Source organism: Dromaius novaehollandiae, chromosome W (genome assembly GCF_036370855.1).
Source record: "Dromaius novaehollandiae isolate bDroNov1 chromosome W, bDroNov1.hap1, whole genome shotgun sequence".
In the NCBI taxonomy this organism is placed as follows: Eukaryota; Metazoa; Chordata; class Aves; order Casuariiformes; family Dromaiidae; genus Dromaius; species Dromaius novaehollandiae.
This window is the reverse complement of record NC_088130.1, coordinates 41,873,958-42,409,355: the sequence shown is the minus strand read 5'-3', so window position 1 is coordinate 42,409,355 and position 535,398 is coordinate 41,873,958. Positions and strand designations below refer to the sequence as shown.

The following is a 535,398-nucleotide window of genomic DNA, read 5'->3' as shown; positions in this document are numbered from 1 at the left end:
CTCAGGCCTCTGAGGGAAAGGCGTTTTGAGAGGGGAAGCATTTACATGGTGGTTTAAGATTGGCCAGCTTTAACCTTTTAACTACATAGCAAATAAAAATTAGTTTGCTGACATTCATTTCAAGTATTTTAAATTACATTACTTTGATTTTAATTACTTTTTTTTTGAAAACAGCAGAAGCAAGAAACACTGCTTTTCATTTGCTTGTGGTGAAATACCTGTTTTCAGTCAGTATTTCTGTTCTGCTTCCCACTCCTACCACTTTCTCTGTAGAAAAGGAGCTAAAAGATTTTTTTTTTAAGTGAGGAAAAGTAACACTACTGTTTTTAAAAATAACACTTTCTCTCACTTTCAACTTTCTCTCTTGAAGTGATAGAAAATAACACAAAGTAACATTTTGCTTTAGTTTCCATTTGGAAATAGTTAATTATTTTTCTTTAGCATTATTTTCCCCTTCTTGTTCAGTGGAAAAAACAGAGGCTAGAAGTAAGGAAAAGAAGTGAAGCGGGAAAACACTTTATTTTGCTTTACTACCACATGGAATGGAAAAAAAGGGATTTCCTCTTGGCTATTGAAAAAAAAAAGAAATCAATGATTTTGAATGCATTTATTCTGAAATTTGTTATGAAAAATTTATAGTTTTGAAAATGAAATGACTGATGACTGTTTCTACTCCACTGTTGGAAAGGAAATAGAGCAGTTTTAACAAATTAGATCCTGCTTACTAATTAGGATGACACTTAAAATTCAGTGATAAATGATAACAAAGGCATTGAAAGCAATGCTATCCATTGTAGTGCAAAGCTTGATGTGTAATTAAAACATCATCCTCAACAAAGCTCATGGTAAGAGACTGTGAATCAGCACCATGTTGCAGTAGTTTTGCATTTCGTTTGAGTAGTTTCAAACTCTTCTGAACAGGAAAGAGAGAAATGCCCTGTTGATATGGGCTATAGCTCGGATTTAAGGGAGTGGGTTCTGTTGTTTTTTTAATTCTTGTCTAGAGACTGTAAGCTAAAGAATTACATTTGGCTTCTAGGAAACAAAATGCAATTTCTCCCTAGTCACACCAACCTGAGGAGCACTGCAGCCCAGAGGCTCAACATACACTTCCTTTCCAGCTAGTTTTGACTTAAGAAAGAGGAGAATCAAGCCGTGGTTTTGGAGGGTTGACCACGGCACTGTGCACCGGCTGTGTGAAACCCAGCTGCCCGTGCAGCGCACTGCATCGCGGCCCCTGTTGGGAGCTCCTCAGCTGCCTTGTATGTCAGTCGTATTCTTGTAACGTGTTGCAAGAACAGAGGAGAAGAGTATAGATGGGGCCGTCAGTCACCCACCCACTGCTGCATCCTGGCTACTCCGATGGCAAAGCACACAGAGGTGCTTTAGAGCGCAGGGCGTTTTTTTGGTTCTTCTCCCAGGCTGAATCATCTATAGCTGCCTCTGGGGACACAACAGCAAGGAGTTATTTTACATGACTGGCATATTTGGCTTCTCATCTAGCTGCAAGCCCTGCCTTGAAATACTTTGCAGAGGTAGCCTAGCTCTGCTAGTTCTGCAGGATTTAAAAATAATTATTATTTTACAAGGGTCCATCCCCATGTCCCCTTGAGCAGGCTACAATAGAAATGTCATATTTCTACTGCATAGGGAAAGATAGGAAGCAAGAAATCCATACAACCATTATTTCATAGCGTACGCTGACAGGTTTGTGAACATGGAAACACGGGGCACTTGCTAGGTCTGCATACTGCATAGGTCCACAGCCTTGCACTGGGAACAGCCCAGCTCTCCCAGGCCTCAGTGACACCCCATAACCTGCAGCTGCACCCAGGGCAGTGCATTATTCTGAGCCCTTGCCCAGGTTTTTTACGCATGCGAGCTGCACTCCTGCTAGGGTCTTGATATGGCCTCTCATTCTAGTCCTCTCCCAAGGACTGTGGATTTCACATAAGTTACAATGAAACGTGGCCTGTTCCTATGGGAGTGATTCGTGACTCTCCTATTGCCTAAAACATGTCTTAGTCATTCTACTAATATGCCCTGTAGTCTTACTGCCACAATAATCCAGTTTAACCATTTCAACTACAATGAAAACTCATATTTCTTCCACAGAATTTTATATGCTTACAGAATAAACAGGAGGAATGTTTAACTTCATTTCAAATGTTTCTCAAAACAAAACGCCAGACTTGCTCATTCAGACCACCTACGAGACTAACCATCTGCTTCCTTGTCGTTGGCTTCTATAGGCTATTGTGGCTTAAGAGCAACATTACCATTGGTACAATGTTGCAGTATCATTTTGGCTTTTTTTTTTTTTTTTTTTTTTTTTGCCTTCCCTTTGGTTTCTGTCCAGTATTTATCAGTCTGTTCCATGCAATCTAATAGGCTGATGTAAAGTATAGATGATTTAAGGATGCTTTTCCTCCGATCTTTCCTTTTTTTTCTACTTTATCCACTCTTTCTTTGAATAACTGCTTCCTAGTCATCGATATTTTGCAGTGGGTTGGGAACTGCTGACTAAGGGTCACACTGCAGAGCGGAGTCAATGGTCCGAGGAACAGCAGTACAGCAGGGCTGCAAGAGGGGAGCAAGCTGAGGGGTTTGCCCATGGGCGCGTATTTCGAGAGCAATTAGGGAAGACCACAACAGCGCATTTTCATATGCAGGGGGTCACAGGCTCAGTGTTTGCCTTGCACCCAGTGGGGTCTCTGCTGGCTTCCCCCTGCCCTCAGCAGTGCCCCAGGAGCCCTTGCAGAGCCGTAACCATGCCATGGAAACCATGCCTTCTTAATTTTATGTTCTTCTCCAAATCTGTCATTCAGTTTCACCCAAGCTAGCTTGAACTTTGGTTTTTTTTCAGCCTCTGCTTATGCTTGCTCCTAAGACTACTACAGTGGCTGTTTTAAGAGGTGTTCTATCTATTAAAGACAACTTTTTAATTCCAATTTTAAAAGGTCATGGTTTAGTCTTTGAAGCTTGAGGAAGGCAAGATTTATTTTAGCCAAATCTGAAGTATTTTACTGCAGTCACAAAATACACACTTCTGAGATAGCAACAATTATCTTTTCATTATATGACACAGTAATGTGCATTTAAATGCCTTCTCATATATGTAAAGCCTCTTTCTCCTCCCAGTAATTCTACAACTATAACTTTCTACATACAGGAATAATTTTGTCCAATGCTGAAATGCTGCTATTTCTGGGGTAAAATACAACATGCTGCAGTTGCATTTACCTCTTTTGTGAAAGCACATGAAGAAATATATCTCTTCCATGCAACGCTGTGGAGTGACATTGCATAGGCAGAATGTAATTCCCCTTTTGGGGTAATACAAAGGCTCTGGATTTTAGCAACAAGTGGTCAGAGCTGTGCTTTCACATTTCATTCAGAAAATTACAGTTCCACCAAGCATAATATGTTTAACTCACTAATAAGAAATTGTTTTACTAATAAACTCAGGGAACAGCACTGTTTATTTAGTCATCCTTACCACAGGCACTGCATATTTTCTTTGGAGGATTTCCCCTAGGTAGTTTCAGTCTCATAAACTTTTGTCATCATTGAGAAACAGAGCCCAAACAATTCCTTATGACTCACAGGCCATAAAATAGTTTATTGTTATATTTCTGCATTCACACTTGTTATTTTTAATAGTATTGAAATCATTGCAGATAATTCATTCAGTGAAAAGTTTTGCTTATTCCAGAGGAGTCTCTGGCTGCCTTTTCATTTTCCACATCCCAAAGCTTTAGGCTCAAGCTTCCAGTTTGACCACAACATTTTCCTCAGGTTCAATTAGTGTCTCAATCTCATTTGGTATTAACAAACTCAGTGGGGAGTAGCAAGCAGCTGCCCATGGCCACTTTTATGCAAAACTAAATTAAGATGGTAATTGAGTGTGGTAGAAAGACTGGTAAAACTATATGTAGAAGAAAGCCACTAAAACCAGCTTATGGCACAAAGTACTGAGAAGAGTCCTGAACAGAGGAGGAAAAGACTGGGAGAAAAAGTACAGAGGAAGCTGGAACTATAACAAAAAGGAAAAAGAGCTACTAAGAATTTCTAGCTCAGAAATGGTCTTTGAGGTCTAGGTGTTGGGTTTTGTGCTCCAAGTGAATAGCAAGAAGGCCATGGCATTGTGAGCTGAATTTGGAAAGTAATTACATACATAAAAGATGGGCAGCTGTAGAAAGAGATTTGGACAGGTGTAACAGGAGGAAAATAAATTAGCATTAAACCTGATCCCTGCTCTTTCCATGTGCTCTCCTCGGGAGAGTTGTGGGATGAGAATTCACGGTTTGGGAGGAAGCTGACTAGCACAATGTCCCTTCCGCCTCTCCACCCTGTGAAATCCCAGGGGCTGCAGAAAGGGAAAGTCAGGGAAAATCAGAAGAGTCATGTCTTCCCCTCAGGGACGCAGGATGATTTCTTGCAGCAGCAGTCATCTGCCATCCTTGGGGAGATCAGCACTGGCTGTGAAGGTGGCCGCATGACCCATCCCACTGTGTGCCTGTAGTCAGGACCTCTGCGATCTCCTGGCTCTCAGGGTCCTTACGATAGCACTCCTTTTCTCCTCTGGGCTCTTATGAAAGTTGACTGACTGTAGTCATTAACCAACTCCAGGATGAAAAACTGATTGAACAGCTCTTTATGATTTTAATCTAATTTCAGCTCTTTTCCAATGCACAGACTGTCCAGTAGAGGTGCAGGTTCCCATAGGGGGAATTTAAACCTACCGACAACAGACTAGATTTTCCAGGTTACCTTCCACAGACCCCTGAGAAGGCATCTGCAGATCTCCATGGGCCTACAGACCACACAAAGAGCAGTTACGGTCAATGGGACCGTATGTCCGAAGGAGGACAGCATCGCATCCTAGGACTGCTGTACAGCATGCTGTGCTTCTGCTTTTTTTTTGAGCAATACAAACATGCTCTGGCTCCAGGTCTGAAAGCTAGTGGGGACTGTGCTCATGAGCAAGCGCTTTCCAGACTGAATATGCTGTGATCTCACCAAACGCCACTCCTTTGGGGAAGGATTTCTCCATCTCACTTCCAGACCCCTGCCTCCCCGTGCATCACCGGTGCAGCATGCCAGCAATGCCTTGGCCTGCCCATCCACTACTGCCCTCGCGGTGAGTGCGCAAGCAATAATCAGAGGCACCGAGTCCAGCTCCAGCTTGGCATTGCCTTGCTCTCTGATTAGGGGTAATGACAGAAGTTTCATTTCGTAAGAATTGTTTTCCAATAACTTCCAGACAAATTTCCATTTAAAAGCTGTTCTTAGGGTTTGTTTTTAGTTTTCTTTTCTTTTTTCTTTTTTTTCCCTGAGCATGAGCTCTCTGAAAACATGCACTAGAATCTAATAAGCATTGAAAGTCAAGCTGGGTTATTTTGGGTTGATGCATCTACAGTGATATTTTGCACTGAGAATTTAATTAACAGTTCTTTTGATGATAAATAAATCACAATAAAATCCAGCTCATCTTCCAAGAGCTGAATTCTCTCTGCACTGCTAATGGCAGTAGAGATTAGTAAAATCTTTTTTTAGTGAGTAAAGTAGATTTAGGTAATTGTGAAAGTAGGAGAGCAGCCTATCTGCTGAGAGAAACAATGCATTTTACGTTTGTCACATATTTAAATTTATATAAAATCACATATTTGACCTTTGTTATTTTCCTGTTTTCCTATTTATAAACTGCAGATAGTAATACTTGCTTAGCTTTGGAAAGTTCTTTGAAATCTGTGGGGCAAAAGGTAGATGTACCAAGGATTAGCCACTTTGAAATTGCAGGCCACATTTGGCCAGAAGATACTCTGTTCTTACAGAACAGCAAAATCAGAGGTATACCCTCCCTCTATTTACATCTACATTTGTTTTCTTCCTCTCAGTTTCCTACATGTTTATTTTACTTTTAAGGAATTTTCACCTAATGTTACTCTTTACTGTTTTCTTTACTTTAGCATTTATCCTCCTGATGCCACTGATTTAAAAAAAGCAGGGAGATGTTGTCGTTACGTAAAGGAGTGAAGGTGAGATTTCATAGCATGAGAGAAGGATCATTCCCCTTTTGCTTTCCTTTCCGCTGTCTCCCAGCCTGCAGGATCTGCCCATCTACTCTCTGGATACAGTCCAAGCATTCTGTGATAATATTAACAAAATGAGTTTATCATATTTCAGAGAATTTAAACTCCAAACAGGCCAAAAGAAATCTACTGTAAACAGATATTTTCCTAGGCAAAGTGTAAGAAGCATGTGAAAAGTTGACTGTGTTTGGGGTAATAGCGTATCCGATACATCGCAGTGGTATAGTTCTCTTTGTACTTGTGATACAAATGCCTGCGGCTCAGTATAACCTCATTATGCAGTATGTAGAGTTTACTGAAATTCTGAAAGCTGATCACGGTAATTAAGCAATAAGCCATGACAAGTAGTATTTTATTATGCAATGCCAGAATGCCTAGGTGAGTTGTTAGGCACACGGCCAATTGCTTTGAACCACCTGAAAGAATTATTTTTATACATAACAGGGATAGTAGATGGGAACGATCTGATTTGCTTGCAGCTATGCAGTTATCACATTCTAACCACCCTGGAAAGAGCTCATCTGCTTAATAACGAGACTGGTATTGACTTAAGTAATAATGATGGGGGTGAACACTGCTGCTGGTTTAATGACTGACAGGGAGAAACACATGGCCCGAGGCATAGCAATAGGCCATCAGGCCCCAAGCAGAGCCCTGAAATGCAGCTGCGAGTGTTATTATAAGCTGAAACTCACTCCAAGCACTTCAGGTTTGGGTGATGGGCCACAACGAGGCAGCATCCATGGGTAAGTATACAGTATGTCTAGGGAATAAGGTGTGCACAAGCCACATTGTTTAAATGTATGCTCAACACTCCTTTTGGGTTGTAATAATGTATAGGCTGCCTTGAATAGCTTCTAGATATCTTTTTTGAAATAATATATTTGTATGCAGTTGACCTAACCTCTCCTAAAAGGCTACATTTCCAGGAAATAGGATAGCATTAATATGGACACTGTGTCCTTTCACATCCGGTGTAGTCACTTATTCCCTTGGTTTTCAAACTTGTGTGCTCTTCAAGCCTTACCTCAGACTGGACGACTGATGAAGTCACTGCAAAAGTCTCACTTGTTCTACTGGGAGGAGAATTGAGTTCTGGTTTTTCAACAGCTTCAAGACACTAGCAGGTTAACAGGTGTAACATTTCTCTAGTTCGTACCACACGAACTGCATTTCTTGTGTTCACTGCAGCCTTAATGACATTAAGGTCTGTCCCTGCTTTATTATTACTTTGTATTACTTATATTGCATACATGTGCATTGGCTAGCCATTAGTTTAGGATTTCCCAATAACAATTTCAAGTTTGAAAACTGCACTATGCATACTGGGAAAAGTCATGCTATCTAAGTAAGACACCAAACCTGGATTTCCAGGTTAGGAAGCAAAACTCTGCCTGCTCCCTGCAGAGTCAGGAGGAGATGGTGGTTTGGGGCAGGAGCTTAAGTGAGGTGGTGTGGACAGTACCCTGCAGGAGCGCCCCTTCCCCTCCACTCACTAGTTGCAATGAAAACTGAGGAAGATGAACCTTTTATTTAAAGCCACTAAATGAAATGCCTAGAAAATTCACTGTAGTAACTGCTGTCTGTAATGATGAACTGTTACATCATGTATGGAAAATGATGAGTTACCAATTTTGAATTAAAGCTAAAGTAGTTTCAGCCACTTCCAGTTTTGGGTGCTCAGCTGATGAGAAGTCAAATGAGCATTGGTTGACAGAAGATACTGAAGATCCACCTTCTAAATAATTAAATAATTGTTACATCCCAGTGGTAGGAAGACATTTGTAAAGCCTTGGAGCCTGGAGGCATAATGACATAGATTTCCCTCTGCTCACTTCTCTAAGGTTGTTTGACTTGTAAAGGTGGAATATGAAGCCCTGCTGAAGTGAATGGACACTTTGTCACTAGTTCAGTGGGCTCATTGCTGAGTTTCATCTAAATTTATATGTCCAAATAAAATGGTAGCTAATGAACTGACTGCAGATGAACCTCTTGATTTTGCTTTTTGACAAATCCATTGGTGTCCAGGATGCCCAGAGGACAAAAAAAACCCAGATGTATATGTTACATGAAAGAGAGCTCATTTATTTTGCCTTTCTCCTCCGCCTCCATGTCATATTGGTAGATGGCACCCCATGATCTCCTCCTATAACATTGATGTGAGTTTGTTCTCACCAAATAATCACCTGTTTCTCTAGCAACACACACAGGTCACAGCCATTTTGTAATTCCAGCCATTCTATAGGTTTGTCTTCTATCAGATAAGTTTCACTGGTATCAGAACTGAAATTTCACGAAATAATGGAAGGTACCACAAATATGCAGACAATGACTGAATAATACATTAGTGCATGAACATCACTTCGATAAAAAATCTTTCCATCAGAAATACAGCAGGGCAGTTTAGTGTTTTCCTATTTTCAAGGTGGGATCTTTGCCACCTCTCTGTCAGCTTTCTGGTGCATAAGACAACAAGAGTAGCAAGAAGGGTCACTTAAGACTTATTTGCTGTTGGGGGAGGTTAAGGAATTGAGCTGGAGTTCTCTCTGCTTTCTGCTCTCTCCTCTGCTGGAGTTCCCCTGCTCTCCCCTCTGTTTATTATAACAAAAGGTAAGAAAGACAAGTCTTCTAACTGAGGTAGGTCCCTGATATAAATGCCTACAGTTGGGTACTGAGAATATGTACTGAGCAATCTGTGAATTATACTGAATTTCTAAAATCCCAGTCTTGGAGCATGGAAGGAAAAGTTAGCCCAGTACCAGAAGAGGAGGACTGTGCCATGCATTTTTACTTTCTCAGTTGAAAACGCTTGATGGGACTGTCAAAACTTTCAGATCTCTCCAGACCTCTCCAGACCTGTACAATGAACCAGCAAGTCACAGTACAAAATCATTAACACCTGCCATTATTAGGATGCTCACAAGTATTCTCAAACAGGGTATTTGAAGGGAAAATTGATTTGCTTTTCCTAAATAAGTCAAGGCCCTACAAGCAGTTTCACCTTGAGCGCTGACTCTGGAACATATATGATTTGCATGACCTTCTACAGCTCAGAATTCAAATTCATTGAATGTATTAACACGAAATGCTAGGGACCAGTTACAAACAATCAACTGAAAATGAAGTTTATTTTCTTTAAAAATATTTCTAATTAAAATGAGAGGGATTTTATAAATTAACAGAGTTCATGGTCAGGTAAATAGCTGCACCTCAGATCCTTCGTCTAGGAGGGATGTTATCCCTTCAGAGAACTCATGCCACGGTTTTCTCATTTTTATGCTGAGTGTGAACCAGAGCACTGACCAGCCTTATCCAGGAGGCCTCACTGGATTCAGTACTGACAGTATTCCCTTTGCGAGTCTGTGGCTGATGGTGAATGTGGCAGATTCTTTGAAACGATATATTGATCAACCTGACAGTAGGAACATAGCAGGATAAAAAAGAACGGCAAAACCACTAGACAAGCTGTTCAATTCCTGACACAGCTTCCAAACAACAACTCTTGCAAACTAGTCGCTTTTTACCTAGCCAGGTTTCTTCTTGGCAGTTCCCAGGCTCCTTACCCTGCTGCTCACCAGCTGTTTGCTGAACTTCACAGGAGGTCAAGCCAAACCCTTTGGGGCTGGTGCCCAACAAGTCATCTTTGAACAAAATCCCAAGAGTTTGTGGGAAGGTGTTTTACCCCCATGGCATTATTCTGCTTTATTATTTCATTTCTGAGAGTTCTGCTGGCTGGGACTTGTATAGTTACATATTCCAAGGTCACAATACAAGATTAACACATTTCAAGGCTCCATGTGCCAAGGTTAACCAGGCCCACCCTCAGGCTAATAGAGCTGTATTCTGGCACCGCCACCAACGCCCCAGCGTCTGTGCCTGCGTTTCCTGCGCGTACCTCTACTTGCTCTTTTTCTGTCAGCCTGTGCAGCACCAGCCCAGCCACACGTATGCAAACACATATTTCAATTATAGACCGTGAAAGCAGAAAAGACCATGTATCCAATATATCCCACTACCAACACAGTTGTCTCCTGCATTACATTCTCTAATCTTTTTTGTCCTCGGAGTCTTGTAAATCTGTTATAACAGCACTAAGCACTATAAACACAGCATTAAGTAACCGATCATTAATAGAGATGCTATAGATCCACAGTGGATAAATAAAATGTAGAGAAATATAAATCATTACTCATTACACGATGCAACGTAACTGAAACACGGAACAACTTCTGAACCTTCCCAAGTCCCGCACTTTCTGGGTCAGATATTTGACCCAAACATGGGAGCATCTTTGGGGTTGTCCTCCATTTGGTATGCACCCTCCCTGATAGCTAACCATCTCTACCAATATGGCCAAGTACTTGGTTGCTGGCTTTAGCCCTGGTCTTTTAAGGTATCCTCTCTGTGCTTAACTGTCTCTGTGGTCATTGAAACCATTGAGCTCAAGGGGAGAAACCCAACATGCAATATGGACAGTCCCTGACAAAACCTCTGCGGGATCATGGCTGTGAAGGAGACACCAGGGACCAAGAAGGGAACAGCTGTGTGTCTATATGGTTTGTGCACCTGCAGTGTTTTGGGGATCTGGCTCAGCTGTCACCAAGATATTACTAGGAACTTCATACTTAAATCATACTGTCAGCAGAGATAATAAATACAATACTTGGCTGCTGCTGCCAGCAGTGCTTTCCCTACGATTTTATTGCTCAGTTTGATGGTGTTTTCTAAATCTGAATTGCACGACAAATTTTGTTCTTCTAGTAAAATTATTTTAAGTAGCAAAATCCAGAGGGAATACTACTGAAAAAAAATGAATGTTTTAAATACAACAGTTAAGTGGAAAATCTTTCACTTTTTTCATTGTTGCTAAACTTACATATACTTTGCTTCTATCAGCAATGGCTTCTTATTTCTAAACTCAAATAAAAAATATAAACTCAGATAAAAAATATAAACAAGATGTTCTCTTCTCAGCACTTTTAGTCTTCAGATAACATGCTCTGATAATTGGAGAGAAAAACAACATTTCAAAAAATGAAGTTGAATGAAGCTTAAATATAAGTAAAATATTGTTACTATCCTTAGAGCCAAAATTGCTAGTCTGTAAGTTTTTTATTACGTATGTATACAGTACTGAGTAACATACACATTATACCAACATTTTATGTACAACTTTTATTGACCTTCTTTCCCACCAGCTCATTAAACTTATTTTTTTTTGGAGGGGGAGAACCACACTGTCTGAAAAGAAGCTCACTACTTGCTTTAAATTTTCCATGGATCAAATGGTTCTTCTCATGTGATCAGCTCCTGGGATATCAATTATTCTACCTGTAGGACAGCAGCCGGTATAGCAGGATTCAGCTCAAGGAAGTCAGTGGGGAAACAGTTTCACTGCAGACGCTTACCATACTGAGCATTAGGAAAAGATCCTGTCTTATGTCATTAAAACAAATGCATTCATCACATTAGGAATAAGCCCTGTCCTCTCACTGCAGATTGTGAGATTTGTTCAACATTAGGAGATTTAAAAATGAACAAAAAAAGTTCTTTTTTTTCTAATTTGCCTTTTGAAACTCATAGGTCTTGTTTCCAAACTTTCATCAAAATCATGCAAGCTAGAAGCTGCTTTACCTGAAAGCAGAGATTCTCATATTCACGGGATCCAAGAGCAGGCACTGCCATTTAAAAGATGTTAGATATTCTAAGCAGCAGGATTTTGGTGCCTGGTGGTGGCCTTTGGTCCTTCTTTCTTTCAATTCTGCTACAATGAGCCCACCTTTCCCCACCGCTTCTTCTGCAGCAGCGATGCCTGAGCGCACGTGCCGAGGCCAGCCCAGCACAACACGCAACCGGGCGGGGTACGGCCGCTGACGACCAAACGGGCTGCGAGAGCCGCGTTTTACTGCCCTTCCCTTAACAGCTGTGCTAACTAGGCTCTCCCTACCCTGCCACCAGTGTTCATAATATATTCAGGAACTTGACTATACCTGTCACCACATCCACTCTGTCCAACTTGATCGAGACTTGTCAATGAGCTGGAAAGTCACCAGGAGGAGAAGGAGGAGGAGGAGGAGGAGGAGGAGGAGGAGGAGGAGGAGGAGGAGGAGGAGGAGGAGGCAGCTTTTCCGCGAGCCCCTGCGCTTCGAAGCGCACTAGGCATGTGGCTCAGCCCCCGCGGATCTGCACTACCCGTAAGCCAGGAGGGACTCGTGACTCGTTGTGGTGCCTCTGGCTGCCCGTCGGAGTGACGGGCCCGTGAGGTGGCACCGATAAAGGTTTGTTTTTGCACAGGCCTTGGGAGGTGGGATTCACCTGAGGGCCCAGCTGGGGACAGAAGGTGCCATCTCATTTCTCACCTCGTCTGCTCTGTTAGTTTGCTTGTATTATACTTGATTCAGTGTTTAGTAAAATTATTATAGGACAGAAGCAAAAAACCCATAAGTGTAACAGTGACCAATAATTAGGCTGTAGTAAAAATAGGTAAGTACTGCAGGCAGAGTTGTGAGTCAACACACAGATTGGGGCAAAACAGCGTTAACCTGTCATTTAAATCAATCGACTGAAAGAATAAATTCAAGCAGAGCTGACAGTCTGATTTGAGAAGCCATGAACCTGCAAAATTGCTATGTAGGGATTAATAAAGGAGCGTCTGGAGGTACATTTACATGTCACGGAAAAGCTCCATTTCAGAGAAACCCTCGGCAGCGGTCTCCTGGCAGGGCACACTCGGGCCAGGTGCTGACGGCGCGGGCAGTGCTGGGCACCGGCTCTGCAGCCGCGCTGCCACCGGCGCCTGGGGGCCAGGGCCGCCCGAGCCGAGCCGGCCGACACACAGGAGCCGGCGCAGCTCTCGGCTCCAGCCCGGGCCCCGCTGCCTCCCGTGTCCTGGCGGCTCAGGGGAAACGTAGCCTGTGACCATGCTGCTGCCAGCCCCGCCGAACCCCGCTTTATGTTTTAATTTGCTATTCCAGTCCCAATGGAAAATGCCATCCATGGAGCTTTCTGTAAAGCACAGACGCAGGAAGCAGAGCAAAGGAGAAGACGAACGAGGGTTTTCGCGCTGTGCGGCTCTCCTCGGCGGCGTGACGGTACCAAGGCTGGCTGCCGCGCCGAGCTCTGCAGGCGGCTGCAGAGGGCAAACGCCACCTGTGCCGCTTGGCCGGGAAGAAATTTCCAGCGCGAGTGCTCAGACGCAAGCTGCCCTGAAAGGCGCTGCACCGTCCGCGGCCGCTGCCAGGCGGGCCCTGCTCGGGCAGGTTCAGGCTTTTAGCTCCAGGATCGCGTCCAACTGGAGGCTCAGCGGCGATGATAAAGCAAAGCTTACAATCAGCTAAGCTACACGGACAGTAATCTCCTAAATGCACGCAAGGAAGGTTACTCGTCTCAAAAGGCAGCGCTCCAGATCTCCTCCGTGCTGTTCGCCTTCCTCATGTTTTATCTGGACCAGTGCAGTGGAGGACCCTGAGGCCTGATCCTTCTCGCATGCATCTCGCTATCAAAATAGGTTAGTGCTCCACTCCATCACCTGCCACACACAAAACCAGGCACGACACACTGCTATGTTTTCATCCTTCACCCCCTAAAAACACCCCAATATTTCCACCCCCTCCTCCTGTAACATGCACAGGCCTCAGCCTTCGCGAGCCCAGCCCGCAGCCGGAGGCGGTGCCGGAGGGGGCCGAGGCCCTGGCACGGCTGGGCACTGGGCCGGAGCAGCCCGTAGGGGCCGGCACGGGGCCCAGCTCCCTTCTCGCACCCTGCGAAGCCCGGGCCTCTGCCAGGCGGGCACAGAAACCACGCGCCGGCTGCTCGTTGCTGCCAGCATACATCTGTGGCCTGGTAGGGGAAATGAGCAGTCAAGCTCCAGCCTTTTTCTGGAGCACAACACAGCGCATCACTGTGCTTCTCTTCTCTTCTCTCTTGGAAAATATAAATAGTCGAGAGATTGTAGACTGCCATTGCCTCCCAGCCCCATTACCCACACTATTTTTATCACCAAGGAACTAAGCTAAATCCATCTCCATACAAAGATCACATATCAGCCCCTGTGAAACATCTCTTAAGGTAAATTCATTTAGGTGAGTCCCAAGTAGTGACTAAGTTCCCAATATCCTGTACTTTGAATTAAGAAATTCCCCCTTGCCTTGTAGATTTTCTACTGTAGAAGCTATTTTCTGCAGCCCTTTCTCCTGGCTTTTTCAAGCATAATTGACTGTGGGTAAAAAAGTTCTGAGATGTGCTACAGTAGTGGTAGAGCTTAGCACCTCCCCCGGAGAGCTGAGGAGATGTGACACTGGGTCAGCAGCCCCGTGCTGCTTCTGAGCGTAGCGCGGTGTCAGGCTGCCGAGACGGACGTAAGGGTAACTTCCAGGGTAAGGTCACCCTAAGTGTGAGAACAGACATACCGCTTTCAAGCAAAGCAGAAATCTTAAAAGTCAATTATTTAGTTGGGATTCTGAGGAAAGACAAAAAAATTACCAGGTTTTCTTGTTCCCAATTTTTTAATTCAATGTGGTTGCCTAAAGAAGAACTTGGCCCTGAGACCTTTTTAGTAAGCTTTTTAAAGAAACTCATAATTCCCTCTTAGTCACTAGCAGACAGGAGTATCATCCATCTATTTCAACATGATAAAAATCAAAGCACTCCTGACATCAGTCACAAACCCATAAAAATAGACTTGTCTCGTACTTCCAACTGTGTAGTTTTTGTCAAAGAGCATTCGCAAAGCCTGATAGGAAAGCTTTTCCTTGTTTGCTCTACAGCTAGGGTGGTTCTCACAGTTTATTATGCTGCTACACTGAAAACAGATTACTCTTCAAATTTCAACAGTCCCAGTTGCATTAGAAATTCCTGTACAACACTATTATGTCATTCCACGAAACCTAGTATTAGGTGACTCCACAGCTCACACATGCTTTTAGTCTGAATGGCTTTATTTGGATTATTGCAGCTAGCACAGAAAGAACGAATAATTAAAACATCTCCTCGACAAAGCACACAGCAGGTATAACTCTCTCCATAATATCCTCTCTCTTGAACTCACTTGCATAGAACACACCAAAGACGGGATTTGCACCTCACTTTACACCTAAAGAAGCAGCACATCGACGGCAATGACATTGCAGAGCTTCACGTGCTCCTAAGCAGCAATTAGGAATAGTGCAGCCAAAGTCAGGGATTACAGGAAACCCTCCAAAAGGCTGAACAGGCTCAGCTTGCACCCAAATCTATGCTCTCCAACCCCCCCCCCCCCAAAAGGCCATCATGTAGGAGCATCCTGTCTGTTTGGGGCCAAATATCTGTTTTCTGTAATGCAGCTTCTTGAGGTTAGTGGATAACCAAGGGCCAAATTCTCCCCAAATGAACTGGAGAATGAGAATAGATATAAAGTCAGTCATACAGACTCTTTTTTCTATTCTCATGGGCACTTTTATTCCCAACAAAGAAGGAATAATCTCTTTCGCTTGACCTCTGATCCTGGATTGTTTCAGATACTGGCTCTTATGTTTTTCCTAATCAAAGCAGAGCAACCACTTTGATGAATCAACTTTTGGCTAGGAACCAACTTAAGTCAAATAACAGCTTTGAGTTTTTGAAACGCAGTTCTTGTAGGCTTAGGTAAGTACAACTATAGATGAGGGCCAGACCTATCCCCAGCTCCATTAGTGAAAGTAACAGTAATGCCATGGTGATCAATGGAAGTGATTTGATTCAGATGAAAGTGGTTTGGTGAGGACATTGCAAAGGAACATTTACTGATATCTTTCTTATGGGATAAGCGATTAGCATGGTCTCAATATTATTTTAAATATATGTTTGCTCATTTCTGTTTTCCAGTGTGATACCTAATACACACATCTGTAACAACTCACTCAAGTATAGCATTTGGTAACCAGGACATATGATATCCAAAATAGTCATTCAATAATCTACCTCTCACTGCGGGCATCAGAAACTGGAAAACACAAAACACACTAGCAATATAAACAGAGAAGAAATATTCTATTCCTTTTTCTGGCAACATTGTACGTACCAGACAAGAGACAAACGCTATGGGTATCATTTTGCCTTCACTTACACCAGCCTAAATCATTCTCCCTCTCTTCCACACAGAAATAAAAATTAGTGGGATATACCAGTGATAATTGAACTAAAATATGGTTTAAGGCTGTCTGTGCTCTTGATATGTGTGTTCAACAGCATTCAATATTTGAAAAAATAAAGTAACATAAAGTTGAGTGTGCTTTCACACAAAATAATGGTTGTGATTCCATAAGATCTTTTCTGACACTTTCTCTGTAATTTACAACCTGGCTGATGCTGAGGCTGTTGGATCATCTGCATGGCCCTGGAAATGACTATCCAGACCATTTTGATCTTGTCCTTAATCAGTTTAATGATATCCCAGGAGGCTGATGATGGGATTCCTTATGATTGTGGCATGTCACTCTTTGTGATTTTGATTTTTATACCCTGCAGTCATAAGCCTATGATCTAGGGTCCTGTAAAGAGACACTTCCATACTCCTGCCCTTATATGGCCCTTTTTTCTTTCCAGTCACATCTTTTTAAGACAGGATCATGGCCTTTGCACTGTCATTTTACTTGAGTTTTTGCATGTCATTTAGCAGTTTCTTGCATACATGTACTGAAATAGATATATGCAGTACTTGCCAATTAACATAAATAACTCACAGATGCCATGAAGGCTCACTATTTGCTCATTTTTAATAACTTTGAACCATCATGAGACCTTGTTATTTGTGCTTTTTTCTTATTTATTTAATTATTACCTTATGCAGCAGAATTTTGTTTTTCTTCACTCAGAAGTAACCTATTAACGGAGTCTTCAATAGCTCTATCCTCTGTTTAGTACCAACGCAGCAAAGTCTTTCACTTGATTTGCCAAAACCCATATGTCTTCATTTCACTAGGGCTCACATTCCTGCCTCAGTTGGAAACGTTGGGAATGAAATGTTAGAAGAAGCTAGATGCACACAGAAATCTTCCTATAAATAGGAGACTTCCTTTGACTGTAAAGATGGAAAATCATATTCTGTTGTACCAGTAAATGGTGTTTGCCTTTCATATTTAATGCATCGGAGATAAATAAGATTTTTTTAAATGCTAGAACTGGCAAAAGGAAAAAAAACCTACAAAGGAGTTGTGCTTTCTTTCAAAGCACACACACATGCTTTATATCACAGTTGTGACACACTGATTCACAGCAGCTACAGCTTCTGTGCCATGCTCAGGACTGAAGTAATAGAAAATAACTGAAATGATGGGGTTCAAAAAGATTGGCCAGCTTTTTTATTTATTAATTTATTTACCAAAAAAACATGCTTTTCAGTGGATGCAGGAGAAGAATGGGGGCATGTAAATGCACCAGAAAGGAGCGCAGGAGCAGAATTACAGAGCGCCCTTTCTTCTGACGGAAAGGGCATTGCCCCGGCTTTCTGTCCAGGGCCAGCCCCAGCGGTCTGAGGCCGGATGCTGCTTTCAAAGGACCCCACGCTGAGCTATGCTAATTTATTAATCCCATCTCTAGAGCAGGTATTATTTAATTGCATACACCAAGTTTACTAGTAGGCGGGTCAGAAAATTCATGCAGGAATCCTGATAGCTAGATTTGACACTAATATTTATTCCACTCATCAAATTCTTATTCAGAAATAAGAAACAGTGCAGCGTTTCCATTTTGCAATGCTAGTCTAACACCATAGCGAGCCGCCAGAACCGGCTCAGCAAGGTTTAGTATATGGGACACAGAAAAGCCACCTGCCAGGATTTTTAAAAAGGGGGTGCCGAGGGCTCTGAAGTGACGCAGAAGGTTTTGCAGAGCTGATGGGTCCCTGTTCCTCAGAAGTTGGAGGTCTGGGACAAGAAGGGCCTTTTTGAACTATCAGGCAAGACAATACGCATTTAACTGCCTGCTACATTGAAATCCCTTTGTCTCTGGCACGGCGCGGGGCGCAGAGCCTGGGCGCGTGAGCGGCTGCACAGGCGCAGAGCTGCCGCATGAACGCGAAACCCCGCGCGTGCAAAACCCCTGCCCGAGGCCGAAGGACCAACCAGGGTGGCCCTGCTGCTGTTAAGGTTAAACCACACTTTAGAGGCACATAACCAGCAATTCCTAGGTGACAGCTGGCAAACAAGCGAGTACCCGGGGCTGTCAGGGCCTCACCACCGTGTGCAGACATCAAAGCCCGCGGAGCTGCTCTAGATTCATGCTGGTAGATGTGAGAGCCGCATCCCGCCTGCTGCATGAGGAGCTACAGCAAATATAGCACAGGATAGCGTATTCAAATGAAATGTATGCCAGGCTTTTATATGCAGTTTGATTAACTTCAAAGTGGCTTCTATAGCACACAACCATCTCATTTAAAAAAAATAAAATAAAAAATTCAGGAGCGAGATCATTTTGCCTGGATCTTGTATGTAGTGCACTAACTTATAATATTTGCAGTGTGGTTCTACAGATAAGAAAAAAATGCAGCCCTACATGTATTTTTTTCCCTGTGCACACTGATCCTCTATATTAGAGGCATTTTATTCCGCAGCCTTTAAAGGACAGGAGCGCCAGGAGCAGGGCACTGCCCGCCAGCATCCCGGGAGAGCTCCTGCCCCACAGGGCGGCCATCCCCCAAAACGCCACCCATGGACAAAGCCCTTGCCAGGGAAGTTCTCCCTGCCCTCTTCACTCAGAAACCCCCTGATTCCCCAGGCATCAAGGAAATCTGTCAGGGTAAAGGAGATGCAAATTTCCAAGATAAGAAACAAGCACAATGTGCTATATAGTTGTATACAGTAAAGACACAAATGCAGAGGTCATGAGCCCTTATTCTACATGGCTAGATATTTCCTTGGAAAAATATCTCTTTTTTAGATGAATTTTTTGGTTGCATCTCATCTATACCTTTTTTTTTTTTTTTTTTTTTTTTTTAAGAGAGTACTTGATCATTATTAATTTGTGTCACATCACCGCCCACTAACCCAAATCAGGGCGAGCAGTTTGGTGCCGGGTGTTGCAGAAATCTGAAAGGCAACGATGGTAACTGTCCCACACACACTAAAATGTCCCGCTCTGGCTCACCCTGGCTGCTCCTACAAGAGCACTGACTTTGCAGTATTCAAAGCTGATGTTTTTCTGCCAATAATAGAATTAAACAATCGACGGAAACAAATAGACATGTGAGAAAGCAAGGATAAGGTGAGCGCGTTTGCGCGGATGAGCTGTGTGCCCGATGTGGCTCACCACCGGCCTCCTCCTCAGCTGCCCCTCCAGGCAGTGGTGGATCTCGCGAAGGAGTGCGGCTCTGCCTGATGCATTTGGCTAAGATGGCTGTTGCCTGCGTGGTGGTTTGTTAATGGCCCTCCTTCCGCCCCAGAACGATGGTGCCTTTCGGCAAGGCTAAAAATATACGTTGGATTCTTTCTCTGTGGTTCATTAAATATACATACACATACACACTGCATAGACTAATATGGGTGTATGTGCGTCTGCCAGCTCAACATCCATACACAACTACACATGCGCACACATATGCATATATGTGTATCTATACATTAGACTACTTTAGGATGAACAGTCTTTTAAAAGTATAATAAAAGTGTAAATCCAGGCACTCATGAGAGAAAGCCAGCAACAGAAATCTGAATGCAGGTTTTAGCACTTCAGTTATTAATTATTATGATCAACATCCTGTCTATGGGGAAAATGCCCTTTCCCAGGACCGACGGAAAATTAACAAGTCCTGATGTATTTCATGCATGGGCTGCTTACTCAGCTTCGTATCAAAAGCAAAACAAACATATTGACTAATTCCTCTTCAAATTACATTTGCAAGTAACTGCTTAAAATAAAGCTGTGGCTAAAAATGCAATAGATGATGTCATTTTCACTTCTATGGCTACAGCTCCTGCTGCAAATCTTCTGCTTGGATTTAAAACGTTCTCTCTGGGGCAACAGGACCCGAGGCCCCCGCACCGCCAGCATCCCAAGGAAACGGCCTTTCCTGTGTCCAGCAGCCGGCTGCCTGTGTCCCCCCACCCGGCTCCATCGCCCCCACTGAGCTCATCTAAAGGCTGTTCTCTCCCAGGCGCAGAGGAGCACCCTACGGCCCTGCAGCATGAACGAGCAGGGAGGTTCACGTGCCTATTTGGGGCTCCCAGTCCTACAGGTGCCAGCAGCGGTACCCCAGGTCAGCTCTCAGGCACAGCAGGGCTGAGCTGACTCCCCGAGTGCAGGGATCGCTCCAGCTCCCCCCTGCCACTCTCGTAGCATCAGTTTTTGTAGGCAAACGATGCTTTGCTATCAGTTTTGAAGGCAAAACTGAGAGCTGAATATTTCAGGCTCCATATGTTTGGGTTTTTTCAAAATTGGTGCTATCTTTATTTTTGACTGCTAATTTACACTCCATAGCACCCTATTAACTTTGCTAGCATCCCACAAGATATAAGGCCACAAATGTGCTGCTCCCAGCGTTTCTCAGTCAGCTATAAGCAGTTAAGGCTGTCCTCTCTCTGGCACTAGTGTCTTTCTCAGGGTATTCCTCCATGCCAAAAAAAAACCTGTTTAGGAGCCCAGGTGGGGAAACGATACTGAAGTCCCAAAGATGAGAGGGGACCCAACCCCACAGTGGCCCTGGAGGCTGCTGGCCATCTCCAGGAAACCTCCCGCTTCTGTCTGGTCCCGCCACCTTCCCACCCATGCTGCCGCTGCCGACTGCCCTTCCACAGGTGACTTGCGCCTTGCTCAATACATCCATCGCTTCTTGTTGTACGGTTTCCTTCTCTTCCCCCTTCCCTCATTCACAGCTAGACACTTCTTTGGGGCATTTTTGAAGGCATTAGATGCTGTCTTCACTGTCTTCTCCAACCAGCATCTATTACTTTACATGCTTACTGGAGGGAGAATGTGAATACAGAAACATCTGTGAAGCATCAGGGATTTTCAAAATTGACCAAACCTTTCTTCTCCCCATTTTTTTAAATTATTTACACCTTTATTTTCATATTCCCATTGCTGCTGAATTAGTCTTTTAACTTGCTTTCTGCTGTTTATGCTATTAACTACTTTCTAACTGCCAAAATTTGTAGAGGAAACTTTGTTTAATAAAGCTGATGTTTGCTTACTCAAAATAAGAGGACATTTGCTAATAAGAAGGCATTTAAATAATCAACAACCCAGCACTCAGGAGCAATGTGAGAAGCAGGAAATGGCAACTGAGTGGGGATTTATAACGGCGCGCCACCCTCCACGGGAGCGCGCTGCGCGAGGGTACTGCCTGAGCACCACGAGATCAGCTAATCAGGGTAATAGAGGCCCCGCTGGCATGAAATAAAATCAAGAGATGAACAGCTTCTCAGGATAAGCTGGAAAAACAAATCAATGAAAAAGGAAAGATTTTAAGCCTGATATTGCCTCCTTCTCAAAGGCATCAGCTCTCCCAGCAGACGTTGCTGACGTAGGACGTTCAGGAAGGCCCTGACCAGTTAGCACTTGCACGCTGTCGGCATGCAGTGAAAAAAGGATGAGTCCTAATCCCTGCACTGACCTTTAAAACTTTCTCAGACTCTTCCCCTCTCATTTCAAAAGCATCACATTTAACTTTCCAAGTTCTGGGTACATTTTCCATCCATGTGTTTAGTGTCCTCTACCAAAATCTTTGGAGATTCTTGGGTTCGCTTGCTGTGTGTTGTTGGAGAGTCTTGGTGAAGTGATGTGGCAGTTCCCACAGCGTCTCTGGCAAAAACCCACTAAATGATAGCAGCAGGATCTGGATCCCAATGTGCCTAAAGCTACTTGATATCGAATAGTTCTGGTTTTCCATTTCTAGTATTTTTGGGACACTGCCACCTGCTTTCGAGCCCGCAGCCATTCACCGCCGCCATGAAAGGGGACTGCCACAGAAGTGAACGGGAGATTAGCATAACGCTCAGTGACAGGTTTGGCATGTTGCATCTCTGATCCCAAATTTGCATCAAGGGTCATGAGCTATTCTTTCTGCTTAATCACTGTTCATATCAACTGCTTTTGGCCATGTAATAGCATCTTCCAAGACTGACACTAAAACCTTTAATTTGCATACAGTGAACAGCGTTAAAAACTTGAAATTCATTACCCAGTGAACCCATAGCAATGCTGCTATCACTCACCCTCATGCGAGCCAGCTTTGTTGCTGTAGATGTTGTTTCATGGCAACTCGGCAGTTTTTAATAGTCATCACATGAAGTTGTCTCCAGCCTCTAGCTACTTCTGCAGGCTTTAAGGTTGTATATCTCACACTAGCTTTTAAACCCCTACTTCCAAAACAGTATAAGAAAAGGATGCAAGTCATTTTTGCATGCAGATGGTACTCATACATTCAGATTCATGCATTCATTCTTAGATTCTTATTAGCTGGCCTTTATACACATACACAAACGCTAATTTTAAAAACAGAAATAAATGAAGGTTCTGCGCGTTTACCTGTGGACTCACCTACCAGTTTGAAACTCACTGACTCGTGACCTCTGCCACTCATCAGCCCTAATTCTCAGGCAGAAATGTGCAAAAACAAAAAGAAGGGGAGGCTCTGATTTAGCTCAAAATATGGATGGTAAGTGACTACTGAAGCTGGACTATCATTTAAGCACCAAGAGAGTGAAGCTATTTCAGATTTATTTTGGACTGAAGCACGAAGTGTTACTAATCCCAACTTAAACACAGCAGACAATTACCCTCCATTTGGAGAGAGAAAATTGAAAATTTACCAATATTTTTCTACAAACCAAGGACAATTAATAATTCTATGCTAAGCATTTGTAACTGATCCCAAATACTCACCCCGCAATGCCAGATCCCCTACTTAATAAGCATTAAATAACCTCTAGATCAAGCTTTAAATAAACACTAAACATAGCTAGTAAGCATAAACCACAATCCAGACTGGGGCCCCTCGCCAGTGCCTCCGTCCGGGGCTTTCAGCTGCGACCTATGGATGAGTCCTGGGAAAGCCGGATAAGCAAAGCAAGGCCACAGCGATGTGCACACGTGACACTTCCACCGGGAACCACTGCTCCGGCACAAAGCACCGGCGAACGAAGGAGGCTGCCAGGGACGGCCCCGCACGGAGCTGCTGGCGGGCTGCCTGCCGGCTCCGCACCCACTGCCCGCGGCTTGTCCCCCCCCGCGCACAAAGAGCCCCCCGCCCCGGCCCTCCTCGCTCGCCTCGCTCGTCAAAGGGCCGTGGAAAAACAAGTGGGCGATGCCTTTCACTCTCCCCGCAGCACGGAGATGAAAGCTGTCCTTTCTAAGCCCGAACCCCTGCTGCCACAGTTTCAAACCATCGGGGCAAAACAGGGGCTGACAGGCTGAAACCCCTTTCCCATAGCTGCAGGTCTTCTCCCATAGCTGGGCTAGTTGAAATGCAGCTTCTCGCACTTTGTTACCGGGCATGCATCCAATATTTACATTGCATTACCAGTATCTGCTCTATATTGTTGCTGTCACAATGTTTCAGATAGCGTACGTTTTCATTTTATAGCTCTCCTGTTTCCCTTTAACTTATGACCTTCATTGAAAATGAACGCATTTATCTGCAGACTGTCAGGCAAAAGAGTTGAATCACAGGGGCTTGGCATCTGCAAAGTGCTCAAATGCTTTGTAATCTACTGCAGCTGTACGAGGGTTTCTGTAGGGGAAGAAAAATGATGGAAAATCTTAAACTGTCTGAGATTAGAAGCTTGCTCTGGAGTAGCCCAAGACCATTTCAAAACCTCACCAAAATAAAAACAAAGGCCTGCTGGGAGTGGACATTTCTGACGCTCCCCTAACACATTTCTTCTTTGACTTTTCATACTTTTAAAAGCATTTCTGTCCTTTTCCTCACATCTTTAGTGTTCAGATAACCCCAGCCTCTTTGGGGGCTCCTAGGTGCTGGATGAAGCACGTCGGAGGCGGGAAGGGCCCTGGGCAAAGGCCGGGACTCGGCAGCGTCTGGCAGCGGGGATCCGACAGCAGCGCTGGGGCTCCTGTGTCTTGCAAAACAGAGGCAGAACGTAATTTTGCTTTTATTTCAGCAATTCGTTAAAAGCTACCCAGTCAGGTTCTTATAACGTCTGCATTGTTTCCCAGCAACCTAACCGACACGGCCGCGTCAGGAGGGGCGTGCTGAGCACGCTGCTTTTGTTCAGAGGCAGCAGGGCGCTCCGCCGCCCGCCGTCTCCCCGGCGAGGGGAAGGAGAGGCGCTCTTGCCGGCAGGATTGCTGCCGTTTGGCCTCTGTTGCTGCAGTCACCCAGCTCCAAAGCCACGTTCATCTTCCCGGGACAGATTCCTTCACACCCCGACTCAGAGCTAAGCAAGCTCAGACACACAGCCTTTGCGGGCACTGTTCAATCTTCCTGGCTTTCTACCTGGGAGAGCAACCACAGGTGTAAGTCAGCCACGCTTCTGACTGCTGCCATCCACCACATCAAATATTCCCCCACAAAAAGCCTAGGTGTAGCAACAAGACCCAGGCGCAGCAGAACGGACACCCTACAGCAGCTTCCCTTCAGCGAACACAGACTCGGGAGCAGCGAAGGGCTGAAACATGAAAGCAGACCACGGGGTCAGTGGAACAGGCTTCCTATTTGCCTGGCTCCTCAGCTGACGTTGATGCTCTCCTGCCATCCATATGCCAAGTATTGACAACTCATGCCAGTTTTAATGACCTTGGCACTGGTCAGAGTAACAACAGCACCTTTACTGAACCTCAGGGTTTGAGTCAGAGGGGTTTGAGAAACAGAGGTAAGCCTGTTTGGAGGGTGTTTCTGCAAAAGATCAGCCACCCTGAAGGAGTCGATAGTGGCATTTATGCTGTGGTCCATACAACTGAAATTTAATGTTACATCTCAGTAAAATGTGCACAGGTTGTTCCTGCGCTGCATGAAAGATAGCGCCATTTAAAAAAAAAAGTGAAAACGCCCTATTTCAATGATATCCTTGCTCAAGATTTTTGTTTGTAGTTAAACAAGACTACTCGTAGGCTTTGGCATGTTTTGTGATCTCCTGTTGGAGTCTCCAACAGCTGGATCACCTCAGAGAAATTAGGCTGCAGCTCCAGAGTATTTGTTCCCAGCTCTGCAGCCAAAACACCTAACCTTGTCCTCTCTCCCTTTTTTGATCACTGCATAAGCAACACGCCCCTGAGCAGGCTTCTGTTGATCTAAAAAGCCACCACAAATTTTCCAGGTTCAGATGCAAGTTGCATTAACTGGAAAAAGGCAGATTACCATAAAATACCATACCCCCAAGAACCAATAAATCTTGCTTGTGGAAATGAAGAGGGTTTTTCACCTCCCCTCACCCTCCAGACGGGAGCAGGAAACCTCAGGGCACAGGGGGAACAGCCTCCGGCAAGCGTTCCCAGCTTGCACCGGCCTCGCTCCTGCCCTGGCGGCAGCCCCTGCACGCTGCCTGCTCCGCGTGGTGCTGCAGGCGCCCGGGGAAGACCGGGGCCGGCGAGCAAATTCAGGTAGCACGGATGGAGCACTTCAGGCTTCCCAGCCACCTCGCTGCCTTGACAGAGTTGCGACGTGTCAAGCCAACATCAATCACTCACCCAATTTCCTTCGGCATTCCCTTTTCGTTAGATTTGAGTGTTAAAATTTAATGATGCATTTCAGTGTTTTCCAGTTTAATTCCTACAAAGGAATTTCCTTTCAGACATCAAAACCAGACTTTCATTTTGATTTCTGTCCTCTTCCTGCATATCTGTCATTATAAAATCACTCCTGTGGGCATCTGCTCACAACAAAATCTCATTGCAGGACATTTTGCTGCATTAGACTTGTTACTAGCTATTTTGCCATGGACAGCTGGTCATGGAAATTTCATCCCAAGTAGCATTTATTCCCGGGCATGGATTTATTTCCAACTAGTGAAAATGGAGTTTCACTACAGTTCCTACATCTCTGCAGCTCTTCACCATACAGGAGATTGATGCAAAGACATTTCACACATGGCCATGGTAGACAAAATATCCTGGATAATTAGAAAATGATAAAAGAACTCGTGGTCTTTCAGAGAGATTGGTTGGGACGAGATCACCAATTTAAGTGTCTGAATTATACCTTTTTGCTTTAGGGTAGGATTTTAATCAAGATTGTCAAAGTCTCTTATCCTTAATTCTTAAGACATGTAAATGCCAAATCTCACATTGTACTGGTGTCATTGGCAAGAAGAGTTGTGTATTTAAATCCTGTGCCTTTGGTCCCGGTGACTTCAGGCATGGTTTGGAGAACATTTGTCTCTCTTTAATGATTAGAATAATTGCTTAGAAGTCTTACTCCATGTATTCTTTGGCAACTCCTATAATCAGCACCTCTCCGTGAAGAGTGGTACGTTTCTGCCGACAACTGAAAACGCTGAATTAAAAGCAGCATCTGATTTTATTCTCAGTTGCCTTTATCACCTGGTCTAAGGTCCAGCCTGCTGCAGTTTCACCAAGCGCTGCTTGGGCACTAGCAGAAGCGGAGCACCAGCTCATCACACAGGCAGCTCGCCCCTTCCCCGGGCATCCGCCAACGTCCTCACTGAAGCCAGGCTCCCCAGTCTGTTGGCAATGGCAACACTTCAGGGACCACCGAGTCACTAGAGGCAGCTATTTCTGAGGAGTCGCTATTACTATTGCCTCCAACATACGCAGGAGCACACTGAGTCAGTGCTTGCAGCAGCCCCAGGAGCCGGGGCGATGCCAGACGACAGCAGGATTTGGGGAGGAGGGAGGCTGTGCGTGCCATGGGCACCGAAAGGCCGCGAGGCTGGGAGCATCTCAGCTCCTCAACTTACAGTTAGACTATTCTGATGTGTTTTTCAAGAGATAAATAAGATCGGGGTTGGTTTTTTTTTTTTTTTGGGGGGGGGGTTGCTTTAACCTGTTGTTTTCAACTTTAGGTTTCTTCCTAATCCTTTATACTTTTGGGTTTAAAATACTATTTGTCCCTCTAAATTTACTGTACAAATGATAATTGTTCATAAAAAGCAAATGACATGCACCTACCTAGTCAAAACTATTTTTCTGTGAATATCAATAGTAGCTTTAGCACTGGACACACACATGAACAATATTGTTTCATTAAGAGAGTAAAATTCTTTACAGACAGCCAGAGTTAGATATAAAACTTTCTTGCTAATTCAGTGTTTAAACAACTTTTGAAAGTATTATTGGCTGTCCAAATAATGGCTTATTAACAGTTCAGGAATTCCCTATTTTGATATCAGCATATTACCAGCTACTGCATCTTTCTGTCTAAGCCAAGGTAAATAGTTATGCTTTCTTGTTCGGGAAAGGACAGTTTTCCAATGCCAAAAGTTAACTGTTACTGCAAACACTATGGTGAGTTATTATTGCAAATATTTCAAAAGCACTTGTAATGAAATGTCATCTTGAGCAGAATTTCTTATAATACTGCTTCAAAAAGAGTGCTTTGCAACATGAAACTACCAGGTACCTGTGGGCTGGCCCTACCCACTGCTCCCTATGTCCTCACCGAAGGACCAGCTGCAGCGCTGGGCTCGTATTGCCTCTGCGCTCCCACGGCTTGTCTCCCAGAGCGCGCTTCGGCTTTCTCTGCAGCAAGAGATCTTGCAGAGATGGGAGCTTCCATGCCAGCAAGTGTCTTCTCAGCCTCTTACCAGTTTATCAGTTGAGGACCCTCAGCCCCCAGGCTCCTCCTCGGGTGGCACAACGCAGCAGGGCGATTATCCCGCGGGAGCACCAGCACCCGCCTGCTGCTCGGAAAAGCCGCCTTGCAGGGAGCCCCCTCCCTCCAGATGCACAGCCACCAGAGCCGCGCGGGGAACCTTCCCGCGCCCTCGCCCGAGGCAGGGGCTGCTGTGTTGGCGTCTCCTCTAACCCGGGCGTACGGCCCCGGGACCTCACGGCCTGTGCAAAGGGCTGTGCACAAAGGGGCATTTTGGAAGTCAAAGATTTCTTTTATCATTTCTTTCGTCTTCCAATCTGAGCATATGACTAAACCTTGTTAACGATTCAAGACTTAGTTCTGCAACGCAGAGACAAATGAGATCACGCTGAAAACGAGCACCAGTACTTGCAAAAGGAAACATGAAAGATGTGAAAATGCAGTGGGCAAGGCGTTACTCAGAGGGGAGCTAAACAGACTCGAGACCTACAGAGACGTGAGGGCTTAAAACACCACTGCAGATCACCCCTCCCCTCCGCGTTAGGCATTTGCTATTAGCCCAGCCACAGGCAAACAGCAAGGGGAAGACGAGCTCAGCCCCTACCTGCCCGAGCCCCGCCGGTGGCAGGGCAGGGCGGACGCTTGGCGAGACGGGCGCAGGAGGAGGCCGGGAGACCCAGCTCCAGCGAGCACGGGGCGACTGAGCAGCCAGGCGAGACACAGCAACGAGGCCTGTCACGGCTTTCGTCTCCTGTGAGGACTTGATGTGTACTGGGAAGGCCATTTCCAAAACATAAGCCTGTCGTTTCACGCAAAAGCCTGCCTGTGCATCTTGAACAAAACTCAAGGTCTGTCCCAGCTTTTCTCCAGCCCACGTGTAAATCTCACAAGAGCGTCTGTGCTCAAGTAAACTCAGCTGAGGTGATAAATGCTTCAGTAAGGCACATGGCTGACTACTTTTTTAGTGTATCTGTTTACAATTTGCAAGCAATCCCTGCCCGGTAGTAAACTAACAGACTTTAGTATGAAATTACTTATTTATATTCTCTGAATTCCTTTATAACGACAACATAAGAGCCATGAACATGCTGCTTGCGCGCTCCTTTGCTGCTGGAGTGAAGCCAATTAATGCCAGCAGTAGCATTCAGACTCCGCTGTAGGGCCGGACTGTCAGAGCCACCTGGCACTGCCGTGATCCCCATCCCACACAACTCGCTGCGGAGAAGATTAGGGCAACGCTGAGAACTACTGAAAGTCCCAACAGTGAACACTGTTGCTCATCCCAATAACGTATAATCCCCTCTGGGAAGGGAATAAGCCATTCTGATACAAAACGGGATGGACAGGATGGACTTGTGTAGCTTTGGACCCTCGCCCCGGGACTGCTGTATCAGTCAAGGCATCGCACCCCAGATCAGGGTAGCTGTGCCACAGACTGCTTTGTGCTGGCCAGGCTTGAACGGTTTGTTCGAGGTCTCAGAAAGTCTGTGGCACAATCAGATATTAAAATCAGCTCTAATTTCTGGAGTACTACAGAACCACCACGTTTATCGTCTTGTTACCCTTGCTTCAGTATGTCTAGGTGAATATCATATTAATTTATCAAGCTTCTTTCTGAAGCGTATCCAGAACAGCTGTACTCACTACAGATGCAGAGGCAAAGTAACGCATCAGTTTGGGTTACCAAGACCAGAATCTCATCCACAACTCAATCTCATCAACTTAAAGGCAGTTAGCTTAAGGGCAGATGAGATCTACTTGAGGGCACACGTGTTTTTATTAATGCATTATATAAATGCATTGTATGTCAAAAGCAGCAATGATTTTTATGGGGCTTCTCTTACCAAAAAACTACCCTGCCACATCCCTTTTCAAAGCTTTTGTCCTATTCCATATTTGAATATTAATGCACTAAATACAGGATTGTCCTTCCAAAGACACAGCATAATTGTACACAGGTTTAGTACCAGAACATCATTCAGCAAAAATAAAACGAATTACCACAAGAACAGTTCATGGTCAATATGCCAACTTTTCTTTTAAAGAGCCACTAGCAAAGGCAGGTGCATGTTTTCCTCTGACTATTTTTTGAAATATACTCTTTCCTTTTATGCTCATTTCCCATGATTATTGGTACAATTTCATTTTATTTCCACAGAGCCTGCAGAAATAAAATTTTAAATTCACATGTTTGATAACCAAACCCTGCTCTGAACAAAAACATCTCCCAAGCTTTTGATTACAAGCTGTGCCCATCCAGAAAAGGCATGAAACCCAACATGCAGCAAGACAACACCAAGTGATTGATGCTTCTAGTCAGTGCATCTCCAGTCTTAAGCCCTGAATTTGCAGAGCAAAGTGTTTGCCATAAATCCACAGAGTTCAGAAACAAAGTTGAACTGAGAAACTCAGTGATAGGAAATCAGGATCTTCTCACCGCCGTTCTGCGAGCAGAAGGGGAGCTGGAATGAATCAAGTTGGTCATGCACTGGTGAGTTATTTACTCAGAGCTAGCCAGGACACACTCGGAGCGGTATTGCTTTAGAAGTGAGGCCGAGCTCAACATTACTGCAGCCTGCACTGTCAGATGAATCATATTTCCTTAGATACTGAGGGGTTTTTTTTCCCCCCATCCATGACTAAAGTGTTTATACGCACTTCTTCTCAGTCAGCCAGGGGGGATTTTCTGGCAGCTCTTCAAGCGCTAAGTGACAACACCAAGGGGCACATGACCAACCCACTAGGAGCAGCAACAAGGAGAAAAAAAAAAAACCTTGTGTTGAGCCTGTTTTAGTCTCTGTTCTCTAGGAATCAGTGCTCAATAAGATATATTTGCAAAAATCAGCTGAAAAGTTGCAGCAGGAGTCGGGCACATGATTTTGCTCAATGCACTACCATAAAGCGCTGTAACATGCGGCCAGGCAGGGCTGCTGCTAAACCCCCCTCGGAAAGAAGTAGGGCAGAGACACCGAAGGCGCACAAAGGGCTCCGAGAAGCGAGGGGCCCTTTGCTTTGCCCTTGAAGTTACCAGCACGCCTCTCTCTCCTGCAGCCCATCACTGTGCTCCGTGCGACCTGCAGAACTGCCCAGGGGTTTCCGGGGAGCCAGCGCGCTTCTGCCGCTATTCCTAACACCACCCCGCTCCGACCTGCCGCGAGGGCTGGGCTCGCTGCGGCGCCTCCCGAGCAGCCCCCCAGCTTGGGGACCATCTCACCACCCCTCCTTCCCAGGGCGCAACCCGGGGCCTCCACGGGAGCAGCATTTCCCACGCGAGCGCAGAAACCCCCGCGCAGGACGGGGAGGGGGAGCCGCGCACCGCGCAGCCCCACGCCCCGGGTTCGTCTAGCTGCTCGCTGTGCTCTCCAACGAGAGCGAGGAGTCTCTATAGAAACTGCCGTATCGTATGGTTATTTATGCTGCCTCTGAGATACGGAATGTCTTTTTAATGAGACATTTGTAATTTTGCAGCCTTCAGGAAACATGCTTCACAGTAATAGCTGGGTTTTGTTGGGGCTTTTTTGTTATTATTATTTATTCAGGCTTGCTCTTTCACTGCTGAATGGAGGAGAGCGTACAAGGCTTTATTTGGAAATTCATTTTCTTTGTACTACATCCATAGGAGACAAATGAACAGTTGTACTGGACTAGTTGAGCTTCATTTCAGCAGCAACATCAGTTCTTAGCACTGTGGAAGAACTCAGATTAGAACTCAGAACAGCAGGATAGATTAAAAAACAACAAAAATAGTTGTATTTAAGCAGTCAATCCACAGCTCATTTAGTGCAGAGATATGAAGAGCTCACATAAAAATTTAGCAGGTCCCAGTCTGATGACTTAAACTGATGACCATTTGAAACCAGATGTCTACTGAGGAAAAAGCCCTGTTTGCATTCACTTTATAGATAATTGATCTGTGACATAAAAGGTAAAACCTCACAAAAAGCACTGATACGTGCAAAACGCTTAGAGTCAGTGAAGTTGTCCATAAATACATTAAGAAAAAACACAGTAGCTGTAACCCTCTAGTGATCATTCACCTTTAAACCACAGTGACCTATTTCTATTTTATTATCTCCACCACAATAAAGCTGAAGAGACATAAATCATTTGATGGCACAGTTGCTTAGAGGGCTGACAACCTCAAACCTGTTGAACTTCCCCTTTGTTCAAATGCACAGCTCTCAGTACCCAGGTCTAGGGCCTTTTTTATTATTTCTCCCCACCAAAAGGAGGGAGGATTTTCAGCTGATGCACGTGCTGCCTGGACTTCCTCTTTCCTCGCAGTGAATGCCTTTCTTCTGTTAGGTGCTTCCTGGGACTTCATTATTTTTTATGTGCATGAAGAAGAGCATTACATATTCTGAGGCACAGGAACACATATCCTGAAGGGCTCTGGAAGGTCTCCACCCCTTCAGTACGGCCTCCCGCTCAAGGTAGCCTCTTCCACTCGCCCCTTGGCCTGCTCACTCAACCCTGCAAGCTCCAGCTCCATCACGTGCTAAAGCACCTTCACCGACCCTCAGATGGTACTGTCCCCTCTGTCCACCTGCTTGTTTTTCCCCATCCCTCTCCATCTCTAAACTCCTTAGTGCTCTCCTTACCTCAAAGCAGGCTGCTGCCTGCTCAGCTCAGAGTTACCAGTCCTTTAGGTTAAGCCAAAGCTAAGGCTGCCCTGTGCCAAAGCACCTGGCCACCCACAGGCTTGCCCATGCCTTGGAGTCCAGGCGCAGATGCCACCAGGACGGCGAGAAGCGCTCCTGAAGCCATGAGGGAGAGGGCTGTCCTGGGCTGGGAGGCAGGTAGACGGAGCTAAAAGCCTCTCCTGGGTGCCACCTACCTCCAGCTACCCGGGAGACAGCCGTCCCAGGAGCTGGGCAAGGAGCCCAAAGTGGTAGGCATAGAAGACCTCACACACCACGGCTGGCACCTGCTGGGCTAGCAAAGCCTAACCTGGTCTGCGTTGCTGTCCTGCACACAGCCTAGGCAGCCTGTGCTTCTGGGCTCATCTCTTCCTTTGAGCTACAGCTCTCACTCTGCTGCTGCCAAATCTGGGAAGGACTGCCTTCTTTTAGTCTTCCACACAGAGAACTCACTTAGTCTAATTCCTGGAAAATTATGGTTATTCAGGCACTGGGGACTGGCCATGGTCTGAAGATTGGAATGAATTATGAAATACACAGATCCTGGATCGCTACCAAGCATTACTTCAGCAGAGTTTTCAGTCCAGTTTTGAGTCTGAAACTGAACAAACCTTACCCACCACTATGAACTTGGCCAGAAGATACCTTTATGCATCAACTTGGCTGACCCATGTTCAGATGTCTGCCTGCTGTTAGATCTTGAAGTTACAAAAACAGACAATAAATGGAGCTGTTTCTAGTGGGATAGAGGGATTTGTTCATGGGCCAGTGTTATGTGGTGTACTTTGCTCTAGATACTAATAAAAATACAGCTGCTAAAACTTGCAGAAAAGACTAAAACTGGTGAAATGGTAAACAGCTCATCAGGTCGTGGCTACTGTCAGATCTGTATCATAATGGTAGGGCAGCTTTATATTAGCAACATGTGTTGCATTATATCTGAATACATAGACATGCACACAGGAATGAAGGCTATAGGACACATACAAATACAGCAAATAGTTTGGAAAGCAAGGATTCATAAGGGTTCACAGTCAAGCAGGTTAATCCTGCCCTGCAAACATACCTAGTAAAATAAACGATAAACACAGAACTGCTGACCATAAGGAGGGAGGTGTTAGCCTGCAACTACATGTGGCATTTGCACAGCTGTTGAGGAATCCAACAGCTTTCAGGAGCCCACACTATAGACGCACTGCAACATTAAGAGCTCAGAGGAGAGCCATGAGAACGATGCGAGGGCCAGAAAAATCTCTTCTTTAAAGAGGCACAGCCTGGGCAATTCAGCCACGGAGAGGCTGGGAAGTGACTTGCACCCTGCCTGGGAGGGCTGCACACGGAGGGCTCCCTGCTAGCAGGGAGCTCTTCAGCAGACAGGGACTTAACAAGATCGAAGGGCTGGACATGGAAGCCGGATGAATTCAGAGTAATAAAAACAGCCCTCTTAAAATCAGTAGAGGTAATTAAACAATAAAGCAATTCTCTGGGCTAATTCTCTCACCTGACTGTTTCAAATCAAAACTCCATGTCTTTCTCTAAAGATGTGCCAGGCATTAAGCTCTTGAGGAAGAAATAACTCTGTTAATTCCTGTGGCCTAGTTACAAAGCTGTAACAGCAGCTGCTCCAGGTCTGACCAAAGGTCCCCCTAACCCATCATCCCCCAAGAGAGGCCAGCACAGACACCTAGGGAAGGGTACAAGAAGAGGTTGGGCACCACACCCAGCAGGCTCCCACCTCCCTGAGATTCACAGCTCCAGCAGCCAGCCTGGGTAGATAGCTGCGCAGTCCTCTGTACGCCACTAGCCACCACCGCACCACGGGGAAGGGGCACCATGACTAGCCCCTGGGAAGCAGCACAGGTGACTAACAGGAACACCACCAGGGATAACACAGAAACAGCAAGTGCAGGAAAAGCATCCAGAGCCAACAAGAAGTTTAAGAAAGAGCATCTGGGCTGCCTACTTTGTCCTGTCTCCCCACTGGGGCCGAGGGCTCCTGCCCAAGGGGCACTGCACAGCTTAGCACTGTCCTTCTCCCCTCCAGCCCTTCTGGAAGAGAAGATATAAGCCCACCTCTAGGTGCTCAAAGAGAGCCTGGTTTGTTACCTCTTACCTTATTCATACTCTGATGCTACCAATCACTCCCACCTGAAGTTCTGCTTCGTCAGGCCTCCACCTGACCCATTCTTCTTCCCAGTTTGCCCTCCCTTTCCTGAGCACCTTTTCTCATCCGTCTTGGAGGTGTGCAATGCAGTGAAGGCCCCAGTATGCAAATCCTTCACAACTTTCCCTTGCATGGCCGCCAGGCCTACTTGTATGAAACCAAGTCCTTTCAAGGAGCTGGAGTGTTTCCAGGAGGGATCCTTCCCAGCAGGGTGGTTCGGCAAGGTGGGAACTTAACCAAGTGCTTCTAAAAACCAAATGCAATGCCAATACATAAAAAGGAAGAAAAAAAATGTCTAGTTAATGCTTGCGGTAAGAAACTAGAAATCAGTCAGAACTATAAAAAAAAAAAACATAGAAAATAAGCCAGAGTCTCAAAGCAAGCAGTTTTGTGAGGAAAAAAATGAGATTTAACAAAGAAAGGGGAAAACAGACACTCACCATAAAAACATGAATGAGTATTTGTGAACAACTAGAAGACTGTACCAATAACAGCAGTTACCAGAACTTAGGGTCTGGTCTCACAACAACTTGCATACCTGGGAGATGCTACACCTGACCTGAGTGTCCTGTTGCAGTATAGGCAACATAGCAAAGCTGAACACCAAATTCTTTGCAGTATCCAGACACAAGCCCATAAGCTCTTAAGGGCTGCTTGTACGTAAATGCAAAACATTTTTGGGACACCAGAATTAACTGGGCAACAAAAATGTTCTGAACAACCCCTGAAAGAGCAGATAACTGCATCAGATAGCTGGCTAGAAAACCTGTGTTCATGTGTCGTTCATTCTTAGGAAATGCTATCAGAAGAAAATCCCACCGCTGTCAGAACAGAGGGTATTTCACCCTTCTTTGGCAGCTGGCAGCTATTTGTCTTTGGTTCAGACATGCATCACGTAAGATCATAAATCTTTGTGCCCGGACCATAGCCTAGCGCTTCTCCAGACAACAGGCTGTGAGATTTCTGTTATCGACCCTTATACTCAACCTGGACGCTGTTCTCAGAAGTCTTCCCCGGACAACCTCCTTGCAGTACGTCCTGCGGGGCTGGTTAGCTGGGACCCCGGGTTGTCCTGTGCCCTGCCAGGGAGCCGTGCTCCCCGCGGGGGTCAGGGGGCCGGCTGGACTCGACCGGAGCCCGGTCCCGCGTAAGGGACAAGCAGCAGCCTCCGCTATTGGCACCCAGGCATTTAAAAGCCGTGCAGTATGATCCAGCGATTCAAAGACCGATGGCTCTGTTTCTAGTAATCGGTGATTACTAGCAGGGTGCTCTCTATAGATGGATGACAGGAGGCAGTTTAATGTGCAATTTCTGTTCCCCTCCGCTGGCCACGGAGGCTTTTAATTGCGCGCTGTCCTCTGCAGGGACTGCCTTGCCGTCCGCTCGGCGAGCAGGTGGTGTTTACACCGCTCGCCCTCCCCCAGGATGTTTCCTAAAGCAAAATAGCTCCTTCGCAGACTCATTGAATAAGGCTACCAGGAAACATGTTGATGAGCATATGAGCATGTGATTCTGTCTCTGTCGCCTCCCTGCTTAGTCGGGGAGATGCTTTAGGTGTATCTAGCAAATTAGAGTTCGTAGCTAGCCGGAGCGACAGCTCCGCTCCTCTGACAGGCTTCCCTGCACCGCATTTATGTCAGATCCTGAGTTATGCCCCTTGCTGCAAGCGTAACCCGGTGCAGGTTTATCAGGCTGCACCCCGATAGCTTTATTCCTGTTCTTTGTAGTGAACGCCCTTCGCCTCTCCATAACAGCAGTTACAGTCTTACCTCCTCTCTGCATGATGCATTTGAGAAAGAGTTTTGACACCACCAGGAATACAGGACTCTGCATTTTGACAGGTCTGCATCTTCTCCCTTTTACAATCAATCAGTGTAAAATCCTTGCTGGGCATCCTATAAGCTCAACTTTTTGAATAGAATGTAAACCTTATGTTGTTTATTCTTTATTCACCAGTTTGCACAGTTCTTGTTTTAATGCTTGGTATGTTTTATATTCATATGTTTGACAGTTCAGCTAGTCAGCCCCGTACTGTGCATGCAGGAAAGAGCATGTGCTTTCAGAAAGCAGAGCTCTTTTCTAAGCTCTACTTAAAGTAGATCTTTTTAAAGGGGAATCGCTTTCTTCCATTTCCCATTGAAGCAAATTGCAGTTCTTTGTGCAGCAACCTTGCTTACTAACAAGCATTTAAATAATTTCCAACAGACTTTTTAAACACATGGCTTCTTCAAAAATGTTTAGGAAACCAGAAACCTCCAGCGTGCCTGGTTGAACCATTATAGCATCGCCCACAGCTCTGCTCAGAGCAGGTTAGCGAGTACCTCCCTAACACCAGGGAAAAATGGGTAGAGAAGGAAGGATTTTCTTCCATACCAAGAAAGACAATTGACATTTTCTCCCATTCAAAAGCAGCAAAAAGGCCAGTCTCAGACATTTTCAGGAACCGAGAAGGGTGTGCTTTGGATAAGGCACGGCTTCTTCCTTTTGTCTTTTCAAAAAGTGTTTTTGCCCTGTAGTTGCCTCGCACTCTGAAACAAAACCTTTCTCTGCGGAAACCAGACACTGCCGAAGCATCCAAATAAAGCAGGTAAGGGACTTCAAAAACGTACTGCTAGTCTCCCCGTAAGAAGTGCCACGCCAGGTTAGACCGAGTCTTCCTCTCACCTGTCCCATGGCTGGCACCGTCCCATACCCCATCACCGGCAGCAGTTGACAGCCAGTGTTTGGGGGGAGTGTAACAGCAGAGCGATGTGCGGTGAAACATCCCCAACCCCCCCAGCAACCCGCAGCCCAGGGGCTTCCCAAGCCCCGGGAGCTGCCTTGGGATTTATTAGCTCTCACTGGATCTCTCTGGCAAAGCTGAATGCCTTTCAAATCAGTGTGGGATTTTAGTGCCCACGACACCCCATGACAAGGAGTCCCGTGGCTTGGCAGTAGGCGTGCGAAGAGCCACGTCCCTGCGGACACCCAGCTCCTCGCGGCTGCGTTGCCACCCAGCCCTGCTGCCGGAGCAGGCAGCGAGCCGGCGTGCCCCAGCTGCCCACAGCTGCCCCGCTTCAGCAGAGCCCGGGCAGATCCGCCCTGGTCAGCTCTTTTCCAAGATAAAAGTAAATAATCATTCCTCGTACTGAAGCTGCCCTGTGCCTGTGATCGTCCTGCTGCCCTTTGCTGTGTGTTTTTGAATTTTACTCTGTCCTTTTCGAGTCAGAGAAACTGAGCTGCACCGAATAGCCAGCATGTGGACACACCAGGGATTTGTGCAGTGTCGAAAGTGTGCTTGCTTCCTCCTATCCCCTTCCCTAGTAATTGCTGCAGTTCAGCTCGCTTTCTGAACTGGTATTGTTTTCGCATGCTTTCACAGATCTCATTCCCCAGCGGAGATAGCAGGAGAGTCTTCGAGTCCAAAAAATGAGTGAAACTGCCCTTTCCCGTGAGAAGTTTCAGTACTCTTCTTGTTTTGACAAAAAGTCATGAAAGAAAGAAGACTGTGCTGAAAAAACATGCAGCCGGCTCAGGGAGAAAATGCCCGTCTTCGGCAGGCACGGACGGGGCCGCGCTGCAGGGCTCGCGCTCGTCGCCTCGGTCACAGCGCTGGCTCCTGCGGCGTGCCGAGCCACGTGCCCGAGCTGCGCTCCTCCGAGCCCCGCGAGCAAGGCGGCTCCCGCAAAGGTGCCTGGCTCGGGCGCTCCCGCGGTGCTGCAGGCAGCGAGGCGCCCGTCCAACGGAGAGTCACAGCCCTAATTAGCCCGCAGCACCGTAAGTCGGGTCAGACAGATCAGCATATTGTAAATTGAGTTCAAGAGGCTGTTAAACCCTGATATTTGATTTAACCTTTAATTAAAATCTTTATAAGCATGAAACAGAAACATCCTCTCTCAATGAACTGCACCGGACAAGACACTGCAAACTAATTTGCCTAGTAAAAGTTAAGAGTTCAAAAAGAAAAATAAACAAAAGCGAGGAAAGCAGATGCTGTGCTTACGGAAGCCCGCCCTTAGTTTACAGGCAGGAGACATCAGGAGGAACGCTGCAGTATCTCCAGAAAACAGTCACTTTTACTGTAAAAGCTGAAAACAATAACTACCGTTCAGCCAATAAGTTGAGGGAAAACAAGTATATTTGAATGGGTAAGTGAAAAGACTAACACGGAGCATTTCTAAAAATACTAACATTGGTAGAAAGGCATGAGCTAGCAGTTTAGAAATAGCCAAGGGAGTCAGCAGCTCCAGATTTCCAGCCCTGGCATCCTTTGTGGCCTTCGGCAAGCCAAGCTCAGTATTGATCCGTGGGATTTATAAGACTCTGCCATTTCAGGGCTTTCCGCATAAATCACAAGTATTAGCAAAGTCCCTTATGCACTTTCAGGAGTTTCTGGCACATCCTCATATTTTGTAAAGACAGCAAACTGTTTTGATAAGCATTTTGGGTTTGGCCTATTTCGGTTTTTGTGATGAGGAATATTGCTAGTTCTTTGGCAGGGTTTTCTAAAACCCTTAAAGAAATGAAAAGAAAATGACCAAAATCTAAGCTGTTGTTATTTCATGACTGTGTCATGCTCAAGAAATGACACCACTCATCATCTTGCCAGATGTACATTCTTGCAAATTTGTGCATGTTTCTAAATGACGACAGAGATGAAAATAAGGTTCAGGTTGTGAGTCATGGATTTATTTGACCTCTGCTGTAAAGGAGATGTCACAGGGCTGGAGCGTTTTTGCGAGGGTGGAGCACGGGCTTCGACGCCCTTGCATGGGCTGAGTTAGCCCTCACCCGTTCCCCCACTGGATTGACATGACAGATCTCAGGTGGCCCCATCTGCTTTGACTGGGAGCTTTTAGCTGTATTTTATTGCCGTGCCTGAGGCCGGTCACCCGGACAGGCTGCCTGATGCACAGGGCTGACCAGGCAGCCCCTCGCACGCTGGCACGCACCACACAACTGCACCTTCTCACCTCTCGCCGTAAGCGCAAGGTAGCTTACGGCTAGCACGGGGCAAGCCGCTGCGTGTGTCTGCAGTCCCTAGAATCTCTCTGAGGTTTGTATTCGTTTCTCAAATCATCTATTTATAGCTGAAAAATAATCTCTGTATTTTTAGAGACACATTTGCTGAGCCCTTTTGGTGACAGCAGTCAGAGCTAAAATAGCCATCCGCTTAAAAAGACAGCGAGTTTTTCCATACCCCTCAACGAAGACAACACCGCTCCTATTCTTTGTGCATATTGAAATTCCATCTTCAGAGCACATGCGGCAAAAAACCCTGCAGGTGTCTCATTTCAATCACATCGCTGCAAAATAGTGCTCCTGCGCCGAAGGTAGCAGTGGACAAGAGGTGTCATCAAAAGCTGGAGAGAAAAATGTCCGCTGAGTATAGAGTAACTGTTGGCTGCGAGCCTTTTAGGGTAAAAACAAGGTGAAACCTGGGCTGTCCTCGTGGTCGCATTTGGGACCTTACTTTGCAAGGTAATATTGCAGTAAATTTTGTAGCAAGAGCCTGATGCTGTGAATCCATGTGTGTTAGCGCGCAAAAGGTGATGGGACAATTCTCCCGAGAAAGGTGTTAGTTCTAAGCAGAAGCCAAAATTTTCTAACACATCCTGTCAGAGCTAATAAGAAGGATCAAAATAGCAAGAGAAATGGCTGACTATATTAGCAGATGTCTAGCACGGAAAAAAAGATGTTTCTTCTTTATGGATATAGAGCATTTGCACTGGAGTTTCCTGCAGAATTGGCGAAAATTTGCAATGACTCTTAGGTGCTTAAATGCTGACAGAGTCACAAAAGTTCATGTGTTATGCACAGAAAAAAATCTTTGCACGTCTGGCTTTTAATCATGAGGGAATATTGTGTTTTTTCATTATGAGGTACTGCAGGTTTTAAGGTTAAGTCCTAAGGAAAGCTTACTGGGTTTGAATTTATTCCTACTGAAGAGGATGGAAGCCAACAGATTACCTGGATCTAATTTGAAACATTTACTTTTAGTAGCAATTATCAACAAAATACCTTATGTTGAACAGGAGATAGACTGCAAACCCGGGCAGACAAAAAGGGAGCCACCAACCACATCAGTTTAGGAAGTAACTGAAAAGCAGCACCAAAAATAGAAGCTAAGCGAGATGGGAGCTTCTTAAGTGATTATAAATGACTTTAGAAGGTTACACAGCGAAAATCTTAAAGGTAGATCAGCCCCAACTACTTGTCTGAAGTGATCCTCTTCACTGCCTGTGCCTTCACCGCTGGTTTTTCTTCTCGCTCGCCAGTGCATGCTAATAACAGACTAGCTCCTGCCACTTTGTTCCCATCACCGACCCTGACCCCTCTTCTTGGATGCCATATATTTAATGTAATTGAATTAATCCCTTTTTACAGCAGGAGCTGAAATATTGCCCATTGGGGATTACTTCCTCTTTTCCTCTCTCATTGTAAGCTCGGCTAACATGTCTTTCACAGAGGACTCTCCCGTGACAAAAAGCCATAAAAATTATGAAAGTAAATGAACAAACGCCTGGATGGAGAGATTCACATGCAGATAAGTGTGCCATGACTTATCTTCATTAAGTGGTTCATGTCACTGGCAGCTGCAAAATCTGGTTGTTTGAAGTGAGAATGATTTTAGCAGTCAAAGTGCGGGTATTAAGTGGGCTGATTTCTTTAAATATATATACAATTCAGATTTTGCTATGAAAGTGTCACTGTGTGATTATAGATATATAGTTATAAATAGACAGATAGATATTCTTTCTCAGCACGTATCTGAGGTATTTCAGCCTGTGCATTGGTGTGATCTTGGTTTTGCACTTTGCATGTACTGTTGACTACTTTCTGCATCTCAGAAAACTTGAGCAAACATGCTCCGCAAAGTCAGAGAGAGAGGTAGGAAGTATACCACATGCTTCTCCGCTGTTTCCCAATATCTGCATTCCTTCTTCCCTTTGGGAAATCCTCTTGATTAGTATACATGAAAAATGCTCTCCTCCTTGAGAAACTCAGGCCTACTGCCCTTGTTTCACATGTGTGTGAATTCTCACATTGAAAGAGCAAAAGTAAAGCCTTGAGTTCTGCTGCAGAGGCATCCCATTAAAGCGCTGCAGGTATGTCATTGCCCAGAAGCAAAAGTTGCACCTATGATATATCAACGATTTGCATTCAGCTGCGCTCCGGATTTTAAAAACCGACCCCTACAACTACAGCTGGGCAGATCTGAGGGAAGGCTAGTCTTACATGAACAGCAAACCTCATCCTTGGGAAGTCTCTCCAACTGGGACATCTCCTTGAGCACCCACTGCCCTGGGGAGGGGCAGTATGTGGGGTGCAGCCTCACCAGTGCCACGGGGAGGGAGGTGACACCTTCCCCTGGTACGGCAGCCACGGTCCCCCTTGTGCAGCCAGTCTGTGGCCTCACCGATCCATGGTGGGGGCGCACGGTCCGTTCGTGCTCAGCTTAGTGTCCCCTGAATATTTTGTTGAAATATTGCTTGAAATGACAATGCTAAGCAGGTAGAAGAGTTATTTTCAGGCAAACAGTATTTACCGACAAGCACGCTTTCCGATGCTGTTACCTAACTTCACACCCTCCAAGTTTTCTCCCCAGAGTTCAGCAGGGATGTGACAAAGACAACAAATTGCCTTTAAGGAAATGATTAGGAGTGTGGGAATGTTCAGAGGCCTCTAAGACTTGTGAGAATCACAGATAAGACCGTTCAAGGATATCTTTCCATCGTATTTTTAAGTCGCCATGGAGCATGCATTGGCATGCCTTGTGAAGAAGCGCTCTTTCAGCCAGACAGTGCTCAGGGGACTCGATGTCACACGAGCAGAGAAATCCCAATCAATGGCAGAAGCAGAAATACCACCTACTGTCTTTTTCAAAGATTTGTTATGGAAAAGATAATTACACATTTCTCTAATGAATGATCTCTAACTGGCAGTTGTGAATGACTTCGGTCACAGAGACTGGGAGCTCTGGAGGAGAAGACAGGGAGCTTGGAAAGTGCTGTTTCAGCGACTTGGTCTCAGGGCTGCTGGAGGCTGCCGGAGGCTGCCCCACTGAAAGGCAGAGCAAGGCTATCCCGTGCATGCATGGGCACTGGACAGGCTCGCAACCTTGTAAAATCTCAGCGTCTCCTCAGTATGATACATATAATAGAAAAAGATCAGAGGTTTTCCTGATCTCCAGGAAGAGCTCATGAAAATTCGTATTATAATTGTTCCTGTGTGTTGCTGATTCTCCGTTGTATTTGCCTGGTACGAACAGCAGCCCTGACTGATGTACAGGTGCTATTCCAAGGAGAATTAATCACAGTATGTGTGTTTATACAGGACCTCAGCAGCCACTGCAAGTCATAAGACATTTGATGGTATTTTTCCGTTTGCACTTCTCCTAGGTGCTATGGGCAGTGCACACACTCTGCTGGAAAACAACCTGCTCATCCCAAAGCAATTCATGAAGCCCAAACATCACTTTCTTCACTCCTCACACCAGCAGAAGGTGGATGTGATGTCCGCCACCCAGATCCACATGCCAAACGTGAGCATGCTGTAGCCACGGTATATTCAATCTGATGCTGCCTGTTTGAAACGGGTTGGGGGAGGTAATTCTTTGAGTGTGTGTGCGCATGTGTGTGTGCATGTGTGTGAGCATACACGAGGCACATGCACATGTCTAGTTTATCAGTCTGCCAGAAATGTTTTCACGGCAAAAAGAAAGGTGCTTCCACTTGAAATCTTCATCTTCAAGTGCTTGTAACTTTCTGAATAAAATTTAATATTCAGGATGAACATTTCATGCTCAGATTCTCATCTCAGCGGTTTCTTCTTCTCCAGAAATGTCAGTAAGATTTCACACAGTTCAGAAAATGAGTTTGCACCATTTAAGCAGCTCTTGAGATGATTTTTCCCGTTGACTTCAGCTAAATTCAGATTAAGACTGCCCCATTCCTAAGGAAAGGGCACTGAAATAACTGGGAGAAAAGAAACGTGGGGCAGCAATGGAGAAGGGGCACCCACAAGCAACAGCCAGCGCACAGGGGTTTCCACTGCCTCCTGTTACGGAAGTACAGAAACACGTGAGGAGAGCGAGGGCTTGCCCCACTGCGGCTGCGCACCGAAAGCTGCCGGGGGATGTGGGCAGAAGGTGGCAAGCACACAGGGCTGAATCCCAGTTCTCCACTGTGTGAAGAAAGGGATCATTTGCTTGAATGAAGTGCACATTTAGTACAGAATAAAATGTCCTGGGCCTTTTAAAAACAGTTTTAGGTTGGTGTTCATATGACTCAAGGGCAGTATGCAAATGCATTTCAAATTTTGTGATTCTGGTGTGGTGAAAAAAAAGCTGTATAGCTTGCTACTTTCTCTGAAGGAGACTTCCACATAGGCACTCAATACTTTTATAAAATCTTCATCCTGGACTGACAAGATCTTCATGTTAGAAGATGCTACGGGTCAGTGCAGAGGAAGGCTTTACTCAGCCTGTCATCAAAGTCATTACTGTATCATGTGTGGACTTTATACTAACCTGGTCACCTACTAGAAGTCATGGTTTTACCAACATGTATATTTAATCACAGTCTTGTATATGTTTTAGCTCCTGTGAAGGCTATCATGCCATCAGGCCAGAGAGCAGCTTGCTGGTAGACCCATGAAAGGACAAGGGGTAGTGAGCCTGACACCGCCACAGCAGCCAGCCCCACGTGTGATATGAGGCATTAATTAATAGCGTTCACAGAGTCTTTACACCCATGGGTGATTATGAGTGAAGCAAAAATGGAGGGAAATTCCTGTTAAGTACCCAAGATGTGCATTGACTTGAGAGAATAATTGGAGGATTTGCAGCTGTATCTCAAAAGCTTGAGCTAAAGGTATATCCACTTGGACAGAGGAGGAGTCAAACTTCCCAGAACTCAAAGTAGCATTCAGAAAGTGAAATGTCGCTTGCCCTCTAAATTCACAAGTTTAGCAGATGGAATATAGGCTAGAAAAACTTAAATGAGAAAGAGTAAACACATTTTGAATTTAAGCTAGGATTGTGGTTTATATTTTCTTCTACTAGTACCCTTTTGTTGCTAGTCTTACACCTAGAAGCTTGATTCCTTGTTTTGTCCTCAACCCCATCCGGCGTTCAGGGAGAACAGGCTGCAAGGGACACATTTAGGGTACTCTTTCTCCATGGGGAAAGACAAGTCACGGCATACTTGAAATCCATTTAGTGGGTGCAGGGACCGGGGCCTGAGGCTTGGTAAGGAGCAAAGGACCGGACTGGGAATATGCGCAGGTGCCAACTTTCCAGCTGGTTTTCCCTCTGACTAGTGTCCACCTTGCTAGGAGCAAATGGCCAAGAGACATACCATGACTTTGGGCAAGAACTGAAATATCACTCTAGGCTCTGACTTTTATATAACGCATAAAATATTCTTTCTGGTCTAGTCTAAGCATGTACAAAAGTATATCATATCAGTAGAACACAGACGATTAAAGTGGCTGTAATTTATTTAACATGAGATATGTTCTTTTCTGTGCAAAGCTAAATGTCCCTGGTACACTACAGTTATTTACATTTTCCCTCAAAGTGGACAGAGAGAGAGAGAGAGTGCAAAAGCTATTGGTGAAGACAAATGACATTTTGTCAACGCCCAAGAAATCACTGCCCAATTTAAATGAATGAAGTATGCCTAACAAGGTATAAGCAAAATACTTTTAAAAAATCCAAATAAACAGCACAATGTTTCACAAGGACAAAGACTGCATAAACCCTGTTTTCTTTTTGCAGTAAAGTATGTTGCTGAGAAACACCCTATTAGCAGCCTGCTGTACCTAGGCACACTCAGACCAGTGATCATGAAGCTATTTTCTCAGCAGGTGACTTTTCAGTAAGGACTCTCTGTATGAAATCTCACTTGTAAATGAGAAAATGGATCTATATGACTGCAAATTTGATGGGAGACAAACTGCTGGTGGTGTTATTCCAGTGGTTGCTCTCCGTGCACAGCGCCGGTATGAGACAAAGCATGACACCGCTTATAGATTCAGTGCAATAAAGTGTAAATAATTGAAAGCTTTCTGATATTATCCTGTCTTCTTTTAGCATGCTTCTTCAATAATTAATTCATTTGTGTCTTAAAAGTGTCTTGCTCCATACCTTCAATCATTCTCTCAGTTTTGCTTATTAACCTTCAGAGATCATGATCTCTTTTGTACCTGCTTTTCCCCTATCATGTTATTCTGCTCATCCTGTGGGAGTTTTCCTCTCTCACACTCATCATTTTCCATATCCCACTTGAATCTCCACATGTCTATTGCCTCCAGTAACAATAATTAGCAATAACAGCCAACATGACTGTAGCATTCAGTATTTTCTCACTGCTCTTTAATTCAGGATTCAAGATCTGCAGTTTCTTCCTTCTTCCTATTCATTGCGCATTTACTGTCCATGGGGGATCCGACCCGCTCCGGGGGATGCTGTGGAGTATCACAGCCCTCATGCCCAGGTGACATATGACATAGGTAACGTCCTTCGTGAGGCCAGACTGGCCCCTAATTCATTAACCTCATTTTAAATTCTATGGCCCATTAAAAAAACTTTTAAAAAGGCATATTAATCTGCTTACAAAATGTTATCACTTCTTTTTTAATTTACAGATTATGTCAGAGAGCTTTTCCAGGCTAGAAAATTCATTTCAGACTAAAAATTTGTCACTTCGGATCTGTAGACTTAGACATTTCCCTCATTCACGGTTATAATCTAATTTCCTAGGCCTGCTCCTACTCCTGTTTCAGTCACCAGAATCTGCCGCTGAACTGAATGAGGATGAACTCAAGCCTTGAAAGTTATTTTAAAGCTTTTTCTTTTCTAGTCCTTTTTTGTCACGTTTTTCATCCCCTGTTTTCTGCTTCAGCTGTCAGTTTCTTTGAACAGAAATGTTTCATTGTTTCAGTACTTCAGCAATACCCTTCTCTGAATGGGTTTCTCTTGCTGAAATCTTTACTAGTTTTGAAGACTTTGTTTCCAAAAAAATACGGAGGAGAAATACCGAAGGGGGTAAATTGTGGAGACAGGAGAGAGGAGGCTCAGACTAAAAATGGTTTCAAAATAAATTCTATTAGGAAACAGATTTTTCCTCATACTTTGTAATTAGCAGTTTGCTAACCTTTGGGAAAAACAGACCCAGAGCAAGGCAACGTTCAGCTTCCAAAGGCAGAAACAGCAGACACTAATGATTTTCCTAAAATGCCTCATTCACATTTTGTCTTTGTTTCACATTGTACATTTGGTATTTCTCAAATTATTTGCCACTGTGGTCATTATGACATATTATATCGATCTATCCAGTCATGTGTGTGTGTATATAGGTGCTTTTATATGGCTAAACATATTCCTTAAATACCCTATATCAAATATGAAATAGATGGTTAACTCACAGACTGAATATAAAAATTCTATTAATTCTCACATATATATATGTACGCATATTTCTGACACATACCTGTTTTTTCTGATCTGACACCTTTCTCCAAGCCAGTCTACAGGAGCAGACAGCGATGGCTTTCCTTCATGGGTTTTTCATCAATGTTTTAACATTTATCCCATAAACTGGAATAGTTAATACATAATTCACTGAAATGCACCCATTTTTATGGGTAGAGCAGGAAGTCTACTGACCATTACAAAATTTCTCCCAGACTGATGCATTTTTTACTAAATCCCAACTGAAATGCAGGGTTAGTTTTCGGTAAGACCTTCCTGACTGAATTTTGAGACTTTTCGAAATGATGACATTTGCAGTGTTAGCAGCTTTCTCCATACGGATGAGTATATGTCATTCAGCACACACAGGTATTTCTATGTGGCTAAACACGTTCATTACATGTGCCCTATCAAAAATTAAATATATGGTCTCCTAAGTGAGTGCATATCACACAGACTGACTATATGCTCTGCCGTTTCTCATGAACTGGGTAGTTTTTAATTGTGCTTTACTCACGGTGCAGCTGGACACCACAGACCACTTCAGTCCTCTGAAAGGACTAAAGGAGCCCAAATGCAGGGGGCAAGCAGAGGTCCCGTGCTGGGAGGAGCGCGTCGGGCGGCTCGCGATCAGCCTCTGCGGGCTGGTGGCCGGCTCTTCAGAATCCCGGCTGCATCCAAGGGACCTCGGATGGTCACCCCAGCTCCTTCTGCCCTGCTCAGCTTTGGACTCTCTGCCTGCTCCACTTCAGCCTTTTTCTCTCTCACTCGCTCAGCCTTCAGCTTCTTATTCAATCAGTTTTGCATCTTCTGCCATTCAAACTCATCTCACGTAGAAACACCTTCCCTGGTTATAGCTATGTCCCTGGTAAAGGACACCCATCTGCTGGGCTACCAACGCACGCTACTGCCTCTGTCTGCTGTCACGGGCTTGGAGCTCTTCCCTCAACCTGGGACTTCTTGAGATCAGAGATGGCCCCTGTTAGATGTCTGGAAATGCCTACTGTTGTTGGCATACAGCTATAAATGAATATTACAAATACGACTAAGTAAAATACTCCCTGACATATGTCAGAGCAAAAATTCAGATACACCGAAGCAGTAACAGTGAGCCAGTGAGGGTGAAGAAAATCAGTCCATGTCAACGTTGAAGTAGATCCAGGACATAGACACTTCTATAAAAGACAGCGCCATCTTGGATCCAAAGCAGCTTGTTCATGTGTCATGTAATCTTCTACAAAGCCAAGATGAACTCCAGTGAGGGTCCATTTTTTTGCACTTTTCACCTGAAAGATTTGTTTTGGTCTTACACCACTGTGATCCTGAATCAAAAACAGAAGCAAAATCCACGCCAGAAGGAGTTAGATCATTTATCCCTTCTCTTTAAATGACATGTGGGAGAGGGGAGAACAGTTATTGATTGTGTTTCTTTTGTAGAGAATTTCACTGACTGGCAGCATAACGTGAGCCAGAAAGATTGCTATCAGCCTCACCTATTGAACACCCAGAGTAAAGCAGTTAATTTTGAAGCAAAGTCTTCCAGAGGGGAGGGAAAGCAATTATGCCAGCAACTCCAATCCCCACAAGATTAACGTTGCTAGGGGACACAAGGTAGCGTTGGCTTTGAGGTTATGCCTGTTCGGGGAAGGTTACCAAACTGTGCCACCATCAGCCCCAGTTTTGCTGCTCTGCAGAACCGTTTGTGGCAGCAGGGCCGTAGACCTGGCGAGGGGAGGGAGGGACACTAACATCACAGGGGGCAGAGTCTGCAGTCACGTGCTTCTGAGATGCTGCAGAAATTGTTTTCCACATTGAACAGAAACGTTTCCACTAAAAGTTTGCTACCATGTCTTGTCAGTGTGCTGGGACAAGGCCCTAGAAGAAGCTCCCCATGAGATGAGCGTCATATGCACAGCAACTATCCTAAATCACCATCAGTTATTTCATGTTACATCTCTGTATGAAAGTCATAACAGAATGAATTTATAAAAGCTATTATTAAATGTACAAATTGAATCTGTGTGATCCCTGGTCCCAGGAGAAGCCAGGCAGGATTAAGAGATCAATGCAAAGCAGTAGGCATGTTCACTAAGAAAACCTAAAGAAATGAAGTAGAAGTGGTGTAATCCCCTGTCCCCATACCCGGACAGCACAAACAGGGAAACAGGACCCAGAAATGCCCTTGTGGATGGAAGGGAGCCGGCTCGGGGCGAGGGCAGCGGGAACGGCGTGGCGGTGCCCGCGGCGATGGCAGCCCCAGGTCCGCCCGGGGCAGGGAGCCTCGGGGCCAGCCGCATGGCCACGGCGCAGCGAGGACACCCTGACTGCACAGTACAGTCCTAACGCAGCACGCTGGTTTTCATACCTGTTTCCACGACTGCCATTATATATTTTGGCTCTTCTGGAAAAAAAGCAATAAACTTTTTCACTGACTTGTTCGTTTGTCTCCAAGCAACCGTGCGCAGACCGCGCCACCCTCGGAGGCTGGCGAACGGTTCGGCAAACGCAGGCTTGCTCACGAAGGGCCGTACGTGCTCGGCCGTTTGAGAGACTCGGCAGCCCTCTACCAACCCACAGGCCATGGCTATCGGGTGGTAACAGCGAACGTCAGGAATGTAGGAGGTCTTGAGATTCAGCAGTTACTCCAAACTTGTCACGTTTACCTAGAGAAACTAAATCTGACTTTGCGTCATTGATAGTCTCCGGGCTTTGAAAGCAAAGCTGAGAACCACACACTACATTTCAGCATGCAATCGCAAAAAATACATATTTACATTCTGTTCACAGTGCTTATAAAACAATGCATTTGATAAAGAGTTTCCACATACACAATCACAAAATGCTCTAGGGACTGCAGGTGTGGCAAGACCGGCCGCCTGCCCTCCTTGGGCCGTCCCCAGGGGAGGCGGCTCGGTGTTGGGGTGCTGCTCAGAGCACCGCAAGGGAAGAGTTGTACCTGCAGGAGCTGCCGCGGCTCCCTGCCTTGCAACAGACTTCTGACCTGACCTTGGACAAGTAACTTAATTCCCTAGCTGTAAAATTAGGCTCTTATTCTAAATCCTTTGCTGACCTTGTTTGCTTACACCATAAATTTATCAGAACACAGACTATTTCTTACTATGTGTTTGTACAGCGCATGGCAAGCAGAGAGCCTGCCCTTGGCCGGAGGTCACAGGTGCCCCACCATGGTGTGACTCACAAGTGTGAGTCTTATGAACAGAAAAATAAAATAAAATAAAATAACATAACATAACATGAATAAAATAGTGTATCTCTTTCTAATCCCATAGACATGTTTCTATATTCATTCATTCAAAACAGTATACAAAACAGTTCAGCATGTATCAGATATGCATGGATAACACGCTTCCCCCTGTGAGTTTCTGCATTTGCCTCTAACATGAGGAATGGAAGACCGTGGCTTTGCCTTTTTCAGTATACAGAGATATTTATTACAGTCAATTCTTCTGTTTCAGCAGCAGCTTCAGTTTGGCATGACTCCTCTATTACATGACTTGTCTCAGTTCAAAGAGCTGTAATGCACTGGTACTCCAGGTCCTTGCACTAAATTTAGAGAGGATATTCAATACTGTAGCGCCATTGTCTTGTCAAAGGCAGCAGAAAAAAGTCCCCATATAAAACAGAATTTTACCTCCCCTGTGCCTGTTAGTCCAACTCGCGCTGAAGACCGTGGGCAGCCTGTGGCGGAGGGCACCGGGGCATGCCGCGCGCTGATCGCAGAGCACCGCAGCACCCACAAAGCGCGTCCCGGCACGTGGACACCGCACCGGGTGCCCCGGGCAGGCACACGCACGCTGGGCAGCTTGCGTATTCCCAGCAGAGCAGTCACGGCACCGTGAGGCTCGGTGCGGGTGGAAAACCCTCTCCGAATGGCGAAGGGCAGACAGCACGCCCCGAACCAGGCACCGCACCACCGCTCCCACTGCAGATGCCCGGCCTTGCTGGGCCACAGCAGCCCCGGTGCAAACATCTCCGCTGCTCTCACGCCTCTGAGAGCACTACACACAGGCCTGGGATTAGGCCAGCTCCCCTTTCTTCTCTCATTTTTAGCAATTATTTTCTCAGAGGACAATTTTATTACTTGGAATAAGTAGCCGCAGAAGTGGGGAGAGACACAGGGATGCTCAAGGCCCAGCTTCCTATCAGCTGAGTTAAGGCTTAGTTCAGCCCTGGTAATGTGGGAGCAGTAGGGAAGTGCTGGGGCATCTGGAAAGCCAAGAATAAGCATAGGAGGTGGACAAGATCCCTCCGGTATCCAAAATAACTCTGAAAACGCTTCAGAAGCCTTACGTCTGAGTTCACAGGAGTGGGCAGTTGACACCTCCATACCTCTGAGTTTGGACATGTAATCTAAGACACGCAAAGCAAGCCGATCAGAGATGCTGAGTATTTGCACTGCAGTTAGTGGTTGCCAGCAGTGTTTACCATTCACATTTTGCAAGGACAACTGGTCCTTCTTTCTCCCATCATTCCTCTCCTTTCCGGGTTAATGAAAAGAAACCAAATTCAGCATACACAGCCACCCTTCCCAACTAGGCCAACCTTGCAGAAGCAGCACACTTGCTGTACAGCCATCCCTCCCAGCACCCTCACTAGCGAGGGAGACCCGCCAGTCCCACCAGCTGTAAATGTCCTGCTGTGGGGTGAGCCCACCACTGCAGGAGACCTCCGGGCCCGCAGCCCAGGCTGCCGAGCTGGCTCGTGTTAGTCGTGTCTCTGCAATCACGGACATCACGCTGCAGCAGTGACGGGGCAGTATGTGGCTTGCAGAGAAGAGAAGCAAAAGAAATGTCCCGTCACCCATCTCCCCAAATCTGGTAACCCCAACAGGTTTCCAGCAACATTTCTGTGTGCTGTATTTTGCTGCTGAACTGAAGACAGGTGAGAGCAGCTTAAGCAACATGAAATCTGTAGACAATTAGCTATACTCTCCCAGCGTATGCCGGAACAAGTACATTTATCAACGGCGAGGCAGACTCCTTTGAATGTAAATCAAGCTGTCTCATTCGAGGCAGCTTGGTGTTTAAAACAAATCACTCCGGGGCCCAAGAACCCCCAAATAATTACCATGATGTACAGCAGTGTGGGAATGAAAGAGAGCACCTTGATCCCACCAGCAACCGCTCCCTGGGAGCCGATGACACAGGCCGTACCGTTTTGTGACAATAACACATATTACGGCTTTAGCTGCATGGGCTCTCAGCCGGAGCGCTGAGGAAAGAGTATCAAAATACCGCCAGGCAGGCAGGCAGGCAGCAGCAGAGCGATAATTTGACATTTCATCCTCATGTCAGTGAATCCGCACCAACATCATGTACCGCATGGCACTACTTGAATCAGAAATAATATTGACAATGAAGCAAATGAGACAGGGGTAGAGAAATAAGAGATTAAATCCTTACTCTCTTCTCTCATGACGCCTTGCCTCAGTTACTCTACAGTGATTGCAAGAGGCAGTGGCAGAACTGCAAGAGAAGGAGCACTGAGAGCTGAATATGCGTATGAAGCTGCTGTTTCTTCTGGTTTTACTTCAGAAAATCGCTTCCATCCTTGCCCAAGTGTCCTGCTCTTCAGTGCCGGGGTAGTATTTGCCTGCCTGGCGGGAACGAGTTGGCTGTTAGCGCTCTATCATGGTGACCATATACTCCCATCCAGATGCTCGGCCTCGCCTAGCTTTTCCTTTCCTGAACAACACGCCCTGAATAAATAGCGCAATACCAGCTTCCTAGCTCAGTGCTCATTTGCAGAGTTTGGAAGCCCTTTACCACGGGCTGTACCTTACCGAGCACAGCGCTGTGGAGAGGAGACACGGAGGCCTGGCCAGATGGCAAACTTCACGTGTATTGGTGGCAGCTCACAGAGCGGGGCCCAGTGTAATATAAGGATCCAAAAGGGGTATTTCTTCAAAGTTCAAGGGAACTGGCACAAGGTATTTCAGCAGCGAGGAGGGCAGAAAGGGAAAAAAAATTTAAAAAGATAGATAGCAAAAAAAGCAGCTATCAGGAGGGAAGCGCTGGAGAGAGGCAGCAGCCTGGCTGCGGCGCAGCAGCTCGGGCCGTGCGGCAGGCAGACCGGGGCTGCCCAGGAGCAGCTGTGCCGGCAGCGGGGCCGGGGCCGCCCCACATGCCGCCCTGCCCAGCCGCTCGCCCCGAAGGCCACGGGCAGCCCCGCGCTCGGGCACGCGTCTGTGGGGACGCGCCTGCTTGCCACCGGAGGCCACGGCTTAGGAAATCAAACCGTTCAGCAGAAAGGCAGATATTGTGCTGTTCTTAATTTTTTTTTTTTAAGACCAGGGAAGCGTTGATGTGCAAACTGCAGAGCGCTGCTTCACGCTGGCAGTGTTTCCTGCAGATGACCTCAGCATTTGCTCATGCTGACATCACGGCCAAGAGCAATATAATTTGGTCTGGTGTCCTGGGAAATGCTTCCCGGGCACATTTACAAGCGACATAAGGACGTGTGCCCTTCTGGATAGCAAGCCACAATGTACTTGTCTTTCCAAACTGTCTGTGAATAATAATAAGGAGGTTTTGAAACGTTCCCTTTCCTCATTCAAAAACATTCACCACTGAAGAGCTCTGAGGCATCAGCGATGAGGGGCCAAACCCTGAGACCCTCACATAACTTTCAAGAGTCTTTTGGGAGCGAAGTCTGGAGCAGAGCTGCCCAACCCATTTCAGAGAAAAGTTGGTTAAAAAAAACAGCTAGAAATTGCCTCAGAACAGTTAACATTTGTTTTATGAAATAAGAGGGATGACCTGAGCTCTACATCTCCCTTTCGGTCCCAGGAACAGCCTTGTTCCTTTTTGACAAACCCTGTCTCCTCAGAAAAATTTCCAGCATTGTCTGAGAGAGCATTATATCAGAAAAGAAATGAGGATATCAAAAGCTGGACCAAACTAATTCATACGGTACGGCAAACATATTGCACGAACATGTTGCACTAGTTAGCATAAGATTAGCATTTATACTATTAATAGAGACTTTGCTGCACTTTTTGATATCAAGTACTGGCTGCAATAAAGCACATCACTGTACCTGTGTTTCAGACAATGTGAAATCATTTATTCAAGTTGCACTTCAATCACATTCAACCGAGAAATTAGCTAGCCTAGGTCCCAAGGACTGTGTCCTCTGTGTACCTCTATGGAGCCAAGGGAGCCCTGCCGATTTACACCAGCAGTAGATCGCTGTCATATTGCTTTTATAAGGAGCAAAATGCAGATGCCCTGATCTGGGTGAGTGCCACTTAGCCCCCTGCAGAAGTGAATGGGGAGAGGAGCTCAAGGTATGTTAGAGCATCTCTGCTGAATTACTTCATATGCAGCTGCCTACAACTAGAAAGGGCTGACAACAGGGGCAAAGGCCCCTCCAGCCACCCCCTTTACACGGCATGCCAAAAGAGGACTTGCTTAGGAGCAGCCTCAGCTTCTGTAACAGGAAGGGTTTCTTTCTGTTTTTTAATCCAGCCTCAAGACAGCTTTTGCCCACAGGCTACCTCTAACTTCCAGTAAAGCATACAGTCAGCTAGAACGTAGCAAGCAATCCCTTTGGTGACCGCTATCTCAAAGGCACAGCAAACGCATGGCCACCCTTAAACTGGATGACTGGATATGATATTAGGGACAAGAAATCCATGGAGAGCAAAAGCTTTGGTAGTGTTTCAGGCTATTTTCAAGCTTGGAAAGATTTGCAAAACTACCCTTAGGTTCACAAGCTAAGCTCACAGAGCAGGCTAAGTATATTACAGCGATCCTACAATGGTGTTTTGTGAAACAGGAGCCAGGTTCTATACACTGACTACTCTGTACTGCTATTGCTTTCACGAGGTGAAAAACCCATCTCCTGTCAGGTTATACAGACTGCAGAACAGCACAACTCTATTGTTTGAACTCTATTGTCATCCATTCCACAGCTCAGGGGAGCACTTTCGCTTCAGGGAAGCTCTATCCACACGTGTACTCTGCTTAGATGTCTGTTATTGAAAAAGAAATCATCTCTACTTCTCTACAGGATGTATTAAAAGCTATTTTCCATTCAGTATACCTGTAAAAAACCAGTTAAAAACTCAAGGACGAAACTCTTTGAGAAGGCTCAGTTAAAGCAGCCCATATATTTTGCTGATGCCTCATTTTTACCGCACTTAGAATACTCCTGCAGTCCACTGATAAAAAGCAGGAGCTACAGTCTTCCGGTAGTCGTTTTTTGTTGAAGTCAGTGCAAGTGATACCTGAAATGAAGGCAAGAAAGAGCAGTGCACAATTTCACCATGGGGACTGGACACAAAACACGCTCACTCATGCTGTAGCGAAGCACAGACAAGGACTCAGTTATCTGAGGCTGACCTCAGTCACAAGATAAGTTGAGAGAGATATTTCAGGGCAGGGAAACAAACAGACATGGTTTCAGTCTTGTAAAACAAACAGCCTGTTGTTTTGCCAGTGTCTGACTGGGCGCAGACAAAATCTACTTCCCACATGAAGCTGATCTACCAAACACAGGAGCAGGTCTGGTTTCCATCGCTCTCGCAGGACACAAATCTTGCCACCGGTGGTGAGCTAGAAAGGAAAATGCAGATTCACAACCAGTTTCTCATCCTTCATGCAAAAGGTAGTCAGGGGCGTATTTCCCATCAATTATATTTTCATATGTATCAAAGTGTGATGAAGATTCGTATTACTTACGCTCTGCTCTAAGGCGCACTGGAACAGGTAAGCACAATAAACTAACGTTTCCCTGGCGCACATCGGCATCGGTATTGAGCAGATCAGCACAGAAATTAGTGGAACGGTTCCAGGACAAGCCACACTGCTTCGTGACCACATTTGCTTGAGTAGGAGGCTGAAGACATGTCACACCACATGATCCTCGTGCCAGCCTCTCTTCTTAGGAGGATACGATGCTAAGACAGCAGGATAGTTCCTCTGGCCTCATAAAGCTTTTGAGATGCTGAAGAGTTTTCCAAGCAAAAAAATAAAATCTGAAAAGTTTTCACAAACAGGAACTCCATAAGCAATTTTGGTCTAGGTCAGCTGAAACATTTTCACTAAACATCAGTCACTGAACATTTTTTCCATTTGTATTTCAGACATTCTGTATGTTTTACCTTTTCTTATTGCAATTACTGTCACTGTACAGATGAGAAGACATTTCCAAATAAAAAGAACATGCATTTTCTTTTTTACTTGAAAATGTCAAAGCAAAGTACTAGGTGAAAATAGCATCAGAATTAACACTTTCCCACCAACAAAAAATTCCTTTTCAATTAAAGAATTTAGCCCAAAATTTCCTGAACAGCTTTTAATGCCGACACAGGAAATTCCAGGATGTGAAGGTTAGATGTGAGAAGGACTGAGACATTATTTCCAAAGGGACAGCAGCCTAAAGGTCTCTCTCCTGCACTTTGTCTCTGACACACCAGTGAAGCTCTGCTAACACTGAGCAACCCTGCAGGACCAGCTGTCCCCTGACTGGCACCAAATCCCAGTTCTCTGAACACAGGGGCCACAATTGCCCTTCCTAGATTGGTATTGCCCCAGTGCTAGGCTGGGTCCCGGACGGGGCCTCAGGAGACACACAAGACTGGTGGTCTGGCCATGGCTTGGCTTCACCGTTGCCAGCGCCTTATCCATCGACTTGTGCCAAGGCCCCTCCCGGTAGAAGCACCTTCTGCATTCGCACCACTAGTTTCTGCTTGCACTCAAGGATGGTGGCCTTGTCTTGCTCTCACGTCTGTGGGGCACAGCCATTCAACAAACTATACATGAATTTACAGCCAAACTGACAGGTATGCTTTGGCAGGGCTTTTTCTTTTTAACTCAGAGAAAATAATAACACTCTACCCCAGGGAACATCAGTGTAGGCCAAAGCTTCACCGGGACAGGAGCACTTCCATCATATCGCACCCTAACCCACCAGGTATCCTAACTGCAGGGAGAAAGATGGGGGATAAAAAGAGAGAAGATAATGAAAAGAAAGTGATTCTCTGCAAGTTAGTAGAGGGGATGGTGACACCCATTTGGGAACATCCATACCTGAAGGATGGCCACTACAATGGCGATGAGCGGAGATTTGCCAGGAATGAGACGACTTAGTGCAGAAGGAATTATTTTTAGCGCCTGCATATACCAAGTAAAACTGCTAGTTGAGCAAAGAGAGCTCTGTTCTTCATGCAATTTTTGTACTTCTCCCAGGAAGTATAGTCTGAGGTCCTGTAGCCACGCCAGCTGGCTTCACACATGGACTGGAAAGGCCGTCCCCCAGCGGTGGCTCTGAAGGAGAGATATCCAGCAGTGCAATGAAGAGACTGGGTCCATACCCACGTAGCTGCTCGTGCTGCCTCCTCCTTTTCAACCCTGCAGCGCAGACGTGAGGTCTTGCCTAAGAGAGAGGAAGAAAGAGAAAGCTCCTTTTGTTCTTCCCCAATATGTATAAAAGCCAGGCCAAATCTGCAGTAAATTATATATTTCTATTTTAGGTCAAAGCAGATACATGGCTATGACAAGTTGGCTGCTTCTATACCCCAGCCCTTCTGGGTTTAAAGAAGATCTATGCCTGCTATACTAAATACTCTCATCTAGGAGCTCGTGTTTCAGAGGGGTCTCCTTGACTGTGGACTGAATTCTGCATGTGCAAATTCCTTAGCCATGAAGGATTTGCTCCTGATTCCTTGCATCCCAGAGTGCAGAGGATCCATGTGTATAAATCAGAGTAATACTCAGCTTGGGCGCACAGATGGCTAGCGGACCCTGCAAACTGTGCCTGCTCCTTGTAGAAGAAGCACCAAGTTCATATATTAATATAAAGTTGAGTGCAGAAATCTGATCCCCAAAGACTAGTTATTTTCAGCAGGTTAAGAATTGCACGTGTGCATAATTGCAGAGCAGTCTCTAGCTGCATTCGAAGATGCTGAAATGCAATGGTTTCATGAAAGGCCTGATACAGGACAGATGAATGAGGCAGTCAGAGTAGCTGAGGAATGAATGAAAGCACAGACAAGACCAGCACCACGACTTTTGCAAAGCACCATGGTAGTTTCTCTAAAACTCTCTTCATCAGACTGTAAGCAGAGCAATAGCTATTACGCACTACTCCCTAGACATGCATGGATATAAAAGTTGCAAGACGATTTTCAGCAAGCCCATTCAGCAACTGTACCTTGTTGCAAACAGGTTGTTTCATTTATGCTCAGGCTGGCGGCTCCCCCCCACAACCCTGCAGATTACTGGGCCCCCCCAGGAGCTGCCCCTGTGCCCTATGTGTGGAAACGGCGACGGCTGGGGATGGCACCAGGCTGCCAGGGCTTGCTCCTGGGGGCTGCCGGCAGCCAATGCCGCTTAGCGCAGTCACCTTGGGGGTCCCGGCCGGCGTGTGGGAACAACCCAGTGCGGGAGGATCGCTTTCTCTCCCTGTGGAGGGTGCTGGTATGTGCCGGGGCTAGACACCCGTGCGGACCTCTTGGCTTTAAGAGCTGGTGGTTGCCCATTCTCCCCTCAGAAATTTAAGCAATAAAGACTAATTCAAGCCTGAATCCACAGATGACAGGTGGAACTTGGGGAAGTGAAAACTGTCCTTCATCAGCCTAAAAGCATCAGATCTGAGCCAAGACTACAAACAGTCAAATAATGGAAAAAGCTGTCCCTAAAGTGTTTTGGCAAATGAGAATGACAATTTGGCTTGACTGTTTTGTGTATGGTTACAATAACCACCGCACACAGCGATGCTGTATTCATGAGCACGTCTGCAGAGCTGAGAAGCTTTACGAGGCCAAGCACAAGCGACATCCATTTGAAAATTCATACCCAAATGTTCCCTGTTTCCAGTTCCAGACTCATGATTAGTTAATAACCTGCTCTCAAGTTTGCAGCGGAGGCCAGGGAAGGAAGCCAGACCCTGTGACTACAGTGATCAATCACCTCCTGGGAAACGAACGGCTTGACACCGGCTGATCTCGCACAGCCAAAGCAGAGCTGAATACGCCCAGAGCCCAGGCACAGCCCTGGACGCAGAGTGTGGCACCGTCCCTGCCTTCGCCCCGAATGCCGGCACCAGGCAGTCTGCAGGGGCCATGCCCTGCCGGGGCGGAAATGCCCCCTGAAAGCAAATGGCAAGAAAGCAAGAGAAACAGATGGTGGAGATTTGCTGTTGAAGAAGGGATGGGCACCTGCTAAGCTCCCTAAGGGCTGTGCTGAAGGAAAACACGTCCCGAGTTGTCAGCGACTCAACTTACTCCTCCCCAGGGAGGTTTCGGGCAGCGAGGTTTGCAGCCCAGCTCACAGCACCCGAGCAGCGCTTGAAGGGGAAACACTGCGCTGCCGTCAGGGAGCGGATCTGCAGGGGCAGGCCTGGCCGCGCTGGCTGCCTCAGCCCTGAGGACGGCCAGAGACCGAACGCTGCTAACAAAAGTACCTGGAAAACACTAATAAACCGTTCCTAAGTAGACCAAAAAGAAAAAAATTCAAGATCTGGTCACACCTGAAAAACAGGGAAAACGTTTCAAGCGCACTTCAAAGACACACGGCAAATCATTCAATCATCTCTGCGTCCTCGCGTACCTCTCTTCAAAGGGAGCAGAGCCCATTGCAGCAGTGTACTTTAGAGGGGCGTAACTGCATCGCCCTGTTTCCCCATGGTTTGCAGACTGTTATCTTGCCACTGCAGCAGCTGCCCCTGCCCTGGGGCCGGGAAGCCTCCTGCTTTGCCTGACGTGCCACCTTGTCGCGGACGGGGCACCTTGCATGGCCGACGTCCGGCAGGAGCAACGTGCAGGACCACCCTGGTGCTCCCCGTCTCCAGAAAAACCTTCTCCTCAGGTACGGGCCCAGCCGGGACTGGCTCTGTGCTGACTCCAAGGTCACTAGTAAAAACCTAAATCTCTTGGAAAACTCAGACATTGTCAAAGACGCACTATGGCTTTCGCGTCGTAATAGCTGTACTATGAATCAGTAAGTAACATTTAACCTCTCACCATCACAACAAAAATATAGTATTTGTAAATGAATATAATTGAAACAAGGTAAGGAAGGCTTTCTCTCCAGACTCTAATAATGTTGATAGTGTAAAAATATACACTCATTTATTGTACTTTTAGCTTTCCATTGCCAAGAATAAGGTGATCATAAGTAAGCAGGGCAAAGGCAGCGTGCTCTGGGGGCTGCGTGAAGCAGCCGTTTCATTCCAGGTTACACACTAAGGACATCCAGATTTTATTTGGTGATGTTACCGCCAGCAACATAAGCATCCATAATAGCACTGATGAATCAGAAAGCCATCAGTGCAGCTACACAGTCTTTGAAAAGCAGAATATAAACAGCTGTTTCAAATAAGACTAAGTACATGTTTAAACTGTGACCAACATAAAACAATTTGATAACACAAGGGAATCTCTCTTGGATTGTGGTGATAAACCACTGGTGTCGCCACTTTCCTGGAGTCAGCAAAATTTCATGGCAATGTAATGCCAACACATTGGGCAAGCTCCACTATGAAGTTTCGTTTTTTTTTTTTTTCTCCTCAGCTAAATTAACAGTGGTGAGAAGAACAAGTATCTGTGAAGCTGCAAATTGCCAAACAATATTGTTTGGCAAATTTTCTTCCATGCTTCCTTTTATTTCCCCACATTAAAAGAGAGAAGACAGACATTACCCAGTGATTCTTGGCCTTACTCCTAGCCAAGAGCTGGGAGAACAGATGTTGCCATCTTCAAATTTCAGACCTGCCCTGCCATTAATTATTTCAGCCTGCTGAGTCTGGTGGGATTCCAGTCTGCTGTGGTGGCAATGTGCAAAACAATTTCCCACTCTGAATTCCCAGATTAGCAAGTAAGGATCAGATCACCTGACAAACTGAATTACCTGACCAGAGGCACTGACTATTATGGCAAAAACAGGTTGACTAGGACAGGAGATGGGTTTTTAGGAATGAACAGGATGTCATGATTTATAGAAAGAAAAACTTCTAGTAAAAGGATGTGGGACACCTTAGGCAGATTTGACCTGTGCCCAAGGGAGTTTCTGGAGCATCAGGGAAATAGTGTGTTTCTTGTACTCTCTAAGATGCTGAACAAATATGTTAGAAAGTTTTGCAAAGATTCCACATTATATGCTTCAGTTATCATATAACAGTTTCAGCCACCAAAAAAAACCCTGTAAAATGGAAGCACTGCACTACCTTTAATGACAGGAGCCCACAGTGAGCCCACAACTGGGTGAAGTAGAAAGACAGACAAAACCTACCTGAGAGCCTGGAACCAGAAGCGTTGACTGGAATTTCCTGGTTGGGTCTCGGCCACAGAGAGTTCACCAACCGTCCCAGTTGCCCACACCGAGATTTGAGAAAACCCGGCTGATGTGCCTAGGGGAACCCACACACTGCAGACTCGTCTTTGCACTCCATGCTTCCCTCAACACCTTCAGGAGAGGCCCGTGTGCCTTTGCAGAAGCACCCTCTAGCAGTGCCAAGCATACCAGATGTCCTCAGTCCTTCTAGAAGATGCCTCGGGTCCTTCCTGTAGGGGCAGACAGGACTTACCAGCCACTTGACCTCAGCCCACGCTGTGGTTGTCCAAGAGGCCCATGTGGGTGCAAGGTGCTCACTGGCAGGTCCTTGGGAACGAGGCCCTGCCGGGGCCGGCCAGCCTGGGGCAGCCCACCGCACGGGGGTCCATCCTGCATGGCTCTGACTGGCACACCCTGGAAGAGGGGAGGGAGGCTACTCAATGGGTTGGTGCCCTGGCAGTGACGGACCCCCATGTCCCTGCCACCTCATCGTTCCTTGTCACCATTTCCCAGAGCACCAAGGTCCTCTGTGGTGGAGCAGGTACTCGTCAGGCTGATGCTCCTTAATTTGCGCATCAGTGGAGGGTCTAGAAGGGACCCCAGCGTGAAACTGCAGTTGGCCAATGTGTGTGACCCTTAGCTGCAAGCAGCCCTCATGCCAGGGGACCAGCGGGCTGCCAGGACAACCTTCTTCCTCAGTCAGGGCTCTAAGCCAGCGCGGTGCCTGCCCAGGGCAATCCTGCCACCCTCAGCCTGCTTCTCCAGGGTGTCAGTGAGCATGTGGATAAAGGGGATCCAAGCAGACAGCATATATGTGGATTTTCAAAAAGGCTTTGACAGGATTCCTCAGCAAAGGTTATTAAAGGGACTATGCTGCCAGGGACTGGAGGAAATGTCCTTTTACGGATTAAAAGCTGGTTAAAGGATAAGAAGCAAAGAGTAGGGCACAATGGTCACATCTCAGGATGGAGAAGAGTCAGAGTAGAAATCCCTGGAGAGAGGTGCTGGGATCTTTTTTATTCAACATCTTCGTTAGTGACCAAGCAAATGGACTGAACAGTGAAATACTTAAGCTTCCAGATGATAACTAAGCTCTTTCAGTTAACCACTGGCTATGCAGATGGTGAGAAGCTCCAGGATGACTTTAGAAAATTAAATGAGTGGGCAGATGTGTATCAGTGTAAATAAATGCAAGCCAGTAGATCTGAACCATGCCTACATGACACTGAACTTGGAACTGGGAGTTACTGTTTAGGAAGGAGATCTTGGAGTCACCAGGGGCAGCTGTCTGAAATCTTTGGCTCAGGATGTCGATGGAGCTAAAAAGGCCCACAAGCACTGGGCATCACCAGGAAGCGTATTGAGAACAGGATGGAAGGTGTAATTTTGCTGCTATGTAAGACCCTTGCGCACCCACTTCTTGACTACTCTGCAAACTCTGTTTTCTGCATCTCAGGGAGGTGGTGCTGAAATTATAGATAGTACAGAGAAGGGCAAATAAAATGAGTAAGGAGATGGAGCAGTCCCCCCCCTCTTCTGGGGGGACACTAAAAAGGCTGGGACTCTTCAGGGAGAAGGCTGAGGGGGGGATAAGATAGACATTTCCAAAATTAGAAAGGGGATATGCAGACCATGGAACTGCTGTTCACTAAATCCTGCAGTCCAATACTAAGGGGCATGCAATTAAATTAGTAGGAGATAAGTCTCGAACAGATAAAGCACTTCTCTACCTAGCAAGTAGTAACTTCTGTAACATGCTGCCACAGAGGGTTGGAGGCAGACATCAGCAAGGTCAGAAATGGTTTAGACAAATTCACGGACAACATCCCTATCAATGGATCCAGACAAGACTGGGCAGAGACATGCTCTCCAGCAGGCAAGAGTGGAGATGCAAGGACGCTGGAGGCAAAGGGCTCACAGGAGTGCTGAGGCTCATGCCCTCACCCCAAACAACCTCTCCCACTGCTGCTGTGGAGGGACAGACTGCAGGGCCACCAGCCTGACCTTGCAGGGCACTCTCACCCCTCAATGTGCTGTCCACATACCTCTGCAACAAGACTTACTGCACCTTGGCCGCAAAAAGCTACTGAGAGATTTCTCTACCTGGTTCCCAAGACTATAGCTTCCAAGTGCTTCATGTGCATCCTCACAACACCCTTGGGACGGAGAAAAATATTAATCATCACTTTGCAAACAGAGCATTGAAGCAAAGGAGAGCAAGTCTCTTATCTTATCCCAGAACATGCAAGGTCTCTGCAGTCTCACTGGAAATCGAGCTCCTACACCTTAATTTAAGTGCCTAATTTGTTAGACCATTAGAGGTAGAAAGTTATTCTATGACTAGGGTGAATGTCAGTAAATAAAACAATCCTTTGCACCAGGTGTAAGGCTCGTAAGGAACAGCGAGCAAGAAGTAACACACAGCAATATCACACTACCATATTACATGCGCTGAAAGCCACGTACTCCAACAAAAAGGCTGATCAGTCACATGTAACAGCAGCCAAAAACAAATCTACCCCAACTCGAGATGCTAAGTCACACCAAATTTTCTCTAACAGAGAAGTTTCCAGTCTCAGTGCCTGAGCAGAGAGAGCACAGAGCTGCTGCTGTTAATAATTCTTGAAATGGTGTTCTCAAAATATTTACATATACTTATATAGCCTGGGACAAAAAAACTGCAGCGCTGTGACAGGGCAGTGACACGCCACTGAGGTTCCCGGAGGAAGCGGCAGCTCTGCTGCGCACGCGGCACTGTCGACAGCCCAGCGCACCCAGACGTGCCGCGGGGCTGTCAGACTCGGCAGCTGCCACGGCCGCAGGCGCCACGCCAGCGCCAAAGGCCTGTCAGTGCACACCTCACCTGGCAATGCAGAAGGAGCATCTGGGATCTACAGGAGAGCCGTAAGACCCCGCTATTAATCACATGGGTATACGGAGCTCCCAGGATACAAGTGTGAATACACACATCATCATTCAGCAGGAGAATGGCTGTGTCTTTTTTGGCTGTCGTATCATTTATGAATGATACGAAAACTACTTTCCATCATTCACCTGCTGTAACATCTTGTGCTGCAGAAAGGAGATGGTGCCCGACGGGATGGCACCAGCCTGTCCCCAGAGCTGTGCAACTCCCCGAGGCACAGACCTTGGGTGGACTCGTCTCATGTGGGTGGTCAGGTCGACAACTGACCTCTCTGAGGGAGCACTGAGCGCTTGCCTCGGTCTCGGAGGAGCAGTCGTTTTGGGTGTCTGACCTGGGATGCCTCCAAAAGACCTGGCTTTTGGACTCATTGCCTATCTGCCCTCTGAAACATCAGACCTCCACAACTCTTTGGGTTGTACAACAGCACTTGAGGCATCCAGACTCATGAGTCAGTTCTCAAAGTTTCTGCTAGTGCTGACACATTTACTCACAAAACTTCTGCATCAAAGTACTTTGAAAGAAGGGGAGTGAGCAGAAGCTCAGTCACACCCAGACAGAACATTTTCCGCGTTCACCTTTGCAGGATGCAGGTTTCAGAAGCTTTTAAAGGTCCATCAGGTTAACATTTACACCTCAATGCCTTCACCTCCTAACAACATGCCTTGGTATTTCTTCATTTATTTGTTCAAATACTAATCAGCATAACAACTGCATTGCTGACTCTCTGTGGTCTTCTATTTACCCCACTTAGACTTCTCTCACATAGAAGATTGGCGCAGCTCCCAAAAGATATAAAACTAATAAAGAACTGATTTCTGGTGTGTCACTAGAAGTTATCCATTTAAGTTGTGAAGCAAGAAAACCTGGCACATGGATGACATCAGATGAGACTGTTTACAGTAAATGCTTCAACGTGGAGCTTTAGTAGGAGACAACTATACCATCATGTGAATGCAAAACTGTGATAAAAAAGAGCTGAAGTGGATTTCCGTAGCAGCGAGGCTGCAATACTGCAACATGCTTGCCAGAGAGGGCAATTCTGCCAGCAGTGCAAAAACAACTACACAGCTGCTAGAGACCGAAGACATCAGAGTATTTTACCATCCTGAATGCAATTCCTTTTGCAACTGCTATGTCCTTCTTCCTCCCTTTCCCTACGTGGCAGTTATTTCCACAAATAACCTCATCTTTGGTTGCATGTAAGTTTTAAGTCCATATTGGTAACTTAAAGATAAAACATCACAGGGATGTTGTAGATAAAGCTAAGTACATATTAGAAGCTTACAGACAAACCATCAAGGAAGTCGTCGTGTTGAATCTTGATATTGTATCACCAAGCTTGTAATAACCAGATAAAAACCAGCTGACTGATAAGTGGCAAAAGCAGAGTCATTGTCCACTGGGGCACGAGCATTAGTTACTGCGATAACGGGAATAAGCTTTGCGGTGCTTTTCAAAGATCTAAATGCTGTTCAATCGTTACAAGCCGTGAGAGGCAAAAGTGACCCGTGGTTGGCTCAGACGCCAAGTACCTGGCATGAAAGACCCAAACGATCCTGCGCTGAGGTCCAGCACCGCTGCCAGCGGTGACGGTCCCCGGCCGCGGTGCAAGGGCAGCCGGGTGGCGGTGTCTGGCGGCAGGAGGGAGCACTCGCTCCCGCCGCCCTCCCCGCTTCACCGGGGCATCCCCACCGGCAGCTCGGCGCTTCCCAGAGCTCGGGGAACGCGCCTCGGCCGTGCCTGTGAGCCGGCGGCCGGGCGGGCGGGCGTCAGGCGGGGGCTGCTGCCACCGCCGCTCGCCAGGGAGCTTCGTCTGCTGGGCGGGAGCGAGCGGGGCTGCCAGCGCGCACAGGGGCGGTGGCAGCTGAGCCCGGCTCCAGGCTCCCGTCACCAGGCCCTCTGGGGACCAGCGCGAGCTCCGCTAATAAGACAATTATTACCTATCTCCATGTGATTACCTCACTATTTACGGGGAAACTCAGGCAGCGCGTTTTCCTGCGTTAGAAGCAAGACCGTAGTCTTTTATTCATCGGTCTTTTGTCACATCTTTCCCTTTTACTCCTGCCTACCAACCGCAGGGGACTACATGAAATGGGGGAGATTGCCAAGAAACACGACAGCAGCCCGGCGCTGGCCTGGCTGCGCGAGTTTGTTCGTCTCTGGCAGGAAACACAGACATAGGCAAGGGCAGGCGAGCGGTGAAAACGTACTTTTACTACTGCTAGCAAACGCAGCAGCATTGCCGGAGGTGTATTGCAGCTAGGCAGGTCTCACTGCCCGGCGCCCCGGCCCAGCCCGCTCGCCCCGCCAGCCGCGGGCGCAGCACCCCGGCCCCGTTGTCCCTCTCTAAAACGCGTATGCAGGGCACGGCGGCAGCGGACGCGCTCCGCGGGAGGCGGCGAGGCAGGACCGCACCAGGACTTCTTTATCGGCCTGCAACTGCGGCTATCCAAATTTTACTGGAGACACACAAAGGGAGGGTATTTGAAAGTTCATTTGTTAATGCCAGTGAGGCGAGATAAGCCAATGTACCATATAATTTTCTGCAAACAGGAGCTGAAAGGAATAGAGCAAAAAAACAACTGTTTGAATTTGTGAAAGCAGACAAAGCAAAACCAACTGAGCAAGAAAGAACTGCGGCAATTTTTTCCATGCCTCCGTTTTTAAAGCAGTGTCTAAAATGAGGGCACCAGTCTTAGCATCTGATAGCATGTAATTTCAATTAATGACCAGATTACTAGTGCCAGCTACAACATCTCAGGAAGAAAACGCTGAAGGAAGCGGTAAGCTCTTGTTGAACACAGTTTTAGAATAAAACAGTGACGTATCTGTAACTTGCACGTCTGCATTTCTTTTAGTGCTAAGAAAAGGTAGTCACTCAATCACCTTTGAAATGTCAAGTCTTTCACATATCTGGTTAAACCCAATCCCACACACTTTTGGGGTTGCTATAAGCTCACAAGAGTAACCAAAATGAGTCTGAATATAGCTGTCAGCAACCAAAAAGAATGAAGGAATATTTTTAAAAATAGAGATTTGGTTAGTAATAGCAGTTATTTTAATGAACAAAAAACTGCTGGAGCATAGTCACTTGGTCGTTCAGTTTAGGTTAATTTATCAATGTAGTATCATCAAATTATCAAAATAATCAATTATCAAAATAATATTTTCCTTGTGCCCACAAGATATAATATTTGTTTTACTTGTGCAGAAGATGCTTCTTTGCATATTAAACAGGTAGCAGAATCATGTGACTTTTTAAAGTTTTATAGGTGCAAGTATAGGTATCAATTTGCAGAAAAGGCCACTAACAGACTACTAAAATGCTAACTTTTGTTATTTTCATGCTCATGTTCTTAAAATAACATATCAAACAAAATCTGACTTCATCATTATTTGATGTATTATGGATGTGGTCCGGTGAATGAATAGAACAGCATGCTGTGGGCCCAGGCCTGGGCCCCCTCATTACAACCCTCTTAGCAACTAGCCAAAGGAAGAAAATGAATCTGCATGAATAAAACATCACTTTAATATGTTCTAGTAAATGGATGTCCCAGGAACTCTGGACGGTCAGCTTGGAGGCTTATCTAAACCTTCTTCTGTCTACCACTGCTCACAGAACGGGTATTTCTTTCGATCAAATATCTCATTTCTTCATTTTTGGCAGTACAGAAATACTAGAACTTAGTTTCTTGGTGCAGTCTAGCATTTTTACTTTCTAACAAGATGAGATAGTGCAAATTATTGGAGAAAGTCTTAGTAAATAAAAATAGTGCAATACTTCTTCAAACTTCTACCTATACATGCAGTTCAGCTGACGGAAATTAAGAATTACTTTTAAACATATTATATCCTTCACTGAATGTACTTTTCTAATGAGGAATAAATGTTAAATCACAGTTTGAGATTTATAGTCTCAGCCAATAAGACACCTAGGCACAAGACTAACTTTAAATATGTGAGTCCTATAAACTGAATTATTCACACATCTAAAACAGATATGCACATAAATAATGAATGCAAGTTAAGATTACCAAAGAGATCAAATCAATCACTTGCCCATCTGATCCCTGTACAAGTTAGATATACCGAGTCTGCATCTTTTTCACATTTCTTCTAATTCTAAAGCTTATTCTCAATTTATGAATAAACTTAAATGCTAATGTATTAAACTGATGCAAAAAATTGTAAAGGAAAACAGGTCATCACCTGATGATCTGTGTTTCCATTTTCTTTCATTGTCTGAAAATACCATCTTCCCTTAAAAAAAATAGAAAACAAAAACAAGAATAATTTACCACAGCTCTATTAAGCAGAAATGAAATTCGAGGATGAAAATTTCTGACTACGTCCTTGGTCATGCTTTGCCAATTGGCTATCAGTGATAGGTGACCTGCACAAAGTGGAGATTTTTTTCATAGGAACCCCAGGTTCCTATGAGGTTTTCATTAATCTGGTTATATAGCCTTTCCAAATTTCTCTGCTTCTGACAGGGAACAAACCCTATGAGGAGCCGCATCACAAATTTGCAATCTTTTATTTTATGACTTTCAAAAAGATTCGGAGCAGAGAAACAAATTTTTCTCATATTTATTCCATGTTTTATACCATGCAGAAGCAACACTGCCCCATCTGAAAATCGACTGCAGACTCAAAATTTGGCATTTAACTCAAAGAACAAGTATTAAAACATCAGCCAGCTATGAGCTATGCTGAAATGGATTCAAAACAATGATACATGCTGGAAAAAGTAATCGAGGATTGATATCCCTGGCATGAGCCCTTCAAGGAGGTAGAGAAAGTGACAGATGAGCATCGCCTGTCAGATGCTTAGACTGGGAGGATATTTGGGTCCAAGTAACCAAGTGCAAACTCTTCTTCTAAACTCTTTTTGTTGTTACTTAATATTGATACAGCAACAGCCCTTGGATCAAGCCCCAGGACTGGAGGAAAGACATAAATATACAGAAAATATAAGCAAAGTATTTATAGTCCTAAGGCTAATTTTAGGGCACCTACGGCAGAAAAAATGTATTGTTGGCCTTCTGAGCATTTACCTGTGGATGCTCTATCTTACACCTACTTATAAATTGGGGGGGGGAGGAGGGGAGTAAGATCCCTGTCTCACTTTTATTTGTAATCGTGATCATCACAAAACAGGACTGTAAAAGTTTTAAATTGGTTGCAGATGAACGTTTGACTACAGCTCCCTGTGCTTTGGCCAGCCGTAACGCCCTGCCGCCCCACCATCGCTCTTCCCCGGCAAGCTCGCTGCTGGGCTCATCCAGAGACACGATCTGCGACCCCGCAAATGGAGGCAGAGCCCTTCCGTTAACCCGCCTTGCTGCTGCAGCATCGGCTGTATGTTCTGCTCATTAACCTGTAATTTGCTTTCTCTGAAAGGTTACAGAGGGGATGGGTACGAGCTCGCAGGAGGGAGAGAGCAGCAGAATGGGAAATCAGGCAAACGCCCATGAAAAGCTGCAAGAAAAATATTAGTTTGAAGGTCAACATCAGTGATTGTTGCTGCTGTTGCCAGTGAACCAAATGCTACGAATGCACAGTTCAGTTCAGACCACATATTCAAAAGCTACAGCAAGGAACGAGCACGCCCCATGAGCACTGGTCATTCCCACTTATCCATGGAAATAGTCCGCTGCTCCCCTCACGTCTCGCTCTCCAGAAGGCACACACATGTATGCATCACACGCTGCCATCGCTTAGTGCACGCAAGGACTCGACTCTGCTGGATAAATTGTGCTTTTAAGACATAACGAAGTGTCCCCTAGCTTATTCCAACCGTATCAGAGCAAGGCTGCACACAAGCAGAGCGAGGTGATGAAACAGGACAGCACGGCCCTGAGCAGAAACGGCAAGGCAAAAGCGAGAGAGATATCAGATGAGGGCAAATCTGCTGCGCTGCACTGGGGCAGCAAAGGGAGGATGATGATGGAGCTAGAGCAATAGGTGGAAATCGAAGCAGTGCTGCCTCGGGGTGGGGGAAGGCCCAGGGAGGATAGAAAAGCTGTGGGCAGGCAAAAAAGAGAAAGGTCAGGAAAGGGCAGAGGAAAGGGACAGCAAAAAGTTTATTTGCTTGTTTTCAGCCATTGACACAAGCGGGAATTTTAGGAGCACAGGCTTTTGCAAAGAGCAGCGTTACGCTGCTAAGTGCCGGGCGCTGTCCGCCCGCGCAGGGGGCAGGCTGCCCCCCGTGCCCCACGGCTGCCCACCCCGGTGGGACGCGCAGCGCAAGCGGGTCAGTGCCTCTCCGCCGGAGCCAGCTGGGCGGTGAGGTCGCTGCGACGCGCTTCCAACCTTACCTCTCTTTCGTGAGCAGTGTTTATTAGGATAAACATACGTAAAAACTGGAAAAGGGAGGACAGTGTGTAAGGGACTTTACGCTGGCCTCAGCATGCCTGGAGATTACAAATCACAGCTTGTGAAGAGACCAATGGGTAGCATCTGAGACAGGGCACATCAGAGCAAATGATTTTAGAAGCAAACATCAAATCACAAAATCTGTTGGGCCTCACAAACTGCAAAAAGTAGAATATGATGTAAATTCCGCTCTGCTCTAACACATCTTTATAAATGGACAATTATTATGCTGTTAATGCCATGTAATAGCAACATGTCAAACTCCGTGCTTTGAGCAAATTTTTGGATATATTTCTGAGACAGTGAGGAAACCTTCCCCCATGCGAGTCCATGAAAAGTATTGACTTGTGCCTATTTCTTTGTCTTATTAAACCAAACATCTAAAAACAATTCTATTCCATAATTTCCATTTTAAACATAATGAGTCCAATTTTCAAGTGAAATCAAAGGATCATTTGCAAAAAATACACAATAATTGCATGTCTAATTTTTGTTCAGTTGCCTTGACAGCACCTGCATAGCAGGCAATTTCTCCTCCAAATGGGCAATTATGTATCACACAGATACAGTAACACAACTGCTTTCACACAGACTATAGCTCTTAGGGATTCGGTGCCTTTCTGATAACTAGAAACAAAAGTCACAATATGTGTTAATGCACTATAAAAACCTGTCTCTCTACCCCTTTTTTACTATTAAATTCATACATGACTTCACCATTTCAATTTTCTTCTAAAATCAGGTTTGGCTCCAGCAGTTCCCACCAGACATTTAATTGTAATAAGAGCTTGATTCAATAAAATTGAGTCTCTCAGAAACTCTCCTGAACTTATTGCCAACTCAGTCATTTTCATCTATTTGCTTATATGCAGATCCTTTTTTTTCCCCGGAGCCGTGCCTGCAGTTTTGCTGGACACCCGTTGATCGGAGCAGGAGCAGGCCCTGCAAAAAACGTGTACGCGATGCTGCGTGCTGCCGAGCAACGTCTTCTGGTACAGAGGCTGCACCAGCCCTTGGGCTACAGACGCAACACGCTATCACACCGTGCAAGGCTTTCAAGAAGCTGTCGTACGCAGCGGCCTTACAGAGCTGCCCTCCGCCAGCGGCAGGCACGTCCCGTTCAGCCTCCCGCGGCTGCCGGCACCGCCGTCCGCGGCCTCTCCCGGTGCAGGGGTGAGACGTGTCTGCGGGCAGCACCGGGCATCGCCTCTGCCCCGGGAACAGCACCCCTCGGGTCGCATTAGAAACCAGCAGAAGGGGGTTGTTTCTGCCTCGGCTGCGCCGGGCCCGCCGGGGAGCCCGCGGGGTCGGCAGGGCTCGGCCGGAGCGGAGACGGGGCGAGCGGGCATGCTCGGGGTCTGCGCTCCGGGCAGCAGGAGCTCCGGGTACAGGGAAGCCTTTCGAAGAACTCCCAGAAATTGAATGTAGAAGTAATGTACAGCAGGATATTATCAGCCCAGGCGGTAGATGCAGAAGAAAACAGGACAGAGCAGACTTCTGCACTAGCATCGCTGGGGCTTCGCCGAGAGGACTCCGTCTTCCTCCAATATTTCAAATTCCCTTAAATTACGACCCACGTTTCACCTGGCTGCCACTGTCCCCTGATATTGAAAGGGAGAAAATAATGTGATTTTAAAAACATATTCTTCCTTTAGTGCCTATGGGATGTCGGGGGCAGAGCGAGCTCCGCGGCACAGTCCCGCGTTTCTGCAGCACCAGCACGGGGGGGCTGGCAGCCCCCGCAGCAGGGCAGCGCAGGGGACACGAACCGCTTCAGAGCTAGCAACTGGTGCAGACACGGCTGGCAAAACGTGCTGAAAGCTCAAGTGGCAATGTTATAAAGCAGATCAATTCTGCATCTATGCTGCTTGCAGAGCAGTGACTGAGCCCTGGCTGTGGAAAAAGCCCGGCGCAGCCCTGCCAGCTCCCCTGCCTCTGCGGCTCCAGCCCCAGGGCACCCGAAGCGCCCGCTGCGAGGCCTCCCGGAGGGAAAGCACTGGCTGAGGGCAGCAGCTGATTTCCTCTCCCCCGGTAAAAAAAACCATAAGCAATTCTTCACGTGGGAGAAAGCTGGAGGCGGGGAGGCAAGCGGCTGGCAGCATCACGCTAAAGAGCAGGTGGAAGGTTTAAACAGCCGCTCCTGTGTGGCTTTGCACCCTCCGATGTTTTTTCTGCACTATCAGGTTTTTATAGCACCAGGGTTTTGCCAACAGCACGTGATCCCAAAGCAGACCGCTCTGCCACCGGATTGGCCTGACGGCAGCAGGAAGGGGGAGGGCAGTGCTCTTCAATTTTATAGCTGAGAATAAGCAGTTTATAAAGTTTGCATATTTAATGTACCCTGGGCTGTTCCTGTACAATTCCAGCCTTGCTTTGGCAGCAGATACATGACTGATCATCTCAGCTCTGTTCAAAAGGTTTCCATTCCTTGACACCAGCTGACATTTTGTGAATTATTTACCGTGAGATGCTGCAGCATGCATTACATCCCCGCTAAAAGCTTAACCCTTGGAGGAGACTGTCTGGCTTTCCGATGCTGGAACAACTGCTCTGAAGGCAGGACGCAGGAGCCAGATTCCCCATAAGGCCCCTGAAACCCACTGCTGCCATTTCATCAATCCGTAGCAACCCCGTCTGAACAAGCTAGTAAAAAATACCAAATCTTTGAAAACTGCAATCCAAAGTGCACGTTTTCTCTTAACTATTCCACTAGGAAACCGCCAAGCTCTCGGTGGGATCCTCTGAAGCACAAGCAGCTCGGGGCCCTGCTGTGCACACCTTGCCCGGCAGCTGCGGCACGGCCGTCCCCGCGCCTGGTCCCAGGAGCCGCACCGCTGCGCGAACCCAGGAGAAGGTGCCAGCTCCTCGGGCACACAGCACCCACGGCAGCACCCAGCGCACGAGCGGCCCCGGGGCCGTTGTAAAACAAGGCCAGAAGCCCGGGGGGGCAGCGGAGACGCAGCCCAGAGCAAGGACGCCTCCCCGACGGGGCCGCGCTCGCTCCTGACGCCTATTTGCAGCCAGGCCCCGCAGCCTTAGTGAGAGTTTCACCAAGGTGGCTGCACAGCGTATCCCACCGGCTTGGTGGCATGGGCTCGGTTAGCTTTGTGCTGCTTTTCTGCGAGGATAAGGGAAGTGCTACGCAGGAATGGATGTGCCGTAAGGCCTTCTCGTGGAAGAGGGAAAGTGCATGGGTTAAGGCGCAGGAGTGCCTCGCTCTGAGCGCGCACCAGCGTACTGACGCACAGATTTGCCTATTTAATGTGGGACTCGGACTCAAAGACGTTTGATGAGCAGACATGACTTTTCCCAAGTCACCCGGAAAATCTGTGGGACATCTGGGAGCTGAACAGAGAGCTCTTGAGCCTTTACGTACCTATAAGACTCTCCTATTTTAAATATATATGAAATCCTAGACTGCATGCTTAGGGGCCTGAGGCCACCAGAAAGCCCAGTTCATGCACGGTCTTTAAAAACACAATATGTTATAAATCACTTTGCATTACACGTTGATCATTCAAAAATCCCTATGTCCTGAAAAGGATGCACTATGCAAGGCAGCAGCAGCAAAAAGCAACAGAGTCACACTGATAATTCATTTTTTTAGGTGGTTCAGGGAGGGCTGAAGTACAATATGGAAAATAGTCACTTTCTTTCCATGGTCTTGCTATGCTACTAGAGCAGATAGGGAGGCCCAAGGTATGAGAGGAAACTCTTGGCAGCTGCAAGCCTCATTGAGATGAAGAGAAAGGCCGAAGCAGAGGCTTTTTCAGTAGCTGTTGTCTGTCACATCCAGGAATGTGGGAAATCAAGTCACACTTTTGCTGTTGGGAGTACATCTGAGGGCACTGTCTCTTTGAATGAGCCTATGCTTTGAAGGATCCTCGACCTGTTAAGCCGGTGTATGGGAGACTACTCTGCTCAGACCTTACCAATTCACCTTGTACCGTCTGTGAACCAACGGCATGGAAATTCTTACTAAGTGTATTCATCACAGCCTATTTAAACCGAAGAATAGCATCAAATAGCTGTTTCCCAAGAACCCCGCGATGTTCTCCTTCCTGCGCGGACACACGTACACCGTCACTGTCACTGCGGTGGCTGTTGGTGCTCACACACCGCGCTGTGTTCAGTCCTCTTCTACAGCCAGGACCGAGGCAGAGGAAAGCTATGTGCAAGGGGAAATCATGCACCAAGCTGCAACTTTAGACACCACATGTAAATCTAAAGATTTGCATTCTTTGTAAACAGGCCTTTGTCTCATTGGAAGTGAATTCCTTGGAAAAAGGAAAGGCAAGTGCTTTTGAAAATGTTATTATCAGCGATCAGCCCACAGGGATGTGGAAAATTGGTCATGAAACAGCGATTTGAACCTGCACGCAGCGGAAGGTGTGGGGGTGTACTTCATTGCAGGACTCTTCTTCCTTTCTTTTCAAAATGCCTCTGTTTTCCAGCCGGTAGCATTTGCTTAAGTCCCAGTTTATGGTGACTAAGAGGTTTAATGGCTGAAAAAAATGGCCTGAGGGTCAGAGCTCTCCAGCTTGGTTCAGCGCCGGGTTACTGCATCGATCCGGGACTGGGGGCAAGAGGCTGCCCTCTCCCTGCCTCTCTACGCCTTGTAGCAAAACGCACACATTGTAATTGATGCGTTGTTTATAAATATAATTGATTTCAAAGAGCTCGGAGCCTCTCAGCTGCAGCCACTAACAGCCAGCAAAGCTGTTATTGCCGTTCTAAAAACTGCTGAAACAAAAGCAATGCTATAAAGAGCAAAGCCCCAGCATTCTGGCTTTTGGTATTCTCCTGCTCAAAAAACATGCCTGGAAAAATGAGAAATGTACAGCCTGCTCCCGGCACCTCAGAGCGTATCAGGGCGGCGCGGCCCCGGGTGCATGCGGAAATCCTGCAGCCCCTCGGCAGCTCTCTGCAAGCCAAGGGGTCGGCGCCCAGCTCGCCGAGCCATGGGAAACACTCGCCGCGGGAGGGGACTGCGAGTCTACGAACCCCCTCACCGCCTCCAGCGAGGGCCGCGCCAGGCCGCGCGGAGGCTGGGTGGGCAGCGTCGGGCGAGCACTGCCGTACATCCCCGCAGGAAGGCCTATGCGTGCTGTGCAGGCAGCTGAGCGCAGACGCGGGAGTGCAGAGAGGTGAACGCATGTGCAGCACTCAGCACAGGTCCGGCACCAAGCTTTACACACACATACATGCAAAAATCTGGTTTGTCCTTATCAGCTTTGAAAGCTTTGATGCATATATCCTTCTGGAGGAATGGCCGAAAAATGTCCTGCATAGAACTATGCAACAATACGTAGGCATACAATAAAAAAGGGAAAGAGCAGATTCTGTCATTAAAGAACCCCAAACAATTTGGCCAGTGAAACAGGCTGTGATCTCCTTGGCAGACTTTCAGACAGCAACAGAACTGGTTTAATTGGTCATTCAGCCATGCAAAACTTTAAAAACATTTTCTGATATTTAGCTGCAGCATCTACAGTGTCATCTGTAGACCAGCTCTTTCTGATGGAGCGCAAGCTGTGACAGTCCCATATTTTATGCACAGCAAACCTCCTGTCTTCCTGTAAATCTATCCATCTGGTATAAATTAGTGTCTCTGTGAGGGGAAGTTTTGGCTTTTGGCGTTTTATCCATCACACAATAAAATATAAATACACCCTTTCTCTTTGGAAACTGGACACGGACAAAATATGGCAATGCAGAGCAGAAAGAAAAGCACAGCATTAAAACCAAGCATGTGCGAAGGAGAAAACATTTAATTTTCCCTACCAACTCACACAGCATACAACCAGAGGCTGTTTCACAGCTCCAGACCCTATCAGCAGCACAAATACATTTCACACACAAAACCCCAGGGAGATGTTACCGCAGAGCAGCTCCGCGGAGCGACGTTCAAGCTTTGCACGTGGTGTTCGGAGCAGCGGGAGCGACGCTGCCCAGCACCAGCCGTGGGTTTGGTGGCCTGCGCGGGGGCCGGGCTGGTACGCAGCGCCGTGTTGTTCACCGCGCCGCCCTGCCCCGCAAACGAGAAAAGCTAGCTGCTGCTAACAAACCTAATAGCGCGCCTTTTTTTTTTATTATTTTATTTTTTGCAGAACAGTTATTGGTGACGTGCTGAACTATGTTTTGGCGATGCAGCTCCAGGACGGCTGAACGAATCCCCCAGGCTCGCTAGGCCTGGAAGCACAGACGCGGTTCCCGCGGTTTTGTCGCGGCAGCGGCTCGCGGCCTCGGCCCAGCGACCCTGAGCAGCGCGGCGCCCGCCAGCGCCCAGGCACTGCAGCAGCACCAGCACCGAGCCCCCGCGCCACCTTCCCCTTCTAGGACTGAGGAGGAAAATCACAATTACGAACACAAGTGCCCGCATCAGAAGGTCGCTGCCCATCTCAGACATATTTGGCGGTGACGGATCGGCGGCCTCAAGGCACCAAACCCCAGAGCCGGAGGCTGCTCTAGCTGCAGCGACTGGGCACGGAGGAGCCGCGGGAGCCACGCCAGCATCGCCGCGGCCCCTCAGCAGAAAAGCTGCCACGTCTCACCGGGAATTGCTGCCTCTCGCCTCCTGGGTGGCCACGGGCTCCCGCTCCAGGGCCCCCCGCACCAAGACAGGCGCAAAGGCGAGCCGAACACAGCACAGGCATCAGCTGCGGTGCCCCCGAGCAAGCCCGTGGGAAAACCAGGTTTGGGGCTCAGACAGCCCATGCACAGGTCTGCACAAAACACATGCTGGGCCAAAACCCACCCATGAACAGGCAGGTCTCAAGTACGAGCAGCAAAAAGGCCGTCTATAAAATCCTCTTTCTGCGTATCGTAAAATCAGGGAGAGTCACTGGGATGTGCACAAAAGTCAAAAGCTATATGGGAGAGCTACGTTACACGTATGAAGACATTTCTATCCATAGGTGGCCCATGGTCTTGGTTAACTTCACCATTGCTATAGGTATTCATACAGAAGTATATATTTCTAGCTCCAGAGCATGAGGAAAGCTACATTCATTCGCATTACTGTTTGCTGAGTTTTTGTTGGTTTGTTTTGTAGTTTTTTCTTCCAGGCCCTGACAAGTGGCACCACCACTGCCAAGGACGCCGGCGAGAGCAGCCAGCAGCCAGCTTCTGCAATGTCACCCCGTGTGGGCAGTAATGGGCTTAATCTCATACACAAGCATTTAACTGCTGCAGTGCCCTTTAAATCAAAGTGCTAGGTACATGCATTAATATTTAATATTGAAAAGCAATATTATAATGTGGCAATACTGCACATAAATAAGTGCATTTAATTCGATAGTTACACCACAGCTGAATTTGGCCCGCTGTATTGACTTTTGCAATTAAAAACAGAAGCACAAATAACCCAGCTACTTAAAGAAAGAGAGAAACAAACAGAACAAAGATTCTCTGCTCTGGGGAATGCTCTGGGGAAAATATACTCAAAGACTGAAAAAATAGTTACATGAAAGGATCACCTGATGGGGTAAAACTCCCAAAACAAAACACATTTATTTTAGCGTAGGCTAAGCATTCCAGAAGTGCCCGTGTGATATTATAGCAGGTCTTCCCTTAAAGAAAGATGTATGCTGGAGAAGGAAGACAAAAGCAAGATGGGTGAATCTCAGATATAAGCAGGTTCACTGGAGAGAGACACATCCAGCAGGTTTTTTGGTTCTTTTTTTTTTTAATAAGCTCACTGACCTTGGAATTTTTACAAGTGTCGTAAACTAGTTTCACGCCATCTTTGTTGTATGAGGACAGACTGCGTGTGCATATATTACCCACGTAATGAATGTCAGAAAAGCAGCATTCAGATTCACGCTGCAGACAATTAAAACCAGACTGGAGAAAGCGCCAGGGGATTCTGGAGCAGTGGTACCTCCCCGCTAGTTACTGGCCAAATCTTTCACCCCAGGCCTGTTCTTTCACCGCAGACCCACGTGCACCCACAGACCCAAGTTCCCAAAGCAAACAAACCTGGCACTGGGCATTTTCCAGGCCACACTTCACCAAAGGCTTGATTTGCATTTGTAAAGTACTGCGCTTTGAGGGAGAACAGGCCATAATGCAGCTGAAGCACATGATTATTTCCAGGCAAGATTATTTCTGGGCAAGCCCAGCCCGCGGCTGCTCCCGGCTTCCTCATACACAGAGCAGGGCGCTCAGCCGGGGCTGGCATGTCCCAGCTCTGCCCACAGCAACGGGCTGGCCAAGCTCTGCCCGTTCAGGGCTTCCCTCCAGCAGTTTTTACTTGCTCACACATTGCAAACGTTTGCTGAATTCAGAGAAATAAATCCTGTAAAAATCCATTACGGTTGCCTGTTTTTATCAGAGACAAAAACAACTCTACCCCCCACTGCCCCTCTAAAATATCTTACAGTGTTCAAAATACCTTTCATGTTCAAAAGGCCAGAAACGAACCCGAGGGCATCTCTAGCTTCTCCTGCCCAGGGTAACACTTCATCTCCTCCCTGGATCACCACTTCACCTTAACTTTCATGCTTTAAGTTTACAAGCACACTTCAGTTTTAAAACAACACGCTACTGGGAGACAAAAAGCATTTTCCTAGTCAGAAAATTATATTTTCATATGCAACGGCTATATTACAATTTGCTTCCCAAAAAACCTAATAGCCCCTCAATGTGAGCTACAAATGCAAACTCACAATATTGCCTTTTCTTGCACAATCTTAAGGCACCATATGATAACTGTGACACCAGAGAGGTAAAATATTCCAGACGTTCTAGTCTCGCCTTAGTTCAGAAGTCCTCTGTACTACCTTGAACTCTGAGGCCCTTTTGACTTTTGCATTGCAGGGAGGAAGCACGTCTTGCTCAGAAGCCTCCCACGCAGAGTCCTGGAGCTAACCATGACGGGCTCCGAGGACTTTGTGCTTCGTGATGGAGCTTTTCCCTCAGGAAGGGTAAAAGGCTGAGGGAGCGACAAGGATGGGACTGCAGAACTGAGCAGCGTAAAGGTGAACTAATCAGCAAAGACAACACAGTAAGCAGCAATCTTTTTTAAGACCGGTTTAATCAAAATGAAAGATTTTCCTTGCTCTAGACATAACAGCTGATCAAGATGGCATGGTGCATATAGATCACATTAGGGTGAAGGCAGCAACTGCTTGGGGGTAAATGCCTCTTTCCCAATGGACATTTCATATCTGCATCTCTTCTTTTACATTTTTATTTTGCAGTGGTCCAACCTGCATTGCACAGGTTGCTTTCCTGAGGAAGCAAATAGCAGTGGACAAAAAAAATGGTACAGAAGCATTCAAGGAAACCAAGGTATTTATAATTTCAGAATCTGAAATCCAACACTTCCCAGGAGACGGGCTTGTGATGCCTTGCCCTGTGGCACTGGAGCAGTGATGTCTCATGCTCAGTGACAGCTGCGAAAGTCAAATTTGCATCTCTTTCATTTACTCCAGCCAAGAGGAATTACATACAAACAGATAAAGGCACCCTCGGTTTGGTATTGGAAGCTAATATGTCATTGCTGTTTGCCTATATAATCTCTTACCTCCATAAAAGACCAACACACCCTGACATCTGTATTCAGCCCCAGCAAAAGGTTGCTGCGTGTCTCCAATGCTGGGAGTTGCTCCTGAGCAGGTGGCAATGGAGCAGCGGGGACAGCCTCGAGCTGACGCTGGATGGCGCGTGGGGTCTCAGCGCCCGTGGAGCTGGAGAGGCCTCATCTCGCGGGGCACCAGCACCACACGATGCTGGGACCATGCGAGGGAGAGGGGGCAAGCGACAGCCGGCCGCTGCCGCAGGGAGCCTAAGCAGGAGGCGCTGGACGGAGTCAGGGGCTCACCATGGAGCCAGGGGAGCGCTCTCGATACCAGACATGCACAAGTGACGCTGCTGCGTTTTCTCAGGGCCAGGTTACAAGCAAACATTGCAGAGCTCTGGAAAACCACATGCCGGCCCATCGCAAGGTTCATCTGGGAGCTAAGAGCCCCAGCGCGACTTGGCACCGCGTCCAGCCGCGGGCGGGGTGCGGTGCTGCCGAGCTCCCGGAGAGGAAAGGCTTCGGTGGGAGCGAGGGGGAAGCTCCTGGCAGCCCTGCCCTTGCGCTTTTGGGCCCCTACCACCTCCTGCAGCTCCGTGCCACCACAAAGACACTGTCTCAGTCCTGGGCCGACACGAAGACCTGGTATCTCTCTCTTCTGGCCTTCACGCCGGGAAGATCACCGTGCCGCACCCGGGATAGCCGGCCCCCCACCTGCCCCGGCACGCTTTAGCAAACTTAATGCAGCCGCAACACAGTTTTCCCATGACACACAGAAGCGGAGATTTTCATTGACAAGTTTGCCCGGCTCCATTATTGTTTCCATTTATGCTTTCACAGATCTGAAGTTACTGTATTTTTGTCCTGTCAAGTGCAGCGACCCGTATTAACCTTCCTCATGCAAATCAATCAGCTGGTTATTTCCCTCCACGCGCTCTGCCTTCAACAGCAGATCCGTAATGAGGACAGGTAGATGGGCAGAAACCATATGATTAGGCCTTCAGCTCAGGGGACGCTGTAGTATTTGTCCCATTTTATTTCCCCGTATCTCTGTGTTTATGGATCACCTGCCTTAAGGATAAAGAAAGAGTGAACGGCGGGAGCGGGACCGTCTTCTTGGAATGTGGCCTATTGCAAAGTCTTCAAACTTAGCCTCAGCCGCAGCAGCAACTTCTGGTACCATCACCAAAGACGCAATCGCAGATAATTGCTTGCTCTAGGCTTGGCTACTACGTCTTAATGAGCTCCCAGACTGTCATGCCGTGGGGCCACGGCGACTTGCATCTGCGGGGCGGGTACGGCTCAGTGCGCGCGCTTTGGGACTGTCATTTAAAACACGGCTGTCACCAGAAAGGGGGGGGGAAATTGCACTACAGGCAGCAAGGCCTCAGAAAGAGGCAACAGAAAGAATCTGCTAATTTTCCCCCAATGACATTTAGTCATTCGCACTGAAGCGAGCAAAAAATCCAAAATGCAGGAACACTAGCTGCCAGCCGTTAAGTCAGAACTGCGGCGCTGGGACGGCGCTGGCTGGGGAGCGAAGTGTGACCCACGCCACGGGGCTGACCGCCCTCGGGCAGCGCCGCGACTCCTCGCAGGGTTTCTCCCTTCGGCACTGCCCCTCCTGTCCATCTGCCGCCTCATCCAGCACTTTTATCGATGGCAAAAAAACAAGCTTCATGCTCTCGTTATTATTATTTTAGTACCTGAGCTTGCACTCATCCGGCAAGGCGGGGAGGGAGGGAAAGCGGCTGCTGCTGCGTGGCCAGGTGGGATGGATGCCTCCCGCCCGCGCGAGGGGCCCTGCTGCCGCTTGGCTGGCCCTGCCAGGAGCTTTGTTTGAACTGCAAAGGGAGAGCTTGTATGTCCCCTGAGGGCAGGGGAGGTGCTGGAAAAGTGCGTATAAAGCTGAGCAACACGGAGGAATTGAGAAGCAGGCAGCCCTGCTTGGTGGAAAGCGTCGACTGCCGGACAGCTGTCACCAAGCTTGGATCATACCAGAAACAAGGAAGGAAAAGGAACGTATGTGCAGGCTGGTGGTGTTCCCTATACCTAAATCACACAGCCCAGTGCTTCACAAAAACCTTTCTTCCAAATTGTCGGCGAGAAGTCTAGGACTCATCTAAAATACATACTGTTCCGAAATTATGAGTTTCTGCAGCTCTGCTCCCACAAGGGGTTTGTGGCAGCTGTCTGGCCCTCAGAATCGCGCTGCGCAGTTTCGCCTGGCTAACGAGCCGAATCCACCGCTCTGGTCGTGGCAGGGCTTAGGCTCCGCTCGCTAGAGCAAATTCTTTCGTCTACTCATTTTTAAAAGCATTTTCCCACACCGTTGCCGTACATAGGGATAATCTTTCTACGAGCTGACCCATGGCTGCCGCTGTAAGCACCACGGGCCGCATCACCTTGGCCCCAGACTGGCCAGGCTAGCGGCCGGGTGCCGGGGAGCTGCAGCGCTGGCGCCGCAGCCGAGGGCCCATGGCTGCCCCAGCCCCTGCACACCGCAACACGGCCCCTCAGGGGTAGCAGGAGAGCCAGTGCCCGAAGAGGGAGGAATTTCACCCGGATTGCCCTGTGCCCAAGGCCTGGCGCGCTCAAGGCGCAGGCGCCCGCTCCGCGGCACCCCCAGGCCCCCGGTGTGCAGCTGCAGGGCGCCGCGGGCCCAGGCGCGAGGCGACGAGCGGGCGCTGCGCAGCTACCCCCGGCCCCAGGCCAGCCGCGGCCCGCACGCAGACCAGCGTCGCTCACAGGAGCGCCTCGAGCAGGCCAGTGATTCACAGCCTCGTGTTTCTGCAGGTGCCTTCAACAGTAAATTCGTTCTGTACATTTTATATAAGATTGCAACGAAGAGCTCAGGACAAATAACTGAGAATAAATGGCAGGGGTCATAGGAAAGACAAAAGGAAGGCTAAAGAGAAAGCAGATTAAGATTTTTCTACTTATTCCTCCCATACGCTCATATGAGGAACGCTATATTTTAAACTGCAAAACCATTTCTTAAGCACAGTTTTGCACATGACACAGCAAAAATTTAAGAAGAATATTTTAACTGTACTGACCTTGTTTTAAAGTCTTTTGAAAATTACTGGAAAAGGGCACTATCCAAGAGCTACGTGTTCCTCCACCAATAAAGCAAAAAGCTTAGCAGGATCCAAAACAATAACTGAACGGCAGTGTGAAAAATGATAAAAACTGCAGTTACAGTAAAACGTTTAATTTGAAGAGCCATGAGTTCTGGCAAGGTTATAAACTTTCATCATTCAAGGCACAAGCCAACTTCCCATCAAACGGGATTGGAAAGAAATTTCTCCTCTGGACTGGTTAATTTATGACTGCCCATTTCAGGACCTTCCCATCTGTGTCTCAAAGCTGCTTCAGTCATTGCTGGATACTGGGTTAGATCAACTCATCCGCAATGGCAATTCCCAAGCTCTTACTCCAAGCAAGTGCATACAAAAGGAATGCAAAAACAACTTGGATTTTGCCTACAGAAACCAAAATTTCTGAGGTAATTAAACAGTTCAGATTGGTAATCCTATCCTCAGCCAACAAATTCTCCCTCCTTCGTCCTGGAAGCTTGTTCGTCCCGGAATATGCTTCCCTAACAAGCAGGTTATTCTCAAGATACTAGTCAATACCAAAACGTTTGCTTCAGCTGGAGCTTAACTAGGTAATCGTATGGTAACTAATGTTATCAACAGCTTCGTTGTTATAAGATGTTTGCTTTGGCCATGCGAATGACAAGAGACGTGTGAAAGCCCCCTGTGTTTCAGTCTCCATTCTGCAGGGACACGAAAGATGTGCAATAACAAAAATCACACATTCTTTGACGCTTAGGAATTTAACACCGAACCCATGAAATCTTACTGGCAAAAATGGATAATGATCAGATTAGTTTATCCAGAATAGAAGGGTTTTATTAATTTACGCACCCACACACTCAAGCTGAATGTATATTCTGCTGTCCCATAAAGCCTTCATAAGAAATTCTCAGGGCTTATATCAATACTTCCACCATATAAAGCATTAATTAGTGTTTTGTATAGGCCAAATATTTAGACAGCCTTCTAACTCTTGGAGAACTCTGTATCTACACAGTGATAGCTATCACATAAAACATTACTTATCAATTTTACTATGTTCTAGCATAGCTGGTTTTAAAGTCAGCAAAGTAGAATTTCCAAAAGTCCATTTCAAGACATTAATGTTACTTTTGCGGCACAAAACATCTCTCAGTTCATACTGTTCTTGGACTGAAGTATTTATAGTTAAGTCAGAAAAATGAACCTTTATTTTCAGTTTATTTTCTTGCACTGGTAATAGATCTATTTTACACATTTCAGGCCATCCAGCTCCTCATCATTCCTGAGGGTTACTTCTTCCTCACCACCATTTTTTTTCCCCGTTAATGCTGTGGGGTAGAAGAGGTGCTGGTTTGGGCAAGGGGCCATGGACAGCTGTAACACCCAGCTGCAGCCCTGGTCCTGCTGGTGCCAGGATCCACATCCGCTTGGCGCTTCTCCTCGGGCAGGACTCTTGTTCCAGCACCCTATCATGGGGAAAAATCACTGCAACAGGGGCTGTGTAGGGGAGACCCCCAAAACTGATAAAGGGTGCTGCAGGAGCACAAAGGAAGGGAAATTCTTTGGGAAAACACATTAAATATCAGGTCTGCCGCCTATGCTTTCACACTGGTCCTCTGCAAAGCTACAGCTACACTTAAGGGGTAAGGTCTAGAGCCCAGGAGTCTGGAGGGGTGAATCACCCGCCCTGCGGGCTATCCGAGGCTCCAGAAAGACCCAGAAGCAGCATGTTCACTGGCATCTAACAGTGCATTTTACTTTTCCTTGCATATATTTTGTAACTATGGTTACAACTTCATCGTCCAGAATTTAACCCTTTGCTCTGCTAGAATAAAGTTGTGCTGTCATTAAATGTTAATTTTGTGTGATGTCCACATAAGTGAGCCCGAGAGGCACAAGGCATATTGCTTTCTATAGCAGTGCCGATAGTTGATAAGTTTGAGAATAGGGAAGTATTTCTGACCAAATGACAATGGGTCACTTTGAAGGATGCCCATGGCATGTCCTAAGCTTCAGGCGGTGAATGACTCATCCCTCATCTCGAGGGACTGTTGCTTATCTCTTTGATCTGTTTCTTAGAATGAAAAATTGTCACTGGTAAGAAAGTGATTCCTGCAGCAGAGCTAAATTGCACATCTGAATTGAAAACTTCAGATATTTTTTGCATTTAAGCTTTTGGCTGTTAAAACATTGCACCTCTGGTTTTGCACCGGTGATGCAGGTAAGGAAGTAGTACGCAGAGAGGAAGACGTCTGGACCGGGTCACTGGCGGCAGCGCGCACTCCGGGCGCACACGGGGCTTGTGGGTGTTGGCGCGATGGGGGTCCCCTGCGAGCATCCACCAAGACGGCGCTGGGGTCGCAGGGAACGGAGGGCACACTTTGTGCAGAAATAACTTCGGTCTCCAAAAAGATACATTTGAAAAATATTTTCCAAATAGGCAATGTCTGAGTAAGATAATCCATGCGGACTGCCCTATATACTTCCACCTTTTGGCATCTCAAGCTAATTATATCCCATACATGTACCCTGAAGTAAATACTGCTTGTATTAAGCCAGTAGTACTCCAACACAACAGACAGATCAGACAGAGTGAGAATGACCTGAGGCTGACAATGAGCTCTATTTATATATTTTTAAGTGTTGAAGTTAATCCCTATATGCATTTTGAGTGTGACAGTCACTAATATGCCATAGCAGTTCAAATAAAGCCCTTAAAAGGAGATATTATGCTTCCTGGAAGGAGGAGAGAAGTGATTCTGCACAGATCAATAGAGATAACAATAACTGCCGTAAGGCTTACTGTAACTTGTTAACAGTAAGGCACTATGCAAATGGAGCTGACCATAAAACCATTATAATGTTATTCATGGTTATTCCATTGGCAATAAATTAAATAATTTCTCAAGATTTACACATAGCTCTTTGTAGCCTGAAATACAATACAGTCACTTTCAGCTGGGAAAAAAAATGGAGATTTGGTTCAAAAGGGCATATTTTTCTCTGTGCCCACTCTTGTCTCAAATCATGGAAGTAGCCCAATTTTTTTCTTAGCCATTTCTTACTATAGAAATAAAAAAGGAGAAATCCTGTTTTTGTTTTTTTTTTTTCCCAAGACAGGAGAGCTGCATTAATAATTTTTGTATCTGCAAAAAGTGTGCTACAGCCAGATAGTCTGAACTTTGACAATACATTATTATTTGTAGATGTTTTTGGAACATAACCTGAAGAAACGCTATCCATCTACAGATTAATAGAAAAGAGAGAATGAATACTTGCTTCTAGATTATTGCCTAGCTCAGGAACTACATTATGCAGGAAAATACATTATAGATCAGTCATAATTTGATCTTAAATAGTGCAACAAATTTTGAATCACTTTTCCTCGTGGGTCAAAGAGTTTCAGAATGATAAAAAATTAATTTTGTCAAATGTGAACACAAACAAATATCAAAGCATTCTCTCACAGGACAATTATATCTATATCCTGCTGCCAAAAGGCTAAAAATGCTTATCTGCTATTATAATTTTCTTCTGAATATCAGGTCAATTAGAACAATTTGATCTTATATGCAGTAAAGTATATAAACAATGAATTCCTTGAAGAATAAGTCAGAGCGTAAAGTTTGCCAGATTCTATTGTCAAAAATGTATTTGTCTGGAAACACATCATGGCAAAGCAGGGAATTGGAAAGAGATTTCATTCCATCAGATATTAGCTCTCAGACCTAATTTCACATTACAACACTGAATTAGCAATTGAAACAGGCTAATCCGGCTCTTTTTCTCTCTCTCTCTCTTTTTTTTTAAAAAAAAACTTTGCTGAAAACTGCACTCATAATTCAAGAAGTGAAGCTGGATGGCAGATTGGATATAGATTGCTAATGTGAAACATACTGTGGTCTGAGAAACATGGTGGTGTTTGTGCATGCATCTTTTAAGACCTTTGTACCATTTGTACTCCATCAAAGTGCCATTTTAAATAATAACTTAAAAATTACAATGACCGAACTGCCATTTTTGGACAGTAGAGAGCATGGTTTGATAGTGTAGGATGTACTTTGGAAGAGAGAACAAGCAGGAATGAATAGATCACCTTAGCAGTGATGACAAACAAAATACCTGCCTTCATGCCACCATGCTCAGCTGTGACCACTTCCCCCTTCCCATGGGGATGGACACCACCCTGCCAAGAGGCCTGGGATGACTGGCATCCCAGCAAAATACCGCTTCAGAGCATCTCCAGGTTCATACAGACTTCTACCACATCAGTTATGCTCAGGTTATGTGATCCCACTTTCCTCCTAAACTTCCTGGAATTAATATCTCCCTTCGAAACAGAAGATGCTGTTGCAGCTTCAAGACCACAGAAGCTGAAAACCCTGAACTGGGCAATAGTTTGGTCCTGAGAACTAGTAAGAGCCATTAGAAATTACTGCCCTGCTTTTACCCCTGAGGGAGCTGAACAGACCCTAAACTGCAGCTGTGGATCCCGTTGTGGGCTTCAGGCTGGTCAGCAATACCTCGGTCTTTCTCCAAACTGAGAACATCAGCAAAATTTTACTCCCTGCAAATATTACTCACTGAGTGTTTCCAAGATATTTTTAACTCTCTTCTTTCCAAATGCAAAACTGTGCATCAATGGTCAAAATCAGGGAGAAGTTTGCAGAAGGAGAGCATTGCACTCCACATCTAGTGTGCAGCACACGCACTGCTCTACTCTTTTCTGATCCAGCTCTGCTTGTTGCCAGTAGACATGGTACATTCATTTATGAATTTTATGGACACATGGGCATTTTCCTATCAAAACCTTACTCTGACAGGTTTTCCCCCCCCCACCCCATCAGCTTGCTTCCAGTGAACCAGCAGTGATGCTCACTGCCACAGCAATCACAGCCACAGTCACTCATCTTTTCCCCAGACTGAATTTTCAGAGTTTGCCCCTGAAGCGGATGCCTCCAAACAGCTTAGTCAGAATCAAATTTAGCAACTCACTTTTTGACCCTGGAACATGGAAGACTTGAATCAGCAAGTCTGCAACAACCACATTCCTACAGACTTCTCCCCTTAAAGAAAAAATTCATTGACAGTGTGATGCTTGAGATGGTTACTAATCATGACATAAGAACATCTCCCCTCAGTTATTAGCACACAGCTTGACAAAGACCACAGCAGTTGCCTTATTTGATTTCTTCAAAGTTAAAAGACGAGTTTAGGCCTTCCTTTTTTTGGGTTAGATGTAGCGGCATTTTAGAAAAGAAGTTCCTTCCTTGGCAGAAGCACCGTAAACCAATAGATCAATTTGTTTCCATCAGAGGTTTCTGTTAAACCTAATTCAAATTTGAATTTTTATGGATAAAATATTTTTCTGGAACAAGGGGGAGAAAGGACTTTGGTGTTGGGGTCTTTTCTGCTCTTTGGTTATTCCGTACAACACAGTAATGAGAAGCTCCCTGTAGCTGAGCACTGATAACTGTGCTCCTTAACCTTGGGCTGGACAAAGGATAAGTCAGCTTTGGTTGTATGTTAGCACTGCTCTTGCTGCTTCATCCTCTCTCGCTCTCTGCCCTGGACTCTCAAGCCCCCTCCAAGGTGTGAATATCCCCCCGGGTGACAGCCACCGCCGTCGGTCCCTGCAGCGCTGCTGTGCCCCTGGCACTTGGAGTCGCGCTATTGCCCAGCACCGCTGCGCCCATCCGCACCCAGCTGCAGCCAGGCCGGAGCGAGGAGGAAATTAAAACAAAGCTGTGACTCAGCACAGTGTCAGTCAAACCAGAAAATACATACGTAGTATGCAAAACAAAGAGTAAACCTCAGATAAAAGCCCAAAGGACAATAAACATCCGGGAAAACCACCTCTTTTCTATGGGAGGCTACTCTTCATTAAAATGACATCATTCATCACTAGCTGTTACAGCAGTTAGAATAAAAGCAGTTATGAACATAGCAATATCTCAGATGCTACTGTTTCTCTCTCTCTATCCTCCTGTGGGCACAACACACCTAAAATAGATAATAACTGTATTAGCACTGGATTTTTACAATGTATTGCTTCTGCCAGCCCAAGATCTCTCTCTCTAGAAGCTGCTTAACATGCATGCTCCACTTGAGCTTGGCTTTGTGCAGGCCAGCAGCTGCCCCGTGCAATTCCCAGCTCAGAGACTTTGGCTCTTTCCTGATTTGAGATGACTTCCCCGTAACGAGGAAGTTTCCACCTTCCCCCTTTCAGGCCACCTCACCAGAGACAGACCAAGGAGAGGGAGGGCGTGTGCAGTGCGCGTGGTTCAGCATTCCTCTTACAGGCTGGTTAACCAACCTCCAAGCCCATACTGGGCCTTGAAGGAAGCAAAGCAGAGACATTATGGTTGCATTACTTCAGGAGCTTCATTTCTGAGGCTCCTGCTGAAGGCAGAACCATTTCCACACATGCTGTGAGGGCACCTGGCCAGAGCAGACCAGCACTCCCAGCCGGCAGCTCCTGCCCCAGCTTCCTCCTGCCCGGAGCGAGGAGGAGCCCGGCCCTCGCCCCATGCAGCAAACATACTCCCATGTGGTATTTAATCAGTCTCAGGGGAGGGCGAATCTCAAAAGGTCAGCTCCAGAAGCCATGCTGACCTATACCAACTGAGGACCTGTCTCCTAAAGGCTCTCGAGGGAGCATTAATTGGGTCAGCAGATGACATTCGCAATCACAGCTGCCCGTCCAAGAACTGCTGTGTAAGAAATAGATGGGGAAGTTAGCACTAGGCTGAAAACATCACCTCCTGCAATGTCTACATGTTATATTTTAGGATATTTCTATTTCCAGAGTACCCAAGCCAGGAACTGGGAGCCCACTGCAAGACACCACTGTTTCCCACCTACGTGCAGAGGGGTCGGTAGTGCTGAGCGCTCACTCTCCCTTCTGCTCCCTTTCCTTGAGCTATTAATTCTTGCTGAGGGTTTTGCGTAATGAACTCTAAGATGACAGAAACCACCTACTCTAGACAGAAAGAGCAAAAGAAAGTTAAAGCATGAAGAAAACATTTACAGGATTGTCCCTTTTTTAATTTTTGAGCTATGTTTCGAGATCATAGCTGCACACAGCTTCCACGGTCCTCTGCTTCCCATCACTGCTGGGCACAGCAAGATGCACAAGCCAACAGCAATCACGGACACCCAGTGCTGGGCTGCAGCACCTACTGCCCACCCGAGCCTCTTTGGAGAGCAGCCCTTCAGTTTGCCAGGCTGTTACACTTTGGTACTGCCTGCATGCAGAACCACCATGTTCTTCTGGATTATGCTCAGAAGCATTAAAAAAAAAGACTCCAATGCCACTGCCTTCTGTTAAAAGATACTCCTTGCCAGGTGGTGGTGCAGGCAATGACATGTTCCCTGTAGCAGCTCACACATTTCTAGCCACTGACCAACCCTGCTAGTTTCTCCATAACTCCTCCAAAACACAAACAGCAGGGCCAGGCTGTCCCCAGGACTGTGTCTGCTCATGTCTGTCTTGAGGGATAGGATGGGAAGAGAGGAAAGGAAACCCTGTCCTCCTAGTGTCCTCCTACCTCAAACTGCAGCGTGGGACGCAACCTGCTTCTCGGTGTGTCCACAGCACAGTTCTTGCTTTGCAACGGGAGATGGACCTAAACGAGAGAGCTCAGACCTGGGCCTGAACCCTCCAGAGACATTGGAGTGGGCTGATCTGGAGGTGACCTGTGTGTCAGCAGCAAGGCTGTGGGTGCTCTGCTGCACACCAGGTCAACAAGGGATGGCAAGCCTCATCCTGTGCCTGAAATATGCTGCCTTCGCAGACTTGTCTGGGGTCCTGCTTGACTGAAGAAATGAAGAAAAAAAAAGAGAGCGTGAGAGAGAGAGAGAGGGAGGAGGAACGCCAGTGCCCCAGGCTGCACAGCTAAAACAGATGGTGGGATCTCGGGGGGGAAGATAACCACGAGGATTAGAAGAGCTCTCGAGCCCTGACTACTATCAAATAACCACTGAAGCAGAAGGACCAGCCTAAAATCTAGCGACATACTGACTAAGGCTGAAGTTTATGAAAGCAATGCTTTGTCAACACTTCCGTAAGGAGCACAGACAAGGCAACCGGCAGGGAAGAAAGAGGTGGCTCCGTGCTTTGGATAGAATACATTTAAATGGGTTTTCAGTGTCACATTCCAAGAACCAGTTTAAAAACCAGAGACCTATTACCTCATCAGTTTGTGGGAAATTAGCCCAGATAATGGCCATTTATGCTATCACTTGCACAAATCCCCTTGCAAAAGACTGAGAATGCACACCCAAAAACGCCTGGAAACAGAGAGGGGCAACAGCAGCAGATGCCTTTTTCTTTAAGGCCCAAAGGCTCAGAGCAGCTATAATTTGCCCTAACCCCATCTAAATTAGGAGTTACGGTGATTTCTGTGGGAACCCTGCCCTCTGTTGATGTAGGTAAAACATTTCACCAAGGTGCAGATGTTGCTAGCCAAAGCGTTGGCTGCTTTTTTAAGACATGATCTCATCTAAGAAAGGGTGTTTTTTTATGACACATTTTGAGTGAGGCTGTAACAGACATCATCTGACAAGGATTTTGCAGAGAAGCACTAACCTTAGAAAAGTTTTCCTGGTCAAGAAAAGATGTAAAGACACGAGCTTTGCTTTAGGGAATAGACGTTACTCTGGGCTGTCCGAACCGACTGGCAGTGCCTGCATCACCAGGTCACTCAGCACAACAGGAACGAGTGGCCGGGGGAAGCAGCCGTCCCAGCAGCCCCACGTCCGCGGCACCTTTCACCGCGCAGGGCGACGAGGCGAGGAGACCGCCGGCAGGAAAGCCGGAGCGCCCAGGACGGCCGCAGCTCGGCCGCTTCGGCCTCGCCCCAGCCAGCCGCTGCCAGCCTGTGCTGCCTAACACGGCCTGTCCCGCCTAACACGGCCTGTCCCTCACCTCCACTCTTCTACCGCGGACCCCCTTTTAATACAGGCGACTCTCCTGCCCATCTCGCATGCAGACACAGCGAGCGGCGAGCTGCGGGAAGGGGAGCAGGCGAGGCCGCGCGACACTGCGCGTGCGGGTGACTCCGGCTGCGGTGCCTGGATACCCCTGGGTTAAATCCCTGGGCTCAAGGAGCTGAGGAGCGAGAGGAGCAGACCAGACCTCGGACTCTGGCGGTCCATGGCTGTATTTTCTGAAATACACTAACAGGAAATATGTGGGGTTTTTCCACTACATTTGAGCACGATTGAACAGTCTCTGCCATAACGAATAAGACAGATAAGACAAAACAAGAAACAAAGGAATCAGGAAAGAGATTCCTCGTACCTTTAACATCAGCTGACCAGAAGTGACTGTTTTGCCACAACCTCCTTATTTGTACTGAATGAAGTAAAAAATGGAAAAAAAAAGGAGGAGCTGGAACTAGAGGAACCTTTTTCTAACAAATTAAAATTTCATGAAGTATCTGGATTTCCTCTTTGTTCTTCCAGGCATTTGTCTTTTCCAAATCATGCTTCTAACATATATTTTATCCCTAAAGAAATCACAGGAGGCAACCAAACCATATTTTTCTTACCGAATGAGACATTCCATATGGCAATACAAAATACTTCTGACTGTTCCCTCATGTAGTGTCCCTGAAGCAAGGATCTCCAAGCAGGCATGTTAACTCCCCAGCGTTTTCCACCCTGCTGACCAGGGGTGCAAGACTCTGGCTTGCCTTATGTCGGACGCATCCTTATGCCGCCTGGCCAGCCCCTCCACACACTCCTCCCGGGACTCTGCCACCCAGCCTCTTCTGTCCGGACCCTAATGCTGGGCCACCGGGGAGGTTTCTAGGGGCATTTGCCCCAAGCCTTTCCAAAGTCTCACTGTCTAGACCCAGCCTTCTCTTTGCTAGATTTCTTGGAGCCCGTTATTGTACGTACTTTGACAGCATCATTCTCTTTTCAGCTTGTTCCCAAGTTTACCACACTTGCTGTAGCTGCAAGCCACCTTTCCCAGCAATCACTCACAGCTGTATCGTTTAACATCCTCTGATTAGCAGAGATTTTTATTATGAGCACTGATTTGAAATCTTGGCGTGTTTCTCGGATTCGAGTTTCCAGCAGACTGGCTGCAGGGTATGTGCACGGACACATACTTGCACAGATAACAATTTGAGGAGCTCTCTGAAAGCCCACCATTTCCATCTCCTAAGTGAATGGGGTGTTTGTTATCAGCGATCCAGACATACAGTTTGAAGAAAGCTAATGCGGTTCAAACTTACAAACTTTAAAGCCAAGAACCCTGGCACCGGTCCAACAACAACACTGGCTGGTGCTCAACAGAAAGAAAGAGAGTCTTGTGAGGATCCAAGAAACTTTGGAAATGTTAATTAAATGTTGCAGTTAGATTTTAGGTTGATGTACTTAGCCTGACCCCTTGTTTGCGTTGCTGCCTGTGCCCAGCAAGCAATAAAGCGCTGTCACAGCACAAGCGGCTCTCACCAGCCTCGCCACTTGTCCACCCCGGGATAATGTTCATTGCCCCCTGCCCAGAAGGGATGTCCCTGGAGGAGGCTATCAAGGGGCCAGCGCCAGCGAGGAGGCCAGCACAGCCGCTCGGACGGGCCCGAGCGTCGCGGGAAGCACTGCCGCGGACGGCTCCTCCTGCGCCGCTGCTCGCCCACCTCACCCACCTCCTGCTCGTCACGCTCAGAGCCGGTGCGACGAGCACGAAGGGAGCAGCCACCTCAGACTGTGTCCCCGCAGATTTACCATAGCCCAAAGGGAAAACGGATATCGATTCCCAGCCCCTCGAGGCTGCAACACACACACATTTATGCAAGATCACCAAGTTGCACACAGAAGAGGGTGCATGGTGATGACAGCTTCATTTGGTATATGTAATGAAATCCAAACGATAAAGGACCCTCATGGGTTGTGGTGGCATGAGTCAGCGTGGTGCCACTGACAGCCCCATCGTGACGGGACCGTCCCTCCGCTCTGTTGGAGACAAACTACAGGAGACATCTCCAGGGCTTGTGGGAAGCGGCACAGGAGCGCTGTGGAGACAGGGCTGCCCACAGGTGCCAGTATTGGACACACAGTTTCTTTGCTTCCTGCTTGGTTTATTAAGGATATTTGTCTTTTATATAAAAATCAATATTATCAAAAATTAATATATTCATTGTCAAATAGTATCTCGGAGCTCTCATATTTATTTAAGATAGATAATTGCAGTATCTCATGCTATGTTGTGCACCACCAAACATATCAGCAATCACCTGTAGCAATACCTCATAAATATACATACTGCTCTATTTAGGAGAGTTTGACAGGAGAGGAAAGCATATTTTAGCATATTCAGGGATAGGGTATGCTAGAGACACAACAGACTTCCCTTAAGCCTTTACTTGAGAAGGGTCTGATCGAAGACTTTTCCCCCATATCCTGTAATATCTGGATGATTTATTTTCTTCTCTGCAAAGTAAGATTATCACTGTGGGTCCAGAGACCCCATAGAAAAATTTAGATTGGAAGAAAAGCCTAGAGGTCTCTAGTCCAGCCCTCTGCTCAAAGCAGAGCCGACTCCAAAATCAGGTCAGGCGCCCCGGCTGTCCCTCCCGCAGCAGCCGCCTCCTGCACAGGGGTTGCTCTGGCAAACTGCTCGGTGCGGTGAGAGGAAATAGATCTTCCCTCGCCCAAACCTGCGTTTTCACCCACGAGTCCCAATTACTGCGGACTTCAAGGCGGTTTGATTTTAAATGTCAGCTGTTTTCCTCTATAGCTACGCTTCCCATCCTGGGCCCAAACCAGAAGCAGCAAAACAGGCAGAGCACAAAATGCTGCGCTTTGTGCAGCTTCCAGCTCTGTCAAGCCCAGGAAACACTGCATTTCTCTGGGGACGGGAACGCCCCGCGAGCCTGCCACGCCGAGGAGACGCGGTTGCAGCCTGAAAAACAGAGTTCTTCCAAGCTCTGGGATTTTTTTCAGTGCAGCCTGTGCTTTTTCTACGTCCGTACTGATCCCAGTCCTGCTGTTGCATGCTTCAGTGGGGAAACATACTCAAAAAATACCCAGGGACTTAATTTATAAGCCCTTTGGAGAAAGGACGGCCTTTTTCGTACCTTCCATGTGGGAACGAGCAGGCTGCCAGCTCCTAGATGAGACGTTTGTAAGGAGGTAGTTGTGTTACTAGACACGTAAGAAAAAAAGCCTCTTATTTTGCACTTAGAGTCATCAATGGCTCAACCGTTCTTGGAAAGGAACGGGCGCCCGTTTTAGAGGCAGCACACGGGGGTACCAGCGCTTTCCGCGCTGCGCTCGGGAGGGACGAGGGATGCGGGCTCTCCACATCAGCTGCGCGTCCCGCTCCCCGGGCGGCGAATGCTGCGGGGTCACCTTCCCCCAGCGTCCCCAGGGGTTTCCACTGGGAGTCTTTTAAAAAAAAAATCCATGGCACTATGACTACGGGTCATGTTTTCCAGGAGGAGACAAAAACGCGTACTAAGCAACTCTGGGGGCAGGTCTGGTGCAAAGCCTACTTGCTTTCCCCATGTCCTTCACCGGTCACACAAGCGGTCGCCCGCGTTGCCTGCCCAGGGAAGACGCCAGGGCTGCGGACGGCAGTGCCGAAGCTGCCGGCACAGGGCTGCCCCCCTTGTGGGACAGCAGCTCCCGGCAGCCCAGCCGTGGGGCCAGGCACAGGCGGCCCCTGCCCCAGCTCCCTCCTGGCCGCGGCCAGGCTTCGCGGGCACCACTGCGGCGAGCGGCAGCCGCCGGGCCGCTGCGGGCAGAGCGAGGAACAGCGGGTCCCCCGTCACACCAGCATCGAGGGGCTCCCACCCCTGTGCCCCGAATAGTCAACCTGGGTTTTCCTGCAAAGGCCTGGCACCCCTTGGAAGGGACAGTAATATACATCCATACCCTCACACACACCTTCAGAACTTGTTAGGCAAAATTAAGCCCTAGCAATCATCCCATTATTCCACCCTGGTCTCCTTTTTAGCTTCTTGTATTCCTTAAGCTTAATTAAAGCCATAGGTGAGTCCCAAAGGAGCCGACCACGCAGCGGTGCAGCACAGACGGTGTGATCAGCAGCCATTCAAAGTGCTCAGTCCACAACTTCACCATCCACTAATATTTTGCAGTGCAAGCACCCAGTTAAATAACACACCGACATGCCAGTGGGTACATCGAAGTGTCAGTATTCTTTTTTTTTTTAAGAGCATGCAGAGATCTTGATGAAGATCAAAGCAAGAAGCAGGGCCACATTCAAAACACTGCATTTGGCACCCTGCCGCGTTTGGCGCAGCCGGGCACGGAGGCAGTAAGGCAAGCTCGTGGCGCCCCGAGGCGGCAGAGCTCAGCTCCTCCCTTGCCAGCCCATCATCACTGCCACAAGACGAGCTTCAGGGGCAGGGCAATATATAGCCTTTTTTTAAAAAAAAAAAGAAAAGGTTTGTGGAGGGTTCAAAAAAAACATATATATATATATATATATATATAAAATGCCTTGTTGACTGGGTTTGGCAGTTGTTAGATGTCAAAGAAGAAAAATACTGTCTTTTAGCTATAATAACCCAGGGCCTCTCCAAAGGTTTCGATGTGACAGGCAGCAAGCCAAGAGCCGGGGCAGAGGCAGCCCATGAGGAAGGGCTGTGCCAGGCTCCCCCCATTTCTGCCCCTTCTCCAAGGCTGCTCCCTGGCCGGCTCCTGAAAGTCACCTTACCGCCTCCTGCGCCCTTCAGACCATTCAAACGCCTAGAGCAGATGTTTCAGTGAGTTACCCACAACGATGCTTGAGTCAGAAAACAGTAATTATATTCCAGCTGCATGAAGCATGCATAGCAATTAACTATGACAGTACTTTGTGGATTAAAGTAATTGGGGCTTATTATGATGTTTGCTTAATTTTCTTAAGCCATCAGTCAACTCCTGGAAAAGAGGAAAAATTAGCCCGCTTTAAAATATCCAGTTTCTTTTCTGTGTAGGTCTTAATGGGAAATCAGCATTACAACTGCATTCCTTTACTCTTCGAAGAGTTCAAAGCTCAAAAAAATGAATACCCAAAACATGAGGTCCTGCAAAGGCATTTTAGGAACTCCAGAAGCATGTGTTTTTCGTTACTTAAGTTGCAGGCAGCAGAAATACACATTAGGACAAAATGGAGTTGCAGGTATCAGCTGTGAATCGGTGATGACATTTTATATGTTTCTAGCAATTATTCAGTTTGCAATTACTATTTGAGAAAATATATTTATATACCTACAGTATCAAAGAGGCATTTTTAAATGGTTGATAGAGGGCCAATTATTAAGATATATTTTAAGGAGCAGTTACTGAGGGTTAGAATTCAGTCGGTCTGTGCGCTGCTTGTAGCAGCTGCTTCAGCAACAGCCACCTCCAACGCATAAACTAACTACTTATAAAGTGACTGGTGATCCTTCCGGTGCTGCTTCTTTAGGGATCTTTCAGCACCTGCAAACTGCTGTTTCTGTGTGAGGCCACATAAACTAGACTTTATGTCTCCCTTTGACTTCTTTGATTGTCTGACTTCAGAGCTAATATTTGTCAGACATAAAAGTAATTCAAGGGGTTTTTTTAATATCTGAGATCTCAGAAATATGGCTCCAGGACTGTTGAATTTGGCAGCTGTATTATATAAAAGACATGCAGTTGGAGAGCAAGTGTATCTCAATATCCAAATTTGAGCAAATGTATTGCAGTGAAGAGCTAACCTGCTTGACAATACCATGTAAGCCAAATAAAAAACTATGTGGTGTGAGGGCACTAGTGCCCTCAGCAGGTACTGCTCAAGAACTCTTCTGCAAAGTCAGAGGTAGTAAACTCTGGCCCTTGATTTCCATGGGGCAATTCCCATAAACAAGGGTTGGAAAGACAGGCTCTTTCAATACCTACAGCTAAAGGCCACAAGAGCACAAAATAATAAGTTCCAGTTTCAGCAGCTCCATGTGCGCGCACATCACACGAAGGGCCGAGGAAAGTGCCATTTATGAGGTACATACAACGCAGTCAGATGTCCATAACCCATGCTCTTTTGAAACCTGAATCAACCCGTGTTACTACAGTGTTTGCCCTCCTACTGCATACAGGTTACTCTCGTCACTCCAAAAGAACTGTTTGGCAGGATCCATGCCCTCATAAAAAGCATACTAGAGCTGCAAAACCCCCACACAGAGATTTTTATATATAGAACCAGATGTACTGAAAAAAGACAGATTAATTCTGGTCTCCACACCCACAGCTTTGTAAAACCATGGATAGATCCCTCAGTTTAGGGGAAAGGTGTCACAGTTTAACTAACTGTGCCTAATGTTTTTGTTTTTAACATATTCAGTAGTCAGGGTAATTATTGTCATTATGATAATAGGTTGTTTCAGTGTAAATGTGAAAGTGTAAATACAGCATTTATTTATATAGTGATGGGAAAGACTAAGAGCAGTGCAACATTTGAATAGCTTTATTCTAAACACTTCACTTATGGTCTGCTATTTTAAATAGCGATGGCAGAAGTATTTGAGAAGGCTGCTGCTGCCCTTCAGTGGGCGTTCCTGATATAGCACTGGAGTATAACCATTTCTGTTCATCGTAACGGAATATTATACAAAAACAAAGTTATCCCTCTCGAGAAACTGCAGTTAAAAGTCTGCTGCAAAAATACTCATCAGAACTTGGCAACATTCCTCCCAAAACGTTCCCCCATGCAGAGCATTACCAGTTTTGAGATAAACCAAAGTACATGGTCAGAATCACTGAACTTCCCTCCTGAAAGGCTGCATTTCACTTCCAAGACGCTGACGGTACAGCAAATGCTAGCAGAGGGTGTGCTTTTGGTAGCAGTGATAAAGACAGGCTTTAGGAAGTCAAACTATACATTGCAGCATCTTTCGATGTAACGTTACAAAACAGATGAAGTTCTTTGGGTGCAGGCCATTGCCGGGTGGCCACGTGAGCCTGCAGGGACACTGCGCCCCTTCCCGCTGCACGGGGAGCAGCCCTGGGCCGTTCCCTCTCCCTCCAACTGCCCAGAAACCCCCTTGCAGCGTGCAGCTTTGGGCTGCCGCGTCTCGCCCCCCCCGCGCGGCTGGCTGCAGCGTGGCCCCGGGGTCCACGTGCTGCAGACAGACAGGGCGTTTCAGGGGCTCTTGGGGTTTCAGCAAAAAGCCCTCGGCCCTCTATCCACTTTTCTATCAAACATTTAATAGGAATATGGAGAACAAACAGACAAAGGACAAACAGATTTCTCAAACCTAAGAATTAATAAACACCAAGTCTAAGAAACTGTATGTGCAAAAAATAAAAAATGCTCAGTGTTATCAGTATTACAAAGCTAAACGTGTCGGCACGACCATACTAATACTGACCTGCAGGCCTTAAACTAGTTCAGCTGGGGCAGGAGTTCAAATACCTGTATTTTCAGAGGTAGTTACCCAACCGGGGGGAGACGGCCACCGTGCGGAGGACGCGGGCTCCCGGCAGGGCGTCGCGGGGCGCCCGGCCGCTCCTCCCTTTCTCAGGGAGAGCCCGCGCTTGCAGGCACGGGGGGTACCGGCCCCAGCCGGGGGCTCGTGCGCACCTGCGGGCACCCTGCACCCGGACGGCACGGCACGGCACGACAGCGCGGTGCAAAACGGCGGGGCAGAGCCAGACAGCCGAGGAAGCCGCATGGGCGGCCTGTATCAAAACAAGGCTCCAGGAAACCTATTGGGAACATACAGGGGTGGCAAAACACACGTGCCACGGAAAGCAGTGCCCAGAGGCGCGCTCTGCGACGGCAGCAAGGAGAGCCCCGGGCGGACGAGACCACGGGCCCCCGCACAAACGCGTCCACGGGACAAGGCCGAAGCTCAAGCTGTGCGTGCCCAGACAGCAGCCCCGGGCAGCGAGCCGGGCCCCGGCCTTGCCGCTGTTGGCTGACATTGCGACGGGAGCGACGGCAGCGAGGCGAGTGGGAAAGCCGCACGGAGCGGCGCATTGGACAGAGCTGTGCTTGAACTGGCTCCTCGCCATTCACTCACCTCACATTCACACAGGAGAGCCTGAGCTAAAGCAAACATTTGCAGACTGCATGTTTCAGGCTGCTCATTCGTTTAATTATAGAAGGAAGAGTGGATTTCTGTCAAAATGAAGTCCTGGTGGATGAAAGGAGGACATGGCTGAACAGCATGCAGAAAAGGGTGCCAACACTGCCGAACTAGAAGAGCTCCTGAGAGAGAGAGGTCTGTATCTATTATGGAGTCTTTAAGAAGGTTTAAAAGAAGAAAAAAAAATTTTTTTTCCAAAAAAAATGTGTGCTCAAGGTCTTCCACCCCAGGCCCCCCTCCTGCTGCTTAAGAGCAGTCTGTGGCAGGCAAGGGGAGAGCCCTAGCACACGGAGGCTTTCCCTCCACCGAGCTTTCCCAGCTCCAGACCGGGCTGTCTGAGCTCACGCACCCTGCAGGGAGCCAGGAGGCTGCCCGGTGCCCCGCTGGTAAGGTGACAAGGCCCAACCGCTGAACGAACCTCTTTGCTTAACCTCTAGTACTCCCAGGAAAATCCCATAGCAGAGGCAAAAGGACTGTGGTTTTCTTTCTCTTATATCCCCAATAACACTGTACAGCAGGCACTACTTATTTCCAGAAGGCCACAGAGGCTGCTTCCACGCTTACCAAAGCAGTTTAGAGAAAATCACTTGTCCAGCCAGGGAGCAGAAGCCACACCAGACGCCATAGGGATAATAACCAGGTTGTTCAAACACCCATCGCACTCAGAAACTTCACAATAAAGAGCATACGGATCAGGCTTTCAAGAAGCACTCACATCCCCACTGTGCAGCACAAACCTATGTCCCCAGCTGATGTGAGGTAGGGAAAGGTACTCCTGCAGTTAACCTGGTCAGGGTCCTCTCACCTTCCCTAAATTACATCCTGCCTCCTGCCTCCCGCTTGGGCTCCGGCTCCACCTCAGCTGGGGCTAATCTCAGTGCAGAGCTTTGCATCAGGACAAGACTGATTGCACAAGAGCTGTGGTTTCATGGGATCAAGTTGCCTGCAGAGGATAGAAGCAAGGAAACTAGAAATGTTTGCTAATGAGCATGTATTATGTCCAAGTCTAGTAAAGCACAATAAGCTGTAAGTGATAACACCCTACACTGGTGATTAATGCATTCGCTCACTGGCTCGTTTGAATGAAACAAGTCCGTGGCCAGGGTTGCCCTTGTTGGTGGGAGACACAGGAGTGACAGGTCGTTCTTCTCTTTCTCTTTTTAAGCAGGGGATTTACTGCCTTTCACAGGGTGCTGTTACACTTCCTACACTTCAACTCCTATTAGCTTCCACGTGCACATGGTTAGTGCACGATAGGCCTTATCAGAATACATATATTTGGCAATGAAATCAGCCTTGTGTCAGGTTACCTGGTCCTAGTTCTACATCAAAGTTTTCACACCAACACCTGTTTCATTTCAGCAAGCTAATAACTTACTTAGAAATCCTATATGTCAGCAAGAGACTACCCACAGCTGCAACTACCAGCCAAACAAAAGTTTAAAAGTATATGCTGCACACAGGTACATGACAAAGCCTGTACCTCAGCCTGTGTTAGGCTGGGCAGGCCAAGGGCAGGGTTTTAGTACTAGTATAGCTGTTTCAGCAGTGCTTATAACTGAAGCATCAATGCAGAGTGGTAACTCAACTACTGTCCCCTACTGCCCTTCATCTGTCCCCTTGAACAGGTAAAACTACAGGTAGCCCAGAGGCAGTTTCTTATGGGCAGAGATGCCCCATGCCTTTCTGCTCCAACTGCAAGGCACACCGCTTTGCCCTGCTTTTGCTATTGCAAAACACATCGCTGGAAGTGCACATGGAAAAAGGAAAACCATAAATCACGTTGCAGAGAGGATTCTCCTCTCAGGGAGGACTGGAAGAAAGACTGCCATTAATCCTGCAGGGTAACACACGGCACAGTGCCTTTGTCACTGCACTCTCGTGAACGCTGTGTAGACCCAAGTCATCCACAGGCCAAAGGCTTTGAGACCCACAGCATACGGATCGAGGAGGTTCGGGAGCTAGAGCTCCCGACTTCCAGAGTAGGAGGTCCTGTGTGCAATTCGGTCTTGTATCCACAGGTGTCAGTGAAAGACCAGCTCTTCTGGGTCTTCTCAAGCAAAAAAATCAGTTTAATACAGCAAAAAAATCAGTTTAATACAGCTACTGAAGTTTAGCGTAACCAAACTCCAGGGTTTTAGGGCCATCACGTAGAAAGCATACACATTAAAAGAGATTTCAAAAGGCAGAGTTTCCTGGCAAGCTGAGAAATGACAAGTCCCAGAGCGTGCAAGGGTGTGCAAGTCAGCAGAGCCGTCCCCCTGCACACAGATCTGAGCCTCCTGCTTGCGCCATGCACACAAGCTGCCTTGTCTCTTTTTATTCCTCAGGCCGGACACCTCCGCTTTCCTCGCCCACAGCCCCTTCCACGTTTCCCCTCCGCTGGACCCTGCGGGACCCAGCCCCCTCCAGGGTGACCTTCCCCACCAACACCAGCACCTTCTGCCTCACAGGTGCCTGCTCTTCCACACCAACCCCGTCAAGCTTCTAGCTAACAAACACTGCCGTCTGCAGTCCTCCCCTTGGGGTAGCTGCCCTCCCAAACTGCTACTGCTCCTCTGCGAGCGACTGGGAGAGCGAGGGAGGGAGGGAAAAGCTCCCTGCAAGAGGAGAGCACCGGGCATGGGAAGAGCAGGAGCCGGGCACAGCCAGCCGGGCAGAGTCCTGTCCTGGGGCCACCTGACTGCCCACGGCACTGCGGCCTCTCCAGAGCGGGGGGGGCCAAGCCGCCCCAGGGAGAGGCTGAAAAAAAGAGACCTTCGGGACTTCCAGGCCTCCCATGATGGGGCTGTGGGGAGCCCCGAAGATGTCCCCTTTGAGGGGCCACAAACAGCTGTGTCTGCCTACAGCCGTCTGTGTACCGCCGTGTCCATGTACAGCCGTGTCCCACTACAGGCCCCCTGCGGGGCGGCAGGGCGAAGGAGAGCCAGCGCCGTGAGGCAGCGCCGCACGTCTCCGCTGCGAGGCAGGCAGAGGCACCGCCATCTTCCGAGCCGCTCACCGCTCCACATCGGCCCAGCCACGCAGGCAAATGTCCCTTGACTTGTCATTTATCTTAACGGCACAAGATATCCACGTCAGGCGCCCCGTCCCGAGGCGACGTGCGTGTGGTGTTTATCACCACTTCCCTGCAGAGAATAGTCTCCGACCGAGTGTCCTGCTGTGCTAAATCACCCTCCGCTGTCACAACACGGCCTCAAGCCCAGCCGGGACACAGCTGCCCAGCAGCAGGGACCACGGCGGCGGGGACCACAGGGCCCTCGGTGGTGGGGACCGCAGGGCGAGCAGCCAGGCTGGCGCTGCCCGAAACCTGTGCTGAGGTGGGGAAGAGGCGCTTCCAGCCCCGAGGAGCACCCTGGGGCTGGGCACACGTGCTCCTCCATCACCGCTCGACCAAGGCCGAGCCCCCGGCGCCTTTAGCTGCGCACCAGCAGCAGCACCGCGCTGCAGGCGCCCGAGGAGGAGGTGCCCTTAGCTGCGTCTCAGCGCCTGCGGTGGGCAGAGGCAGCGCCCGGCAGCAGCTGGGCCTCCCCGCCGCTGCGCGTCTTCTCCCACCGCAGGGTCTGGTTTGGACCCACAGCCGCTGGGAAGGCCGAGGACGCAGAAGCGGCACCAGCACCGGCTGCCTCCGCGCCCCTCAGCCTCGGCGGGACCTGGTTTAGGGCGAGGAGCGAGGTGAGGGGTTTGCGGGGAAGCACGGTGCAGCGAGCTGCAGTCAGCCCCTCCCAGGAGAGTCACACTGTACTGCGCACGGCAAAAATTGCGCTATAAATCCCTCAATCTCGGTATTTTTTTCTAGGTTTCCAAGACATTGTCTCAGATGAGCCAGCTTTGCTCGGCATATTAATTACAGCAGAGGTCTTGTGTGCCAGCAAATCAAACGGGATGAAAAGGCGGGTACGAGTCTGCGTGTCCTCCCCCTCCTCTGCAGGGAGCGGCGCGGGGGCGGACGGTGCCAGGGCCCGCGGTGCCGGCACGGCTGCCCAGCCCCGGCCTGCCGGCGCCCGTGGGACGGCGACAACGGGGCCGTGCCTGCGCCCTCGGCCGCCCACCTGGGCCGGGGCACTGGGGCGCCGCTGGCCTGGAGCGAGCGGCAGGTGCCTCAGCTTCCCGCTGTGAGGAGTGTTGGTGCGGCTGCGGTCACCCGCCAACCGCTCGCAAGGGCACTTTGAAGAGAACTTACAGCTGTCTTCAAGGCGTTGGGACTGGAAAGAAGGGTTCCAAAAATGAAAAACACATGTCAGTGGTGGCACAGTGCAAGCGCCCGGTGCTGGCGGGACAGACCTAGGAACCCTGTAAAAATAACCAGCACGTAAAAACATTAGGATGTCCTTTCCACAGCTGTTAGACACGCAGAAAATAATGAGTCTTTTTCTTTTTTTTTAACCAACGAGGCAATAGATCTGATGGTCCAAACATGGGGCTCACAGCCTGGAGCTATTTCTTTTCCTCTATTTCTTTCTGAGCACAACACAAATAATCCATGCGTGCCTCGGCTTTCCATCCTCTCCGAGGAGGGTACAGATCCTTACAAAATGCTCTTAGTGAAATCCAGACCCACCAGCATCGGCCAAAAGTTACTGCTGATACCAATAAAAGTAGGATTTCATGCATTCCCTAATCTCTGATGAGATACTATAAATAACTGGCACGCACTGACTACCATAATAAATATGCCTAATCTGGATAGAGATTTTGTATATAAGCCAGACATCCATTATCCTGCAGCTAACGTGACAAATATTTGATGAAATAAAAATCACTTTTCTCCAACAAAAGCGTCCCTGATGCCAAACCGGGGTGTGCACACAGGGTATAAATATAAAATGGCTGTGGTGCCAACAGGAAGGCTGGCTTGCCCCCAGCGAAGGGCACCTAAGAGGAGCCGCAGCATCGGGGAGCAGCGCCCTGAGTTGGACCCACCGGCGGAGGCAACCCTAGAAACCAAAGGGCAGGAGCTAAAGAAGGGCCCTGCCGGGAGCCCAGGGCGATGCCAGGGCCCGGGGAGCCCAGAGAAGGAGAAACTCAAATTCACCCTCCAGACTGATTAATTTGACTGGGGTGTTCTTGTTAATTACAGACATTAACTGATGGCTTCAAATCAGCCTGTTATTAAAATGTCATGGCAAAATGAAAATTCAGTTCTTAGGTCTACATTTTCTGTTTTAATAGTATTAATGAGGGGAGTTGATTTTTTTCTACTAGCTGACAAGACACATTTTGGAGCAGAAATAGATATATTCTACATTCGGTGTAAGTGATGGTGTGGCCTCATTATTGCAGTGTCTAAGTGTCTATACACAGTTATTTATAGCCAGGAGTGGATCATTTTATGGGATGTGATAAATGACCTGCTTGAAAACAGTCTTTTCCAATAAGACTGTCATTCCTTGCTAGTGAGCAAAATTCAAAGGGGAGTTACTTTCTGTATTTCATGTCAAGCCAACCTGAATTTCCTCTCCAGATGAGTCACACTAGTTTAAAGACGAATTTCTGCAATAAGCATGACATCATAGCCATCTCAGGACCTGGCAACAGTAGAGAAAAGGAGCATAGTGAAGAAACTGGAAATAAAACCTATCAAAAAGTTCACTTGGTTCTTTACTTCTCTTATGGCTAGGCTGTATACACACCATGTATAAAACACGAACACCATTAAACGCACTGGGAATTTTTCCACAGGTCTCACTAGGACCTGCCATTCTATCTTATATAGCTGCTTACTCTTCCTCCATGCTGATGATACAAGATTGCAACTTCTTATACATCTTCTTTTCTCATAAAGTAATAAAAAATCTGCATGTGTGAAAACACTTTTCAACTCTGCTTGACAGCAAGAGTTGACGTCCCTTCCTCCCAGCCAAGGCAAGTTGGGTGTGCAGCCGCTATGATGGTAGCAGTCATCATTTTCTTAAAACTCCGTTGATCCATGACTCTGGATAAGAGTAGGACAGCTAAATATGTATTACTTTCTTCAGTTTTGGTGAAGGAGGTCACTTTGCGATTCACACAAAACTCCATAACAAACAAGGCATTGACTGGAGAAACTGTATACAGAGGCTTTCCTCCCTGTTATGCAGCTTCCTGAAACTCTCCTTCACATATACCCATGGTCCCATCACTGTAATGAGAAGTCTTTCATTTCCAGCTGACTAAACAGTCTATTTAAATGCATATCTTTCTTTTCAGTACAAATTACTTCTGTGTGAAGGTAGGAGCAGGTAAAGAACATTGCACAGGATCAAGACATTTCTCCTGTTCATGTTTAAAGTGCTGGCTGCAAAGATGTGTTCTTGGGAAAAAAAAACAGAGGAACGCACATGGATACTCAGACCCAGGTAATTTATTCATGAAGACTTGGCCACACTCACCTGCAGGGCACCCTACGGAAAAGCTGCGTCAGCGGCTGCCAAGCAGGACGTAGGGAAAGGAAAGAAACATCGTTAAGACATGATCAAAAAGGCATCAAGGCAAAGAAGCAGCAATAAATAAACAAAACCTCACCAGGGAGTTACAGGGAAAACATGCATTACCGAAGCACAAAACCTTTTTCCACAGCACATTTTCAAGTCGAAGAACTGGCAAATACGAGGAGGAGCAGGCTTGCCCAGCTCGCGGCGAGCACGACCCGGGATGTGACCAGGAAGGGTTGCCCAGGGAGGTGAGTGGGATGAAGCTGCCGAGCGACGGCTCCACGCTGAGCGACCCCAAGGCCAGCGGGGCACCGCGTGGTGAAGCAGGCGGCATCGAGCAGCCCTAGGTACAGACGCAGTTACGGATGCCTAATCAGGCTGTGCAGGTACGAGCACCAGAGTGCAATTGAAGAGGCCGAAATGCTGCCGGTTATTTTAACTTCTCAGCAGTCTAATGCCATGCCCAGCTGGTAACACAGAAAATAATCCAAGCCATATGCCATTTAGATGATTCAAGCAGCTGTTATATATGCCTATTTTTTTCTTAGCAATTTCAGCAACAAAGCTATAAATTAACATGAAACACAAGCAAACAAATGTTCCTTTAGATATTCAAATATGTGAAATGAAGTCTATGGATTCACAACTAGGAGAACCCCTGCTGTCATCCCCCAAACTAGCTGGTTCAACCAGCTTTTTTGTTCTAGTTAGGGGAAATGTGAATTAACCCTTTTCAAGGCCACGTTGTACTCTGATACCACAGCTGTAAGAAGATGGCTACATGAAACCAAATGGCCGATGTTTGGGGGCACTCTTAAAATCCAGCAGTCAGAAGTCTATCTGCTTTTAATCTGATGCTCAAATTGCCCTGTTCTTCCATTTTCCTGGTCGTGGTCGCTATAGTTAGACCTTTATGCATGCTCCATGCATGAAACTGAGCTATTAGAAGTTGGCATTTACTGGATTACTTGTACAAAGGAGGTAGGTACATGCATGATATTGCCTACCATGATATCAAACCATTACTGTCAAGCCCTTCAAGCAATTTCTCTAATTTTTTTTCTTCTGAAGGATGTTACTATCCCCTTGGCTGCTGGATGGGATGCTGTTTTCACATTGATTATTGGTGCAAGGGAGCTGCTCATGTCAGCTTGAATTATTAATGGTTTAAATCATCTGGCAATCTGACACCACAATCTGTGTAACTGTGTTAGTAACAGCAGATCCTTCTTACTGAAAATGATAACACTGGATCCATAGTGATGTAAACTAGATACCTGGACCATCACCTACCATCACCTGCACAAGCAGCTTCCTCCCATTATTTTTGGCTTTACATGCAGAGATCCCCTACGGCACGCAATGCTGACAAATTCTAAGTCTTCCTTGTGTGTTTTGCATTTTCCAGATTGGATTTTTTTTTCCTCTGACCACTGTGCATTTGATTTTCCCAGTGAATTTTCAGATGGATAAAATGTTTGTGATATCAAAAATATTATAAGAAACATGAAAACAAAGATAGGATGAGAGTAAACACTAGAAGCACTGCTATTTTGCATGGTAATGTGTCACACAACGTATTGCCCCCGCTACTCTATTTCAAAAACAGAGAAGAGCCCTGGGGACATTACTGGTCAATACGCACCTTTTCGTAAATGGGCAAAAATGAAATATTTTGCCTGTGTTTGGGAAACATGAGAGTGCTTAACTGAGGTAGGTGGTATCTGATAGGGAAAGAAATGTTGGTTCTCTGCTGTAGAAAATTGGATTGTTTTAGGAGTGATCAGAATTCAGATACAGACTGCCTGGTCCTTTCCTTAGGCAAAAGCAGAAGGGAAAAACTGCTCCTTGCCACCCAGCTCTCAGAGCCCCAGTATTTTTCATGCCAGTGCCCCAGGTCTAATTTAATCAGTTCCTGGCAGGGCAGCCCCCAGCGCAAGCAGGAGCGAAGCACCGGAAAGCGCTGTCGGGGTGCTGCGGCTCTGGGCGGTGGTCGCCCACGGGCCGGGGGCAGCTTTGGGGCTGGGGTCGGCATCGGGGCCGGGTCAGCATCAAGGCTGGGGTCGGGGCACCCGTGACCAGGCAGGGGCAGGGCCGTGGCGGGGCTGGAGCATCCAGACTGTTAAAACACAGGTTTCCTCGCTCACATGCTTTCTTCCTTACGTACAATAGAAATGTTTGCCAGTGCAATGTAATCTTAGTGGTGTCCGTTTAATCTAAGTGATAAGAGAGATCTCCGGTTACGGCAGTCAATATTGACTGTCATAATGAAAACATCATGCAAGTGAATCAGACAGCTCAGAAGTCCCAGTCTCTTTAGGCTGGGCTTTAGATATATAAATTTGGTCTTTATCTAAACTGCATTTGTAACTTTGAGCACTATGATTAGGCAAAATAAGAACTAAAAGATTAGCACACAAGCTGAATGTATCTTGCCAACACATATTTCAGCCCAATTTTCTGTAAATATGACTTCATTAAAATGTTGCACGTTGAGAAGGTCTACACTGGACTCAGTTCTTTGAGGTGGATGTGCCACGTCCCAGCCCTTTCTCTTCCATAAATTCCTCCCCAAATTCAGGTCCCGCCATTTGCAGCCCGGCTCCTGTCACCTCCCCGGCTCCGTACGCCTTAGCTGCTTCACACCAGGCCTCCACACCCGTTAGCTGCCCGCGTCACACCAAGCTGCCTCCCTGCCGCTTCAGCCGTCCCCTGCCCACCCCCAGGAGCTCTTCCCAGGCCCCAAATCCCCCTCTGTGGCACGTCTCTTTTGCAGTCATTTTTCCAGTGCCTGCTTCATGCAGGCTCTTTCACATGCCCTCACACTGCAGGAGTAAAACTGCCTTGCAGAAGTCTCTTTTTTTTTTCTGAAAAGCCTTTGGGTTTCTCACCCAAACTTGTGCTCTCTTGAGCACCAGACGCCAAACCTATTTGGAGGGATGCTTTCCCCCAAAGCGCCCTTGGCTTGGCAGTGAGTGCACGGTGGCCCTTGCAGCCCCTTATCTCCCTGCCCGTAGAAATGAGAGCTGAAAGCCGAGAAGGTACTTCAGCGGTCCTTCCTCTGCGGGAGTAAAAGGCAAGGCAGCGCCAGCAGGGGCTGGTCTGCAGGGGGCTGGCTCCCCAGCTGGGCCCTGCAGCCAGGACACCTCCTGTCCCCCCGGGGACACAGCGGGGCTGGGGCAGCTCTGCATGTCGCTGCCCCTCAGGGTGCCCGCAGGGGCAGGAGGCTGCAGTCGGCCCACCTGGGGCAGTGTGGCAGCTTGTGAGACTGAGCCAGGGCCGTGAGTCCCACTGCCAGCCCTGCCCTCACCAAGGCAGCAGCCTGGCTAAAGTGCCCGGTGCTGCAGGGACTTGCACTGATGTAGGAACAACTCTAAGCCTCTCTCTCCCTCTGGCTCCACTAGCCAGGTGTGTGCAGAGCTGCCCTAGTCCGTGCTTCGGGCTCCACTCGGACCCGATGAGCACTTCCAGGGAAAGGAGCTGGGACGCTCCCCGCAAGGTGCCCACAGCACACGCCTGCCCCAGCGGCCACAGCAAGCAGGCTCTGCTTCTGCTTAAAGAGGTACCGATGCACAAAATTAAAACTTCTTTCTGAACACTGTCATCAGAACAATGATTTTATTAACAGTGACAAACAAAGGATAAAAACATGTTATAACTTCACTGAAAGACAAGGTGTACCTGTGGAGAACATACATATTTATGTACATCAGTTCATTAAAGAAATGGGAGCAATTTACTTTAGGTGACTGGAACATCCTTCATTAGTCTGCAATGAACCCAGACCGCTTTCTCTCTGCGGTGGCTCTGGTCAAGCAGCCGATCCCCGCACCGCGCCACCCAGCCTCGCAGCAGCTCCCCGAACACGGCCGGTATTTCGTGCCAGACTTTCTCCAGCGCACAGTGAGCGTGGTCAGACTTTCGGCCCGAAGCCTGCAGGGCGGCTGGACCCCCGCGGTGTGCGGGGAGGTGTTACCAGGTGCGGGGGGAGGAAGGGGGTCAGGGTGCTTTCCGCGCATTCCTCTGCTTCTCCCCCTCACACCTACCTTTGAGGGCTGGATCCAGCCTCACCCCGGGCCCTGGGGCCAGCACCGGGAAGGAGTCGGCCCGCCCAGGACCGGGGTACGCCGAGGAGCGCCCCGCTCCCGGCCCGGCTTGGCCCCGACCGGTTGGATGGGGTCTTCTCCGGCACAGCTCCGGTACCGGTACCTCCACACAGCTGCGCGCGCGGGGGTTTGGGACGGACAAAATCAAACGGGCCGGGGTGGGGGGTGAGGGGGGAGAAGCTCTACGGATGTCGGATGTCACACATGGCGTTACACTGGCAACACGAGGACTTCTAACTGCTTTTCTCGGAATAAGAAGCCGCAGGGAGCTGCCGCCGCGGCCCCAGGCCAGCACTTCGAAGCGAGGAAAATTGAGGTCCCTGCGCGCCCGCCGGTGTGTCGCGGGGCGCCTCGCCTACAGGCACTTGAGGAGGAAAGAGTTGCAAGAAGTCGCGCGGGGGCAGTCGCAGAGCTTCCCGATGCGGGCCCCCTTCCTCACGGCGCACTGCTCCCCGGCGTCGCACTGTGGGGAGCAACGCGGCCGTGAGCGGGCGCCCGGCCCCCGCGCTGCCCGGCGGCCGGGACCGGGGCCGGGGCCGGGCCGGGACCGGGGCCGGGGCGGCACTCACCATGGGGACCTGCCCGAACTTCTTCTCGTAGTGCGGGATCCGCTTGCTCTTCAGCTTCTCCAGCACCTCCTGCAGCGCCTCGATCTGCCGAGAGACCCCCGAGACCCCCCGCGTCAGGGCGCGCGCCCCGCGCGGGGGAGCCCGCCCCGGCGCCCGGACGCCCCGGCCCCCGACTCCAGCCCCGGCCCCGGCCCCGGCGCCCGGCCCCACCAGCTCCTTCTCGTGGGAGGCGCCGCCGCCGCCGGGGCCCAGGTCGCGGGCGCGGCGCGGCGGATCGGGCGGCCCCTGCCCGCGGGCGCCCAGCAGCAGCGCGGCGGCCAGCGCGCACAGCGCCAGCGGCCGGCAGCTCTCCATGGTGCTGCAGCGCCGCCGCCGCCGCCGCCGCCGCCGCTTTATAGCGCCGCCGCCGCCGCCGCCGCCGCCGCCGTCGCCTGGCGCCGCGCCCGGCCGCCTGCGTCAGCGCCCCCCGCCGCCGGGCCGCGCCGCCCCTGGCCCGGCCCGGCCCGGCGCGCCCAGCACCGCCCGGCCCGCGGGGAGGCCCGGCTCGCCCGGCGGCACCGGCGCCTGTCTGCTGCTTCGGCTCTGCCGGACCCGGGACGGCTGGCGCCCCCCGGGAACCGGCCGCCCCGCGTCAACTTTCTTAAGCGAGATTCAGCACAAGCCGGTTCTGGTGCGAGGAGGCGGAAAGCAGCCTTTCTGGAGAACAGGGACGAGGAGAAAGCGTTCTGCCCGCGCGCAAGTTCCCCTATCTTTCCCCTTGCGGAGGGGACAAGGGCTGTCAGGAAGCCTCTGGCCCCCTGCACCGTGCAGGCAGAGCAGGAGACACAGCCCTGGGGTGCACAGGCAGAACGGGCGTGGGGAGGAGCAAGAGACAGGCAGGCAGACACACAGAGAAGCGAGCCAAAGACAGGTGGGCTGCTTCATCAAAGAGATCAGGCTTGGAAACTGATGGAGGGGTCCACGACCAGGGAGAAGCAGTAGCCTGTGGGCTAAGAGAAAGCAGACTGCAGTGGGGGAGAGAGCCAGGATGAAAGAATCAGTCTGAAGAAGAAGGAGGGAAGACAGAGATGGCGAGCAAGCAGCAGGCAGGGATGGGAAGCTTGAATGAAGAGACTGTGAAGGTGAGATGTAGGACTGACACCTGGGTGGAAAGGGTCAGGATTACAGAGAATGGGGAGCAAAAGTGGCATCAGAAGGCTCAAGGTAAAAGTAACCATCAGGATTTACAGCAGAGCTGTAAGAAAGGGACTTGAGGCCAAATGTGGACTACTGACCAGCTGCTCAGTGAGCACCATCCGTCCCATGCATGATATATGGCCAGGTCCTGGTGAGGAGAAAAAAGCACGATCACAAAAGGGAAAACTACAGTCAGCGCACACACACATGAGCTGTGCTAGTTTCAGTTCAGGCCTTCCTACTTAAGCGTCCCCTTGCATTAAATAGTGCCATGGTGGAAGAGTTACTCTGCAGGCCCAAATCCAGCCCAGGCCGCAGCTGGTCGCTGTAAGGGCAGGAGGCAGACAGGAGAGTGGCCGTAAATGCTTAACAATGAGAAAAGCAGCAAGAGGCTGTAGAGCAGGGCGGTGGCTAACGGCAGCAGACCTGGGGCACAGGAAGGGGGCACGATCCCCCTGGGAGGGGACCCAGGAGCCGCCGGCCCTTCGGAGGCTCACGCGTCCAGGCCACACAGCTCCCCGCGTGCTCCCCGCAGCAAGGCCACCCTGGTGCCTGTCTGACACAGGACCCGAAGTGAGGCCACAGCAGGGCCTGGGGTCAGGGATGCCATGTAGACTCAGACAGGTGACAAGTGCCCTCCTCGCAGCTCAGTCCCACAGGCTCTGCCTCCACAAAGCCCAGGAGGCTTTGGCAGGCTAAAACAAAGACCAGCAGAGAGAAGCAGGGGAGAGCCGGCTGGCGAGGCAGAAGTTTGGCCTCCGTGAGTCACGTTGTGTTGGTGTGCGACTCCCGCGTTACTGCGGGAGGCAGAGCAGGGAGCAGCGCTCGCCCGGGGGAGGCCCCCGCTTTGCCTCCGCCGCCTCGGACCAGCGCTGGCAGCTGCTGGCGCTTCGCCTTCGGGGAGGCACACAGCCGTCCTCGCCCCCCTGACCAGCAGCAGCCGTCTTGGGCTCCCTGGAAGGAGGAGGAGGAGGAGGAATATGAAAAGCCTCATTAACAAAACCCGCATAGCTGGTTTTAACAGGGTGGTTAGGATCAGCCTGAAAAGGCAACATGCACAAAATACACACATATTTTAAAAAATCAGACCCAGAGAGCTATTTTCCAAATGGGAAGGCAAATGTTTAAAGGAACCATAGGGAGCTGTGGCTTAACAAGGAATTTTTAACAGTGTCATTTTGTTTGAGGCAATAAAAAGCCTCAGATCACTCCCGCTATTGTGTTGCTTGTCTCCAGAGCTGCATGTTCACCTCTTGCTGTTACCTCCTCCCACACTTTCCTATTGATCATCACATTCAGCAAAGATCTCGTTTGTAATTGCTCTTCAGCATAGAGATCCTCTGTGTGTTTGCATAAATCCTCCAGCCTTGTTCTGCCCAGGCAAGGCTAACGTCTGCCGTCACACCACTCGTGGCCAATCCCACATCCCAGGCTGGAGCGAAGACACAGCAATGTGAAGTGCTTGAAATGACGGGGCTGCTAAAGTACATTAGAGCAAGGAAATAACATAGACTGAGAAAAACATAATGCTTTATATGGAGAGGCAGATATAGTCTATTCAACTTTGAAGGCAGACTCAGTGAAACCTGGACTGAAATGCAAGCTGTATTTTATAGTATGAAAGTTACTCATGCAGTGTTGAAAACACCACAGAGATGCTTAGAAACCACCATTGCTTTCTTTCCAGCTTGCACTTCCATGTAAAAAGTTGAATTTTGGATTGTTAGTTCCTACGTTAAAAGTATTATCTAGTGTGGAGGCAATTAGAAATGTCTATCTATCTCCAGAAATCATTGCATCTATCTAGATATAGTTACCTATATAACTATACATTTCTGTATCTGCCTATTGCTATCTGTCTTGCATTATTTCTGCAAATATCACTATACTCAGCTCCACATTCAGTCATTCTTACAGACTTTGTCTCAATCACTATGGGGAAAAAATGTTTTAGGATGCAGGATATCTGAATATTAAATAAGAGTCAGAAACTATCATATCAAGGAGCAGAACAGGGTCACAGTAAAACAAAAAGCTGAAAAAAAAAAAGGCAAAATCACTCTATGCAAGTACCAGAAAACAGAGATACTTTTAGAAAACAGCATCAGTAGCCAGTTGTAAGACGAGCTGGCTACCAAACTAAGGGAGTCTGCGACACCACAGAGCTCAGCTCAGACGCTCCATGTGGAATTCAGTGAGAGCTCGGATATGAACAGCTCTGTTGTTACGCTGTATTAACTCAAGCTTCTCACAGTTAACTTACTTCCTACATACTAAAGCTCTTGCAGATGAGATACAAACAGGAAACAGAGTATCAAAATCTGTATTTCAAATGGCTCCTTTTTAAGGTTCTGCACTGTGTATGCTTTGCACAGCGACCGTAATTGAATGTGCTTCTAAAAGCAGGAAAACAGTGGAGGTTTCTGTTGACGCTGTTGTCAAAATAATATAGTATTCATTCAGCAGTTTTGATTCATTTATGTATTCCAGTTTCAGCTTGACACATACACACGGTTGGGCAGATTTTATGGCTACGAGACTGTAGAGATTAGCGTGAAGCATTTAGTCGAGTGCTCTACTGAATCAGAGCCATGAAAGTGGACATCTGGCTTTAAGTGGATCCTTTAAGCTTTGCTGAAAAGCAGTGGGCTTTTGGAAGTGCTTTGCTGAATTGCCTTAATTTAAAAACCTCACTTTAAGGAAAAAAAAAGTTAATAAAATATACCGTTGCTGGTTTTCTGAATCAAGAGATTTCTTTGGCTGAAATCTGGAACAGCAAGGAAAATCTAAGATAAATTAGGGTTCTGCCACATCTGAAGTAACGATAGAGTCCAGAGGCATACTGGAAAGGTAACATCTGTTTCAGAGGCAGATACCAATTCATCTCTATGAGTAAGAGATCGGAAAAGTACTATTTCAGTAAGGGATGGGAGTCTCACAAGAACAGCAAATATACAAATGCCAACACAATTACTGAGACAACAAACCTCATGTTAAGCTAACCCCAAAATGGAAGGAAAAGGGGAGGGAGAGAGGAGTGAGAACAGGCACCCAGTAACTTCTCAGAAATTACATTTATAGACTCTCCCTTTGTTTCTGCAGGCAGAGTTATTGCAGAACCCATGCACCAGCTGCGTCTCACTCCGGTCTTCAAAACAGGCACACAAGCCTTGCAACGTTTTCAGACCAAACTATCTGACCTCGACTTTCATTAGGTAAACTGCCAGCAATTTCAGTTATTTACCGCACTGCAACTTCTGCAAGTGCCCAGCGCATCTCTGGGTGCCATGAGAATAAAAAGAAAATGGTAGGTGTGAGTGGCAATGGGCAGAGGTGAGGTTTCTGTGATCCATCCATCCTTAATTCACCATCTCAGCCCAAGTAACTTAAGAAACACCATCAGTTACTTGCAGCAGTATCTAGGGACAAGACAAGCATCTTAGTCCACCACATTCACAGCTTTCCACTTCCTTCCACCACAGGGGCATTTGAAAACACTATTGAGGTCACAATATCAACCCCCTTAAACACAACAAACTCAAATGTTGACCTCTCTTAAAAAGGCTATGTCCTTTAGAGTCATCAGGAGAGCTAGAACTAGGTTATCTCTTGGTCTTGCCATGGTCAAGAGATGTGCTGTTCAGAGGAGGGAGGAAGACTTACAGCCCAGAAAAGTGGTCCTGAAGAGAGGCCAAGTGAGAGTAGAAAGGTCACCTGGAAGCCTAGAGACTAAGTTCAAGGTCCCGGTCTACCACAGTTTGTACGCTTGATATGGGGGAGCCATTTCATCTATTCCTCAACTTCTGCCCTGAAAAAAAGTATCACTCTAAGTATTATCTTTTACAGTAAGTAAGTAGATTAACAGTTGTGAGCTGCTGATACTACAGTGAAGTGACCATACACACCCGAGATGGGTGGAACAAGTCTGGAAAACCACCTATAGATCTCAAGTTGCCTCTGCTGTCAGGACTCATGTCCTTACACTGGCAGTCAAAAGCTACCATTTGTCAGCAGTCTTCTCAAAGGGACAGCCACCAGACAGGCACTATCTGCCTTCTTCAAAAGTAGTAGTTTATTTACCATTAATATTCATTAAACATCTGGAAGAGATCCTACAGGTAAGCAACAAAAACAAACGAGAGTATCTATAAAATGGAATAATGCCCCTATGAGCATCATCAAATACGGTATAGATATGGTGGTGTCCTACACTTCACTTCTAGCAGGTCCACAGAAGACAAGATTTTTCAGCAAATCTGATTGACAGTATGCAAGGTGCTGTCTCTTCTGCCAGAGTACCAGCATAGCCAGTGTGCATTATGCACAGTAAGTGTCCACATATGAGGCACAGCACATTAACGTGAAAAGCTTTTCCAACATTTTTTCATATGCAAGGGAGAGGTGATAATCACGAGTGATTCTTGGCATCATTTGTGTTGAATGTAGGTCCCGTCCTGTATCTTCCCCTAACCAGAACATACTGATAGGATGCTAATGAGCTCGTGCTGATGAATGCCATTTGTTTAACATGTTTCCAAAGATAGGTATTACGAAGGCAGAACTGCCTGATTTATTCAGAGACATGTTTTGACTTGGGTTGTACATATTTAAAAGAAGAAATTTTGATAAATGTAAGTAACTGTCCTTTCAGATGTAACAAGCAATAGGGAGACAGCATTCGCGGAGGGTCCTATATCTGCTTTCATTATCTACATCTCAGGATTATCAGTTACTGTCTCCAACTCAGAATGATTTCATTACCAGTCTCACCAAAAGAGTGATCACTTACTGTTAAGAGAGTGGGCCATATGGCTTTGGGCTAACAGACTCAGGAAGCTGACCCAAAGAGTTAAAGGCAGGAGGGCAATGGATGCCTGAACCAGTTACTCTACAGCAGTAATAGTAAGTACAAAAATACAGAGTGTTTCCTTTTCTTGGAAGCCATTAATAGCAATCAGGGGGGTGGAGAGTGATTTCTTCATACTCCCTGGCCTTTTTATACACATATTCAAAAATATGCTTTTTTCAAAGGCATCTCAAAATCCAGCAACCATAGATAACACCACTGTATTTTCAGAAGAAAGAATTCCCAGGGCCATGACCAACACATCATCTACAAATCCCTGTGGTAAGTTGAGAACAAGAAGCAGTGACATGAAAACACAGCTCTATGCCTTATTGCCATTTTACTACAGAATTTTAAATTATTCTTCTCTGTTAAGTATTTAATATCCTAAGAACATGCATGTCAGCATGACTAAGTAACATATGCACAGACTTTCAAAAGTAAACTTTCTCATGGTGCAGAATGCACCATGTTTTGAATGGATTTCTTCTCTGTAAGGTCAGAGGTAGAAAACTGACCATTTGTTGCAACACAGAGGCACATGAGAGACCCACAGCTCAACGTGTGATGGCCTGTTTATTCTACATTGAAACCCTCCATTCTAAAGCATTTACTTCTTTCATTTTCACTTTTGCATACTGCCTGAAACACAGCTATACGCTGTATGCATATATATGCTTATATATATATGCTATACATATGCATATGCTATAGCTATATGACCCTCCTTCTCCCTCCTGGGACCAAGGGGGAGCTTCTCTGCCCCACAAGTCTGGGAAAGACTACCACTGACAAGTTATCTGGGAAGCAATCTATGAGCAATCTTTCTTCTCCTCACAGGCCAGCACAGGATAGGATCTCCACCCAAGTGCATTAATTGTGAGAGAATTTGGTTTCCAGTAAAAAATATTCCTGCTATTTAGCCACCATCTATTTGGTATTTGAGCACGCATAGGCCCAATGTAGGTAAAATTCCCTTCCTAGTCCCAGCTAGCACATTTACCTCCTTATTCTAGGCAAAGTACACACGAAGCATTTAATTTCTACAAGGTACAATATATCTGAAAAGAACAAATGAAATGACAGATTGAATTCTCTAAAAACATTACACTGCAACAAAATTACACTAAATAAAGAAGATTAAGCAAAGCACTCCAGCACTCCATTTAACAACCTGAAAGTAGCATTGAGGCATGTGCTCCAAGTCAAGCATTGATCCACGCGGGGAGACTGCTGCGTCTTTATGAAACTAAAATTGCCAGAGGGATCACACCACTAAGCAAGGTGTTAAAACATGTCAGCAGCCAATCCTAACCTTCAAAAATGCTCAGCAACCTGCAGCTCCCACAGATGCTAGCATGCTATCTCCTGCTCTTCCAGAAGGAGCCATCCATCCATCAGATTCTCTGTTGTTTTGACTTCAGGGAATCACACAGAAGAGCAATTTTTCTGGATGAAAGCCAGAGAAAAGCCAAAATGCTAACAACTGCATGAAATCTATAATTTCATGCTGTGTTGAACTCACTGGCTGCCCTTACTGCACTTTGTTTCACACAAGTTATTTACTAGTGAATATGGATTTTTTGTTGTTGGATGGCATCTACAGGAGATACACAAAATAGAATTAAAAGAAATAAAGGAGCCAATAAGCAGCAAATATACAGCCTATTTTGCAGATTTTATTTTGCACAATTTTATTTAAGAGATAATATGAATGTTTCTTGTCAAACATTTAACTTAATGTCAGAAGTTACAAGTTAATCACCAAATGGACACTGTGGTGTTATACAAGCACTACCAGTGACCGACCTGAAATCAGTGTTAAAACACTAAAGCACAGTGTGAGGATTATTCAGTGAAAATGTAATTAGGACACTTCCATCCAAAACAGTGTACAAATCTTTATTTTTTAATCAGTTTAAAACACCTCAACATTGCAATTAGTTTGCTCTCTAGCCCCAATTAAAATATACACAGCTGATTATGACATGTAGTACGCATTTCTATTACATCCTGAAAACCCCAAATTCTGTCTTCTTAGTAGGTGCATTTAGTGCTGCACTGATACTGAGGCCCAAAACCAGTCTCGTGTCAGCTGGATCAATAATTCCATCATCCCATAATCTAGGGAAAAAAAATAATAAAAGGAAATTAATGTATACAGTTCACAGCAGGTAGGTTTTCAAGCACACAAAACTGAAAATAGTTATACTAAAGAGAGAGGACTAAAGAGCTAAATTATGTCTCAAGCCATGGGGCTAATTCACCTTAACATCAATGCAATAGTTTGATGTGCATTCTTTTACTTGTGTAATTTGTCTTCTAGACCAAGGCATAAATTCTGGATAAAGGGACTATGTCAAATCTACAGATTTTAAATGAGAATTTTCACACTTATTTTAGTACGAAGTCATCGTCCTAGAGAAAAGAGAACTTGTTTATTTTTTAATATTCAAATGGAAAATGACTTTTTGTTAAGGAATTATCCTCTTGTTTTAAGAATGCCGGAACTTTAGGACTAAGTCATATCGTTATTTATGTTATTGAGGCTATTTCAACTGTCAAATTAGGATGTTTCAAGTGTTTATGCTTTTATCACTAAAGAGTTAGAGTAAATTTTTATGTATTTCCAATAATTATTGTATTTATTTCTTCTGAAGTCCATTCCTAAACCATATAATAAAAACCAGCTAATACCCTCCTTCATACAGCCCTGAAGTCAATTGAATTATGAAGGTATGCCACGTCAAAAACTCTGAGCAAATACCAAATTCCCAAGTCCCCAAACTCACGATCACTTGCAAACAGCCTCTTTGATATTCTCCAAAAATTGAAGTACTTGTGGCAGATATATCCTTCAGTTCTATCCTACTCGAGATAAAACCCCAGCAGTCCACAAAATTGTTAATATTGTACATCTACTACCTCCCCAGCAATTATTAATACAGCAATATTTAAACAAGACACTACACTTATTGTTACAACTCAAGTCTTGCTTAAATTAGCATACATTTTAACCAGGGTCTGCAAGAACACAGGCACAGTATCTTTGGTTAAGACAGTGATTCTCCTCCCCCATCCCACCTTTCCCTAATGAGACTTGTTTTGCACTCTTTTCTGAACTTATTACAGTGTTGTCATGTCTAATGTTTTATTCTGTGTCTGTAAACAACTGCTCTACTTTAACAAATGTGGTTTAAAACTACAAGAAAGGATCATGAATGGGAAGTTAACACTAAATTTTATCAAGAGAAAGCATAACAATTTCTTTCTCACTAAAGTTTCCAGCTGTCAAGTTTCTACTGTTTGAAGATTAATTGAAAAAAATCTAATTAGCTAGGAAACAATATATTTTGAACACTTTTCTCTATACCAAGTACACCAAAAACCACAAAAGACTGCAAACTCTGCATAATACATCCTGATAAGCTTGAGCCACCAGGAGACACTTGCAACTGTTTTCCATCTTTGCTTTACTTTGCCATTTGCTGTTAAAGTAATACTCATCACATCAGAGGGAAAAAATACTCATCTCAGAAAAAAGGTTCTATTGCAGATATATTCCATCATGGAGCAGCTCCCCATACAGAGGGAAGCAGAAAAGCACAGCAGTTTAAAGTACAAAAGGACAAAAGGGTTTGGAGTGGGGGAGACACTGCTGTTAATTGGGCAAAGCTGCACTGTTGAGACTGAAAGTAAAAGCTTGATTAAGAAATTTTACACCAGAGTAGCTGTGGCACACACTGACCCGGCTGACAGGAGTCTGCCGGTTCAAAATAGCCAAAGGACCAAATTTAACTTGGTTTTACTGAGACTTTTCTTGGAGTCAGGTCAATAGGTTTGGGGTGTCCCCCATCCCCACCCCCAAGATAGTGGTTATAACTATTCACATAATCTAACATGATAAAATGACTAAGATGCCACATTTCCTATACTTTTAACCTCATGAAATACATATTACCAAAAATTTTATGCGTAAGCTTTTTCCCTCCTTTTCCTTGTATTTTAAAGCTTGATTTAGTTTTGATAAATTTAGTCAGATTAATCAGGAGGAGGGCGGAAGAACCCTGTGAATAAGGATAATCAGGAAAGTAGTTATGTGAGGTCAAATCAATCACCAATCCTTTGTCTTTTTAGGACTATAAAAGCATTTGACTGTAAGAATAATCACAAATACAATGATTTTTATTTTTAAAGCACATTTAATCTTTTTGACTGCTATAGGCATGTTTGATCTGCCGTATTTGTGATGAACTTTTTATTTATGAAAAACGCTGAAACTGAATGAAGTACCTCATACTTCGTGAAGTACCTCATACATCTGTTGGGGGTTTGGGGAGTGCAGGGACAAACTGAATTAAAAAAGAATCACCGACTTACTGTGATACTTTCCAAACTGCTATTTTATAGTGACTACCACCGTAATAAACACTTTTCCAAACATTAAGCACATTTTTATGGCAAACTTGTTTTCTGTAACAACACGCTAACTTTCACTGACAACCACAAAGATCTGACACTGAATAACAGAGAAGCTGCTTTCATATAGTCACCCCTGGCTTCTGCTTCTCTTTGTTTAAAGAAAACTGCTTTCTCTACTGGGATGTAACATTAATAATTAAACCAATCTATTAAAACCCCATTGCTAGAACATGAATCACATCTACACTCATAAAACATTCATAACAGAGACGCTGTGAGTAAAAGAAATGAACAGCCCCCAAAAGTTAAATGCTCATGTAATTTGTTATGATGTAAACTGACTAAACTCCTTTTGGAAACCTGTAAGCAGATTAATATAGCTCATTAAGAAGGGTGCTGCCTAATGACTCTTGTTAATTAGGAAAGCTCAGTATGAAAGGTTCTAATCAGATAACTGATTGAAGTTCGATTAGAAAATACAACTATGGGGAACAGTATTGACATCCTGTACATATAACAAGTTACAATTTTCAAGCAAAATTACATATGCAGAGTAAATAAGGAAATTTGCTTTTATTTTACGGTCATTAAGGCATTTTCCTTCCCCTTCATTACTACTGCTCAAACCTTGATCCAAAGGCTAATGAAGTCAGCTGGAGGGGTCACATCAATCTCAATGACCGTTAGTGATGTGGCAGACTGAGTAAGGCCCCATCCCTTGCCAAGGGAACAGCGTGAGGGTGCTTCCAAACTGCCTGTTCTTGAGTGGTAATAAAGAAAGCAGACTTCATCCCTGCTTACCATTCTTTCCTCTCAGTAATGCAAAGCTGCTCGTCAGAGTTTTGCTGTTGCTCTTTTTGGGGAGGGATCTAGCTAATGTCGAAGGATACCAAGCCTGTCAGAATTCAATTTCAACACTGTACCCTGACATTTGGCAGACAGTCAACTCTTATTACCATACTTGGAACCAGAAAGGAAGCATCCTTTAGAGCAAAGGAAGCAGGTTACATTTTCTCCCTGAGTTGAAGAGTGCTGACCAATAAGCAACTGCTGATTTTGGCTGACAAATGGCTTGGCTCCAAGGTGCAGGTGGTTGAATCCCTCCAAGACTGTAGTGGTACTTCATGTCATCGGGGATTGTTTCTGGTTCAGCAGCTGATCCACAGTAATGAAAACTTGTTCTTTTGGTCCAAGATCTTATGTAGGAACTAGCAATAAATGAAGGAACAAGGCACATGCATGATAGGAGGGCATAAAATCAGGGCAGAGGAAATAAGAACACCTACCAATATGCCCAATTCTCTCTACAGAAGAGCAGAGAGCAATTAAGACAATGTAGATTACATCTACACAGATGAGACAGAGAAAAAACAACCTGGACTCTCGATCTGAGCCACTCACACACTGCTGTCACACATGCATTGCTCAGTGACAAGGGCCATTGCACTTTTAGTCAGATGAACCTCAGAACGAGTTCGGCTCTGATGTCTGACTTTAAGTATCAGCTGGGCTTGTGTGCAGCACCACATGAACCCAACCACATGGCCCCCAGACCCAAGCTAGTTCTCAGTTAGCTGGCTCATCTGGCCACACCACGTTCCCCTTTCAAACTACACACAAAGTGAGAAGTATGTAACGACCCTGCTTCTTTAATGAAGGACAGGCCACCTAACACTAAGAACACATTGTAAGCCCTAGCAAACTTAGGTTATTTACTGAGAAGCCTACTGGATTTGCTATCTGGCCATTATGTAAAGTCAGGTTTTCTGGAAAAACACACTGGAAAATGACGGTCAGTAGAGAGCACAAAGCTGGTATTAAATGCTCAAGTTTCACACCTGAAATCACTGGATGTTATAAAAAAATTAGAGATTTTTTTTTAATCATAGCCTTAAGCTTATATGTAAAACTATTTTATTACAGATTAGTAACTTACTATTCTAAATACTGACAATGGCCTGTTGGTTTGTGGGAGAGGATGAGTTTTTAATACCACTAATATACACATACTGAATGTTAAATAAATCAAATTATTTTCAATCCTGCATACAAAGAGACTATGACTGTGTTTCCAGTGAATATGTCAAAAGGAGTAAATACAAAACAATCGAGGCATTCATTTTCTCCTCCAAAGTAGGGATTCAGTCCAAATACAGACAGTCTGACTTTTTTGAATGTTATTATTTCAGCAGAAAATTTTCTCCTTAAAATCTAGTTACAAAAGATGACAGTATGTATTTTCACTTTTCCTTCTCGCCTGAGGGGTAAGCATGAGGTTTCATAACAGTGATGCTAGCTAGATCCTTATGGGGTGCAGAGACAGGACAAAAGTTTTTAACAGCTGACATCTCTCAGTTTGAGGGAAATCCTATGGAACTTAAATTGGTTAAAAAAAAAAATAATCAAAACTAAGGTGTCGCCAAAAAGTCCATGTCAATAACAAGTTAGGATTTCACAAGAGTATCCTCATGGATTACATGTAAAAACCCCAACAAACTAATTCAGTAATGGTTTGGGTTGTATGTATGCATACAACCTCAAAAAGTTGAGAATGCCTGCGATGATGCTCTGCAATGCTGCCACGCAGGCCTGCGCCAGAGACTAAGGAGTGGCAAAACAAAAAGCCCTCACTGAATCCATGGCCCCACCTGCTATAAGACTGCACCACTGAAATCTGCCTAGATGACACTGCAAACCCTGTGCCACTTATCTTGTGGAGGATACTTACAGACAGGGTAAAATAGCACAAGCTTTCCTTTGATGAAGGCATATATTTGATCAAACATTCAGATTAATGTGTATCCCTCAGCTAAGATCCTTTCGGCTAAATTCATTCCACTACTCCAACAGAAAACCGAGTCAAACTACTATAAATTTTATATCTTTTTCAGACTATGATAGACCAAACAATTCATGAAGGAGCTCACTGTTGCTATGCTGCTGTTGATACACCAGGTTTGACTGAGGTTTAAACATGAAGTTTAAACATATATCAAGTCAGACAAAAAAGCCCCCAAACTTCTTCTCTTACTGGCTTTTCTAGGACATTTACAGAGTATCTTTGCTCCCACCTCTTCAGCCAATTTCTGTCCATGATGTCCGCATCAAAATTCATCCTATTCCAACCACTTTTTACTCAGATTATGTTTCCAGACTTCCCAGCTTGCAGGTAACCAAACCATCAGTAATTCTACTGCAGCTACACAGAAACATATACAGCAGACTCGGCAGTTGTAAGAGACCAGCATTCTCTCTGCAAAATGAAGAGCTGCAGGTGCAATAAAACCCTATTCCTACATGCTAGCCTAAACCACTAAACATGCTGAGAGCCTACTTACTTTTTGGATACTACATGAAGAAAAACGGGGAGAAAGAGATTAGTACAGACAGGGTGAAACTAATGTAGAGGAACAATCACAGGCCAGGAGAGCATCCAAGTTAGCTTCCACAAGTAACACTCCAGGATGCTATTTTCCTCCATCAGCCTAACTAGTTCCTGGTGATTTACCAATATTCTATAAAACTGAGCACCAAATGCTGCCAAGAACTGCCATGGCAGTTTTGGAAAACTTCTCAGAAAATATGAATATGCAGCTAAAACATAAATACGGAGCTAATGCCCTAGCTGAATTCCAATAGTTCAGTACAGTCAGCTACCAAGAAGCCTTGCAGTCACCTACCTGAGCTTTGCAAATATAACCCATGACCTCCCTAGTTTGAGAAAGAATCAAAAAGCTAATGCCACTCTATGCCAGAGTAGCCAATGACTCATTTACAGATATGCAACAGTCCAATAAACACTTTCTGGAGTCACCAGTTTTGCCATCTACTGCTGAGCACCATGTCTCAGGATAAAGTAGTCCAGAGAAGCTAGTCAAAGATCATTTACAAATCATTCAACCAAACCACCATCCTGAGGCCCAGTATTATCTGGATTCAGACCAGAAAATGTCATTGACAGATGATTTTTTTGTTGACAACCCTTCTCATCTTTCAGGGACTCTATATAGTATTTGCCACTGGTGAGCCTGAGGCATTTCTGTGTCAGCAGAAATTAGTGGCAGAAGCAACAAGTCAAAATGACTTCTGGTCTTCCTGAAACTGCTCCTTCACCACTGGTCTCTTGAATTTGCAGAATCCCACTAAAATGAATTCTCTCTAATATACATGCAGCCAATATGCAAGTTAAACAACATGCAGATCACAAAGTTCTGCTTGTCATCACATGTGACAGCATCAATTTTAGAACAAAACCTCCTTGTTTATCGGAAGCTGCACCTTGGTGAGACTGAAGTGATGTTAATGGGTAGGAGAATATGTTTTGATGAGTTTACGGACACATCAGTCTCCTTTAGTTGAAAGTCTACAGTCACAAATGGCCAGCTCAATCCATGAAGTAACTCTTGGACTCACTGTTGACATGAAGCTCATACTACATACTCAGACATTCATTCCTTTGTCTGCACTATGACAGTGTAATATACTTTGCTTATATACTTACACTTAGAAGTACTCACTGTTTAAGACTCAAGCTAGAATGCACAGCAGTGAAAATCAATCAGCCAATCAGTGTTAAGCTATGCGCTGCTCTTGATACTGGTTTCCCAAAAAATCCTGAAACTAGCCTTTACCGATGATATATATAGCTGCTGAAGCTCTGAGACAAATGTAATTGTTGGTAACTAAATTATTCTGGATTAGAGACACAATTTTATCAGGGAGGGGGGAACATAGGCTGCCCAAGAACAATGGAGTAAACTCCCCAGGAAATGAGGATCACCACAAACCTCATCTTTTTTTTTTTCTTTTTTTTTTTTTTTTTACTTTAAGTGCAAGGCCTATATCTTTCATCTTGCTTTTCCTAATTACACTTAAATTTACATGTTAAAAAGAAGCAAAGATTAAAAAATCCATCCAAAAAGGGACACTGTACTAAATACGCTTGTCCCTTTGGAGAGAAGAGAACAAATACAACAGACACTCACCACACTGCTCAGTGGACTTTAGAAAGTGCTAATACTGCACTGGTAAGAATGATATAAAACCTATCCAGAAATAAATATATATATAAAAATATAATATATATTAAAATATATAGAATATAAATTCCATGCTTCAGAAGACTAGTTGGAATCAGCAGAGAATACCTCCCTATTGTATGATTACTTACAGGACCAGCACGTGCATTTCTGCAAATGCATACCTTCCGAAACAGCATGCACTACAAAGTTTCAGAGTCAAGACAGACAAACCACTGATTTGGAGTTTGTTGTGATATACTCCTGCACTTCAAGCAAAACTTTTTTCGCAGGTTGCTTTGTTCTGCTGTTCAACACCAAGATCTAGGTGTTACTGTCATGTCTTGTGATTACAATCAAGTTTTGGAGAAGTCATTTATACAATACCTTGCACTGGAATAATAAGGGTTTCCTTCCTCCTCAAACCTCCTAATGATTGGCTCCTTCAAAGCTGCTTCATCTGCCTCAGATAACTGTAATAAAACAAGTGAATAAACACACACAGACAAGATAAGAAGTTCTTTAATACTTTCTTCCACAATGAAAGCAGAGCTTTATATACAGCATCGAACAAGAAGAAACTGGCTAAACCTGTCTCCACAGTTTTTCCCCTTTTTTACCTACAACTATTAAATTAGTATATTTGATGGTGGAATTAAAATACCATTTTTCAAAACAGGGGCAGGGAGACGAAAGTTAAAATATATAGGAAAAAGCCATATTTATTCATCTAATTTATCTGCTGATAATAAGATGAGCTTTTATTAATAGACTTAACTAAGTATAAGAATGATTGGGGATTAGCATCTGAAAAACTACTGAAGCTACTTTACTCATTAAACACTGTTTCGACCTGCCTTTGGCAAGATTTTTAATAAACCAAGTCTGTGCCATTCTCCTGTTGGGTTCCTCCAGGATCTAAAGTGTAATTCACTGTAATGCACTGTAATTCAGAAAACCTCCAAGCCTCTAACACATTTTATTGACATTAACTACAATTACTCCTTCTCAAACTACTTGCTGGGCATCATCCTGTCAAACCTAGAGATCTGAGAAAATGAGACAGAGATAAGTATGACTATATTCTATCCACAGAAAGGCCAAGTAGAGTGGAATAAAGAATTGTAGAGATGATACATATATACTGCTTCATTATTCTGATCACTACTCATGATAAGTTAATCAATTTTAACACATCGCATAAAAATCATTTCTTACATTACCAAGGCACCATTATAAACATAAACCATATAATTTTAAAAGCACATCAAAAAGTAGCATACAGAGAAACTGGAAAACATTATTAAACAAAATATCACTAATTTTAAATTAAAATGGTGGAGCAAGTCAAAATATTTCCCCAGCCTCTACAGGCTTCTGCTATTATAAGCTTCATAATTCTCAGTCACTGAATAACTTGAAATTCAACTTTCCATAAAGCTACCTACTTCAAAAGTAATTGGAAAGACAATGTTCTTGCATATTCCTCCTCATACTCCCCCACTGGGGGGGGGATCTCTGGCTGCTAATCTTGGGCAGGACTATGGATCTGGTGCACAAAACACGAAAAGATGGAGACATGAAAAATATTTCTCTTTTTAAGTGAAGACAAAGTATGTCATGAATGATCTTCACATTTAGATGTAAACAGTAACATTTTATGAATGCTTCATGTTTGTCAAGGCAATAGGCAACATTAAGAGAACCTTAGCTCACTGGTGTCTCACTCTGCAACATTTTTTCCTGGCTCCTAGCGTGAGCAACTCCAGTGAAAGAGTAAATGATAATGACAGTACTGCAAACGAAAGAAGAAAGATGTACCTGTTTTCCCTCCCTTGCTTTTTGGTCTTTAGCTATTGTAGCTAAAACAGTTGCAGCTTGTTCCCCTCCCATCACAGATATGCGAGCATTTGGCCACATATAAAGAAATCTTGGACTGAAAAATACATATTAAACATTAAAACAAAACATTGCCTAATTTCCTGGTAAAGAACTTGTACTCACACAGCTAAAAATGCATTTTTATTAATGACAATCTTGAATTTTACTGACTTTTAATGAATGCAAATTAATGTACTCTAATGCTTGCGACGTTTTGAAAATACAAAAATTCTGCTTTCTTCCCCATATTCAAGCATCTTAAAAATTTATTTCCCTCTTTCTGACTCCCCTTCATCTTACACATCCCCAAGAATTCTTTTCTTAAAAAAAATATCAGCAACAACTTTAATGGCATCAGCGGTCTTAAAAAAATCAAAAACAGTAACGTGCGTCATATCCAAAGGGTTAAAAAAAGAAATCCCTAGAGATTTTGCAAACATTGCTCATAAAACCAAACCCATTAAAGTGGATGAAGGTTTTTTGGTTTTTTGGTTTTTTGTTTTTTTAATACAAGCAGGTAATCTTCACATGAGCACAGAGTCCAGGACCAGTCCATCCTGCCTATTGATTGTTTAGGACTGTAAAATTTTTCCCCCAAGAAATAAAATGGGAGAAAAACTGGACATTTACATGTCAGGAGACTTCCCCTGTCACCTAATTAACTACGAGCCTAGCAATCTCTACAGGTTTCTATTGCTATTAGTTACTTATGATAGTATTCACTGAGAATTGCTTGTTTCTCAAATAGGACAACCGCGAAAGTTAAAATAATTTTCACAATGGTATTTCAAAGTTGCATGACAGTCTATCTCCTATCATAATTCTAAGCGACACTTACCTATACGATCTTCCACACATCCCGTAGTTTCCAGCACCATAGGATCCACCAATTATTACTGTTATTTTAGGTACACTGGCACATGCTACAGCAGTTACCATCTTGGCACCATCTTTTGCTATCCCTCCAGCTTCATATTCCCTACCAACCATGAAACCTGATGAGTTACAAGATGAAAAAAGAAAAGGCTCAGAAACTTGATGCCATCAGTAGAGCACATGCAAAAAAACAGAAAACAGAACCAACCATAGATAGCTGCAAACAGGCTGTTTCCAGAAAGGTCAGAGATGTAGACAGAACAAAGCACAAAAGATGCTGTCTAAATGTTATAGCCTCAACTGCTAACAGCACAGCCTACAACATAGCCAAACTTTGCAACACTGAGCTTACTCACCTGTAATATTTTGCAAAAACACAAGGGGAATATTTCTCTGACAACACAACTGGATAAAATGTGTGCCCTGGGAAAAAAGAATAAGCTATTAAATGTTGTATCAGTGAAGCTATCACTACCAACGCTCTCTGAAGTCTGTGACAACCTGCTTCCCCTGAAGTCCATGGGAGTATTTGCATCATGAAACGCTGGCCTACTTCTGCTCCAGCTGAAGTCAGCTGCAAAACATTCATTCACTCCAGGAGAAGCAAGAAGATGCTAGAAGTGTGCAAGTTCAAGGGTAAAGCAAAAATAATATCCTTGAATAGTATTACTTCTGACAGTGGAAAGCTCAACTGTTTTGACTTAGCCAATATACATTTAAACCACAGACAGTTTCATAGTGCAGCATCTGACATGGTATTTTGTAAGGGAAGTTAGAAAGCCAGTCAGAGGGGAAAAAAAAAAAAAGAAATCTCCCCATTTCCTGTACAAAAGAAACTTCTTCAATGAAACTGGGAAAGATGCACATACAGTCTTTGCCTTCCACCCCTCCAATTGTTGCAACATTTCCCCTTTTCTCAGGACAGACAGAAAACACTGCCTTTTTTTAGCCCTCCTCCTGCTCCTCATTTTCCAGAAAAAGACATTTTTTCTGGCAAAGATAAGAACAATAGATTCCAAGCCTCTGTTTCAGCTAGAAATAATCTAAATCAGTAAAGTTTTCAGCTGCAGCTTGATGACTGTTTCTACTAAACTTGGGGTTAATTAAAAGCAAAGGCACATCACACTTGTGTATCAGGAAAGCCACTAACAGCAGCCTATAGATGCCAGTGTTTGGTATTCTAGAAAAACAGGTCAGGCTGAGGACTGTGACAAAACCTCAGAAGGAAAGCTGGCCTAGGAATATGCTCCAGAAACTGTAAAAGCTTTCCTACCTTTCTGCTTTTGTTTGTTTTTGTTTTGCACTTAAATAAACTGGATCCAAGTCATCTTTGCAAAACTACTACTCAGCCTCTGCATAGCTGGCCATTGCTATTTGTCTCATTCTAGCTAGTTCTTCCAAGTTTTTAATGTTAAATTTTTTTTCAACATTCCAGTTAAATTTAACATTCCAAAACTTTAACATTTTTGCTGGACAGTTGAAGAAGGTTTAGGATACAAACAAGGCATCCCATGAACCTACTGAACTTAAGGCTGAATAAAAACTGGCATGCAAGTCTGGGGACAAAGAATTCATTAGCCAGTTGCGCATGGCTAAAAATAGCGAAGCTGTGCAAAAATCCAGATTATCTACTAAATCAGCAAAGAAGTGAGATGGGGTTACGCAGTCATTACCAAGGATATTTTAGATTCTATGTTCTTTTTACTGTATTCTATTACATCTCATTATACAGGAAAAACAATATGAATATTTCTTATACTGTAAAAGTAACACGAAAATGCAAAAATCAAGTTAAATATCTTCAACTGAAAAACGTAATTCTGCAATGCTGACTCTATTCACCAGTAATAGCAAAACAAACCTGAAGGGACAGATGCTGGCATCAAGCTGCTACTTAAAATTCTGGGATTTACATAAGTAAAACTTATTTAACTTATTTTGCCATTTAATAAATATAAAATATTTTCACTCAGTTTCTCAGGTTATTTACACATTACCAGTAAAAAAATAACAATAAAAAATAAGGTATGCAGCACAGTAACTGCAAAAAACCCTAACCTCCTTGCAATACAAAACCAAAATTTAGGAAAAGAAAACAATTAGAAAAAAAAGAAAGATAACACATAATCTTTAGCTAGCTTTTTCAAAAAAGCACTTGAAAAATGTAGTGATCATCATGAGAAAAAGACACAGCACAGTATTTCTGCCATACAAATTATTTTTTACAGTTTGTAAACTCATTATAAAAAATATGTAAAAGAAATGTAAAAGAAAGGGACATTGTTAGATTATGACCCTTGAAGAAATGAAATTATAGACAAGGGTCTCTCTCCACTTATTTAACAAGTGATACTTGACTATCTCCCCTTTCGATATTGATACATCTGCAAAATTGAGCAATGAGAGGAAAGTTCCTTACTTCTTTTCAGTGGGGGGAGGGAGGGGGAGGGAGGGGGAAGGTTGCAACACTAATCATCAGAGAAATACTGAAAGTATGAAAAGGGTAATGGGTTATTTTCAATTTGGAAAGAACTGTATTAAACAAATGCTCCCAGAGAAGAGTGTCACTTACTGCAGTGCTCAAAGTTCAAAGTATTCGCCAGTACATGAAACTTAATTTTGTGTAGTTTTTAATAATCTATAAATCAAGTAAAATTGCTTCCTTTCTCCAAATCTCTCCTAATAGCCTCTTTTTTCATATAGATTTTCAATACTGATTTCCTCGCCATTAGTTTCAGGATCTGGCCAAAAGAAAACCAGCATATATAATTTCTATTAAAAAAAAAAAAGTTGGTAATAGTGTCTTGAAAAAAATACAGAAATTTGTATCTAAACAACACAGAACAAGATAAGTAACCACTGTGCCACACACAGAAACTCTAAAGCATTCCTCAAGCCCTGAGCTCAAACTGTAAAACAGTTAATTGTAATGCATTCACAACATTCCATCAAAAATGGCCTTTCATTTACAAAACAGGGATTTTAGCTCACTGATTTTAGGAGAATGAGGAAAAAAAATATGTGCATATTTTATTCAATAGTCTAATCCAGGACCTGCCAAGGCAAAGTATGAAAATTAAATCTGTGGTAAACCAGTGAACTGATTATTATAATCCAGGCTGGAAATTTTCCAGTTATTGGAAAAACAATGATGTGATGTATTGCAGGACTTCAATTCAGAAGTTAAAAGTCCTAACTAATAGGTTTTTTAAGCAATCAGCATGGACTTATAACAGCTGTAATTTTCAGGATATTTCAACTGTGCTGTTGTCATTCAACTATTCTTTTCGCAGCTATGTTTTCCTTTTGACCTACCTACTTCACATCAGAAACATTTACAGAACTGTTTCTAAAATAGTCAGTTATTTTTACAGCTTATCAAGCTATTTCTTGTTTACTTGAGGACTTTGCAGCCAGTCCACGTTCATGTTTTAAAGCAGTTCCTCATTTTAAATGCTACTTCAAGAGCAAATTCTCCACAAGAACTTTCATTTCTGGACTGCAAAGCAGCTAATAACCCACTTAAGTACCTTCTTTGCTGACTCTGAGAAGAGAACTCCATTGTTTCCAATAATTCCTACTGGATAACCAAATATTCTTGCGAATCCTGAAGGAAAAAGGTAAGTTTACACATTTTCAGGTATATTTATTTTACTGTAATATATGGATAATACTTTCCCTTGATAACAACAACAGGTCTTCTTTTGAGGAAAAAACTTTATTATTAAGAATGCCAATGGGCAAACAAAACAAAATCAATCAAGCTGGGATAAAACAAGTGGGAATATATGCAGAATAATTTTAATATATTTTTAAAATACCTGTGATTAAAGTATCCCCATATAAGGCTTTGAATTCATCAAATTTACTTCCATCTACAATTCTAGCAATGACCTTAAGAAAAAATAGAAAAACAAAATGATACCCTAATCCTTTATAGTTTCTAATTAGTTTAGAAAGAACATGCTAACATCCAACTTAAAATGAACACTTTCCAGTTAGAGAATGTCAAGCAGCCCCCCTATATAAATAGCCTGGATGGCAGGCAAAGTCCATTCACTTTTTAAAGTGTGATTTATCAACCTGCTAAGGAAAAAATGGAATTCCAAGACTAAGAATATTGTAACTAAATAGTTAAAACTGTACACTACGAAAGTTCTTCTGATTAGTTCTATTTCAACAAAAAACAGTACCTCTGGGCATATTAACCATTAATCAATACACTCAAATTTATAAAGACAAAAATATTTTGAGGCATGAGTCACTTTCTTAGAGATAAGTATATTTTCAGCTTTGCTTAAGGTTTTGACATACAAAAAAAAAAATTTGTTCTGAGGTTTCTCTGAGACACAAAGAAGCATTTTAAATAAATATACATCTGTAACTAGTAAGACATTAACCAGGTGATATTTCAAATTTAAAAGAACATAAATCCAAGCTATTAAAACTTTCCAGGTTGCAATATAAGTGAGACTCAGTGAAAGTTTTCATATATTTCCCCCTTAATGCAAAGTAAATCCTAGTAATGTCTAATAAAGTATCTCAGGGATGCCATACACTAAGACATGTTCTAAAATAACTATGTAGTTGGTAGTGAAAAAAGCCTCAAATATGATCTATGCAGAGGATTGGGGAGGATACAGTCTCTGAAGGTACTGAGGCACATAATTACTACTTGATCTGTAGCAGAGCACAACAGTCTCCTCATGGGGTTGGGAGAGCACTGAATTGTTTGGTATGTTCATACCTCCATAAATCTTTCAATAGTTAATATTCGACTCCACAGAATTAGCAGAAAAAGAAAATTATGGTATCACTTAGCATCCAAATAACTGAATCTACAGAATGTTTGGCCAATGCAAAAGTTCACTGTTTCCTGGCAGCTTTTTTGGACTACTATCAAAACCTGATCTTTGCTTATCTTTCTTAAAAGCATAACCAAAAAGCATTACATTTTTAACATCACATTGCCATTGTAATGGATCTATTAGACAATTCTATCCAAGATATATTAAAGGATTTTACATTTAAATATTCATTATATGCCCAGAATCAGATTCCTGCCAGAAAAACAACGATGACATAAACAGTGATCTCCGGCAAGAAAACTAAGCTTATACATGTACGTACATGTCTGTCTCGTGTCTATATTCATACCTCTTTGACATCGAAGTTTCTTTTTAGCTGGTGACCAACTATTCCATATATTTCATCAGCAGGAAATAAAGGCTCTTCTGATGGTTCTATAGTCACCTGTAGCAATTTAACAAAAACAATTTACACAACAAAGGAATTATTAGTCTATATTATGATTAAATAAACTAAAGATGCAAATTAATTTGCCAACTGTATCTCTTCAGCAACCACATCAACACTTCTTTCTGGTTTGTTGTTCTCATTCTGCACAAAGATCAAGCTTAAATCAAAGCACAGTAACACCCTTTAACATACTATTCTTCGGCTTCATTGTACTCCTGCATATACCTCCACCTGCACTCCATTTTGACAACTTCTACCCTGTTATCAAAAAATTAAGCACGTATCCCATTTTGTTATTTTCACCCTATCCCAATCAGACAGACAGTGATCTGAAAAGTCAGTCAAGATTTTTGCCATGCCACTAAATGCAACATCTTGCCTTCCTTCAGCTGCTGAGCTTTGTTCCTCAATTCACCCTTTCTTATCTCCCCCTAGAATAAGGTAAGGCAACTCCTCCACTATATGCTATTCATGCTGTTTTCTAATAGAAATTTTTAAATCAATATAATACTTTATAAACCTGCCCTACCAAAATGACACGGTTTAGCTGTATCCCCTCAGTTCTCCATCTTTTGTTAATAATTGTAGAAAATTCATATTCAAAAAAATGCTTCAGCACATATCTAATGTTAAGTCAATGGGAATGACCATTTGGGCTTAAAAGTAAATTAAAGACCTTGCAAGACTTGGTTCATTCTAAAGTGTGGTTCTGAAGTATAGTTCTGATTATACTGCTTGCTTTACTCTCTCATGTAGTCTCAGTGAATTTATAAGGAATAACTACAGTAGGAATATAATTGCAGAATTTGAATCTTTCGCCAAAATTTTAAGGACAGGAACCGTAACTTCCATTTCTAAAGTGTCTAAAGTCAGAGACAAAAAAAACATTGTATAAATCAGGAAAAAGAGAGCATTCTTAATTTAAAAATACAATGTGTTCAGGAAAACATTCCATACACTTACATCTACTTTCTTCTGTCGATTTAAATTTCTTACAGCTTTCCTAGCTAGATGAAGTGCATGACTGTCATCCAAAGCATAATGATCTGTTACACCTGATTTTCTGTAAACAAATGATAACATTAATATAAAGATTTAAAAACAATATAAAAAATGAAAATCAGAGTTTTAAAATACTTAAAACTATATCTTTTAAAAAAGGATGCTAAAACACAGCTATGTTGTTATGAAATTACTTCAAAAACCACCACACATCTGAACTTTTCTTTTAAACAGCTCACTCAAGTTAGCAGAAATAAGGCAAAACAGGAACCTCTATTAAGTCAAAAATCAAAATGACAACATAAAAGATGCCAAGCATTGTTCAAATGGAAATTCAAATTCATTTAAAATTATAAAGAAAACCATGTTTACCACAATATGACGAACTGCCCTGAAAAATAATTGTCACTTCAGTAAATTAAAGAACAAACTATACATTTATTCTACAGTAATACCTAAATTTGTTTAATATTATTTTAATTTGTAAACTAAAAAGCACGTAGAGGTCTTTACTTTGATAAGAAATATTCTCTTAGAAAAATCACAGGCTCTTTGATTTTGCTTGCAGTTACGTTCCAATTGACAGTAAGAAAGATACGATCTGCAAAAATGTATTATCTTTTTCAAAATTTATTATTCTAAAAACAATCAGCATTAAACAGTATACAAAAGTCCTCTGTATTGTGCATGATACTGCATTACAATAGGCAGGCACTTAAGTATTTTAAAGTAATGAATGAAAAAAAGATCCTAATTCAGGTAAACTAACTAGACCACGCTAATGACAAAATGATTCACCAGTACCAGATTTTGATAGAGAAAATCTTTCTTTTAAGCCCAACTAAAATTTAAGTGATGGAAAAATTTAATTCTGGGAGAAAAAAAATTTTTTTGAACCTGCAGTGAAGATCAGCCCCTCCGAGATCCTCTGCTGATACCTCTTCACCTGTTGCTGCTTTAACCTACAACCAAAAAGGAAAGACAAGGGTTAGAATTGGCACTTGTCTCGCATTAATACTTATATAGGCTTAGTAATAGTAACAGAAAAGTTCTCTGCAAAATGTTTCTTTTTTAATAAGACTTCCTCAGTTACTGTCCCTCATAGCATTTAAAGTGTGGAAACACACAATCTTTCCAAAAATGCTTAAATCACTGTCTTTATATTTTTATTATCTACTATTTATAGGTAGTTTTTACTGAGGAATATTTTCCATTTACTGCTATGTTTGTATGTATCTGTTGTGTGTGCGTATACCTACACAACCTTTGTATTTATAAACATGCGTCTTCACAAAAATCAGTTAATTGATTACTGTCCTAAAAATATATATTCCTTTTAAGACAAAACAAGGCAATTCATGCATGATATTCCACTGCATTCTTTCAAATGAAAAACAACATCTTGATATAAACTTAGCATTCTCCTAAGTCTGCTCTGCTTTCTCTACACACTCTTCTTTTATAAATTTTAACTTTCTTATTTTAACCATAAAACAATCTGTATCAGTCTGAATTTCCTAAGTCTTCCATTACACCCACAATAATTTAATAAGAAGCATCTTCTAAATAGAGTGCATTAATGACATAATGCTGATAATCTGTCAAATCTTAGATCTGACAGGATAATTTAAGTGACTGAATTTCTTCTTAAAATAAAACAGTATCATTTACTGCATGGTGAACATTTCTGAAGCATTTTTTGAACCATTGCCTCTTGTCCTGTCACGAGGCACCACTGAGAAGAGTCCGGCTCCATCTTCTTTAAAATTATAGTGGTGTATATATATAGTGCGGTATATATATCCCATCACGTATTTACACATATTGATGAGATTCCTCCTGAGCTGTCTCTTCTCCAGGAGGAACAGTTCCAACTCTCTCAGCCTCTCTTGATATATCAGACACTCCAGTCTCTCAGTCATCTTTGTGGCCCTTCGCTGGACTCACTCTAGCAGGTCCACATCTCTCTTGCACTCCAGACATGGCCTATGTGCTGCGTAGAGGGGGAAGATCACCTCCCTCAACCTGCTGGTATCACTCTTCCTAATGCAACCCAGGAGGCAGTTGGCCTTCTTTACCGCAAGGGCACATTGCTGGCTCATGTTCAACTTGTCCACCAGGACCTCCAGGTCCTTTTCTGCAAAGCTGCTTTCCAACCAGACAACCCCCAGCCTGCACTGGTGCCTGGGGTTATTCCTCCTCACATGCAGGGATTTGCATTTCCCTTGGCTGAATTTCATGAGATGCTTGTCTGTCCATTTCTCCAGCCTGTTAGGTCTCTGAATGGCAGCACAGCTATCTGGTGTATCAGCCACTCCTCCCAAATTTGTATTGTCTGTAAACTTGCTGAGGCTGCACTCTGTCCCATCATTCAAGTCATTAATGAAGATGTTAAGCAGTAATTGCCCCAGCATCTCAGCCCTGGGAGATACCACTAGTGACCGGGCTCCAGCTGCACTTCATGCTGCTGATCACACCCCTTTGAGCACAACAGTTCAGCCAGTTTTCAGTCCACCTATCTTTCTAGTCCATACTTCATCACTTTGTAGAGTGATGATATGAGTTGAGAGGGTGGTACGGCGGAGAGGCCTACAGGTCAACAGGGCATCCTGAGCTCCCAAGCAACACTGCCAAGAGTGAGGATGTCAATTCCTCAGTCTGAGAGAGTGCAGAGGAATGTCCTTGCAATGTTACTACTACTGTGGCAACACTCCTCCTGTTACTGTTTCTAAAATGGTGAAATCTATCTGCTCATAAAGCCTTTCTGAAAGGAGCAATGAGGAAACTTGCACTTCAGACTTTGGAATGGATGCGCATTACACTTCTTTAGTATGCATACATCTCAAGACTGATTCTATCTAGCATCAGTTTTTTTGTTTCCTTAGGGTGTTTGGTTTTAGGCAGGTGAACAGTAAAACCCAGACCAATTTTCTTTGGCAATGATGTTTTGGGGAACAGAGCATACACAATAATGGCTACAGCATCCGCTACAGCATGGAATGGACGTTTCTGTGGGAGTTCAAACTAATTTTGATGCTTAGAGAAAGGCAAGCAAAGTATTTTCAGTGAGGATATGAGAAGCTCTACCAAACAGAACGCTGACAGGTAGAGCCATATTAAAGTTTGATCTATACGCACAAAGATAAAATCATTACATCTGCAGGTTGCTAAGGAACAGATAAAATTGGAAGACAGTTTTGAAATTCAGGAATCTTCTTCTGGAAGTGAAAAGCTTTCTTCATTTCTGACATTGCAATATCCTTATCATCACTGACTTGCCTAGCCAAGTCTTCTCTTCAAGACTTAAATCGGGCTACCTTCTTTCAGCTGCCTATCCTGGCAAAAGTCTCCTGCACAACTTCTCCGTCTCAAGTGACACACATGACACACATGTAATTGCCTTGCAATGTTAGAAGACTACTATCCTCTTAGAATGAGAGCCAACTTGCTAGGTAGCACTGGATATTAGCAGTCCTATTTTGTACTTGCTCCGTGCTGGAGCTTGAAAGAAACTGGCTTCGAGTAAGCTCTGCCAGAGCACATTACTGAGGAGTTCAGTGCAGACGCACCTACGGAGTCTCACAGGAATCAGCCTGGGTCTTGATGTCCCTTTCTAGCACTGTCTTAGTTCTAAGCAGAATCACTCAAGGTGCACTGCACCAGCACTCTCGCCAGTGGAAACACATTGTCAGAAGAGATGAGCTTACTCAGGTCTTTTAGATATACCAGCTGAGCTTCTGCAACAAATTAAACTTGAGCAAGGCCCAGAGGCAGTACTACCACTTTATATGCCACTAGGTCTAAGCTGATGAACTGTGCTGGACCTAAAAAAGGCTTTGCACTGAGACAGCTCAGGTATGCTTGCATCCATGGCAGTTATTCACAACAAGATAACCAGACCATTAACAGTCAAATATAAAAGTCTATTTCTTTCATCCTACTAATCTTCTTGCCTCAATAAAAAGATATACGAATGTTACTGACTCAACTAATGCTACTATTCTTAACTAATATTTTCATTCCTATTTATGTCACTTTTCACAAAGACATTTCTAATATTCATCTTAATTACAGTGATGAATCTACAGAAAAATACTTAATTTTGAAGGAGCATTTGTATTTGTTTACCTACAAACAATGAGCTGAACAAGACTAATACAATCTAAGCAGGAACAGAGACTTAGTTAAGACATTTGAAACAATTAGTGCCAGAGAAATTCTAATAGGAAATGAGCAGTAAATCAATTAGCATTAAATGGCATAGTTTCATCAATGAGCAGTTGCTATTGATCTGCTTTTGCTGATTACTTTGTTCTTTTTGTCAGTTTGGAAGGCCTGCACTGAAACAACAATATACCTCAAGCTAAATGCATTATTCAATTAAGGTAGACAATGAAGTGAGCTTGTACTCATGGCTACCCCACTGCCACATTTTCCGTATGTCAACTACATTCTGAATTTATTTAAGAAGTTCTGGAACTATACTTATGATTTATTAGCCACAGAAAAATATGTTTGAATAATGCACTTTTTTTTTAATTAAAACTCATCTATGCATAGCACTTCGGAAAAAAGTGTATACAAAGCTGAATCCACTTTTAGCATCAAGAAAACAAGGAAGAAAAAAACTAAAGTTAAGGAAAAGAATTAACTGCAAAAATTTACTGTGGAAATGAGAACAATGTTACACAACTAAACACAGAATGACATCATGGGATAAGTGCTTCAGGCTTTCAAGGAAATTAACATAATCATGACTTAAAAATTGGTCAAAAATTCTGTCAGTGATTGTTTTTTCTCATAGTTTATGGAACAATGACCTACTACATTTCCTCAGTAACTTAAGTGGTAGAAAGAAGCAAATTCCTCCAGCAGACTCCCCACCTCCTCTAACACTATAGGAACTGAGTAAGAGCAATATCCTCATCAACAATATTGTTCTGAGGTAATTTTTCCCATTTATGCATATTAAAGCTGCAAGTACTCTGAGACATTTAATTTGCACTTGGTTTTGACAAAGGAAGCACCCAGATGGTTCCCAAACACTGTAACCAAAACAGAGCCAAAGTACTGCCTCAGACCAGTTTGTTCAATGAGGCAACATTTCAAAGAAGCAGCAAGTTTATCCAGTCAGGCTTCATCTAGACTAGAAAAGTTCCACTGACTGCTGACATACCTGTTATCTCCAGCACTGATGTAATGTTTATTACTGGAACTTCTTTTTTTTCCTGATAAAACTCATGTTAAGCACAATTTATAAGTAATCTTTGAGTAATCTTTGCTCAGTCAGCAAAGATTATTGTTTTGGTATAAAACTGAGTCTATGCTGGACCACAAAGTAGTATAGCTCTGTTTTTCTAAGAAAATAAAGACCACTCAGAAACACTCCCCTTCCTGACAGGGCCAAACCACTATAATTTTAAAGCAGCCTTACGCTGCAATATTTTGCACAGTCACAAACTCCACTCTTGTCCACTATAAAGCGAGTTTTAATTCATGGAAGTTCTTCAGGTCAATTTCCCTTATGAGCATTTTCCCAAGAACATAAGGAAAATAAGACACACTCCATCATTAGCATATCTTCCTTGTCTGTAAACTGACTTTAATTACAGATTACCCATGCTTCTTAAGTTCCCCGATCTAGACTGTGAGCTATTATATACTACTTGTAAACTTTTTGTATTTCAAGTCACACACAGAGACGACATAATATAGTTGAATATAGAAAGCATTTTTACTATTTAAAATGTACTTACCATTCTAAAAGTATTAATCTGTAGCAATATTATTAAAAAAAAACTTAACAAAATCTACTTTATATATGTATCTTTATAACAGATAGCAAAGATTTAATTTAGCATACAAGCATTCAGATATATTTTAAAAGGCAAAATAACCCACAGAACATCCAAAAAGAACTCACAAAAAGGTCTGAATATTTAAGTTGTACAACTGTCAGTAATGCAAAGGTTTTTTTGGCTGTTACTAAAAATCTTTGTAAGCTTACCAATGGTGGTCCTCCCAAGAATATTGTTCCCTGTTTGCCAACAATAATACTTTCATCTGCCATTGCAGGTACATATGCTCCTCCTCCTGTACAGGATCCCATTACTACTGCTATCTATAGGGAAAACAATAACACAAGTTAACAAGCTGCCCAACCTTTTAAAATTGAAATGCACAGACCAACTGTTATTTATTGTAGTGATTTTAATACAGCTTCTGGAATAGCACTGCAAGATTATTTTTGCCCAGACAGAACAAACTTTATTTGTGCTTTACCTTTTCTAAGAATAAAACAAAACAGAATATCTCTATTTTTCAACCATCTTCAACCTATGATTTTCAGACCACCCTGCACAAAGAGTTCATATATGATGTACTACGAGCTACATACATGAAATACTTAGAGGTCTACATTCTGCCAGGAAATTTGTATTACCAATAAACTGTAAGAAGTTGCTCAAGGTATTTATGCTTTTAGACCTTTTCAACCTATTTCTGTAGAGAAAAGTTAGCACCTCAGATGTTATTAATCAGTATAGTTTCACCAATGTCAACAGTCTTTGAAGGCAGTTCCTCAAATTGAGGGACAATGTAACTTCAATTCTCCAATACACCAATTAATAACGACCACATTAGCAGCACCTTCAAGGCATGCTGTATAACTCTTTATACGCTTTAGCATGAAAAACACCTGCTTCATTCTTATGTCTAATTGAAAGATGAACATCTAACCAATAAACATTTTAACTAGGAATTCTTTGGTGACACTTATATAGAACTGACTTGATCCCAGACAGGAGGAATACAGCAGCAGCGTACAATCATGCAAGTGAAATCCTCTCTTAACTTCTCCTTCAGGAGAACTCTTCCAAGAAAATGAGGATCCTTTCAAAGCAGCTTGTAGAGCAGCAGAGATGAAATATTCATATGGAAAAGGCAGACAATAAGAAAATAACTGTCTAATTACTTTTATTTTTGGTGGTTGTAAAAGAAATCTAAAACACAAAATAATGTTACTTTGTGAAAATTTTATTTGGAGATATTTTTTTAAAGTGACATCAAGTAGCCTTCTGTCTTAACTGCTAAAATTTGCTGTTAAAAGAAAGCAGCACATAGTAATACCAAATAGAGGCACGGAATAAAGTCCAAATGACATTACCTGTATCTGAAGCAGGAACAGATGACATTTGTTAACCGGCGATCATCAAATCAAACACAGCTTTTTTAGCAACAAGTTTGCAGTATCTTAAAGTATACTCAGAATCACACACTTCTTACAGATTAATCTGTAATACGTTTTTTGTGCATTTAATAGATATCACCAGGTAGGTACAAGCACAACGTAAGCTTCTAAAAAGGAGGTAACTTGGGGAAAAAGTTAATTTCATTTCCCCACGCCCCCAGGGTTTTTGGAGTTGCTTTTCTCCTCTAATTACCAATTTATGCTGAAAAATGTGTTTATATTTAAACTTTAATTCAGATGTTACCTTTTCCAATATATACATTACGTATCAAAATGCAGAGGTCAAAAAGTATGACCTCAAACATTCATATTAATGTGCTACTTACTAACTTCACTCTGAGTGAGTTACTGCATAGATAATTAAAAGAGCAATAAAACCCAACAGTTCTGAATACACAGAAACAGTATTTTATACATAGCTCTCAACTCCCCATTGTATCCATGCAACACATGAGTGTGAGAGCTTGAAAAGTGGTTAATGGGAAGCTAATCATGGCTTTCTGATTCACCGCCATACAGGCATCAGTGCAATTTAAAGCTGCAGTAGGAGTATAATAAATTAGTCACAGGCAAAAGCAGATGAGGAAATTAAAAACAGCATAGGTAACTGATTAAAAAAAAGAAAAAAAAATATTTTAAGGTCAGAATTGAAAAGGGCTGGTGAGCTGATGAAACAGACATTCAGGTAGGCTGCAATAAACAACAGCAGATATAAAACTAACAACATCCAAATTCACATGTCAGAAGAATTAACCTGAATGGAAATCAGAGGGAGCATAATTTCCTAACTCCATTTCCTAATAAGACATCTTCTCAGATAGGGAAGATGATTCTATTCACCATGATGTGTGGTGATAAAATGATTAGCAGATTTACGAATGCTTATAGCACCTTTTGAAATGAAATGAATGAAACATTACTCAAACAAAATAAATAGACATCTATAACATTTTTTTTTTCAAAAGTGCTTGCTTCATTTAAACTTTTTCCTTTTGTATATGAATACATTATAAAAATCAAATGTCAGTGTCAAACTAAGAAAAATAAACTTTTGTCAGTGTCCTACCCAAAGAAAAATATAACTGTTTTGTTAAAAGGCAAACCCTTCCTACATGCAGTTTGCTTTCTGGTTGTATAGAATTGTAGTGCTATTCTACTGTGATACCCAGTGTTAATCTAAATAAAAAGAAATTCAGCTTTATGAAGAACTTTACAAATGCATGCACAGTTTTTCAAAATATTCAGAAAAATACCAAAAAAACTTTAGGACTGTCTTTCTAACAGGGTCCTGTGTAAACTCAGTTATTTCAGTCCTGCAAATTGGGTTTACATTTTCATCTCTGACACAACATTTAGAAATCACCATTACTGCACCAGATAATGATTGAAGTCTTTAGTAAAAACAAAGTTCATCAAAACTTCCGAAGTTCATTCAGCACAACAGCCACGTGACTATCATCTTTAACAATACACTCACTGTTCCACAAAAATGCTGGGACCAGTTTTATTTATACATACAAATCTGAAGTATAACCTAGACTTGTCAGTGACTCCAGGGGAAGCGCAGCTTGTGAATTAGCCAAGCATATAAGCTGCTTATAGTTCATAAGTGTCTTTTCTCCTGCATATTTTTGTTCCAGCTAAACAATACTTTGCATCAAAATACCTAGCTAATCACCACAATTGCTCCACTATTGTTGCTAAAAAGAAAAGAACTGCAGAAGCTGTCCTATGCCAGACTAGCTAAAGAGACTGAGTTTATGGTGGGAGTCTTCAGCCTTAGATGTGTCTGGAGACAGTGGATTTCAGGAGTCTTTAGAAGAGGAAAAAATGGCTAAAGATCTGAAGTCCAACACAGATGCCACCAAAAGGTGCCAAAGGGGTATCACAAATGCAGTTGCCTCAGAAACCATAACAAAGCCAAAGTCTGCTAAGTAAGGCTCAGATGGAATACGGTACCCTGAACTAGTGCTTCTGCTCCGCACTGCAAGGGAGTATTCCATCCCCTTTCTTCCCTTCAGGCTAAAGGATTCAATCAAGCATAGCTACTCAGAGAATCCAAATGAAAATGGCTCCAGCCAAGTTGTCCCTCTAAATTATAGATATAGTTAAGAATGAAAAAAAATATAATAATAAAATCTGATTTCCACCTTACATTCATGAGTTCAACAGTCAAATATACCAAAGTAACACAGTAGTGAAATATTTCCATAACATTGTTCGGATGAAACAACAAGTTAACTAAACCTTTACTCTGCTCAAGGTTCCAATAGCTATTTCTAAGCCTAATGTTTGAAAACAATGTTTCTGGTCAGGTGGAATATCCTAACAACTTCCTTCACCTTCTTTCATGCAGCCTATATAAAGTAATGAGCACCAAGCTGACAACATCACCCAGGAGCAAGCTCTTGGAATTGAGATAAACAATTCAATGAAAACACTAGCTCATTGCTCAGTAGTAGTCAAAAAAGCAAAATAAGTGTTAGAAACTACTGGGAAAGGAACAGAAAATAGAATGGTGAAAAACATTATGCTATTATATAAATCTATGATTAGCTCATAAATTGAATACTGCAGGAAATTCTAGTTCCTTCATCTTAAAAAAGACAGAGTTAGACCGGAAAAAGGTTAGACAAGGTAAACAAGGATCAAAGGTATGGAACACCTTCTGTGTGAGAAACAGTTAAGTAATCTATAACTCTTCAGCCCGCAATGGAGACTAAGAGGAAGCTATATGAGAGCGCTACACCATCATGCCAAGAGGCTGGGAGCTGAAAGGCTAGAAAGCAGCCAGCTTTCTGGTCTGCTCGATTTCCTGCACATCAGGATGGACCGTTCCTGTGCTTGGAGGAGGTTATCCGTGAAGATACTGAACTCCTCCACCCTCCCTGGCAGCCTCTCACAAGTCCCACACAACAATTCCCTTAACAAGCCAAAGACTGCTCTCCTGAAACGGTGCTTGCCTTCCTCAACTCCTTCAGGATCTTATGCTCCGCCATCCACTTTTACTGCAGCCAAAGCTGCCACCAGCAATCACATCCTCAACCAGCTCGGCGCTCCTCATAAGCAGACCCAGCAGAGCGCCTCCCTTCGCTGGCCAGCCCAGCATCTGCTCCAAAAAATTGTCTCCAGACTCCCAAAATATCCATGACACAAAAACACTTCTAAATCCAGGACCTGTGACTAACAGTAATTCTATGCATCATTAATACATTAGAAGATGACCTTGTTGTCAAGGTAGTTTTATCAAACAGTACAGCAGTGTATAAAATGGATATATAAATATATATATATACACTCTTCTTAGCAAAAAATACGTCTAATTTACCAGCCATTGTCAAAGGGGTCCTCACCTTTACAGCACTGATGCAGAATAATCAACTGTTCCAAGAGATTTCCTCATGCTTCATCACATGGCCCTACACATCATGCTATCTATTCCTCTTTTCTCCCGCTTCAAGATAGGAGCAGGTAGGTCATGTCATTAACACTAAGGCCAAGAAGGAAGACAGCTTCTTCAAAATTATAATGACATTTTGTGGACATTCATTGTGTTTACAGTGCCTCCAATCCCCAGATTGGGCCATTAGGTCAACATAACTTCATGATGTCAAAAATGTAAAGCACAGGTACGAGACTTGAAACCAGACAAAAGCAGTAGGCATAAAAACTAGTTAGTACATTCCATTCTTAAATTAAAGCAAATTACCTGTGGAATTCCTTGTGAGGACATGACTGCTTGATTATAAAAAATACGACCAAAATGATCTCGATCTGCAAATACTTCTGCTTGCCGTGGTAAATTGGCTCCTCCAGAATCAACTAAATTGAATGAAAATATATTAACATATCTATACAACATTGTTCAGAGATTTAAGTTTTTAGCAAAATATTTGCATGTTACTTAAAATGTCCAGCATTTGCTATCACTAAATGCATTGCCATGAATCTAGGTATACTAAGATACTCTGCTTGAAAAAATAAAATTAATAACCCCATATAAGCAACTAATATCCACCCCAAACATTTTAATGGAAAATAAATGTAGATGCATTTAGAGATGCAGTTGTACTTTCCTATACAAACTTCTAAACTGACTTTACTGCAAAACACATTTGCATTAAGAACACTTTCAATGCATAGTTTTAACTTTTCCATTGCGATCCGGTCTCAAGTTCCAAAATAGAGACTAATTACTGTTAACTGTCTTTGAGATGTGTAGCACGTGTACTTTCACCCCCTGATTATATAGACATACTTAAGACCTTTCACCCTTACAGTCTTCAAAGCAGCTTCATTTATACATCACCTCATGCTGTGCCCTCTACCTTCAATGTCTCCAATTTCAGCTACCTATCCACTCCAAAATCATGAAAATAAATCATGTCAAAAGACTCCAAAGAAGAACACAAGACCAGGAAGGGAAAGCCATTCAGCTTTACCATGAAGTAGGGTTTGGGTACTTTCTCCTTGACATTTTTAGCTTTGAGACTTTTTTTTGTTCCTTCAGTATGATCTTTCGTACACCTACATGCTCCCTCAAAAAACAAAGTAACTTTTTTTTTTCTTTTTACCATAACTTGACAAGACTAGATGAGACTATAGGATGGACTGTGTATGCATAACAGGAGGAAGGGGAAGGAATAAGGATGAAGTGATACAGCAGTATAGCCACATCCCTAACTTGAGAACCCAGACAGCCTACAGCAGTGCAGAAAAAGAACTGCTGAAAAGCCAGGGATGCGGTGCCCTCCAGTAAAATTTGCCACTCATCTGTAGATGTAACACAGTATTGATGAAAATGCATTTGAATATGTGCATATGTGAAATACATACTTGGTTGTCAGATCTGGGGATCCATCAGTCTGAACAGCATCCTTTTAAAGAAGCAGTCTTTTATCTAGAGATCCTGAGCTGCCCTTAGCACGGGACATTTGCTATTTCTGCAATGGGACTTACCCAAGTATAGACATGGGAGATGATTTTGCATTGCGATTTCTTGAGCACGTAAATGTTTCTTAGCAGTGATGGGATAATAGGTACCACCCTTGACAGTTGCATCATTAGCAACAATCAAGCATTCCACCCTAAAAATAAAACAAGCTTATGAGAGAGAAATATATTTCTAATAAACAAACATGTTTGTTGATTAAGAAATGCAACAATCCCAGAACCCTTGAAGCCTCTGGGATGCTCAAAGAAAAAGCCCTCCTCACCTGCATTCCCTCAAAAACAGGTTATTACAGCAGACTGAGCACTGGGCACTAGGATGTCCTGCTTCACAGTCCCTTAATTCCCTAAAATAATGCTGTATCACACCACATTTAATTTTGACATTAGTCTTGGTGGAACTTTCAGCAAGCAAACCTAATTCTTAGTCTAGTATACCACCCTATATTTTGCAAATTACTTTACTGATGCACCAATCTCCTTCCTTCATCAGACAATAGAACCTCTGTGTGTGTTAATAGAGATGCTCTGCTTAAATACAGGACACGTTAATTAAGAAGAAAGAAAAAACACACAGAACAATCACTTCCTTACCTAAAACCAAATGATTAAGATAGCAACTTCATGATGTTTTTAGGTCTCAGAAGTGAAATACTGAAGACTAATAGCTTAATACTTGAAACTAAACAGAATTATACCTTCTTCCTTTTTATATCATCAATAGCATACATCACTGGTATCTCTCACCCAGATACTCGTCCAATGCCTGTGATAATGCCTCCTGCTGGTACCTCTTCCTTACCATACAGTTGGTAACCTGCAAACTGGGAGAACTCCAAGAACGGAGACCTGAATAACGATAAACATCTTGACAGAATTTTAAAAAGGACTCAGCCTCATATTTGCCCACTACTGAATCTTGCTTATAAGGCTCAATTTTTAAAAACAAACCATTTAAAAAAGAAATGAGCATTTCAAATAACATCTGTAAAATTTAAGATGGTGTTATTTGCCAGTGTTTATGGAAACTAAAGAGAAAACAAGACTGTTACATTACTTACACGCAAAAGAGAATCTGAGAACTGTTATTAAAAAAGAAAGTACCTACCCTGGATCAATAAGCCTGTCAATTCTCTCTCTGGGTAACAGCTTTCCTCTCGATGTGTGAAGCTTACGGGCTTTTTCTCCACCTCCTGTGATACAACAGTCATTCATTAGATTTACTGTGAACACAGATAAATAAATCACCACGTATATTAAAACTTAGGATGGAAACACTGATGAGTCCCCCGTTATTGAAGTACGGACCTTAATATTACATTTAATAAATAATGGTTTCACTTCAAACAGATTTAAGGTATTGATGTAAATGCTTGTTTTTCAGAATCTACTCTATTTTTCCCCCTCATTCTTTATAGTTAATCTTGAAGTAAAGATTCTAATAAATACAGTTGTCTGAAACTATCCACCACTTTCTGTCAATGAACAGAGCAACTGACAAGAAGAATATACATGGAGGAAAGCACAATAATGAGAACTACAAAACACACTTTCTCCAAAATTGGCTCAAAATAGCTTGCTGAATCCAATCTTGAAAGATCCAGCATGATCAGGATTCACTTCCTTAAATTACTCCAAAGCTGTAAGCATCACAGTTAGGATATACAGCATTTAATATCAAGGTTATATTTATCCTTGCTTCAGTTCAACCCTTTACTCAAGGCAATCCTATATCATATCTTTTGCTCTCTAGAGTTCTGTGTTATTCAGTACTTAAGATCTGTTGACACATCTTGGCCTCTAATAACAGAATGTCTCTCTATGTACACAGATCATTGATCCACCTCTTCACTTCCAAATTGTCTCCCCTGTCCAAAATAAAGAAGGTGCTACTTTGCTAACATTTCTCCTGGGACTTCTAGATTTCCTTGTAAGCTAAGCATTGCTAAAACAGAGCTTTTAGACTTTCCTTTCAAGCCCTCTCTCTTACCTTCTTCCTTGATCACTCTGTTCATCATCACCACCATTTCACACCTGCTAAGGCAGTTTATTTTTGATTCAGCCTGCTCATTAGGTCTGTATAACCATCCTCAGTTTAAAACTTGCAAATTCTTTCTGTACAAGTCTCTTAAGATACAGCCTCTCATATCCACCCACAGAACTAGCACTCTCATCCAAGTTCTCAACATCGTACATCATGATTACTACATCATTTTCTCTGATCTTGGCATATACCATCTTGCCCTGCTCATTTACACCCGGAGTGCTCCTGCAAGAATCATTTTCTGTCCCATGATTTTTGTCCTCTCTGTGTCACACTAATCAAACTCCTTGTCCTCCAGGCCCTGTAACTATTCTATTACACATTTCTCTTTCAAGATTGAGAAGTTTGCTCGACGCTAGATCAGCCTCCGTTCTGGACATTGTGAACAGCAGCCTCCCTACCAGTGAAACAGATTTGGAGGTGTTTGATTTGAAAACCCCTCTCTAATTTCTCTTCTACAAGAACATCTACAAAAACTTGACTGTGACTGTTAATATGCTATGATTACTGCTAGTCTTGGAGACTAAGAGTATCTCAGCTGTTTCTTGTGCTTGTCATGAGTAATGCATGTGATGTCATTTATTATTGACTTTAAATTTTTTGTGGCAGGGACCATCTTCCTGTTGCGCCACTGGGGATGATGCAGTAGAACGGATATGGGTTCACAAAAGCACTACCCACCAAAGTAACAAATACAGAATGCAGCATGCATTACACACATCTCCAGGAACAGCTCATTCAACAAAAGTTGGCTCTTACAAAAAAAAAAAGTTGCAATTCTTTTCATATACTTGTATGATAGGCTAAGCAGACTCGGTCAATTCCACTCTCAAAAGGGTGTATCAACACCCTGGAAGAGTTCCCTAATGGACATGGAAAAAAGAGGAGGACAGTGTTCTTGTCCTGTTATCATATACCGGGCAAGACAGGAAAATGTGCAGCGGGAGCCTATGGGTTTCAACACCTCCCCAAGAAATCCTGGGGCCTTGTTTCACATCAAGTAAGAAAAAACCTAAGCATGTAATCTTAACTGCACTCCTTTTCTATAAAAGAAATAGCATCATACGGGAAACAGCATATGAAGAGAAAAATAGTATCATAATACACACAAAAAGGGGAGAATCAAAGCTGCATGTTCAACCTCTGGTAGCACAGTTAAGCATTTTTATATCATCTTCATTTTATACTCCTCACTTAACTGGAATTAGTTCAGAAAGTCTTATGAGTCAAGAAGATAAAACACAGATTTCAATTTTTTTTTAAACTAGGACAGACTTGCTTTTGCCCAGCAGCACAGCTACCACTAGGTTGTTTCAAAATCCTCTTCACAAGTGAACAAATAGGCAATTCGAACAGAAATACACTGGCCAAATCGATCTGTTATAAAAGCAGGCAGCAGAGCATGAAGCAAGAATGCAGGTGAAGTGGAAACTGTGTGTGTATCAGTAAGAGTCTTCTTTTAATAATCCTATCTATCTAAAAAATATTGCCATTAAATTAAACAAACAAACATAATTGTCATTGATCACTAAGATCTTAACTGATTAAAAATTAACCAATTCTACATATGCAGTTTCCACTATTTATTTACTTTGCTTACTTTCTCCCTCTCAGGCAATGAAATTAATCTTCTGTTTTATTAAATCAGCCTTGCTTTTATTTATTGTCTGTTTCCAGTAATTTATGCATCTGCTTGCATTTGAATATTACCATGATATTCAAATGGCAAACAAAAAATATGTTAAAACTCTAAAGCCAATGGTAAATAAATAAATGGTAATGTTATGGACATATTACTTAGTTTTTTGTTAAACCTGAGTTACTAAAAAAGTAAAATAAATTAAATTTTGAATCAAATTAACCTGAACATAAACCCTTTAAGATTTTCAGCCGATGAAAGATAACAGATCTAGATTCAAATGGATTAGCAAAAATTTCTGTTCATCTACTGTAATCCAGCTTATGTTGTAACTGAATGAACTGTTTATGAACATACAGCTATAAGAAAAAAAGCACTATGTTGGGAGCACTTTAAAGAAATGTTCTAAGAACTTGACCATCATACTTACCTAATTTGATTTTTTCTGCTTGCTCTTTGAGTTCATTTACTAGTGCTTTCATTCGCTCATAGTTTTCCTAAGTGGGGAAAAATAAGCATTTCAACTTTAACTGAGTAACAGTATGCTGTTTTAATTTAAAAAAAAATAAAAACAGAAAGCAGTGTACATTATTTCTTTCTCTTCAAAACTTCAATTTACCTTATTAAATCCCAGTTCTGTATGTTCGTTAAAGTAGTAACATTTCTACCTATGTATGCTCTTCCCTCAAGCATCTCAAACATGTTTTTATAAACAAGCTTCATAAATACACTAAGTGCATTAGGACTGCAGAAGACTAAATTTAATCAATTAAAAATGAGATTCGTCATTACAGAGTCAAAATTTTACTTTTCAGGATTTGTTAATTTTTTTGTCACAGGTTGGTTTGATTTTTTAGTCCAATTTTGTAAAAAAAAAAAAAAAAAAGAGGGTTCAAATTAACTGCTTCTGTGCCTCTTGTAACAAAAGACGAATGACCTATACTGCACAGAAGTTTGTAAACAATATTCACATTCTTACCACTTAGCTAGAATGTAAAGATAAAACAGAGCTTTTCAAGAACAAAAAAGTGTGATCTTCTTGCCAATATCTCACAAAAAACAAAAAGACTCTTAGAGCTTTGGATATGAGTGATCTGCTACTGAGATCAACATCACTCTCAGATTTATCTAAGACAGTGTGCTCATTATAGCAGTTTTTACCATTTCCTAGATATTAAAATATATTATCAAGCTTAATTTGGCTTTTCAGAGTTGTTAATAACTATGTGACCTCTTTAAAAAGTGTAACTGCAGTAAAGGAATGTGTTAGCTGCTGTATAAAAATTCATACTGTCTTGTCTAATTACTTCTCATTCAGAAGACACCAAAGACTACTTTTGTTAGAAAACCCCGTCTAGCAACTCCTCATATTCAGACTTGAACGATCAAAATTAGGGTTTTCCCTAGAAGTAACAAGTGCTGCAGTTAAATTTTTTCAGCTCTGTCTCAGTCACAGAAGGGCACCAAGTTGGAAAGGATGAGGAAAAGAAAAACACGTACACAGGTGCTTTGCTTTCAAACTATTCTAGCTGCATATTGTAACTTCAAAAAGAATACATTTCTCCCCCTTTGTAGTTGCTACAAGTAGATGAAAAATATTCTATCGAAAGGTAAAAAGGCATCAGATTAAAACAGGTCTTAACAATTCCATCAGCTTCTACGCACAGCTGGTACACAAGGTCAGCACCCGGAGGTCCTCCAACAAGATCAAGGTTGCGTACTGCAACGCTAAGCCCAACTCCGCTGCCGTTACCAGCTCTGGGGAAGGAGAGCTGCCAGCAACGAAGGCAGCTAGGAGCACTGCTCTCCAGCGGCACTTCCGTGCAATTCCTACCACTCGTTTGGCCAGCAAACACCTCATGTGTTTGAAGATACAATCTCAGTTAAGCAAACCTCTCTCACGGGTGGTGCAACCTAAGCCGCCCACCCACCGAGAATAAACGAAATCACCAGAATTCTACATCTCTCCCCACACTTTTAAGACTGTATTAGCACATCCACCACATTATTTTTCTTTCAGCCTACTTCTTCTGATATTTGAATCCTTCTTCTCCCTGCCCCAGTTTCAATACAGCTCCAGCACCTACCCCCATAACTGTTTTTCTTTCTCCTAACCTGTGAAACCACACTTCTATCGCCTGCTGACAGTTTTACCTCTGTCCACAGCATTCCAAAAAGCAAATACATAACAAGCAACATCTGCTAATTTGACTCTGCTGCTACTTGGAGAGACTTCAGGCAGTAACTGCAGCCACACAAGCACATTCACCAGCAAAGAAACCAAAATCTGCATTTCACCCATCAACAGTCTGATTACAAGTTAGCTTTTTCTCTGTGAAACTGTAAAATAGCCATTGTAATTCTGTACTTTAAAAAATCTGCAATTTTTAAAACACTCAAAGTTATTGTATTTTTTAAAAATTTGTATGTGTTACTGTATTTAAAAAAAAAAAAGAGACCTCCATACTCTTTCAGTTTGTCTAGCTGGTTTATTTCCCAGTATTGTACATAATCAATTTTCATGTTTTCCCTTATTCAGCCAGTCTGTTTTCTCTAAATGTACTCATCTTTTTCACACAGTACTCAGACTAAAAAAATAAAAAATAAAAAATAATCACCCTTAAAATAGGGAAAAATGCACTTAAAAAAAACTGGCAGGAGAAGTTAGAAGGGGCATACCAATTACAATCAAATGCTTGCTTTTTTATTAGATTCTGAATTAACAGCTCAGTGTAGCTACTTTGGCTACTCCTCTCCCTCTCTTCCACTGAGACTATGTACATGAAAAATCATGAAAGGATTTTTTTTAGGCCATCTATAAAAAATATTGCACCCAAATGAGTTACTTCAATTTTCTACCTCCAAATTCACTTAACTGCTAATCTTATCTTTCACGTCTTTAACCGTAACACTACTGTAACGTAACATTACTGTACTTTACAAAGGAAGAGTAAAGATGGTTTTAAATCGTATCATAGAATTTGAATACACACAGAAAAGGCTGCCCTCAGAGCCCTGTTAGTTCTACCATACATTTGTGGGCTTTTGATTAAATAATGCCAAAAAGGCAAGCGAACTGACACAAGTTCTTACCGGAAACTGGCCTTTACAACAGCAATTTCTGTAAAATTCTGCTGTTAATATGAGGGTTTCTAGGAATCGTAAAGCAAATCCAAAAGGTAAAAAATACAGCCTAACCCTACAGTTATTGCATGAGCTAATTGAGTTATTGCTATGTGAGCAAAATGGCTATGAGAGCTAATGCTTGGAGTCCTTACAAAGGTTCTGCTGTATTTTCCAGAATTTTGACTCACTCGTTTTTAAATTAGAATTTTACCTGTCTGGTTTGAAAGACAGCATACGTTATGAAGCCCAACTGTCTAGCTGAAGTCACAGCCAGAAAAGCAAACATTGGCTAAAGAACGTGTGACCTTCATCTCATCGTTAGCTTTCTTCTGTTTGCACTATTATTCCCCGGATTACATGTATTTGAGATGGTTAAGTATTTCACACCAGGGACCTCAGCTCTTTGTGTCTGTAAACCATTACATACATTTATAGTGCCCTACAAATTATAATTATTTCTATCAAATACTAACACTACTAGCTACCTGACTGCTTGAATGATGTACCAGATGTATCTAAGCAAGTGGACTTGTCTAGTACAGTCTGACAAACTTGTCCTGTCTTGACATCACATTGGAAACCACTGCCCAAATACCTGAACATTAGGAAAAGTAAAAAAATATGTTACACAAAAAGTTACCAAGCCTTACTTTTCTTTTGAAATCTAAAGGTACATACACAAAGGGAAGTCCAATGACAGCTCAGCTGACTAAATAGATTTATTAAACTATTATTCATTGTTTATGGGGTTTGTGAGATGTGTATGTGTGTACATACACACATACACAAACACTGAAGTTTCAGTCACCTCAGCTCTGTCCCAAAATTTAATTTATGCAAAAGAAAACACAGAAACAAAGAAAATATTTCAAAGAGGTTACATATTCTTGGTTCACTCGTTGGGATTTTACCATGTCCAGCAGCACAGCTTTTCCAGCCTAAGTGTAAACATAACTCTTATCTTCAGTCTGATGACGTTAGCAACCCCCCATTAAAAATAAACCAATTTACGCCAGGTACAAGCAGAATCCAATAGGTGGAATTACAGCCTTCTCTACGAAAAGAATGATCTCCTCTCACAGAGGAGACTAATTCCTCCTCCTCCCCAGAGGACCCTGCTGGTGCCCCTGCTTTCTGGAGGCACAGAGCTGGCTTTGTGAAATCATTTCTCCTGTCTTCAGCACAGGAGTTAATGTGCAACACAGGTAAGCAGTTTCCAACTTTTAAATCATTCAGCAATACCTTCAACTACTTACTAGCTCCCTGTCTCCAATCCATTAGTAACACATTGATCAGCCCCTCACTACTGCAAATGCAGGGAGAGATGCCTCTCTCAGTGAGAGACGGCATTCTCATGGAGGCAAAAAAGCACACTGAAAAAAAAAAGAAGATTCACGATGAGGCAGAAGAGGGTACGAGCCCATATTCCTTTTATCTGGTACCTTTAAACTCAACCTGAATAAAATAAACACAATTTGGCATTTCTTTTAAAAGAGATCAAAGATGCAACAACTCCACACATCTTGCCCAGCACACAGGATGCGCTGGGACCAATGCACTTTTATTGTAGAAAAGCAGTTACTAACAGCGACTACGGTACTAGCTTGACCCAGAACACAGCTTCCCGTTTATTCTTTTCCCGCAGAAGATACCCAAGAGATACAACGCCAAAACGAGCGCAGCCCCCAGGCCGCCCCTGGTGGGCACGGTGCCCCTGCTGAGGCTCTGGTCGCCGGGGCCGCACCAGGACAGCTCCCCGCCTTTCACAAGTTGAGAAGCGGCCGCGGAGGGCAGCAGCTCGCCGCAGCGGCTGCGGGCCGAGACGGGCCGGGTCGGGTCGGGCCAGGCCGGGCGCCCGGCCCCAGCAGCGCCCCTCGGGTCGCCCCCACGAAATGGCGGCGCGGCCTGCAGCCGCCAGCGGCGGGCAGGGGCGGCGCCGCGCCCCACCCCACCGCCGCCTCGGCCCTGCCACGCCCGAGCCCAGCCCGCGGCAGGCCCCGGCCGCCCCCCGCAGCGGCACCGCCGGGGCCTCCCGTCAGCGGCGCGCGGGCGCGGGGAGCCGGCCCGGCCCGGCCTACCTGGTACAGCGAGGAGCTGGCGTCGGGCGGCGAGCCCACGGCCGCCACCGCGTCGCCGCGGTAGGCGCGGGCGGAGCGGGCCGCGGCAGCGCGGCGCAGGAACCGCCAGCGGCCCAGCAGCATGGCGGCGAGAGCGGCCCCCCGCCGCCGCCGCCGCCACTCCCCCCGCCGCAGCCAATGGGCACCGCGCGCCCGGGCGCCGCGGCGGGCGCCCAGCCAGCCCCGGGCGCCGCGGGGAAGGGCCGCGGGCCGCCCCGCGCCGGACGGCAGCACGCGGGAGGCAGAACTGCGCCCGTAGCGGGCGGCGGGCTGCGCCGCACGCAGGGAAGGGGCCGCGGCCCGGGCGCAGGCCCTGCCGAAAGCCCAGCCAGCCCGCCCAGCCCTTCTTCCTGCTGCTTGCGCCCTGCCCCAGCAGGTTTTGCTTCCTCACGTGCCTAGAGGTGGGTAAAAGCAGGCAGAGAAAAACGATGCAAAGTCGCTGTAAAAAATATAGGTACTGCGATTAAATGAGAGGTCTTAAGCAAATCTTAGAAATTGCATTTCAGACTGGAAATTGCTCTCTTCCTTGTCTTCCAATGTATGTGCTGTCAAACACTGTACGGTAAGAGGTGAAACTGCCATTGCATAAGGCTTCACCTCGATTACTGCCAATTAAACTTATTACTACCATGCAGCTAACTTACAGAAGGGTCATCATGCATTGCAGCAAACCATTTGGTTTTGTTTTGTTTTTTAAAAGGTTCTCTGCAGCCTCTTGAGGCAACCTAGCACACAAGTTGTGTTGCTATGGAAATAACAGTGATGTCACAGATGTAACAGCAAAAAAATAGGAGAAAAGGTTATTCCAGAATTGAGAATTCTTCAAATAATAAAGTGGCTATTACTTTGATAATTAAACCTGATAAAATGTAAAAAGCCTTGCAGTGTATATATATGCACAAATACACAAGAACTGTGCACACTGTCCCTTTTAGGAGTTCTCTATTTCACTATATGGAATATCAGTGCTAAATATATCATAAATCCTGTATTTAAAAAGGATTTTTGTACACTTTTCAGACAGGATTACATAGTAACAGTTCTAGTACAACCAGCAAACCCCTAAGTATTTTTAGAAGTATGGAGGGTTTTCTTCATTACCTGCAGAACTGTTGAGAGATTATGGTAATATTGGCAGACTTTTAAAAAATTCTAAGTATTTGCTTGAGCTGCTTCTTCCTTTCAAAGCTTTGCTGTTTTCTGGCATTCCACTTGTTCTTTGGTTTTACACAAGGCTGTAGTATTTACATACAGGTAACATCGGGAAGTTTGGTACTAAGTTAAGCACTACATTAAAAAAAAAAAAAAAGTTAAAGTGTATTCATCCGTTATCACCATACAACCTGCACTGCAACAGTTAGTTCTATAGTCAAAACCTTGACTCACTTTTCTTTAGAAACATTTCTGTTAACTCATATACATATGAGCATTTAAAAATTTCAATAGATATTCAAACAAATGGAATCACAGGTAATATAAAATAATTTATTCACATAATTTACATATAGAATATGACTGCTCTCTTTGAAACAGAAAGCTTACACATGATTATACATGTCAGACAACTCTTTAAGCAAAGCAGTCCTGTGCCATATCTTCAATTAAAAAAAAATAAACTAATAAGCATTGCGATTTCACAATTCTTTTCTCCCATCCTTCACCGTTATAAAGCTTCCATATCCAAACAGAACACAAGTTGTCTTATCTCTGTTCAAAATAATTTTTTTTGTTTTGTTTTGTTTTTTAAAAAAGAAGAGTGTCCTATAACAAAGTGCACGTGGTTTGCTGTCAGGAGGGGGGAGGGGGAGCAAGGAGGGGAGGGAAGAGTAGCCCCAATTAACAGGACAGATAAGGCACCTTAAATCTTAGTTATGAAATAATTCTTATTTTTGCCTTGTAATTTGAATGCAAGCTAAAAGGTATGCAACTAAATGTAGAATGGCTATCAGCTTAGAAAGTACTTAGGGCACATTAGTTTATAGCCTTCTCCCCCCTCAAATCTTCAGACTATATCAGTGCAAGTGACTTAAACATGCCACATGTAACAGGAAATAAACGCTTACATACATGAAATGGTATCTACAAGATACACAATACAAGAAGCTTTATGTATACATTAATCTATTTCATAATGTTTACAGTAAGATGATACTTAGATAAACATTTCAAGTTAAATGGAATAGGCAGAACACGAGATACTGTCTGAACAGAAACTTTTGTTGTTGGGTTTTTCTGACAGTATGTTTTCAAGTAAGTTACTTTATTCTGGGATTTTTAGTCCCTCTTTCATTATCTCAAGAAAATACAGCTGCTTGTGACATTTGGTTGACAGAGGCCTCCTACTGTACTAATTTATAGTAGCTTTTCTGTGCATTTTTCCCTTACTGACAAAGTTTTAAAGGCTTCTTTAGAAGCCTTGCCAATAATTTCTGAAAAGGCAAACACACTCAAGCTTCATCAACTATTTCAATATTAACTAGATACTTATATGAAAATATTTACCACTAAAATCACCTTCCAGTCTGAAACTGAGGATAGGTTTCTGGAGAGCACAACAATACGATTTAAACATCAGTTTCTCTTTCATAACAGACCACTTTTTTGCAAAAATATCTGCTGGTATTAAGCAACAGGAAAAAAATTTAGACTTCTTAAATCTATACACTTACTTCAGGTAATAAAGAGTTTGAGAATGTATATTCAATCTTTCAATGACCACCTGACTTTTAGACTGCATGAACTTTATTATCTCATCAAGGGAATCTTCTTACTATGCAAGTGAAAAATTGGACTAAAATCTAAAGCTACACCAGAATTTTATAGTAAGTTACAGTACAGGTGGACATGAAACATACAGAAAACTATTCAAACTTAACTGCTTCAAAGCCATAAATTGTCAAAGCATCCTCATTTTATGGTCAAGGATTAGATACAGCTCTGTTTGTGCTACTTCACACAAGTGGAACTCTCCGGAAGTCAGTAGAGACATATACACCTACATATAATACCAAGGAACAGAAATGGCATTTAGTCCCTTGTTTTCAAGGTATCTAATTTAGAAGGAAATTGGTATTTAGATTGGGAAATGTTAATCTCTTCCTCCCCCTCAAGCAGGATAGTTGGAAGGATTAACTTAGTACAGCATCCTTTAAGAAATTAAATACGTGTTTTCCATGTTTCTCTCTATACATTTTTAAAGAGTTAAAACCATTTGGCTTTTCAAGTTAGGCTCTTTCAATTTATGTGAGACTTCTTAATTACAAAAATACGTAATTTGGAGATGCCAATAAAAATAGGTGGCAATAATGAACATAGCTATCTATGTATTTACTAGACCATACTTGCAGAATTTCCTTCTTGATCTATAGAATTACACTATATATAAAAAGTTCATTCCTCCTTCTAACAGAGTACTTCACAAAAAGAAGCAAAGAACTTGTAAAACCAGTATCACAAGCTTTAGCATTATGATTCAAAGGGATACTGTCACAAGAATAAGCATTTATTCATTGCACTTTTCTGGAAGATAATCATGCGCCCACTAGCAGCATCCAAATGAGTCAAAACATAAGCCAGCTGCTCTGGTCCAATGACATCAATGTAGTGGTTTAGGTTATGTCAACATTTTTAAAACATCCAGGTCGCTTCCGAGGGAATTTCATCTTTACCAAAGCGTATAACAACAGCTTGGTTGATAATAAGTTTGACATAATGGTAGAACAAATAAGAACTTTTCTAAATACTGTTTTGTTGTTGCATTACACTTTTGGATCCAGGATTTTAAAAAGCCATTTTGCTATTCTGAATCATCCACTTCCATAAAGATGTCACTGAAAAAATACTCAGAGATCCTGGTTGGCTCTTCTTCCTTCTCTTGATCTTTAGCACAAAGGGATGGCTTCTCAGATCGCTCATTACTGGGAACCTGTAAGAAAAAGAAAAGGCTGCTCTTAACAGCCTCGATCTGTTTGTGTTCATGTATATAAAAGTATATAAAAACACAATCTATAAAAATATAAAAGTATATAAAACAGTTTGATCTGTTTGTGTTTTTATACACACACACACACAGACAACACAGAGTTGAGCTTCCATTTAGATAGGAAGTTCAGATATAAACTTCAGAATTTACTGAAAATGGAAAACAAGCAGACTGCCCCCCTCTTTTCTGCTGACGCTAGGAATACTTCCTCAGGGAAAACTGATTAATATTTTGGAATAAGCCATATACTGGGCAACAATCATTCCCCATTGTCTGACTTCACTGAATTGGCATGGGTTTCAGTTAAAACAGAGAACCATTACTGCCAATTAATTCCAAGACACAAAACTTCACAAGATACCAATCCTGGACCCACACACACAAGCACAGATACCAGTAGAAGCCCTCACAGCATCACACAAGTCTTGGATGGAGGCACAAGTCTTGTGCAATTTCTGTTAAAGTAACAATAGAAAAAAATGGCCCACAGTTGTCACAGAAACCAAACATTAATAAATATACATGAACAGAAAAAAAAAAAAAGATGGACTCCTTTATAAGTTTCCTAGACATGCACAAGTCAGGGTTATATCCACCGGAGCAGATACCGCTCTCAAAACTTGGAACACTATACACCTACCTAACCACTCCTAAAATGACGACTCCACTGTTCTTCGCATCTCCAAAATGGAAGGACGTTCAAAAGTAAACACATACCTTAACTGCAGCATCAGCTGCTACGTTCTCACACTCCACAGATGACGATGTGCTTGTAGAGGGAAGGGAACAGGATTCCCTACCATCCTCATTGGACAGAGTAGGTTTTTTAAGACTTCGTTTTGGGGTCACTATCCGAGGTTTCTGGATCTTCCCTCTATTCCCTTTGGTATCCTCTGCAGATTCCGAACTACTTTTTTTGCAAATTAAAGATAGAAATCCCAATGGTTTTCGACCACCCCTATTCAAAACAAATACAGTAAGAATGTCAGAAGGATTGCTTCCACAAAGCGAGAGGTAAATAGTGCTATAGGAGTCCAATTCATTACACAACAAGCAGCAAATACCACAGATGCAAAATAAATAAATACAATTTATAAAAATAATAAGAACACAAACCCAAAATATTTTGTCATTTTGAGAAAAGCTTTTGTATTACTGAATATTCTGGCACAAGAAGAGTTTTCTGAAGAGTTACAGCAGCTCTCAACAGTCTCCAAACTCTGGCAACAGGAACCTACCATTTACTACCAAGACAGAGCCTATAACAAGCTCCCTGGGTCTTCAGAAAGAGATTCAAAGTAGAAGGGACATATTCCTAAGGAAAGATGTAAAAAGAGCTTCCTTCTTGTAATCAATGGAGAAGGACACCTCATTCAAGGATGGAACAACACAAAACTGTCCTAGACACCAGAAAGATGACTCTCTGCTGCAGGCTTTCAATCTATTAACATCACCCTACTTAGTAACAAGTACATTGTTACATTATGTACAGAAACTGGAAAGCAGCCACATTTGTGAGGCAGGTGCAGACAGTATCAAAGGTTACTTTTCACATTGTTACGAGTTTACAACCCAGGAAGTAAACTCTGAGGCAAGGATTCTCAGTGTTCATGTATTATTACCCAGTTACTAGGGCTTATCCCAGGTACAAATAATACAGTTTTGGTAGTCACAGAAGTATAATGAAAAAGCAGCAGCAAACAACAGGATCAGGACAGCAGGGGAGCACCACAATCAAAAACAGTGAACACAACAGCAAGAGAACAGGAACTCAAAACACTAGAGGGAAGGGGGAAAGGTAAATTTAAAAAAATACATCCAAATAGACATGCAGACAGACAAAGATGAAAGAAATACCCTCTGAGCTGTCAAGATTGTAACTCCTTCAGGGAAATGACACATCTTAAGTTAGTCCTAAAAATCCAGTATACTGAGTACTATACCAATAACAAATCTTACTGACAGAAGGACAAAAATCAAAACAAGTGGACAGGTATATATATATTATAGCATTAAACTGAGCTAAGGAAAACAACAGTTATCCTAAATCCATATCATAGCCAACGAATGTCTGCCTCACAAGAGACATCTGTCAGTGTCTAAATAAACATACCATAGATCAGTACTGTCCCCTGGTCAATCTGCTCATTTAATGACTAAAATACTTCAAATTTCAAAGCAGACAGTTTGATCCTTTCTAATATGCTGAAGAGGATAGATACTATAATTCTCATCTGTGTAGTTCACAAACAAGGATACTGTCCTTGTTGCAATACTAAGCGGAAAAAAGACATCAAAAACTCAATATGGAAACAAGGTCTCTGAACAGAAAAGGCTGACAAAACCCTATTCCATAAATACCTGAGTAATGGAGTTTTTGAAGATGCAGCTATGCTTCCAGTGTGTTCCAACTGTCCAGATTCATGCACATCCACCAGTTTTCTTTGACCACTTATTTCTGCTTCTCTCTCGGAGGTTAGCCTAGATATCACTTCCTCTTCCTTTTTGGATGCTGAATTCCCAAGTGATGCTGTCCCTGAATTCTGCAAAGTCTCAGATTGGCCGCTTTCAACTAGCAGTGATGCAGACTCGGACACAAACGCAGAAGTAGGTACCTTTTTCTTTACTGAAGCTCCTGCTTTTTCAAGAAAATTCCCTGTAAGAAGAGTTGAGAGTAATTCAAAGACTTCAACTGTTCATCCTCAGTAATAACACAATGGTCCAAAAGATAGCTTAAGCTGGTTTACACCATTACAGGAGAAGGGCAGAGCTTTTTGTTCAGTTTGTGCAGGAGGACTGTGGGTTTTTTGTGGGTCTTTTTTTTTTGGAGGAGGAGGTGGGATTTTTTTTTAAAGCATAACTAAGAGTTTACAGTTCAAGGTTTACTTTTAAAGTCGATGAGATCTTACAGATGTTATGGGGAAAAGTTAAAATATGATTTTACAGTCTGCCAACTCTTTACAACACACCACAGAGCTTGGTCCCGTCATCTGGCTGCTTAAGCTTCCACAATTTCTCTTTAAAGTAAGGACCAAAAAATAGTTCTCCAAAACCTTCACAGGCTCAAATCACTGAAGATCATATTGTCAAGAATACTGGTTATCCCCCACCTTAGAGGCAGATAAGCTTTCAAAGAACTCCATTGTGTATGTATTTTCAAAAGACAAATATGAAATAAAACAACATATTTTGGTATACTATGTTTAAAAAAGTTAATATTTTCAGTTCACAGCTCTATAGAAAATTTAAAAAATATATGTATATATACACATACATATATGTATACATATGCACATATAAAAAGAAAAAATATATACATATATTTATGCACTTTCCTTTATGTAAGAAAATACTATGTTTGGTCCAAAAAAAAATCTTTCCTAGAAGATGTTTAACATTTATCTTGCTTAAAAAGCTGGATAAGTTTTACTGGTATTTAAGTACAAAAGTTCCAACTTTTCTCCTAAGAACATATTCAGTGCAAATAAGAGACTGACATATAAATAATTCAGAGATTGAAATGCAAGAGGTGCATTTGTTTGTAGATACTAAATGAATATGATCAAAACAAAATTCCTTTCCAGATCTATAAACTAGTAAGTTATTTCTGCGCTTCAGAAAGCCCTCCTATGAGCTAAATTCTCTATTTATAGTTGTCATTATTAGGTTGGTATGGGGGTTTTGTTTCTTATGTAGGATTTTTTTTTGCTGTTTCAAGTAAAGAGACACCTGAAATCCATGAGTAGACTAACTACACCAGTGCTTTTAGAACCATCATTAATTTAATAGCCAAGAGATTTTCAGACATGTAATCCAATGTACTGAGTTTATGGCAGAACTCACAAAATGGTGGTATGAGGGGAAAATTCTTCTCTGCTCTAACACTAAATTACCACTGGCAGGGCTATTCAGCAAAACAACAGGTAGTATTAAACTGTGCTGTACTATGCATTTATATGCATTCTTCTACTTGTAGAAACAGAGTAATTTACCTACCAGCAGCTCTCCTTGGAGAATTCGTGGATTTAGTTGAATAATCCTGTATTAAAAACAAAATAAGGTAAGTCATTCCTCTCACCATTCAAGAAACAGTGAAAGTTGACAAAAACTCACATCATGCATGCACAGCTCTAAGAACAGGAGTGAAGATGATGCATCTTTGGTAGAGTATCACGCATCACTCAAGTCACTTCCTGAGCAGGCTTTTCAAGGTGTTTTCATGACAGATGACTCAAGATAGGAAGATGAGAGGTCAGAAAAGGATGAGGAATGCGTTATCCAATCCTTTCTGGAGAAGCTCTCTCAATCACGTGGGGGAATTATCACCCATTCCTTCACACAGATACACTAGAAAATCTTAGCCTACTTATGAAAAATAAATGGCAGTCAATCCTGTAAGCTTGGTCACATTCAGAAAGCACAGAGGGAAGCTGGAAACAGGCTGGCCAGTTTTTATTTGCAGCTTGTTGTTTTAGACTAATGACTACTACAATTAAAAAAAAAATGGTAGGAACACATCTAACAACTTCTTCCTGTAACAGATTCCACTAGGAATCATAGTATCACTGAGTGAATCTAGACAGTCTGCCAGTCATCCAGTACGTATCTACAATTCCCCCTCCTGCAACACCACCATCAGAAAGCCTGTGGTGAAGGAACCAGTCAAACAGACATATTACCAGCATGTCAACTGGGAAGCCTAATAGAAAAACAAAAAACAAAACAAACATAAAACCTGTGAGCCTACAATTCTCCCCCCGACACACACACACAACACCAACAGCCCAAAAACTGTTGTATGGTTCAAAATAAGCAATCTGTGGATGTCAATCTTCAAAGCAGACAGCGTATTTCTAAGCAAGGGACATAGTCAAAATACTCCATCACATGTTGTGCATCTACACTACACATAAAAACTTATATCCCAAACTATTTTCTCACCTTATAAGTGCTTTCCAAGCTACCTTCTGCTAAAGTAGATAGGGTTTTCTTGGCAGGAGGAAAATCATTCTCTTCAAGCTCAGCAGCTGACCTTTTCTGAGTTGTCTGCACCAAATTTGGAATGGGCTCTACTGATGCACTCTGTAGTTGTTTGGTTTCCACATTGCCATCTAAAGATGCAGCAAGTTCATCAACTGCAGTTGTTAAGGATCCAATGCTGTTTATATATAAAGACATTATTGTGACTGTAAAATAAACCAAAATTTACCTTGTAGAAGATTTCTGTATGACAATTAAACATGGATCTTTGGTGATACTCTTTCTTACTGCCAACATTAACTTTAAATGCACCATTTACCATCAAGAAGCATTTGGTTGCACTATCTTAAGTTAGAGAATTGAACTTTTTTTACTCATATTCAGATCTAATTACTTTAGAAGCTGTTCTATTTGAACTCCACTTTGTATGTTCATAAAGTGTAAAAAAATGCCAGTGGGCTAACTACCCTAGGTAATCCTACAATAAAGTACTACCTACATGTGCAGCTTAATCTTCATTTCCCCTCCTCACCATGTGAGCTCAAGAGAGCGAAAAATATAGGGAGGCATCAGAGATTAGGGAAACCAGGTAAAGCAGTAAGGGTTCAGTGAGACAGGAAATGTACTCTGACTCTGCCTATCAGTAATTCTGTCCATCATCAATAGCTCCATAGGAGCTAGAATTCTTACACTGCATGGCCAAGATTCACTCTTAAAGACCTGTTCTTTTAATAACTAAGAGAAGGACTTCTGAGGTCACAGGACAAGGTCCTCCACATTAGCATGGAATTGCATCACACCCACAGCTTTGATCTGAGAAGAGAACTTGCATTAATAGACTGGACAAATAACTTGTACTAAAAAGGAAGACAAGAAGAAGAAAAAGGGTAAATCAAAACCAAAGTTAAAGTTGCTGCCAAAATCCCAGCTAACTAAAACACTAGTTTTAAATCACCAATGAAATCTATCTCAAATCTCACTGGAACGCATTTCGTTTGCTTTTTAAGTCTCTGCCCAGGCTACTACGATGATTGTTTTTTTCCCCTTGCATTTCTTCTTCTAAGAAGTTTTAATGTGTGTCTTCTCAGAAGTTTTAATGTGTGTAAGTTTTAATGTTACACATTAAAATTTCTTAAAGAAGAATCCAAGGTTCACAAAAAATGTTTCACCTAAGATGCTCAAGAGTAAATCATTTACCTCTCCACTCCAGTCACGCTCATTCCACTTGCATTGATTGGGCTGATGAGTATCGGGGCTGGCAGCAATGGTTCTGAAGTTTGTTCCAGCAAAGCAGATGCATCATCATATTCTCTTGAGTCAGCTGGGATTTCCACCAATGTTAAAATGAATGTCTGTTCCTCCTCTGGACATCTACTATGATCATCACTCACTACTGTAATTTTTCAGGGAAATAAATAAGAAAAGCCTATCATTCAAGTTTAGAAGTTACACTGTTCATTTTTTTTATGCCCACACCACCTATAGTAACTAGAGATTAGGTGCTCATTTTTTAAGGGAAAGGGGGACTGGGAACATCCTGGAGACAATATGCTTCCTTTCTTCTTAGAGGATATACCAATCACTGTGGCCCAGTGCAGTAGAGTCCCAATTATCATTCAAAATAAAGTGTAAGAATGCCTAGTAGGAATCAAGCTTTTTAAAATGGATGTTCTAGCATTAAAGAACAACTCGCAGTTTAATTAAGCTTGTGTAACAGTGGTCAAATAACCCTCTAATTGCTATTGCCAGGTGTTAAGAGTCACTTCTTCAAAGTGGTAGGAGTCTGCTGTTTTGTCAGTAATCTGAAGGTTCTTTTTTCCCTTACTGCTGATTTGCAGAAGAGGACCAACAGAGAAGCATAGTCATTAATTTAATAAATGAAAAGTATACATAATTACACCAACAGATGGACATTAACAGCTAACTGCCAACCACGATCTGTTAGAATGAATTTAAGGAGATAATATTTTTAAAGTTCTTTTCAAAAGACAGAAAGCCATAGTGTTGCTCGATTAGCTAAAACAGCTCTCATTTTCTGCTGATTTAAGGCTGTTACTCTAACCTGAACTCACTCTGGTTCTTTATCTAAAGATGATTCAAGAAGCTCTTTCCTAAGACCCTTGCAACAGCTGAATATAAGCAACAGACAGCCTGGAAGAAATACTAGCCCTGCCTTTTGCACATGCTCAGAAGTTGTACCTTTGGCAGGAAGATTGCAGTTTCCATTTAAAGCAAGTATTTTGGGGTTCTGACACAGTGATTTTCCCATCCCTTAGTCAAATATTGGTTCCAAGCCACCTCCATTTCAACTTGTTTCATGTAAAAGTAGCTGTTATCTTGTGGTATGAGGAGAAAATTCTTTTCTACTCTAATGCTAAATTACATCACATTTAATCAATTAGGAACTGATCTGCTGACTTGTTACACCTGAAAAGGGAGGTCTGGTTTCTTTCTCTTATTTCCTTCCCTGTTTCTCCTTTTTTCCTGCTCTATGTTCACAGAGTCTTGCCTTCCTACTCACACAGCTATGACACTAGCACTCACTAGACACATTAGCCACTATAGCTCACTAAGCCTGTGGAAAACTACACAGGTTCTTTCTCTCCCCTTGCTGCTCCACCTTCAATTTCCGACAAATTAGTGAGCTAGAGGCTCACAGAGGTCTAACAAGTGCTGAAGTCAGCACAAGGTAAGCAGGAGGAGCTCACAGCAGGGAGGAAAGAGCAAGAAGTTTCTCTTCCACTGATTTTTGAACTTAATGAGGTACCATTCAAAAAGCTACCAAGTCTAGTTTGTGTCAATAAAACGAAGATAAGAGGTTAGTGATGAGAATGGCATTATACTGTGGGTCATTATTTTTGTTAATGAAGTAGACTGTTTTAAATCATGTTAGTGAAAACATCTTAATCTTTTGATTCATCTTTGTGTGATTACAAGATACACAAATGTCAGATTTTGTTAACTTTGAATATTGCAACATTATACCTGAAGTCTCTTCTGTGCTGCTTATATATTGTTGTTGAAAATCCTGAACACATGCTTCATTCTAGAAATAAAACATTTGCAATAAAACAAATTAAGAGAACTGAGAAGTAACTCTAGAAAACAGGAAAGAAACAAAGTATGTCAAATACTGAAGAGCCAGAATTTCTAGTATCATCATCATACTTACAATTTGTCAACTTTCACTTCTGGCTATTCTAGGCTGAAGGATACCAGCCTGACAAGAAACACTTGGGCAGTACTTACATATCATTTATATGCAGCTCATTGTCTCTATTGATGGTTTGTTGGAGAGAAAAACAAAAGAAAAACAAAAAAAAAACCCCTATGCTTCCTACAGTACAGCTCTGACAGAGCTGACTCACACAGTAAATTGCTCAGTAGCACTAAGAACATGAATTCCCCCAACTATTACAAAAACCACTGAGTGCCAGAAGAAGAACTCCAAGCTCTACAACTCATCTATCCATTCTCTTTCATGGCACATAACATTGCTAAACAAAAAAAAAAAAAAGCACCAAACAAAAAACCCACTCCACTGAAAGTTGCCTCCCCTCACACTGACTGCCAGTCCTGTCTCCAGCCAATTCATTCTTGTACCTTGTTTTAAGCTGAGATTAGCCTTGACACATCAACAGATTGCACTGGCGAAAACAAGCTACCACCCATTAGCTGTCCCATGATAACTGTACAGACACTGACCTCAGGCAACACTAGAAAACCTGAGGGAAAAATCAACCTCTCTCTCATGAAGAAACAAGATACTTCTCATTTATACTAGAGCAGGGATACACAAACCACTGCAGAGCAATGGATGGAAATGGAAATACAATTATTACCATGGACAAACAAGGTATTTCAAAACTCAACTAAGAATTTTAACCTAAGTGGGAAAGAGCACAGTAAAAGTGAGGAGGAATAAATAGCCACAAGTAAAAGTTAAGAGTTTAAGATTCTTCCATGCCCAAAATGCCATTTTCAGACTAGAATATATTCAACAGCTAAATCCCAAATACTTAAAAAGAAAAAAATTTATCCTCTAGAGGGATATTTTGTTATATGCTAACCAATTTTAATATGAAAATTAAAATCTAGTTTTGCCAAGGTTTGTTTTAAAGAAAGCAAAGTTTGTTTTAAGCAAAGCAAAAGAAGTTGACTATGAAAATGCAAAGACAGCAGTGACATTTTAACCAAACAAATATAACTGTACCAGGTCAAACCAAATAAATAAATGAGTAACTTCTTCCATCAAAACTCTTTAAAAAAAATCCTTCAAAATTTTGTTAGCATATATCACTTATAGCTCTGAAATGCTATAAATCGAGGCTTGAGAAGATGGGGTTCACTCAAATGATTGAGAAGATGGGGTTCACACAAATGATTAAGTTTAACTATGCCTATACAAAAAATAGACGTTTCATTCACCAGCTGAAGTACCAGGTCTGTAAAATGGGTGAGTGAATACATTTGCACTGAGAGCCTCTTCCTATACAGAGTTTCAGAAACTGGGCACCTCTAGACTGTAGTAAAATTAAGTTCTTTACCTGAGTCATGTTCAATGTATATAGACTGTGCTCAGCAGGACTAGGATTTTGCTCAGGAAGTCCATTCACAGGACTTTGGTTTGGATAAAGCTCTTGTCCCACTTCAGAAGCCTCAGGTTTTGGTGATGCAGTTACAGTTTTTAGTTCCCCTGAAGTTCCACAAGCATTTCTCATCTCTTTTTCTGTTCTGAAAGATATATATAGTTAATTTGAAACTAACTAAGCACATCATCCTGTGACATGGAATAAATCCTGTATAAGTATTTATTTAATATTAAGCTTACATAGTCACAGAGAATAAGTTTTTGAAGAGGTGCTCTGTTTCTCTTTGACTACATCCTTAACATGTCCTATCAGATGCTGTTTTACAAGACAGAATTAAGTATCAAGGTGATTACTAAGAACTGAAACAGCAAACAAGTTAACATTTTACTTCCAAAACCTGTATGACAACATGCAAGACAGTTTAAAACCTTAAAAACAGAACAGTCTATACTGTAAATCTGCATGCATTAACACATGCCATTGCTGTAGGCATATAGTTTCCATAAGAGGCATATACTACCCAAGCACTTCAGCTGCCTATTTTAAGAAACCTCAGGAATACATTCAATGTAAATTGATGATTTCTTCCTACCTCTCTGTTCTGTCTACTTGCTTGACAAGTTCTGTACTTCCAGTTGCAAAATCATGAAGATCCAAAGAATCATCCACAGCTGGTCTGACCTGTTCTAGTTCTACCTTCTGCATTTCTGCAGTACCACTCAGAACTGTGGCCTCTAAAGATTTTAAAACAAGTATATATAAGAATATATACAATATACATATTTACAAAATGTGTGTATGTATGAAACGGAGATATATATGGAAGAGAAAGACATTAATGAAAGGAAAAAGGTATACTGTATTGTACTATTTCTGTCATGGCCATCCCAGTAACTTAAGGGCTTTCCAGGTAATTTAAGACCTGCACAGAAAAGTCTCTGTGAAGATTTTATTTAATTTTATACTGAAAGGTACATTTATATATAAAGCTATACCATAAATGGATACCCTGCTGTTACAATGGTGATGCATCACCTGTAAACACGAACAGAAAGTGGAGATTGATTTTAATTTAGTTTTATTTCAGAAACAAATGTGAATTTATCACCACAAACCATTTTTAAAACCTTAGGATATGGGACAGGCTTACCACTTTGAACTTGCTCTAGTTCTTCCACAAGTACATTTCTATTAACAGGCTTCTGAATAATGTTCTTATTTGACCTCACTTCTCCAAAGTCTGGCTCAGGCTTCAGGAGTCTACCTCTTGTCAGTCCTGTACTGTTCACCACAGGCACAGAGCTATCACTGCAGGTAAAAAGGAAAATACCATCAATATAATTCTTGATTCTGACAGTTAGCAGTGCGATGAAACTAGTATTTTCAGCAAAGATCACCGCACAGAGAACAGATGGGAGATGTGGAACAGAGGCAGTAAATTCTGGTTAACAATACGATAACAGAACCACAAAACTCAGAGCAAAAGATCTTTGATTATACTTTTTCAGAGGGGTATAATCTGATAGTTTGTTCAAGCAGTGAACCTGAATTTTCTGAAAAGGTGTTCCATCAAGCTCTTTCAAAATTTACTAGTTTTGTTTAAAAAACTAAAAAAAAAAAAGAAAAAAAAAAAACCCACAAGAGAATATGACAGCAACCCAACCGGTTCTTTGACATCTGTTTAATCAGAGCCCATGGCAGAAGTGACATTTAAGTAATTTGCCTGGGCCTGATCAGTTGTTTAGTACTTTCAGAAAATGGGCTTGGTAAAATAACAGTAATCCATATGAACTAAGTTCTAACAGTCCCCTCCCCCCCCCGCCAAATTCCCCCAAATTGCATGTCAACATCTCATAAAAGTGGTAAGGAAAATTCAAGAAGGCTTTTCCAGATTACATAGCAAATTACACAAGCTGAGAAACGTTCACTAAAGCAAGATGCCTGAAATTCAAGAAACATGCCAGAAAGAACCTGTTAAAGGTAAGCAGTGTCAGAGAAGCTCCCTCTCAAAGTAATTAAGGTAGTAATTTAACCTGGTTTCTGTAGCATTTTTCTCAAAATATTCTTCACCACCTGTTCCTGTGCCAGTGCTTTGCTGCTCTAGATTAACGTTCTTTCCATCCTCAGAAGGAAACAGTTCCTTGTTAGAAGTAGGTGAAGAGAGTAAATACTGACAAGAAATTACACTTTGTTCTGAATAAGCATGGGTCACAAGGTTATTGGCCATGTGTAAATCATCTTGAGCAGGTAACAACTGTGTCCGTCCTGTTTAGAACAATAAACAAGATAGAAAAACGTAATTAAAAAAACTCAGGTTTTGTAACTGCATAGAGCTGTTTACAGATGATCAAACTTCATTTGATAAAATCTGCTTTCTCCAGAGATGCAAATTTCAATCCCAGGTAAATGCAGTCTTATGGTCACAGTTTTTGGTAGTAAGGAGGCAGAGATTAATATTTACCCATGAAAGCCAATTCTAAATTCCAATTAAAACAGCCAGTCAAAAACTAGACTAAAAACTGGTCAATTCAGATTACAGCTCATTGGAGGAGGCGGGGGGGAGAACCAACAAAAAGTTATTTTTCAGGATAAAGACCAGAAAATACCACTGACGATTATGGACATTTAAGCTTGGTTCTTCTCTTTTGTCTGATTTATGGGACCAACACCAACTAATTCAAACATGTCCTTTCCTAAAAGAGCTCCCAGAAACATCTTTGTAGCGAAGCGCTGCAGCTGGCAGTATCCAAAACAGTGCCTCATTTTTCCCATCCAGGCAGCATTGCCTAGTCTGTCTATTACAACTCAGCAGGACTAAATGTAGAAGAAACTCTCAATCTCCTGTTGTGCAGTAGCGAGTAGAAGAAGCTTTGCAGCCACTGTTCCATTCCTCCTTATGCAAACCCATGAAGCACAAGGAAGGCTTTGTCCCGTAAGTCAGATCATACCTTCAGTGTTTATTTTTAACTGGAACGTTGGATCACCCATTGCAAGTAAAGTCATGGCAGCTTCCGTGCTTCCATCATTAATTCCTACAAAGTCATTCATACACAAATTAAAAAAATCACAAGTATATTTACCATTAAATTCACTTATCCACATTCAAAAAGCATTTGACATCATCGGTACAGTGAAGTACATGTTTTTAAATTGTTGCCTTTCATGGATCAAGATACTTGTAGACAGACAGCAAATCTCATTCACTAAATCCAAACTACTGTAGAAACATTAAGCAGCGTCATTATTCCCATTAACAAAAAAGAAAGAGAAAAACAGTTTAATCAAAGACATCCCTATCTGTAGTGCTGATAGAGTTATCTCCTTCCACCTATCACTCATTAATGGGTCATATAAAACAAAACATTTCCATCTTCCAAACCTAATGTAATGAAATAGATGAACAGGAAAAATGAGGTTTCCTCTCCCTCAATTTCAACTGCTTTTTAGCAAAACTGAGAACACATTTAAATTTCAAAATGAAAGCTATTCTAAAAATTCATACATCAGTCAGGGTTTGTAACCCGTCTCATACAAAAAGAATATTTGCTTCTGGAAGACTATGATCACTCTTTTACCTCTCACGCATGCTATCTTACCAGTTTAAGACATTATAGTCAGAGACCATAGAGATGGCAATGACAAAGCTATGAAACTACCCATTCTTTGTACCGTTCAGTCACACATCAAGTGACTGATGTGAGCACTTGCAAAGTTTCCTCTTCTCACACAGCTAACCATGTGAAACTGATACAAGGGACATTGAAAAGGTACATTTCGACTCTGAGGAACAGCCTTGCAGTGCTTGGTCTACCAAACTGACAGAACAATAAGGAAGAAATAGTTTAAGCCTCCTCCAAAACACAAACACATCCCAAATCTCATGAGCCTGGCTGTGTTAAGATGAACGTCCAAACTTCTACCAAGAATACCTACATGTTGATAATAAGTCAATGAGCAAGACATGAACAAGATTACTCCATATCTACCTTTGTCCTCCTCTGGATTTTCAGGAATGTTTGCTTCCTTAAACAAAAACAACAACAAAAAATCAAAGTTCTATATAAAATGGATCTGCAATTTTAACACAATGTTACCAGTAAATTCTCTGCCCAAAGGCTACTCTGGCTTTGAAATGGTGTGTTACAGGTTAACAATTTTATTTATATGGTTTTCCCGTATCTGTGTCCCTTATATCTGTGGGGGACATTAAGAATCTGTTAAGCTATACTATTATAAGCAGGCATCATAAACTGACATTGGCCATGTAGTTTTGTATCTGCTATGAAGCCAGAAAAAGAGACATTCTTACAGCTGGTGAGGTGTTCACATTTTCCTCCCTCTGCATCACTGGCTGGACAGATGCATGAGACAGACTTTCAACATCAGTAACCACCTGCACATCTGGGACACTTGCAGATATTTCCAGCTGTAAAAATAATTTAATGAAAACAAAAATTAAAAAGTATTTCAGTGCATCAGCCCCAAAAGAAAATCTGATGAATACAAGTTTTAGAGTCCATGTACACTCAGCAGATCTTGAACATTTAATGGGATCCCTCCCCAAAATTAAGTCCTATAGTACATACCATGTGATTTGAGAAGGAAGGAGTTATATAAACTGGAGGTATAGCAGGTAGTACTGTAATTGGAAGCAGACAACCATAAGACCTTATTTCTAGTTGCTTACTATTCTACCAAACGAAACTTTTTGGCTGATATCTTTCATGCTGGTTATTTAACACAAAAATATTTTGTCTGCTTTCTCCCTTTTTCTGCTTTTTAAGTCTTCAGGAAAAAAGCAGTTCAGTCTTCCAAACTAAGTTTAGGGAAAATACACGTGTGTGCACGCGCGCACACACATGTACACACACACACACACACACACAGAGCCTACATCATGTATGTATGTAGCAAAGTTTTATCTGTACATATCTGTACACAGTGATTTTTTATATGTATGTGTATATACATATATACATATCTGTGTATATGTAAAGAAATTTATATACATGTACACACATAGAGAAAGCATATATATATATATACACACACACACATGCATATATAGTATGTATGTATGCAGTGAAACTTTTATAGACAGCTTTGCCCGTCTTCTTTTCCTCTTTAACACTATCTTTCCATTGAGAACTTCAGTCAATCCACATTTCAGAAACTCAAGGACCTGACATTTGACAGAAAGGTTGCACTACTGCCAGTGATATTCTTATAAAAAAAAAAAAAACCTGCTCAATTTGGGTAGTTTTCAAAGGCTTGCATTTTCACAGGTACTTTGCACTGACCTGCTTAAGTCTGACATTTGAGTTCTCAGGTATCTAATCACATCCCTTGCCCTGATGGCTCCTGTGTGTTAAACCAAGTAATTTGATCATCATCCTCACACTTACTATATTCCAAATCTTCAAGATGAAGGGAATCAGCAGAGCTCTCCCTGCAACAACTTTTCCCCTTGTTATTGTTCTAGAGTTTCCCTTGGTGCTTTGACTGAGCTTTCAATTCTCTTGCTCTTTTATCTAGAGCTAATTGTTCTTTTGGTCACTTGCACACAACATATAATGCTACATAAGGCTGTAAGGCAGTTAAAGTTTCTTGATTGGGAAGTAAAGAATGCAGTTAAAGTTTCTTGATTGGGAAGTGGGAGGGAGAAGAACACACACATCCCCCTCCCTCATTTCCTAACATTCAAATGTAAAGTTGAAGTGCTCCATTTGCCCCATCTCGGGCCTCAAGAAACATCATACCTCCTCCATGGTTTCCTCTATCTGAACAGGAACAGGTTTTGGAGATCGAAGACCTACAGGAACAAACACGGGAGCTTTGTTTACTTCCTCTGGTGCAAAACATTGATCTTCATCATCTGGCTCAAAATCATCAGCCTCATCCTCATCCTCATCCTCCTCTTGCGAAGCCCGGAGAGTCACCAAGGTTGTCTTTGAACTTCTGTGCTCTTTCCCAGATTTCCTTCTACGAGCAGATTTCAGACTTTTGCCTTTAGTAATACTCAGTTTAATTTTTTGTCTTTGATTCCCCTTTTCATTGCGATCAGGCTCACATTCAGAGGCAGAAGAAGAAGCAGTTCTTAGCTCCAAGACCCGTTTTGAGGCTATCCGTTTTGATGATCTTCTAGACTGCCTTCTGAAGTACAGAACAAAAACAATGAAATGTAAGACATTCCAAAAGAGGAACACCACAAATCAATATAAACTCACTGAAGAGAAAAGATCACTATGACCAGCCATGTGATCTAGTTGCCTTCTAACAAAAGTTACTTTTTGAGAAAAATGTATCCAGACTCTGTATCATTAGAAATCGTCATTATTTCATGTACCTACAAAGTACTGATTGCACATGTGTATTAAACAGTTTGAGTGTCGAAATGTCACACAGTGCAACTTACAGGACGCAGAACTCCTTGATCGGAAAAGGTGGATTAATTCTCATTTTGAGGGACTTGGAAGTTGCATGCTTTTTATATCAGGGGAACAGGTCCAGTTATCTTTTAGTAAAACTACACTAGGAACCCCAAACTGTGAGACTTCAGCTGATCCGATTTACACCTAGAAATGAGGATCGTTAACCAATAACTACTTGTCTGCTCATGTTTCTCAAACAGCAATCTCTTCAAGAATCAGTTGGTTACCATTTCCCTCCTCAAAGTTGGGAGCATGAACACTGGATGCCGAAAGTAATTCCTCATACCCCCCCACCCCCTCAAAAAAAAAAAAAAAAAGAAAAAAACCAGCATCCTTGGAAGATGGGAGTGAAGAATACATAGCAGCAGAGGCATCCAGCATAGAGTTTTCATTTAGGACATTACCACAATGTCTTTGTCCCCAGGGTGAGTACTTGGAGGGCCTTGCCTTTAAAATCAGAACTCTTACAGTGGCACAGTACTAGCAATGTGGGCCCAGGAGCTAAGACTGGTATGATACAGAGTGAGAACAGAAAGTAGAAGCAGGAACTTTGGGATGAGTTGGCGAGAGTGCTGGCTGTGTTTGCTTGATGAGAGTACAGACAGGGTAGAAGGCATGGGGATTGCTACGCGCACCTGGAACATGAGAGACACAAGGACTGACATCCTGTATGTGCTTAAACACAGTTTTAGAACTATGTCTGATAATTAAATTTTAAAAAAACAAAACAAAACCAAATCAGTTGAGCTTGAAAGTCAGAATTAGTTGTTTTACCTTGTGAGATCACCTGACATTTTCTCCTGAGAAGCAGAAGGCTGAAAATCTTCTTCTTGACTCTCACTCTCTGATGAAATCTCTGGAGACTGGAATTTACTTTCTTGCCTGATTCTTTTACAGGATGTTTCTTCAGAGTCTGTAAAACGATGTTTTCTTGTAGCCTCTGAGAAGGATGCAGCTTCCACTAAGTTAGTAGAGTTTTGCTGAACAGATGAAACAGTTATTACCATGTTAAGTGCCAAACATATTTTTTAACTGGTTTTAGTGACAAAGCAATTTAAAGAACAAAGTTTGAGGTTCTTGAACACATGCCCAATTGTCACCTCTCCTGCTAGCTTAAGACTCCTCCTACACACACACCTTTTTCTTTAAATTTCAGTCTCTGTAGTAAAAATGCCATTTCATGGCACCTGTGTTCCCAGTGCTGCTAATTAACAGACCAGGTCTTCGCTCAACTTATCATGAGTAGTAGCCCTTCAGCAGCTGGAAAGAGGAACTATCTTCTGTTTTCTAAAGCTACCTATTAGCTTAGAGGACAATTTGAGAGAAGGGAAGAGTTATTTGTTTTCTGCCCTAGGAACAAGTCAGAAAGAAATAGCTACCCTGATTTAGAGAACAGGGTTTGAACATTATTCAAACACAAATAGAAAGGTTTGTCAGAACATAGGCAGCATTCTATTAAGCAGGATTGTGTCACAAGTCATCTTCTCCCGCAGGAGCTGTAGTGTCAAAATTTTGCTCACTTGCAGTGTTTGCTTTGATAAAGTTCCTACAGAGCTATTCTCACAAAACAGTTGCTTGGGATGGATTTAGAACTCTCATTTGAGCACACTACGCAATTCTGTTCAAAATGTGTAATTTTTTAAAACACATCAGTAAGTGCAGTTCTATCAACCATGGGCACTTGGCAAACATGATACATTAATTGAATATTTCTAGCGATCCATTTAGAATATAAGAAACAACTTGATTCAGATGCCATAACTATAGACAGAAAGAAGCAGTCTGGGTCAGCTCAGGTCTGCCGAAAGAATTTAAGAAGAAGGTCTGAACAAGCTATTCAGGTATATATCAATAACTGTAAGCATACTTATACAGATTTTACATAGTATTTGGTATTAGATAGCTGCCTTAATTTTCATTGTTCAGTGCACAGCAGACATTAAATTTGTTGGTAACAGGGTTAGCATGTATTTATGCTAATGAAGATTTCTGGCCACATAAATTATAAAACTTAGAAAGACAGTACATATTAAATAGTCTCACAGTTTTAGGATTTTGAGTATTTTTATTCAACATCATTCCCAATAGTGAAGTAAAAAAAGAAAAGAATCACTTCAACTATTCACATCCATATACTGGGTTTCTGCACCATGACTTCCAAGAAGTTAAGCACAAGAATTAAAGTATAAATTGGCCCAAACTAAACATTCAGCACTTACCATTGATACATCTGTTCTTTCTGACATCAAACACTCTTCTGCATTTCTAATTTCAGTGTCATCTTCATTTCTGTTTCTACTTTCTTCAGAATGATCTCTCTTTCTAGTAACTCTCATTAGGTTTGACCTTGGCTTCCAGAGGGGGTCCCTCACTTGATGCAAAGGTTTTGTATCATTTGATTTACTTTTTTCTCCAGAACTTAATTTATCACCAGACCTACAAAATATTAAGATTTTAAATTTTAGTGCTCAGGCACTATTAAATAGACTGTACAACCCTGGCTCACAAATAAATATTTTGTATATCCACCCAGAAATTGACCTAAGTGTTCTGGTTTTGGGGTTTTTTTTTTTTTTTGGGGGGGGGGTGTTAACTTATTTATTAAACTCCACTCACTAGGGGAAGAAAGAGAGCAATGCAAAAAGGAGATAATTTGCTTTTCTTCAGTAATGGACCTTTCAGTTTGCTTTTGGACAAGCAGGTAAAACAACATAAAGTCAGCAACTGCTGAAAGTTTCAGATATGCCACCATGGGCCCCAAAAATTAGTGAAGGTGCTTCCATGGCTGCTTAATCCCAATGCTCAAGGTACTACTGTTTTTAAACAGGATGAAATTCTCACATCCCACATTCATATCACAGTAAGATCATTGAAATCTTGGGCTATGAAATTCAAGACTGAGGAAAATCCCCTATCACAGAAGCCAGGAAGACTCAGTAAGGTAAGGCTCTTTTCTTATTAACCCTAGCACAAAGACTCTGGGATATGACTGTAACACAAGTCACAAAAGAGATCCCAAGCAGAGATTCAGAGACAGAAAGGAACAAAAAGAGAATTTTAGAGAACAGTAAAATAATTTGATCCTTGGCTGCTCCATATTAGTTAGGATTATGCATAAGGTAGTTTATAACACAGCCCAGAACAGTTACAAGTGAATGGCACAATCTGCCTCATATTACACATACATAAAAAGCATACCCTCCACCAAATCACTGCATAAGCTTCTGCTGGAAAGGAAAAGTGAGAAGACTGGGAATACATTTAAGACAACAAGCTCACTGAGAACCGCTGTAGGTAAAGTAACAAAGTGAGCTTGTCCTGCTTTCAAGGGTCCACATCCATAGTCTGCTGGACCTTAGGAGTGTGTTAATGAAAAATTCAAACAGCTGAACTATGACTGCTTGCTCCTACTGTCCTACTCCCACCTGCAAAATATCCTCTTCCAATGTGGAAAACGGTCTTGAGGAATTCTGTGATTCCATTAAAAATACACTTAAAATTATGTAAGGATGCCACCTAGTGACCATCATGGCAGGTATCACATACAACTGATAAAGCTCAGCCTACACTTCACAAAGCAAGAGCTATATGAAAATAACTGGATAAATACATAAAGGGTTTTTTTTAAGAGCTTTTTTTAGTTTGTCAACAGGGAACTTTACCTCTCTGTGGTATCCTGAATGCTTTCTACAGCCTCTGTAGACGGACACTCTTTTTGCTCTCTCTTGCGAGAGAGTGGTGATTTTTCAGGGGAACAGAGTATTTCTGACTTCATACTTCTTGTATTTGTCTCTGGACTGTCATTCTTAGCTGAATTCCCCACAGACAGCAATACTTCCATGTCATCCTTAAATTCAGGGAAAAAGACAATATTAGCACAAAATATATCAGATGTAAAATAAAGCATTGCAAGTTACAATCTAGATATTAATTTGAAACAAAACTTTGCTCAAAAATCTCCTAGTAGTTTAGGGCACCTATCATTGTTCCCTTCTCCTTTAGGAAGGGCATCCATATATTCCTTTGTGACCAACCACCAGTGGGTTCAGAAGAAACCCAGCAACAGAAATATGCCATGCCCATAACTATTAATTATCATGTACATGGCTAAAATTTTAAAGTTTAAGTGAAGAACAGGATAAGTCTTTAGATTTAACAAAAAAACATAGACACAAGTAGTGTGTCATTAACACAGAATTTTAAAGGACCTCATATTAGGATGCAAGTATCCAGTGGTGGCCGACAAGCCTAATTTCCATAACAGTAATTCTCACTAGTTGAAAATTAATTTATGGGTTGAGAGCAGCTTATTTAGACACTTCATAACAGCAGCTGGTGCAGAGATAAGTATCAATAAGCACAGTCAGAAAGGTCTGGACAAAATTCTCACTTTTGAGGAAAGAGGTTCCTCAGACTCTTCTACTACAGGGAGACTCTCTCCTTTTTCTGCTTCTTCTTCAACTGGAGCAGCAAGTTTTTGCACCACTGGAGATTCTTTTTTGCTACATGCTCTTCCTAGGTTTGGTCTAGCCCTCTGAAATCGATTCCTTAAGAGTTGTGCTGGTTTGAGGGCAACCAGCTTGCCTTCTGGGGAAACGGATTTTTCAGCACTAGTGTATTTAAAACAAAACAAAAGTCACTTGACTTCAGTTGGGGGTGGGGAAGAAAACATTTCCACATACATTAAATTTTGAATCAACAAGATGATACAAGAATACAAGATGATTAGAAACTCCGATATACCATATGTTTCGGGTTTTTTTTAAAAAAACAATAAAATAGCCTTTAGAACATACATATTTCTGTTTTTGACATTTACAGTTAAGATTTGACAAGGAATAAGGAAAATTCATTGTCAAAACATTTTTGACAGCAAAAGGAAATTTGTGTTACTAATCATACCAACATCAAAGAACCTGCAACTTAATATATGTTTAAAATCTTATTTTAACACAAGCAATAGTAAAGTAGAAGACCAGACTGGGACCAACAAAAGACAGAACTCTGGCACTTTGCAAAATTTATGAGCATTACATGCATGATCACTGTATATGGAAATACAAATCCAATAAAAGAAAAGCTTGGTCAAAAAGAACTATGAGCTCAAACAGAGCAAGACTCTATCAGATAAACAATGACAAGTAAATTCAGCTAAAAATGTACTCTGAAAACTTGGCAAGAAGCTGCCAGAAGGCACTGAAACCTAAGCATTAGAGAAAGACAGGAAACAAGGAACAAAAGAATTGACATTTACAGAAGTGTCTAATTTATGCACTAGATGAAACATTTTAAAACATGATTTTCCTGGACTCTAACCTCACCTGCTCTGTTTACACAATGCATTTTCAGAAATATGGGGCACTTGAGGCTCCTCTTGCTGTGCCTGTTCCTCATCACTCAACACATCAGCTTGACGCAATGTAACTTCATTTTCACCCTTTAATATGCAACAAAATATAAGCATTATGCCTTATAGCATAAAAAACGAGAATCAAGCAAATTTTTAAAACAAAAATGTGTTTTATTAAAAAGGCAAGCATAAACTCCAGATCTCAGTGTTAATCTCCCCAATGTGAACAAAGAGAATCATGCTGTTTTATTGAGAGTCACCTGCCCGAGCACATAAATCAATTAAAAGGCATGCAGGAACATAAGTTCTTTCAGTCCTGGGCAGCCTAGAGTTAGCCTCTTCGCCACTACCACAGGCACTGAAGCATTATGGATAACAGTTGTCTATTTATCACTCAATCAACTCTGTGTTACATGGAGCACTAGGGAAACAATGCACTGAGGCCTTTGAAAAGGCTTTGGAAAACCTTTGAAATTTGGACACTTTAGAGCACAGCACAGGCACACCCTAGCTGTCACAAAATAACCTCAGACTCAGAAAGGTTTATTAGTTTTACTTCTGTATTTGCCACACCGGTTCCACGCAGACACCACTCACACACGCTCCTCAGCACTCCAGGTCCAAGATGGCTTTATTATTACAGAGCAGCATCAGACCACTGTACTCTGCAGTGGCTCTACACATTTGTACTGCACAGAGCAGACGCACGTGCACAGGCCACAGGTCTAGAAGAGACAAAGCTGAACCATAAGCAACTAACTCAGCTGGGCATGAGCGGTGCCCTGGGGCACTGAGTGCATCTGCAGTACGCCTCTCCTGCTCCTCTCTGGGAGCACAGCACACAAGTACTCAAAGCTAGCTGTACACAGGTTCAAGAACAAAAGCAGCTGTACCTACTCCACAAATGAGTCAGTCATAAAAAGTTTAAGCTACATTTGAGATCTCAGTCAACTCTGCACAGAACCAATTCATGCCTGCACCCATAGCATCATTCATCTGCAACCCAAAAATGGTTACAGAGAGTTTAATACTACTGCAATGGCTCTCAAGGATTTTTATACCTATTACAGTGCCTAGTAAAGTGTCTGTGGGACATAAAATGTAGGTAAATATCCTCTACTTTACACAGGTAAATTCAGTCAATGCCAGACTCTGCAATGGTGAAGCCAGTCAAAGCTTAATTCTTACATAAAAATAGCTCTTCCTGCCTTCTCTTGATACTTTATGCTGGATTCCTCAACACAGACTTGATTCATCCAAACAGGAAAGATAAAATGAACAAAAAGCTCTTTTTTTACTGCTATATATAAAATGCACTTTTCTTCTAGAATTTCTGAAATGTGCATAATGCTTTTCTACCATGCAATCCAACCAAAATCACATCCCCACTTTCCAGAAAATACGAGTAATACAGGTTGTAGACTTCATTTCATATCTGCATTATCTCAACATACCAGGGTTTTGGAGGGGGGTTGTTCTAATGCAACTTCATGAAACAGAACATGCAACTTGAAAGCATTTTTCTGGAGACGAAAAATGTATTCTTATTAGACTTACGACAACAGACACAGCATTGGCCAATTCATCTTTTTGCAATACCAGCTGCTCTGCTTGAGGTTTTTCATCCGACTTATTTTTTTCTGTTTGTAATTCCTTCCTTCCCACAGTCCTTCTTAAGTTTGGCTTGTGCCTCTGGAATCGGCCCCTCCCTAACTGTACAGGTTGAAGAGAAGTTGGTTTGCTTTCTTCTTGGGTAGTATTTTTGCTGTCAAGCCTACGTCAGACAGAAAAAAAAAATCTGAAACTTAACACAAAAGCTGGCCATTAAAAACCACAGGCCAGTTATATTTACCTATAAAACACATCTCTGAATTTTTAAAAGAAACAGGTAAACAAAGTTCTTCCAAGTTTAACCTATACACAGAAATCTTTGTTACATCAAGAAATGTAAAGCACCAGTCTAACGACTTCAACAATATAATTAACTAACTCCCTGGAGGCATTACCTTATTGTCCGCTTATTAATATAAAGCCAAAGTAATTTTCACATGGTTTCTCTGAAAAGCAAACTAACATTCTGCTTAAACTAAACGCATCTAGTGTTTCAGAGGACGAAGCCGATTCTGACAAAATACCAGCTGTAAAAATGAATGCTCATTCATTTGACGCATAGCATAGAAATAACTGGAATTTTAGTATAACCGATGCTGAAACTATGAGAACTGACATTTCATTAGGTATTTTTATTAGATTTTCTTTGCCAGTTAGAAATCCATTGGCACAATGATTTCCTTTTAACATGTCTTCATTGTTACAGTCAAGAAACTGAAGTGGCTTTACCTTGCATCAGTAGCTGACATTTCTTCTTGGTTATCTACAGGTGGACAAGACTCAAGTTCACCATCTTCTGATCTTGAAAGCATCTCTGGGGACTGACAACTTGGCCTTCCAGAAGCTTCTTGAGAGCCATGAGAGTTTTCCTTTCCCAAGGGTTCTAATGACTGCAGGACTTCATATTTTTCTGTTTTCTAAAAAAGTAAAAACACATGAACCAGAAAAAGTCATGACGCTAATTCAAACTGAAAAGGGCATGTTATGATGTTCATGAAGTTCAGTATTAATCACTATAAGGTATTTCCTGCAGAAGAATTCCAGTTAACTGCTTACTAGTAACTTCTCAGGCTTTCCAAGAAAAACACACACTTATTTCTTTTAAACTAAACTGCTTGATATCCAGACTTCTTGTTTGCCGTCTTTTATTAGTACTTTTCTTTCTTCACTGTCATCTCTACAAGCCCACCTCAGGTCAGAAAGACATTTGGATACATAACAAAATATACAATAGATGTAAGCTATTATTCCTCACATACAGTTAGGTGGAAGGTAGGGGAGTTTCTATTCAGAAAACTTCAGCTCTTGAAAAAATTTTGCTTCAAGAAAGATTAACTTGTGTTTTCAAAAACAAAAAAAAAACAAAAAAACAAACAAAAAAAACATCAGCGTTCCCTTCAGCTCCACAAACCCCAAGGCTCAGCTAGAACTAAAGGGGAAAAAGCGCCTTACATCTACATCGAGAAGGGTGCTACATTCATCGTCACACTGCGTCAAACTTTCTTCCTTATTGGTATCAGTCTGTGATACACCTTTATTTACATCTAGCACATCCTTTGTAACAGTTATCTTTCCTAAATTTGGCTTTGGTCTCTGGAATCGATTCCTCAATAGCCGAGCTGATGAAACAATGGTTTTCTCATCTTGGTTCTGAGGACCAGATTTCCTACAAAACAAAAAAATAAAAGCACAATCAAAGGCAGAGACAACAGTAGCTCTCCAGGTCATACATGATATACTTGTATGTGATCCTCGCCAATACAGGAGTCAAGTATAAATATTCTTAGCTTTCTTAGAGCAATAGCCAAAGTAACTGACATGGAAAAAAGATCAAATAAGGTCATATCAAACACTTCAACAATCAAAAACCTGTGCATCTCATAAATGGTCGAAGACAAGTACAAAATGAACTTCAGAACAACTACAACTTCCAGTCACAACAAATGTTTCACAGATTTTCCTCTCTGTCTAATCACATCTAGAACTACACAGTAGATTTACAATCCAGGTCTTTAAAAGGACAGCTTAACGGGAAACCAAAACCCTACAACTCAGGGATTTACATAAGCACATGGGGTATATTTTTAGGACTAACATGGGAGAAGGTAAATACAGGAACTGAGCATCAGAAAAAAGGTATTTATTTAAAAACTGCATTCAATATTATATGCCAACAGCAGATAAATTTAGTACTTTCACAGGTGTTTTTTATTCTAGTATTGTCTCAATTAAAAATAAGTTGTATATCTATGATGAGTTTGTATCTATAACAGTTTTAATTGCTGGAGTTGAATGTAAAATACCTAGAGATATTAATTTTTTTTAAATCATCTCTCCATTTAAAAAACAAACTTACTCTGTATTGAAATCTGAAACATCATTCAAGACATCTGAATATTCCTTTTTACATTCACAGCTTTCAGCTTCTGAAGACTTTTTTGGGGAACACTGGCTTGCATATATTGAGTCCATCTTCTCAGAATCTGCAGAGACATCTTCTTCTAACATCTCAATGCATGGCTGAGTGTCTTCATAATCCATCACATCCTAAAAGGAATATAAATTTCACTCTAAGAAAAAAAAAAAAGATATATGCTCAACCTCTCCCTTAGAAGAGCAGAGCAGAAAAAAAAGGGGGGGTATCTTTTAGTTCCTCTTCTACAAAAATGCTCAAAAAGATCTTACTTCCTGTGCAACCAACTAACATCACTAGATACTTTTAAAATAAAAATTCAAATTTGTTATTTTTCTATATACTATTTGAAATGGTTGCTTTTCCAAGACTATCCTTTCTGTTCTACACTTCTGTTTTCATATCTGACACCATCCCTAACACGATGGAAAAGTGGGATGCAATCTCTCTCTATGGAGAACAGAATCTAAATCCAAGCATTAGGAAATTCTATGACACTTCAGATAATTCTGAAAGAACAACATGGTATGCACCTAGATCTTTGTTACTAAGGCATCCGCTTGAGCACCAGAGAAAAAAAAGTGTGCCTGACTGCACACTTTCAACTGCAAACACCTCCAACTGCACAGGAGTAGGAAACTCACATCTTTGAGGCATGAATCATTTTTTTCATTCCTAGGGTGAGTCACACCCTTTTCCACTTTTCCATATTCAGCCTTCTCCTCTTCGGGATCTTTTTTCTGTGTTTGGACTTCATGCCTTGCAGCAGTTCTTCCTATATTAGGTTTTGGTCTTGGCATTCGGCCTCTTTTTAGCGGTGCTGGTTTCAGCACAGTCTGTTTGCTGTCCTCTTGTAAACCAGCTGTTTCATTAGACCTGGAAAAAACACATATGATTTGTAAGAACATAAGATGTCTGAAAGTTGGAGGGGTCTCAGAGAAGCAATATTCCTTCCACCCCTTTGCTACCCCCTCTTATTAACATACACTTACTTAGAATTGAGCTATTCACTGCTAGCTAACAAGTCAGAAGTATATCTGTTGGAGGCTGAAAGAGTACTTGAGAAATTAGCATTTGCTTGCCCTGTTCTTCTTTCCCCATAGGAGACAGGATACCACACTAGATAGACCTTTTCTCACCCCATAAGAGGCTCTTCTCATGTTTCTATCTGCCTCTAGAGAGGCCTCTGACCCATAATAGCTCTTTTCATTTTCCTATCTGCCCTAGAGGCACATGAACTTAATTTAACAAAGGGTCCAAAGGGTTAAGTTGCAAACATTCAGAGACTATACAATTAACTTCATGCATAATCTTACTAACATGAAAATGTCAGCAGCACATTATTAAAACCAGCAATCAGCTTCTATGCCTCTTCACCCTGAGCACCAAGTTATATAGCATGGTTCAGGAAAGAAATAACAGCTATAATATTTTTATACCAGATCAAACCCCAGTTTACCTCCCTCCACCCTCTTCAAATATCCACCTTTAAAAAGAAAAAGAATGTGTTTTACAACCTTTCCTGTAAAATACACTTCTCAGAGCATTTACACTACAGCTATCATTTCTCCACTGAACAGAAAAGCAGGAAACATTTCTTAATTAACACAGGCATTAAGCTGCCCACACATTTCTCCCCCCCCACAAATCCCAGGCATCTGACACTTAATTACGCTTCAAGAACAAACACTTATTCCTATTATTTAAATACGTAAATTTTTCCACCACTGAAATGGATGTATTTCAGTATTAAAGCTAGTGGAGAAGGCCTGTTTTAGTTTTAAAGGGACTAGCATTCAATTTTTTTTGCATTTATCATGCTTGAAATCTCATTTAAGAGCACTGCTTTAAAAACAAAAATGGTTCATCTATGTATTCCATGCATTTAAAAAAAAAAAAAAGTTCTTTTTCTTCCTTCAACTTCTCTCTCACTGCAGAAATTTCTCAAGAAAGTTCTATAATCACCATTCTATATAATACTACCAGAAGTGAGAGGGATGGCAGAGAGCAGCACATAGCTTCTCATTTTTCACATACTTACTGAGACATTGTCTCCAAGACTTCATCATGTTTTCCGGCAGATTCTCCACTGGTAGTATCACACCCATTACTTTGGTCAGTATTCTGAATAGAAATAGAACATTAAGACACTAATTCTTTTACATTTATCAAGTACAAGATTACTTAACAGGCCAGATAACTGTCCAAAATAGGATATGAAATGGGATGCTATGACAGACACAGAAGATCCATAAGGTAAATTTCACATCAGCCAGAAAGGCGCAGTAAAATCTAGATCAAACACACAAGCTTGTATTTGCTGCAGGACTTGAGAGATTATTGGCATCTACTATATGTGTGGAAAAACTCCCAGCTTAGCTGACTCCTCTAAGCAATATCACACTGTCACTGCAGATTAAGCAAGCAGTTGATTTCTGGTCACAATCAGAAAAAAAAAGAAAAAAAAAAAAGTGTTGCAGTTGCATTCAACAGGTTTTTATCACTAAACACATTATTTTCAGTTATCTTATTCAATTAAATACCTTTTCAATTTCTCCCTTAGGCTCTGGATGGGACATTTTATCTTTTCCTGCATCTTTTTCAGGCTCTTCTTTCTTTCCAGATGCTCTTGTAATGTTCGGCTTAAAGCGCTGTCGACATCCTCTAATTACTGTCTTTGCAATTACAGTTTTTCCAGGTTCTCTGCACAAGAGAAATTAGCAAAGGATTCACAACGATGATATTTATTCCCTAATGTCAAGCCTACATAGCATTCAATGACTTGCATAGCTTTCTTTATCTGGAATTTAATCTTATATTGCGTTGTCTTTAGAAAGATTTCCACCCGCTTATGCAAGTTTCTTCATACGAGTACGAAATCTGCTTTGGTCTTACATTGTGGAAACTCCATTTATTTACCGTGCCACTAAGAGGATATGAAGTTATCACTTTTTGCCACCTTCTTCTCTGAAAGATTGTAAAATACCACAAACGAGGAACTTTAGTAGCCTGCATGCTGTAGCTGCTGCAAGCATCAAAAGCTGAGCCATTAGCTGGGAAACGAGAGTGGGAGAAAGCCAGAGTCATAGATCTACATTCCTAGCAAAGCCTGATTTAGTCCTGTGCAACTCTGTCTCACCACAAAAGTCCTACCTCTATATTAATGTTCAGTTATCACTATTTTTCCCCCCAAATTCCAAGGAAATTTGACTCTCTACAAAGTAATGCTTTCTTCAATTTCCCAAGAAAGACGTGCCTCTACAGTAGTACCATTTGACATCATCCAAGAAAATGCTGAAGCCAAATTTAAGATGAATACAAATCTTCCCAACTAGTGCTGCATAAAGACCTTTTTATAACAGCACTAAACAGAATAAATGAACAATTGTCGTATCATAAATTAATAATGTCAAAGTTGTAACAACACCAGTAGACTGGAAAAGTGATCTTAATACTTACCGAGATTTAGTCTCCAAATCTATGTTCTCTCCTTCTGTGATTTCACTTCTGTTACTTCCACTGTCTTCCACAGTGCACTGAAATTAAGACAAGAAATATTATTCTTGGGCAAATGAACAGATACCTCAAAGGCAGTCCTCAGAACCCATATTAGAGTGTAGATGGTCCACAGGATCAGCACTGATCAAAATGGATACAATATCAACAGTATAGCATATTAAGTAAGGTTTCTCCTTCTGACCTTTTCAGCTTCATTCACAAGCTTTGGAGGGGGAGGGGAAGTCTCAGCCTCCAGTTTTTCTTGGGTTGCTGCTTCTCTCCTTCCAGATGATTTTGCTAAATTGGGTTTAGGTCTTTGAAAGCACTCTTTGTGTGCTGGCTTTTCAGTTTCCCTTAAGATATAAAAAGAGGGATTTTATATTATTGCCAGAGAGAACGTTAATGTTTCATATGGTCCAAGATGTACTTCAGCATGGACTGAATGGGTAATAAAGATACAGTTTTTGTCAGTTTACTAGATTACTTAAAGGACAGATTACTTAAAAGGACAGAATCTCAAGTAAACCTCAAGACCTTTTGCTGGCTTCCAATGGAATCCAACTTTAAAATACCAGAAGGAAATGTCTCTTGCTGCTACAGTAGGAATACCTCTTTCCCTGGGGATTCAGAATTGAAGCTAGTGAGAACAGGCTTACTGATTTCAATAGAAACTAAAAATTGAAACAATAGAAAGCTGCTTCAGAAGTACAACAGACTTACTTCATATACAAGATTTTCTGTCTCCCTTTCCTGTCCCTTCCCTTTCAGGGCTACCCAATTCATAGAACTATGATCTGCTGCTTTCAAACTCTTTGTCCCACTGCCAATGACCAAACGTTCTCGAAGAATGAGAGGCACCTATCAATCTCTGCATCCTTAATGATTGCAAGAGTTTCCTAGGTTCCACACACTGTTTACCAGAGTCAATAAGGTTGTCAGCAAGACTATCAATAATCTTCAGATTGGGAACTACTACCTTATCTTATATATTTCCTAGGACAGGGCAAATACAACTGTGACAATCTTAACCATGAGAGAGACCTGTCCTTCAATAAAGAAAGGACAGAAGGATGAAACTTTCAGATTTAGAAGTGCTGCTAACTAAATGTAAACTAGAACACTATCTCTAAATCAATTTTAAAGAATCATACTATGGATTTTTAAGTCTCTAATCATATAAACTGGAAACCTTAGGTACACAAGAGGAATGAACACCACTGCTCAGTTACAGACATCCGTGTAAGAAATAGTCACAAAGACTAACTTCATAAAGGAGAATAGTCAAGACAGAGACGGAGTACCTTCCAGAGAGGCGTCTCAACTTAGACTCTTGCATTAAATTCCGAAGGGCAACAGTGCCCCAATTATAAAAGTATGAATACATCATACATGTGGGGTGTGCAGCTAATGAGCTCTGATGGACATCTGCCAGTTTCAAAGAAGCCAACAAAGCCCTTTTTAAAGCCAACTTTAACAACTGACATTCCCATACAAAATGGCAAAACTTCTTTAGAGAAATCTCTCTTGTGGTAACTGAGCGTAGAAGAACTAGCTTTTCTAAGCTTAGTTAAGTCTTCCTCCTCATTTAAGCTAAGCTTCAGTCAAAGCATCACTCCTCAGCAGTCAAGATTTCTACCAAAAGTCCTTCTTGAATAAGGAAGAAAAGTCATCATGCTCTACCATCTAATCCTAGTATGATTAAACAGAATTTATATCCAAATTAAGTAAATGCAAGTTTAGCTCAAGTACTAATGGAAGGTAAAATAATTCTACTCACGTTTTTTCAGTTTGAAAATTACTATCTGATGCACTCTCCTTTTCATCTGGTTTACACAAGTCATATATATCTTTGGTCTGAATAAGAAAACAAACAAGTGTTTATTACTTCAGCTCTGCAACATTGAAGAACGCTTTGCTGTAAGATAATGACAAGCAGAAACATGAATAAGGCTCCTCTGTCTTTTAATCTGGTGAAGCTGATAATGGACTCTTTAGTATCAGCTATTACTAGTTTCCAGGTCCAGTATTTAAATCTTTTTCTCAGAGATGACTGACCATAACTCTGAAAAGGGAAAGAAAAAAAAAAAAAAATCACAGCATAGAAAACTAGTCACAAATTCAGCAAAGTTTATACAGAATTTATTTAGTGCATTAAGATAAAAACCTACTGAATAAAGATATTTTTCTCTTCTTTATCCACTTTTTCATCATGTTAATAGAATCATGTTTCCCACTACTGGCTGGCTGAGTATTTCAAATTAAGTCAGTAATTGTGTTCCATTAGTTTTAATTTAAATTAACCATAGCAGGCCAAAAGAATTGTAACTGAATAGTTGATCTTTTGAAATTACCAGTTTTGGAAGGTTTTAAGACTTTATGTCAAACAGCCATAATTAATTAATGTGAAAGCTTAGCTACTTCACTATGCTCAGCTGATGTATATGGCACATTGCCCTGATCAGTTCATTATTTTTTTTAATAAATATTATACCAATTAATATCAGGAGAATACATTGTTCTAACACTTCCCACTACAAGCATTTAGTATTTATGAAGATATTAAGTAGGTAATTTTCTATTTAGAAGGAAGAAATTATTTTAGGAGACAGAATCTAAAATAGAGGCCAAAGCATTAATCATTTTCCCATGACCTTAGGGAAACGTTAACACCTAGAATTTCCTCATCTCTCATATCAAGCTTTATCCATAAGATCATTTTTCATCTTAGAAAGCACAAAAGGAAAAGTAATTCCTTCCCCCCCGCCATACAGGTCTTCAAACAGGATGCTATCAAGTTCCAAAAATGAGTTAGTGATAAAAGGATAGAAGAATGATCAGAGAAATAGAACATTCTCCACATCAGGAGAAATTGAAGACCAGGACTCTTCAGCCTGAAAAAGATACCACTGGATAAAACAGCACAGCACAGCAGTAAGAACTAGAATAGCTTGGAGAAGATGAACAGGAACATAATAGTGGAAGTAGAGCGCATCATATTAAGCTATTAGGCAGCAGGCTTAGGATAATCTGAAGAGTATACTTTTTCATGCAGTGCATAAAATAAGGAACTCCCAGCTGTAGTATGCAGTTGATGACAGAAGTACAGATAGATACAAAAAGTCAGCTAGACAAACTGATAGATAAGAGGTCCACCAAGGGCTATGAAAGACGCCAGATGCAATCTCAAGAAGTTCCCAAACTGCTAGCACTGATTAGAGCATACCTGAGGAAAGATCATTCAATCTTGGTCCAGTTTCCTATATTTTTCCTGAAACACCTCATACCAGCCAAGGATGAGAGGATACAGGAGGTCTACATTTCGAGGCAACACAAACAGTCCTATACTCTTCCTGCCCAAATCAGTTGTCAACATCACACTAGTACGTGCAGGCTAGCAGAAATTTGCTCCAAGGCAGCACATCAAATTTCACTGTTGATATTATAGTGCTTCAATTATGAAAAATTAAAGTGTTTAAATGTTTAAACTATCTATCAGATAAGCCAAACATGAGCATTATACTCTAAGTTTAGTATAATGTTGTTTTGTTTTGTTTTTGTTAAAGCCAACCAAATTGATAGCATTTGAATTTCGTTGATGGTCTCAGGTTTGTTGCCTTTTGTGCACCAAGCAGTAAAAACATTACAAAAGCATATCAAAAAACAGCTTTAATTTACATAAACACTGCTAATGGTAAACAGAAAGATCTTGAGAAAACAGAATTGCTTAAAAAATAAAAATACCTTTGCTTCCGTAGTTTCTTCAGACTGTCTTTTCTTGTTTTTAATCTTTGAAACTGGGAACTTCGAAAGCTGGCTTTCCTGTGGTACTTCATCTCCGATATTTAGCATTCTCAGTTTAGCAGATTCTGTTTCTAGCATACTATCACTGCTATCTTGAAAGCTGAAATCAATAAAAGCACATGAAAACATAAATGTATTTTAATAAAAAGCTAATATTGCTTACAGATTAAGTTGCACAGTAAAATTTAGATTTACAGCAGTATGCAATTTCTACAGATTAGATGTTTGTCAGGTTCTCTAAAACACCTGTAACTTTTACTGATATCCCCATGACATGAGCTTTAAAACCACTTTTGTACTTTTGCAATGCCATTACAGGAAAAGTTAAAAATACCATCTGAATATTCTAGACTAGATATAGCCTTAAAAGCAGACTTTATAGTTTAAAACACTGTACACAAAAAAATTTCCCTCATCTTCCATAACAATCTACATTGAGCTCAAAGACAAGAATTACTGTTCTTCCATGTACCTCCTGTGAGGAATTAAAGTTCATAAATGTTTCAAGGAAACTGTATGAAAACAGCAAACAATTACAATATAACTATATAGAGCACTTAACATGCAAAATTTTGAAGCAGCATGGACAGCTTCACAGTAAGTTTTTAGATTTACCATTTCTGTATATTAAAAAAAACAATAAAATACAAATATTCACATTCTTTCTAGTAAAAGAATGCCCAAAATTGAGACTAAAATCTTGCCTCTCAACCCAAGATGTCGGTTCAGCACAAGTATAATCTGAGCAATTTTCCTTTCTCACAAGGAAATCCCTATTAAAAAATTCCAAGTGTATAGCAACACTACCTAGCAACATTACTAATCACTATTTTGAGAGCAATATTCGTAGTACTATTAAGAGTTTTAAGCCAATGTTTAGGATAAGCCAGTCTTCAAGCACCCCCGCCCCCCCCAAAAAAGGAAAGTATTTTTGGATGGGATTTTAATATTGATGTAAACCAATTTACAAGGAGAGCATCAGGGCAGAGAATACATTGAGGGTGTCAATTGAAAGCATATGACTAAAACATAGTAGGGCACACCTTCACAGTTCTGAGAAATTAAAAATCCTGTCCATCTATGTCAATTAACATGATGGTAAGAAACAACAAATTCAATCAATTTTAAAAAATAAACCGTTTCTTATTTTGCCTAAGCTTTCTATTGCAAAAATCACCTGTATAAATTGAGATCACTTTCAGTTATGCCATCCACTGGTAAACAGGACTCTGATCTCTCCTCCTCGAGAGCAGGAGTCCGATCTTGCTTTTCTTCAGTAACACTGTCCAGTTCTTCTCCCGAGGTAGTATGACCATCACCAGTAGTTTGATCATCAGTACCACATACTGAACTTTTTCCTGCTAATAAATAAGAATGAAATATCAATGTGGACATTCTGGGTAACAGCATAGAATTCCAATTCTCACATACCAGCTACACTGAAGCAAGATTTAGTCAGGAACAAAGAAAATCCCAGCAGAAATTACATAATTAAGGTTTAAGAGAATTGTCCTCAGCTAAAATAAAACATAACATTTAGATTTAGCATGAAAGCTGAATTCTTGAAAGGCACGGTTCTATAACCTTTCAAGGCAGATCAGTAACAGAACAAAATCCCAGTTCTCATTTTTAAGACCACAGCATCTTTACATAAAGACTTTGTATTTGAACACTTACAGGTGAGCATTTTTGTCTCTTACTTTTCTTAGAGGATTTCCCTTCGACAGCAGTTTTTGAAGGGACTGCCGTCTCTTCTGGAAGATTCTCTACTTCCTGTTCAAGGTCATCTTTTCTCCTTCTTTTTCTTTTCTTTTTTGCTAACACTGGCTCTGATGCAACCTGTTCTTCTGTCCGTTCAGAAACACCCAAAGATTCTTCATTCTCCTTCTCAGCTGTCACAGCATCTGCTTCTGTTTCTACATCAGAAATTCTGGCTTTCTGAGAATTATCTTGATCACCAGCAGCTTCTGCACTGGCAGCTTTCGCTATTGAGACAGTATGGTTCCTGATTAATAGGCTGATAAAGTACTAGGGGCCATAAATCTCAAAGATATTTCCAATAGCAACATCTTGTGAATTCATATATCAGTGTTGATACATTGTTATGCATACAAGCAGGTCCATGAGAAGTCAGTCATTGATTAAAAAGAAAAACTTTAACACACATTAACTGCAACACTAAACACAGAACACATTTTGTGCATAAGACAACACTTCCACCAGTGTAAAGTCAATATAGCATGTATTAAGCAAATGTTCTTGTTCCAATACTTTTTAGGAAGTTACTCAATCACTTTTAGGTCCACAAAAAATAGGCACTGCCATCCCTGAAAACAATTTTCCTGTCTCTATAGAAAGGTAATTATGGCTGCAGAAAGTATGCCATGAAAAAGTAATTTTGATCAAGAGATTTATTTTAGTTAATCATTTTTATTTGCATAAGAAAGCTGAATTATTTTCTAGCTAAAAATTTGTAAGTTCTTCTTCTGCTTTAACCAGCTTCTAAAATTCTTCTTCCTCCCTTTTCCAGAACATTGTGGTTGTTATCATGTATTTATGTAGAACATCAGACAACCACCAAGTACTTTTTCTCCATTGTTTTTGTTTTTATACATGCTTTCTTATTCTTATACATGCCCACACTATTTTACACACAAAGTACAATTAACCTATAATTAAAGACTATGAACATAATTTCTACATGTAGCTATAAAACCTACTATGTGGGACATCTTTACTAAATCAGATCTGAAATCAAGGCTAGAGAAAAGCAAAATCAAGTCAATCTTAAGAATTAAATTGAAATGTTACTTCCTAGCTAGGATCCCTTTTAAGGGCTGTTCACCTGTTTCTTCCACAAGAACCCATTTCCTTGTTGATGGCATTAAGAACAAATACTCAGGAAAAAAAATCCACAAAATTAGCAGGGAATTCAATCAAATGATGTCAGTCCAACTGTTTTTAATTTAAACAAATCTAGTGAAAACTCCTTTCACAGATACTATAGTAGCAAGACACAATACAATGATCAGCTGTAATTAAACATAATCTTTATACTTTATTTTAAACAGACAAGAAAACTAAAACAGAGTTTACAAGATCCCCTGAAAAGAATTATAGCCTTCAGACTTTAGGGGTCAAAATGCAGCTAAAGGAGAAACAGCATCTCAAAAAAAAAAAAAAAAAAAAGAGTTAAAATTTAAATGGAAAGTCCCAGAAGAAAACAGCATGCCAAAAATAAGGTTTTGCCTCAAGGATTCTGAAAAGTGAGTTCAGCGGCAACTCATGAAGATACTTTTTAATTTTTAAATTAAAATATCCCTTAGTAGTCCAGTGCTTCAAATGCTGGAAGAGCAGTAATCTTTGTGTGGCCTACAGAAAATGCCCCTCAAGAAACCGGTTGCTAACAATTATTATCATCCTGCAAGTACGCAAACTACATCTGAAAAAGAATTACGCTATGAACCCAGAATTCCCTTGCCCTATTCAGAACAGGGAAGGAAAAGATCCCCTATGCAATTTTTACTTCGTTAGTGATATATGACTGAAGCAACATTAACAGCACTGCTCTATAATGGTATCTCAAGCATTCTTTTGAGGTACCTTTTGGTTTCTTCCGAGTCCTTGATGGCCTCTTTTCTTTTGGCTTCTGGCTTTTAACAGTCTTTTGCTTCCTCTTCTCCTCATCTGCCAAGACCTTCTCAAGCAGCTGAGCAAAGAACTCAAAATCAAAGGGCCGCTTTTCTTCTGTCCAGTTAAAACAAAGAAATGCAAAAGTTTTCTTAGCTGATAATCTTTCCAAGTTTCTGCTTTTGTAAAATAATCACTGGTGCATGTTACAATATTAAAAAGCAACAATTACATATTTAAACAGAAAATTCTTTTTGAGTATCACTTTAGCAGAAACTAGATAGAGGTGACATAAGGACTGTGGTACCTTGTTTTTAAAAATCAAGGGTAAGGGTAGAAGAAAGGGTACAATATTTAGCAGTTTAGAAAATTTGAGAAGTGACAAATACATAAATTTTACCATAGTATCAAATAATGAATTAATGTGCTAATCTAAGACTTATGTGGCCCATTCAAAAAACATATAAAGCATTTAATTATAAACTGCTTTGAGAATCTTTAGGAACTGTGCTCTAAATATCAGTGAACCAGAATAATCTTCAACTAAAAGTTTATATTAATTTCATCAATGCAAAGCCAGAATTTAAACCTAAAGTTCTTACTGTGAATCATATCTGTTATAAAAAAAAACTGAGAGTGCCTAAATTCTGAATTCATTTAAGAGCAAAAAACTTTTTCATATAATTAATTCAAGCAAGGCAAAGCACAAAAATGACAATGAAGAAAGATGACTGCATTTAACTGAGTCATTGCAGCATGGGGTGTGTTTTCTTTACTTACTGAAAGCTTTGTCTATCCTCCATCCATTTGCTTTTTCCTCACGTTTGAACTTATTCTAAAAACAAAAGTTACGTTTATCTTTAAATAAGCAAGAAATGCAACAATATGTGTTTGTACAACACAAATGAAGATAAAGTTTTTAAACTTTTCTCTAGTAATAAAATTTTATAGGAACTGAAGTTAAATCTTACAGGCATGCTCACAGAGCACACAAGTTTTTGTCATTAATTTTTACACAGAAAGCTAAAATTTGTCTTCTATCATCAATATGTATCACTAGCTTATTTTTGGTTATTTTCAATATCTTCCTCCAACCACCCTCATTACTTCCAGTCCAGGCAGAGGTTGAAATATAGAAGTCGTTACTAGCTGGATACCAAGAGAAAGGTAACACAAAAGAACCTCAAACATCATCCACTATCAGCTTTTTTCAATTAAAATAAAATCAAGACTAGCTATATCTGCTTATTAAATATGGTGTCTGCTTATTAAATATGGTGATCAGAATGCAACCCAGCATATTCTTATTTCAGATAGTTATTCCTGGAAATGGTTATTAAAAACATTACTCCAGAGCCAATTAGCATCAAAATTATCAATACTAATAAGAAGCACAAGAATAGCAAGCAAGAAACAGAAGAGTGAAAATAGATGTTTAATTACTTGACTGAGTGCTTTCATTTTTACCTTAATTTCTGCTCTGGCTCTATGAGGAAACAGCTGCCCAATCAAGGAGAAGTCTGTTCCTACCATACTGATAGCTAAAAAGAACATGTCTGTCTCTGGGGGAAAAAAAAGATACATAGGTAATATTTAAGAGTACTTAAACTTATCATCTTTCTTAGTATCTAAAATAAAACATTTTCCATATTATTAATACAACTAGATAGGTAACTCGTAGAAGAGACCGCTTTTTGGTTCTGCAGATTCAGAGAAATTATAATTGACCATTAAGTTATCTAACGGGGCTGTAAATTGAGTGAATTGGAGAATCCCAGTGAAATTTAAAGTTACAAAGTTAAAACTTGAGTAAGTATTTTTAATTATCATGTGATAAATCATCCCAACAGTAATGAGAAACATAACACAAAGGTACATCAAACTAATCTTTATAATTATATATTCTCCAATTTTCATACATCAATTCACTGAAAGAGAACATGCCTGCTAAGAAATTATTTAGATAAGTAACCAACATTTCCCACCGTCTAGTGAAGAATCAGGTCTACTAACACTACTCATTTCAGCAAAAGCAAGTTTGAATAAAGCATCTTTTTATATACATACACATATACACAAACGTACATATATATACACATGTGTATATATGTACACACACACAGCCCATACATGTACACACACACATGCACACAGCCTTTCTCATTCTCCACTGAGTCGGGAAGACAAATGCTGAAATAATATTAATATTTTCTTACAAAAGTGGAACTATAGCATAATAGGGACCATTTGCATTCTAGAAATGAGTAGCTTCCACAATCATATAATCATACACCTTCACATCAGCCTTTATCTTCCTATAAATTTAATTCCTAATATACTACTCTGAATGATATTTAGTTGTATAATATGCTCACAGTGTGAACAGTGACTTTTTCCTCCACATAGGATTAGTTCTTAACTTCAGACAGACACTCTTGATGACATTTGCTGAAAATACAGCAAGTAACACTTCAGGCTAATTTGACCTGTCATCACTAAAAACACACCCTGCAGCTTGCATAGTGATGCAAATCACATTTGTATACTTCCTAAAATATTCCTTTAAAGAAAACACACTTGCGCTTTTTTTTTTTTCGCACATTCATTTTCCACCATTTTTAACTGGTTAAACTTAATTTTGCTTACAGCTCAACAAAATGAAAAAATAAAGCTCAAGAATGGGAAAAGTTTTCACTTTGGGTAGAAATTTCTTCATGTCTTATTTTACCTAAGTACCTTTAATAATATTAAATGAACCATTAACAGAAAGAATTGTCTGATCTGACATAAGACTGTAGAATGTGCCATACGTTTAGTAAAGTTAGTAAATTAAAGCTAACCAGCTCCAAAATATGGATTTATGAATACAAACACAAAAAGAAACCAAGCATTTTGCACACATTCATACTATTCTTTGTAAATGGAAAACAATGTAGTCCAAAAGCAGCACAATGAATTCTGAAGCTAAGTTTTTCATCTACAGTTGTAAAAAGTATTTCCAGTTGTAAGCCTAAAGACAATGACCAATTTACAGGATGCTCAAAATCAAAAAAAAAATCGCATAAAAAACATTCTGTGCATATTGACAACTATCAGGCCATGTAGACACAGCTTATATCATTTATTCCTGCCCATATTGGAAGAACCAAGTAGGGAAGCTGTTAAAAATTCCTAATTGTTTCATAGGTAGCTGAAATGTCCTGATACTAGAATCCAAAACTATCTTTTTGATAAAAAGGCACATTAGCACTTCCACAGCACCTAACAGTCCACGACAGAATAAAGTCACAGGTATCCTACATATCACGGGACACTGGATTTTTTTTAAGCATGCCTACTTTCACAGCAAACATCAGAGCTCTGCTTGTTATAAGAGTTTGCAGACGGAGACTGTCGCACAAATAGATCTATCAACTTCACTGGGAATAAAAGTTGTAAGTATAGAGCATTTGTGGAAAACTAAGCTTGTTCTGCAGACTCAAAACTTGAAATCAAAAATATACTCACCTTTATTTGACCATGGTTTTGTGTAAAAACTTTTCCTAAAGCTGGAATATGTAGTTGTAGAGCCACGTTCAAAGATGGGATCATTTTCTTCTACAACACATGAACCTTTTGTCCTTAGTACTTCTACAGTTAAACTGGAACAGCAACAAAAGGAGACTTCTCTGAAAATATTACTACCAAGACACATTGGTGATGTTTATCAATGAACTATTCAGATTTTTGGACAGTCAATAATTTGATACTCTAGTATTTTAGAAAGGTCATACCATTCTAAGCAAATTTACTGAAAACACTGGCACCTGAACAGAGCAGCAAGGTTCAAGATACAAAGCTGGAGCAAATCATGCTGACAACAGAATAGCAATGAGCAGGCTCGTGCAACTGTGATAACTGAAGAAGTGAACGAAATAGAAGACATTTAGAAGTCTGACAAATATTCACCATTCATTCACTCTAATAAAACATAGCATCTTCCTCTCTCCCTCCTTCTCCAAAAATACATTTCTCAGAGTAAATATGCCACTACTGCAATGTAGATACTTGCTGCTCATATTTTGTCATATATTTGCACTGTTTTCTAAATTAGGATAGCTCGGCTCTCAACACATCAACACACTCATGTCTGTCCCTGTCCAAGATAACTGTTCTTAATTCACAAACCAAGTAGTAGTCTAGTATATATTGTCCATGAGTTGAATGCAGAATCTGGTACCTTTCTTCATCCAGAATAATTGAGCCATCTTCTGCCACCTTCACTCGAGGAACTAGAAGCGGACCATCCTGACTCTCCTCCCCATTCTCTGCTTCCTCCTCCTCATCTTCCTCTTCATGATCAGGAGTACTTTTCTCTTCCTGTCTACAATTAAGAGATCAACCAAAACCATCACTTTTGTTAATGTTTTGAATTGCTGCTCACTACACCAGATGTTCAACAATTTAATGAACCACTCAGCAATATAGCCCACTAGCAATGTAATCAACAAAGACTCTGGACTCTGCTTTTCATTCCATTATACAACGGACAAACAGCCCAGAAATATAATACTGAAATAGAATGCTCTTTAACCACCCTCCCCTCTCAAATTACATTTTGTTTTAAATAAGGGTTACAATATTGAAACAGTAAACAAAGACTTATGTTGTCAATATTACAACACATAAAGCAAGCTTTTTTCCAACAGAAACAGAAATCTTTTTGACTCTAAATACCTCAATCATCAAGACTTACTCTTTCATCTGACCCAGTGCAGAATTTTTTTCTGTTCTCTTTTCTTCTGCCAGTGAAGACCTGGAATTTTATAAAACACTGGAGATGAAAGTTCATGCAGACACATTTTTGCTTCACTTTAATAAAACACAGCCACCCCCCCAAACCTCCTTTTAGTGGACAATGAACAAAGAAACACACAGCTTTCATATTTTTGGTTTTTTGTACCATATCTGGACTTGATCTAATTGAACAAACGTGATTGCTTAATGAATTTTGCTGGATTTTTGCATAAGCCTTAATTGTTCAAGGCATTTTAAAAGGACAAAGCAAGAGATTTCAAGTAGTGATCCATGAGACTGTGATGATGATCACTAGTTGATTCACTACTGACTAATGTCCACAGTGCCTTCAACCGAAAGTTCAAACTACCTTATCACAAGAAAGTGAGGATGAACAGCAGCCATTAGTTCACTGAGAAACAAGTACCTCCTACCTTACATCATAAGGTCCTACTTGATGGTACAACTATGCTACTGCACACCAGCATCTCCATTTTGCATTGATTAACAAATTCTGTGAGCATGAAAATCACTGACACTTCACTGTTAGAACTGGTCCTTCCAGTAAGCACCATATTTTTGAGAATAGCCAGACAGTTTTCCCTAGCTGCTTGTCAGGTTCTCATCCCTAAGATTTTGCACCATCTCCTGCTGCACCATCCACACCATCCCAAATTGATCTACAGAGTCAACACCTTCAAGGCACATGCTGTCATGAGAATACAATTGAATAAAGCTAACATAGTTTACAACAGCCAGGTTTAGAGGCATATGGATATATCCATCGTAAGAGTATGTGGCATGTGAGAGCATTTGGTTCATTAAGTTATCTGGTTAAGGACTATTCAGTGTAAAAGAAATAATAAATAACAAGGAAAGTCATAAATAAAATGGACACACAGACATTAAGGAGCAGTTGATAACAGGGACAAAAACAAACACCAGAACTCTTCAACCACTGATTGACAGACTATTAGAGGAACTACTCAGGCATAGCTTTGAAGAAGGTCAATCTAAACTTTGTGATTGATAAAAAAAAGGGGGAAACATGGTTATCATAAGTATTATGGGATATATGAGGGGCTTGTAGGACTGTGAGAAATTTATTGCATATCAGAAGAGGCTTGTCAGGTTATGTAAAACTTATTAGGGGATATTCATGGGAAAGGGAAGATCACGATGGATGGAGAAGAACACCCATGGGAAAATGGAGAGGAAGTGGGATAACTGGGCCAGTCACATACAAGCAGGCTGCCAGTCAGTAAGCTTGTCCGACTGAGCCCTCCTGCCTGATCACTGCAGTCTCTCCTATCTTCTTAAGAAATCAGTTTCTCAATTATTTTTTCTGTGTTTTTATGTATTTGCTACTCTCTCTGTGTGAGTGCAGCAAAGCCTAAATGCCAGCAACTGGAAAAGATGCTGCAGGTCACTGGGTCTGTAGGTCTAGGTGCCAACAACTGAAGAGACCACAGACCATAGGTCTAAGGGCCAAGAACTGGCAAGCGTAGGGTGTGTGATATATGGTGTTGAAAGGTCCAAGAGCCAGCAATTAGAGAAGCGGTTGCAGGTCACAGGGCCTGTAGTCTAGGTGCTAGCAACTACAGAGGCCAGGGTATGTGGAAATCTAAGTGTCAGCAACTGCAAAGACCTGGCTGTGCTTACATTTTTCCAGCAAACTTAATCCTGTGTGCATACGTGCATGTGCAATTCACTAGCAAACTTCAAGCTCGACAAGCCAGTGAGTAGGTGGAAACTCACATGTGGAAAGACTGAAGATCTGAATCAGTGGCTTGCTAAGGGCCCAAGATCTGGACATGAATATTAAGGGGACTAAGAGCCCATGCTAATATCCAAGGGATCCATGATTGTGGGGGTGATCATGATACAAGTGTGAGACTACACGCATCTGTTTTGCTAGTAAACATCAAACTGAACTAGCCAACAAGTAGGAGGAAATATACATACTGGGTCAGGGAGCTCATAGTCCAGGCATGGTGTAAGACTTGGAAGTCATGCTGAATTCGAGGGATCTGTCACTGGAAGTGTGCTTACGAATCTAGAAAGCGAGGGTGTTTGTGTTTTCACTAGTGAATGTCAATCCTGATCAGCCAGAGGGGAAGAACAGGACTTGGAAGCTGTACTTATTATGTTCATGTGGTTGTTGGTGGCAGTTGCAGGTAAAGGCACTGCTCTGTCTGTGGTAGTCTGTGTGGCCAGCTGTGCTAGTGTCTTCTGTGGACATGCCTACCTGGGATACATACACAACCTTGCTACTGGCCAAACCTGCTAACAGCAACAGCAGCAGCCACATCCATCCAACTGGGACACAGAGACCTCCTGGGTCTTAGAGTGCACCCAGCGGCACTTCAGCAGCCTGAGGGGGAAGAATGCTTGGGTCCTAGAGCCCACGAGATTTGGTGGCCACCTATAGCATCCCTAGTTTCCATAACTATGGAAGTAACTGGAGCTATACATAAAAATAAAGCAATACACACACACCAACTGAATGTTATTCTGCATTTGACATCATTTGTCCAGAGATAAATCATCAGGGGGGACAGCTTCATGTTTTTATATTCCATCGGGTACACTAAGGTCCATTCTCACTTCTGTACAAAAGTGAGTATCTGTGAAAACGTTTATAAGTTTATGCTGCTACTGCAACAGTGCTGCACCAATGCTAAGGAAGAATACTTCAGTTTTAAGAATTGTTCTTTTCACAGGTATTAAGTTGGCAGAAAATGAAAAAAATCATTTGACCTAACGAGGGGGGAAAAAAGTCATACTTACTTCATAGGATTGTTTTCTGGCAGATAGTATATCAAGTCTCTCATAGTCATTTTAGAACGATCTGGTGGAGAACGTCCTTCAATTACTGGAGGCCTGTGTTTCAACTGTTTCTACGTAAAAACAAAACAATTGAATTCACCTTGAAAATACTTTATACTTCACAAATAAATAGTTTTGCTTTGTTCATGAAGCGCCCAATTTAGGGTGGTTTTTTTCCTCTCAACCACTGAAGTAATTTTATCTTAGAAGTGTCCATTTGTCAGAGAGGACACCAGCAACCCCTAAGTAATTTAAACTCTCACAGAAATTCAATACTCAGTGCAGGCAGAAGTGAGAACATCACAGAACTTAGTCAATGATTAAGTTGTAAAGACACGAGGAATCCCAAATCCCAGGCTTCTTACAGCACACTTCTCTGTTCTATTTACCAACTGAAGTTATTTAAATTGGAATGCTGACCATTATATATTAGCAGGTCTCAAGTCAAAAAGGCTTGTGGGTCTAGAAAAAGAAAAAATTACAATTTTTCATAAAATAATCTGTATTATGAGGGAACACAATGTTGCTATCCCTTATGAATCATTTAAGCCTCTACAAAGAGTTATAAGATACCACAGACTATTAGCAGAAAGCAGCTGATCACTGTCAGAGAACTCTAGTGCAAAGGAGAGGTGATATATAAGATTAGGTGAATCACACTTCTCTTTCTCTGCCCTTCATGCATCAGCACCGCCCACCACAAAGGCCTACCATCCGTTCTTTCTTCAGCTCTTCTTTAAGCATTTCTCTTAATTTCCGAGCTTTGAGGATCCTTTCACGGTCAGAACACATTCGTTTCTCTTTTACAGGAGTAGGTTTTGTAAGTAGCTTTTCCTCTTGTGTCACCGACCTTTCTTGCGTTGGTCTCTCCTTGAGTGGGGAGGGTACATTCTTCTGCAGGGTATCATCATTTTTCTGAGCAGCTACACTCGCATTTTGTTCTTTGTTGGCTGATTTTTTAAATGGAGAGAATTGTGGCACTTGTGGCACAGGTGTTTTCTTTTCGGGTAGTATGGGAGACTTTGGAGAACTTTCAACGTTAGTCTTTTCTGATGGAGAGGAATCCTTCTGAAGTGAAGCACTGCCATCAAGAGCTTGAGATGCTCGCCTCTGTAGTTTTGGTGAACGTTGTGCAGATGAAGGTCCAGCCCTGGGTTTTGCAAGATTGGGCAGAGTGGAGATCCGTTTTCTTCTCTGCGTGGGCATCTCTGCAGGTTTACTAGCTTCTCCAGCATCATTTGAGCTATCAGTCTTTTCATCTCTGGAAAATTCAAAAAAAAAAAAAAAAAAAGAAAAGAAAAGAAAAGAAAAAAAGTATTCTGAAATACTTTACAGTGACAGTTTTACAACTTTTAGGATCAGTATGTATATTTATGCACCAAATAATATAAATGCAGTGCTACAGAGAAATGCAACTATATACAGAGAAATGCAACTATATACAAGCAGCCACACTAGAACCAACTTGCAGCGGATACTTCCTCCTAAATTCATTGTAAGAATTGATATATTATAATATTAATTACTAATGTTACAAGCTGATTGACTAATAATGCTAAACTACATGTTCCTTATTCACCGTCGCCCCATTCTTTTTAGAAGGCTCTCTACTTTTATCAGAGAATATCAAACACCATAGTACAATAAAGCTAATAAAGCTTTGTAAAAATACACCACATAATGTTGGTTACATACGAAAAATATTCAGTAAACCTATATACAACAAGTAGTTTTATGATTTTCAGGACAATGCAACCTGAACATTCCTCTTACGTATTTGCAAGTAGATATTTGAGCTGTGATTGCCAAAAAATACTCAGTGAAACTGAACACTACTGTTCTATTTCCCACACTGATCACATCAAAGTAAGCAGCCTTTTAGAAGCAACAACTTTTACCTTCCATGGAAAGCCTTCTTACCTCTGCATAAGGGTTGGAAACAATATGTAAGTTTTGAAGTGCAAGCAAAATGCCAACCAGTATCCCCTTCCCAGGTCTGCAAGCAACTCCAGTGCCTTGACAGCCACTCACAGTAAAAAATGCAGTTTAACTGAGTTAAAACTGAGTCATAAAAGGTTTCTTAATTTTACATTTGAACTATGCCTTTTTTGTTTCTGTACATAAGGATGACCACACCCATGGTTTATTTACTAATAATCCATCTCCAAAAGTAGTCAGAAGCAAATGCCTCTGAAAGAATACAAGAAAAACATAACCATATAGCAAAATATTTCCAAATTCTCTCCAGCTACCGGCTATCTGTGGCTCAGGCACAGCCTAGAGATGATGTCTTTGTATCTAACAGCCCCAGTAAACTTTTTTTGAAAAATTTGTCCCATACATTGAGTTTATATATCTGCTGCCTTTCTGTTTGCTTTGAGTAAGATACTTGCAATTTCCAATCAATATCCTTTGTTTTCTGCATTGCAGGAGACAGTGAAAAGTAATTCTTTATTCGCCTTCTCCATGCCAGCTCTGATTTACAAATCTTAATCGAAGTACCACACTAGACTTTTGAACAGTCAAACATCATTTAGCAGACACACTTATGCTCAGAGAACTTCCTTCCCGATAATCAACAAAATCTATTCATAGCTTAGAGAAACAGAGAAAATGAAAGCAACTGACATTACAGATACAGTTCTGATGGACATCGAAGGAATGCCTTTGGTTGGATGGAGAAAGACACATTCATGTTCGCCTTCACTTTTCTTGCAGACCACACAATAAACACATTGTGCTGTGTGCCACCAACTACTGCACTCAAGAAATCAAATTGTGTGACTCCTCTCAAATCCACTCACCCTGAATTTTCAGAGCCATCCAGGCGGGCAGCCTTTAAAATGCATCATCTAGAGAGAGATCTCTCCAAGAAGCTAATACACAGCCTACACTGCAAGCAAATCCCTGGGCCTGCTCTCTCCTATTTGATTGCTATAGGCCTTCAATATCTCCTAGTCAACTGAAAACTTTAAGAAACACGTTTTCAGTGAAATTTAGGGTGAGCATATGAAGGTGAGAAGAGAGACACCCCAATCTGTTCCCTTGCTACATATTCCCAGGACTAAAAGTTCCCCCAGGTCTCCCAGCAGTTACTATCTGGATAATACCTGCTCCTTCCAGCTGAAATCTGAACTGAGGGTCACATCACAGCGCTTCAGCTGACCACATGTCTCTTCTTAAAAGGGCTTTTTTCCAAACCCACACTTCTACAAAGAAGCTCTTTCTTAGGCCTTTTCCCTACCCCACATTTCACTGGGCTGTCAAACTGAAGAAGTTTGCACACTGCCTTCAACATGAACCACACAGATCACAAATACTTTAAGCTTTATACAACTGCTCTACTTTTTCTTTACAACAGCACGGTGTGGTTTTGTGGATTTGTTTGCCTTGAGATTTTCTGCCTTCATTATCACCCATGAGCTTCTTACTGATATGGCAGAAGTCTATTTTTCAAGCCACATGAACAGATTCCTTAGAATACCATCCATTTTAAAACAGCATTGGTATCTAGTTGTGAAACATACACTTAAGTTACACTAAAACACCCATTAAATTACAAATACAAAAATATTTTATAAATCCACTGAATCAGCAGCAGTACCACATAACTGAAAAACAGCAACTACATTACCTACATATAAGGAAAAAAAAAAAGATAACAAAAGATCCAGTAACCTGACCTCTCTAACATATAAAACCTTAAAATAAAGTTTAAAGGAAAAACATTGTTACAACACATTGCAAAACAAGTATAAAAGATAGAACAGAAATTGGAGAAAAGGCATCATGGTAACCAAAAACACATCACATCAGACTAGTCTGATATCTGATTTTCTAGACAAAGGAAACACTTAAGATTGTAAGATCTCGCATTACGTCATGAAGGACATGTTTCAACTAAAAAAATAAAAAAGATATTCATACAAGATGTAAATTCAACTAGCTAAAAGGAGAGGGAAGGCTGTTCTGAAATGCAATTATCAGACTAGGGAAAGGTCCCGAGGAACTGGTCCTGGGACCAATCTTACCAAGTATATCCATTACAATGAAGAACACTTTAAAAAAATAAACTGTCAAAAAAAAAAAAACATGAAAGTTTTCACTCATTAATACAGAAAAAAGTGTATGGAAATTAATGGAAAAAGAAACTACTGTAAGAACATAAAATAAAAGTCATACAGTAATGGATGGCTAGGAATTTTGCTGTGCACTGCAAAGTGGAGCTCCCGACTGCAGCAACACCAGCAAAACACAGGATCTGACCACACCAGGCCCCTCCTCTGCAGTCCTAAGTTGTATTTTATTTCACACACCTGCAATGCAACCGCAATAAAGAAGCGCACGTTTTGCTTAGGCTGCAAACGTGCAAGGCACCTACAAGTTGTTGCCTTTGATTACAACATGCGCTTCTGTCATCACCGTACAGGCGAGGGCGGCACGGCGCGCCTGCCGCAGGACACCTTCGGGAAGACACAACTCCAGAGCGGAGAGGGGACCCGCGGGGGGCGGCGACAGTGACACGAAGCAGGGCAGGAGACCCGGCCGCCGCCGCCGCCTCCCCGGGCGCTTCCCAAGGGCGGCCAGCGCGGCGCCCCCCCGGCGCGGCGCCCCCCCAGCCCGTCTCACACCGCGGTCCGAGCCCGGGCGGCGGCACCGGCCAGGCCGCCGCCCCGCCCCGCCCCGCTCCGCCCGCCCGCCCGCGGCAGCCCCCGGCCGCCGCCCTCCCCGCCCCGCCCGCCCGCGGCAGCCCCCGGCCGCCGCCCTGCCCGCACCCCGGCGCCACGGCCTGCCCGCGCCGAGCGCTCCCGGCGCTGTGGTGGCGGCTCGACAACGGCGAGGACCGGACGGCCCCGGCAGCACTCACCTCTCGGCCCGCCGCCCGGCCGGCGGGGGCTCGGCCGCCGCTCCCGCCGCGGGCTCGGCGCTGGCGGCCGCCGGCGAGCCCGAGCCCGAGCCCGGGCCCGGGCTGCCCTGCGGCTCCGGGCCCGCCGCGCCGCCGCCCCTGCCGCCGGGCCGCACGTTAGGCCGCACGGTGAGGCGGGCCCGGCGGAACATGGCGCCGCTCGCGCCAGGCACCGGCGGAGGGCGCTGGCACGCGCCCGCCCGCGAGGACGACCAGGGAACGCGCGGGGATGGGCTCGGCTCGGCTCGGCACACGGCGCCGCCGCTCACGGCATGGCGCCGCCGCCCCGCCCCGCCGCCGGCGCGCCGGACGTCATCCACGCGCGACAGCACCGGCCGGGCGGGGCCTGAGTGGCGATGGCGTCCGTCGCCCGCGCAGGGAGGTGCCGCCAGATGGCGGCGCTGGTGCGGCCCTTTCGCCGTGCGAAGGGCTTCGGCGTGGGAGACGTTGCGCCGGTGGCAAACACTGGGCGTTGCCGCGGGGGCTCGACCCCATGGAGCGGCGTCCCTGTCCGCGCCTGTGCGCCGTGCTGGGCTGCCCGTGTTGCTGGAACAGCGCGTCGTGGGCCTGCAGTTGTGTCCGTACGAGCACGCACATCTTTGAGCCCAGTCCTTCAAAGGCATGCAAGTTAATCTTATTCGTGAGAATATCCACATTGACTTGGTATCACCATATAAATGAAGTTAATTACATTCTTGTTAGGTTTGGGGACCTGGAGTTTTGGCTTAAAAGTGTACAGGCTGACCCTTGATCTAGGCAGAAAAAAATCGATGAAGTGTATAAATACAACACCAAAACAATACTTTAAATATCTCATTAACTCAAAAGCCATTTTTTTCCTTAAATCAAATCTCTATAAAGACTCCCAGTCATTAGTTTTCCCCATGATAATCAATTTTAAACTGACGAAGTTCCTCAAGCTGGGAAAGTGTTTTCCTTTGGGAGGGCTTGGACAGTGCAAAGCACCCTAGCACTAGAAAATTACACTTTTACTGTCAAATCCTACTCTCTAAACTCACACGGTAATGCAGATGCAGCAAAGTGACCTTTGGGATTGGATCAGGTATTGCAAAGGGAAGACAGTATGAGAGGGGAGGGAGAGAAGAGACAGCCAGGAGGAAGTGTTTGCAGATAGATGAAAGAGAAGAGTGATGACAGAGCAAACTGAGAAGAAAGTGTGCAAAGCTAGGAGAAAGCGAGTTGTGCTCAAAGAGAGCAGCAAAGTACATTCTTTTAACTTTGCTTGATAATTATAAGTCATGGTGATCTGTAATGATTTTTCTGCTTGATTATTGCTTGATCAAAAGCTGTGAAATCTCACCTTATACATAGCCATTTTGAAAACTGTTTTCCTTATTTCATTTACATACATTCTTCTTTGAAATCTTGAATTTCTGGCAAGAAGAGCTGTTAGCTCCAGAGGCCCAGACTAGTGGTGCTGCAGTGTCACAATTGCTTATTTTGCAATACCTAACTCTCAGCATGCCAAGTCTGTATATCACAGAGTTTTCATCTATTACTATTTTGAGTTTTTCCTAAAATTTATCTCTGTGAATCCCCCAACTGTGAGATGAAACATCTGTTTTCATTTACATGAAAACATTCAGAGTTGCAGTAAAAAACTGGAAAACATGACCTAAACATACACAAGATCACAGAGGGATATGTCTTATTTGACCAGCTGAAATAATTTCAAGTATGCAAAGCCCTTCTTCACTGATGAACAGCAGTCGTTAGGAAGCTGGTCTGTCCCTTCTAGCTATCCCAGGGCAATACGACATGCTTGTAGGCCTGCCTTGCTTTCCCAGACCATTACGGCTGCAGCACCGTTAACCCTAAAGAATCATATATCTCTTCTTTTGCTTTTCCAGCCGTCTCTAGGAAAGGCAAGAGAACGCGGTTGCTTATACAGACAGCTTTTTCGCTTTCAGTATCTGAAGGACGCCGGGGTGAGGCGAGATGGCCGCCCGCCCCCCGCCGGAGCCCGGGGGTGCCCCGCCCCGCCCCTCAGCAACGGCCGCCGCTCGTGCCACCGCCCCGCCGAGGCCTCAGCTCCGCCCCCCCAGCGCGCGGAGGCCGAACGCCTCCCGCTGACTGGGCGTGGCTTGGTGGCGGCCCCTCGCCTCCCTCGGCCCCCATGACGTCATAGAGGCGGCAAGGCGTTATAAGGCGCGCGCGCGGGGGGCGGAGGGTTAGAAGGTTCTGGCAGCCGGAGCGGTCCGTGGGAGGGAGGTGCGGCTCGGCCCGGCAAGGCGGAGTGTCTCGCCATGACCCGTGAGTGCCCAGCCCCTGGCAGGCCCCCGGCAGCGGTGGGGTTATGGGGCTGCCTGGGGGCCCTGCGGAGCGGTGGGGAAGCGCTCTGGCCGCTCCACTGTAATGGCGCCGGGCGGCTGAGGCCGGCAGAGGCGCAGCCTGGGCGCGACGGCGGCAGCCGGGGAGGGGCCCGCGGGCGGCGGCTGGGTTGTCGCTGTGGGGTCTCGCTCCGTGGGGCCTTGCGTCTCTTCAGCGAAATCCCGCGGGGAGTGCGTGGGCCGCTAGGGCTGAGGCTCCCGAGATCCTGCCGCCGTCTTGGGCTTAAAGCAAAGATGTCCTTGGCGTCACCTGGTGTAGCTGTTTGCGGGGAGAGGGGAAGATGGTGGTCAGCTAGAAAAGCAGTAATGCTCAACTTCAGTGTTGGCTGCAAATAAAGGGTATTTAAAGGGTTGTCGGATACTTAATAGCTCGCTGTTTAACTTGTGATTGTCGGGGCTGTCACTAAAAGCGAATTAGGACTTGCAGATCATCAGCTTAGTTAAAATTAACGTTAGTATATCTGTTCTAAAATGGCGGAGAACTCTGAACCAAATCTGGACTACTTTGGGATTACCTAACAGTAGCGGGGTTACTGTTTTGTCTTCTCTCTACTATATTTGGCAATACAGAAACTGCCTGTTATTTGAGGAAGTGCATTTGATAACGGATTTAGGAAAAAAAAAAAAAAAGGTAGCTTCAAATCTGCTGTACTTCTGAAAGTGCAGAACTAGATATAAAGGAGTTTGTGCACAGATCAGACTTAGAGTGTATGGAGGAAGTGCTAGGCTTATGGGTTTTGATATTTCTTTGTTTTCCATGATAATAAAATATCTATACCTTAAGGTTAGAAGGGATACAGTGTTCCACATCTTATTACAGGAGAATGATCACATTATCTAATTTTAGGACAGCCTAGTTCAATACAGTATCAGAATTACTGGGGTGGAGAAAGCTGTGGTATGTTGACATACTGTGTAGTCTTATCTTTAGTGTATGTTTTGAGACTTCAAAGCTTTGGTATCATCATACCTGAACTAGATTTTGTATTTTCAAATACATGGTGGCAGGTGATTTTTTTTTTTTTCTTCCCCTGTTAAGTTCTGGTGTGTGATTAGTTCCTTTGTTGCTCAGAAAGTACCCTGGGAATCCTGACCTCAGATGTCAGTCCTTGTTACCATTATTTTGACTGCCTTCCAACAAAGATTATTACTGCTTGTTCCAGTTTGTGTGCTATTTGGTGATCATTTGTTTATCTTTCTTTTCAAGAACTGCTGGATCTTGGAATTTGAAGAGCAGGGACAGGTAGAAGTGAAACCACATCTTAGAGTCAGGCAAGGTAGGGGATTCTAGAGCATAGTTATAAGCAGGGAAGGGTATATGGGCCTATATGTGGCCTTCATTCTTGAGTTTCACATTATAGAAAGCTGAACAGAGTTATTGACAGGATTGAACTACATTCCATGGAAGACTTAGACTGATGTTACTGACTAGAAGTCTGCAGTCTTGCTTGGAGCCAGGGAAGCTCATTCAGCATCCCAGGTCTGGGGCCAAACAATCCTTGGCAGCATTTACTTGGAAGTTTAAACTTCATTTCAAAGAGTTATTTTGCTCTGTGTCTATTCTAGTGCTGTACTCTTCTACCTGCTTTCTTTTGCTGTTCAGAAGTGGCAGCCAAGCTTTTCAGCAATGCCATTCAACCTGGTTCTTCAGCTTATCTTTTTTACAGAATACTTCTGCAGATACCATGCACAACCTTACCTTGGAGAGGAAGGAAATGCCTTAGGTTATAAGGGTGGAAGATAACTGACTGCTATATGAACTGGAGCTATAATAGTGTGCTTTGACTTTGTGCATTTCTTTATGGACAAAGAAGAAATTAAGTTTCTTTAGGTGCCACAGAAGACCTATTGTATTGCTGCTAACTTGTGCATACAACACTCATGCCTCCTGAGCACTACAGAACTCTGCAACAATTTATAGCCTGGAATGTATCATCTGCCCATGAGTCATCAAGTCCCAGTCAAGCTGTAATACTGCTGGAGAGCTGTTTCACTTTAGTTTCTGAACAAATAGTGGCCCCTTTTCTATGCTGCAGGACTCTGGGGACAGGATCTCCTTGAATGCTAGTGAGGAGGAGGATAAGGTGTTTTCTTAGCTCTTGCAAAAGGTAGTACATAATGTCCTGTCACAGATGAAGTATACCTTCCAAGCCTAGACCAGCCTTCAGGAAGCAGCAGTCAAAATAGCCACTTCTTTGGCCTTGCAGCACCACTTGTGTAACAGTATAAAGACATAATGGTGTCCAGAACATGCAGTACCCCTGCTTCCATAGGATGGCTGTTGTCTACTTCTTGACATGGCAGGTACACTTAAAACAGAATGAGTACAAAGCTGTGGATTAGGTTAACAAGTTGGTGTTTAAAGTTTTTCTTCTGGACCTGGTCCTAAACTGCTTCTGCAACACCTGAAATGACAGGTGCCTGAAGATTATCTATCCTGAAGATAAAAAGAGCATAGGCAGTCTTAAGACTGGAGAGAGATTGAAAACAGGTACAACAAATTACAGGGAGATTGAGCTGTCATCTTTGAGCATGTAAAAATAACTTGTGTTCATGTTTGTTCAAGAATATAAGTGATTACACCTAGAATACACTGGAATACTGAGCCTAAAAGAAGCAGGGCAAGAAGAGATACTAAGCAAAGAAAATCCTGGCAGGTGAGCTGGAGAGCACACTTGAACTGCTGTAAGAGTGGATACAATGAAAAGGTTGTTGGCAGCGCAGAAAAGTTTTGTAACTGAGGTGGCTGTGGCTGCTGCCAGGAAGACTGAGTATTTGGATGGTTATATCTGCCCTGAGCAGCTGTTGTGCTGTTTTTGATGTTATGCCCTCAGGAATGCTGTCTGATCAAAAGCAAAGCCTGGTGTGTAATCAGTCCAGGGGGTTAATAGTCCTGGGGAAAGCTTGCCTGTCCCCTGAAGAGTTGTCTTCTGTACTGCAAACAGTGTGTGTGTGGGGGGGTACATATATATAAATTTTTGCTTTGCTTAAGTCATTTTAAGCACTGGCAAGGCCAGGCTTAAGTGTTAAACTTACCTTTTATGTTGGTATTGAGTTATAATACCTGTATTTTGCAAGTGGCTGTTCCAGTAGCCACATTAAACTTGGAGACAACCTCAGTAGCATCTCAAACCATAGCATAGCACTTCATAGTATTTTGTATAAAGTGGAAGTAGGAACATGTATAACCATCAGTTCCTGCATAAACTGTACAATATATCTTGTAGGTGGGAATCAGCGTGAACTGGCCCGCCAAAAGAACCTGAAGAAGACTCAGGAGATCCACAAAGGGAAAAGGAAAGAAGATAGCTTGTCTGCTTCTCAGAGAAAACAGAGGTAAGATCTAGTACTGTAGGAAGGTAAAAGAAATGTTCCAGTTTTCTTAAAGAGAAGCTGTGCTTACAAATCAGTCATACCCAATACAGTGATCAGTCTTAGTATTTCCTTGGAGAGTTCTGAGGGAATCAGACAAGACTTAATCCAGACCCTGGCTATGCTGCTTACCAGAATCCTTGCATGTATTGTGAGCTGCTTTCCAGAATGATTACTGGAAGTACCTTCAGACTGCTCTGGTATACTCTAAACACAAACTGAATGTAAGGCCTTTAGAGTTTGAATATAAAACTAAGTTGATATATGGATGCCTTTGGTACTAAAAGATCCTACAGTTTAGATGGAAGTCAGATTTCCATCTGCTGAAGTAGTAACAAATTGCCAGTTATATCATTTAGGAGTTTGAACCTAGATCAAATCACTTTCAAATCACTTTCAAATCAAACTGGTAAAGGCTTGCTCCATAGCTACTCAAATTGGCTAAACTCCTTAAAATGAGCAAAAAGGAAGAAAAATGGTTCGGAGAAATCCACTGCCTTGGTCAAAATGAGATTAAGTGCTTTGCTTTGGTTCATGGTCCATTTATGTGCTAGAGTAGAAACACTAGGTAAAGGTTTGTATCTGAGATTACCCCACCAGGTCTTGCCAAAAATGAAGCTGCTTGCTTTGAGCAGCTTTTTGCCTGGTGTTACAAGAAAAAATTGTGTTATACTTTGAAGATATTTGATCCATTATGTCCTTTATTTCTGAAACTTAAACAAATGTTTATTAATGAAACAACTTACCTACAACATAGGCTTCCTTGGTGTCATAGACCAGAGTAATAGAGATACTATGATAACAGCTAACTCTGTTTTATACTAATACACATACACTAATTTTTTCCTTGAAACTGGTGTTACTCAAGGGCAGTAGAAAGCAAGCCAGGAGAGGCTCTAGTTTGAAAAACAGTGAGCCACTATCTGAAATCTAACTTTGTTTCTTTACAGAGACTCTGAAATCATGCAGCAAAAACAAAAAGCGGCCAATGAAAGGAAGTCTCTGCAGGCAGGAGCAAAATGAACTGTCTCTACGGAGGAGATCTAATGAGTGCATCAATGAAGCTAAAGGGCCTAGAAGATCAGACATTTATAAAAATGGCCAGCCATTAAATGGTTAAATGTTTTTCTCATACTTGCAGACTTGTTCAATTTGCATTTCTTTAGAGTATTTTCAGGTTAGTGTAGGCTTAGTTAATCTGAAATGTTATTTCAAGACTGACTGTACTCTTCTGCATGCATATAAGTAATGGTACCAAGCAATAGGTTAATTCCAGCTTTTGTTGCAATTGTTGGTTTCATTTAATGGTTTCAGTAATAATGAATTTCTGAATCTGCAGTTAGACCAGATTTTCTTTTCTTGATTTCTTAAAGAACAACTTAATTCAGAATGGAATGTACTTGTAAAATGTGTTTAACCTAAAGGTCTGAACTGTAAATCTCATCTTAAATTATTTTTACAATAAAATATTGCATGAAATACTGTCTAATTGGAATGGTTATGCTTGATACATTAGTTCATTTTTTAAGAATTAAATTATCAAGAACACTATAGAGAAATGCAATCTGGCAATAGTAAGTGTGTACTATAGAAGATACTTATCTAGTTATAGTCTTCATTGGTGTACTTCAGCAGACCATGAAACTATTACTAGTACTAACTTACGAGAAGCTACAGGTTTTGAAGTTAATGAATTGAAGATGTTAACAGATAACCATTTTAGTGACAGCAATTTTGCTGAAACTTGCTGCTTTCTCAAACTGGTCTCAAGAATAAAACTTAGCGCAAGTGAAAATGCAGTGTTTGCTTATGGACAGGTTGACTGCTTGAGCATATTGTGTACTAACTGAGGTAAGCTGCCTTAAATGTCTCGAAGGGGAATAGTCTTTGGAGTCTGTGCTACTGCTTGCATAAACTCTAACGGACCTAAGTGTGTGTATTGTTTGCAGACCTGATGTAGCTTGAGCAGTTTCAAGGAACATGTAACTAGTTTTGGCAATGCAATACCTGTAGTTGGTGAGAAATTAAGCAGGTCTTGTTGCTTGCTCTTAATTGGCTCAATCTTGGATCCTGCTCTTGTGCTTGCCAGGTTTTTCTTAAATGGCTTTTAAGGATGCAAGTCCAAAGCACCTCTAACAGCACTCATGCAAGTTCAACTAGATCTTTAAGAAACTGCAGTGCTTTCCAGTTTAGAAAGCGTTGTTAAAACTGAAATTAAGCACTTGCTGCAGAAGCAGCACATCAGTATCTCAGATACAGTGCAGTCTGTAAATACTCTGGGCTTAAACTGCAGTAGACCAGCTCGTGTGACTTCATGCAGTGCTTGGTTTGGTAACCTTAAAGCACAGCTAAGGCAGGACCACGTGGCTCTGAGTCTTAGCAGACCTGTTGGGGTGACTGGGAGCAGCCCCTCGAGCAGCCTCACCTGGCAGTCTTGTGGGGCCTGGGGGAGGGTGGTGTGCTCCTAACGTGGGGTGTCAGTGTAGGGGCACCCACTGCCCCTTCTGCTAAATGCCGAGTGGCAGCTCCTGAGCACTGCCAAAGGGGTGTAATTTGGGGTGCTTGGCCACCTCCGTCAGCTAACGTGGAGGTGGGTAAACCCAGCTACGAGAAAGCGTATGTAGTCAGCAAGCGTGGTGGGGGTTTTCCTTCCTTTCTTCGTCAGTCTGGGGGTAGAGGCGACCTTGGACGCCAACAAGCAGCCGGGGCCGCGGCGGGCGGCGCTTCCCTGCGGCCGTTGTGGTACCGGCGGGGTCACGCGCCGCCCTCTGCCGCTGGGGGCGCCGGGAGCCAGGGGGCGGGGCGGGGCGAGCGCAGGAAGCGACAGGCGTCGCGCGTGCGCGGTGGGCGGCCGCGCCGGGCCTGGCCATGGCGGACGGGGTGCTATTCCGGCGCGGCGCCGGGCAGGTGGGGCGGCGGGGCGGGGCGGGACGGGGCGAGGCGCCGCGCGTGGGCTCGGCGGGACGGGGCGCCGCGCGTGGGCTCGGGGCAGGCGGCGGGCGCCGCGCGTGGGCTCGGGGGGATGGCGCGGCGCGGCGCGGCGCGGGGGGGCGGCGCGGCGCGGCGGTAAAGCGGTCTGTGGCTTCCGCAGAGCGACGACTCGGACATCTGGGACGACACGGCGCTCATCAAGGCGTACGACAAGGCGGTGGCCTCCTTCAAGGTGAGGCGGCGGCGCCGCGGGCGGCCGCGGGGCCTGGCGGCGGCCGCGCTGCTGTGCCCGGGCCGGTGCCGGGGGCCACCCGCGTGCTTTTGTGTTTACCTCCAATGAAAAAAAACCAAAAATTTCAGCAGGTTAACTGCTGGGGATGGGGCGCTCACCCGGGACTACGCAGAGGTACGCACATGAATATAGCGGAGTCCTTAAGAAAATCACCCAGTGTGGCAAAAACACGTGTTCAGGCGCTCCCGCTTTGCCCTTTGGCTGCTGTTTTAGCCCTGCTGTAACTCCGTGTCATAGCTGGATATCGGCAGTAGCTCACTGACTTTCTTTATTTTTCTTTCTCCCGAAGAATGCGTTAAAGAACGGGGAGTGTTCAGAGCCTTCAGACAAACAGGAGCAGTGCTTGGGGACGAAGAGAAAAAACAACAAAAAAAACCGAAGTAGAAAGAAAAGCAACACAATGCCATCAAAACAGGTCACCTCAGCTGTAAATTCAAATGCCTTGTGCTGCATGTTTGTTCCTGGCTTTACTAAAAAGTAGCTTTTTCTTAGTCTTGAAAATGTGGGTGTGATGATGCTTTAGATCTTTCTTATAGGAAGCTGTTATATTGAGCACTTTACCTAAATACAAAGGAAAAAATCTTTCTGGGTGAGAGGCATATTTCTCAAGGTTGGGGACAAAAGATATGTTTGCAAAAAGGCATCCTTTTCAGTGATCATTGGTGCTGGTTCTTACCTGCCTCTCTCGCTTCTGTTCCAGTGGAAAGTTGGTGACAGCTGTAACGCTGTTTGGTCTGAGGATGGCAATGTGTACCTAGCAACTATTGCCTCAATTAATCAGAAGAGGGGGACATGCGTTGTTATTTACACTGGATATGGGAATAAGGAAGAGCAGAACCTGTCTGATCTACTTCCTCCAGTCAGCGATGAAACAGTAAATGAGATGGGGAATTCTGGGGAGGTGAGAGGACACTTTTTTGTTCCACTGAAAAGGAAAGAGAAAGCAGGAGAATCAACTTTTCCGTATTTTTCCTACCCTGCAGTGGTGAGACAGGGCGTGTGAGAATCAGAACACGTTTCTGTTGTGAAGGCATACAAACTGAAAGAGGGAATGAAAGCATCCACTTGAACTCAGTATGGATGAAAGGGAGGGGGCAATGAAGATACCTATGAGTGAAAGATAACATGGCTAAAATGATAAGCAACGAAGATAAGATTATCAGATACTTCCCGAGTGGCCTAGAGAACTGACAGTAGAACTGGGAGGCGAGAGAGAGAGAAGGAAGGATGTGGACAGGGCTTTCCAAGTACAGTTTTACACTGAAACTACTGTTTAATGCATATCATAAAAATATGTCTTGGTCTTCTAGAATGAAAATGAGACTCAGTATTCAACAGATGAAAGTGAAAAATCTTTCCAGTCACCTCAAAACAAAAACTGCACAAAAGCTAGATTCTCCCCTCAAAACTTACGTTTTCCCATACCCCATGCAGCTCCAGGCCTGGGAAAGGTAAGCTCAGCCTTATGAGAAGCAATTCTTGTACCACTCTTGATTCTGCTGTCTCAGTCATGAGACAATAGGATGATATTTAACATTGAGACTTTCTTACAAAATGTAGTTACATACATGCTTATTATGCTTATTAGAACATACAAGTGCAGAATTTCCTCATAGCTGGCCATGGTGTAGACCTTTTGCAGAGTTGCTGCCTAGTGAGAAAGCATTCTTTCTAGCCACCATTTGCTTTTCAATTGCCTTGTGCAAGCTTTTTATCTTGACTGTAAAATGTAACTTAAAGGAGGGTTTTTGTGCCCTGGACAGTGATGGTACTGTTAATAATCGTACTGTTGATGCTTTAAAATTGCGTGTTTACAAGCCAGTTCATACATCTCACAACTGCACATGATATTGTAGGCAGTGAAAGTGATGTCCCGATGTCGCAGAATATAGCTGTCAGCTGTAGCTTCCCTATTGACTCACCAGGGCTGTGGTCCCGCTCTTCAGTATTCATATCGTGTAGGGGTCTAAACAACAGTGCAGCTAAACATTGCATTTTGTTTTCTAAATATTGTCTTTAGTGCAAGATTTCTATGTAAGGCTTTCTTTTATGTTTCTCTTACACATAACAGTTTTGTATCTGTGCTCTTATTAAGGAAATATGCACATGAGCATAATGGAAATGGCACGTTCCATGTAAACATAGAAGTGAATTTAGCCAGCGTGTGTCCCCAACCCCACAGGAATGGAGAAATTATCTGCCAGTGGAGAATATAAGTTTCTTCACGTGAAAGTGCAACCACAGACTTCTCTTTAGAAAACAAAAATGCTTATGTTAAATAGTACCGTTTCAGTTCCTTAACCTCCAATGACATAGCTAATGTAGATTATACTTCTCTAGTCGTGGAATGCTGTATTGAAATAAATAGCTACTGTGTGTTCTTATTGCTGTTTCATTAAATTGTTGTGATGTGTTGCCTTTAGTTAGGGTTTGTGAATTGTTTCAAATAATTCTCTTAAATAAAATCCTAATGCCTTAAATTTCTTTTTAACTTGAACTATTCTATTATTTCAATATAGCCTGGATCAAAACTCAATACACCTCCACCATTTTTATCATGCTGGCCCCCACCCTTCCCAACAGGACCACCGGTAAGTGATGGTAGAGTGAGGAGAAAATGCTAGATGAGTATTGGTGATCTCCAGTTTTCTAATGGAATGTGCTGCTCTGCTGTGTTTTTAGAACACATTTATTACAGTGTATTTTCTGGGTATTGTCCATGCACTTAATTTACAGTATCACAAGAATCTAATGTGTAAGGCATGGCATGTACTCATTTTGTTGTGACAGCAAAGCTGTTGGTAAGAATATCGAGAGAAATATTATTTGTATGAAGAGAAATAAACTCTCAAATGGGTTGTGTGCCTTTCACTTGATTAACAGCATTTTACTGATATAGGCAAATATTTTTCCTAAATAAAACTTCATATATGTAAACAGTCAGGCTGTAGGAACCCTGTTTCTCTCAGGCTTTGGCAATTAAATGTTTTCAGAAAACATCAACTCTTATTTGACTGCCTTTTAAAGAATATTTTGAGGATATACTCTTGTTTTTCAGTTTTATGTGCTGATCATTTAGAACTAGTTGCTATCTAACCCAGGATGTGCCCCACTGAAACACAGACAAGTCACATTCTCTTTTGTAATTTCTTAGCTCATTCCTCCTCCACCACCTATGGGGCCAGACTCTCCTGAGGATGATGAAGCATTGGGAAGTATGTTGATAGCCTGGTACATGAGCGGTTATCACACCGGGTATTACTTGGTATGTGCTACTTCTGTTTTGAAATGTCTTTGTAATCTTGCTCTGGTGTTGCTGCTGCTGCTTTCAGCGAAAAGTTAATGGGGAATGTTGTTTTTTGGCCCTCTTATTCTAACGTGATAGCTAGATTTAAGGGTATTTCACATTGTGTAAGTATTCTCATCTTTGCGTAGGAGAAGATGCTTGTTTGCTTAAGTCACGAGTCACATATGTATGTACGGTCAATGTTGCTTTAGGCCTTTGTTCCACAGAAGATGTCTTGTTAGGCCCTGGTAGAGCCAGTGTGACTGCCCTGAAACAAGCAGTTCTGTTTTTGTGGACAGGTGGTGTAAATCTCAATATGATTATTATGCGATAGTTTTCTATGGATTTTCTTTGAGGATTGGTGGTAGCATAATGCTTAGAATCAGATTTGGCATTTTTGGAAAGACTTCATTCTTTCATAATTGTTTCAGGCAGTTGTGGAGGTTTGTCATGAGCTGTCAGTGTAGCTGTGAAAAGTCTATGACAGAGCGTTGATTTCTGTTTTCTTTGTACGCTCACTAAGGAAGAAGATTGCAGAAGGAGTTCAACTCTTGGCATTGGGGAAGTTGGGGAATGGGGCGGTGGCTGTTTAGGGTATTTTCGAAAGACGAACTTTGGCATTTCTTGCCACAGATTATGTAACTGTGGGTTTCTTTAATTTACTTTTCATTGAACATGTAATACTGGTCTGAAATTACTGTGTAGAGACACTGATTATGATGAAGGCATACAGTTTGGCATCTGTCCTTTTTAATCCTCCAGTTCTGATAGCCGCAAAGAATTAAAAGCTACTCTTGATTTATAAATGACTTTTAAAAAAAAGTCCTAAAATGTTTTTATTCTGTGGCTTAAGCTTTTATTTTCATGTTAGTAAAAACAGGACTTTGTTAAATTGTGTCCTGTAGGGTTTAAAGCAGAGTCGAATGGAAGCTGCCCTAGAGAGAGAACCCCATCCTAAATAACTGAATATCCATCATTGTCTTGAAGGATTGTAAGTAAGTAAGTATTGTAATTTTATGCTAAACAAAGATACACTGTTAGCTGAGAAGTTTGTTTGAAATTACATTTTGTGTTATGAGCTCTCGGAGAGCTTGACACCCATGCAAATGCTTTGGGCTCCAAGAATTGCTAGTGCTCTCATGCCTCAGTTTCTGCCAGCATTGATCCCTTCTTGCTTAGCAGCAATGGAATAGTATTTTCCTGGCCAGAGGAAAAGAAAGAATTTTCTTACTCTGATGAGAAAGTTAATTACTGCATCTCTCTACATCAGATTTAACAGGATATCTGACTTGAATTATTAAGGCAGCTACTTTGATTGTTTATGAGGGACTTTGAAAATAAGCTGTTAAGTGAAATGCAGTTTTCACAGCTATGTACATATCTTTAGACACAATTACTTTATGAAGGATATCTAGTTAAGTTTTGTTTTCAGGACAAGATGACATTTAATTTTTATATTCTGTTGAATTATTCCCTGCTCATTACTTTTGTGCCTGTGGTTTTATCTGAAATTATTTGTGTAGAACTCTGATACAGTGTTCAGTTCCTTACAGAACAAAACTCTATTCTGTCATGTACTCCTTTTTCTGAGTTTGACAAGCATCTCATTGCTGTGCAGATGAGTTATTCATGTTTTTTAAAAAAAGTCCACATGTACTGACTTAAATTTTGTTTCTCTTTTAAAGCCAGATACAAATCTCTCCCACGGAGAGGGGTATATCACTTGTGAACTGGTTGATGGTGAAGATCAGAATTTTATCAAGACAACCTCAACATTTTGTTAATAGTGATAACTAGTAGACAAATTACTGGAGACTAGTAATTATATGTGCATTGAAACAGGCTGTTTCTTAAAGACATCCAGTCAAACCTATCTTTAGTAAGCACTGCAGAAATAAAATCAGTAAAACGTTCTTTACTTCCTTGAAACAATTTTAAGCCTAATGTGAATTAAAAAAAAAAGCCCTACTTGATAGATTTCTTTCATCGCTCAGTTTAACACCTCTTGTAACTATTTGGTCTTGTATTCCTTAGACTTTTGATCTGAATTTTTTCATCTGAATTACAATCCCCGTGCTTTTCAATGGAACAAGCAAGTACAGTATTTTCTGCCGAGACACAGTTAGAGCAGCAGTGTACATTACTGTAGCCACTGATGGCAGTGATCTAGAAAATAGTATACCACCATATTGAGAGAGATACCTATTTTTATGGTTAAGATCAGAATCCTGAATGATAGTTGAACTCAAAAAGCTTCTTTTTTTTTTTTGTTTCACATGTCTGTGAGTAAAGTTTACTTCCAAACTTTGAATTTAGGTGTGGTTTTGTTTGATTGTTTTTTAGTTTCCATAAAATCTGTCTGCTATACGAGTTGCTGAAATATGCCAGCAAATTTTTGCTAGGTGGCCTTCTTAACTACTCTTATGGTACCATATTAAAACTAACATGGAAAAATCAAGCTATGAAAAGGTAATAAAAAGTATGAATTTATACCTCAGCCCCTTCAGTCTTAACTCTTGTAAAATGAAAGCTGCAGCTACAAAACTAGACAATGATTTAGTTAGCACCAGCAGTTTGCATTTCAGGTAAAGTAGCCAAATGTGGGCCTGAATTCTGCTGTATTCAGTTCCTTTCCCTGTGGTGGTGAATCTCAGAAGAATAATTTTCCCACAAATAATTGTGCAAAAAGAGAACAGCATGAACTGAAGTCTTAACTGCCATAAACAAATTTGAAGGCTTTTCTCTCATTGCCTAGCTAAAGTAAACTAAGACTGCTCTGCTTGCAGTGATGCAAAGGTTCTAAGTCAGCAGTTCAGCAACTGTTATTTAGCAGTTTTAGCAAATGCTAAAGAGGCATAAATTGCCACATCCTTCTAAACTAGATATGTGCTAGTATCTGGCACTAGATTACAGAAAGTCACGTTCATCAGTTTTTAGAGCTAGTGAAATCTGGTGTCTAATATTATTTTTAATGCCATCATGACTATAAATGATCTATAAATAATCTTGCAAGCAAGTCAAGTTTTCCAACATTAATCCAACAAAATCTCCTCTTCTGTGGTCCTTTTACATTGCCTTAACACTGCTGTAGAAGAGACTGACATATTTCATCTTGGTTAAAATTTTACAGTACGTGTTTATTTGCAGTGCAGGTGTATAACTCATAACACAGGGAAAAAAACAAACGCTTTCAAACTAGTCTTGAATACTTGGTGAAAGTGGCAAGAGCCATTCCCAGGATAATTTTAAACTCCTGGACTGCGGATGCTGCTCTTTCATGATATCAAACATTTTAAGGTCCTCTGCATCAAGTAGCCACCCCAGCATTCCTATTGTCACAAGGCCAGGCAGTCGAGAAACACACTGGACAAAAGATGTGCACTGGCTTTGCTCTGATGCATGAACATAAAACTGATATTCAGATCTTTAAACTAGGCGTGTTATTCAGTGTTTTGAAGAAGTTTCTCCAACGGGTTTCTTTAACACTGTGATTTGCTAACGATGAGAGCTCTTCAAGCTTCTGGAAACCTCCGCTCGCTGCAACCTTTGCTGCAAAAATATACAGATGTCAGTAAGGATTTAAAGATGCTCCAAAACCCATCTGAAACATGAACACAGATAAAATGAAGCTGAGACATCATACATGGAAATAGATTAGAACAAAATCGTTGCTAGTAGGCTGAAAAAGCAGAACTTTGAACTCTTCTCTTTTCCTCCTTGGCTGTCCAGAGGTAATGTGTTAATGTTAATTAAGCGTTTTTACAACTCAGATTGAGGAGAATTGATAAAATAGAGGATATTTTAGCAGATATACTTATGCCTTAAGTAATAGAATAAGGCATCCATATGTTTAAGGGTATTTCAGTAGCATTACTCTGACAGAGCAAACCAGATAGATACAGTGCCAGCTTATGCAACCACTTGAGGACCCACCAAAACAAAAGGAATTACTGAATGCCAGGAAAAAAAAGAAAAAAAATCATTCTCTTGATCGCTGGTAAGAGATGTGGATAGTACATCCTATGCTTAGGAAGTCTTGATTTCTGCAATATCTGCTTGAAAATTTTTTAGTAGTTGGCATAATTTAGACCTTCTCATGAGTTTCTGAAACTGCCAGTGGAATGTCAGACACCCGCTCAGCTTCACATAGGTGCAAAATGCTGAGCTTAATCTCTTACATGCCCAAATCCCACCATGTATGCTTTTCATTCTTGCCTTATGGTCACTCTATTTATGCGCTTTGACTCTGTCATCAAGTCACTGCAGTATACTAAAATATGCATGTCAAAAATAAAGGTAGATGATATGACAGACTTAGCATTTGTTTATGCAAGAAGGCATTTTTCCTTGCCTATGTATAAAACAGTATTTGGAAGAGTTTACTAAGTTTAACTACAAGAAATATTTTGGTAATACACAGTTTTAACGAACTGCATATAAATGGCTAAGCTAATACAGCTAACAGAGTCAAAGCTTGATTCTAAGTCGTTACTTTTTTTGCACTGTAATTATTTTTATTTTAATATCTTACACATTTCATGAAAGACAAGGAACTAAGGCATTTGGAAAGAGGTTTCATACAAATTGATAAAGTCTGGGTGAGCGAGAAATATTTTGGGCTGTACATAAACCAAACAGAAAGAGATCATAGCCATTAAAAATGACAAGTAATTTGCTACTGTTTCAATGTGTATGAACAGAATTTATCCTGAAGTAGCATCTTTCCTGCTTGGAAGTGTTATTTCATACACTTGATGTTCAATCCTTTAACTCACCTATTTCCAACAGGCTGTCATCATCCAGAGATAGGGTAAATGAGAAGTATCTGAGATGCAGCAGACATAGACACTGCTGAACAATCAGTTTGGCTGCAGACCTTATCCCTTTCCTGAGGGAAGGATGAGCACCTCCAGGTTGAAAAGAAAACCTCAATTGTAAGCTGCAGAGAGAGGAAGAAGTTCTTTCCCATTAAGATTAAACAAGAATCCATATTCCTAAATCTCTGGCAATGTCAGTTAGTGATAGCAGCAGGGTCAAGTAGGAAGTTGAAATTATGAACACCGTGTTACTATGAGCATTCTTTCAGCAGACCCCCCCCCACCATTGTTGCAAGAGTGGATTCATTCTTTAATTTGATAGCTTGAAAAGGTCATCAGCAGAAAAGGCAGAATTACTTCTCCAGAAAGGCTCTAAGAGGTCTTGTGAGCCTCCTAAACATGAAAGAGATCTTCCATGCTGTCTTCCATGCTGCTAACTCGAAGGACAAAGAGCAGGGGGAAAAAAAAGGAATCAGGGTAATCCCCTGTTCCCAAAATGCAAGTCCTCAGCCTATTCCTGTTCCATGTAGATATGGTTTTGTAAGAAGATCATGTTTTTCCAGAGCAATCATCTTGGTTTTCAGAGGTGCTCTGTGGAGGATTATCTGGAGGAAAATGGACATGTGATCAATCCAGCCCTAATGCTAATAGCAAGAGTGTGAAAGTAGGTTTTGTGGCCTACCGGTAAGGTTACTAGAGGGCATGCAATGTGGTGAGAAACTGTCCTTGGAACGAGAAAAACAACTCCCAGATGTTCAGTAAGGAACTTACGGGCTTAGGGGAGTTTCTTTGCCTCCTCGTGGACAATACATGCTATCCAATCACATACTGTTCAGATGTGCGTGCTAAATGAACATGTACCAATCACTGTATAGTTTGATTCACATGATCACAGTTAAAGCATATAAAAGATGCTATTCGGGCTTAATAAAGTGTCAGCATTTAATCATATCGATTGGCATGCTGTCCATTTATCTCCCGCAGTGCTGAATACCCGATTCCGCAACTTAGGACAGCCATCCACCTCACTATACTCATCCATCTCAGAAGGACATGGATGCATGTCGTTCATTCAAGCCCTTCATCACAAACTATGTTTTGTGATACCTGATTTAACATTTTAGTCCAGCTACTGTCCAGTATCTCAAATTACATTTAAGCTAATAAAGTCACTTAATCAGATTTCCAAAAGGATTTGAAACAAAATAATTCTGTCAATGTAACAAATGAGATCAGCAGAAAAGGAAGATATATACAAACCAAAGATTTCAGAAGCTTCCTTGTCATCAAAAAATTGACTGTTAAGATCCAGCACTTTGAGAGAGACAAGACTGGGCAGAGCAGCCGCTAGGAGAAAAGAAAAAGAAAAAGTCTTTATTATCATACTTGCAACTTACAATTAGTAGTTCCTTTAAACTACTAAGATATAACAAATTAGTTTTTTTATGTTAAATAGTTGTCCTACCTACAGAAAGCAAGTGTTGATCTCTCAAAAACGACCCAGTTAACTTGATTTCTGTTAATTTCTTGCATGAAGAAATTGCAGCCAGATGGGATTCAGAATCAAAGTAGCCAGAGTAGTTCAGATGAAAACCAGAGAAGTCTTGGACACTGTCAGTAAGCTCAACTACAAAACAAAGTGTTGTAACACTGAAGATTCATTGTACAGTGAATAAAGAATCAAAAAATCAAGAAGGCTCTACTAGCTCCACCTGTGAATTATACTACAGAAGGATGTATCTTCTATCCCAACAAAAGGAAGTGAGATACAAAGACAAATGGAAGCAGCAGCTTGATTCCTTTCTTAAGTTATCACACAGAAGAGCAATCAGAATCTTCTTGTTTTGTTTAAATTCACCACTTGTATAAATCAGATCTCTTTTTTCACTGTATTTTAGTAAGACAAAGAGCAAGTAAGCTTTAAAAATAGCCTTATCACTGAATATGTTTCTCTTTAGGTGCTGTATCCAATATGCAGCAAGAGACACCATAAAAAAGTGGTGTCTTTAGAATGGTCTGCACAAACTTTTCAGTCTCCAGCCTAAAGAGAAGCTCCTCCACAAGGACGATATTGTATGAGAACAATTTCTTTAGTGCATACATAGTGCCAGACAGTGGAAACACCATACTTAATGTTTGCACACTTACAGATTTCCCTGGTCCTGTTAGTACAGACAGCAACAACCACACAATGTTGGTAGAGACTTTGGTAGAGATTTGGTAGAGACAATGTTGGTAGAGACTTTCTCCTGCAATGAATACATGACACATGTCAGAAATCATCATGTACACGATTTTTTCCTCATTAACATGACAGCAGTGTAACAACAACAATGATTATTTAATCAGTTTACATCGATAGCCTCCATCTACTAATGGAATTAGTAGCTTTTTAAATCAGGAATAATAAAAAATTAAATCAGGGGAAAAATCTCGTAGAATTGAGAGTCTCCATAGGACAGGTGAGGAACGTAACATGCCTTTTGCTTATTTTTTTCCAGAATTATGATGATGGAGCCTCTTTCCTTTTAGCTCAAAAAAAAAAAAAAAAAAAAAAAAAAAGCTTATACAGAAAAAGACAGAGGTCCCTAGACTCTGGTAATTTTTTCAGATGGTGGCTGAACACAGAATAACCTGAATAACCTGGAGGTTTCACTGCTTTGCCCTGACACTAGCCAGGTTGCTGCTTACTCTACATCAGAAGCACGTAAAACTACTGAAAGAAGCTTTTCCTCTTTTCTTCTCTTTTACATCCAACAGAAGCATGAAGAAAAGGCAGGAACCCTGGAGGGGTGAGACATCTGAAGGAACACGCAGCCACACGTGCAGCAAATCAAGGTCCCGGCTACCTGAAAGAACTGCACCAAGTCATTCTTTCCCTCTGCTTATGAGGGCAATTAGGTCTGCTGCACATTTCCCCTGGTGGAATATTACTCCATAATGTCACTCTTCTTATGATTAGAAGTCATCACCTAATTCACAGGCTAAAGTCATTCACTGCCAGTTCAAACTGTTTCCCTTTTCTGGCATTATTGTCCTTTAGCTTGTGACATCAGACAAATACAAATTATTATTATTATTATATAAGCCCAGATTAGGGCTTCCTCCTTTCTAAAAATATACCCTACTTGCAGTTCTTCAATTTGAGAGGAATGGAATGACCATATGAGAAGTGGTCATTCCATTTCAGTTCCCTTACTCCAGCTTTTGCAAAATCCATTCTGATTTTGCAACTGTGTTACTCTCCTTGTTGAAAGCTAACATAAGATTTTAGATACCAGGGCTACCTTTAACCTGTGTCCCATCTGCATTCCACAGTGGATCTTCTACTTGTTCTGTGTTTATATAGCCAATAAACTTGGTACAAACCTATATAGAAAAACTCGGCTTTGGCAAGAGTGGTGGCTTTGACACACGATTTTGCTGGCCAAGTTTTAAAAGAATCCAGTCGAACTCCTCCATCCTCAAAGATAATCAAGATGGGATCACCTTTGCAATCACAGATATTTGATATGAGGGAAAGCTTTGGTCTACTATCAGACTCTAAAGCAGGGGCAGAACTAGTTTACAAATATATCTGTCAGGCTCACAGCAAAGCAAAAACATTACAACAAAAACGTATCTTACAGAGAACTCTAAATATGTATTATTAGTTTATACCACAGATAAGAATCTTTGTTTTTCTTTCGAACCCTTCAGGTTTCATTTATTTGTCCTCTTTCACACACACACAGGCAAATGCAAGTTAGAAAGGTCTCCTTAAGCTGCACATTTAACACGGCTACAGAAAACAAATTTTTACTTGTAGCAAAGGTTTCGGAAATACAGAACCTATAATCTTTCACTCATGTAATCTTGTTTCAAGAAAAAATAAAAACAACAATCTAGAGCAGCTTTCATTGTTAATGGTGATCTACAGTAACAAATACGAAGGCAATGGTTTTTAACTTAGGGCTGAATAAAAGCCAATAGAGGTTTCTGTTCCTTTTCACCAATGGGCAGCCTACATATAGGCAACCAGTTTGGATATGCACCAAAATAAAAGCGAAACAAACTCCACTGAGAGTATGTAATTATATATAGGTTTGGGGATGGGATTCTTCTTTGGGTTTGAGGGTATTGAAAATCAGGGTCAAGGCTTAATTTGCCTGTCTTCAAGTCCCAGATAGATCCTCCATGCAAAAAAAAAAAAAAAAAAAGAAAAAAAAAAAAAGAAAAGAAAAAGAAAAAAAAAAGAAAAGATTACAAGATTACCACCACCCCAAAGAACCCACAGTAGCTTTGAATATAATTTCCTCACTAGATTTCCTACTTTGAAGGAATTCACACCTACAAAATTACAAAACAACTATTAATCCTAAACATTAATTCCAATTAAAATGCTGAGAGCAATGCTTCAGTTATTAAGAAGTATATACTCAGGATTTTTCACATCAGAAAGATAATGAAACAAGGGCAAACTTATTGGTGCCATCAGCATTGTTCATGCAACCTAGTGACTCTCTAGGAGAATAGTCGTCTGGCTTTTGCTCATAGAAAAGCCAATAGGATATCTTTAGAAGGGACATAAACCAGAACATACAATGAATAATCCAAGGTTAGGGATAGGAAAGACTTATAACATGGTCCAGTTCATCTTTCCAACCTGAAGCAAGACAGAATTAGGGACTCTCAAAAATAAAGTGCTGTTGAAATCAGTTGTCTGAATATAACAACACCGAAGAGAAAAAAAGGGGGGGGATCCAACCTTATTGCTAAGAAAAAGAGATCTCAAAACAAATCAACCTTTTTATAAATGAAGAAATATCTCTAGAATAGTCTGTTACTTACTCAGGGAACCATTTAGCATGTTCTCTCCAGGGATCATCACCATCTTCCCAATTTCCCAGACATCCACCACAAGCAAAACACTGCACTATATCTTTCTCACCTGCATGTAGAGGGCTACATTTCACAGACATTATCATACCCTTTCGTGTGTTTTACGTGAGCCACGGGACCATGAGTGTACCAGCGCATATCATCAGTTCAAACTTTACTGCTAAGGAAAGCCTTTTTCTTAGATCATAACAATTGAAGTTAAAATGGTATCTAGAACTGCTTAGATTTCCATTTAACTTGACTTGTTCAAGATTAGGAAGGCTAGTTCTAAACTTGGTGCATATCTGACAGTGAAAATATCAGGTAGGACCTTTCACCAAATTAAAACTTCAGAAGTAACTTTGAGACATTGTAAAGGCTTCATACAGTGATCTTTTTTTCTTCTTCTTCTTCATTCCAGTGAGTTAGTGTACTTGTTGGAGCTAAGTAAATAAATTCCAGAACCAAAAGACTAAGACAGAAGAACTAAAATAGCTGACCCTAAATTAAGATATTGATAGTCAACATAAACTTGACGGAAGACAGACAGGTCAGTCAAATGCTGTAGTGTCAGTATATAGAATACACAGGAAGAATGTGCCAGAAGGAGAAGGGGTATAATATGTAAGAGATATTAGAATAAAATCAACGAACTACTGGAAAGGAACACTTAATTTCTATGGTTTGAAATTTCAGCCCTATATTGGAATAATACAATACTTGGTCCAGATCACCAGCTACCCAACCAGGATGGCAAAACTGAGTACATTATGTTCAGAGAAACGAGAGGGACAACGCGGACAAAAAAAATACAATTGTATTGAGTGAAACCAGTTAGTCCCCAAGCAGACTGCACAAAGGTCACCTTGAGATGCAAAGTGGAGATGACCTTTTTTTAGAGGTTATCAGTGATAATTTTATGGAGCAAGATAGTTTTCAAGTCTACAAGAAGAATTTGACTTGGTATTGAATAATGTGCAGGGAAGAGCTCAGCATCTCATAGTGGAGGCATCCCTGTAACAGTGACTGTAATTTACTTAGATTCAACATCCCCACAGGAAGAGGAAACTTGCTAAGGCTGTGACACTTCAAAAAGGAGAATGATGGTAAAAATAAGAAAGCTGGAAAGTGTGACTGGGGGGGGAGGGGTGAAGCACCCTTACAGGCAGTAGAGAGTTCTTGAAAGATGTCATAGTGAAAGGGCAACACTAGTATGTGCTAACTATTAGAAAAGACTTGTGAAAAGTTAGAGGAAAGCAGTATGGCTGACAGCAAAATAAAACAGATTACAAGAATTAAAAAGGTATAATTCAAAAGCTAAAGTCTCTGAGTAGAGAAAAAGAAGGCTCAAAATCTCTGGCAGATTTGGTATAAAAACAAAGTCAAGCAGGCTGGAAAAGAAAGAGCTAAAGAGTAACAAGTCAAAGGAATCTAAACATTCTTCCAAAGGACAAGGAACAAAAAGCCAGTGAAAAGAGCTGGCGAGGCCAAATGATCACCAGGCTATAAAAGAACCCTTCAAAGAGGACGATGACAATTGCAGAGAAGTGGTGTCCTCTAACACGTTTGCATTGATGCTCACTGCAGTGAGTCAGGGAGATTCTCATTGTCTAAACCAGGGGGATTCCCCCATGTAGAAACTAGTCTAAGGTTGCACAAATATAGGGAGGAAGTATATGTTTCCCTTTCTTACTCTTTCCCAGGTGTTGGCTTACCATCACTGTTGGAAATCGGTCAGATGACTTCAGTCTGAACTAATACAGCCATTCTTATGCTTTTTTGAGTTCTTTTTTTGTAAAAACTTCAAACGTCTCATTTCATTCAATGTTGAAACAGAAGTATGAAGTCACAGCAGGACCAGCAGTCACGGAGTCTCAGGAAAATCATTTGATCAGACTAAGGCCCTGGCTGTATTGGGGGGGAGGGAGGGAATGTGTAATGCCTCTAAATATCATCAGTCAATATGAACTGAAATTGCTAAATGAACGAAAGGCAACCAAATTGAGCCATCTGCCATGGACAATTTTTAAGTAAGTGAGAGTTTAATAGGAATAAAGGTCCTGTCCTTGCCAATGCTATCATTTCGGGGGGTGGGGGGGGCCTGAAATTGAAAAATCTGAATTTATACAATTTACACACTAATAAAAAAAATACAGAATCTACAAATGTTGCATCCATTTAAATATTGTAAGGAGATCCACACTGTTTCATAAATCAAAACAGAAATCCTTCCAAGCATCATTTCCAGTTACCTGCAGAGAAAAATCCAACTCTGGCAAGCAAAGCAGGCTGCTTTCCTCCGGCATACAACAGACACCCGTCAACGGACTGAAGGATCGCTTCCTCCTCGTATCTGTATATATGCTCTGCCGGATTCTTCTCCAGATACTCAACACGTATGTCCTACTTTGAAATATTACCCACCTCCTTGCCAAGAACAAATTCACACATGGGATGAAGTCTCTTGTTGTTCATATGGCGAACATCTAACTTTCGTGGCAAATAAAACTAATCCGCAGCAGAAACACTGCACACTGGATTCAACATCCATGTGATAAAACCCAGCAGCTGCCATTTCTGTCTGAGACCATGAATAAGAGTTATAGGACAAGAAAGATTTTAATCTACTGCGTTCAATTCTTATGGTAGGGTTATAACCGCCTTGCAGCTGATCACGGAGCTGTTGGAATTCTGCCTCTATTTTTTTTTTTGCTAACTTTTGAAAATCCAAGTTTAGATGAGAAAAAAGAGCTTGCAATAGAGAAGGATTCAGCTCACATATTTTACCATCATCCATCTCCACTGTAGGGTTCTCTTTGGCAGACATTTTCTGAAAAAACAAGACTACCAAATTATACTACCTGCATCTTTTAAACATCATTCAGTCATCAACTCTATTACATTGTGATTTCTCCAGGTTTTAAGCACTTGATTCCAGCTTACGCCGAAGAGATAAAAGAATATAAAATAAGCTGTTGAGTCAGTATGAACAGGTATATTATTAAATATTACTGGCCAAACACAGATCACTGCTAATTCTAGCTGCCCATTGCCCTTGCTGTTGTGCACAGCAGCAAAAATCCCCATCTTGAAGCCTTTACAATTGAAGAGAGGACAGTGGAAAGGAAGAAGAGGCATAAGCAAGTGAGGAGATTCGCCCAGGGTCACGCAGGTCTGTGGCCCAAACTAAGAGTTTCATGCAATAGCTTGAAAACCTAGAATGGCCTAGGTAAACTGATATGCCTCATTATTATCCATCTCAGTTCTTCCATCCCAAAGCCATGACTGGATACTACCAGCATATTTCAAATTTCTCCTTAAATTAGACAGAACCTGAGGTAGCAGAATATACATTCCCAAATGAAAGACAGGAAGCGAAAATGAGAAATGGAAGGGAGAATTTGTTTCCTTGTATTATTTTTTATTATAAACTATTTTTATTATAAGTAGTGACTAGCAGAAATTACATCATCCTTCATCAAAAAGAACTGAAATTTCATCATTGCAAAATGAAATGAATTTGCCAGCGACATTTATTGCCAAACTTCTACTGTTAATACTTCTTTCCAATAAAGTGGCTTTATTAATGTTACCATTTCTGCTTGGCTTCTCAAATTAACTGTTCTTGTGGAAGCAATAGCTTTTTGTTCTTGCTACTAGTACTTAGTGATAAGAAACCCATAAAAAAGTAATATTTTGCTAGATGATAGTTCATACGGCAGCAAAAATGTCTACAGTTTAGTTCTTTGACATTCATAATAGCCAAATTCTGTTCTCCCCCAAACTCCAAAGAACTTTGGTCTGTTTTCTCAAATAATGGAGAGAGCTTAACAGATTTACAACATATACCAAATGATTCTAAATCCTGAATCTCCAGACTGTTATTTTTAACTCTTTCTTGCTGTTTGTAGAAATCACACAACCTGAACCCTCTCTCACAGCAAAATGTGTGTTAGATTATTTAAGTGCTTTGAAATCTCTAGGCAAAAAGGAAGTGCTGCAAAACTCTCCCTAAATTCAAAGGTTTAAGTCTTCAAGTTCTATTAGATTTTGAAAAATTACTTTTAAGAATTGCACTACAGCCACTGTATATACTTTTAAGTATGGAAAATTGATTCTAGTTCAAATTTGTTGGGTTTTTATGTAAGACACACACCCCCTCACTCCTTCAGTGGGGAGTCTGCACAAACTACAATTAAAACTGTTCCTAATGGTGCACAAGGCACAATGGACCCCACTCCAATTCTTGGAATTATGGCTGTTATGCAAAAATAAACCCAGAGATTTCATTTACTTATATTTTAATACGATTGCAACATTTACAGTCTTGGCAATCAGTTATGACTGTTAATTCAGATTGTAACTTTTATTCCTTCAAGGCTCACAATAAAGCAAGGTCCCTTACCTTTCAGAAATCCAATTCACTCCGAACAGCAGTGTGCTCTCTGTCCCAAAGCACCTTCAAACTTCTCTTTATAGTATTTTTTTTTCCCCACAGACCCACAGGATGTTTTTGTCTTTTTGCATCCTCTCTCAATAGTTCTTGTCTGAACCATATTATACAACGCTTTCACAAAATACAAGAATTTCTCATGGGCCTGTTAGTCATTGATTGACTAACCTTGTGACAGATCCAGTAAAGAAGAAAAACACGAGAACAAGAATTAAGTGGGTAGTATCTTCCCAAAAGCACAGGAAACTGAGATCCAGTGAATGCCACAAAGAGTAGAGGAGGACACATTTTCTTCATGCTGCTTTAAGTTCAAAGGCCACAGCTAAATTTCATTATATATCAGAGAAATACTGCCTTGATAGTAATTTTTCAGAGCCTAGTTTGAACTGCTCTTTCTATTCAATGAGAAGAGAGAAAAAGGACAAGCAAAATTATTATGCAGACTGCAAGCAGATAATGGAGTATACAGCCATGCACAATACACAACTTTATTTCCAACTACATTACTTTAGTATCTGGCAAGAGAAAGAGCCAGAACAGATTAAAATTGATTGTCAAAACCCTCCCCTCCCTTCACCCCCCAAAATGCTGATTGTGAAGACAAAAATACTGTTAGAAAATATCATACCACAAGACTGTCACTCACATCAGAATAACAAAGAGCCAAACGGTTCTGGCATTCCTCTGGCTTGGAACAGCTTATGAAACCATATCAAAACCCTTTTTGTCCTTTTTCTGCTAGTTCTTGAGTACAGCCTTAAATATCCGCATTAGCTGCATCTCAGCTAAGTAGCCCAACCACCAGGCTAACAGGCACTGCGATCACATGATTCCACAAAGGGTTTATAAAGATTTTTGTTTCATTCTGCACAGAAACAAACATAGATGCTGAAACTCTCATTCCCCCCTACCCCAAACAGCAGAATTCTTGCTTTCTGGCCAGCCAGCAGGCATAAACCTTAGACTAAGCACATAAGGAGCTATGTTAAAAAGAGAAAACTTGCACATTTAAAGGATTTGAAACAAAAATTGCTTGTGAAAACCGGGAAAATAACATGTGTGTTTTGCATGCAGTAAGTATAAAAAAAATGGGGAACTGCGTAAGTCAGGGGGTTACATTTTTACTGGCTTGCATTTTAAATTCTTTTTGAAATGTCTTCCAACTAATTGCTCAAAAATATCTTTGTTAACTTTTTAACTGTTTTTAACTGTTAACTGCTAACTATTCTCTAGAATTCAACAGAATATGTCACCACCCACTTAAAACAAGAGCATGTAACAATTAATGTATAAAATATATTTTCAGGGCCTTTTTTTTTTTAAACAAATGATGAAACAAACATAAATCACCATGTTAACATACAACCCAATTTTATCACTTTTACATTTACAAATTTACATGTTACCCACAATAGCACTCAGAAAAAATCGGATAGAGATGAGCCATGAATATATTAACAGTAACAAAATCATTAGTACATTAAGTAAAAAATTAAATTTGCTCCCATGACAGTGTTCACCCTTTTGTATTCATCTAGGCCTTTCTTCTTGTTTTGATGTGCCTCAGTGAAAGCTATGGCTGAATAAACACAACAGATTCATGCAAGAATGAAACAGATATGACAACCTCTAAAAAGACACAGCATCATACATATGCAGGAGTAGGGTGCTCATGAATACAGCCAGGACAGCAGTGCAGAGAATCATGAACAAATAAGTCGCATTCCACACAAAATGCATTCTGACATACTTTACATACGTAAACCTGTGTAGAAAAGTTTGAAAAACAAAACAAATTAGAAGAAAATCATCACCATCACAGAACTACAGCAGGACAACAGTTGTGTCATCAAGATAATGTAAATATACTGAACATTTTGCTCATTAACTGAAGTAAAGGTTCAAATAGCTAACATGTCTAAAGTGCTGAGCTTAAGTCACTGCAGATGCATCCAAACAGCTAACAGTGGATGTTTATTTATGCAACTCCATGGGCAATCCCTTCCCAAGCGTGTAAAGTATCTGCAGTTTTAAAGGCAAAACTGTATGACTAATAACTCTATCTAGTCACTGGAGAAACTGCCACAGAGGTTTTCTGGCCTTTTTTTTTTTTTTTTTTTTTTTTTCCTAAAAAGACTCTTCTAAAAGATTATCTCTGACTCTTCTCAATGCAAGTTTCAATACAGTTTAACATACTCACATTTTGATCTTTCATTTCTCCCTGGCAGCCTTGACAATACCTACAATGCAAAATTGTGCATTTTTACTGAAAAAAGTCACAAGTTTTTAAACACCATTTTATATAATCACCTCATACACAATGATAATTTATGGGAATTATTTCAGCTCTTCAACTGAACACACAGGATAACTGCCAATGAAAACTACAAACATTTCTTACTACCAGAGGTGATCAAAACCCCCAAAACATTCAACAGTAACACCAATAGTACAAAAGCTACTCACAGCTATTCTTACTGTCTTAGGGGGAAAAAAAAAACCCCCCCCACACACTATATGGTCCAGAAGTACATTCATTATAACATATATGATTTACATACCGTTCCCCTTGATATTCTTCCAGGGGAACTTCCTGAAAGGCATCCAAAGGAAACAAGTGATGGTAAGACCGAGCCAGATGAGGTGCAGACACTAATGTAAGACCTGCAAATAAAGAGACATCAAAATTATTACAAGACAGAACTTCCCAAAAAGCTTTTCTATATTAAACAAAATTGAGCAGCAAAACGGAAAAGTGATGCTGAATAAGTCAGTGGTTCAGAACTTTTAATAATAAAAAAAATTTGCTTGTCAGCTTCTATAATCCAAATCTGTAATCATTTCCAGAATTAAATCCAAATACAAATTAAAATAAAAACAAGCAATGAATGTATTTCCTCTAAATTTGTAATTAAAAAATTTAATTCAGCCTTCAGAAGTATATTTGTAATGCACAGCTTGAGCATTAGCAAGTTTCTCATTCTTATCCCATTAAAAAAAAAAAAAAAAAAAAAAAGCAACTATACAAGAGTCTTTCAGTTAAATCCAAACACACTGCTCCTTTTTGGCAATGGTAGTTCTGCTATGTTTCATCACCAGCTAAAATGGTACCCCACTACCAAATACTATTGCAGCCTGCTGTAATACTCCAAGCCATGCCATAGGCCTATTTAGGCTAACACAGGCTTATGATGTAGCATGAGCTGACACAAACGTCCTCATCACTGACTCACGTGAAGCATAAACTTTCAACCTCTTGTTTTGCTGACAGCTGCAGCTGTGGGCAATCTCTTGCTGATATTGATATACAGGATTTCTAAGCACACTATTAGGTTGCTGAAATTAAACTGCTGTTGGTGTGAAAAATTTGATGTGAATTAGGACAAAGTGACCCAAAACTAGAATGATTTATTCTCTTGCCAAATGCAGATATCCTGGTAAGACCTATCACATATTAGTCATGTACATGTAGAAGCTAACAGGAATAAAGCTGTAGCTAGCACAACACTGGCACTGTAAAAGGTAATCTCCCCCATCTCCATTAAGAGAGAGGGCAGGGCACCATATGTTGCACAGTCCCTTAATCTTTGCAAGGCTGAAGGCCTTCCACTTGCAACTCCGCAGCCTTTCATGTGTCACTGTGCAGTCAGTCTGCCCTTGGGCTTTCCCTTTTGAACCTTTCATCTACAGACTCCTAGCGGTGGGGGCAATACTTCTACCCTTGTACTCCAAAGCACCCTTTATCCTCATGGCCTCACACTGAGGAGTCTGAAACGCCGCTATGCCTGTTGCGCCAATATTCTTGAAGAAATGATTACTGCTGATGTTGAGAATCACCCTTTCTTCCCCATGCCGCTTCATAGCTTTTAGTTTATGACACCTTGTACTAGGGCACAAATAGAGCTTAGTAAACCACATTAGTAGATAACAGTCATTAGATAGCCAGTAAGACACCCAGTAATATGTGTGCACAGAATTTAAAAACCAACTAGTAAGTGCAATATCTGCACCCAATCAATGCATGCTCCAATCAGCACTACTAGCGTAATGAGCAAGAGCAACCAAAGGGAAATTGAGGGGGTACTGATGAACTGATACAGTCACTATGGAAACAGCATTAGGCAGGCATCATCTGCTGCACTGGAGAAGGCACCCTGACAAGGACACTTGCCTTGGAAACCCCATTCCCCCTCCTGACTGGCAACTGGGGAGATTTTTCCCTGCTGTAAGCCATCACTTACAGATCCTGCAAATAAGTCTTTTTGCATGTGAAACACCCTCAACATCCTTTGCACAACAGAGAACATCACAAAAGAGAACAGCAGCTTGTCAGTTACTTGTTCAATTCAGTGAATCACCAACCATGTGTTAGTCCCTGATGTAAGATAGCAAACTGGCTACAGCTTATTATGCTCTGCTATATTTGCATACAATATATGCTCATTTGCAAACACTTCTAGTGTCCTTGCATTTCTCCATCATCATCTTGATCCTCTTATTGTAACAAAAATCTCTGATAAAACTATTGTGAACATGTATTCTGTGAAACTACACAGAAGATAGTTACACCATCCACCTAAGTTTTCCCTGTCAGTAACAGCTTTGAATACACAAGGAATTCAGGACAAAACAAAAACAAAAAAAAACCCTACATGAACACAAGAAAACCTACCCTTTATTTACAATTAACAACATGATATGGCTTTACCATTACAGGTAGAGTCCTTGCACCAAGTTGACACAGAATGAAGGCTTCTTAAAGCAGAACTGGCCTTTGATTACTAAGTACAGTTGAGTTTTCCTGCCCTTTAACTATCTTCTCACTAACTCATAAGTCATTTGCTCAGCTATTCTTGCTACTCACCACAGATTTTGCATTCCACAGGAAGTTCACAGTATTTGGCTCTGCACTGGGGACAGAAATATCCACCCAGTGTAAGACCTGGCTCACTGTTGTTTTCCAATTGCCTGGAAGAGAGAGAGACAGGAGATTGGAGGAAAAAATCGGTATCATTTTCTGAATGATGGTATGCTGTCAAGCTGTATAAATATCACCATTAATAATGGTGATATTGGTTATATTACGTAACTGGCAACACTACGTAATACTGCTAATGCTACATAGTCCTCAGAACAAATACTGTTTAAAAAGTTTCTGTATCTGTTATGTATATAGAAGTATCAGAAAACAATTGACAGGGTGACACATCAGTGACCACACTCTCCCACAAAAACAGAACAAAAAACAAATTCTCCCCACATAAAGGAAAGGTGAATCAAATTATCTTTAGAAAAATAAAGTTATGAAATGCATCAGTACTGATATTACTACTCCCCCCCATATTCTGTATTTACTTTACAATGAGTATTAATATTTATTCCCTCAAACAGCAGACACTGGTTCCTTCTGTAAACTCATGCTGCTCTAACAGCCTTGAAGACTACGATCCCTTTCACTAAGAACACTGTTATGTTAATCAGACTGAGGCTCTGTTTTAAACTTTCATTTAATATTACTACATATTAGTAAAGCAGTAAGTAAATAAAAAAAATTCCAGATAATACCCTTCTTTATCATGATTATATCTTTATAATAATATGAAAATACTTGAATGAAAAAATGCTAGTAAAATTGGTGGCAATAATTTCAATACCTTGTAGGACCCTTGCGTTCTGGCCACTGCACAACGTACATCTAAAAGCCGTTCTCTACTTCAAAAATTTTAAAATGTAAAAAGTATATTTAAAAGAGAAGAACACAAGTAACTGCGACCACATACAGAAAGTATAAGTTAAAGTAAGATTTCTAATAAGAAGTCACAACACATTAGTTGCCAGTCCTTCTTCATGGTATTTTGCCATATTTTCACCAAAAAGCAGATTTTCTAAATATAACTAAATATCATTGAATTCTAATACTGAATTTTAATCAGCTCATTAAATTCTAATCAGCTCTACTTACGCCATGCTAAAGGATGGCTTTGCATCTTGATCAGATAGAGAAGCAATAGTATGCTGAGGAAAACCTTAAGAGAAAAATATTCCACATTACCAATTTTAAACAAACTAGTACTCTTTCAGTTTCTTATTTGAACAGACAAGTTCAATGATTATTCTAAATATTAACTTCTGTCTTTTTTGTTTTGTTATTCCAAGAAGCAATATACTCTTACCAGGTACGAAATCTTTCCTAAAAGTCTCTATCTACATATCCACCACCAAATCCCTCATTTATTTTCCCTAGCTGAAAAAAAATCCGTTCAGAAACTTAATAGGAAGAGAAGTTCATTGCGACCCAATTTTTGAAGAACAATTAAAAAGCAAATGATGCGCAATGGTAGGAAAGTAGAAAGAGCACTATATGAATGTTCATGAACAGCGATCTCTAACCAATGAAAAAAATGTTTATATATTAAAACTAAGTGTATACTCTCCTTCGAAGTGCAGTATACGATAGATAAGACTATAGCATTTTATGGAGGCAGCACCCGTCTTTATACACCACTTATTTCTACAGCTTATCTCAAGTGAGCAGTTTTTTTTTTCCCTATTGTTGCTTAATCTGTAATGAGCAAATCTCTTAAGTATTTAAGTTTACATATAAAATTATATACATTCTTATCTATGAAAATAGATGGATGAAAGTAAGAACAAAAACCTCTAGGCAGTGGCATTACTGTTTCTACTGTGGTTTAATTTCAGGCTTAAATTTAAATGAGAACTACACCAGGAGAAGAAAAGCTACCTAGTTCATTTGCTGAAAGAAAAAACATGACAGTGCTCCAAATACCCACTACACAGCAAAACAGAAGGCTGTTACAGCAAATGAAGCTTATGACAGTTGCCTTCCACAGAGAGAAACACAGAGGGAGAAACAAAATACAGTTTTTCACCCTTCCATTTTTAAATATTACATTTACATCAATTACTGTACAAGCAATGTCATTTCATCTTATTGCTTCCAACTGCAGTTGAGTGTTGCAACTCTGCTTCCAACTGCAGTTATTTATTTTAATTCTTAACTTAATTTAAAAGCTGAATATTTTGCAGGAACAACATTAAGCAAATTGAAACCTATCTGTTAGAATAAAAGTATTAAAATAAAAAGAACCAATTGTGCAATGTCCTCAAAGTGCTTCTAACCATCTGCATTACTTCAAAACAGAAGATACAAAGAGAGAAAGAGGTTCTTAAATCTTACACCTGAAATTTAACAAAATCATATCCTACCCATTCGAATAAGGGAGCATTCAGAACTTGAACTGGCAGGTGGAGGACTAACATGATGCATCAGCAGTTCCTTATAATGACTTTCATCTAAAATAACATGGTATGTTCCTGTCACAGAGAAAGAAATATTAATTTATAACCTGGCAAGTAACACAAACATATTTCTCCAAATAACAGAATGACTTCAGTTAAAAAAAAAAAAAAAGGTAGCCAACACTGTCACTAAAAATAAAATAAAAAATTAATACACTAGAATGTTTAAATAATTACATAAGAACACCTATAGCTTTTTCTCCAACATTACTAGTAATTACATTGTAAGAGTTACTGTTATAGTTACTGATGTTAACATGTTAAAGTTCCACAGCACATAGCTTTATCTGTGGAACACTAGGCTTTAGATACATTTCTTGTTTCCAAAGCAGCAGCTGCAAGCTGATAATTATTTCACTAAATGTTATCCATTTCATAACTTAGAGAGGCTCTTAAATTTTCTGCCAGCACAACAGAATAATTATCTTTAAACAACAAAATACATTAAAGGGAATATGATGAACTAGTTACTTAATTTCAAATTTAAACTTGTATTAGTAGTGTAACTACAAAACTTCAGATACATACCACCTGTTTCTCGCGCAAGTACAGTACAAACTCGAACTTCAGCACTTAGACCGATGACAGATACTCTGATCTTAACTGCTTTTAAACACTTCACATGGAAAAAGAAAGCATACTCAAATTCATCAGCAGAACTGAAAATGGTAAAAAGGTGCAAAGTTTTAAACGAAAATTTACTGGTTATGACATCTTAACTGTCTGGTTTAGTCTAATAGTTTGGCGGTTTGTAGTAGTAGTCAAACTTCACTTCTGTACCTTAATTAAATCATAGATGTTGGCTGGATCACATGTTGTCAGACTGCTGAAGACTATCAAAACCTCTCTGCTTGTATGTCCTGGCATGTGCCTAAAGAAAGTATACAGTTAATCTACCTATGTACACTAAGCTACATACATGCTAAAGTTTTCAAGGACTGTGATGTACTAAAGTAAAAAAAAGACACAATACGAAAATACCTACATATTACGAAAGACTGTGGTAAGATCATTCTCTAAGCACCAGGATTTCATCTGCCATACAGTCAAAACTTTCCAGTATCTAACACACAATATTTAATTATATCTGTCACCTGATTGCTTGCTGTAATATTTAAGTTACCCCATACCTTACCCATACCCTCACAGGTAAAAATTCACCTTCAGACTAGCAGTAAGTCTTCTCAACTTCTTAGAAGAAATATAAAATGAAAAACCCCCACCTCTGATCAGTTGATAAGTGTGAATCTACTACTTACAACTACTGTCTTTCCTTTTAGTTCTTCACTGAAAACCCTCCTCCAACTATACATTCAAATAATTTTCTATGACATTAACTACTAGCTTTTTTCTGTCAGTGTTACTAGCTATAACCATTTGTTGAAGAAATTCTCCCACAAATGCTTTTACCCTCTCAGTGCCTCACATGGCAAAAATTTATAAAACTGTTTTAAGAAGTCTATCCTACCCCAAATTTACCTCTCCAAAGTATATCAAAACTTCACCAGAAAACTGTGATTCAACTTGTTTCTTCTTCTGTTCTCTTACCATTATTAATCCCCAACTCTGCCCTCTCTCATACCTTGGCCCTGTAGTAAAAATTAACTGCAGGGTCTTTCATCACTGTATCAATACTCAATTTAAAATTACCTGTTTTTTAAATAATGCTGCTTTTTGTAAGAGGTACATCTCCAAACAGAAGTGTCTTGTCTTAGAATATTAAATATGCTAGCAGTGCAGAAGTTAGCTTCTTACAGTTTGTAATGTAAAAGGATGTAAAGCCTTCTTTAAAGACTCTGGCCAGCACAATGCAAGACACTAATTGTAAAAAAAACCTTCCCTGATCCTCCAAAAGTTTATAATCAGCATTATACTAATTAAGGAAACCAAAGAGAAAAAACAAAAGCTGTTTATATACTAACTTTAAAGTCTGCATAGCCAAATTTAGGGAATTATACAGAGATGGCTCTCCATGGCAGTTCATATCTACTGCTTTCTTCAGAGCACTTACATGCTTTTTTGAGTTACCTGTAAGGGAATAAAACATTCACCTGAAATAACAAGTTAAAAAATACAAATATTTAAAATACATATTTTACAAATTTTACTTGTAGAGCAATGGCTTTCAATCTGTTACTTGTAGGTCCCCACTTCTTACAAATTGACCTCTTGGTCACAGTGTAGAAAAACAGTTTATTACAATCAGAAATACATTCACTCTACAGGCACTCACAATTGTTAGAAATGCAAAAGGTCAAAAAGAAAATCACTGCTGTAGATTATTAAACATTTAACATGAAAGAAAAAAAAAAATCAATGCCAACTGTCTCAAAACATTTCAGTAGAAATTGCATTTAGTTTCCTCTGTTATCCTCAAAGGACTGTTCGAGCATTGACTGATCCTCAAGCTCAACAAATTTGCTCCAGTTTTACAGGTGGGTAAAGAGACAAGATTTTAAACAACCTGTCTGAAGCCACATAACTTGTTAGTGGCTGAATATAGGAAACCAAGAAATCTTGCTTCTTAACATCTTGTCTGATCTCACAGAACACATGGATGTCATCAGATACAAAGTTAAAAAACAGGGTAAGATATTAAGTAGACAGTAAGTGAGACCCCTCAAATTCTGGATAAGCCTTGAGCAGACACAGAACACACGATGATAGTTCTGGATCCAAACAGATTGAAATAAACACTCTGATTTCAGATAACTTGCAGCAACTTCTCGTTTAAATTGAAAATAGTATGTTAATGGTACTTCATTAACACTAGTCATCTCTAGTACTATAAAGCCTTGATACTACAAATTCCACATGTATGACAACAGAACTCCAATTTTAAAGAGAATACTACCTGCCTACCTGAAAGTTCTGTCATTTTTTCAGCTCTTTTACTCTTTGTTACAATTAAGCCAATCTGGAGGAGAAAGCAAAAAGACAGGATTTCTCTTAAAAAATTAAAATCAACTTGATTTATATTTTTGATCTAAAAAGAAGTATTAGACAAGACATACCACCAATTAGCTAACTATACGGGCTTTCTTGCAAGCGTAACAACAGCAGCACAATGCAAAAAACAAGAACTTCACCAGACTGATGGGGAAGGCAGGGAAAGGAACGTATCAACTGAAAAGAGTTTACTAGATAATGCTAGAAATAAAACTAAGTTTTCAGAATAGGTTTCAGTTCTTTAATCAGTTGTGGTAACAGTGGTTGTACATACCTGACTAATAGGATTTTGGTCAAAGTACTCTTCAACAAAATACTCCAATAACTATAAAGAAAAATTAAGAGTGTTACAAATATAAACAGTTTAATTCCACGTGCATTAAGTGGTTAATACCTGCAAAGCATTCAGTGCCATTAAAAAATGGGGGGGGGGGGGCGGGGAAGAGAGCGAGCATGTGAGAGAGAGCAAGCACAAACCTTCACTTCCACTCTCCTCCCTCTGCCCCAGAAAGCCTTAGCCCTTCCACACTTCTCCTTCCTGTATTAGCTATGCAAAGTAAGTTTCAGAAATCTTATTTTACTGACTTCATATACTAAAGCTCTAGATTAGCGTTAATTCAAATAGAGGTTTAAGATGCAACAAAAAGCATTACTCTGTACAAAATATTCAAAAACCAGGATTTCAATGCTCGATGTTATAAGCAAAAATCCTATAGGATTTGTAGAATTCAATTTCACTTCTCCACATTTAGAAACAGCAACTCCTGTCTAGCATCCACTGAAATGAGAGCATATGAAACCACAAACATAAGAAAAAATAAACATTGCTATATGTGTAAAGAAAGTTTGTTTGTTCTCTTCCCGTCCCTTATTATGGGACGCACTTCAGCTCAATTTCCACATACTTCTTTATCACCTTTTCATAATATGTCCTTAGGAACTGTTTTCACTATACAATAGCACTTCTGCAAGGCAAAACTAATCTTGCACAGGCTTTACTACTCAAAAAACAAAGCCAAACTATTCCAGGAAAATTACAGGCTAACAACATAAACAAGGGAAAAAAGCAGGGATGAGATGAGAGATGAGGCTATGCAAGTGATCTAGTCACAAGAGATTGCCATTCTTCTAAATACAACTTGGAAATGATTTACAGAGGAACAGTGGATTAGTAAGAGAAAACTTTTGCATATAGAAATACCTTTAAAGTGCAAGTAAGTCTGTTGGGTTTTAGATCTTGGTCCTCCATAGTTCTTGATCCATCAATGACCACGTAAAGGTGACGCATCTGCGGTATCAACATAATAATACTAATTCTACAACAAGTTCCCAATTTAAGACAAAGGTCAAGTTTTATCACTCACAGAACAGTTGTTTAAACAAACGGTTTATTATTTCATTTATTTAAAACAGCAACTACTTCCTATGTCAAAGAGGGAAAATTTAGAATACTAAACCAAATCATAGCTTTTAAGGCTATGCAATCAAAAGCAGCTGAAAAGCCAAGTATTTTTCCATATTTCCTTCAAAATGAAACAAAAGACTCTTTTGTGACTAATACTCACTGTTCTTATGCTCTCAAGGTAAGTTACAAAATAATCCTAGCTTTCAAGCTTGCACTCATTTAATCTCTTCATTTGAGGAACTCAGCATATTATAAAGTAATATTACAATTTACAGTTCACTTAAACTATGTTCATCTATTCACACAGAGAAAACACAACAGCAAGAATGTGTATGATCTCACTGCATCTGTAAAGCATGTCCTGATACAGGAAACAAACCAGATCTCGACCTCTGAAGCTATTAATACTTCACATCCCATGCTACCACTAAACTCAAAAAAAGATGTCTAAAAAACTGTAGGGTGGCAAAAAGAAAGCTTCAGTCTCAGGCATATAAAGTCAGTAAAAATGTATTTCAGATTGGGCATACTACTTCAGTTCAAGCAGTTTTGGACACAGGACAGCCAAGCGTAAGCTATCAACATACCATTCCAAGTCGAACTTGTCCATGGTGTTCATAGAGTCTAAAAAAAGCACAAAAGGTTTTAAGTAAGATGCAAATGAATGAATGATTGATCCTAAAACAGACTCCAATCCCACAGTTCCAGCACATATGAAACGATTATTAACCATGATAAGCATCATAACTTACTTTGATTGAAAAGAAACAAAAGGGGAGATTATAAACTCAACCTAGAACTATAAACAGATCTAATGACTCTTAGAAAACAAAATACAGTTCTTATGACCAGGTTTAATGAAACTTTAAAAGTTCACAAAAATTTGAACATTTTACTGTAATATGTGAAAAAATATTAATTCTGTCTAGCAATTCTGACAATATAAAACAAGAATCTGGTGTCATCATGCCAATAAATAGTTTAAAGCAGGATCTGTACATTTGAAAAAATTGTTAAAGGATTCTCTCTGAACAGTCCAACTATTGCAATTACACTGCTTTATACAGCGTATGAGATCAAGACCTAAACTCGTCGGTTAGCATACATAGCTCACTCTTGGAAGAAACTCAGGATTAAAGTCATTCCCCCCCCGCCGCCCCCCGCTTTGAGTAACAAATAGCAGCTAGAGTTCTGTATCTAGAGTTTTGAGGGAGTAAACACCAAAAACATACTGCAGGCATGTCGAGATGCTTACTCTACCTAAAGGATCCAGTTTCAAAACAAAGACTTTACAATTGACAAAAACAGTATTTCTTAAACATGCTTGTGGTGATATATAATACCTTTTTCGCTTAGCCTTGAAAAGAATGTCCTCAATGGTTGCTTTTAGCGATCCAGAGTCATCTTCTTTAAGAATTTCCCTACATAAAACAAATCGTTACTGAATATAAGGAACAGTTTTTTCTTTTTTTAAAAGGAAGAAGAGGGTAAGGAACAGAAAGGAAAGCCTACCATGTTCTTTCGTAGCCTCCTTCCCAGCGCTTGGTTCTTTCGGGTTCGTCATCCATGTCTGCGGCTTTGCTCTTACCTACGCTGCTGCGGAGCGCAACCGTGACAGACCTGTAAACAAACCTTTCCCACCAAACGCCACCGTCCGCCCGGCCCCGCCGAGCCGCCCCGGCCCGGCCCCACCGCCGGCTGAGCCGCTGACGGACCGGGCCCCGCCACACACCGCCCGGGGAGGCGCGACCGCCGCTGCGAGGAAAACCCAGCTACGGAACCGCGCGCCGCTCCGCGCCCCAACGCCGGGGGCGGTTGGGAGCCGCCGCCCGGCGCGCGGCGGGGGCGCGCGCCCTGCCCGCGCGAGCCGCCGTACCTGCTGCCCAACGGTCCCGCCGCTGCGGCCGGAAGCGCCTGCGCCCGCCTGCCCGCCCCTTCCTCGGTGCCGCCGCGAATCCCTCCCGCCTGCGGCCGCCGAGCGATCGTTCCGCGCTGGAGGCGGGGCCCGGCGGCAGAGCGGCGCCCATGGCGGGCGGGACTCGGCCCGGGGGCGGGACTCGGCGCGGAGGCCTCGTCGGGCGGCGGCGGGGGGTAGCGGCGGAGGCAAAGCAGACCGCAGCCGTTCGTGGCCGAAGGTGAAGGTATCCAGACGTGGGGGAACCCTGCTACCGCCGCAGCGAAATACAGCGTATTTTCCGCGCAGGCCGAGCGGCACGGCGCGGGAGGCACGGGGGCGGCGCGGCAGCCGAGTTTCGGCTCGCCGCCGCCCCGGGGGCGGCCGCGGGTCACCGCCAACGCCCAGTTTCTGTCACGCGCGGAACCCTCAGCTCCTGCCTGCTTCTCTGTTTCACAAAGACACGTGGGACTTGCATTCGCCCTTTTAGCTACTGCAGATAAGCCCAGACCAGTGATTTAAAAAAATACATAAAGTTCACCATAAACTCAACGTGCGTGGAGGTGTACTATAAAGGAAATAAGATCTTCAACAAGATTAAAACACTTTGTATTTATATGACAATGTATTTCCTGCACTAACTGAGGAACCCCAGGGATGGGGAAGAGGACAGAGAATTACATACATACACTGTAATATTGAATGTTAATGTATAATTGCTATGATCAGTTACTTAATGAAAGTAACTCTATTTTATCCCAATAACAAAAACACTGCCTTAACTCTATTTCAAAATACACAGCTTGGAATTTATTTACTACCACAGGGTTCAACGTATATTTTCTGTAATTAAACAAATGCCCTCACAGGCGCAAACAGTAGTGGAATAACATAGCTATTTCTTCAAATACATAGAATAAGCCCATAGGACATGCGTTCTACAGCCACGTAAAGTAATCCTTTCAGAATTGCCTCTTTCAGGCTGGAACCTGCTTCACTATGATAATTTTATTTTAGACTTTCTTTTAATAAACTATCATTACAAACCTACAAACCGTTAATTAGCAGTTGCATTTGAAAAGTGGATTGGGGTGTGTCATGTCACATTGAGTGGGATGTGGTAATTACTCTGACCAATGAAAGAGTTTTTCACTAAATATCATGTAAGTACCACTTTCCAGATGTCTATAAAATTACGATTTGTCTCTTTGCAAGCATACAATTTACTTTTAAAGGCTGCCAGGATAATATTTAAAAGACAGAAAGCCCTAAGTAGTACTCTGTAGTTCAAATCCAGCAGTTCTTGACATTAATGACCACAGAGCTATTTTGAAATATTGGCTAGTTTAGTGGAGCAGTGGATGGTCAAGATACTGCAGTTTGAGTTCTAACCACACATACCCCAAATGCAACGTTGAAAAAGGTTTTCTGGTCTCTACCAGAAATTCCTCACTACTAGACTAGAAGATGGTGTGATGTAGGAATTTTTTTTAAGACAAAAGATTCCCGAAGCTATTGCATTCCCAGCTTTTCCTTGTCATTTACTTTTCAAAACCTGGCAACAAGCTATTTCTCCTTACAGTCCTGATCTTTAGTTGCTTGCGCACACACAAAATTCTGACTGGACAGTAAAAGCATCAAGGAGAAAAATGAGTCACAGTTTAAACACCTAGTAGAAATACTGGGTTGTTGGCTGCTAGATAGGTCGAAGAGAGACTTTTGTTTTCTCTAAAGAAAAAAATATGAAGCAATTGTAATTTATTTCAATTATCCAGATGTGTGGTAGAAGTTGCACTTTTCATACTGAAAATGCACTACTATATTTGCAGATGTTCACTAATCACCTTTCACAATTACTGTAGGAAAGAGTAAAACTACATTTAACCGTCATCTGTTTTAACAGTAATTTTATTCTATTACCTTCAAGGGGCTATGCCCAGAAATTGGCAAGCAATTGTACCATTCAGTGCAGAATGAAGCACGTTCCCTACATTCATGAGTTTACAACAGCAACTACTTCACATTACTAAACCCAGAGGATGGTTTGCTTAAATACAAGAAAAGCATTTTAGTTGTATGGATTAGCGTCACAGTGGTTAAGAAGACGACACAGTGTCGCAGCAGGATAAGACTGGCCTTTATGTAGGTGGGACAGCAGGGAAAAGGCACAAATACAAGAGTAGAAAGGGAATGGGAGGACAGATTTCTTACCAGAACAAAGTCTCTAATAGAAAAACAGGATCGGAACTGTGGAGCATTAAAAACTACCAAAATCTGAAATCTGTTGTGAAAGAAAAGTTTTATATACTCTTATTTACACGTGCTTATACATAATCTATATACATCTCCAGAACAGAATACTACATGCAGTGGTAGACAAGGAAAATTACTGTAATTACTGTATTTTATATAGAGAGGAATACAGGCAGTGACTACCAGCAAGTGCACACATTTTAGGAGTATTAAGAAATAAGCAGTCTTTCAGGAGAAGACAATACATCACAGCCATTTTACATGTTCTGATAATTCCAGAAGGTCTATAAATATCTTTAAACAGGATACCAGTGGGGCTTCTAGGACTGTTAGCATTTATGTTTCACTTTATGTATTTTGTTAGAATTAAGATTATAGGTAGTTTTTAAAGCTTGGAAATGTTTGCTTTCCCACAAGGCAAGCAAAAAGAAAAAGCAATTATGCAAAAGCGTATTCTTTCAAATGCAGAAGCAATTTCAGATCTTTCTAGATTGACAGCAAAATACAAAAAGAGGTAACAAATTAGTTCCAGGTATTTTGATGTTGCATGATTATGTTTTGCTCCCACCTGAAATAATTCTGAGTAGCACTGATCCATCTTAGGGGCAGCATTCAATAAAGAAATATATTCAGCCCTGTCCATAAGTATATAACTTCTGGTCTTCCCAAAGGAGAAAGAGAAAATACAGCTACTGTAAACTTTTAAAGAACGTTTCTGGGCAGTAAAGAACAAGGTAGCTTTGATTTTAACATAAAAGCTTTTCTAAATATAGTCAGTCCCCTTTTTTGCAATAAGAACAGAGCAACATAAAGAGGTTTGGTGGGAGAGTAATTATGTAAAAATATTACAATTCAATTTGACAAGTGTAAGAATTTCAACTACATTACTTCATTGTTGCACAAAGCATAGAGTACGTGGGACTAAGAATTTAAGTGCAGAAGTCCACAGATCATACTAGATAAAGTGTAATTAATTCTAAATGGCAGACGAACTCCAGAGAACATGGAAGGACAATCATAATCACCTAAATTAAGTAGTACCTCGGTTAATGTAGGACATTTAGTTTTCATAGGTGTCCAAACAGAGAAGAAAATACACATTCAACATTGATGCAACTGATGTGTCAGAAACAAATGAACTGCTACAATATTATTTTCCTTCAGTTAGAAGCAAGTCTTGTGTTCAGAGTACGTGTTCAATCAGACAGAAGCAAGAACTACTCAATACCGTCATTAAGATGATGGGAACTGGAGATCTAACCGCAGATGGAGAAGCTGCCAAGATAACAATAAATTCTTTTGTGAGGCTATGTGTGTGAAATCAGAAGTTTTCCTAAGAACTTGGTTCACTGGGACCCCAAACCTGAAAAAACAGACTGTTTCTCCTACTCTAATTTCAGCTTCACTTGAACTACAAAAACTGAATCCAAAACAAAAACAAGTGGCAGAAAATACAGATAGGAGTCCTTATATGCATATGCACAGTTAACATGAAGTCTCTGAAAGAAGCTCAACTACTTTACCACTCAAGATAGTGAACATTGTACCAGTTAAGTGATGTTTTCAAGTTTGGCCTCAAAAACATTTCATCAAAAACCATGTCAGTAAAAAAATACATATAAATTATCATTCTAAAGGAAATATTTTTGAAAACCCAAAATAATATTAACTTGCCTTTTCTGTGTTTTTTCATTCCTTGTTCCTTCCGCTAACAGTCTTAAGTACTGGTCAGTATATGAGATTCTAAAATAGACCTTTCTTGAGAATCTTGGTTATTGTGAAAGAACACTAAAAACTATGGAAAGTTTAAAGTATTAAAGTCAAAATGGAAGGATGTGACCTTCTCAGATGTTAGGCACAACATATTCTAGCATATGCAGGCATATTCACCTATAACTTCCTTTTATGAAGCTTAAAAAGTAAAATAATTCTTATGCAGACGTAGTGCCTCCATAAGAAACTGTCACAACTCGTACAGCATTCAATTCCTTTGCAGATTTAATATACTAAAAGCTGAACAGCTATTTCTACAAATACAAGCCCTTTAGGTTTTGCAGGATTGGTTCATTAGTACCAAGTACATCATATGTTGTCATCAGTGATAAAGCTAAACTATACCAGTATGGCACACATTTTTGCTTACATTCATTAGCTTGATCCAATCTGCTGTAGCTAATACGCTACTAAATCAGAGCTGTGGTAAGCAGGGAGACTCATCTCACAGAGAGTTTCCATTTCACAAGCATCATACAGAGAATTCGCTCAATACAGTTAAGATAGGTCTACTTAATTTCTCTGCAGAGCAATCAGAACTGTACCGGCTACAGTGGAAATGCGCCAAGACTGCGTCCAACCTCTTGAATTACAGGAAAGTCGCCAGGCATCCGTTTCTAGGGGGTGTCACGGTGCATCCAAGTAAGACAAGAAATGAGGAAGAAAACATTTAAACAAAAGCACATTTCCTTAAACTGGAGTGGGAAACTTAGCAATTAAATGCAAATGTTGTGTTTATTAGCAGCAATCTATAAATATAGGTGAAACAGAGAAGAAATTAATTTAAACACACCCTGGGAAAAAAAAAACAGATGTTCTAGAGGAAAGTAATAAAATCTACTGAAGATGGAAAAAAATATTTATTTTAAGTAGTCAAGATTTGCTTCTAGGAGCTGAAATACAGCTGTAGTTTGATCTACTCCTATGCCATCTTTTCTTAAGAAGGGAAACGTCCAATTTATAAGAACTGGAAGTAGAAAAATGGGTTCAAGCTGATAATGATAATAAAAGAAGAGATTTTTTTTTTTTTCCAGAACTGGGATAATTTTTACTGTCAAGGCCAAGAATTGCAATACTGTAGAGGAATACAGGATATACAATCTCGTAGATGATTATTGTCTTCAAATCCCAACACAATTCTGGGATTAATAAACTAAAAGCTGGATAGCTATTTCTACAAATTTAAACCCATTATGTTTTTCATTAACACTAATATTTTTAGTTAATACACTCTCATGAGTTAAAGCTAGTCCACCCTAGTATGTGATGCACACTTTAGCATATGTTCATTACATACTTTACTTACCCTGCATAAACATACAATGTGGCAAGGAACATGAGGATATTGCCACAGTTATCTTGATCACAGTCATCCAGCTTGTTTAATCAAGACAAACAAACCCTTTTTGTAACTCAAGTCTGGTTTGAAAACTCTTGTATTTTTGGAATCTGCAAGTCCCTCTTGGACATTTGCCTGTATGGATCTGTTGAGCCAGGCAGGTATTTCCTAAGAGGAAGATTGGAGGAAAGAAGTCCGTGTTACTTACACTCAGTGGCTGAGGACAAGCTGTAATTGAAAGAGTATGCAAATCCCTTTGATGTAGGGCAATATTATTTGCAAACTTCAAATGAGTATTATTGCCTTCAGCAAAAACCCAGTCACACTAGTGAGGCCACATAACAGACATTTACATTTACATGCAACAATGCAGATTCACAGAGCGGAGACTAGAGAGAACGCGCAGAGAGACCCAGGTGATGTTCATCAGCCTTTGACACTCCTGTATTAAGTATGACTCCAGTTTTGTTCAAAGTACACCTTCTGGTCTTTCAGGACATCAGGAGACCACTTTCCTTGAGAGTTCTAATTGTAACTAAATCTGACTAAACTGACTCCTCATTTGTCTTGTGTTTGGCTGGCTTCAACTCCCAGCCATTAATTTTTATTTCATTAATCTCTTCCTCCAAGAGATTAAAGTGTTTCTTAGTCTAGTATTTTTATTTTTGCACATTTAGACTAGTTCTTCCTTGATAGGTTAGAGTAAAACCAACTTGCCAATTGCACACGCTGAGCCTCCAGCCTCTTCTCCACCTGCCTAGCAACGTCGAGCTCTGTAACACGACCCAGGCTCAAGGCAGTAATTTACCTTAACAGCCGCAATGCGTTGCCAGGCTGGACTTCCTAAGCTGCAGAGTGAGTGCCTGTGCCTGCTGTTCGATGCTCAGCACACGCTGCGGCAATGCCTGGCACCAATCCTGCCCAAGCGCCTGGCAGTTGCAGAAGGGTGTTCCTGCCCATCTTCTCTCCGCGACCCCAGGAAACCAGCCCAGCCACACACACGACACCCTCGCGGGAGAGGCCGAGGGAGCCACACGCAGCGTCTCCCATCGGGTCCTTTCCCCATTCCAACAAGGGGCAGTGTTCCCTTCTCCCAGCCCTTTTGATGGAAACCTCAGAAGGGAAAGTGTCTGCAGATGCTTTTCTGGCCTATCTGAGGGGGTGAGAGCTGGTTTCTCAGCAAGTGAAGTTCAGACCACTGTCAAAGGGAGACGAGCTGGGTGTTCGTAGTCTTAATAGGCCTTTCCCGCACCAGGAGACCAACTGGAAATCTGCCAGAGAAAACATCAAAGAAGCAAGCCAGGGGAGTAGAGTGGGAGCAGATCTTCTTTTTAGCACTTTACTTGAGCCTTAAACTTGGATTAATCTTCTCCTGGTACCTGATGCAATGCCCAGAACCGCCACTGAGAAAAATGGGAAATCTGGGTGTACAGTGAGCAGGCATTTAAAGTGCAGGGGTCTGGACAAGGACATGTCTTACAAACAAAAATTTTTTTGTAACATTTCTGCAGCACAACAGGTATAAAACACCTGGCCCGATCTCCCTTACAGGGTAGGGAGGTTTCCTTTACATCGAAAGGAATGGAAACTTGAGCCAGAGAGAGGACTGAAAAGAGAGCAAGGACAAGGGATGGCACTGAGTTTTGCCCTATTCAGACTGAAAAAGACATTGAGAGACCTTCCAGGTAGATGAGACTAAAGTCCGTTTCAAATGAAAAGGTGCCAGGCTTTCTAATTCTCTCAGCATTCCCTTAGCTTCTTGTGTTATGTACCGCATCCACTAGAACTCCTGGGATTAAGTGGCTGATTAAATTGGAATGTAATTTTTGATAAATATGAGAGCGAGTCTGAAGCCATCAGGATTAGAGCGTGAATAATAAGGGCTCAAAAATCAGATGGGAAATAACGCCCAGGGTGAGGTACAGTACTGCATTTGCAGTACCAAAGATGCTATTTTGTTCTAAACTGGAAACAGCTTTCCTAACTTCTTCCCTTTAAATTAAGGCCAAAGTTGAAAATTTACCTCTAAAGAAAACATACAATCACTAACAAAAGTCTTGAAGTAACCTTTATCAACACTTTTTCCTAATAAAATGCTTTCAAAAACAAAGAGAACAACATGGGTATGCTTAGGATTTTTTTTGAAATTAAAATATATTTCAGAACAAAATATCCAGTAAAACAGCAGTTGTAGAAAACTATACAAAGAAACGGCTATCAATTCTTCCATTTTAATACGTAAAAAAGTGTCAATATAAAGATATGAAAAATGATGTAAAAAGAAATTTTCCTTATCTATGAGAACATTTGCACATGCAAACCTACTTATCCCAAGATATATTACACAAATTTTTACAGAATCTCTAGAAAGCATATCTATCAACAACACATTTTACCTTGCCTTATAGAAGATCCTTTATTGGTACTTGAATTGGGAATTAATTTTGTTCTACTTAATCTCTGAGTTCACAATCAGCTTCAATTAGGTAATCTTAAAACTGTCCTAAACAAAAGTCCTGTTCCTTGCTCACAAAGAAAAACCATTTTTCTTTTAGGCCCACAGATTCCCGCTAAGATGATCCAAAAAAGTATGCAGAGCACACCAGTCTTTGGCAATACTAGTGCACCTAATCCTGCATCTCTATTCCTTTAAGATCATATATAAATTCATTGTATCATCTCTACAAGGGTGCATTAAAAACAAAAACAAACAATGAAGACGAAAAACCCACCGTGCTATCCTTGCTTAAATAGAAACTTACTTTGTACCTCTTGTTAAGTAAAATTCTCAATAATTTCTCACATACAGCAGACCATATGAAGATGCAAATAGTCTTATTAAACTCATTTCTGATTTGTCAAAACTACTCAAAATAATTAAGTACTTTACCCAAACCCCAGCCAGTAACATCACTCAACTCTTTTTTGATATTGTAAGGCCTATATATAAAGTCTGAAATTGTTACAGCACTTGTGTGCACATTTTTGACATGGTATTTAGAACTGCTTTCTCTGGTAGACAATAATGCAATACTTGCAAATAGAAAAGTATGCATATGTAAGAGGACTGGCTGTGCACTGTCTAATAAAGGCAGAATGTTAACACAGATTTTCTAAATTCACCTGGTAACCTCATTATATTGATTTAAAATTAGATCTGTATGCAAAACCTACCAGAAATACACAGTATCTAAGTAAGTGACAAAGTGATTAAGAAAGTAATTGTTTTCCCCACAGGAAATTCTGAGAGTAAATAAATATTTAAAAAAACACATTTCTATTTAAAAAAATATAAAACAGTATCCCCATAGTCAAGGCAATGCTAAACTTTTACATTCCAATTCATAACTTTATCATAGTCCTGAATTCGTTGTTTTATGTGAGAAAGCTTATTCTTCAGGTATTCACAACGCTCCTTTTTCTCCAGAAATGCAGGATCCTGCCAAAAATACAAACCCCCCTTATATTAATGTTCATGCTTTCAGTTTCTTCCAACAATAGCTCATTATCAATGATGCCATTGATTACAGACAGCATGTAAATATCGTCATTCTTCAAAAACACTCTTTTTCCTTGGCAACTTCTTACATCCAGCCTTTTCCGTTTCCCCTTCTTTCATGAAGGGCTGAAGAGAGAGGCTCTGCTTTAATATGCCTTAGTTACTTAGTAAACAGAGCAACTTTAACATAAATGTGTAAATACAAATAGGTGTGTTCTGGCATGTCAAATAAACCCCTTTCCCCAAAAAAAGCAATGACATTTAACTAACATGGATGAAAAATTTGAAATCAATTTAAAAAACCCACATATTTGTAAAGTATTATGATTTTAGTGCAACAAAGGTACACATTTACTGCCTGCATTTAAAAACAACACAGCAAAATCTCTTGGACTACAGAGAGAATTAATTTTTGACAGTCCATGTAAGCTCCATGCCAAAAAGAAAATACATAACTTCTTTCCAAGGTCAATATTGTATCTTTTCTGTTATTAAAAAAAGCTGTGTTGGCTTTGTCAGTGAGTACAAATGAACTGGATGCCCAAAATAATCAATGGTAACTGATCTTCTGAAAGCAAAATGCTAGAGATGAGACATGCTCTCAGAAAATTAAAATATTTCCCCCCCCCAACTCTGTTTAACAGAATCATTATTCTCAAATGAGGTTATTGACATGATGAATAGAGTGTGTAGTATCCTAACTTTACCAGAGTTTAAAAGACAAATATACAAAGCTCTGTAATAGCTAAGCATACCCTAAGCTAGCATATTGTACCTAGTGTTAGAAGTCCTTTCTATTTACAGTCTCTTTGCTATTCATTAGATTCACTAGCAATGTAAAGCTGAAAACACTCACATTTTTTTTCTTCTTGTATTCTTGCAAAACTCTTGATATCCTTTCCTCTTCCTAGTAAGAGAGACCACACATTTTTAACCATATTAGTGCACTCCATTTCTTCATGTAAATTTTACTAAGTACTTGTTAAAAGTCAATTGCTCCTTTAATCAAATCCATTTTAATATATTTTTAACTGCTAGTTTTCTACTTGAGAAATAGCAAAAATACATTAACTGTAGCTCATACAAAACTTGAAAGCTGCTAACACACAAAAAAAGAAAAACCATATATACAGTTTAATCGCAACTTAGCATCCTCAGCTAAAGACTAAACAAGAAATAACAGACTTGGGGAAACTGTCTCTCCTACCAAGTCACTGCCAGCATTACGAGACATTGCCATAACTAAAGATAGTCAGAAACTGCCTAATAACATACCTGCTCTTCCATTTCACAGGTACTTACATGTATGCTTCCAGGAGTATAAGGCAGTTTTCTCATCAATGCATCCAGCTCATCAAACTTCTTTAATACAGCATGAACTTCCCCTGACAGTTCTTTATATTCAGCAAACTGATCATTGAATACCGCTTTGTATCGGTCTCGCATTTCATTTGTTTGAATTGCTGGGTATTTCCTTTAAAAAAATAAAAGTGTTTTTTAAGGACTAATATTAGAGACAGGACTTCAACAGACACACAAACCCTTGACTTTGGTACTGTATTTCTGTATTGTTTGTTAATCTCCCATAACCTGCTGAAATTTGCATGTATGTAAAGCACGGAAATCTACACCAAGTATTATACAAATTATTTTTATCATCTCATACTTCACCATAGAACAGCCTAGCCTTGCGGCTTTAAAATTAAGTATGTTATAGATTCAGGGACTAAAAGGACAAGAACTTGTCTGTATGGTCTTCTGTTCCTTCAGTAATTATTGTACATGCTACATTACAATAGTCTGCTTTAGCATTTGAGCTTTTTAATTTAAGATTCTTCATTTATATTACTGTTTCTATGCCATTGACACTAGCACCCATCCTCTCTAGTTTAACATTCACTTCAGTAAGATTCTGAGATCCATGCCACACAAAGAATGGCAGAGAAACCATGAAATGTATATATGAGAAACACTGAGTGAAAAACATGATTCAAATATTCTCCATTAAGTTTGTTTATCAAAGCTAAGTCACTTACGCTAAGTAGTCTGGCATCACTATAGGTTTAGGAATGTGGCCTGCAGGTATATGACCATTAAGTTGCTCAGGTTTCCCTTCCACTGATTTAAGCTGCCTGTAAGTGATCTCTTCTCTCGGTCTGTCGACACTTCCGTACTAAGTTTTAAAAGCAAAAAAAAGTTCTTAATAAAGTCAATTTTACTTCAAAAACAATATACATAAGCCACAAAGTATCTGACTAATTTGAAGACAGAGATACAGGGACTGAACAGCAGCACATCTTAATTATAATTAGAAAATTAGGAAGGTGTTACAGTAATGTTTCTCACACAATAACCATCTTAAATTTGTCCAAATAGCTGCTGCAGTGACAAATAAATACTTCTTGGAAATATCTGTCCTGTATGTCCTAAAAAAAGTAATTTAAGAAAGTTTCCTTGGGTTTCCGTCTAATCTGTGACTGCTGATGGACAGAAATCACTCAGTTCTCCCATGTCTCAGTTTTCCCTCATTCCCTGTTGCACAATTTCTCCCTGGACCCAGAAGTAACAACACATGGAGTCCTGCCACAGCTTATAAAAAAGAATCCTGATTCAGTACTGACGTGAGCAACTGAGAAAACAGTAGTAGGAAGTTCACAGTATCTAATGGGGAGGCATTTAAGATTGAAAGAAATGCATCATAAATTCTCTGAGAATCATCAACATCTGCTGTATTAAGATCCTGTGCAATCTTCATATTTTATGCACTTGCATCTTTGTGCAATGGAAGCACTACAATCCTCCTTCAGTATGACAGATTCTGGCATTTGCAGATATTTCAAAGCTCACAGAGTGGACTTTGGAGCAGTCTCAGAGAGACAGGAGCAAACTGTCAGCTCAATGAGTACCTATCACTGTGCTCCACTGCCTCTTCTCCAACTTAAACAGGCAGTCGGGAGGGTTTTTTTTGTTTTGTTTTGTTTTGTTTTTTTAAAAAAAGGAAAAGAAGAAAATCTCTTAAACCAACAGCACAAGAGATGCTCTGCTGTTATAGCCATGTCTGCGACACACTGTGATGAATGTTGCAGGACTTGTCATTCATTGAAAGAGGATAAGAGCACATACGGAGCCAGTCATCGGATTTGCTGACACTGTAAACTTAAAACCTAACCTAACTAGCAGCAACTTCTTTATTAGCTCCTTCTGAATCTCCTGGGTAGGGGAACATTGTCTGGACTGCACTAAAGAACTAAACCTGATCTCTTCCTAGCAGAATAAAAACTAGACCGGTCAATCAAAACAAAGAGTCACAAGAAAAAGAACAAGCATTTGGAAATACCAGTAATGAAACAAATGTAAATTGTTTCTTACCTTATTTTCTGGTAAAGACGACTGTGTTTTCATCTATCAAAAAAAAAAAAAAAAAAAAAAGCTGTAAGCTTTATTCTCAGCATAAGTAGTATGCAAAAGCACTGCCTCTTAAAACTTAAACTTTGTCAAAATCATGTTGTACAGATAATTATGCATGCATATTTAAGTATGAACAAATTTAGAATGAGAAATATTCTTCAGATCAGTAGATTTAAAACTGTTTAAGAATGGCAGGAAAAAAAAAACCAACACCCCAACCCAAAACAACAACAGGATCTCCCCTAGTAGCTGTAAGGAACAAATCGGATTAAATACTGCACCCAATCACTTTTATTACCGCACATTCCAGCATATATTAACTCACTGACACTCTGAGGCCCAAGTCATTGCTTAGAAAACATTTCAGTGCTCTAACGAGTAACTTGACCAGCAGCTATTTTGCACAACACTCTCTAGAGCCTAACCTGTATCGTAAAAGCCTTATCTGTAGAAATATTCTCAAATAACCGGAAGGAATAAAAGAACACCAAGAACAGCAGGGAAGCATGATGTAGCACCTTCTATGTAATTCCAGCAATTAGTTCATTTTTGCACAAATTTTAAAAATGCTTAAAAATTTTAATCATAGAACTGCAAATTACTTTTCAAAAGGGGAATCCCAGTTTTATGCCAGATACAGTGCTTAAGCTGTGTATATATAAGTTCTTCTTGATCAATCTGATCAATTTATCTCAAAAGCAGAATTTTAAGAAAATGCAAAAAGCTTAACAAGGAAGGAAGATAATAGATAGAAATATTTGTTCTTGGTGTTTTATACCAAACTCTTGATGTACCTCGTTCAATCACTAAAAGAACTTGTTAGAAAGAATCAAGATTCCCTCCCTCTTTCACTTTGGGAAAAAGGAGAGAGGCACTAGAGGTCAGCACAAATACTCTAATGAAAATGAACTTAGATTCATCTGGCTCCTGCCCCCTCCCCCCCCCCCCCCCAATTTCATATATGATAGTGACACAGTTCCTAGAGTTTAAGATTTTTTTTTAGTAATTAGGACAGGAAAAAAAAGAAAAGAAACCGATTGGCTAGATTTTGGTGTCTCAGATTTCCATTCGGTTGTTACTGTCATCTATAGTATCATGAGGAAAGTTAAAAAGACATAAAAAAAGTAGCTTGAAGTTTTGTATGCAACATAAAAATCACCATTTCTTCTTTTTATTGTCATTCACACTAGCACTTAACCTGCTGAAAGCACAGACTCCAAACGTGAGGTGGCTTTAAGCCCTACCCTGCTAAACAGCTGAACAGGCACATTGTTCACTCCTTCCTTTGTTTGGAAAATACATGCCAGGAAGCGGTTCATCAGCTGATGCAGGAAAAACACTGAGTATTACAAAGAGAACAGAACCAGGTCCTTACCGAAGTCAATTAGGAAAAAAAAAGAAAGAAAAAAGGGCAACAGGAGTTTACACCAGACATCTTAAGAGGCGTGTTTCACTCAGTGATCTGAAATCCGTTATTTAGACCAGTAAATATGGTGACTCAGGGGCTCTGGACGGCTGCAGGGAAGAGGTGTCTGATGGGACCCAGCCACGGCACGAGCGAGGGCTCCCAGCTGCTCCCTGTCGCACCATACGTGTTAGATGTAAGCGGTAGTTTATGACCCACCTCCTGTTCCAGCAGCTCTCGGTGCCTCCTGGCTGCTTCGTGTCTCCACAACTTCAGACAAACCATGGCGCTGATCAAGTAGACCAGCACTGCGACGAACAGGAAGATCATCGCGGCCGTCTGGCCTCCTTCCACCCGGCAAAACGACGCGTTGATCGGCGTCTTGAACAGTGCATAATAGCAGAGTCCCCCGCGATTAATATCGTTCACGTAGACGATGGCGGCCGCCATGTAGAGGAAGAACAAGGCCACGTTGATCCCGAACTCGGTCAGGGGCCACCAGTGCGAGTCCAGCAGGATGGTGCGGTAGTACATGGACATGCCGAGCACCAGCAGCGCCACGGTGACCACCCACGCGGCGCCCGCCGCCACCAGCACGAAGGGCGTCTTGGGCCCGCTGTACGAGTACCCGCCGTAGGCACTGCCCGCCCCGAGACCGTACGGCTGTGAGTACCCGAACATGTTGTACCACTCGTTGTCCTTGTGGACGTAGGCCGAGACGCAGGCGAACACGGCGGCGCCCAGCAGCAGCTCGGCGACGCAGAGGATGCGCAGCAGCCCGGCCCACGACTTCATGTAGCCGTACCGCAGCGCGTAGGCGGCCGCCGCCTCGCTGTAGGCGCGCGCGGAGCAGGCGCGGCGCTCGAGGGAGCCGCCGGCCTCGCCGGGCAGCATGGCCGCGCCTTCGGCCCGCGCCGCGCCGCCGCCGAGCCGCGAGGAGCCGGCGGCCGAGCCAGGCGGCGGCCGGGCGGCGGGCGAGGGCGGCGGGGAGCACTCGGCTCCCTCCGCGCCGTACTTGACGTCGGAGGCGGCGCTGTCCCAGTCGGAGCCGCCATGGCGCTTCCCCCTGAAGAAGTTCTTCCACGAGTCCGGGATGAACCGCCGCACCGGCTTCAGCTCGCCCTCGCCTCCGGGCCACGAGCCGGGGCCGCAGGGCGGCTGCAGCGGGAGCGGCGGCGGCGGGAAGGCGGCGGTGGGCGGCCGCGCTGCCGCCTCCCCCGAGCCCAGCGACTCCTCATCGGGCCGCCGCCGCCAGCCGCCGGCCGCCGCCGCGCTCCCCGACATGGGCGACGCCTCCCGGCCGAGCCGCCCCGGCCCGGTTCACCTGCGTCTGCGGGGGGGGGGGGGCAGGAAGGAGCCGCGGCTCCGAAGGGCGGCCGGCGCCGGGCGGACAACGAGCGGCGACTCCCGCCGGGAAGCTTTCGGCGCCCTCAGCCAGGCGCCTGCCCGCAGCGGGAAGCGCCCCCGCCGGGCGGTGCCCCGGGGCGGCCTCCGCCCGCCCGCCCTGCTCCGCCGCGGGCACCGCCGCGGCCCCGGCGCGCCCCGCTCACCTCCACCTCCGCCACCGCCAGGGCCCATGCGCCGCCCCGCCCCGGTAGCCTCACCTGCGGCCGGGTCCCGGGGAAGCGGCGGAAACGCCGCCCGGGAGCGGCGGGAAAAAAACGAAGAGCCCCGGTACCGAGCTGGTCTTGTGCACCACCTAACAGCGGCACGAACTCCAAGCTTGTGCTCGATAAATATGTATTTTTATCTACTAAACTTTACACATTAACAGTACAGAAATGCAAACGTAAATCACATCCAAAATAAGCTTTTCCTTATTCGTACGTTACCGCTGACCTTGGTGACGCGTTGGATTGCTTTCAGTTGAGCAATCTCGGTTACAGTGAAACTCTAAAGTTTTAAACAGTCTGTTCAGACAAATACAAAACACTTTGTGTGTCATTTACCAGACACATGACTGCTCTTTCCTCCAGCACAACTGCAATTCAATTCAAGGAGAAAAGCCACCCACTACACCATTAACTTTCAAAAGCATACAAAGGACAAGAAGGACTCCTACTTGAATGTTATATTCCTTGATAAGTTTTGAAAATATTTTCCAAAAAGGAATCTGAACTAATCTATTGTACAACATATGCTTCAATTTGTAAACAGCTGTAAAAATATCTGTGACAGAGTACAAAACAGTAATGACTAATACATTAGGAGTTTTATTTACATCATCAATACTGGATATCAAACATTTTTATATATACACTTCAGTCTCTTCTTTCAAAAAGTTCAAACTTCCAAACAGCAATTTTTTGAAGGTATAAATTTTAATAAAACCTTCAAATGCTGACAACTTAACAAATGTGTTCTCAGGAAACATACTGTACATTACAAAAAATTAAAGTGTGTAAAAAATAACTTAAGTGTCCCACTGCTTATCTATAGTCTCTTTCAAACTATTTCAGTTTGTCATTTATTATTCTCTGTTTATCAAAATAGATTACTTTCATGGCTCAGGACAGGCAGAGAATAGTTTGTGATTAGTTACTATTCAGTCCAGGTCTGATCCTGCAAAGTTAAGGCAAAGCTGAGGAGACTTTTCTTGATGCTGACACTGCATGTTTAGACTTGGCCTTCTAGCCCATGTAAGTAGTTGGAGGAATACTCCTGTACAGACTATGCCCTCTTTAGCAAAGGCCTCTGTAGCATATTAATCTATTTGAGTAAGTCAGTGGCTGATATTTTGTTGTACTCAGTCAGTATCATATTCCTCTATTTTTAATTCATCGTCCTCCATGATTGCTTGAGCTGCAATAGGCTGAGGCTGACTGCAAGGTAGCTCACTTCCGCTGCACTGGCTAGAAGAAAGAGGAAATCCATCCGATTCATTCTCGTTTGGTTTGGTTTTCTCCATTTGTAGAGCGGTCTCCGCAGCATTCACATCTGCAAGGTCCCCCTCATAATTAACGAACAAGTCTGGTATTCCAGGATCTTTGTCAGTGAGTGTTTCAAGCTTTAACCTGCAAAATTATCATTGCAGCAGTAAGTTACCACAGAAAATGTTCCATGCTATCTCACACAGAAGCTGCAGTAAAGACTGCCCTTGTATCGTAAAAGTCTCTCCCCTTTGCTGCTTCTTAACAACTTCCAAATATTTTGACAGCAGTAACCTCCATTCATCAGTTAGTGATGTAAGAAAAGAATATGGACTACCTTTACTATTACAATTCACAGCTCTGCATATCTTCCAGTTACAGAGATTTGTGCCCAGAACTCAACGCTACGTAACTCGCATGAGAACGTACAAAACACCTGTTTCTCTCAGGGAAGAGGACTGCACTACGTAACCTCAAGACAGATTTTCGACAGCAAAGTATCGAATCATGTCTATGTTCTGTCGCCCCCCAGCATCTGTTGTTGAGCTTTCTTCCTTATGAGAGTGTTTTCACTTAGCTTTCCTCAAGGGCGTGAACACTTAAAAATTAACTTACTGACAACAGCATGTGGTGTATTAGACTTTTTCCAGACAAGAACTTAAGCCCTTTAAATTGAGACAGACAAACTAAGAGCATGCAAGGAGTGGACTCTTTTTTAAATTTTGTATTTATTTTCCTATTTGGACTCCTCAATCTTTCTAGCATCTCTATCAAGACGCTATGAATGTTCCATTACATTTTTTCCCACTTTACATGCTATTAACAAAAATTTCCAAAGTTATCAACAAAACTCATCCTGACACCAATTCCAGCTGATCAAATACCATACACTCTCCCTAATGAGTTTTCTTATTACAGCAGTATTCCTATCGCATTTATAACTAAAACTGAAAATAAATGAAGTATTATTTCCTTTGAAACAGTGGTACATCTGTGAAGCTATAGTTATTTTAAGGAGTGCTCAGTAAATAATAATAGAAAATAAATTATTTTTATTTAGGATTTCCTGAAGGAAGTAAATGCTTACTGAAATGCCTAAATTTCTCTATACTTCTTTTCCAAAATAGTGAACAAATGAAAAGGGATTACAGTCTTTTCAGAAGAAAGTTATCCAGCAGATAAAACTCTAAATGATACACCTCTGACATACTTATGCAGGTAGAAGAACTGTATCAATATTTAAAGGCATGCTGCAGACAAAAGTAATGGCATAAGGAAGTCGACAATTAATTTGTAGAATTACAAACATTTTGGCTTAGACTAGGGGGGTTGCAAAGAAATACACCAGTTTGGGGCACCTTCCTCTTTATCTGACTAGCAAGCAACATGGCTTTTAATATACCTGTTGGGGAATAGGATGGTTCTTGGTTAATACAGCCTTTATCTTACAGGTCAGTATTTAATAATTAAACTCAAATAGCAATAGTGCAGTGATAAATGAGAGATGTTTGTTCCCTGACAAACTCTTTCTTTCTGGTTAAGGAAAGGTTAGGCTCATTGCAATTATCACATTCCTTCATCACAAAAGACAATCACAGTTAAAATACTTTCTAATTTCAGAGATATCAAGGTTTTAGAAATATAACTGAGGCTCTAGAAATATAACTGAGGCTCTAGAAATAAGTAATCCCTAAGGTTCACAAGGCTCAACAAAATCATGGTCATAGCGTGTGAATGCCATGTCACCCCAAAAATGCTATACATTCTGTAAGTTGAGCAGTACAGTCCTGCAGTTGAAAAAGATTAACAATATTGTTTCAGCATTCCAGCCTTACATCTCAGACAAAGGAACTTGGGTAGCTCTGTAGGTCAGACACTACAAATCGTTTACAAAAACTGCACTCTATACTCCAAGTAGTCTGACAGGCAAAAATTCCACACACAAAAAAAAAAGATCAGTGCTGCTACCTAATTTCAGAATAACCATTCCTTAAAATATTTTTTTTGTTCCATTGATGTACAACTGCTTCAAAGGAAATAATTTCCCATTATGCCATTAATTTTACTCTTCTTATTTTACATCTAAGTATAGAATGTTCTATCAAAGTTTCAGATTAATGTTATATGTCATAATAAACAATGGGCAAAGCACACTACAATCTTTGTTTAAATTCACTTTAATTCTCACTTAAATCTTTTTGATTGTAAAAGCAAAGCTTTTATTCAGACTATGCACTGGACAATCATACATATGTTTAGGACAGAAAAGTAGTATTTGATACAAGGGAAGAAAAAGCTAAACAAGGGGTTAAAAGCAAGAGTATAGTTAAAATGTTCCTGTTAACACTGTCATTCTAAATAGATTTGAACTGGAAAAAGTTGCAACACCTGAAATATAAAATGATCAGGCTGCAAGTGAGGGAAAAATCTCACATCACAGACATACATTAAAGATGTTGCCGTATGAAAGCATTCTTTTTTTTCTCTTTTCAATATATTAGCAGAGAAAGTGTTTTTAAAGAAAGTAAAAAACAAGTTTACCTGCCAAAATGTCTCTTCAGCGGTAGCCTCCCAACATCCTGGATAAAAGCAATCTGAGCTGAGAACACAAAGAATCACCAGAATCATATAGGGTAGATCATAATGCACATAAAATTAAAGACACTGGAAAATAAATGATTCATAAGTTTAAGTGGTCCTGTGTATATCTGTATTATCTTGGATACCAAAACAGTTCATATATATTCAAAGTGTATTTATCACATTACCATAACATATTTATACATGCCTACACAGAACAAAAAATCCCTATCATTCATCAACTACATATATATGATGTGGAGTTGTTAGTTTACATGTCCTACAAAATGAATTCATCCTGATGTTGAGGTTGGAAGGGACCTTTAGAGATGACCTGGTCCAATCCCCCTACTCAAGCAGGGTCAGCTAGAGCAGGCTGCCCAGGACCCTGAACAGTTTATTCATATTTAATTTTTTCAGTTGCGTAAGTTTTAAAGATGTTCTTGAAGTTGTTTCAAACCTAACAGGACAGCTTGCATTTTAGCTGTGTTACTGAAAACATATTTAGATCCTGGCTATATGTGTGGCATATGTGTTTTTTCAGTGAGGCAAGAGAACAGAGAGTATTGACATTTTTGGTTATAAACATTTTTCACTATGCTTTAATGATAAGAAGAATCTAAGAGCAAGAGTTGCACTGGTATTACCTTGGTTTCTCATTGGATTTGTCAGCATAGCAAGATAAGGCAATAGCTCTGTTTGAAGACACTCTGGTGGTAAACAGAAGCTTGAAAAGAGAGATTTTGCCGCAAGGCAATTTTCTTGATACTGTTGGGGGGGGGGCGGGGAGAAAGAAGTAAAAGCATGATAAACTATAATTAATGTTAATATAAATATTCTGCACCATAAAAAGCACTGTTATGACCTTGGTTTCAACTGCTGGATTACTACACACAGGCTACTGAAGAATGAGTCCAGAAAAGAGATAAATACTTAGGGTTAACATATACAGATCATAAAAATGGTAATTTCTTTAATTTTTGTCTTTCATTGAACATTAAAGTTTCCTGAAAATTTTTATCATTTGCTTACAGAATTTCCTACCCATGCAGGCCAACATTTTGTTGCTGGACACACCAAGACAGATTAATTCAAATTTCAAAATTTTTTTGAAGTCTCACGAATGACCTATTTCTGATAAGCACAAAACAAGAGCAGTAATTTATTAACCTGACACAACAGTTTAAACCGTTTTAAGCTGTACAAACTTGAACTTATATTTAGGAACACTTTACAGTATTTCAACACCAATTGTCTCTCTATAAACTTGGACTTAGGACTCTTCCAGAAACAAGCTAACTAGAGCACAGGAAGATCTTTTTAAAGGCCCCTGATTTATTTTTCCTCTTAAAGCAGTTTTTTTTTCTTTTTTAGAAGTAGCTTATATTAACACAGGGTATCTAACAAGTTTAACACCACATGCAAATCTCACATGTGCTACTGAAGTCACTAAGAAATGTAAGTGTAATGTATAACACTTTCCTCAAAACATGAAGTATTTACCTTTTTATTGATAAAGAACCATTGGGGTTTGTGTAAAGGGCGGAACCCCATTCCTCCTTGACACTGGGCAAAGGCCCTGGTTGTATTTGAATGTATCACACCTCGGGTAGCCACAGATGCACTGTATTTTTCCATCACAAGTCGTGACTGAGAGAGAAATCAGGCGTTATATGAACGCATCACCTCCGTATTGTGTGCCTTATTTGAACAAAAACACTCAGTAATTGCAGTGACACAGACATGCTCAGAACAGACTTAAATTACTGTGAAACTTTCCCTCAGAGCAACTGAATGAAAAAGCTAGCTCAAGTACTTCAGGGAGAAGGCAAAGAGTTCTCAATATATTTTTTAGTATACATTTATTCTACTTAAAAATACTTTATAAAATATTTTATAAATGCTATGATCTAGTATAATAAAATGCTGATATACGTTAGACAAACTGTACACAAGTGGCTTGCATCACTCCTACATTTGATGTAGTTTAGTGTTCATTAACAATTCAGTCACGTATAGAATATTAGAAGTTTGAAGTCAAATAGCGTAATTCTTATTATTTTATTAAAAAAATTGACTTCAACTATTCATAAAAACTTACAGAAAAATCTAGAAGTTCAATTTCAGAGTATGAAAAAATGTATATATGTATAAAAAAAGGACACTTACATTCCAATTACTACAAAGGACATCAGCAGTGCTCAGATACTCACTGGCTCTCACAACATCATCTATATTAGCAAAAAATTCTACATAGTTCTGGTGAAGGTATAAATTAAACATGCTTCCAGACATATGTGATTTTTCTACGATCTCCTATTTAATAATAATAAAAAAAAAGTATCAGCTCAGGTTTTAAACACTGTGAAAGGAAAAATATCCAATAGAAGTTATGATACATTTAGATAGCTAGGGAGCTGGTGCCCCTGATGCACAAGGAGATGCTCATATACAGAAGGGAGGCTGGTTTGTTTCCAGAGCAGAACAGGTGAAGGGGGGCAGAATCCATTGCCATCTTCCACTCTCCAACAGACGGTTACAGAAGGGTCAATTTAGACACCTCTCAGCAGCGGAGAGCTAAAGGATGAGGGGCAGCCGTCACAGGTGGCAGCAAGGGAAAGTCCACCTCTAACCACAAGTTGTCCAGACAGGTGGGGGAAATCTCTGTTCTCGGGGCTAATCAAAACCTGACTGATCAAGGGCTTGGACACTTGATCTAGCTTTTAATATAGCCTGCTGGGGCCACATCCAGCTTAACTACTCTATAATTTAGACAGATTTAATATACACATATTAGGACTAATGACAAAACTACTATGCTTAAGAATTTGTATTAATCACTTCTTTTTTTTTTAATTAAACTGGAATCAAGCGATTATTGAAGATGTACCTCAGGCTGAATAAGCAAGGTGTCTCGATGATATTCTGATAAGTGAGAAGGCAGCTGAGGAAATTCTGATTCTGACAGTGGTTCTCCTACAAGCAATTTTATAATCTTTTAACCTTAGAAATAATATGATGTACATTACTGCACACTATCAAAAAGCCAGAAGAAAGTGACACAAATTTCAGATTTATATTCAGACTTGGAGTGTAGATGAGATGGGCGCAGGAGCAAAGGTGTAGAACTGCCTGAACAGCAATTTTCACATATATTGAAAACAACTGTTAGCTACTGCTGAATCTATTAACAACTAGGTTATGTTGTTTTCGGTTCTCAGAAAATTCTTGATGCAGGTGTAAGTATGTAATTATATAGTCAACATTACATAGTTAAGAATAAAATATAACTATTTATGTGCTTGCAAAACTGTTTCAACTATTTTATAGTTTAAATATTTAATACAAATCTCTAAATATATTAAAATATATATTATTTACAATATACATGTTTAAATATATATTTAAATTCTCTTTTAACTCATAAAACTCATTATGATGCAAAACTCACCTCATTATTTTCATATTCTCTCATCTCACTATTTCTCAACTGATTTTGGAACTGACACTATGAATTATTACTTAAATGTGGACAGCCAATGGCATAACATATCCTGCCCTAGCAGAGTGTAGATGGTACTACAGTATAATATAATAACCATTAATTCTTATGAAATATAGTTGGTTTTTTAAATGATAAAAAGCAGTACTGTGACCAAGCACAGGAGGCAGATAGGAAGTAAATTTACAGAACCTTCATGTATGGAAAGTACAATTTTCCACAGTAGTAAGGTAGAAAGTATTTTGGAGAAGTGGAAAGGGAGACAGGGTAGTAAAGAAAAGTGGAGGACCCTTTCAGCTCAGAAAGGAGACAGCAAGTACATCCCGTAAAAAGAAACAGCTAGTGGAGAAAAAAGACAGGGAGGAAGAGACAGCAGAAGGAACCAAACATACACACACATAAAGGAAGCAGTAGCTGCAGCTTGGAAGCTGAAGGGCTGTTCTGCAACCTTTAAGACAAGCAAGGCACATTACTGCAGAACTGTGTTCTGTGTATGATTCTGCATGAAAAGCAAATTTTGCTTTTGTACAAAGCAACGATGTCATCTCAGATTCTGGTGCCTACATATGTAGGTTAGTGTACACGACAGCATGTGAACCTAATGCAGCTAGAACAATGTCATTTTACTACACACATATAGATCTTGAAAGTGCATTATTTACCTAATGGATACAGATAGCTGCAGTCTCAGTTACCACAGGCATTTATTACTGTTTTCATACTGTCATTAAATGACCAAACATTTAATTAGAGGTCACTCTAAGCAAATCTTTAGCAAATTTGGCTACCAGCAGTAGGCATTCTTTTCACATTGAGAAAGAAGAATAAATCAAGATTTTCTTACTTTTGCAGTAAATTATTTTCCCCAGAGCATGGAAGAGAAAGATGGAGGCATCTTTGCCACCAATTGCTTGCATCTCCTGGTTTTCTAAAGTATCTGATTTATTTTTCTTTCTTGCTTTAGATACTACTGCTTCACATTTCAGTGTGGAGCTCCCTTTTTTCTTTGACCGAAAGTTGTCCTCCAATGAGCAGTCTACCAATAAAAGCAACAATATAATCAAAATAAAGCACATGAATTTCTTAAAAAAAAAAAAAAAAAAAAAAAGTTCTCTATTATTTTGTTACTGTTCATGTTCTAAACAGCCAAAACAATAAACAGAAAAGGTCTTATAAACAGGGGATGCTAAGAGAAAACTCATTTATTAGGAGGGCAATCCAGTCACCTAAATTAGCATGCTTCATTACACTTTTACCACCTAAGCAAAAACTAAGGTGCCAAGTACTTCATTGAAAAATAAGCATCTGCTCTAAAAGAGAAGTTGCCATTCTTGCTTACTCTTTCTAGCTCTGATGCACCCAACTGCCTTTCTTTTAAATTTCTTCCTTCATAAATAGCAAAGTACAAGTGCAAATGTGTCATCATATTTCAGTTACATTTTCTTCAATTATCAAACTCCTGTATTTGCACAATCTGCGTAATGTCCTCACTGAAATATAAGAGGAGGAAGAAAAGCTTTCCTTAGGTGACTTCCAACAGCCTATTATTTTCACAATGATGTAGAACTCCAAGGAATAAAACCCTTATTTTTTCTCTGATTTAATACTTGAAAAGTTAAACCCAGAATTCAATTTAGTGGCACGTGAATGTTCTTTATCCAACTAAGAGAAGTTATCCTTTAAGTATCTGTCAGTCTCTTTTCCCATGTTTACCACATGGATCCATTTTTCCCATTACTAGTAGTAAAATGAATATATCAGTTGTGCTTACATACACACACACATATGTGAAGAGGAAAAATAATATATATATATGTAAAAACTAATTGCATTCTGACTGCACTCAGGAAAAATTAATAATGCATTCTGACTGCACTCAGGAAATCAGCATGCAGGTGAGGTGTCTCCAAAATTTACAAAAATATCACTGGATACCAATCTATTGTCTAACTGAAACACCTGTACTAAACAATTTCTATTTGATATGAAGACAGCCCTTCACTTTTTCGAGATTAATGAGAAAAGTGATAAAAATGAGAGGAGAATGAGTACACGATTCTGAGATGTCGTGTACAAATGTCATACCTTGTACCTTTGTTTTCTCTCAAGTTTTCTTCGCAACTCTCATGTTCTCATATTACAAGGTAATTTATTTAAAATTATACACACTGATAATTTTAAGACTATTTGTTTTCTACAGTACACAAACTTTTTACCATCTACTAGTGAGCTATGGCAAACTTCTCAGATATTCCCAACCTACTGTTTATCCACTTGACGGCACTAACATCAAAACAGTTTCATTGAGAACAATTTTATATTTTTTGATACACACAAAACAATGCAAACTAAGTACGCTGCAAGACAAAACCAGAAGAATTTAATTTCCACGTTTACAAGTTAAAACTGGAAACATGACTCTCTCTCACCCATGAAATATAACAAACACAACTAAGTTCACTCCATGAAATATAACAAACACAACTAAGTTCACTCCAGTATATTCTAAAACCTAAAATACAACACTCCCTCTTACAACAAGGAGTTGAAACAACATTTAATCCTGGATTCCATGAGCTGTATGGCACACAGTCTGTTTGCAGGGTAGACGGGAGCGTAAGTGAATAGAAGCGATTACCAGTCTTCTGACATACCACAGAAGTCAACTAAATTTACTTGAATTTCTAGGTTGGATGTTATCCTGACACCATCTAAAGGTTCTCAGAATCGGCTACATGTCAGAGTTTTGCTTTTACAATGAATAGGTTGTGTGACTTGCATACATTAGTTTCCCAAGAAGTTTTGACTTCCAATGTTTATAGAAAACATGATAATAAGTCTCCTGTTTTCTTTCTGTGTTGGAACATTTAAAATAATAATCCCAAACTAAGTGCCATTTGAGCCATTTATATACTTCCAAGGCTACTAAAAGACCAGACTTCACAAAGTTATTCTATAATCCCCTCAATAACTTCATAGTAGATCATGTCACCTCCCAGCATTTCAATTTACTTGCTCCTTACAGCTGTAGGCACTGCAGACCAAAATGAATCATTTCAGCAATGCCATACACAAAGTCAACGTGCCATTTCAGAAATACTATGAGTGTAGAGATTAGGACACAGAGAAATACTGAAGAACAGGACAATAAAAACATCCCTTTCAAATTAAGGTCACATCATAAAAGCTTTGATCAGTAAAGACACTGATAACTAAGCTATCAAGAAGAAAAAAGGGCATTGTATTAAGTTATATCAGTACACACACAGCAAAAATATAATATTGGTATTAGCCAGTTTTGAGATTATACATGAACAGGAGTAAAATCTTACATATTCAGCTTCAAACCACCCCCTCCTTCCCCCCTTTGTCCCTTTTATTCCTGCTCCAAAGTAGTATGTCAGAAATGTTTTTGCACAGCTCACTTAACTGGGCTTCAACAGTGAACAGAGTACCTTTGCAGCAGAAGCTGTCAAAATGTCATTTACTTTCACTGAAAACATAGGTATTTACCTTTCATAGAAGAAAACTGAAGACTGTTTATTGCACTTCTTATATCACCTGAACAACCTCTGCAAATTGACTCCAGAGAGGTTCTATCAGGAACATAATTCTTTTCTCTATTCTACAAGGAAAAGTAATAGTTTACAACACCCCAAGTAATAAGAAAATGTATCTGAGTATTTGAAAATCATTCTGCACCTTAGTGCACTTAGCTAATGATGCTAGCATGAAGTTAACACACAACACACTGTCAAACCTGCTGAAGCTCATCTAAAACTGAACTACTCTCCCTACTGCTGTCCTGCAGGACAATGATACTCTAGCACTTGTCCCAGGGAAATCTCTTTCAAGTTGATACCACCCACTGCCAGCTTTCAAACTAGTCTGTGAAGTTTAAGGGGCAAGCATCTGTGACCTCCTGAAGGGTATCCTGGAGTTTGGGCTTCTGGGCTCTAGGAGATTGGTCTGATACCTCCGTAGCAAGGATCAGATGCCATAGGAATAGGAAGTTTTGCAGTTTGTCAATCATCCTAAAATCTTTTACACCTGAGAATTTTGAAGTTAAAAACAAAAAAAAAAAAGGAAAGAAAAAAGACAAACAGTTGCAATCCAAATACTAATGAAACTACTGCTATCTTTAGATGCAATTATGCAGAAATAAAAGAAAACCAGGCTTAATGCCACTTTTTCTTTAAGGCAATTTAGAGGATTCCGCTCCCCCACATCAAGCTAGATACTAGAACCGCATGGTTGGAACCAATCCTTCAGTGATACCCACATCTTCAGTACTACTGTCACTAAAGCGACACATGTATCTTCATTCTTGTGATGTTAGTCAAACTGCAGCTTCCAACCCAGATGTTTCTTGCAGTTCATAATCATTAGGGTATCAGTTCATAATCAGTAATCTTTTAAGAGTGCTGTTACGTGACAAGCTTTAGAAATACCCATGTCATTTTTGCGTTGTCTGTGGGGACCCACTTCTGATGTACACGATGAACAGGCTACCTTAGCACCAGCTATGTACTCAAACCACTTAATATTGCTAGCTTTAAAACATTTAATCCATTTAAGCATATGACTGTATTTTATACAGCAATATTACAGAAAATACTACACGGAATTCATTGCAAGCTCTCAACATTACATTTGGTGCTAATCAAACAATTTTGGAATAGTATAAGGTTTAGGTTAACGACCTCTTCTGGCTTTGATGGATACCTTTAAAATGACTTTTATTCCTATTACTTGTTTCATATATATGGTTTCTGCAACACGCAGAAGAATTTCCAGAAGTAACCTCAAGACTTGGACCAAGTCCTTACTTGCGCATCATGTAGAACTAATCTTGAAAATCAGCCTTCTTTCCAATTTTTCCCTTGTTTTCTTTTTTTGGGGGGTTGGGCTTTGTTTTGTTATCAAGGATCCAAAACATGCTATCAATAAATATTTTAGATATAAAAGCCTGAAGTCTCTTGATCCTAGCATCACACAGAAGTTACTGGTTTTGACAGCTTACCATAGTAGCTTCTATTGTAGCTATTCGATTAAGAACTCTCATCATATTTGTTGGTGCAACAGGCTTGAAACTGTTGAAATTCAAAAGAAAGAAGTTTTAGTTTGATTTCTCATTTATTCCAATCATGTTTTAATGAGATAAAAGATCTTACCTAATACTAGATATACATAACTCTTCTAGAATTTCCTTTGGGAATAGCAACCTCTGGTTGCTGTCTCCACTGAAGTTATCTGAGATTATAAATATAAGGGGACATCTACTTGTACGTACAAATCTCCTAAATTGAAAAATAACCAAGTATAACAAGAATCAAACTCCAGTTTACTGACAGTGGCTAAGGATAATCTTTAAAAACTTATTTAGAACTCACCTGAGAATTTCATGTAGACTGCTAGGGTCTCGATAGAATTGGTTAGGTATGTCCTATTCAAAATAAATGAACTGCTGTCATTCAAATGTATTCTCTCCAACAGATTGATTGTTATGACACACTATGTTGCTACACATTTTTTCTTCCTAGGTACCTTGCTCTCAACCAGATTTGAGTGGGACTAACACTGAAGATAACCAGAAAAATAAAAAGAAAATTGTGGCATTTCTTTATTATGGGAAAAAAATACCTAAGAGACGATTTTTCTGTCTATCCTCATTTCCTAAGGAACCAGCTTGTGTGATTACATTTCCTGTTAGCCAGAGTTTTATTCATATAGGGAGAAGAATAGAGGAGAAACACTCAAGGTAGCATCCTCATCAAGGAAGAGTTTAGGATACACTACTTGAGATATGAGAGTATCTATACATGAACGTGACTTTATGAACAGAAACAGGAAACTATGGTTCTTAAGTTTTACAGTTTACAGCATTACTTAACTAGAATTTCTATCTCATCTATTCTGTTTATTGAAAGTTTACAGACAACTTGATTATCTTAATTTATAAAATTAAGATGACAAAAAAATGAAAGAACAGACAGGAAAAGCTGGTCAAACAAATTCCTGAATAAGTGAAAATAAAGTCTTCTCTTGGATCTCCTGTTATGGATTAAGTAGCCTCAGAGTTCACATCTGTGCTCTCAAAACAAAAAACACCCAACACCACACACTGAACATCCTAAAAAGAAATCAGAGAATACTGAATTTCAAATGCTTTGATTATGACTGTATTCATTCTCAGGTATCTTCTATAACTTCTTGCATCCTCAAATAACAAGAACAGGATAATTTTTCATTTTCCTGTCTGCTCGAAACATATATATATAGTTTCTGTATAACTAGCTTTCTAGAACATGAGTATGATTTTTCAGTATTGCTTTGATCTACTTTTTGATACTCTTACTTATTTCTATACACGAACCAGTGTCCAATTTCTGCCTGACAATTAGCTTATATTGTTTAACTATGCACAGAGTGTGGTTTTAGCCAGCTGTGTGGACTCAGAACTACAGAATTCATCTGCAGTTTACAAGCTTTTAGCAACTGCAATCCACTAGATGGAGCTAGTTAGCCTGTCAATATTAAAATAAAATTTACTGTTTTCAAAACAAGATTTCAGAAGTTTTTACTTACTTCGATAAGAATAAGCTTTTTATCATTTTCTGAGGACTCCCCAAGCATCTGAAGTTTGTTATACTTATTTGCTCTTAAAAGAAAATCTTGAAAGAGAGCTGCTTGGGCCTGACTTGGAAATGTATGAAAATTTGAGTCTGAAAGAGAAAGCTAATTAAAAATATGTATCCAATATTATGTCAAGTAGTATACAAATACCCACAAGAACTAATATCCACCCTTGCAATTTTTTTAACAATAGCCATTAAACACCAGCAGCCAAGCTCTTCGGCAAATAACGTTACGAATACAACAAAATTTTTAAGAAGTAGAATACAACTGAGGACCAAATCAGAGAGACACTGATCTACTTATTTTTATTTAACAAAATCAAATGATTCCCAGGTTATTACACAAGTTCTCCAGCCTTTCATGAACTGCATATTGTTTTTTAACCACTTTTTAAAAAAACTAAATCTCTTTTCGGACAAAAGCAAAAATAAGAGATCCTTATGTGGTTCTGACTTCATATATAACAGAGACACAAAATAATACCAAATACAGAATACAAAATCCACAAAAGTAGCTAAAAAAAAAAACCCAAACCAAAATACTTACCATGGCCAAATATACTTTTTAAGTCTTCTTTTGTAAAGTCTAAAGATATTGGATTGGTCCATTCTTGCACCTGAATGCCAAGATCTTTCACTAACATCTGTATAGTTGCAGTCTTTCCACAACCAGGTGGACCAGTTAACAGCAAAACAAAGCCACCCTATGACAGACAAAAAAAAAATCCCAAGCATGATAATAAAGACAAAGTTGAATGAAGAGAAATATTTAATTTCCTCGCTACTTTCTGCAATAGTGATTTTCTTTCCCAATAAAAAAATGACTTAAATAATTTGCTTTAGTAATTCACCTGTTGAGTACTCCAAAAGAAAGAGCTAGATCAGAATGCGTGTGTTTAGTTAACTGCCCACTATTCAGACTACCCATATAGTATCTACTGAACTCAAGAATCAGGAATAAAAAACACAGGTCAAGACTGTTAATTGATGCTTTTGTAGAATAGCTCTTATCATTCAAGAAGTTAAAAACATCCTATTACATTGAGTTAGTGTAACTGGAAATTTGCCAAGCTACTTAATCTGTGGGAGGTAAAATTCAGTTATTATAAGCACATACTGAACAGGTATGAATTGACTGGATGCCAGACAGTCAATTCATACAATATTGCTGAGCAAAAAAACAGAATCCAGCTCTGCTTCTCTTAGTAGTATAAGCTCTAAAGAAATATAAAAGCTCTAATCTATGTTCTTAAGAGATTTCTTATGCTGCAATACATATAATCACTACCTACAAGTTGAGGTTTTTCTGAAATTAAAATAATATTCAATCCAGCTTGTTATATATTGTTTTATACCTCTATCTGCTAATTTTAGCAAGATTACCTGCTTTGGTTGCCTCTGAAATATGTGCATTTTTAGCCAGGCTTCAACTTCTTCAATTTTCTTCTTATGCACAGCAAGGTCATTCTAAAACCAGATGAATATACATGAAATGCATATGCACATATACACACTTCTTAGTTTCTAAGACTGCAATGTTAAGATTCAAGAACAGAACATACACCGACTAAAACATTAACAGACATACATTTATGCTATTTCAGGAGTAAGTGCAACAATTAAGCATAGCCATTACTGCCTATTTTCTCAAACAACTAATTTTCCACAGCCTGCAGGAGGGAAACAACGAGCAATTTATCATTCCTAAAGTAGCAACAACACAATCCTGTTTGATTTTATATGTATGCTCTATAGCTATTGCTGGAGCTTGTACTTTTTAGGCCATACCTACTTTAATACTACATAGATTTTTGGAGCTTCTGTAAATTTTATGCAGCTTACTTGCATTCTAGCCTTGTAACTCAGTTCCTCTCCAGAGAAGAACTATTAAAAAACTAAATATAAAATACAAGTTACTACTTGTACTAACTTACTCAAATCACTAAGCACGTGTTGATATGTTTGAAACACAAGGTGCAAAAGCCGCTCCACAAGTGGAAACAATGAAACCGACTTTACTATAGATTTGAGATCTTTCTTCTTTAAGCTCTAAGGTACCACAGTAACCTCAACCCGTATTGTGGTGCCTAAGATGGCACCTAAGCAAGGAAGAGACAGCACACATTGCAATTAGTCCAGTATCCTGTGTGTGCTGAGTCCAGTTAACTGCTGTCAAATAACATGCAAGACAGTTTCCATCACCTTTCCCTTAATGAGTGCACTAACTTGAAGCTCTCTCCTTTATTTAGCTGTTGATTTTCATGTACTTGCAGCTGTCAGATTTGGCTGAAATTTGACAATGGGTTCAAAAGTTTAGGAGTGGATGGACAGGAAGCAAGATCTCAGTAGCTTTATTTCCTTGGGAAGACGGGTAAAAGTGCATCTCCTATAAATAGCTAGCTCATTAAAATCTTCACTACAGACAGCAGATAAATCAAACTAATACTTCACTGGCCCAATAAAATAGAATATATTTAGAAACAGAGTAAGACAGACTATGAAGGGAAGAACAACATGCTTATGTTACACTGGAATGTTACTGTTACATTAACACTCAGAATAGTTCTCACACCTGAGTTGCAGGTTTGTATTTATCTACCCATGGCTCATCTTGAGATTGGCTTTGATTTTGTCTGGATCGGCTACAAGACAAATCTACTGAAGATGACTTTGCCCTTTTTCTGGGAAGAACCTTGTTCTTGCTACTTGCTGGCAAAGAAGATAGGTCTTTCTTCTTCTGGTGCTGGTTTCTTCCAGTGCTGCCTTCTAGTGCATTCACAGGAACTGTGCTAGAAGAAGTATTTGTGTTTCCAAAGAAGTCATCAAATGAATGCGCCAACCAACCCGTTACCTGGCAAAAAAACCCAAACATCTTGCTGTTAATGTAGCACTCTCGTCTCCTTTTTAATTGGGTACAATTGTTTCTGGACAATTTGAGAATCTATCAAGAATACCTTGCAGATAAGTTTCATTAACAGTAGTCATTACCATTACGACAGACAGAATGTACAGCAATAACCGAATGTCATTAACATTAAAAGGCTGTTTAAATTGCCACATTCATAGTTAGCAACAAATGCTGGCACTTATTACTCTTTTTGAACCTACGAATTACAAGCTTCGTAAGTATTAAAAAAAGTTAGATCTCCAGTCTTGTGACTGGATATGTTGCAGCAAATTTTGCAAACCAGAATATATTGAAAACTCTACCAAAACATATTCAAACTAAAGTAGTAAAATTAGAACTAAGAATGAAAAAATAGCATGAGCTCATTTATATTGTTTTTATATTATGGTCAAGTTTATGTTGTCTCTGTGTTGTTTTTCACTTTTTTTTTTTTTTTGCATTTTACACCTTTTTTGCATTTAAAATGCAGACTTTGTATTTGAAAAGTTAGAAATAGGCGACAGGGAAAAGATGTTTTAGGCAACACAGTAAAAATCAAACATTAGTATTTACTTGTTACACAAGGAATCATGGACTAACCTAGAATCGGAAACTGTAACAGGTAGAAGAAGTCTACCTGACAGCAAAGAGCAACAAAACTGCTAGTAGGGTCAATATTTACTTTTGGATTTGAGAAATAGTCTGCTAACACCCAGAGCCACTTTTCAGGCTACCTACGGTTGGTGCAGTAGTCCACACACCGTTTGCCTGTAACAAATGCACAAGCAGCTTTTTGAGTAGGGACTATAAGGGGTTACATTTGGAAACGGCCTTCATGAAAATGGGAGAAACTGTGCAGCTACAGAATACGCATCTGTGTCATCTCTGAAAAGGTCTACAGCTATACTATGGTTTACATATCTCATAAGTTAATACAAAAATATCATTAGCAGATATAACCCGACAGTGGCAAGCATCAGCAACTTGAAAAGATTTGCACTTCCAGTTAGCTGTTAGGGTTATTCAGACACCAACTATTTTTAGTTTAATTTGCATATTTAGCAGCAAGTCTGGTACCACTACGCGAGTTCTTTTTTTCTTTTGCACATACCGCATCAGTAAGTAAAAATAAAATAACCATCCTGCACGCGGAAAAAGAGGCCTGGGGAGCCCCCTTCCCGCCCCCCCCCCCCCCCGGGGTTCGCGGCCTCTCCGGCCGCAGGTGACCGAAGAGCCCCAGCTCCCGCCGCGCCGCGCCGCGCCGCCCACCTCCGCCAGCGCCGCCTGCCTTCCCGCGGAGCGCCCTGACATCCTCCGCCCTAGGGGGGCCCATCCGCCGCTCGGCCCCGCGCCGCCGGCCCGCGACCCGCAGCCGGGGGCGGCGGGTGGCGCCGGGGCCGCGAGCCCAGCCCCGTTCCCGGGGGGGCGGCGCGCGGCGCCCCGGCCTGGCCCACCCGGCGCTGCCGCAGCCTCGCCCAGCCTGAGGCAGCCGCTCCCCTCCGCTCCCCGCGAGGGCCTGGGCGGGCCGAGGCGGCAGCAGCGGCAACCGGTCACCGACACGCGAGAGGCACCGCCAGGCCAAGCCGAGCAGGATCAGGCCGCACCGCCAAGCTCCCTCCCGGGAGTCCTTCCCCGCCCGCGGCTCTTAGGCGTCCGGGGCGCGCCTGCGCGCCTCCTCGGCCAGCGAGCAGCCGCGGACGGGGCGGATGACGCCATCGGCGCGCGGCGGCGCCCGCGGAGGCCCCCGCGCACGTGTCTCCTAGGTGACAAGCGCCGGCCCCGCCGCCGGCAGCATGAGGCGGCCCAACATCCTCCTCACCGGTGCGGCGCGGCCCGGGCGGGGGCCTGGCCTGGCCGGGGCGGGGCGAGCCGCCGATAACGGCGGGCCGGGCCCAGAGGGGCTCGGCGGGAGGGGCCAGCGCTTTTGGCCCCTTCCAGGCTGCAAGGGCCGGCGCGGCTGGGAAGGAGCGGGGCTGCCGGTGCCGGCTGGGGGCAGCGGAAGCCCCCGGCGGGAGATCGGGGCGGGGGGGGGGGGGGGTCGGGAGATCACGCTGCGCCGCCCGCCGCCGCCAGCCCGCCGCGGCCGGGCCCGGGCTCTTGCCCCAGGCGGGCGCGGCGTCGGGCTGCTGGGCGTGAACATATGGTGGGGGGGCGCTTCTCCTTCTCTGGAGAGAAGTTAGGGGGTTTTAATTTTTGCTTTCTACTGCCCTGATTAGAATAGCGCTGCTGCATAAAATAGGTGCTTTCTTCGTCTTTTTTATCTGTAGACATTGTTCATATTTGCTTTTCCTTGTTATGCTGCTTTTTACCCCCTTTTTATGTAAACTTGCTAATGCTGACTAAAAAAAGCTTCCTTTTTGACTGCTTTTTGCTAGAAAGTTATTTGAAGGAAACATCAATGCTGTTCTTTTACTGTTTTATCTGCATTTTTGTTTTTAGGTACTCCGGGAGTTGGGAAAACCACACTAGGCAAAGAACTTGCATCAAGAGCAGGGCTGATCTATGTTAATGTGGGTGATCTGGCAAAAGAAGGTAGGCCATACTAACCAAAAAACCAGTCCATCAAAGTGCTTAAAATATGTTTGCTTTATGTAATTGTTCTTGCAGTGTGTGTGTTATATAGTAAATTAAAATGCAGGGAATCTATTAATAGAAATCTTTTTCATGGGATGGGTTAAAGAAGCTTTTATGAACCAGTAGCTTATTTTGCATTAAATAATAAATAACAGACTTATTTTTATATGAATACTTAAACAAAGAGTTCTTTCCTCTGTGCAGTATCTTCTGTCTACATTCTCTCAAAATAGACATAACAATTTAAATACTTTCATATTGCTTGCTGTTATTTCACAAACTTGTGCAAATTCATTTTGCTGCAGGAGAACTGTATGAAGGTTTTGATGAGGAATATGAATGTCCCATTTTGGATGAAGACAGAGTAAGTCCAACTTCAGAATCTAGCATTTTTATATTTGACTTTCTGTAATTACAACTAAATTTGCCTGTTGTTTTTTTTCTGTAGGTCATTGATGAACTAGAAGAAAAGATGAGTGAAGGTGGAGTTATCATCGATTATCATGGCTGTGATTTTTTCCCAGAAAGGTGGTTTCATATAGTATTTGTACTTCGTACAGAAAATTCAGTTTTGTATGACAGACTTGAAAGCAGGTATGTCAGTAGAGTAAATAAGGAGTAAAGTACTATTACATAACTTTGTTAGAGATATTTCTGGGGTGTAAATTATTGATTCTATATACAATATTTTTTGGTTCTCTGTATATACAAGGTAATGGCTGGCTTTCCACATTGTTCTTGTTTTGTAGGGGCTACAAAGGGAAAAAGCTGCAGGACAACATTCAGTGTGAAATTTTTCAGACTCTTTATGAGGAAGCCATGTCATCTTACAGAGAGGAAATTGTACACCAGTTACCCAGCAACACTCCAGAAGACCTAGAGCGAAATTTGGATCAGATTATGCAATGGATTGAGCAATGGATGAAAGACAACAATTGACATCTGGTGGAAAAGTAACTCTGTTGGATCTCTTCCTGGAGGGGCTTAATAAGTGACATTCATAATTCTTTTATGGTAAATTAAAATAAATTTCATTGTAGTTTATTTTGGCTGGGGACTAGAACAAGTTTTGTAATAGCCAAAGCTCTAAGGCTTTGGAACAGCCTCTGAAACAGTGCGGGTAGGCACACAGGAGAACTGACTCAAGAATGGAAATTAAGCAGTGACTGAAAGGATGAGATGACATGGTTGCCTTTAGTAGCAGGAACTGAGCTCAGTAATTGCTGGTTCTTTGGAGCATATGGTTGAAATTTAACCTTTTTATTTCCCTACTAAGAAAACTGTAAAATCGTAATGACTCATGACAATGGAGGAGCCTTTGATTGCTAAAGGTTAGATTAGTTTACTGAAAAGGGGATGGTTTGCTTCTGAATCATTAGACTACAAATTACTATATTCCACTATATTCTTAGACATGTGGAAGCTAATGTAGAGTGAGGAGTTTATTACATAGTTTAAGGATGGTACTTTATTTTCAAGGTAAGAGATTTGACCTAGTGAGAAAGCTCTTTGAATGTTTCATCATAGAGCATAAGGAATTATTCATGGTGTAAGGAAACATCAGGTATATCTGTGCTGATGTAGAAGAGTAAGTAAGAAGTTTTCTTTCTCTTTTTTCTCCTCTGTGTTCTCTAACACCCATCTCAATCGTGGAAAGTATTTATCAATGTAAGTTTCTTAAGGAAGCAGTAGTACATAGTTTTGTCTAGTAACAATCCTCCAGTGACCTTAGACATGGTTACACTTAAAAGATTGGCAGCCCTCTGTCCTAATCTCTTGTGAAGCATGAGCCCTAGCAGGGCATGTTCTGGGATCCTACTTCACTGAATAGAAGGACTGTAAAGCTTTATGAAAGATCCTGTAGAAAGTGCTTGCCAATAGACTTTTATATATATACATGAAGTTGAATAGTAAAACTATTTACCTGAAATTTGTATTGTGAAGAATATTACGGTTACATATTTAAGATTCTATTTTTTTATTCCAAATTTGGTGTAGAACTTCTTAAGAGAGTTACAGAGGATTATTCAAGTTTCTAGGAAAGTGTAAATTCCTGTCAAATTTCTGATGCGGTGACATTTGTAAGTGGACTACAAGGGGAACTGTTGAAAATCTGAAGTTTCATTGCAGAATTGGGACCAAATATTGTGGAAATACACGCATACATGTGTTCTTACTTAATAGCTATTTTCAGGGTTATTGCTTGAATGGGAAACCTGGTGAAGGATGAAGGTAGGTAGCTCTTAGCTGGTTTGGAAGTGTCTGCACAGGAGCGGCTCTTGCGAATGTTTTGACTGTCTTTGACCATGTGTCTTAAAGTATAAAAACAAAAAAAAAAGTTTCTAAAAGCCGTGTGCGGTTTTCATAGCGCCGATTACGGGGGCCGAGCGCGGAGCCGCCGCCGCCCGTGGCTCCCCAGTGCAGGGCCCGGTGCGAGCCCGCCCCCGGCAGCGGCGCGGCCCGTGGGAGGGGCCGGGAGCGGCGCGGCCGGGCGGCGCCAGGTCGGTGCGTTGGCGGGGGCCGGGGCCGGGGCCGGGGTCGGCGCGGCGGCCCGGGCGGCCCGTGGGGCCGGCGGGCGGCGCCCGTGGCCGCGTGAGGGGCTGCGCGGGCCGGCGGCCCCCCGGGCGAGCCGGAGCGGGAGCCGGAGGCGGGCGGGGCGCTGCGCGGGCCGCGGGCGGGGGCGCTGGGGCGCGGCGCGCGGCCCCGCGGGCAGCCCCCTGCGAGCGGGCGGGGACGGCGCCGTGCCGGGAGTGGCCGGCGACCCCGGCAGGGCGCCCGCCGCCGGCGTGGCACCTCGCGGCCGGCAGGAAGGGCGGGGGCCCGGCGGGGAGGCGCGGGCGGGGCCGGAGGTGAGGTGTGGGGCTGCGAGATGTGCGTGTGCGGTGGAGAGGTGATGTGTGGGGCTGTGAGACGTGTGGGGGGGGGTGGGTTGGTGAGGTGTGGGGCTGAGGTGCGCTTGTGAGGCGGCGAGGTGAGGTGTGGGGCTGCGAGACGTGCGTGTGGGGTGGCGAGGTGAGGTGTGGGGCTGTGAGATGGGGGGTGGCGAGGTGAGGTGTGGGGCTGCGAGGCGTGTGGGGTGGCGAGGTGCCGGCCTGCTGGCAGGGCCCTGGGCGCTCCTGCTCTCGCAGACGTTCCTGCGTTGCCGTCCCACACCGGCGGCTTCTGCTTTACCTCCATCACAGCTCCCTTTGCTCTTGCCTTCAGGCCGCAAGAGCGAGTCTCCTAGAGCTGGCAGGTTCGTCTGCAGCTGGAAAGTTTAAATATTTTAATATTTAACATCCTGGCATGCGGCAGTGATGTTTTCTGTGAGCCTGGACATGTACTGGAGGCAGTCGTGCATTAAATGCGTTGGATTTTTCACTTTAATGTTGTTTGGCTGCTTTACTTAAGGATTTTGTTTTTTCTTTCTAGATAAAATATCTGTTGTTTTGGAAGAGACATTGTTCACAGTAAGTGAAGTGTCCATAATTTAAAAAAAAAAAGGGGGGGGGAGGAGGAGATGCAGAACGCTGAAGAGGATGACATGACATGTGGAGACTTGGGGAATGGACTTGGGAGAAGACCTGGAGGCATCTATGAAGTGGAAGATTTACAAAACTCCTATCCATTTAGATCTAGGAAAGGGTCTGCAAAGGTTTGCAGCACTCTCTTGTCAACAAAGAGAGGGGAAGAAAATGATGCTGCGGTTCATCCCTGTTTAAAACAAAGCAGTTCTTATGATGGATCATCCAAAAAGCTTGGAGTTGTAGTCACTAGTTGGACCCAACAAAATAGCTGTGGTAAGACTAATTTATAATTAATTATTCACCATTCATCATCATTTTCTAAAACTCTGTTCGCAAAATTGAGCGGTTCAGCCACTTCATGAGCTGTTATCGACTTTAATTCAAACTGTTTGCAAGAACGCTTAAAATCTCTGAAATATTAATGTGCATTGTGTTCAGATCTAATGCAGTCTTCCAGGTTAGCTTTTTGTAGCCTTAAGGCCTCTTTTTGAGCCACTGTGTGGTTAGTGTCGCAGCAGGCAATACTCAACACCGTTGGGGCAGTAAAGTGGTCTCCGCTCCTAGCTCTTCCTCCAAAAATATTAAAAGTAGAAGCGGGCATTATATTAACTTTTTCTTTTCAATGAATCACTCTGTGATCTTTTTGCTTTAGAAAGTGATGTTTAGCAAAGAATCCTTTGACAGGGCAGAGGGGGCAGGCAGAGTTGTTTTTTTTCCTCCATATATATTTTTGTGTGTGTGTGTGTGTGTGTGTGTGAGTATGCATATATACATATATGTGAAATGTGTGCATGTGTATATATGTGTGCATATATATATATTTATGAAATGGAGTGGGACTGTCCTATTTGGTTTTCTGGTCTGCTTCCCTGGGAAAGTATCTGAACTGAGTTCATTGCCAAGTATTTAAAATCTTGTTTGCTATTTAGCTGAAATATGGATTGGCATAGTTTTGAGGTTCAGTCACTCTTATAATCTGCATGTCTCTGTTCTTTCAATGTTGGTGTTCAATTTTTGTGAAGGTAGCACTGCTATGAATAAAATAAAATACATGAGTGCTGTTCATTACAATTTAACTTTCTACTTCCCTTTAGTTTTTTTTAATCCACTTTTAATAATTAGACCAAAGTATTCCATATGAGTTGTTTATTTCTCTCCGTTACAGCAAGTCCCCATCATCCTCTCCCCACGCTGCAGTAAGCTAACCCATGTAATTATTCTCTTTTTGTTTCAGCAGCATTGGTGAGAATATGTTACAAAAACAGTGTAATTCCTATTGGTTTCACTCTACTTCTGTCAGTGCTCTGTATAATGCTGTCTTAGATCTTGGTCTTTCACACTACAGTCTCCATGAAAGCAAGACTTAAGCCCACATGAATCCAGCTTTCATTTAGTAGGAAACTGCACATTCATATGTCTCTGTGATGCTCAGTTTGAGGAAAAGTTGTGCTAATGGTAACCATTTATTTAAAGGAGCATTATATTTTTTGGAATATTCCACCAGTATCCTTCAGCTCTTGAAAATTGTGCGTACTTCCACACAGCGCTAACTACTGTTGTGTTGATTTTGACTGTCGAAAAGCTACAATTAAAAAAAGAATCCCAAGAAATGAAATTTTTTTTGGAGACAAGATGTCAATACTGTTTTTTCTTTATTTTTAGAGGAAAAACTAAAATTCTGCTCATTTTAGATCTCTTTATAACTGATCTTTTTTTTTCCAATTTGGCTTCTTTAAATGTGAGAGGATGTGTTTGAGTTTACTATTTATGTATTTCTTAAATCTGCTTATTAGCCCCAGAAGAAAAAAACACAAAGCTGAAAATTCACCTTTGCATGTTCCCTGTTTTCAGGCTAAAGCAAACTTTGATATTTTCTTTTGTAAATATTTTAGTATCTCATATTTTAGTATCTCTCATCCATCTTACAGAGTCTAATTGTGAAGTATCAAATAAAGAACTGAAGCAACAACTTCGAGAAGCTCTAGAGGTTAGTAACAGCACCAAGTATGCTGTTTTTGAAATCTGCATTTTGTATTAAAAAGAACAAATACCTAGCCTAGCCCTTTTCAGCTGAGCATTGTCTTTGTAAGGTGATAAAATAAATCAGTATGAAAAAGGAAGGAACGAAACAGTGGCTCTCAGATTAACTTCATAACAGAATTATTTCACAAGAAAATAAAAATGTTTTAGGAGGATGAATGGATAAGAGTACTTGCGCTCAATCCTTTGGTCTAGTTAGTGCTCTTCAGGACTTTGACTGTCTTCAACTCCCTTTAGCTTAAGTAATTTTTCAGTAGTTTCTCTTACATCAGGAGATGGGCCTCCATATCAGGATTTTGAGAGCACGTTTGGGAGAAAATGAGATCCCATGTCCTGTGAGTTTTCTATGTGCTCCTGCAATTTAAACATTACATAACTCAAAAGATTCTGCAAAGTGAGTTAGAGGATGCTGACACTGGAAACAGAGTATAAAGTAGAAATCTAGTGCATAGTGCTTGCATTTATATTTCACAGGTTAGAATTACTAAGAAGAAAAACAGCGTTTGTGGGGGGGGGGTTTCTTTTTCTTTTTTTTTTTTTTTTTTTTTTTTTTTTTTTTTTTTTTTTTTAGAAAAAGGCTTTTGATACCAAGGTACTTGAATTCTTCATTGTGTAGGGAACTGATTCGTCTTTTGTGATCTGTAAGGTATTAGAGGGTGGTCTGTGAAAGAATTGCAGTTCTTTTCCTCGTTTTCTCAAATAAGCATATAAGTAAGTAACACAGGAGAAAGTGAAAGTAATTGACTGTTCAGAGACTATTATTGCTTTTATTTGATTGTAGTTAGGTTCTTGTGAAAATGCTGCACAAGATGCTTTGTGGATTTCTGTGGTTTTCTTTCTGAGATGAGTAGGTGTTTCTTTAGCAAGACAGAGCTGCAATGTCTAATAGTTTATTTTGCAAACATGCTTGAAGAGAACAGAAAGAATAATAATTACAAGTATTCTTCACTAAGGATTTTGCTCTAGCATGCAATGCTAACATTTCTTTGTCACAAGCTGTTACAGAAGATTTATACAAGAGGCAAACGAGAAGGTTGTTGCATGAAGAGGGCAAATTTACTTTGCTGTTATGGTTGTGTTTTAACAGAATTTTCTTTGCTTTTACTCAGTGTTCCTATTTTATTTTGCCTCAGGAAATTGAAATTTTAAAAGTTGAGCTTGAAGCTTCTCAAAGACAGCTTGAAGGAAAAGATGAAGCCCTAAGAATTCTACAGAACGTGGTAGGAGTTGTTCTGAAATTATTTGGTTACTTAGTGCTCAAAGAAAGAAAACAAAAAAACATGTTGCTGCTACTTCCTAAGATATTAGATACTTCGCAGGGCTGTAATTTGAAGCATTAAATCTGTAGGTGTATACAGACTTGGCTGTTATGATTTACTGCTTTTTCTGTGTGGATCCATTGCAGTTAGTCAAGGAGACTTCATTGTTGTAGCAAAATCTCCTAACTTTATCCTTGAGGATCTAGCTATTTGACTTAAGGAATGCTACCTTCTTTGCAGTCCTCTACATTACAGATTTTTCTAATTCTAGTAATTCTGCTGCAAAGCAGAGATGTTTTCAGTTTACTGTTCCATCTATCATCTTAGGGGACAGCATGCATTTAACACTAGGTCAGTCTTTCACTCATGGTTTGTAGTATTTTTGTTTACTATCATGACCAATGATTTTGAAATCAAATGCTGTTTTTTAACCTACTTGCATAACCCATTTATAGTTCTGCTGGTTTCTACCCTCAGACATTCATAGTAAGTTATGCCCAGGTCAAGCTATAAGTATGTTGTAACTAAGTCTTTTGAGAGTTGATTTTGTGATGTGAAAAAGCCTTAAAGAAGACATGATCTGTTTTCAAATTATGCTAAATTTTTTGAATAGAAAAGACTACGAAATTGAAACACAAGTTTGTTATGCACTTTAGCTACTTAGTGTTTTGAAATTGGAACCCGCTGGGACTTTGAAGTGAACTGCTAGTGTTTGTAGTTCTTCACACTCTTGGTTAGCCAAGAATTTTGATTTACAGTGATGTAAAATTGAAAATATGGCTTTAATTACAGTATTTGATAGATTTGTGCTTTTTTTTACAGGCAGTATTTAATAAAGCCACTAGTCATACAAAAGCAATGCTTCAAAAAACTGAGGAAGAAAAGAGAGCTTTAGAAAAGGTATGAGTAAGAGTTTTCTTTACACCTGTGCAAAGGTTTCTTTTTTCCATGCAAAATCATAATAGGTCATTGCCCTTAACCTGGTTTAATATGGAATAAGGAGTGGTCATACTGTTTTTTAAATTGATACGTATCTAACATTAGTTTTGGATTTCTTGAAAGTATTTTTATTCCTCTTTGGTAGAAGGGAAAAATGTTAATTTATCACTGTTCTGATCTGAATGTTTTCATCCTCTACTGTGTCAGATGATACCTGAAAGATCTTAGAGTTCTTTCTGTATTTTTGATTGGTCTTTGTTACGAGCTTTACAGTGCTTTGTTTATACTGAGTTGCTTTATTTCTACAGTATACTTTATTAACAAAGAACTTCCAAACAAGCCTAAGAAAAGAGTAACCAATTTTAATAGGGAAGAAGGGGAGGAGGAGGAAGACACTGAGCTGCTTTGTTAATCTCAGATTTATGTTTTATTTCTTTCTTATGTTGCCTTTCCATTGAACAGTAAGGGATGCATTTTAAAAGTAGGAAAATATAATAGCATGGGTTTATTTTTGTCATAAGCCACTGCAACTGTTAGCTCATTCAACATGGTCCAGAATTCACAGACTAGTGATGGGAACCTTTCTGGTGTTTGGTACCACATTTATTAAATATATATGTATATGTGTGTGTACATATATATATATATATATATATATAGTGTTGTCACTGTCGGCTGCCCAAATCTCTGTCAGTGCCAAACTTGGGATTAGCAGTTCCCATCTCTTACTTTGATTTTCAGGCATGTAATGAACTGCTGCTGGTCTGTTTTGTCTCTACAGGAAATAAATACTTTGCAATGGGAAATTGAGTTTGATCAGGATAGATTTAAAAACATAGAAGAGACATGGACAGAAAAATATGACAGGTATTTTACTCACGCTATGTATATTTGGGGTTTTTAATTGTATTGAATGCTACATATTGTCTTTCATATGTTCTCTGTTTATCAGATTTCTGTTTTTCCTGACTTTCTGGATTTGGGAAGGTGTATGTATTTTTCATGCTAGTCACATTTATATGTTTCAATTAAAACTACTAAAATTAATAACTCTCAATTCTTTAGTGTGTATATAGGTTGGCTTTGTTGGGCTGAGTTTTCAATTCAGTCATATTACTTTATTATGTTAGCCAGTTGGAACCAGATTGTCCTTATTTGCTTTAAATGGAAATGAGGCATAGAAAATAATGGTATGTGCATGCATGTGGAAATATTGTTTTCTGGATTTTTTTTTTTTTGTATTGTAGGTATGAGCGTGGGTAAAATGGAATGTTTTTTGAGAGAGGTTGGTCAACTGGTTCCTTGTTTAAACAAGTTTTCTGTACTAACAGCAGGTGTTGCCTCGCTAGGCAAGCAGAAGAAGCCAGAGGCACTAAATAAATAATGCAATAACAGACATTGAAAACTGATCAGCAGGTTCCACTTATTTAAAGGTGTAAGTGATCTCTCTGAAGTCTATCCATCAGAGTTACAATTATTTTAGTGGAGATTTTTATTTAAAATTTTCAAACAGAATCAAAGAATAAGCCAATAATTTAAAATTGTTCACTTGTAAGAAGAGTTTTGTGAAGATGTTTTGTCTCTTTTTTGCCCATTAACTTAGTTAAAATTGTCAAACAATAGCTTTTGAAAAACCCTTTGGCTCCCCTAACTTACAAAAGCAGCAAGTGTTGCCAGTTTTTCTGGAGTAACAAAACTAATATTAACTGTTGAAAACTAGAGGTTGAAACATGGCTTTAGAAAACTGCAAGCAGCAATAAGTCATGAGCTCAGTCAGCTTTGCTTTTTGGTATCTGAGACAAGATGAGGCAGAATATGTATTTCCCTTTATTTGTTCAAATGAAAATATTTCAGGTTACTAGTTAGTTTCAGACAAAACCCTGAAGTTACAGTCTGCTATGTTTACTGACAGCTGAAGAGATGTACAAAGAAATAATTTAACTGCTTCAACATTGAGCGCTTCAGGCTGCCACTTTTCTATTCAAGAAGGAAATACCAAAGTGCCAAGGAAAAATGTATTGTATATGTATATTGTATGTTCTCATGTTGTAAAGCTTAAAAGTGCAGCTGTTCTCTAGAATGGAATTTAAAGATGCAGAAAATTTACTTTTTAAGATTAAGACCAGAGCCATATTGTCATACATTCAATAACAATCTAATATGTTGAAGGAAGTAAGAAATTGCTGCAAGTGTTTCAGGAGTTCACAATCACAGATTTCATCAACGGTTTCTAATGGCAATGTGATACTTGAGTTCATCTCTTAGTTAAGCTCAGAAGTTTTTGACATGTTATGTTTACATATAAGTTTTTTAATGTTCTCTTGCAAAACCTTTGAACATACTTTGACACATTTAAATTGGTTGTGTGAGGTTGTGTTTTAATTAAAATGGTCAGCCCGTTTGAACAACACGTGTTATCTGAATCCAGAATATGAATGCAGCTGTTCTCAGATTTTCTTCCTGCGGAGCCATTTGCAGGGTGGATAACTTAGGAGTGACTCTGCAGATGTGGTCTAGCCTCGTTCGTTAGCCTTGGCTCAGTGCCAGTCAGACCAAGCCTACACAGAGCTACTCCTGCATGTGTATTGCGGTCCCCAGTTCCTGTGTGATCCGTATTTTTCGTTATTCACAATATTTCATTGTTTCCAGCTGTTTGCCCTGGTGATGGGAAATTGATTATATTTTAAATACTGTTACTGTAATCTCCCATCAAAAAACCCTGGCTATGTAGAAGTTCATAGTTATCTAGTGTATATTTTTTTTCAGAAAGCTAGTAGCTAGTTAGGAGCAGCGGTTTCAGGTTGTTTAGTGACCCCTGACTGGCGGGTCTGTGTATAACAGTATCTATACATAATTAGCATAGATACTGGTATGTAAAAATCTTACAAATTTTTACATAAAAAATGTTATAAGTGAGGAAACATATATCAAACTGAACACTCAATTTTTTTCAGTGTTGATTTTTTTTCTTCAATCTTTTCAACAATCCTAATTTTAATTTGCAGAAACATTAGATACAGTGTTTTAACAGGCTAATGGCTTCTTTCATTTGAGTCCTCTTTTTAATAGTTGTTTTAAAGATGACACAGCCTTTCTCTAACTTCTGCAGGATACATTGTGAAAATGCAGCTCTTAAGGAAACGTTGAAACTGAGAACAGAAGAAGTTAAAACTCTTAAATCTGAAAATGCAAGTAAGCCACCAATAGCTGTTCCTCTTAAAATACTGTTTCTCAGGAATAATTGAGAACTTAACTGTGGCTACAGCTTTCTATCACAAAAAGTCTTTTATGTTAATGGCAGCTAGTATTAGCGGCTATGCAGGAATCCCCTTTAAATAGACAGGTAGTGTCTGTTTTCCTTGTCACGTCACTTTAACTAAAAAATTAATAGAGTGATAGCAAAAGTTGGGTATGCATAGCTTAAGGAATAGATCAGCTCTGAAGGAAATATACATATCTTATCTCATTGGCTTGGTGACACACTGGGTGTGAAGGGAAACAACCATTCTGTGTTCCTTAATGTTCTGGAAGGAGGGAACACTAGGCGAAGACAGCCACAGAATGCTCCTGCTACAAGGAAAATTACCATGAGGTGGCTTTAAGATATCCACTTAAAGATTCCAATCGCATAAACTTTGAGATACTTAGCTTGTCAGCTTTAAAATGGAGTTTTTCAAAGTGCAGGTGGTGCAGAGATCTAGTTGGGTCGGATTGCTCAAGCTCCTTTCCCTTATTTTCAGCTTCCACATAGCTTTAAAAAAAGCTGAAACACATAATTATTTTCCTAATATTGTGCTTTTCTGAAAGAGCAACTGACTTAGTTGTAAGTGAAAAAAGAGGTGGGCACATAATACTGAGGAAAAGTAATATATGAGGTAGCATCTCTGTAAATGGGTCATCTTCTCTAGGAAAAGACAGAAGGAAAGGCAACTGGGATCTGAGTTTCTAGATCTATGTAGTTTCATCATATTCCCAAATTGATGCTTAAGCCATAAAACTGCTTCATTTGGATGCAGTTAAACTCAGTTATTAAGAGATCAGAACAGCAAACTTTTAATTATTTTCATTGTTTTATTTCATAGTTTTGAATCAGCAGTGCTTGGAATTTCTTGCAATGCTTGATGTGAAACAACAGAAGGTTATTCAGGAAAATATGTCCTGGAATAAAAGTGACCTTACAGATGTTACAGGTCTTGAAGTAAGTATGGAATCATGACAACTGGCTCAAAGATATGTTTATATTCAAAATACATGTTGCTAAATTTTGCTTACTGATTATTTAACTGTTTCTTTGGACTTGATTCTAGCAAATGAAAACATGCCCTTGCGTGCCCACGAATCAGTTTTCTAGTTTTTGGTGCTTTGTGACTTCTATTTTGCAAAGAAAGAGTAGACAGAAGAAGCATCAGGCTATCTTTCACAGGCCAGCATGCTTATTTATGTCTTCCTAATCTTTTAATTCCCTGCCTACTGCATTTCTTCAATGAGTGGGGGAAAAAAATACTAATGAGGTCTGCAGGGAGCAGCATAAACAGGCTGACAGTTTTTGCCTTTATGTTATCTTTTCCAGTAAACTGGAAGTACTCTATTTCAACAAGTTTTCTGATCAGTGGAAAATGCCCTAGTAACCTCACTGACCTGTCTAACAACATAAGGGGATGACCAAGAATCCATCTTATACATTGCAAAGCCTTATGTCCCAGACTGCGGTTTGGAAGTCTGTATTCCAAATTTTCTTTGCTTATAACATAAAAAGCAGACTGTATGATATGAAACATTTATTAATGTTTCTGGAAGTGCTCAAGCTGGCAAGATCACACTGTAAGACTTTTCTTATTTCTTTGATATCCACTTCAAAGTGATAGCTGGTGGGGATCAATATTTACAGGGATACCTTTACATACAGATTGACTGGAATGTAGTCATAGCTTTTTGTGTGTGTGTGAGCAAACTGCTTGTTTCATCTCAATTTTCTTGAGTATTTCCATGTGGGTAATGGAAATTACCCATATGAACAGGAACTGAAATTTTTAAGGCCCATCTCCTTTGCTGCCTTTATGACAGTGATTTTAGATTTGAACAGATAATAGGCGTAACTAGTATCCCCAAAAGTACTACGTTTGGGACAGATGTGAAATTATTGCTAAAAAAAATACATTTCATGCTTGTCATTTTGAGTCAAAAGAAATCATGTCTGAATCTTTATGGCTTGGTTTCCCTGGCCCTTATGCTCCCTTTGTGGTTTCAGGATGTTTTGTTGATAGCCATCTGGCATCTCTTGGATTGTTTTGTGTGTGCAGGTAGTTATTTAATTGGTGATTTGTTTTTGGATTTAAAGCTGGCAGTTCTTGGAGCCTGCACCTGCAGTGCTTCTGGAGGGCAACCTTGTTCCTGTGCTAAAATGTCAGCTGTAACTCGAAAGCAACTTCTTCAGCTCAAGCAAGAGGTAATGCTGCCTGACTTAAATGTGAACAAGCAGAGGGTTGTGTGTGCTCAAAAACAAGTAAAGCCAGAAACACCCTACCTGCAGCTTAGGTGAATTAATATGTTGTTTTAAAACAAGAATGCTTTTCAGAAGTATGTAATGTTTGTAATACCCTAACTTCTGCTGATGTAGAACTGTAATATTAATCTAATCTAATACAGATATGTTATATATCTATATTATATATCTGCATTATATACAAATGTAATATAAATTAAAAATATATATAAATAAGTTTTACTTATAACAAGTTTTTTTTCTTATTCTCTATTTTCTTCCATCTGTATTTTTTAAGTATACAAAATAGATGCACTCAAAAAGTATAATTTTGCAATCTGAGTGTGGGCTACCACTGAAAGGGATGGCTTTCCTTCTTTCTTAGCAGTGCATTCCACCTCTTCCCTTGTGTTGGCATCAGCATTTACAAGGCTGGCAGCCAGCCACATCATGGAGCTGGTCTTGCTAAAAACTATTTCCATCACACTCAAGTCAATAAAATGATTTTTAAGCTCTTAAAATTTTGAATTTAGTTAAACTTACAGTTTTAGATATTACGGATTTCCTTGCTCATGATCCTAAAGTGGAAGTTCCACTTGAAATGCTAATTTTGAAAGTAAGTACTGTTATGTCCCTGTTGTACCAAGGTTATTATCCCTTTCTTTTGCTTTTGTGCATAGGGTCAGTTGGTATGGGATATTCCTGCTGTCTTCAAATTTTTTTGCGCAGGGGGAGATAAATAGTGCTACTTGCAGCCAGTAAATGCAGTGTGTAGATGGGTGTTGTGGTGTCCATGCACGGAAAGGGAAGGGTAAGGACCTCACTATCAATTTCAAAATGCATTTCTTAAGGTAGCAAGAAGGCATTTAGTTTGGTTTCCACCACTTTCCTGATGAGGTATATTTAAAATTTGTCTGGCTTCTCTTCAGTCCACTTGTACCTGTACAGGCCTGCCTTCAGCCTCCCTATGGTGATCTGATGACATAAAAGTTCTGACTTGTGTTAATGGCTTCAGCCTGTCCCTTAATTTACATTTTAAATCTGCTGTCTTTCAAATTGCTTAATATACTTCAATTTTTCTCTGAATTATAACCAGATTGAACTTCTAAAGAAGAGTAAAGATGAAGCTTATATAATGGCAGATGCCTTCAGAATTGCATTTGAGCAACAGCTAATGCAGAGGAAGGACCAGGCCCTGAGGTTTGCAGAAGTGAATAAGATTAAAAAGGAAACAAAATTTATAAGCTGGAGACGTCTGAAAGAAGATGGTAACTGGGCGTGTTGTGTAACTGTTATGGTTGAATAGAGAAGAAGTTAGCTGACAAGTGGCACAGGCAAACTTGCTTGCTCTATCAAATGTGTGGCTGTGGCTTAATTGCTGACTGAGGCTTCTGAAGAGTCAAGAAAAAGGGAACAAAGTTACGTCAAAACCGGAAATACGTTAAATAGTGTATCATGTAGTTCTGCCAGAAGCTTCACATATGTGATATAGGATATCTATGTATAGGTGGAATGTTACAGTATTCATTATATAAATACTGATGTATGACAGTGGAGTTATCAGTCTAGGCTTTTAACATAGCCTTTTTTTATTACACATTCATGAACTATATTATCTGAGTAAAAACATTTTAGAATACGAAAGCTGTTATCCAGGATGACAGTAACATCCTGGATATTAAAGATGCTTATTGTGAAAACAGCATATAAAAGCTAATGTCTGGGCAAGTTTAGCCTGGCCGTTTTGGATACTATGAACAATTTCAATATTTTTATTTAAAAATTATTTCTATATAAGATTTATGGAAGGAGTATAAATGCAAAGAAATCTATACTAAGCTTTCACTGAAATGCTGAATACAAAATTTTCTGGGCTTTGAGAATATTTTTAGTTTTTGATTATATATGTATCTACATATAGTGTATGTTTATTATGATTATACTTAGCATGGTCATCTATGAGTTACAAAGCACTCTGTAAAAGAGGAAGAATTGTAATTATCCTTTCCTTTCTTAGGAGGGAGATTAAGAGCAGTGCTTTAGTGTTTGTGTCACAGTCAAAACAACAGCAGAATCAGGAATGGAACCCACCTCCCTATATATTGGTGTTAGCCATTGGCCTGGAGGGGCTAGGCTTAGGAGTCTGGTGGTTCTTCTGGGTTCCTTAGAGTGCCCTCTGGAAGTCATACTAAAACAGGATACATATCTGTTTCCCCTGTACTGGTGGTGTTGTTTCCAAGTTTTCTATTGCAATACATATATTTCATAAGTTGAATGTATTTTCATCTTTTTAGAAATCTTAGAAACTTTTCAAAAGCTTGTATCAAAAAATCTTTTTCTCAGTCTACCAAGCATTTAAAAACAGATTACAAAGAGTTACTGATTCACTAGAGCCAAAGTGTGTTTTTCACATAGCAAAAAGAACTTTCTTCTCTGTTTGTCCGTATTTGTGAAAAGACTATTTAGTCATTAAGTTATGGTAAGGGTGGTGCTGTGTGCAAATTATGACATTATGTGCACTAGAAGAAGCCATGACTTGCATTGCCCTTTTAGAGGAGGTAGATCAGAATCCTATTTTATTTGTGTCTGTTTTATGCCCAAAGTAATTTTGTTCTTCTTATATGATACTAGAGTACATGTCATTTGTGTTTCAGAGAAAAAAATAATTCTTTTTCTTAGGACGTGTCAAGTTGCAAGGAAACAAGAAAAGTCTGGGACAAAAATTGTCAGGCCTGCTGTCTTCAGGTGTGGACTGTAGGAAAGTTGAAGAACTAGACAATCCTCATGAAATCCTTAAGATGTTAATTGATTTGGTTAGTATTTTTTTAACTGTTCAGCATGAGTACTTAGGAGAAGAAGTATAACTGTTGATCTACACAGAGTGCTTTCTTCTTAGCTTATAAACTAGTTTAATTGTTTTCTTTTTTAAATAAATACAGCTAAATGACAAAGAAGAGGCTTTGGCTCATCAGAGAAAAGTTAGTTACATGCTAGCTCGTGCAATGGAGATGAAAGAGGATGCTTCAGAACAAAATAAAGAAAATCACACTCTGAGGAATCGTCAATATAAAGCCTTGCAATCCCAAGGGTCAGCTGATCTTGTATACACGTGCAGCAAAAACCTTGGTTCTCAAAACAGTATTTTCCCTATTTCCAATACAGAAACATTTGAAAATTCAGTAAAAATGCTTCGAAAATCACATTCTTGGCCATCAGAGACTGTGCACTATGAAGAAAATGATTCACATAGAAAAACAGATGAAACCGTTGTGATCTCAATATAGTCATCAGCTGGGATAAAGTTGTTTTTAAAAAAATCTTTTGGAAATGCCTAAAAATAAAGAAGCCTGCAGAAACTGAGCTCTTTCTTTGTAAAACTTGGAATTAAATGCTAATTAGCACCTAATTTTGATTAGCATCTAAGAAGAAAAAACCTATTTTATCAACATTTCTTTTGGAGATACTTCAACACTGATGTTAAAAACAAGCAAGATGATTCTCAAATTGTAAAGCCTTTTCTGTTTTGACAGTTTCCTCTGGCCCTGAGTGCCTTCTGCTGGGACAGTCATGACAAATTTTGTCAGAATTAGGAAAATGACTTTAATGTAGATTAGTGATTTTTTTCTATAAGGAAAGGTTATTCTTTTACTTTTTTTTTTCATAGTACAACTGATAACCAAAATAAAGTTCACTGAGAAATTAAAGAATTACCTGTATTGTTTTCCATCTTTAGGGTGTACTGAAAAGAAGGTGTACATAAGGTATGGAAAGGAAAGTGCTGTATTATATTGATTTTGTAGTTCCCTAAAATGACACCAACACTGGACACATTTCAAAAGACTGTGTATGTAAGAAATAGTAGACTGCAATTTGTAGACTGCAATAGTAGAGTGAATTTGGGTGTGATTTCAGAGATTGACTATTTATATTTTTCATACGACTTTTGATTATTTACTGAGTCATTAAAACTAAAGAAAAATTTTTCTTTAAGGTTATTTTTTTGCATACAATTCCAAAGACAATCTAGAATGAGACTTCAGTTTTGTCTTCAGCTTGTTTTGTCTTGCTGAAAAAAGAAATCTCCATACTGTTGATCAAATATTGTTAGTTGAATGTTAGAAGGTTTTTGCTTCATTTCAGGCTTTTGGTTGTAATATGATGAATTCTACTTCAAGAGAGAACTTGCTGAGTACTAGAAAAATGTGACTTGCTACTACTCATGGAATTGCTTGTTCACTAATTGGTGAGAAGCTAATCATTTGCTAATGAGTGGAGAAGCTGGAAAAACAACAGTTGTTGCCAAGCTAGTTATATGTTCACTGATAAGTACTTAGCCATGTTTACCATGATCTCTTCGGGGTACTTAAGGATGCTTGTGAGAAACAGGAATCTGATAAAAAGAACCACATACTGACTTTTAGCTCTTGTACTAGGTAAGACTATCTGGAATAATTAATAATTTCTGTTCAAGATCTAGTGTGAATATCTTACATGAAGTCCAAATCTTTTTCAGTAGATGGCTCCTAATTCATGAGTAGAATAGTTGGTAGAATTGTCTGCCTAAAAAACCAACCAAATTGAAGCTCAACACCTCAATGTACTTGGTGAATAGTTCAGTCTAGGTTTAGGTATGTTCACCCATTTAGTTCTGCCTCTTTAACAGAACAAAAATTGGAGCTTGAATTCATCTCGGTATTCAGTCTCATGGGTGCAGATGAACATTAAGATGTGTTACCAGAGCTGGAGGGAAGAGCTTAGGATACCTGCCCAGACTCGTGCTGATTCATCTCGATGCCCTTACGAGGTACTGTTGCTGCAAGAGAAGCAATGCATACTTGGGTGAGTGAAACAGTCTCTGTATGGTGTTGGCCTCACTTGCAAAGATGATGCTATTGACATCAAAGGAAAATTTGTTTGCTCTGAAAACCAGGTCGTAAGACATAAAATGGAATATATTACATTTACATTCCATCAAATTTATAAAACTGTCTCTTAATGATTATTTAAGGCGTATGTTCTCCAGTCTTCCCTAAAACCCGTAGCATCAGTGAATGATGATACCATAGCTATGCAGAGCCTTGAGCGATAAAACTTTCTTGGTCTTCCATTGTTTCCAGAAATTGTTTTCAGACATGGGGAATGGTCTGAGCTCCGGTCTCCTTACTGCCTCTTTTGTGTGTCCCGCAGGTGATAGTGCTGGCTACAGATTGGCGGCAGATACAAAACTGTGTTGGTTTATGCTTATATCTGGAAAGACAGTCTTGTGTTCTTTATTTTCAAATGGCTCATTTGGATCTTCATCCTGAACTGGGGAATGTGTCCTGTGGCAAGTTCTGTGTGCGCAAAACCAGAATACAGGGAGTTCTGCCATATATCACTTTGTTTTCAGTCAATTTATTGACAGAATGGATGTGAGCCTTTCAAAGAAAGTTTACATTCAGTGTGATTGATACAGGGGTTGAAGTGTACAGAGAAGCTTCGTCTGTGGCTTTTATTCTGACCATCCATCTTCTTGAAGTCTTGAACTATTCTCCATTTTCCCCTCTATACCACAGTAAAGAAGAGGTGGGAGGAGTAGACATCATTGTTGCATACCCATTTTCTTTTTCAGAAGATTTAGTCACTGTAAAGTTTCTGATGTTCGCATCAAAACATTTTTTCTTATCTAAGTGCAGTTGCATTAAAGGGAAATGAGTTAAATAGCAGAAGATATGGCAGATGAAGTGGCATTAATCTTGATCTCAGTGGAATGGGTGGAGAACAGTGAAAATATCCCTCATTCAGATAACATCTGCTGGACTGCGTGACACAGCAGTGGAAAGAGAAACACAGACTTTTAAACGAGTTTCCTTATTCATTTTGGACCTCTGGGTCCACTACTTACAGAAAGAGGAAAATCCCTAAAAAGATTTTCAGTGTCCTTATTTTTAATTTCAGCAAGATGAATGACTCTTGGAGACTTATTGAGCACAGTTTGTTGATTTTTCTATTACCTGATCTTTGTTTGCACCCTCTTTTGCTTATTCATTCATTCATTTTGACTAGTTATCCTGGACTGTAAATTATCAAGGGAAAGGATTACTTTATTACGGTGTTTTAAATAGATTCTAGGGCAAAGGATTGGTTGGGGGCTCTGATGTTGCTGTTGTAATGTCAGCCTGCTTTTTGACAAATGAATAAGCATTTGCTCAGCTCTTGGGCTGTCTCAGGTAATACCTAGGGTTAGGGGTGGGAGGGAGAGAAAGGCTAGAGCTGCAAGAGAAGAGGGATGGGAAAGGGGCTGCCCCATGGAAGGGGAAGCTGCAGGAGCAACTGCCAGCTGAGCACTTTCTTAGAAATAATTTGACAAGACATTGGTCGACGTTATTGCAACAGCACCATCAGCGTCCGTAAGTGAGTGTAACGGTCCGTTGCCCTAGCGGTTGTTTAAAACACCAAGATAAAGCAGTCCTTTCCCTGGGTAAATTACATTCCACGGTAAATAGGTAAAATGAAAACGGGGGGGATGAATAAATAAACAATGGGGGGGGGCACAAACAAAGATCAGATAATGCTTTACCTTGGGGGGAAAAAACAATTTGATGCAGATCATCTTGGTCTGAGTTACAATTTCGTATTCAGAGCAGGTATAGCTACTGAAAATCGTTACAGGAACGAAGATGAGGATCGGCTGTGTGATTACATCACTGGTGGCCCAGTGACCACCCTGCAGTGCAGGAGTTGGTGCGGCCTTCAGTACGTAGTGTAACAGTACCGTATCTGTTTCTCCAGAGGAACAGTCTCATTTAATTAAAGGGTCACTTCAAGACAAAGCAGAGTAGTGGTAAGCAATTTTCAGTTTCATGACCCCTTGCTTTTACGTATTGATTTGCTGACTCTACAGGACAAAAACCTGATTATTAAGTCATGTTAGCTGTAGAAGTATAATGGTAGTGAATACCCACAGACTATCAAAAAATATGCAGTAAATATTAGATGCTTAGCAGCAGGTCTCAATTATTTATGAGACTGACTAAGAAGAGCCTGGCAAGAACTTTGGGAAGCTTTTCTCCACATAACTTCTTTTTAGAAGTTGACACGGGAGCGGCGCCGGGGACGGCAGAGGCGCCCATCGGCCGGCGCTACCGCGCATGTCCAGCGCCTGCGGCCCGGCAGCGTCCCCCGCGGCGGGGAGCTCCTGCGCAGGCGCGACGCCGGGGCTGTGGCGGCAGAGAGCGCGGTGCCGGGGCTATGGCGGCCGCCCCCAGCAGTCTGGGCGGGACGGAGCCGGGATCCGCGCATGCGCAGGGGCGCCCGGGCCGCTGGGAGCACAAGCAAGCGGAGGTGCGGGCGGGAGGGGCCAGCTCCGGAGGTGCGTTGCCGCCGCGGCGGGCCCGGGCCCTGCTCCCGGGGCGGGGGCGGCCCCTCCGGCAGCCTCCGCGGGGTCCCGCGCGGGCGGGGCGGAGCGGGCAGCCCGGCCCCGCCGCCCTCGGCCTCCTTGCCCCCCGCCCTGGGCCCGGCGCCGCCAGGGGAGCGCGGCCCGGGTGCCTCGGGCCGCCGGCGGCGGAGCGGGGAGGCGGCCGGGGCCTCCCGGGGCCCTCGTAGGGGGCGGCGGTGTCGGGGGAGCCGCTCCCGGCAGAGGCGGACGCGGGGTCGGGCCGTGGCGCAGGGCAGCCCCGGCGGAGGCTGTGAAGTGCCTCAAAAGCAGTGTTTCTCCTGGCGGCTTGTCCTAGCTGCGAGCTGCTTGCGCGTCCTGTTCCCCTCTGGGTTAATCGGTGTGTGTTGCCTCTCTGCTTGCTGTGACAGTTGTGCTTCGCGGGCGCTAACTGCCTTTTCTTTCACCTGGTCTAACAGACGCACGTCTCGGTTGGGAAGAAATGTCCTAAGCTTGTGTTCGGTGTTGAAGATTATTCCCGGCCTGAAGAGGGGCTTGGGCACTTCAGAGCTGTGACAAGGCTCTCGTTAGACAGATACGGTGTTTGATGCACGGATGAAGAGCGAAACTTCATGTACTGAGGACTTTACAGTCTGAAATGCTTCAATGAATGCAGTCTTTGGAAACGGAAGATGGAGTGTCTTATGGTAATGAAACAAAATCTAACCCGTGTGTTTTTGGCAAATAGTATTTTACTTGCAAAATGTAACATGCTAACTGCATGGTACTTTTACAGTGTATTATGGGAGTCTTCATGTTATGCTTTGTGTGTTAAACAAAGTGGATGAACTGCATGTACAACTTTAAAGATATTAAGATGTAAAAAGATATTTTGGTTTACTTCAGTTCATTTTAATATAAGGTACAGAGTTCAATGGACTTAAATGCCATGTCTTGTATGCTGTAATACATGCTTCTTGATAAGCTGGGAAACTTTTTTTTTGTCTGTTAAAAAAAAAACCCTGTAATGCCACAGGTCTGATTATTAGTATATTCTGGAGACATTAATACTGTGAAGAAAAGGATCGGGTTCACTGCCAGTACTGGATGCTGTTAGCTTCTAGCTGGGTTACTTAAGTTTTCTACTAGGAATACCTGATTATTAATAATGCAAAACAGAGAAGATGGGACTGTCAAAAAACACTGCCTTCCATTGTCTGAGGAGTGATCTTTCAGACCTGATGTAATAATCATATTCTCATGACTCATTTGTGAAGGCTGAGTAATAAAAGCTGATACAACCAATAATGATGGAGCTGTAGGCAGTATGTGAGAGATGCATCTGTTCAGTTAGGCAAGTGGATTCTTCAGTTGGCTTTGTTATTGATGGTACAGCTGGTGTGCTGTTGGAGCAGTGCTGAAAATCAGTAATTGTTGACAGACCTCTTCTCTCTGTATGGCTTGCCTGATACTATTTTCTCTTCAGAAGATCCATAACAAATTGCTGGAAATGAATTAAAAAAATAAACCTTAAGGGGGTAAAGATAGCGTTGGGATAAAATAGTTTGCTTAGCAGCTGCAGTGTTGGTCATAACCTTATAATGCTGTTGATAGTTTTATGAAACTGTTGAACTGACAGCATACTGCTCTTTAAGCAAGGCAGTTTATTTTTTTTTATGATGTGCCACGTATGCTTTTTTCTTATGTGTCTGGAAACATCTTTGTAACTTCTATCTTAATCCCCTGATTCAGCTAGTAAATCTGCAGCGGGAGCAACTGCTGCAGTTTCGGGTGGGATAATATGTTGTATTGCTCAACAAAAATCATTTTAGCTTCTAGTTGACAGCATCTACTTTTTCTGTCTGTCTCTCTGTCTTTCCCTAAGGCAATTTCTCAGTTGTAGTGAGCATCCCTCTTAGGTTGATTGCTGATGAACTCCATGAGCAGCTGAGCCCTTAGAGAATTTGTCTGCTGTTCTGTAGAGCCTCAAGTATGTGGGGGTGTATGGTGTAGGGATAGGGAGGAAAAGCTGGTAATAAAAGAATTGAAGGGGAGGAAGAAGTTACATACAGTGCTAGATAGAAAACTTCATTTCCACAGCACTGTGAACTTAAGATAATTCTTAATTGCTATGTTTCTACCAAAGATTTTATTCCAGGTATGGTATTTTCACTTGGTAGGTGCCAAGCTGGAAAAATGACTATTGCAAGGATACCAAATAAAAGTTTCAGTATAGTTTTCTGCTCAGCCCAAGTAAAATGACTAAACAGATGATCAAGTGGAAGTAATGTGACTTTGCAATGAGCAGAAAGACTTCCCTGGTAACTGCAATAGCTGTCTTAATTTTGGAATAACTTTTGGAGTGAAGGCTTGTGTGTTTTGGGTTGTGTGTTCTTTTGGTTTTTTTTAAACTTGATCATAGTGGGTTTAGCATGTTTTGACATTCATCTCTCTCTAAATGTAGGCCTGGATTCTGCAGGGGTGATTAGTTGTGACTAGATTGAGATCTGGTAAAAGTCTTTGTAAGTTAGCACTATTGAGATTTTATTTTTCAGAGATTTTTAGATGTTTAAAATACTGTTTGTCAACAGACTTAAATTCATTACTACTTGCTAACCAGTTTATCTGTTTTATTTTATAAGCTGTTATAGTGAAAACTGCTAACTGCCTGCATTTATGGACACCATATTGATAAAAATCGATAATCCCTGCTGTAGTTTGTGGCTGTGTTCTAGCCTAACAAACTTCTGTTATCATCCCCTCTAAATAAAAAGGATGCACTGAGAAGTCCCTAAGGGAAGTATTTTCTGAACCCTGAAATATTGTTCAGAGTATGTTCAGATATGTTACTATGCCTTATAAAGGAAGTAGTTTATGAATTTCCAGTGCTGACACAGTTGCACTTTGTGCACAGTCATCCAAATCAGAATAGACACTCCTCTTAGATGCCAGTTTTTACTTAGTAAAGTGTTTGCTTCTGTTTCCTGAGGTACAGTCTTTGTGCAATGTGAAGTGCAGTATCACGAGTTTGCCTGTCAGAGACCAGGCCTTGTCTGACTGGGCAAGTAATGTGCACAGTCCTTTGCTGTTCTCTTTTGCTCTGCTAAAGCTTGCTACTTGTCAGGCCTAGAAAGGTAAAGAAGGGTGTTTGACCAGGTGCTGAGATGTGTACTGAATATTAAGTGATGAGATTCCTTCCAGAGATTGCCACAGCATAACTTTATTTTAATACTGTTCATGTTGGCTACTCTAGATACTGACTTCATGTGTTAATTGTGATAACTGCTGCCTGTCCTAGCAATTAAGTGTTGGTAGTTTTCCACTAAATAAACTTGAGGAAGACAGTAAAGAATGCTAGTCCTGAAATCATGGCATAAGGAAAAACTTTCAAAGATGAGAAACTTTTATGGCCGGCATGTTTAAAAAGGACTGAATGCTTACCTAAAGAAGCATCAAGTACTGCCAGTGTGCCTTTTTGTAATATGTTAACAAAAAGCATTTTTCGCTGTCTTGAAACTGAAGGATACTCAATCTACAAAATGAAGGCTTGATTGTTAGCTGGAAGAAAGGCTTTTTGCCAGCCCATATATTTGGAAGCCCTAGTGATCAGTATATTCTGTTCTTTAGGTGACATTAACTGCCAGTTAAGGAAGCAGGACATACAGAAGGCCAGATGGTGTGATTAGAATTGGTGGTCTGTAATGGTGTGAAATGTTCAGAATGTGACCCATTTCTATTCATTAGTACTTGAAAACCTTCCTTGGTATATTTCTGGCTGAAGAAATAAGTAGTGAGTGAGTACCCAAAGACTTCTCTTGAGTTGAAGGCCTTGTAGTTTACTCATATAGTATGCAGTAAACCATTTTAAGGAAATAACAGACCTAATTAGCTCAATATAGAATGGTAATCTATGGACTAATTTCTCCCAGTGTGTTGTAAAGATGACTGCTTCTAAATCAGGTGGTCTTAAACTAAGTTATCTAATTTAATCATAACTACATTCCCCAGTCTGAATGTGAGTGTCTAAAATAAAATTTTCTCAGATCTTGCCCTTTAAACTGACTTCTAAACTATTAGAGACTAGCTTGTATCACTGTACTGTAGTCATATTATCCTTTGATTACTTTCTTCTTTTTTTTTTTTTTTTGAGGAGGAGAGCTATATCTCTAGTCCAGTCTTTTAGCACATAAATATTTAACTTACAAGATGAAAGCATATGGTGCTTGGCAGACAGCAGTTTAAATATACACTGTTTAAAACTTGAGGCTCTTACAGACTCCACAGTATATTATTTTTCAAAATAGAAAGCTTTAATTTGCTTGTCTCACGGTAGCATCAAGGACATAAATCTTCAGATAAGCAGTTATGAACATTGTCCTTTAAAAGTTAGTAACAAATCTGTGAACCAACTTGGAGAGAGTCCAGAAGAGAACAGTGAGAGTATTCAGAGCTCTAGAAAACACTTTCGTAAGACATCACTTGATGCTGTTTAGTCAAGAGAAGGTACATGCCTTTAAATACGTAAGAAGTGGCAGAAGCAAGCATTGGACTTACTCAAGTGTCAGGGGTCTCTGCTAGACAAACAAATTGAGCTTCCCATGTTTTTCTTTATGGTGGTGATTCCTTCCTGTCCGTGCACTGCCCCGTCTGCTGTGCTGGCACACCTCTTTGTGTCTATGTGAGGAAATTATCTGGATGAAAAATAACTAAGGAGAATCTTTTTTTTTAAACTTGGTCAGTTCTTGCTCTGTGCACAATGTAACTCTGCATGAATCTTAAACTGCTATGATGTAAGGAATGGTAAAGGGGCAAATTGTTTACAGTACAGCTCCTCTAAAACCTGCAATGGAAAAAGATCCATATGCTTAAACACCTGTAGTCTTCTATTCCCCACCCAAGCACTCTTGCTCCTATGCATTCACGTGCTTTCCCTTGCTGTACAGAATAATGGCTTCCCTCTCCTGTCTTAATTGTTTGTTTTCTTGATACCTCTGTAGGGTGCGTGGTGGTGGGCTTCTGCTATAATTTCTACTTAGTTTTAAAAAAGTGTGGTGATGTTGCTGCTGGTTTCAAATAATTAAAAGTATTATTCTTGTAATTTAAAAAAAGCATTCAGAATGAATATGTTCACTAAAACACATGGATCCTAAAAACTTTTGTTCAAGGAAGCAAGCAGCCATTTAATAAAAACATTACTAGAGCTCTTTGGTAGCTTCTAATCTGCTTGTTGTGTAATGCAAATATTGGACTTAGCAGTAGTTAGTTCTTTAGAGACCGAAAAGGAAAACTTTGTGTTGTTGCAGAACGATAATCTTAACTGTAAAAAAAAATCTGGTTTCTTACATCTAGGTGGTAATATTCATATGTGGATTCAGGGGGAGAGGTGGAAGTTTGAAGACTTGCTGTAGAAAACGAAAAGAAAAAGCTAAAAGTCTGAAACATTCCAAGAAAGAGTCGTGACTTCATTTTGAATAACTAACATATTAGTTCTGTATGTCAGTTGTTCAAAATACTGTATCTTGAATGGAGCCATTTTATTTCAAAACTATGTAGAATTAAGTAAATACAATTCCTGTATGCAGTTTCCTAAATTTGGTTGCGTTTTTTGATGTTATAACACCATTATTGGCCCAGTAGACTGAAGTATCATGGTAGTTTTCTAAGTTTGCTATAGAAATATTTCATCTCTATCTATGTTGTGAGATAAATTAATGTTTACATGCAGTTTCAGTTCTGCATTTTTTTTTCCGCATTTTTCCTTTTCTGGGAAGGTTGATGAGCCAACAGTGTTCTTTGTACACTACAAATGCATCCTTCTAATCTATATATTTAGCATTACTATCAAACAGAGCATGTATACTTAATTCAAAATTTGTCCTATGCCAACTAAGAATGAAAAATATATTTTTAAAGACTTGGTAATTAGCCATGATACCATAAAAGTACCTAAAATGGTTACTTTTTTCTCTCTCCAGTGTATGTTTTTTTTAACTGAAATGTGTATTTTGGGGGAAACTACTTCTAGAGTTATTCAGATATCTAAACAGTACTCAGTTTGGAGGGAGGTTTTAAATCTTTTTTATTGGTGATAGATGGTTGTTTGATTCACTGACGGTTACAGACTTCTTTAATATTGCAGACTTTAATATTCAAAATACTGATACAGTAAATGGTAGGTCTGTAACTTTGACAGTGTTTTAAATAGATTATTAAGAAAGAGAAGCAGCTGGATTGACTGATCCTTGCCAGGACCTTGTGCTGGGTGTCTCTTTGACTCTGGAAAATTGGTTCAGGAGATAAATCAGCAAAGAGCTAACTTTGCTCTCCTTGCAAAGTAAATGGCTCTTGGACTGTTTAGCCCTTTGATCTGGATTCTTGTGGGATTAGATGAGGGCGGGTGCCAGCACAAGCGATGATTTAGGAATTTGTGTGGTAGAGTGGTCAGGGGCTTGGGATCATCTGTTTTGGGAGCAGCTGTTAAGAGTCTATTAATTGTAATATCAACTTGTACCTGAATGGTCAGTGTGTGCAACAACCTCTAAAGAGAATATTATCAAAATTATGTATTTCTCAATCCCCAGTTTTCTCATAATCTTTTAATATTTCTAATTTGTATGCTGTTTTGTTTTTTAAACAGAAGTTACTTTGTTGCTTGTCAATAAATACATCCTTTAATATGGATGGGATCTGTACTTTAATTTCTGCTAATGAGTCACCAAAATGTGTTGCCCTTTTAAGGCTCTTAATTGCTTTCAGGGGGTCACGTAATAAAATAATTGCTATGTGTGAGAACTGTGCTCAAATGAGCGTAAGAGAAATGGCATTAAACATCTGCTTCCTCCTATTTGTCATGCTCATTGTATGTGCCATGTGAGATTTGACCTATCATGCAGTGTGCTGAAGACTGTTGGAGTGACTGGCTGAGGATACAGATATATTCAGATTTTCTTAGCTTTTGCTTATATGTGGGCAGAGAGTACTCCATTAAGTTATGATGAATACGAGTTTCACCTTTCTTAGGCTTTACAAATCTCTGAACTATATATTAGTTTTAAAAATATTCATGTAATATACATATTGATGTGGTAAAAAGCAGCTGGTCTGAATCATTTAGTGGGAGGAAGGACACTTCAGTGGAGTAAGGCAAAGAACATAAATTTGTAGCTGCAGGGTGGCATGAGTGATACGAGAGGATTTAAGTACCTTTTGGGGCACTAAGCACAGAGAATAGTCAATGCTGGCTAGTCCAGGTACTTTGATTAGGATAGGATGTGGAGTCATCAAATGCAAAGAGACTAAGGGGCACTCTTTAGAGTAGAAGGAAAACTAGAAAGACCTCTACAGGTCTATTTTCCAGTCATGCGACTAAAGAGATCTGAGTCCCAGCTTGATTATCCGTTATAGGTAACTTCATGTTATGGGCATTTGGATGTGAAAAAAACACAAAAATAGAAGGTTCTTCAGAGTCCAAAAAGCCGTAACAACCAACCTTCAGTGGCTGGAAATATTTATTAAACAAATGAACCAGGATGTTTTGAAATAGGGAATGAGAATAATCATATAGTTTTGTGATGAGTTGGTAAGTCTCTAAAATTGGATTTATTTATTTATTTAATGGTTTAGTTCAAGTCTCCAAGAAAGCTGATGTTTTGTGTGTTGGGTAGGACAGAGAAGATGAACTGAATTACCATACTGATTTTTTCTTTTCCTGGTTTTGGAAGAAAACAAGCAGGAGGGTTTAAAGAGAGCTCACTGATCGTCATGGGGGAGGCATGCTGACCTCAGCTTGCCTTATCACACTGCAGCTCTGTATTAAGATGTATGTCTCATGCTTCCATGCTTATGCTGCTTACCTATTTTAATGTCCTGATATATTTTAGTTTTTACTTTGTGTTTGGCCTTACAGAATAGTCCAGTTGTAGCTGAAAGTAAAATGAAATTGGCTGGTTGGTAACTTGAGGAACTGAAAGAATATCTTTTTCAAATGTCTTGCTCACGCATTCAGTATACAACTGATTGTCAGATTTGTATTCCTAAAGAAGGATATCTTTTTCTTGCTGGCACACTATAGATGACTCCCCCCACCCCACTTCATATTAGAGCATGAAAATTCTGGGGTTAATTAGGCATCATTTATTTAAACACTTGTGTTGTAGGGGTAATGGGTAGCCTATTTCATATTTGCCTATGAACTGTATCGTACAAAAAACTAGATGATCCTAGTATCCCTTCTGGTTTAAAACTTCTTGAAATTATAATGCCATAGCATGTGCTTTCAGATGCATTTGGTTTCAGTAAGGTAGCCTTAATTCTCTAGCTGATTTGAGGTGATTTTCTGAGAGTATATTGTATAGAGACTGCCAAACTGCAGCTATTTGTGTACTTGTGTGTATGGAGAGAAGAGAAAGAATTGTATTAAAAACAAAGAAATGTTCTATAGAAGATGCTTTTAATCATGAGAACATTTTCATGATGATTCTGTGAATAACGAAGTCCTGTGAGTGAAACGCTGTATTCCTCTTTATAGGTTTAAGAGGAATAAGGCTTCACTAGAACTGTAACTAGAATGGACAGTTACTTTAAAGCAGCAGTCTGTGACTTGGACAAACTACTTGATGAATTTGAGAAGAATACAGGTTAGTTCTTGTGTTGCCTTGTTGTACAGCATACTAATACTGATTGAATGACTTACTGCAGAATTTGAAAGTTAACATCTGTTAAGTAAACACTTTTATTAATGAATAGGTGGGATTTTGTGAGGTTGGAGTCTGCTGTGGAAATGAATGAATTTTATAAACTTTAATCTCTTTTTGCTTAAAATAGATGAATGTGGCTGCTACGGAACGCCTCAAAATCCATACGACTCAAAACGCCATTCACTTTTTTCAGCTTTGGATAGCTTACAACATGCATCTTCAACACCAAAGCCACAAGAGGATGTGGACAGTTGTACTGCATCAGAAGAAATTTCTCTAGCCAGCTGTGTTGGAACAAGTGAAGCAGTTCTGAATTGTTCGCTGCAAAACGAGAAGAATGTTGCTGGACTTGATCTTTTGTCCACTGTGGATGGTGGTTCCTCAAATGAAATTCAAGCTTCCAGCCTGGGAAGGTGTAGCGTACCTGTGTGTGATCTTGTTAACGACACAGGTAGCTTAATCCATTCAGTGGGTGCTCATGAACATATTCAGAAGTTGCAGCCAGATGACTTTCAGTATAGTGAAGACTGTTTGATTGGCTTTGGCATGCCTTCCATATCAGCTGCTGTTTGGGGATCATCAGTAGGTTGCAGTGATGTTTCCTGTACACAAAGTGATGGGGACTCAATCTTACAAAATTCAGGACTTCTCAAAATAGAAGAGTTGAATCATTTAGCTTTAAAATCAGACTGTTATGCTAAAGGAAAGATCTTGGATCCATATGATGATAAACAGAGGACAGAATCTTTAAAGGGTAATGAGGTTTTTGATCAGCTTGAACAACCTGCTCGCCTTAATACTGCATGTGTCTCTGTAACATCACAGAATTCAAGTGTGCACAGTCCCAAAGATGAGACAGCTTGTGAAAAATTGCCGTGTGAGCCACAACATGACAGTGCATGCTCTGTAGTGAGCAAAGAGATGTATGGAAGAAATGCTATGGAAAACGTAGACTTAGAAGATGAAAGTAATGTTGAAACCATGCCTTCAGATCTGCCAAAGAGTCCTCAGTTGCACAGAAACAGTGCAACATTACCCGGAAATTGTGTTTTATCAGGCTCCTCATTTCAAACAGAGAGTAGAATAGAAATAGAAAAGGAAAATGCAGAAGAGAATGTAGGTAATGAAGAACTTAATAGCAATGAAATATTAAACAGTGTTTCAACTTCATGTATTTCAGTTGAGGATGTTCAGACCTCACTGTCATGTCTTCCACTTCCTGTATCTATATGTGGTTCATTAGTTGTAACAGAAGAAAAAATTAATCCTCTACCTCAGAATGAAGTGGCAGAGGTTATTAGTGATATTTTAACTGTTCATGCTGGAAAGTCTAAAACTGATCCATCTGATGAGGAGTCCCACAAAAAGACTGACTTGCGTGAACATGACAGATATTTACCTAAAATCGGCCAAAGCTTTGTGGGAAAAGGTATAGGCGGAGAGAAGCATGATATTGAGAATATAATTGATTATGGTGATTCTCAGCATATCAAAGCTATTGCTTCTACTTTTCCTGTTTTAGAATATGAAGCTGAGCCATATGGTGTTGGTATAGAGTCTTACTATGATGAAAGTATTAGTCCAGTTGTAGCTGAATTTACTGTTGAGGATAATATTATTAAAAGTGATGCTCTAATAAGTGATGCTGAGCTTGATGATTTCTTGTACGGACAAAGTCTCCAGTGTGCTGTGCTGAAATCTTCGGACAATGATAGTAATTTATTGGAACCTGATGCAAATGAAGTGAATTTAACAGATGTGAAAAACCTGGATTTCACAGAAGCCAGTAAAGAACATGTGCAGACAACACAGGAGGGGATGTGTAGCATTCCTATTAATCTTAAGGCATCTGTTACTGACTGTAAATTGGAATCTCCAATGGAAGAGAGTACATCTCATATTCAGGACACAACTGAAAGTGGTAGTGAAGCACTAGTTTCTGTTGTTCGTTCTGAAGCTGCAAGACCAAAACAGTTGCTTGGCCTTCCCCAAAGAGCTGTTGGTCAAAGACAGCTGAATAGAACAAATGTACCTGAGAGAGAAAATCAGGAAGCCAATTCTGTAACACCAGAAGCTCCCCCCTCAGGCACCAGTGTTAGTTTTGATAAAAATTCTGAACCTGCTCAGTCTGGGGAAGACAGCTGTGAAGCTGGAGGAAGTCAAACATCTGAAAGAGTAGAATCACTTAAAATGCCTGAAATTTTGGGACAGAAACAACCATCATGGGTTCCTGATTCAGAAGCACCCAACTGCATGAACTGTCAAGTCAAGTTCACATTTACAAAAAGACGACACCATTGTCGTGCATGTGGAAAAGTAAGTTACTGGGGGAGGGTCCTACGTTACTGAAAGCAAATTCCCTCTGCTTTAGGGACAACCGAAATATAAAGGGGAATGAATGTTGTTGGAATTGTTCTGCTCTTTAGAAGGTGTTTTATTAAAAAGAAAATAATTTGGCTTTATTTCACAGAGACTTCAAGATTTTTGGAGAAGTTCTCATTAAGTATGACTTTCTTTTGTGAAAATAACTAAAGGGGTGGAGGGGAAATGTTCTTATTTTTATCTTCTGTTGCTGGCTAGGCTGCTGTGTCTTTTTCAAATATAACAAGGAAGATGGGACAGTGTGCTCTGTAAAATACTCATTATAGTGAATCTGTTTTGTGCTCATACACCAAGATTTAAAAAAAGATGATGATGATGATCAGAGTTAAGGTGAGTGGTTATATTAGCTGTAAAACTATTCACAAATGGGGAAAGATCTTGTTCTTCCAGGAGCTGTAAGAGCAGTACAAGTGCAAAGGACTTGTAATCTAAATCTGTCTTTTTATGTGTTCAGAAGTATGTATAATTTTCCAGAGGAATCATGTATGGAAAAGACAGTATGCTTATTCTGCAGGGTGAATCTTACTAGTTAAGCAAGTAATCTAACTTTTTTCACTGTGTGATCTTTTGCAGTCAATAAATAGCATCAAAGCTTATTTTTAATCTGAAATAATTTTTCCTGTGAGTTGCTCTGGCTTAGAGTCATACTAGTGCATAAATACAAATACTGACGAACTTGTTTTTCAGTGTTCCTCTGAGGGGATGGTTGTATTGTAGCTTTATAGATAAGGAGCTATAGCACAGATTAGTGTCAGTACTTACTAGCTTTTTGCATCTACAGTTTTGAGATAGAGACCTTGAGAGGCTTGAGATCTAGTTTTTTTCCCAGAATACATCTTTTAGCACTGTGTATTCAAAGTGCAGTCCCCACCTATTTCAACTGCAGTAGATGTAAACTAAAACTTGAGTCTGAAGTTCAGCACCAAGAAAATGGAAAACTCATTGTGAAAACCTAGAAATAGTTGCATTTAATCATTTTGCAAAATACCCTGTTGAAATTCTGTAACACTTTAAAATGCAGTTCTTCTGAGTAGCATTCATTTGTTTTAGCCATAAGGATGACTCTTTACATCCACCATGCAATTTCTTGCCCCTCTTCTGGAGGTGGAAAGAAAAGCATTCTTCATTACATGCTGCTGTTTGCAACAGACAACCGTTAGCATTGCTCATCCTTTGTGTTAGCAGAGAGGTGTTATGTCTGGGGGGAGGGAGGGGAAATCTTAGAACAGCATAATTAAAAAGAGCATCACAATGCATATGCATTGGGAGAATAAATGAAGGCAGCACAGATTATCTTATCTGTAACATTTAGATAATGGAGTGCTATGCAGCTTGATATCATAGCTTTTCTGAATGTGCAATAGCTTAACTTATGCCATATGCTTGAAAAACAAACAAACCTGTCTCATGAACCAGTTGTGGGTGGTGTCTTCAACCACTTGGACTCGAGGAGAAACTGATAGAAATTTGAGGTTGTCCTCCATGAACAGTCCTAAAAGAGAACTGTGCACCTCTCGTGTGGTTCTGTAGCTCTTTATTAGCAATGGCCAGACTTGGGCAAGACTTGAAAATGAGCACTGGCTTGGATTATTGCCTGTGAGGCGGGAAAGGCAGCTCAGACTTTCATGACAAGCTTATGTGGTTGCTGCACAGAGCCCTGGTGTGGCGTACTGACTGCTGCGAGAACCACGGGCCAAGAATGGCTCTTAGGATTCAGATGGTGGTTGAAACCAGCCTGCTAAGGGGAGATGGCAGCAGTCCTCCTCGGTAATATAATTAAGGCAGTTAAGCAAATCAGACCCAGTTCTGGGGTCCAGTCCTTTTTCCTCTCACTGTATTATTTAATCTAAAGCAGTTACAGGATTAAAAAAATAGGAGTGAATTTGGAAATAGACAGTGGAACCTGGAATTCGTACCATCTCAGCTAGGCATTTTAAGAGAATGATTAAGATTAGTCTTCTCTGTGTTGCTGCTCTTGGTTGCAATTTTTGCATATCATAGATGTATCATAGATGTGAGCCATGAGAGGTGGAAGGTATGGGCTTCAATATTAGACTGCAGAGGGTCTAGAGCTGAACAGGTGCGTTTCTTGGAAGAGTCTTCTAATCACTCTGCAGTTTTATAAAACATGTTTCCAGCTATGCTTTAAAAAAAAAAGAACTTTAATTTTTAGTTATTTTTGGGGTCCTGTCCATGCATAACTAGATCTGCTCACAGCAGGAAATTTGAGGTGCTGCTCTACTTAAAATCTGTACCTGAGAGAGTATTGGCAGGAGCTAAATGCTTCACTGCCTAATGTGGGTGTTTCTGGCCACGGGCAGATGCATAGCTTTGTAGGCATCTAAGCAATACCTAGAGTCAGCAGAAAAGCCTTATGTGTGTTAGACGGTGCTGGATAGTTGAAAACACCGAAAGGTATGGATCATAATTCTGTATTTTCTATGCTTGAATCTGCTTGTATCTGTTCCTAAACCAACTGCATCCTTGTAATAAACTACTAATATAGTCTGTCCTCTCATTCTTAGTTCCCATTCCAGACAAACTGTTCCATAACTCTAAGGAAGAAAAGGTTTTCTAGTCTTTTGTGGAAAAAATAGAGCATTCTAGAAAATTTACTGCAGTTGCAGCTTCTAAGAAAAGACAATAGGGAGTTTTTATACAGGACTGGGAGTTGCTTGGAACACTATTAAGCCTTAAACGTAAAAGGATTATTAAAAATTCTTAAGTACTGCTGCATATTTTCAGCAGCCTACCTTTTAACAGTGACATTGAGGGAAATCTGCAAAGCAGCATTCTTGGGTTTTGTGCAGAGTTTCAGTGGGTGCTGTTCCTGAAATTCTGGAGTTGTGAGAGTGATTAGTTAAACTCCAGCTTGCTTTAAAAAAAAAAAAAAAAAACAAAAACTTGCTTTGTTCCCGCTGCTTGGCATTCATATGATCTCCAGAGGTTTTCAGCTGATGACTTTCCACTGGGTCATGAGTATTAACATGGCTTGGCTGTCTTCCCTGTTTGGGGCTTCTGTTAACATTAACAGAAGTGAGACAGATGTACGCTTTGCTTAGCATACAATGATGTATGCTGTGCCCAAGGTCTTAGCCTGGCTAATGTTATGGAACAATGTTAGGACACAGTATCCATAGGTGTTTTAGACATGAAATAGGATATAGCTTATTGAAAAAGCTTACAGTGTGGATAAATTGAGGTGTACTTCCTGAGAAATAGGATAAGACGTACTCCTGATCAAAAGCTGGCTTGGCTTACTTTAAAGTCTGGCCCAATTTATGGGGCTTTTGAACTTAATAAAAACCTTCTCCTTCTAGTATGTTCCCTTCTCCTCCTTTCTCCCCAAACATATCTTCAGATACATGTGCTAAAACTCTGCTAAAACTCGTTTTGTCTTTTCCTACTTTCCTATTCCCAAGAAGGTATATGTATGCTTTGAATAATTCAATCTCTTTTAGTATGGAAGTAACTAATTGATAATAGGAGCTTAATTCAGGAAATACTGGGGCTTTGTCTGTAATACTTAATTCAGTCTTGTTCTGGTTCAGGTTTTCTGTGGTGGCTGTTGCAACCGAAAGTGCAAGCTACAATACATGGAGAAGGAAGCAAGAGTCTGTATTGGCTGTTATGACCCTATTATTAAAGGTAAAAAGTAAAGTGTTTATTTTTTAAGTAATTACAGTAATCATTCAAGCAAACAATAAGTATGGCTAATATCTTTTTCACCTTTTTACTTTTGGGGAAGTTTCATTGCTTTAAGTTGTTTAAATTTCCTTATTGTTTTTGAGTTGGAGGGAGGAGGAGGAGGATAGTTGTATCTCTTTTAAGTTGGATTTTTTTAGTCCTTGTTTTAAACTTTGGCAAGCTGGTTGCTATATATATATGTAAACAAGCGTGTAGATTTGGACTCCATAGGGCTACATAGGGCTGTTTGGTCATCTGTTACAGCAGCCTAGAAATCAAATAATTTTTTTTTCCTCTTGTGGTTGAGGGATAGCCTTCTGCATGTTTAAAGGTTCTACCTCTGCTAGTTCTCATATGTTATTTGCCTGTTTTACATAGCTTTTTGTTTTAATATTTTTATAGGTCACTTTAACAGAACCACAGTAATTGGGTTGTAACATAGCTCTTTCTTAACTGAAAGCTAGGCAAGCTTTATGGGAACAGCAGGAGAAGGTTGAAGTCCTGATTATTAATATTAAATAAGTTGAAGACATACCAGCTTTTTTAATGTGTTAGATGACAGTTCTCTGCACTAGCCAGTTGGGGATTTTGTGCTTGTTTTTAAATCTTTTTCCTTCCTGCTGTACCAGGTAAGGCACTGACATGCCTTAGCAATGTGGAGAACTTGGAATTTCTCTGTATTTCATTCCTATGTGTTACTTGAGCACAAGCCAACTTGAATCTTATTCCAGCAAAGTATGTCTACCAATAGAGAATTTACTGTTTTAATTCGTTAGATAAATAACTGCCAACTGAAGGGAATTTGACTTGATAATTGTGAAATATTTGCACCTACGTATAAGGATTATGTGGTCCAATATAGAGTCATTGCTACATGCCAAGGTGTTTTTTTCTGTGTTGGGAAGAAAATCAATACATTTAGATTTTCTTTTATACAATAGCTTGAGCCTTCATTTTTCACCTCTAGCATGTACTCTTACAAAAACCATAACCTTGCAGCGCTAATCAAATTTATTCAGATGCAAGGTCTTAAAAACTAAGTGCTTTTTTTTTTTCTTTTAGCACAGGCATTTGAGAGGATGATGAGTCCAACTGGTCCTATCCCTAATTCCAGTATCTCCTCTGAATGTTCTTCTGCTATTCCACCTTTGCAGGAAGCCCACACATCTGGTAGTTCTAGCTCTCCTTCATCTTCTGTGTTGTTACCTATCTCTGTACTTAAACAACCAGGTATTGAAGGTATGTTAAATATAGTGTAATTTTTCTAATACTTTTTAGACATCTTTTTGGAAAGAGTTGTTTATTGCATTGTGGATACGTATTTGTTATACTGTTGTTCTTTGGGAGATGCAAACTGAAACTCTGTGAACTGGGGCTCAAAGGAAAGCTGCTTGTAGATCCGAACTCTGACTCCGATGTATGAGCTTGACCGAGTCTCTGCTAAGTCTTCATTTGTGAAATGTGGATGTTCTTTCTAGCGGTTGTCTTCTCTATTTATATTGTAACTTTTTTCAGGGCATGTACAACTTCCAGTCTTATATAGCTCAAGAGATCTCTGACTTGTGTTGCCACTGCTAGGGCTACAGTAATAGCAAAAAGTCATTGTTTAGGCAAAAAGTGTTAGGCAAAACTAGTTGTTCGTTCTCTCGGTAAAGATGAATGATTAGTGGCTAAACAGTGTCTTTATTCCACTTCTGTAACACATCAGACTTTCTTCAATTAAAAGAAGCTTTAAAAGTGTGTGGTAAACTGATTTTTTGGCTTTTTTTCCCTTTTTTTGGAGTATATTTCATCTTCAAGTCATGATATGCTTTTCATCCATGTCTTACTACAGAGGGATGGTTGAGAGAGCCTTCCATATCTAGGAACTGATATGTTTAACTATAGCATGACAACTTTCTCTGCAAGTATGAGAATTTTTTGCATGTATTTGCCTGACTGGACACTGGCTAGAGTTTAATTGTGTACCTTTGCTCGATTCCAGTAAACAGATTGATTTTTGTATCTTTCTGAAATATGTAGAGAATGCTTTATTCTGGTACTTAGTTATTTCACATGTGAGAGATTGCTAACCTTGTAACCATACTGTATGAATGTGACTCAGTAAAAAAAAATCTTGGGGGAGGGGACTGAATCTTTTTATTCCTTTAGCTATTAGGATAGTGCAATAATATGAAGTCAGTGTTGTTTTTTCAACCTATCCTAGGGCTGTGCCCCAAAGAACAGAGGAGAGTTTGGTTTGCAGATGGTATTTTGCCAAATGGTGAAGTGGCAGATACAACAAAACTTTCATCTGGAGCAAAGAGGTCATCACAGGACCTAAGTCCAGTAAACCCTGACTTGCCAGAGATGCATATGGTATGAATTAAGAAGTGTGTGTAGGTGCATGAATTATGAATCTCTTGAAATAACTTTGCTCTTTATTGATGGGGCCCCTTACACACAGTAACATGACTTTTGCTTGATTGCTTTTGGAACCTGAGCCAAAATTGTTTTTTTGGGGTGGCTGTGAAGTCCTTGCATTGAAATGTTGTTAAAACCATACTTAAAAGGAAACCATGTTCTCTTTGGGGCATATGTGAACTTTAAAGATGGTATAGTCAAAAATATTCTAAATCAATCTTTTTCTGCACAGCCTTTGATTAACTACTTTTGTAAAGGTATCTGCAGCCGTAGTTCTGGAAACTATCATTATGAACATGTTTATAGTAGAAGCTCTTTTTTCTTTTTTTTTTCTTTTTTAAGTGGCCTGCTACAGTTTGCCTGTTGGATTAAACTGTACTGGTCCTACAGGGGTTACTTAAAGCCCTACATTGCAGAGTGCAGCATTTATCACTTCTAATGAGTACAAATAGTGAGCTGGGAGAGAGATTTGATTTTTATAGAATACTATATTAATACTGTTGAACTATGCATGCACTTGTCAGGGAAACTAAAGTCCAAAGAAATGGTGCAAGCTTGCTGTGGAAGGGCTTGGAGAGTTTGTCAGACTTGGGCCTTTTTAAATAAAACATAGCTATGAAGCACTGTCTCAAGTTGTAACACATTTCAAGAGTTTTCAAAACAAACTAGTAGAGCTAATGGGCAAGACTAGATCATATTTACTCACACACAAAGATGTCTCAAATGTTACCTGTGTAGAACACTTAAAAAACATTTAACTTCTGAAAAATGGATGCTAGTAAAAGTGAGTTAATTTGAACAAGGACTCCCATAAGTTGCAGATGGATCTTAACTTTATAGTTGTTCCTTTGTTTTGTAAAAGCTTTAATAGAGTCAGTAGGCCTTGAGGATCAGTTCAGGTTAAGGAGGAGAAAGCATTACGATTTTTTGCTAAGGAAAATCATGCCTCACACATCTATTAGTATAAACGAGTCAGCGGTGGTAGAGCTAATGCTGTCATTGCTGATGAACCAGTATTTCCAGAAAAGCTCATCAAGGACTCCTAAAAATTAGGCAGTCATAAGATAAAAGAAAAGGTCCTCTTGGAAATCATAAAGATGGAACTGCATAGCCAACTTTCCTGAGAAAGGAGTGTGAAGACACTCCAGTAGTATGTCCAGTAGTTTGAGACCACTCTGTGCTATTCAGCATACTTGCTGATGATTGAAAAGGTAAAATTAATTCAGGCAATGAAGGCAAATATATTTCAGATACTAATGAGCTGGTTGCTAATGTGACAGATGCGATTGTATGTCATTAAAGGCAGAATAGGAATGTATGTGGAAACTGACTTCAGCTGTGCTTATTGATGTTACATTTATCACTTATCAGAAGAAGGAACTTGTGGTCAGTGATTAGCCCAAAGAAAATATTTATGCAGTTGTTTTATTAAAAAAAAAAAGGGGGGGTGTTAAATGGGTGGGAACAGATGGAAAATGAAATAGAAAATCATTACGGAACCAAATGCTTCAGTGTTTTTCCCAGATCTTGAATAAACCTAGCAGCTTTTGCGCTCTCCATCTTAGCAATCAAGACAAGAATCTCTCTTTCGTTTTAGGGAGAGGGTAGGACCCTTTCAGTTGCAAAAGATGAGAGATCTCCAAAATTTATAAAGTAGCATGGACATAATGAAATAGGAAATAGTCAGTGGGTCTTGTATGCAACTTCAGAAGCACCAACAAGAAAAACCATACTGCAGCTCTAAAGTGAAGGAGGTATTTTTTCGTGCAACCCATAATCCTGAACTTACTGCCACAGGATCCTATGGCAGCCAAAAGGATAAAGTGGTATGAAACACCATCAAGCAAATTCATGGGAAGAAGTCCATTGAAGGCCAATTCAGTCATGGTTTTACATTCTTGCCTTTGTGTTTTTGGGGTGGTGGTTGTGGGAATTTTTTTCTTTTTTCTGCCTTCTAGCTTATGCATTCTCTTAACAGGAGATTTGCTGGAGGCTGAGGGCTTACCGAGAGAACTAGTATAGGGGAAGCATAGAGCTTTTAGGCCTTTTCTTGTTACAATGAAAAATCTTTCCTGTTGAGATAGGACGCAAGTCTATGTAGACTTGTGGTATGATGACTTAACATATTTGAAAGGTGATATCTCACGACTTGGTTTGTTTTTTGATGATGATTCATATCATAGCATGATTATGCTGTTAGTTTGTTATACCCATTTCACTGAGGGAGCACCATGGGTTTGACCCCAAACTAGAAATGAGTCATGCTGTAAAATGGTAGATTCAGCTGCTTATACTTACAATATTCAGTAGATCTGAGTGGGGGAGCTGTTAGTAATACTAAACAGATTGCTCAAGTGATACCTGTTTTTTGTTGATTGTGTTGTATCTGACTGTCATATGCTAAAATGACTAACATGCAGCTCTGATGATAATTTGTGTTATGGGACAAGTGAATTAGTGATGCCTCTTAACCTAAAATAAAGGCTAATATGCCTTTTAAAGATGGAAAAAATGCAGGATGCAGAAAAGGTCTGTGGCTTTCTGCCTGTTTAAAGGAAATACCTGCCAAAAAATTTGAAAATACTCTTTCTCATTAAGCTTTTTGCTTCTAGTATGCTAGTATAGAAGACTTAATTTGTTGTGAGACTAGAATGTAGACTATGCTGTTCTTGGTTTTCTTTTTCCTCATAGGTTGCAAATCCAGAGGAGAATGACACATTAAGTGATGTAAATTCAAAACCAAAGGAAGAAATGAATGTTACTGCAAGAATTGAGGAATTATGTTGTGAATCTTCTGTTCCTTCAGATGATAGGCAACAGGCCATTCCGAGGCAAACTGAGATGGTGCATAGTTATAAATCTGTAATTCCAGAAACTGAGTTCTCTACTCCTACAGAAGCTGAAAAGGCTGGTTCCAGCTCAGCTGATTGGACTAAAAATGATTTTCGTGTTAGTCCTTCAAGTTACAGAGCACTATGTGGTCTTGAAAACTGTGTTAGTAAAGAAGTCAGCCTAGTTCCTGATGGTGCTAAACTGCCACCACTTTTGCTTGCAGCAGGAGAAAAAGGAAAAGGTAAAATTTGGGTAAATTGTTAGCATTGTATCACCTGATGCAAGATTTCTAAATAAGAACTTCTGTGTGTATAGTGTGTATTATAATACAATTTCAACTTTCATTTATCTCTGCTGCGCATTGGATCGTGTTTGATAACCGAACCTGCATTATTAGAAAGATCCATCTGTATGTTATGAAAATACTTCATCATTTAATGCCCCCTAGTAGTGCTTGTGCTCTTTGTTTGCAACTGTTACAGTATCAGTATATGGATGAGGAGACAGCATATGTAGTTGATTACTAATTGGCAAATGGACAGTAGCCCTAGTTTATACATTTATTACAAATCCTGTTTTATTTTATATGATCTTTTACTCTTAGGGTAAGCTTTTACTCTTAGGGTAAGATCTTTGGTTGATCTGTAGCCATTCTAAGTTTGAGAATACCACCCTTTTAAGATAGGAGGGTGGGGCAGTCTTTCATATATGATCTGTAATTCTTTTTTTTTATTTCTTTTTTTGATAGTTGTCTGATATGTTAAACTAAATCAACTCTTAATTTATTTAGATCCTCTAGTGGAAGAACATCCATCTCGCCAACAGGTCACCTTGCTTCTTGCGGAAGGAGGTCCTAATCCATTAACCTTTATCCTAAATGCAAACTTCCTTGTGAATGTCAAGTTAATATCTTGTAAGTAGTGCACATTTTCTTTTCTATTAAATCAGTCTGTCTTCTCCTCATTATAAAACAATATCACTGTGGTATCTACCTTTAATTAAAGATTCTTCAGAAAAGTGCTGGTGCTTCTCGACAAATGGACTACATGGCTTGGGTCAGGCAGAAATTATCGTTCTATTGCAGTGTTTGCCAGATGAAGAGACTTTTCCTAATGAAATACTTAAATTATTTATTGATATCTACAAGGATGTAATGAAAGGTATGTAATATCTAACTGTATGTTATAATATCTTCTTATCTTTAAAGCTGGGAGTTAATCTGATTTTTACTGTATTATTTGTTGATATCTACTGATTTTGTTGAATAAGCTTGCAGTATTAACTTCAGGTTCTACCTAAAAAACAGGAGAAATAGAATTTAGCGAGTTTCTGATTCATATGCTTTTGTAAACCTCCTGTTGATTGGCTTTTTTTGCCCTTTAGTTGTGTTGTGTGGGAGATTTTGGGTGTAAATCATTGAGTCTCCAATCTGGAGCTTCATCTGTAGAAGTACAGTGAAGTATGTAAACTTTTGATTAACATAACTCAAATATTTATCAAACTGTTTCTTAGATGTAAAATGATACAGTGAAATACGTTGTGTACCAGAATGTTTACACCTTGGAGAAGTTTTTTAGTATTTGTTTGGAAAAATGTAGTTTCATATTCAAGGTCATTGAGTTAATAAATAAGACTATATAGCACTGTTAGACTGTGGATTTGGATGTCCACATGATTTTCAGGAACACTTGAGATGTAACCTATGGTTTAAGGTGTATAGGAGAGCTACTGATGTTAGAGCACTTAATATTTTTCTTCGTGATACTGACATATTACTCTTGATATGAAAAGACTTTATCTATTTCAACAGGAAAGTTAATAAGAAACATGGAAAACTTTACTTTTACTGAAAACTTTCTTGGTAACAAAGACCATGGAGGATTCCTGTTTGTTTCACCAACTTTTCAGAAACTTGATGATCTGCTTTTACCAGATAACCCTTTTCTATGTGGCATTCTCATCCATAAGTTGGAAATACCCTGGGCAAAAGTTTTTCCAATTCGTTTAATGTTGAGATTGGGAGCAGAATATGGGAGTAAGTTTTATCACTTAAAATAGCTGTATAAGTGTAAAATTACCTGTGAGAATGTTTTGTAGGCAAGTGAAATGTTCAAAGTCATCAAGACTCTTGGCAGTATTTTATATTACACTTGTGTAAGACTGAAGTTCCATACAAGTGTCTTAGCAGGTGGCTCCCCATGGGAATTTACATTTTGTGCTGCTAGACTCTCTTGATTCTTTGTCAACTTAGCTGAAGATAGGTGGGTCTAGAAACTACAACTGAGTAATAAACTGTCAGTCTCTGACTTCTTTTGTTGTTACAGGAGAAACTTTTGCAGGGAAATTCCCTAGCCTAGTTTATAACTTTGATAAATCATTTTTCTGAATTAAGATTACTTCTTTCAAAGTGAGGTGGACACATGTACGTGTGTGTGTGTGTGTATATATATATATGTATGTATGAGACCAGCAGATTGGATAGGATGTAACATGGTCCAGCTGTTGCTGAGTTGGAAGAGCTGGAATGGATTTCAAAAATGCCTCATACACAATTTTCCCAAGTTGAGTGGGTTTTTGATAAATAAGCCCACCATTGTATAAGTTGTAAGTCAATAAATATGTATCACTCAGTTGTTTATGGATTTCTTACATAGCTGAGTCAATAGCAGGGTTCTGCTGGATGGGCTTCTGTCAGCATGTTGAGGAAGATGGTAGCTTCTTTGTCATTCTTCTCTTCCCAAGCTTCTTGTGATTTTTTGCACTGTTCTTGCATCTTTTTTGGTTGATCTCACCATCCTGGCTTTGCTATGTGATTTTTTTTTTGTTTAGTTTTCAAATGGCTTTTTCATATTACAGTCTTTGGTCTTTTGCATTTCCCTACTTTCCCTTGTTTCTACCAGCACGTTTCCTATCCCAGTCATCAGTTGTTTACTTTAAAGCATGCTACTTTATACAGATCTCCTCATCCCTTTACTCCTGCTTATCAGTGCTCTCTAGTACTCTGCTACATGTTACAGCATTGACGTAGAAGCAAGGTTAACCCTTATGGTATTCTTATTCAAGCAATCAGTAAGCCTGGCAACCCCTCTCACAGCTGGTGAACCAGAGGCTGAACCCAGGGTGTTTCCCTCCCTCTGCCCCAAGATAGCTGCAGGAGGATGTAACTGAGGATGAGGAAATCGTGCAGTGGGCAAAAAGTAGGCCATGGGGGAGAAGCAAATGGTGGCTCTTGTTCCTATGGCTGGTCAGGTTTCATTGAAATTAAAGTAGGTTGTAGCTGAATATAGAAATAAATACTTAGATTAGCAAATTCTGTAGTTGTTAGTTGGTAAACATCCTCTTTCTTTTCTTCCGCACTCTAGTGTATCCAACGCCTGTAGTAAGTTTCAGAGACCGAAAGCCACTCTTTGGAGAGATAGGACACACAATTATGAATCTACTTGTCGTGAGTAGATGTCTCATTCTCTTCTCTTCCTATGGTAATTTAGACGATGTAAAATATCCTCGCAACTCTGATATTCTTTAAAGCTGAACTGTTTTTTGGCAAAAATAAAGGGTTAATGTTTTAATTCTCCATTCTTGACTTGGAACTTTCCTAACAAAGAATATTTGTGTGTGAATTAGGAAAGCTATACCTTTCACGCTATTGTTTTTAGCATATTTTCTTGTAGTAGGAAGCAACTTTAAGTGAATGAGAAACTTGGTGTTTAATTAAAGTTGGTTGTAATCATCATTCTGAGATGTTCTTTTTATTTATTTATTTGTTTGTTCTTCTCAGTATTGCTGTGGTGCAGGCCTTCTATTTTTTTTTCCATCTGGAAAAATCGACTTAACAGGCAGATACTATGGGCTAATTATAACCATAATTACTTTGCCACACAAACTTAACCTTATCACGCTTAACCTATCTGTGCTGTGTGTTATGGGAAGAGCTTTGATTTTTGGCAAAATCATCAGATTAAAGCAAGTCTAGAATTTATGCAGTTCTCTGAGGAAATTTTTCCTCAGTCACTCCCTTGATTTGATTTAAACTTCTAGGAAACTAACCTTCCTTTCCTGACATTTATGTAGAACTTATCCTTAATGCTGATTACAATGTGATTAAAAACTGCTGAAAGGTTATGGAGAGAATTGCATGTATTATTCAAGTGATCACCAAATCCTCCTGTAGAGGTGTGCGTGCATGTTCCCACTATCTGAGTTGGAACTGCAGTCTTTGACTCTCTCCCATTTTTGCCAACACTGATGTCCATGTCATTATGTAGAGAATCAGTCTCAGAACTGAGCCATCTGAAAACTAGTGTTTTTCTCTTAGAATAACTTTAAATTTTAGGTCTATGAGCCAGCTCACTACTTGATTTATCGAAGTACCAGTACCAGTGTGAGGGAGAAGGCTGTGATGGGGACGCTCATTTAGTTGGCTTAAGCCACAGCTTCTTGCTGAGGAAGTGCCTAAGCCACAGATTGCTGAAGGCTGGAAGAGTAGCCTGGGGAAGACAGACAGGCATATAAGGCGCAGCAGAAAATCATTAGTGTCTACTTATACTTAGAGGATATTGAGCTGGATTGGGCTTCAGTCAGATCTGGCATACCCATTCTTTTAGCCTGCTGTGGAATTGCACCTTCAGATTTTGTGGAATGTAGTCTTTTGCTGACAGTGCTTCTGTAGAGCTCGTTTTCAGCTGGATTACAGAATTGCTCAGACTCTCCATCATAGCTGCTTTTGGTGTCAGCACAAAAGAGGCAGAGGGAATATGTGCTTTCTGGTGGGACTACCCCTTTTGATGTGGGTTTTTTTTTTTTTTTTTTTTTTAAGCTACATGTGGTGCAAATTCTCAATTGAGGATGACGCAAAATTGAGTACCACACAGACAACTGAGGTAGTGATAAATGACGAAAGCAGAGGGAGCCTGTCATGCTTATCTTACAGTACCAGTTCAACTGAAACTTGTAATACAGTGAGATCTGTTCATAAATACCTTTCTTGCCACAGCTGTGCTGGTTGAAGAAGATGCAGATTTCCTGATTCAGCTGCTGTGAGCCTTCTAAGCTGTCTGTCCTACATAGAGCTAGTAAAGGCAAATTAAGCTATTTTCCACCTAAATAGTTCTGGAATGAAACAATAGGGAGATTTCGCAGAAGTGGCTGCGATGGATGATAACCTTTGTCAAGGAAAGGCATAAGAAACAGTCCTCAAGCATGCAGAAGAGGTTGTAGCCGCAGAAGAAAGAATATGAGAATATAAACTAACTCAGCTGGATGGTAGCTTCCATGCTTTGCCCTTCTGCAGAGAAGGGTGTTAAAGTTTATCTGAAACGTCATAAGATCCTTATGTGAATAAAGCAGCTGTAGTCTAAATAGTGTGTGTGTGTACACTGGTAAATGATATTTAAAGCTACTTTGTCAGTACTAGGCTAAGATACTGATCATTTTTTCCTCCTGTGGTGTATGTGAAGGGTAAATCGTTAGCCACACCTAATATCACTACTCTTTAGAAGGTTAGAGATTAATGTAAAAATGCTGCATGCTTACATTACATGAGATTTCTTAAAAAATATAAGAAAATTATGCATAGAGTTCAGCTGTCTAACATAAAGACTGTCCGTTACAGGACCTTAGAAACTATCAATATACTTTGCATACCATTGACAACCTATTTGTTCATGTGGAAATGGGTAGAAGCTGTATTAAAATACCTCTAACGAGATATAATGAGGTGAGTATAACTATCTTCATTAGCTTTCTAATCCAGACTACTTTAATCTTTATTTGACACACAATACTTGTAACATCTTTAGCTTGAGTGCCTTAAAAAAGAGAAAACATTAGACTAGAGAGTGAAAAATGTTTTGACTTCTGTGATCAGTTTCTAGGCTGTTGTGTGTGTGACTTGGCCACTTGATTGCAGCTCTCTAGATTACTTTGCTGTTTGAACTTTAAGCTAATGTAGGTGTGTATCTTTGGGGTGATGTTACCTGAACACACCTTTTTCTTCTTCCTGGATATGTTGGAAGGTGGATATTGAGTGGGAATTTGGGCTTTAGGATAACTGTTAAATGATGAAAGAAATCAGCAGTTTGTCTGAAGTCTTTTAGAGTATGCTTTCAAAGGCGGTATTCTGCTTACAACTTCAAGGAGAATCTTTTTTGCCAAAGTGTATTTTTTTATTACAGTTTGCTTACTTTGGCTTTAACAAAACAACTGTATAATAAAATGCATAAGGCTTAATGCATGCTTTAGCCTTACAAGAACAAAAAATCCCCACAACCCTGGTATTGTAATGTGCAGAGGTATTCAGACTTACCTATCCCTGTCAATTGAAATAGTATTTTTGATCATGCATAGAAATTTTTCATCAGCTAATCATAGTAAATCCTATGGTGCAAACTCTCTGAGAATGACAGAGGTGAATAATTCTTGAAATTTGTTTTGAGAGCTACCAACATGTTTTCTTTAATATAGGATCATCTTTGAAAATGTCTTTTTAACACGCAAATAGAGATTCGTGTCAGTTTCATGACAAAAAATTTTGTACTGACAGGTAATGAAGGTGATAAATTCTTCTAATGAGCATGTAATTAGCATTGGAGCCAGTTTTAATATCGAAGCAGATTCTCACTTAGTGTGTGTGCAGAGTAAGGATGGTATCTATCACACGCAAGCAAACAGTGCAACTGGACATCCTAGAAAAGGTAAGCTGTCTAGTTTGGCTTGTGGGGAATAACCGAATCTTGCATTTCTGCTCAAGAGATGTGGTGATTTAGGTTGCAAGGAAAAAAGTATTCCAGAAGTTTGGACAAAAGCACAATATTCTAGAAGCACTTAGGTATCTTTTGATAAGTGCTGTGAAATAGAAATTAATACTTTGTTTCTGTTTTAAGTTTCTTTTAGTCTTAGTTTACGTTTTCATACTTCATCAGTTTCTTTACCTCTTTCCAAATTTAATATTAGTGTGAATTGGGGAATATATTTATAGATGTAGACACATGGTCTGTGTAAGTGAGTGTGCAAAATATATAACAGTATCTCTATACAAGATCTAGCAAACTGATAACACCACACATACAGTAAAGAGCAGTACAGTGCTTTGGGGTGTTTGGAATGCACCGCAACTGTCTGTATGGCAGCGTATCTGGACTGTTAATTTGGTGACTACAAATTTGGGTGATATGTGGTGGTACTCATTTTATTTCTACTTTTTCTAGTCACAGGTGCAAGTTTTGTCGTGTTTAATGGAGCCTTGAAGACGTCTTCAGGATTTCTAGCTAAATCCAGTATAGTCGAAGGTAAGAATTTAGCACTATGTGGTTTCTTAAAGCATTAAATATATATGATTAGCAGTCTAGTGCAAGATCTTTATTCTACTGTAAGCTAAGCTTTTCATGACTTTTAACTTTGTAGAAAACCTATTGCAAATTATGCTGTATTTAAAATGTATGCTGATGCACCTGTTTGTTTTAATATATATTAAACATATGTGTGTATATGTTTAATACATATATAAAATGTATATTAAAACATATATATATTAAAACAAAGTGAGTAAATATATATATTTAACTCTTCACTTAATTCAGTCAGTCCAACTATTTTCTTTGCAGTTGCATGCATCTAAAATTGTTGTCATTGATAAATTGATGAAATACACATTTTGATACATAAATGCTCCAAACTTCTAAGATGTAGCTCAGTTGACCAGAAGAGTTTTCAAGCTCTTTTTCTTTCATGTAGTGTTTAATGCCATAGTTGGGGGACGGAGTCCAAGTTATGACTGTGTGCATTTATTAAGGAGAGGGTCCATTCTACTAGAATTTAAGTCAAGATTCTACTAAAACACCCTGCTGCTGCTTCTGTAAATAAGTGAGAGTTTTAACTGATTTTCTTTTAGATGGTCTAATGGTGCAAATAACACCAGAAACAATGGAAAGCCTACGTCAGGCATTGAGAGACAAGAAGGACTTTAAAATAACTTGTGGCAAAATGGATGCAGGAGACCTAAAAGAATATGTAGATATTTGCTGGGTAGAAAATGAAGAAAAAACAAACAAAGGGTAAATGTATTATGAAAGCAAAACATCTTCTGGAGTTCTTTTGTTTCCAACTTTCAAATATCCACCTTTTATTTCAAGGAATCAAGCTAAAATATTTTTTATTGAAAGAAGGAATTTGATTTTTAAAACCTATAAAGCAATGCGATGGTAAATTACCTGCAGTCCTCTAGATGTCACTAGCAGAATAATTTTGTTTATGGTGGTCATAGTTTTTTGCTCTGTTCTCTGTCCTGGAAGTTGACAGGAAGAGGTTATGAGCCCTCAGCTTTTTGTTGTTGAAAGTTCTCTGTCAAAGCCATAATCAATTTGTATGAAGATGGAATTAATCCCTTTTAAGCTCACTCATAATTTAGCGGGGCTTGGAAGTGCACAGCACTGTGTTTTCCTACTGATTGCTTACAATGCAGCATCAGTCAGCAAGGTGAAATGGGATGTAAGACATCCTTATACCCCATGATTTGAACATTTGTTTATATTGAGTCAAACGTTAACTATGATTTAATTACCCATCGCTAATTCAAAACTTGCCTCTTATGTTTTAATCAAATATATTGTTCTTCAGGGCAGGGCTTGATTTGCTGTGCCTTTTCCTGTGGCTTCCCTGATCAATTAGAACAAACAGGGGCTTCACCTAAGAAGACTTCTAGTTTTTTCAACCTTTAAGATGAGTTTTGTATTAAATAAGTGGTATGTTTGTTTTCTACTTAGGATTATTTGTTTTTTGTAGCCTCTGTTTTTTCATCATGTAAATTGTGTATTACCTTTTTGTTATATACCTGTCTAGTCATTCCTTAATGTTATTTAAACATTGTGCTTTAGGCTGAATAACTTGTATGAAGTAAGATGTTGGTGTAATTATTAACTATATTATCTTCTTCTGTAGAATTTTCAGCCCAGTAGATGGAAAGTCAATGGAAGGAACTCAGAGTGAAAAACTACTACAAGGTGGAGACTTTGAAACAGAAGGAAAAATTATGAAGTGTACTGAAGTTAGTAAATTATGTTGTACCTGAGTGTTTTTTACCACTGTTTAGAGTAGTTAGGTGGTAAGGTGGATGGAGATGCTACCAAACAAATCAACTTATTTCATGTATGGCCATACCAGTATGCCAACTGTTTTCTATAATTCTTTGATCATTTCACATACTTTTAATTATTTTCCTTCTGAAAAGAGACTTAGTCATGTCTGTAAGTTTTGATAACTATATAAATATATAATCCAGATATCCCATAGCCACTCAAGTATTCCCATAGTCCATCAATACATATTTAGATTGAACAGATAAAATATTGGAATATTTTGGCAGCAAACAAGCATTGGTATTCATGGTTCTTTCTCTTCTGGATTATGTGCACATAGAATTATTACTTTTTCTTTTCTTTTTTTTTTTTTTTTTAGTATAACCAGGCTACTAACTGTCTTATCTCTTCTATAATTTCAGGTGTACTATTTTCAAAAGGACCATGAACTATCCAGTCCTATTCCTGACCAGTTTGCTAAAGAGATTGCTATTGCTTGCAGTACTGCTCTTTGCCCACATCTTAAAACCTTGAAAAATAATGGAATGAATAAGATAGGCCTTAGAGTTTCCATTGACTCAGATATGGTAATCTTTCAACTTTTATTGCAGACACCACACCTTAACTGAAATCTTTCCTTTAAGACCTTGGGTCCCTTTCTGAATCTTTTTATTTTTTACCATACCCCAGATCCAGACTGAGAATGAAATTTCATGTAGAAACTGTCCAAATGACTAGTTCCTCCTGAAAGGGCTAGGCCTGCTTCTTTTTCTGCCCCATTCCCTAATAGCTTGCTTACCCTGTGTTACCATTCCCTAGTTCTAACTCTGGCATGCATTTGCTTCCAAGGTGAGTCAATTTAGAGAATCACAGAGATAGTTTTCTGATCATGTACTTTTCTTGAAGTACACAGTTTTCTGCTATTTTAGCTCCCTAAGCTAGTTCAGTAAAGGGGTATGTGCACCAAAGCCTGTGTAACAGAAGAGGACAGGTCTGCACAGCCGAGGATGGGAGAGAAAGAAAGCAAGGCTATCCAGCAGGTGATGCCCCTGAAAAGGATACAGAACTCAAGATCTGAACTCAAGATCTAAACTTCCTTGCTTCTGAAGGTGGTATTCTCAGTCATACTTCCTTATCTTATTTCAGAGAACCTTATAAATCAACTTAGTTTCTGGTTTTCAGCGATATTTTGAAACTAGTCTTATAAGTAACGGTGATATTAGGAAGTAATAACATCATTCTTGGACACCAGTCTGAAGCAGTCTGGGATGCGGAGGGTGTGTGGTCCTATAAGCCAAAGGGGAATGTTGCATATTTCTCAATGGCAAACCTTACAGTGACTGACTGACTTGGAAACCCATCCAGTGCCCCTGTCATTCAGTACTAGGTGAAATACTGTTTTTTTCCAAGATACTGCACTTCTGTGTCATCTAGTTCATATAAAAAGTGTTGATACCAACTTTTTTTCCTTCTAGGTTGAGTACTTGGCAGGGTCTGGTGGTCAGCTTCTTCCACAGAACTATCTGAATGAATTGGACAGTGCTCTGATTCCTGTGATCCATGGTGGGATGTCAGATCCTACAAGTTTACCATTGGAAATGGAGTTAATATTTTTCCTTATAGAACATCTGTTTTGATGAGGATGATGTATATTACATAAAATATACTGATTTGCCAGGTCTGAACACCAAAGTTGTAATGTTAAAAACACTAAAAATATCCATGTCACTAAAACTAGTTTTGTTTCAATGGATTTTCAAACTGGGTTTTGTTTAAAAACAAACAAACCAACCCCAGGCTCTCTGGTTATTTTACCACAAAAGAATTGTGGTTTTTAGTATTTCCTAGAGTTCTGAAACTTTACACTTAATACAATTGCAGAAGAGGGTGGGTTTTGTTACCTCTTTACACAATTGTAGCATTTACTATGTGTAGTGTAACTTTAAGCCATAGTATTGGCACTATTGCCTCTTAACCTCAAATACATGTGTTATAAAAATTCTTAGGGTTAGATCTAATCTATATCTGAAGCACGTGCTTTGCATGTGTGAATGAGATAAACCTTGTGAAGTATACTTAGCTGGCACAAAACTGTTTTCTTGCCACCAGAGATTCAAATAGATCTTCAGTAGTTGACTGGAAACATCATGTGTCAGTACAGATTATAGGTGCACACCATCTGACACCTTGTGTATGATAAGCAAGAGGAGAAAACTTTGCAGGTATGTTTATGAAGTCTCTGTAGCTGGAGAAGTCCTGACTTAATATTTGGATATTATGCTGGTGCTTCAGGAACATATGCTTCTAATTTTTTTATAGAATAACTGATTTCATTCTTGTATTTATAAGGATTTATCTAACTTAAATGATGCTATTTTTATAAATACTGGTATTTCTTCCTTTACTGTGTTCAAAAGTCCTGATACAATTTGACCTTCCAAGGATAATTAAGAAGCCCGGTTACCCTAGAAGTAATCTACATGTAGCAATAAGTCAGATAAGCATCCCGTAATATCTTTTCTGCTCCCTTGTGCTACTTTTTGACAGCTCTTAGCAGCCACCTTTATTTTCAGGGAGAATAGATGTATTAAGTGTGAATTTTCATGAACAGACTGTTTTAGTATACCTGAGGTTCTTGTATTTTTGATATTCGGTCATTAAGATCTATTTATGTACTTGCAATGCACGTGATTTGTACAGAGGTTCAGTGAACCATAATCAGGGTTTGATAACTGTCACTTAACTGTTTACCAAGAACAGAACCAAAACAAAAATATATCCAAGCTCTGTATTGTTTTGAGTAAAAATGCTGGTACAGTTTTATAATGAGAGACTATTAAAACTTTGATGCCTTCTTGTTCTCACAGGGGACACATTTTGTATTGAAAACAAAATTTGTAACTTAATCTAATCAACTTTGCTGTTATCTGTGCTTTGGGACACCAGCGTTAGAAGGGTTCAGGCTTCAAGATCTTAGGCTGGAGGAAACTGAGGATGCATCTGAGCTAATTAATACAACTCTTTCAGAGAAACTGTAGTCCTGGAGAAAAACTGAAGACCACACCATATGTATGCACTATGAACAAAATGGAGTTGCTTGAAAACAGTTCATAAGAAGACAGTCAAGCAAACAACACTGAAAGGGTGAACAGTAGTTAAGAGGTATCACTGTTAAGTGTATTTGTACCAGATATGTAACCAGGTTGGGGTGGCTCTCTTTTGTGTTACCACAGATATCCAATACCATAGGTGCAAACTAGCTTTACCTGTGTTTCTTCTTAGCGGTAACTAAAGGAACAGTTGACTCTTACCACTTACCATGGTTTAACTCACTTTAAATAATTATCACTAACAAATAAAATTGACTAGAATGTTTGTTATTTTAGGTCTTCTCTTTAAAAAAGCTTTTTTGGTGGATGTTTCTTGGGTTTGTTTTGTTTCTGTAGCTCTTTTTTGGATTCTTCTGTGTGTTGATCTGTTGAGGAGGGTGGTGCTTGGTAATGGGATCCATTTCTTGACAGTTCATTTCTATGGAATATTTAATAGTAGAATTTGTATTTGGAGGCAGCAACTGTTTCAAATGTGTAAAAGTCTCAGGTGTAGTAAGGTGTGATGGACATCGATAAAGGAAATAGAGGTGGTCTTGTTTAGATGGGCATGCACGTGTAGGTACTTTCAGGATTTGAATCTACAGCTGATTGCATATGTGGCCTCATAACTTGATAAAAAAGACAGGGAGCTTGCTGAAGTGAGAGGTCAGTGGGGGCTGTTGCTGCTGGCTGGTACGTGACCTGTGTGCAGGGAGAGCCTGTGCCTGCCAACCCCAGCCTCTGGTACCCAGAGCTCCTACAGGACTATAGACTGCTCTTAATTCTTCCTTACTGCAGCTCCTAGGAGGGCTGCTAGGCAGCCTGGGACCAGCGTCTGTGCCGTACTTGTTACCTCTGCCCTGGGTACCTGCTATGCTAAAAGCGCTCCTCGTGCGGCGAGCCCCCTGCGGTGAGGGCTCTCCCGGCGCCCGCTGTTTGCGGTGAAACCGCTAAAAAAGCAAAACCCTTCACTGGCCGCGGTGATCGGTGCAGCCCTTCCCGGGGGCCTGGGGGACATTCAGCTCTCCCGAGGGGGCTGCGGGTGGGCCAGGCCCTGGCGGCGGCGGGGTGGGGCCCCGCCCGACATGGCGGCCGGGGGGCGGGGCGAGCGCCGGCGAGGCGATGGCGGCAGGGGCGCAGGGTAAGGGCTCCGCGGCCGCGCTGCCCGCTGAGCCGGCCGCGGCGCGGCGCGGGGCGGTCCGGCCCGCTGCTCGCTGGGGCCTGGAGCCGGCGCCGCGGGCGGGTTCGTCTCCCGGCTGCCGCCCGCCGCGGGGGGCCTCGGCGGGGCTCGCGCAGGGCCGGAGAGCCGCGGCGCTGCCGCAGGAGGGGGCTGCGGCGCGCCCCAAAGCGCCCGCCTCGGCCGGCTGCCCCGAGCACGAGCGGCGGGAGCGCGGCGGGCGGCAGCCCCCGGGCGGGCCCGGCTCCCGGCCTGCGCGGCCGGCCTGGCTCGGCCCTGGCGGCTGGGGCCCGCCTGGTGCGGCGGGGTGGCGCGAGGCAGCCCTGCCCCGACACTTGGGGATGTTTAGGGAGCGTCTTGCCTTCCCCCACAGGAGCTTGGGCTGAAAATATACTGGATTATTTTCTGAGGTCAAACCGCATTAAAACAAGAGATGGGGCGGAAATCACGTGGTATCACGCAGCGAACAAAAAATCCCAAATGGAAGAGGCCATAAAAAGTAAGTGTGAATACACGGGAAACTAGGTCTGCTGTTGTGCCTGCTTTAGTGAAAACAGCCTTTTCCCGTGTTTCGTGAGCCTTTCCTGAGGCAGGGTGCATAGCAGGGACACATCCTTCCCCAGCTCGAGGTTAAAAGCCAGGGTGGGCTGGCAGGGAGAGAAGAGCCAGCTCCCTTGTGCAGCGCTTGCCGCTGTTGCCTGCGCGAGCCCTCGAGGGCTCCGGCGTCAATGCGGCGTCTCTCATCACGAAGGTGGGCAGGACGAGGCTGGGAGATGGGGGCGATGCCTTTTATTAGACCGACCGGTTCAGTTTGAAAAGGACAACAGGCGGCCAGGCTTGGAGGCTGTCTTTTAGGTTAGACCTTCAGATTAACAGCGATCCTCGTCACCTGCCAGCCCTCAAGAGCAATGGCTAAGGAGTTCTGACTTAATGCACTTGAGCTCAGCTTATCTGGAATGTCATTCAACCTGTATATTTAGATAAGGACACAAAATGTCATTGTCTTTTGTCTCCACCAAAATAGTAAGGAATACAAAAACTGCTACAGGTAAAACTATTTTCTTAGCATGATCATGCCAAGCTTAGATTGTAGTTCCCTGATACGCCCGTTCCTTGGCGGCAATGATCACATTGTTCCTGTTCTTACCTGTTTGTTCACATGGTATGTTGGCCCTTCAGTGGTGCCGGCACTTCCCTTCGCAGATCCACTCCAGAAAACTGGAAAATGGGAGTGATCTGATTAAAACTCCATCCATCCATCTGCTGGATGCAGTTCAGTGTTGATACTGCTGAAAGGGCAGTGTGCTGTGGAGCAAACATGCCTGTGAAGAAGGTGCGGTAACTCCTCATGCTGGTTTTGCTCGTGAGGTTCCCTGTAGAGCAGCAGCTGAAGTGCTTTTCCCCAGAAGATGGTTGCTTCTATAGTAGCTCTCTGCAGAGCTGCTTGCTCTGCCTGTCAGGTGTTTGTCAGGGCTATACTGCAAAGCCTGGTCCATCTTCTCAAAACAGTTAAGGATTCCAAATGTTTTTGGTCTTATATGGCTAAATCTTCTTTTAGCTTTTTTAAAGATGGTTTGAGATATTGGAACATACTGGGTAACGTTTCTTGGATTCTACAGCATAATTTTATTATGGCTTCCCCCTTCCTTCCTGGTTCGTGATAATTAGAGTACTTCAAGTTAATAGTGAGCAGTTTATTTCAGTGGATGTTAATTTAATGTATGTGAATATTGGGAGGATTGTAACTTACGTAACTTGTTTTCTACTGATAGTATAATTATTATCTTTTATTGGATTTTAGTCAAAGTAACTGTATATGTTTGAATTCTCTGCAAAGCTCATAGCACTGCCCAGGCTGTCAGATACTTCTCATTATAGGAAGCTGTTTTCAAGAACTTACAGCATTCCTAAAGTTTCCCTCATTTTTCTTGTGTTTCAGTTAACATTTTCATGGCAGAACTTTGTAACTGTCTGGCTGACGTCCTTTTTTAAGTTTTGGCCCAGGTGGGTTGGGTTGGTCAATTTTGAGAATGAGACAGGTGAAAAATACAATCTTTGCCAGTGTTAACGTTTTCTGATGACCTTTTCTCTAAAAGCTTTAGAATCTTATATTAAGAAGAAAAAGTTGAAATTTAGCATAAGAAGAGTGGATTAGCATTTTGGATTTTCATTTTGCTGTACCTCTAAAAAACTACTGTGATTACTTTGACAAATGCATCTTTAAAAATCAGTTTTCACTTGTTTGTAGATTTCTAAAGAGTTTAGTGACTGATATATCTGAAGAAATGCTTTCTCTGGTGCTTCACAAACAGCAGTGCGTACTTCGTATGTGATCTTTGTGGAGTAAGTGTGCACAGTCCAATGCAGAAAGACTTTCCTTGTAATTGTGATTCTGAAGCAGACACTGGAACTCTTGGATTTGCTTGTGTTAGAGTATTTATTTTTTAAATAACAGGTGCTGTTCACATGGTAGAAGCAGATATTCTTCTTCGTGATGACAAGGGAGGAAATCGTGACCCTATCATGGTTCATCCACCTGAAACAGATAGTGACAACACATTGCAGGAATGGCTAAAAGAGATTGTGAAGACAAACAAAGGCATCAAGCTGGATTTTAAGAGGTATATAAAAAAAAATTTGTATGTACTTTACATTCTTGCTAATTAACTATTTTACTGGTTGTGCTAATTATCTGTTGGTGACAGTAGAGCAAAGGTTTTTTTTAATGTGCAATTTAATATAACGTGCTTTACTGAACAGAGCATACAGTGAAATATAATCAGTGTCATTGAATACATTATGAGAATAAATGTTTAATTTTAAGCAGTATGAATTATTGGGTGAATTATTTTTCACCAGAGGAGTATTTTTGAACCATACTTTAAGGGATGAAGTGAAGCTGTTGGTTCTAAAGCTTTAAGTTGTTTTGAACTACAAATAATGATTTCATATTCAATGAACTAGTTACTGAATTGCTATATAGTGATTGTTAACTATTATAGGAGGAGTTAATTTTAATTACACATATTTCTATTATCTCATGCTTTCCATTCAGTGTTTTGTTCAATTTTGCCTATGACTTTGCCCAGCAGTAACTATTTAAACTCTTTTTGTCAGGCCAAGTGTATCGCAGGCTGAATTGTTTAAGCAGTTTGACCAAACTAGTTCAGCAGTTCCTGAAATTGAGATTGGAAAAAAAATAGATTATTTGCATGTATTGAACATTTCTTAATGTTTCTCTCAGTGAGATGCACCAGTGCCTCCCTTTTAAGGAGAAGGAGTCTTAAATTTAGTAGAAATAGCTTTCTCAGTCAGGAACAGTTTGAAAGCTTATATAATAGCAAGTGGATCTACTTTGTAGGTTTCCCCCTCCCACGCCCCCCCCCCATAAGTGGAGTTGAGCAGTGTCCGGAATGGAAATACAAGGCATGGACAATTTGTGACAGAAATATTCATGCAGTCTTCTGCTTTTGTTATATCATGGAAGTAGGGAGCTGGCTGATTCAACTGTAGGTGGGCATGGGTAAGCTACAGTTTGACTTACAGCTTCCTATTTGATGAGCTGCAGAAAACAAAAAGATAAATTTAAGGGCCCTTAGTTTGGACAGTCATGTCCCAGTGAAAATTTCAAATTAATTTAGCTCCATTTGAATGTAGGAAGGCTAGTAAGGGACTAAGAATGGTTTCTAGCTCTCAAGATACTTACTTACATTCGGCTCAGCTCCCTGAAAATATCTACAATTTCAGGTAGAACTATCAACCCTGATACTGGGGGCACTTGGTCTGTGATCAGCACAGAAAACCATGCTACATATAAACGTTGTGGAGCTTGTGGACATGAATTTGCATGTAAGATCATTCTCCGTTTTCTCAAGACTATATTATTTAACTGTTGATAAATGATACCAGTGCTATGCTGCATGACAACTAATAGGAGGAGCAGTATTTTCTCCACTCCATGAAGAAATCTTTGGAACAAGATCATCTTTCATTACAGTACATTGGTGTTGCTCATTTACCAAGCCTGGAAAATTCTCTGTCCGATAAGCTAGCAGAGTTTTCACGTGGTCACTTAAAAACTCAGTTCTCAGTAATAAAGTAACTTAAGGAAACTGTTACACGTTTCAACAGCTTTTTGGACATTTTTGCTCTAGAAAAAGCAAAACCTCAGGTTTGATGACTGACTCTGTTGTGGATGAATGATGCACTTCACTCATAAGAAGTAGCAATATGTTTTATTGAGATAAGACAGTGATTTAACAAAGTTCAATGGCGGATAAAACAGTGGCTTAACAAGATTCGATGGCAAAGTACACTCGGTTATTTACTGCATGGAGGACAGGGTCAGATGAAATTGTCAAGGACACCGTCCTGTTGAGTCATGAGGTTCAGAGTAGACCCCCTTGCTTTCCAGACTCCTCCTCAGAGGGGTTGGGGCAGCTGGATGCAATCTTAATCCCAGACTTGGTCAACAGTTTATGTCTAAAGGATTATGTGCACAATCAGAGGTGCAATTTAGCAAAATTTGCAAAGTTTCAGCGCACTAGTAGTCGCTTACCGAGGATCTGTCACAGGTAAGAAATCTCTTGACCTCGAGGAGTAGCATTGAGAGGTGTCCCTACTCACGGGGAGATTCTGCCATGCAGCTCGCTGCCACGCAGGAGAGCTCAACGGGCTCTGGGCTGCCTCCTGTTTATGGGGTAAGATGGTTGACTCGTAGTCATATTTGCATAGCAGCCGTATTGGGGTGGGCACATGCTTAATTAGCCCTTGGCTATGTGCTGTTTACGGAAAGGTCAGGTTAGCGGGGGAAGAGCACATCAGGTTGGGAGTTGGGGGGGAAGCATGCTGTCACACTCTTTCCTGGCAGTACTGTCAATATTTAATGCCTTCCTGCTGGTTTCTCTCATACTCTGAGTTACCAAAAAAGTAAAAAAGATTAACAGTTAATTTGGTGTTCTGTCATGATTAATCTGTGTTACTGCAGATTAGTTTATTTCTTTTCCCCAGCTTAGTCTTTTATAAGAACTAAGACTGAATTCTACCTCTGGGTCCAAGATTTAGCTAATCTGAATTTCGGGTAGATGACTTCTTCAGAGAAGTTACACATCTGCAGAGTAAAATAGCCATTACAACACAGCAGCTTTCCATAAAGCTGGCTTTAAGAGTTATATGAACAGATTTCTGTTTGATAATTCAACAGTTACCATCAGTAGCAATGCAGTTCTAGTCAGGATACATCTAGAAAACTTTTCCACAAACTGCTTTCTGGATTAGGGTTTCCTTGTGTTCTCACATCTTGCAGTGAAGGGTCTTGCCCGCATCCTTCCATCTGGTAGAAAGTGAGCTCCTTGCTAGGACCCACACAAGGATTAATAATCAATAGATATGCTTAGAAGTTTTCTGTCGAAACTCTTCCCCTTGTTTTCAAAACAGAAATTTTTTATGGGAAATATAATTGGCCCTGAGCAAAGTTTTTCTGTTGAGAAAACTGAAATGATAGTGCCTGTCTGGAAAACTTGTGTCAGTTTTCTTTTCTGCCTGCACAAAGAAATTGGAGAAGACAACTTTAGAGCTGGGAAACTGGAGAGTTGCTTCCAGGCTGCAAGGGGAGCTGAGCACCCTGGGTCTCCTCTGCCCGGCTGCGTGCAGGTCTCTGCCGCGGTCACCGAGGTTTCTCAGTGTTGTTCTCTCCCATGGGAGGGCAATGAAAATGTCAGGGCCTTCCAGGAAAGCTTCTGATGAAAAACAAAATCCTGTTCCAGGACTTACTAATTTAGAAACATCAGCCAATACCAGCATAAATTTTTATTTCCCCAGAACATTTGTTTTTTAAAGAAAGGATTTCTATTTCCTGGTCAGCTCCGCTAGTAACAAATACTTTGGAGTGTGTCTATTCAAGAATTAAGTGTAATCCCTTGAATATCTGATCGCATGCCACATCATTGTCCTGTGGTGTCAGATTTTTTCGGTATGGATTCTAATACAGAAAGGAAGTTTATTGCTTTTTGTATGCTGAAGTGTATGTATGTTGAAGTAGATTCTGTTTTTTTGGCCTAAATTTTTTATTTAAATTTTGTAGGTTCAGTTGGAATTTTAACCATGCAGTTTCATAAGTGCTAATGGAAAATACACCTGAAAATCCCATGAAATTGCTTTGAAAAGTTTGAAATGGGGTTCAATGTGAGCTGTGATTTTCAGATATACACCTCTGCAATTCCCAACTTTAGTTTTGTCTGCATATGCATGTACAATGTCTGTTTCTGGAACAGATGGAAAATCCACCCCCATGTTAAAAAGAGCTTGATCAAGACCTCAACGTGCTACAGAAATGCAAAAATTGGTAGAATTGTAAAATGTGATTTGTGCCTTTTGTCCTTCATAATATAATTACAATTTTCACATTAAAGTTGTGCGAAAGTACAAGAAATGTGGACAGGCTAAATCCTTTTATTGTTACCAAATCTGTAGATGTCTGCCTGGATGGGGAAGGGAAAGGAGAAGTAGATTTTTTTTTCTTTTTAATTATTGTTTAAAGTCATTTAAGAACAGCTACTTCTTATTTTTCCATAAGGAGTTTCCTGCCATGTGCAATGACTTAGAAAAGCATTTGCATTATATGAGTCTAATCATATAAAAACATTTAAAAATTACAAGCACACAGTGCAGATATATTCAAATGAGTAACACAGTATTTGATGTTCTTTTGGATAGTATTTCTTTGAATACCATTGGTGAAATATTAAAGATTAGGCCAACAATGCTTAAAAAGAAATCTTTTGTGTACTTCAACTCTTATCTGCTTGACTGACCCCCTAATCACATTTCATGTTGTCTGGCTTTACATACAAAAATGAATGTATTCTGTAAGAGGACTTCAGAGTCTCATTTAAAAAAATGCCAGAATCATTTTAATATGGAGTAGGCAATATAAGTGCGTTTTCCAAATGCTGTTCGGTAAGAACATTGCCATCGTCGAGGGGTTTTTTGTTTGTTTCAGGAGAAGCTACTTGGGGCTTTTTTCTCTTCGCCTTATCAGATACTTTGTAGTAAAAAAGAAAAATAAGGTATCCCACTGGCTTTGACTTTGTAAATTGTGTATTAATTCAGGGAAAAATTGAGCTGTTCTGGCTGCAGACAACGTGAAAAATACTTAAGCCATTAATGTTAGCTCAAGCTATTATTTTTATGCTTTGGATAGTATATAAACTTCAGGGGCATATGTAAACAGAAGAAACATATTTAAATTCATGACAGTGTATGTGACTTCAGGATCTCTTCTGTTCAGTGGCTGAATCTAAGCCATAATATTAGTCAGATCCTATTGTGGCTTCCTTTATTAGAATCTATCCCAAGCTTTCTAGTTAAAAAAAAATCCAACTCTTAAAAGGCCACAAATTAGAAGAGCCATGAGATACAATTCTCTGTAAATGCAAATGTATTCATCAATAAGAGCTTTATGTTGCAGTATCTCAACAGCATTTTCCAAATATGAAAAGTCCTTGTTCTTGGACATACACAGGCCCTTCCGAGTATAATGTATGCATCAGTCTAGTAGCCGATTTAATTTTTGTCTCTTGCATCTCGTAGTTGGTAGCAACCAGCGTAAGCACGTTTGAAATCAAAGCTGTTCCAGAGGTCTGTAGTGGTAATGCTCAGGATTGTGTGTAGTCTCTTCTTGCATGTGTTTTCTGAGACGCAGCTCCTGAAAACAGAGCCAGCGTTTCCCTGAGCGGGGTGCTTGTGCTCGGGTCGGAGGGGCAGTCCGGCAAATGCCACCTTTCTGAACAGAAAGGGTCAAGGAAAGGAAAGAACCTTTTTTGTGCCCCAAACAGGCTGCGCTGAAGTGACTCAGCAGGAAGGTTAACCCAGTACTGTCCAGTGCCATGGAGCAGCTCGTACTGGGCAGCAGGGAAACGTGAGGCTTACGCCTTACTTTACCCAGCAGTTATAGTCAGCTTGTGGTAGAAAGGGTCCTCAGCATTTGCCCAAATGCTCTCTGGCTTCCTGGGACAGTTTCTTCAGCGTATTCATCTGTATGCGTACTATGCATTTTCTGTTCTTAATCTGGGAAACGCATCTTACCAACCGTGTGTTTTTGGTACAGTCTAGAAGCTGTGCGGCCTTCTTTGGAGCTTCTTGAACATGTGAAGCTGCGTTTGAGACGACCTGTTTGGATCAATGCAGATATCCTACCAGGACCTAATGGAAATGATGCTGTGGTGGATGCAAAAGGATTCCTTGACACTGTCACTTCATTTTTCCCAGATGTAACCTTATCACTGGGATGGTCAACTGGCTGGCACCCTGGAAAACACAATAACGGTAAAGATGGAAAATATAATACTTATGCTGTATGGCCAATTTTGTTCAAATTCCTTTCAAAATTGATTCAAAATAAATTGTATGCATTTTGTCAGTTTGAAAATAATAGTGATTATAAAAGAATTATTTTCTTTATTGGTGGATATTTGATAATGTGTGTTATGTAGCAGTTAGTTCAGTGTTTAATTGAAATGTGACAGAACTATATAAAGATTGGATATTTTTGTTGCTTAACTCATTCTCACGTATTGAGGAAATTATTGGGCCAAATTGCTTGGGCCCTGTTTCAGGTAGGGCTGCTCCCTGATTTACAGCAGGTTTGGTTTGTCGATTGGAATTCTGGCACATTTCCTGAAGAAAAATAGCATATTAGCTGGTAATTTAAAACCTATCAAAGTGCTTTTGCATTAGATGACTAAAATCAAATTGTGCATCAACACTTTTTAACATTTCATTTCTACTGAAAATTTTTTCCTCTAAATTTCCAATGTATTGATCTGTTAGTAATTTTTTAAAATATCAGTTTTGAAAATCTATTTGCAGTTTCTTACTGTTAATCCTTAACTAGAATTTAGATCCTGAACTTGTAATCACTATTTTAGAATCTCTTTCACAGACTCCCTCTCATAATTCTCATGGTTGCTGTATTAGGGGTTTAGGGAGCCCAGCACACATGCGTTTGTGTGCATTAGCATAGTCCCCATTGAAATTATCTGTGACTACAGCAACAAAATTGGACACCTTTCCAAATTGGTAACTAGTCATTAGCAAGATTTAGTATTGTGTTAATCATGATTTTATTATATGGTATACAATAATTTTACTAAACGATATAATACTTTCTCCAAAGCATTTTGAGTACAGTAAAAAGTTACTAGAAGTATGCATTGGAAATACTCTACCAAATAATCATTTTAATAGAGTTGGTAATTTTATTTTGATTCTAAAGTTCAGCTTATGTTAATGCTAATTAAGGCTATACCGTAAGATGCAGGAAAATTTGACAGATTATAACTACAAGTTGGTGTTTGCCCAGCCAAACCTTTTTTAAGATTTGGTGCTTTTTAGTCTGTTCAGTCACTCTGTTGCATATGATTAATACAGAAAAAATGATTAACTGTCATTATTGAAGTTAAGATTTTTGTAGCCAGTAGAAATAAGAGAGCAGTTAAATGTAATTTCAACTAGTTCTAGTGCTTGTAAAAATCTTAAAAACTGACACTTATAAAGTGTTTTAGATTGCTTGCTTTTAGCATTTTTTAAGTAGAAAATATTTTACCTGCTTCATTTTTGTATAATTTTGTCTTTTATTGCATTTATTCTGAAATCCTTTTTTTTCCGAAGTGTTTTTGTTTTTAAAGGTCCACTGTCAAGTTAAAAGTAGCCTGTATTGAAGTCAACTCTTTTTTTAGAGCGCAAGCAACAATATAATTACCTGGACAATTGAAAAAAACACACTGTATAGCTGTATTGAAAATAATGCTTTAGTTACTGGAAATAAGGATTTTCAAAATAAGTTTTGCTTTTCTTGTTAGCATTGCTTTTTTTCCCTGGAACAATGATGGTTTTTGTTTATAATCATTTGGCAATATCACTTTTAGAGTTATCTGATTCACAACACTCGCGTTTGCTTATGTTTTGTCTTAAAACGTGACTCTTCTACAAAACATTGTGTATTTTTTTTGATAGAAATCGTATTTGCAAAGATTTGTTTTTAATCAAATAGTCTTTATTGTAGGCTATGACTGGATGATGGTGAAAGAAATGGCTCAAATATGCAATACACTTTCTCAGCCTGTAACTTACCCTGTGAGAGCAGCGTTAGTACGGCAGTCGGTATCTGAGCTATGCTGGTTATTACAACAATCAGATAGGTAAGTTTGAGGGCGGGTATTTTTAGCAGTTTTATTATAAATGCACATATTTGTTAATATGAAATACAGCACATTTATGTGTACACACTCATCCCAATTATGTTGAAAATATTTTTCCTTTTTAGTTTATTTCTTGAGTTCCTTAATTCCTTTAGCTTTTGAATTGTTTTTGTGTACAGAAGCGGGGGCTATTCATTTCTGTAAAATAATTAAAATTCCAAAAGGCTGTTTTAAAATTACTTCATAGGTATTGAATCTTGTATAGGTTTGTAATCCAGTTCCATTGCAAACACTTCATAAGACTAGTATAGTCAAATAGACCAAGTAGTTTGTTGCATTTGGAATTAATTCAACTTAAATACTTACATTTTTATATACTTAGTGTTTATATTTCGTGTAATAATGCAACTTAAAAACATCAAAGATGTGATTTTTGAATTGGAAGTTAATGAGTTTGCTGTGAAACTGGTGAATTTTGCTTAGGTACTTGAATACCTTCTGTGGTTTACAAAATGACTTAGTTTCTATTTTAAAATGGTTCTTAGAAGCCCATAATAATTTCATAGGAAAATTATATTTATATATAGAAAAGAATGAGAATAAAACCTTCACACATCTTGCAATTTACTCATCTTTATCATCTATTCTGGTTATCTAAACTTTAATAGTTGTTCCTCAAGCACCGCTCAAGGTGCCCAGTCAAAGCACAAGACAGAAACTTATTAGTGCCATGTCTTTCTGTCTTATATGCCTTAAAATAAGATAATAGTGTACCAATTTAAATTCTTTTTTCTTTTTTTCTTTTTTTATATAGATACAGCCTCACTGTTTGGACAGGAAAGCAAGATGAGTATTCTGTAGAAGATTTGCTTCATATACGAGAGAACTTTGATAAAAGTCGGGTTTATTATGATATCTTAGAACCGCAAAACTCTGAATTCAAAAAAGCCATAGGAATAGAATATTAAATATGATGCCAGCAAACTCTGACTTTATAATACTTAACTTCTTTAATGTGAAGGTTTCTTGTTCATGGAAGTGCATTTTCTTTCCCAAATAACTGTATAGATAATTTCCATGAATAATGAAGGGTTTTTTATAACACTTTATGTAAAGGCTTTCCAAATAGATATATAATGCCTTCTGTAATAGGTCAGAATTGTTATTTCCTCATCATACACATGTTCCCTCTCTTTCATCCAGTAGCATATAGTAAGACAACCCATGTTCCCTAAATATTCTTGCATGTTGCAAGATGTTGCAAATATATAAAGAGGAGAGTGCCTCCAAATGATACCTGTGAACCAAGGTAATTTGCTACCAGCTGCTTTTGTGTAAGCCAAGGTCTGTGGGACACTAGGTCTCTACCAAAGACTTTATTTTTACCATTTGTGCAGAAGGACAAACAGAAAGAAGACTGTAGTAAGTACAGAACAATGCTCTTCCTGAAGGAGTTACTTTGTAGTTCCTCTTGATAAACTCCATTTTTAGTGCTATCATAACTGATAAAGTTCTCACTCCTTATCAAGAGAAGATTGTGTTTGCTAGGTGTTCACAGTGAGATCCATGATGATACGCATTCAGGGGAGAAAGATTGGTTATTTATACAGAATTAGAACTAAATTAGTTCTGTGCAGTTGTTACCATTGTGCAATTGTGCATTTCAGACTATGGCTTCCCACCATTAAGAGCTTTTAAGACAGAGAAGTGTTGATTGTTCTTTCAACTAAATGTAACTATAACAGGAATTATGTGGAATGTTCTGCTGAAGTCTTTCTAAAAGCCAGAGGCTGTACAAATGAAATAGCTGTACAATAATTAGTGTTTACAGCATTATTTTCTGTATTTTCTTGGGTTGTACATGTTTTTAACTGTTGTAATACTATTTCAGGAGCTTTTGAAAAGCTGAACTTTCTTTGAGAAAAATTAATTCATTGCAACCCTATTTATTATCTGCAGGAAAAGACCTACCCGTTTTATTTGAATCATTCTTTCCTCTGTTGCGTTTCTATCTCTTAAAATGTATACTGACATTGAAATCTCTGCAGATTAAAACACAAGCTATGTACTGTTGTCTTCTGCCTAACATTGTGATTTTTTTTTATTCACAATGACAGTAGAGATTTTTATTTCTAGATGAAGGCTGATTCTGTGAAGAGGCATTCTACTGGCGCCTTCTTGCCCTCCTCTTTCCGCTCCTCTCACATCTTAGGAAAAATCTTAGATTTTCAGTTTATCTAAATTCTGATTATACCTACACAGATCAAATCTGATTCTTTTTAATATGCATTATATGCCAAATATAGCTTGTAATAATCTGTTACATTCTTTGATTCTCAGTAAATAGCTTCATCACACTTTAGATTGTTCTGATGAGTAAAATCTTAAGAGTTAACGATACAGGCTGAATTCAAATTCTGAATGATAACATTCTTAGTTTCCTTTGTCTTCTGTAAGGCTTACCAATTTTATCCAGCTTCTTTCATAAGGCTGTCACATGTGAAACTGCAAAGGGCTGAGAGGGTGGGGAGGCAGAGACAAACTCTTCCAAAGCAAAATCTTCTAGGATTTCCAGTGTTTTAAATATTTAATATTTGGACTGTAAACGCTTTGCAACAGGAATTTTGTTATCTTTGATGTTTTGCACAACCCTGAGCAGGGTTCTTAGTACTACAAAATTAATTAAAAAATCTTTTTGTTCTTACAGCTTTTTATTTTTAGTATTAATATAACTCTGTCAGAAAAGTTAAGTTATATTCATTAATCCTAAATCTTGAAATACCGTGATTTCATGCAGTCATTAAAATTCAAGGTTCATGGTTGTTACTTACATGAGGGATAGGGCTTTCATCATTTTTGTCATGTATTCAGTTACAATGTAGTTGGATAAAACCAGGAAATATTTTTCCAAACAAGGAAGAAGGTATCTCATTGTACCTGGAATAGTTAAACAGAGGACCTCATTTAATTTGCACAGTCAGTCAATGTGAATGGCAGTAACACTCAAAAGGTCAAGTTTGGCAGTGTAATTCTTCTTAATGAATTGGAAGAAGTGATGTATTTCTTAGTTCAGTGTGACAACAAGACTTGACTTGAAAGGATTTAACCTCACTTTTCTCTGAAGTATCTGTTTCTATTATCTCTGTATGCACACCTTGCTAGAGCATGGGAAAAAGACTAAGTATTTTCTAACCTATCCTAACTATGTAAAGTATTTTAAATGCTTTAAATAGGAGAGCCCTTTCTAACCCAGGTCGCTTTGACTAAACCAGGTTCAGAAGCTATTGAATGAGCAGGTGTACTAGCAGATCTGATCATGCAGTGTTCTTTTCTGGATAATGACCTTTTCACTTAAATCCTCTTTGGGGAGAACAGGACACATGACTGACTGAGGCCCACTTAAACCAAAGTTACAGACATGGCCCTGAATCTATAGCATACAATAAACTAGTAGGAAATAGTATAGCTCAGAGTTTTTATTCTCTGGAATATACTATGGAACAAGAAACATTTAGGGGACAGGAGCCAGCTTTTGGAACCAAAAGCAACATAGCTGCGTTAGCCAAAATTAATTAGGCAGGTGTATGAATAACAGAATTTGCTTTTGAAGGACATAAAAGAAACAGCCTTAGGAGACATCACTGTAGCAGTATTCATTTATTGAATGCAAGGTGTCATTAAATAGTATTGAGTTCTCGCATTATGCTTTCTGAACACTTAACTAGTTCTAGGCTTAGTCTAGATTTCTTTTCAAGATAGGGCTGACTATTCAGAAACAGCAACTCTGTAGCCATACATTTCATTTTAGTAGATATAAAGACAAGAGTATCTCCTTATCCTTTTGTTACACAATTTATATGAGGGTTTAGGACCAGAATGGACTCCTAGATCAGGTTATGCTCCTTGCTGTTGGATGCACTTAGGTGTATTGATTTAACAGATTTCATCTTAAAGTTTGTTAGGACTTTTTGCTTCCACACTGGCAGGCTTTTCTACGATTTAGAAACCCTTTCCCCGCTTAGCAATTCTCATCTGAGGGATTGGGAATTGTTAAAAACTATGATTATATTATTAAGTAGGAAACACTATCAGTAATTACCAAAAGTATTTTCAAGGGTGCAGACATCCTGGAGGAAACACCATAGACTAGTACCTGTGGATATGAATAAACAGGGATATTCAGATAAAATTGAAAAAAGACATGATCTGGATTACCAGAAAAATTAGTAAGATAACAACCCATGTAACTGGGTTAGACAAAATGCTAGCAATAAATTCTGTGAAGCATTCTTGCAGTGACAGAAGTGTTTAACTTTATGACGTTTGATTATTCTACATGAATTATCCTCTGTATCTGAATTTCTGTATGTATCTGTATTTTACCTGTGTAAAAGTAAGTAATTATATTAAGTTTCCTGTGAAGTGGTTTGTTTTGTTTAGTATTTGGTCTGACTTGCACATAGCTGAATATGATTGAATTTGTTTCTCTGTTTTCATGCAAGTCTTGATATAAATGCTTTCCTTGTAAAATCAGATGTATTAACCTGGGGGCTGGCAATGAAATAATAAAGGGGAGATGGAAGCCGGTTATTTATTCTGTTGGAAATGGGTATCTACGACAGTCCTATGTTGGTCTAGCCATTGCTGTCTTTTTTATCTTGTGTCCTTGTACTTAACGCTTTGTTTAGGCGTCGTAAGTTTTGTGTCCTCTTTGTGGAATCATTTTCTTTAACGGTGTTGTTTCATGTCTGGTTTCTGGCATACTTTCAGCCAGAAAGTATGCCAGAAGTTTCGTGTCTGGCATACTTTCAGCCAGATTTTTAGACTTGCAGACAGATTTTTCAGACTTTGTGGACAAATTTGGTTGACTTTAGTGGAACTATGCATCATTCATAGAGTGCTTAACAGTGGCATTCAAACTGCAAAAGGACATCCAGGCAAGTTAATAGATTAATAAAATATTTCTGATTTACTGTAAGTATCATTCAATCTTTGTATTTTTATGTGAATTTGATGGAACTTACTCTGTAGATAATATAACAAGTTGCAGAAGAAAGTTGACATCATTAGTCTTGCATAAATACTGAATAATAACCTGCAGTGAGATGCAAGTATTATGATGAAAGCAAAACAGAAGCTAATGTTTTGAGATTTGTATTATTTAAGTTTGCTGTGGAATCTAAGAAAATGCTCCCAAAGACATTTTTTCAAAAAATAGTTCTCCCCATCTTCATCTTCAGCATTTATCTGAATAATTTTTCTGTTCTGGTTTTCTCCGAGTGTAAAGAACAGTCTTTTTCTTCATACTAAATTTAAACCTTCTGTTTTATTTATCATCCAGCTATCTGTGATCAGGCCCTTTGCTAATGCTACTACAGATATATTTCTGCACTTAAATTTCCATTAAATCCTATTTCGTGTTATCGAGCCCAAGCACTGTACAGCATTCGCTTGTGATTTTTATTGGACTGTGTTTGGAGTCTAAAGAATTTGATTCCAGCACATGGTGCATGTTATCTTTTTCATGTCAGTAGTGGTTGTGCACCAGCCCCAGGAAGCTGTATTTGGACCTCTCAGTTCCCCTTGTGCAGAATCAGATTTTCATAAACCTTCACTTCTAAAACCTACCTTCAGGAATTTCTGTCATTCGTGATTGAAAAGACAGTATTATGGAATTCAAAATGTTTGGTCTGGTTTTTGTTTTCTTTTGTTTTTGAAAGAAGGAATAGGCTCTGGGGAGAGCCTATTAGAGTAATATGAATTGCATCCAACAGCATATCTGATATTGAGGAAAAGACTTCCTTAAATTTCAATGTTCTTTAAAGAATTCTATCAATTTATTTAAAATCTCTTCAATTTTCAGAGAGCTTTTCTTTTCAGAAGGGTCAGTAAAGCTATTAATATAACAAAAAGACAAGTGCTTGGACACGTTTTTTTTTGTTGAAGAAACATCTTTTTCTAAGCTCCATGTTAGTTAGAATTTTTTTCTACCATAATACGAAATGTTTTTAGTAAGTATTGAAATTTTAATTTAAAAGCTATTATTATTGCTATTTTTTGGTTTTTTTTTGAAGTCCGTAGACTTTTTTTCCTCACTTTAGTTTGTTAATTTTTTGTTGCAGGAATATCCTGCTTATGCAATATAATTCCCTGATCCTTGACATATCCTCTATATATTAACTTGTTACATTTAGTACGAGTTTTACCTACAAATCTTTGACTGACTGATAACCAAAAGCAAGGGCTGCTACATAAAATCCAAGTCAGGGTCTTCTGTCAGTCTTTAGATTGCTGCTTCCCTCCTAGGGCTTTAACAGATGAATTTTGTCATGTCTTTAAGTGGGGTAAGATGGTACTATGTTCTTCTAGCTGCTATTATTTCTGAGTTGTCTTTTTACTGTAGACTACTGTAATTATTGCATTATTGTAGTACCCTTTTAGGGACCACCTTTGAAGAAGATACTCACTTCACACTGCAGTTTCTCCATTTCAGGTGCCAGAATTGCATGCACTAGGGTAGAAGGTCCGTGTGTTCCCTCCTGCCAACTTTGCTATACAGCAGCAGTAACTTCTGGCAGAAGGGTGTGATAGATGGCTGGGGATAACACCATCTTAGACTGCCATAGCAGAGCTTATTCATTAAAACCCATGATAAAGAATTATTTTTATTGTGCTTGCAGTAAAATGCAAAGTACTGTACTCTGTCATCTTCTGAATTTTGAAAATCTGAATTTTGGGGTCAATGATTTCTTTTTTAATGTCCTTATATTCTGGCTTTGTTCCCTTTAAATTTTCAGTGATTCTTCTGTCCTTAAAGCCAATGCTTTCCTGTCACTGCTCTAACATAAAAAGTTGCATATATGGAAATTTGTAACCTCAATGGGAATCTGTCTAAGCAGAACTAAAATGTGTTTTAAAAAGATGTTCTAGCTATTGTGTTTTTAAAATGTATATACAGATCAAGTGTATATTTAAAAATGGGCTAACTTTTCAGAGGGAAGGTTATAACTCATGCCATCTGTGGCAGCTTGTAAATATGTTCAAAATTGCTAGCTAATAACTTTGGGAAAGGAATAGAAGAGCTGATTACATTCCATCAGCATGTATCTGTACCTGGATTTCAGAAATTTGTGAATAACCTGGACTGTACACGACATTTTTTAGTGTCTTCACTTAGGATCTTAGCATTTTTTTAGGCAGTGCTTAATGCCAGCTGGACATAAATTCACTTTTTTCCTGCCTGGGACACAACCTCTGAATTAATATTAGAGGTAAAATGTGATGCTAGACAGAGACCTGCATTACAGGAGATGCCGTCTTTACGGTTTAATTTTTAAATAGTGGTTTTGACTTCATGTAGATGTTCAGAATCCTGTGGTAATTCCTTAAGCGTTGAAGTGTTAACACCTTGTCTTTCCAAATCCCAGTTTAGGTGAATTAAAAACTGTCTAAATTTATCCTCAGTTTCTGTTCGTTACAGTACTCACTGACTGAATGTTGTGTTGTGTCTAGTACTCCAGGTGAGCAGATGAGCAATAGGATTGAGCTTTGAAGTAAGCCTTGCTTTGAGCAGGAAGTTCCTTGGCCTACATTTTTTCATGATCCAATGACACGTTTCACCAGCTACATAGTAGATACTACTGTAGAGAATTTATATGGATGCAAAATTAGTGTTAACTAATTCTTCTGTAATGCCTGTAGTTCAGTTATTGCAAACTTTGTTGAGTTTTAAGAGATATTTACAAGGAATTTGTTAACTCAAAGGATGTGCACAAAGTAACTTAACTGCTTGTATCAGCAGAGTGACTGGGTCCCTAATCAAAGTGCTCAGGTTCTCTTGCTGATTCTGTACAAAGAGGCATGCTTATCTTTTTGCATTTGCATAAAAATTGCATTTTTAAATACATGAAATGTTAAAACCAAGGACATTTCTAAGAGATCTGTGCTTTCTTTAAACCAACAATAAACATCAGCTGCCAAGGAGACACCTGTATCAGATGATGGGCATCCTTCTCTGAAGAACAGGAATTTTGTGGAATAATCATGTTTTAAAACATGGTTAACTCATGTAAAAGAGTACAAGACCTATTATCTTTTCAAAAGGATTATTAGCTGGATATTTTATTTGAGTAATTAGTCATAAAAACTGGCATTTTATCTCTTTCACCCTGCAAAGAAAACCTCAGTTTTCTTAAGATGTATCCATATCAAAACTAATCTCTCTGAAGGTTTTGGAGAGCCTGTAAATCTTTAAGAAGAAAGTGCTTGTTTGGGAAGTACTGTGCAAAAGGCATTCTTCCCTCTCACGCTGGGTTGTTTCAACTTGAAGGTTAAGAAAGTTTGTCCCCCTCATGCTTACAGTGTGTATGTTTTTGTAGGATGGTTATTTGTGACTAAAATTAACTTTTCTGTAGGAAGCCATGCTCTTGTTACATGAACAGAATAGTGAACTGATGGAGTAATGGTTTACTAATGTAAGAATCCCCTTGAACATAAATACCTGGTTTTGGTTGGAAAAATAATCAGCTGTACTGCTTAACAGATGCAGAATGATAAAGGTCTCATCAAAGATTGATGAGAAAAAAAGACATTTATTTAATGACTGTTTTAGTTTAATAGTTTTCTTTTGTAGCTACATCAGTTTATGCTAATATTCTTTTGCAAGTGCTACATTCTTTTTCATAACTGTAAAAAGAAAAAATAATGCCTTCAAATGCCTCTCTCACCTTATAGCATAAACAAACAAAAAAAGTGCAGGGAAGGATATTTTGCAAACTATACTTTGAACACAGTATGTATCCTTAAACAGTGCTTCTGTACAGCATTTTTATGCAGTGACTATTATACTACTTAAACCAAAATATCAAATATAGTAGTTGAGTGCCTGTTTTTAGATGATCACTTTTTTTGTGAGGCTACCACTATTTGTCTAGCAAAATAATTTTATTGTATGGTTCCACAACATTTTGCAGAGAAAATAAACACCAAAGATAAAATATTTTCACCTTTTTAAACTCTTATATGATCTGCAAAAATCTATCAGATAGATTCAAAATCAAAAATCTCTGAAGTGGTGTATTTTACTGAAAGAGGTAACTTACCTTGAAATGTTACTTCCATTTTAAATAGTTAAAAATAGGACTGTGTAAAGATTTATGAAATTACTCTTTGGTGAGTGGATGAGCTTCACTAATTTTTCACTATAAAATTTGGTTTCTAATTCTCACAGCAATTCCTATAGCATTTCCAGTTTATCAACATCTGTCTTGATGTATGGGTAGCAGAGTTAGCCTCAGGTAGTGTCTAACTCCTCTCCTGCTATCTGGTATATCTCTGTTCATCTCCTTAGCCATATAGTAGACATTTCAGATAGTGTTGCTCCTCAGCTCTTTCACTCCTTATTCACCACAGCTCCCTAAGTAGTTTTGTTCCAAGAAATACTGCTTCCTAGGATAAATCTATCATCAAGTATAAATATCTTGCTTTCTTCTAAAATGCATGATTATATATGGCTATATCAAAATATATAAAATGTGTTTGCTTGTACCCAGGCCACCAGGCAATCCATTTGGGATATTTTTAAACCACATATTGCTGTTGATACAGGCATTTGTACTCAGTTTTGTAAATCAGTTTCAAAACTAGTACAGTTGGCATCACTGAATTTGACAAAGAATTCACTGACTCAAGGCAACATTGCCATTGTTTCAAACACGGCTATGTTTAATTTTGATCGCATTAGTGATCCAAGTGATTTGAATAGGAGTAATTCACATCCTTAAATTTAAGCATATGCACAAGTGTTTGCTGGATCAGATTCTAATTTAGTTCAGCTGTAGTCACTGAAGCACTGGTACTTTACTCCATCCTGAGGTCTCGCCTACAGTGAGTGAGACTGTTTGACAGCTATAGTGTTGTCATCATGCAGCTAATAAAAACAGCAGCTTATTCTAAGTAGTATTCTAATATGAATGATAGTTGAGATCATAGCTGACCACCTGGACAGCAACCTGCCTGAAAAAACGTTTTATAAATTAGTAACTTCTCACAGTTTTAACAGGAATACATGAATTAACAGAGACCTAGGCCAGACTGTTCTCTCAAGGTGGGAAACCATGGCTCTTAAAAGGAAAACTAGCAAGGAAAAATTTCAGCTTGTGATGTTTTCTTTATCAAGATGTATAAAGAACACCTGAGAGGCCTTTTGTTGTTTTTAAACCTTTCCAGTTTTTGGGGAAATGTAACACTAGATTCAGGTCTTGCTTCCCATTCTTTGCTTAAAAAATCCTTATGAATAACTGGAGAACAAGTAGGATTAAGACTTCAAAGACAAAAGAAGTATATCTCCCAGAACCAAAATAACCTACTGCTTTACTGGAAGAGTATCACTTGCACATAAGGGTTTGTACTAATTTAGCTATATTGGATTAAATCTAATTAACTATTCCAATTTTCCTGTACACAGCCTGAGAAACACTTATGAGCAGGTACCTTTGGTAGTGACTCAGCATTTCCTAAGTGATAAATAAGAGGATGTGTCTATTTCCATACTCCCTCACTGGGGGAAAAAATTAAGCAACGTAACAAGAGAACAAAGCTGATTTTTTTCCTCCGAAGGTCACTTGTAACATTGATGTAATGGTAAACATTAGCATCAACTTTTCACATTACTTCTTTGTCAAAATTAAGTACAAAATACTTCCAATACCTCAGAAGAATTTCACTTCTCCAGTGAGACATTTGCCATTTTCCCCTGTGATCTGAGCTTTTTGTAAATAATTAGTGTTTCTATTGAGGAAGCAGCAATCCCATATATGTAATTAATTGTAAAATCAAGGCAGGGGAAATCTGGTTTTATACATTCAGAAATAAACCAGTTAGACTAGCTAGTCTTTAGTTGATATTGTCCAAACAAGAATTCATATTCCTTAAAGATGTATTTTTAACTTCAGATATTTAACCTCATTATGAGAGGAATAGAAAATTGCAGTTTCCATTTAAAATACCATGAAAACACATGAAAAATATAGTTTATGTAGTGTTTATATGGAATAACTTGCATTTAGTTAATAATATTGCCTTCTGTTGTTTAACATAATTTCTCTGCCATAAAAAATTTCACTGTAATCTTTCTTGTTTCTACCTGGTATATGTGGATGCTAATCCAACATCTACTGAAATAAAAGGCAGTCCTTCATCTAGAACTTGGATGGAACCAAATGTTCCGTGAGCCTCACCATCCTTCCCCTGGTAGTTAATAGCTGTTAAAATGTACCTAACTCTGTTTTCAGAACTTTCTTATTTTTGGTTATGTAACTGTGCAAACTTAGCTTTTGTTAACATAACAACACTTCTTGTTTTTGTGGATGTGCACAGACTAGGTTTTGCCAGCCAATCCATAAGTGACCAACAATCTTTCAGTGGAATAATAGTCTGTCTCTAAATTAAAAACAAACAAACAAAAACAATTTGCAAGTACCTGCAATATTTTTGTGAATAGGAATTGGTTACTTGGGGTGAGAAGCTAAACAAGTGTGACAATGATATTTGAGTAAGTCAAATATGATAGAGAGCATAGTGCAGATCATTGTGGGTCTTTTCAGCTGTCATATCTCAGGTTCAGGGGAGCTGTGACTGGAGGATACCAAAGGAAATTAAGACTTTCAAGACCCACATATTGTGGGGAAAAAATAATTTTGACATTAGTGATAATGATTTGCATCTTTGCTTATTCTAGCTACCTTTGAGAGCCTGGACAAAAAATCAATGATAACATAATTTGCCTTCAAGCAGTCATGTCACTACAGACCTACATAGTATGTAGCAAAATTAGTTTCAAGATTTAAACTTGTAGTTTCAGTCCAGCACTTGATATAGAACTGTGTTGCGTAGGGATGTAAATCATGCTCCTTTATTTTCCAGATGATATTCTTCTTTGAATTGCATATACTGTAAACTATAGGACATTTTTATATTGTTACATCAAAAGATACTTACAGAAGTGTATGTTTGTTTGAAATTATCTTACAGGAAGGGCAAAACTAAATAACATCACAGCTATCTGTTAGGAAACATATTGTCATACTGAGTGAATTTTAACTGAAGCTGCAAGAAGGTAGACAGTACCCACTGAGTATTTCAGAAAAGAATACCTAGTTTCAGTATACAGAAATTCATGTTATACAGCCACCATTTCAGTACAATTAATGTCTGTAAATTAAGGCAAACAGACCACATTAAATATACCTCAATCTTTAGAAGCTGTTTTATAAAATGCTAAATGTGATACCAGTCGTCAAGCATCTATGGAATATGCACAAATACAAGGTAGATGTTTGGAACCACAGCACACTAAGTGGGAAGGAGAATTACATTTTAGATAGATGTAAGAATACGCAGTAACTTGGAGATGAAGGTATATTTCTGGTCTTTTAGAAATTCAGGCCTCTGCTTTATATTGGGCAAAATCGGGTTTTAAGGACAGGTCTTCCATCTCTCAGGTCAGTACCCTAGCTGTTGGTTTTAGATATAGAGACGAGCACAAGGGCAGAGCTCTTCCTTGCTCCCAAGCCTGTGTGTGCAGGGTCCTCTTATTCTGGCTGCAGGCCAAGACCACATCTGGATGTGCCCCACCATCTGTATCTTGTTTTGAAAAAAAACCCCAGGCATGTGAGTGGAAAGGAGATCCTGCCTGGTTCAGAGATCTCCTGGTTTTGACAGTCAGAGATGAGAACTGTAGGACACACCACAGAAAGTAATGAACCCCAGCTTAGCTATAGCCTCTGCTCCCTCTCTCCCCCCCTCCCCCCCACCTTTTTTTAAATGAGCAAATGCCAGGACAGGAATAGCTTGAGAATCTGAAGTTGATTGAAGCGCCAAGCTGACATCGAGAGATTAGACAGGACTTCTTGTTCAGTGTGCTGGCTTCTTGACTCAGTACCTGACCATTGCCACGTGTTGTACAGTGAACTTGAGTTAGCCAGGGTCCTGTGTATCACACTGTGATTTCCAGTGGACAGCAAGGAGTCAAGGAGTCTAAAATAGGCTCCCAGTTTGTATATGGAATTTCCTGGACGTAGTTACGCATGTAATACTGAGCCTGTAACATGAACTTTATTTACTGTGTGTACTGCAGCTCATCTGTTTTCATGCAATAAAGCCACTGAAGCCAGAAGACACTGCCTATATTCAGTTGCCACTGCCCACCTTTTGTGTGCAGGCATTATCCTGGTTTTATCTGGGACATCTGGATATCACACAACTTGGCCAGAGCTACGGTCTGTTGTCCAGCATCCCAGTCAAATGTTTGAAGTTCCCAAATTCCACCTGTACAATATTTCTGGGTGGAAAAAGAATACACATTTGGGGGAAACTTGGAGGTAGGGTGGTTTCAATGTAAAAATGAGAACTGCGATGCCTAAGGATTTAGCCTTTGTAGATTCAGCCCATCAGGGGTAAGATTTCAATGTTGAATTTGAAAACATTATGAAAACAATATAATAAATATTCCTCAGTTTGCAGAAAGCAGCATCATTAGCTGAGCGTATCTTTTCATGTAGTATCTAAGCCATTTAACTCATTCCAAGGTAGAGAGCTAGTTAAGAGCCTTATATTACAGATCTGTCTTTTGTGATGTGTATCATTACAATCGGATAGAACTGTGAATATGTACGTAAAGATTTTGTTACCCTTTAATCTCCTGTTAAAAATTTACTAATTGCTTGATCTGCTCAGTTTGTAATGACTGCCTCCTTAACAGCATTTTCTGATTTTTGGTCTCCTTAGGGAAAGCAGGTGCTGTTGGTACTAAGTTTTTTTGTCCACAAGAAATCATTCCAGAAACCTTGTTTATGAAACTAACATCTGAAATTGGGCGGTGAGGATTCACATTTAAAGGTGGAAGGAAACCTGGTCTCGTTTGAGCAATATGATCCAACAGTAAGGCTGCTGAACCCCGTCTTTCTAGAAAAGCTTGATTTCTTCTGCTCAGAGGAACAGGCGGCATGTTCTCTAGTAATTCCCTAGAACTTGATAACAAAGAGGGAGATGGAGAAAGAATCTTCTTCTTTCCTATCACTGACTTAGTATCTTCTGCAGTTGCAGGACCCAGACTAGTAGTTAACTGAGAATCAGAGCTGTAGTGATTTGCTCCTAAATTTCTTTTCTGGATAATACATCTCAGGGTTGAAGTGAACCTGATTTGTCCCAAATCAGAATCCTCACCCACAGAAATCCCACTGGGGTTCTGTTTCTCTTCAGCATAAAGAGTCTGAGAATTTATTTCGTCATATGATAATTTCCTTGATCCAGTCTGATCAAAAGTTTTCAAAAAATGAGCAGTGTCTTTTATGTCAATACTTTGGTGTCTGGTGATAAATCTCTTTGATAGGGCAAGGCCATTGATTTTAAAGGAGAGCTCTTCTTCTGGAGTTATATCCTGAAGTTGTTCTTGTAAAGAGGCACCTTTGTTCTGGTGAAACAGTGAAGGAGAGCTCTTTATCCAAGGCTCAGACTGTAGCCACTGTGCCTGGGCCAGCTTGGATCCTATATGTGTTGAACTGGATTTTCTAGTAGGTGAAACTGGTTCAGATGAGTTGTCTGTGCTTCTTGGATGATCCAGCTCTTTAAAGCTGAAAAGTGCTTTTTTAGTTTCATTTGAACTTGAAAGTGGGCATGGAGATGTTTTCAGTTCTATTTCCGATGGGGAAGTGCAAGCACTTGGGGAATGGCATTCCTCAGAGTCAGCAGGAGGCACATTTAAGTACTGTTTAGTTGTCTGCTTTCCAGATGGAGACTTGTCCGTGGTGATGATGATTACTTCTTTTCCTCTTGCTCTGCAGGCATTAAGAAGAACTTCCAGGGTCTCTTTGTCTTCGGAGTTTATTGCATACACAAGGGCAGAACAGTTAGAGTGATCTTGTAGGCTTGGGTCAGCTCCACTTTTCAGTAGCAAAGAAATCACTTCAAGGCCTGCTTTTTCTAAGCAAGCATGCATCAAGGCTGTCTTTCCAGATTTGTCCTGTATGTTTGGATCTGCTTTGTTTTCCAGTAGATATTTAACCATTTTTGCCTTGCTGACACTCTGGGAGTCCACATGCTTTGTCCTACAAGCAATCATTAACGGGGTTTCACCTCTGTCATTGCTTTCATTAATGTAGGCTCCACCCTCTAGTAACAGTCTGGTGAGACGAAGTCGGCTTTGATAGACAGCTCTTATGAGAGAATTCCCAGCTGTTGGCAACTCCACAGTTTCATTCATTGCACTTGTCTCTCACTTACACCTTCCTAGCTGCTGAAAAGAACACCTGGTTTTCAGAGAAAGTAAATAGGCCAACAAAACAAAACAGAAAAAGATTTAATTGCATGAATTTCTCCTGTACATTCCCCAGTACTTTGTGAAAAGAGTATGGAGATGAGGAAAAAAAAAAGACACTCCCACCTCCCATACCTCAAGAAATACATTAAAAATTTGAAATAATATTGAATATAACATTTACACAAGCTTAAAGAATAGCTGGGTTTTTTTTTGATTGCTTAGGCTTTCATCATACTCTGCCAAATAAGCTGCAAAGAAAGTGTCACTCTGAACACTGTAATGGCTTTATACTAACTTGCACCCAAGTGGCGCCACTATGGTTGTGCTACTCATGATTTGCATCAGTTGAACAGAGTGAATACTGCAGTACTTTTTTCACTGATGTTAGATACGGTGACGCAATCACTCATTCTTTTTTATAAAATGAGAAGGCAAAACATCTAGGATTTAATGAGGAAAAAAACCAAATTCCTGGGCATAACATGTAAGAAAAGCAAGTGTGGTAAAATACTTTTATATAACGAATTAACTGTTAAAATAGTGGGGCAACAAATATTAATATCCTATATAAAAGTAGTAATATTTGTGGAAGCATACTACCTTTCTTATGCTGCTTTGAAAACTTACCAGTCAGTGTGAAACAGCATAAATGAAGTGATACACAGCCTATCCCACTCATCGTAGAGATCGGGGGCTGAGAAGAGTCCAGTACTTGGGCACATAATATCAGCTCTAAAAGAAAAGAAACATTTGATAGGATCAGAGAAAAAATAAGGTTTCACATGAAAAACAAAGAGCTTAATGTGGTATCAAATAATGAAGAGTCTTGCATGAATGCACCCATGCATACATGCAATCAATAGAATTAAATTACTTTTATTTCTTTTATGTGCTTGCTTAACTAAATGGAGGGAAAATCTTTAGTGCCAAAGAAAAATCAATATTTAACAGTTGGCAGAGCAGTAATTCCAATACAAGATTAGCCATGAATATGAAAATTACATGTTTACTATATGTTCCTAGAGAAATAAAACTGTTTAGTTAGTTTAACCGCAATGGAAATTAACAGACTCATTTTTATTTACCATTGAAAACATTAGTAATATTCTGGTACATAACTGAACAGCAATAATTTCATTCTTTTTTTCTTTGATATTGGAGTTTTACTTTGAATTCCAGAATTAAAGAATGAAGTCACTGTAGTTTGTTCCACAAGTCCAACAAACAAAAAAGTAAGTTGAAATACACATGTGGAAATTTTTATCACAGGGTTTTTTCCCTCAGTTTATTTCACTCCATAGCAGAATGCTCTGCAGCTACAAGTGCTTTGCTTTTATTAAGCAATGACATTCAGAAGTTTTTCAGACACAAGGAGAACAATTAGTTAGAAGGCTTCATACTTGTATTAATAAAACATTGAACACTGATTCAATATACATTAATAATAAAACACTGGGTAAAATGTTGATTCAATATAGACATTATTTGGTGACATGGTGTAATAATGGTCACATAGGTAGCAGGTGTTTGGATAAGATACCTTGCAATATTTAGAATATCGGGAAAAAACAAGAAACACACCCATGAGATGAACTGTTTCACCTTTGATGGCATTTATTTCTGGCCTCACAGCCCTCACAAAGACTGTTTGCGACATACGTAGCACAGGAGTCCTCTTCCTAGAAGTTAAGGGGAATGAAAGAGGGCCAGAACTTCACTGTCTGTCCTCGTGAGAAGAAACATCCACTTGTGATCGCCGGTAAGAGGGGCGACACCACTGCGGTACTATTGTCTTCTCTTGTTCAGTTGATTTTCTTTATTCTGTCTTGATAAAACATTTTTGAAAAGTAATTGCATTCAAATTACTTTAAGGATTCATTCTGTTTTACTGAGAGTACATGATTCAGTATTTTCTATGGCAGTTTTCATTGATGTACAAATCATTATTAGGAAATGCATATTTTTGACAAGTAACATACTCAAGATTATTACCAAGTCTTTTATAAAACTATCCAATTAAATAGTACAGTTAGCTTTTCAGAAACAAATTAAACAGAAATATCTTTTAGATAGCACATATGCTGGAATTTTGACTATATTCTCCCTTTTGACGTATCTGGAAGTCATAGCTGATTTTACATCTCTTTCATATTTATCTAAAACTCAATTTTTAACTGCTTGCTTTATTTTACTGGTGGTACGTAGCACTTATACAAGCCTTTTCATCCATAGAAATAACTTTTTTGGTTAAAAACACATTAAATATTGAACAGGCATGGAAATAGAAGAATGTTGCTCAAAGTCGCAGAGCAGGTAAATGCTAGAAGTAGGAACGAGGCTATTTTTCTGGTGTATGATCTAACGCCTTTACGTGCTTAAGTTTACTATCTCTATAGACTTCACCTGGACCATTCACATGACTGAGGATAGAAGAAGGCTGGTCTAGGCCAACAGTTGGTGTTAGGCTGTCTGGAGCAGACTTTGGGTTTGGGAGACCCAGTTCTGCCATATACCTCCTGTGAGGTCATTTAAGGCCCATTTTCTAAATACATTTTAATACCTTAATTAAACTGAGATCAGTGAAAGTTAGAATAAGGATCTGAGTCTTGCTACATAAGATTGTCGTGGGAAAAAAAATGCAAAAAAGACTGAGCTGCTTACACACTGTTACAGTGGGAATGACACAAGTGCCTAAATACAGAGAGGATGTAGAACCTAATACTGGGAAATCTTTTCCTTCCCTAAAAGGAAATCCTTTACCAGTAACTCCTTTTCGCCAAGTAAGTATCTACCTATATACATACATATTCCCAGCTGTAAACTAGGCAAGGTTCATCTTTAAACATTTCTGCCTTCAGAGTGGGGAAGAGGGGCTACAGGATAGGCAGCATGCGTTTCCACGGTGCTGTATGAGCTTGGGCTGCAGAAAGCCCGTGATGCTGTTGTACAGGCAAGTCAGCAGTTTCAGTATGCCTGAGCCCCCCAGGGATTTGTAGGTAGTAATAAATTCACTTCAGAAACCCTGATAGGCCCAACTGATCATCTTACCCACAAGTTGGGACTGTCAGATCTGTAAAACAGGCTGGCTCATCCCTGAAGGAAGGAGCGTAGGCACAAGGGCTGCTAAGATTCAAGCACACTATTTCTAGGTTGATCTGCACTTTGCCTGTAAAGGAAGTGGAGGGGAAGTGGAGCAGGAAATGTAAACTTTGATCCAGGGGAATAAAAATGCCCAAGTACTTCAGGTTCAGATACAACAGTATGAAAAGAAAATGTAACAGAGATGTAACTGGACAAATATAATGTAGAATACATTCCTGAATGCTGGATGAAAATAACTATGATTTGATCTAGAGAATCTGTTTGACAAAGATGTGCTTAGGGTTATGTCGTCCTAAAATTGGCACTGTGGGAACAAAGGGTAGTGGGACTTCCATGAGATCCACATTGACACTCGCTCAATGGAAACGTACAGTCTCCAGCTGGACTGGATATACCCTGCACCAAAAAAAAGGCGCATAGCTGGTTATTTTGAAGTGAAAGACCATAGTTCAAGCAGATTCTCCAAAAGATTAGTTTATTTGATTATTCATCATGGATTTCTGCTAAACAAATTGGGATTATAAAATATTTCTAAATCTAATTAACTGCAATGTTAGGAACAAGTACTTGTGTTTGCGAAATGTCAGAGGTGACACAGCTGCTTTTCAGCTGTGGAAATATACTTGTGCCAGTATAGTTCCTCATTCTTTGAACTGCTGTGTGACCTAGTTAATAACAACTGATTGTGAATGGGTCTTTCAGATTATCCACAAATTTCTGGTGTTATTGTACTAATAGTATTCCAGGAATGCTATTTCTTTCTAGCATTTTATATTCAGAAAATGAAATTGTTCTGGAAACCAATCTGTGATGAAGTAGCATGAAGCACCTTGTAGTATGAAAAACAACTGATTTTTGGAGCCAATGATGGTTTGTTTCCAAGGAGTAGACAGACAGGCACTATTTGTGTATTTGTGCTGGATCCTGTCCTGAGGTCGGGCTGGCAAATATAAGACAGTGATAACCTAGGGTCCTGTTCTGATACAGGATCTACTGCCATCATAGTGGGAAAAGCCATTAAAACCAAACTAAAGTTTTACCACTTTTTTTTTTTTTGCAGCCCTTGCTTGCTAGTTTGTAAACAGTACTTAATTACTAGGAGAAACTCTAGTTAGAAGTGTTTCATTATGTGTAACAGTGGAAATCACCACAAAATTGAGGGGAAAAAAGCTCACTGATGTTACCACATATAAACAAATACATACACAAACATTTTCACTAAGTAAAGGAGTGCTATGAATCAGTGTTCTTGCAAGGTACTTCTTGCCTCTTCACAGTTAAAGACAAATTTTCTGCCCTTTGTGCCTCAGCACTCTACAAATTATACAAACAAGCTCTTTCACAGAAGTGTTTAGGGAGGCCAGAATCATTCCACTAAAATGAAGTCACCAATTCTCATCTCTCTGAAAAGATGTGCTTGCACAGTTAAAGAACATAAATCTTTAAATATTTTTGTGATTTCCAAGACTACTTTAACCCTGTAAATTTCCTTGGTCAGTATAAGAAGAACTCCAATTTCCTGTACTATATTGTATACGCATTAAAGTGTTTCAGGTATGAAAAGGATTTTTGTTTAAAAAACTGCCATTGTGTCACCACCAAAACTCTTCTCTTTTCAAGGAGTTGCCGGAGTCAGGTCCAGTTTCAGAATCCTAGCCTGTAACATGCAACTTTTCATAACAATGCCTCTGTCTCCTCAGCCTTGCTGCTTTCCAAGGTTAACTGCGGGATGGTCAAAGTTTTCTGCATGTTTCTAATCAGTCTTCTAATTTACAATGTTCTACGTTTATACTTTTGAAGAAAGCTTGGAGAGGTCCAGCCAGCTGCTTCAGGAACTTTTTCTGTCACAGTATTTACCATCTCCCCAAATATTCTCTTTCCTCTGGAGGGGTTTTCTACAGTGACAGTTACCATCAGAGAGTGGTCGAAGCATGGTGGGCAGTACTGGGAGAGAAAAGTTTAAGCTGGGGAGGGGGGGTCTGCATTAAGATGACCCCTGTGGCTTGTGCTCACCTCACAGCATCCTGCCTTGTAACATAATGGCTCTAATGGTTTTGCTGAGAGAGAGCTGGAAAAACAGGGACAAGAAATTTCTGTACAGAGGTCTACAGAGAATACACCTGAAAAATACACATGGAGGCTAGAACAATAAGCATGTTAAAAGCTCTTCTGTTAAAAATTCATTGAGAGGGAAGTGACCAGTATTTGCTCGTAATCTTAGAAGAGCCTAACAAAACCACTTTCCAAGAAAAACATCCCACATACAGGCTGAATTCCATCTTCTTTAATCCCAGTAACCTTTAGACACAGACAGCTGCAAGCTGAGCTAACACGGCAAGGCAGAACACGCACCCTCTGAAATCGCTCCTCAGCATTTTGGCCATACTTTCCGTAAATGTGCGATCCTTCCCGTTCTGCAGTATAAACTAAATGAAACACAGCCTCGAATCACACTGAATAGTAAGCACATGTCTCATTTGGGATTGCGAGAAGGGAGTTTTCACTTGTTACTATCTCAGTTTATCCTTCTCCTGCATTACCTCCTGTTAGAAGAAAAGCGATGCACCTGCAGGTCCTCCAGCAGCAGAGGTATCTGGATGAACGCAGCACGCTCTTTTCACTAACAGCCTGCACAAGGGGAACGATCTGCCCTTCAACAGCGTTTCCACAGCCTTCGTTACTCGACTCGACAAAACCCCAAAGAAAGAGGTGGAAGTTCAGCTCGCTTTATGAACTGACCTGCTTTCATTCAATCCCCCAGCCAAGCTGTCCGCTGCACATCCGCCCGCGAGCGGCGGCGAGCCGCCGAGGCGCCTTCCCCGGGGGAGCCCCGCCGCTGCTGCCGGCACCCGCCGCCCCGCGGAGCCTTGTCGGCGCCGTCGCAGGACTGACAGAGCCGCCAAGAGCGCGGGGCGCCGCCGCGCCGCAAGGGGAGCAGCTGCCCGCAGCGGCGACCCCGCCTCTGCACGGCGCGGCCGGGCGAGGCGGCCGCCCGGCGACAGGGCGCGGAGCTTACCTGCGGCGGGCGCCGCTCCGGCGGGCTGCGGCCAGGGCGAAGCGGGAGCGCGGCGGTGGCGGCGCCCCCTAGCGCCGCGGCCGGCGGGGCAGGAGCGGCGGCTGCGCGGCTGCAGGGGCACCCGGGGGCGCCGCCCGCCTGTGGGGCAGCTGGGCGCGCACGCTCCGCGCCCGTCACCTCCCCGCCGCGCAGCGCGTCCCGACCCGCCTCGCTGCCCGGCGAGTCTCCCCGCAGCCCTTCGGCGGCCCGCGGGGCCCCGGCTGGGCCCGCGTTGCTCTCCCGCCGGCGGCGCCGTGGGAGGCCGTCGCCCCCCTCCCCGCCCCGCCCCGCCCCGCTCAACGGTCGCGCCGCGGCCGTTGGCCTCCCGCCTCGGCGCGAGCAGCGCGGCCCCCCCCCCCGCCACTGCCACAGCCCCCAGCGCGGGGTGGCGGCCCTCCACCTAGCGCCCCCGCGACCGCGCCGCCCACCCCTGCCCGCCTCCGCCGCCCGCGGCCAGCCCAGGCCTCGCCGGGCCCCACCGGGGCACCCGCTGGGCAGGCGCCTCGCCGCCTGTGGCCCTCACCGCCCCAGCACCGACCGCGCTGGAGGTGAGCTCCGTTGCGCGAGATCTCTTTCCGTGTTATAAATGAGAGAAACAGCTAAGGGGGTCATCTTACTAAGACGCTTATCCACCTCTCTGGTTCCCGTCATCAAGATGCATGAATTTAACAGCATTTTGTATGACTCGGAGGAAGGGAACCTGCTAGCTTTCAGAGCGAGCTCGGACCCAGCCTTTCAGCCCATCAGCAGCAAAGTTGAACATGTGGCCACCGCTTTTGATGCCTAATGGGAATTTGCATTTTGAACAGTTTATAAATCTGTCCCCATAGCCTCATTCCTTTGGCAAACGTGATTACATAGACTCATGACAAAAATCTTGCGAAATTTATCTTATCCATTAGCCTGCAGCAGTTCTTCCTTCGGAGGTACTCAAGTTCTGCTCCACAATAGTCTGGGGCTGTGCTGGACAGCAAAACTAACAAAGAAAAGAAGGATTTGGGTCCTGTCTGTTTGTAGGGGAAGTAAGAGGTATGTAATTTCAGCAGTTTTCCCAGTTCTTACGTCTTCTTCATTATTCAACCAGTCTAAACCCATCCAACTTTTATGATTTTTTTTTTTTTTTGTTCTGCGGGAGTATTTATAGACCCCACTGGGGATAAAGGCCACCCATGTTAATATAGGATTACCTGATACCCTGGATTGTTTCTGCTGCTTGCCAAAAGTAATGTCGTTAAAGCCTGTCAGGAGAGACATTTTTCTCTGTCTTGATATTTGACATTGCCTACTGCCAAATGAAGCTGGTGGTGCGTTAGTCCCAGCTCTTGGGATCTCCTTGGGTTGCATGCACATGGAAAGTTTGTCTGTAGCATCACTGCAGCATATGGACTTCGTATGGATTTGTTTCCTGAGAAATAGGTTACGTTCCAGAGTGGCTTGAAATCAGTCCTAACATCAGGCAAGCATCACTAAGAGAAGTTTATTCCAAGACAGCAAAGGTATAGGTTCTTGATTACAAACTTGGAGGAAGTTATAAAATAAAAAATCTTGTCAAATAGTAGAATGAGTCAATCTCTTCTCACAGCTGGCATGTAGTATGTCTCGGAGGTTATCTTAGCTCCTTGAGTCCCATTTTTCTGAACTTGCTACTTGTGGGACTTAAGAGACCTTATTGTATCTTGTATCTTAGTAAGACTTTATTGTCTTGTTTAGCTGCTTGGTGACTGTAGGGACGCTTATGGAGTACTCTTAAACTTACCTGAGAATGATACGGTATCACACTGGTATCCCTGATATTCCAAGGACATATTCTTGAAATGGTGATTTTTATAAAAATCACACTAACATTTTTACAGAATATTTTGCAAAAGTTTTGATTGTGTTTTGTCTTAGTAACTATTTACTTTTTACAGAGATGACAGTGGGCATTACGGTAGCTGTGGGTCCTGCAGCAAGTGCCCCTGTCACAGGCCCTGTTAATCGTGGAGGGCGCAGTGCCCTTACTGTGCAGGGTTCTGGACTCCTTTACTTGAAAAAGCAGCTGCTGCCTCAAAGAACTTGTACTCTTGGCATAGAATAAAAGACAACAGGTGAATGCAACAGACAAATAGAGGAGGGGAGGACAAAGTAACAGCGGAGCAATCCATCGCGTTTGGTATAATAAGTAGCAGTCACAGTGCATGTGCTATGGAGTGATTTTTTTAGGCATCACAGGAGAGAGAAGTTTCCAGGAGGAATATGAAGGAGATTTGTGCAATTCTACTTTTTAAAGTGCATGATGGGATCAGTTAGAGAGCAGCATGACTAAGAATTGTGATGAATAAGTCACTAAGGCAAACAATACCTCAAGGGTAGGTTTTGCAGTTACTCTTTGACCTTTTATTTCAAAAGCTAAATTGTCAAAATGTCCAAAGACTCTTTTTCTGCAGTGTGGTTCTAATTATCTTTGTTTTCTTTTATTCTCTACATCCCATCCCCATTGTTAATACTCTTTCTTTACTGAACAGACTCAGAAGGTCATATGTATTGAACAGCCACCCTTCAGGAAGGTTAGTGATCGTCTCAGGCCTGTTATTGTGTGAATTATATAAGATAGGGAGGTGGTGTACGCTTGCGTATGGTTCATCAATTCTGCTCCGAGAGCATCTTTTCTTTGGTGGTTTCTGCAGCTCTCATACACCTTGTTATTCTGCCTTCTGTCCTTGCCTCTATTGTATTGTTGTGCTTACGATAGCTGGCATGAATGTTTTAAAAAAAGAGTGTATATCTCACCAGTTCTTAGAAGAGAACTTTTAGAAATACTTCTTTTTTTAATAAATGTCACAATTTCCTCCCTTTTGGCTATTTCTAATTAGATATAAAAATACAATATCAATAAATTAATTTTTATGTTAACAGTGAATTTTTATGTTTCAATAAGTTAATTTTTATGTTAACAGGTGGAAAACAGAATAGAGAATCCATCAGTGCAGTGCAGGATTTGTTCTAAAATACAAAAGGTGTTTGCATACGCATATAACATATCAGTCTGTTATACTTCTTTGTACCTTCTGAGGGTCTGTATCAATCCAGCCCCCTCTTCTTACTATTTCATTGACAGGGCTAGTTAGATATATACCAGGGAGAAGTTTTATGGTCAGAAATACTAATATTTGTTTTAATTGATGAAAATTTTTCCCTGCAGAGATCTCATTCTTGATAAACTTCTGTCCAAATATGGGCAGGTAGACAATAAAACTAAAAACATACTGGGTTTTCCACTAGCCAGCTCAACAAGCTGCTGGAAGCCCAGCACTGGGCTGCAAACCTTGAGCCCGAGAGCTTTGGTTGGAGAGGGTGGTTCCAGAGTTTAAACTCCAGGCTTTGCACGTCGTGAGCCGGGCCTCTCCCGGCGCTGGCAGGGTGTCTGAGCGCCGCCCTCTGCAGCGGCGGGCTTTCTTGCGTCCCTGGGGATCCTTGGAATTGAGGAAGTTAGCTGCTCAATTTTGTTTATGGAAAAAACAAAATTAAATATTTTGATTTGATCTGAAACAAATTTCTTGGGGGAGTGTTGCTTTCTATGGGAACTTGTAAGCATTCTGGGTTTCATGCTTATTTGGAATGCTGGTCAAAAACATCTAGTACTGACCAGTTTTAACCTACACTAACAAAAACGGATTCAGATGAGACATTTTTGTTTGCTCTATATAATCACTACTATATTAATGTATTAGAGTGTAAGTCTTTGAACACAGTACATTATAAGAAGTCATTGTAACACGACATTATAACAAGTCATAACTAATAAGTTATTAAGTCATAATGTATTCTTTGGTATGCAAAATGTTTTTCTCAAATGTGAATAAATGGAAAAATATTTAACTGATATTAACATTTTTATGTAGTAATTTGGTAGTTAAAATAGTACATTTAAAATGCTATATGTAGAGGCAGACATTTACTGTAGTAGAACTGTTTGCTGAGAGGAATGCAATAACACATTGTGAACAACAGTATTTATTAAAATACTTCTATTAAATGTAACAGGATTAGCTGCTTGCTTGTTTAAAAAAATGAAGTTGGATTATGCTAGTGAGCTAGAGACATCACTGGAGAGGTCTAAAAGGGAACAGAGGAGATGGAGGTACTAGGAAGAATATGGAGAAAAGCTATGGTTTGTTTTATAAATAATAAGCAAAAACCACGTAGAAAAAATTAGGACTCCATTAGGAATCTCCCAACAAGCCACAACTCTGCATGGAGTATAAAATCTAGAAAAACACTTTTATTACTTTATTGGTTTGTTTACATAGATACTTTGGATTTTGATGTATACTTTATAACATACTTTCTTTACTAACACACTCTGTTGGATTGATCACATCAGGTAAGACCTCTGAGACTGATTCTTTTGACACTTAATGTGGTATTTACCCTTTGGCTTCAGTGAGTTAATACCAGAATTGAATTTTCCCCTGATTTCTTTCAGGCACATTTTAATTACCTAGTTATGACATGGAGGCTTCTTTCTGGAACAATATGCTCTCTGAAATATTTGGTGTATTTTGGCGAATTACTTCAATTGAAAAATAGACTATGTGTGGGAATCACTCTTGTGATACTTGCAGGAATAATTATGACTGGTGAGGGAGCAAGAGTTTTTCAAACAATTTTAGAGAATATATTACACTAAAATGTCTTGTTCCATCGACATATCCATTTGCAATACTGCAAAACATGAGTGCTAGATTCTTAACTGTTGTAAATCAGCAGGCCCATAATATAACTCTTTTTCTCAATGTTTTTATTTCTGTTAGTGTGAATCAGATATTACTAACACAGAATGTGAATAAATAGAACTGATTCTTTTTCATAAGTGTGTTCAGTAAAATTGAAAATAAAGTGTGAAACAAGTTGTTTTTAAATGATTCGACATTATAATGTTAGGCATATTAGTAAAGTAGGAGGATACCAAAGCATGCTTCTTCCCATATAATGCCTTGTTTCTATATAGTGATTTCTAATCAAAGCACTTTTTTTGGATGATAAAAAAGTGTATAATAAATGAGGACATCATCTGTTGCTTTCTTTGTTTACAGGCTGGTGTGAAATTCTTATACTAGTGATGGTCAATAGAGTCTGAATCCTTCATGTTATTGGTAAGAAAAACATACACTCAGAGTTTTATTATAAAGCAGCCCTTTTCCCATGGAAGGTTATTTTTACTGAGCAGCCCAAGCAGTTATTCTGCCATAAGATGAAGGATATGGATTTCTTTCATATGAAGAAAAATAAGATACTGAATGAAAGGAATGATTATTTAAATTATAGCAGAAATTTGTCTGTACCCTTTGTGCACTGCAAGAGTTTCTAAAGGAATCTGTAATTATATACTAGAAAAAAAATATATTCAGTTGTGCAGTAGACAATGGTGTAACTGCTCTGACAATAAAAAGAACAGAATTAATAGGGGAAGATCACAGTTCTACATGATTCCATTTGAAAGAAAACCATATTTTGATGAAGAACACAGACTCACTACTGTGAAGAAGTCAATTTTAGCTGACTGAAAGAGTAATAAACACAAAAGTATCTAGTGAGGGAAAGAATAACTTCACTACTGAATGCCCTTTTATATGGTTTATGACTGAACCAAAATTAGGAACATTCATGTTGATTTTTTCTGAACTTGAATATGTTTAAATTGATGAGCTTTTCCACATAGGACTCTTGATAAAACCAGATCTAAATTTTAACCTTTCTAAACAAAAACTAAAAAGAGCAGGTATAGAGATTAAAACTAGTCTTCTTGCACTTGTGAAGATGGAACTGATTTCACAAGAAATAATTTTCAAGAGCTTTGTTGCCATGTTTAGTAACCTACTGAGAAAAGTTTGAAAGCTACTGGACCAAACTACTCCTCATTACAACTGCACAAGATTCAGTGAAATTAGTGGTTAAACTGGTCCATTCTATTTTAAATAATTTATTCTTTATGAGAGGGATGTTTAATATTTGTCTGTTTTTAATCACTGCATGAATGGGTGTGAGATGCAGTAATCCACTGACGTGTTCTGCTCACAGGTTAGAACTGGCATCCTCCGTGTGTGCGTTCTAGGGTCTGTGAGTTATGCTCCTCCGTGGAGTGTGTCCGTGGAAAGTTCATGTCAAATTACTAGAGGTTTTAAAGTTGCTGAGAGAAGCATGACACTTTCTATCATAACATTAAATAGTTCTCAGATAATTATGGAACCCATGGTGGTGCAGCTGTACCGTTGAGTAATACGGGCATTGGTTGACTTTTTCAGTTAGACCATTGGCAGACATTCTCATCTAGGTCTAGCTGGAGAGAGTGACAACATTACTGCTCCCGTTTACTCATCACTGTCCATCATGAGGAGTTACTGGTCCCATAGCTGTGTCAATGTAAGAGATCACTTGAGTTTTTCCTTTTCCTTTCAGGCAGAGTCACTTCGTTTAGCTGAAATCATTCTTCACTGGCTATTTAAATGAAGCCATCTGGCTCTGCTGGAAGGACATTAGGCTGTGTTTGCATAATCCCTCCAGCCAGCTGAGAGGTGGAGCAGTGATCTCCAGCAGAGGACTAGTAATAATTCATCTACTAGTACAGCTGTTTGAAAAGAGCATGAGTGTTCCCAGCAGGTTTTTATGGGGAAAACAGAGTTCAGAGGAAGGATGAACATTAAGAGCATGTTACTTCTGAGGAGCAAACACTGTTTTTGTGTAAGTGTCCTTGTTAATGAAATCAATGACCCACTTTATAGTCAAAATGACTTCTATATGATGGTTTGTTATTTGAAGAAGATTATGTTTGATATTAGGAGCCCATTAAGTTGTACCGCAGAAGGAAAAGGCATTGCTTTATATTTCTACTAGTAATGGTGTACCATTTAATTCCAGTCTTCTCAAGTTCTGTATTTACTATTTGTTTTTTCTGGGTTTTTTTCATTGTAGCCATAATTTTGTAAAATAGTCAAGTTCATGCCTAAAAGTATCCTTAACCAGGCAAGTTCATGTCACAATTTCATGAAAAATATCTATTTCCACTTAAAGAATCAGATATAAGCACATACTTAAGAATGTTCTATTTGAAATACCTACTTTTCTTGATTAGAAGAATCTTCCAAATTTCTGTAAATTTCTAATCCAACAGGACAGTCGAAGAGATGATGGACAGAATTTAGAGGGCTGTAGCTTGGGGAATAAAGTTGATATACAAATGTTGTAGCCAAGACCATTAAAAGATAAAAGCAAAACAAGACTGACATAGCAAGATAATCTACTTTATTAAACCACACAATTTAATTGGAGATAAACAAACAAGTGTTGGCACATAAGCCCTTCTTCAAGTCACCTGAAAAAAAGCCTTGAGAATGCAACTGGAAAAGGACTGTATACCTGAAAGCTTGTCTGTTTTCCCAGCTATGTCAGCTAATTTAATAAAAGCCTTCTCCTTACAAACCTTGCTTTGATGATATGCAATAGAGCACAGAATGATCTGCAGACAGAAAATGGAAGAGAGAGAACGCATGAATCACCGCAGTGCAAGCAGAAAGCAAGTCTTTGTAATTGCAGATGAGAGAGAAAAATCAGCAAGCTTCTCACATATTATCACAGAAGGGTATGCTGTTCACCAAGAGAAGCAGAAAATCTGCCTGGGCACAATGTTAACTGTTGGGCTCCTGGATACTCTGGGATGGGACTCTTGCTTTCAGACATAAGGTAGGCACTTAACTCTAGGATAGGGCTTGTAGCTGAGGATTTCAATGTAGCTGACAAAAGCTGTCACTTAGATATCCAAACCCTGAAAATTCTTCACTCCTGAAATTCTTTATAATAGCATCTTGTAAGTGTTATACCCTGGGGCAGTTTGAAAATGTTTCCTTTGTAATTACAGTTACAGGGCAAACTATCACAAGAAACCATGTAGTCCTTCTAGGAAACATGTCAAGTTCATTTTCTCACCTCTCTTTCCCCATTTCCACTCTTTTGTTCCAGGACTTGCCTCTTCAGAAGATTTTTGTGAGTGTACCCTGATTTGGTACCTTCCTACATTAGGCTTCATTCCTACAATCCTCCTGGGCAAGCAGAGACAGTTAAAGCATACCTGTATAATGAGGTAAGTATGTTCTAGTTTCATACTTACTAAGTTTTGGTAAGACTCCTCTATTCTAGTTATCTCATTTTCTGCACTGGTTGACAAACAACCCTTCCCAGAGCTTTTTTTCCTTCTCCAGATCAACTGCTGCCTGCTCTCATCTCTCTTTTCTGTTGGTGTAGCTTTTGAACAGGTCAGCATAACATTGGAATTAGGTTTAAACCTTTGACCAATTAGCTGTAGTCTGATGAAGACAACATGGTTTTCTGGTCTCAATTAAGAGCTCATGTCCTACACACTTGATATTTTCCTTAGATTATATGCATAAAGTAATCACTGTCACTTTCTACTTGCTGTTTTTCCCCTTGTGTCCTTTGTATATTTGAGTAATATTCTGTTTGCTAAGTTAGTAAACTGGTATTTTTTAGTGTGTACATTTCTTCTCCATGAATTACTTTCCATGACAGAGACTGGCTATTGGATTGTTCCCAATTCTGTCCTTCAATACACAGTGACCATTACACTATTAATGAGCTACTTAAAACATTAGTTTTCTGCTATCAGATGGAAATTGCTGTCTATTGTCAGAGAAAAGAGAGATAATGAATAATAGACAAGCAACAGAAACATTAATGGTTTGGTTTTTTTACCTCTTATGAGGACCCTCCAATTTCAGCTATCCTGTTAAAACTATTATTCTTTAAATTTTTAATCTGTTGAGAACACTTTGTTCCTAGGAAAGCATGAATGAGTGGGATTAAATTATATCTGTACTATACTTTTCTTGGTGATTGGTAATTATATTGTCACTCATGATGCTCTTCATTGCACTTAGCTGCATAGAACTGGGGAGAAACTGTACTAGACCTAATGAGAATCTGTGACTTTTCATAGCATCATTACACCAGCAAGATACAGGAGTAAACAAAACGTGGGAAAAAGTTGTATTTGGAACAAAAGATTTTCTTTTCTTCAAGCAGTAATACAAAATTTTTATATTCCCCTTGCTATAATGGGGAGGTAACAGGTGCAGTACCCAGGTTAGGTGAAGCTGGCAAACACTGTTACTGTATCTGTTGCTTTTTCAACCAACCCATCAACCACTGAAGCATTGCTTTTGAAAAATGGCCCATAAAAATTCCAGCTAGTAGCCTTGGGCTTTACAAAAAGAGGCAATCCATTTTTCTCATCTCAGTTTTTGGATGAATAATTTGAGGTATCTTTAAAAGGGTACAGATTTCTAAAACATGCAAAGTTCCCATCCTCTGGAAATAATGCATCTGTCAGCAAAGTCTTTGTATATGCTTCCTGAACATACAGAGACTTGTCCTCTTCTGCCTATCCATCTTCTTGAAACAGTGAGCATCTAACCTTGTAGTGATTGGTATGTTTGTCTTTAAGATGAACATACTTCCTTTGGACCCAACCTCACTGCCATCAAATATATTTTCTTAATTCTTAATTAGAATTTATATGGCATATTGAAACCTCTAATGCAAAAGGTTCTGTCCAAATGCAGTGTTTTTGTTTAAAAAAAAAGACAACAAAAAAGAGAAACCAATTACTTGTTTTTGGCTGAGTGGCATATCAAAGAAACTGCGTCAGTAGTATGTTCTGAAAAGTTGGTGCTTTAAGTAGGGAACTGCAGTGCAATTTCAAAACTTTACTTTGCCTCGAATCATAAATTGACTTCATTTGTTGTAAAATCTGACAAATGAAGTCAGTTAGATAAATTTGGAGAGGAGTAAGTTAGTCTACAGACTAAGTAACTATCTGTGGTTCCAAGAGAATTGTTTGTATCCAAGTGAAAAAGTTCTTTGAAACTAGAGTGGTTCCACAAAGTATTTTGGCCTCAGTGAACACTAGCTCCTGCAAAATACACTTAGGCAGAATATTTCTGACCAGCTCTATGTTCACATCAGTAGCATTTCATAAGTGTTTCCTTCCATTTCTAATAAATACTGAATTGCCATTAAATACAGCACCTTACAGACTTGCTGTGCAAAACTTTTAATCCTGTCCTATTTTTTTTGATGTAAACTGGTATATATAAAATGTTTCATGCTTTTGGGAAGTTATTTTCTCTTAATTATCAGAGTGACTGTGACTGGTGTTTAAAAAAAAAAAAACTCTCACCCTCCAAATCCCCCTAAAACACAGTCTTTCTCCTCATTCTCTTTTACTTTGTGTTGGCAAATTTATCAAATTATAACTCAGTAGGCTTTCTGCTGTATCACACAAGCATACAATATTGATGTTTAAATCTTTATTGACTGATGTAAAGTTAGCACATATGGAACAAGAAGACTAACAAAGGAAAGTACCTAGATTTAAGACTGTGAAAGAACATGGAGAAAAATCAAGACAACCCAGCACAGAAACTGCAAAAATTATTCTTTGTATTAGTTAACTGTTGTCAAACTGTCATGGAAAATTCAATGGTTGTTCAAAGCTGATATTCTAAGTGTTTTTCCCTTATCAATGAGGTTTCTTTTTGTTTTTTTAAAGGCAAGCAAAATCAAGTTTCAACTCTTCTCTTAAAAACTGGATGCTGTTACGCTCCTGCTGTACCCAGATTTGCTGATGGCCAGTGCTGCTCTCACTGACACTAGGACTGGGCCTTAGTGCAACGTTAAAGGTTGGGCATTATCACTTGAATCTCTCACACTACTGCTTCATGTGATAATGCTTTAAAAATGCTATGGGGAAAGAGTAAACAGATTTTTTGAGGGTTAAGTTTCTTAACTCTCCTTTCTCAGGTTGACCTGCAGTGACTGGGAGGCAGGGATCCTTTCTGGTACATTCTCACCCTCAAGGTGGTAGCTATAGCACAAGGAAGCATAGCTGGGCAAAGTACATCCCAGCTTCTGTCCGTATCTCTTGGCATATGGATTCCTCTACCCTCTGCCAACCTCTCCATGGAGTAGGATGGGTGTAGTCAGAACATAGCAATAGACTAGCATTACTGATAATGTGATATTGTGATAGTATTGGCACCCGACAATTTTGGTAACACTTGGTATTGTATGCCTTTAGAATCCCAGCCTTATTACAGTACCAGTATATTGCTTGCTACTGTTAGGGAATAATAATGCAAAATGTTATTGTATTAGCTATGTGTAACCAAAGACAAAACAGAAACCCATTATCTGTTTATAATCTATGCCATGTACAATATTTGAAATCACACTGATGAAGTAAGCTAACACTATACATTATATTTTTTTTTGATAAAACTCAGAAGGGACAAGGACACAGATTCTGTTAAGAAAGTAATGTTTATGTTCTTACACCACAAAATGGCCACAGACAAACTGACCTAGCAATTTTGTATAGGAGCAACAAGGATCTGCAAGCCTTTACACAAGTGTCAGGTCAATGGAAAAGTTAAACCTCTTTATCAGATTAAGCTGTAATACAGTATTTTCAGTCAAAAGGAATGAAGTTGGCTGTGTACCCAGGATGGTTAAGATCATGACAGAGGACTTACATGAAGGATCAGTGTATCCCTGGATTGCTGCCTGACACTTCTGGACTCCATTTCAACATGACTTGAGCAGCCTCACACCTTCTTATCCCTTTGATAAGAAAAATTTCCCTTTCTTCCACACATTGTAAAGGTTGTTGTAAATGTATATACCATCCCAATCAGGCTCAGGATCTTTGATTCCTTCTCAGTGTTGGACTTCTTGAATTAGTAGATACTCCAAACTAGAAAAAAAAAACTGTTCGGAATGTCTATTTAGTTAGAAAAGTTCTTACTGCAGACTGCCTGCTTTCATTGCTTAAGTACTTGTTACAGATGTTGCTTTGGTTTGTAAAGGTCAATACAAGGTCTCATGCAACCTTAGTTGGGGCATTTCTTAGAGCTACCTCTTTCATGCTGCTGACTGCACTCATATTTCTGCTGTAGCATGTATATTCAAAGTGGTGGGTGTGTTTTTTGGAATCATTCACTGCTGAAGTATTATATTATCAAGCAGGATTTTCTGGCAACAATGTAATATATATCTATTTACATCCAATAAGACTTTATGATTTAAAATGCCTACCCTTATGTAGAAGTACAGAAAGCCTCATTTATTGTGCCAAGACAACTTTTTCATACACTTCAAATTTGTACTGGATGCCATTTTCTTCTTGGATATCAGCAGGGACACCAGGGTATCTGGAAAGAGAGTAAGGGAAAAAGCAAAAGCCAATGAGTAGATAAAAATATCATTATGGGTCACCAGTAATTTATCCAATCAATCAGAAAAGAGAGTTGTTTGAAATAGGAGATGAAAATACCATCCTTACCACAGAAATACTGATTACATGTCTGTTTTTAAGAATCATGTTAACTACTATCAGCAACCTGTATACACACCATTTGAAATCAAAAAAGTATATATCAATGTAAAAAGAAAAAAAAAATCTAACAACTTGATTAAAGCCTCTACCATATTATTTAAAATGTCTATAGAGGCAGAAGTAGACACAAACATTTTTGCTTTACTCAGATGCTTTAAAGGAAATGCTATTGGTAAAGGCCTCTTACAAGTTCTATGACAGCTTCTTAAGGCAGGTGATTGCTACCTTGCAAAGTGTTTCCCTCTATTCCAGCATTACTAAAACAATTTTTTTAATAGACTCTTTAAAAATCTCTTCAGCCCCCTGCAACAGAATAAAAATTATGTATAAGTAACACTGACTTTGAGGGAGGAAAAAATTTATTTGCAAAGACAGACCTCTCTTACGTTTCTGTTTAGGTGTCTGGGTGAAAAAATGTCTGCTTTTTTTTTTAATAAATTAATGTTTTAAGACCAAATTCCGATTTCAGTTCATTGGCCAAAACTAAGGAAAGTATTCCTGAGAAACAACCAAGAGAGAGAGGGGGCAGCTTCGGATCAGAGATCAGTGTCTTGAAGTAGACTTATGATATAAGGCACAGAGCAGTTCAGAATATGTTAGACTTGAAGGAGGTGACTCATCCTTCCCACTCATTTTGTTTGTCTCTCCAGCATCCTTCCTTTCCTGCCCCTACCTACTCTGCTCCACTTCAGTGCTAATCCTTTTCTGTGTCATGGGGTTGCAGGCAGAGAGCCTGACTTGCCTTACTTTGTATTTCTTCTACTGCTGATCTGTAGCTAGCTGGGAGGAAAAATGGGAGCAGCAAGAAGAGGAAGAGTTTATTTTCTTGTGCTGATTCTTGAGGCAGAAATTCTTTTGAATATTTGCTACTCCCCCGCTACCCCTTGGATGTAATCTCTTTAGAGAGAACACAAATGAATGACTGGAATATGATAAGGACAATGTAAAAAGAAACCAGAATGAATGGCAGAAACTTACAGTTTAATACTGGTTCTTACAAAATTTTCTAGGAAGTAATTTGCTTAAGAGAAAGGAGTAATCTTAAAAAACTCTACAGGCTCAACCCTTCCTGTTCAAACCCATTTAATTTATCTTTGTCAATTCAGCAAAGACATTCACAGAGACTAAAATAACCTACTGACTAATAATATACTGACAATTATGAAGCTTAGTAAATATTTAAATAATTTTAAGGTGAGAAACCGTAACAAAGTTGCTTTGCTAGCGAACTGACAGACAAATGTAATTCTCCTCTGTCAAGGTCACGGGAAGGTTGAAGAACACAAGTTTCAAAAAACCTGTCCATTCTGGGTGCTCTAAGTGGGCAAATTCCAGATTCTATATAAAATGTGACTGGGGAAAAAATATAGTGAAGAGTACCTCTAACTCAAGACAGAATGTGGCCTTAATAGTATCCTTACACATTCAAAGTAAATTATGAATTCTGCCATCTGAACACAAGACTTTTATGCATCTTGATATTTACTCTGAGAGAAGTTTGTAGTCATTGAAGTCAATTTCTGGAAAAAATGTGTCGCTTTCAAATTCCTGCAAAATTCTTGTCACAAACAGTCGATGATTAATTGGCTTCTCCATTGCTGCCTTTAAAAACAAAAGAAAAGATTAAAAATAGAGTTGTTCACTGTAAAAGAGCTCAACTATGCATGAAGTATTATTCTTGTTACTGATATATTTAATATTATATTGTAAGACAACATTAATGTTAAGTACGAGATTTGTTTGAAATGCTAGTTTCCTTTACCACTTCTCCAAATTCTTGTTCTAACTGCATCAGACATCACCACTGCAGCATTCAAAAAGAACCGAGAGATAAGAATCTTAGGATATTTTCTACTTATAGTTTACACACCATACTCATTTATGTTATCTAAAACTGAAGCTTAGTTATTCTTTTATTTATATTGCAGGGTTTAAGCAAGGCAGTGAAAGTTAGACTCTCAGTCTCCTCTTCTGGACTTTGCCCAAGAAGACTTCCTGAAAGGACAATTTCACCTTGTTCCAGTTCCATGTCTTAAATTGCAGCAAGACCTGCTCTCAGATCTTGAGGCATCTGACAGAAGTTAAGAAAAATCTATTAGTTCTGTGAGAAGAAAGGAACATTATGGCCTGGTTTCAACAAGGAACTTCTATATCATATCTGTCTGAAAGACAGTAAGCATCAAGTGGCAGAAGAGCCCCCCACCCTCAAGTAATTTGTTCCACATTTAATTAATGTAAGCGTTAAACAGTTATACCATATTTCTAGTCTGTAGGAGTTTGCAACTCCAGCGATTAAGTTATCTGTCAGTTTAGTGCAAGAGTTTGATTTCTAGAATATGTCAAAGAGATAATATTAATTATACATCATATAACAACAACAAATATTTTCCAGATTCCTTGTATGAAAAAGGTTTTGAAGATACTTGTTAGGGTAGTTCCTCCCTAACAAATTCACACAAAATCAGGAGGTAAAAAAGGAAGTTTTGTCTCCAAGTCAGACTGAAAAGTTGCATCTTCCAGCCCTTCTTGACATTAAAATAACCTGTTAAAAGCTATACTGGTGCCTGGATACTAAGTAGTTGAAGTGCTTACAGCCTTTCTTTCCCTAATCTTGGTAATGAACAATGTTCTTTGTTAAAGGTGATTCACCATGCAGTATGCTATTAGGTACTATTTTAACAACTACAGTAGCCTAGTAAATGCAAATTTAATCCAGTAAAATTAATAGGTAGAACTCCTGGGAAGTTGGTTTCTAGAAAGGCAGCTCTATTACTAGTGAATGCCTTAAAATGAAAAAGGTAAGTCATAGCACACTGACATCCATCAGCATTGAACTGTGTTCATCTAGTTTGTATTATAAATACCAAGTTGTTTTTTTTTTTAAATAAGGGGGTGAGGTAAGAGGAGAAACATTCATCTGCAGAATAATGCAAAGAATAACTTGCTTCACTAATAAAAACATGCTGTGTTCTGTAAATAGAGATACTTTTGTTTTGTAGTAGAGAAGTCAATCAAGCTCCTATCTTGCTTACTGGAAATTTTTCCAGTGCTTCAGCAAGAACTCTGTACTATCAAGATAGGTCAATACTATTGCTAGTTTCCTCTCCAAGAGATATCCTACTGTTTTACTGGAAAAAAACTCAGGCACAGTCGTGGCCTGTAGTGTAAGTAAGTCTTGATTCATAATGCTGTATGATGTGTTTCAGACTTGTTAAGCATCCTTAGCCATGTAACTTTTATCTCTACACCTTTCTCCAAAACAGATACCATAAGTCCAAAGACAACAACCAGGGTTTAAACCTCAGAGAACAACCTCAGGTGACCAGTTAGGTGACTTAGAAGACTATTAATAAGCTTATGAAAGTTTTGGGGGCAGTAAATCAAATGGGGAACTGAAGTTTAAATGCTGAATGTTTAATGTTTAAATGCTTTGTGTTATATTGGACAGCAAGAGAAGTTTCTCCAACTGAATTATATTTCCTCTGTTTCTGCTACAGACCTACTTGAACCATCATACGTCTGAAATTTACCATGGTGCAGCATATGTCCATGTGCAGTCAGACAAGCTGCAGGAAGTCATTAGGTTTGTATAAGTCTAATAGACTATAGAAACCAAACAATGAACAAGAAGAGCCTGGAAGAGAGCAATGAGTTCAAGCTGGCGTCAACCCACGTATTCCTTCCCATCAACTAGGAATGCCCAGTGTTGTGACGGTTAGCATATTATAGAGATCCATAAGGAGAATCACATTTGTATTGTGATTCAACTGCATATTACAACAGCTATACTCTGCTAAGTATAATTTGTACCTGTATTATGTTTTAACTACATTGCTCACTCAGTCTGCTAAATCAAAGTCCCATGTAATTGTAAGGGCCCTGAGGGCACTAATGGGCCTTAATAGCAATGACTACCCTTCCCTGGGGCCTCCCTTACCCTGCCCAGGCCCAGGACCCCATTTCAGCCCAGCCCCAGGCTGTCAGTCCCTGCCCCACAATGCCACAGCAGTGTCAGTCTCCAGCCCTGCCACAGCCCTGTTCCTGCCCAGCCATGGGCCGCCCTGGCCCTGAGCTGCAGCCAACTGCTCAGCCTCAGCTCTGCCCAGGCTGTACCTGATCCTGGTTACCCTCACCAGACATGTTCCTGCCATGCAGACTGACTTCCTGGCTTCACCTCGAGCCTGTCTCATCACCATGAACCATGAGCCCTGGCTGGTACAGCCCCTGCCTTACCAGACAGATTATTGCTCTTGGCTTCCTGTCCCTTGGGGAGCAGTGGCCCTTGATCCCTGACAGTAACTTCAATTAGGTAAACTTTGTACTAAACGTTAAACCTTCCATGTGTGGGGGTTATCTAAAAGAACCTGGTCAGAGAGCATTGGACTCTGACACCTCCTCTGCAAACTATTGCTGTGAACTTTATTCTAATGAACAGAGTAAGGCAAATACTACTTAGTTTTAACATGACACACAGAACATACCATGGTATAGAATATGTAGGGAGACCTCACACATTTAAATAGAATATGCAGTAACTAATACACAGTTCTAATGATGATGCAGTACTGTGGTAAGCTAGTATGATACTTAACAGACAAAGCATTTCCAGTAAGTAGGAAATGAGTCTAGTACTACCTGTTTTATTTTTGTTTTTCTTCTGTTAGCCACTTAATTCTCCTAGGATTCTATTTGTACATGTATTGGTTTCCCTGGGATAGGCATATCTGTTTGCTCTGCCCACAGGCTTACCTGCTCGTATAGCAGCTACTGAACCCTGTAAGATACTACAGCCTGATATACTAGGGAAAAGCAAATTTGATTTTAGTTCACGTTAGAGCACAGTATATCAAAACTGTGTCTGTTGAGCTGTTCCTTCAGAAAGAGCACAACCATTCCTCAAACACAGATGACATTCCACAAGAGAGGAAGGACAAGAGAGCTGGGGCATCAGGAGCCCTCCTGTTATCCTAGGTAAGGCACTCTCTGTATGAATCAGAGTCCTTTACTACACAGGGATCTTCAGCATATCCTCATCTTTTTGCTGTCTTCTAAGTGCCCCTCAGTAGGCCTGTCTTTAAATCATGAAGCAAAAAGGAGGTGACCTAGCAGTTACCTGCTTCATAATCTCCAACTGTATTGGACTGACAGCCAGGTAGGATTAGATTACATCTGCACTTATAGGACCATCACCTTGGGGTAGTTTCTCTTTGTAGAATGCAGGTTAAAACATACCCTAAAGCTCTGCAGCAAACAGTGATTGCACATTACAAGCAGTTGCAGAAGTACTATATAGAAAATTAATCTTTTACAGATTTATCACCAAATCACTGTAATCTAGCGGACATAGCAACTGATTGCTGCAGAAGGGACAAGTTATCTCTAGTCATTTAAAGATTCTCAGGTTTTAAAAGGAACACACAGTGCTTCTGCCTTCCTATCTTCTACTGATTACATAAAATAAATACAATAGACAAAGCAACCATCTGAGGCACTTATTTTTCAAGTGTCTTTCTACTACTAGACAAGAGCATTGCCAATCCAAACAAAATACGAGAACACTATAAAAGAAGATTTCAAGAGAAATATTCTTTTCATTTGCATTCTGTTTTCAAGCCTTAAAATGTATTTGGATCGCATATGCAAACTGTATTTTGAAGCCACAAGAGTATTAAAGTAATTATTTTTTATATATATATATATATATATATAAATCTCAGAGTTAAAAATCTCACAAAATTTTAGGTCAGTCGCAATGATAACCATGAAAATTAGCACCTTCGAAAAATCCTTTCTTCTCAAGCTGCTAAGGGTAAACTTCAGGAGGGAGGGAATACTGTGATAATTCCCATCACCAGTTGTCTGCCAGAGACAAAGGCAGGTGCAGCAGCATCCTGCCACATCAATTGCAAATTAACTGCACCTTTCATAACCAAAATCTTCCATCAGCTTTACTGAAAACCCTGCCCATGCAGAAACAGTTACACTTTACTCACTAAACTTTTCCATGTGTTACTCTAAAAGGAGGGCCTTTTAAACCTTTTCCTTTATCATTACCTCCGCAAGAACTTAAAAAGCAAAAGCCTTCCGTAGCTGCATGATTTGTGACTACAACTCTGATTTGTACATTAACCTTTTTTAGTAATTATTTTTTCCCAAAGGAATGTCAAACCAATATGTTTGTTCATAAGAATAAGGACAGGCAGCTTGGCTAAGAGTAATAGGAGTATTATACCTTCCTTTCCCATGTTAAAAAATCCTCTGACTTTATTTTGAAGAGAGTACTGGAAAGGCTAGCTGTGTCCTTCTCAAATGTGTGAAAACATGAAGATACTAATTTAAAACCTATCTCCAAGAATCTTAGTTAAACAGACCTGTATATCAAAGAGTTCTTCAACTCCTAAAAGAAATTATTAGTTAAACCCACTAGTCCAGTAGTTAGTAGTCCAGCTAGTATTGTAGTTCTGCTTCATCTAATCTTATTTATGACTAGGTAAGAACAACAAGCATTGGCCACCTGAAGCATTAACTACATTAGTTATGAATATATTTTTACAATACATGAATGTTGGGGGGGGAAGGGCAAGGGGTTGCGGTGCTGTTAACAGCAATGCTGTGACCCTGTCACTTTTACATAAAAGAGATGTTAGAGAATTGCATTAAAATGGCCCTAATCCTTTCTCAGGAAGGATTCCTCTGGTTCTAAAGGGCCATAGGAATAGAGGCCAAATTTTCTTCCCATTGCCATATTCCTGTTCAGACAACTACACAAAGCCATGTGAGAAAATTCTTCCATAAAGAAGGATTCAGTGGCACGGCAATAATAAAATATAAGCATTCCATTTGTTTATATGCTGGGAAGACAGCAATCTTCCTTGGATGCACAAGTGCTTGGAACCATCAACACTTGCCTAATAGAGTAAGACTAACATGAGTTTGGTGGGACAAGGAAACAACATACCAGCTGTGCCACCAAAACAATCACTTTCTCCCTCAAATTTCCATGCATTGTCGCAGACAGCTGCACACTAAGACATTCTTTCCATAGGCCAGGAGAACTATCCTAATCATCCAGTGTGATACCTTGCATAGCAAAGGACACAGAATTTAGTTTCCACACAAAGCTGTGGTTTTGAAGACACTGTCCGCTATTTGTGATTAGTTTTGAGTCTTCACTTCACACAAAGTAACGTTACTGGTTTTCCAAAAATTTTAATAGGTTTAAACCATGCTGATCAGTTTACTCTGAAACGGAACTAACAGAGAAACCAATGCAGTGCTATGCTTTTTGCACTGACTCCTCACAGAGCAGAGTAATGCTTCTGGCCTGCAGCATGACACCTGCTAGGTCAATGGCTTTGCCCAGCTTAGAGGAACTTGCTCTTTGCAATATGTTCTTTGTCAGATATGTTCCAAGAGAACAGCAGTGCTGCCAACCCACAAGAATACAGCGGGTGAGCACGGAAAAATGAGCTCTCTGCCCAGCTCTCTCATAGTTGGATCTCGGTCCCTGGTCGCATTTCTGACTGTAACTCTATAAAAACAGAAGGCAACATATACATGTCAGTCTCTATTCTAATAGGTAAACAGTTTAAAACCATTTTGTCTTACATGCAGGGAAGGGAGAGAAATTACTACTTCTTTTATAGCCTATAGGAAATTCATACATTCTAAGTAAAATGTAATCTTTAAAAAGTGTATCAAGTATTAGCTGGTAAAGTTTTGGCAGGCTTGGAAAAAAACCCAAAACTAGTGATGCAAGTTATTAGTACTTCTCTCTTAAAGGAGTCACACATGGTATAGTAAAGATTTGAAGCTTAGCAAATGCAGCATTCGCAACCCACTCAGGTTGTTCATAACCCAGTGAAGCTTATATGCTTAGTCAAAAAATTCTAGTTAATAGGGTAATTATCTGCAAGAGACTTGCTGCAGTGAATATGAATAGCAGCTTTGTAACTCAGTAACTTTGAAGAATGAAAGGGAGTAGGAGATTACCAAACACAAAATAAGGTATTCAAACTGTCAAATATTAATACATAGGAAGACACCTGAGCATGAAGATTAGATAAAATTTTCTCTTGGCTATCACTGGAAATTTAATTTTCCAGCTCAAGCCTCTTTGAAGAATTTCCCCAAATGCTATTTATCAAAAGCATCTATTTTCTGTTATTCCCAGCGTAGATATTAACTAAACAGCAAAAATAACAAAACTTCTTATGAAAGAAAAAGAACTTCTTGTCCTGTTACAAAATTACAAGTTTGTTCTCCAAATTTAATACATGAATGCAATTCTGTACTTCAGCAACGTGACCTTGAATGTCATTGTTTGCTTCTGCGGCATTGAGAAAGCAACAATCTGAGTAGGAATATATAAAAGAGAAGTGACATTTTTAAATGTTTGAGATGTTTTAAAGAAAACTGCTTTATAAAGGTGAAAACTTGTTTCACCTATAGCCTGTTTTAGTGTTACTAAAGAGGCCTTGGTTATGAGGACCCGAGTCATATATTGTTCATTTTTGTTTTTTCTAAGTTTTGTTGCTATTTTTTTGTCTACTGGTTAAGTTCACTGCTAGGGATGTGTGCTTGCTTATTTTTACAAAGCAAGATTTATATTAAACATGCCACAAACAACATTACTGTAAGACTGTTCCATCCACATAAGTAAACCGATGCCTGCTTTTTAAAAAGTTCCATCATAAAGCCTCTGTTCAATATTTGAGGATGTGACTAGACTTTCGGTTCAGATTCCTAGTAAAATCTGAATGTTGTTTTTAATCAATTTAAAACACACATTTTAAATCCAGTAAAAAAGGCTGACGTAATTTATATTCAAACTCCCTTAGGATCTCCAGGTAGCACTGTTTTTCAGAATCAAAGCCAAGATCTGAACCTCTCAGTTAAGAGACAGTACCTCCATACACAGTGCACCTACATTACTGTCTTAGCTCAGATCAGAAATGTGGTTTTGAAGTGAATCTTCCAATTGTCCCCACTTGCATTGGTTGCAGTGGGAAGCAAAGTTGGTGTGCATGAACTGAATTTCTTTGGGATGAAACCAAACCGAAAATCTGTTCCAGGAGCATGTCTGATATGCTCCAACTGCTGACAGGGACTCAAGGGACAGAACAAATGAGTGAGTCACACCACCACAAGTTTTCCAGCACATAGCAAGCACTCAAGAGCCAGCAGAAGGCTCTCAAAACCTCAAGTGCTCATGCAACATCATGGAGCGCCTCTCATGTTGCATAACACCTTCCTATTGGCTGTGATCTACTGGCCCTCTCTGGGCTGCTCAATTTCTCCATCCTCATCCACACAGTCGATAGTAATATCAACTCCTCCAACTCAGTAGATCAAGTAGAGTGCTGACGATCCAGCATGGTGTCACATTGGGATTCAAGGACACTGCTTGTAAATCTGTGCTGTGAGAAGTCCAAAAACTTCCTTGCAGGCAAGATTACTACCTTGTGGCTGTAGCACGAGATTACAAATCTCATGAGATGAGCAGTATCAAATCAAATTTAAGATGAAGGTTGCCTTTAGCAAAACCTCAGACAACAATCAGCCTCAAAAGCTTACCCTTGAGGACACTTTGAGGCAGAAAGAGATTATTGAACAAGGCTCTATTCAATGGACTGTGGCAACTGTTTTCTATCCTTTCTGTTCTCATTTCTAACACCAATACTCTGCTCAGCCCTCCCTGTCCCCTACCAAAATACCTACCATGTCTAGCTGCTCTGCCTTCCCCTGGTCAACAAGGTCCCAAGTGAGACAGTCTCCCACAGTATGCTGTTGAACAAGGCATGAAGGTAACCTACCAGTGGACTTTGATGGCCACCTTATTCAGAGCTCACCTTCCTCTGCTTTTCAAGGTACCTGAGGCAGAAATAAGCTTATGCCAGTACTTCCCACTACTGTGGAGAAAACTGTGCTTGAGAACCTGGGAGCTGTGGGCAAGAGGGCCATAAGCAATAGACAGCTGCACTGCAGGTGTTCAGCAACTGGCAGGCTTACTTCTCTCTTCTTGGCAGAATAAAGGTATGAATTCTGAAGTGATGTCTGACACTGGCAGAGCTGTAGTGCAGACTTGTGGCAGATGGCCTCAGTTGTGCACCTTCACATCTACTACATTCACTTCTTATTCTCCAGAATCCCCAGAGCAATGAGATCCTACCAGCCTGAGCTCATCTCCTGTGCCTCTTATCAACAGAGCATCTGCAGTGGTGAAGACTCCAAAAATGGCATTATCCCCATCTTTCTACTCAGTCCTTGAGAAGTCTGCAGCAGTCTGTAACAGCCAGTCAAGGGAGTCCTCCCAAAGTATGTGCCATGAGCATATGCATAAGCTTGCTGTTCCTTCTCCATTGCACTCTTGTGTGGCCACACTCAAATGCAGAAGAGGATTTACTCAGCAAGCACCACAGTATTACTTCTGAATGAGAAGGAACAGAAGCAAGCCAGGTACAGGATCAGGAATAGAAAAGGCATGATGGTGGTTGGGGTAGGGACCATCACCTCCAGGAGACAGATGAAAGTAAAGTATGATGCTTTCCAGTGACCTGCTTTCCTCATCAAAGTTTGTCCTCATAAAGCTCTCCCTGGTTCAAAGGATTTGAACTTTGGGTTCAAACCCTCAAAGTGCTAACAGTGAAAATGTCACGTACTCAGCACTACCTGTTTCAAACCACTCCTGTTGCACCTACTTGCTAAAGTAGTTAGAGCCACTTTCTCCATAACAGGCTTACACCAAATAAACAGTCTGTACTGAACCTTTAAGCCATACAAAGTAGTAAGATCAAAATATGGCTTTAAAATCAAATACCTACTATTACTGAATAAAATGATTCACTTCAGTTACCAATTGATATTTTACTTCCCACACATTACTACATGGCTTAATGGTAATATTCCAGTAATCCTTTGTGCATCTTTAATACAGACACTAAAAATATTATCTGCAGTTTTGATAAAGGTGTACAGCTTCCATCAAACCCTTTTAATTAAGATCATAATGCTAGTTTAAATGCAAGAATCTGTACAAAACTGTCATATTTCTCCCTGGTGAATTACAAACTCCTTTGAAACATCTTGATTAGAAGCTTGAAAGAAGGAAAACCGTTCAAATTTTAAGTCAGATTCCTTATGCTGACCAGCACAGCAATACATTGCAAAAATTCTCTTGATCAAGACTGCATATTTATAATCTTTCTAAGTACTGGTGAATAATGGTCGTAAAAATGGCATTGTTTTCTATGAAATACCAGCTGATACAGGAGACAATAGTGAAATTAGAAACCTACGATACAGAATTTCCTGTAAGAACAAGCAAGAATTACTAGTCTTTGTAGCACTAGATGACTATACAGGCATAAGAGGTAATTGCTTCTGCTCTCACCGTGTATCCTGCAGAATTGTAGGCAGAAGCCAGATCTGATCTCTTGCTGCTGTTGGGCAGTTATGCCTAATCTGAAGAGAATCTGCCTCCAAAAATAAGTCTGCCACTTGCTACCAGGAAGCAGACATTTTAGTGGTTAAGAATGAAGTGTAGGGTGTTTTTTTAATGATAATACTTGATTATAGAGTGAATGCATTTGGACATCAAATACATGGCGAGAAGACTTCACCACATGTAAAAGTGATTATAAGACTACAAATTAAAAAAAGAAAGGTAGAGGAACTGTTGTTTTATAGGCTATTTGCATCTGCATCATATTTTTTTTTACAGCCTTAGTAATACCTAGTTACCTTTGGTTTTTTACTGTAAAAGACACATTCCCTAGGTTACAGAAAAGAGATTCGTGAAACATACCTCTCTGCAAGGCATAAACTGCAAAGGCAAGAAATATCAGAACACGTATTCTACCACTCCATGTACAAAAAATATTACTAGCCTAATTTGCTGCCAGGAGCATGATGGTATTTTGATCACAGCCCTGTAGTTCAAGTGCTAAACAAGAAGTGGAATATATTTTCAGCATACCTGGAATGGCTAAAGGACAGCAACAGGACAGCCTTTTCCCTTACCACTGATAAAGGGTATGCTTTATAATTTTTTAAATTAAGATATTTTTATTAGGAGAAAGAATGCTTATGGTCTTCCATATTCCACGTTCTCCTGATTGACATGATAGGAACTAGGGGCAATTGCCATCATATTTAATGTGGTATTGTTTGACAACAAAAGGAAATTATATGAGAACATACGCATGAAGACAAAATTAACTAAGTGTTAAATGGCAGTACCTGGAGTGCGTAAGGCTGAAAGGATGACCCTAAGGAAGTGAATGGAGGCAATGAGAGATGACTAAACTTTGTATATATACACAAGAGGAAGACAAGAAGAAGGGATTGAGGGAGGAGAGAAAGAAGGTTGAGGAAACACAGGGTTGGGAAAAGAGAGTTTTTATAATACTCTTCATGGTTGAATAGCTAATAGCTTAGCTAAGAAAAGGAGGAGTGTTGCATTTGTGGGGAATCCCAAAGGCAAAAAGGACTGCTTATACAGGGCTTTGAGTGTGCAAAGATGCTCCTAAGAAGGAGGTGGCACATGCTGTCTTTTTGGCATATGAATGGAAACTAGAAACACTGGGACAGCCTGGATAACAAGCAAAACCTGAGGAGTGGGAACAGCAGGGACGTCTGGTTCCTGGATATGAAAAAGCAGAGTCAGTTCTACATTTTGTCTTATGATTATCTCCTCCCATTGCTGACACCATTACCTGCCTGGTTCTCCAAATCCTCTTTTCCTACTTGTATACCTGTATAAAGCGTCATACTTTGGCTCAAATGTTGGACGATTTTTCCTTATGTCCACATCCTCTGCAGAGCCAATCTATTGCCTTAGTAAACTAAACGTAACAATATATGTAAAAGTAAGCTAGCAATTTAGATATTTAAGAAAAGCTCTCAAAAGCATCACGACTGTAAGATACTTGATGGTTAGCAAGAGCTACATTTGGTTACCTGGATAGATATTTTTAACTTGCCAATAGGAATCTTATTCTCCAAGACTTGACCTATTGGTATCACTGGAGTTTCCTGGGTCATAATGAGGGAAAAGCTTGTTCCTGAACTTCCTGAAGCAGGAGTAACAGGAACTCAAGCCATCCTTCTCCCATCTGCAGAAAATGAGTAATTTAAGAGTATTCACTCTAAATGTACCTTATAAACTGAAGTGCCTCCGACAATCCAAACCATGTCTACTTTACTTTTTAATTCTGGTGAATCCAGAAGAGCTAAAGCATCATCCAGACTTTTGGAAAGATAATGTGCTCCCTTTGGGGTTTCCCTAGAAAAACAAAGTTTTATTACTTAACTTAAAGGACATTCATCATGATAATCAATACAAATCTAGACATACAATGTATTTTGCTGAATTTACAAGTGACTAAATCTTTCACATTAGTTTACTATTTTGAAATGCCTATTATTGCTAAATCATTTTAGAATTCTCACCTGACTGCAGTATGCTTAATAAATCAGAATTCAATCATAAATGTGACTTAAAAAGCATTATAAGTTATAGATCTGAAGTTTTGTATCAGATGGGAAAAAAAAAGCATAAGTGAAGAACTTAAATATCTATATATCTAACCAAATATGGACTTCTACCCAATTCTAAAGCATTAATATTTTCCCAATAAAACTTGTCAAAAAAAAGCCCCTTATGCTCCACACCTCATATTCAGCCAAAAACCCCACCAAAGCTTTCCAAAGCAATAAACCACTAGAAGCAAACATTTCTATTTAAGAATGTTTGGATGATTGTGGGTGATGCATTCAAGAAGAAAGCTCTGAAAAAGGACATGTTCTTTTCCCTTAAATGCTAATAAAAGTAAGCCTCAAGAAAAGTGAATAATGAAGTCAGTAACCAGAAACTAGAGCAATAGAATTAAATACATGAGTCATAAGGACTAATGACATGATGGTTTCTATGTAGATCCAGGACTAGTATTTATTTTATGCATAGAAGAATAAAGTAACAATATCATGCAGAAACAACAGGAGAGATTTTCTAAACAGATATAAAAATACTACATTTAGAATTACTTTATAAAGTCATGCTGTTTTTTGGTTTAGATTTGTTATTTGTTTTACAGACTCATAACTCTTCAGATACATACTTGAGCTCTCTGCTGAGCACTATATTAATTCTGTCTTTTAAAGGACGATTCTTCTCAGGAATGGAAAACCAGGTATTTTTACCCATTATCAGTGCATTCTGTTTACCTGAGTAAGAGAGAAAACATTTATTTAAAGAGAATTTCTTCTCTGTATTAAACTTGCTTTGGTAGTTTAGTGACATCTACTGGACTTTACCTCCTCCTTCTGAGCTCAATTTCAGTAGTTAGCAAAAGAACAAGTTTAGGCTCTGATTCTGAAGTTATTCACATGCATAGAAGAACATGTTTGTGCCTAAAGCCTTCGTAGGCAGCTAACACCAAACCAAAGTAGTCTTATGCACAGCTGTAAACTTTCAATTGAAAGAGCATCAACAAGTTATGTTACATGTAGTATACTGCCCTTGGCTCAGCTATGTCTATGGGGACAAATTCATGCCAGTGTGTGAGACCAACTCACATCCTCAAAGTCGTTCTCACAATGTGAATAAATATTCTTGTTCTCTGCATAAATCCCAAAGCAGCATGGAATAGTCTATTTTGTGTTTGTATGTTTTATCATTCTAGTTACGTGATCAGGAATAATTGCCACAGCTTTAAGGACAACTTTTAGAAGAAAAATCAGCTGAATTTAATCCAAAAACAGAGGTGTAACAGATGTTCAAACATATTCTAGAATTCACCCATAAATATTATTTGTGATCAACATTCATAAGCTCATTATTTCTCATATATATCCTATCAAGAAGGTTATCAGCATTTCCCTTTATGAGCAGATAGAGTAGCCAGAGAAACGAACATGGAGAGTGAGAGACTCATACAAGGTAACACAGAAAGTTTCTTAATGCAGTAGAAGGGATTTTGGAAAGAATGAGATTTGTTCACAGCTAACTCTTCCTGCTTTGGTCTGAGAGGTCTTTTCTGGTTTGGTTTGAGAGATGCTGAATCTATTATATCACACCAGAGAACTGATGTTTCAAATGTGTATGAGAACTGCCTAAACGCCTTTTCCTGTAGATAGTGTGCTCTATTCCTAAACTTCTCTTTCCAAGAGATTTACCGCACTGTCAGTTCAGATACATTAGCACAGACCAGTGGCATCACTGTCAAAGACGAGGCACAAACTGTTTAGGAAAGTATGCTTTCTCTTACTGAAGATCCATACTGGGATGCATACTGGATCAGAACAAAGGTCCATTTAGACGAATATCTATTTTTTCAGCAGTGGCCACAGCAGTTATGCAAGCAGATCAAAAGCAGGATCAAGTGATGCTTCTCCACTGTATTCTTCCCACTTTCAAAAATCTGTGACTGGGACTTTTTTGAGCCAAATGTGGCAGCCCTCCTGTTGAGTTTCATGGAAGCATAATCCATCAAGAGCTCTGGTTATGAAGCAGCTTCACTGTTTGGCATCTAACATCATAGCTTATCAAAAGATTTGCATGCAGGATAGAGTAAACTTTTTATTATTTATATTTAAAACATCTGTTGTTGGTTATGGGTTATTTGTGTCATAAAATGGAATTTGTAGACATATACATTTGTGTTCTGCTTTTTTTGTACACTAGGTTTCAGTGGGCTGAGTTAAGTCTCCAAAACACAATTAACATCCTTCACTTAAGGCTATTGTTAAAATGAGATTAAACATTCTTTATGGAATATAGAACAGACCTCCAAAGCAGAACATAGGAATGTCCCTTGATCAAAACAACAATGCACGTTAGGCTGCTCAGAAATCTTAGTGAACAGGTGAGTTTTGCTAGATGGTGTTTGAGCAGGGGATTTGAAAAAAAATAAATAAAAGAAGAAGAAAAGAGTAACCACACTGGAAAACAGAGAAGCAGCAGAAAGCTGAGGATAAACCATCCTGGCCATGATGGCTATGACTGCACCAGATGCAATATGTCAGTCAGGGAGGTCCTACTCCTCCTCTCCCAGTGCCCCCTTCCCTGGCTGCCTGCTCCCACCACGTACTTGTGCTGGCAGTCCCAAGGGAGGCCCAGACAGTAGTCTGCTGGGTTACAGAATTAAAACAGCTTAGTGAAGAGTCAAACAAACAGGAAAGCCAGGGCAAAAGAGGAATAGGGCAAGGCAGCAAGATGTGTCTGTTCTGCAGTGGAAAGCACCCAGTCAGATCAAATTAGCTGACCCATCCCATCTCTTGCATTCCTGCTTGCTTATGCTGATTCCCATGATTTTTTTTGATGCTGCAGTAATAGGTTTTATTTCACCAAATCAATAGAAACTATGACATTACTTTGTTGCAAAGGTCTCATTAAGCCTGCAAGTTAGTGGTGCATACAATCAGCATGGCTAGGGTTTTTTTTGTTGGCCAATACAGCACACTTGGATGGCTCAGCACCCAGACAAACACACCAAACTTGTCACAAGAGCCAGAGGGGGGAATGAACGGCCAAGCATGAAGTACACAAAGCAGTTAGATAAGCTAGCACAGACTGAAAAAAACTGTTAATAAACCAACACACAAAAAAATAACAACTTTGTAACTTGTTCAGTTGGAGTTGTAGGTAGAGATGCTGTTTTCTTGTCCCTTGGGAGACAGAACTTTGAAATTCTGTTTGTTTGCAAAGTAATTGCAGCAAAGAAACATCTGATTCATCTCCAACTTCTTCCTCTAACTTAGACTGGCAGATTATGTATTTATAAAGGGGTTAAATACTTTTTGGACCTTCAGTAAAAAAAAAAAATCCTTTGTCTGATTTATATAAAAATACAAATGCTTTTGTTTAAAACATGAAATATTAAAACAAGAAATAGCAATACATTATATAATTCCAAGTCTTCTCCTACTAATGAGCAAACAGAAAGGGCTAGGCAACGTTTTGAGGTTGATGAGGCTTGGGAGGGGGAGACGGGCAGTCGGCCTGGGGAAGCAGGACTTTGAAGTTTTGGAAAAAGAAAGTTACAGATCTTTTCTGTGACCGATACAATATGAACTAATTTTAATAGGGGCATATTAAGGCAACAAATACAACATTACCTTCCACGTGGGATGTGCTAGTCATTCTCTGGAAATACTTAAACTCATTCCTAAAAACAAAACACGAAAGAAAACCACATTACAACATCATTTATGAATAATTTTTATTTCTCTAGTTGTAAAAAACCATAACGTAAGCGCTGCCGGCGCCCCGGGAAGGGAAGCTCGCTGGGGCCAGCGCGGCCCGGCTCGGTGCCATGTCTGAAACGTGACCTTTCGGCCCCGAATCTGCAGGGGAAAATTCCCCGGGCCTGAGCCCGCCGGCAGCCCCTGCACCCCGGCCGCCGCTCCCGGTTCGGACCCCGCCAACGGTCGCGGCGGGAGCTTTCCCGCCCTATCCGCCCCCCGCCCAAGACTACAAGTCCCTGCGCGCAACGCGCGGTCCCTACGCCGCCCGCCGGCGGGCAACACGCAGCGTTGCACGCTGGGAGTTGTAGTTCTCCTGATTCCGCGGCGCCCCGCGCCGGCCGCGCCTCCGGCAGGCCCGCAGTACCTCAGCGGGGGCCAGGGGAGGCTCCCGTCCTTCCCGATGCCCATGTTCTGGCACACGGCCACGATGGAGTTGAGTGAGCGCACCATGGCGGCTGCTGCCCCACACTTCGGAGTTAGCGGCGCGGGCGGGCCTGGGGCGGGGCGGCCCGCGGGGGCGGGAGATCGTGGGTCAGGTGCCGCTACGCCGCGCCTGCCGCTACCGAGCCGCTGGGGGTGCGAGGACGCCGACGCCTTCCCCGCTCCGCCCCGCCCCGCCCCGCCCCGTTTAACTCCCGGGTAGCGGCGCCGGGGGGCGGGCACGCCCCGCCGCCGTCCCGCCCCGCCCTGCGCCGTGCGCCCTCCGTCGCATCCGGCGGCGCCGCGGCCTGGGCAGGGGTGGCCGTGAGTGCCGCCATGCCGCGCGGGCGGCGGCGGGAACGCGGCGGCGGGGGGCAGCTGTTGCTCAGCCGGTTCTTCGCAGCGGCGGGCAGCGGCGGGCAGCGCGGCGCCGCCCGGCAGACGGTGCGCGGGGCGGGCCGGGGCGTGGGGGGCGGGGCGGGCCGGAGTCGGGGCCGTTGCGGCTGCGGAGGAGCCCACGCGTGTCCCGACACCGCGTGAGCCGGCTGCGGTGTCCTCGCCTTGTGCTGTGCCGTGTGGCTGTGCCCCGTCTCTTAGGAAACAGCCACAACGTGCCCGCTTTTTGGCTAAAAGCACTGCAGGACCAAGCTACTTGATGTAGTTTGGCAAAACCAGCGTGCTGGTTTGTGCCGCAGAGGCCTCGCTCTTGCGGGGTTGTGGCCCTTCTGCCACAAACTGCCTCCTGGCAGGAGAGCTGTTTAGTCTCCTGGCTCGGATTACGGATCACTGACAGCTCTAAGCCCTACTGCAGCAGGCCAAGACAGCCTGCTGTAATCCAGTCCACCGTAACCTGCCTCGCTGTTTTAGGAGAGTTTTCTGTCTTTGAGCAGTTAGGTTTCACTCTGTGTTTGTATTTTGGCTTCTCCTTGCAGTTAATGTCTCTAGCCTTTTCTGACCCCGGAAAGGTACATGCTTTTTGCCTCAAATCAATCTTTTTTGTTATCTTTCATCCTAGTGTATTTTGAAAGGTGCGATTGTCGCTTTCTGCCTGTGTACAAAACTTGCTTCCCATTTAATCTAGCAGTATGACATGGTGGACTTGACTCCTTAACTTTTGAAACAACAAAGAATTTTTTGTTGCTAAAGAGCTTTTGAAGTCAGAGTTGCACCAATGGAAAGAATGAGTGAATGATGGATTTTTAAATGAGTGACCTGGACTTTACACCAAAAATGGAATCTAAGGTCACACCAATCTCTCTGATTCCTTCTCTCATCTTACAAATCTCGACTTTTTGCCCTTGTATAGGCAGATTTGAGATTTTTGTTTAAATAATTGTAAGTGAAGTGGGAAAGCAGCCTAAAGAAAGGGAAACTTCTTTGCTACTCAAGTGGACTGTGCATATGTTATGTGGTGGTTTCAGGCTTATTTCCTCAGGCTCATTGGTGGTTTCCAGCTGAGGCCCTGGAGGTCCTAGTTAGTGCTGAGAAGTTTGGATATTCTCAGTAATATACTTAAGATTACCATATGAAATGTGAACTAAAAGCACCTGTTGTGTGCTTTTCTTGTAAGTGAAATGATAGTGTATTTATGTTGTTGGAGTTACAAAGTTACTTGCTGTTTGGGTGTACTTCTTGCGTTCTGTCAGTCAGAGTGCATCAATGGTGAAAGAACATAAACTGATCAATTTTCTGATCAGAGTGTTAAAAGTATGTGTCTAAAACCTTCTAAAGAGCAGTAGTTGAAAGTACTGTATTTTATGCAAACCTAGGAAGATGCTGTATGTTTACAGATACTTTAGGAAAGTATTTTAAATCTGGAATTAACACTTCCAAGATTGTGTAATGAAAGTATTTTTCCATCATCTGGATGGAGGCCTTTGGAAGTATTGCCTCTTGCAGGTGAGTAGCCAGCTCCTGGCAAGAAGTGGGTCTGAGCTGTGGAAATCAGGATTTGCAGGGATGGAAAAAGATCTGGTTCAGACACAGTATGGTAGTATGGGATGAGAGGCAAGTTAGTTCTAAGTGCTGGTTCTGTTTTCAGGCCCAGAGGCAGCTCAAAGCTGCCCTTTGAAGCCATGGCAGCTGCATGTGCTTTTTTTCCTAGCACAATGACAATCTTTTTTTACAGAATACACTTATTTCTCTTCCTTTTGTAGCCTTGAATGTTAGAACTGAACTCTTTTGTTTAACTTATGTTTCAGACTTCTGACTTTGGCACCAAAAGGCCAACATCATCTGAAAACAATGAGCCTTGTGAAAAGAAGACCAAGGCACTACAAAGTACTGTGGAAGACATCTGTAACCCACTGAAGACTCTGGATAAAAGTGAGTTGACTGTAAACAAACCTTCAAGCGCTTAAACCCAGTATTTTTTTTGCTGTCAAATGTAAAAACTTTATTAGCAGATGCTTTTGGAAGCATTTCTTGAATGTAAGATGTATTTTTGAAGAGCTATTCCAAGCATATTAGCAGTGTTGTTATAGCACCTTTCTGTGGCTCTGAAGCTAATATTTGAGTCTTGCTCTGGATTTACTATGCAAATCCCCTTCAGCTGACTCAACTTTAAGAGGTTGTTCAGGCTGTGGAGTCCAGGTGCCCAGGCAGGAATGCTACAAGTGCCTTTTTTGTGTGCTGTTGATTTGGCAGTCTGACTTTTAGATACAGGCTGAAGCATGACTGACACTTGACAGCTCTGTGCAGTCTGGTCCAGGCCTGGAATACCTAAGGACTACCTCAGAATAAATAGTTCAGATGCAGTGCTCTTAACTGTGATATTACAGCTGCTTAATTACATTGACTATGCCTGTGCTCCATCTGGCCTTGAACCAAGAACTTAACAAATTAATGATGGTAATAGAAAAAGTCGGTGAATATAAAGTTGATTACAGGTATGCTTCACTGTAAACAATTCTTCTGCATAGTTTTTAAGTGGGATTATATTGATGATGTAATGACAGTTTTGTAGTTTGTTGCGATGGTCTGAAAAATCATTAAGGGAGACCATCAGCTAGAAACACTGTCTGCTTAAAAACTATTCTGAAAAAAATACCACCCATCTCCCAGTATCCTCCCTGATTTTGTGGCTTCGTAATTATCAGTCCGGAAAATAACTGTATTTCTTTTGCCATGTCTGAAGAAGCATACAATTAAGGAACATTGACTTTCTGGGGAGATAACCAAGCTGATCACACACATGATTCTGTCAAACTGGCAGATTGAGTGCAATGGGAAAGAAGGAAGATAGAGAAGAAAGAGACTGGGCAGAGTGCCCAAGTTTCCTGCTGGCTGAAGTCATTTTAATAGAAGTTCTTCTTTAGAAAATAATTTGCTAATATGTTTTTGTTGTATATTTTTACTCAAGAAGAACCTCAGAAGTGTGAAAAGCCCCGTATATGTTTGCAAACTCTAGACAGACTGAGAGAATTCTCCAGTGATTCAGACCAGCTATGTAACAGAGTCCGGGAGGATAGTTTTCGGGAGAAACAATCTATGAGTTTGGAAAAATGCCCCAGTATTATGGGGAGAAGTACAGAAATGAAAAGCCCTCTTCAGGCTTGCGACACTAGCCCAACGGTTGCTCAGAAGGTACGTAAAACTTCTGGTCCAGTGCTGTGTAGATTATTTTTTACAGTTTGAAAAAGCAAACTTTGCTATAGGATTCTTTTTATGTTTTTAATATTTTGTGTTCTGTCATGAAATAGTGCAGCACTACACAACAGACCAATATTCATATCCGTGTGTTTTCTTGGACTCTTAGCATAGCGAACAGAATAGTTCTTCAGTGATATCATTAAATGGTGCTTTGTTTTATTAAGTGGTGATTAGAGAGCATAAACATTGGCAGTGCATTTCAGGATTATGAATGAATCAATTTACATAATACCAAATCTTTAGTGTGTCCTTCTTTCTTTTGATGGGGGCTGAAAAATTCAGATGATATTTTTGAAAACAAAAACTGTTAGAAATTTATTACTGAAATGTAGCTCAATCCAAACGCAGGTGAAACTAGTATCTGTAGCTACTAACTATATATCTGTTTCTTTTCGTCTGCAGAAGATATAGGTAGCTCTCATGAAAAATTATTGTAGTGATAACTATGACATAGGTCAATGAAGATTTTCATAGTATCTTGCTTCCTCTTTAGTTATGGGGGGGTTGAATTCCATCTCATTCAGGGGAACTTTTGTAACTGTTTGATGCATTGGTTGTTTTTGGGGGTCACCTTGCACAGTTTGAAGTATATAAGTCCTACAAGGCATATCATGGGTACTGCCTTGTTTTTACGTTGGGATTCAGCTATTCTTTGACAAAAGGGAAGACTTTACATTTGACCCTTCACAGGAAGGCAAATGTATGGAAGGTTGTATAATTAATTTGACTTTGTCCAAAGGTTATGATCTTGAATTGGAGTGTCTGGGTTGTGTGAACATATGATGGAAGGGGGAGGAGTGAAATGAACAGTATTTGGCAAAAGATTTTGTTGTGATGAAGGATTGGGATTATATAGCTGTGTGGTTAGATGGAGAATAAAGAAAAGCAGTCTTTCCCTGTCCCTCTTTTTCAAACCCTTGTCTGTCTCGAATTTATTAGTTTTCTGACCCTTTGTCTATCCAGTTACATTGACACCAGACACTGCCTTTGTTAGTTCAAGCAATAAATGATATGTCTCAGAGATGTGTGAGAACAAATTCTAGATGCTGAAACTCTAAAGTGTATGTATTTTACACATACATGTATATAAAGCATGCATAGAGAATATCCTTCCTTTTATCTTAGTGACTTTTTCTCCGATAACATTGGAGATAGCATGTGCCTGGCATAGTTTGACAGTAACTGCAGCAGAAGTGTATATTGGGTGAGCAAAGGCATGTGGAGCTCCTGCCACCAGGCTGTGGGCCTAAGATGGATGTTTCTGAAGAACTTGTGTTCATCTCCTCGGATGCTTGTAGCCAAATAATACAAAACAGTGATCCAGCCAATCATTGATTAGCTATGTGGTAATCCAGCTTGTATATTAATTGCCCTGCGGTTAATTTGCCTTTAATTCACTGCTCTTAGCATGTGCAGAGACTCTCTGCAAGCAGGATGTATGCAAAGTAAAAGTAAACAGCAATAATTTATTGCTTAATATACTCAATAGATAGTGAGGACTCGTGCCCTACTTGACAAAGTATCAATATATTAATCTTTCCCTATGAGACACCTACTGAGTCTGTACTGGTCAGGCAGCCAGATGGGGAAGGGCTGGCCTGTTTGGCTCCTTAGAACAGCCCATCTTAGGTGTTTCTGTCTTCTAATCCTTTGCTTTTTTTCTTAGAGTTTCTAATCTTTTTGTGTTAGTATTTTTCCTCCAAATTCCTTGAGCTGTCACTTACTACCATCTCAACAATTAAACTTCCATCTGTGTTTTTACTTTTCTTACTTTCATGGCCTTAGTTCATGTGCTTCCTCACTCTTAGATAACGTTTTTCTCAGTGAAAATGAGCTCAGGTCATACTGCTGGGCTGGCCCGGGCTCAAGCTTGGATCCAAGACAGCTGGGTCCCCAGCTGGAGGATTGCAGCAGAGCCATCCAAGCTCCTGGGGCCGTCTGGGTTCTGGACATGATACAGCAGTATGTGCTGGTCTACATTGTCTGCTTATCAAATGGATTGTGCCTTGATTGTTGGCATCTCTGCACCTCCTAGTTAACAGCACAGCTAAATGTTTTTTGTTTTCTGTCATTTTTTCACTGCATTCTTTATACACTTCCATGACCTAGTGTATATGATTTGTACTGTCTGTGAGTTTTTTCAGAGTTATCCACTGCTCCTAAGCACCCAGTCGTCATTGTTCTGCGTAATTTGGATGTGTTGGTTAGAAATTGAGGCTTACCAGGTTTATTTGCAGATATAGAAACTCACAGCACAAGACAATCGATCCTGTTTTGTACAGCTGTATGCTGCACACTTCAAAAATGTGTGTGTGGGGGGGTTGTCTGTATTTTTTCTCTTTTAAACAATTTTATCAATACATGATATTGTGATGTAAGTTATGAGGAATTTTAAGGTGAGTGAAGCTCTCCATATCGGTGTTCTTCACTGCAGTTGTAAAAGACTGAATGGAGACTCAATGGCACACCATCACCACATTTACAATACAGAACGAAACAAAAGTTGTAGAGCTGAAGTTGGTTGGCTGGCATAGGCTACATAACGTCATCATTCATGATGAACAGCAGAGAGAATAGGCTCAAACCCTTAACTGCTATGGATTTTAGAAACTATAATATAGACCTTCTGTGTTTAAGAGCAAATAAATTATTTTGGCATGTTTACTGGGCTTATGTAGGAAGGGCACACTGGAAAAGAAATACTGTTTGTGCTTAAGACAGTGAACTGGGACTCGTATTGGTTTAGTTCTTGATTTACTGTGGATTTTTGGAACATCATTAATCTCTCTACACTTCAATTTCTCATCTGTAAATTAGGGTGGTAATTCATCCTTTCACCACCACCCCCTTTTTTTTTTTTGGTCTGCCCAGTTTAGACTGCCAGGTCTTTGCAGCCTAGATGTCTCTTGCTCTGTTTTGGGAGCTCATGATACAATAAGGATTTGATTTCAGCTGAGACTTCCAAGGACTGTTGCAGTGCAAGTAAAATAATTGATGCAAAATCTTTAATCTTACTAACTTTTAATTCCTTTTAATTCCAAATAAACTGTATTCTGTATTTCCTACTTTAATAGTTTTGCTATGGTTTCTGGGGACATTTACTACAAGAACAGTACTTAGCTGTATGGTAATTGTAAATCAGTCTGCAGGAATAATTGATTTATCTGATGGTTCTTAACTATTCTTTTTCCTCTTATTTACAGGAGGAGTCACGCTGTGATCTTAGTCAGTTTTCTGCATCTCTTAAGAGTTATGAAAATACTCAAAATACTTCAGATATAAATCTTAATAAGAGAACCAAGAGCATTTACACTCCACTAGAACTTCAGTTCATAGAAATGAAGAAACAGTATAAAGATGCTGTTTTGTGTGTGGAATGTGGATACAAATATCGCTTCTTTGGAGAAGATGCAGAGGTAATTTTTGCCAGGATTATGGAAGGATACTTGCCTTATGTTAGTGTGTTACCAGGGGTATGACCACTTCCAGGAGGAAAGTTTCTAGGGCATGAATTTTATGTTTTCTTAATAAGGTAATTTCATTACCTTTTCTTAATAATCAAGGTGTGAAGCCTTTGCATGCTTAAAGATTATCCATTACAAATACACTTTCTATCAAAACCGTGTTTATTATTTTATAGGGTAGTGATTGCTACCCTAAGTATTGAGAGCTAAAGAAATTCTGTGGGTGCTACAGTAATTGCTTTTCAGAGTTAAAGTTGAAACACTTTTGAAGATGTGTTCTGTATCAAGGTACAAAACTATCTCTAGTAGGAGTACTTCAGCTTGGAAGACTGGAGCAAGAAAGTGGTGTAAAAGTAGCTGAAATGGTGTACCCCAGGTATAGTGAGCACCTTGAGTGTGAGAAGAATAGCTATATGGAAAATAACAGATGAAACTACATGTATTCAGTTATGAAGTGTGTTCAGATGCTGCATATAAATATGCCAGATCTCTAAGAACTAGAAAGTACTTTCCAGGAAACATCACTTAGAAGTTAGTTCAAAATTTTTCATAAAGAGCTTTTTCATCCTCTGACCCAAAATCATCACCACCATTTCAACCTTTGATCTGAGCTATTTCCACACTTAAGACTGAGAAACTTATTACTGGGTATTCATCTTCCCAATCAACTTTGTAGCATTTATTTTGTCTACTCATTTGAGCAGAAAGTACTACTGCACTTACAGTCCAGAAGTAGAAATATATTATCCAGATGCATAATTCAGTGTTTCATCATAGTTCCTATTTAAGGAACCACTTTCTCTAGTTAATGAACGTCCACCTTCTTGTCTAGGGCAGAAAAGCAAATACAAATCATACATTATACTTTTATATTTTAACAAATGTTGTCATTCTTTTTCAAAGAAGTATTCAGCTTCCACAGCTATTTGATACTGAAAATTCAGTATTGATTGATTAACTGGCTTATATACATCACCTTTATAACCCCAAGTAAAATAACTTCCTTCTGTCTGCGTTGTGGGTTTTGTGGAAATTTTACGGTCCTTTTTTGAGTTCTGTTGCAGAAAGCACGTGTGCTCTGTGTAGATGTCTTCCATCACCGTGATTAAGATCAAGGTGCAGTGAAATAATTTGACATGTGAAGTCCATGATCCTGTAGTCTCCTGTTTGGGACAGGATGCTGGGACTGGAGGGTGGAGAGGCCCAGCTCTTGTTCTGGGCTTTGTCCTGTAATGTTTTAGTTTTGTTACTGGACTTTTAATCATGGTTGTGAGTCAATATTGTAACAGGTGAACATTCGAATGGCATTTTGATGTGTTTGTGTTTATAGAAGTTCTGTTGTAACTGTAGTTAGTGTGGATCACCCGAATTATCAACTGACTCTTCTTTTTGTACTTTGCAGATTGCAGCTAGAGAGCTAAACATTTATTGTCATCCAGATCATAACTTTATGACTGCCAGTATACCAAGCCACAGACTGTTTGTCCATGTGCGGAGACTTGTAGCAAAAGGATATAAGGTCCTCTCTGGCTTTTACTAAATGCTATTTAGTACACGATAGCATTGAAATGATTTGCACTTATTGTACTGGAGTCTCAGTTGAATTGACTAGTGTGAAACTCATTATCAACTGTTTTTGCAATTAAAATGCTAACTTACCTTTGTTTCAATTTTTCTGTTCAGTGAGTGTCATGGATTTAAGTAGATGCAATCTTTCTTTGTTGTTCTTACAGGAAAAATAGCTTCATATTTTCTGTAACAGTTCTTTCTCTCAGTGTTTTTTATATCAAACCTTTGCATTTGATAGGGAAATTTCTCTGTCCCGCCTTCTTTTTTCTTCCTTCCTCACACACTTCTATTTTGTATCCCAGATGATACTTTCCCCCCCCTCTTTTCCTGCCTGTTGTTGATCTCTCCCTATATGTCTGTGACTTTTTGTTGATGCCTGTTGTTTTGTGATGTCGAGTTTTGCTGCTTACAAGAAAAGGACGTGTTGCATTTAAATCAACTGCAGCAGCCATACTTTGACAAGTGATGAACTCTAGCTAAATTGTTTCAAAATAGGACAAGAAGCACAGGGGCAGTTGAAAGGGTGGTTTGAAATGAATAGAGAAGGAAAAGCTGTGGCATATTAGTCTCTGTTAGTAGGACTGATGTTAGCCTCTGCTCTCCCTGTTCAGCTTTAATGGTACACTTGCTGTCTGCATTTCTTAGGAGATCACCACATTTATCAAAAGAAAGTTATCTTTTATCTGGGAGTTAACACTGTTTCTTGTCTGTGTGTCTGCTTGTAGGTTGGAGTCATAAAACAAATGGAAACTGCAGCACTGAAAGCTGCTGGAGAAAATAAAAGCTCTCTCTTCACCCGGAAACTGACTGCTCTTTATACGAAATCTACACTTATTGGAGAAGATATCCTTTTCACCTGAGTTTGGCTTCAGACTCTAATTTTTGCTGTATGAGATACTATGATACTAGAATTGTCTCTTAGGTGGAACATGTATGTGTGGTAGCTGGCAGTTGACATAAGAATAATTGACCTGGCAGCAGGAAATGAAGTTCCTTTATATTGAGGTAAAACATCACCTAGACTTTATAAAGAATTTAATCTCTATAGGGCTTTAGGTTTGTTGCAAAACTGTAGAGCTTGAGTTTCCTACAGTTATTTGCCTAAGTCATTTCCCTAAGTCGGAGTGGATTTCTCAGGTCTGCTGTGTTCTGTGGGTCTTGCCTTCAAGTAGGTATTTGACTAGGTTGAGTGTATATAGCTTTAGTGATTCAAGAGGGCTTGAAGGAAGAATTGACTGCTTGTTGTCAACAATTTGCTTTTAATGAAAAGAAGGTACTAAAATCAATGGACTGTTAAAATCTGGCTAGGAAATTTCACTCCTAACTCTTGTAACAAAGAAAATGTAAGAAACAGGTAAAAAGAGCTTTTGATTAGTGAAGTTGTTTTCTTAATTTCTTCCCATCTTTGTTTTTCTGTTTCCTGCCTTATCCCCTACTGTTTTTTCTTTGATTTCTCAGACTAGTACTTGCTAGGTACCAAGATCTAAAAAGGAAACTTGAGCTAAACTGAGTTGCTTTGAGCTTACTGTGAGCTATCAGTAGCTTTTGTCCAGCCTTGTGTTGGGGTTCTCATCAAGTTCTCCTTTCTTGTGTGGAATCCCTTTCTCAGCTGCTTTTTGTTGGCTTTAAAACAGTGTTCAGGTTTGCTGCTGGTTCCAAAGCTCTGCCAGGGAAGGGGAAAAGGGATGTTAAATATCATGTGTTTCCCATTCGTCAGATTAATGACTTGGAGGTTGCACTTAGGGATAGAGTTTTTCCCATACATCAGAAAAGCAGGTTGCTCCTCAGTACTTTGTAGAAAAAGGCAATGTAACACAATCCTGGGTTTTTATTGCAGAATTTCTAGTGTACATATGGATTCTCTTGTTGTGGTTGCCAAATTAGATGAAAGCAGTTTGAGCAGTAGGACCCAATCTAGTAAACTGATATGCAGCAAGTTTTCAATGAGATTAACCTGCTGCTCCTGCTAAGGAGTAGCCTTTTACTTGAATCAAGATATTGCCCACTTTTTCTAGTCAGGTATATGTGCTTTGTGGCTATTAAGTCAAGGTGACACATGTGGAGTAAGCCATGTGCGGAGTCAGTAGGCAGTTTAACTTTTGGCATAACTGTTCTTGCATTGAATTAGGAGACCCACAGACATAGCAGAAATCTGTGCATCTTGCAACTGCCTGTAGCGTGAAGGCAGCCGCTGAGTTCAGTCCTGGTGCTGACAGTCATCTGAAGTTCACTGAGATCGTACTAGGAATCAAACTGATGCAGAGAAAGGAAGCGTCTCAATCAAATAGTCCTTTGGTCTAGGACCAATGCAGAATCTAGTTGAGAAGGACTTAAGTCTAGAAGGACCTATGAAAAATCCACCAAAATCTGTGTGCTATAAGTTATTTTTTTTAACATTTGTTACATGTGAATCCTTTGCTGAAGCTAGATGATTCTGTAGATGTCGAAGAGGTAACAACAACGGATGTCCCTGATAACTACCTCCTCTGTATCTGTGAAAATGGAGAAAACTTAAAAGACAGGAAGAAGGGTGACGTTGTTATAGGCATTATGGTAAGTTAGTTTCACAGAGGAACTGGTGTTTTAGGGTTTGAGGTTTTTTCAGAGGTGGGTGGTTATCTTCTTACATTCTTGAATCTTTTCTCTTTTAAGTTTGTTTGTTTTGTGTTTTTGTAAGAAGGTCTAGTTTATAAGAAAATCATCCAGGAGTGTACTGTGATAGCTTAATATTTGAAAACTTTAGAAAAGGTTTGGAGTTGATAGTTGGGTATTTCTGTTTCTTTTTTTTCTTTTTTCTTTTTTCTCTGCCATAATCTCTTGAAAGCATAGCTGTATTTTAACCAAATAGGGGAAAACTGTTAGTTCAGGTGCTTTATTAATGTTAAAGTTTAAGCATTTGTATGGATGATATTTTAAAATGTGCAAGCACTTTTTTCTCTTCAAATTATCTTTAGAGGAAGAGACTAATTCAGTCATTACTGCTTACACTGTAGATTTATATTCTCTTTAATAGTGAACATTAAAAACTGAGAAATGTGGAACTGGCAAAATATAATGAAATAAGTACAATAATAACTAGAGCCCTGTCTGCTGATAATTCATTAATTTGCAAGCATCTTGCTTGGGCTTATATTTGAATGTCACAGTGCAGTTTGGTGGGGGTGGGGTGGGGAGGGGAAAGCATGTGCTAGGAAGGCAATTAGTTTCCACAGAGAACTTCATATGCCTTTCACAGACATCCAAATATGGAGATTTGCATAGTCCTTAATAGTAATAAAATCTGAGCAGTGATGGACTGATGATGACAAGAGCCTGTTAACATTTTTTAAGGTATTGTTATCATCTACAAAGACAAAATTGTGGTAGTCTTTCAAAGTTATTACTGTATGAAAAATATATATTTTTATCTGCCACTTTTGCTAAGTGTGTGGGTGATGGGGTCTATCATTTTTGTACTACACACCGCAAATTTTCTTTCTGGCTTCGCAGTTTGAGTCACTGAAGCTCTCCTTGAAACTTTAAACACTCAATGTGTACATATTATTTTATTTGACAGGCAGTCCAACCAACTACTGGAGAAGTCATTTTTGACAGTTTTCGAGACTGTGCATCTCGCTTAGAGTTAGAAAGTCGGGTTTTGCGCCTGCAGCCGGTTGAACTAATACTTCCATCCAGCTTGTCAGATCAATCTGAAAAGCTCATCAACAGTATAACCTCCATGAGGTATGTTCTATGGGGATTTTGTTGTTGTTTTTATTTTGCCTTTGTTTTTAATTGCAGCATAGCTATTATTGAGATCTAGATGTGGAAGCAAGCACTAATGTGTAGTTAAAAAGCCCTTTCAGAAACATCTGTAGTTTGCCCCTGGGTTGAAAGTTCCCCAAACCACTGAGTTCTGAGCGCTCATTGTTGATTTGTATTTAGACTGAAATTCACAGCTTCTGTCTCAGGCCTACAAATGGTTTGTGTGCCTAAACATTTGTTCTTATTTAGATTATCTGGCAACCCTCCCCTCCCCTCTTCTACCCTCCCCTCCCCTCCTTTCCCCTCCCCTTCAATCATGTGATCTGTTGGTTATATTCCAGTGCTGAGGCATGTATCTTTGGGATCTGCAAGTGTTGTTTTGTGGCTGCTGTTATTTTTTGTCATAGCCTTAAAATCTCTAAATGGCATGGAACTTTTTTTCTATGTGCGTTTTACTGTTTTTTGTTTTTTTATTCTAATGTAGATAGGTATAAAAAACATTTGCAACTGGTATTTCATTCTATTTGGCCTATTAGACTATCTTAAATTTGGATAAGGTTTGAAGTATTATGGCTGATCTTCCATTTATATTTTCAGTTCTGCTTGTGTATTTCAAGAGTAAAGTTACATGTTTGCAATGTCAGTTTTACGGTAGAATAAAACCAGAATAGGACATAATTTGTAGGATGATAGATTAAGGGACTAAAGCAGTCTTCTGAACGTGTGGTGGACTTGCAAAATCTTGCAGATGATATTTTTGTGAGAAAGTAGTAGTGTGTGGTTTTTTTGTTTTGTTTTGTTTTTTTTTAAACGTGCCTCTCTGGACTGTAGAGAACTGGCTAAGAGCTTGACTTGTCCTTTTTGAATGACCTAATTGAAAAGGAGAACATTTTTCCTTCTGCCTGTTAACAAGACTGGAGCTAAAAGAAGCCGAAGAAAAATGTTTGTATTATGTAAGCAAGATTTTGCCGGGGGTATGTATATCGGCACTTCCCACACTGTAAAGATAGACAAATGCATCATTGTCCTGTGTGTGGGTGGCAGCCACCTGACAGATTGTCAGCTTGGTGCCTTTGACTGCCTCATTTGAACTCTGCGCGAGCCACGTCTTGGGCTTCCTCTAACACTCCAGACTGCGGAGCTGCTTACTCAGTCTGGTCCACAAGTGCTGTCTTCCCCGGCTGCCAGTGTAACCTTTGTTGCCCCCTCTGCAAAGGCGGGGGGTGGGGGGGGGAGTTGGCATGACGTACTGGAGAGGCAGTCATGTCATCAGGGAAAGCTGCTTTCACGGCATGTTATAGGAACTTGTATAGATGCTGCTGCACTTGGCTATCAAGCTTTCAAGGGCAAGTGTGTATGAGAGGCAAGACTGAGAAAAGGGAGTGAAAACTTCTGAGTCTGTTTTAGGGATCTTCAGAAAAAGTAGCTTGTGAAAGCGGTGTATTCAACGCTTTTGAGCTGAGCAGTGGATGCCAAAGCTTGTAGTGAAGTGTGCTCCTTGTCATATTAGGTTCCTCATTTCCCTCGGCTTGTTCACAGGCTGCAGAGCCAGAAGGAGTTAAAAAGTTACCTCTAATTAGACTGAGTATTGAGCAAGCAAGGTCAGTGTGTTTCCTTGCAGTAAAATGGTTTGTTAAGACTTGGGCAAATAAAATATCAGACTAGGAAGTAACAAACGTTTTCTACTTGTCAAACAGATGTACATTTTTGTCTCTGTAATCCTGTTACTTTAATAGCTTGCTTTCTCTTTTGCAAATCAGTTCCACAGAAGTATGCACAAAAATAGTTCTAAATATACCATGATGACGAAAATGTTTTTTTTTCTTTACCCCTAATTTGCTTCCTTTCAGCTGTACCATGGCAACTTCTTAATTAACTTCTTCAACATGAGCATTCATTTTAGTACTGATTTTATACAGGAAGAAAAACTAGACTGAAAAGGAAGTTAGTGTTGTGCACTGATGGGAGTGTTGTCAAATTTTGAGGAAATCAAAACTATATAATAAATGGACAAAGTAAGTGCATTTTTTTCAGAAGAAAAGTATTTTAGTTGTGCAATAAAGCTGTTCTGATACAGGTTTGAGAGCAGTTTTTTTTTTTTTTTTTTTTTTTGCTTGTGCACAGCTGATACATTAGTAAGTATCTCCTCATTTCTATTAAGAGCAAAAAATACCTATGTATTAGCTGATTTTGTGAACAGATATTAATTTTTCTCTTTTTTTCTTTGCCCGTTCTGGTAACTACCCAGAAAAAATTAACTAAGCAGCTCTCTAGTCTACATGTCCTTAATTACTTGGAAGTGACAGAAATTAAATGCCTTAACTTCAGTACATTTCAGTAGCCTCATTTCAAAAACAATTGTTTATGGATTTTCTTGTGTTAAAGATTTAACCACTAGAGGGCCTTGCAGTATTTAATATTAGTTTAAGTGGTTCCAATATGCTCCTTTCCTGTATTTTTAACTAGGCTCTAGTTTTTATGTAATTACTTTAATGCTGTCAATAATTTTATTCTCGTACCTACTGAGTGGACTAAAGTACTCATTTTTGGTTGTTGTGCATTACCTATCCCATTCTTTGACTTCATCTTTGCTGATAACTTTTGGTGAGACACATTCCCTTAGCTTAGAGAGGCTTCATTACATAAATCTTCGAAGACCTTTCTGGCTAAAACTGTGGGAACTAGGATCTTCTGTTTCATGAAGGCTCATCATCCCTTTGTGTAGGCATATTGTAGTGGAAGACACTGAACTGGTAAAAACAGGGTACAGATGGGCGAGAAAAATAGTCCCAGGAGATGTACAGCTTGGAGTGGTCAGGAGCAGTGAAGGGACTTTCTGCTGACTGCATGCACGTGTCATCTGAGAGTTTTACTGGTAGATGGTGAAGCAACTCAGGGGCTGATTTGCTTCTGGATTTTGCATTTTACAACCTCCATACTGAGTGATTGAGGTGGCGTGGGCTATGTCACCTTCATAAAGAGTGTGCTGATAATTAAGTTATTTAAATAAATTATCATAGCTGTATGAGGGCAGGCGTAGTCTGGTTTAATGTCTGGTTACACTGATGGAGTTGAAAGTATCTGTGTTATTTCCTTGTTTGTTTTTATTTTTGTTTTTCTTTTAATACACAGACCAAATCAGAATAGTGTGTACTTGTCTCTGTCTTATGTATATTACGTATGTTTTATATGCTAATTTTCTTCTTATGGAATTAGCTGTTCTTCTCTTTTTGTTGCCCCCACAGCTATGTCCAGGCTCAGTAATGTCATTCACGGTATTTACTGATGATGCTTCTAATTCGGTATTGTGTACGTTTTCACAGCCAGTTCTGGAGAACTTTATGACAGTAGAAATTATTTCTGTGGACTAATGTAGAATAATTGTTAAGAATTTTGAGTCAGAAATGAAAGTGCAGATAAAAATATATAATGGAAAATGGCCTTTTTCTTCACTTTTGAAGTTATATGCAGTACAGTGATGATAAAAAGTTTGATCATGCTGCAGGCCAGCGCTGAAAATTGTTTGGCGCAGTTGTATGTGGCTGAAAACAGTGTCTGACAATAGGCAGCTTTTATAATAAGTTGATAAATGACTGAAAGGGTTGTCTTTAATTCTGTTTCCTGGGCAATGTTGAAGAGACTACGGAGAGCGCTGTTGAAGGAACAACTGTGTAAGAGTGGCAGTTTGAGCTGTGCCCAAGAAAGCTGTATACGGCTTGCAGAATAAGTGGAAGAGCTGATTGCATTTCTTAAGTGTTCCCTGTCTAAATTTAGGCATGGACGTTAATGTAATGAACAGTAAATGAAGATAAGTGCTACTGTAATAAGATTACTTAACTGTTCATATGACTTGTTCATTGGCTGGAGCTTTAATTTTTTTTTTTTTTTTTTTGGTCATATGAAGCCAGTTTAGTTAAACTTCTTAGGGAAAAAAAAATCCAAGCCGTCTGAATCAATAGGCATTTTACCACTGATTTAAATGAAGGTGGACTCATCCATCTTTTTATAAAGATTTTACTTCACCATTTGGCTTAAACTGGGGTGTTCATTTTCCAACTTAAGTAAGCTTTGGAAGATCTGTGCCTTGCGGTGCAGATCTGTGTCACAAAATGTTTTTCTAGATACTTTCCCCCTTGGTAGTTATCTCTAAAACTTGCAGAAGCAGATGTACAGAAATGTATGTCAGAACTGATGTGACTTGGTTTTCATGTTCATTTTCTTCCAGCATGTTGCTGTTTCTGGTGGTAAATGAAATGGTCCTATTGCCAATGTCATGACAGACACTGTCCATAGGAATTAATAACGAAAAAGTACTGTTCAAGGACACTGAACTGGAGGTCAGCTATGGTGGAGTGCTTTCCTTTAAAAGCAAAGCATAAGTTAAAAGTAGGCTATGGAAACTGGTTCAGAACAAACTGTTCTGGCAGGTACATTTCTGTTCCTGAGTAGTTAGTAACATCTGTTAGCAAGTGCTGGCCTGGCTCAAGGAAAATCCTGTAATGCTTTCAGTTTCTTTTTGTCTAGGAGACCATGAAAATGTTCTTCCCTGCAAGATGTATTTGTTCTTACAGGAGAATGTTGTGTTTTGAACTTCAAACTGCTTCCTAATCAAGGCTCAATACCCATCCTCCTTAACATATTGGCTGCATTAAAAGTTGGGCTGTATTGTTTTTCCTCAAATAACTTTTGAGGCTCCTTTCCCCTTTGGTTGTTCTTGTTCTTCACATGTGCCCCTTTTTTATTTCATTGAAAATTATGTTACTCCCATCCAACACGTTAAGAGTTCCCCAGTGATGCTCCTTACAGTTATTTTTATTTGCTCTTTTTATGCAGCTACCGGTAATGTTTCATTCTGTAGCATTCCTTCAACAACATGTAAAAACATGTGGTTCACAAATATTTCACTTTCAACTCCGAATTATCATTTCACCCAAGTTTGCATTGTGTTATTGTGTTTTTTATTTTTTTAACATGCTTTGTTAGATGTCCAGCCAATAATTTAAAATCAAGATGATGTGATAACTAACTTCCTGTCTATGCCCACAGATTTTTCATTTTACTCTGTTTGCAGACCATAATGTTGTCTTCCAAGTAACTTGGGCCTGTAATCTCTGAGGCATTTTTGCCTTGGCCTGCAATCGCATGCTGCTATATTAGGCTGCAGCTAGATTTGCTATTTGTTCCTCTGTAATGTGTCTAAGATTTTTCATTCTGATTATGGCATTCATGTTTCTCTTTTTGCTTGAATATGTTACGTTGTCTTTGGCCTGGAGTTTGGGTCCTGGAATTCCCTTGTGTCTCAAATCTGTTGAGAGCTTTGGGGCTAAAAGCATCCTCCCAGCACGTTGATACAATCAGATCACCCCAGGGCCGAATCCCTTGAATAGGTGATTTCTCATCATTACGTGCAACACAAGCTTGCTTTCTTTTTGTGTTTAAGGACCTCCATAAATTTAGTTTCAAGGTCTTTCTGCTTACACTAAATTAGTGAAGTGCTGAGTATCCCTTCTGATTTATCAGTATCCTCTGCCTTTAACTTTATATCAGTCGTGATTTTTCAGGTACTTCCACATGCATTTTATTCTCTGGATTCAGCCCTGTCATGATTGCGTACCAACCCAAAGCGTTAGCTCTGGCTTGGTAGGTGGTAATCTTTGACTGCTGTTTGTTTCTTATCATCCTGTCAGGATTTTGTCCACCAATTGTAGGTTATCAGAAAATCAAGGAAAAGAGGCTTCTCTGGCCTTTTATTTCAAAGTTGTATGTTGCCAGAATACAGCAGAACTCTGCTCAGGCTTCCCTGAAATGGGAAGTACATTTATCTCTGTAAACTACCTGGTGACCGCTATAGAAGTGAACTATAGCCAGTTTATCACATGAATTGGTCAACAGTGCTATTCATTGCTAACTGTTCTCATGTACAGAGTTATGGATTTGTTATGTCTGTAATGAAGGAGTAGGAGCTCAGCTGGAATGAGCTCTGTGAAACTTTCCAAGTGAATATAAAATGTGTCTAATTTTGTGGATCTTTATATATGACTGATGGTGGTTCAAATCAGAGGATGCTTTCATACACTTAATTTTGAGAATTTTTTTAAAACAGGAAGCAGAAATGTGCATATATTTATGTGGCTCAGCTGGTGAGATTTGTAGGTGGAGGGGGGGTGGTAGGAGGGGTGTAGGAGGAGGGGAAGGCTGTGTTGAGACAGAAACAAGATACCAAAAGGTTACAGCAGGAGTAAGCAGCATTGCAAATGAAACGGCTGAACAGAGGGGTTAAAAGTGCCTAAAGGGAGGGTAGTCATAAAAACCAAGTGGTTTCATGGTTTGTAGAGTTTGTAGTATTCCCATGGATTTTTAAGTGAAAGGCAAGCTGTGACAAACAGCTTGAGAATGCTTTGCATAAATGGCAGCTACAAGCAGTTGAATTTGCAGCAGTAAAAAACAACGTCTAAAAAGAGTCTGAGCTATTTTCTGTAAATTCAAAAAACAAATGCATCACTGAACAGATGTTTACTGACTAAAGAGGCTTTTTGCACTGCCAATTCATGTCCTGGACAGCTCGACTGTATGGAGAGCTCTTTGAAGAATATTGGTCATATTATATAGCTCGCTTGTTTGGAATAGATGGAAAAAAGCCAGCATTTACCAAATTGTGTAATGACCTGAAAGAGTTGTTGGACAATTTTTTTAATATAATCTTGTTGCAGTTGTGAAACAGATGCTGTTCTCAATATTGTACTTCTTTATTGTCTTCTACGGCATTGCACGCGAGGGAATGGGGGGCTTAAATCTCTTCTGACAAATTGCTTATGTGTAAAGACTACTACTTTCACCACTGCCTACCTTGCTGCCCTTGACAGTTTGGGATACAAGACAGGCATATGGCATCCTTTGGATGAAATTACTGGTTTGTCATGTGTGCAGAACTGTCACTAGTAAAATATGGGGAGAAGTCACAACGCACCGTATCTGAATGCAGTGAAACTTGCTCTCAGAGCGCATTTCCCAGCCTAGGGGATATATTAGATTTTTAAAAAGTTAAGATTATTAGTTGTAGTAGCAGCTAGGCTTTGCTGGCTCTGCCCAGCAGGTGTGGTTTTATAAATTCCTCCTGGCAAAAGGGAAGATGCCCGTAATGATGAGCATCCCCAGTAATTCATGCCTGAGTTGAAGGTGCATTATTTTCCAGATGATTGCAAGCTGCATGGAAAACGTGTTGTGTTCAGCATCTCTGTTTGTGGTTGTCTTGCACTGATTAGCACCATTTGTGGTTTTTTCAACAGTTAAGCCAGAAATTATTAAATGTGTAGACTGATATTGATGACTGTGCATATTTTTACAGTCAAAAAACTTAACTTTTTAATTAAAAAAGCACTTTACTGAAAGAAGCAAGAAAATTAAAACTTAAAAAAAAAATATCATGCTGTGGGCCCTCTTTTAGCCTAGTCAAACCCAGCATTTTGTCTTTGCAACCATATGTATATATGTATATATATTTTCAATGTCTGCATTTTTGAAGATGACGTTTGACAAACACTGAATTTGGTAACTTTATCTGTGCTGTTCGCAATAAGATGTTCTTTTAAGTGTTTATGAATTTTGATATGGCTAACAGTGTGATTGTATCATCACACTGGATGGAAGAAGGAAAGAGGAAAAGCTTAAAATGAAGGATAACACACTAATGGTGTGCATGATATCTTCCATAATAAAGGCAAACTCTATTTGCAAATTCAACCTACCTTGTTTACTGTTAGATATTAAAGTTAAATTTTTTCAAAAGCCACATAATTTTAATTGGCAAATATGCATGTCACTAATACTCATAATTGCTTTACTCTTTAAAAGCTCTCTATATATCAGTTTAGTGAAAACCTGCATAAATTGACAACCTTTCCATAAATATTATTTTCCCCCCCGTCTTATACAAAAGGTTTTGGTAAATACCATACTAAAACTGCAGCCTTGCTCATGATAGGGGAGAAACGAGGGATTCTGTTTGTCAAGAGTGAATTGTTTGCTTCCTACAAGTAGTGAGGGCTGAAGTAAGGTTTATTTGCAAAAGTATATCTCCGCATATATATAAAATTGCGGTCATTTTCCTTGTCTTCTGCATCATTTTCTGATGGCTTTGCTTCTCATATTACCCCACTCTATGTAGGATCCAGTATATGGGACGAAAAGTGTGTCTCTTCTAATGTTACTGCCTGCCACCTCTGGTGTCTGCCCCTTCATTTATTGTTGCAGGATAGGTCAGAAACTGTGGCAACAGAAGGTGACCTGTAAGTAATTCTACTTCTTTTTGCCCTTTCTGGTTGGTACTCTGTGTCTTTCTTATTTCTCTCAGTATATATTTATATACTGCTGAGTTCTCACTGCAGCTGTGGAAGTTTCCCAACCAGAGAGGATGCCGGAGCTCAAATTTTGGAAATGGGGCTGGATGGGAGTCTAAGGGCTCTGCACCTTCTCCCCTCCACGAGGTGGCACCACCACGTTGGCTTGTTTCAGGCTCTTAAGAAAAGAGATGGCAGCAAGCAGAATTACTTATAATTAATTTTACCCAGATAATGCACTGTAATTATTTTCTTTACAATTACGGCACTTGGTGGTAATAAATTTCTAACTATAATAACTACTAATTTGAAGGTACAATTTTCATTTACATATGAAATTTTTTGAACCTGAGATGGAGGTCACTGTTCTGATTAGAGAAACCAAAATGGCATTGTTGTTCTGATATAAATCACATGAATAACTTAATTTCCAGTTTTCAGATAATGCAGGTACCATTCTAAGAAGTGAATATTTACTAACGGAAGTTTACTTTGCTGATAAGCTACTATAAAAGTTACTTGTATCAGAAGACCCCTGAGCTTGTGCATTAAACACGCACCAAGACATTTCAGGGTTGTTTGCTTCCTGTGAGTATTGCTAGCATGTGCTGTGAACTTCTCTGATATTGGCTCAAGATTATGTGACACATTTGTTTGTTGTCCTGCTCTCCGCCAGTGTGCTGTGTGAGATACAAGGCTGAGACTGAGAGAGAGCTATCAACCGGTTTTCATGACCGAATGGGTGGGTATATCTGACGTTCTTGTGTAAATTGGAGGTTTGTGCAGCTGTTGTCCATGAAGAGACTGCACGCTGTGCTGAGGTGAGGGGCAGGAAGGCAGGCTGACGGCAGAGGCCCTGTGCGCACAGGCACGCACTTAAAACTGGAAGTTCCCTCACCTGTGTTAAAGCCCAAATAGAAATGACCTGAGTTGCAAAATTATTGAATGTCCCAGCAACTCCGCTGACTGGTACTGGGAGTGCTCAGCTCTTTGCTGTAAACCAGCCACTTGTTTAAGGCAACTGGAACAAAAAGGGGCTTTTCTTTTTAAAACCCCCAAACTCCAGCACTGCCCTGCACGTTGCTGTTCCATGGTAACTTCCAGTGTGCACGTTCTGCAAGTCGGTGCATGTCCGCAGTTAGACTGTGCAGGAGCAGGTGTACTGGGAAGCTGCATACTGTCTGCCCCAGCTTGTTCTTGCGGCCTGGCCATCGGCTGTGTGTTTTCTGTTGTTTCAGATACCCATGAAGATATTGCAGGAGCCTGCAGCTGTAGTGCACACGTTCAAATGGAGGGGGGGCTCTCAAGCTAGTAAAGCTGACTTGCAAATTGTGAGAGTTTTTTAACAGCCTGCATATGTTGGTATGTTTGTTAAAGTCCTAGCATTTTTTAATAACACCTTCTCTTCTGTAATTTATTCTTGGGTAATAGTTTTTTTCCTGGGAAACAGTGGCATCATGGACAGCTTGGATGTGTTTATTCTCAGCTTTTATCCCCCCTCCCCCCGCCCTCACTGTTAGTGCTGGGAGTTAGAAATTCAGCAGTTTTAATCAAAACAATGTAGTGATGTAAGAAGAGTGTGGGAAGGAGAAAGAATGAAACTTCTTTGCATCCTTTGGCATGAAGATAGCAGTGATATTAGAGTGAGGAGGAGATTGATTTCCTTTTAACGATTTTTTTTTTTCTGTGAGTTAAGGGAGAGAAGCCATGGAATGTATTTATTTTTCAGAAAAAACAGAATATGTATTTTGAAAAAAGTGAAGCTGAAATGGGTTTTTATGTATCATCAATCTCCTGAACTGAAAAAGGGAACAAGGTTTATCTTTTAGGTTATCTTTAACAGTTTAATTTTGTGCTTGACTGGTTTATACCATTTGTCTCTATTTTAGCAGATGTTCTGCTTGATGTGTAGTATTGGTAAGATGCTTCCAGTAAATTCTAGTTGTGAAGAGTGCACTTCAAGCATGGACTTTCCCTCTGGGAATTTAGAATAATAGTTAGAAATTCATAGTGAAGTTTGCTTCTAAATTTACATGGATATTTTCTGTAATAATTAATTGGTTCTTAATACAAGAATTTGAAATCATTGTTATAATATTTTACTCTTCCAGTACGATGCTTAATAATATAGTATTGTTTTAATTTAAAAAGATTTTGTGTGTATATATATATATTTTTTGCTTTCCTATTACATGAGAAGATCTTTCTGCAGAGGTGGATGGGTGTACTTAGAAACAGTTTATAGCAAATATACTTGAATCCATTCCTCTTCCTTTTTTGTGTTGTGTCTGTCTTACTTGCTTCTTTGTCAGGCAGGATGCAACTGTCTGTCCTTCTTTCCCTCCCTCCCATTCCTTTGCACCCATGCTGCCTCCTTCCTTGGGTCTTCACAACCTCTTTGTGTCGCTGCCCTTTTGTTTGCTGTCTCCAGACTGCCACTGTTCCCATCTCCAGCAAGAGTCTGGGCACTCCTTGCAATGGCGTGCCTGCCATGGTTATCATCTTCTACATACCCCTATACAAGGTCATGGCCTACAGAGGTGCCAAGGTGGAGAGCGAAGCAGCAGCTCCCCAGATAGCATTCTACAGAGAACACAAGTTGGATCCTTCTCCTCCCTTTCCTCATCCTTTCCGTACCTTGGTGAAGTGCAGGGTTCCTAGAAGGAAGGATAACTTTCCTCCGTACTTTCAATGCATTTTCCGAACCATAGACCAGCTCACTGCATGTCTTGCTGCTTTGAGGCTGTGCATTTCCCTTTTTACTAAACGTCTCTTATCAGGGCTTGCGGGAGAAGCAGGAGAGCACCATGAAGAGCAAGGTGGTGTTCACAGCACAGTGCTGCACTTGCTATTTAAAGTAATTTTCTGTTGGATCTGAGAGGAAGGCAAGTGGGGCGAGGAAAAGGCTGAAAGAAATGAAGCCTTTCATCTCTGGGGAACATGTAATCATTCGTATAGCTGTCTATAAGCCAGACTTAAAGTATTAATTGATGTTTTAAACTGTTTTACTTCTCTGAAAAGGTAGATAGTGTATGGATTTGCTTTTCAAAGCGCAGAAGCTAAGACTTACTGCAAAGCATCCTGTATATGCTGCAGGTACGGTGTATTTGTTATTCCTCATGGCCTTGACAATGGAATACTTTGTCTCAGAAATTTAATTAAAGGATTTGTGTTTGTATGTAATCTAAGCAAAAGGATACACATGTGCAATATACCAGTTTTTCTAGCATTATGTGGATGAGCTGTAGAGGGTTTTGTAAACTCCTTGCTCATAAAAAAAGTGTCTTTATGTTTCACGAAGGAAAGTCTTAGCTCTAAAAAGAAAAATAGAAACCGTAGCCAATATTCTTTGGCTTATAGAGAGCTTGAAAAATCTGAAACTAAGAAAATCTGTTAACTGATGAGTGGACTTCCTTTTTTAATTAGAAAATGAGTGAAGCTGAGGGAACCTCCGTTTTCCTCGACAAACTTTTTAGTGCACAGTGAATTGGTTAAGTTTAATGTCTCCATCAAAGCTTATACAGGACAGAGAAAAAAACTTGCATTTAGACTCGGCAGACAAAAGCTGTCAGTTGGTAAAGAAAATGCTACAGACTGCTTGTTTTGAATGGGTTGCCTGTGACCAAATTCACCTAATGATTGCCTGTTTAGGCCAACCTTGGAGTTTGAAGAGCAGGAAGTGAATGGAGACTATGGAGTTTTGTTGTCCTTTCTGTACCCAGCACAAGCCAAGGATGCTGTTTCTTTCTGTTAGGTTTCTCACACTGGTGTGGAGAATGAAGGCTTTGAGAAGGGGACTTCCTCACTTGCTAGGGGACTGTATATTGCTTATTGGTTTAAAAAAGTGTATAGAGGCATGAAGCCATAGGAAACATTGTGAAAGCTCAGCTAAAAGGACTAAAAATAGCATACGTAGTAATAAGTGTTTAGTTATCTAATCTGGTTCTGGAATTAAATTTGGCCCAGGTTTTGGACACAGCCACAATCAGACCACAGACTCCATCTGGCATAAGATTTAAATGCAAATGCCTCTGAGTTGCCCAAGTAAAGAAATGCTTCATAACTGTCCCGATCAAATGCAATTATGATTAACTTGCATTAAATTATTTCTTTGAATTTGTATTTTGAAATCTGTTGACTGTTCGTTACTCAAAATAATAATATAATTTTATGAGCCATGGTAGAGTGGAAACTACCAACTCTATCAAATAAAAAGAGCCATAATCCCGAGAAATGGAGACAGCCGTTGGTTTAGATCCCTAGATTTATGCTGTTTTGCCTAGCATAGGTTTCTTGAATAGAAGGGATAAATGTCTTGCTTACTTGGTCCAGTCATGCTCTGTCTGTCTGAGTACGCACGTAATGTAAGGATCTGGATCAGCATTTCCTCTGCGCCCTGCACTTCAGATGGCCCATTAGATGGGTGCTGGGTTTGAAGTGGTGACTGTGGTGATAATACTGAAGAAAGGCAGAAAAGAACTCTTAAACTTATTGTCTGTTTTTGGGCCCTTGAAAAAATGATGGATTATCTTAAAGACAGAAGTACAATAAAAAATGTGAGGACCATGATGAGGCAAACTTCATCAGTTTTGACTTGAAAGGGTGGTAACTCTTGCTTGCATCCTTCCATTCAGTAGGGGTGGACAGTTGTGAGCTGCTGGGAAGTGGATCAGAGGGACTAATTGTTGTTGCTGATGTCAGTGCATATTGTAATGTGTAGAGCTGTGCTAGCCTGCTCACCTTGCAGATACAAAGGTAACTTTTTATCTCAGAGCTGTTACCAGTGGCATCCTGTCCCAAAATGAGGGGAGAGACTGAGAGGAAAGGCAAAAATTGTAGGAGAAGGATCATATGGCTACCCAGTCAAGACGCTTGCAACCTTTTTAAGAGTCTTTACTGTGCAAATAGAGCTGGAATGATTACAGAGGAGCCATATTTGACTCTTGGTATTATGTTAGTTGTCTCTGAAAGGGTTTAAATAAGGGGATCTTCAGCCAAGCTAACAAATACTTATCATGCAGCTTTTTGATGTTTCAAATGGGAACTGAAATTTGCATGGTGATTTACACAACTTGTATATAATTAGCATATTAGCAAAAATAATTAGTTAAAATGTAATATATTAGATATTTAACATGCTGTGGAAGAGAACCTCAGAATGGAGTTCCATCACTTTTCAGTTTTATTAGTGGCTTAAGTAGTTTCTTCCTCATTCTCCTGCCACTTGCACATGCTTAGCACAAATCTTATTGTGGCTGCATGGTGAATGAAAACAGGTGAAAAATCACTATGGTCACTTGTTTTTTCTGGGTAAATTTCTGGCTTGTTAGGATTCTTGTCACCATTTCCTATGTGTTGTCCAAACTTTTATGCCAGTACAAAAGGAAAGAGATATGAAGGTGCTGGGAAGGGTAGGACTGTTGGTTTTGATGTGTTAATCAGTGTTAATCTATGCTTAAACTGCTTGTCAAGCTGTACTGCTGGTTGTGTGAGCTTACTGGCTGTGCTCTAAATGGGATCCATGATGTGATGCTTTTAAAAAGAAAAAAAGCACTCTTAACATAAGTCTCTTAAAAAAAGAAAGTTTGTCTTGAAGTGTGGCTGTGTTGACAGTTGCACTCACACAACTTTAGGGTGATTACATCAAAGGGAAAGAAACTTATACTACCAGGAAAGGACTTGGTACGGAATGGCAGTCCCCCTTGTTTTTTCTGAGTTCTGTGCTAGAATCCTTTAACTGAACACTTTCACTTTGGGGCTTTATCCCTGCATTCCTCTAGCATTCTGAACGTTTCATTTGAAGGTAACAGTAGACGTTTTATTCTTCAGTTTCCTTCAGTGTTGACTTACAAAATCTTGTAAGTTAGAGTAAATCTCAGTTAGTACTAGGAGTAGATACTGGTTTTTTTCTTCAATTCTTTCTTTTGTCTCTTTAAAACGCTGCCACTTTTGTTTTCAGTTCAGTCCTGCAGCAATGGTATGCAGTCATATGGTATTGAAAACTATATTTTGAGTTGAACCCTTGCCAGAGAGAATATCCACTTAAATCGAGGCCTCCAAAGTGTAAACAAGAGAAATATAGTTTCAATTTCAATTCCTGTTCTCTCTCTCTTTTTTTTTTTTTTTTTTTTTTTTTTTTAGCAAACTATTAAGCCTATCTCCATCTGTTTCCTTCAAAGGTATTCTCCATTTGTACAATATTTTTTATAAAGTAACTTTTTGCTGTTGGCTAACTGATTATATGTCCTAGCAAAGCAGTAGCGTGAAAGATACACGGTGTACAGCAACTGCATGTTGCACACTAAATTAAGCCTGGGGAAAAATAACAACTTCCCTTTTTTCACTTGTACTAACTTTTCATAGAATATGAAGTCAAGGTAAGTAGCCAAATATGGCTAAAATATGCCACTTTTACAGGAATATGGCAGTGAAAAAAGGTGTGTATAGAGGGCATAATTATTAAAGCCCTTCATATTTACTATATTAGAAATGTCAGTGTATGTAAGCATCTTTATATGTCTTACAGGAAAGCCAGAAATAATTTGTTGAAAAACTAACAAGTCTATTTCAATACATTTAATGGGTTTTTAAATCTGTATCAGCTTATCAAAGGAAACATTAATTAAGAGTAACTGACTAGCCAGCTGTTTCCTCTTTTCTGTCCAGCAGCCTCTTTTAAAAACATTATAAAACATGTAAAGCTCTTTTTCTAAGGCAGATGAGAAGTGGGCTGTGCCAAATTCTCCTCAAGCAGTGGGATTTAAATGGTAGTTTCTTAGTTCAAGGCATGTTGGGTGACCAGTACATGTTATCCAAGTTATATAAATGGCTAAGTTATCAATGGGCACTGAAACTCGTTTTGAAAGTGTGACATATGCAGTTAGCAAGCCAGAATGCTTTGTTCTTGGAGGGGAGCGTTGCATGACTGAAGCTGAATGCGTCCTTTCAGAACTATATGGTTTCTTTGTTCAAAAGTTAGTAAATTAAAGAGTGATTGCAAGGAATGCTGTCATAGCAGTGCCTTGTTCTGAAGTAGATTCTAAATTAAGAATGGTAAATAGACATGTACTAAAGATGACACATACTTTACCAAATTGCCATACTTAAACACCTAAAAAAAAATCTGAAGTCTTTTCTACATGGGTAGAATATGTTTTGTCCATTAGGCTTAAAATGTTCATCAACAAGCTTGGAAATTATCTTCCTCAAGTACAAAAAGGGAGGTGACTAGAAACTATAAACATCCCCTTGAGGATCTTGGAGAATCTCTGTTGCACTTTTGGACCTGCCCTGTCAATAGTGGTGATGTAACTAGTCTCTTTTTGCATTGGTACTACACTTCCCATTGGGCCATTGCTGGGCAAAACGTGACCAAGCTGAGCAGCAGCCTTTCTCCAGAAGGCAGACGGTTCTGTTTAATCTTGGGGATTGACACAGAACTCTTACCATCTGAAGACTTAGCTCTTGCACGCCTTGCAATTGTGTTAATATGCGAGAGCCAGATTTCTGTTTGTGGTGGAATTGTTGGAAAATCACAATTATCTGTAGAGCAAATGATCTAAACCTCAAAACCACTTTAGTTTTTGATGTGGAGAATGAACATGGCATTCATTCTCAAGTTAAGGCCTGTAACAGTAAATTCCTTTCTCCTATTTTTACTTTCATTCAAATTACTTTCTCGGGGACTTGCTTCTTGGTCACTCCTTACCTGTATTCATTGTTATATTCATCTCCTTCCCCTCCTGCCCTTTCTTGAATATCATCTTGTTTTCACTGTGTGGCTGTGGAAGATAGAGCCCAAAAAGTTTGTACAAGAATGCAGGACAAGTGTGGGTCGCACTGGGGAGAGGTAGAACAAAGCAGAAACCAGGGGAAGGAAGAGCCTTCCCTGCTGTCATGGATTGGCAGCAATGAAGGAAAATAACTCCAGCAACAGAAAAGAAAAAGGAGTAGGGATAGAGCAGAACTACTTACTGTGTGTTTAAATTTGAAGGGAAGGATTGTCGTCTCACTGCATACCTTTCTGATTTTGGAATTGGAGTCTCTTGATTTTAGTCATAGCTGGAGAGCTCAGATGGAGTCATTTTTGGAAGAAAGTTAGGTTTTCCAGCAACACTAGACTATGATCGTTATGAAAAAGTGCTGTAGAAACATGAGGCTGGATCTTCCTTTAAAAAGAATAAGGCTTGCAAGTTATAGGCAATCTAGAAAGGCAAACTTTATAACAGAATAAAATACAGTTTGATTATTGATGCTTCTTCAAAATAGAGTGGGTTTGGGTTTTGGAATGGAAATGCTTAATGTTTTGCTTATGGTTACATATGCAGTTACAAATGTTGCCAGCCACATCATGTTGTTCCAGTTTAATATTTTTATTTCTTTAGTATAGAGAGGACTCAAACATGTCAGGTGTCCCAAACATTGATCCTCCAAATGGAGGGAAGAAAAGAAAAAAACTAGTAGACTGAATTGTTACATAATCTATCATAGCCTTTCAGCTGGAGTCGGTTCAAGTGATGCTGTCAGTGGCATAATACTTTAAACGGAGGGGAAAATGAAATGTGAACAGCAAGTAAGACATCCTAGAAGTCAAAGTACAAGATAAGAGATTTTGTGTCACAGTCTCAGCAGGAAAATATGGTTAGATAATCAGCTTCAATAATAAGTCCTGTCTTTCCTGTGCCATATGAAGTTTCCCATAGAAAAGGAGAAAGCGTATCTTCAGCTACCTAGTAACTGGGAGAGGAGGAAGTTCTCTGAATCAAGATGTTTTATTAAGAAAATTTCCTGCATGGAAAATTCCTCTCTGTTTTCCAAAGAGCATCCATTGCTCAGAGTACAGATCTTGAGTTTGGGGTGTGTGAGAGGGGCTTTCTTTGGAGGAGAAATAAAAGTCCACTGTGTGAGACCATGATGTGTTCACAAAGCAACTCTAGAACAATAGTCATTCTAGCTTCTGGTCCATTTCTGATTTCATTAATAGATCCTTGTAAACAGTGACTAAATGCTATGTACTCTTTTCTGCAGCACAATAGAAAGTGCTTGGTGGAGCAGTCCTGTAAGGCAGGAAAGGCTATGCAGCCAGTCTGTATGTTCTTATTCTTTGCTTAACTGTGCAATGAAGCTTCGGCTGGTTTACACTGTGTTGGGTTACTTTCACAACTGCAAAGGTAGGGGGACTGAATTTTCACAGAATCGGGGAGATATTTAGGTTGGAGGGGATTTCCAGAAGTCGTTTTGTTGAACCTCCTGCTCAAAGCAGGGCTGTTGAACCTCCTGCTCAAAGCAGGGCTGTCTTCCACATTAGATTGGGTTGCGTGTAGTTTTGCCCAGTTTGGAAAATCTCCAAGGCTGAGAATTCCCCAGTCTCTCTATACCATCTGTTCCTGTGGTTAACTGCACTCATAGGGAAGAATTTTTTCCTATTGCCCAAACAGAATTTTGTATGTGTTACAAAATTTTGCCTTTATTACAATCTGTGACTCTTTCGTTTTGTCCTTTCTTTGTGCATCTCTGCTCCTGTCTTTTCTAAATGCTCTTTAGGTAGTAGAAGACTTTTAAGAGATGCCTCCTTAGCTTTCTCCACGTCAAACAAGCCTAATTCCTTTAGCCCCTCCTCATTTGCTCTATGCCTTAGCCCCCTAATCATTTTAGAGGCCCTTTTCTGGATTTCTCCAGTTGGCCTCTCTCTTGTACTGAATGCCCAAACTGGACTCGGTACTCCAGGTACGGTCTCATGAATACCAAATAGATTGGAATAATCGCTTCTCTTGACCTTTCACCATACTTGTGCTAACGCCTTCACTGCCACAAGAGTCGTTTGCCTCCATTGTACTAAAATTACTCTATTCTGGTATGTTTGCTTGCTTTCTCTTTGCACAAAATTCATACCAGCGTCCGTTAGTGTACTGTTTGTATGGAGAAGGCAGGTCTAAGTGACAATCGAGGAGTGATTGTAATGTAAATAGGCACATGAGCACCAGCTCTGTTAGCTAGCACAAATTCTGGCAGCTATGAAGCTTTGTGCTTCATACTATTTTACCTCTGCTAGCTGATTTACAATTAGCACAGCATAGTCTAGCCATGCTGTTCTTCCAGTTGGATCATGCAGACCTGTTTAATGCAACTCTGAGTATGGAGTCTTGTGCTGTATGTAAACGATGTGCTGTTGGTTTTCTTTTCCTCTGCAGCTTGGCTTGAATAGATTTCCTGCCTTTTTTTAGTGATGGGTAATACCCGGAGGAATCGCTACCCAAAGGTTTCAGGTCAGGATATAAACTAAACACTATTTTACATTTTTCAATTAGTTGTTAACAAATAATATTAGTTAAGGACATTAGTATGTTATGGGCAAAAATATTCAGGTGAAATTATTCAACTGCTGAAGACTGGTATTTTGCTCCTTTTTTGTTCTTTCCTCCTTTTTCTTATAACTCGTTAGAATAATGTGGTGTCTTAGACAAGGAATTCAGGAATGATTGCAGATTTTCTGCCTGAGTGCCAGGTATAATGATCTTTCAACATAATTTGAAAACAGTCATGCATATACTTTCCTTTCAAATTTAAATTAAACTGAGATGTTTTGGGCTTTATTTTGACCTTCATTTTTTTCTGTTTAATTTTTTTTAGGTTTGTCTGTAATTCTGCAGGGTCGTACATAGTAACTATCAAGAGGAGTCAACTTTCATTAAGTGTGAGATTTTCTTTGGTTACATATTTGCTAGGTGACATCTGCTAATTTGAGAACCAGCTGAGTTTCTTCTGACTGAACTTGGTAGAGGTGTGCACAGGAGAAATTTCAGGCAGTTGTTTTTTCTCTTAAACTGTGATATGCACTTGTAGTAAATTGGAAGAGTAAAATTTCCAGTTTCCACTAGTTCCTCTGGAGTATCAGGGGTTCTCCAGCTGTGAACACAAATTGATGGATCAGAGTGCAGAATTTGTTGCGATGTAGCTAATTTTGACCACTGATCAGTTTCCAGATAGCGGTCAGAATATTTGTTTCTGTAATGCAGACAAGGCATGCATAGATTCTTCCTGGAGGCCTTTCAGCTCTTCCATTCCCACGTATCATCTGTGTGGAAAGTACAACCATCTGCTCCCTGGCCTTCTCCCTGCATCAGGCTGTCCCTGGGGGAGCTCCACATTTTCTCTCTTTCTCTAGTATAGCAGTCCAGCCCAACAAAACAGCCAGACTGTCTTCTCACGATTTCACTTTTGTTTTATTGTTAGTATATACATAAGTATTTATTTATTATAAAGGATTCTGAGCTTTCCTTAAACAAAGCTGAAAACCAAGCATGCTGTGTCTTTACAGACATCAGGAAGATGTGTAGGAGGCTGAATAGAGCTAGATCCCTTCTTGGGAGCCATTAGCCTAGATGGATTTTTTTTACACTCTTGGGTGAAAAATGTGTGTATGGCCATACTGCTTGCAAAAGTGACGTACTTTCTCAGTGTGGTCAGTTTTGGATGTCCAGTGCTCCCAGTGCATTTCCACAGCAATTCTCATGCTGATTAAAAAACAGCATTTATGTTTTTGACAGTCCTTGACAGGTAGGGTTGTGGTAGAAGTGTGGGAAGTTAGTTCAGATATTCAATATTCAGCTTTAACGTGGGGGTTTTCGTTAATCCCATGAAGAAGTCACTAACTTGAACCTGAGATTCTTTCCAGAAACACATTGTATTGTAGCCATCTGCTTTTAATTTTTACTTATTTTAACAGCCTCACCTCAGAAACAGTTTCCCTTCTTGGAGAAAGTACTAAATGTCTTGCATATGTGTATATAGGTTCCAGATAATTTTGAATGTTTTGATGGCCAGTGAAGTTTCAAATATATTAAGTAATAAATGCCTAGGAGATTTTTGCTCATGCACGGGTCTGAAAGGGGGATTGTTAAAATGGGATGGGAAACATTGTTAAGCACTGTACTTGATTTTGTTCAAATTGAATTTGGTCCGTTAATTTTGGTGCTAGTGAAGATACATATTTGAATAAGATGCACACTGAACTGGTTTTCTCTGTCAGCTTGAGCCTAGAATGAGGTCCTAATAGTGAGTTTTAATGACAGTAGGCAGTGATTTGACAGAAGAACAATGGTTAAGATTTCACTGCAAGATCTGGTAGGTGGGAGGCCATTCCAAAAAGATTAGAAGACAACTTGCTTTAGAAGAACTGAAACAAAGAAAAGTGCTTTGTACTCAAAAGGTTCTCTTGTTCAAAATGGGCAGAGTTTCATGTTCCCATCAATCAAAACAAGTATGCTCACTTTTGAGAAGTATGCAATACTGTGAAAGAGGTGCGGGGTTGACATGGAGTATTAGAAATGCTACCCTTTAAAACAAGATGATTGTCCAAAATTCAGCATATACATTTGTATTGGAGGTACAAAGCTCATTTTATTTCAAGCGTAGTCTGTCATCTTTTTCTTTCACTCTGCCCGTACAGAATTCTTTGGTGTCTTTTGGTTCTAATGGCTCTCTCTTTGTTATTTTATTTATTGCTACCTTTTATGAAGCACTTCAATATTTTTTTCTTTAATCATTTAAGGAAAGGTTGCAATATTTACAATTACACAATATGTGCTGCGGAGCTCAGTTTCTGTCCTCCACCCTGCGTCTGACAAAGTAGACTTTCTCTTACAAGTCCCTTTCGGTAAAAAAAGAATGGCAGTGGTTTTCTTGAGAGTTCTGAGGGCCAGTTATTATGTTACAAAATAATATAAAATAGTTACAAAATATGTTACAAAATAATATAAAAACTCTTAAGTGGTCACTGTAGATTTTATGGTTGAGTATGAATTATCTCAAATATTTCTTTATATGAGCGGATTCAACAGTGTATTGCAGTAGAACATTATCTTTGTAAAAGTACATCTGTGGGGATGGATTATAGCTGGCTTCTAGGGGAAATATAGGAAAAGCAGATTAAAATGATTATATAAATTCCTGGATTACATTTCTGGTTTCTTCTCCAAATTGTTGTGTAGATGGGACTTTTCATTTTGACCCTGATGTTGCTTCTCTACATTAAATCTGGTTTCCCTAAACATTGATTTTGTTGTACTTTCCAGGGACAACAGTTTCCTACATGTTTCTAGTACGTGTCATGTGCTAGAAGACTTTGGCATTCAGCTCCTGGTAGTGGTTTCAGTAAGAAGCAGTAGTTGTTTCGTGTTCCTTGCTGCAGTATTTCCTTTTTAATATGGTGATATTAGCAGAAAAATGTGCTGTTGTCCTGTGCTGTTCTTTGGGGGTTTCAAGGTCCAGCTCCTTGCAGCTGTGTGTTCCATCCCACAGTCTTTTCTTTTGTGCTGCATTTTAAAATTCACTTTGGTCTGATCTCAGACTTGCTCTCATCCTGTGCTCGTCGGCTTTGCCAGTTCGTGGTGTCTCAGCGACAGACACTTGGACAGTTTAACAAAATGATATAAAGTTAGCAATGGTCCAGCTTCAAGTGGAAGGCAGGACAAGATGACTTCCAAAGGTCTTTTCTGCCCCCTTTGGGGATTCGGTGCAGTTCTGGAGGTGGTTCTTCTCTGCTCGTTGTGATCATTGATAACATTCAAAATCAAGTTGTTAGGCACTGAAAATAATAAAACGGGGCAGGGGGAGAGGCAGAGGGGCAGAAGAGACAGACAGCAAGTGAAAAATCTCTAAGGGATGAGGGTTCTTGCTGACCAATTACAAGTAGTGAAGTAATCCTTCTAGGCCTAGGAAAGGTTGGAAGAGGACTGTGATACAGGTCTGAGACAGCAGGCAGTGCTCTCAAAGCTTTCTAGTGGAAAGCTTTTGCCACAATTTCCCTTAGAAATAGTGATCAGAGCTGGTAACTGTGGTCCTGTCACCCTCGCTCTCTCTTCTCTTCACTGTTGCTGAGCCATTTCGCCATGCTAAGCCAGAGAAAAGCTATTCTCTTCTTTTGCTTAAGTTTTTTCTAGTGTAGCATGCTGAAACTGGTGCAGGGTCAGAAAAGCTCCTCAGCCATCAGAAAGGAAGGAATAGGAATATGCAGCCAGGAGTCCATATCGTGCATCCATATCAAAGGTGGTACCATGATAGTATCTACATTGGTATAGATGTCTGTGGAACTGCAGCTGCAAAGTAACTGAGAGCAGACACAATAATCAGTAAGAGCCAGTGCTGAGATAAATGATTTATATGATATTGTAATAGTGTAATAGTTCATTCCATTCATAATGGAATGAAGTGTGCTTGGCCAGCTGTAAGGTGTGTATGAAATTTAAGATCCCCTGTGAGAAGAAAAAAAACAGAAAGTGACCCTGTCTGGTGGGAAGGAACACAGATAATTAATGTCTTGCTTAGTATGTGACAAGAAGATGCACAATAGAGAGAGGGGAAATGAGCCATTCCTTAGCAAAGGCAGTGAGACATGTTTCACAGCCTGTCAGCTAGGTACAGAGAAAGAAGACATGGAAAAGAGTCTTCCACATCTGAATTTAGGACATGTAGCATAGATAAGGAATTTCTTTCACTTCTGTCACCTTTGCATTATTTGTCTTTGTAACTGTATTGTCCATTTGGGGTTTTAGAAATACCTGGATTTGCTTTTACCTTCTCTGTTCCTGCCTAGCTTGAGTTAAGGTTGTTTTCAAGCTAAGTTTCCAGCATCCAAGCGTTCCTTTCCTTCAAAGTCCTTAATGCTGGGTCGCTGGGCTGCTGTGGCAGGATGCAGCGGCTTACCACGTTCTCCTGTGTAAGGAGCAAGGAGGTGTTAAGCTGTGTGGATTATTTTAGGGCCCTGAAATACTGAGATCTTAACGGAGAAGTTTCTGGTGACTGTTGGCTGGTAAACTCTTTGGCATACTGCCATATGCTTGAACTCCAAGTCTTTCAAGGATTGTAGAATAGCATGCATCATCTGGAATTTGTCAAACTGTTCTCTGACAGAAAGGTACCAAAGTGAAATCATCTTTCTAAAGAAGAAATATGTGCTAATTTGGTTGGAAAATTACATCCTTAAATTTATATAATTAATGTCAGAAAATCTAAGGCACAAATGGTCACAAAGCAGTTAAACAGGGCCACAAAACATGCCCTGCTATGGGGGACTGGGTGGTGTGCAGAAGAGACGAGACATACAGTGGTCATCCCAAGCTGTCATGAGCAGTTGATTGAATGTATGTCTTGATTCTGTCCTCGTACACACTTTGCTTCAGAAAGGGATATTTTCCATGGTAGGGTGCCACTAGGGGAGTATTTCGTTACTGTTAATGTTGGGGGACGGGGGCGGTGATTTCTTTTTGTTTTGTTTTTGTTTGGGGTTTTTTTTTCTTTAGTTTCTTGCATCCTCCCAGTGTCATGTTCTACATAGTACATGCAAAACACAGAGGGAAGTGTTGTTGGAAGCATGGAGAAGAAACTCTACTGACTCTGTACAGCAGTTATACAAGCTGATACACAACTGCGTAAGGCACTGAAGATCACTTTAAATAGTGCTGTGCATAGGATGACGAAATGCTCTGTGTTGTCATTTTTCACAAGTAAACTGTATTTGCTTCATACATTTAATGGAAATGAATTCCTACTACATTAGAAGTTAAAGCCCTGACCTTTTTGTTCCCCATCCTATTTGTGCATTTGTTATTTATTCATACTCATACATGTTGGAGAGAATTTATATTTTTTCAGATAATTTTTTCAGCATACCAAGACACTTTTGAATTCTAGTCTGGTCTTCTAACATTGTTTGTAGTCTCTTCAGCTTCACACAATTTGCAATTTGACTGGAGTTGTTCATTCTTTCAGTTGAAAATACTGAATCCTACCAGATGCAGGATTCAGCTTTGTGGAACTTCACTTAATGCATTCTTTCATTTTGAATGTGAACCACTAATACCATTCTGAGTATTGTTCTCCAGCAATTTTTGTACCAACTCTATAGTAGTTTACTGTAAATCATGTTTCTGTAGGTTGGTTATGAGAACACCATGTGAAATGGTACAAAGTAACCTTACTGAAATCAGGCAAGTGGGAAATCATCTGCTTCTCCTCTCTGTTCCTCTGCCATAGAAGGAAATTAAACTGATTTGACGGATTTTTATTTCTCTTGACAAACCCATGCTTGCTGCTGTTCATATTGTTTTCTTGTAGTTACTTAGAAATAGTTCCCCAGAAGTTCTTCATCTTTTCATGGAAACCTGGTAGAAAAGAATATAGTGCATCTCATCCCATTCTTCAGACAGGCAGACGGAGAGATCCAGGAAAAGAAGTTTTGTGTCTATTTGTGGATGTTGTAGCTGCTGGAGTGCAACTATGTGTTTTGTTCTGTGGTACCTAATTCTGCTCTTGCAGAAGGCGTATAGTGTCATACTGTGCCTGCACACCCCTTTGCCTTTGCTTCTCTGATAGCCACTTTGCTCTACTTCCTTAACAGCTCTGAGTTCTTAAAGCTCAAATAATGTTTTCTTGTATCCTTTGGATCCCGGCTCTTGGTTTGTGGGTACGTCTGGGGTTCTGCTCATTCGTAGTTCTGCTAAGGTGACTCAAAAGGAATCAAGACAAACACATTGAGGAATGTGGACGGTTCATAGATAGTAGAAAAGCAAGCAGTTTTCCTCAAGTTTTTCTGTATGCATCTTTGTATATATTAAAGTGTGTCAGAACGGCTTTCAGGCTTTCCAGCAGCTCCCAGCATAGTTAGGGTTTGGGGAAGGGAGGTTTTGTGAGGTGGTGTTGGATGTAGTGTAGGGATAGCATATGTGTGGTAATTACTGTTTTGTTATTACAGACAGCAGTGATTTGTATTATTTTGAGATTGACAGATGTTTAGAGAAGGTGACTTTGCTGCCAGTGTCTCTGCAACAATATTGTCTCTGTCTCTGGTACCTCTGAAGATTATTGAGAGCAAATATAAGAAAGTGCTTTACTGTGTCTGGAGAAGAAAAGCCATGCTTCCAAAAACGTATACGCTCAGTGCCAAAACAACAGCTGCCTGGAAATGTCATTGAGGCTTTGCCAGAGAAGCTAGTGGAACTCCATGCCAAGATTAACCAAAAAAAGGAAGAATGATTGTTCTCCAGTTCTTGCAAATGAGTTCAAAGCTCGGGTCCCTGAGCTAGGAGCAAATTATGTAATAAAAGAATCACGATAATGAAAAACAAAGGAAAAGGCTATTATGTTTTTGCTAAACCATGCTGCATCTTAATAAGAAAAGGCCTCACCAATGTACTTTGTTATCTGAAAGGATTAACACATCCAGGTTACCTTGCTTAATGTGCAGCATAGGCATTTTTCCCCCACAGTGGCACGCTGATAATCCTAGCAGGGTGATCTGTGACAGATGCAGAGAAAATAGCAGTTTGAAGTATGGGAGAACTTAAATAACAGTTGTTGGTGCTTTATAAATCTGTGCCTGCCACCGATAATAAAAATTCCTTACTAAATTTTGGGAGCAGAGATCTCCCTTACCAGAGTCTGTATCATTTATGAACTTGTGTTATGACGTATGGATGTGTGATCAAATAGTGGCATCTGCTTCCGTGCATTTGAATAGTCCTAAAATGGAATGAGTAGGGCAGGGCAGACTTGTAGTGGAAAGGTAAAATACTGGAGCAATCAGCTTTTCTTAGGAGGGCTTCCTAAGCTTTACTGAAAAGTCAGTTTTGATGCCTTTTTGTTATTGAGGAAGTCTTCAACAGTGTTAGCACTTTTTGCATGTTTGTTTGTGAATTGTAAAGCAACAGTGAACTGATTCCTGTTTCATTCAGCACATTGTGGTGAGCTCTTGTCTTTATATGCGGTGTCTTCCTTACAAGAATGTTTTTATTATTATTATTATTTTAAAGGCTCAGTTTCTTTAAGTGAGGTTTGTTTATGCTGTTTGTCATAATTTTTTCTTCAGCTTCTAGCATTAAATTTTTTTTTGTTAACAGCGTTTTTTCCTCGTAAAATGTAATGATTTATTTTAAATATTTTCCCTACAACACTTGATAAGCAATGAATCTTTAGGTGGTTGCTTTGAGTTGTCAGATAAATGGAGAGACAAAAAACAATGATCTTGATTTTTCGTTTTCCCAGTATGGTGATGGATAAATTAATACCTGTAATAACAGAATCATAGAACAATTTAGGTTGGAAGGCAGCTAATATATTATATACACATAAATATGTGTGTGTGTGTGTGTGTGTATATACGTGTATATATATGTGTATAAATATATGTGTATGTGTTAGGACTCCATCCATTATGCATCTGTTTGTGCAGATCTTTGACTAGCCCTGTCAGTGTCATGAGATTACAAGGAATGCTTCTTTTCAGAAGTACTTGAAAGCTTATCAGTAAAATATTGGATGGGTTGCACAGCACTTCATTGTAGATGTTCTGACAAGAATGATGTTTACAAAAGTTGATTGCAAATTGATTTCTGATTTAACAGGCATTGGTAGCTGGAGAGAGACAGCATCAACATAACTGTTTTGGCTATAATGAGAAAAATGGCCCATTAGTGGTCATGTGGCTAAATAAAGGGCAGATATGAAAACCTTCTGCGGCAGATTTGGCTTTCATACATTTTGATTAAAAAATCATTTTTTTTTCCATAGGTTGCATAGATACATATAACCTTCCACTTTTTCATCTTTATCCAGAACATCCGATGCAGACTTTTGGATAGATGAGGTATCAATATTTGTTTGAGTATGACCAGATCCAAAATATAAAAATTATGATATAGTGAGGATCTTTACGAAGCACTGAATTATTATCTCATTTAATACTACATTCTATCTCAAAGTATCTCTCATCAGCATAATTTATGAACATAAGTACTACTGTAAGGAGTCACTCAAGCTATGCTGATTATTGCTGCCATTTGCCAGAATTTATGCTAGAGAGCTGGATAGATTTGGTTAAAGGATTATGAAAGAAAACCAAAAGTTCATTAAAGAAAAAGGCAACCATTAACTATTATTTTAAAAGAAGGCAGACAGGACGTGGGTCATCCAGTGAACTACCCCCGGAAACTCCCATTTTGACTTCAGTTCTGAAAGATTAGCTCTGCAGACCTTGCTAAGGCTTGCTCTTTTGAAGGCTATGTTATGAAAACACTGCCTCTTGTATGAGTAGAAGCTGAAAATAAAATGTTGCTTTAAAAAGACTTACCCTATTTACCCACTGTGCAAACTAAAGAACCGCTGCCTTGCAGGACTGACTGAAAGGCTTGTACTCTGCCGTGCTCCGGATACTGTTCAATGCGTTTTGAAAAGTTGAATGCTGAAGTGGTGCTCTTGCAGCATGTCGTAGTGACTGTACATGCTAATTTAGCCCCCCTAGTAAAATGGATGGCCGTGTTAGGGCAGATTGTTAGTGAAGGCTGGAGCAAGTGAAAGAGGCAAGAAAGAAAATAGCTGACTGCTGCCAAAGGTTGAGAAACGCAGACTAATCGTCTTTCACGGAAATCCATTTACCTTAAAAAACCCTTGTATGTTCTGAGTAGGGCTGGGGCAGAGCTGAATCCCAGTGGGTCTGAAGACTGAAAATTTAATTAAATCAGTCAGTTAAAACTAAGGCACTCAAAATAAGCAGGGGATCATCTAGTATGTGCTGTGAACAATCAGAGCTGTGAGACTGAGGTAGTTTGACATGTATTATAGGAAAATAACTCTTGTTTTTCAGAGAGTTGGCCCTTGGAGATGCACTGATCCTTTCAATAGGGAATATGTGCAGTGTAATGTAGAAAACCTATCTGCTTGGCTTTTTTTGTTGTTGTTTTTGTGAAGTTAAAAAGCCTTGTAAAAAGGATATTGATTCAGTTGTGCCCATTGGCACAATTCCAGTGTTGTAGGAGTATTCTGTTAATTTGTGTCCCAGAGTAGTATGAGATTGGCACTTGGATACTCTGAAGCCAAGTAAGTTTTATATAAATCTTTTACTGGCAGTTTTCTACTGGCCTCTTCTTCAGTACTCATTCCATAAGTATGTACTTATGCTCAAAAGTTGCCATATTTTTTTTTCTTTTTTAACCAACATGGGTATATAATGCTGTATTAACAGTTGTACAAACAGAATTGATACTGTGGCATCCAGTTTTAATTTCAGTGAACAGTTTCAAAAAGCAGCCAGTGTGGAAAGGTGCTATCTTGTGAATCCCCCACACATATTCTTCTCTTACTGAGATTTTGGCATCTCAGATGTACTAGTTGCCACCCGAACTCAGATGGCGAATGGCTTTTCACTACCTAAGTGACTAGACAAATAAATGTATTGTTATTCTCTGTGCACCTGGTATTCAGAAAACATTGTGTTAGTGTATTAATAACAACAGGAGCATTAAGAAGAGGTCCAGTCAATTCCTCAACATGTAAGGAGAGCTGTTGATCTCATGAACATTGCGATGAGTAAATCTTTTTGCCATCATCTTGCATAAGCGGGCTGCGGTAGCAGGGACCACATGAAATAGGCTAGATGAAATCCTAGCAGATCGCAAAACCGCTTGGACTCCTGTTCCGGTGTAGTTCTCGATTACTTGCTGTCGGATGCATCGAATAGAGCTCGTATGGCTTACTAGTGGAACAGCGTGTGGTTGCTATGTTTGCTGATGCTGTTAAACTGGGAGGAACTGCAAGTGTGTTGGGAGGACAGGATTATCATTCAAAAAATCCTTGACAAACTGGACAAGTGGTATGACAAAAACACAATGAGTTTCTGTAGGGATAAGTGCAAGATACACTGTACAGCATAGCAAGCAGTATACAGAGGAGCAGTTTTACAGAGATGTAGGTTTAAAAGATTTCAAGCTGGACAGAAGTCATCAGTGTCATGTTGTTTGAAAAAACTGTGTTCGCTCTACTTACCGCTGAGGGTTGTGCTAACTCCGAGTTCTATTTCCAGGTTTGGAAACTTCTGAGATAGTGATAAATGAAGTGGAGCGAGATGACAGTAGTGGGAATGCAGAGAGGCCTGGAATATGATCTCTGCAAAAAGGTTAAAAGAAACTGAGCCCTTTAGCGCAGGGAATGGAAGACACTTTGAATACTCAAGAAATAAAGGAAAAGGCGAGAAATACTTTATTTCTGCTCTAGATAGGAAAAGATGCAATAGATTACAGTTGCAACAAGTTGTACAGCAGGAGAAAAACCCTTTAAAGATAAAGGATAATTAAATATGGTAATAGATTACCTAGCAGGATTGCTTAATCACCATTGTAGGAGTTTAAGAACAGATAAGGCAAATAATTATCTATCAGGATTGATGTAAACGTGTAAATATATTTACATCTACCTTGCAGGTATATTAGACAACTGTTTGAGGTCCTTTTCAGGCTTGTTTGCTCTTGCTGTTTGGTTTTCTGTTTGTCTTTTGCTACAGTGGAAAGAAGAAAGGTGTGTGTGGGGGGGTTGTTTTTGTTGTGCAGAAAGGCTTAGAAACATTCTCAGCCTAACCCAGTAATTAATCCCTTCATTCTTTACACATTCTTTTCTTAACAATGTAAAGAGAAAAGGAAGTCCACTTTTGGCACTACGTAAGTGTTCTTCAAGAAGGGAGCATAAGTATTAAAGGGCAATCAATTTTTTTTTTTTTTTTTTTTGCAGGTTACGAGATGACAGAATTAGAATAGAAAGGATGGAAAACCTCCATTTTGAATACAACCATGCTTTTCAGCTGATTACTGATTTTTATGCAAAAGAAGAGCCTGACATTACAGGTATGTCATTCAAGGTATCTTTGAAATATGCATCCAGTTAGCTTTTACATAGATGAGAAACAGGTCATTTTGTACACATTTCTTTACAATTAATTAAATTGTTTGATCTTGCATAAATAATAGTTTGTGTCTCATGCTCAACTTCATGTCCACCAGGACTGCAAGGTCCTTTTCTGCAAAATTACTTTCTTGACTGGATGACCCCCAGCCTGTACTGGTACCTGGGGTTATTCCTTCCCAGGTGCAGGACTTTGCATTTCCTTGTGTTGAACTTCATGAGATTCCTTTCAGCCTGCTTCTCCAGCCTGTTGAGGTCCCTCTGAATGGCAGCACAACCGTCAGGTGTATCAGCCACTCCTTCCAACTTTGTACCATCTGCAAACTTGCTGTGGGTGCATTTGGTCCCATCTTCCAGGTCATTAATGAAGATGTTAAACAGTAATGGCTACAGTATCCACCCCTGTCCCACAGCACTAGTGACTGGCCTCCAGCTGGACTTTGTGCCACTGATCACACCCCTGTGAACCCAGCAGTTCAGCAAGTTTTCAGTCCACCTCATTGTCCACTTATGTAGCCTGCACTTCCTGAGCTTGCTTATGAGGATGTTATGGAAGACAGTGTCAAAAGCCTTTCTAAAGTCAAGATAAACAGCATCTGCTGCTCTCTGCTCATCCATCGTGCTAGTCATGTCACCGTAGAGGGCTTTCAGGTTGGTCAGGTATGATTTCCCCTTCGTAAATCCACGCTGACTATTCCCAGTCACTTTCTTGTCCTTTGTATGCCTAGAAATAGTTTCCAGGATTATTGCTCCACCACCATCCCAGGGATTGAGGTGAGGCTGACTGGTCTGTAGTTCCCCAAATTCTCCTTGCTCTTCTTGAAGATAGGGATGATGGTTTTTTTTTCCTTCCAGTCCCCAGGAACCTCCCCCTATTGCCATGACCTTTTGAAGATGATTGAGAGCAGCCTGGCAGTGACATTGGCCCTCTTCCTCAGTACTCGCTGGTGCATCCCATCAGGTCCCATGGACTTGTGTGTGTCCAAATTGTTTATGTGTTCCCTAACTTCCTCCTTCTGTTTTGAGGAGGAGGCTTCCTTGCTCCAGGCTTTCCCACTGGTCTCAGGAGCCTGGGATTGCTGAAGGCAAATCTTAACAGTAAAGACCGCATTGAAGAAGGCACTGAGTACCTCTGCCTTTTCCATGTCTCCTTTCACCAGGTCCCCCCATTCATCAGCAGGCACACATTTTCCCTTGTCTTTCTTTCACTGCTGATACACTGGTAGAAGCCCTTTGTGTTGCCCTTTACATCACTTGCCAGGTTCAACTCCAGATGAGCTTTGGCTTTCCTAACACTCTCCCTGCACGCTTAGACAGTGTCTCTGAATTCTTCCTGGGTCACCTGTCCTTGCTTCCACCTCTTGTACTCTTCTTTTTTGTGTTTGACTTTAGTCAGGAGCCAGGAGCAACTTGTTCATCCATGCAGGCCTCCTGCCACCTTTACTTAATTTTTGGCTTATTGGAATGGACTATTTTTGAGTTTGCAGGAGCTGATCCTTGAAAATCAGTATTTTTTTACAAAGAAATGAATACAGGGCTAGCATCCCTTATTTTCCCACATCTTGAAGGTGTGTATTTAGACAAATTTAAATTCACACATTTTATCGCAAGTGAGGGAAATTATGCAACATCTGAAATGTTTCTTCAAGTTCCTCTATGAGTTAACACTCTAAGAATAGAAGAACAGCTTTAAAAAGTGTTTCTATGTTTGGCCCAGTTTATTTTGTTTGGGAGGCTAATTTGTTTTTTTTGCAATAAGGTTTGACAAAACCTTTAAGTTTTAAAAAACCCCCACCCTTTTATGTTGAGTTGTTGCAGCTGAAACAGGGACAGTATTAGAGTAGTGAAGAGAAATACTATCAAATCTAAACAGCTGTCTTACGAAGAGGGCATGATATTCTGCAGTCTGACTGAGGTAGTTAAATCATCAGTACATGTGCTAAGGCCTGTTTGTTCCTCTTAACTAGCATAGATGTTGCCAGCAATAATGAAGATTTCAGAATCCAGTTCTTAGTTTGTGTTTCAAAATTACTTATGCCAAGAATCAGTTACTTTTATGAGGAAAAGCCTGTGGAGTACAGTATTTTATATTTCATAATGTGTTTGCATTATTGTAATGATCTACATTCTTTGGATCCATAAATGTTACTTTGGAAGCTCACTTTTTGTTGATTTATAGACAGCAGAAAACTGTACACATAATGTAGATCTGATTTCTATTTGATTGAATTGAAAAATAGATTGTGTTGTTTCTAAAGTGTAGAAGTAGTAAACTGATTTTTAAAAAGGAAATAATATTTTTTTTTAGGTCCTCAAAAACTATCTGTAATACTAAGCTTGGATAAGCCTGTTATTTGCTCTCTGGCAGCACTAATTGCATATCTCAAAGAATTTAATTTGGAAAAGATGCTTTACAATCCAAGGTAAGTTGCCTTATATAAATCTCAAATGCAAAACACCAATAACATACCAGTGACATCTTGTAAATTCCAGCAGACAACTTCCTTCCAATGAAATGGGCCTACCTTCTAAAGTGATATACACAGTCTTTGTGAAAATGGTACTTTACATTTAAGCTCATAATGAAAACCAAAAGAATCAAGTGCTTTTTTCTTTAAGTGATGTTTAGTGAAAGTCTTTAGAATGTTTGTTCTTCTGGTCATTACTATCAGTAATATAAATGAGCTTGCACTACTGCCAAGGGTTATTAAGAACAAAATGCAAAAACTGACAGATTCTAGGAAGGCATTTTTAAAAAAAAGTTTGTTAATAAATCCTCGTATCTTAACCTCAGCTTCTGTTTTATTTTGTGACTCAAATTTGGGACAGTTGCTTTTTAAGGACTTTTATGCTGTAATTTAGCTTTGCAGGTGTTGTTTTATTTTGCTGCAGAGGTGTGTTGATCGTTTTCTGTAGCTCTGGAAGCATGTATAAATGCTATAAATGCTAATGTGTTGTAATATTCAGAGAGTACTCAGCAGGTCTGTTTGAGTCAGTGAATCAAGTTACCAATTAAAAAGAAAACAGATCTGTGCAACATCCTAGCCCTTAGAAAAATTCCTTGAGTTGGTTTAGTGGTACCTAGGGATGGGGGAACAAACAATAAAAAAGATTGTAGAAAGGCCTTCACTACTTGTATAAGGTTACTTGAAAGACACATAGCCATGGAGAAAAGTTGTCTTCCCTGAAGTAATCTGAACTCTTGGGATTATTAGATATGTGCAGATGGGTACTAAAAATTCCTAATGGGATTATGCAGATGTGTTCAAAGAAAATGGAAAGGTATAACTACTCATTTTGTAAACCATTCTGCACAATTATAAAGGATGGTTATCGTACTTGGCATAGGTTTAAAAATGCCATTAGGGTTTGTTAAATGCTTTATTAAAATCAGCTTTATTTGTAATGGGTCCTATGCAAAATATTCTCTTGGCTGTCTTGGTATTCCTCTGTCCTGTGGGCAGGTAGGCTTTAACAAAGTAAGCCTGACTGCAAACTAGAAACCTACAAATACTTAGTGTCAGTTGTAGATAATTCATATGTTAAATGAGATTCTTACAGTATCAAACCTCGTTTTGATGGGCTCCTGCGTTAAAAGAGTTTTTTTCTTTTTTTTTAATGCAACTGCATTAAAAAGTGACTGCAGATGTCAGCCTTAAACACTTTTCAAATATCTGCTGAAATATTTGAAAACTATAGCATATACACCTGGGTTTTCTGATTTTTTTGAATGGCTTTTCTCCCCCAATTCTCCTTTTTCCCCACACACACTCCAGATATCATTAAAATGTCAACATAAGCTTCACTGGGCTCATAGGTCCTTTGAGAGGAAAAATTTCCTGTGGCATCTTTTAAGCCTCCCTCTCCACTGTCCTTCAAGGAGCACTCTAATCTGTGGTCTTCCAGCTCATCCTCTTATAAGTGTTATGGAAAGTGCTTGGGTGGAGAGGTAGAAGTTGCATCTGGAGAAATCTTGTTGTGAGAGCTTCTGAAGAAGAAAGTGAACTCCAAAGCAAAGTCCCTTCCATGGTTGCACTTACAGATCACTGTTGCAACAGTATCTTATGTGCAGTCACACATTAAGAAGGTGTTCTTTCAGGTGGGGGGAAAATACAAAATTATTGTTTCATGTAGAAGCAATCCAGTAGCAGAGGAGCAGCAGCATCACATGAGGGCTTGTATAACCGCTGACATTTGTAATAGGTGCAGCCTAAAATCAAGTACGCTTACGGATCGGGAAGGAAAAGTGCTAAATCTTATAGTTGACATTTGCCTGCTGGAGGTTGCTCTAATAGACTTGATGTGAATGTGTGAGCAAGAAGAGCATCCGAGTGGAGAGGCAGTGAACTTTTTGATATCTTGGTGATATGCTGTAAAGAAAGAAGATATATATACTTTGAGGCAACTTAGCTCCTGCACTCAGGAACTTGGATTCTGCTGTATTTATTTCTGAAGCCTTTACTGCTTTGGCTATCTGATAGGTTCTTGAATTCTACTTGCAGTTTTTAGTGTCTCATATATGAAAATACTGGGCCAAACTCAACTTCAATACTTTTTCTAATGTCAATGAAATATATTATAAGTTCTGAAAAGGGAAAGCCTTTTAAGGAAAGGGTTTCAGATTTGAGGATTCTCTGCAATTCTGCAGGAAATATAAGAGAAACACTTCCATTGTACTGACATGCAACCCAAAATTCTTAGGAGAATTCAGGTCAGTGAGCATATACTGATGAATCGGTGAGCATGAAGTTGGAGTTGAGATAGTTTGCAGTTGCTGAGAACTTTTTGGATGTAAGTGACACACATCTGGATGAAAAAGACGTACTTGATAAGAAAAATTTAAAAAAATTTTCATTATACCAGCTGCATACCTTCCCCAAATAAAAACCCTTCTCCCAAATCAACAAAATTCCAGCCGAGATTAATAAAGAATCATGAAGCATCACATAAGTGATGAGGGATCCTCTTTACTACGGAGAACCTCATTTTGTTTTACTATTCAACTGAAAATTCTTAAATCCAGCTTTAAGGTCCTAAATAAAGCAGAATTAAATGAAATAAAGGAGTTCTGACACTGTAGGGCCTTGGGATATGGTTAGGCTGCATTGGAGCTGTTGCAGCAAGTATTTCTTTTCTAATGAATTCTAATGAATGAGAACTTTTTGTCGATGTGTATTCTGGTAGCCTTAAGTAATGAAAGACCTTTATTGGCTTTTGACAAGAAGCTGGTACACATCTAGAACAGACTTCCAAGGACAGCTGGGCACCCACCTTTGCTTGAAAATCCTCTGTTGCACAGCAGTTGCTGGGAAGTGCCTCGCAGTGTATTTTTATTTTACCTATGTGGTTTCCAACACAGGGAGACAAAAGAGAGATGGTATTTGTAGCTCTTAAAGTTAGACCAGTGATACATAAACTTCAGAAGTGGCTGGGAATGGAAAAGCCAGTTATCTTTGTCAAAGACAGGAGTAGCTTTGGGACTGGAGAACTACCACTATGAGTATAGACTGTCTACTACCAGTAGAAGACAAACAGAAGTGAAAGAGGGGAGGAAGAAGAGGGCTGATATGGCTTTGAGGGAGGAGAAGAAGCAGGGAAACACTTCAGTGAGAGAGGAAATGGTTTATTATACTATACAGTAGGAGTGGGAGTTTGGGAGATTAATTTAAGGTTAGTGGAATCGAAATGCAAGTTCACACATCTCAAAATGGTGGTGGACATCCTTGCATTTTCAAGGGAGGCATGGTGTACATGTGGTTTTCATCTCTCTTGTGCCTTGATGAGTTCAGAAACATTCATGCAAGACTATGCATAGGTCTGTTTGCCCACACCTACTATGTACCGTCTATAAAACTTTGAGAAGTACTGGGAGGTTTCAACATCAGCTCAGGATGATGGGGGACAGAAAAGGGAGGGCATGGTTTCAGGCCCCAAGTAAAGATGCCCAGCAGAGGGTTTGCCTTATAATTCAAGACCACAGAATAAGGGTGGCAGGTGGAGCCTCTTGCACTCCAGAAGTTTGGAGTTGTCGGAGTGCCAAGGCTGCGTGTGAGGAAAGCCATCCAAGACAGCGCACGTGTTTAGTTAGAGAGGGGGGAGTTCAGTGGCACAAGAGGAGAAAAGTAATTCAGGATAAAAATAGTGGAGGTTATTGTTGTCTCTCCTAATCTTTCACAGGTCATCTTATTTCTGTACTTGTTCTATATTTTGCTTTTTTCAGGTTTTTTTGCTTTGTTTTGTTCTTATTTTTCTCTTGGAGTTTCTGGGTTCCCATTACATCAGGGATCCAGATCAGAAATTCTAGCCCTGTGGCAATATTCACTAATAAATTTAAAATTCTGATTAATTAAATATAAAACATAGGGAAGGACCTCAAGCCTGGACTACTTAGACACTGGTAAATGTCTTTCATACCTAAAGCTAGTGCTTCTGAGAAATAAAGGGAGACATGTTTTTACTCCTTATAGCTAAATGTAGATTCCTGCAACTCTTGTCTAAATACGTAATTTTGTTCTGTGGTTCATTCACCCTTAGAAGTCTGTAAGACATGGACTCTAGAGGTCTGTAAAAGATAATTGAGCAAAGAAAATCTGCTGCTTAGTAGTCTCTCAATAGAGTGCCCTGCAGCTTCACTGGAAAGTTTTTCAGAGATTTGCAAAATTAAAGTACTTGAAAACTACTGATCTGAATAACTTTACATTCATTTAGGATGAGTTAGTGACTGTGAAACTATATGTAAAATCTCTGGTGGAGTGAATAATAAGTAAAGCATGAAAAATGCCCTCCACTATAAGCCTCTTAGGATGCAGAATGACCAAGAAGATACAGTTTCACAGGTAGCATATAAGAATCAAAGTTTGAGGTTGCAGCTTACTGTCATAAAGCAATCATAATAACCTTTTAATACACATCTTCAAGTATGGTTCTACTCTGAAAAATTATTTTAGGAGTAGGACCCACTTTCTCATGGGTATTCCCCAAACGTCTCCTAAATCTTACTAGAAATTTTTATTTCTTTTTGTTTTCTCTTTTTATTTTCTCAGCCCAGATGGCAGGATCCTACCTTGGCTTACTCTTCGGAGGTGGAATTACCAGCTAGTTCCATCACTCCTGTTTTGTGCTGTTTAAGTACTTGAGAGAGCTGTAAGTCTGTTCTTTGCAGCTCAGGCCACACCTTTGTTATCTATAAAAGGAATTGTTGTCTTGTGCTCTGGATGGAGTGACTTTGAAGGGTCACTTTCACTAATGCAGAGGATGTCTAATAGCAGCACGTTAGAATTTCTTGCAAGGATTTTTGTTGATACTCTTGCTGCAAAACCAACACTGACTTAATACTTCTTTTGAGGCTTCTTCTCACGCTATTTCAGTCCCTAAATTCCCTACAAAAAGTCTTTCTTTCACATTTTTATCAAGTTCTGACCCAAGCTGAAGGAAGATGAAGGTGTAGGAAGCAAAAGAAGTTCTGTGCTATGACATCTAGAATTGTTGGCTGGGCATATTCTGCAGCTGATCTTGGCTGCTATTCATGTACTCTTAGCTCTCAATTACTAGGGTTAATAGCAAGGTGGAGTAACGCAGAGGAAACAAACACCTGGATAATATAAAGCGTACATAATTTATGTTGTGAGAACAACATTAGCATATTTGCTTTTGAAAGACTACTAAACGGATTTTGCCCGGAAGCATAGGTAGTTGACTTTAAATGCCATCAGAGAGCAAGCCTGCTGTGAATGGAGTACGTTCTGGGTTAAGTGCTCTGAAGCACTGGGCCTCAGCCCCAGCTCCCAACAGGAGCTAGTAAATTCACGATCTTGAGAGTTGCTCATGGATAATTGAGAGTTGATAGAAGCAGCCAAAAGCATCTTTTATGCTTTCAGGAAGAAGTAAAAAAAGACATAGTTCTGACCTGGCTGGGTTTAAGGGATGACAGAATTGAGTAGTGGCAGTAACTCAGGAAACCCTGAGTTAGGTAAGTCCTGGAGGTTAAAGAGGTGCTTTGGAGGGGTGGGTAGGATTCAGCATTGGTTATAGGGATTCAGAGCCAAGGAGAGATCATTCTCATTTAATCTTTGCCAGTACCAGCAGCTATGACTGAAGATAATAAAAGAGAATATTCTTTTGTTGCTCATAATATTGTCTCCTTTGGAAAGTTCTGCTGCTTTTGCCTCTAAGATTTTGTTTTGTGGGTCAACTTTGCTGATTGTTGAGATGGCACACTGGAGCAGAATAATGCTGTGTATGGGGTACCGTTCTGAATCAGCTGTACTTTCAAACTACTCCAGAACTTCTTGAGGGCATTCAGCTGAACCTACTTTTGTCTTTAATTTCTGCAGAAAATTTGACCCATTATTCAGGAACAAAATTACTAGCAGGTCTGAACAGGTGCATGCAACACGAACATGTAACATTAGTCTCAGAATATTTCATGTTTCTGTAAGTTTTAGTCCTTTTTTTTTTTTAATATAGTAATAATGCAGCTCTATGCCTAACAGAAATTTGAGCAGCCCTGCCCAAGAGACCTTACAATCCAGCACATTGATTTTTTTATTATTTATTTATTTTTTGTAAAGTCAAGAAAACAGTTTTAAATCCTACCCAGCAAGTCATTCTTCTCAGGCTAAGACAACTAAAGAAAGAGTGTCCTAGATTTTGTGCAAAGAGCAGTCAGCAGTATGATTAACCTAGACAATCATGGCTTGATTTGTCAAAATCATTTAGTGAGTATCTTGTACTTCCCTTTTCTGTCCCAACTACCGCAAGTATATGTCTGAGACTGAGATAATTTTCACGTCTAATATCATTGTTTTATTAAGTTTGGTTCTATTCTGGTTTTGCTTTAGCTATATGTAGAAATCATAACTTGTTGGGCTGGTCTTTTCTTGTTCTGTTAGCTAATGTCAAAAAGTCAAGTCATTTTGGTCATGGTTATGTCATAGTAAAGATAAGAGGAAATAGTTTAAATATACCCTATTTTTAGTTTCCTCAATAATTATACTAACAGACTTTAAATTATTTTTAGTTGTAAAATACACAAATATGTATTTTGATATGCTGTTTCGAGTTATATTAAAATCTGCTTGACTCTCAAAGTATAAATTCTTAATCCTAGCCCTGCTTCTAATACTGTAAGTACAGTGACCATAACAGAGCACTAACAAAAGTATGTACTACTTCAGTTGCTTCATAAACTGAAGAAGGGATGCTTCCTTAACCATTTAGTGGGTCAGGATTAGAAGATGACAGGAGAGCTGGATTTTATTCTGAGCTTTGTCAGAGTGATTGTAGAAAGTAGGGCAAGTGATTCTTTAAATCTCATTTTCCCAAACAGTAAAATAAAAGATGTTATTAGTGTACAATTGTTTTATTTATTTGAACAGATTCTGTTTTCTTACTTGATCTCTTTTTGGTTCATATGTTTGATGAATTCTCTAATGTGAGAGACTTGGTAGTGTTTCATTGTTATGTCTGCTCCCATATTTAAAATTTAACATCTGAAATTCTCCCCCCCTGCCCAGTAGTTTCAAACGGTTGTCAAGTGAAGCTGAATACATGACAATTAATGCGACAACGATGAAAAATCTTGAAATTTTACAGAATCAGGTAAGGACAAGTGTAATGATTTGTTAATACGTACTGATATTTCCAGAGCTGTTTGATGTATTGTTCCCAATGAAGTTAATTAAATTAGCTTGAAAATCTAAGTTAGAAAGTTTAAATTATTTTAGATGGGATAAAACTGGAGGAAGAGTGCTTTTTCAGATGCATAAATGACAGTTAATCTCTACTGACTTTTAGTATGAATTAGGAACCTTACTGCATGTTGACTAGCAAAGAGCCTTCCTAAAATTTGAAAGTTCTTGAGCAACTGCAGTTGAGTGATCTGACTGTAGTAGGGTTTGTTTTTATTCTGTGCTGCTGGTTTATGCATTGATCTAATTTAACTTGTGGAATTTATTCCAGTTATTTTCTGAAAACGATTTCTGGCTAGAGGAAATAGGTACTCAAGCATCTTAGGACTGCTGAAGATAAGGCATTATTTGCGGGGAAAAAAAATGAGTAGAGGGACATGTTGTAGTTGCAGTATCTTAAAGTGTAAACAGAATGTTTAAGTAGTATTGTGAAAATCTTATAGATATATGGTTGATTGTTCAGTTAAAAATAGCAGGGCTATTTTTATTATTTTAGACTGATATGAAAACAAAAGGAAGCCTACTCTGGGTCTTGGATCATACTAAAACTTCCTTTGGACGTCGGAGACTGAAGAAATGGGTAGCCCAGCCTCTTATGAAATCGAGGTGAAATATCTCTTTACTTTTTGTTAAATCGATATTTCAAAATTATGAAGTTGAATATGGCCGATGTATTTATTTTTCTCTAAGGTCTGAGAACCACAGCAGAGTTTACAAAGGAAATGAAATGGCAGAAGATGTGGTTGTTGTGTGTAAAGGTCTGAAAGAGTTAGACCTCTCTGTTTGGCCACAGAGCATCCAAGGAGTTCAGTAACAGTAGTGTTGGAGCCGGTTAGAAATTGCTATGCAGGGTCTGATTGGGTACCGGTCTGATCCAGGATCCTCCTTCCGGCAGTGGTTGAGGATGACCTCCTGGCCAATGTTTTGTTCCTAAACTTGCCAGTCAGTGTTTGATGTCTCTCTTGCCACAGAAGGATTTACATCCTTGATCTGTTTTATTTGTTCTAATGTAGTTGTGGATGTTTCTGTTACTCCTGTATGCAGTCTGTTGCATATGCAAGTTATTTCCTTTTATTAGTTTGGAAATGTGCTAATTGTTTGCTCACTGTTGTATTTTGAGCTGTGCTTATTATGTAAGGCTTTAGAAATGATTTATTCTGTAATAACTACTGTGTTTGTCTGTATTTGTCTCTGGCTTGAAACAGTCTCTGTCTTTTCTAATTTCTCTTTGCAGTCTCTGTTGGAGTCTTGAACTTGAATATGTAATAAGTAACAGTATTAGAGTCGTTCTGTGTGATGTTCGTTGCCTATATTTTAAGTTTTTGGATCTACTCCCTTCGAATGTGCATTCCCTGAGAACTGTGGATGAAGAACCTACTCAGTTGTTGTGTTGTTCGCTTCAGCTGTTTCATAAAGAAATTTCTCTTGGTTTGGTTAACCAGAATAGTTTGTTCCCCTCTATTTTGCATTTGTTTTTGATTTGCTAATAAAAGGCAGGTCTTAGAGAAACAGTGAGCTATCCTACTGTTTAGCTTCTTGCTGTTGTTGGTAATCAGTGAATGTTTCTTCAGAAGCATTTTTTGTCTTGACTAATTTTAATATGTTACAGCACTATATTTCTGCACCATGGTTATTTAGGGTTTTTTATTAGCCTTTTTGTAGGGATCTTTGTCACTAGTGTTTAACAACAACAAAAAAAAAGTACAAAACTAACTCTTTTGTTCCTCCTATTTTATTGTTGTGGAATATTGGAGTCACCTTTTCCTTAATAAGAGCTGTGCTGGTTAGAAAGTATCATGGTCCAGTTTCTCTCAGGGATTTAACATGCAGATTTCAGTGCCCCCCACCCTTTTTTTTTTCTTCTGGCAATAGCTTGTATTGTGCAAGATAACTAGAACATGTTTTCACTTACTTTAAACAAATGTTTCCGATGTACTTTTCTGAAATGGTATGAGACTTTTTGGAAGTTTATTAGGTGGCCGGATGGAATTTCTGGGCCACTTTACCTAAGTAATTTTGAGATGTTGTTTGTTTTTCAGCAGTGGAGGGACCCTACAGCCTTTTGGGAACTGTATTTATAAAGTTGTCAGTGGGGGGAGCCAGAGCACAGGCTCTGGCAGGTACAGTCACATCACGGAGGACAGGGCCTGGAAAAGCAAAAATGGCCTCTAACCATTTTGCCAAGTGATCGCGTGTGTGGCACACCAGGTGACATACAGTTCAGCAATAAAGCAGACAGAGTCCTTATCTGGTCACAGATAGAAAGCTGCTTTGGGGGGACTTAAGGCTTTTTCTCTTAACCAGTAAATTTAATTAAAGTTCTTGGTCTCCATGCAAAACTGGCTTTTTGCAGTTTTGGTTCCTCCCCTTTCCCCTTTGCTCTTTGTTACTGTTAGGGAATCGATATTTTCCGTGTTGAGCCTGTGTTCTCAGCGTGGATGGAAATTCTGTGGTTTAAGATATAATACTACTCCTTAGCTGGAGCTAAAAGGGTACCTTGTTTCTGTGTATTTCTCCATTCCTGACTGTAAGTTGTAATTTCATGTGCTTAAGTGCGTCAGACATTTGGCAGTATTGTTTCCAGTAATGCACGCAGATGCAGTTAGGGAGCAGTCTGTAATTGTAATTCACCTGTGCCTCCTGGAGTGACTTTTGCAGTGGAAGTAGCATTTCTGTAGTGCGTCTTTTCCAGTTAGTGAGTGGGTGCATTTCCCTTGGTGTATCAGAAAGTGAGAGGGTGTGATTACCACTTTATACCTGGTAGTTGAAAATCACTTGGGATGATGACTAGATTTCCAGGGGAGAAACAATATACTAGCTTTGAGTAAGTGGTAAAATGTGTACAGGTATCTTATTTGGGCAAACTTGAAGATATCCATTAGGTCATCAGTGATGTTACATATTTTGAGATTCCAAGAAGAGGCTTTAAACATGAGGCATGTGCAATTCTAAAAAAAATTGGCTTAACCAAGGAAGGTGCAATGTTCTCATTTATTCACCTTGTTCTACAAAGATGACAGAGATAAGAATGTATTAGTCATGGAGGACTGAGGTTTTTATGAGGAATCAGGAAAGTTGTTGTTTGTATAAACTACAGAGAAGTTATCTTGCGTTGTCTATCTTGCTTTTGAAATGTGAATTCCAATGAGTTCCTCTTTTGCCTAACTTCTGTAAGGGGAATGGAAAGAAAAAGAGTTAGTAAGCTGGGGTGGTTGGAACACTTTTAATTGAATAAAACATGCTGTTTCCTTGTGAGGCCATGGGCTTTCATCAGGAGAAGAGATGTGTATAATCGTATTTGATAGTCTAAGGCACTGGTCTCAGGAAACACAGGTGTGTGTAACATTTAAAAGTTTGTTTTTTCCTAATGCAAAATTTACATGAATTTCAGAATCTCTGAAGTTGACGTGAAACAGTCAGTGCTTTTTGGATAGCTAGAGGAAGAGGAGAAAGATAAGCGTATTGTAGGCCTACAGTCTGGTTAGCTTGTTTTCATGTGTTTTGTTGATGTATACAATGGATGTGTCATTTTATAGCTGCAGTATGGGTAAGTATAAAAAAGTTGTTCCTCTACACATGGACTGTCTGAAGCCTTATCTCTGTAAAATGTGCCTTCTCCTGTCTGTCTGTTATGCCCATGGTTACTCCCTCCCATCCTCAATTCCTGCATCTCCCCCTCCTATTCCCTAAGTAAAGTGGTATGGCTGGCTCCAAACTGCAGCTCTGCGGCTTGGCCAGGCAGGAGTCCAAACAGAGCAGGTAACTATTGAACTAATATTACATCCTTTCCCTCGCTGGGTATTAATTTATGCCTGTGCGCTTTGCGCAGCTTTTGCTTCTTGCGCAGTTAGTAGAAATTCTGTTTCCTTGAGACCAAAGTAACACTTTAGTCCACTTATTAAAGTTGCTTGGAATTTAACAAAGGGTTCAGACTGAAAAATGCAGATGGGTAGCTCAGTCACGTGAAGGTTTGTTATTTCCATAATAAATCAGGCTATAAAGCCAATAAAGTTGTGCCTAGGTGCTTAAAGTAGAACTTGAGATAAATGACAGATGCATAATACAAAGCACTTTCTAGCCTTTATAGGGAATTTCTGTAGAATTTCATTCCTGTGCAGAGAACTCTGCGGCCTGTATGTGTAGAAAGCATTGCATAAGAGTGTGGGCTTTTTCTTTCTTTCTTTCTTTTTCTTTTTTCCTTGTCTTTTCCTGGAAAGGTAAAATATCTCTTGAATATCAGTGGGCGGACTTCATGAAGTGGCATTTCTAGTACTGTAGCCAAGGGGAAGGTAGAGACTTTGTTATTTAAGTGGAAAATAACCTGGAAATTGCTATTGTTTCTCTGTGCTGCGGAAGTGTTTAGTTTACAGGTTATACAAACATTTATAGTGCAAAACTTGAAAAGGCTGGGTGGGGTGGGGAGGGCAGGCAAACAGAAGTGATAAAATGTTTGGCCTGTATATGACATGTGAGTGTGTTCATTTGCAAAATGCTCTGGTTGCCTCTTTGGAGCGATATCCAGTTTCTTGAGGGTGTTTATGGTTTGAAGTGGCTTAAACAGACCGACTGATTTGTAATTGTATTTCGAAAATATTTTGTTGACTCTCTTAATTTTTCAGTATATTATATATGGGATGTGTAGAAGTTCATGTAACAAGGTTTCTAATAAGCTCATGTGGTGAGGTATAAAGCTTGCAAATTACGGAGAGTAGCATGTCCTGAACATAGCATGTGGAAGTGAGGCAACCTTCAGCCCTGAAAGCTTGCCCAGAGCTTTGGGAGCTAACAGACTTTGTCCTTGTCAGCCTGTGTTGAAATAGATCTTCTGTCCTAAAATCACCGGTGTGATCACCCCAAGTTAACGTCCATGCTTTAGGCATATGTGTCACTCCTGGTGTGCAGCAAGCCGCAGAATACCCTCGCTGTGCTGGAGTAAACTTAGAGTGCGCAGTGTCACAGGGAGAGAGGAGGGAGCAAACGTTTCACCGGGGTTTTGAGCCTCTGCCATCACCGGGAATTTGTTAAATGAAAGTGAGCAGCGCCCGCTGCAGTGGGGGTCCAAGATCCCTGTCCCCGCTTTCTGTGCGTGATCCCGAGCCCGCAGGCAAGGAGGAGAGAGCACGTAGCTCAGCATGCTCGCAGGCCTGCTGGGCGTCCCGGCATCCTGGCTGCTCTCTCTGCCGCAGGGGGAAGAAGCCTGGGGGACAGAAGCAGCTTGCCTGATTCCTTCAGGCTGAAGCATGGGATTAATTTGTTAAATAGTATTCTGGAACACATCAAATACATGCTGATCCAGCCTGTATTTTTGGGTGCCCCAAGGAGATATCAACAAATCAAACACTTGGAGCCTCTTTATGATGAGCTTACATTTCTAGCCCCAGATTGACCCTGTCCTGTCAGTGTGTCCCTGCTTTACTGGGACACAACTCCGCATTCTTGTCTCCAAGACCCACTGGTTGCAAGAAGTGATTATAGGACTTTAATGGTTGGAAACGTCCATGTCATTTCTTGCCTGCATTTGTTTGTGATCAAATTTGATTTTTATTTATTTATTTTAGTTAAAGCTGATATTTATATATACAATTTTTTCCCTCCTTGAGATATTTAGAGAGTTGACAACCAAATTCTTAATTGCCTTTCAAAAAACCTTTCAAAAAAAGATTTCCATTTCTCAGTGATTCTAATAGTCTTTGTAGTGCCCTATGTTTTCCAGTTTAAATTTCTTTTTTTGAACATAACCAGAGCTACACATAATGCTTTTACTGAGGTTGAATCAGTGCCTTGTAGGACGGTACTAATAATTTCTTTCTCTTAGTCTAAATGTACTTCGCCTGCAAGAGCATAGAATGACCACAGCTTTAGCAAAATCAGTACTCTAGACAGTTCCTCCTCTACCTCTAAAGAGGAGGAAGAGTGAAATTGGTGCTGTTAGTGCAAGATGCTTTTATTTGGAGGAGATGTACTATGGAATTGGGAAGAAGAGGTTCCTTTTATAAGGAACATTGGAAATGATGCATCTTTCCTAATACAAGAATAGAGTGATCTAATTCCTCTCATTTTGAATATATTGAGTCCCATCATATATATGTACTTCTATGCACAAAGTAGAAAGGAAAGTCTTTGAAGTTTGACTTTGTCCTTGTTCCCGTAACTAAAAGACATCTGGACAGTAAAACAAGCTACCTAAGGGTGTTTAAAAGGAACCCATCTTAATTCAGAGCTAAATTGGTTACCATATGATACCATCAACATCCAGAGCTAGATTAGGATTTTTTTTGCAGAGGTGATTTAGAAATAAAATCCATCCATCATGCAGTAGAATTTGATGGGCTAATTTTTCCTCCTAGGCATAAAGATTTTACACCATTAGTGCCAATATAAAATGCACAAATGCAGGTTATAACATATGCCTGAAATCTCAAAATTGTTGTAGTAGAGAAAAAAACTGCAGCATCCTCACATGTATTCACTGATTTTGCTAGCTGTGCTTTGGTACCATTGTATGCGGTCTCTAACTCTGTATCAATGTAGTAATCAGGCATTCATTCATGTAGGCTAAAGTAGCTAACGGTTTCCTTTTTTGGCACAAATGGCTGAAATATATTGTGTGTGAACATAAACAAAAGTGTTTGATTGCCATTTGCATATTTGATACATTTTTTTAACAGATGTGAAGACAAAGTTTATAGCACTTATATATTGCTTTTTGAGATCCATTCAAGAACATTGTCTTCCCATAACTGCACGTTTATTTAGGGGAAAATTGGACCTCTGTAAAGGGGAAGGAGACATTATGAATGTGAGAGTAAGCTACTCTGTTTCTCCTGTATGTAGGAAAAACAAATGAACAGATCCAGAAGGATGTTAATTTGTTAGGTTTCATTTAAATTTCACCACAGTAATTATCAGATAGTTACAGTTGTTTGTTCTTTTTAGTTGTTGCAAATGCGTGTGGTGGCATTGGTCACGGCGCAGCCTGACAATTCAGGATTTACCCCATAAGGTACCCAGATTCCAAAAAGAACCGGGGAAGTAGAAAGCCAGAGATGCACTGTTTAAAAAAACCCAAACAAATGAAAAAACACCTACATATGTAGTTTACTGATTGCTTAGTGGTGATTCCACCATGACTTTGGTTTTTGATAGCAGTAATTGCTTTTTATGGCAGAGAGTTTGTTTTGAAGCAGAAGGGATAGTATCCCGCCTCTCTAACCTCATAAACTACTATGAAATTTTGTTCTGTAAACTATGTTCTGAAGAAAGGTCGAGGAAAAGGCAAACTGTATGAATGAGAGAAAATGTAAAGCAACAGGAGTCAGTGTGGCCTTGATGTTGTCCTGTGTTTGAAAGTAGCCCGTAGCAGATGCCCGGAGAAGGGCGTGAGAACGGGGCAGCGGGGCAGGGTTGCTTGGCCTCAGTGCGCGTGGGCAGTTTGTGGCTCAGGGGCTTCCCCCGGCACAGCTGAGCGCCTCCCCTCTCTAGCCAGGGTGGATATTTCCAGAGTTTAAGTAATGTGTTTTCTTTGTTCGAAGTGGTGTAGTTAGGGAGGAGGCTGCTAGGCTTTGATCTGGATAACAGGGTTCGTGGAAAACAACATTTCATGTTTTGAACCTTCTTTATATTTTTCAAGTGTAAAATTTTTGTGACTGATACTTTTATTTATTGTTTTGGTCTCTAAACAGATCTATTAAAATGAGTTTCAATATTTTGCATTCACTGTACTTGATCTATATCCTTGCTACAATGAATGAACATGTATTTTCAGCAGTTAGCATAAGTTAAGAGATTTCTGATAACTTTGTGTTGAAAATATTTAACTTGTATAAAGAGAAAACCTTATGTAACTGAAAATATTGTAGTTTCTGGTGTAGTAGTTTCATCATCAAACTCGCTATGCTTTAAATACAATGAATAATTACCACATCTAAACATGTTATCTTTTCCTCGTTGTAAGAGAGAGATCTAAGCAGATCTGTCAGGGCTGCTGTTTGCTACTGTGCTATTTAGTTTGTTAAGATGGTAAGGTGTTAATTCAGTGTAGCATATTCCTATCTGCTGCCTTCTATTATGTCAAAATAATTTTTAGTTCAGGATTCAAATATTTTCCTATTTGCTGATTTTCTGTATTGTTTGCATATCTGGCAGTAGAATAAAATAGGGTGGTACCTCAGGATTTAATTTCAAGTACTTCTCTTAAACTGCTAGAATCTAAAATTCTGTAGTGAGTTAGAATTTGTTTAAATCTGTTAATGTTTAAATACATTGCAAAGTAATTTTAGTATTATATTAATGATGCTGCTCTTAGATGGAGAATATGGCAGAGGTCAGAGCATTTCTTTTAATCGACTGACTTTTCATGTTGCTTTATTTCAGAGAAGATTGTTTGGGAAATTGGATAGAATTCAGATTGCTGACACAGTTTATGCTGATGGGAAAAAATAGGCTAATATTGAACCAAAATAGAGAATGAAATAGTAACTAGTTTATAAAATGCAAGACAATTTCTTATCATAAAGTGAGTTTCTTTGTACAATGTTAGCTTCAAATTTCCTAGTGGTAGAATTTTTTTCCAAATGATGCAAAGATTAAAAACCCAAAACTGTACCTCAGATGTGCTGAGTAACTGCAGTGCAGAACACATTTCTTTTGAGATAATTTAATGTCTGATCAGTATAACATATTGGTGCTTGGAAAAGTTTATTAGGTTAAGTATAAATATCTAAGTTTAAAAGCATACTTTGATATCCATTATCGGATAATTTTTTAACATTTCTCTTGCTTCTCCTTCTTTCCCCATACATATGTAGCTGTACATAATTTTTCACAGGACTGTACTTTCTGGCTTTTGAAATAGGAATCCCAGGATGTTTTGTTTACAGATGAAAAAATGGGTCATTTGATACTGGATGCTGTTCTGCTGACCCTTTCTTATTTGTAGGATTAAAGCAGAAAAACTGTGTGGATGCTTAGTTTTAGATTACTGGAGCTACAGTAACATAGCCATATGTGAGGATGATTAAAGTGCAGATTAAGCTTTGAAGGGAGGAGTTTTTGAATATCTGCATCTATTTTACATATCATTGTTTTCTATTGGTCAAGTAGATATAATCATGCTGCTAAATGAAGTGACGATGTTTTGAAACATAATTCTGCTGTTTAGATGTGCTCTTTGTAATAAAAATAGAGATTATTTTCTTCTTTAAGGTATGTGTGTTTATAATTTAACATAATATGTTGCAGTCCAATAATCTTTTGTGCAGAAGAACATTCCAAGCATAGCAATTTTTTAAAATTCTCTATTAAAATGGAACTGTGGTTGATGATACATTCTGATCTTCTCCAAGTTCAGTGTAACAATTTGCTAGCTTCCAAGCTACATGCTTCAGAGTATTCGATTTCTTCATCACTGACATTAACCCTTATCCATTTCCTTTCTGTTCTGCAGCTGTAGTTCAGAGAGCCTTGCTAATTGCTGCACAAAGCTTAAATCTCTGCCGTCTTGAATATGTTGTGTGGATGCCAGCAGCTTGCTCTATGGTTATTTGGTTGCATAACCTTTAGTAACCCTGCCAGCCTACACTGGATATGTGATTGTGGCTCTTAAGGATCGGATTTAAAACTCTGGGATATGTCCTGTGCTGAAAATGGTACCCATGTGTTTGAGCAGTTGCACTGAAGGTAGCTGCCTCCTGCCACTGCAGTTTGCAGATTGACTGACTGCCCGGAAGAACAAGAGAAATGTTTTATTATGTGATGGTGACATAAGGGGATGGAGTGGTGGTCCGGGAGAAGATGGCATTCCTGCTGCTTGACGTGTAACCGGACTGCTAAGCAGAGCCTGCAAAATCTGGTGTTTCTCTGTTCCTCTGTGCTGGGAAAAAACTGTCTCTTAGGATAGTGGAATACTTTGGGGCCTGTGGCATGATCTGAGAGTCTGCTATCCAGTTCAGAGGTAGCTAATTTACCCAAGTAGCCCAAGGGTGAAGATGGCACAGAGTCCCTCCCTGATTCACACAGTGGTCACGGAGGAGTGAGACCATGTTCTCTGTGCTCCACATAGGTGGTGGCAGGTGAGGCATAGCAATTCTTGGCACTGTATGGCAGGGCTGCTCCAGGGATGGATGGGTGTCATTTGTGATGGATGGAAGAATGGTTTTCATGTTCTAATATAGAGCAATATGTCACTGAAAACTCCTGGCACTTAAATGCCATTAGATTTATGTGTATCTGAGTGCACATCAAGTCCTGATGTTCCCTTTTGCATATGGCATAATGAAGTTTTAAGGACTTTTAAACTGTGCTGTCTTCAAGGCCGTAGGCCTCTGATTGCTAGTCTGTTGTAATGTCTGAAACCTGTGGAGCTGCCTAATTTTGTTGAATTCCTCACACGTAGTATTTGTTAGCAGTTACAGTGGTAAGTGGCATGACAGTTCTGCAGTAATAGCTGTGGGGCATTATGCCTGACAAACAAGACGGGCGCTCTTCTGCAATATCTTACATTTTGATTATGTATTTACTTTTAATTTCCCTGTGGTGGCTGAAATCTAACCATCTCACTGGTCTGTGAGAATAGACATGGGCCAAGCTGAATCTGCCTTGCACGCCTTTTGCTAGTGTATGATGCGGCAGCATCAAATGACTGCTTTCTCCCTAACCTACCAGGGTGGCTGGATGGACACACAGAGCAGCAGCATGGTGAATCTGGTGATCTTTGAACTTTCTAGTCTCCAGAGGAAAATGTTGTGTTTGGTTTTATTATTATTCTGGAACAAATATAGGGATTTTAAAATGAGGAATGGAATGTCTTGAAGTTTTATAGTTTGATGGAACATCACAAATCAGATTCCAACTATGGAATTATTTGTTCAATTAAGTGTTTCCCAGTTGACTGACTTCAGTCCTGATATATGAAGATTAATCTTACAGTTACAAAAAAGAAAAAAAAAAAGAAAAAAAAATCCCATGGTTCTGATTCATGTAATTATCAATTGCTGATCTGGATAAAAACTAGAGGGATTAAATGCTAATAAATATTTATACCTTGTTGGAAGAAAATATACAATGTATTGTTAAAATGTAAACTTTTTTTAACCCCCAGGTACTTGTCTGCAAATTTAGGGTAGGATATTCAGATTTTAGCATTGCTCACTGTATGCACCACTAGAAAAATGTGTAGACATGGGCACTGTAGTGTAAATTGGGCTGTTTTGAGTATAGAGAGGGAAAACCCAGGATACTCTGATTATTCTACGGAGCATATAGGTGCCTTAAAGCCTTCATTTCTCATCTTACTGGAGTCAGCCATAGACTTGTCGGGCTGTGAGCGTGGCTTACGGGATTACCTGGCACAGCTTGCATTGGAAAACAAAAAGCATGAGGATGTTCTTCTTTTACTCTTTCCACTTCATCCATACAGGGCAATGGCAACCGTAAATGCCTGCAACAATGGTGGCCAGTGAGATATGGGCTGATTTTTCCCAGAATATGTTCAGTGTTTTTCATCCTTTAAATCATACTTAAATACAGTATTTTCTTAACTTTTTTACTTACATATTAATGAGAATGTGGGCTTAGTAAAAGGGTTTTTTTTTTAAAAAAAAAAAAAAAAAATAAAGCCTTGCCTTCAGAGAAACAAAAGTTTTATTTACTGATCTTATGGTTATTCTTTTGCAGTGACATAAATGCCCGACTTGATGCTGTGTCTGAAATTCTCCTGTCAGAATCCAGTGTGTTTGGTCAGATTCAGAATCTTCTTTGTAAGCTGCCAGATATAGAGAGAGGACTCTGCAGTGTTTTTCACAAAAAGGTATATCAATAATTATGAAAAATAACTGTTTTCTAAATGTGGTCATTCCTTCCAAATGAAGTTTCATAGTTATTGCATGTTTATTTAAAATATGTTGTTCTTAACATCAGCAGGAGTAAGGCTTACACAGTAAAGGAATAGAAGTTCCTTTAAATGAAAAATGGTTTTTGTCTTATGGTACTTGTATCAGTGATACATTGTTTGAAGAAGTGTCTGATTAGGTTTAGAGAATAGATGCACTTTGTTGCTAATGCTAACAGGAAAAACATCTTTAAGGTGCTCGTGCTTCAGTCACTGGATTCAGTGAAATGGGATGATGCAGTGGGGCCATGTGCCATCAATTATTTCCCTTTAAAACAATCCATTACACTCTGTATGCTTACCTAAAATCACACTTGCAAGTGAAACCACTTGGCTGTAGTTAACTGTTTTCAGATGAATGATAATTTGCTTATAAATTTGGTAATTTGGATCTCGATTGCACATTTTAGTAGGAATTACTTGTAATGAGACACTGGCAGTTCTTAGTTGAAGCAGATTAATGTGCTAATAGCACCTGTGCTGTACTTCATGTTCTTTTATTTCACTGTTATATTTAGAGATTTTGACAGTTTGTTTTAGATAAAGGAATAAGTAGGCAGAAGGAGAACAAAGTTGTAATTTATTTGGATGGTATAGTACAAAGCTTCATCTGTCTGAAAGTCTGAAACTCAGTTCTTGAATAAGTTTAGGGCCCTGTTGTGTTAGTGTCATGCATGTGGAGAGTGTTACAAATTTCAATGAGTTGTTACAGAGATCCAGCCATAACAAAGTGTATGAAAAGAGGCTAAGATATGCTGTATCCACATGATACAATTGTGCTTTCAAAATAACTGGCCAGGAATTAGATAATTCAGTTTTTAGTGGTTTAACTCATTTCAGGTTGAGTGGTATGACATAAGGTGTGTAGGGCTGTATCTACATTTCACACTGTCCTGGCAATCCTCCGTGGGTATCTTGTGCTGCCTTTTTTCATGCTAGGCTGTACCTGTCTGGTTCTCGAGGAGTCCCTGCCCCTTGTAGGGCCGTCTACCTTTCTCAGCTTTACAGCTGCTGTGTAGGTGGAAACCTTCAGAGGTCTTGGATTTGCTTGTGATTTTGGAATGAGGAGACAATGTAGTCTATCTTAACAACAGCCACTGTAACGTGGAAATATGTACTTGTGTAGTGAAACAGATGTTGGAAAGAAGCTGCAGGAGCGGAGAAGTGCTCCAGCACAATCCTTAGGAACGATAAATGGGGACAGAAGGAGAAAGAGTTCTCTTGCTCAAAGCATCCAATTTTCCTTTGAGTTAGCTTCCCTTGGTAAAAACTAATTTGTTATCCAGTGTAGGATGCTGTGGACGGTGCCCAAAGCACAGAATAATTTCTGTACTTCCTCAGGACTCTGAGGTGATAACACTGTCCCTGAAAGACAGGGTCTGTTTCAAATGAAGAATCAAAAGCAGACTCTGGGAGACACCTTTTGAAGTCTAGACAGACAGTGAATGAGTGTTGGGGGAAAAAGATCCCTGCAAAGTGTATATATATTTGCTCAAGAAAACTAAATAGTTGGTTTTCATAAATTTTTCTTTAGGATATCCAATAAATGCTGCCGTTCCCATTCCCACAAGGAGCCTTTCCAATTCTGTTAACTCCAGATGTCCATCTCCCACATGCTCAAAATGAGGTTCACACTACCCTCTTTCACGTCTTTTTGCATTTTCATCCCTTTAAGGGATCCAAAACTCTCAGCTGAACACAGTGATGGTTTAACTAAAGGAGTTCTGTCTCTGGTGATTTATATACCCTAATCCAGGCTTGTTAATTCAGTGTCGGCTGTAGGAAAAATAGGTGAATGTAGGAAGTATTTCCATTTTTCAGGCTCTTTAGATTTCAGCGATGTTGGTATTTGATGTGGTATGCTTTAGAAAGGGAGACCTCTGACATACACAACGATGGCTAGGTTGGCTCTCAGTCGTTTTAAACATATTTCATTCAGATCAGCTGCTTGCAGAGCTTTTATTGTGCAGCAAGCTTTGCACCAGTAAACTAAGAAGGCAAAACCAGTGCTGTGTTTTGGAACTGATTTTGCAAGGCAAAGCATCTTTATGGGAACTGTTGTGGTGAATACCATCACTGTGTGTTTTCCTGGTCTGACTGTTACCTTTTGGAGTAAGTCCACTGATGATGCTTATTTGGTAGCATCATTCAAACTTGCAGTTGCTCATCTGGCCCTTCAGAAGCTTGCATTATCCCAAACGCAAACCACCAAAACGCGCGGCTGAGCAGGTACTAGCAGTCTAGGATCAGAGCAGCCTTCTTGCACAGAAGGGGAGTAAAGGGGAAAATAGGGTGTTGCACTACCAGCTCCCAAGTTTGCCCCAGCCTGGAAAGGCACTATGGGAATGGTTTTGAGAGAAGAGCAACATTACTGTTGCTATGGAGACTGGAATTAATACGAGAACTAGTGGTTGTTCTCAGTTCCTGTAGCTCCAGCACCTAAGAGCCCCAAATCCCCCCAGACAAACATCATCAGCTGCAGAATGGCTTTGCACATCTCCAGGGCAAGGAAAGGATGGCTGGAGCTGGGGTGTTTGGAGAGCTCTTGGTAACATTCAGAAGGCAACTCAAAAGGCAGGACTGAGAGACAGAATTGCCAAGAGCTCTGTCTAAACAGTGCCTGGAGCTGATGCAGAAGTAGATTTTTGCTGGAAGACACATTGGCTCAATGTTTCTATTTTCTGTAACCAGTTCCGCCATGTCCTGCAGCCCCTGGAGAGAGCCACCAAAAATGCCATAACTTTTTTTTTTACTGTGCATTTCTTTTTGCATCTTGCGTCTCAAGACAGTGAAAAAAGTGAATGGCAGGATCCTGCTTTTTTCTCTCAGTTACAATGATGGCTCCTTACCTTTGCCTTGCAATGCGAAATGGCAAGGAAGCAGTCGGAGGTCCTATGCTTGAGTATGTCTAAAAACCAGTACCGGATAAACATGCCATCAGTGCTTTTAGAAGCATGTCCTACAGGGCCATTCTGATGTTGCTTGCTGGTTTCATGCTATTGTGTTTCAGAAGATAAATATTTATCCAGACTTGATCCATGAATGTTTATCTTACTTGTACCCTTTGCTCAATAAATATTATTTTTTGAAAAAAGCTCAGTCACCAGAGCAGTGGACAAGAATCATCATAATAAAAAGCCTTTAAATTACAGAAAACATTAAAGTAAAACTCTTCCATTAAATTCTTAGGCAATGGATGATGTCAGTAATCAAACCTTGCCAAGGTGTGTAATAAAATGTCATTTCAGTATGTTCTGCTTGTAGCCACAGCCACAGGGTGTCCCTAGCTTGGAGTTCCTTACAACTGGCTGCAGCTGGAAAAGAAAACCTACTGGGCCGTGAATCAGTTCCTCGATGGTCTCTAACACTTGGCTGCACACTTAGCAGGCTGTTCCTGTGCTTTTCACCTGTGCAAAATAGAGCAAGTAGCTGTTATGAGGGGGGTGTTTGCTGGTTGGGTGTCTCCAGCCTCCTTGTGAGATTTGCCTTTTAGCTTTCCGGGGCGGGGGACTTCACTGTCCTGCTCTAACTCGTCAGAGGAGAAAGGTGCTGTATAACTAGGTGCTAAGTGTTTAAAAGTTTTCAGGTAAGTTTGTCCCCCAGAATGATGCTGAAAGAAAATGCCTTCCCTGGAAGATATGTTTGATATTTCATTAAATAAACTTGTGATTTTGGAAGATCCTAACATCGTGATGCTTCCAGAAGACAAATGTTGTATTTCTATTTATTATTTTATTAAATCAGTACCTGTTATGTATTCCCGTGAAATTAGTCACTCTTCATGTAGAATGTTTCAAGTAAATTCTCCCCAGCTAACATCTTAATTTTCAACATTTTTTTTCTTCCACTATACCAGTATGCACACCAGTAACTTGAAATAAGATGCATTTATACTCTTTTAAAGAAACCGCGTCACAGATATTTTTAGACTTGCAATGCTAAATGCTGATTTGAACAAATTGTTCCCTGTTAAGCTGATTAATATAAACAATCTCACAGAAAGAGGACATAGTAACCTTAAAATGAAATACCTTGTTTTTCCTAAACCAAAAACAGTGTCCTCACCATACTAAAAACACAAAGATAGTAATTCCAGCTTGGAAAGGGTGATAAATGCAAGCAGCATTTCAACCCCCTCCCCCCTTTTTTTCTGAACTGCTCGTAACTCGGCATGGACACTGGCTGTCAGCTGTGGGTCTCTGTGGCCCCATTTAGAGCCGTTGGAAACAATTTCACTAATGCCAACAAGGTCAGGCTGCTTTCAGCGTTGCTGGAGGAGGGGCGCTGGACTTGGCCCGCTCCTGTGCATCTTTCATGCGTTCGCTTCCGTGGCAGCCGTACCATTTTCAGTACTGTTTGAGAAACTGCTGCTTGAACTGTTTGTCACCTCTGTCAACTCTGAGGTTATTTTTCTAGTGCCAGTGAAGCTGTAGGTATCATTAAGGACATTTCAAAATTAGCTTTTAAAAATAGCATTGAATAAGCTTGTGAGAAGTTTTAGTGAATACAAGACTACTAATCCTGCTTTATGTAAACCATTTTACTGTGTTTTCAAGCTTCTAATTTATAATGGTTACATATCTCTTCTGTAAAGTTACTTAGGATTTAAACTGAACCAGTCCCACTTTAATGCAGCCGAGCTTTTCACTGTTATTTTTATGCATCTGTTCCAAGTTATCTATTTGCTTAGCTAATGAATTCTACAGCAGAGCCATTAAATTTTAGATGCAAAGTCCTGCAATGTTACTAAAATCAAGCCAGAGGAAACAGTAATACTCTGAACAAGCACGGGGAATGTGTTCATCCTCTTTCTTAGGAACTATGTGTTCAACAAACTTGCTTTCAGTAAAGCACAAATTTCCCATTCTCCAAAGATACTATAGGCTGTAGCTTTTAGTATAAGCAGGTAGATGTAATTCTTGGATGATCATTCTGGTGTGTAGCCAGGCTAGAGTTGCTGTGAGGTGCTTCAACATGTTCATTTGAGATCCTTTGAGAAATCTCAAGATAACTTTCAGGGTTATTTCAGGTGTCTTTTGTACGTGGCCATGGCTTTTTTTTTTTTTTTTTTTTCCCCTCCCTCCCCTCAATCATCCTTCATAAGTGACGCTGCCTTGACTCTAGCTTGCGCTTTTTATTGAAGCTCAAATAAGTGTTCATGTATTCTTAAAATCTTTTCCCTGTCCCACTCTGTTATAGACAGTGTGCTAGTTAATTCCTTATTTGGCTCCTTTTCTTGAAGAATAATTCTGGGGGGAAAATAACCCACCTGTTAAATTTATTTATTTCTTGCTGTCCATATTTGCTCATGTTTCTTTTCTAGTCATTGTTCTCCTATGATTCACTTCATACTGTCTGTCAAGAACCTACCATGCAGTTTGCATGGCAAAGCTTCAGCCTTTGCATCCTTGAGTGCATTTTGTAGTCAAGGGAAGTCTTGCAGAATTTTATTTTTTATCTGTATCAGGGTTGATCATGATGATGCAGTCAGTCATACCATATTTTACTTTGACTTGGTGTACAAGCCTGGATTTATCATTTGCATAGTCTTTCAGACCTTTCCTGTGTGCTTTGACTTCAAATGCTATTGCCAGATTTACGGCTACATTATTTTGTTTTATTTTTGTGTCGGAGCTTGTATAGGATAGTATAAGTAAGTTCCAGATTATCAGAAAGATGTTGATAAATTGCAGCAAGCACAGGGGAGAACAAAAGTTTTCACAAGGCTGAGTAATGGATTGATTTATGAAGAAAGATTAAAAGATTATAGTTTAGTTAAATTGATGATTAAAAGGAGACCAGAAGGTTTAGAGATATCTGAAGGGTGTTAACAGCAAAGAGGGAATGGAATTACTTAGTGTGATACAAAAGAGTAAAACTGGAGGTATTCGGTTTAATTTAATGGAAGGAAAATTTAGGCTGTCAGACAAAACTTCTATGTGATGAGATTTAGTGCTTTGTGGATTAGTTTCTGAATGGAAGTGGTAAGCACATAGTTTCTTGGAACATTAAAAGCCCAAGACTAGACAAAAGAAAACTGATACAGAAGAACTGAGCAGTTGCAGGGAGAGCATCTAATGGTCTCTTCTATCTTTAAGCTCCATAGATCTGAAGGAATGGTGATCTTAAGTTTTCCAAAAACTTTCAGAATGCAATCTTAGCTCTCTGACCTTCTGAAATGTCATGATTAAATTGCATGTTTCTCTAGTAAGTCTCTCTCAACCTTACCTGGCTGGTAATAATGAGTTCTGTTCTGTAGCATGCAACTGTGTTTCAGGTTTGTTGGAGGGTATCTAAAATACCTTTGGCTTTATGATAACTTCCGATGCATTTACTGACCTAGGTGATAGAATATATTTTAAGTAGTTGGGAATGATTTTTCTTTGATTTTTTTTTTTTTTTTTTGTTTCATAGCCTTTATGATAGAACAATCGTAAGTGAACACTGCAATTAACCTTAAAATTTTTCTTTCTAGCCTTATCGTTGACAGTTGCTTACAACTTCCAGTATCTGCAGCAGATTGCCGGGGCTGCAGGCTTATATGTCTTTTTATTCTGAGTTCATACTGCACAGGGGCCGCTCTTCTGTCACTGGTCACAACGTTGATGTGTATTTAATGAGAATAGAGTTAAGGCTGTAACTGGAGTGTACTTGAATTGTATGTTTTATGATTTTTCAGAAGGTCGGGTTTAGCCAGCCTTCATGTTCTGAAGGGCTAGTAGGCATTACTGAGCAAGTTTATCTCAGGATTAACATGTTTGGGGAGGGAGAGTTAATATTTATTTTCAACCCATTTTTTTTTGCTAGTACTTGCTTCCACGTGTGGGAGGAGAAGTCATTCAGGAGGAGTTAGCTACAACCTAATAGATGGGAGAATTGCTTTAGTTCTTACATAAGGGCATGAGGAGGAAAGAGAGAAACAGAAATTTACTTCTGGAGAGGAAATTAAGAGAAGGGATGATGAAATAAAAAATTACATGTGTTTGATGAAATGCTGGTTCACTGAAGCCTACATGTGCTGTGATCAGTGATGTAATTACTACTACAAATACTGACCAGAAATCAAATTCCAGACTGTATGTTGCCTAGGAAGGAGAGAGAAAAATGTAGGAAGAGAAAGAGGCAACAAATGTGGCTTACAGAGAACATAGAACAAAGACACCTTTGTGTTCGGTATATCCTGCTCCCTTCCCGGCATCCTCGGGGTAGATGAGGAAAATAAACTTTTCTTCAGTGTTGTCAATCAGCCAATAGAGAAATTCAGAGGACTGAACACAAACTGTTTCTACGGATCAGTAAGCTATGAAAAAATATCAGTATGATTATCTGTGGACAACTTTTTCCAAACCTTCTGAGTGTCCTGGAGTCCAGCTGAAGTCAGCAGGGTTTGAAGGCATCAAGTGTTTCAGAGCGCTGTGTTTTCAGTTGGCATTCAAATACAGTGTTGCACAAATGCAAACTTACTTCTGTAAAAGCAATTTCAGAGAGAGAATGAGTATTATCCAATTTCGAGGTGAGGCATGAGGAATTTAGGTTAACTGAATGTTGAATGGGGAAACAGAAAGGGGGAGGCAGGAATGTAGCAGGAGGTAAGTTGTTTTGTTGTGGGGTTGTTAACTACTAGCAAAATCCTGACCCTGATGGCTAATTCTTGAAAATGAGCCAAAGGTAACAGCCTCTGCTGACACTAAGGAGAAGAATCTGATAGCAAAATATTTGAGCTGCATCAGAAGTAATATTAATGGTTTTTAAAAAAAAAAAAAAAAAAAGGGAGAGAAGAGTACATAAGTTGTTTCTCTCTGAGAAGCTGCTGCTTTAAAGGAACCCATATTTGTTTTTCCTACTCTGTGGGCATCGGGAAGCAGTCTATGAAAGCGTCGTAGGTTATTTCACTTGGCTCCGAGGAGTGCTCTGGGGGACTCCTTTTTGGTGATACCCTGGCCAACTGCATAAAGGAGATAGGAGAATCTCTTTCATACTTCTGTAGTGAGGAGAGGATGAAAGATGAAGACCAGGTTAGTGAGTTCTTTATCCTCAATTCTTTATCCAGAAATGTGCAAATGGGGCCCCATCCCGTGGAGGTACTAGGATCCCTGTGGTAGGGTCCATCTCATCTTATAGACCTGGGTGTAATCAGCAGAGACTGAAGTTGACAACAACAACAAGCACTTTAAGCAGTGACTGCTGGATTCCTCTTTCTGTAGATTTTTCTCTTTTCTTTCTGTGGTGTTGTTCCAAAACTCTCCCTCCCTGTTGCCACCCTTGCTTTTCCAAGCCCTCTCGTGCCAGAACTGCAGCCTGAGGATTTAGATGAGAGCACGCAGATGCACAGGCCCTCATGGACAAGTTGTGGCACTCATGAAATTGCTCAACCTGCTTACTTGCTGTTTGTGCATTAGTAGCCCATTTTTCTGCTCTTTGTTTTGTCTGCTATGCATATATTCATCCAGCAACAGGAATAACAGAGATGTACCCTCGATTGATTCCTAAGGACAATGGCTAAAACAATTAGCATGTCTTATTAACCTTCTGAATGTGATAAGATTGTCTAGTTGCATTACAGTGTGTATGCTTTAAATATATTTTGTCTGATTTAAAAAAAAGAAAAGCCTGCAGGATTTAATGAAAATATAATACACTGTAATGATTTAGACATTGTTTCCCTTCTCAGTGTTCAACCCAAGAGTTCTTCTTGATAGTCAGCACCCTGTCTCGTCTGGAGATGGAAATTCAAGCTCTTGTTCCAGTCATACATTCTTATGTGAAAACTCCTCTTTTACAAAACACAATATTGGAAATCCCAGAACTTCTCTCCCCAGTAAAACATTATTTAAAGATACTTAATGAAGAAGCAGCCAAGTAAGTAGAGAAAATAGATGAATCTTCCATGCCTCATAAGCGTTCTGACAGAATGTACTTGGTGTTATAGAAATTACGCATCTCATTTTAATACATCTTCGTTTTATATTTTTGGTTTTATATTTATATGTGTATAGTTGCATATAGTTAAAGCAGAGGCTGTTGCTTTCTGCAGTTTATATTATTTTTTTAAAGTTAAACAAGGGACGCAAATATTTTGCCTGGTGCTGTTTGCCTGATCTTCTTGTGAACAAGAGGGTGCTTATGATATTGGATGGGAGAGCTAAAAGTATGGAGTTTGTATGCCCTGTCATCTTAATTTTGACTTCTCTTGTTCCACAAAATAAAAATGGTACAGAAAGGAAGAGGATGCTAGATTGTAATAAAAATATATTATAAGGCATAATGTCTTTAAGTAATTTGCTATATACTGTTTCTTCTGAAGAACTGCTACCTCCATTATTATCCCTAGATCCTCCTTCTAAGCCCAGGAAGAATAAGGCAAGAGGGAAAAGGTGCAGAACAATAAAGCAAGAACATGAGTTCAGTAAGGGAGAGGTGTATAAAAGCCTGTGAGGGACAGAATTTAAGAGGAGGATCTTGGGGCCAGTAAAAGTCAGTCTTTCAGAAGAAATAGTATAAAATCATCTAATAAAAGGTTCTTTCCTGGTGCTGTGCACAAGGGAAGCACGTTTGGCTTGCACAGCCAACCTTTCTGAGTACTTGACTTGCAGGGTTTTGATCTCCTCTCAGTGTAGTTTTGTTTATATAACATGTTGAAAGGACATTCTGAACACGAAATGAATGTCATGAGTTTTACATTGAGATCTCCTAAGCTTTCCTGCTGTGAGCAAGTTTCATTTAACTTTCTTGAACATTTCTGTACATGTAGTATGAGATTTAGTTACTGTTATATACTTGGAGGTTCTTTGATGAAAGATGCAGCATAAAGGCTTAATGTGTATTTATATTAAGGCAGCAAAGTCATCAATCAGGTTTTTTTCCTAACACATTAAAAATGAACTTCTGTTTTATTTGTAAGATCTTTTTATCTTTCTCCAGCTGAGATGGAAAAAATTTACAGATGTAAAGTCTAGAACTGCCTTTATTTGCTCCTGAATCAGACAGATGTGAAGTCTATTAATTTTGAAGTTGAAAAGAGTAGAAATATTTGCTTTGTCCCGTTTGACAGATGGAATTATAAGATTGATACTGATATGTGGTATCCAGTTATAGTTGTGGCAGGTTATGACAAAGCAGACTTTATCTTAATGATACCAGATTTACTGTAGGTAGGTTTAAAAAGTTATTTTTCTATCATTATGTTGATGATGACTAGAATATGCTTTAAATAGAAGATATGATAGTATAAATAGAACATATTTTCATCTGCAGAATACAGAGACTTTATTTGAATTTATTTGAGATGACTTTTTGAATAACCTACCTTTTGGCCTTTATGTGTCTCAAACTTGTGTGGCAATATTATTTGGGCTGAAAAACCTTTCTTTAGCATAATTCTGATGACCATTTTTAGACATATATACATATATATGTAGACATGTATGTATATATGTATGTATGCAGACACACACATATATATACTGCATCATGTGTTAGTTTTATTATGTGGTATAGATGTGAATTCGTAAAAATCTGTAGTGCTTTTCAAGAACATCTCTCTGCTCCAGAGTTTTTGTTGTGGGTTGGTGTTTTGTTTTATTTTACTTTTTTAAACTGTCAACTTTTAGATTTTGGTAGGCAGTTATCACATGGTAGTGACAGAGTCTTCACAATCAGCTTCTGGCTACTAGCTATCTTTTTCCTCTCATTCCCATGGAAACAGGTCTAATTAGCACAAAATCGTTTCTAAAAATTATTACTGTATTTTAAAATGGTGACTTTACTGTCACTTATATAATGATTATGTCCATGTGATCAGAAATCAAAGCTTAGCTCTGTGTTATCTGTCTGGTCACTGGTTCCAGTTGTAGTTTCACTCTCAGGCCAAGGGGTATTGAACTAGGTACAACACAAGACTTTATTAACTCCATATTTTATGACTTTCAGTTTGCTAATTACTTGCTCTCCAAATAATAGATTTCATAGTAGTTATGTAATTAACCGGTACATTTTTGCACTTGCTCTAAAGTGCAAATGTGTTTTTGGATTAACTTAAAGCCGATGGCTCTGCTTCTTATTGTTTGCCTGATGCTTATTTAAATAAGTTAAATTTTTGTTGTTTTTGATGACAACCTTATTTTTTGGCTTTTTTGACTTCCCAATTTTAAACATTTGAATGGCATTTTCTATTCCAGGTTTCAATCCCGAGCTGAGATGGCACAGCCAAAACAATTTTGTCATTCTCTGACATTATCTGAGACTAGAAAAGAGCATTGTTTTGCATATATTAAAAAAATGTTCTTGTTAATCTTTTCTGTAGAAAAGAAGGAAGTTACTCTGAGAAACTCTCGATAACATTCTGCTTTGACAAAGGCCTTGTGGGAGGGTTTTTTCTCTACTAACTTCATGAAAATGTGCCTCAAATTTGGCCAAATTCTAAATCTATGGAAAATCTCTGTTCACATGTTGTATAGAGATTATCTAGAGCTTCACATTTAATAGTGATCAAGATTTTGTCCTCACTTGGGATGCTCCAGGTTGGAGCAGCAATTGCATTCCAAAATTAAAATTCCAAAAGAGCAAGAGAAAAAGGATCTGTCTGTCTTGTGCTTTCTTCCTTTTTCTTGCTTGGCCAAGGGAGAACAAACAGAAAGCTGAAGGATTCAATTCAGATGAGACAAGAAGAAGACTTGGCAGGTTTGGGGACAGGATAAGGAATGTAATGTAATAGAGTAGAAAGGAAGGAACAGAAATATGGGTTAGTCTTGAATAACTCTTTTTTTTTCGTCTTGAGTAGCCTTGCTATGTACTGAATGTGTATGGCAGCTTTTAGTACGTGTGCTGTACACACAATCAAATACCAGAAAAGCTGTATTTAGAAGGGAGTAAAGCTAGTGTTAAGTGAGAATAATGAATAAAAACACAGTAGAATTGGGGAGTATATCTGTGCTTTTATTATTATTCTATCTTATATTTTCTGTGGATAGGTCTGGAGATAAAACCCAACTGTTCAAAGACCTTACAGACTTCCCTGTCATCAGAAAGAAGAAAGAGGAAATCTTGGATGTGCTTTCTAAAATCCAATTACATCTGCTGGAAATACGTAAACAGATAAAGAATCCTTCTGCAGAGTATGTTACAGTTTCTGGTCAAGAGGTAATATGGTGTCTATTTTGTACAACTGTATCCTTGCATATCTGGAAATTAGCTAAAAATTTAGGCTTGCTAGGAGTCTTTTCACATACCATGATAGTTGATGAGGTCATTTGAAAATACTCTCTTGTACCACTTTGAATAACATTATTCTGACAGTGTCACTTTTTTATTTGTTTTACTCTGTTATTTTAGTGAGCTAAAGAATAAAAACACTTATCGCAATTGAGTTTGGTTCAGTAATGCTTTGCTTTTCTGTATCTATGGAAATACATGTATATTTGCAATGTTAATTACGTGGCTATTATGTGCTGAAATATCTTCAGCAAATCTTGAGGAAACATAGCATTAGGTTAATGTGAAGAATGGTAGAATGACTTTCTGAGTAGCAATTAAGACTGTAATTTGAAAGGTGGGAGAGAGGAGGAACAGTATTAAGGAATGATAAGTGTTATTTTACTACTTTAAATTCTTAAAAGCACTGGTTGCAGACTGGAGCATTTGTGTGCCAGATGTTATGCAAGTGTGGACAGGCTGCGCTACAGTGAGCCAACAAGCTCAGCACAAAAAAAGAGATGACAGATCCACGCAGGTTTGCGGGGGAGTTGAACAATGTTACCTCATTGCTCCTTTCAGCATTGTCACTTTGAAACGGAGAGGAAGAAATCTTGGGGGAAAGCCCATAGACTAGAGAACAGAAATGGAGACTGAGAAGGAGTGAGGAAATAGAATGAGAGTTTGGGGTAAAAGAGTGATGATGGGGATGGAAGGAGCTGATAGCAGCCTCCTGTCATGCTGGTGAACTAGGTGGCTAAGAAAGGCCAAAGAGACGTGGCAGGGGCAGAAAGGCAATACTCAAAGTGAGAGAGAATGCAGTAATGGAGGAATTAGATGTAGCAGCATTTGATAAAGACCTCATGTGAATAGTGCTTTTGATGGGAAAGTTGAGCAGCAAGGAAACGTAGCCAAAGGGTTGGGTAGACTTGTCAGCATGGAAGCTGAAGTCTGAGAGGAAGCATGGAAGTGTGTATTAGAATGTTGTGTGAGGAGGACAAGAGCCAGGAGTTGAAAGGTTCCTCTTAGAGGAGGAGGTTTGAGAGGGGGGTGAAGACCCTTTGTGGAGGAAGGAAGAGGATGACTTCAAAGGAAGAAGAGAGTGGGGGCAGGCAGGTAGATGTGAACTGTACTGGAGAATGTTTAGAAACTACCATTCGCTGTGGAGATTTTTTAGGTGAGGGGGATTTTGTAGTAGTGGACAGCTCAGAAACCATTGTAGGCAGAGATCTATCTTGGTATATGCTTAAAAGGAGCTGAAGAGATTATGGATACTGTTATCCAATTGCATCTGGTATGGGTGTTTCAGAGACACCAAAAAGAGGCAGTAGAGGAACGGTTGCAGAAGATGGGCAATGAGGTAAGGAAAGGCACGAAAGGAATGAAAGTGATAGTAAGGGAATTGTATGGGAAGAGCAGAGCACAGGTATAGCAAAAGGTCTTTGAGTTGAGTTCCCTTTCAGATCTGTATGGTGTATTCTTCTCAAGTTCTTGTAGTATTTGAACGCTTCTGAAGAACAGACTCGTGCAGAAGCGGTTTTATGGTCTGTTAGTTCTGGAAGAGAGAGAAGATGCAGGGAACTTTTTCTATACATCTCCCCACTCAGAACATGTATTTAGGGAAAAGGCCTTCTTGGAGACAACTAAAATTAAATTATTAGGTGCTTAATGTGTGCCCCCAAGCCCATAATTATGAATACATGGTTAGATTTTGAGAGTCAGCCCGCAGGTTGTTAACTTAAATTTGGTACAAAGTTCCTGTTGGAGCTCTGATGAAGCTCCAGTTGACGCATACCTTCTTTTCAAAATACGAGGTTACACCCATATCCATCTTATCTTCTGTTTCCAGACCTCTAATGTAATTCATTGTAGCCACTAAACAGGACAGAGAGCTGTCCGGATAGCATTGCTATGTGTTTCAAGCAGGGATTAGAGAGAAATTGCTATACTTGACAAATGTTTGGTTTGTGCTTGACACTAGCAGTGCTTTGGTTCAAGTTCATTAAATATGGCAATTATTTATCTAATAGAGCTAAGAATTAAAGGATGAAAAAGCTAATGCTTTCATTGGTTTGAAGGAAATCGCAATCTCTTGCTTGTTCCTCACTCGCTGTACAAACTAAGCAGGCAATTGAACTGGATGTGTTAATTTAGGCTGGTGTGAGTTCAGTCAGGCATCCAGGATAGACATAAACATGGTGTGATTTGTTTTCTTCCCCTTTATCAACACAGCATATATAATTGTCTTGGAATGAGCTTTAGAAAAAGCAGTAATATCAACACAGCAGCAACAATACTAGTGATGGCAGCGGTTGGCTCTTCTCATTTTCAAATCTTTGCAGGTCTCTGTTTCTACCTATTTTCAGCCTTTTTATCTAATATGTATTATGCAGTTTCAGGATTTCCAATGTATCAAGTATTTTAAGGGCTTATTAGGTGAACTAGTGTATTATGTCCTTTGTGGAGTCTTGTGCTCATGTTGGGATTTTTCTTCTTGTTTGTACCTGAAGGTGATTACTGCCAGTGCTGTTGATGTGGGGAAGGTTTTATCTAAATCGTACTGACTTGTAATAGAAAAATTTTGTTAGATGGGAGTCTGATGGTTTGCTGTAAAGGTGATCTGGTTCCAGGTTAATCTAATCTCTGCTAGGAATTCATTTTGCAGCTGAGTTCTTTTATTTGAGAATGCCTCATTTCTTTCAAGTCTTAACACCTCAGGCTAATGTTATAAAGATAACTGACATGAATCATGTAAGGCACTGCAATAAGCACATTATATAATTTTCACTGCTCTAAACCTCTTACCATTACTACTGTTTTCCCCTGTTCCTTCCCTTCCTGACCCCCAGCAGATCTAATTTAGAAATAATGTACTTTAGATACAGTGCTAGCATTTGAGGTTTTGAGTTCTTGTTTGTGAAATGTCATGGGTAACTATGGCTGAGGGTGAATCACTGATCCCTAGCTGGCAAGGCACGTCTCGCTGATAAGGAGTAACCTCAGTACAGGTGTGGCGTATAGCGTAGAGTCTGCGTAAATGAGTTGTGTGCTGATTCTATGCAAGGCCAGGTAGGCAAGACTTACTAGTTTTGGTCTGGTTTTGGTCTCTTTTTGGCTTGGTAGGAGGGAGGTGAGGAGAGTGTTTTAGTGGTTGGAGGAATGGCAGGCCGGAGAAGAGGCGTTGGCAGGACAGCAGGATGGAGAACGGCTCGGGAAAGGAGCTGCTCTTTCTTTCCACCAAAAGCAAGTTAGGACATACACTACACTGCTATTGAAAGACCTTTGTCAACTTGTGGCCCACACAGTGTCTGCAGGTTGGTTGAATGTGGTTTTCCTCTGATACATGCAGACTTCATAGCTGAAGAATATATTTCTGTAGTCTCCCTAATTAACTGTGATGTGTAATACTATGTTTCTGTTTATTGTAGTTTATGATAGAAGTCAAGAATTCCCTTATATCTTCTGTGCCATCTACCTGGGTTATGGTTAGCAGGTATGTAAAATGTCTTTGTATTCTAATATATAAGCAAAAATAAAATGTGTCTTTTAGTATTAAAGCTAATTCTGTATATATTCTGCTTTCTCCATATGTTTCTTATTTTTAAACTGAAAATCAACCATACAAAATTGTCATTTTAATTTATTGTCATAATAAATTTTATTTAAAAGCAAACAGAAAAAACTGGGGTTCTTGAAACATTTGTTTTAACACAGCAGATACTTAATGTAATTTTACTTGGTTGGTCTTTCAAATGATGTGTGTTGGTGTCAAAACTATGATCTTGATGCAACTGCACCTGTAATTTGTAGGTACAAGCCACCCATCTCATAAAATCATAATTGTGCTTATATTTATTCAGAAATGTAAAGGTAGCTGTGCAAAGATGGTTTGTGCATCTCAATAAACTTAGTGTCTGTAAGATGTCATTTTACTCTCGTATGCACAGGCTTTGCTTGCTTTTGTGATTAGTGTTATGTAAGCATAATTTTTAGATAGACTTTTAACAGTAAATGAAACAGAGATGGACTGAATTATGTAATTGGCTTTTTTCTTAGTCTTTTATGTTATTACTTAAACAATACCTTAATGTTATAATGCATGACCACAGACAGCTAGCACCATTACTTAGGTCTTAGAGAGCCAAGGAGACTCCTTAGTATTATCTAACCCAGAAAGAGGTGAACTCTGAAATGTTATTTTGTTTACTTATGCTATTCTGTTGACTTATGCAAAGTTTTAATATTCAAAGCACATAGACTATCCAGAACTAAGACCATGAAGAGCAAATTACAGCTTATCTGGATCTTGTAAAAGAATGTCTGGGAATGCCAAAAAGGGCCCTTAATAAAAATATATAAATAAATAGCAAGTGCCCCAAATGGAAGCTAGTATCCATGCAAGACAGTCTGTATTTACGAAGTTTATGTCAGGCTATTGGTAAATTTTCCTCTTTAAAGTCATCTTTGGGAAATTTTCTCTCGGAGTTTATTGTATATGTCACCCAGTCACAAAAAAGGTCATCCATTTGTGCAGGATATTGCTGAACAGAGTTTTGTAAGCTGTATACTTCAGCGATACATGCTACATTGCAAAAAGCATTATAAAAGCTTTCTGAATTGGCCGTGCTGCAGTAACCAAGCACTTTATTCACAATACAGAATATTGGAATCAATAGAGTTTGGTAGCACAATAAAAGAACATTTCTTTTTTACATCCATTTCAAGGCTCACAGAGAATGAGAAAACTAGTCTAATTTTCCATGTAGATGGCATAACTGATTGCTTAGTAACCTTGATTTCCTATTTGGCTTTTTTCTCTCTTCCAGCACAAAAGCTGTCAGCCGTTTCCACTCTCCTTTTATTATAGAAAATTACAGACATCTGAATCAGCTCCGGGAGCAGCTAGTCCTTGACTGCAATGCTGAATGGCTAAATTTTCTAGAGTGAGTTTAAAAAGTAGATTCAGGTTCCATCATTTTATTTAGTTATTTATCTTTCTTTTTCTGTTCACGTAGCAATAAAGTATTTGTCTAGGAAAGAATACTAAAGTTGATAATTAGGTTTGTTGTAGACAACTTAATTGAAAGATATGGTAAATTAGAATACTGTCCTTGAAGTTAAAGTATTTGAAGGTGAGACCCTTGCAGACTGAGGCCGGCAGGGATATCTCCACAAGACTTTGAAATTCTGATGAAAATACAGTATTAAATAAATAAAATGCCTCTCTAAATTTGAAAACTAGTATCACAGCACTAAGAACCTGAAAATGCAACTGACTATAAATGCGTGAAATTGTATCCAGAGGTTTTATTATTCAAATACAAGATAAATGAGAAGAAAAGAGAATTCATTATACAAGCTAATCAAATTCACTTTTAATATTAGTTGAAATACAGTATGGCTTCCCTGGTAAGTGTACCATTGTTTAAAAAAAAATTAAATAAAAATAAAATATTCAGGCAATCCCTTGGGTGTGAATATGATTCTCTATAGCCCTATATTTTATATGCTAACCCTGTTAGCCTGTTAATCTCTTTGCTAGACAGTAACCAAAGTAGTATTGTCCCTCACAGTGGGCATGTGAGAACTTTTGTATCAGGTTAGAGTTTCAAAAGAAATTATTTGACTTTTTAGCCAAAGGATCTTCAAAATGGCACTGCTGAAACCCTCTGTGATCTACCATCACGTTAAACTTCTGTGGATAAATGTTATTGTGCCAAAGTCTGATCCTCACCTTCTAATTACTGTATATCTCATATGTTAATGATCTTGCCTGTAGTTGTCGTCTTCAAAAAATACTGCATTTTTTTTAACATCAGTTCTACTCTGTTTACTGAATGAAATGCTGGACAGACAAAGCCAGTCTGTCATGTACCTCTTAGAAAGGAGTGGTCAAAATTCCTAGGGCAACACTCCAAAATCTTCATATGACGGACTTCTAGAAGATGCAGCCCAGCCCCTCTGACATCCAAGGTGAGGGTTGACTGCTCTCGCATTGGTTCATGGATGGCAGAGAATAATGTGTTTCCCTCAGGGTCCCACCTCTGTATTGCAGAATGGGATCAGGCTAGACGTCATATGGCTTTAAGGGTGTGAGTTCCTGAGTGCTATTACATCTGTGTTGGTGAAGAGACTCATTGCTGCCAAAATCAGCAGACTTGCTCCCCTCCCCTGCCCTCTTTCATGCACGGACATTGGTATCTCTGCAGTCAGAGAGTGAGCAGGAGTGGGAATTAAGCCGACCCTACAAAAACCCAAGTACATTTTATTTTACTTAGCTTTCGGAAGAGGCTCTGCTGCTGGAGCATCAGTTGTTGAGGACAGAGAGGTTGGATACATGTGGTTGGGGCCAGAGGAGGGGCAGTAAGGTGAACAGAACCTCTCTAACTGCAGGTAACTTAGCTGTCATGTGCAAGTGTGCCCTCAGTAGCCTCTGTTAATTCTCTTCTGTGTTCACTGACAGTCTCTGATTAACCATCAGCATAGTCCTGCTGGCAGTCATGATGTAGCAGTGGCCTGGAGCTGCTCTTGAAGTATCTGTGATCTGTGTGCAGCTCTAGAGCCACAGGTTGGCCAGTCCTGTCCTAGACATTAGCAATGTTTTGAAATATTACTGTTTTAAAGTGACTTTGCATTCTAAAAGTGACCTATGAGGATTAGTTGCTGACTGCTGTAATAGATTTTCTGTCTTTGTAAGTGTTAAGATGTGTCTTCTTACTATCAGCCCTTCAAAATCCTCTCGAGGTGTAGAAGTTAAGCTCCATCCTTTGTGGCTCATGCGTTGCCATCAGTTCTGTAAAGACTGCAGGCCCCGCGTGTGGTGCAGAGCTGTACGTTCCCATCCCTTCAATTGGTGCCCAGCTCCTGTTGAGTTGCAGTGACATGGATATAACTGAGGCTGAGATTTTGCCCTTTAGTAGGAACCTAACAGTTCTGTTAATTTGGTAGGAACTAGAAAAACATTCCAGCTCACTCTTCTGTGGCTGCGTTGGCTTTGCAATACTATAAAAATAGTTTAATTAAATAACTCTTGTCACTAAATTAGTCATGTAAGTTTGAATAGATCTATGTTAACCTTTCCTCACTTCGATCTGCTACTTTTCATATTTACTTTGCTGTTTTCAGTGCTGGGAATGGAAAACCTGTCTGTGGGAGAGCTTGCTTCTTCCTCACCCCCCCCTCCTTTTTTTTTTCTTTTTTTTCTCCTCTGCAGTTTTGCTACTTTGGTATGGCTTCTGTTTCTCTTCTGTTTCCCAGTTTAGAGTTTGTAGTTTTATATTTCCCCGTTGTAACTTTGAGACTAGGAGAGGGGAAAATAAGTTCATGAAGGCTAAGAGATTGAAGTCTACTGAAAACTGTTCTCTTGGTAACTTCATTATTGTACTGGGGGAAACAGTACCATAAATTGAAAATGAATTCTTGAGTTTTCTATTGTAATAACCATATTTTACTGAAATTCTAGACAACTCCTGTGTCCAGGCACTTTTTTTTATTTACTGTAATTTATCATAGAAGTAAATTGGCAGTTGGGATGGATTCAGTTGCCACTGTCATAAACAGTGGCATACTACCTGATTAGGCAGCAAGGATCAACTGCAGACCCTTTAAATACAAGCTGATTAATTTCGTTTTGCCTGTGTTTTTCGTGCTTAAAAAAAAAATCGCTGTTACAAAAGGAACATGAAGTCTGTCTTGAATAAGATTGTGTCCTCATATTGTAACTTAATACATTGCTGGGAGATTTGAAGAACAGGGTAAGAACCCTGTGAGAAACATGCATGGGGTATATATTGACAATGCATTTGTATCCATATGAAATTAATTAGTTTTCTTCTCCTTTTATTTTTCCCTGTTTTGCTATAGTCATTTTAGTGAACATTATCACCCTGTGTCTAAAGCAATTGGTCACCTAGCAACTATTGACTGTCTGTTCTCGTTGGCCCAGGTGGCTAAACAAGGAGACTACTGCAGGTAATCAATATTTAATTTTTATTTAGGATTTTATAGGGAATTATAAGAGAGTATTTAAAATAAATTTCATTTGAATATGTGTAGTACAATAAAATGTATTATTAAAATTGTTTACAGTAGTTTCGACAATCTGTTTTTGCTAAGCAACACTTTTAGGCTTAATCCAAATCCATAAACAATATGCTTTAAATTTGACAGCTTATTCTGGTCTGTCTGTTGTTTGACTTGAGTCTGATAGATGATGCCTCACATGTATGTAAGTATCTGTTAGATTTTGGATGGAAATAATGTCCATACTCTTAATATTTTTCCCAAGAAGGTCTGAATTTATAATGTCTTTCTAATATCTAAGTCTCTAAGGTGTATAACATGTATTTCAAAAATGTAGTTCTAGTGAAGATAAGTAAATATTAATGTGACCCTGCAGAGCAGTGATGATGTCTCACCTAGGATGTGTTCAGCCGTGTGCCTCCCACTGCCCGAGACCCAGGAGCCCAGGCCGGGCTCACAGCCTGGGACGCTGGCAGCGCTGGGCTCTGCCCTGCTCTCTGTGGTGGAGAGGCATGAGCCTGCAGGTACTGCTTGCCCAGAGGTCAGCCTGGGGCTGGTCCCTGAGTTTGGCAATCCTGCAACTAGGTGACCCACCGAGCCACTGCTTCACCTTGCTGAGTGCAGCCCCAGAAGGCAGCAGTTGCTATTGCCAGGGGTTTATGGTAGAAGGGGTTGTTTTCCAGTCCATAGCCACCTCCCTCTATCTGTTCTGTACACCCTATTTTGGAAAGTGCTGTGTTTAGCTTTTAAAATGTTTTCATTGTGGGGCTGTGCCACAGGTGACCGACTGGACAATTGCTTAGGAACAACCACCTCAATTAGTAAAATTTCAGACCCATGGAAATGCAGCAAATTATGTATTAAGTATATATGGTAGAAGGGAAATCAGCCAACATATGCTTTGCTTTTATACTGCATTATAGATAGTATTGATCACTTCTGGACCCTTGAGATCTTGTGTACCTCTATCAAGATCTTTTTGAAAGTAATTGCTAGCTTATTTCTATATACTCAGATGAGAAAACAAACTGAAATATGATTAATTCACTATGGGGATTTTTAATAATTCACTGAATATTAAAGAGTGGCTTAGAGCTTTTAAACTGGCAGGGAGGAGACTTCTCAGTTAAACTTCAGAAGGATTTACTACAGTTCTTCAGTGTGTTATGCCTCAGGGAAGATGTCAATAATTAATTTTGGAGGGCTACTAAAAGAAAGATTGGACTTCTATATTAGCTAATTTAAGTATTTTTGAGCTTGAACCTTTTTGGATTAAATGAGGGTTATTTCATACCACCCTATCCAGAGGCATTTAACTGAGTTGTGAAGTTAGGAACACAGGTGCTCCACACAGTTGCTGGGGTGAGGTAAGCACCCCTGACAGCCTCCACGGGCCGTCTTGGGACCCCTGCTTTGGGACACTCATTCTTCACTTGGACGGTGTACAAAGCCAAGGCTCTTAGGCAGCAAAGTCAGTTACATAAAGATGATGATATAGGTAGCCCAAGCATCATCATCCTCTGAGATTTGTGCAGCTGTTTTGCAGACTTGTGGATTCATTAGCTTTAAGGAACACAGTTGAAAAGGTATTGTATAACTAAATAACATGTTACTGCATTCCACAGCAGCTTATTAATTTTTTTAGAAAACTTCATGACACATGCTGTGGGAACACAGGGCAGGAAGGACCTTTTGAATGGTTGTGTCTAAGCCCCTGTTTCTGCCGGCCCTATTGTGTGAAACCAGAATAGGCAGACGGCCAGGCTCAGGGCATCCTGAAACTACATCCTCTCTCACGATTACGGGGAAGGAGACTTGAGCAGTTAAAGAAAGGAAATGATTTTCGAAGATGGGGGCAGAAGTTTAAACTAGCAAATGGGTCATTTAGCTGGCATCTCCCTCTCTCAGTTAGGAAGTGGGGAGGTACAGGAGTAAGTGCAGCTAGGTGTGTGCTCCTCCATTTTTAGTCCATCACATTACAACTCTAAGCAAGTTACATATCCAGCAAGAGAGGGGGTGAAATTTCCTTGCTTTGTCCCCAAACCCTAAGGCTCTGTCATAATTGGTTTCACCTGGAAATCTCCATATGCTAAAAAACATGGCATTTTTAACTTGTACCTCTTTCCTCAGTGATTCATGTTCCTAATATGCTATTTATTTTATTTTTCCATTTTCCTTTCTAATCATATGGTCATTCTTCTATCGAAGGAAAACCACATTCCCTAAGTTTTGTCTTCCCTCTAAAGCCTACCCAAAGCATTACTTAACTTCTAGTCCAAAAATTATGTGGCTTTATTCCAGTATTCTCTCTCCTCAACTACTGCTGCTTTTCCTAAGTTACTGCTCTTATTATAGAGTGCCTGTACTTCTAGTCTTGGAGAATGCTGTTGCTGAGACATGAAAGCACATTTACCTCCCAGTGAATATTGCATTTCAGTTATATTGAAAAAGAAAAAAATACATTGCAGAGAACAAAAAAAAAAGTCATAATTTAATGGAACATGCTGTTTTCCATTTTTTGATCTGTGAAGAATATCCAGCTTTTAGGTGATAGGTAGCACTGAATTATACATGTTCTATTAGTAATATCCTTGAATGTAGATAGATTTGCAGCTACGAAAGGTGGAACCATTTGAAGCAGCTTTTTTTTTTTTCCTTATGTGGTTTGGGATGAGAAAAAATAGGCAGAATAGATATAGTTTGCATACTTGTTTCTTAAACAATTCTGTCATTTCAGTGTGTTGGCTTAGATAATAAACTCTTTCTGCTGACAGTTATTGTGATGACTCTTAAACATGTTTGGGAGTTGTTGTCAGATGTGAATGCTTCTAATGTTCATAAGAAGAGTGCGGCTCTGTCATGCCGTAGTATTTGATTTGTATAGGTTAATGTGTTACTGGTCATGATATCTGTAGTTTTTTCTTACTTCCCATGCTCCAGCCAACGCTTGATGAAGTGGCAGGCTAGCCTAGTTCGTCAGAGAAATCAATTCTGAAATTATTAAATGTACCTGCAAATGGTGGAACTTTGAAGAGCTGATGCAGTGGCTGTGGGAAGATGGTGGTTTTGCTTTTACTTGCTCATTTTGTAAATCTTCCTAGTTCTTTAGAATATACATAAATGACTGAAAGCATTCCCTAGGTAGAGAAAAAAATATGGAAATACTCTAAAAATTCTTTATCCAGTCTTCTTCAGTTTTTTTTAATAACTGAATGAAACTGAGGAAACTTGATTGGAAGAATACGTTTTTGTTTTATTTGTAATTTTTCACAAAAATCTGCAGCTTAGACTGTACTTCATAGGTTTTAATTGCAGTAGTTCTAAATAATCAGAATAAACATTGAAATTTACATCTCATCCTTTTTGCAGACCAATTGTGCAAGATAATCGGAGAGAAATTATCATAAAAAATGGCAGGCACCCTGTGATTGATGTACTACTGGGAGAACAGGATCAGTATGTTCCAAACACCACTAACCTTTCAGTAAGTACTGAGATATCATCTGAGCTTCAAAATCATCCAAGAGAAGGACTCTAGGATTTGCTTCTGGGCCAGAAAATTAAAATAAATAATTTAATCATACAACTGGCTGCTTGCTTGCATTTTAGAAGAATGTTGCTAGACATGACCACATCTGTTTTGTCCTTTTTCTGATATCTAGTAGGCAGATTACATTCTGCAGACTTGTTCAGGCTTAATGTCATAAACAAATGAAAAGAAAGGTGATCTCAAAATTAGGAAAATGAAAGTTTAAATGGTTATTTTATGAAAGGTAATTTTTTTTTTTTTTTAAACCAAGTCATCGTGGAGGACTGCATATTGTCAGTAACTTTAATCTCAAGTTCGTAGAGTTTTTTCCTAGTTGGTTCTTTATGGGTATATAATATAAAAAATAGCAACAATTTCAGTTTGTGTCACCTATATAGGCTCATTTTTCCAATTTACTTCTAAGATATCTCAGATTTAGGTAATTTCTACTATGTGTTCTCCATTATTTCTGGAATTATTAAAATCATACAGCACTTAGTAATCTTACAGTGTAGCTCTGGCTCTCTGACTGTTCATTACGTAGTATCATGTGCATATTTTGTAGACTGCACATTAGTTGTAAGAAGCCATTTACATTAACGTATGATAAAGCTTCCTAGTGTGTAGCTTGTAGGCCATAGGTCCCCTGCCTATTGTTTTCTGCCATAGAGAATTAAGTAAAATGATGCGGAGAAGTAGGAAGGCTATTACTTGCTTGGTATTGTTGTCAACAGGTCAAAGAAAGTGTGTGTGTGAGGGGGGGCCCTTGTTAACACTTTCTATTCAGTATTACTTAAAATTTATTACCTAAATTACTTAAAATTGCTATTCATATGCAGTTATCTGAGGTTGAAGACATTACCTTATTTTATTTTGTATATCTGTTTTTGATGAGCATATTTTAGTTTGTTTCCTTTTTTCCTGAAGAACTGAAATCTCTTTTAAACTACTGTCATTTTTTCATTAAATATTCATCTGGATACTTTTTTTTTTTTTTTTGGAAATATTAGATTTCTGTTCTTAATGAATGTAAAAAATGTGCTCGCAACTTACTTCTGAATGTGCTCGCAACTTACTTCTGAATGCTAACTGCCTTTTTGTACTACTGTGTGAACTTAGAAGAGGTAGCAGACATCCATGTGGAATATTGCTGTGATAAACTCTATTCAAGTTTGTACATATTTATCTTGAAATATTTTTAAATGCCGAATGATGGTATAGATATTGTGCAATAATTCAGGGAAAAGTAAACATTTTAAAAATTATCCATCAAGTCAGAACAAGCAACAGATGGCATCTACAAAAAAATCCAGCATTTCATTTAGTAATCATCATGCACTTTCCCCTGTTATCCACATTCTAATGTTAGATTTCCACGTCTTAAATATTACAAAATCAAGTAATCTTGGTAAAATCAACTTTGCTTCTACTCTTGGTTTGAGTTCTTTCTTTTCTGTGAGAGGTAGGTGGAAATCCAATTTATTAAAACGCCTCTAGTTTTAAGCTGAAGTGTTGAATCAGCAGGAAAATGCATCTCTCCTGTCATGTTTTCAGCTGAAATGTTGTAAAATATCTTACTTCAGGAAGATCTTTCTTACAGTGCTCTGACATAAACAACTTGTTCTTTCCCTCCACCCCCAAAATATTCATGGATTCTTTTATTACTTGTAATTTTAGCCACAAATTCCAATAAGATGTTAGCTTATGGTTTCATGTAGTTGTAAGGGCAGATGGGTTTTCTGGTCTGATGCTGCAGCATATGTTCTTTCTGAAAGCTGGTTTAGCAATCCTGCCACAAGCCGCAGAACACGCTTGGAGGGATCCTGGAGGAATACCAAACACATGCAAAAAATTTGTGGGCTGAGCCTCACAAATCCTTGGGCTGCCTACATGCAAGCAAAGTCTGCTCTGTGGATTTTAACAGATGAACTCGTTCTAGTTTTAACTTTCTGTAATTCTGTTGTGTTGAGCCAAATGGTGGCCCTGACAAAATTTTAGTAGTAGTATTGAAACCGTATCCTGAGGACTGGAATGTTATAAATTCTCTTCTCCCTGTGGTCATATGCGTTTCATTACATCCATCCTTCCTTCCTGATAACGGCATTGTCTGCGTTTTGGCTATATTGTGAGTTTCTTATGGATAGGGTTTCCTTAGCAAAAGCGAAACAGCTATTTCCATATAATAGATGCCGATTGCGTGTATGTTCTGTATGATCTGAATTATGATGTAAAATTGACAGCCTTATGTTAATTTTATTTGCCTCCGTATTAACATAATGGAAGCATAGTAGAAAAGTAGATCTGTAAAGATCATGAGGTTTATTCTGTAGAGATTCCTATATTGTTCTTGTTGTCATAGTGCCTGATCACTTCCAGGTTTCCTTAAGTAATGTGGCTAATGTTTGTTATGCACAGCTTGTCCTTTTTTCCGCACTCCTCTCATGGGGCAGTGGAATGTGTTGCCTTTTAATTAGTTTATAATTTGTTGGCTTTGTTGTATGTGTACACGGTAGAAAGGAGAAGTCTAATTGTCTAAAGTTTGATTGTCCTTCTGTAACTTAATTTCCTGGCCCTGAGAAAACTTTATTGCCTCATAGGTGAGTTTTACTGTTTTATTAGCGGTTGTCTTGCACCGGAGGAAGAAAGTTTTATTCTGGAGCCCTAGACAGTTTTCAGTGCTCTGGGGCATCTTAGGGCTGAGATGAGCTTTTATATTTGATTTCATTTTTCATGGGATTGCAGAGATTAGATACAGTGATAATCAGAGATTGGATACAGTCTGCTCACAGTATCTGTGTTGCAGTCAAGTCTTGAACTCTACTGTCTTCATTTCTTGTAGCAGCCAGGCTGGATGTGGTTGTGTTATATACTAAGGCAAAAAATTAGGAATGAGTGTAAAATCTAGGTCAGATCTTTGCCAGATATTCTCCCCAATTATCAATGAAAACTCTAACCAGAAAGGAATACAGATCGCAACCAAATTATGGACAGCATTGGCTATTCTGAATTTTTCCTTTCTCCCAAAGGAAACCACACAGAAAGTTCTCAAAATGCTTTCTTGGCTTCTTGATGGAGAAAGGGAAGCTTTCTCCACTTTCTGCCCATTTTGCTCAATAGTAATTAAATGTTGGCGGCAATGCTTCTCTTTCGCCAACCCGGAAAGGTCTTGGGAAGATTTATGGGTCTGAGAGTGCAGAATATCTTGAGAAGTGCATGCAGTGAACTCAAAGAATGAAGCAAGCTGTTCACTTGGTAGCAGAATGTATAATCCTGAGAACATGTCCTTTGTCATTCTAAGTCATATATATGCATCAAAATGTATTATATAAGGACCGCATGCAGGACAGTATATTTAACCACTGTTTTGCATTTCCAGGGAGATGGTGAAAGGGTCATGATAATAACCGGACCCAACATGGGAGGTAAGAGCTCCTATATAAAGCAAGTTGCACTGATCACAGTCATGGCACAGATCGGTTCCTACGTTCCCGCAGAGGAGTCAACAATTGGTATTGTGGATGGTATTTTTACCAGGTAATCTTTTAAAACTTGCTATATGTTTAGGAGCACATTGTGGAAGGGCTTGGAAGGGGTGTGTGTGTATACATATGTATACATGTATATACGTGTGTGTGCGTATCTATATATTTATACACATACATATATATGTACACACATGTATATATGTGTGTTTATATGTATGTATGTAGCAAAGTATAATTTCATTTTTCATTTAGAACTTTAGAGTTTATACTTACAGTTTTCTTTTTCATTTTTAAATACATGGATTGGTTGTTCGGCTTTGATTCCTCATTTTCTGGTAAGCTGTTTGACTGAAATATCTCTTTTGGATTCATGAAATTATCATCCTTTAAAGGATGTTTGTGTCTGTCTTGATAAAGATCCAAATGTCTAACTTCATCTGCCCAAATGGACATCTCAGCTGAATACTCTACTGGGTTATAGCCAAATGCTGCTTCCCTAAAATGAATGCCTCCCTTCTGAAAATCATGCAACTTTTTCTGCTGTGCAACACAGTTATACATAGCCACAATATTTGAGATTGAGTATTTTGGCCTGCATATGTTGTTTTCCTGTTCTCTTTCTGGTACTGTCGGGCTTAAGCCTGATGACTTCAAAAGAATGTATAATTACAGTTCAGCTCATTCAGGATCTCAGTTTTGTTTTTAAAATCGTGCTGGATAAACTGTAAAAGTTATTAACAAAGTCAAAAATGGTGGGTTTTATAGCTTGAATAGTTACTGAGGATTATCCAGCTGTTTTTTCCCCTTCATCTTTTTCTGGTTTTTAATCATCAGAAGTTCTGTGTTACTGATGCGATCTGAACTGGTTAATTGATGGTTTTAAGATCACACAAAGATGGTGTATCTATGGTAGAATTATCTTTTCTGAAATTCTAGTTTTGTAGTGGCAGACTGCATTTTAGAGTTAACTTTTATCAGAAAATCTGAAATATTGCTCATCTGAGATTGCTTCATCATATAAAGATGTTGTGTTCTTATGCCTCACTGTGTCATGACAAAACTAAACAAAATTGTGCTTTGATGCATTTCAGTGCTAAGCGATTGAACAAATTGGAAAACAATTTGTATTATCTTTCCAAAATTAATTGGAATTGAAAATTCAAAATAGTTATCTTTTTTCCCTACCCTATATGGAAAATAATTGACTGGTTTATTGAATGAGCATTTGTTGAGGGGAAGTAGAGGTACATAAATGCGATTTATTCACAGTAAAACAACATTCTAAGGTTACTAACAATTTGAAGATTATTTTTGTCTTCCTCTGTGTTTCCTAGGTGAACATAGACCACCTTTCTTGTATTCACACTGACTTAATTTCCAACCGTAAGAGTATAAGCCTGTTTCTCTTATGCCAACACCCCTTTCCTCTACTTCTGTTTGACTGTCATTGCAACAGGGTGTTTCTGCAGGAAGATTGAGAAATGTGACTTGGTCACGGGGAGTGCTGTTTTGTTATGTGTCCGCTAGCACTCAGCAAACTGTTCTTTGTCCTCTATAGTCTGAAATCTTTGAATTCAATATATCTGTGTTTCATCTGTCCCTCTCTCATTCCACATAGCCTTTTTCTACATTGTATATATTTTAGCACCTGTTCTGATACCGGTTTTACCTTTAACCATGCTACCTTGTGCTTTTAGATCTCAAGTCCAGCAGGATCAGGGTATGTGACTTACTGCTGATGAGGTTTCAGACATGTTAATTTGGTGCCTAATCAGATTCTAACCCAGGGGATTATTTCTTCCCTGTCCAAATTAGCTTTGGAAGCTCAGCTGGATATGACATTCTTCAGTTCATCCAAAATGTGTCAAAAATTGAAATATGAACACCAGATGACTGGACTAAAGAATTATTTAAATTCTTGCCTTTGCACTGATAGTTAAGAGGGAACCAATTGGCTCAAAATTAATCAAGAAGATATTTTAAAATACATTACTGAAATATTCCTAGTGAGAAATAATCATGTGTTAACCAAAAGGTTAACAGAAGACTAACAAGAAGCAAAAAAGCTGAATTTACATATTCATACCTTCAGAAATCCAGGATGGTCACTTCAATTTGTGAACCATAATCAGTGGAACTTCTCGTCTATGTCTGTGTTTAAACCTCCATCTTCTGTATAATGTAATTTCAGGGAATCAGTTATGTTGTTGGGGCAGGCACTAGCCATTTGCTGTGGGTTTATAAGATATTAGATCTTGACCCGGTTGTGGCTTGCTTTTCAATACAAATGTTTAGGATAAAGTTTGCATCATTGTTTTGCCTGTGGAGTAGATGGACTTCGTGCTGTGCGTTTCCACTTAATGATCAGTTATGCTCCCCAAACAGGAGCGTTCTCGATGCTTTTCTCAGTCCTTCAGTGTTTGGTCTGCAGTAGCCGCAAAGTGGTCTTTGGTGCCTAGTCTGGTCTTTGCCTAACGCCGCCTCCCTTTTCACTTTACCCAAATTGTGAGCATCACCATCTCTCATTCCAAAAGAAGCAACTTACCATTTTCTGAAGCTCAAAGTGCCCACGGTGTACAGAGACTGTAAAGGAAGCAGCCATGTATATTTTGGGGGTTTTGTTGGGTTCTGGAAGAGGTGTCAAAGTATGCACGCTTGTCAGGCCAGATTAATCTGGTTTTATATTCAGGGTATTTCTGAACCTTGAGAAGTTATCCATGTAATAGATTTTAGTGCCTGCTTGGAGAAGAGGAACAATAACTTTGGCTGCCACCTGATTTGTCCTATATTGTTTCTTTAAGGCTCTGTCTGGCTGAACAGCCTCAGCTTTTGCCAGGAACTCTCTTCTGGTTGGGAATAAGCTTGAAGAGATCAAAGATTTCAGTTCATCCTCTTTTTCCAGCTCAGCCTTCCCCCCCTGCCCCCAGTGTTTGTTCTTCTCCTCATCTGCTGTTTTCCTACATGATGCAGCTATGCAGACTCCCTTTCTGCACTGCCATCCCAAGCCACAGATGTTTTGCTGGCATATGGGATTTTGTTGTTAACTTGGGCGTATTTTTAATCTTTTAAAAACAGTGCATGGAAAGAAGTCAGTTTCCAAGTTACTACCCTGGTGTGTTGTTTTTTAGGTGCTGCCTTTAGAACCGCTGCTTTGAGGGGGGCTTTATGGGATGAGTGTATGAAGAGTTTTGTGCGTGAGGAGGGCCAACGGGTGTTTCTTTTAAGACTGCATTACTGCATTTTCGAAGTGTGAACTTATATAGGTTGGAGCGATTAACATTTGTCTAGGATTTCTATCTTGTGGTCTAAGTGCTGTTTCCATGGAAATTGAAAGGCTGCTACTATGGTTATTCTGTTGGATATATTTAGTATTTATGTATTATAGCTTCTCTAAATTGATTTTAAATACTGCATAGTATTAAACACTTTAAAGCTGCAAAAGGGTTGTACATTAAAGGAAATGTCTTGTTTACACGTACAGTGAAAATAGGAATGGTTCATCTTCATTATTAGGTGTGTAGACACCGTATAGTGCTAAGGTTAGTCCAAGCATTTCAGAATAGCGTTGATAATTTCATCCTGAAGAGGAGAAAGAGAGAAATTGTTTCACTGGGTAAAATCTCTAAGCCCAGATGATGTCCTATTATGAGTGTGTAAAGTTGAAGAATTTGGGGGACAAGAGACGCTTCCTCCAGTCACCTGCTTGCATTGCCTGCTTCTTGTGGGAGCTTGAGTGCTCCTGTGACCTCTCCCCAAACCCCCCCCGCCTCTGCCCAAAGAACCCTTGCTCTTTCCAGTGCTGCGGTTTGGTTCTCACCCTTGGAAGCATCTGTGGGGAGTTGTGCAATAGAGTATAAAAGGTTTGCTTTATTGTTATGTGGCTACAGTTTCACAACATCGGAGACTAAAGAGACACTAAGCTACTCTATATTTGGGAATTTTTATTTAAAGCTATTTCTAAAGGAGATTTCTACCTTGTATTAATAAAGTGTATAAATTTCTCACTTGAAATTGCACATACCCATATGCAATTTTTTCTTGAGTCAATGGATATGTAAACAGTTTTTGTACATGTAAGTTACTACTTTTAGGACCTCAGCTATCTCTTAAATTGATGGGCATAGCTTATTTAATGAGGAACAAGTACATAATGTTTTGAGGATGTTTTGCTGACTGTTATTTTCTTTTTCTTTTTTGTCAATGAAGGATAAAGTTTTCATGCAACCTTTGCTTAAAAGTTTTAACTAAATGAATTTCATTATAGTTAGGAATTTTAGAAGAGTTTTGGGAAGATCAGTGCCCAAACTATTTTGACTTTCAATGAGATTCGAGTGTTTAATTCTCTGATGTGTTTAAAAATTCCCACCCCAGGTTCTCCTTGCAGTAAATGGGTTCAATTTTTGCTTTTAACCAGTCTTCAATTTGTGTTAGTTCTTCTTCTAATTCAGTTATTTGGACATTTAAATTAATGTAATGTTTCTCTGCATGTACATAGAAAGACCAAGCAAGTGTACACATGTACGTTTGGAGGTACTAATGAAAGAAATTCTGCTGACCTAGTAGTTTGCTCAGAAGAGGCAATGCAGAGTAAGCAACATACGTTACTGTAAGGTTCATAGCACTGTCCTGTCATCTCTGTGTTTAGCTGCTGAAGGAAATTAACCTTTAAAGAGGTCCCACTTAAGATCTGTTCTTGATACTGTTCCTTTCACCTACAACACAAAAGCGAAACATTCAGTCTGTTAGTAAGTCACCACTAGCTTATCATAAAAGTCAGTTTTCTGACTGTGAGAGAGAGATTGCTGTAACAATTTAAAGGTAAAATATGTTCAAATCAGCAGGCTGATTAATAGTTGAAATTGCTGAATGCCCTGGATTCTAAATCTTAAGAGTCTATTTCTTGAAATCACAACCTACCAGTAGGAAGAATACTGTAAAGGGAACAGACAACTCTAGGTAAAGGAATAAAGAATTTCCTTTCTAGAGCACTTAACTGCCTAACTTTTCCTTCTGGTTTTGAAATAAAAGGTATTTCAGTGATCAGACATAAATATGGACAGTTACAGTATAGTGACATATGTGTTCCAGGGAGGGTTTGTACTATCAGCCAAACTGGACATGCTGTTAAAGGTGCAGCTTCAGGTGCCTTAACTAATGATGTTGCACTGTGCTCCAATTGCATTTCAGAACTACTTCTTGCAGGTTATGTAGCTCCATGCTCAAAGGTGAAATGAATAAAAAGAAAGCATCGGTGAGGTACATGTAGATCCCTTCTCATACACTTCCTCTCTTTCAAAAGAGTTATCTTTCTGTTCATTGAATCTCAGCTTGCCTGTAATCATCATGATGCAAAGAAATGGAATCATTGTGATGCAAAGAAATTGTCTGAGAAGGTATATTGAGAAAACTGAAGAGAGGAGGAGGTTGGCAATACAGGTTAATAGGTAGTTGTGGTATGTTACCTGGATAAGCGGGAGTCTAAGCATTACATGATCTGTATTTAGGTGTATAGAACTTTGTCCTAAATTTTATCCGTGCAGCACATGATTTAGATCTGTTTTTAACATGGAAGGTGCTTCTGATTGCTAAGTCTATACTTAGAAGACATGCTTTTAGTTCAGATTCCACTGTGTATCATAAAACTTTGTGAAAGCAGAAGGTGGTTGCTCACATTGGCTCAGGAGGGATGTTTTTGTTCTTCAAGCTGGTGCTTATGTGCCTATGTGCAGAGTCTTTCAGATAGACATGGCCACAAATTGGAACCCTGAGTGTGTCAGATATGTTCTGGGGTTTGAGTTACCCACCTATTTTGATTTTCCCACTCTCTCTTTCCCGCTCTCTTCCTTTCATAATAATTTTGAAAAAGCATTGTAGTTGTTCATGCAAATAAAACTAGAGTGCAGAAATCTGAAGGCAGATGACCCTCACATACCTGCTTGGCATGACAAAGTTGCATAGCCATTTAAGTCAGCCCATCTGACTTTATAAACTCTAGTGGTGGTGCAGTGACCTGATACTTCTGTTTGATGCAGCAGAAGCTGTGTCTAGCTGAGGTGCCTGCCTCTGTCCCTGTCATGCTTGTGGTCTGCTTATGTCCTTCTGCATGTGGAAGCTGAGAGTGTATCAGGTTCTGGCTGTGCTTTCTGAAGTTGTCTGTGAAGGTGGTCTGCAGACCCCACCGGAGAGACCTCATTGCCCTTGGAACACAAGAAACTGCCTGTAAGGAGGGGGAGAAGCAGAGGAGAGGAAAGGGTGCTGTCTACATTGGTTGAGCACTGACGGCCTCATCCAATGTTGAAATAATGAGGTTCATCTCCCTTGCCACTGGCCTCAGGTGGGTCATTTTATTTCAACTCCAGGAGCTGAGCTACAGTTCCAAGCATGTTGCTTGCTGAGGAGGGGCGATTTGGAGTTTAGCAGTGAGTTCTATAAAGGGAAGGAACTGTGATCACTGCCAGGAAGAATTATGGTCCTGACAGATTTGCCAACTGAAGATCACCTCCTGCTATTGAAAATTGTATTTAAGGACCTATCAATGTCACTATGTACCGTGTCCTCACAGCAGCACTGTTCAGAGGACTCTACTCATGCCCTCACCTGCCCTGTCTTTGTAGATTCTAGCAAAACATCATCTCTGAACAGGCTCAATCTACTCTTGAAAAGGCATCCCAGGAACATGCATTACCAGTTTACTCTAGGACTGTCAGTGAGCAAGATATTATCAGTCTCTCCCAGAGCAGCACATCACTCCAGCTTGGCTGTATTATCCCAGTTGGGTCCGGATTTCTCATTAGTTCAGACTGGCGCACTGTCTTGCACGCACCCCAGTAGTGCTGGCCAGATAACCCCTCTCTTCTCTTGTAAGAAATAAAATAGATGTCAAAAAAGCTCCTGCTGTATTTGCAGTTCTTTGGACACAATGACCACCTAGCTGTATTTTCAACCCCTTGCCCAAGTCAGCTAGTAAACTTGTATTAGGCATTCCAGTCCAAAGAAGAAATGGCGTCATTTATATGTATACGTGGCTTAACATGGTGACACTGATGAGATTAAGTCTCTCTTTGACAGTAGGAGGCTGCTCTTAAAGGCCAAGACATTTCATCACAGAGACTCTGTAAGTGGATAACTTGGTGCGACATTTTGCTCTGCCAGGTGGTGGCTGTACTCCCCCCCGCCACTGCCTGTCAAGGCTTGCTCTGCTGCTGCCCTGGTAGCATCTTCCATTGCTTGTGAAATCTGCAAAGCTGAGATGTGGCTATTCCACTTGCATTCATAGAGCATTGTACACTCATGTGAGTCTGAGCCTGATGTTAGATCTGAAAGAGCAGCATTTGAATCCCTGCTTGACTGATGTGATTGGCACTCTTCATTTCCATCATCCTGTGAGCAGGAAAAACACGTCAGTCACCTCCAGTGGGATCCATACTCCCAATGATTGAAGAGGAAAGGATGTATACTGAAGTGGCATTTTTTGTTTGAGATACCGCAGCCATCAAGGATCCTTTCACACATCTTATTTTTCTGCCTTGAGAGAGAAATCCTAAAACAGGATTTATTGGCCAGGAATTAGGGGAAGTGTTTGAGTGTTCCTCTGTCTGTGGGCTCATGGAAGAATGCTGGAGGCATGTAACCCTTGGCCCGTTCATGTATCCCATCTGTGCAACCCCCACAAAGACTGCAGATATCTGTGCTACTGCAGACTGTATGTGAGAAGTCCTTTCCCACTGGTGTAAACTCCTTGGTTTTCTTCTTGCACTGGAAGGATCTCATGTATTGTCAATGGCACTGTCGTCAGCTGAAGAGCACAGATTTGATATGTAGAGGACTCGAGGGTGTAGATAATACAGTCTTTCTGTCAAGTCCTGTTACTGAGGAGAGCAGAGTGTGGCCATTCTTCCTCAGAAGGAAAAAACAAACCGGGGCCAGCTACTGGCCTATCGCCCTCTCAGGTCCACCTACAAGTGTATTACAAAAGCAAAACAGTGTCTAGGTGTAACAAATTTTTACATTTAACAAAATCATGACCTTCAGGGACAACTGAAATTGTCTTAAGGTCTCTCATCCTTACTTTGTTTTGGCATGGTCTAGTGGGGAGATGTGATAATCTGGGAAGAAATGATGTTAAAGCTTAGAAGGAGGTTTAGGGATGGAGTATTTCTTCAAAGTAAACTTAAAAGTACAAAACAGAAAGCAGTCTTTCAAACCACTTTTCTTTGAAGGATCAACATCAAACATGCCACAATTCTTGTTTCTGTGTATTTTATTCAAAATATCTGTTTGTCTGGTCTCTAAATGATGCAGTTGACTTTGAAAAAGGTCAGGTCTTACGATAAGTATATTTTTGGCATTAACTCCCTAAATACCTATTTAATTTTGACAACTTCACAAACTTATATTGCTGTTTTGTCAAGAGTATGTAGACCTGAAAAACTAGTAGACAAGCCTCCCTTTCTGTTCTCTCTCTAGACAAACATAAGTATAATAATTGCATAAAATATGCATATTTATGGCATCGGTAAAATTTTAGTACTGATTTAAAAATCACGGTGGAAAGCAAATATTGTGTTAGCAGCTGAAAACATTTGTGCAATCAGTTTTGGATGTTTCTGTATTTGTTTTTTTCTTTGCTTGGTTGGAATGTCACTCATTAAAATTTGAAAGGTATTTAAAATTACATGACTTACATTAACAGATTAAAATGTTGCAAGGCTTGTTAGGAGTACATTTTACAAGAAGTTTTGAGAAAATTGTTAAGCACAGAATGAAGTGGTATTTCAAGCAGAAAAAAAGGATGTTCATATCAGAATAGAAATTGAATGGAAAAAGCTTTCCAGTTGTTTTTCTTTTTTTACCTCAAATAAAATAAATTGAAATTCAGGGTAAATCACTTAAGAATAGAAACAGAATAGTGGTTGTAAATATTAATGGAAATGAGTGTTGCGTTGGTCTAACTGCTGATGGCAAAAACTTCCAGCCTTTTGTAACTGGGCAAATAATGTTTTATCGATTAAATAATAGGTTGAGCTCTACCTACCAAGCCACAACATTTTTCTTCTCCACTGGTGAATCAGATGAAGAAATAGAACATAAATGCATATATTTAGGGACACTTACATTAGAAGAGCTTAGGAGAAACAATACGGCTGAATGAAGCTGTAGCCTTGTCCTTATTTCATTCCAGTTTTATCAGCTGATCAGTGGAAAGGAGAAGGACAGGAGCAGGATACGGGAAAAATCACTGATGTTTATTTGAAAAAATAAATAACAACCTTCATTGTTTGGAGCTTCAGTGCTGAAATGTTGATATCTGCACAGCAATATGCAAGCTAAGGTTGGAAAATAGAGCAGTTTGTATAGTAAGAATCCAGCTTGTCACATCCTTTGCTACTTTATACATTGATATGTTCATAGGCAAGCTTTATTTGCAAGGAGAATGCTCAGGATCTCACCTGCTTGAAAAAGCTTTAGAAACTTTCTTTATTAGAAGGCTCTTCCTGCACCATGATTTCACTGAACATGATAAAGAAATGGACATTCTCCACCCAAAACTGCCCTGTGTTTTTAACTGTGCTTATTGAGAGGGGAGGGTGCAGATGACATTTTAAAATGGTTACTAGCATGCAAGAAAGACTTGGGGAACTTTTATGTTTTAAATGTGCCTCTCCCATCTTGTTTTTAATCCTTTGTTCTATGAGTGGAATATGATAATATTGCTTCTCACTCTGGGGGCAGATCTTTTTTTCCCTGAATAAATATTAAACAAAAAAAATACTATATTTAGAATTATACATGTGATCACATATATGACATTTTTGTTTGTTTGTTTTATCTTTACCAAAAGATCTCTCTCTGAAGTTACAGCACCAATCCCATTACAGGGGTCCTGTGCCCTTCAACCTCAGAAATTAGTCAGGTCACTGGACTGGACTGGCATAAACTCTGTCCATTCCCATACTTAGCAATCATCAGTTGTTGTCCTTTATCGTATTTTGCCAGAATAGCAAATAGCCTCCCATTTATACATCACTCACAAACTTTGGTGTTCTTAGCTCAAAAGAGCAGTTACCAAACTTATAAATTCCTTGGTTGCATTATTGCTTTATTAAGCTTTATCAATGTCTTCAAGGCTTACATGGTAGGATTATGAAGATTAGTCTTTCTGCCGAGAAATTTCAGTTTGTTAAATCACAAAACCTGGCATGAAGATTCAGCTAGTCAGCTGCTTAATATCTTTATTGTAAAATCCAAGCTACCAAATTCCACTCCTGAGGTGACAGCAGTAGTCGGTGGTATAGTCTGAATACATCTTGTGTAATTTAGAAATTGCCTTGGGAGGATGCTGAATAGAAGCTGTAGAGGTGTTTATTATTTTAGCATAGCAGCTTGTCTGTGTATTACCTATTTTTGGCCAAAACATTGTCTAGTGCCTTATTAGTGGTTTTTTGTTTGTTTCTTTTTGTTTTTACATCTGAAAATAAATGTTTAAGCAATTCTGATTTTTCTTTGTGGAAAACTAGATTCTCGGGATTTACCTGCGCAGTTAGACCCTGAAAGATCAGGCCCAGAAAATTTCAAAACAGTATTTGCTCACACCTTTGTATATTCTATTTACATGTGTCGATGCTTATTATTTTTGCCTTACATGCTAATTTGTATATTGGGAAGAAAAGTAGGGAGCTATTCATAATAATGCAATGTCACATTACTGGCAAGTCTGTATTGGAATTCTGTGTACTGATATGCTAAACAAGTATTGTTTTAATGCTTTTATTACTCTAGAAAGCAACAATGGCAGTCAGACAAACAGAACTTGTTAGCTGTCAAGACCCAAAAGTGATTTTCAGAAATACCACTTTATGGTGCAGTAATTTGTATCATTTTTTTCTTGCTTACTGTATTTGTGTTTGTTGTATTTGATGATCTTATCTTGATCTTATTGATGGAGTAGCAAAAATGATTTAAACCTTTCATTTATGGTAACCATCATACAATTACATTTCTGGGATAAGTTATTCTCAGTTTTCCAGAGAAAAGAAAAGAGGATTAGATTAAATTGTCCATACCTATTTTCTATCGTGTAGGAAGGCTCTTTTTGACAAAGAGGAGAATGAATAAAAGTTATAGTTAGTGTTGAATTGGAGATGTTTTTGTTCTGTTTTTCTAGAAAAGTTTCATCTTGAACATAACACAATGCATTTTAACCATAACGAGATTTTTGACAATATTCTGTAACTCTGCAGAAAGAAATGGAACTATGCTGTGCATGTGTTTATAGCTTATTGAGCTTCACGTCTGTGTTATTTCATAGTAACAAGCATGGGCAGTGGTAGGGCTCTATCTCACGTACATATAACAGTATATATAACTGAACAGTCTATGGCTTTTGTATAAGGCATTTGATAAAATCAAATAAAACTAAATAAAAACTTCCCTTTTGTTTGCAGGAGTGCAAATGAGACTTAAATTCATTTAAGATGGAATATCTAAAACCCAATTACTTCCATATACAGAAAGTTTTATAACAATTCCTCCTGCATATTGCAGTATTCCTGAGAAGGGATTGAAAACCTTGTATATTATGAATATATTTAAAGTTATTTAAAAAAATAAAAAAATGCTTGTCTGCAGAGCTGACCATTCTTTTTACAGTAAGGTCGAAACTCTTAAATCAAGTGGTGGTATTTACCTTTCTAAAACTGTTCCATGCTATGGTTTAACCTAGCCACAGTCTGGATTGGATTTTCTGTAGTGCCCACAGGTTTAAAGGGGAAAAGTTCACTTACGCTGAGTGCTGCAGCTATTGTCCTTAGTCTGTTGCTATAGTTTCTGCTTTTTAATCCCCCCTTGGCCTCAATCCTTCAGCTACATATGCACATTAACTTAACTTAATTACCTCGAGTCGCCTCACTGAAATCTGCGAGTGAGAAGTGCGAACCTGTGCGCGTCTTGGGGTTGGATCTTCTGTCTTCGTTGATCAGCTTCTTCAGGTCAGGATCGACGGCTCGCTAGTAAACCCCCATGTTTGCATAGCTGCTCTTCTAACATAGCCTTCAGCAAAATGATTGCACTTTTAATGTGTTCCTTCTCCTGACTGTCAATAAAATTTAAACAGCCTTAACCATTTCCTACTGAGAAATCAGGGTACGAGCATGTCTTTGGAGCTTCAGTTGCTTCACAGAGCCTTGGTAAAGCTGCTTTTCCATCTCGTACCAGCCTTTCGGCACACCCTGCCTGCACTGGCAGGCCTCTCGGCCGGGAGGGGTTGCAGCAGAAACCTCAGGTCGGCAGCTCTGTACAGGGACAAATCACAATTTTGTCATGGAGGGCAGGAAAGAGAAATGTTTAGTTTTGTGTTAAAGTAATCATCAGAACTGATAGACCCATGCACAGCAATCTACTGACATGTTAGCTGTAAAATCCTTTGGGTGTCATAACACAGAATTGAAGCAATCGCACATGTAGCAGATCTTCACGCTGCTCCCCGTGGTTCTTGGAGGAACGCGGGTTAATTTGCTCTGATCAAATACCCCTCAGGATACTGTACGAATGTGTATGGATATAAATCCCAGAATCCTAAGTGCAAAACACAGCTTTGGATAATTTGCATATATGCATATAAAGCGATGTTCCTAAAAATGTTCTCATAGTTGCTTGTTCTAATTCTGCTTTTGTGTGTGTGTTGTTGCATTTTCTCCTGTTGAGTAACTTGATGAAGGTTTTAAAAATAGTTCTAAAACTTCCATCCACCAAGACTTTTTTAGTTCTGGAAGATTCCAGAAATCACGGAGAGTTATCTGCTTTGACAGAAATACAGTATCGGTAAACACAGTCCCCTTTTTTGGATAGTGACTGTGCTTCATCATAGTGAAAAAGTGTCTGCTAGGGTTTGATGTGGTATCAGCAGATGTATGGCCGCACCAAAGTTACCTTTTTCTGTTTGGTTAGAAGAAAGGAGATCCATTGCGGATTACTTGCCTAGTCTACTATAAAACCCCAACAGTCAGAACAAGGCATTTCCAGTTTCCCATGATGGGTGTCTGGCGAAGGGAACCAGCAGCGTGTTGATCCACTCCCCAGCCCAAGTGTCCATCTTCTGTCCTACTGCAAGTTTTCTTTGTGGAGCCCGGCCAGTGGCAGGGCCCGGCGGCGCCCCGGCGCTTCTCCCCGCATCCTCCGAGCACTCGGCCCACGTGCACAGGGGAGAGTCGGGAGCAACGTCAAACGGAGGGAGCAGAGTTTAGACGTGAGCAAGTTCAGTTCTACAAGACAATGGAAAATTTTGGAGTGAACCAGAAATCAGTCGAGTTATTATATCAGTGAGTGATGCATTGCCCGAGGTGGCGTAACAAATATTGTTACGAGCGAGCGGTTGTCCTGTTGCAGGCATGATGGCCGAGTTTGAGGAAAGGACTTCCTCTGTTGATCTTCCCCCAGTAACGGAGGGCAAGGCATTTCGAGAGTGCCTGAACTCCTGTTGCCTTACAAAGCGCTGGGAAGCGGAGTCCCTGGTAACTTCCTGTCGTTCAGGGCCTGTATTGCCTAGACTGGTATCATATGCTCCGAGCTCTGTCCTACCTGGTTCTCTCAGTTCAGGTGAAGCTTTTAAAATACCGAATGTTCACTGCAAACCACAGATGTTTTTATTGTTTCCTGTGGCTTTCAGCAAAAAAAATCAATGCAGTTCATATCATGAAAGCAGATCTGTTAGAAAAGTTTGTTTTAATATACTGGGGTATTGGTGCTTGCAGCATGCCTGTGTTGGCCGGGTCGATAAGGTAATAATGATTTAAGTGATGACTGGTTCTGGCTATTTCAATTACCTGGTGATATGGAAAAGAAACTAGTAAGACAAGTTTAGGGAAGCAAGTATTAATATCACTTTGGATGTGCTTTACCACTTTTTTTTCCCAGGGTTATGCAAAGTGTTTATCCCCTAGTGGTGTTTGATTTTACTCGTTTCATTAAGTTCTCAGTGACTGAGAATATCATATGTCTATAATAATTTACAAAATAAAAATGTGGTTTACACTAAATATTTGAAAAGCCTGACAGGATGCACTAAACAACTGTTCTTTTAGATTAGGTAACATACCATGAGTATGTCTTCATTTATAATTTGCAAATAAAGGAGTTGTAGAAATAGCTAAAGTGAGTGTGTGCCTGTTGCCTGTAAATAGGTTTGTATTATAAGCGTCCTCTTATTTCCTACTGCTGTCAACCATGTAAGCTTGTATGCAGTTTTTGGAAGTTGCTTGGGCACAATGCAGAAATACTGTCCCCAAAACAATGCATTCTGACATATTTAAGCTAAGAGTTACTTTTTTGAATTCTGTAATTGCAGTTTCTGTGAATTATTTTTCTTATTATCAGTCTCTGGTTTGAATCAATAATAGAATTATTTGGTAGAAATAAAGCAAATGATTTACCAGTATTTGGCCGAGCGGGGCGGGGGTGGTGGTGGTGGTGAAGCATTAGTTTCTTGCCAGTGAACTGTTGTAAATTTGCAGATGCTATCTTTTAAAGAATTACTCAATAAACTTTCATTGCATATGGAAAGTAGCCAGGACTGGAATATCCAACTCAGGCTACTTTTAGACTAACCACTGTGGAATTTTCATTAGCTGCCTGAGTGTTTGTTTTTAAAATATTTGGGGTTTTAAACCACTTCTGTGGGTAAAACTGCATGAGTGATCTGGTTAGAGGTTTTTGGATACTCGAGACTATGGTAGGAGAGGATGTGCGATAGTCAGCCTGCCAGTCCTCGCTTTAGTGTTTCTGTTTTCATTTTCTTGGTAGACCCATTTGCAAACTGCTTTTGATTTTTAACCGAAGAAGTCTAAGTATGCGTTGTTTGATGTGAAGAGGGCAAGACTGTGTTTTGCTTTTTTTATAGTACCTGGTTGAGGATAATGGAAAGGTTGGGAATGAGCTCTTATTTATATAATAACCTTAAACCATTAATGCATCTCTTAAGACTGTGATTGACTAAATTTACAGCTATGTGCCTAGCAGAAAGTTTAATAGCATAGATTAACAGGAGAAGATGTATCTGAGTGTTAAAATGAAATTATGTTTGTGTTCTTCCACTCATGTCAGGATCAATATCAAGTTTTTCTGTTCTCATAAAGATCTTCAGTTAACACCCACACTTTTCCAACCACTTCTTTTCTGCTGAGACCACATGGGAAACTTTAGCTGGAAAGGCTGCTTTCTGCAAAAGAATAAGAGGATAAGAAGCAGTTATTATGAAATCTTTAAAAATATGAACATGTCGTATAGAACAGTCCTATACCAGAAAAGAGAGAAATTATAAGGCAAGACCCTATCTAGTCGTTTCTTTTTGTAGTTATTCTAATTTAAATAAGTCGTGTTTAAATACAGTGAGCTTTGAAATGATATTTTGAAAGAGTTTTGCATGAGAGAGAGTGAGTGAAATTGTAAAGTTACGTTATGAAGATATTTTTGTATTTTTTTCAGTGTTCTCTTTGAATCACAGAAGGAGTCTTGGCTGTTGGGAGAGGAGTATTCTACGTGTTGTGTTTGGGATATGCTCACAGAAAAAAGTAATTTGGGTTTATCTTTTTTTGATGAATAGATAATTTGATTATAAGTATGTTCTGCAAAGAAGTCTGGCTTTAATTCTGGTGCCTGGGAAGTCAGACCGTACCTGGAAGCATGAATGTCTTCTCTTGAAAATGCTGCAGTCGCTGCAAAGGGAGTCTGTAGAGACTCCATGCTAATTAGATTTATTCCTCTGTAACAGGCACTAGGTTTCATTTCTCCAGATTCTGTTAAAATCAAGTGCATCTTTCTAAAAAAAAAGGTGAAAAATCTTAAATTTCATTAATGCTTTTTCAATGTGGTGTGAATCTGTAGCATGGTGATGTTCATAGCTGTCTGGAAAATAAGGCTTTTGGGAAATGCGCTTGTGATCTGGCTTTCTAGGATTTGTTCAGTGCTGTGTAGTTAGCTTTTTGTTACCACTGGGAGCATTCAAGCTGCTTGGTTATCTTCACAGGTAGTGGGAGGGCTTCATGCTAATAAAGAATAATAAAATACCTGAGGTCCACACAATGCTCTTCACTTCGTACCCAAACTGACTAGTGACATGTTGGATAACTTCCTTTGAAAGAGAGTGTGGAAAAAGCCTCAAGTAGAAGCTTCTGGATTTTGGGCAGGGGGTGTTCTGCTTGAGAAATTCAGCTTTCTGTTGCTTTCCATCATACTGGGGTGATCCGTCTTTTAACTTCCATGTTGTTGCTTTCCTCATTAGCCTGCTAGCACAGGGCTGCTGGAGCCTTTTCCTCTGGTGGCCTCCCTGCTCTGTTCCAAGTTAGTATCTTGTGTTGCTCTGTTGTTCCTCTGCCGCTGTTGGGCATCCCTGGTCTGCAGGTCTGTCCCCTTCCCCAAGACACTTTGTTTTTTGAGAGCAGTAAGAACAGCTTGTTGAGCAAAAGAGCTCCAAGTGCCACTCATTGGCTTCAATTTTTGCTTCCTTCCATGCAAGTGGAAGGCTTGTGTGGACGTGCACACGTGGGTGACTGTCAAAGCCCTCAAACCTGTCCAACCCATCAAAAGCTTAAAAGCACCAGACTTTGAGGACACTCTCAGGGCCACAGAGTATAGCAATATTAGTTCCTGCCTGCTGAGAGCAGGTTTAAACTGGTGCCAACTTCCTAAAAATTCTTGGGATACAAGGAGAAAAGTTACACTACTTTTGATTCTAGTGGTTTCTGGGAGCTATCACATCTTGTATCATCAGAAAATTCCCAGGATTTACAGAGTCCAGTAGTGGGACAAAATATCATAGGATACCTTCCCAGAATGGTGAGCACTTGTACCGAAAAAGATCAGTGCTGTGTGGATGCATTGACACTGGAAAGCAAGTTAATAACCAGCCATTTGAGTGCTGCTGGTGCAGAATAAAGAAATCTGTGTGTTTTCTCCAAGGGGAACACATGTAAGTTAAGCATGTAGTGCTAACTGATTTACATAAAGCTAGCTACTGCTGCACATCGTCTAGCTTATCCTCCAGAATTAATTCATGAAAACACTGCATCTTTTGTTGTTTTCTTTCCTGAGGTTATAGACAAGAATCTTTACCTTTGAAATCTAGCACTAAAAAGAGGTAATGCTTCCTAAATTCATTTTTCTTTACATAATGTGCTGAATATTATAAGACGAAGAGCTTTTAATTGTATGAAATGAGGTTGGCTGTCAAAGAGAGATTATAATAAGTGGTTTCTAGCCAAATTGCAGTTGCTGAGGAGTGATGGATCTCTTGCCAGCACTAAAGAGGCACTCTTCACATTGTATGTCTGCGCGCTCCTCGTGGGCAGAATGCAATAATCTTCCTGAATGTAGACATTAGAAATTCCATAGCAGAAATGTAAGTTTTTGTATTAACTGCGTCGCTCCTTTCAGCAGCTGGTGGTGTAACAAGTAGAGCTGGGAGAGTTGAGTGGCATCGTTCCTGCTCTAATGGTTTCCAGTTGTGCCTGTCCTCTTCTGCAGCAACCTTTTTTCCTGGCTTTTTTAACATTACTTTTTAATTAAGAGAGGGAAGAAAAGGGAGTGTGGGTAGAGCATAACATGCTTGCGTCTGTCTGTTCTGGGATCAGTGGCTCCTCTCGGCATGCTTCATGTTATTGTCTTGTGCCGTAGTGATGAATGCAATATTAAAATCTAATCAAATAGTTATTTTTGTTTGCATATAAAATTAAAAAAAAAACTGATCTCACTGTATGCACCTTACTCTTAAAGACTTTATTAGGATCATGTGTAGAAAGGTAAGTAGGTGGCTTAAGTGCTGGCAGCCTTAAGACCAGGATGAATATATGTAACATTTCTTTTTGCACAGTTTCATGAGGATAGCATCCCAGGTATTACGTATAGAGCAGCTGATAGCAGTGATAAATGATCTGTATTCTGTTAAATAGTATAGAAAAAGGCCTAATATTTTCATGTATAAAACTATTTGGGAGGCAAAACACATTAAAATGTAAATTCAAAGTAGTTGTACCTTTTGGAAGTTTAGTGTCTTTTTTTTATTATTTTTACTACTGATTTAAACTCTAATAAAAACAATTGTTTAAGCCATAGGTGTTCTGCCTCAAATACTTTATTGTATCATGAATTATATAGCATACACTGAAGGAACAATGCCTTGCTGCATATTAACTATTAGTATTATAAATGCAATCCTCCACGTAAAGCAGTTGTGTCTACTTATTTCTGGGACGATACTGCTTATCACTTAAATTTTAAGAAATATGATTCTTACAGGATTCTCAAGGGCAGAGGCAGAAAGAGCAATTTTATCCTTTTTTGAGAATGACATTTAAGAGTTTTTATGGCATTTAAAAATATACAAAGGGGTTTTTTTTTAATCTATAGATAAGCCAGAGCTGGGTTTGAATGTTTAAGATGCTGAAAATAAGGGCATGTTTTACAGCTGTTGTTAACAACAAGAAGATGATAATACATGTTTCTGCTTGTATCTTGACCATTTGTGAGGAAGTTCTGACAACTATTTCTGTGATTGCAAATTAGATTCAGAATGGCTAAATGATTTTGAGGGCTCTATGGAAATGATGCAATCCAAGAGAAAAATAGAACTGAGAATTCTCAATGTCATCACCAGACGTACAGGACAGGCTGCCTGGTTGTAGAGATGCTATCCCAACAATGAAAAGCCAAATAAAAAAGATAAAATAGTAATACTATTTAATAGTCTTAAGTTTGGAAACTAAGGTTAAAGTTGCCTGTTATGGAGCCAAAGATTGCTTAGACATGAAAAGTATTACCTTTCTGGAAAGTTTATTTGTAGTTAATAGCATTAAAGAGAGGTCTAATTTATATGGAGATTTGTACAGTATTGCAATAAAGGGTCATTGTTTAATTTTGCAGTAGTACATGATGCTGGCTGAAGCAAACTAGGAAATGGGGCAGGGGAAAACACTTTGAGAAGCTCAGTAATATGTTCATAGTTCTTAACAACCCAGTACCTATTTAAGGCATTTAAAATGATTTTGGTAGTGAGTAGCTTAATAAAATGTTAATTTCAGAATGTCTCGATATCCTGAATTAGATATTTAATTCAGTGAAACTAATGTAAGTTTAATTAGTTTATATGCAAATCACCTTTCTTTCAGAGCATTTTGGAGCATACCTGCTTTGTGCGTATGCAAATACATACGTGTTCAAGGAAGTAATTTATATAAACACTTGCCCTGCTCTTTGTATCGTAATGCCCATCTCCAGCCAAAATTAGTTCATTTGTACTTGAAGGCTTGCCTATGGTTAAGTTATGCATGTCACTATACCAAGTTTTCAGGGCAGGAACTGGAGAATGTATAGAAAGAAAACATAATTTTACTGTGTCCAGCCAGCTACTTTTTGATGTTGGTGATTGCTTACTCTTGACAACCATAAGCTCCTCATAAAACGATTAGAGTCTTGCAATGGGCACAACTGCTTTAGAGACGCAGCAAAAGGCTCAGAGAAGAAAGCTGTATTGGGATTCTCTTTGAAGGTTTTGATTAGCTTTAAATACTGTTGTGGCCAGCTGTTCTATTTGAAAATGTGATATAGTAAGCCTAGGAGTCAGTTTCCATTAAATCGATGCAACTTGTATGTAATTATTTTGTTGGCTGATGAGAGCGAACAAATCCCTTTTTACAGCCATGCTCAGTGGCCTGCTAACAATAACTTATCTCAAAAGCGATATTGTAACATAATTAACATAATTGAAAAGCATATATGGAAGAAGGAAATGTTCTTTCTTCCAGGTAGAAAGGGTATTTTATTGGATAGGCAAAGAAAGCTGCAGAAGAAAAATAGAGTGAATTGAGGTGAAAACTGCAATTTCACGATTTGAAATAGGATATGAGGGCTGAAGGTTGAATGAATCTAGAACAGTCTTGGAAGACTTGTATGAAACATGAAAGAATTTGTGTGTGTGCATGTGTGTGTGTGCATGTGTGTACGTAGAATAGAGGAGAATCCTTAAGTGCATGGAGGTTGGTAAGTTCAAATACAGTTGCGTAACAGGATGAGGAGAGTTAAATCTCTTTCTTTTAAAATTGTCTTTAGGCATACTAGTGACATTGTATACCTTTATAATTGGAAGAAATCACTGTTATTTTGTTACTTCCTGAAAGAACTAACGGGTATCTGGATGTACAAATGCCCAGTCACGTGAGCTTACACTGTATTTCTGCATGGAAATGCTAATATCTGATACTAGCAGGTGACATTAGCATTTAAAGAAAACAAAAGACTAAGCTCAGACTAAACAACAAAAAAAATCATTCCTTTTCACAGCTATCTGTGCTAGATAGCTGGCTGGTCTGAATTCCTAGGGTCCTTGTGCAGTTTGTCAAGATAGAATTATATGCCAAGAAAACCTACTTGTCTAGCTCCTTTTTCTTTACTCCTGTAGTTGACATGGGATGCTGGATTTTCCTTCAGACTAGATTATTGCTGGTGCAGAAGAGTTCTCTGCTGTCCCTAAAGCCTAACCTTCCCCAGGTGCCCCCAGGACCAGTATACCCTGTTGTCTTGGGGAATGCATGCAAGCCCTTATTTAGTGGTACATGAGTTGCTTCCTCTGGACTTAATCTGAACTTAATAAATTGACCTGCTTTCTATCCCAATACAGAATGGGGGCAGCAGACAACATTTACAAAGGCCGAAGTACCTTTATGGAGGAACTGACAGATACTGCTGAGATAATAAGAAAAGCAACCTCAAGATCACTAGTAATTTTGGATGAACTGGGAAGAGGAACTAGCACTCATGATGGAATTGCTATAGCTTATGCTACGCTTGAACATTTTATTAGAGATGTAAGTATTAAGTCTAACACATGCTCATAAATGCGTTCTTAGCCTGTATTGTGGTACGTTGACTTTGATGTGGGGTAGGTTTCCTTTCTGCAGAGATGTGACATGTCTGAACTAAGAGTGAAGAACTGTGGAGAAAGGTTACCAGTGTTATGCTGGTGTGTTTAAAAAACTAAAAACTAGACCCTCATATGTGTCTGTCTCATTGTAGGTGGAATCACTGACACTGTTTGTCACTCACTATCCCTCCATTTGTGAGCTAGAAAAGGTGTATCCAGAAAAAGTTGGCAATTACCACATGGCTTTCTTGGTGAATGAGGAGGAAAGTGGTGAACAAAAAGGTACAGTATAAATGCATCTGAGATTCTGGCACTGTAGGTATAGGCAGAAGATGTAAAACTGGCATGGTACTTTAAAGCTGAATATAAAAATGATAAAGCTACGCTTACTAGAATTGCAGCCTATATTTCATGTTTGGGGGGGGCTTCAAAACTGAACATCCACTTCTCTTTCACAATGTAAGAATGACTGAGCTGGTGTAGATCAAAGATTCACTCAGCCCAATATCCTTTTCACAGTAGCCAAATACTTAGGATTAGGGAGGAGTATAAAAATACATCAAACATATAGTGACTCTTTCTCTAAAAGATTTCATTGTCTCCAAACACTTGCTGTTCAGGAGGCCTCAATACCCAGATGGGATTTCTGCTTTTTAATAATCTTCAATGGATTTCTCTTCCATGAGGTTGTTAGGTTTCCCTGTGGATACATGTACACTTCCAGCATCTTCATCATATTGTCTCAAGGAGCTCCAAAATTTAGTTCTGCATTGTGCGAAGAACCACCTCCTTTTGTCTGTTTTGAAACAGCACCCACCTTCATTTGATAGTCCCAGTTCTTGAATCAGAAGAGGCAGAAAACTAATCCCTGTTCATCCTTTCCATGCCATAACCTAATTTTGTAGAGTGCTTATCATCTTCACACATTCAGATAAGCAATATGCTCATAAACTTCATATGGAGGTTTGGTGAAGGGAGAGTTGGCTTTTGTGTTCCGTTTAATTTTAGAAGCAGGAATCCCTGAAATGTGTGTTAACTTTGAGCACTGGTGGCTTAATGTAATGTTGTGTTTAGGTGACCACTGTCTAGCCATATTGATGCCTGCCTGAACATCTGCCTGTCCTTTTGACACAGAATTCAGTGATTGAATTGTTGATCTCATCAGATACTGAAATGTCATAGAGATGAGAATGTTCTTCTATATTTGTTCTTCCTCAGATATTGTCTCCATGAAACCCTATACTTTTGTGTTTCAATGTGCTGTATCAGCACTTTCAATGTTAGTTGGCCTGAACCTTCAGGCCACATGCAGTCTTTGCTCTTTTGCTCTGGCAAGCACAATGGACATGGTCCTTTCAGCGTTGTACCACAGCCCGGGAGCAACAACGTTATCTGTGTTTCTTACTTTGCCTGTATTGTTATCTCCTGCGTCTGTCGTCTTAACATTTGAATCATTTTAATTAACATGAATTTTATGGTGTGCTTTTTCCAAACTTTGGCTTAAATCATTTGGACGAAGTTAACTTCAGTCATTGGCATTTATGGAGATCTCTATTGTTTCCCAAAAAACTGCATTTTTTAAAGACGGGACAGAAGAATGAATGGCAGTGAATGAGGCCAGAGTTGTCCGCTGTCAACAAAAATCCTGGGTAGTGGAGGATATAACAAAAATGTCTAAATAGGAAGAAGAAGGAGTCATCACATTTATAATGACAGCTCTTGTGTTACAGCTCTTACATTTATAATAACAGCTCTCCGTCTCATTGTCATGGAAAAGAAAAAGAAGGCAGGTTCCATAACTGAAGATTCACCATCCTCACCTTTGTTTTTCCTAAGCATTTTCTATTTCCTGACAGCCAGAAGCTTTTTGTTTTGCTATAGTTAAAGGCTTCTTAATTACAGGAATGCTGATGCCTCCTTTATTCTGTAATTGCTGGGCAGACATGAGATGCAGTACCCCAGTTAGAGCAGAAATAATCAATTTGGCATATAAAGACTCTAAGCTGTGAACAGCCTTGTCAGCCTCAGCGATAAGAACCCGAGTATATAGCTTTTGCGCGTGCATGCACGCACAGACTCTTGTGTAGTAAGACACCAGGTAAAACTACAGTAAAGCATTTTATCAGTCTGACAATACGTAGGTAAAATGTGTGGAGTCAAGGAAATGTTTTTCTAATTTTATATTTCTTCAATGGAATTAATCGTATGGGAACTATGAATGATAATGAGACCACAGTCTCAGTCATTTCAGTGTTCAGACCATTACATTTTATTAATATAATAGTTTTTTTTGTTTGTTTTATTCTTCAGGATCTGAAGATGAAGAGAATCCTGAATTTATCACTTTTCTTTATCAAATAACTAAAGGAGTCAGCGCAAGGAGTTATGGGCTAAATGTTGCCAAACTGGCAGATGTTCCTGAAGAAATCTTGAAGAAGGCAGCTCACAAATCAAAGGAGTTGGAGGAATTAGTGAATACGAAAAGGTCAGAACAATTGCCATTTTCTTTTTTCTATGAAACTTGCAGATGTGAATGGAGGAGCATTTCACACTGGGCGTTTAAAAAAAGAAAAAAACAACAGTAAGAGCTGCTTCAGATATCCTTCAGCACTTTAGGGAAGAGAAAATGAAACAATCTTCAAAAAATATTTAAGAAATTTTGCAATACATTTCAATGAAAGTTTTAGATTAAATTATTGAAATAATTTTGTATAACTGTATCATCTAATGCTTATTTTTATTCTTACCAGCAATATTAAAAATATTAATAGGTTTAATTTAGAAAGGGTATTATTTGCTTTGGAATTTGAAATTGTATTTGCAGACTGTAGTGTACAGGGGAATGCTGATAATGTTGCTTCTGGTTTAACTTTAAATATTTATAGCAGATTTTGGTTGCCCCGCACACACAAAATTTTACTGGAAGTCTGGGGATTTTAATACTTTTCTGATAACCAGTTTTCATTTAGGATCCTATATACCTTAAATAACAGACTCATAATGAAAATTCCCTTGTGTATCAAATAACATCACTTTTATACGTCCTGTAACATTATGTACACAATTTAGATGTAAAAAGCTTAGTACTCTTATGCATTTCCACTGAATTTTTTATTGCTGTTATTTTTAGTGATAGCTCTGAATCTGTAAAATTCAAGTAGCTCTTTAGGAATATAGTAAAGCAAGACCTTTCTTGCCTGATGGCCACAAATAATCCTAGCAGAAGTATTGTGTAAGAGAAGATTTTAAATACTAATTATTTGTAGGTGCAAACAGTTCATTTGAAGTGTAACAGTGTATAGAGCTTAAAGCCAGTTTTTATCTCTTTAAGAAAGGAAAACCAGAAGACTATATTGAAGATACATGACAGTTTATGGAAAATAACATAGACATTTATGTTCCTTAGAAATAATGATCCATAATTTACAAAAGTAAAACAACAAATTATTAGCAATGTCTTAACTGTTGTTGTAAGATACATGGGGCTCTGAAAATAAGAGAAAGTTATTCTCTAGAAAGGTGACAATATGAACTGGAAAGCCGGAGTTTTTGTGTAATCAAAATGTGAAATAATAAAATATGTCCATTTGGTTTATCTTCCTTTGATCTGACAAAACCGTGTTAGGATATTGCTTGGCTACGGCACAAATAGAGTTCTAGAATGCATCCATTGCTAAAAAGAGAGTTTATTGCATACAAAACCTATATGCAATAAATATAGTACATGATCATGGAATTAGAAGACTGTTTTGCAGTGCACACAGAGGGGTAGAGCTCGGGCTGACTGAGTAATTTTACCTGTGGGATTTGTGCATTTTTCAGCTTTTGAATATGTAAGCGACCATCTGTATTTTAGCTTTTGCTGTGTAGTGTGCCTGTAATTGTAAAGTGAAAGAACAAATATTTAATCTACAACAGCGATGAGTCAGGATTCAGGACTTACCACAAAGCTCTACATCCCCAGTACCTAACAGGCTGCGGATGCCTGGGCTGTGGGAGCGCTGCACCTGGGAGGAGGTTGTCTGGGAGCCTCCTGGGCAAGCTCGTCCCTGCGGGCGGCTGCTGAACGGGGCTCGCGGCCCTTTCCGCCGGGAGAAGGGCAACGCCGCTCGGGAGGGGAGACCCTTCGTTCTGGCAGCGGTCGGCACTTTGGCAGGATGCGGATAGCTGCGAAGCTGCAGCCTCGCCTGCCGCACCAGCCTCCCCGTTTGGAGCGTGTGCCCCTTGCACCTGCCCCTTTAGCACGAGGCCGGGCTGCTGGGGGGTCAGGACAGCGGCACCGACTGCACAGGAGCTGCGATCCTGTGCGTTATGTCACTGTGCCAGGTCAGTCCTTCACTGTAAATCTCTTGCCTGCACTTTGTAGCTACCTTCACGCATCTAGATAAGAACCTGGAGCTTGAGTCCGTGAAAAATTTTGAAATATCAGATGTGCCTGATGACTTCACAGTGCATAAATTTTTCTATTACCTAATTTTTAATTCTTCCGGTTCTTCTGTGCAGCTCATGATAAAAAATATTCTCTCTCATATATTCCTCAAATTTCCTTTTATTGCCAGAGTGTGATCTAAATATGAAAGTATTTTTCCGTAGCTCTTACTCAAAAGAGGCATTAACCAATTTTAAAATGCATATGAGCTTTGTTGTGGTGTGTCTGTGGTAATGAATAAAAATTATCCAAAAAAATGTTGATATGTTTTTATTAATCTGCAGTTTTATTTTGTATTTTGCTGTGTTTTAAGGACAAAATTGTTGTTAGGCTGACTAGTATATTGCAATAATGTTATTGTCTCACAACATTTTACAATTGCATGTTTTATTAAAGAAGAAAAGCCTTCTGGGCTGATAAAAATATTTCTTAAATAAGAGAGTACAAAATGTGTAATTTACCATTGAGCCTGAACAGTGAGCATCTAGCCTGCACAGGCAAGGTCAAGTCCCACAGACAAAAATTCCTTCCTCACCACGGGAACTTAATGGCTTCCTGTCCAGAAATACAGACATGATCTTGGGAACCAAACTCAGACCTGTACCTAGCAGTATACTGGGCTGTCATGATACCCACAGGCCAGCTACCTTGTCATTTTTTTTAATCATTTCCATATTAAGAATATCCACTGGGTAATTCCATCCAGTCTTGACATCTTTTCTCATCAGGAATGTTGGCTTAACCCATTTGAAATGTCTTGTTATTTATTACAACTCTTATCAGTCTTTCTTAAACCTAAACATATTAAAAAGAACATAGGAAGCATGTGTGTATGAACTGATCTTGAAAATGCAATTTCCCTTCATTCTCTTACGGATTCTACAAGTGCAAGTTCATAGGAACTGGACGCTGAACATCTATCTGTACACACTACAATACTGTTTATTCGCTTCCTTGTTTTACTTCTGCTCAGTCTTTTGTTTCGTTTTGTTGATGCTTCTGGTACTATAGGTTATTTGTAAAATTACATTGTTGACTATCCTAGAGCTGTAATACATATAGAAGAAAATGTTAACTGATTGTTTACTGTATTTATGGCTCACATAATGCTTTGAGCTATGCATACTGCTATTTTTGACTGTGTATAAGATTCTGCAAATGACTGTAGGACTTTCAAGGTTTGATGCGTTTAAATTACAAAACTGTCCTTGTTTTGATTTTTTTCAGAAAAAAGCTAAAGTCTTTTGCTGAAGTATGGAAGATAAATGATTCTCAGGAACTACAGAAATGGATAAGTGGGTCTGAACCTGAAGATGAAAGAAAGGACAATTTTTAATCCTCCAAATCCTGCTTAAAAATGGAAGATAGTGGAAATGTAATATGTAGGTCTGGGAGTAATATATTTATCAGAGTTAAGTTCTAGATGTATTGAGTTGACTTTTCTGCCTTTTGAGAGATAAGAGCATTGTGATATGAAGCCTAGCATCCACTTCCTGATCATATGTAATTTTGTCCTTCCACATTACTTTTCCAAAGTGTTTTCCACTCTTTTGCTTAATTGCAAAACGTCTGTTGACATTGGATTAAGTTTATAACATGTTTCAGAAACATGAAAATTATGTTGCTAAATTATTAGATAATACTTTTATTAATAAAATATCATCTTTTAACTTTATTGTACTTTGATTTCTAAAGAAACATTTCTCTGCCTTGGGAAAAATGTAGCTGAGTCTTCACTGACTATCTACGTTATACTGCTGTGCAACCTACAAGAGTGAATATCATAAAGAGACATTATTTTTTGTTCTAGTATTAATGCATTTTAAAATTCTCTGTTTTGGTAGAGCACCTGCTAAATTTAATATACAGAGAAAATTTAGGAAAGTGAGGATTGTGTGGCTGGATAAGAGAATCTCTGCTCTACTCATGAGATTAATGGTGGTGCAACTAGTAGTTTTTAAAGCAGGAGCAGAAAATGTGTGTAGACTGGCTTTCCTCTTCCTTTTCCTTCTTCAGTCTCATAAATGCCTGCTTCCTTTTCAGCTTCAGCTCTACTCCAGATTTTGGTCCTCTCTTGCAGAGTCTGGAGAAAGACTTACTCTAAGTCATGTTAGAATAAGGTAACATCAGGTAAAACAGGCGACTCATCAATTCAAACTATGCAATTGGTAATCCCCAAAGCTCTGCCAAGTGCAGAGTAAACCTGGAAAAGAGAGAGAGATGTATTTTTTAATTTTTTACTTGCAGTGATCAAGTTCAAATTTCAAATGGGAATGTGATTTCCAAATCAGTGTTCCTTTATAGAAGTAAGTGGAATATCTTGCTAAGAAAAAGAACAGTGATGTTCAAATACTTGAACCGTAGCAAGATTGTTTGTTATAATTTAAAAATACTTTATTGTATGGTAAGAATTTCAGTGAAATAAAATACCTTGGTTTTTTGCTCTAATGAAAATAATAAAATTGGGTTTTGTCATCTTCGAGACAGCTGAACCTTTCTGATTGTTTTGTTTCAGTAAATATGGGGGGGGGGTTTTGTTAAGTAATGCATGTCAGATGAATATGAAATGATAACATGGTACAAGTGATTGATCTAATCTTTCCAATGTAAAGAACTCTTGAGCAAAAAATTACATACTTTTTTACCTGTCATAAACAATTGCTAACCTTCACCAAAGATTTTTGTCAAAATTCCCCTTCAGATTGCAGAGCATCCTTTAAACAAATAGTTTGTCTGCCACTCAAAATAGCAGCCATCAAAATGAGAATTTCCTTTGAGTCTGCAGTATATTTATCTAAGCTGGAAGAGCTGAAGAAGAAAACTAGTCTTTTGAAGTGTGAAATAGATATGTGTTTGTCCATGCAATACGTTGCGAAGCACAGTGAATGTAATTCTCCATTATTGATGCACACAGACCCAGTGCATTTGATCTGAAGACCTCTTACCATGACCTTCAAAGAGACTAAATGAACCAGCACTAAATTCCCATACGTGCTAAATATGCTCCCAGAAAGACTCGCTTTGCCCTCAAGGGAGCATTTAGACTGCTTTGATGAGAAAAAACACCTGGATGCGCTATGGGGGGGGGGGGGGGGGGAATGCAAGTAAGAAAGGGGAGGTGGATGAGGTATTACTGACCTGCTCATGCCACTGAGTGCAAAGCAGTTAGAGCAAGCTTTTCTCTTAATGCCTGTGATAGTATTGGAAATGACTTTTGATTTTAGCCCTGTTCAGTTCAAGAAGGGAGGTTCTCTTGCTATCCGAATAAGGTGATCACACTAAGATTACTTGTAGATATGCAAGCCACGGTTTTATTCACTGCTTATTATTAGCATTCCTAGCAGGTAGGTAAAAGCTTGAATGGCCATTTGGGAATGTTCTGTGGGGAGATGCACTCTATTCGTTAGAGAGATGTTTTTACTGCTGCTTTTAGGATGAGCCTGTGATGTGCCACATGGTACAGTGCAGCTCATTGTGCCGCTGGAGTGGAAGAGCGGAGCTCGTTGCCGAGCGGGGCCCTGTGCATGGGCAACCATCCGGGGCTGAGACGAGCTAAGAGCTCGCTTGGGTACGTTTGCAGAGCGCTAGGTTAGACACAGTCTAGACAGGCAACTGGATGGATGTTCCTTGGCCCTTGGTAGCTTACAGTACAAAGAGGATATAAAGAAACAGCAGCTGGAAAACAGAAAGGCATTCATTTTGTGGGAGGTTTTTGTTCTGTTCTTTTGCTGTGATGAGTTGGGACTTCTTTGACTGTCTGCAGGAGCCTTTCTAAAAGACAGAAAGAAGAGAAAGTGGTATCCTGTGGGTAGCCAAAAGCCTTGTGTTTTCCGTATCTTGAGTTCCAGCACGCTAAACTTCATCCTAGAAGATAAGCTGAAACACAATTTTGGTAGTGGTGTTTATACCAGAATTGTGCTCCATTTTTAAACCAGAGTAGTCAAAGCCTGGCTGTATGCTGAGTTGGGAAGTTTGATCTGTGCACTGTTGTCTGTCACGTAAAGACGATGAGGCTAAAGTGCCCTGTACTTAGATGGATCTTGGTTATACTGGAAATTTATGTCAGTCTTGAGCTGGCCTTGAAGAAACCGATGTCTAAATCTCTTTGTCTAAACAGTAATATTTCTGAAAACATAAATTTTACTTTAGTAGAGTATTGGCTCCTTTCTGTGCCAAGGTGTTATTGACATCATTAAACTTTAATATTGATGTGGAAAAATACAGCTTTGGACTGTACATAAAGGTACAGTCTCCTTGAAAAGCTTTTGCACTTTACAGTTTTTATCCATTTTCTAAAGATTATCACTTTCTTAAGCTGCTTCATTGTTCTCACTTCCCTACTCTTAACATAAAAATATTAATGCCTTTATGCATCGTCTTGAATATAGTGCTTTAAAAATAACAGTGTCACAGGTTAGCAACAAAAACTGGTAAAACATTGTGATGGAAGGGAAGGAGAGAGGGTTGGATCCACTGTCACTGCCTTTTTATATTTGGTTATATAAGAATGTTATTATAGAATATGCAAAGTAAAATATGTTATCAGTAGCAATTATCTTTCTTATTGGCATACAACATCTTTCACAGAAGTAATTCTCAAGAGGTTTTTTTTGTATTGTAAAGTTTCCCAGAAGTATTTATAGAAATGAGATGAATTTACCTACGTACATGAGTTTACAGCATGTATAAATGAATTTAATCACCGAAATGTCAGCTGAGTCAATTGTTGCAATAAGTCTATTTAGTGCAATGGAAGCAATATTTTTTTACTGAAATCTATCGGAAACTATATTATTCAAATATTTCTACTGTATGTAAAATTTAGCGAGAATGTAACTCAATTATCTTGACTTCTGCTTAGTTCTGATGTAAGCGCATGTTTCAGCGGAAGTCCAGGCTTGGACAGATTGCACCGTACGGAGAAAAGCAGGACTGTTCGAGCGCCTGGCTCACGCTTCAGGTTGTTGGGAGCGCTCCCAAGTATTGCTCAGGGTGGCCGCTGCACTCTCCTCTGAAATCCTGGCACCGCTTCCCCAAGTCTTGGGCAACAATCTGAAAAGCAAGTCTGAGCAGCCTGTCTCCTCTCCGTGTTCCAGATTTTGGAGCGTGTGAAGGGAGTGGACAGTTCCCATCACCTTTCAATTGGTCGTGACCACGAAGGCCGTAGCAAGCTGAAAATTACAGTCTCTTACAGCATAATTTTCTGGTCTGTTTTCAAAACTTTCCCTTTCCCTCTACAAAATCTCTGTCTGGCAGTCAAATCCGGATCCAATATTTGTTAAATCTGAGTTCAGTTCTGGGGATAAATTTGCAGTTTGCAGACCTGAATGAAGAATTAGAACAAAGCGTAGGTCCAGAGCCCAAGAAGAAGGGATCAGGATTTTATAGCTGAATGAGGATGAATTCCAGATTGTAAATCAAGCTGGTAAGTAATGGTGAATGCAATTTGGAGATCAGTTACCTGATTCTTTGGCCTGTGTCAGTCCAGCACTGTTGGCTGTTTTTGTCTTATAGCTCTTAGTGGGGATTTGCTCAGCCTGGTAGAGTCCTGTGCTACAAATATTGTGTTGATACAATTAAAAGTTTCTGCTTACCTTAGTGATGCTATGTGTGCCATTGATACATGGCTAAGCAAATTCGGTGTGGAAATCCTCCCCTTGCTTGCAATGGTAGATCTCTGAGGCAGGATGGCATTTAAACGTCAGTTTTCTTCTTTGTCAGCTACCAGGCACGTGAACTTGATGACTTCCTTAACTACGTTATAGAGTTTTCTCCTTGCCTAGCCATAGAGATGAGAAGAAAGTGATGGATGTATTGTTAATCTCTTAGTCTCAAAAATCTTTAAAAATACATTTTCTGAATCAGTAGCCTTGTGTGGCAAGATGAATTCTTGCAGGCCCATGCTGTTAACAATAAAATGGTGTCTATCTGAGACTAAGTTGGTTTTGAAGTGAGCTGCAGAGAAAATGCCTAAGATACTGTTCAAGGAAAATAAAGGGTGAACTAGATAAAGCCAGATATAGCAATCTAGGAATAGTTAGCTGTTCTAAGAATAATGACATTAGGAAACAGGACAGTTTCCTCCTACGTGGTGTCAGGATTTGTTAAAGAAGAAGCGGGCACCAATTTGATTGATACTTTGGCTACAATATTGCTGGCCAGCAGGTACAGCATATAAGATGATGAAAGTTTGTCTGAGGCTGTATTCTGCAGTGAGTCCTTGAGCTGTTTTCCTGAATGTCCAGTGCTTGGTATGCATGATATTGGTCTTTAAGATCAATGTGGTCAAGAGCAGCTTGCCCCAAGTAGTCCTAGGGAGGCAGAGGTGGTGTCTGCTCATGGTATTCCTGTCATTGCAGCCCAAAGTCATGAAGAAGGAATGGAGTCTAAGGCAGGATGCACATTGCTGCTTTTTTCAGTAAGAGCCTTTCATCAGTTGGTACTCACTTGTCAGCGCATGAATCCAGCTTGTCACCTGACTTGCGCACTGCACTGTGTGATATGCAGGGAGGTAAGTGAAAGGGCCTTATCTCCCTCCACTTTGTGGGTCACATACATGCCTGGTGTTGCTCATCGCTCAGGAAGGAGAAAGAGTTCTTGCCCCCATCCTCAACCCCAAACAAGCTCAGCAGAGAACAAATTTTAAAATCTCTGATATCTCAGTCTTTTAAATACATGCATGCAAGATAATTCCTGTTAGAAACATGTTTTTTAAATATTTGTGTTCTTTTGAACTTGCAATAAATCTGTAACAACATTTTGACTGCCTTCCTTACAAAGTTTGCTGGAGAGTAAAAGTATTTCTTCATTCATTACAAAATAAGGTGATTTTTATTTCAAGTATTGATAACTGCAGTAATCAAGAAAAATATATCTGATTTTTAATGTAATTTTTTTACCCCTTTTTTAAGCAGTCAGACAATTTTTATGTCTTTGCAATATCTTACAAGAAAAAGGCCAATTCCAGGAAAAGAAGAGGTCAGAAAACAAAATGCTTGGCACGTTTTAAATGTACAATCTGTAATAATGAATTAGAAATCAATGTTGGTTTTTACTCATAATAATCCAAATATCTAGGGTGACTTAAAACTCAGTGTCCTGAATACCGAGAAGATTACTAGAGATAATTGTCTCACTCTTATGTAACACAAAATAAAAGTTTCAGGCAAGTATCTTTTCCTTCTGCCTGCATACTGAAATATTTCTTTTTGCATATGCCTCTCTGCATAGAGCATTAGAAATTGGCTATCAGCTTTAGAGCATTTCAGGGTATCTCATGTATTATATGAGCACATACTTATAGTTTGCATTCAGAGGGGAAAAGAAATACAGTGCCATGGTGCTAATCGCTAGCGGCAGAATTACTGAACGTATCACGCGGCGGAGCTTGTTTAGGCAGCTGTGGTTCCCGCTGCTAGGCAAGGAAGGCTGAGGGAAGAGTCTGCTCTGAGCTGATCCGCCACAGGGGGCAAAACCGTAGATGGGATACATAGGGCAAATGTGTGTTGTGCATTGGAAAGGCTAAAGAGCATTCCTTAGATCTGTGCTTAGATGTGCTAACCTGGGCAGCTTGTCAACCCCCCTGTGTGCTTAAAAACTCAATCACTGGAAAAACGTGCTTGAGTGAGAGAAATCAAAAAGGGGAGAGGAGGAATGCTTGCAGGGAAGGTCTCAAAACAGCATTTTTGTCTTGATTTAAGTCAGCTTGTACATCACCAGGGAATGATGGGAATTTGCAATTTGGATTTTTTTTCACAAGTGATCTCAAAATAAATACATAACTTGTAATAAGTACATATTACCAAAGTACACTGAGCTGTTTTTTCTGTGCAGTCCAAGACTATTCCCAGCTATTTGGACAGGCCATCACACTGCAAGCAGCACCGTGTCCAGTGGTACCACCCTGTTTCCCAGCTGGCTGGTGTCTGTGGTGTTTATATTCTCGTTGAGTATGTTTTATGCACGCTTTGTGTTAATCTCACTTCATTGTGGCTCACTATGCAAGTATTTCTACATAAAGTGAAATACTGTACTGTGTTTAAGCAAGCACTATATTTATGTAGTAGGTAGGTGTATTAAATGACCTCATATTCTATGGAATTTCCTATTCTTAATAGCTTCCACACAGGAAAAGAAAACTTTGCTAATCCTTTAATTAAGTTTGCAAATTAAAGCAATGTAAGCCTTTGACACTTTTTTTGGAGAAGCAGTTAAGTCTTAAACACTGAGCTCAAGCCAGTGAGCAGCAGTGCATTTTGTTTGGTATTGTGTGTTGTGTTCAACAGGTTAGAGGAGCCGGAGCTTTTCTTCCCGCTCCGTCCCTAGCAGGACAGAAGAAATTTCCACCTGTTTCCCATGTGATGTGTGTAGCATGTCTGCAGCACGCATACAGGTGGGCCCGCAGCAGCACGCAGATATCCATCCATCCCCTTAGTGTTGCATACAGGAGTGTCTGATTCCTCTCTGGATCTCTCCAAGTCACCTTTGCAACAGAGTATCCTCTGCATCTTAGTTGCCTTATTTTCTTAGGACATAGTTTTACTCCCGTTTTTAATGGCTGTGACAAACTTCGTAGTGTGCTCATATCCATCCGTTGTTTCTCAGCTGGTATTCCCTATAACTGTCTCATCTGACATTGCCAACAATTTTGTTCCTTTCTGATAAAGGCGGAGGCTGTTCCTTCACCAAAAAATAAAAAATGTTCTTGATCCTAAATTTAAATGTTCTTCTATACAGCAGTACCTTGCAACTGAGTCATTCTCCCTCTAGCAACCTAGCTGAAGGCATTTCAGAGAAGGCTATAGGAAGTGCTCTGGATTTTTTATTCCCAATGTTTCAATGTGAAAATGCTTCAAGATGTTTCTGCATTCTGCAGTTCCTTAGGCCAGTTATACTACAGTCTCTTGCTCTCCCCCAGTTTCTGCAAAGACCTGTCCACATGCCTCATAATCAGATCCAGGGCTGATGAGACCAGGCACAGTGTAAACAAGCTGTTCTGCTGCAAGCATCTCTTCACTGCAGCTTGGCAAATGCGGGATCGCGCGTGTGTTTTCTTCTTACCAATGTAAGTTGATTGCTCTCTCGGTTTTCTTAGCAGAGCCCGAGTTCTAAAAGCTTAATCTTCAGGGCCTGTTAGAAAGGTTCCCCAGGACTTTAGTGAGAGTTGATTTATGTTCTAGATTAGAAACTGGTTTATTATTTCCCCTGTGTGTCACAAAATCTCAGCTAGCATTATCTGTGTAGCTTTGTTTTTAAACTTACATGTTTAATAATGTCTTCCTTCTGTTCTGTATTTTTGAAAGGTAGGTAGGAGAAAGAAGTAGGGAAGGGGGAAGGGACTTTGACTCTCTCCACCTTGATACCGTAGTCCTTAATACATTGCTTATCACCATGGTATTGGAATAAAGGAGTGTTTGAAATGCCGTTTCCAACTTCCACTGGTAAAAAAAACTCTTCAAATCAAGATCACTTACTTATACTTCCAAATCTCAACCTCATTTGGTATCTGTGTTTGAGATCCACCAGCTTTTATGGCAATTTGATAGCAAGTAGCCCAGAATATATACATCAGTTTCCCTTAGTTCAAGTGACAGAGCTCTGTGATCACTGTTAAGCTTTCCAAATTTTGCCTTTCAATTCCTCATTGGTGTTCAGTGTAAAAGGGACGAGACAGTGCGACATGTGTAACCATCATCTTTCCTGCCTTGCAGACAGCTGCCTTGTCAAGCACGTACTGAAAGCAGATGTTTTGAAGTTGTTATTCTGTTTATCATCTCACTAGGTTGCTATAACAGATCGTACAGTGAACTGTGTATTAATGTACTAATGTAAATGCTGGGCATTACAGAGGGAACTGGCCAGATAACAGGAAGCTCAGCACTGCGGTGAAAAAGGAGCGAAGAAATTCCCGAGTTGATGGAGCATGGTAGAGTCGTGTTAGCAAATGGGACATTACTCCAAAGCTTTCTATGTATATTCCCTAGACTTGGATACAGCAGCAGAGTTGGAGGAGAGGGAAGGATGGCTGTGGTAGAGATAAGTAATGCAAATTCAGGTGAGGTTGCTAAACCCCCATCTCTCCCTTACTAGATTTGCAGTGCGTTTGCTCATAACTCATTGCATGCGAAAGAGAAGTTTTTCTCCATGAAGACTATGTATCCTAATAAAAGGTTCATGTATTATATGCAGACTGGGTTTCCAAGTGAAAAATGGTTTGCTTGTTAAAGGACCCAAAATGATATTTTAACCTTTTCTTTGCTGGCAACATGAAGCAGAAGTGTCAGGATAGTTATACATTCTAAACAGAGATAGCAGGTGCATTTTTTGCAAGAACAAATACTGGTCTTGTGCTAATGTCAAGCTGGTCTTGTCACAGGTTACAAGCTAAACCGTGTATCAGCTGGTCAGTGTTTGCCTTAGAGATTTACAAGGTATTTCAAAGAAAGTTATTGACATACCTAAATTGGATGGAAAAGTACATTTTTTGTTGTCTGACTCCATTTTTCTTTTAGAAGCTGAGGACTGTATGTTTTGTACGTGCCTTGTGACTACCCCAAAACAAGCACTGTAACTGGTTTTGACTTTGGTCCATATTACACCTAAGGAGAAACTGATATTTAGGTAAGAGTGCAAAGTACTTTGGAGTTTACAGTTTTGCCACCAGAAGTGATTCTCCTTGGCTCTTTTATAATCCCATTTATTTCAGGATAGATTTAGACCCTTTTGTCTTTAAGGAAGATGCAACGTTATCAACAATTGCCACTAAGGATCCACCAAAGCCAGAATATTCCTGTGGAAACTGTTAGTTACCTGCCTTATAGATAAGGCCAGGCAATGATAATTTTCAACTTAGGTCAATGTTCCGACTCTCATTCATTCACCACAGACAAACTACCGTAAGTTAGGGCCTCTGTGGTGGTCTCCCACCACTAGGAAGATAGGTGTGAACCTGCTTTTACCCTGTGGGAAAGAGACTGGTTCAATCATATTCTCTCCCGTGTCTCCCCTGCACCTTTCCCTTCCAGGCCCTGAATATTTTTTGAACGCTTGGCCAGTTATATATATATGTACCCATCTCTCAAAGCTGGGCTCCTCAACAGCGCCTGCAGAAGCTTGGGAGCCGGGGAGGGGAAAGGGCCGAATGAGTCCGAAAGAGCAAGGCACCTGCGGAGGGAGGCGCGGGCGGAGCGTGAGCCACGCTCCTCCCGCGAGGCCGGCGCCGGCAGGCGCTGCAGGGCACGCAGGCCTCGCTGCCTCTCGCACTGCCCGGCTGCGGCAGCCACCCCACCGGGGTAGTCGGCCACGTGTGGGGGGCCTACGGGGTGGATGCTGAAGGAGGGCAGGTGCTCTTCTTCCCCTCTTCATGGAACAACGTGGTAGAAATTTTTCCTGTAAGCACAGTGATGCTGTTAGATGACAGAAGTTCGTATAATCACTTCAGTGTATTGTTTATACTGTATACCTTCAGAAACCTATATTCTTGTCTCTGTTAAAAGCAATTATGTTGAAAATACACATTGTTCCAATAAAGTTATGTTCTATCTATATACAATCATTTAAAAGTTCCTACTGAGTTTCCTAGCCCTGCAAAAACTACAGCATGTGCAAGTCCAGTTCAACCTTTTTTTTCACCCCCTGGAAAATGTCATGCACCATTTTTGGCAGATGCGAAGGGCATGAGTCAGCTACCTGAACGCAGACAACTAATGGCATTTGAAGTGCCCTAGGATAGCTGTGAGACAGTCACCAAGCTGGCAGATTTGACACAGCATATAGGGATGACCCATGCGGGTTTTACCTGGGGCATTTCACATAGCGGTAGGCAATTTTGCGGTTACGTATGTTTGGGCGAGTGAATTAAGCCCAAAGAGACAACGGGTAATGTCCTGCCTGACACTTGCTTGCCTGATCATGTCCCTGGTCATGTGAGCTCTTTGCTTTATTGAGCAGCTGGTCACCGTTTGCTTAGGCACCTAGCCGCAGCGTTGTTGTGGCGGATCTCCCTTTATTTAGCGCTGACCAGCTCTAACCTCCTTCAGATTTCTGTACCAGAACAGCAGTACTTTGGATCACAAGCATCCACACTCACAGAAGCTCTCACAAAAATGTTTTTAAGACTGACTCTTCTTTCTAATACCTACATTACCATGGTTTATGTTTCTCAAAAAGTAGACATCTGTGTAAAAAAGCTGCATTGATGGGTTTATTATGCAGTAAAATTCATACTCAGTCCACAAGAGTTGCAATTTTTTTTCTAATGTTGTAACATCTCACATCAGCTAGAGGTGTCAAGGATTTATAGTCATCCGCATTTTTCGGGTACATTCCAGGCATGTCTGCTAGGCTTAAGTGTCCTTTTACATTCAACTTTCCTCCAGGTAAGCAACTTTTCCTATCGTACTAAATGTGTCCCTGCCTCTTTAAGCTCCTAAGTAGATTCAGCGTGTGCCAGATAGGTGCATAATGTTTTTGAGCATTGCTGCCTGCTTTAAGCCGTGCCATGGACAATATCCACTCTGTGACTTTAGAGACTCAAGATCCCTACTGCTTCTTGAACAAGACTAACAATAACTCCCACTGAAAGGTTGCTTGTCTATTTTGATTGTTACCAAGGCTGCTTTTTTTCCCATTCATGAGGAATTCATATTGCACTATAAGCAAAATATAGTTCAAGGATTTTTTTTATTCTGAATGGTAAACAGTCTGTTGCTATGTACAAGATGAAAGCTTTTATGAGAGTGCTTTAATATGACCTCCACAGAAAATGTAAAACCAGTGTATCCAACTTTCAACCGAGGATTGTTTACGTATTGCTGCAGCTAACTGTTGGCAGAAGCCTTCACCTCAGACATAAATAGTAGGTAACAATCTGTCAGTCATCTACTTTAAGAGCAGATATTGTTTGGATAGCATTGGCAGCAATTTTATATTTGTGCAAACTTGTCAGGGTAAATCTCTTCTAGGTGCACAGAATGAATATTTTAAACATTCATGTAAGCAACAGTATTATCTACTGTTTAGAGCTCAGAACTAGCATTTGCCATCAGGAATCTAGATTCTCTTTCCAGCCTTGCTTTTAACTGCTCATTCATTTTGGCCTGTCTATGGCTTCATCTGCTCCCTCTTCAGAAATTAAGATAGTGCAATCCTAATTCAGGGTGGCAATGCAATGAATATTTAATATATCCATTCTCGTCACGTGTTTTGTGAAGTGGAAAGAGAAACGTATAAAGACAGTAGTGTGCCTGGATAGAAGTTAATCAGGTAATTATTTTCAGCTGGGATTTAGATTAGGCAAAAGCATGTTATACAGATGAATACTTTGCATATTCATCTTCTGTCTAATTTTTCCACATAATATTTTATGTACTGAATGATAGAGGACTGGGACAAGATTTACACACTGAGGCATGGGTTTAAGTCAAAGAGGCCCCCTTTACATGAAGGCCAATGTGTGCGAGAGAAGAAGGCCCAAATACATTCCTCTAGTCTAGCCTCTCCTAGAAGTAAATTGTTATTTGTTCCAGTAGAGTGTTTTTCCTCTCACCAGCAAGCGCAACAATGCAGTGCACTTTGGCCAGTCTAACAGTCAAGAAGACCAATGGTCTTCTCCAGTAGCGTAAAGCAATCTTAAAGTAGGAGCAAGGTAAAATACAGTTCCTGTGGCATGGGAGAAGAAACTCACATATTGCCTGCCTTGAGGTTCTGTCTCTTCTGTCTCTTTTTGAACTTCTTCTAAGCAAACGCACTGGCTTGGTTTGGTCCCAATGAAGTGGTGAGGAGGGACTGGTAAATGTTACTATTCCTGCTGCAGCATCTTCCCTGGTATCAGCTGGTGGGCTGCCTGTCTAAGCAGAGCACATTTTCTTTTCCAGTAAACCATGCTCTAGCCTGTTTAGCCCAAATGAAATCCCAACAGCCCTTCATATCCCAGGGCTCTTGGTGGCATAATGGGTGCCTTGTTCCTGTCAGACTTGGGGAGCTGCTGCTTCAAGCCAGAGGAGGAGCCAAGGCGATGTCCAGTCACTCTGGGACATGGATCTGGGCAGTGATGGTGAAACAAGGCGTTCAGAGGGCTCAGAGTACTGCTTAAAGGTCCCGCTGGCAACTGTTTTTTGAACAGCAGCTCTATATTGCTGCAAAGAAGTTGTTAGTATTAACCTTGTTATCTCATTATTTTACATACTTCTACATGAGGAAAAATGTCCCTTTGTTCGTAGATCAAAGGGATACCTTATTGGATTTCTAATTTGCATAATTAGAGGTATGATCTGTTTTGTGCTTAGCATTCCTGAAGGCCTGGCTATTATTTATGCTGTTATATATGTGAATGAAGGTAGGCCTGTCTCCATTCTCCTGTGTTTAAAAAAAAAAAAAAAAAAAAAAAAAAAAGCCATTTTTGTATCTTAGGAATGAAGTCACTTCTCTGGATTTGTGGAGAGGTAAGGACATAAAGAAGCAGCTTTTCAAGGCAATAGCTAATAATAACACCTAGTGGCTTCTCCCCAGCCCTTGGTCAAGAATTGTGATAGGTGCTGGGTAAATCAGGAAATAAACAGCTCTTACCACTAAGAGAAAATAACTGCAGTCTGAGTGAACTGAGGCGTGCAGTGAAAAACACTGTCTTTAAACAAGCTGTTTTGAGAAATTATATGTGACTAAATTTCCAAGGAAAGAAATGGCATTTCTGAGAGGACAATCAACTTTCTTTTTATGGACAGTTCTTTAAGGCTCAGGAAAACTACTAACAAGTAAGATAGGAAGGATTTGTCCAGAATGAGCTAGATAGAACAGTCCTGTTCTTCCCAGCAGAAATACTAACATACGTTATCAAAGCAGTGTCTATAAAGGGAACCTGTGACTTTTATTTATTATGCCTTAGTCTCCTATTGATACGCATTTAGAGGAAAAGACATCGTCTTTGCTGATATATTTGGGAGATTTTATTTTCTTTTGCAATGGTTAGAATATATTTTTACTTGCACAGAACAACCGCCTCCCTCCTTCTCCTTCAAGGCTTGTACTGCTTATACTGTGGTTGTGCTTATGAATACCTGCTGCCAGCCAGAACTCTCTGACCTGTGTCTGGGCTTGGATAAAATACACAGGTAGAGCAAGTCACCAGAAGTTAAAGTTAAACAATTTGGACTGTTATAAGGTGCATCTTTTTAAATAATGAGTATAAGAAGCAACAGGAATTACTAAGGGTTCTGGATTCTGCATTGTCTGACTATTTTTTATGTATGGGTGGATGCTTTTGCAAAAGAGACAAATTAAAATCAAGGTAGTCTTCTGGATTGTGGTATTTAAGGGTTTATACTGGATTATGATAATATTCCTTGGAATAATCCTAAAATTTGAGATGTCAGGATCTGTTAATTAATTTGGCACAATACTGAAAATATTAAAAAATGGTGCTGACTGCCTTCTTTAGCCACTGTATTTTATTGACACCTGGACACATTACAAAAGATGACATTTCTACACTAAATGGGTGATGAATTGCTGCATTATAAAACACATATCAAATAATCTGTTATCACACTGCTTTTTCTTCAGAATCACAATTGTGATATAAAAATCCAGATAACATCAGTGACAAGGAAAATATACAATAGATGGAGAAGGGATATGGCAGAAGCTACATATGGGCAAAAGTAGGTGAGATTATATGTGGTTTAAATAGTCCACAGCACTCACGGAGGAAAATTTCTGTAGCAACTGAAAGACAAAAATAAACATTCACAATACAGTGTAAACTCTGCTGTGAGAATACATGCTGACATCTTTGGTTTTCACTTTTCTGGATTTTCCCATCAGCACAGCTCTCGTTCTCAGATTGTCAGACACCAAAACCACATGCCCCCAGTTAACAAATCAGTTTGTTTAACTTGTTCGAAAGATCTACAGATGGGTTACTTCAGCAAAAGACATGATAAAGAGATTCATTATAAAGGTCACAAATGACAAAATTACTCTCTGTTTCTCCTGATTTCAGAGCAGAATCTTACCAGTTCAGCTAGCAAAGTGAAGCAGGGCGCAGAAAGATTTCTTGAGATTACTGAATCATGGGTTAGTTTTCACAGAAAAGAAGGAGATACTAATTGTTTTCTTCAGCATATGGAAACTGCAGCATCTTATAACTCAGCTAAAGTTGTTAAGAACTGAAATTGACTGATGCAAAACCTTCTCAAGGGAGTCAAGATGAGTTTTTAATGCTTTCTGTAAATAGAATCATGTTGATTTCTTTCAGAAACAATGAAAAAAAGTCCATCTACTCTTGCTAATAAAACCACAGTGTAGCTCATTACAGTTACGGACTGCAAATTAAATTTATTTTTCACAAAATAAATTATAGTATGTCAAGTTGCTAGAGTGAACAATAGTTATTGTTGGGAAACAGGTTCAGATAAGTTGTGCAAACAGCACTTCCTCCCTTAGATTTTCCCAAATCGAAATTGCAGATTGTGGCCTGGGGACAAGGTGTACCCTGTGCTTTGTAAAGCAGTGAGATTTTGTTCTGGCTCTTTTCCGTGGGGTCTCAAAGGATGTGAAACTGCCCTCAGCAGCCCAAACGCACAAGTGTTTCCCCGGCTCACTGTTGTCCTGAGGCATTCCTGGAGGAAATCATTTGTTGTTTTTAGTGATGCTACCCATGGTACTTTGCCATACTTCAGACAAAATGTCTGCCTGGAAGTAATTATAGTGTGGATTACACTAAATCCTCTCCTCTACACTGTCTAGTAGCAGCAGAGCACCTAAGAGGGGGACTATGCCCACAAAAGATCTGATAGAGCACCTATTAGACCCCCTGCAGAAGCTTGAAGGACTTGTGTCTCTTTTGTGTGGTCCCTAGCAGTTAACAGGTCACAGAAATAATTTGTTAGCTGTACAGTGCAAAACATCTTTTGATTTGTGGGGTATGGCTCAGTGCATAAAGCATAAACCAGCAACATTGTACTCTCTGGTTGCCTCATCTTCTCATTTGCCTGTGGGAAGGGACCCTCCGGCTGACAGTAACACTAGATTGTGCAAACCTTTTCTTTCCACTTAGCAGTATAAAAACAAGTAATTAACACAGTGGCACAAGTTTTTCCTTATTTCATGAACAAAGCATATTAGTAATTAGAATTTCCATTGCCATCAGTAAGAATAACAGAAAGTAAAGGAGAGAGTATTGTACAGACTGGATAAGAGACAACTACTGATGATCATTAGATATGCAAAATGTCTAAGAAGGCAAGCCACAAAAGAAGCCCTAAGGCCATTTAGTTTTCTAGTTCAGTTATTCAAAACCTGCTGGTATGTTTAGGGAGCTTTTCACAGGGAGCTAGGAAGGGGAAGAGAATCTGTTGGAGCGTGGAGCTGAGAGCACCACCAAGCTGCTCCTGCCTGTCCCTGACTTTCCATCCTTGCCAGCTGGCATTAACTGAGTCACAAGGGTTTCTGCATTGCTGCTGGGAGAAGAGAGAAACCATGTGCATAACACAGTGGAGTACCCATCTCCCTTCTAAAGGCTACTCATGCCACAAGATGACAAGGTGGCCCATGCTAATGCTTAGTGTGTCCTAGTAAGGCCCACGTAGAAGCCATGTATTCGTTAAGACACAAGTATTCTCTGGAAGGAGTTCTGTGCCAGGGAGCAGCCAGCCCAGCCTGTGTGTGACTGCTTGCAAAACAAAGCTCATCCGTTGTTTCTATCTGATTTCCATTACTAAGGTTCTTTGGACTGGTTACTGGGAGTAGCTTTTCACACCTCCTCTGTCTTTCTTCAGCACTGCCAAAAACATGTTGGGAAAAAGGAGGCACAAGTCATTCTGTTGTCATCTTCTGATTCTTCAGGTGTCTGAGATCCCTTTCCTTTATTCTTTTTCTCTTTTTAAGCAGATAATTAGCTGACTAAAAATTAACAAATGGAATGTTTTCCTCTGCAAATATTTACTGAAGCTTTTGCAGAATTGTATGTAGTGTTATTTGGTCTTAAGTCATTAAAATGCACCTTTGAAGTTTAATTTATTGTATCTTCAGTTATTTACCATTTAGTTCCATGAAGACATGCTATTTTAATCAGTTAAATAAATATGATTCCATAAGTAATGGTTATTAACCATAATACTTATATGTGGATTCCTCTTGCTGTTCAAAGTGCTGTTTTAATTTACTAATGAAAGATGACTGAATAAATGAAAAAAACCACTCTGTCTATAATTTGACAAATTCCTATTCTCAGGCCTGGAGGAGAAATAAGAAACTTATGTCCCCTGGAAAAGAGTTATTAAGTCCAAGATATGTCATGTGAGCTGAATTCACTGAGATTTCTGAACAAAAGTTAATGTTTCAAGGTTAAGGCCATGCAGCTAATCATATTCAAATTCCACGAAGATAAGAAGGAACAGATACCATAAGGTCAGCTTTGGAATTGCAGGACAAGTTATTCAGTCTTGCACATTCTGCAGATGAAATATGGTGAGTCTTCCAGTGTTTTTTAAATTAAAATTTGGCAGAAAGTTGTTGGCAATTTAGGCAGATAAGGATTTTGTTTCATTAATTAAGAAGTGCAATTGTGTCCTCTCCAGAAACCTGCTGCTCCTACTTTAGAAAAGGTGCTG

General features: G+C 40.4%; 14 protein-coding genes, 2 long non-coding RNA genes and 1 pseudogene across 62 annotated transcripts; 8 read left to right on the top strand and 9 right to left on the bottom strand.

The window, feature by feature from the left end:
• Positions 1 to 110,325: 110,325 nt before the first annotated feature.
• On the bottom strand, positions 110,326 to 111,753 carry LOC135324223 (cocaine- and amphetamine-regulated transcript protein). The gene is made up of 3 exons (XM_064499998.1): positions 111,610 to 111,753; positions 111,400 to 111,483; positions 110,326 to 111,293 (listed from the first exon to the last, which is right to left on the bottom strand). The coding sequence occupies exons 1-3, from the start codon at positions 111,751 to 111,753 to the stop codon at positions 111,186 to 111,188; spliced, it is 336 nt and encodes a 111-aa protein (XP_064356068.1). The 3' UTR covers positions 110,326 to 111,185.
• Positions 111,754 to 119,080: 7,327 nt separating this feature from the next.
• LOC112988731 (methylcrotonyl-CoA carboxylase subunit 2) lies at positions 119,081 to 157,142 on the bottom strand. 3 transcript variants are annotated; one of them, XM_064500759.1, is made up of 18 exons: positions 156,966 to 157,142; positions 152,192 to 152,258; positions 149,187 to 149,271; positions 148,826 to 148,927; positions 148,088 to 148,215; positions 146,838 to 146,950; positions 141,887 to 142,000; positions 136,777 to 136,841; positions 135,841 to 135,940; positions 134,776 to 134,871; positions 133,440 to 133,512; positions 133,149 to 133,225; positions 129,975 to 130,041; positions 129,581 to 129,737; positions 128,683 to 128,797; positions 127,249 to 127,334; positions 122,881 to 123,051; positions 119,081 to 119,545 (listed from the first exon to the last, which is right to left on the bottom strand). In XM_064500759.1, coding segments are annotated over exons 1-18 (1,740 nt in total). In that variant the 5' UTR covers positions 157,089 to 157,142; the 3' UTR covers positions 119,081 to 119,544. The 3 variants fall into 3 exon arrangements, 2 of the variants coding, with proteins under 2 accessions (XP_064356829.1, XP_064356830.1); XR_010385812.1 differs by lacking the exon at positions 122,881 to 123,051 and adding an exon at positions 128,310 to 128,410 and having other exon boundaries at positions 119,400 to 119,545; positions 156,966 to 157,140; XM_064500760.1 differs by lacking the exon at positions 122,881 to 123,051 and having other exon boundaries at positions 156,966 to 157,139.
• A 1,333-nt stretch (positions 157,143 to 158,475) lies between these two features.
• Positions 158,476 to 210,142, bottom strand: LOC135324404 (transcription factor TFIIIB component B'' homolog). 3 transcript variants are annotated; one of them, XM_064500573.1, is made up of 43 exons: positions 209,765 to 210,142; positions 205,609 to 206,158; positions 204,859 to 204,968; positions 202,028 to 202,087; positions 201,512 to 201,655; positions 200,800 to 200,933; positions 198,760 to 198,854; positions 198,073 to 198,127; positions 197,266 to 197,409; positions 195,363 to 195,647; positions 194,840 to 195,023; positions 193,603 to 193,762; positions 191,639 to 191,715; positions 190,064 to 190,214; positions 189,823 to 189,899; positions 188,907 to 189,066; positions 188,405 to 188,487; positions 187,008 to 187,239; positions 186,307 to 186,497; positions 185,403 to 185,616; positions 184,680 to 184,867; positions 183,897 to 184,113; positions 182,311 to 182,426; positions 181,380 to 181,599; positions 180,652 to 180,836; positions 179,209 to 179,425; positions 177,764 to 177,969; positions 176,629 to 176,711; positions 176,318 to 176,370; positions 174,868 to 174,984; positions 174,545 to 174,581; positions 173,507 to 173,590; positions 172,592 to 172,823; positions 171,709 to 171,866; positions 171,151 to 171,292; positions 170,514 to 170,700; positions 168,952 to 169,012; positions 167,164 to 167,359; positions 165,928 to 166,144; positions 164,983 to 165,025; positions 163,348 to 163,642; positions 161,704 to 161,944; positions 158,476 to 160,929 (listed from the first exon to the last, which is right to left on the bottom strand). In XM_064500573.1, the coding sequence occupies exons 1-43, from the start codon at positions 209,953 to 209,955 to the stop codon at positions 160,801 to 160,803; spliced, it is 6,921 nt and encodes a 2,306-aa protein (XP_064356643.1). In that variant the 5' UTR covers positions 209,956 to 210,142; the 3' UTR covers positions 158,476 to 160,800. The 3 variants fall into 3 exon arrangements, with proteins under 3 accessions (XP_064356643.1, XP_064356641.1, XP_064356642.1); XM_064500571.1 differs by having other exon boundaries at positions 176,318 to 176,711; XM_064500572.1 differs by having other exon boundaries at positions 176,318 to 176,711; positions 194,840 to 195,020.
• A 1,941-nt stretch (positions 210,143 to 212,083) lies between these two features.
• On the top strand, positions 212,084 to 216,607 carry LOC135324509 (uncharacterized). 2 transcript variants are annotated; one of them, XR_010385882.1, is made up of 5 exons: positions 212,084 to 212,493; positions 213,362 to 213,431; positions 213,822 to 214,811; positions 215,382 to 215,490; positions 216,477 to 216,607. It is a non-coding gene; the product is annotated as an uncharacterized LOC135324509 (long non-coding RNA). The 2 variants fall into 2 exon arrangements; XR_010385883.1 differs by having other exon boundaries at positions 213,806 to 214,811.
• A 1,691-nt stretch (positions 216,608 to 218,298) lies between these two features.
• LOC135323527 (survival of motor neuron protein-like) lies at positions 218,299 to 230,746 on the top strand. Of its 5 annotated transcripts, none has more exons than XM_064500462.1 (9): positions 218,299 to 218,433; positions 218,618 to 218,689; positions 219,039 to 219,164; positions 219,450 to 219,650; positions 220,060 to 220,200; positions 221,269 to 221,340; positions 221,904 to 222,014; positions 222,941 to 223,026; positions 229,613 to 230,746. In XM_064500462.1, exons 1-8 carry the CDS (start codon positions 218,395 to 218,397, stop codon positions 222,995 to 222,997), a joined length of 819 nt encoding a protein of 272 aa, XP_064356532.1. In that variant the 5' UTR covers positions 218,299 to 218,394; the 3' UTR covers positions 222,998 to 223,026; positions 229,613 to 230,746. The 5 variants fall into 5 exon arrangements, with proteins under 5 accessions (XP_064356532.1, XP_064356531.1, XP_064356530.1 ...); XM_064500461.1 differs by having other exon boundaries at positions 222,941 to 223,030; XM_064500460.1 differs by lacking the exon at positions 229,613 to 230,746 and adding an exon at positions 223,721 to 224,346.
• LOC135324478 (baculoviral IAP repeat-containing protein 1-like) lies at positions 225,152 to 236,506 on the bottom strand (annotated as a pseudogene).
• A 935-nt stretch (positions 236,507 to 237,441) lies between these two features.
• LOC135324383 (general transcription factor IIH subunit 2) lies at positions 237,442 to 249,686 on the bottom strand. The gene is made up of 15 exons (XM_064500456.1): positions 249,355 to 249,686; positions 249,186 to 249,263; positions 248,430 to 248,466; positions 247,639 to 247,725; positions 246,712 to 246,762; positions 246,351 to 246,405; positions 245,411 to 245,516; positions 244,269 to 244,359; positions 244,017 to 244,104; positions 243,396 to 243,503; positions 242,128 to 242,191; positions 241,030 to 241,133; positions 238,727 to 238,829; positions 238,366 to 238,405; positions 237,442 to 237,930 (listed from the first exon to the last, which is right to left on the bottom strand). The coding sequence occupies exons 1-15, from the start codon at positions 249,408 to 249,410 to the stop codon at positions 237,811 to 237,813; spliced, it is 1,188 nt and encodes a 395-aa protein (XP_064356526.1). The 5' UTR covers positions 249,411 to 249,686; the 3' UTR covers positions 237,442 to 237,810.
• Positions 249,687 to 257,155: 7,469 nt separating this feature from the next.
• LOC112988722 (MARVEL domain-containing protein 2) lies at positions 257,156 to 264,918 on the bottom strand. Its single transcript, XM_026109402.2, has 6 exons — positions 263,633 to 264,918; positions 261,970 to 262,002; positions 260,637 to 260,773; positions 259,903 to 260,074; positions 259,457 to 259,507; positions 257,156 to 258,540 (listed from the first exon to the last, which is right to left on the bottom strand). Exons 1-6 carry the CDS (start codon positions 264,695 to 264,697, stop codon positions 258,424 to 258,426), a joined length of 1,575 nt encoding a protein of 524 aa, XP_025965187.2. The 5' UTR covers positions 264,698 to 264,918; the 3' UTR covers positions 257,156 to 258,423.
• Positions 264,919 to 265,606: 688 nt separating this feature from the next.
• LOC112988734 (cell cycle checkpoint protein RAD17) lies at positions 265,607 to 283,354 on the bottom strand. 3 transcript variants are annotated; one of them, XM_064500094.1, is made up of 16 exons: positions 283,160 to 283,352; positions 281,576 to 281,854; positions 280,387 to 280,470; positions 279,551 to 279,707; positions 278,954 to 279,090; positions 277,759 to 277,811; positions 277,540 to 277,665; positions 277,389 to 277,458; positions 275,879 to 275,990; positions 273,210 to 273,401; positions 271,754 to 271,839; positions 271,033 to 271,179; positions 270,367 to 270,513; positions 269,511 to 269,631; positions 268,825 to 268,882; positions 265,607 to 266,427 (listed from the first exon to the last, which is right to left on the bottom strand). In XM_064500094.1, exons 1-16 carry the CDS (start codon positions 283,199 to 283,201, stop codon positions 266,160 to 266,162), a joined length of 2,079 nt encoding a protein of 692 aa, XP_064356164.1. In that variant the 5' UTR covers positions 283,202 to 283,352; the 3' UTR covers positions 265,607 to 266,159. The 3 variants fall into 3 exon arrangements, with proteins under 3 accessions (XP_064356164.1, XP_064356166.1, XP_064356165.1); XM_064500096.1 differs by lacking the exon at positions 271,033 to 271,179 and having other exon boundaries at positions 283,160 to 283,354; XM_064500095.1 differs by lacking the exon at positions 277,540 to 277,665 and having other exon boundaries at positions 283,160 to 283,353.
• Positions 283,355 to 283,560: 206 nt separating this feature from the next.
• On the top strand, positions 283,561 to 285,508 carry LOC112988723 (adenylate kinase isoenzyme 6). The gene is made up of 5 exons (XM_064500105.1): positions 283,561 to 283,711; positions 284,330 to 284,422; positions 284,770 to 284,828; positions 284,913 to 285,058; positions 285,214 to 285,508. The coding sequence occupies exons 1-5, from the start codon at positions 283,684 to 283,686 to the stop codon at positions 285,401 to 285,403; spliced, it is 516 nt and encodes a 171-aa protein (XP_064356175.1). The 5' UTR covers positions 283,561 to 283,683; the 3' UTR covers positions 285,404 to 285,508.
• Positions 285,509 to 286,919: 1,411 nt separating this feature from the next.
• Positions 286,920 to 301,675, top strand: LOC112988739 (coiled-coil domain-containing protein 125). 6 transcript variants are annotated; one of them, XM_064500104.1, is made up of 13 exons: positions 287,296 to 287,354; positions 287,876 to 287,913; positions 288,077 to 288,243; positions 289,899 to 289,957; positions 291,144 to 291,227; positions 292,092 to 292,169; positions 292,990 to 293,075; positions 295,318 to 295,400; positions 296,291 to 296,406; positions 297,547 to 297,654; positions 298,787 to 298,958; positions 300,370 to 300,503; positions 300,630 to 301,675. In XM_064500104.1, the coding sequence occupies exons 1-13, from the start codon at positions 287,334 to 287,336 to the stop codon at positions 300,972 to 300,974; spliced, it is 1,491 nt and encodes a 496-aa protein (XP_064356174.1). In that variant the 5' UTR covers positions 287,296 to 287,333; the 3' UTR covers positions 300,975 to 301,675. The 6 variants fall into 6 exon arrangements, with proteins under 6 accessions (XP_064356168.1, XP_064356172.1, XP_064356174.1 ...); XM_064500103.1 differs by having other exon boundaries at positions 291,144 to 291,230; XM_064500098.1 differs by lacking the exon at positions 287,296 to 287,354 and adding an exon at positions 286,920 to 286,965 and having other exon boundaries at positions 287,876 to 288,243; positions 291,144 to 291,230.
• A 3,197-nt stretch (positions 301,676 to 304,872) lies between these two features.
• LOC112988728 (zinc finger FYVE domain-containing protein 16) lies at positions 304,873 to 337,495 on the top strand. Of its 3 annotated transcripts, none has more exons than XM_026109413.2 (19): positions 304,873 to 305,013; positions 305,524 to 305,751; positions 313,572 to 313,680; positions 313,868 to 316,056; positions 319,674 to 319,770; positions 320,872 to 321,048; positions 322,016 to 322,167; positions 324,904 to 325,285; positions 325,835 to 325,957; positions 326,049 to 326,204; positions 326,855 to 327,079; positions 328,407 to 328,489; positions 330,656 to 330,760; positions 331,586 to 331,736; positions 332,250 to 332,330; positions 332,933 to 333,095; positions 333,979 to 334,084; positions 334,538 to 334,702; positions 335,591 to 337,495. In XM_026109413.2, exons 3-19 carry the CDS (start codon positions 313,611 to 313,613, stop codon positions 335,750 to 335,752), a joined length of 4,587 nt encoding a protein of 1,528 aa, XP_025965198.2. In that variant the 5' UTR covers positions 304,873 to 305,013; positions 305,524 to 305,751; positions 313,572 to 313,610; the 3' UTR covers positions 335,753 to 337,495. The 3 variants fall into 3 exon arrangements, with proteins under 3 accessions (XP_025965198.2, XP_064356098.1, XP_064356097.1); XM_064500027.1 differs by having other exon boundaries at positions 304,876 to 305,041; XM_064500028.1 differs by lacking the exon at positions 326,855 to 327,079 and having other exon boundaries at positions 304,875 to 305,041.
• Positions 337,142 to 353,558, top strand: LOC112983661 (protein FAM151B-like). 4 transcript variants are annotated; one of them, XM_064500030.1, is made up of 6 exons: positions 337,142 to 337,277; positions 338,755 to 338,880; positions 340,837 to 341,002; positions 346,489 to 346,706; positions 348,445 to 348,580; positions 349,395 to 353,558. In XM_064500030.1, the coding sequence occupies exons 2-6, from the start codon at positions 338,862 to 338,864 to the stop codon at positions 349,546 to 349,548; spliced, it is 693 nt and encodes a 230-aa protein (XP_064356100.1). In that variant the 5' UTR covers positions 337,142 to 337,277; positions 338,755 to 338,861; the 3' UTR covers positions 349,549 to 353,558. The 4 variants fall into 4 exon arrangements, with proteins under 4 accessions (XP_064356100.1, XP_064356101.1, XP_064356099.1 ...); XM_064500029.1 differs by lacking the exon at positions 337,142 to 337,277 and adding an exon at positions 338,277 to 338,345; XM_064500031.1 differs by lacking the exon at positions 338,755 to 338,880 and having other exon boundaries at positions 337,148 to 337,277.
• A 6,911-nt stretch (positions 353,559 to 360,469) lies between these two features.
• LOC112983667 (ankyrin repeat domain-containing protein 34B) lies at positions 360,470 to 370,162 on the bottom strand. Of its 17 annotated transcripts, XM_064500070.1 has the most exons (7): positions 370,015 to 370,162; positions 369,539 to 369,626; positions 369,351 to 369,424; positions 366,945 to 367,062; positions 365,478 to 365,721; positions 364,524 to 364,628; positions 360,470 to 363,885 (listed from the first exon to the last, which is right to left on the bottom strand). In XM_064500070.1, exon 7 carries the CDS (start codon positions 363,837 to 363,839, stop codon positions 362,283 to 362,285), a length of 1,557 nt encoding a protein of 518 aa, XP_064356140.1. In that variant the 5' UTR covers positions 363,840 to 363,885; positions 364,524 to 364,628; positions 365,478 to 365,721; positions 366,945 to 367,062; positions 369,351 to 369,424; positions 369,539 to 369,626; positions 370,015 to 370,162; the 3' UTR covers positions 360,470 to 362,282. The 17 variants fall into 17 exon arrangements, with proteins under 17 accessions (XP_064356140.1, XP_025956726.2, XP_064356139.1 ...); XM_026100941.2 differs by lacking the exon at positions 370,015 to 370,162 and having other exon boundaries at positions 365,478 to 365,717; positions 369,539 to 369,719; XM_064500069.1 differs by lacking the exons at positions 366,945 to 367,062; positions 369,351 to 369,424.
• A 51-nt stretch (positions 370,163 to 370,213) lies between these two features.
• LOC112983663 (uncharacterized) lies at positions 370,214 to 398,156 on the top strand. Of its 5 annotated transcripts, none has more exons than XR_010385609.1 (6): positions 370,214 to 370,601; positions 375,129 to 375,188; positions 378,049 to 378,169; positions 384,430 to 384,735; positions 385,999 to 386,084; positions 392,648 to 398,156. It is a non-coding gene; the product is annotated as an uncharacterized LOC112983663 (long non-coding RNA). The 5 variants fall into 5 exon arrangements; XR_010385608.1 differs by having other exon boundaries at positions 385,999 to 387,472; XR_003259286.2 differs by lacking the exon at positions 392,648 to 398,156 and adding an exon at positions 370,956 to 371,082 and having other exon boundaries at positions 385,999 to 388,157.
• On the bottom strand, positions 380,400 to 400,348 carry LOC112983662 (dihydrofolate reductase). 3 transcript variants are annotated; one of them, XM_026100919.2, is made up of 7 exons: positions 400,113 to 400,348; positions 399,620 to 399,669; positions 396,622 to 396,727; positions 395,660 to 395,786; positions 383,988 to 384,103; positions 382,201 to 382,316; positions 380,400 to 381,873 (listed from the first exon to the last, which is right to left on the bottom strand). In XM_026100919.2, the coding sequence occupies exons 1-6, from the start codon at positions 400,196 to 400,198 to the stop codon at positions 382,229 to 382,231; spliced, it is 573 nt and encodes a 190-aa protein (XP_025956704.1). In that variant the 5' UTR covers positions 400,199 to 400,348; the 3' UTR covers positions 380,400 to 381,873; positions 382,201 to 382,228. The 3 variants fall into 3 exon arrangements, with proteins under 3 accessions (XP_025956704.1, XP_025956705.1, XP_025956703.1); XM_026100920.2 differs by having other exon boundaries at positions 380,400 to 381,859; XM_026100918.2 differs by having other exon boundaries at positions 380,400 to 382,316.
• Positions 400,349 to 400,400: 52 nt separating this feature from the next.
• LOC112983664 (DNA mismatch repair protein Msh3) lies at positions 400,401 to 519,272 on the top strand. Of its 4 annotated transcripts, none has more exons than XM_064500066.1 (24): positions 400,401 to 400,612; positions 402,370 to 402,493; positions 403,533 to 403,753; positions 407,023 to 407,235; positions 408,686 to 408,802; positions 409,578 to 409,697; positions 411,259 to 411,405; positions 412,409 to 412,575; positions 442,485 to 442,597; positions 444,964 to 445,078; positions 452,171 to 452,255; positions 452,841 to 452,950; positions 464,018 to 464,150; positions 472,903 to 473,090; positions 476,201 to 476,369; positions 479,849 to 479,913; positions 481,247 to 481,363; positions 484,284 to 484,391; positions 487,812 to 487,926; positions 491,348 to 491,505; positions 512,119 to 512,305; positions 512,514 to 512,643; positions 514,672 to 514,846; positions 518,018 to 519,272. In XM_064500066.1, exons 1-24 carry the CDS (start codon positions 400,505 to 400,507, stop codon positions 518,124 to 518,126), a joined length of 3,294 nt encoding a protein of 1,097 aa, XP_064356136.1. In that variant the 5' UTR covers positions 400,401 to 400,504; the 3' UTR covers positions 518,127 to 519,272. The 4 variants fall into 4 exon arrangements, with proteins under 4 accessions (XP_064356136.1, XP_064356135.1, XP_064356133.1 ...); XM_064500065.1 differs by having other exon boundaries at positions 403,530 to 403,753; positions 452,174 to 452,255; XM_064500063.1 differs by having other exon boundaries at positions 403,530 to 403,753.
• The last annotated feature ends 16,126 nt before the right edge of the window (positions 519,273 to 535,398 follow it).

Bases quoted from the DNA above. Each gene is read 5' to 3' on its own strand.
- LOC135324223 (XM_064499998.1), bottom strand. From the start codon at position 111,753: ATGGAGAGCTGCCGGCCGCTGGCGCTGTGCGCGCTGGCCGCCGCGCTG. The intron at 111,484-111,609 runs GTGGGGCCGGGC...GTCTCTCGGCAG, and splicing joins CCTCCCACGAGAAGGAGCTG to ATCGAGGCGCTGCAGGAGGT. The intron at 111,294-111,399 runs GTGAGTGCCGCC...TGCTCCCCACAG, and splicing joins AGTTCGGGCAGGTCCCCATG to TGCGACGCCGGGGAGCAGTG.
- LOC112988731 (XM_064500759.1), bottom strand. From the start codon at position 157,088: ATGCTGCTGGGCCGCTGGCGGTTCCTGCGCCGCGCTGCCGCGGCCCGC. The intron at 142,001-146,837 runs GTAATTTGCTTT...TTTTCCCTATAG, and splicing joins CCTCACAAGGAATTCCACAG to ATAGCAGTAGTAATGGGATC. The intron at 134,872-135,840 runs GTAAGTGTATGG...AAATTGCTACAG, and splicing joins ATCGACAGAAGAAAGTAGAT to GTGACTATAGAACCATCAGA.
- LOC135324404 (XM_064500571.1), bottom strand. From the start codon at position 209,955: ATGTTCCGCCGGGCCCGCCTCACCGTGCGGCCTAACGTGCGGCCCGGC. The intron at 188,488-188,906 runs GTATTTAATTGA...ATTTCTATTCAG, and splicing joins CTAAGGGAGAAATTGAAAAG to AATACTGACCAAAGTAATGG. The intron at 167,360-168,951 runs GTATAATGTTGC...GAAAAATTACAG, and splicing joins CAGCACAGAAGAGACTTCAG to TAGTGAGTGATGATCATAGT.
- LOC135323527 (XM_064500457.1), top strand. From the start codon at position 218,395: ATGGCGGACGGGGTGCTATTCCGGCGCGGCGCCGGGCAG. The intron at 220,201-221,268 runs GTAAGCTCAGCC...ATTTCAATATAG, and splicing joins CAGCTCCAGGCCTGGGAAAG to CCTGGATCAAAACTCAATAC. The intron at 221,341-221,903 runs GTAAGTGATGGT...GTAATTTCTTAG, and splicing joins CCTTCCCAACAGGACCACCG to CTCATTCCTCCTCCACCACC.
- LOC135324383 (XM_064500456.1), bottom strand. From the start codon at position 249,410: ATGGATGACGAACCCGAAAGAACCAAGCGCTGGGAAGGAGGCTACGAA. The intron at 249,264-249,354 runs GTAGGCTTTCCT...TGTTTTATGTAG, and splicing joins GGAGGCTACGAAAGAACATG to GGAAATTCTTAAAGAAGATG. The intron at 238,406-238,726 runs GTATGTAAATCA...TTTGCATTGTAG, and splicing joins GAAGAATATCAAGGGGAACG to GTATTGTCAAGGCTGCCAGG.
- LOC112988722 (XM_026109402.2), bottom strand. From the start codon at position 264,697: ATGTCGGGGAGCGCGGCGGCGGCCGGCGGCTGGCGGCGGCGGCCCGAT. The intron at 262,003-263,632 runs GTGGGTCATAAA...TTTTTTTGATAG, and splicing joins GAGAGCTGCTGGAACAGGAG to ATGAAAACACAGTCGTCTTT. The intron at 259,508-259,902 runs GTAAGTACCTGT...CTCTCTTACTAG, and splicing joins ATACTCCTGGAAGCATACAT to GAAGAGGAAAGGATATCAAG.
- LOC112988734 (XM_064500094.1), bottom strand. From the start codon at position 283,201: ATGTCAGGGCGCTCCGCGGGAAGGCAGGCGGCGCTGGCGGAG. The intron at 279,708-280,386 runs GTAATCTTGCTA...TGTCTGTCATAG, and splicing joins TTCAGAGGCAACCAAAGCAG to GGTGGCTTTGTTTTGCTGTT. The intron at 277,666-277,758 runs GTGAGTTCTAAA...TTTTCAATTTAG, and splicing joins AGTCTACATGAAATTCTCAG to GAGATTTGTACGTACAAGTA.
- LOC112988723 (XM_064500105.1), top strand. From the start codon at position 283,684: ATGAGGCGGCCCAACATCCTCCTCACCG. The intron at 284,423-284,769 runs GTAGGCCATACT...ATTTTGCTGCAG, and splicing joins GGGTGATCTGGCAAAAGAAG to GAGAACTGTATGAAGGTTTT. The intron at 285,059-285,213 runs GTATGTCAGTAG...CTTGTTTTGTAG, and splicing joins TATGACAGACTTGAAAGCAG to GGGCTACAAAGGGAAAAAGC.
- LOC112988739 (XM_064500098.1), top strand. From the start codon at position 287,964: ATGCAGAACGCTGAAGAGGATGACATGACATGTGGAGACTTGGGGAAT. The intron at 298,959-300,369 runs GTAACTGGGCGT...TCTTTTTCTTAG, and splicing joins GAGACGTCTGAAAGAAGATG to GACGTGTCAAGTTGCAAGGA. The intron at 300,504-300,629 runs GTTAGTATTTTT...AAATAAATACAG, and splicing joins TTAAGATGTTAATTGATTTG to CTAAATGACAAAGAAGAGGC.
- LOC112988728 (XM_026109413.2), top strand. From the start codon at position 313,611: ATGGACAGTTACTTTAAAGCAGCAGTCTGTGACTTGGACAAACTACTT. The intron at 325,286-325,834 runs GTAAAATTTGGG...TAATTTATTTAG, and splicing joins AGCAGGAGAAAAAGGAAAAG to ATCCTCTAGTGGAAGAACAT. The intron at 325,958-326,048 runs GTAAGTAGTGCA...CTTTAATTAAAG, and splicing joins GAATGTCAAGTTAATATCTT to ATTCTTCAGAAAAGTGCTGG.
- LOC112983661 (XM_064500029.1), top strand. The intron at 346,707-348,444 runs GTAAAGATGGAA...TCTTTATTGTAG, and splicing joins CCCTGGAAAACACAATAACG to GCTATGACTGGATGATGGTG. The intron at 348,581-349,394 runs GTAAGTTTGAGG...TTTTTTATATAG, and splicing joins TTATTACAACAATCAGATAG to ATACAGCCTCACTGTTTGGA.
- LOC112983667 (XM_064500070.1), bottom strand. From the start codon at position 363,839: ATGAATGAAACTGTGGAGTTGCCAACAGCTGGGAATTCTCTCATAAGA.
- LOC112983662 (XM_026100918.2), bottom strand. From the start codon at position 400,198: ATGGTGCGCTCACTCAACTCCATCGTGGCCGTGTGCCAGAACATGGGC. The intron at 399,670-400,112 runs GTACTGCGGGCC...TTTTGTTTTTAG, and splicing joins CTCCCCTGGCCCCCGCTGAG to GAATGAGTTTAAGTATTTCC. The intron at 382,317-383,987 runs GTAAATATCAAG...CTCTCTTTCCAG, and splicing joins GACTACAAACTTCTCTCAGA to ATACCCTGGTGTCCCTGCTG.
- LOC112983664 (XM_064500063.1), top strand. From the start codon at position 400,505: ATGCCGCGCGGGCGGCGGCGGGAACGCGGCGGCGGGGGGCAGCTGTTG. The intron at 411,406-412,408 runs GTAAGTTAGTTT...TTTATTTGACAG, and splicing joins ACGTTGTTATAGGCATTATG to GCAGTCCAACCAACTACTGG. The intron at 514,847-518,017 runs GTCAGAACAATT...GATTTTTTTCAG, and splicing joins GAATTAGTGAATACGAAAAG to AAAAAAGCTAAAGTCTTTTG.